We start from the raw sequence: 542449 nt of genomic DNA, 5'->3' as shown, positions 1-542449 counted from the left end.
TACATTTAGATACATTGTTGTCATCTAACATTCAAAGTTAATATTTAAATAAACAATTTGATAACGCCTTTAAATATAATCTTTAGCATAAATGAATGTCCATGTTATAACTTTGTTATGCCTAAATTCACTTGCAGCATTTTGTTTTTAGTTTTTAGTGTTCAATTTTTCATTTATTTAGGCAAAATAGCATCAAATATATTGATTATCGACCATAACATGAAATTAATTATCAGTAACAGCTAAAATTGATATCAGTCCTTTTTCTCTTTGTAAAGCATATTGTGCTGAATTTGTTGTATGGAAGTGAAATCCAAATATTGCGTTCCTTTATACATTTTGCAAGTTTCTGGATGCTTTCTAAAATAGTTACTCTAAAAACTTCCAATAAATGTATATTTAGGCAGAAACAAGAAAAATAAGAAGCCCATATGAGCCAATGTGCAATGATTTTTCATGTTCACACAGCAGGTTGAAACATTCGCTCTGGGTTCATAGGGTGCATGTACTGCACATTTACCATCCCTCCAGTCCTTGACTTGACAGTGAATCATGTCATCTGAGCATAAAGCCTCTGTATTTGCATCTTCTGCGGGATGAATATTTCAGACATCTTTCATTGTTAATACATATCATTCCTCTTTTATAGAGGGCAGACAAGAGCTCTGTTTTGAGAGAGTGGGTGAGTGAATAAGCTTCTGCCCTTGAACTGCTACCATATTATCAGGTCCTCGAGGGTGGCCTTCAGTGTTTGCTTGCACTTCATTGATTTAGCAAGAGCGGTCCCACATATCACAGCCTCATCACAAAAGGGGGAGGGGGGGTATCAAGTTAAAAAAATTAATAATAATAATAATTCATTACATTTATATAGCGCTTTTCTCGACACTCAAAGCGCTTTACATAGAAGGGGGGAATCTCCTCAACCACCACCAATGTGCAGCATCCACCTGGATGATGCGACGGCAGCCATATTGCGCCAGAACGCCCACCACACACCAGCTTATTGGTGGAGAGGAGACAGTGATGAAGCCAATCAGTATATGGGGATGGTTAGGAGGCCATGATGGACAGAGGCCAAGGGGCAAATTTGGCCAGGATGCCGGGGTTACACCCCTACTCTTTCGAAAGACATCCTGGGATTTTTAATGACCACAGAGAGTCAGGACCTCGGTTTAACGTCTCATCCGAAGGACGGTGCTCTTTGGCAGTATAGTTTCCCCGTCACTATACTGGGGCATTAGGACCCACACAGACCACAGGGTGAGCACCCCCTGCTGGCCTCACTAACACCTCTTCCAGCAGCAACCTGGTTTTCTCAGGAGGTCTCCCATCCAGGTACTGACCAGGCTCAACCCTGCTTAGCTTCAGTGGGCAACCAGTCTTGGGCTACAGGGTGATATGGCTGCTGGCTGAATTACTGAAAAAATTACTGATTAAAATCCACCCTTTGTTGTTAGTATTACAAACTTTAAATGGGCTACAGGGTGATATGGCTGCTGGCTGAATTACTGAAAAAATTACTGATTAAAATCCACCCTTTGTTGTTAGTATTACAAACTTTAAATGTGAAGGCTAAATATTCACAACTCATTTTACTCACATAATATGAAATATTTCTAAGTGAAATGCAATATTCAGTGAGGAAAAATACAATCATTGCAGTAGTTGTGTCATGCAGTAATGGTAAGTTTGTTTCAACTCTTTGAGTCACCAAAAAGATTGGTTCATAATTATTCACTGATTCGTTGAGTCTGCATGTTAAATCCTTCCCAGCTCATATTGTTTGTTTGCAAACTAGATGTCTCATTCAGATGCCGATACAGTGAAAAGAATGTATTCAGTAAATCCAGCAGCCAGTGAAATTCTATTTACTATTGCTATTGTCAATCTTGAAAGCAGAAGCCAAGCAGAGTCAAGTGATCGAGAATGATTTGTTCACAAACTAATTACTGTTAGTACACTGATAAATCGTGTGCAAGAGGCCCAGCAAGTGTTACACTGTAAAAGAAGAAAACTAATTACAGTAAAAATGTGTTAATTGGTTAACAGTAAGTTACCGTACAATATATGCAATTTTACTGTAAAATACTGTCAAATTTACATTTTTTACCATTAAAGACTAGGAATTACTGTATAATTTACAGTGAAAAACAGTAAAAGGACATCACATATGCTTATTTTATTTAAGTATTTTTGTTTCTTCTTATTTTTGTCATCGGTAATGTACTTAAGGTTGATTTGTGTTATATTGTCTGTAATTTAGTTAATGTTTATTGCGTTATTTAAGTGTCATGTGAGTTGGTGTTATTTTGTATGACCCTATGCGTTGTCTATAGTGTTTGCAGGGTTTTATGGACACTTAAGTTAAGATTAACTCATAAAAAATATTATGGTGGTATCAGTAAAAAAGCTTATTTTTTAAGGTAAAAAAGCAGATTTTGGTGGTTCAAGTCAATTTGACATATTAACATTATTTCACTTAATGAAATATGGTTATAAGCTGTAAAATGTACAGGCACCAATATGCCATTATCATTATATTTTTCATGTTTTTTTCTCCATAAAGTTTAGAGTTTTAAAGTCGCCATGATTATTTATTATAAATGTTTTATCCATGCACATAATTTTTATTTTCATATGCCCTCATAATCTTTAATCAAAATAACTTCCATAATTGCTCTTGCAGCATCTCTGTTTTATGATTTTAAGTTTTAAAGACTTTATAACAAGCACTAAAACAATTTGGTTTCATTTCAAAGCTGGAAAGTCACTTAGATGGTCACTAGACCTGAAATAAAGGTTACATTATCATTGTGGTAAGAAAACACCATGCAGTATGGCTTGCTTTATAATTAAGTATCATTATAAATGTTTGCTACCATCCTTCTCCTTTCTTCATCTTCATAGCTCTTCTGGAGCAGCAGCTGGTTTAGCGTAAACTTCACACATAATTCAGTAGGAGTCTTAGCAGTCTAACTAGGGCGATAACTCACTGGCTGTAGTTAACTTTTAAGGCGTCAGCACCTGACTCAGTTATGGGGTCTGGCATGGGAGATAAACTCTAGAGATCATGAATATGTAAGGTCTCATGTTTTAGAGTCACTCACACAAGGAAGCCATGCTTATAAAAAAGAAATGGGGTCTGAGTGTAAGGCTGAGTCTGTGCTGGAGTGTGATGCTGTGTGTGTTTGGGCAGCATTTTGCCTTTCAGTGTCAGTCGGTGTGTTGCCGTTTGAGTGTAAGTGAATTCATTTTTGATGAGCAGTATCTTGATTTCACTCAGTACACATTAATCTGACTATAAAAATTGAAAGGACTTGTTACACAGCATTTAAATAGGGTGTTAATAATCCATTGCTTACCATTATTTAGGGCACCATTAAATAGGGCACAGTTTGAGGGGACTGCCATTTGTAGTGGTGTCCGAAACCATAGTGGCGTTATCGAGTGCACTCATTCAATCCCACAATGCACCACAATAACGAGTGTACAACAGATGTCAATGGCTAAAGAATACCCATAATGCAGTAAATTCTCGAGTCTCGCCAAAAAAATGGCGCCCTCTGGTGAATCATCCATCCATCCATTTTCCAAACCACTGGTCCAGTGTGGCTAGAGCGTTATATAATACAGGTATAAATTCCTTTCTAATTGATTATTAAATAAAAGGTTTATACATGCTAGTTTCCTTGACATAGTTTAAGATAAATCTTTTCATTACTACTGGAGCTGCTAGTTTGCTAAGTTTGAAATGATTATTAAACAGCAAGCACAAACTATGCAAAAGTGGCAGCCCTTCCGGCGCACTCAGTGTCCGAATTCACTCACTCGTTTTCATTCACTCCTTCAAGTGGACTATATTAGTGGAGTAATGTAGGGAATAATGAATAAGTATATAGTGGGCAATTTTGAACACAGCATTAGTAGCCTAATCCTGAAGATATTGATTAGCTTGTTCAGGTGTTTGATTAGGGTTGGAGCTAAACTCTGCAGGACAGCGGCACTCCAGGACCAACGTTGCCCAACCCCGCAGTAGAGCATTTGTGCAGTCAGGCACTGATGTTGGACAAGAAGGCCTGGCTGGCAATCTTCATTCCAGTTCATCCCAAAAGTTTGAGGTCAGGGCTCTGTGCAGGCCAGTCAAGTTCTTCCACACCAAACTCATCCAACCATGTCTTTATAGATCTTGCTTTGTGCACTGAGGCAAAGTCATGCTGGAATAGAAAAGGGCCTTCCCCAAACTGTTACCACAAAGTTGGAAGCATAGGATTGTCCAAAATGTCTTGGTATGCTGAAGTATTAAGATTTTTCTTAAAGGGATACTTCACCTCTGGAAAGATGAATGTGTATTTAAAATAGGTCATTTATGTAGAAGAATAGTGTTTAATTATCAAAACTTTATTTTCATTTTCGGGCTAAATGAAAATGTCAATTTAGGTTTCAGTAAAAAAAAAAATGTCAGTGCATCCCCACCATCTGATACATCAGTGTATGCTACTGCTGCTACAGTGCATTTTCATAAGGGCTGAGCCTCATGTGAAGTGTGCAGTCCGGGTGAGTGTGTGTTTGAGTTAGTGTAGCGTGGGGTGCAGCGGTGCTGAGTCAGAACGTTCCGGTTAGCTCCTCCGTCCTGAAGAAGCAATCTTGTCCCTAGTCTTCTCTGCTGTGTGCTGTCAGCGGTGCACTACACTAAAGCACAACCTTTCTGGGCATCCTGCTTTGAAGCTGGCAAAGATTACTGTCCGAAATTGCACCGATTACAGTCCTTCTCCCAAATGGATTCTCAGAAACTCCTTCTCAGGAAAGTTTCAGAGAAAATCCTTGAAAGGAAAAACACACAAAATAACAGAAAGATGAGTAAAATGTTAGGGTTGCGTAAGATGCTTCATTGCACAACAGTGGCTTAAAATACTACATATGTAGCTTGAAATACTTCCTGAACAAACCACAGTGGAAGAAGAGGAATAAAATATTTATCAGAGAGAACATGATGCACTTGATGTTTCTTCATTAGTTCACTTCAAGCACAATTAACTGTCATTTGTGCAAGTTATTCTGGGAGAAACTGCAGTCTTCATGTGAAGGAGGAGGTCAACACATTTCTAGCTTATCATGCCAAGCAAAATCAGTCTTTAAATAAAGCTAGCTACGTTTCTGAATACAATATTTGTATCTTTCAAAGGCTTAATTTACACCCAATATCAAAATCAGTTTCTGGTCCGATCACAATCAGCTAGAAGACATGCATTTCTGGTAATAATATGTGCCTCAGATGTGTTTTAAGATGAGGGTCATCATATACTGTATATCGTACATCATGCATACTGTATTTACGCTACTGCATATGGATAAAGAAAATAACAAATGTACTTCATTAATTTGTTATTTGAGGACTTCTATTAACTGGAGTGCTTCACATGATCTCCATATTTTCCAGATCAGATGGTCATTCTACATAGATACAGTCAGTCATGTTATACACTGGGGGCGTGGCTTAGCGTGTGAAAAGAAATACCTGTTACCATAGTTACCGAAGGAGGAAATGTTCGACAATCTATTTTAACGACAGTAAACATGCTGAAAAGCTTTTGGGGAGTTTTTTGCTCTTCAAATAAAGCTAGAAACCCAGAACTGAGTTTTTATCACCTGCCAAACCAGGGGGAGAAAAAAAGCTAAAAGAAAACTGCTGTGACTGAAGTCGGCAAATGGGTTATATGCTGGATGTGTAGTTTAAAGTGGTTGGACAATATCAGACTGGATTCTAGAATGTATTGATCATCACAATTTCACTTTTTCTCTACAGAACTTGTAGTGGCATGTTTTCGGCAAAAATCAAATATGAGGAACAAATGGCTGTGTTCGAATATGTATACTTCCGTACTATATAATAGGTGAAAAACAGTATGTGAAAATGTCAACTTAACAGTATTTAGAGTGAATTCAGGTTGATTGGGATGCTTTTTCCCTTATAAAACAGTAGGCCAAAAGTACATTGAAAACAGCATGAATGATTTCTGAAGGATCATGTGACACTGAAGACTGAAGAAATTATGCTGAAAATATTTATGGCTTTTAAAGGGTTAGTTTACCCAAAAATGAAAATTACTCACCCTCGTGTCGTTCAAACCCGTAAGACTTTCGGTCATCTTCAGAACACAAATTTTTGATGAAATCTGAGAGCTTTCTGTCCCTCCATTGACAGCTATGCAACTACCACTTTCAAGGCCCAGAAAGGTAGTAAAGACATAAAAGTAATCCATGTGAGTACGTGAGTACTTTGTTTTCGCAAAAAAAACCCATAATTTACCACTTTATCTGCAAAATATTCATTTGCAATGCACGTTCACGAGGGCATGTTGTGTTGACACGAGAGTAGACTTTTTGGGTTTGGAACGATATGAGGGTGAGTAATTAATGACAGAATTTTCATTTTTTGGGTGAACTATCCCTTTAAATTTTCACAATTCTTTTTGGCTTTATTTGAAGGTTTTTTTGTTTTGTTTTCCTCACAGGAATAAATGACTAACATAACCTGTCTGTTTAACTGGCAAAGTTCAAAACCCTTGTTTTAGTGCAGTGGTTTATTTATAGGTGAGTAGGTGTGACTTCTGTGTTGTTCATAACTCATAAACTTTAAAGTTTGCCCTGGATAATGTTATCTTTTTACCAGCATCATGCAAAACTCATTTGCATCTGCATCATGTTCGGTATCTCATGTCTGTTCTCACCCAGCTGGCTCTTTGCCATTGTTTTTACAGTCAATTTGAAACAACACACAAGCTGTGCTGTATAGCAATCCTCCAGGTGCATTTAAACACTGCAGTGCATGTAGACGCTGACTGCAGCAGGACGAACCCCTGCAGTGATCCTTCCTCATGCATTCTGTACTTCCCATCCAGGGGAAATTTGTTGGAGGTGACACGCAATTTCCTCTCACTTACGCATCCTCCTGACTGCATTAGTTCGAGCCTGAAACCATTTCATCTTCAGGCAGGACACGGTAAAATCACAATTCCCTTTGATAGGGTGGTTAGTCAATGGCTGAAAAGCTTTCTAGAGGAGAACGAGAGGAGATGACGACTTTGGACGCTGTGTGAGTGAAGTCGCACCCATGAGGTTACCGTATTGGTGTCATCTGACCTTTGTGTCAATATTGCGGAAGCAGCATTTTTTCACTGAGCTGATATATGTCAGTTCTGTCTGTGTTTGTTGGGAGAAATGGGACTCTAATTCACTTATGTAGAGAAAAGACTACTGTTGCTTCAGTCCACACTGAAAAAAAATAAGAAGAAATAGTAAGTAACATTGAATTTAAATGTGAAATTATGAAGTAAAAAAGACTGAAATGGTATTTTCTTGTAAAACATACTCCAATAGTCTTTGTTTTTTATTTTTTTACTTTTTACATTTAAGCTTGCCTTTTTTCTAATGTAAGTCCATTTGTCTTTTTTGGTTTTATACTCAATTTTACAGAAATTGTCCAACATATGATTAAATATAACTGCCAGTTGACTTTTAGAAATATTTAAGTTCATATTGCGTATAACATCAGTAAGAGCGATTACATTTACTGTTAAGTGGTAAATTAATGCTTACTTGGCTACAACTTAGCATAATTTTATTTATTTTGATTGTATTTTATTGATTCTTGTAAGAAGCATTTGCTTTGATTCAGATTTACAGCCTCTGTATTTTTGTGTAGTTTTGCTTAATTTAACTAGTGGTTTAAAGAAAAATGCGGAATTTTCAGCATCATTACCCCAGTCGTCACATGATTCTTCAGAAATCATTCTGATATGATGATTTTCTGCTCAAGAAACATTTCTTATTATAATCAATGTTGAAAACAGTTGGCATAAGACCATTATGTTGTACAGTCTGAATAACATTGCTTGTACGCCAATTTTATATTTATTATTAAATATGACAAGCAACGATCATAAAGCCCATAGTATATCTCGGCCGTCCACGTTCAGAGGTGGGCCGCATGCTCGCCGGATACTATAGCAGATGAAAGAGGGAAATATGGTCCAATGTCGTAACTGTGATGTACTAACACATAGTGGAGTGTTGGAGGCGTCACATATGGGCATGCACACGCTGATGAGATGACAGCAGGAGCTGCCAAATGACTCGTAGGCAGTTGGCACACGCTGACCCCCTGCCTCTCAATGAAGCAGTCTGAATAGAGCCTGATTTGAATTTCAGATTCCCTCATCTAGAGATGTTACGTAACATCACTTATAGGTGCGCGGCGAGTCAGAAATACTGCACTGTCAGGGAAAGTCAACTCCGAAAGGTTATTTACTGAACACTGTGTACTCTAGCAGTACGCTTACGTTTGAAAGGTGCTGGTTTCCTGAACTTAATTCAATGAACAATTATGATCTGTTTAATGTACTTATCTCTTGTGGTTCAATTAAAAACCAGGTGTTTAATGCGTCTAGTGTACTGCATGTGTGTGGGCATAAACGAGGTTATTATTAAATGTTTAAAATTGTTTTGTGAATTAAATTCACCTCAAGAGCTTTGCATACTAATATGTATGTAAAACAATCCATGCCGGTGCAAATTGCTTTTGTGAATTTCAGCGAACCCCTGTGGCCTCTGCACTCGGGAAAGTGTGCGTCTTCGAATATGAGTCAGTGGTCAAACTCATTTAAGATATTTCCCCTCAGAATAATTGTTCGCTATTTTCCCATTGCTTCCCCCGACCTGCCTTTCCTGACTGCCTTTGAGTATTACGCAACAGTCTGCCTCCAACTTTCCGCCCTCCTGTGAATAATATGAATATATTACCGATTCTTCAGGATCTATGCTGGATTGTGTCTGCCTCCTCTTGCTTTTGAAAGCATTTCTGCTTTTTGACCCGTGTCTTGGCTCTTTCATCTCACCCGTGTTCATTTTAGTTTCAAAAGCGCAAACTGACAAGCGCTGTCTTGGGTTTTCTTTTTTCTCATCTGACACACCCAATAGATTTGTGCGCTCCCTCGGGTAGATGTGAGTCAACCTTTCTCGCCCACCTCATCGACGGAGCGGGATCTCAAGTTTTTGCTCTATTCACATCTAATTCCCCGCAACAACTGCCAGAACTCTGAAGCTAATGGATCTCGCTGTGAGACGGTGTATGTATTAGGTTTCATGACAAAAGTTATAAAAGCTTTCAAATTTTCCTGATCCAAGAATGATTTACAGAGTAATAAAACTATTAGCTGCTTCCACTAGTTGGCCGATTAGCTTAGCAAACAGAAGAAGGCCTAATGAAAGCAAGCAAACAACGAAGTCAAGATGTAAGCAAGCGCTACTCTGTTTATGTTTGGTTTTTAATGATGAATGCAGATCGACTGTCACCTGCTGGTATAGACAGTTATTTCCTCTCATGGAGGTGCTGACTTCATGTGTTACTGTAGTTGGCCGTTGGCTGTAGTCTTTGCAATGTGTTCAAGTGTTTTATCACCACTAGTTCTTTGATGTCGGTTTGAAGTGTCCACTAGCCTGTAGCACCAGTCATGACTATATTTTTGTCAGCATTTAAGGCCCCAATATACTCACAGCAATGTTCTTTTTTGTTTTTCGCTTAGGGGTAAAAAAGTTTGAATTGCGTGAGTAGCAGTATACTATTTCCCTTTACTAGCATATAGGCCTAATTTTGTATCTCAATAAGTTGCTAGAACTTTAAGTATGCCGTTTCTTGTGCAGAAGTGGAATTTCATCACATCTGCCTCTTATATGACCATTGATTGCCGTTTTTGTTGTGTCAGTTTGAGGGAAAGGACCACAAAAGTCTTCCAGCTGTTGACCTCTGCTTTGGTCTTAATGAGTTAAGATCTCATTCATTTGTATTAATTTGTGTCCTCGCTCAAAATCTTAACAACTCCTTTGTTGTAGTTGCCATGGTAACAGTCATGTGCAGTGCTGTAATTGGAGGAGATGATGCGCATACTGAAATGCTGTGATGGACAGATGATCCAAGGACATGATTCCTTTGCTTACACACACACACACACACACACAGACACACTTTCTCTCTTGTATTTGGTTCAATCAAGAGGATATTTTTGTAGCAAGACTAAGAGAGAAGTGAGATTTGTACTAACAATGAAGACTTTTAAAGAGATAGTCCATCCAAAAATGTATTCTGTGTCATCATTTACTCACCCTCATGTCGATCCAAACCTGTTTGACTTACTTTCTTCTGTGGAACACAAAATATTTCGAAGAATGCTGCTAACCAAACCGTTTTGGTATTGACTTCCAATGTATGGAAAAAATATATAAAATTATTTATATTTCTTAAATTATCTTCTATGTCCCACAGAGGAAAGAAAGTTACAAAAGTTTGGAATGACATGAGAGTGAGTTTAATGATGAATTTTAATTTGTAGCTGAAATATCCCTTAAAAGGGATTTTCAGCAATTATATGTTTAAAGACAGTTATGAAATGCATTAAACTGTAATGCAATACAGTCATGAAATTTTGCATTTCATATCATGTAATTCATTCAGTCAACGGAATTTGTCAGGTTACACTTTGTGCCCCATATTAGAGTTTGTCTTCTAAACAGAGTGAACTGCTTATTTAAAACTAACTTTAAGAAAGGTTGTTGTACTTTTTGAGAGAAACTATTTTATATGGACAAACAATATGCACTCTTCAAGAGATAGTGCTAGGTTAAATCTTTGCCATAATTTAGTGCTAGATGATGCTTTAAATCATATATTAAAAACAATCTATGTTAAAAACAATTGCTGATACAAATTATGCAATAACTATACAGTAAAATCAACAAAATAGTAGCGGATCTACAGATTAATCTTTACTAATGAGATGTTTTCTTTTGATTTCTATATAGATATGCTTTTTTGGCACGTTTCAAAAATAACTGGTAACCACAGGACTTTATCACTTCAGTTTCATCTCCTGTCAGCACCGGTGGTCACACAACTGAGAAGTCTCCATCAGGGACGTTTTAAATACCTCTTCTGGGTCTACAGAGCTTCTCTCTTGTCTTGTCTCTGTGCTGTCAATGTGAGAGGGACTCTTGAGACCGAAACAGATAGGGATTGGTACCGTATGTCTCACTGTTTCATTCCCAGAGGACAGTGGCAGTAGACAGTAGAGTTCTGATGTGTGAGATCCAATGGCAACCACAGATAAAAGTTACTTCACATCAAACTGCATTAGCCTGTCATAGAGAGTTAGGCCTACTTTCTGCTGTGTCTGTTTGTTGGTTGAAAGCATTTTCTCTCCATTTCCATTTTCCTCTGCCTTCCTTTTAGATGCAACCAAAAGAGAAGCAAATGATTGTTGGCAGTCCAACATGGTCAATTAAAATCATACTACTTTCACAGAACAAGTACATTGTTAAAACAGAAATGTACCTGGCTAACCAGAGTTTATATCCACTGTCCTTGTTTATTAGCTTCCTGGACAGAACTTTCCCATCTGTATTGGATTCACACTAAACAACATAACACACCTGCATTCATTCAAATCCCATTTCAAGCCCACTAAACAACATAACACACCGGCATTCATTCAAATCCCATCTCAAGCATGGCGGATGTCATTAAAAATTGTGTGTTTTAGGATTGCCGAAGTTAACGTTTACTAATTAAGTAAAAAAAAAATATTTTTGAAAGAAGCTTTTATTCAGCAAAGACACATTAAATTGATCAGGTTTGACAGTAACAATATTTTGAACTTTCTATTAATCAAAGAAATGTTTCCACAAAATATATTAAAGTCCGTGTGAACCGGAAGTTGCAAACGACTTTTCTCCAGTGTTGTGACGTATTTCCCAGTGAAAAGGAATATTGAACAGAGGGCAGGGTTTTACTCTAGCGCTCCTCCTCTCCGTCTCTCACTCATAGCAGACTAACGGTTTGAGGGGAGTGGTTAAGCGTTTCCCAACCCAAGCCGTCAAACCTACATCATCAGAGAAGGAACGCCATTCCAGACCAGAAGTAACTTTTCAGACTTTGATTAAAGATTACGACGGCAAACAATTTTTTTCTGTGCATTAACTTGCACGGATTCATTTTTCACCACAAGACTAGTAATATGCGCTAACAAAGTAAATAGGGTCAATTTTGATTTCAGTTGGACTTTAAACTGTTTTCAACATTGATATTAAAATAATTTTTTATGAGCAAATCATCATATTAGAATGATTTCTGTAGGATAAAATGACACTGAAGACTGGAGTAATGATGCTGAAAATTCAGTGTTGCATCACATGAATACATACACAGTGCAAGCGCACTTAGGGTGCATCTGAATCCACTTTTGCTAGTTTAATGACGGGAAAAATGGCGCATGGTCTAAAAGGACTGTCCCTATTCTCTTAATGAGTAATGGTGTGTTTTGGGCGTAACGTGCAATAAACCAATCAGAGTGTCATCTCCCATTCCCTTTAAAAGCCAGTTGCGCTCACGGCATGGCGGATTCACTATTTACACGGCAGAATTTGCAAGCGGAAAGACTGAACGCTTCTCTAGCGAGGAAACGGATCTGCTCGTGCGCGAGGTTAAAGTGCGTGAGCAGACCATATATGGGACAAAGTGTACGCGCGTCGCGCGTTGTGGACCAACCGCCTATAGGCACACATTACTAACAAGGTCTTTAAATAACAAAAAAAATCTTCGCAGTCTATTTCAGTTGCCTCAAAATAGCAACACGCCAACAATGCGTCAGAACACACTTCATTTTCAGCCCAGCAGCCCATGGGTGCACAAATGGGCGCAAATGCATTTGCTATTTAAACAACATGGCGCAGGACGTGAAAATGATAACTGCGTCGGGCTGAAAAACTAGCAAAAATCACTTGCGTCGCGCATGGAGCTGCGCATGGGTGTATGATAGGGCCCATGGTCATTAAAAACCATGTTTCTGTCAGGATCACTATCGTCAAATATGATTGGCAGTTGCATACAGTTAGGATTGGCGGTATGGTTCTCTTCTGGGCAAGAACTCCCTGCGCAATAGCTGCTGATAACACTTATATATGAATACAGTGATAGGCGTCATATTTCTATAGGTAGACGTGAGTGTCAGCTGATGCGAGCTTGACTAACGTGACCTGCCAGAACTAATTTATTTTAATTTTAATGTAGTCTGGGTATCTGCAAGGGTCAAATGAGCTTGTACCAAAATATTATAGATTTTGTTTGAATGCCAACAATCTGTGAACAACGTATGATATAGAAACAATTTTTCTCCTTCCTTCCACATTCTGATAAGCCAATTTATTTAGCTAACCTTAATTTACACCACCGTTTAAAATGTAATCAGTAATATTTTATGCATTTTAAGCACCTTTAAAATAAATGTAGAGACATTTTTTAAAGTGTAAATAGTGTGAATGTGGCCCAGTAGGTTCTGAAATAAATGCTTTTATTGGACTCGATAGAGAAGGGGGGCAAATGACTTTGTGCGCTGTCATGCAGAAACGTGGTTCATAGCACAGAGGGCTTGTGGTCCATCACTTGGAATGGATTTACTTTTACTCTGCCATGGCCTTTTCAAACTTCACTTGATTCAGTGAGTTGACAGAATACTGATCACTGCGCTTTGGAACAACATACATGTTTGGATGTGAATGAGAACAGAGACTTAGGAGCTGTTTGCACAACATTGTTTTCAACTAAAAATGTAAAACTTTTTATGCGTACCCTAAGAGTCCATGAAGATCAAACTAAACAGAGCGTAACTGTGCCAGCAACTAATTTGCCAAAATGTAAAAAGTTACGAATTGCTATTGTGTGTGTTGTCTAATCTGGTTTTATTGATACTTCCCATGTAAGGCGTAAGTAATTTGGGCTCTTCTGTAAGTTCTACTTCCTGTTTGATTAAAATTTTGTTGTGGTCCAGCTCATGACACACAAAAAAACAGCTTTTTCTGTTGCAGTCTCACCTCTCTCTTTTTGTGAAATAACTCACTATCCGATCTCACAGTTATGGAACTATCAAGCTATTACTTTTGCACTTTCCTCAATTTGGGTGGGAGAACTGTATTTATTCAACCATAACAAAGTAGCAACGTGAAAACTGTGCGGTCCTCTGCATTCGCTGTCTCTGATGTTTTCTGATGTGTGTGGTGTACATTCCAGAGAAGCTTCATGTCATAGTCTCATTATAGTCACTCCAGTTCTGCAGTACCGTTTGAACACTAACTTTTGAAAATGTAATATGCTTGGGCTAAAATTTAAGAACATATTGTCTATAAAATGTTATAGCAGGCTTTCAAAAATATGTTCTAGTCAAACGGTCAAACTCATGCACTTAAACTATAGCTTGATTATTTACAAAATGGCTGACATGATGGAAAATAAAGAACTAAAGTTAACAATTGCTCTTCAAGGAATTGACAGTTAACTTGTATGAAGAGACATCATCTTGAATAAAATTTTGCTATATTTTAATCCATCATTCAAAATTTGGATATCATAATATCTGTATAGGATGGATGGACTGCCTCTTGTTTTTGTGCGTGTTTTGCACATAAACAGATGTGCAACCCACTGCTTTGTCACATGACATTCAAACTTGAAATGACTTGAAAACATGATCTGTGAGGTTTTTTTAGTGAGCAATCAGGTGAAAATAAAGATAAATCGCTGTCTGTGTGACCACTGTTTGCAAAGCTTTGATGACTTATGTGCCAAAAAAAGCAATGATTATGCAAATTAGTCCCCGTCTCCCCTCTATCACGCTCGGACTACCTGATCCAATCGCTCAACTGTAGTAAACGCTGCACAATGGCAAGAGGAAATACTGGATTAAGTCAGCCATATATGATTGAACCAGAAACTGATTCAGAAAAAGAGGAATAGCGAATGATACAGGCTCGTCGATAGTCGATATATCAGAATGGTAATATGTCTTTCTCTACAATGTCGGACACAAGAATAATTTGGTATGATTAGCCTTTGGCTTGACTACGTTATCAAACAGATACTAATGTGTTGCTAATGTTACACAAACCAAGAAACACTTTGAACATCATAGAGTCAGTGGAGAAAGTCATATAGTTCATCATAACATTCATAAAACATCATATACATAAAATTCACCTGTTACATTGCTATATGTACTAGATTTTTGTGTTCTTGTGCTCACTGTGGAAAAGCCCGCCCCGCACATTGACGTGATTGTGACGTCAGAAACACCAGCGATTTTAAAGGGATAGTTCGGCCAAAAATGATATTAAACCCATGATTTACTCAACCTCAAGCCGTTCGAGATGCATATGTCAATCATTTTTCAGACGAACACATTTTCAGTTATTTTAGAAAATGTCTTAGATCTTTCAGTGGTTATAATGTGAAGTTATGGGGTCCACTCCTTCAAGTCCCAAAAATGTGCATGCATCCTTCACAAAAGTAATCCATCCGGCTCCAGGGGGATAAATGAGGGCCTTCTGAGGGTAATCCGTGCGGTTTTGTCGTAAAAATATACATATTTAAAACTTTATACGGTAAATGAAAATAACTGGCTTCCGGTAGCGGTCGACGCGCGTTCACGGAGATGGATGCTGGCGTATGACATAGGACGTAGCGTAGGAAGCGTTGTGACGTAGAACGAACGTAGAGTTTTGTTTTGCTCTGCTCTCTGGCTGCGCTGTCACGTTCGTTCTACGTCACGTACGAACTTGAGGGTGAGTAAATCATGGGTTAAATATCATTTTTGGCCGAACTATCCCTTTAAACCAAGTTTTTGAGACTGTCTCTGGTTCTCTGCAGTTTTAAGGAGAAATACTCCAGCAATGGTGTTGACTGATGAATTTGACTGAAACAATTTTGCTTCTTAATTTCAGAACGTCACTGTGACAGAACACTAACATGATTTTACAAATTGAGAATGTAATATTTTTTTGCAATATTTTATGACATATTTAACGGGGACATTAAAATTCACTTATTCCCTATATCATTTTACTGTTCAAGGTTATGACTTATAAACCGGAATAAAAAATCTGGGTGGTTTTATCTTTTGTTAAATTCAGTCTATACTCAAGAGTCTGCAGTGATATGGGAAGAAATAAAGGGTGTGTGTCTGTGCTAAAGCAGTCAATGACCTACTTTAGAACATGCTGCTTTTTAAACATTAATCGTTTCTAACAAACACCATCCTATTATGTTGGAGAGCTCTACTACATACTCCCCCCCCCCCCCCCCATTTCTTTCTGCTGGGCCAAATCACAATAGTAGGCCTATTTCTACTCATGAAATTGAATGTGTGTGAATATTTATTAGTTTCCTGCTGAAATGACCAGCTGCATGTTTTGTGTTTTGGATCCTGTCTCTAGCATTGACTGTTGGCGTGCTTGTGTGTTCACCAGGATGTTTAACTAGCTTAACCAACATGAGTAAACTTGATTAGGAGGTTGACCACCTTCACCTTTTTGCTGTTGAGCAATAGTTTATGACTGCCATGGTTTTTATTCCTTGAAGTTGGAATGTTTTTGTGTTTGTTTACTCCCTGGTAGAAAATATATTGTATCTAAATGGGACCTTCCAAATTAAATAAAGAGTAATATTAATTTTCAGCAGGGTTATTATTATTTTGTATTAATAAGTCGAGTGAACATTTAGACGTCATTAATTGTGGTATTTTCAGTGCTAATTGTTACTTTCAGAGCCACAGCACAAGTGTCTCTTTTGGCACAATATGTGATAGTATTTACATTTTTATAAATAATTACTGTGCCATATGTATCAAACCCACATGGGACGTTTAACAAAAGTCATTTGCAGCTGAAAATTAATCATCATTGAAGCATAAATGTAATTGGTTTAAATCTATAGTATATAGAGGTATAGTATTAGAAGCTTGTACATAGACCTCAACACTCAAGAATGGTGACAATCAACAAATGTAAAAAGATGAGCTCTTAAAGGGATAGTTACCCCAAAAATGAAAATGTTGTCATTATTTACTCACCCTCAAGTTGTTCCAAACCTCTATGAATTTCTTTATTCTGTTAAACACAAAAGAAGATTTGAAGAATGCTTGTAACCAGACAGTTGACGGTAGCCATTGACTTCCATTGTAGGAAAATAATATGGAAGTCAATGGGGTCCATCAACTGTCTGGTTACAAGCATTCTTTAAAATATCTTCTTTTGTGTTCACCAGAACAAAGAAACTCATACTCAACAACTTGAGAATAAGTAAATGATGACAGACTTTACATTTTTGGGTGAACTATCCCTTTAACATCACAACAAAGGAATAATGACAAAGCAACTCCAAAAGTTTGAAAAATATCAACAAACAGCCAAACAATAGTTATTTATTCAAGCTATACTGCATGCGGTGAACTCACAAAACCTTACCATTTCATCAGTATTGTTCAATTTGAAATTCTTTGTTCAGACTATAGTTGGGACAACATTTGGGGAATTCTCTAACATGGGGGTTTTAGTAGTTTCAAGTAATTCACATTTCGAATTTTTTTTAATGAAATGTTGCTGTGAACTGGAATTATGTAGTTTAGCCAAAATCAGCCAATAATCAAAATGGTTACCAATATAATATCCATAATTCCACCATAAGTATCATCAACACTAACTGCAGAACCTAATAACTGTACTCATATTTACTCAACTGTTTAGTTTTCTATCTTTTAAAAGGAAGTGAAAATGTCCTTAATTATGAAAAAAAGTGAGATTAATCATGATTAAAATCTGACAACCATTCAATTAATATTATAATTTAGTCTAAGTAGAAGGGAGTTAATTATTTATCATCTTGCCATTGATTGTTTGGAGGCGTTAGTGTGAATGGGAGGAGAATAGAGTGAATCTGTTAATGCAGCTAATCGCTTCTCTCTAAATGAGTGCAGACAGTGTGAGGGATCTTTATGGGCCACATTTATGACTCCATTAATGAACATGATGTAGTAACTCTCTTGTAATTGTGCAAAATGCTGATTTTTTGTGTGTTTTGTTCTCAGCACTGAAACAGGAATTAAAATGGAGAGCATTTCCAACTGTGTCAACTAAGAGATGGCAGTCTAACTCATGGCTTGATTCGATTTTTTCCATTTTTTCCATTTCACTTCTCCGAATGTTTTCTCATGAGGAGACAACAAAAGTAATAACCATAGTACCTCAGATGCTCAGTGATATGGCACTCCAATGCCCTTCTGTTTATTGCTTTTCCCCACTCAGGGACAGATTAAACCCGATGTTCTTCGACAAAACGCTTGCCTATGTCGAGCCTAAAGGTATGTTTTGTTGAAACTAATCTTTAGAGGTTAACGCTAAAAGCAAGTTCTTTCCAGATTTGATGCGAGCGAGTTTTCGCAGTCATTTCCATAAAAACACAACTCACTGCATTTCAGTCTTTTACGAGTTCAGCATCACAGTTTGAGATTGTGTAGAGCCAGCACACCTCCACAACTCTAATCAAAAATTCTTTTTGATATTTCCTTCTCACATCTGCTGTGACCGGCTCTGTTTTCTCAGTCAAAATGCATCAGCGTCTGTTTTAGATTGCAGTTTAAAAAGCTATTAGAGGACAATGTCAGTGTTTCAAAACACAATGGTGTGTGTTAATGAATGTGTGAATGAAAATTAATGGTTGGGGTTTGGATCTGTAACTATTTGAACCAATGCAGGGAAGTAATGGCACTTATATTGTGCTGTAAAAGTTTTTAAATTTGACTTGGAAAGCACTCAAACTCCTCAAAACCCCTCAGGTTTCTGTTCAACAAAAACTTTACCTAATATCAGGTTGGATCCGGTGCTTCTCAAGCTGAATCTCAATGAAGCATGTTATTTTTTCCTGTTCTTTTGTAAGCAGAACAGCATCTACTTCATTATACAAAGCCGAACCGATCACTTTGAGGAATATGTATTTGCCTGTGTGGCCAGATTGTTGGTTGTCTATGAGTTTTCTGTCCAATCAGTCAGTTTATTCATGAGTCACGTACGTTTCTCTTCAAATATTCATGGTTATTCTTTGGCAGAGTTCTCAGAACATAAGGCACTGCTTAAATAACATCAAACTCCACCTTCTAGAGGCCGCAGGCGCATTGTCCGAGATGTGATGGTTCACTGGTTCTAACTGCACCTCCACACACAGAAGAATAAAATCTGACCAGAGATGATAGTTCTACTACATGCTCGATTCAAGCTCCCTCACATTTAAATCAGGATTGCACACTCTGCCGCTCTGAAATGTATTAGTTTGCTTTCTGAGCCGAAAAATAGAGAATCATACAAACAGAAAGATAAAAATTGAGTTTGAAGGCTGTGAGGGATGAGGCGTGTGGGCATGTGATTCTGGGGGTGTTTCTCCACTGTTATATAAGAGCTCATCGCTTTAATGTGCCATTCAGGAAGCAACTTCATGATGATGATGGTAGTGATAGGCACGTAATAAATTTCCTCCGTTTTCAGAAGAGGAAAACTGTAAGTCTTTTTGCTGCAGGGCTCACTGCGTGAAGAGTTACGCTTCATTGAGAGGCCGTAGATTAGACTGAGACACAAAAGGAGGTGACGACGTTTTGCTCTTGGAAGGAAGTGCCTGATACGTTACATGAAGTGGCTCAAGTTTAATAAGGAACAAAGCTTTAATCTTACTCTAAAGGCGTCTTTACACCAGAATTGAACTTAGAATGCATTTAAAATCCAATTTAATGCCTGGATTTGAGTAGCAAAGAGGATATATGTGTGTATCCTAAACTATCACTATCCCAAAATGCTCTAATTAACTCCAAGGCTTAATTAAAAATTTAGGTTTAGTTAGAGTTAATTAATTAGTTAATTGTGTTATTGTGAATTTAAGTTGTAATTCTATAATTTTCTCTTCTTGTTAAGAGTCCAATTCAACATCTGTCGCATCAACAGATGTCATGACAGAGTATGTGTTTCATGTATTAAAATAGTTTTTATTTACAATTTCATATTTTCATGTTTCTATATTCAAAATAAAATTTTACAACATATTTTTGCTTGCATAATTTCTCTGTAACTGTATTTAAGCCAGCTCTGTGCAGTAAATGCATATTTTTTGGTGGTATATATACATATTTCAGATGCTACTTTTGTAATATAAGATGGGATATGGGAAAGAATTATAGAAATGCTAAAGAAGAAAAGCAAGTTGTCACGAGTGCAACAGGATGTGTCAGTCCCTGAGAGGGAGGAAGAGAGTTATAGCCTACAGTAGGCTATATATTTCATTGTGATCTGTAAAATGTCTTTTGACTCATAGGAAATGCAGCATAAATGGCTTTTTAGCTGCATGCTCAAAATTTGCGTGTGAAACAGGATCCTTTTGTGAACCTTTTTCACTTGGTTTAAATGCCACATCTGTGAAAACAGCCACTAATGATAGATGCTCTGTGGTAATGTGCTCTTTTTATTTTGTTCTTGTATTTGATCATTTAGATTTCAAAGCTCATGTTATTTATGTGAAAAAATAACGTTCTGCCTCATTCATTCCACAAATTTTATATTTTAAGATTATGGATTTGTAGAGGTTTTGTCATCTGGTGCCAGTTGCATATGGAGCGTTCAAGTACTACTGGGAAGTTCGTATTTACGAGTTGAAAAGTTTTGTTGAAATGTATATATTACTAAATACACATAAATATTGCAGTATTCCGCTATGTTTCTCACTGATATGCCAACTGGTAAAGATCAAGGCTTAAAGAAAATCCTGAACTTCCCACTCGTATTTACAACTTTGTGGTGGCATTCATGTGCATTCAACTCTAAATACGATATTTTTGGCATGACTTGAACGCACCAAAAATGGCCCTGTTCCAAATGGCACGTTTCATATACACTTACGGTCTTGTGGACTTGCAATGGCGTTGCATGCACGTGTTATTGTAAAGTCCACGAGACCCTAGCCTAGGGTGTCTCATTTGTCATGTTAAGTTTCAGAAGGGTGCTCGCTAGCTTTCCCTTTGCAGTCGATATGCACCCTAAATCTTTCACTTTCCCAAGCCCACACTTGTGCATGCTCCGCAGTAGACATCTACTCGACAGTCAAACCGCCGTTACGTCACAAAGGTGTGGACTTGTAGGAAGACCTTAAGTGTTTAGCCATTTGGGAAAGGACCTATGTTAAGACTGTACTATATAGTAGGTGGAAAACAGTAGGGACGCATTAATGTACGGGCTTCTATTTTTTAAATAATTATTTATTTTATATATATATGGGAGTTTGCAGCAATGGCAACAGCATTCTATAACCAAACTTACACCCTTAAATTTTCAGAACTAACGCATTTTCGGGGAAGGCCTGCTGTGCGAACGGAACCGAACTGGACATCTAGTTTTCTGTAATATCTTACAATCCGAGAGAGCAACTTTTTGCTGAATGCTGGTTCCATAACTTAAATAGGCATGGATTTAATCTGCGTGTCATTTGAAGGTTTTAGATTCAGTCACTTTCCTGTCAGTTTTGTGTTATGCGCGACTCAAATGCTCCGCTCTCACTCAGGTATTAAAGCCTTGACTTTTGTCGTTTTTAATGTGAAAAGAATTTACAGTTTTTTTATATTGCCATATCTGATATTACTTTAGACATTGCCAATGTGGTTACAGTTGCTAGATCCCGTTGCACATTCATAGACCTTATTCACAGCAGCGCTATCTTTGATTTTTAACAGGAATGAAAGCAAGGCTGCGAGTGATAAACACAACCTATCTCTTCAGTGGGTTTAACTGTTATTTAATGGATTGTTCTGCTGACAAAACACTGCAAAAAGTGATCTTGGAGCTTTATACAGCTTTTTACAGCGGATGCCATGGAAAACACGATAAGTCTATCCCTCACAGCCTCGCTTTAATACCTGTCATGGCTCTGCCCTGAATAAGGAATAAAGGCCTATACAAACAGTACAGTATATGAGATGCTATTGTAAGTTGCTGTGTGAACAGGATATATAGACACTCAAATTCTAAAAATCATTCTCAGAACTAACCTTGGTAAAATAATAATATTAATAATAAAACTATCTTTATAGAGTGACATTCTACAAAAAGTTGGATTTTACTGATGTTATCAAGGACTTTTCAGCTAGAAAAACAAGGAAAAACGTTTCTAGTTGTTTGAATTTAATCATACATGAGCACAAATTGAAAGATCTATGTATTGACTAATGGACTAGTGACATTTTTATTCGGGGTATGGGGGGTCTACTGTAAAGCCGTAGCCCAGGGGCCTCTGGTAATCTAAAGCACCCCTGGAGCCAAGTATCTTGTCCGAATTCATAGTATTCATAAAACAGTAGGTGAAAAGTACTTAAATGATCTACAACACTTGACAAGATTCTGTTGTGCGAATTCACTGGACACTTTACTATCCCATGAGACCAATGAATGGAAGTGAAGTGATGCAACTGACGCCGTAGGTCACACGTGGCGAATGTAATGCGTACGAATACGCACATTCATACTATATTGACCATTTTTTTAACAGTCGCAAAGCAAGTTTCAAACTAAATGTAGTACTTACCCGGATGCAGTGTGTGTCGTATAAGAAATAGTCTGACAAACCAGCAGTTAGCTATAAGGGCTAATCAATCTTACTTTTCGGATACAAATTAGATGTATCTATCTGACAAAAATTACGACCAACGAAAAAAATTAAATGACTAACTAGTAAGACTAGTCTAAACAGTTTATGCAATCAGCCACTGAACATCACTGGAAGACAATGCTATGGTTTTATATGCAGAAGCTGGTACAAGACATTATTAGGGCTTTCCATTTAATGTTAATTTAGTGCAATTAATAATTAATAATAATAATAGCATTTTATATTCTAAATGTATTTATTTTATATTAATTTTATATAAATTATTTATTAAAAATGTATATAGATGGCATGTTATTTTTTTATATATATTATTGTTTTGGTGAAATGCATGGATCACATTCTCAGGTGTTTGAATGAGCCTATGAGGTATATCTACTTCTCCAGTGTAACGGGGAGGCTGTAGATATAATTTGATATGACTTTGAGTTACGGCTTTGGGATTTACTTTCATTGTTGCCAGATTTCTCATTCATTAGCGAACAGGATCATCTGTCAGTCCAGCTGCTCGGGTACCTGACTAGCACTTCTCTTGCTGACCACCGTTATCCTCTGATCTGACCAATCAGAGTTTTAATCCTGTCTGAGGGAGGCCGCATGCATGTGGAGCTGCGCTCTGGACCAGAGAGCTCAATCCGGATCAGGCAAAGCTCCAACTAACCCCCGACTCCACGGGTCTGACCCAGGACGTCTGGATGTGAATTCTGTCACCCAGTGGGAGTTGTTGCATCACGCAGATCTGAGATCAGTTTTGTGAATAGTAAAGATGATTTTAAGAATTTGGAAAGGGTTAGCTGGTCCCAGCCCACTATCTTTACTGCCTTCTCCTATCATGTACCTGCCAAGCTGAACAGCCACTCACTCGGCTGCAACGCCATTCATGCACACTGGAGCTGTGTTATATGTAACTGTTTCTGACAAGCTATGATAATGGTAATATATGTTGTGCTGCAGGGCATACAGTTTAAGAAGCTTGTCTAATGGGTTCGTTTCTTATAAATTCCTGAAATTTAAGGAGAATCTTTGGGAAGACCCTATGTTAGATCTGTACGATTAATCGGTAAAAGATCGCAATCTCGATTTAAACACTCACACGATCTTTTTCCTAAATGACAACGATTTGCCTGTGTGTATTAAGCCTTTGACAAGTGCGATCACAGCGATTCAAATTTGCATTGGCGCTGCCACTGAGCCATTGTTGAGAAAGAGCAGTTGTTATGTATAGGCTAGGTATGATACAGCTTCACAAACAGTCTTTCAGGGCTGCCAAGCCTTATGCACGAAGCACAAATTCTGTCAATTTTACTTCAAAATTCAAACAAGAAATGCAGTTTTGGTGCTCTAACGTGTCGTGACAGAACGCTGTAGTGCACTGAACCGATCATCTTAACTACTAGTTACAGCACCAAATAAACATGAATGAACATCAGAAGGTATATTGAAAGAGACAGTACAACTTTCTGAAATGAATCCTGTCTCATGTAATCGCTCAATCAGTGTTACAACCGCGGAAAGACGTCAATAAAACATCACATTTACCTTTTTCTCTTTCTTTCTTTATTTTATAAGGACAACACACATTAATCAACATTTCTGTAAATGTGCCAGTGTTAGCCAGCTGGATCATTTTCAACTGCAGTCCTTTGGCAAGATGTTTTTGAAACCTTCAAAATAATAAAGGAAAGCCATTAAATCACTTGATAGTTTGCTAGAAAAATAACTCTAGTGAGGAGCATTTTTTTACTGCTTTTTTTACTCTTATATTATAAAATGTTATTATTATTGTTATAATGCTATTATAATAAAAAAAACAGCTTCGTATGCAAACTGCTTTTACAATCAAAATCAGTTAAATCACCTTTTGAAAGTAAATTATATCAATTACATTGTTGCGACAAGTGACTATTAAAAACATATTTGTCATTGAATCATTCATTCAAGAGATTTGTTCAAAAACACTGATTTATCCAGTAATGAAACAAGTGGTCTGAGTGACTCAATGACGATTTTATTTGAATTGATTTATTCTAATTAATTAAATATTTTTTTAAATAGACTGCAGCAATTAACATTTTGTCAGAACCTCTAGAAAATTGCATGTTATTTTGGCTAGTCGTCTGTTCAGAATCGTGGCAGACCGACTTAGAATATAAAAAATAAAAAAAACACTTTCAGAAATAATGAAAACCCAGCACAGGCACAGCTCTTTTATATTAATGAGGAGGCTCATTCATTTTTAATTTTTTAAAGAATAGTTGACCCCAAAAACCTGTTATCATTTACTCACCCTCTTCCAGAATATCCAACTTACTTTCTACTGTGGAATACAAAATAAGATATTAAGCAAAAAGTATGTGCTGCTCTCTTTTTCATACAATGAGGGAGGATGGGGACCAGAACAAAAAAGTACCAAAAGAGCATCATAAAACTAGTCCATACTTGTGATATATTCCAAGTCTTATGAAGACAAACAAATAAATTTAAATTATTTACCGTACTAAACATTTAACCTGATAGCTGTGGTCACCTGTCACTTTCATTGTATGTAAAGAGCAGCTTGAACATGCTATGAAATTATCCTGTTTTGATCCTCAGATGAAAAAAAAAAAAAAACATGTTTATAAATAGTACGGGAAGCCAGTTTCTGCCTCAGAGTATGAGATCAAGTTTGTAAAATTGTGATAAAAAGAGAAATAAAGTTACAGTAAAAACAGTAATTACAGTAAAAAGTCATATTGTGAAACATAAAGTCACAATTAAAAGAAATAAAGTAACAATTATAAAATATAAATTCACAATTACATTCAAAAATTTGGGTTTAGTATGATTCATTTATTCATTTATTTATTTATTAAAGAAGAATTTTGAGTTCCTCAAAGAACATTTCAGTGAACAGTTCTTAAAAAAGAAAAAAAGTTTTAATGTGAAGAATACTTAAAAATCGAAAGAGTCTTTTTTCCACTAGAAGTTCCAGTATTTTTAAGAGTCGAGGCTGTATTTATTTTTTTCTATCTTCTATGCATCCGAGTCAGTAAATGGTAACAGAATTAAAACCTTTCTGTGATTTATCCCTGTAATAACTGCCACCCAGTGATCCCAATTTAAACCTCAATTCCTTTGGTATTAAAGCTGAGGTAAATATCAACTGTCTAACTTCATCTAAATTGTTGCAGATCCGTGCAGTGGCACACATTAAGCTAATGTAATTAAGCCTCCCGGATGAATTAAACGACTGTTTCCATGGAGCCGCCGAGCAGTGTTAAGATACAGAGAAGGACATCCATCAGTTACACTGTCTCCTTATGCAAATGCTCATATAATTCTTGTGTCTAATGTTTTGCACACAACGATTCCTACAACCTATTTGATAGCAAGATTTTTTTTTACTTCAAGAATTGTTTTTGTTTCTCACTTAGCTGTTCTATTGAGTTGGCTGTGATCATTTTGGGTTTCCTTTTCTAAATGGCCCCTGTGGCTTCCTTCAGTGCTACATCAGACCTAGAGTTCTGGTGAGCATATCAATATCCAGGCCAGAGTTTCACCTGTAGAGGACATCAGTCGAGCACACCTGTACAACAGACGTAAACTCTGTCCGCCTTCAGGGTTTTCCCTCTAGGTTGCTGTGGGATTGGGATGAGCCTGTCCACAGTAATCAATCCTGTCTCTGAGCACGTATCCAAGGTACACAGAGACACTGGGTCTGTTTAACAGGATAAGAGGAAGTGGGGGATGGAGGGGTGTAGTGTTTACAAATCTCACCCTGAATCCTTCATATCCCTTGCAAATGAGGACAGTCTTTCTTACTTGCTTCCTTTTGTGTATGGAGCTTTTTTTTTTTGCATCTTTTTGGGCCTTTGACATTGTCATGTCTTATTGACAGCAATTCATTTTTTAAAACAAATACAAATCTCAGAAAAAAGATCCGCACACAAAAATTGGCCAAAAAGCTCATAAGATTTTATTGTCCAGAGGCCACAAATAAAGTGCAAAGTGCGCAAAACGTTTTCGGGTTCAACCCTAACCAGCGTCATGTGTTTCCAAGCATACACCTGCGGTAATGTCCGGAATCTGACTATATCCCATAGAAAATGGGTGTATGCTTGAAAACACGTGGCACTGGTGAAGGGTTGAACCCGAAAACGTTTTGCGCACTTTGCACTTTTTTGCACTTTTACAATTTATTTGTAGCCTCTGGACAATAAAATCAAATGGGCTTTTTGGCCAATTTTCCTGTGCGGATCTTTTTTCAGATTTTTTCATTCATCTGTTTGGGACTAGTGTTTGACGCTACGCATTTCCATCCACCTTAAAACACACACACACACACACACACACACACACACACACACACACACACACACACACACACACACTGGAAAAACATTTGTATGATGACACAAAAAAGTATCACTGATTCTTTTTTTGCATTCTGATTCATTGAATATGCTGCAAAAGACGTTAGTGAAACGGTTAAAGATGTCCATCTATAGTGCGTTTACATAGAATAATAATTGAAAAGCTGTGCAATATGTTCTTTAGCAAATCTCAAAATGAATATCATTTTTTCATACTGTGACTTATAATGTTATGAAGCCTGAATTGTAGCATTAAAAATAATTGGATTTTAGTTTTTAGTGTTTTATTTTTAATCTATTTTAGTCTTATACATAGAAATCTTAATATTTGCCAGTTATCTTTTTTTTTAAACATAATTATCAGTTTTTTGGTCAATTTGAACATGCATACTTCATGATAACACCAATGTTACCATGACTTGGAGTTACTCATTTCTAAAATGTTTTGTCTGTGGTCATACTTGGATGAAAATGAATGAGCAGGTCACTGGAGATATGCATTCATTTTAATCTTCCTTGGTGATTTTCTATAGATTTTTCAGCCATTAGCTTCATTCACAGGCACAGCCGCAGATAACAAACCAGAAGACAAAGTTTGCCTGGTTAACATAAGCCCCAGCTCAGGTTTTTGTCTCAAAACAACCTGAGAGCAGAACTGAGCACCCATGAGATGGCAAAACTGAAATTGCCTACTTCCAGAGGCAACAGCTGAAGCATTGAGATAACTAATGGATGGCTTTCTCCAGGTGTTATAGACCTCCTTAGGCTAGACTCTGCAACCGCACTGTCAATGTGAATGGTCCTTAAGGAGGAGTTGAGCAGTGATGATAGGTAGTTATGGTGAGAACAGCTCTGTGCTAATGAACAGAAACAGAGAAACAGCCTGATATACTTCCAACAACACATGTGCGACAGGAGCACTGTATGTATCTTTCCCAATACGGCCATTATATGAATTTATTTACTTTGAGAAATAAAACATGATCTTCAAAAGTTGTCCACCTCACCAGAGATGCATCAACCCTACTGTAGAGACACCATAGTGAAGCTTGTTCTAAGAATAAAGATGTTATGAGTGCTTGTCATTTGCAGTGCCGACAGTAATGAGTAGCTCTCGTTCTCGGAGCGCCTACGGAAGGCCCACTCCACCAAATAGAGAGATAAAAGAACCCATCCATGCACCTCTGAAGCCCCGCTAAACTCAGGATTTCCTGGGTTTTCATTAATGTTCTGGCTCTGTGCCAAATCCACTGAATGTTTACCACAGTAGAGCGAGCCTGATGTATTTTGAGCCATGCTAAGAAGTAGCCTACTCTTAAAAAACTACAGGCAGACGTTGTTTTACTTCAAGAGACTCATAGAGCTCCCACAGCTACAGATCAACTTAAAACAACTGAGTTTCCTAATGTCTTCTCGGCCTGCTATAACTCTAGGCAAAGGGGAGTAGCAATTTTAATACATAAAAATGTTAATTTCACAGTACTCAATACAGTTATTGATCCAGAAGGTAGATTTTTCATCATTAAATTATCTATATTTGACAAAAAGTTATGTATTGTTAGTATATATGGTCCAAATGTTGACGACCCCTCTTTTTTTCATGGTTTTTTTACCGCACTCTCTGAACACCTAGATTGTGCACTTGTTCTTGGGGGAGACCTCAACTTTGGACTAAATAAAGAAATGGACAGGCTGAGTACAGCTGGAACTCAGCGCAATTGGGAATCCGTAAATATAGTTAAACAGTACATGAGCGACTATGGACTTTGCGATGCATGGCGTTCTTTTCACCCTAACAGTAGGGAATATACTTTCTTCTCACATGTCCATCATTCATACTCTCGTCTGGATTATTTCTTAGTCAGCAGCTCGCTGCTGAGTGACATTTCAGACACAGAGATAAACCCTATAGCTGTCAGTGATCATGCTGCTGTTTCTATAATTCTAGTAAATAAGAAGGCCACCCCACCAAGCAATAACTGGAGATTTAATACATCATTGCTTAAAGACGACGATTTTATTAAATATTTTAAAGAAGAGTGGGCTTTATATTTAGACTATAATGACCTGCCTGGAACATCAGCATCTGTTCTCTGGGAAGCAGGCAAAGCCGTGATGAGAGGTAGAATAATCTCATTCTCATCGCATAAAAAGAAAAGAGAAAATAAACGTATTAAGGAATTAGAAGAAACCATAAAAACTTTAGAAGAAGCCTACGTATCCTCCCAGGAACAAGAAATGCTGAAAAAAATATATAAAACAAAACTAGAATTAAATGAAATTATTAATAAAAAAACTAAATTCTTAGCACAAAGACTTCGCTGGCAAGAATTTGAATATGGTAACAAATCAGGTCAATTCCTAGCGAACCAGTTAAAAATAAATAAAGAAAAAACAACTATATGTGCTGTTAAAGATTTAACTGGGGATATAGTATACGACCCTGAAAGAATAAACAACACTTTCAGGGACTTTTACAAATCTTTATATTCTCCACAGATAAACCCATCTAAAGACGAAATTGACCAATTTCTTGACAATATAACTCTTCCGAAATTATCAGACAATCAAGCGATGGCATTGGATTCTCCACTGACATTAGATGAACTTCAAGAAGCCTTGAATAGTATGCCCAATAAAAAGGCTCCAGGTCCAGATGGCTTTCCAGCAGAATTCTATAAAGAATTCTGGGCAATTCTGGCACCAACATTCTACAGAATGTTGCAGGAAACGAAAGAAAATAGCAGACTTCCACCAAATATGAATTCTGCCAACATTAGTCTCTTGCTAAAACCAGGCAAAGACCCGGTATTGCCTACCAGCTATCGGCCAATATCCCTTATTAATGTGGACACTAAAATAATCTGCAAAGCTATCTCAAAAAGAATAGAGAAGATAACCCCTTTCATAATTCATTCCGACCAAACTGGTTTTATAAAGGGGAGGCACTCTTCAACAAACACACGTAGGTTACTTAACCTGATAGACTATTCATGCAATAGAAACCTTCAAATTACAATATTGTCTTTAGATGCAGAAAAAGCATTTGATAGGGTTAACTGGAATTTTCTATTTGCAACTTTACATAAATTTGGTTTCGGAAACTCTCTCATAAACTGGTTAAAAATATTATATAACTCTCCAACAGCATGTGTCAGGACTAATGCCCAAACATCCTCTAGGTTCTATCTTAAAAGGGGCACCAGGCAGGGATGCCCCCTCTCCCCCTCACTGTTCGCAGTTTTTATTGAACCACTAGCAGCAGTAATTAGACAAGCTACAGTGATTAAAGGCATTAAATGCAAGAATGTAGAACATAGAGTTAGTCTTTACGCAGATGATGTGTTACTTTTTCTCCAGCATTCACAAACCACTTTCTCTGAGGTAATTGCATTAATAAACTCTTTCTCAAGAGTCTCAGATTATTCAATAAACTGGTTAAAATCAACAGCTCTTCCGATTAATTGCTCCTTCCAGAATTCTTCCACTCTACTGCAATCTGGAAATATAAAATATTTAGGTATTAATGTTTCTCCTAGGCTGGCAGATTTGATTAAGTTAAACCACATCCCACTTTTAAAGAAGGTAGAAGATGATCTAACCAGATGGAAGTCTCTACCCATATCACTCATGGGAAGAGTCGCCTCAATAAAAATGATGGTTTTGCCAAGAATTAATTACTTATTTGCAATGATCCCGAGCAAACCATCACCTGACTGGTTTAGATCTCTGGACTCCTCCATCTCTAAATTCCTTTGGAAAGGTAAACCTCCGCGTATTAGCTTAAAAACACTGCAAAAGACCAAGGATAAAGGAGGACTAGATCTACCTAACTTTCACCACTATTTTTTAGCCAACAGGCTTCAACATATTTCAGGATGGTTAAGACAGTCCCTCTTAGATGAGCCTTGGCTAGATGTAGAACAGGCATTATGCAATAATATAGAGATTTCGGATTTGCCATTCATTAGTTCGATCAGCAAACGACACGTATGCTTCAAAAGCATCAGTATCAGCTCTTCCCTGACAGCATGGTGGGAGTTTCTAAAAATGAATGAGTCTTCACTGATCCCATGCAAACGCACCCCCATCTGGAACAATCCTGACATATTGCTAAATAACAATATGATGAACTTCACAGATTGGAGGTGTAAAGGTATTAAATACCTGGAACATATATTCGAAGGGACAGACTTTATTCCCTTTGACAAATTAGTTAAACATTATGGGATTAATAAACACAGATTTTTAGAATATCAACAAATTAAATCTATAGTTAAAAAGAAATTTAAGACTAATCATATCAAATTACAAATACCACCAAGTGTGGAAGATTTTCTTAATCTCAAAACCCCCAAATTAATGTCTAAAATATACAGGACACTTTCCAAAATAGATGAATCAGTATCACTTCCTACTGCAAAATGGGAGGCAGATCTATCAATAAGCTGGGACCATAATTTCTGGTCTCTGATATGTTTAAGAACCTTTGAACTGATTAGAAATCCTGGTTTACAATTAATACAGTACAAAATCCTGCATAGAGTGTACTACACAGGTCATCGGATGTTCAGGATGGGTTTTACAGCTTTTAACAACTGCTCACACTGTAAAGATAATACACCTGACAATTATATCCACGCTTTATGGTTCTGTCCACCTGTTCAGAGGTACTGGTACAGGATTTGTGAGGATCTATCAAAGTGTCTTAAATGTTCTATTCCAGCCTCTCCTTCAATCTGCTTGTTGGGCGACTTAGATGGTGTCACTACAGAAGGCAACACAATCCACATGGCTTTCACTGCCCTATGCATTGCTAAGAAGACTGTCCTCATGAACTGGAAAAATAAAAATAATCTTAATATCAACCAATATAGAGATAATTTGTGGGATTATATTAGTCTTGACACAGCTTCCGCTGCCACATTAGATCAATCTCTCTGGGCTCCTTTGATCAGCTCCATCACCTAGTATGAGTGGGGGTCCCGATTCTGTCCGGCTGTGTTTTTTTTTTTTTTTTTTTTTTTTTTTTTTGGCATGGGGTGGCCATATGGGCTTGGGGCATCTGGGGGTTCCCTGGGGGTGGGTTTCTGGGGGGGTTCGGCACTGGGGCTGCGGCCTTGGCCTGGATGGGGTGTTGGTGACTTTTGGGTCCTGTTTTTCTGGTGGCTGCATGCAGCGCTGCTAGGGATGCCTGTGCCGGCGGACGTAGGTTCCCAGCCTGGCGGCCGTACTGTTCCAGGGTTGGTCCGGGGGTGGCTTGGGGGTCTGGGGGCGCTCTGCCTCCGGGTTGGGGTTACGGCTGGGCCAGGGGGGCTTGGGTCCTGATTGGGGTGTCGCTGGGAGCGTGGGTTGGTGCATGCGCTTGGGCCCGGCCCTGGTGTGGGGGTCTTCGGGGCATCGGTGCCTCCACAGGAGGGGGGGGGGGGGTCCAATAGAGGTGAGGAAACAGGCTTTACCTGGGTGTCTTATTGTCTTATGTAGTCTGGGAGCTGACTGAATGATGGGGTAGGGTAGTTTCTCCTCTGCTGTGGGGTCTGTTAGGCCGCCCCGGGCTGCCATGGACCCTGGTCTGGATGGGCCTGGGCCCCTCGCCCTGGGCAGATTTGGGGTAGCGGGGGTGCCTGTGGGGGTCAGTGGGGGAACTGGCTCCAAGCGGGTGGTGGGCATTTTGCCCCTTCTGATGCTTTCCTCCCCATTCCTAAGGCTTCACTTCTCCCGCTCCAATACACCAACACATAGATAGAGTTTTGAGGTGCGGGTGTGTCGCTGGGATGCGGGGGAGGTGGTACTCCTCTGTCTCCTCGTGGCCACCTGCATCTCAATTACACATTACAGCTTAGACACTCTCTTTACTTACTGTCACATGACACGTACATATAGGGCCTTGGGGGTTGGGCACACTGAATGACATCTGGAGGGCGGTCTGTTCATTCAGCCTTCCCTCTGGTGCCAGTGCCCAATTCTCAATTTTAAGTTGCACATAGACACTGAGGGCTCTAGGGAGGGGACGAGCTGACACAAGTTTGTGGAGGGTGCCCCTCCCCTGTTTTAAACCACCCCTGTTTTAAAGCACCGTAGAACAACACACACCAACACTACATTTGAGCGGGTGGGGTGAAGCATGTTTTTTTTTTTTTTTTTTTTTTCACACCCCTGCTCTCTGTGTTCTCTGTCCAGAGCTGGGGGCTGTGAGGATGAGCTGGCCACCTGGTCAGGGCTGGTGGTCTTCTCTACTGCTGCGGGGACCGGGGTGGTCTTCCTGTTCCCGCGCCAGAGTGAAGGGGGTTCAGCTCCGGGATCGGGCACTGATTACCCCCTTGGGGGTGGGGGTGCCTGGATCTAGGAGTATAGAGTGTATATGGGGGGTGCGAGTGTGGGTAGCGTGTCCATTTTTGTGTGTCTACATGTGGAGCGAGGGTGTGAATATTCGTTTGCGTGCATGAGGGTGGGAATGTATGCTTGTGTATACATGTGCTTGTTCGTCTACGTCTAGGTGTCAGGTGGGGCCTTAGACTCCACCTCACTCATCATCTCAGTTGACCCCCACCCCACCACCATGCCCTGCCGGTGGAGGATGCCGCCGGTGCGTTGGTGGTTTCTTGCGCCGGGGCAGGATGCTCGGGCGAGCGCTGGCACGCTCGCGGCGGTCGCCTGGCGGGGCCTGGCCGCTGGCTTTGCTGGGCTGGGGGGGGGCCCTTGAATCTCCGGACCCAGAGGCCGGTCTGCCCTTGTGTGGTCGGCTGCCGGCGGAGCCTGCGGGCTTGCCGTCACGGCACCCTGGGGCGTCTATACTGTGGCTGTCAGGGGTCCCACCTTCGGGTTCTCCTCTGCACTTTTCTGGGGGGGGGCCGCGGTTGTCCCTGCGATTGACCCCCTGGGGGTCCCGTGTCCTGGGGGGCCAAGCACGCTCACACATACAGGTGGACACTCAAGCATTCACATTGGTGTAAAAACAGGTGCTCACAGACACACATTGTCTTGATTTGCTGTTGCTTCAAAACTTATTTTGTAATATTAGTTATGTGTGCTGCTCAATAACATTTAACTATTAGAATGTATTGTGATTCATACAGATGTTGGTTGTTGCTACAGTTTCTCTGATGTTGTGTCTTCTGTTGTTTTCTCTTTTTGTCAGCAGGTATCGAAGCAAATTGTCTGTTTTTTTTTGTTTTTTTTTCTTGTCTTTTTCCTCGCTTTTCCCCCATTTTCCTTCTTTCTCTCTCTCTTTCCCCCCTCTCTGTTGATTTTTTCCACAACCTTTTTTTTTTATTCTTTATTTTTATCATTTATTATTTTTATTATCATTTTTTTTTATTATTATTATTATTTTATTTTTTTTGTCTTTCCTCTCTCTCTTCTTTCTCTCTCTTGTTTTCTCTGTCCTCTGGCCTTGTCTGTCATAGTATGATTAAATAAAAGGGTATATAAAAACTACATTAAATTAATTAATTAAAGAAGGAAAAAAAATAATAATATATATAATAATATAAAAATAATAATATATATATAAATAAAAAAAAATAATAAATATTAGAGAATCAAAAAAAAAGAAGAAGAAAAAAAAAAGAAAAAAAAAAAAACAGGCAGTGAATGATGATAGCATAGCTACACATACGTAATGTCATGTGTTATCTGTGTTACTGACAGGCCAGAGAAAAAAAAAAAAAAAAAAAAAGAAGTAGCCTACTCTTAAGATGAGAAAGAATGGGCAAAAGTCACGTAAGAGGAGGAGGCAATGTCTTCATCAAGATACACTCTCAGAAAAAAAGGTACAAAAGCTGTCACTGTGGCGGTACCTTTTCAATCTGGAATTGCATATTAGTCCCTCAAAGGTACATATTGGTACCAAAAGTGTACATATTAGTACCTAAATGGTACATATTAGAACCCTTTTGAAGGGTACTGTCCCATTGACAGCTTTTGTACCTTTTTTTCTGAGAGTGTAGGACTGGCTGTTCACGCGATAAATTCCGCCTCTTGTTGTTTTCATGCACATTCCGTATTTGAGAATTGGTCCGAATGAATAAAGAGTGTTAGTTAATGGGAAGACTAGTTAAGAAGTAAAAAAAAAAATGAAAAAAAAAACTCACTTAGATATCACTGCTGTATGTCAAGTCAAACTTGAAATTACTTAAGATCTGTGAAGGTTTTTGTTACTTCATTGGTTTTAATAAATAGAACATTAATCACATTGTTAGTGTTACAATATAGAATTATGTATGGGTGTTTTGATAGTTTGATTTAAAAAAAAGTTAAAATTAAATGTAACTGGAATATGCATTTACACTGGATTAAAAAAGTAATTCTCAGCATCATTACTCCAGTCTTCAGTGCCACATGATCCTTCAGAAATCACTCTAATATGATGATTTGTCTTGAAGGGGTCATATAATGGTACATGCACTTTTACAAGTTGATTGTACTGAAATGTGTGTTGGCAATGCCTGTACACAACAAAAATCCATCCAGTGTTTTTTTTTAAATCTTCTTATGTTTCCCCCTCTCCTGAATCAAGCTGTTAGATTTTGTGACGTCACAAAATCGACGCCCCTCCCACAATGGTTGATTGACAGCAGCGTTTCAACACAGACCCGCCCTCGTGCCCTCGTGTGCGAGCTGTCAATCATAGCCCGCGCCAACCGGCGCGTTCATTGCTAATAGCTGGAGCACTGAGTAGAATGGCGTCTAAGCAATTGTGGTGTTCTTGGGTGTAATAACGAACACAGCAGTCATTTTGATGTTCCTAAATCCGAACCGCTGAAGACGCAGTGGCTGTGTTTGTTTTCGAAGGGAATTCCCCACGATCAACGTCCATGCTTTCATGTTTGCGCGAATCATTTCACCAGACTGCTGTCACGATACACACACTGGGGAAGACAGATCCAATTGCAGTTATTTATTAGGTTAATCCGTACTCACAACAGTCCAGGCAAAGGTCAAAAATCCAACAAGGCAATCCGAGGTACAAGACACAAACAAGAACTGGGTCAACACAGACATCAAGTGTGGTGACATATAACAAGGACTCCGTGACAGACACTAAACAGGCAGGGTATTTAAACACAGAAACTAACGATCATGATGGGGAACAACTGGGTGCAATGAACAGTGATGAGAGCAGACAAGGATTGTGGGGAATGCAGTTCCTAATGTGACAGACACCGTGGGGGAAGGAGGACATCTAGTGGTAACCAGGGAACACAAACCAGACACTGTGACATAACCCCCCCTCTACGGAGCGGCTACCAGACGCTCCAAGACGTGACAGAAAACACAAGAGTCCAGGCGGGAGGTGGACTGGTGGAGGATCAGGGGGAGGGATGGGGGGCCAGGTCCATGGAGGGAAACGGGGACAAGGGGTGACAGATCATCTGGCGACCAGGGCGGAGATGACAGTCCATCTGACGGCCAGGGCGGAGACGATAGTCCATCGGGCGACCAGGGTGAAGCAGATGACCCATCGGGCGGCCAGGGTGGACTAGGACGTGCAAGCGGCCAGGGCTGAAACGACAGTCCATCGGGCGGCCAGGGCGGAGACTCTCCCTCGGGCGACCAGGGCGGAGACTCTCCTTCGGGCGGCCGCGGCAAAGACGACCCCTCGGGCGGCCAGGGCGGAGACGACCCCTCGGGCAGGAACAGACACCGGCTCAGGAACTGGAACAGACACCACCGGCTCGGGAACTGGATAAGACACCACCGGCTCAGGAACAGGAACAGACACCACCGGCTCAGGAACTGGAACAGACACCACCGGCTCAGGAACTGGAACAGACACCACCGGCTCAGGAACTGGAACAGACACCACCGGCTCAGGAACTGGAACAGACACCACCGGCTCAGGAACAGACACCACCGGCTCCGGCTCAGAAACTGGAACAGACACCACCAGCTTAGGAACAGACACCACCGGCTCAGGAACTGGAACAGACACCACCGGCTCAGGAACAGACACCACCGGCTCAGGAAAAGACACCACCGGCTCAGGAACCGGAACAGACACCACCGGCTCAGGAACTGGAACAGACACCACCGGCTCGGGAACTGGAACAGACACCACCGGCTCAGGAACAGACACCACCGGCTCAGGAACAGACACCACCGGCTCCGGCTCAGGAACTGGAACAGACACCACCTGCTCAGGAACAGACACCACCGGCTCAGGAACAGACACCACCGGCTCAGGAACTGAAACAGACACCACTGGCTCAGGAACTGAAACAGACACCACCGGCTCGGCGGCGTCCATCTTGTCTGAAGACACAGGTTCGGCGGCGGTCATCTTCTCCGAAGACACAGGCTCGGCAGACGTGACGTGAACAGGCTCGGCAGGGGCCATCTTGTCCGAAAACACAGGCTCGGCAGACGTGACGTGAACATTTTCGGCGGCGGCCATCTTGTCCGAAGACACAGGCTCGGCAGGCGTGACGTGAACAGGCTCGGCGGCGGCCATCTTGTCGGAAGACACAGGCTCGGCAGACGTGACGTGAACACTCTCGGCGGCGGCCATCTTGTCCGAAGACCCAGGCTCGGCAGGCGTGACGTGAACAGGCTTGGCGGCGGCCATCTTGTCCGAAGACACAGGCTCGGCAGACGTGACGTGAACAATCTCTGTGGCGGCCATCTTGTCTGAAGACACAGGCTCGGCAGACGTGACGTGAACAGGCTCGGCGGTGGCCATCTTGTCCGAAGACACAGACTCGGCAGACGTGACATGAACAGTATAAAGCTGGTTTTGCTAAGAAGCTGCTCCTGAAAAAAGGATCGGTACCAACTATTCGTGTTCCTGCTGCACCTCCAAAAGAAGAAGTGAGTGAGTGTAACGTTTTATTAACCTTTATATTAATCTTTATATTAATCTTTGCAAATCGCTTGCTGCACGCTTCATGATGAATGCGGCTATTTTTACACTCAGGGTACATTACGGCATGTTTTCTATGTATGACGTTCTCAATAGAATTCATAATCCCATGTTTATAATAAACAACGCGTTATGGTTATTGTGTTAAATTGTGTTACAAACGGTGTACGCACAGAGCAGAGGGGTGGGGTGAGCAAAGCTCATTATCATTTAAAGACACATGCACTTAAACAGCGTGCTGAAAACAGAGCTGTTTTTGACCAGGTAAAATGAGTGTTTTCTTACAATACTAATAAGAATTTTTTATTAAAGTATATTACAAACTTTTAATTTAGAGCCTAAAGAATCATATTAGCTTGTACAAAAATGACATTATATGACCCCTTTAACTGTCACTTTTGATAGGCTACATTTAATGTATCCTTGTTTAATAAAAGCGTTAATGTCTTTTAAAAGAAAATCTTTCTGACCCCAAACCTTTAAAGTGTAGTATGTATATACTGTAATATAACGTAGTTATAATGTAAGTGTTGTTGTAATATTTATTTCAGTGGTGCAATTGCATTATATTATCTCGGATTCTTATACCCAACAAAAAGTCTCAATATTTTCATACTGGCTATGTTTGTTTTCGTTTTCACTGTGTTCTGTTACTGTTTTGCCTGCCTGAGTTCCTAGTTAGTTTCCATGGCTGTTAGTTAGTTTCTACACACCTGTTTCTGTTCACCTTGATTACGTTCCCCATGTATTTAAGCCCTGAGTTTCATTCTGTTCCTTCGTGTCATACGGTATCCTCAATGTTAAAGTGGTTAACGTTCTTCTCCTGCGATCACCTGAGTATTCTGTTTTTGGATCTATTAAAGACAGTTTTCGTTTGATTCCTCATCTTCATGCGCTTTACTTCAACCATACGTGACAGAATTCCTCTTGTCAAACAAATGAATTCAATTTCAGTTCATGTTCTACTAGACAACAAAAACATAGCTATTGATAAATTAGCCAGATGGGTTGTGTGATATATGGCGTAGGACTATTTTTGTTTGATTCATTTGTGCATTATTGTCTTTAATATCATTGTGTGGGCATCTATTCCCTTTATTTATTCATTTGCTGTGTTTTGTGCATAACCTCTGCACTAATAAATAAATAAGTCTGATAATTTGCAGTTTAGCCCTGTTCGATAATCATAATGGCTTTAAATACCCATTTTATCCCCAGAAATCTCGGAAATTATTCAGTATTAAAATTGATTTTGACCTTAGTATTGGATCAAAAAGAAAATGTCACACATCTCTGTATTGCTTTGCATTACTGACAGTTAAAGTTGTGTTAGATAGTCACAGTATATGTAGTTCTCTATTAAAAGTGGTTTAATGAGTATTTGCCTCAAGTTTCTTGAGGGTGTGTTAATGTGCACTGCATTGTGTTGTGCATGTTTTCTGTGTTTGATATTGACTTTCTTGTATGTGGCGTGGTCTCTAATGGGCCGTATTGATTGAATACCTCTGAAGGAATGAGTGTGGAGGAAGGTGAATGCACAACAGCTAGCTTTGTTTGTTTTAATCAGTGTGTAGTGCTGAAGGCCCTATGCCAGAGCAGAATTAAATCATAAGCCACATCTCCAGCGACTTTTAACTTTCTTAACTCTAATTACTCTTGAATTGCAGCCCTCCTCCACTCTGAGAGTCGGGTAGTTGAGGGGAATTTATAAGGAGGTGGGCTGCCATCTTTCATTCACAGCTACACTGGATAGCCACTGCAGTTTTTGTTTTGTATTCAAATGTCAGATGGTCATGCTGTGGATAATTGAGGTCCCTGCTCTTGTGGCAGGTCGAAAATAAAAAGTAGATTAAATAAAAGATCCACAGTGTTTACATGTGGTAAAGGTTTGAGATTAGGGTGACCACCCGACCCGATCCATCCCGTTTTGCGTTGTACCGCACAGCATTTTCACCCCTTGTCCCGCACGTCGCATATTGAGAAAATGTCCCGCATTTTCATCAGTCTATCGGTTTTTAATTATCATATTAAGAAAACGTGCATGTGCTCTTTTGCCTTTTTAAGAAATCATTTTATTTATTCTTTTTGCGGCGTAGTTTTTAGCAGCGCTTCGTCAGAAGTACAAATACAACAGCCGTTTCTTAAATCCTATCCAATGGTTGAAAAGAAAGGAGTAAACAACACGGTCACTAGTAGGTTGTGGTTGTGACGGGTGACGGTTCCGTGTGTCCCCTTTCAGAAAACAAATGGATAATTAAAATTTTAATTTAACAGAATTTATCAACTTTTTGCCTGCCTCTGGTTGTTTTTATTCACATCCTTTCTAAAAAATATGAGTTTTTGGTTTAATATATTATTAATATATAAGACTGTCAATGATCTAATTTCATATTGTTTTATATTTTATTTGTTCATTGTTTATTTTGTTGGATTTTAGTTGGACTTTGGTTTCAAAAATAGTTTTCTGCATGATGCCCGCTGCCTTTGGGCTCAGTGATGTTAAATTTAAATGACATGTAAAATAAAGACATGTTATTCTGGAAGGAAGGGACTAAAGAACAAAGAACTTTTATCAGCTGAAACTAAGGCAGAATACAAATGTTTTTATTAAGTTAGACATTATAACAGTTTCAGGTTTTGTTTTAGTGTTGGTAACATGTCCCACATTGTCCCACACAAACTTATAATCGTCCCACATTTGGTTTGTTTGATGGTGGTCATCCTATTTGAGATGCGAATCCAATTAAGATCTATTCAGTTTGAACCTTGCAACATCATGTACATTATCATGCATTTTAAGTGTTTCATCAATCATGTTGTGTTCCCAAGATACAAGATACTCGTAATTTCAAAATATAGTCAAGATTCCCTTTTGACAAATTAGTTATTAAAGCTATTTGAGGTGTGCATTTTAGTTCCACTTCATATATATATATATACTTTAAAATAAGGTTCATTAGTTAACATTAGTTAATGGATACATGAACTAACAATGAGCAATACATTTGTTACTGTATTTGCTCTTCTTTGTTAATGTTATAGTTAATAAAAATACAGCTGTTCATTGTTTGTTCATGTTAGTTCACAGTGGGTTAACTAATGTTAACAAATACAACCTTTGATTTTAATAATGTATTAGTAAATGTTGATATTAATATTAACTAAGATATTATTATTAACAAATGTTAACTAATGAACCTTATTGTAAAGTTGTACCTATATTATATATAATCTCATATATAGTCTCATAATAGACCTTTCACAAGCCATAATGTTTAAGCCATAAATGTTCAAGAATAAAGATAATTATGGGAAGATAATTATTGTGGTAATATTTTGAGTCAAATTTACAAAAATAATATTAATAGTATAAATAGAATTCAGATCCATTTCTTGCAATGACGAAGCTGATGCCTTGGCAACCTATAATCACACATTATTGGAATTTTTAAACATATTTTAACTAAAATATTTATATTTTATTCATGCAATTTCTTTTTTTCTTATAATGTTATGACTTTTTATATCAATATACAGTATTTGTTGATTATTTTACATGTCATTTTTTTATTTGTTATATAAGATAATTATAATACAATACATTTTTGTATTGTATTATAATTTTTGTATAAAATGTACCTTTAATACAAAGAACACTCTAATTTATAGTGAAGTATTGCAAAATTTAACAAAAATAAATCTGCCATAAAATACCATGAAAAGGCCACTTAGTAATTTGAAACTGTTAACATACTAAAACAAATCACTAATTTATATAAAACCATGCCCACAAACCAATTCTCTCTCACACAACTTGAAAGTGTGTGTAATATTTCAAGATGGTATACAAATCAAACTGTGTCCTGAATGGAACGTAATTCTGCCTTACAAATAGGATGATTTTATATTTCATATTGCTATATTAAACGGATCATCACCATGTTATACTGGCCACAGTCCACAGTGATTGCATGTGTCAGAAGCCTCCCTCTGCTCACTGTAGCGTTACAGGTGGCTGATGGGAGAAAAGGGCCATTGTGCAGAGCTGATGGAATGCTCAGTCACACCGCTAAATGTGCCACGGCCATCTCCATCGATTTAGTGTCACTTCTCAGATGACAGACCAATTCAGACAAGGTGTAGAGCATGGCGGTAGTAATATGATTTGGACTGCAGAAAAACAATTCAGGAAATACCAGGAGGGATGTGCAGTTCACATGGTTCTGAGCAATGGAAGATGAAAAGTTGATAGTGATGCCTTAGTGATTCGTTTAGTCTCATGAGATTGGTTTATTGTTGTTGTTATTTTGCCTAAAATGAAATGTACAGCAAACCCAATGATTCATATACAGGACTGTATGTATATTTAATGAAAATTAGCATATTGTTTCCTCAAACAAATTCACAGGAGATCAATTTCAGCCACTCATCTTTCAAAATCAAATGCTGAAGCAGTCACTTTAGCAAAGCATTTTGTAGCCATCGAGAAGTAATCCAAACACAGTGTCTTGCATTGGCAAGAGTTTAAAGATTCCTCACTGACAGACAGTCTGGCAGGTGGAACGGCAGGGGATAAAACTAGAATACATAAGCAAGCTTTAGGATTTCCATCCTGTATCTTCTTTCCTTCTTAAAATATCTGCCATTTTTACTTGAATCTTCCCAGCTGTCAGTCATCAGCTCGTTGACAGCAGCCGTCTTTAACAGTAGCAAGCAAAAGAAGTCACTCTCAATGACAAAGATTGGGAAATCCCAACCATTTTTAATGAGAATGTTTCCACAAACTGTATCCTGTTAGCTCTTTACCCATCTGTAACAGGTTTGATTGTTAAAAATGTATTGATGATATACAGCAGTGATCTCAATATGGGTACCGGAACCACTTTTTGGTTGTGATAAGTAATAAGTGGGATAACACACAGTCAGTCGATCACAAATCAAGCCCCTTTAGGGTGATTCGAGACTCTCTGTACCTCATATTTGTCTATGATTTTCCCTGCTAAACTTCATATCTCTTATATATACCTAATTAACGTTAGATGTTTCCTTTTTATTTCCATAGGTGAACCTCGCAAGTTTGACCCAACATTTAGAGGGCCAGTTTACAACAGGTAAATCAACCTTCATGTCCTTTCATTGTTGCAGATTTACACTTGATTTGAACCACTGATCACAGTCATCATTATTTATGACCGTGTCCTCATCATTCAAAAGCAGTTTTAACTATTCAGAATGTGAAGTGACATCCAAACCATCATGGGGATCGCCTTCTGACCTTTGACCTCTACTCACAAGAGTAATAAATTCAAAACAGCCGATGAATTTTGTGATGCACCAAGTACTTGTGGAGTATTTATTTGCTATTTCTGTTGAGTGGAAAGGAGTGAAATATATATAATATCCCAAATAAATATTGGCAGTGATTCTTTCTGAAGTAAATAGAAACATTACGTTTGTCCTTTGATTTTAATAATAAATGCAACAAAGGGTTAACTGCACTGACATTTCTGTTCACTTTATTACACCGCTTGCAATTCTCTTCTCACAGAAATATTCACTGTTGTCATGGAGATGCTCTTCTTACAGTACATTCATTTTTATTGCATTCATTTGATCCCATATTGCTAAATATTTATTGTAAGAGTGAGTGTATCATGTGGATTATCAACTGAACAAATCCAGTACACCACAGCTATAGAAGCTTTATAGTCTTTTAGCTGGTCTGTAAATCAGTGTGCTTGATAAAATGGTGTCTAGGGCTTAGTTTATTAATATATTAATGTATCTGTGGCTAAAAGCCATAAGCTGTCGGAAAACAGCACGATTCAATGGCATTTACTCAGTAAAGTAAGAGTGAGTGGAATCTGAGGAGCTGTGAAACAATCAAAAGCGGTCAGGCGGGCGGCAAACGGAGGCCCAGTAACCCATATAGAGTGATGATTTATCATTAAATAAAGAATGAGGAGACCGTTCACTTCACTAACTGTTTCTGTCTGAGGAGCGGAAGGCAGCGAGTGTGGCTGAAAGTGTGGCCGAGGGAGAAAGAAACAGTATTACCTCTTTTCATATGGGAAGATCACAGTCAGACCGTGTGTTCAAAGCACAGTGTATTTCAATGTGATATCATTAGTATTCGTCAGGATCCTTGCGTAAAGAGTTGTTCTGATTGTGTACGGTTGGATAGAGAGGAAAAAAATGACAATATCAGCATAATGAAAGTAACTATGATGTAAATGTTATGTAAATTGTGGATTAAATACTATTTTATGTATAAAATAATGTAATTATTAAAATTATATGTATTAATTATTAAGTAATATTATTTTTTATAAAAGTATTTGTATTAAATGTTATGAATATTTATTTATATCTTTTTATGATTTTAGATTTTACTTAAATATTACTTAAAGCTACACTGTGTAGGATTTTCTCCCATCTGCGGTGAAATTTTTTAAGACTACCAACTGAATATTACTTTCTAGCCCCTCCCATTCCGAGGGCGTTTTAACTCCTACGGTGGCCGTATTATTTCAAATCTGCCGGCAGTCGCGAGTAATCTCCCCCTCGCATTCGTCACGGTGCCACTGAGTGTAAAAACGTGAAAGGCGAAGCTTGAATTTCCAGGTATGTCCCTCTTTGGCTAATGTATTTTCATGATGGAGGCGCAAAATGGCTGCCGCCATTCGAGCGACTCGCTCGTATGTATTCTAAATGGCAGATTCTGCGCTTACGTAAGCGAAGTAATTACACATTAATGAGCACATATCATTTTGAAAGAACAAAGTGTTTTTTGCTAAGAATCAACTTAAAAAATTACACAGTGTAGCTTTAATATTTTGTATGTTTATCAAGCCCTGCAAATTCAGGTTTCATTATCCTTGTGGAGATCATGACCAGAGGATTCATACATAGGTCCTGTCTGAATATCCAAACATACAATGAATTTATATGCTCTAGAAAACAGATCACCCTGGTCATTTTGCTGATTCGTGGGCTGATGCTGAGAGGACATTTATCGAGGCATCTTTTGTTAAAGGTTCCTGGCATGATTGGCTTCAATGAGCCCATTAGCACTCTGATGTGAATACTTGGATGAGATGATTACACATTTGATGCAAAGCAATTACACAGAGAGAGAGAGTCAAAGCACAAGGCATTACCCTCTGTCTATTGCTTTTCTGCATTCTGAGTCTTTAAGAGGAGAAATTGGGGATGAATAATTCCCTGGAAGAGGTTTGAATGCTTCAGCCTTTTAAATTCCTCACCATCCCCACTTGGATTCCCTTGAAGTGGGAAGAGGGAGACAGGAGCGATTGGATCTTGATTGCTGGAGATGTAATTATAGATCGCGCTATGTACAGCAAAGCCGCAGTTATTCTGCACTTTCTCTTCATGTATGATGGTTCAATTTGTCTCACCCATTGGCTTCATACTGGAGGAGGTCAGTGAGCTTGGCTAATGGGAAGTAGATGACAGGCATATTAGAAGTTAAGAAGTCAAACTGGCTAAAATAGCCTATGTGCCTTTACTCTCAGAGTTGTATGAAGTCAGCAAATCATATTTGAGCTTTTCTGACCGAGAAAGTGCTTTCCAGTTTTGTGTGGAGTATGCAACAGATGGCCATGTCCTTTTATGCTTGTTAGTTCCTGTTCTCATTATAGCTTGCCAATCATCTTGCTTACCTGTCTTTAATTTCTGTCTTTTGCTGCATTCCAGACATACAGTAGTTGGGAACATCCCAATTGAAATTTTGATGGCGGCGTGACTCAATTTGTGCTTTTCTGTCAATTAGGGCATAAACAAAAGTCATGACACAAAATGCTCACGTTAAAACAGCCGTCGAAAAACAAAAAATAAGAAAATATTAAGGCAAAAAATCAAGAAATAAGGTATCTTATATATTACATTATAAACACTACCTGGTCTCATGTGAAAACAACTGTTTTATGAGGAGGAGATTTCGTATAAATTTGTACGATGTGATTCGTTCTGAAATAATTTCTACGATTTTTATTTTAAAAAAAGAATGAAGTTCTACCCCAAACCCCACCCCTTAAACAAAACCATCAGTTTGAAGTCAGCAGATAATACAAAACATGAATGGGATTGTATGAATTGATACAATTTAGCTACCAATCTGTCAAAATGTTAAATACCGTAAGAGTTGCCAAAAGAGTGTGTTGTGTAAACCTAATTTTCTGGTATACTCGTCAGTCGACATCATCTTTGAAATTGTCAAGTGACGCTTCTCACTGAAGCCTGTGTTGTTAGAGTCAGATGTTTGACTTTGAGTTTATGGGGTTAGAATTGTGGCATTATTCCAAATAAATAGATTAAAATTCACACATAAATAAAATGAGATTTGCAAATAAAAAAATATTTACAAATGTTTTATTATTTTACAAACACAAATTTGCCTGGTATTTATTTGTGAACCGCTTTCTGTGCATTTGTAAATCGCTGCACACATTTGTGAATAGCTTCTTGTGCATTTGTAAATCCCCTCACGCATCTGTGGATTTTGAAACACTTCTAGCGTCGATGTGCAGACAAATCCACAAATAAGTGAACTCCACCCACCGTTTACTCAAGCCAATCAGATAACGGCCACATTGAGCTGGCCAATCGTAGCACGTTCTCGCTACAACCAATCACGTCTGGCTTTACACTCGGGGCGGGAACTACTTGCACCCTTGGAAGGAGCAGTAATAATCTTTGGGCGCTTCGTTCAAATTGAGTCAACTGTTTGTGTGGTTAAAACACTCTGTTTTCAAAAGATTGTTGGAGTTTAAAGCCTCTTTATATTTTTTTATCAGGATAAACTCAGGGAATTATGATCATCACAGATCCCGAGCATCATAATCAGTAACACCCTCTCTACACCGGCAAGAGGCGCGACACAGCGCGTTAAAAAGCAAATAGTGCCCCATAATCTTTTCACTGCTGCCATAGCAGTTTCAAAGAATGTAAAACTAGCATGTTTGAAATGTTAACACATTTTTCCCTATGTGACGTCTGTTTTCTTAGCTGCAGATATGAACTGTCTGCACAATCATACTTATATTGACTAGTGCTAGCTGCTGGCTACTTGAAAATTCATATTTTGTGATACTGTCTACACTGACAGTAAACAGATGCCCGTTCTTCTTCTGAAGTAGCGGCTACTACTACACACAATTACACGAGGACAAATGATTTGCACATTCACTTTGCCCAGTGTAGATAGCCTCACACGGGGTAGACACGATGTAAGAAATTACAGAACATATGATTTTGCCTTTTAAAGCACAATTGCGGTGACAAATAGGACATAAATAAATGTAATGTAGAATACCAAATATGAGCCCAAATGACCACCCGCGTTGTAATGCAACAGTACGGGCCTCAGCATCAGCGTGTACTGGGGTTGGATGCTGCAAATAAAGATCTTGCAATGCTGAAAAATGCTTCTATGCATTTAGCCTACTTTAGATGCTGTAAGTTACTTTTACCATAAAAAACTATTATGTCTGATTCATATGAAATATTATTTGTTTGATCAAGTGTTTTAACTGATCAGTAAATGCATATCGCTTGTCTGCCGGGCATATTTCACTTTTAAATGCATGATATCTCTTGGAATGCAACAACCTGTCGCACGTTTAAAAAGAACCCACCTAACCTATATCTTCTCTACAAATATCTTCTCGACAAACAAAGGCAATCGTAATACAGGTATTTAATATTTAAAATACTAATTATAATGCACTTTAGATTGTTAGATCCACAGAGCTGATCATATGCGACATTAAAACTCCTTGACTGAAGAAGTGGGAAAAGCTGTTGGCTGTTGTGTGACAGTAATTTCACCTATTACACAAACTCATGTATTTATCACGAGGTTAAACCCAGTTATTCATTTGTCAGCTATGCTTTCCTGTTCTATCTTGAATAACGTGACACTTTCGTAACGAGTTGTTCCCTTAACAGAGATGTAAAGCGCTGTTTCTCTGGCTTTTTCCAAGGCTCATAAAAATTGTGGCTTGGCTTGACACACAGTCTAATTCTAACAAAATCCAAATTTGAAACATCTTTTGCTGTTGCAAATTTTATGGGCCTTACGCGTACACTTCCTCTATTTGAGCAAATGCAGATGAATGAGCAACGTTATTTCAGAGCAAGATCGCCCTGAGTGTAAAGCCAGACGTGATTGGTTGTAGCGAGAACGTGCTACGATTGGCCAGCTCAATGTGACCATTATCTGATTGGCTTGAGTAAACGGTGGGTGGAGTCCACTTAATTTGTGGATTTGTCTGCACATCGACGCTAGAAGTGTTTCAAAATCCACAGATGTGTGAGGGGATTTACAAATGCACAAGAAGCTATTCACAAATGTGTGCAGCGATTTACAAATGTACAGAAAGCAGTTCACAAATAAACTCTGCCAGACAGAGTTGTGTTTGTAAAATTTTGTTATTTGCAAATCTCATTTTATTTATTTGTGAATTTTATAAATGTTTGTGAAACTCTTTACATTTATTTGTGGATCTTAATCTATTTATTTGTGAATTTGATCATTTTTTGTGAATCTCTTTACATTTATTTGTGAATATTAATCTATTTATTTGGAATAATGCAACAATTCTAACCCCATATGAGTTCCATTCCAGTCATTATTTTAAGTGAAATGTCCTTGAATTAGAAAGTCTCATTATTTATGTCCTGTGCTACTCCTCTATCTACCTACTCCGACTTCTTAAGCTTTGTCAAGCTAGCCCAGCGATTAGTGACTGTGCAGTAAATCTCCAGACCTTTGAATCCTTTGTGTAACACCACATCATTACATGAGTATAATAGCCCTTGCACATGGGCAGCTGTCTCATTCAGGGAGAAACACATGTACTCGACTGGAGCCAGTCAGAGTACTCTGCTGCCTGTCAGCACAGTCAATCTTCCTTCCCTCAAAGGACTCACACACACACAGCGGTGATATATAGAGCTGCTATTCACAGGTCAGCTTACACACACTTACCAATGGATGTGTCCAAAAGCTGGGAAATCCTGTCTTTGCTGGCAGTATGAGGCAGAAAGACAACAAGGCACATATGAATTTAATGTTTATGTAACATCCTTGTTCAGATTTTGGTTTCAGATTTCTATCTATCTATCTATCTATCTATCTATCTATCTATCTATCTATCTATCTATCTATCTATCTATCTATCTATCTATCTATCTATCTATCTATCTATCTATCTATCTATCTATCTATCTATCTATCTATCTATCTATCTATCTATCTATCTATCTATCTAAGCCTAGCAACTAGCTTAAACATGTCAACAACACCTAGTAACATGCTAGCAATGTACTAAATGCTAGCTTCATTCCATACAAAATATGCAAGCAAAGCCTAACAAAATGTTAAAACAGGTTAGAAATGCGTTAAAACATGCAAGCAACGTTAGTAACTTGCCAAAACATCTTAGCAATGTGCTAAAACATGCCAGCATTTAGAAACATGCTAAGAAAATGTTAAAACATGCTAGAATCATATTAAGCAGCATGCTAGCTATGCCTAACAGAATGATTGGGTATTCTTTGACAGATTGCATGGATTTAAAACCTTCAAACTTAAAGCTTTTAAAACAATTGGCCAGGCTCTCTCAAGCCAATATTAAAGTTTTTTCCTGACAAACTTTTTAATCTTATTTGTATGGCTGCCTGATTGGATAAGCACATTTCATTTAGCCTACACTTGACCACAAAACATGGTGTGTCTATGCAAAACATTGCGTCATGCAATTGTAAATACCCCCAGCAAACTATTCTGATCCCTTGAATACATTTAGCTTTTCAGTTTTAGAGTTTCATCTGATCAGAAAATAAATACGAATCAGTCTGAAAGGTACAGATTGTATCTTTGAATTTTATTTAAAATTTAAAGGCAGCAGTTAGTAAATTCAATTAAGCGAGTTGAATTTGATTTTACGGAGTCTGCGATCTGTTCTCTTGCTGTTCTTGGAAGTACAATCTAATAGAGCGACTGGGGGATATTACTGAACCATCAATCTTTTGATGTGTGAAGTTACTCCTTGTGTCATCATTTTGTGTCAGAAATCTGCAGAAAGCTAAAGTACAGCCTCTGTCAAGAGCAACGGCAGTCATCTAGCATCTAGCCTCTGTTGGCTTCTGATCTGAATTAGTGATCGGTTCTTTTGAGATTTGATGGAAGCTTGAGAAGAGTCTTTTTTTAGGCGTGCACAATATAGCAGATGCTGATACGCAATAATTTGTTTTATGTTATGGTATGTAACTAATATGATGCCCAAAACTGTAAATCTGTACTAAAACAGCTTTCATGCTACAGGGTTTCACATGCTTTAAAGGAATATTCCAGGCTCACTACAAGTTAAGCTAATTTGACAGCATTTGTGGCGTAATGTTTATTACTGCAAAAAGTAATTTTGACTTGTACGGTATGTAGCAAAAATGGAGGTTTCACTTGCAATGAAATTCAATGCCACCAATATTTGGAGGATTTAACAACAGAAATGTGAAGCTTATAATTTTATGAAAAGCATTTGCATTAATTATGTTAAAAGGATGTATTATTTGAGTCGTTTAAATCATTTTTACGGTCATTTTAGGGTTTGTTGTCGGCAATGAAGTTGTAAAATTGGATATAATTGACAAATAAAAAGTTAGCACTTTTTTTTTCCACACTGAAATCAAGCTTTTTGTTTGTATTGTGGCTTTACTGTTGAGTATTTTAATGGTTACGATTAAGTCCCGTTCACTTCTATAGTAAAGCCTTTTTTTAATGTGATCAACATGATGCCACAAGTTCTGTAAATTCTTGCACTTAACATATTGAACCCGGAATATTTCTTTCTAAATCAGGCTTTAAAACGTAATAATGTACAGTAGACAGATAACAGTGTATGTAACTTGGCATTGGGTTTACTGTTCCTTTAATGAATAAAAACTGTACTGTAAACTGTATATCCTGATCCTACACTCCTATTAACCAAACCATTGAAAAGGCAGAAATGGAAACAAAGTGACCGGCAAAATGGTTGATTGGAACAAAACTCTTTTAACATGGAAGATGTATTTACCACTCTTTGCTGTATCACATCATGTCTGGTTTAGACACGGTCTTAGACTATGATTCGTCCTGTGACAGATTTCATTCGACACATTCGGCAACCTATTGCTCAGAATTCAGAGAAAACGAGGTATTAAAATTGATCTCAAGTCGAATCAAAATTGAATCAGAAAAGTTGTAAGCCATTTTTCTCAGTTCCAGTGATGGCGCGTCTGAGGGTGAAATCCACAGGGCATATGAGCTGATGGGCGAACCTCTTTAGAAACGTCTCTGAGAAGAGATGAGACATGAGAGTGTCTTCCGGCAGGACAGCAGGTGAGGTTGTGCTGGAGGAGCATGAGAGCATGAGGATAATCAAGACACTGGCAGCACAGAGATTAAAATACTGCAAATATTTGACAAGAAATGTATTACAATAAAAGTCACTCAATCTGTGTAGGAGAGTTGGGAAAAAAATCTGAAGTTCATAGTCAGTTCAGCTGCTTGTTGTAGTCATTAGAGCTGAGATACTTTCCGAAAAAAGCAGGTGTGAACAGCGAAAAAGGTCAAAAAGGCAAAAAAAAAAAAAAGAAAAACAGGAAGAGACAGAGAAAAAAAACAGTTCAATTATTTAGCGAGAGAGAGATGTGTTTGCAACAGCAGTTCCTCACGCTGGTTCTCAGGCACCTCTGGCCTGCTGATTCAGCTCTCTGCTCTTTCTTTGTTCATCCTTGAGATCTCTAAAGCACATTAGCACTGGCCAATCGATTGATAATTCTGAGATTGAGAAAATCACTGTGAAGTTATCACAAGCCTAACATCAGACGAGACGGGTTGAAAGGCGCTTTTATTTGTTTACCTGGCCAGTTGTCTGTGACTGCCATATCAGTGACTTTCACATGAAAACTGCCTGCGCTTCTGACTTCTTCCAACAACTTTGCCTTTAAAGTATTGCTGGGTACTGATAGCTGGTTCTAGGGTGTTACGGGTGGTTGCTAGCATTGCTATCTGGTTGCTTGGGCATTGCTAATGTAGCTGGATGCTATGGTGTTGTGGGTGGTTGTAGTGCTTCTTGTGATTGGTTAGTGATTTTTTACTAATTGCTTTCATGTGGGTGGTTGGTAGCACATTGCCCAGTAGCACCTCAATGCAGTACAAAAGATCCGGGGGGAGGAGTCAGATCTCATATAAGGGGTGGAGATTGGTAGGTTTAGGGGTGGGTCTAGGGATCAGGGGGTGGAGTTGGGTAGGTTTAGGTATGTAAGGTGGGAGGAGTTGGATCTGGATCCGACTCCTCCCCCCGGATCTTTTGTACTGCATTGAGGACCATCTCACATTGCCAACTGCTTTCTGTGGTGTTGTGAGTGGTTGCTAGCATTGCTAGCTGGTTTGCTAAAGTGTTGTGGGTGGTTGCTAAAGTACTGCTCATTGATACCCCTTTTCCACCAACAAGAACCGGGTGCTGGTTCAGAGCCAGAGCCAGAGCTGGTTCAGAGTTGGTTCGACTGACGAGCTTACTAAGAACCGGTTTGCCTTTCCACCGGCTAGAGAGCCACAACAGAGCCAGATCTTACGTCACTGTATACGTCTCATGTTGCCCAGCAACCGCTAGTGCGGTAGCGCCAAACACAAACACGGCAGGCTTGTTCGAGATGCATCGGCTTCTCGCAGATCGATCGCCGCATGACATCAAAGCACTGCGATAGCGATCTAAAAGCACAAGGAGTCGTATGCTCTCCAAACACTCCCGCAGCTCCGATCGGTCCTTGCCGCTACGATGCATCTCGAACAAGCCATCAACAATAACGGACGTTGCAATACTATGGATGCTCATGGGTTTGCAAAAATACATCGGAATCCAACACGTTCGTGCAGCTCGCCGTAACTTACATAGACGAATATTATAATCGAGCTGCTATTAGCTCGACTAGCTGCTATTTTAAAAATGGCGGTCACAAGTTTCTATTCGTCTTGTTGGTCACGGTAACCCCGCCCCCAGCCCCTGACGCAAGCGGTTCTTTCTTGGCTCCGTTCTAAACCCTGCAATGATTTGGTGCTACTTAAGAACCAGTTTTACTGGTTCGGAGCTGGTGCTTTGGCGGTGGAAAAACAAAGAACCGATTTGAAACTAGGCTCTGGCTCCGAACCAGCACCAGCTCTGCCTTGGTGGAAAAGGGGTATGAGTGTTGTGGGGGGTTGTTAGGGCGATTTATTAGAAAGCATTGCTAGCTGGTTGCTAGGGTGTTACTAGGTGGTTGCTAGAATGTTGTGGGTTGTTTGTAACATTTTTAGGTGGTTGTTAACATTTTTAGCTAATTGCTAAGACATTAATATGTGTTTTTTAGAATATGTGGTTTCTAGCATTGCTAAGTAGTTGCTTGGATTGCTATCTGGTTGTTAAGGTGTTACTAGGTGGCAGCTGCCAGCCTAACAGTCTGATGCCGGAAGTGGGCGGGGTAAAAGCATCTAAGGGGTGGAGATGGGTAGGTTTAGGGGTGGGTTTAGGGGTCAGGGGGTGGAGATGGGTAGGTTTAGGGGTGGGTTTAGGGGTCAGGGGGTGGAGATGGGTAGGTTTAGGTATGGTATATGTAAGGTGGATATGTATGGTATCCACTTCTGGCATCAGACTGTTAGGCTGGCACTGTCATCCTCACACTGCTGTGACGTATGGTTCTGCGGTTCTGCAGTCAGACCTATCTCCAGTGTTTAGTAGAGCACTGACCCACCTGCTGCTATTGATAATGAGCTCTAATCGGCTTATGTGTTTGAAATCTCTCCTGCCCTTCCCTGTCTATTTACAGAGGAGGTGGGCTTAAGGTTTTACGTTTGGAGGGTGGTGAGATTGACCTCAATCAAACCAGGTTTAGTGTAACCTTGGCATGAGAATGTGGGCCTTTATAAATAGTCTCATAAATGTCTGGATCGTGCATCATTCTCAGGTGCAAGTTAAAGGGTAATTGTATCAATAATGGTCATAATACTTCTCTTTGTACCTCTGTAAATCCTTCATTTGAGCCCGTTTGCTAGGCCTCATTTACGGCTAGGTATGTTAAACGCAAGGATTTTTTCTGTGGGCACTGTTATGTACTGCAAACTTATTTGACTAATGTTTGCGTTTAGCTAATATGCAATAGGGTAAAGTATAGAAAATCAGCTGTGAAGAGATCTTATCTGACAGACATGGACATTTCTACTCCTCACTACCCTATTCTAAACTTAAGGCAGGGTCACAGCCTTGACATTTTGTCCGGCTGCCTGTGGTTTCATCATCAATCAGACCGTGATTAGACTAAATCAAGACTTCTATCCAGGCTGAAACGCACTGAAAATACATTTGATTGTATGTGGTGCATTCATTGATTCTCCTAGATCAAACATTGCCAACCACACAAAACCTCTGTGGTTTTTTGTACGGTATGACTATGAATATATGAATTAAAGGAAGATGGGTTAAGATGTCCAGACTTTTAATGTCAATAAATCTAATCTCAGCACATTTATTTAATGGTTCTGCTATTATTAATCTAAACTTTTATACATTTGTGAGATGTATTGCATCTGAAAAAATTCTTTGTTCATTTATTTTATGTTGGATATGAAATATCATAGTTAGTGGTTTAGTATTTCAGATTAGTTACACCTTTTCAAAAAAGAACAAATATATATTAAAAAGACTCGACTTGACATGAAACGAACCAAACAGTGGTACAGGGGACAAGACAAGAGACTGTGGAAACATGAGGTCAATAAATACACAGAGACTAATGACTTGACAAGACACACCTGTGAACACGATTAAACAATGAACCAATGAGAACAACACATTAAACAAGGAACCACATTACATGATCACATGAGGACAAGGGTATCACATGACAAAGGGGAGCACATGGCAGGATAACATAACTGTGAAAACCACAAAAAAAGACATGAAACATGAACATGAAACAAAACCAAAACTAGAAGTGACAATTCCCTAGGATGCATCATCATTCAGAACACGCTAAATTCGCTGATCATGAGGGTGGCATCTTTCTCTATGAAAGGTCATATTGTACTAATTGAAAACTTGATTGTTTTGTGTGTGTTGTAATGAGAGATGTGTCGAGAGCTTGAACTCCAGTTTTTAAAAAGTTCCACCTTTCAACCGCCATGCTCTTATAGTAATTGCCCAGACACAGCTGTCTCCTCCAAAGAATCACTTTCATCAAACCCTTTGAGAGGCAAGCAAAGTAATCTGTTACCAGCGAGTGAGTTAGACATTTATAATTACTTTCTGCTTTCAACAGTGCAATTTTCTTACTGCAAGTCCATATTCAGCTTCAGCATATGACAAGCAAATAATACTTTTATGAGTTCTGAAGAAGATCTTTCAGTGCAATATCCAGACACAACTTGCTTACTAAGAGTATGTTTATGTGTTTGTTCTGCAATACACACAAATGAGGAATAAAATAAGACAAATGAAAGATTAGAAGTTCTGTGTAGAATATTTGAAAGCTGGATAAGTTGTAAATCCAAAATTTCAAGCAGTTAAAGAGCGAGTGGTAAGCATGGTTGATTATGAGCAGAATAATAATACAATTGAGGACCATATATAATCTCTAAATTGTAGTGGTGGTGGTGGTGGGTGGTGGGGGTCACAGTGTGAATGAATGTATTAAAAGAACAAAGCTGTGGAGGTGGTATTATTCACAGGAGAGAAGCAATCAGAGATTATATTGTGCTCTCTGGCTGATACTTTTCTAGTATTTCTAGTATTTATTTGAAAAATTTTGTTAATTTTAATTTTCTGTCTTAAAAAAGAAATTATTTATGCTTGTGTAATGGGGGTGTATTATTTAGAATAATAATAGAAAGATTTTGCTATATTTTGTCATATTGATGGTGGTTTTTTAATTTGTTTTTTTTTTTGCAAATAGTTTTGCCTTAGTCATCATCATTATATAGTCATTGGTGTTTTCTTAGGTGGAAGTCGGACCTTGTTTATTTACATTAACTTAGTCAGTGTAACAGAAAATGTTTCAAATCTCTTAGTCCGATCATAAGTTAACTTTTATTTTGAAATTATAGGACAGAAATAATAAAATATTTTAAAAACTTAGAACCTAGGGTTCTATGTAGAACCCCATTAAACCTTTTTTTTTCTTAGAGTGTATAATCTTGTCAAGGTACAACTCACTGCTCCCACTGTAATTGTAAAAAAAAACTGTAAGCATTAGAAAGAATTTATTGATTTCACACTAAATATTTGTATAGTGCATATTAAAGTACTTTCAAGGCTGGATAATTTCTTTGCTCCGCATCATTTCATCTCAGCTGTAATAAGGCACTTGATGTGATTAACACAGCACATTGTCTCTGTCTTTCTTTCTCTCGCTGTTCTTGTACAGTTGCCCTTCTTCTGTATTGTGCAGGTCACTGTCGACCTTGTCAAAGATTTGCATGTACGACACCATCTCTACAGTATTTGATGTGCAGTAGCAGTACGTGACCTTGCTGTAGGCTACTCAATGTTATCAGCTCACGTTTGAAAGATGTGCCTAAACTCAACATCCTATCGACTGTTTTGGTCAATATTCAGTATGTGGAATTGCATATGTAAGGGATAATGCCCAGTCAGCCAGTCAACGTGTCTTCATCTATTCTTTTTCATCCAGCTCTTTGTCAGTTCCTTGTTGTTCTGAGCAAAAATTCACTGAGTGAAAAAGGGTTAAAATAATGTTAGGTCTTAATCTGAGGAATGTTACTTTTTATATAAAAATGGGGGAAATCTTGTAGTGAAATAAGTTATTAAAGTGCCCCTATTATTCTATTTTAAAGGTTAAAATTTTGTTTACATACGAACAATAACAATGGTATTGGTTTTATTGTATCATTTTAATGCTGCCTTCACGTGCTATGGAAAAGATGATATTTTCCACTTGTGAACTGGTATTTACCAGTGTGTTGTGTTCAAGTGCTTTTGTTGTCGTAATGTAGTACCCGCAAGGTCTGTGTTAGTAGAGTATCTTTTTTATCTTTACAAAAAATAACAAAAAATAACAAAACAAAAAAAAAACGTAAATGTGGTGCTTTCTGATGATTAAAACATAATTAAGAATTAAAAAAAATACATGACATAAGATGATTACATATGAACCAAGGAAATTGCGGCTAAGTTGAAAATTGAGTGTTAACGCATTATATTACAATCGTTAATGACACAACATTGTATAGGCTACAAAAACTATCCGCTAACAGTATTCACGACTCTTGCGTTGCTCTCCGCCATTTTGAAAAGGTCAAAGGTTATCTCATCTCGGCAACTCGTGCATCAAAATATTCTATGAGTTGCCCAGTGGAAAATACCACACGAGGGGGTGTTCATGTGCATTTTCCATGTCGGCTTTTGGTATTTACCATAATTACCATAGCACGTGAAGGCACCATGAGTCCTCATCCTTTTGAAGTGCATGCAAAGTGAAATTGCTTTCGCAGCGCAGAAAACAGCGTCTTCTCGACATGTCAAATACACAAACCAAACTCATCCAGTCTCAGCTACAACTAGTGTTTGAGGGCCGGTCAAAGTAGATGTTGTTTTCTGGCAGCCAATAGGCTGGCATTGTGCAAATTTGTTACAAACCTAGGTAGGTTCTGGTAGGATTGGGCCTAAGACTGGAATTACTGACGACTCGTTTCTGGCGGTTCATAATCTGTTCTTTCTTTGGGAGACAATAACTTTATTTGTCATGCACATCTTTGAAACTTTGCAGACCTTTTACATTCACAGACAGCTATATTACACACTGCAAGAAAGGTAATATGTGAATTTGCTCAATATTCATGTAAAGTGCCTTGTATTGTGCAACAGGCAAAGTTTTTCATTCAGGTTTTCATTAAATTGACTATGTAAGATTAATCTTTGCGATAGCATTTCATTCACAAGTTTATGGGAAATACGACATAAGATCATTTAATGAGATGAGACTGCATTTTATTGTCTTTTCTCTTCCAGAGGCTGCACAGATGTGCTGTGCTGTGTGCTCTTCGTCATTGTCATCCTCGGCTACATTGCACTGGGCACTGTGGGTAAGTGCTGCATCTGCTTTGTAGGAACTTACTGTAATCTTTTATTTTGTGAGATAAACAGAGTATCATAACAGACCCACCATGTAAGCAAATAAATGTTCCATGATAACAGGTGCAATATATAATGATTATTTAAAAAATAGACAATCGATAAAGATTTCTTTTTATGTTGTAAGCTTATTTAGCATCTATGACTGAATGCCAATAAGGGCTTATTTCCTGTGACACAGGTTGAATAATTAATCATTATTGATTGATGGCAGCTGATCTTGTTTTGTTAAAAAAAAAAAAACTGTGCAGTTGTGTTGTAAATGTTAGTTACAAGTTTACGAAGGGCTACATGAATACGTGTTTTTTTTTTCAGATTATGTATGTTTAGGAAGCTACTTTGAAATTGTTGTTGCTCATTATATAAATGACAGTCTAACTACCTTTTTAACTTGTAGTTACAGTAAATGAATAAATAAAGTATAACTGTAAGTATAAAGTATAAAAATAAGTTATAACTGATAAATAAAGTATTAATTGGAAACAGAGCCGTGTTTATTCAGCACAAAAATTTGAATTTTAGATATGTAATAGTTAATACTAAATACAACTAATTAAACTAGTTATAGAAGCAAGTCACTTGATGAACAGTTTTTCTGTTTTGTTCTGTTGTCCTTTTTGACTTCCCAACACTACATTTGAGAGAGCATGATTTGTTATTCCCTCACCTGGCTATAAATATTTCACAATGTGAAATAAATAAAAAAATCACAGTGTGGCATTTCCCATGTAATGGTTGTAAAGGTCATGCCACACCACTTCTTATGGGAAAGAAACTGCTTGTTACTTGAAAAGCTACATTGTTTTGGTCATTTATGTTACTAGTTAGTATCTATCTCCCCAAATCTTAATGAAGGTAGAGCTGCTCTATACAGTCAGTGTGATGGTTTTAATGACTTTCTCTTATCCAGTGATTAAAATACTGATCTGCAGGGCCAGAAACAAACACGAGAACCTTTGATCAGATGAGGCGCCTTCCTCTAATTCTGAACCACTGGTTCTCAAGAGAAAAACAAGCTTTAACAAGAACCCAATAGACTGCAGATGAATCAACATCCAACATATAAGGATGCCAAAGTGGGTGTTCGGTACATAAAAGACTGAAAAAGAGATAGAAAGAGAAGGAGAGAGAGAGAGCGTCTCTCTTACTGAGGAATATTTTTTTGAGAATGAAGAGCAAAGTCTGTGCATTCCTTGTCAGCTCCTCTGATGTAAGATCATACATGAATATTTTATGATGTTCAACTCCACCAGGAGCTCCTCCACAGTTTTCCCTCCACTTCAAAGCGTGGCTAAAGTTAACGCTAATGCTAATACTACTCTATGCTCTTCTTACTGTGGAGAAGCTGATGCAAGAAGAATTGCCACAGGGATGGCTTTGTTCTAGATACTGTTTATTTCAAGGACAAAAATACCTTGGGTCTGAATTCGGAAATGCCAGAATTTCGTCACATCGAATGATTTTGATCTTCATTCACATTAGCACGGTGTGGGATCATCCTTGGAGATTTGCTGATATCAAGCACATTATTGTACTGGACATCCAGGCCTTGGTGCTGATGGCCACGCTGACACACACATGCCCTCACAGCAAATTCTGATCGCGTTTCAGGTGCATAATTGATAAGCGAGGCAGGGGCACGGAGAGCCCTTGTTTGAAAACCCCTCATACATAGATGCCCGCTAGTTTCACAGCGTGATGTTCCCGCTGGAAGAGGAAATGAGTCACTTTGAAGGGTTGCTGTAGATGTAGGGCGCAGCTCCACCAGAGATGAGATAAGTACAGTGGCAAGACTTTTAAATGAGGCCATACTGTTTCTCCAAGCTTTGTTTGACTGTGATACGGCTGACAACGTTTTTTATATTGTATACAATACAACTAGTTGAAACTAGTTTTGTTTTTATGTTTGTTTTTTGAGAGATACATTTTAGGATATGTGTAACGATCACCAGTGAGAGTGCCCGGGATAACCATCAGAGGGCACTCCAACCCGGACAATCACCACACATCCACATACTCCATTCCCCATAATCCTTTGCCCAGAATATCATCCATTATCACATTCACCTGTGTCTCATTATCCTGTTTAGCTCACTGTTAGTCTCTGCAAAGTCTTGTTAGTTGTACGTGTAAAGGCCCTTTCACACCGGATGCGTAACGAAAAAGCGAAACGAAAAAGCGAATAGTTCGTGTGCGAATAGTTCGCATCAAAACCATTCACATCAGCCGCGACGCGAATTTGCGACGTCTGTGACGTTCAGAGAGCTTCAACATTCCAAAACTTTCGCGCGAATCGCGCTGACAGCTGAGAAAACATGGACACATCATCATCATCATCATCATCATCATCCAGTCATAGTCATAGCATCCAGTGAAGACGAGCTTTTCATTTTATTTAAAAGACAGAAAAGAAGGTTTTGGGTGCACCCAATCTTAAAGAACAGAAAGTCTGAAGGGGAGTATGCTTATGTGCAGTTTTTTTTTGCGTCTTCAACAGTGCGTTTTGTAATGTAACTACACATTACATGTAACACACGAAGTAAGTTAAAAATCATTCGACTAGAAATATCACACAAAGAATGTATAGTATAGCCTACTAAAAGCAGCCCTAAATAGTCTCACTGCATTTTGTTACGTGTTCAAGGTAAACACGGTCTCTGTCTCTATCTTTGACGATAATAGTGTTAGCTTTCTATCCCAAATGTAGTTTGGCCTGCTAGCCTACACAGCACAGGACTATCACACAACACACTCACAGTCGTGATAACCGGTTGGTTGGCAATGCTACGCCACACATTGTCTTTCAAATCGTTGTCCTTGTAGTATGTGAATTGGCTGAAGCCTATTCTGTCGCCGCAAAAGTAAAAAAAAAATCGACATCGAAGCGAAAAAAATAAAAGTCGTTTTTTCGCCTCAGCACATTCGCGTTCGGTGTGGAAGCGCTCATTACACAAACAGCTGATCAAAAAATAAACCCATCGCGCGAATTATTCGTGCGTCAAAATCGCGTCCAGTGTGAAAGGGCCTTAACACTGCATTTCTGAGCTTTTCCACTGTTTTCCAAGTTCCTGGTTTTTGACCTCTTACCTGTTTTTGCCTTGTGGATTACCATTTCAATATAACTGCATTTGGATCCTCAACCTTCTTGTCTCGGAGCAGTTTGTGACAATATGAAAAGTTTGAGATCACTAATAAAACTTTATTAAACAAGTCAAAAATCACAAATGGAGCAATGGTCAGGAGTTATTGTTTAGTAGTTTGTTTTGTTCTGTTTTTTTTTGTGTGTTTCTTTTGTTGTTGTTTTTGTTTTGCTTTTGTGTTTCTTTTGTTGATTTTTGTTTTCTTTTGTTTTTGCATTCTGAATTTGGTTTGATTTGTGTTTTTTTGTGTTTCTTTTGTTGTTGTTTTTGTTTTGCTTTTGTGCTTCTTTTGTTGTTGTTTTCTTTTGTTAATTTTTGTTTTCTTTTGTTTTTGTGTTCTGAATTTGGTTTGATTTGTGTTTTTTGTTTCTTTTGTTGTTGTTTTTTTTTGCTTTTGTGTTTCTTTTGTTTTTGTTTTTGTTTTGCTTTTGTGCTTCTTTTGTTGTTGTTTTCTTTTGTTAATTTTTGTTTTCTTTTGTTTTTGTGTTCTGAATTTGGTTTGATTTGTGTTTTTCTGTGTTTTCTTCTGGCTTTGTTTTGTGTTTTTATTTTTTGAGAGATACATTTTAGGCTCCACCAATGGAAGCTTGTTTCCGCCACAGAATAAAACCTTTTAAAAGATAAATGTGACTTTTTATCTCACAATTGCGAGTTTACTTGGCGATAATCAGCAGTTATTGTTTAGTTGTTTGTTTTTTTCTGTTTGTTTTTTTTGTGTTTCTTTTTTTTTTTTTTTTTTTTTGTCTTCTGAATATGTTTTGATTTGTGTGGTTTTTTTCTGTGTGTTTTTTAAAGAGCGATTTTAGGCTCCACCAGATATGAGATAAGTACAGTGGCGTGAGTTTTCACTGTTTCTCCAAACACGGCTATGAACAATGCCACAGTAGACAAGCCAAGCCGCACCTGCATTGAATGTGAATGCCTTACATCCTGACTCACAATCTGCAAAGTTCTCCATCACTCAGATGATCCCTCCATGAACAGCATAGCACAGTGGTTTAGCCTCATTTTGCGGGGTCTGTGCAGACACTAATGGGAAGCAATAATGCTATGACTTCATATTGCCCCTGGCAGAAGAATGATGTCACCCCTATAAGAGCTGCCCTCCCCCTCCCAAAAAAAGACCACTCAAATCTCCCTCTGCTACTGGCAAAAGATGAAATCACCTATGACATCATCCTCTAGACACAGTGTCTCGTGACTGCTATAGTCTATGAGTGCAGAAACCGATGTTGCTCATTGTGGTTACTGCATCTTAATGTATATTGGCGTATAAAGAGCTTCACTTTGAAATATTCATTTTGCGTGACGTATTTTTTGCAAAACTTTGCTGCTCGTATTTTTTGCATGCATGTACTGGCACTTTTTTAAGGTCAAAGTTGTCACAGCAGCTTAATTCTAGCATTAAAGCGAGGCATTGTGGTGTGAATCTCATTTCACAGCTCTGTGAAATACAGCTCTAATAGCCTTTGCTCAGCAGGTTACTTCTCATGGAGCTGTAGCATGCAGAGTTTTTAAGTTGTTTTTCAGTTTCATTCAGAACAATTTTCAGATGACAGAAATCATTTTGCCTTGTGAGCAGAGAAATAGCATCTTTAGTACCTTATATAGCAGCCTGTAGAATGTGGATGGCCATTACTTCAACAGATGTCTCTGAATGAACATTTTATAATAAAAGAAAATGTAAAAAAATTGTGTGTGTGAGTTGATTGTTGAAAAAGTAACTTAGAGAATGACCGCAAGGGCTGAGAGGGGCATTTGAGCTGTTTTGGGGCTTTTATTTCCCTGGTGAAAATTCAATATTTCATTATACTCTATGATCCCTGTAAAGATCATTTGGGATTTTTTTTCCTCTTTAATTAATTCATTTAATTATGTCTCCTCTTTGTTGTAGCATGGATTCATGGGGACCCAAGGAAAGTCATTTACCCAACGGACAGCGCGGGTCAGTTCTGTGGACAGAAGGGCACACCAAATGCGTAAGTGCCAGAAACACCACCAGCCAATCATAAGCTTGGGTGGGAGGGGCCAAAATACACCCCATCCAATTAAAACATGTTTCACCAACCATGTAATTAGAATATTCTGATTATTACACATAACTGTACCTTCCATTTCCATTCATGTATTTATTTATTATGCCCAAAAGCACAACATTAATCCTTAAGCCTTCTAAAATTTACATCACATGCTTTTGTGCCGAATTCCCTTTTGTGATGTTTTGTGTTGATTGGCAGCACATAACCTTGGGGAAAATAAAGAAATGCTCATTAGAGGAGCTGGGACTCGCTGATAAGAGTGTTTGTTATGTACAGCCGTAGTGTGAGAGATGTTTACTCGGCGGTGGATTGGAAGCATTTGGATCTGTGCAGTTCATAATTAGGAGATGTGATGCCCTCAGTGGCTTATGGGATTATGGGTATAGTGGGAATCTGACACAAGCCCTTAATACTTTTCCTTGCCCAGACAAAATGATTGGATACTGAGTTGTTATCTGTATATCAAAAGAATTATCTCAGCATTTCATTTATTCATTAGGCTGGAGGACACTGATTATTTAGTGTTGAATCAGGGTTATATGTTGAGATTTACAAAGCAACACTGAGAGGAGTTTTATTACCGTGTGATAAGCACTGCAACTGAATGTTTGGAGTGGAAAGCTGCTTAAAACATTGATTTCACCCCCATAGACACAGCCGAATAGCTCCACTGACACCTACTGGCAAAATACTGCCATTTTCACACTATAATTCATTTTCCTTCGTAGAAAGAAAGCCATATTATTCTACTTCAACATACTGAAATGTGCCAGTCCTGCTGTCCTGATAAACCTCCAGTGCCCTACTACTCAGGTAATACACTTGTTCATCACTAATACTGTCATTATATTGCTAATTTTGCCCCCGCTGAACTGATTTATTTTGTCTAAATAACCTAAACTGTTTCTAGATGTGTGTTTCCAAGTGCCCAGATCGATTTGCAACGTACACAGATATGCAGCTCCATTATAGATTCAACAAGAGCCACTGGGATTATTATAAACAGTTCTGCAAGCCAGGCTTCAATAACCCCAAAAAGGTAAATCACACGGACATGCTGAAGAGTTGCTATGAACTCAATAAATGCACAATGCTAATTCGATTTAACAAACTGAAAAAGAGCTCAATAAAATTCTGTTGATGTTAACTGTTTAATAGCTATCTATCCCTTCTGTGTGTTTTCAGAAGACGCTGTGACAAATTTAAAAGGCTATAAAACTTTCAAGAAATTTTATAGTGTATCAAATTGAGCTAATAGAGACCTTTGAGAAGAGATCTCCGCTGCAGTACATGTCCCAGACTGTACTTGCATTTGAGAAGAGACCAAAGTCTGCAAAAGTTGGATGTTTTAATTAGGGCTGTCAAAAGATTAATCGCGATTAATCGCATCCAAAATAAAAGTTTGTGTTTAAATAATATATGTGTGTGTACTGTGTATAATTAAATTTGTATATATAAATACACACATGCTTGTATATATTTAAGAAAAATGTGTAATTTATATATAAAAAGATTATATTTATATATAATATAAATTATATATAAATATATACAGGATATGTATGCAAATATTTCTTAAATATATACATGCATGTGTGTGTATTTATATATACAAAATAATTATACAGAGTACACACACATATATTATGTAAACACAAACTTTTATTTTGGATGCGATTAATTGTGATTAATCTTTTGACAGCCCTAGTTTTAATATGAACTTGAAAACTGTTCATCAAATCCCTCCCAAACTGATTTCTCTGATCTATATTATTCATGTTCATTTTATAGCTGTGTGTATTCTGTGTCAAAAGATGTCTTTTTTCATTTCTAGAAGTATCTTAGAAATATTTTCTATTGATGTTTCTATTGTGCTGCTTAATATTTGTATAGAAACTTTTTCAGGATTCTTTGATGAATAGAAGGTAAAAAGAACGGCATTTATTTTAAACCATTGTGACATTATAAAAGTCTTTACTGTTTGGATCAATTTAGTGCATTCTTGCTGAATTAAAGTATGTATTTCTTTAATGTATTACTTAAACTTTTAAACAATAATGTATATATTTCCAGTTATAAAACGGTTAGTTCCAATCCTTGATTCTGATTGGTCAATAGAATCGACGCAATAGACGCGAAGCGGAGCGAACCGTTGGGTGAAGCGGTCACAGCCGTGTTTTATCGTGAATAAAACACGCCTATGACCGCTTCACTCAACGGTTCGCTCCGCTTCGCGTCATGCCTAACAACAGCCTCCTTCAGTCGTGACTTATTCACGATACAGCACAGCCTCTTGTACCTTATTGCTTACATATCCATTATACTTTACAAGTGCAACTTCTGAGCAATAAATGTTCCTCCGGGTGTCTTTATGAATTAATTTAGACTAGGACAACCCTTTGGAAGAGGTTTTATATTTTGAGACCACTGCCTTAGCATCTGTTTAGTTCTGTTTTCCAGAAGGGAGTGAGTTGTTTTCTGACAGGCTCTTTCAGGGCTTTTAAGACATCATTCTCAAGAGCCATTTTGGCTGCTGGAGGATTGTTTTTCTGTATGAGTATGTAGTGAACTTTATCTTAAAGAATGTTATGCTCCAGCTGATGTCAGACGGATGGTTTTGCACTGGTTACTATGTCTTATCTTCTAATGTTCATACCCATAATGGATGTAAATGGGTCCTCGGAATAGCGAGGAGTCATTTATCAAATAACTGACTTGCTAACATTGATAGAGTTGTATGCTGTCATACAGTGGAGTTGTTTAAGGAAAGCTCTTTTTTTATTGCAGTCTGTGACACAAGTGCTGCGAGATGAGGACTGTCCATCAATGATAGTGCCAAGCCGACCATGTAAGCGCTGTTTGTGTGTGTGTGTGTGTGTGTGTGTGTGTGTCCTGGTAAACCCTACGTTATGGGGACAAAATGTCCCCACAAGGATGGCAATATCCAAAATCCTTGTCCTTGTTGTGAAATTTTTTGGTCCCCATGAGGAAATGGGGAAATAGTGTATAAATCACACCAAGTGATGTTTTTTTTTTTTTTGGTAAAAATGCTGAAATTTTTCTGTAATAGGTAGGGTTAGGGGTAGATTTAGGGTTAGGGCATAGAATATACAGTTTGTTCAGTATAAATATCTTTGTCTATGGATCTATGGTATGCCCCCATTTTGATAACAAAGTAAATGGTTGGGTCAAGCTCCCTTTTGAGTGGAACTCAATGCTGTGTAATGGCGTTCACGCTATAGGGGGAATGCTCCCACGTGAGCTGATGTCTGAGGCATGTCTAAATATCTGATTGGCTGAATGTATGGACATCGTGACTTAGCGTAGCGCATCTGAAATGGCAACTTTTTGTAACATGGTGTGGACAACATGAGGTGAACCCAGTTAACTGACTGAGTTAACGGTCCATTGCTGGAGTTCCTTCAAGAACGTATCTACATCCACTGTAAAGGTCTTTGTAGTTTGGTATTTCCGCTAGCCACATGCCTTTGGACCGAGCCTCAGTTGGGAGGCATCCCCTGGTGTCACGATTCTGCTGGTCGCAAGATCCCTCTTGGCAAGATACATAGCATTGGTCCTAGGAACCTTAACGAAAGCCGCTTTTGAGCCCTTGGAGTCGGTCTTCGAGAAAACGCTGACTCAAATGGCTCTGCTATTAGCATTAACATTATTTAAGAGAGTAGGAGACCTAGCATCGTGGGTTGCATTGGATTACAGATGCTTTGACCCTCTCCTATGTGGTATGCAGAATGGCTTCACCATAGGGATCTCGACTCACTCCCCTTGGAGTGTAGTGTCTTCCTAAGCTTTTTTCGAGGGGTGTACCTTTACAGGGTGTTTGTGATGCAGCAGGCTGGTCCTGTTCACACACAATCATCAGGTTCATTAGTTTGGACACAGATTCAACCCAAGGGCCAGCTGGATAAATATAGCCATCATGTTAAGACAATAACTACGTTTACATGTGCACCAATAATGCGATTAATAATCAGAGTAAGATGTTACATGACACGAGCAGAACTCTTCACTCCATTTTACATGCAATTTTTACTATTCTGATTATTTGCTAATAAGTGTGGTAATACCACGCTCAGATAGGCATTTAGCATGTTACCGGACGTTACATTTTTATGGACGTAGGCTACTGAATATTTTTTGGCGCCGTGATACTCGATACACTGCCATCACGTTCTTCGCGCCGTCTGGATGAAGATACAGAGCAGAGACTGTGCAGCGAGTTGTTTTGACAACAAGTTTAGTGATTTGGAGAAGAGAAAACTTCAGAATAATGTCACAGAGTTCATTCATGAAGTTGTGTGAACAACACAGGGCATTCGGTAGAACCCAGCACGTGCACTTTGGTCAGAGCCGTAATAATGAGAGTAAGGTGTTTACATGGCTGTTTATTGTAATTAAAATCAACGTACTCCACATAGTTTAATGTGAATATGGTTACTACGATTAAGAGCTTAATCGCATTAATTTGACAGAAGTATTGCGTTTACGTGAGGTAAAGTTTAATTGCATTATTGCCAAAATGTCATTATAATCGCATGTAAACACACTCAATGTCTAAAGATCTAGTACGACCCAATAGCAGATAGTCAAGGGGCAGTCAGTCTTACTTTTCAGTATCCAATTAGGCCAATTTACATTTTTATGTAACTGACTTAAAAAAAGTTATGAACAGTCTTAAAGAAAATAAAATGATGACTAACTTTTATACAACCGGCCCCAGGATCCTGTATCCTTCAGGGTTGACCCAAGTCCAGTCTGTGCTCAATGAGCATCTGAGCCTATATAAAGCCTTGTGGGTAGGCTCAGTTGCCTTGAGCTTGGTGGCATTGGAATTGATGTTCCCATCGCGTCAACGCCAAACACAGTGTCGAGTTCCACTCAAAAGAGAACGTCTCAGGTTACGTATGTAACCCAGTTCCCTGAGAAGGGAACAAGATGTTGCCAAACCCCGGTTATGCCCGTGTGTCTTCTTCAGACAAATTGAATCTGTCCACATGCAATTCTGGCATCTCTTTATGGACAATATCTACTTCACGACATCCATACATTCAGCCTATCAGACTGGCGCATTTAGCGGAAGCGTTCCCCCCATAGCGTCAACACCATGACGCAGTGTCGATTTCCCCTCTCAGGGAAGCAGGTTACGTACGTAACCTGAGACATTTTGCCTACATTTTTGTAATCATGAGGGGAAAAGGTAAACTGCGTAATAAGCACACATACTCTTGTTTTCATTGCTTTTTTGTCAGTATATTTCAGTACAGTTGTGGTCAGAATTATTGAGACCCCTGGTAAATATGATCAAAGATTGCTGTAAAAAATAAATCTGCATTGTTTATCCTTTTGATCTTTCATAAAAAAAAAAAAAAAAACTCTAACCTTTCATTGAAGTAAAATAATTGAAAGTGAGGGGGAAATCACATTAGGAAATAAATGCTTTTCTCCAAAACATGTTGGCCATAATTATTGGCACCTTTTTATTAAACACTTTTTGCAACCTTCTTTTGCCAAGATAACAGCTCTGAGTTTTCTCCTATAATGCCTGAAGAGTTTGGAGAACACATGACAAGAGATCAGAGACTATTTCTCCATACAGAATCTCTCCAGATCCTTCAGATCCACAAGTTCATGTTGGTGCTTCTCCTCTTCAGTTCACTCCACTCATCAGGTCAGGGGACTGGGACGGTCATGACAGAAGCTTCATTTGTGCTCCCTAACACATTTTTGTGTCGATTTTGATGTTTGTTTTGGATTGTTTGGATCCAACCATGGGCCTTTATAAGATTTCTAGCAAAGGCCGTCAGGGTTTAGTCGTGTCTGACAACTGAATATGCTGGAGTTTGTTTTTGAATGAGCGGATTTTTCTTGAAACCCTCCCAAACAACATGTGGTTATGGGTTTTTTTTTCTTTTTTCGGCTTTCTCCATCTGTGATCCTCAGAGAGTCTTTGGCCACTCAAACTTTCCTGCTCGCCGTGCATTAGGACGATATATACACATGTCCTCTTCCAGGCAGATTTGTAACATCTTTAGTTGACTGGAACTCCTTAATTATTGCCCTGATGGTGGAAATGGGAATTTGCAATGCTTTATCCATTTTCTTACTGCCACTTTCTATTTTGTGAAGCTCAACAATCTTTTGCTGCACATCAGAACTATATTCTTTGGTTTTACTCATTGTGATGGATGATTAATAGAATTTGGCCTTTGTGTTTCCTCATATTTATACTGTGAAACAGGAAGTCATAGCTAGACAATTGCATGTTCCTAGTGTGCTAAAAATCAACATTCGAAATTTTCGAAAATTGCCATTTTTTGAATGAAAGATCAAAAGGATAAACAATGCAGATTTATTTTTACAGCCATCTTTGATCATATTTACCGGGGCTGCCAATAATTCTGACCACAACTGTAAGTGAGTGGCAGGTTATATTTTAGATAATATGGGCTAATTTACATCAGAAATGAGTAGCTGTTTACTTAGGTTGTTTTGATTTTGAGCATCATTATTATTATTCTTATAGCGGTTGATTATTCTTTTTTTCCTCACTTACATGAAAGTTTTACAGCGCTGCTTCCCAGACTTCATCACCAGAAATGGCACCCTAACAGTAGCTAACAAAACCGCTTTCAAAGATGCACTGGACACAGCCAGAAGTGTGACTGAACTTAGAGATGCAGCCAAGTATGTATATAATCTTCTCTATTTAATGAGACAAAATGCTCTAGAAGTAGTTGATTCAGTTTATGTGGTAAAAGCTTCTTTTTGACAAACTCTGAGCCCTTTATTATCTAATGTATTATTTATGACTTGTGCTTATAAATACATATTTTCCCTGCAGTGGTATTACAAGTATCCATGAGGCCAAAGAGGTGGGAATGAAGATTGTGCAGGATTATGCCAGATGTTGGTACTGGATAGTGATGTAAGCAGGCAATCATCTCAGCATCATTTCCATAAATAATGATTTTTTATTTTTGGTTGAACTGTGCCTTTAATGTGGTGCATATAAATTATAATTAAAAACCAATGAATGAGTTATTGTTATTTGTAATTATATTTAAAATGTGTGTATTGCAGTATAGAAATGCTATATCTCTGTGCTCATGAGTTTCTCAATGTGACAGAGGGCTGGTCATAGCGCTGGTCATCAGTCTGATCTTCATCTTGCTGCTGCGATTCACCGCAGGCTTCCTCCTCTGGTTCATCATCATCGCTGTTATCCTGCTCGTGGCCTACGGTCAGTATTTATAGTATATATGTCAAAAAAAAAATTATGATTTTTGAAAGAAATTAATAATTTTATTCATAGGCCTATTATATTATTAAATTTATCACAAGTGACACTCAAGACATTTATAATGTTACAAAAAAATCTATTTCAAATAGCTGCTGTTCTTTTGAACTTTCTATTCATCAAAGAATCAAATAAATATATATAAATATCATGTTTTCCACAAAAATATTAAGCAGAAATTGATTTCAACATTGATAATAATAAGAAATGTTTCTTGAGCACCAAATCAGCGTATTAGAGTGATTTCTGAAGGATCATGTGACACTAAGCACACTAATGAAAGTAATGTCATTGGGGTAAAATGTGTCAACAAACATCCAAAGAAGGAGGCAAAAACAGCCAGCATAACATGGTTTATAGTTTACCAAGACAGGGCTCCAGACTGCAACCTTTTTTCCTGCAAGTGCAAATAAAACTTTGTTAGAGTTTGCACTAGTGAGACCACCACTTTGCCCAACGGCCCCAACCGATAAGAGCTGCCATTTCTGTTGCATATGAGAAACTTAAAACGGTAAACGAAAACAAAAGTGTAATGAAAGTGGGCTACTCATTTAAGCAGAGCAGAACAGTTTTTCAGCTCTGACCAACAATAGACAGCTCAGCGCGAGCTCAGAGACTAACACTTTTATTTAAACTTTTATTTCAAAATAAAAGACATGGAATTACCTCTGTAACCAGTAGATGGCAGCAGAGGAACACTTATTGACTTATCAGCCATTTCCAATCCCACATTTTTTTTCACACCTTTTGCTTTAATTTATATTTAGACGTTATAAAATCACTATATTATATTAATATCAGATCAAGTAAAAAAAAAAAAAATCGTCTCAAGTATGCTCTGAAGTATGAAGTAGGAAAAATAAATCACAAAATCTTATGAAAAACAAAAATTAATTACACAGAAAGCAAGTAAAGAGCGCTCCTTTTATAATCTCTGTAGCTCTCAAATGTTAGTCTAGAGCCCTGCAAGTCATAATGACCACAAATACTGTTTAATGACTTGGCGTATTTAACATCACCATCACTTGTGCCAACTGTGTTAACTCTGGCAGCGTTTCTATTGTGTAACTCAACCGCAGCTCTGAACATAAATTAACATGATTTCTGGATTACTACAGTGAGTATTTTCCTTTATAACAGCAATAAATTATGAAATGGATATCAGATGTTGACTATCAAGAATAATTACAAACAAGGTTGTCAAGAAATCAAATTTGCATGTAATTACATGATTACAGATTTTATCATCTGGATTTACTGAATATCTGTTCTGCGCAATGTGAAACAGGTCATTTCTTGGACTCTTGCTGTGTGAAACACATCCCTCTCTTGTTTGCAGGTATCTGGCACTGTTACTGGGAGTTCACTGTTCTCAGGAAGACCCCCGGAGCGGACGTCACTATCTCTGACATCGGCTTCCAGACTGACCTCCACGTCTACTTACAACTCAGTCAGACATGGCTAGTCTTCAGTAAGAGATTCGGTCTTCAATAACTGACTGCACTTCGGGGCTTTGAATTTCTGGGTTACTCCTTGTTTCATCCGTTCTTCTGTTCCTCTTAGTGGTGACTCTGGGTTTGACTGAATTCTCCATAGTCTTAATACTCATATTCCTGAGAAAGCGGGTTCGCATTGCTATCGCTCTGCTCAGAGAGGGCAGCAGGTGAGTCTCTGTTTGTATCTCTGTCTGACTTCATGCGTGTGCTGAGAGAATAACAGCTGCTCTGATAATCTGTGTGTGTGTGTGTGTGTCTCTGCAGGGCCATCAGTTACATCATGTCCGCTCTGTTCTACCCCATCATCACCTTTGTGCTTCTGGCCGTCTGTATCGCCTACTGGGCCATGACTGCGCTGTATCCTCTTCATTCACTGCTGCACAACACTCAAAACCTTTTAAGGGACAGTTCATTCAAAATGTACTCACCCTTAAGTTGTTCTAAACCTGTATGAATTATTTTCTTCTGCTTAAAAAAGAAGAAGAATATGGGAAACCAAACAGTTGATGGACCCCATTGACTTCCATAGTATGGAGGAAAAAAAATGCTATGGAAGTTAAAGGAGCTGTATGTAAGAAATCTATTTCAATTAATCATAAAATGGCCCTGATGTGTCACTAGACATTAAGAAATCATGTTCATTTCAAATACTTATATCACTGACAACAGTAGTATGGCTAGGATATTGTCATTTAAAAAGTGGACTTGCAGCCCTCAACTGATGTTGATGTTGTCATTTTGTGTTTTGGCCTGAGCGCCTCCCTCCACCTATCGACCAATCACGAAGTCAGTAGTGTTTCAGGATCCGGGTTGCCAGCTTTGCTCTAACCTAACCTACCCTAACTCTAGTCGGATAAAAATGTCTAACGTTACTAAATCAAAAAGACCTCGTTATAATTCAGAAATTCGTTGTGACAAAGTCCGAAATAAAACCAGAATTTGTATAGGAGATGCTTTTGAAAGATGGAGGCGGCTGAAAACGGAGAAGAATTTGAACACAGACGCCAACGTTGCTAATTTTCTCCTAGACAGGTAAGATTCATCTATGCTTGGCTAACTTGTACTGGATGTCAATGGACATTTCATATATTCATGACAGTCGAACAAAGTTTTGCGTGTTCAAGCAACGTAACGTTAGCTCACATGGACGTATGCATTTGCAATGCATTTCTCTGTCATTATGCTGAGACGCTGATGAAAACATTAGCACGACCATTATGGCAATTTGAAACGTAATTGAGACAAGCCTAACTTTACCTCAGAAAAAATTATTCGTCATTCGTTCTTCACGTATATCGTGGACTAAGTTACACATGCTGCAAGTTGACCTGTATGACCATTGCTAATGTAATTTAGTTACTCTAACAATATTTTCTGATGGGACTGAAAACAACCCTGTGATAGCCATTGGTGATATTGAATTTGTCCCGTGTTATAATTTCTGTGGCAAATGTTTATTCTGTTTTTAGCCTATAATATGACAAAAACTTTAGCACTTGTAAATCAAGGTTTTTTTTTTTTCGTATTGAAAAATAAGGAAGTATTATTTTGTTGTTTAAGTCTATATGTTTTTTTGTTTTCTTTTACTATTATCCTTTTTTTTTTCCTCAGATTTTTTTTGAATTGTAATTGTATTTATATGTTCAAAATAAAGAAATCAAATCAAATTAAATATCAAATCAAAAACGCTTATCTCTTCAGCTATTATGGCCCCAGCACCTCAACAATTAGTACATTTTTTAAATAAGTAATTACTCATCAAAATATCTCTCATAAAGCATAAACACAATTAACAGGAAAAAAACTTACTGTGTACGTCTCGTCATCACTTGCCATTGGAAACTCATTGAAGCAGCCTACGTTTCTGCTGAATCCTGCAGCTTATCTGGCAACCTCGAGTCAGGGGGGAGGGGATACACGGCTCTACAGTATTTTTAAAGTGATTGCAGTACCAGTTTTGGCCGCAATCCTACATACGGTACCTTTAATGGGTTCATCAACTGTTTGGTTACGGACATTCTCCAAAATATCTTCTTTTGTGTTCAACAGAAGAAAGAAATTCATTCCGGTTTGGAACAACTTGAGGGTGATTAAATGACAGAATTTTCATTTTTGGGTGAACTATCCCTTTAAGTCAAGCCGGGTATACATGCAATTATAAATACAAAACGAAAATATTGAATATATTAAATTGAAATGGGTGAGTTGGATGTGATATTGAAGAAAAAGCAGCCAACAAGTGTCCAGCATACATTTTCAACCCCTTCAGTAGTGTTTAAAAAAGCATCCCAGAATGCACCTCATAAAGCTGGGAAATATGGGTGGCAAATCTGAGGAAGCTCAATTATAAGATAGTTCATTTAACATTTTTATGTTAATATTTAATTCCCATACTTCTATTTGTGTTGTTTTAGGGGAATTAAAAGAATGATACACACTGTCTAGCTGCACTTGAATGTTTGTTTTTCCTCCAGTTGGTGGCACTATTATAACAGCTATGTGAACTTCAGCATAAAAAAGTGACCACATTGCAACAGACACATTTTCTTTAGACCTTAATTAAACCTGAAGCTTTCTTGCATCTTCTGGTGATGCTGTTTACAAAGTCACATCCGTCCATCCCAACTGCAAGTATGCCAACCGAACCTGCAATCCTGAGGTGAGATCTGTTCTTCACAGCTTCAACACAGTCACGTACTGATACCGAGAGGATAACAACACTTTTACTTGTAAATATTACACACATTAAAAAGTTGTCATTTATTTATTGTTTCCATAATATAGAAATCTGTTTCTAAAGGTGTTATTTATATGACAAATTATTTAATATTTCAGAGAAAAAGTGGTCCATTTGTAATGGAATAAAAACATAGATATTAATGCATAGATATTAACTTCACATGTACATAAAAAAAACAATCATTTCAGAAAATAGCAAGTATTTAGAATTACTGTATTGCAATGTCAGTATTTGTACATTTAAGGATTGTTATAAAATATTTTCCTCACATCTTTGGTGATGATTTAGCATGGCTATGCTTTTTCATTATCAACAGAGCTTCAACAGGACCAACATCACCAAGCAGTGTCCAGGTGTTCAGTGCCTTTTTGCCTTTTACGGGGGTGAGAGCTTGTACCATCGCTACATCTTCATCCTCCAGCTCTGTAATCTGCTGGTCTTCCTCTGGCTGGTTAATTTCACCATTGCTCTGGGACAGTGCACCATCGCCGGGGCGTTCGCCTCGTATTACTGGGCCCGGAGGAAGCCCGCAGACATCCCTCCCTGCCCAGTGTTCTCCTCTTTTTCCAGGGCCATACGGTACAGTTCCAGTGTTTCCTACTGAAATCAAAGCATTGCTCAAAGCATGACCTGGAAGAAGAAACATCGAGCTGTGCTGTGTTTTGCAGGTATCACACAGGCTCTCTTGCTTTTGGCTCTCTCATCTTAGCAGTGGTTCAACTCATCCGAGTCATTCTGGAGTATCTGGACCACAAACTTAAAGGTTGCTTTATGTCCTTATGCCTTTGTACTTTTTGAAGATAGATAGATACAGTGCTATGCGTAAGTTTAGACACCCATGCTAAAGTTGACTAAAAAGAGGAATAAAAAATCATCTTTTGGAAATTGAACTTAATGCCTTAATTAAAAAAATTAGGAAAAATCCAACCTTTAAGGACACCAATTTTCTTTGTGAATGAATAATGTATCGTAAATAAATAAATGTTCTTCCTTAAAATACAGGGTGCATAAGTTTGGACACCCCTGTGTTAAATTCCCATAGAGCCAGGCAGATTTTTATTTTTAAAGGCCAGTTACTTCATGGATCCAGGATACTATACATCCTGATAAAGTTCCCTTGGCCTTTGGGATTAAAATAGCCCCACATCATCACATAGCCTTCACCATACCTAGAGATTGGCATGGAGTACTTTCCATAAGATCATCTCTCAATGCAAATCAAACTAGCTATTAGGCTAACTGAAATAAAACCATGCCAATCTCTAGGTATGGTGAAGGGTGTGTGATGATGTGGGGCTATTTTAATTCCAGAGGCCAAGGGAACTTTATCAGGATGCATAGTATCCTGGATCCATGAAGTAACTGGCCTTTAAAAATAAAAATCTGCCTGCCTCTATGGGAATTTAACATAGGGGTGTCCAAACTTATGCACCCTGTATTTTAAGGAAGAACATTTATTTATTTACGATACATTATTCATTCACAAAGAAAATTGGTGTCCTTAAAGGTTGGATTTTTCCTAATTTTTTTAATTAAGGCATTAAGTTCAATTTCCAAAAGATGATTTTTTATTCCTCTTTTTAGTCAACTTTAGTATGGGTGTCTAAACGTATGCATAGCACTGTAGATAGATAGATAGACAGATAGACAGATGATAGAGAGACAGACAGAGAGAGAGATAAGTAAAGAGACAGACAGACAGACACACACACACACACACACAGACACACGGGAACAGATAAGCCGCTTTCCGACCGGAGGAACCTTTTCACAGTTCCTAGAACTATTGGCTATAGTACCCGGATGTCGGCGTGTTCGCACCGCAGGAACTAGGAACGATTTTAGTTCTAGGAACTCCTTTTGGAGGAACTAATTTGGTAACACTTTAGAATACTGTATCTTACTTACTGCATAACTAATAAGTAATTATTGAAGAACTAATAGGTAATTATTCATTAACTACTTCTTCACTTCTGTTAACTACTAAGGAAGATGTGTTAACTAATCAGTATGTAATATATGTTTTATGATTGTGTTAAGTAACAGTTAGTTAATCAATAAATAATGAATTCTGTCATAACTCTTGAAGAACTACTACTAATTATCTACTAATTAAGGTTCAAGAAAAATAACTAAGAAGTAACTACTAATGAACAGTCATACAAAACTAACCTCAGATTAGTTTTTATATTTTATATACAGGACTGTGTGTGTCTGTTTTCCTCAGCATAGAATGCCATTGAGTAAATTCATGTTTGAGGCAATGACTGAGGGAAACTGAAAATATAGGGCACTTATTTGTAATTCATAAATAATTATCAAATAATTCTGCAGGAATTACTTAGAACCTGGAACAGTATTCTAAAGTGAGAATATAGGGAACTCATTAGTAATTAATAAATAATTATCAAATAATTATCCAGGAATTAGGCTACTTATAACCTGAAACAGTATTCTAAAGTGAACATATAAGGAAATGAATTGGTAATTAACAAATAATTATTAGATAATTCTTCAGGAATTACTTGGAACCTGGAACAGTATTCTAAAGTGAGAATATAGGGAACTCATTAGTAATTAATAAATAATTATCAAATAATTATCCAGGAATTAGGCTACTTATAACCTGAAACAGTATTCTAAAGTGAACATATAAGGAAATGAATTGGTAATTAACAAATAATTATTAGATAATTCTTCAGGAATTACTTGGAACCTGGAACAGTATTCTAAAGTGAGAATATAGGGAACTCATTAGTAATTAATAAATAATTATCAAATAATTATCCAGGAATTAGGCTACTTATAACCTGAAACAGTATTCTAAAGTGAACATATAAGGAAATGAATTGGTAATTAACAAATAATTATTAGATAATTCTTCAGGAATTACTTGGAACTTGGAACAGTATTCTAAAGTGAGAATATAGGGAACTCATTAGTAATTAATACAGAATTACCACATACTTCTGACTCAAATCAAACTTACTGTAAAAAACACATTATTAACGGTATTATCTAAACCTTTGTAAAATAGATAAGTTATCATACATTATGATACATTTTGCTAATTAAATAAAAAGTTTGCTTATTTGCAGATCAATATATAGCCTAGTAAATGTCTGCACTTATCTTTCTTATTAGTGCTGAAGAATGACTAAAACTGGCTAGAAAATAAAATAAAAAAACATTGATCAGTGCTTTTTACTTTTCAAATAATTACCTTTGTACTTTTACTAAGGTAATTTTGAAAATGAATAGGCCAATAGTTTATCATTTTACTGGAGTAATATTTTATTGGGTTATCTGTACTTTTACTCAAGTACTTGATTTGTGTACTTCATCCACCACTCCACTGCTAAAATAAAACGGTTTATTGTAGTAACCACTGTGTATGACTGTTCATTAGTAGTTACTTCTTAGTTATTTTTCTTGCACATTAATTAATAGATAATTAATAATAGTTCTTCAAGAGTTATGACATAATTCATTAGTTATTGATTAACTAACTGAAACTTAACACAATCATACAATTCTATTACATACTAATTAGTTAACACATCTTCCTTAGTAGTTAACAGTAGTGACTTAAGTGTTAATAAATAATTGTCTATTAGTTCCTCAATAATTCCTTATTAGTTATGCAGTAAGTAAGATACAGTATTCTAAAGTGTTACCACTAATTTAGGTCCTACTTCGGAGTAGGGTATAAACCAGCACTATAGGAACTACCCGTGACGTTAGTGTACGCTGATTGGCCGAACGCACACGGAACACCAGCACCCGACATTTTTAAAACAGCTATAATGTAAACACACAGATTATAGCCTATATATTTACTCCAGAAACTAACTATACAAACATGGAAAACAGTGATAGATGGGTCTCTAAACCTTAAATGCTGAAGAGAAAATCCAACGCAACTTTGAGGGGACCAAGCCAACCTTGATTATGTTTATCTACCCAGCTAGCAACACTGGACATCAACCACACGGCGTAGGCTAATAACCTTTTTTTCATATACTGTCTACTTTCTATAACAGTTCTATCTAATAAGATATTAAACAGTACTGTTAGACAGATCACTAACTAATAAACACAGAGAATGTGAGCATAGCACCGTGCTAGCGTCACTCCCTTACCCCTCCTACCAGTTCCTATGGCCACTTGGCCAGTGCGAACGCAAACAGCAAAACCAAGTTTGGGGGAGAGTAGTTCTCAGAACTGTTTAGAAGTGGACAGTTCCTAGAACTAAGTTCCTGTAACTACTTGGTCGGAAAGTGGCTATAGACAGACAGAGAGAGAGAGAGATAAGTAAACAGACAGACAGACAGACAGACAGACAGACAGACAGACAGACAGATAGATAGATAGATAGATAGATAGATAGATAGATAGATAGATAGATAGATAGATAGATAGATAGATAGATAGATAGATAGATAGATAGATAGATAGATAGACAGACAGAATGGTATAGATAGATAGATAGATAGATAGATAGATAGATAGATAGATAGATAGATAGATAGATAGATAGATAGATAGATAGATAGATAGATAGATAGATAGATAGATAGATAGATAGATAGATAGATAGATAGATAGATAGATAGATAGATAGATAGAATGGTATAGATAGATAGATAGATAGATAGATAGATAGATAGATAGATAGATAGATAGATAGATAGATAGATAGATAGATAGATAGATAGATAGATAGATAGATAGATAGATAGATAGATAGATAGATAGATAGATAGATAGATACGGGAACAGATAGACAGATGATAGATAGACACAGAGAGAGAGAGATACAGTAAGTAAAGAGACGGACAGACAGACAGACAGACAGACAGACAGACAGACAGACAGACAGACAGATAGATAGATAGATAGATAGATAGATAGATAGATAGATAGATAGATAGATAGATAGATAGATAGATTGATAGATAGATAGATAGATAGATAGATAGATAGATAGATAGATAGGCAGTTTGTACACTATAAAATAATTGTGTCCATGGAAAGTCCTCATAAAACATGGAAACCAACTGTGTGTGTGTGTGTGTGTGTGTGTGTGTGTGTGTGTGTGTGTGTGTGTGTGTGTGTGTGTGTGTGTGTGTGTGTGTGTGTGTGTGTGTGTAGGAGCTCACAATGTGTTTGCACGGTTCCTGCTCTGCTGTCTGAAGTGCTGCTTCTGGTGTCTGGAGCGATTTATACGCTTTATGAACAGGAATGCTTACATAATGGTAAGAGTCAGCCATACTGCCCAATCACATGCACAATAAACAAACTATATAAAAGTTTTATATGCAAGGATGTAATGTATACGTATGTTTCACACTAGATTGCTATTTATGGAAAGAACTTCTGCACATCAGCGCGAGAGGCGTTCTATTTACTGATGAGGAATGTAGTGAGGTGAGAATATCCTGGTTCTCTATCAGTTAGATCAGAACTGACCGTCCTCTTACTGCAGTTCCTCTTGTCTGCCGCAGGGTGGCAGTGTTGGACAAAGTCACAGACTTCTTGCTCTTCCTGGGGAAACTGTTGATAGCAGGGAGTGTTGGTGAGTGGTTGTAGCTGTCTAATTCATGTAATCAGAACATATTACGCTAAAGTTTTGTGAGGTTTGTTTGTTATATAAGGTTATTTAACATAAGGTTAAAGAGTGAATCAATGTTTACACTTTCTAGGCTACTGCAGTATTTCTTCCATTCCTTTTTTCCATAATTATTAAAAAAATAAAAATGTTCTAAACCATCAGTCAAATGAATTAGCAACACTATTAACTTGGACTTTAAAAAAAAAGTTGATTAAAATCAGAATAAAAGACAAAGATAATCGACTGTGCATCCCATGAAGCATTGCAAATGAGGCCTAATTAAATTATGAACAACAGGACCATGTCAAATTGATTATAAGCATAAAATATTCATATTTTAATTAATATTAAAATATATACAGTACATTAGTCATTGAAAGATCATATGACACTGAAGACTGGAGTAATGATGCTGAAATGATTCAATAAATTACATTTTAAAATATACATTAAGTAGAAAACAGTAATATTTGTTTGAATCATATCACTGTTTATTGTATTTTGGATTAAATAAATGCAGTCTTGGTCAACATAAGAGAACATCTTACTGAACCCAAACTGTAGTTTTCAGTACTGTTTGAGATCAAAGAAATATGTTTTATTTTCATTAGCAATGCTTTATGAAAGTGCTAAGCTTTTATGCTAACATTCCAGTTCCAAGACTACATCTCAACATGTTTAGTGTAATGCTTCACAGGAAAATAAAATCCGGTCTACAGTTACGTAGATTAGAAATGGCTAGGGAATTAATTAGTTGATTTATTTTTGTAGCAAAAACTCATTTAACGTATGCAGGAGTATGCTAGTTAAGCAGCACTGCATGTATGGTCATATTTCCTCTGACCACACGAGGGCGCGAGAGTGTAACAGCGATTGACGGTCCACTGAGGTTTGTGGTTGAGCGCTCCATCAATTATATTATTATATCCTGCAGGTGTTATTGCCTTCCTCCTCTTTACACGCAAGATACCCATCATCCAAGAGGAGGTGCCCGTGTTGAATTACTACTGCGTGCCTCTCTTGGTGAGAACTTCTCTTTGGTATTATTTATTATTTCAAACTGGAACTAGTTTCTGGTTGAGATAGTGTTTTGACTGGCAGCTCTCTCTTTCTTTGACAGACAGTAATACTGGGTTCATACTTAATTGCGCACAGCTTCTTCAGCGTCTATGCAATGTGTGTGGACACTTTGTTCCTTTGTTTCTGTGAGTATTGCTAGCATTATTATATTTTAAATAATAGTCTGTTTTATTTTGAAAAATAAGTAAATACATTGAGTGTCGGCATGGAATAATAGATACTAGCATCTAGCTTGAAATTAATATTTTCCTGTATGTCCCTCTAAAACCTTCTCCCAGCTTGAAACCACTGGCTTTAGACTTTTTCTAAACTGCAGATTTTGACACATTTGACTTCCTGAGGCACTACAACCTCTTTTTCTCTCCGTTTCCTGTGTTATCATACATCACTGCGCGGCGTTCACAGGTGAAGACTTGGAGAGAAATGACGGGACAACGGCCAAGCCTTTCCTCATGTCTCCCGGCCTGAAAAGAATTCTGGGAAGAGCCGAGCTGAGCCCCAAGAAGTCGCGCGGATAAAACCCTCCGAATCTATGAGAATAACTTACATACTTAGCATGCATTAACTTACAGTATAATATAGCTAAAGTGGACTGCGTTTTGTAATGGGAGCTGAGGATTATGGGAAGTGTTGACGTGACCATCCACCTCAAGAAAAGACCAAAGACTCTCTCTGCACTGTAACAGCACCGAACCCAGGACACGGAGCTTTGGCCTTTCCGACACAGACCCTACACTGCATACTAACATGTTTGCCTCTTACTGCTGCCTTATTCTGGGAAAATGATTACTGACATTTAAAAGCTGCCTGAGATTGGACACCTTGAGAAAAGAAGCCCAACTTGAGAGTCGATGTGATTCTTCGAATACAGTTTTCTTCTCTCACGTACGATTAGAGCTGGTTTTACAGCTAAAACGACATTAAAATGGTTTTCACACAATCCCTGCAGGACTTCCCCTTTTAAAAAACAATACACACATTGGTAAACAGCATCCCATTTGACATTTAATCATCCAAATATTTTGTAAATGTACATTTTTTCAGGCTTAATTTAATACAATTTAAACTCAATCCATCGCATTTGTGACATTGTTGATTACAACAAAAAGGATTTCAATTTGTCCCTCGTTTTCTTTTGGAAAAAAAGGCAAAAATCAAAGTAACTGCAATGAAAGTGAATAGGCCCATATTTGTTTTATGTTTTATACAAGCACTTACATTAATTCTTCTGTTGTAACAATTTTTTGTCATTTAAGGGTTTATGGCATTGTATAATTGTATATACACACATTCTGGTATCATGTTAACACACGTCTTGTGGATATCCTATTGAAACGGCAAGTGTTTTAATGTTTGCACACTGTAACCCAGATTTTGGTTTATTTAAAGAAGAGAAGGGACAGGTAGACATTCATTTTTGTTATTATATCAACACTGTCACAAACGCTGTCGATTAACTGAACCTTCAGCATTGCGGTTGTAATGGAGGGCAAAGAGATTTCCTGTATCACAGTCGCTCAACTGCAGATCAGATGGACAAAACACTCGCGTATAAAAACTAGGCCTGCATCTGAAATCGCATACTTCACTACAATATATTAAGCGAAAACAGTTTGTGTTAAAAAAGAAATATGTCCAACTTCACAGTACTCATAAAAGAGTAGCTTCTTCCGGTGAGATTCTGAAGTGTGCATGCGATGGACACTTTACTATCCCATGAATGGCAGTGAAGCGACGCAACTGACGCTGGTTGGTCACATGATAATGACAGCATGGCGAATGTAGTATGTCCTGATTACAGTCATACTATATAGAACATACTTTTTTTAAAATAACTTACAAAACAAGTACGTACTCAAGAGAGTATGCGATTTCGGATGCAGAATCTCTTATGCTGGTTCAGATTACACGATTTTAGCCCGATTTTGGCACGATCCGTTTGACGTACGGGTGTCGTGGGGATTCGCAAACGACAATGGGCGTCGGGAGGCAAGATTCGATCGTTTCATCTCGTATAGTGTGTCAAAGTGGGCGACAACCTACGTCGCGTCTGCGATGCTTCACGACATCACGACAAAAAGACTACTAGCATGTTTAATTTTTTAACGGTCCTCCACGACGACGGCGCGCGAGTGAGTGAGTGAGAGTGTGTGTTCACGAGTGAGTGAGCTAGTGAGTGTGTGTGCGCGAGAGTGAGTGTGTGTGTGTGTGTGTGTGTGTGTGAGTGAGTGCGTGTAGGCTATGAGAGCGTGTGTATGTGCGAGTGAATGAGTGTGTGAGACGGCTCGCGATGACTGGTCGGAAAACAACGTGTAGTCTGACATGTTTCTTGTCCACGACATGACAAGATTTTTAGGAGTCAAAATCGTGTAATCTGACACAGTGACTATCGTAACAAGACAAAAAAAATCGTGTAATCTGAACCAGGCATTAGTTGCATCCGTTATCTTAATTAAGGCAACATTATTTCTTTGAGCTCTAGGTGTTCAGTCTGGTATTCTTTAAAGCCTCATCACTGAATTTAAAGCAAAATGTACAGTAAATAATGTAACAAGTCTACAGTCTTCCAGATCAATATTTTCGGTTCAATGAAACGCTCTTCTGAATATGACGCACAGGCAGAGGAATTCATTAAAATTTAATGGTGATAATTATTGAATGTCTCTTACATTGTCACGTCGAAATGCAAACCGTGGTTTATTTCCGTGTAAATAATGAACACGTCACTACTCGTGTGTGTGCCGTGCCACTGTATTTGGGACTCATGAATGCATGTCAGTTTTCCCCGCTCAAAATACTTCAACAGATGGTTAACGTGAGGTTTGGAAGACTTTAAAAAGCACTCTATATCTGAAATCAGCAAAGGGCTTTCATAGCATTTTCTTTTCTGCGTAGTTGAAGTGATTGGGAGTCATCTGGCTTGCAGAAGGACAGTAGACAAAAGTGCGTTTCTAAATGCTTCCTTCAGGACCGGCGAGTGAGATTGAGAGCAGAATAAGCACTTCTACTCCTGGAACAATTTATTTCCTGAAGAAGATAAAAGAACCAAACCATTGTTGTGTTTTGTTGGTCCCCTTTTAAGGATCTTTTTGAGAATAATTGGAAATATAAAAGAACTGTCCTTCTCAAAGAAGTCATTTAGGTTTATTTGTACTGTGAGATACAAGATTAAAGTGCTATGGTTTTATAATCCTAGATTAAAACACTTTTGTAATGTTGTAGGAGTGGGTATTGTATTTGTACTTTTGTACCACAAAATGGAATTGTGATTTTTTTTTTTTTTATATATACATCTAAATGAATAAAACTATTTAAAGAATACCTTCCCTGAATGACTTCCCTCAGGTCCATTTTGCACATTACAAATATCTCAAAGGCATTTTCTTTCTTTATCCCAAGTTGTCAAACAATACGGCACAGCTGTGATGAATCTCTCACTAATAAACATTATTTCTCAGGATTTAATTCCCTTTATTAAACTGCCATTGAAATGCATTAAAACTTCAACACCGCCAATTTTTCAAAAATGTGTTTTGTGGATCTCTCATCAAAAACCATTAGCAGACTATACGCTTAACCCTAGAGTGATATTTTAACAGTAACATAACACCAGAGTAAACGGAAATCGCTCTGTTTGGGATAAGTTAAACACAAAGACATGCACGGATAAGCATCCTTGTGTCTACTTCCAGCTCTAAGATGACGGATCAGCTGCTCGACCCTTTTACACGACCAGCTCGCTGAGAAAAATCCTCAGAAAACTCGAGGAAGACGGCTAACGGGAAATAAACAGCCGTCGTCCCGCTGCATACGATCATAGCAGTAGCAGCAACAAATTATTCACCGATTTCTTATGTTTAATACGAGGATTGATGGCTTTGCAAACTGCATCTTTAGATCTATACCAAAATTGGTCAATTTTCCAGTGAGCATTAAAGATAGCAGACTAAAATATAAAAATGATTGACATGTGATTGACATGTAAAAGTGCAAGAAAACACTTTGTCAGTCACAAAGAAACCAAAGTTGTAGAGCATTATACGGACCAAGATGTAAAGTAACATTTGTTTGCATTTAATAAGATAAGCCTATATTTAAATGTTTCCTCCCTTCAGTTCATAAGTATCGGTTTAATTCAAGCATTTAATGACTAGTCTACATTGTTGCCCAAGAACAAATGTGAGAAAAGGCAGCATAGAAAGCTTTCTAGCCATACATAATCCCAAAGAAACATCTGATTCAACTCAAAGTTCTTAAGCAGAGACACTAAACAAATAATAATTACACCAACCGCTTGAATTTGATCAATGCTAGAGGCAAATCAGATTTTATTGGCTTTTCTTCACCTTCCCATTTTCTTTAGAACCATCAAACAAAACAACGTGCGTCGACTAAACCAGAAACTAAGAATTCCATGGTAGATTTATTTTAAAACAAAGTGCTCAGTCACATACAAGAAATAAATTAAATGCCATTTATTCCATCACTATATAGATATATTTATATAGAATATATTAAACAAAAACTTCAGGCTCTTTTCACAATTAGAGAGACTTTTCTTTTCGATCATTGCAAGACAGATATCCTTCAGTAAGTGCCCATGAAAGATAAAGTAGCATGGGTCTTGTTCAAGACTCAGTCAATAGAAGAATCGGTATTTCCTCGTGCGGTCTGACCTGACCGTGTGGCGGTGGGGCGTCTCAGGCGTGGCTGATGGGCAGCTGTGTCATCGAGTGGGGCAAGAGAGGCTGCAGCACCAGTGAAGTAGGAGAGTGGACTACAAGGACGGAAAAATTCAATGTTCAGTCTCAAAACCTCAATGAAGAGCTGGTCAGCATATGCACAAAATTAAATCAAGCTAGTTGAGTCAAGATGAACACAGTTAATATTCCACGAGAGGAATGTACCATCCATATAGGAGTGTAGGGCTGTCAGCATAGGGTTGTCCACGGGGGCAAAAGCGGTGTACTGAAGTTCATCTATTAGAGGAGGAGAGAGCTGAGCAGACTGCAGAGATGACACTGGTGCGGCTGAAGAGTGATTCGGGCTGACGTGCTTCTTATGACGAGCTCGACAGTTCTGGAACCAAACCTGAGCGGAAGGCAGAGGAAGCGAAACATGTTTATCGACAGTACAGTGAAAATTCACTGAAGCACACAGAATTACAGCAAACAAAAATAAGCCACTTGCAAATCAAATTAATACTTAACATGCTAAAAGACTGGCACAAAATAAGAAATCAACTTAGTCAACTTGAATCATCATTTTTTTACAGTTTATGACAACATTTGTTTTTACATTGCTTCAACTCAATTTTTATAAGTTGTCCAAGATTCATCCAAGTCAGTTTAATGTAATTTAAGTTGAAATGACTTAAACATCCAAGTTGATTCTATTTTTTTTGCACAAAAAAAAAAAAAAAAAAAAAAAAAAAAAAAAAAGCATTATACCTGAATAACCCTCCGGCTTAGACCAGTCCTTTCTGCCAACTTTTGTAAAGTCTGGGCATCTGGATTGTTGTCCTGAGCAAATTGAGTTTGCATTACCTTGAATAAATAAAACAGATTATTAAAAAAAAAAAGTGCAAAACAGACTAATGTCAAGCAGCCAATTACAAGAACAATAAACCACTCATATATATATATACACACACACGTATATATTTTGGATGTGATTAATCACACACATTATATCATATATCTATATATCTATATCTATATCCCTATATATATATATATATATATATATATATATATATATATATATATATATATATAAAAAATACAGTACACATGTATGCAAACTTTTATTTTGGATGAGATTAATCATTTCACAGCCCCATATTTTATATATATATATATATATATATATAAAAATAAATTTCAGAGAATTGGGAGTATTAACCTGTAGCTGGTCAGCTGTGAAACTTGTGCGTGCCCTCTTGGCTGGTTTAGGCTGATTTACTTCCTGCTCTGAGGGAACAGCTCCCTCCACATTCACTCCTTTTCCTACAGCAAACCACATAAGAAAGAGCGGAAGTAAACTTAAGCTGTGGTTCCATAAGAGCTAAATGAATGGAGATGGAATAAACAGTTTGTTTATTCTGAAAGCTTGAAAATGTCCATTTAGGCTATATAATGTCAAGCGTCTAACCATTCTCCATGGCGCGTTTGAGGTTGTCCAACATGCAGTCGTAGTGCACACGACACAGAACCCGCTCATCCACCAAGGCGAACTCTTCTCCTGTGGACAGCTGTCTTTTGCAAGAGAAGCAAGCAAAACAAGCCAGGTGGTAGGTGTTCCCTTTTGCTCTGCGGACCCAGTCGTTTGAATGGATGTTCCTGCCACAGTGAGCGCAACGGGTTCCATATTTCCTGCCAGAACAAAAAAAAAAAAAAAAAAAAATGTATAAGAACTTCCATTTTTAAAAGGTAAACAAGCTTTTGTGGCACTTCTTTTAGTGAGGCTAACAGCGGTTGTTTGGTGGAGATACGGCACTCCAGGAAAAAACACAGGGATAGAATGAAAACATTGGTTGACTATAGTCCATGTAGATTATAGAATTTATGGAGGGAAACAGTAAGGAAAGCATGCAAGGTTTAGGTACACAAATATAAAGGCCCCAATGTTTTTTTTCCCCGCAATAATGCCATAGAAGAACCTTTTTTTTTTTGTTGTTGTTGTTGTTGTTGTTGTTGTTGTTAGTGTGAAGAATTTTAATATTCCAAAGAACATTTTTTCACAATGAAGAACCTTTGGTGCAGTGGAAGTGTTCTATGAATTTTAAAGGTTCTTCATTGAACCATAGATGCAAATAAAGATTTTTTTAAAGTGCAGAAAACTACAAAATGTTCAGTCACAAAATAAGAATTATGCAAAAGCTTCACCAGTTTGGAAATGCTGGAAACAATTATTTATCTTGTAACTTCAAAACAAAAACGCACACACAGTGCACTGAACAGAAAATATTGTTGGTCGTCCAACGGCCGCCTGACAGCACTTTAAACAATATTTTAAGTAGCCTATTTATTTGTCAAATTAGTAAAACATTTTATTTTTTATTTTATTTTTTACCTGAAGTAGTCCAATTTACAGAATATCTCCTTTTCTTTTATATAGCAGCTAATGTGTCTGCCCAGAGATGTTTGGCACACGCTGCACGACAGGCATCTCACGTGCCAGCACATGTCGTTCACCTGAGGAGGAAAAGCAACAGTTTTCAATTACGCGTCTAATATTTTAGCATGCATGGAGATACGGTTTACGGTCTTGAAATGTTAAACTTGTATTTAAATACTGTGCAAACCCCAGCGTCCCAGAGCTGAACTATTTAGTAAGCCTAATATGTCAAACTAAATTTTTAATGCGTACCTTGAGCAGATATTTGTCGACGATCTCAGTTCCACAGCTGGTACAGACGGCTTTCTCTGTCATGGCATGAGGTGAAGAGCTGGGCGACAAAGAAAGCGACGACGAGCACGACACCTCCTCAAACAGCTCCTGGGGTTTATCCTAAAAATCAAACAAAGATTAGCCCACGCGCATTATGTTTCTTATAAATAGGCTAGGCCTACATGAAGAACACAAACAATTATAATTCTAAAAAGTTGTTTAGGAATGAAAGTTCAGCCTTAGGAAACAGCAGGTTAGTGGCGTTCCTAAATAATATTCTGAAACCTTTGACTAAAACTTTAAAATATATAACAGTAGGCTATCCCCCATCTCCAGAAATGCGTAAAAAGAGTTATGACTGATAGGCTAAATACCGGCGCGTTTGTCAGCGGTGTGTAGAGGACTGAATCTCCGCAGCGCGCGGGCATGACAAGACGAGAGTAGTTCGGATACACACACTGTATCGCGCGCTCGTCCGCGCTGCCGCCTTTTAACCTCCGCGCCGCGGCCGAGCGACCCATTAACGACCACTCGTTTCACTATGACAACCTTCACACGCGAGCGAGGGGCGATGCAGAAACACGGGCGCTGTTTAACGCAAAGCGTCATCCTCTTCATTTCAAGCACTGAAACTCCACAGGTAAAATGAACGATTTTTCCTGTCGTCTTCTGAATACTTCTGGTGCTGTCCAAACTGACTGTATTTTTTTTTTTTCCTTATTTTTTTTTAAACCTAAACTATTTCCAAACTCTCTTAAAACCCGACTTGTCGCCGTGAAAAAGAAGAAAACAAATCCCAATCAGTTAATTTATATTAATTGCGCGCAGGCGTTGCTTGAGGCACAGCTGAGGATGGTACCGTAATTCAGAAGGCAGTTTCAGCTCGCGCTGACAAACAGAAGAGTAAATAATAGTTTATTGCGTGATGCAAAATGAAACACTCAGTCTGCAGCGTTAGTTTTTGAAGTTTAAAATATCGTGATTATTTTTATTATTGAAAATCTTCCACAATTATGTAGCCTAAATATTAGAGAAGGCCACTTCGCTGTCAGGATTTATTAATAGCTAAAATTATAAAGAAATTAAAGTAGAGACAATACACGAAAAGACATTTGAAAATGTATGCTAATTAATGTGTCACTTACAGTGTTCTTGCGTGGACTTTCTTTCGCAGTGGTTTGTTCATTTTTCCAGTACATTGTATCCAGTAGGCTATGTTGTTATCCACTCTTATATGTCCTGTACAGCGAGCATTAATCCACACACGGCTGCTGCAGCTCAATGCACGCCGTGACCATGTTTTAACTCAAACTTTTGTTTTCTCAGTGAGGGTGGAACTTTTGCTCGTGTTCTCACTCCTCTGGCCGCACCTCCCTGTCACATTTACACACGCCTATTATCAGTTGTGTGAAATAAAAAGATCTGTAAACAAACTGCAGGCAGCATAATATTTTGTTGAATCAAGTTTTGGAAATGAGTTTTAAGGCCATACATGCCTATAGGAAAGAGCATAAATAATACAGCTGGTCTCTTTCATCTTTAGATGCCGCAGCAGCATAAACATCAGAATTATGATTTTGCTTCACAGAATATCACAATATCATTACCCTCAGTGATAGCCAACACTGCATGTCAAATTCACTTCGCGTTATTGCAATTCGGAGGTTTGCTAGTGTTATTGCGCGGGTTTGGCATTTTGCCTTAGCAAATACAGGTTGGGAAATATGCATGGGTAAATTCAGCAATTTATGATGATAAAATGAAACATTTCAAGTTTGTAAAATGTTTCAGCTGAAGGATAGTAATTTTAAACATTTAGCAATAGCTCTGAAATTCATTGTCAATATCAATGTCGTTTGTTTATTAGTTTGCTTTTCAAACAAAACTATTAAATAGTCCTATTATTACGGGCTTATTTTTATTATTATGATATTATTGGTTGAATTAGTTGGTTAAGTTTTTTCCTCATGGTTTAGGCTATTTTGTTTTTTAAAATCTCATGTTCATGATTTTAAATCGCTATTCCAAACAATTCACTGCGCAATGTTGCTTTACGCCTACATGCTGTTTAAAAATAGTTTTTACGTCAGGAGCGTAATTGTGATATTCGGATTGTAAAAAAAAAAAAAAATGGTTAATGAAATATCACCCGAAGTCAAACAGTAGGCTATTTATCCGGGTTCCGCTGAACAGTGTTTAGCATAGGCCTATATCGACATATTTGTTTACATGTTGCCTAAATGTTTGTATGTAGCCTATATTTCATTCTTTATATCAATCATGTTGTCGACAACTGAATTTGAATTATAGGCTATTATTTGCAGTTATATCAATTATCTAGCCATACTTTTGGCTTAATTTCAGTCAGCTCACATATATCCGCATTTGAACGGACACTGACGTCTTAATTACAAGAGCAATAATATCAGTTTCCATTGAGATTATTCTTGGCTCTGTGGATTGGTTTGTTTGGCGTGGAGGATGTGAGGCAGTCTGGGATATGTGAGAGGTGTCAGTCAAGTCAAAGCGCGTGACCTTTTTTCTCTGACTTTCTGTTCAGATTTGTAATATACGTTTCCTCTCCGGGGAGACTTTCTCTTTTTTTTTGTGCGTACACACTGTCAAATGAGCAAGCGTCTTTGTGTGGTTTATTTTTGTCAAAAAAAACAAAACAAAAAAAAAACATAAAAACAACAACAAAAAAAAAAACTTACATGCCAGACACATCATATCTGATATACAATGTCAAAAAAAAAAAAATGTGAACGTGTATTACGTCACCGACTGAAACGGTGTAGTTGTCTTTCATCCTCTTTTCAAATGCTTCAGAGTTCATCTGTTGATTTTTCAAAGATATGTTTTGTTATAATATAAAGAAGAAAATCTTAATTTAGAGTGTTACTGTAGGGTTTTGGAATGCTCATCAAATTATAATTTAAACTCAACTCCTGCGATCTTTGTCTCCCTTCTTCTATCTTCTATTTATCTGTTCATGTTATGCCTTCTCGTGGATTTAAAAAAAAAAATTCTCACACACACACATACACATAGGACACACACGCACATCACTCTTAAAAAATAAAGGTTTCAAAAGGTGGTTGTTGTAAAGATGCCATAGAAGAACCATTTTTGGTTCCCCAAAGAACTGTTCAGTGAGCTGAACGATTTGTTTAATATTGTGTACATCATTTTCTCTAAATCTAAAGACACTTTTTCCACTATAACCTTTTGTGTTATGGAGGTTCTATGTTTATTAACAGTTCTTTATGGAACCAGATGCCAATAAAAATAACAAATACCCCTCCCGTTCAAGCAAAATTGTCTTCATCTGGAGTGTGTTTGTCAGGTTTTCATATGTGATCTCCCTCCCATTACTCTATGACTCTGTCTCTGTGTTAAGATGAGTGGAAAGATTGGCGCGCGTGGTTTTAGCAGTGGCCTGCTAACTAACATTGTTCCTGTACTCTTTCCTCTAGAAATCAGATCCACTGGCCCTTTTGACAAAAAAAATATCTAATATATATATATATATCCCAATATTAAACAGAAATTGACATTTATTTCATTTTATTTATTTTTATTTTGCTGTCATCCTGTCCATGTCCATATTTATTTTCCCTTCATAACAGATCTTTCTTATTATTCTAAATCTTTGAACTTTGAGCAGAAATAACAAACGGGGGAGCCTTGTAATCGCCACTGTAACGCAGAGAAACATTTGTCCTCTAAAAGATGTAGATACCCAAGAGAGAGAAAAGCAGCCAGCATCATTACACAACAAGAGAGGCATTGGTTTATTCATTGACTTTCATCCGCGAGGCTGAGATCTGATGCAGTGTGTGTGCTGTAACCTGACACTGAGGGTCTGGGAGGTGAGGGGTCTCAGAGCTCCTTGACTCTGAGTAAATGAGCTCTGACAGGTTGATCAGGGAGCGCTGTGGTCATGTTTCCTGACCAGTTCTGCTGGCATTAAAGCTGGCCAGCGCAGGAAGAGAAACCCCATTTGGCAGATGTGTGACAGCACAGTGAGTCTCCAGACACTGAGGGGAACACAGTCCTCCGCGGAGGCCTGTGCAGAGAACGTTAGCGATAGGGGAAATGCATTGAAGCAACGGTGCATCATGATTTTAGTGTAGTCCAAAAACATTTCAAGGATCATTCATCATGTTTGCTAATTCCAGAATGCCTGACTTAAACCATTTCCTGCAATATGATTTAAATAATTTCTGCTTGGCCTTTGCCCTTTCTGGAAATCATTGATTATAACCACATTTCATTTGTATATCTGTTCTCTATAATGTTACCCTGCAAATAATACTGATGATAGGTCATAAAACTGCACTTTTTTTTTTATCTTTTGTCTTTTCATTGTACGTTATATTATCAGGGAAACAGTTTTGAGTGAAAGGTTGAAATGAAAAATATATCTTATATTTAATATCTTGTGCTTCAGTGGAAGCAAGAACATCTTACCTCCAGTGCAAGCGAGTTCATATAATCAGTGTTGCAGATTTACTTTGATTAGTGACCTAGAAATAGTGCCAAATCTGAATTATTTCGTATTAATTTAATACATTTCCATAGATAAAAATGATTCAAACTCATAAAACATTGAACTTTTTATGAGTTTTGAGCCATAACCAGCTTGTAGGCTATATCTGCAAATGCAGGCATTAAGATTCAAACCCCCCACCATTGTGTCTGATGTCCCGTTCTAGATAATCTCTGCATTGCAGTGTCCATCTGCATCTTTGTGCCGGTTGTGTGTGGATGGAGCGCAGCTCTCGAAGGAAATGGCGCTGATGACAGTTTCTCATGCTAGGGGGCTCTGAGCTTCTGCTATCATGCAGGCCACAGGAAACAGAGATTACAACATGACCACCACAAGGGAAGTTATACCCAAAACACATACACTTAAGTGTCTGTTCTTCGTGTCTCCACTGCAACTTTCGGCTCCAACCGAAAGCTTTGTTTCGTCGCCACAAAGGAGTGTCCCCACTATCAATGGCTCAGTTCCGATACAGAGTGCTGAATGATTCTGTAAATAACGTTAGGATGTTTTTAAAGTCAACATCTTGGGGTTTGTTGTGCTGACGCCTGTTTATAAAGCCCAGCAGTGTTACTATTTGGAGCCGCCTGCGTGATTAATGCCGTGTTAGTTGTGCGGCTAGCTTTGAAAATGATTTTCCTTGCATGCAAAGCCTATCTAGAGAAATTCAAATGTGCTCAAATCCCAGTGGGTTTTGATAGCCATTCCTTGGCCATGCTCCAATGGGGATATCCTGGCAGGAGGATGCCATCTAGATGTTTTAGAAGTTAAGTCATCCTTACCTGTCCCAGGTGAACTCCAAAACCCAGTGCTTGGACATAGCTGCTGTCTCTTGAGACAACCTGCTAGTGAGAAAGGCATGAATGGATGTCGAGACTTAAGGAACATTGGTTTGAAAAATGAATCCAGTGAAACCCCCTCTGGAGATGCAACACTTCTCGGTTACACCTCTGCTTGATCTTGAATTCATTTGAATTGACACGCATTCCTGTATCATCATCATCATCATTAATAATGTAAAGCCATGAAAGGCTATTCAGCCCTCAAGCGCACATCACCATTGACTTCACAGCGATTCTAGCAACCTCTGACGTCTGGGGTTAATAAGTCCCCCCCCCCCTCCCCCCCAAATTACTCCATTACACACCACTCTCTATATTGTTAGCGTTCTAACAGCGTTTGTCAGTGTCAAAATGAATGAGATGGCCAATCAAATCAAAGAAGGCAGGCTTTAATGTTTACAGAAGACAAGCATGAATTCCAGCACAATGTTTTAGTTTTAAAGGCCCACTGAAGTGCCTTGAAACGCGAAACATTATTCAATGTGTTGACGTAATTTCCACTGAAACAGGAAGACAGGGCAGGACATATTGAATAGCGTTTTGTTGATATCACAGCTCTGCCAGAGCCGTTGAGTTCACTAAAGCAGCAGTTTCCTCCTAATCTCTAACCGTTTCTCCTCCATATCGCTTTAGAATATAGCATTATATTCTGTCATTTTAGCCGCAACTTCAGCATCTATTGATAATGTAGGGGGCGGGATGTTTCAGATTCTAGAGAGCATTTGATTGGTCAGAAAATCTGATGAGAAGATGAAGTGCAGAGTGATGCCATCAAAATGATTGATCCATGTTGAAGAAAGTGAGAGACTACGAGTTTTAAATGCTTACAGTATATCTTCTAAATGTGAATGTTGTCATTGTTTTGGAGCACACTAGCTTATAGATAACAGTAAGACTAACATATTCTTACTAAAAGCCAAAAAACTACTTTGATTTCATGGGGACTTTAAGGATGAAAGAGAAATCAATGGCCAACAGTAATATCCAGTGTAAACTACTCAACTTTTCTCTCAAATTTGCAGATTTTAATTAAAAATATGCTATCGTATATGTGATTATTCATGTATATTACTGAATGTGACTAGACAGGAAACATTTTACATTTTCAAAATATAAGGCATACAAAAGGTTTAAAATATTATTTGCAAATAGTTCAAACTGGTTACTTCACAACTAAAATTAGACCTGGAATTTACTTTACAGTTCTTTTTCTTTATACACTATCTATATCTATCTATAAATTGGTCCCTCCCCCCAATGTTCATGGTAATGGCTGTACAAATCCAAGCAGAAAAATACATGATTCTGAATGGGGTGTCTGATTGAAGTGGATGTTTTTACTCATCATAACCGATCAAGATCTCCCCGTTTGGTTGCATCAGTCTCGGTGATATCGGTCGATACAGTCGGCACGCATCGACATACTTTTACTTCGTTCGGTGGGGTTTTTATGGGCACTTAAATCCTGGCAGGGCACTTAGCCTCCCTCTGAGAGAACGAGAAAGGAACTGCACAGTGTAAATGCTCTCATCTGGTAGTGATTTGTCTTTGCCTATGTACCCTTGGCCCTCATTCAGCATGGCGTCTGCCATAGTCAGAGTCAGGGGAGTGCTCTGGTTACTGCCGTGATGAGTGAGGGAGAGAGCCTGGGTCTGTTGGTGGGCAGCTGACCTCAGACCAGTGCTGGACTAATGTGTGCATGTTAAGGACAAGGGATATGATCATTGTAATAATTGTGAAAGCTTTGATCATCTATTTATATTACACCTGCACTAAGAATGAACTAACAGTTTAATTCAGTGGATACTCTGAAAGAATTCGAATTTATATGAAGCGCTTTTGCCTCTCACAGCATATTTTGTTGGTGTTTTTTGGATGCTTCTTGACTAGCCTCACATTTTATGCATTCGGTTTTTATCCAAAGCAACTTCAAGGTATATGAAGTTCAAAAATGTATTAATATTTTTGAAAGAAGTCTCTTAAGCTCAGCAAAGCTGCATTTAATTGATCAAAAATGCCGTAAAAACAGTAATGTTATGAAATATTATTACAATTTAATAAAAAAATTAATATATTTATTCAAAGCTGAATTTTCAGCATCATTACTCAGTCTTCAGTGTCACATGATCCTTCAGAAATTCCAATATGCTAATTTGATGCTCAAGATACATTTCTTATTATTATCAATGTTGAAAACAGTGCATAATATTTTTAAACCATGATACATTATTTTCCAGGATCATTTGATGAATAGAAAGTTCAAAAGAACATCTTTTGTAATGTTAAAAAATGGTTAAGCTGTGACTTTTGATCAATATAATACATCCTTGCTGAATAAAATTATTACTTTTTAAAAAATATATAGGCCTATATATTACAGTTCCTAATCGTTTAACGATATTGTAAATTTGATCAGCTCATGCAATCAAACCTGTGACCTTGCCATTGCTAGTGCCATGCTCTACTGTGTGAGATACAGGAATGCTTTAAGCAATATACTATCCATGATCAATCCGCATCAACAAAAATGGTGCTGGTGAACAGTGTTCAAGCTAGACCAGCATAAACTGGCTTAAACCCAGATTGGACCATCATGGGAATTTATGTTGGTCTGTGCTGGTCTTTTCAACAGGGAACAAGAGACAAAGCAGAAGGGAACAAGTGTTTTGTTTTGTATTATGAACAACCCTGGAGTATTGTATATATAGACCATAATAATAGTAATAATACAAACAAGAATCCCAAACTTCCTTAAATAAACTTATGAAACAGGGCTTCCCTTCATGGCCTGAAAAATTATTTTCCATATTTATAATAATCTGATTGATAAATTTATAAATAAGTTGTGGTCTTACATTTTGAAGAGATTGTTGATTACATTTCTTTGTACAGCATCAAATAACACTGTCAAATAAATTTATTCAAATTAACTGTGAACTGATAATTGATAAACCAAACATCTGTCAGAGAAATACAAAAAACAACTAAGTAAACTGATTGATTGCTTTTGTAAAGTAAACTTAGCATTATTCCTTTTCAAAGCTTTTAATGATTTTTGACATGTCAGTAATCTTGTGTAGTTTCATGAAATTGAGTAAACCAAATATCGTTATTTAAAGCAAATGGCATTTGCTGAGGTGACTTTTTATATATGGAATACAAAAAAAAACATGTAATTCATTATATGAATTACAAATATGTTGAATAAATATAAACCCACATAGTTTTAAATATCTCTGTGTGTCTGAGACTGTCTTTAATAATCGATATGCAAACTCTTCTCAGATTTGTATGTACTCTTGGAGAGATTATATTCCAAACTTTTTATTTTACATTTCTCTCAACCTTTTCCAGAATAATTGGTTACACTTTACTTGATGGTTGAACTATATATTAAGTAACTTTGCAACTACATGTCAACTTATTATATTAACCCGAACCTAACAGTTTACTAATACTCTAATGAGAGTTAGCTGACATAGTTTACAAGTTAATTATAGTTTAGTATAGTATCAAAATAAAGTGTAATAAATTAATTTAATTTAATCAACTAATGAAAACTGAACAAAATTTTTCCCCATGCTGTCACTTTAATGACAAATGTAAACCTGCATAACTATACAGTGCATAACTGAAAAACACCATGTGTGTCCTTTCTGCTAAAGGAAATCAAAACAAACATATGGAAAGTTAAATAAACACAAAAAGCACTTGTCGTGCTTTGCGTAGTTGTGTACAGTTCTTTTGGATGTTATATTCATAATATTTGCACGTAAGTAAGTGCACCCAGACTTTTTTGCATTTCTTGTTCCTTGACATCCCATTGTAAAGAAGGTGCGAAGAAGAAACAAGCGAGTGTGGATGAAAAGGCAGCTTTTGAGTGTAAGGCAGGCGTGAAGCAGGCGAGGTGACGGTAATCTAGCCAATTATTTCAGCTATGACAACAGAGAGGCAGAGGACTGAAGCCCTGCACCTGTCCCAGCAGCCTCCTCACCTCACTGCAGCTGTATGCACACCAAACGCATGACATAACTTTTCCAAGCAAAAGCCTTTTTTACAGTTGCGCACCCCTCACCGCAAGGTGTTGACGTAGATGTTGAATGTTTTCCCATAGCTCTTCACAATGGTGAATAGTTTTTGAACTGTGTATGGACATTGCGTAATTGTTATGATATCACATAGCATTAATGCAATGATACGGCGGAACACAGTTTTAGTGTTTAACCTGCTGTTTCACTTGTAGAAGGAAGCCAACCCTGAAAGCTTTCAAGCATGCATGCGTTTGCATTGTTTATTTATTCCGATGCATTCAAATACATGCAATGTTTGGAAGACAGAGTTAATAGCGGAAAGATTAACTTAATTAACTTACAAACAGCTGCTGGATGAGTTTACTTTTAATAATTTTGTATTTTGCACTGCAATTTCCAAAAAGTGTACGTTAGGTTGTATCAGAATGATCTGTGCCTTCCTCCGCTTCGCGTCGTAGTCTTCATCATCACCCTGTTGGGGGGTTTATTCTGAGATAACAACCGGCTGGATGTAGCCTACATTATCCCGCTTATGACACGGCTACTTGCCACATAAGTAAATAATTAGACATGAAATATTGATCTGAGTTGAAATATTTGATTAGGTCTTTAAAGGCAAAGCTTCCACGGAGAGAGCAGTTGCAGCGCGGCAAGTTCAAACTAGACGGACATTTAAGAGATACGGTTTACAGTCATACCACTTATTACACAGCATTTCACCACATAAATAATTACGGAGATAAGAGATATTGATTTCAGATTAAACTGTTTCAAAATCTTACCTGTTTGTACAGTGTACAAAACAATAGTCACAAAATGGCAGGAGCTGCGTTTGTGTGAAACCGGAGAGAGCGAGTCCACGACACTGGATTGCATATTAAATACCTGTAGTACACAAAATATTGATTTGACTGAGTTTTAATATTTTATTAGCTCACCAAATGCAAAACTTCCAAGAAGAAAAAACGTTCCTAGCAAGCGTATAGCACTGCTGACTTCAGTAACCCGAATGAGCCTGTGTTATCTGTTTTCATAAGATATCGCTTTGATGGCACGATTGACCAATCAGAATCAAGTATTCCACCGAGCCGTGTAATAATTCTGGATAATTTAATATTAAAAACTGCCAAGAAATTCATCCTCCCTCGGGCTAAGTCATAAAGATCAGTGTCTGTTGGGTAGGCCTAGTGAATAAACTTTTTTGGGTGAATGGTTAAAAAAAATAAAGTCACACCAGGAGCCTAAGGTAACATGCATAAATAGGCTCTTGAGATGAGGGAAACCAATTTTTCAGGAATCGAAATGATCCGACTTGGCCTCCCTCTTTCCACGGGCCCTCCTGACTGCAGGCATGGCATTGCCCTCTCACGCTGGGCCTCTAATTATTTCATCATGTAGCAGGATATCCTGCTAGGCCTACATAAACAGCTTGGGGAAGGTGTGTGAGGAGGGGGGGATCCTATTCGGAGCCCTGGTGACATCTGACTTGTGCATGCATCCCACCCCCTCCAAAGACCCAGATCCAGAACAACACTCCGCAGGTCCTGCCTGACCACCAATAAACCTGTGTTGCTCCTATACGGCAGTTGGTTTTTAAGGTGAAGTGGAGCTGCAGAGGTGGTTCTCGAGTGAAAGAAATACTCTTGGCCGGCGCTGAGCATAAATTACATGGTGTTTAAACTCTCGGCAGGAAGCTTTTTACACGCTCAGTGTTTTCCTAACAGAACGGCCACTTTTCAACGCTGACCTGGCCATGAGATTCACATCCAGAAGCGACTGCTGCTCTGATGGCTTGTTGCCTTTGAGAACGGTGGATGAGGACAGATCCAGGTAGTTTAGTCTTGAAGGCATGCTGGGTTGTCATGTTTTTTACTGTGGTTAGGCTAGTCATTTTTTGGAGTTGACGACTGTATTTTACAACAGGCGTGTCACTCGAACTGTCCCGACTGAGCAGTTTACGTAATATTCAAGCTGCTACTGTATGAACAAAAATGTAATGGCTGTGTCCCAAATCGCCCTATATCTTTATATAGTGCAGGGGGACAACCATTAACCATAGAGGACATTATCGAGTGCACTTATTCTATACCACAATGCACCACAATAGCAATACAAACAATGTACACTCAACAGATAGCCACTAGAATACCCACGAATCCTGTGTCTCTCCAGAACATGGCTTCCACAGGACTTCCAGAACACTCAGGCTACAGCCAAAATCGCACATGTCTGAATTCAGAGTTCATAAAACAGTAGGCGAAAAGAACCGCAATGGCCTAACACTGCCGAACCCATCTGATGGACACTTTACTATCCCATGTGGCCAAAGGAGAGGATTTGTGAACGGCAGTGAAGCTACACAAGAAACGCTGTAAGTCCTGATTACATTCATACTACACACATTATTTCTATGTAGAACATACTATTTTAACGTTTGAAAAAAGTAATTAGCGCTCTTTGAGACTAAGTGTATCCTGTTATGGTCACCGTGATTTTGCCAAGTAAGACATGTTCCTGGATCAACATATTTTGTTGATCCTGGAATAACATTCCTGCCCCAAAATTTAGTCCTAACCCTATCCCTACCCCTAAACCTAACCCTACCCAAACTTTTCCCTAAAATCAGAAGGAAATGATAGGTGAATAACACTGATATTGAAGCACCTCACCCTGGTTTTAAGCCTAAACTTGACATAAACTGTAAACTTGTCCCTAAATTCTGATTGGTTGATTGGAAAGTTGTTCCAGGATCAACAAAGATGTTGATCCAGGAACAGGTGGTACTTGGTGAAATCACGTTCACCATCCTGTTATTCATCACGTTCAGGAATTCAGAAAACTTTAAGTTAAATTAATTAGATGTTACATATAATTTTTCTTATAAAACAAAGTGTTGCTCATTTTATTGGTGCACAGACTGCAGTGATTATAAGTATTTTGTAAAACGTTCGAAAATGAAGCACCACAATCACGCAGTGATTAAGTGTGTCCCATTGAGTAAACAAAAATCTTACAACACTTGTGGTCATCACACTCACTTGAGCATTCTTGCCAAACTCCAGAAATACGCCATGTAAGTAGACAAGTGGTCATGTGCGAACAGCGCAAGTGAGGGTATTTGAACCATAGATATCATATAAAGGCTAGATGTCTCGTCCGCGCTGCTGGCCAATGGAGGTCGACGTCCGCACACGGCGGCCATCTTACGACAGGGTGCTCGCTCACTCGTAACATGGTGCATGTACTTGCTCAATTTTCTACCGATTTTCAAACGGTTTGGTTTGTTATAAACGCCAGAGATGTAGCTATGAAACTACATACATATGAATAATTAAACAAATGGACTTCCATATGAAAGAATTATAGCCACGGTAATGACGTTTGTAAGAAACCAAACCGTTTGTAAATCCGTTAAGATTTCACCGAGATAAGAGGATTTGTGTGCGTGCTGCTCACTCACCTTAATTCACAGAGCCCTGTCGTAAGATGGCCGCCGGTGATGCCGGAAGTGACTCCACCTTGAGACATCTAGCCTTTATATGATATCTATGATTTGAACGGCCCGAAGTCATTTTTTTTCTGTTCTTCTGTTCTTCAATTGAATATGTGCATCTCTGCCACCTACTGGACTGGAGTGTGGAGCACGAAGTATGGTCGGATGAGAATAATAGTAATAATAAATTACCATTTTATATGATATAGGCTATTCTTGATTGCTTTGGGCCAACGCCGGACCCAGTATAGAAAACAGCGATGCGCGTAACATCTTGACAGTGGCTTTAAAGTGAGTTTGTAGTTGACCATTTGGACCGCAAAACTGACGAGAGCAGCTGAAGTGGAAGACTATCTAAAACCTTCTGATGACAGACAGTTTTCTCTGAGTTACCGAAACCACACATGAGCCACAAAACCAAGAGATGTGTGTGTGTTGCGCAGAATGACTTTCGCACTGTCTAAACATGTCAGGTAGTTGTCCAGTGAGTATTTTTGCCAAAAAAATACAGTTGTGAGTCCTACTGTACTGTGTGAGCTTGGTTATTTACACACAGCGTGTGAACGTAACCTTATTAAGCACTGAAATACAGGACTGAAAACCGCATTCTGTTGCTGTGTGAACGTGGCCAATGTTTATAAGTGGAGGCAGAGCAAGAAAGATACATTTCTATCAAAAAACGGTTGGGAATGGTGGTCAGGCTTTTTACTAGCTGGTGCATGACCTACACACAGAGACATGAAGTGGCCACACATGTAGTTTCAACAACAATGTGCACAGCAGCAAATAGCCTGACTTAACCTAGTTCCCATGAATGAATGCACAGGGGATATTTATGCCAAAACTGTCTAAAGGCTGTAAGAAATACTCAGCTTGCAACCAAAAAAAGAGACTCGTTTATCATGAACCACCATCTGTCAAAATAGTTTTTGGAGCCCATGGCATGCCTCAGCCTGAATGTGGCAGCAGCTCCTAAAATTGAGTGTTTGCGTGTCGGAAAGTAATCGTTTCTCTCCAGGGTTTTGTCACCTTCAAACTTAGGCAAACCCCCAAAATGGATCCATTTCATTGCAAACATCAGCAAAAAAAAAAAAACTTTGGACGTGACTTAAATGTGAGTGTCGATTTCAACTGAGAATATGAGATTAGTTTTAACTGTTTCCGACAGGTCGAGTTTTGTGATTTGTGTATCATGAATAGCATCAGCTGTCAGAAACGGTTTCTTAGACTTGTATGTGTTCACAACAGTTATATTCAAAAAAATGACATAAATCAAACTAAAGCTCAGTCTAGAGGTTGAACTTCCCCGCTTCAATGCAGCCACAACAATGCAGGCATATTTTATATTACGGGCAGATTTCAGATTACGCAGACACACACACACACACACACACACACACAGACATAGACACAGCCCTTATTTTCCGAACAGGAACAGAATGGCCCGCTGACTCAGGGGATGTCTTGTGTGTGCCTGTATGAAACAGCATCTGTAGCGAGTGCTGACAGATAGGCAGACAGATTTGAGCAGATAACGGCAGATTTCTCCAGCTAGTAACCATTTCTTTTAGACAACGAATCACTGAGGGAGATTACATGGCATTACAAAGGGAATAATGTTATGCTCCATTGGGTTACACAAGGTGAAGCCTGAGGGCTCCTGTCAATAAACACTGCTGCTAATCGTTATTGGAGCTAATTATATGAGCTAATACTGTGACTGTAAATGCATGACAATAAGTGAACCCTCAATGTAAAGGTATAGACCCTGTATTTATTGGTTGAGGATTTAGCAGTGATATTGTTGGAAAGATCTTAAATGAAATGTCACCTTTTATTTAATGATAAACCTATCATAGACAAACCTCTATCAAAAAATTCTGTATGCTGAACATTCTTTTCGCTGCTTTTTTGTATATGTAAATACAATGTAATGTAATGTACAATTACAAAAAATGTCTAGGAGAAACAAATAGAGATCAATTTTAAGACTTGACTTTTCTATGCTGTCAGATTCATAAGCAAATCTGCCCTTGTTTGGCTAAAAAATACATGTAAGATTTAAAATGCAATATCAAAGCATATTTTGGTGATCTGTTTTTGCTGGGCTGTTTTTTTTTTCTTCTTTGCAAAATCCTCCCAAAATTCCCTAAATCACTGCCGTGCAACCTTTAAACTCATAATGTAGTGTGCTGTCACATTTCTCACTTTTGGTGTCAAGGGTAAATAAAGACATGCTGAGGAGGCCTGTCAGAGCAAATGTATTTGTGTGTATTAGTGTACATACATGCTGAAGTTCTTACAGAGGAAATCAAGTGTGCCAGAGAAGACACACTGAAACAAGACAAACACGCAGGTAGACCTTCTCCCCACAGGCACCTACACACTTGTCATTATACTGAACACAGCATAGATCAGCTACACATCCATCACACTCCATCAGTGTTTTCACAGTGACAGTTCAAACTCTATGACACGACTGGGCAGTTTGTTTTGTCTATCTACTGTCTGTCTGTCTGTCTATCTTTGTGTGTCTGTCTGTCTATCTATCTTTGTCTGTCTGTCTGTCTGTCTGTCTGTCTGTCTGTCTGTCTGTCTGTCTGTCTATCTATCTATCTATCTATCTTTGTCTGTCTATCTATCTATCTATCTATCTATCTATCTATCTATCTATCTATCTATCTATCTATCTCTCTATCTTTGCCTGTCTATCTATCTATCTATCTATCTATCTATCTATCTATCTATCTATCTATCTATCTGTCTGTCTGTCTGTCTGTCTGTCTGTCTGTCTGTCTGTCTGTCTGTCTATCTATCTATCTATCTATCTATCTTTGTCTGTCTATCTTTGTCTGTCTGTCTGTCTGTCTGTCTGTCTGTCTGTCTGTCTATCTATCTATCTATCTATCTCTGTCTGTCTGTCTGTCTATCTCTGTCGGTCTGTCTGTCTGTCTGTCTGTCTGTCTGTCTGTCTGTCTGTCTGTCTGTCTGTCTGTCTGTCTATCTTTGTGTGTCTGTCTGTCTATCTATCTTTGTCTGTCTGTCTGTCTGTCTGTCTGTCTGTCTATCTATCTATCTATCTATCTTTGTCTGTCTATCTATCTATCTATCTATCTATCTATCTATCTATCTTTGCCTGTCTATCTATCTATCTATCTATCTATCTATCTATCTATCTATCTATCTATCTATCTATCTATCTATCTATCTGTCTGTCTGTCTGTCTGTCTGTCTGTCTGTCTGTCTATCTATCTATCTATCTATCTATCTATCTTTGTCTGTCTATCTTTGTCTGTCTGTCTGTCTGTCTGTCTGTCTGTCTGTCTGTCTATCTATCTATCTATCTCTGTCTGTCTGTCTATCTCTGTCGGTCTGTCTGTCTGTCTGTCTGTCTGTCTGTCTGTCTATCTTTGTGTGTCTGTCTGTCTATCTATCTTTGTCTGTCTGTCTGTCTGTCTGTCTGTCTGTCTATCTATCTATCTATCTATCTTTGTCTGTCTATCTATCTATCTATCTATCTATCTATCTATCTATCTATCTATCTATCTATCTATCTATCTATCTATCTATCTATCTATCTATCTATCTTTGTCGTCTATCTATCTATCTATCTATCTATCTATCTGTCTGTCTGTCTGTCTGTCTGTCTGTCTGTCTGTCTGTCTGTCTGTCTGTCTGTCTGTCTGTCTATCTATCTATCTATCTATCTTTGTCTGTCTGTCTTTGTCTGTCTGTCTGTCTGTCTGTCTGTCTGTCTGTCTGTCTGTCTGTCTGTCTGTCTGTCTGTCTGTCTATCTATCTATCTATCTATCTCTGTCTGTCTGTCTATCTCTGTCGGTCTGTCTGTCTGTCTGTCTGTCTGTCTGTCTGTCTATCTATCTATCTATCTATCTATCTTTGTCTGTCTGTCTGTCTGTCTGTCTGTCTGTCTGTCTATCTATCTATCTCTGTCTGTCTGTCTATCTCTGTCGGTCTGTCTATCCATCTATGTATCTATCTATCTGTCTGTATTTCTATGTCTATCTGTCTGTCTGTCTGTCTGTCTGTCTATCTATCTATCTATCTATCTATCTATCTATCTCTGTCTGTCTGTCTATCCATCTATGTATCTATCTATCTCTGTCTGTCTGTCTGTCTGTCTGTCTATCTATCTATCTTTGTCTGTCTGTCTGTCTGTCTGTCTGTCTGTCTGTCTGTCTGTCTATCCATCTATGTATCTATCTATATGTCTGTATGTCTGTATGTCTGTCTGTCTGTCTTTGATTCAAGATTCAAGATTCAAGATTCAAATAGCTTTATTGGCATGGTGAAAGAAATCTTTACATTGCCAAAGCATTCATAACACTATACAATAAAAATAAATAAATAATAATAAAAAGAAGATAAAAATTACATGAAATTAAACATAGCAGTAAAAATGTCTAATCTTCTAATAATTATACAGTTGTTAGCTCTGTCCTGCTGGAGGCTCTTTGGTCGTGACAGGACCTCACGTACCGGGCAGCCAGGGCTGAGCTCGCTGGGCTTTCTCCAAGCAGGAGTGGGAGTTTGTCCATATTTGATTTCTGATGGAAGTCTTTCTGGTGGGTTGTGAAAAGGGGATAGAAAGTGTCCCTAATGTTTGTATAATTGGGGCAGGAAGTCAAAAAGTGTAGCTCTGTTTCCACTTGATTCTCTGAGCAGTGAGGGCACAGTCGCTCTTCCCTCGGCAGCCAGCTCCGTCTGTGTCTGCCCGTCTCTATGCTCAGACTGTGGTCACTGAGTCTGTACATGCTCAGGACTTTCCTCAGTTTAGGGTCGCTCACTTTACTCAGGTATCCTGCCAATTCATATCTTCTGTTTAGGGCCAAATAGCATTCCAGTTTACTCTGTTTGTCTGTTGCGTCTGTCCAATGTTTGAGGTATTTTTCTTTTTGTGTTTTAATTATTTGGTTTGGTCTGGCTATGTTTTTATTGTCAGTTTGTGACGTCAGCTCTAAGACCAATCGGCCGAGGGCGTTCCTCTCTGGCTTCAGCTCTTGGTGGGTCAGGGCTTTGTGATGGAGGGTCTGTTCATCGCTATTTTTTAAGTGGGCATGGAATTGAATGGCTCTTTTTTGAATGGTTATCACAAGGGGGTATAATCCTAATTCTGCTCTACAAGCATTATTTGGGGTTTTGCGCTGAACTCGTAGAAAGATTTTGCACAGCTCGGTCTGCAGAGTCTCTATTGGGTGTTTGTCCGTGAACTCTTGGTCTGTGAGTGGACCCCAGACTTCACACCCGTACAGCACGATGGGCTCGATTACTGTTTTGATTATTTTTAGCCAGATTCTGATTGGGATGTCAATGTGGATATTTCTCTTAATAGCGTAAAAAGCTCTCCGTGCCTTGTCTCTCAAGTCCTTAACAGCTTTTTTAAAATTTCCTGTGTTGCTAATATTTATGCCAAGGTACTGTAAGTGTAGTCCTGCGTGTGTTCGAGGAGTATGTTGTCCAATGTAAAACTATGATGTTGGTCTTGGCGGCTGGCTCTTTTTCGGAAAATCATTATTTTTGTCTTTTTGGGGTTAACTGCCAGGGCCCATGACTGACAGAAGCTGTGCAGGATCTCTAGATGCTGCTGTAGACCCTCTCTAGTGGGAGACAGCAGCACCAGATCATCAGCAAACAGAAGGCACTTGACCTCAGTGTCCAGTAGAGTAAGGCCAGGTGCCGCAGACTGACCCAGAGCTCTCGCTAGCTCGTTTATGTAGATATTGAACAGCGTGGGACTTAAGCTGCAGCCCTGTCTCACTCCACGGCTCTGAGGGAGGAATTCTGTGTGTTTGTTACCAATTTTAACTGCAAATTTATTGTTTGTGTACATTGATTTGATGATGTTATATGTTTTTCCTCCGATGCCGCACTGGATTAATTGAAGGAAAAGACCTTCATGCCAAATGGAGTCAAAAGCTTTTTTGAAGTCAACAAAGCATGAGAAAATTTTACTTTTGTTTTTCTTTGTCTGTCTATCTATCTATATGTCTGTCTGTCTATCTATATGTCTGTCTGTCTGTCTGTCTGTCTATCTATCTTTGTCTGTCTGTCTATATATATATATATATATATATATATATATATATATATATATATATATATATATATATATATATATATCTTTGTCTGTCTGTCTGTCTGTCTGTCTGTCTGTCTGTCTTTCCACCTATTTTAATTCAGTCTCAGTCCAGTGTTCCCTCTGAATCACTGTAATGGTTTCTTAAACTCCATGAAACTGCTCAGTGTCTCGCGCCACATGTTGTCTGTTCCTGCGAGGTGCTCCAATCAGAGTGATGCTCCACTCCTCCTGTGGTGTTGGTGCGCGTCAACACCAGCTCAGCCCTGATTGTCCAGGAGCCAAGCATCATATCAGGGGGCCTCATCAAACAAATAATAGCCTTAAATTGACAATCAGAACAAGTGGGGCCTTCCTCCGGTGAGCCTGTGAGCTCTTCCCAGTGATTAGGGAGGAAAAAAGGTCCATAATGCAGCCATTTCCATATTGATCCTTTAATAATCTCTAATTCTCCTCATGCTCTTCTCCAGCTGCAGTCCCATCATGCCACAGGATGAATTTAACTGATAGGATGCAGGATGATACTTTACTATCTTTGTTTATTTTATTTTTTTACTTTGGTGGTAATTGTAGTAAGGCACCTTTTTGAATTCATTTACTGGAGGAAAGCAGAGAACTTTGTAATGATAAATGTTGACCTGTGGTGTCTCACATGAACTGACACATTTTAGTGATACGTAATTATTCTGTTTTCATTGAGATGAAAAAATTATTTCAACCCCATTTACTGTCTTCAAAGATAAATGATGTCAGAGATGTAATCAGTTTCACTGTTGTTGAACTGACTTGAATCATTATTATTCAGATAAGTTAGTCATTGTACGGCTCCGAAAACACAAAAAAACACAAAGACTTCCGAATGGCGTCTCTGTCTCCTTCCCTGCTAACTGACCCTTTTGTTTCTGCATCCATACCTCAGGAGCGATACTTGTGACTAACCCGGACGTTAACCCTATTATTTTGGTTTGTTTAGACCATTTACTGGCCAGAAATAGCTCATCACTTACCACCTGTTATTTACCAATTTCCGCCAATTGCGTGCCTGAAAGCGTGACTGGAGAGCTGCTACGACCAGCCAATGTGAAACAGGATAAAAAATACAAAACATTATTCTGAAGTCGTCCGTCTCAAAAATAACTGGACGTCAAACGATACGTCAAAGGTTAGACCGACATAAACGGGGAGAGAGGGTGCATTGTGCCAAATTATGCCCACATCAAAGGCTTTAAACAGTCCTACTTGATACTGACAGGAAAACAGTTACAGATATGGAACTGCATGATAAACAAATAAGCCTTTCATAAAGGAGATTGCTGAAGATTAAAGTTTGCACAGTGACAAATGTGTTGAAGCACTTTCAGTGGTTTAATGCGTTTTCAGGGTTTTTTTTATTAATTTTCCTCTTAAAGGGGTTTTGTCAAGTGTCCTGAAATAACAAAACATGCTTTGAAATCCTGAACCCATCAACACTCTTCATTTGGAGTGCTTACAAGAATAGAAGCCTTTTTTGAAAGATTAGTGAAAGACTTACGTTAAGATGTTGCCGAGAGCGTTTGAAGGGAGTAAGTGTCTTGATGTGTCGGTTCATTTATAAACTAGAAAGAAACAGATGAGAAATTTCAGTTGTCATTTAAAATTACTTTTCATAAAAGTTCTGTATCCTATGTAAATATTTGGGATATGAATCACATATGCATATCTGATGAATTATTTTACGTAGTATCATTGAGATACTAGTGTTTTATTAATATTTAGGGCCCGAGCACCGATGGTGAGAGGACCCTATTGTTTTTGCTCCGTTTATTATTATTAGGGCCCGAGCACCGATGGTGAGAGGACCCTATTGTTTTTGCTCCGTTTATTAGGGCCCGAGCACCGATGGTGAGAGGACCCTATTGTTTTTGCTCCGTTTATTAGGGCCCGAGCACCGATGGTGAGAGGACCCTATTGTTTTTGCTCCGTTTATTAGGGCCCGAGCACCGATGGTGAGAGGACCCTATTGTTTTTGCTCCGTTTATTATTATTCTTCTTCTCCAAAGTGAATCGCTTTTTAGAGGGCCTAAACATGCTCGAAAACTCATGAAACTTTGCACACGCTTCAGAAGTGGTGAAAATTTACGTGTGATATGGTTTTCAGAATTGGGGGGGGCAAATTCGGTAAATTATTGCCCCCACATTTTGCCCCGGCTCCTGGTTTCACGTACAGGTATGAAATTTGGTACATACATGTAATGACCCAATACCTACAGAAAAGTCTCTTGGAGCATAGCCCTAAACACAACAGGAAGTGAGCTATTTTGAACTTCCTCCTGGATTTTGGGCATTTTTCGTAATTTCCTGATGTTGTACTTTAACGAACTCCTCCTACAGATTTGATCTGATACTCTTCAAATTTGGTGAGTGTAATCTTAAGGCCTTTGTGACGTTAAATTGCGAAGATCTAGAGTTTTCGTCGAAGGGTGTGCCCTCGGCGGCCTGACAAACATCTATCTATAAATTACAGGAACGTCTGTCTGTCTGTCTGTCTGTGTGTGTGTGTGTCTGTTCCTCGCATATCTCTCGAACCGTTAGTCCGATTGATTTCAAACTCGACAGGTGTCTCGCCACGGGCACGAGTAAGTGCAGTCCCAAGTTTGACATTGTTTGGATGAGAAATGCAAAAGATATCGTTAAATATATAATTTTTAGAAGGTTGTGGTTTAAAAATAAACATTCTGACATTAGAGAGTTGTATCGGTCAAAGAAGCCCCAAGAAGGCTGTGGTTTAAAAATAAACATTCTGACATAAACACTCAGTCAGCTACACTGTTTACTTCTGAATATTATAGTTTGGTTCCCGAACGTGATAAATCCATCTATCTATAAATTACAGAAACGTCCGTCTGTCTGTCTGTGTGTTATTCGCATATCTCTCGAATGTGAGATAACCACTAAATGTGTGAAAACCACTATTTTCTGTTTCAAACTTTCACATAGAATCTTTAGGTTATAACAACATTGAAAATCAAAATCTGGATTTGAATTTTTTAAGATTTATTATAAAAACGGATTATTTTTTCCCAAAAATGCAATAAATTCATGACTTTTTTTTTTTTTTTCAAAATGCTATTAATCCATTGAATCAATATAAAGTTATTTTTGATCATATTGCCATCGCAAGAAATATCTCCTGAACTTTTTTGACGGCGATCAGCTCACAAAAACTGATTTTGCACGGGCACTTTGCACTGCTCCCTGAATCGAGGTGCTTATTCATTTGTGGATGTAAACTGAATCTGTATGTCAGCTATGCTGTTAGTGTTTACTTCTGAATATTATATTTCATTCTGGTGCGCTTAACGTTGTCGCTACTGTGTAATAATAGCCTATGCTATTCACCAACTAAACATATCCTATTCAATGCGTTCACAGTCTCTTTCACGGGCATCATTTGTAGTTGCCTATTCACAAACTGTTTGCTCAAGCATAGCGTTTTCTCGGAGTTCACTGTGTGCTTTTTACCATGCACAAATAAAAATGTCACTGAACTTTTGCTGTGTAATTGTAACAATGAGCACACACCAAACCAACAATTACTAAGAACACACACAAAAACTGATTTTGCACGGGCATTTTTTGCACTAGTTCACCCAATTTCGGCCTTTTGGTGATATATGCATGATCAGATAAGTTCAATATTAATGTTGCTTGCAGTTCTGATGTTGCTAGGCAACCACAGACAGCCTGCAGTAACTCAGGCATACAATTTTCAATCTGCCCCAAACTTCACATGTTTGATAAGACTCCTGTCCTGAACACATGCCAATGCTCATTATGATTATAGCAATAGCACCACCTGCTGGTAGCAGGAAGTGTGGCAAATACAAAACGTGCTCGAAAAATCATGAAACTTTGCACACGCTTCAGAAGTGGTGACAATTTACGTGTGATGTGGTTTTAAAAATTGGGTGGGGCAAAATGGCTTACTTATTGCCCCTACATTTTGCCCCGGCTCGACGTTTCACGTACAGGTATGAAATTTGGTACACACATGTAAAGACCCAATACCTACAAAAAAGTCTCTTGGAGCATAGCCCTAAACACAACAGGAAGTCAGTTATTTTGAACTTCCTGTCAGATTTTGGGCAGTTTTTGCCATTTCCTGATGTTGTACTTTAACAAACTCCTCCTACAGTTTTGATCTGATCCTCTTCAAATTTGGTGAGTGTAATCTTAAGGCCTTTCCTAAAGGTGCCGGGTGGCGGTGGCAGGGGTGCGAGGGCCCTTTTCATCGCTGCTTGCAGCTTTAATTATTATTCTTCTTCTTCTCCAAAGTGAATCGCTTTTTAGAGGGCCTAAACACGCTCGAAAACTCATGAAACTTTGCACACGCTTCAGAAGTGGTGAAAATTTACGTGTGATATGGTTTTCAGAATTGGGGGGGGCAAATTCGGTAAATTATTGCCCCCACATTTTGCCCCGGCTCCTGGTTTCACGTACAGGTATGAAATTTGGTACATACATGTAATGACCCAATACCTACAGAAAAGTCTCTTGGAGCATAGCCCTAAACACAACAGGAAGGGAGCTATTTTGAACTTCCTCCTGGATTTTGGGCATTTTTCGTAATTTCCTGATGTTATACTTTAACGAACTCCTCCTACAGATTTGATCTGATCCTCTTCAAATTTGGTGAGTGTAATCTTAAGGCCTTTGTGACGTTAAATTGCGAAGATCTAGAGTTTTCGTCGAAGGGTGTGCCCTCGGCGGCCTGACAAACATCTATCTATAAATTACAGGAACGTCTGTCTGTCTGTCTGTCTGTGTGTGTGTGTGTCTGTTCCTCGCATATCTCTCGAACCGTTAGTCCGATTAATTTCAAACTCGACAGGTGTCTTGCCACGGGCACGAGTAAGTGCAGTGCCAAGTTTGACATTGTTTGGATGAGAAATGCAAAATATATCGTTAAATATATCATTTTTAGAAGGTTGTGGTTTAAAAATAAACATTCTGACATTATAGAGTTGTATCGGTCAAAGAAGCCCCAAGAAGGCTGTGGTTTAAAAATAAACATTCTGACATAAACACTCAGTCAGCTACACTGTTTACTTCTGAATATTATAGTTTGGTTCCCGAACGTGATAAATCCATCTATCTATAAATTACAGAAACGTCCGTCTGTCTGTCTGTGTGTTATTCGCATATCTCTCGAATGTGAGATAACCACTAAATGTGTGAAAACCACTATTTTCTGTTTCAAACTTTCACATAGCATCTTTAGGTTATAACAACATTGAAAATCAAAATCTGGATTTGAATTTTTTTAAGATTTATTATAAAAACGGATTATTTTTTCCCAAAAATGCAATAAATTCATGACTTTTTTTTTTTCAAAATGCTATTAATCCATTGAATCAATATAAAGTTATTTTTGATCATATTGCCATCGCAAGAAATATCTCCTGAACTTTTTTGACGGCGATCAGCTCACAAAAACTGATTTTGCACGGGCACTTTGCACTGCTCCCTGAATCGAGGTGCTTATTCATTTGTGGATGTAAACTGAATCTGTAAGTCAGCTATGCTGTTAGTGTTTACTTCTGAATATTATATTTCATTCTGGTGCGCTTAACGTTGTCGCTACTGTGTAATAGTAGCCTATGCTATTCACCAACTAAACATATCCTATTCAATGCGTTCACAGTCTCTTTCACGGGCATCATTTGTAGTTGCCTATTCACAAACTGTTTGCTCAAGCATAGCGTTTTCTCGGAGTTCACTGTGTGCTTTTTACCATGCACAAATAAAAATGTCACTGAACTTTTGCTGTGTAATTGTAACAATGAGCACACACCAAACCAACAATTACTAAAAACACACACAAAAACTGATTTTGCACGGGCATTTTTTGCACTAGTTCACCCAATTTCGGCCTTTTGGTGATATATGCATGATCAGATAAGTTCAATATTAATGTTGCTTGCAGTTCTGATGTTGCTAGGCAACCATAAAAAATACAATTTTCAATCTGCCCCAAACTTCACATGTTTGATAAGAGTCCTGTCCTGAACACATGCCAATGCTCATTATGATTATAGCAATAGCGCCACCTGCTGGTAGCAGGAAGTGTGGCAAATACAAAACGTGCTCGAAAAATCATGAAACTTTGCACACGCTTCAGAAGTGGTGACAATTTACGTGTGATGTGGTTTTAAAAATTGGGTGGGGCAAAATGGCTTACTTATTGCCCCTACATTTTGCCCCGGCTCGACGTTTCACGTACAGGTATGAAATTTGGTACACACATGTAAAGACCCAATACCTACAAAAAAGTCTCTTGGAGCATAGCCCTAAACACAACAGGAAGTCAGTTATTTTGAACTTCCTGTCAGATTTTGGGCAGTTTTTGCCATTTCCTGATGTTGTACTTTAACAAACTCCTCCTACAGTTTTGATCTGATCCTCTTCAAATTTGGTGAGTGTAATCTTAAGGCCTTTCCTAAAGGTGCCGGGTGGCGGTGGCAGGGGTGCGAGGGCCCTTTTCATCGCTGCTTGCAGCTTTAATTAGGGCCCGAGCACCGATGGTGAGAGGACCCTATTGTTTTTGCTCCGTTTATTAGGGCCCGAGCACCGATGGTGAGAGGACCCTATTGTTTTTGCTCCGTTTATTAGGGCCCGAGCACCGATGGTGAGAGGACCCTATTGTTTTTGCTCCGTTTATTATTATTCTTCTTCTCCAAAGTGAATCGCTTTTTAGAGGGCCTAAACATGCTCGAAAACTCATGAAACTTTGCACACGCTTCAGAAGTGGTGAAAATTTACGTGTGATATGGTTTTCAAAATTGGGGGGGGCAAATTCGGTAAATTATTGCCCCCACATTTTGCCCCGGCTCTACGTTTCACGCACAGGTATGAAATTTGGTACATACATGTAATGACCCAATACCTACAAAAAAGTCTCTTGGAGCATAGCCCTAAACACAACAGGAAGTGAGCTATTTTGAACTTCCTCCTAGATTTTGGGCATTTTTCATAATTTCCTGATGTTGTACTTTAACGAACTCCTCCTACAGATTTGATCTGATACTCTTCAAATTTGGTGAGTGTAATCTGAAGGCCTTTGCGACGTTAAATTGCGAAGATCTTGAGTTTTCGTTGAAGGGTGTGCCCTCGGCGGCCTGACAAACATCTATCTATAAATTACAGGAACGTCTGTCTGTCTGTCTGTCTGTCTGTCTGTCTGTCTGTCTGTGTGTGTGTGTGTGTGTGTGTCTGTTCCTCGCATATCTCTCGAACCGTTAGTCCAATTGATTTCAAACTCGACAGGTGTCTTGCCACGGGCACGAGTAAGTGCAGTGCCAAGTTTGACATTGTTTGGATGAGAAATGCAAAAGATATCGTTAAATATATCATTTTTAGAAGGTTGTGGTTTAAAAATAAACATTCTGACATAAACACTCAGTCAGCTACACTGTTTACTTCTGAATATTATAGTTTGGTTCCCGAACGTGATAAATCCATCTATCTATAAATTACAGAAACGTCCGTCTGTCTGTCTGTGTGTTATTCGCATATCTCTCGAATGTGAGATAACCACTAAATGTGTGAAAACCACTATTTTCTGTTTCAAACTTTCACATAGCATCTTTAGGTTATAACAACATTGAAAATCAAAATCTGGATTTGAATTTTTTAAGATTTATTATAAAAACGGATTATTTTTTCCCAAAAATGCAATAAATTCATGACTTTTTTTTTTTTTTTCAAAATGCTATTAATCCATTGAATAAATATAAAGTTATTTTTGATCATATTGCCATCGCAAGAAATATCTCCTGAACTTTTTTGACAGCAAGGCTCACAAAAACTGATTTTGCACGGGCACTTTGCACTGCTCCCTGAATCGAGGTGCTTATTCATTTGTGGATGTAAACTGAATCTGTAAGTCAGCTATGCTGTTAGTGTTTACTTCTGAATATTATATTTCATTCTGGTGCGCTTAACGTTGTCGCTACTGTGTAATAGTAGCCTATGCTATTCACCAACTAAACATATCCTATTCAATGCGTTCACAGTCTCTTTCACGGGCATCATTTGTAGTTGCCTATTCACAAACTGTTTGCTCAAGCATAGCGTTTTCTCGGAGTTCACTGTGTGCTTTTTACCATGCACAAATAAAAATGTCACTGAACTTTTGCTGTGTAATTGTAACAATGAGCACACACCAAACCAACAATTACTAAAAACACACACAAAAACTGATTTTGCACGGGCATTTTTTGCACTAGTTCACCCAATTTCGGCCTTTTGGTGATATATGCATGATCAGATAAGTTCAATATTAATGTTGCTTGCAGTTCTGATGTTGCTAGGCAACCATAAAAAATACAATTTTCAATCTGCCCCAAACTTCACATGTTTGATAAGAGTCCTGTCCTGAACACATGCCAATGCTCATTATGATTATAGCAATAGCGCCACCTGCTGGTAGCAGGAAGTGTGGCAAATACAAAACGTGCTCGAAAAATCATGAAACTTTGCACACGCTTCAGAAGTGGTGACAATTTACGTGTGATGTGGTTTTAAAAATTGGGTGGGGCAAAATGGCTTACTTATTGCCCCTACATTTTGCCCCGGCTCGACGTTTCACGTACAGGTATGAAATTTGGTACACACATGTAAAGACCCAATACCTACAAAAAAGTCTCTTGGAGCATAGCCCTAAACACAACAGGAAGTCAGTTATTTTGAACTTCCTGTCAGATTTTGGGCAGTTTTTGCCATTTCCTGATGTTGTACTTTAACAAACTCCTCCTACAGTTTTGATCTGATCCTCTTCAAATTTGGTGAGTGTAATCTTAAGGCCTTTCCTAAAGGTGCCGGGTGGCGGTGGCAGGGGTGCGAGGGCCCTTTTCATCGCTGCTTGCAGCTTTAATTATTATTCTTCTTCTCCAAAGTGAATCGCTTTTTAGAGGGCCTAAACATGCTCGAAAACTCATGAAACTTTGCACACGCTTCAGAAGTGGTGAAAATTTACGTGTGATATGGTTTTCAGAATTGGGGGGGGCAAATTCGGTAAATTATTGCCCCCACATTTTGCCCCGGCTCCTGGTTTCACGTACAGGTATGAAATTTGGTACATACATGTAATGACCCAATACCTACAGAAAAGTCTCTTGGAGCATAGCCCTAAACACAACAGGAAGTGAGCTATTTTGAACTTCCTCCTGGATTTTGGGCATTTTTCGTAATTTCCTGATGTTGTACTTTAACGAACTCCTCCTACAGATTTGATCTGATCCTCTTCAAATTTGGTGAGTGTAATCTTAAGGCCTTTGTGACGTTAAATTGCGAAGATCTAGAGTTTTCGTCGAAGGGTGTGCCCTCGGCGGCCTGACAAACATCTATCTATAAATTACAGGAACGTCTGTCTGTCTGTCTGTCTGTGTGTGTGTGTGTCTGTTCCTCGCATATCTCTCGAACCGTTAGTCCGATTAATTTCAAACTCGACAGGTGTCTTGCCACGGGCACGAGTAAGTGCAGTGCCAAGTTTGACATTGTTTGGATGAGAAATGCAAAAGATATCGTTAAATATATCATTTTTAGAAGGTTGTGGTTTAAAAATAAACATTCTGACATTAGAGAGTTGTATCGGTCAAAGAAGCCCCAAGAAGGTTGTGGTTTAAAAATAAACATTCTGACATAAACACTCAGTCAGCTACACTGTTTACTTCTGAATATTATAGTTTGGTTCCCGAACGTGATAAATCCATCTATCTATAAATTACAGAAACGTCCGTCTGTCTGTCTGTGTGTTATTCGCATATCTCTCAAATGTGAGATAACCACTAAATGTGTGAAAACCACTATTTTCTGTTTCAAACTTTCACATAGCATCTTTAGGTTATAACAACATTGAAAATCAAAATCTGGATTTGAATTTTTTTAAGATTTATTATAAAAACGGATTATTTTTTCCCAAAAATGCAATAAATTCATGACTTTTTTTTTTCAAAATGCTATTAATCCATTGAATCAATATAAAGTTATTTTTGATCATATTGCCATCGCAAGAAATATCTCCTGAACTTTTTTGACGGCGATCAGCTCACAAAAACTGATTTTGCACGGGCACTTTGCACTGCTCCCTGAATCGAGGTGCTTATTCATTTGTGGATGTAAACTGAATCTGTAAGTCAGCTATGCTGTTAGTGTTTACTTCTGAATATTATATTTCATTCTGGTGCGCTTAACGTTGTCGCTACTGTGTAATAGTAGCCTATGCTATTCACCAACTAAACATATCCTATTCAATGCGTTCACAGTCTCTTTCACGGGCATCATTTGTAGTTGCCTATTCACAAACTGTTTGCTCAAGCATAGCGTTTTCTCGGAGTTCACTGTGTGCTTTTTACCATGCACAAATAAAAATATCACTGAACTTTTGCTGTGTAATTGTAACAATGAGCACACACCAAACCAACAATTACTAAAAACACACACAAAAACTGATTTTGCACGGGCATTTTTTGCACTAGTTCACCCAATTTCGGCCTTTTGGTGATATATGCATGATCAGATAAGTTCAATATTAATGTTGCTTGCAGTTCTGATGTTGCTAGGCAACCACAGACAGCCTGCAGTAACTCAGGCATACAATTTTCAATCTGCCCCAAACTTCACATGTTTGATAAGAGTATGAAAGCAGCGATGAAAAGGGCCCTCGCACCCCTGCCACCGCCACCCGGCACCTTTAGGAAAGGCCTTAAGATTACACTCACCAAATTTGAAGAGGATCAGATCAAAACTGTAGGAGGAGTTTGTTAAAGTACAACATCAGGAAATGGCAAAAACTGCCCAAAATCTGACAGGAAGTTCAAAATAACTGACTTCCTGTTGTGTTTAGGGCTATGCTCCAAGAGACTTTTTTGTAGGTATTGGGTCCTTACATGTGTGTACCAAATTTCATACCTGTACGTGAAACGTCGAGCCGGGGTAAAATGTAGGGGCAATAAGTAAGCCATTTTGCCCCATCCAATTTTTAAAACCACATCACACGTAAATTGTCACCACTTCTGAAGCGTGTGCAAAGTTTCATGATTTTTCGAGCACGTTTTGTATTTGCCACACTTCCTGCTACCAGCAGGTGGCGCTATTGCTATAATCATAATATCATTTATTTATTAATATTTAGAATTATTTTTGTATGTATGAATGTATGTATATTATTTATATTTTCAGTTTTTTTTTCAGTTGCAATTTTTTTTTAAATAGAGTATGCCTATATGGTTTTTAATCATTTTTATTTCAGTTCTATTTATTTTAGTACATAACATTACATTTTACTTTGGTATTAACAAGCTAAACTAAAATAAGTTTAAGTTGATTTATATATATATATATATATTTTTTTTTTTTATGAAAATCAGTTTTTTATGGTTTTAGTTTTAGTTAACTATAATAACCCTGAATTATTATACCACAAATTACATTTTTACTTCTAACAAGAATATAATTATTCTTGAAGATAAAGGTAGATAATGTTAAATGTTTCACAGGTACTTGCTGCATTGTGCATTTATATTGTTATAAATAAACAGTGCCATAAAGAGAACCGTCATACAGAATTATGGGTTAGGGTCAAAGGTTATCACTTGTGGTGGTTTGCATATAACTTTATATTGTGACTGGCTTTTTGTTGTTGTGAGCACCACCATGACAGAGTTAATGACAAATAAAACACTTGATTTTCACACAGATGCATCAGCATCCACACTTACATTCAAAAACATTGTACAAAGCGTGAGGACATCAACACAGTGCCGCATTAAATGTTAAATGTGCAATAAAGCAATTCAGTCCGGCACGGCACATGCACAACTGACACGCAAGTCGAAAGGAAAGACCGGTGTGGCACACAATCTGAGGGCTGTTTTGAGAAACCTGCACTGACATGAAAGTTTTTCCATATCGTTTAGTCTTGCCCGCCTCCCCACAGATATGAGATATAAAGGGCCTAGCGTGCCTTGATCACTCCAAGGCTTGTTCCAGCCAATGAAGATGAATGGCTGTTATCACAGGCTCCATCTGAAAACATGGCACTCCGCTCTGGCTTCTTTGAAGCAGCTTCCATGTAGGACAACCACTGAAATGTCCAACAACGGGAGCAGTGCCAATCAGATTGGCTTTGGGTGCAGTAACACAGGACTGTAGCAATGTTTTGTAATATCTCATGATGGTGGCGGTCCTGGAGGTGCTTATGGCTCTGGGAGGAAATCTGTGGTATTATTACTACAGCTGTATCAATTCCCCTTCAATTCAAACTTAAAATGGCCTCATTATCACTTCTAAGCACAGTAAATGCTCCTTACAAGAAAAGGATAGTGTTCTAAAGCAGCATAAATTATTTTCATTTTCTCACTCAGAAAGGCCACACGTCTGAGCACTGATGTTAATCTTCTGTGCTGATGATTGACAGCACTGGTACCATCTACAGTGGGGTCTAGATGACTATGAAAATGTTTTTATTTTGCATTTCTCTAATTTATTAGAATCTTGTATTATGAATTATATCAGCATTTTGACTACACAATTTGTCACAATTTGACTAAAAAGTTAAATTAACAAAAACACATACATTTTGAATATTACATTTTTCATACCCTTACACAAAAACCCGCTATAATGTGTAATTTTAAAATATATTTTAATCCCAGAATATGAACGAATCACATTAAATATATATATATAGGCCTATCTATATAACACAAATAAAATCTTACTGACTTCAAACTTTTGAAGTCATATATATAGGCTAATATATATATATATATATATATATATATATATATATATATATATATATATATATATATATATATATATATATATATATATCAAAAGTTTGAAGTCAGTAAGATTTTTTTTGTGTTTTTGAAAGAAGTTTCTTATGCTCACCAAGGCTGCATTTGTTTGATTAAAGGTCCTCTATGTCACTTTTTTGTTTAAAATGAACTAAATTTAAATAATGAATCAATACATCATCAATACTTCTTACCCCGATTCACTATGATAAGTCATAAGTGTTTATATTTTAGACCTGTCGGGATGGTTTTCGCGGGAAATTAAATTGCGTACATATACGTCACTCGCCCGTGCGTGTCTCATATCTGTAAATAGAGAAAAGTTGCTCGGTGTGGAGCTCCTAAATCTCCAACCTCCGGGGAATCACCAGTTAATTATTATTTATTAATTTTTTTAAACGCAGAGAGAGAGAGAGTCTGTTGGCAAGAAGAGAATGTGACAGAGATCGTAATAAAAAGAGAATCAACATTCACTTAGCTTTTAGGAGATAGCGAGATGGATTTAAAATGCTGTAAACGATGGCTTTTTTACGTGAGTATTTTATTGAACAGATCAATTGCCACATGTAACAGAGTTCATTGAAAAGCATTGTCATATTCATGCTCAAGAAACATTCTTATTATCATCAATGTGGAAAACAGCTTAAGCTGCCTAATCAATTTGTGTAAACCATGATCATTTTTTTCAGGATTATTTGATGAATAGAACGTTTAAAAGAACAGTATTTATTTCAAATAGAAATAATTTGTAACATTATAAATGTCTTGACTGTCGCTTTTGATCAATTTAATTACATTGCTGAATAAAAGTGGGCCTATTAATTTCTTTTCTTTTTTTTAAATCTCATTGACCCCCAAACGTTTAACGGTGACGTAGTTTTATTTTAATAAAATTCAGACTTAAGTTTTGCAATGATTTAAATTGTATATATTATTTTGTTTAAAAGACCTCCACTTATCCTTCAATAGAAACCTTTGAGCACTCTTGTTTGTCTGACTGCGAACATACAGAAGTTTGTTGATTCTTGATTTCTTAAAAAGAACAAGGTGGTCAGCTTCAAAGTTGAAATGCATCACACACAAAAAAGCGCAATCTGCATGTTTTAAAATCTCTTGTTTTCCAAGTACGTCCCCAGACTGATCTGACTTCTTTAAGCTGCTAATCATTTTTTATAATGTGAAATGAAATCAAAGTGTGGTTAGACTGCTGATTAAGAATATATTAAGAATGCATTAGCAATTTATGAGGGCTTGATGGCAGAGGTTGTTTGTATGTACAGTACAACCCTCAAGTCAGACTCTCGGCTCAGTTCTCATCTCTCTTGATTAGTTCACAATGAATTCCTTTCTGCCACCTCCATTAAATGTGCATGTTATGAAAGAATAGATTTCAAAATCCCATTGGATGATTGTGTTATTTAGCATATTCACAGTTTAAACAGCTAAGTATGTGTATACATTTCAAGTAAACATCCTAATCTTTCATTTTTTGAGCAAAGACTTGTTCAAACAGATATAGTTTTTACATCTAAATCCTACTTCTCCAGTCGATTTACATTGTGTATGTGTGGGCTTTTATTTTGATATGTCTAAAGATCTTTATAGAAAAAACAACTGGACTTCCTCATTATGATTTCTGGAATGTTTTCTAGAATGCTTCTGGATTGCTTTAGTTAATGCGTTAACTTACAGAGCAATGCATTTGTTACAGTATTTATTAATCTTCAACGTTAGTTAACTGTTATTAACTGTTCATTGTTAGTTCATGTTAGCTCAGGTCCATTAAATAATATTAACAGATACACTTTTTGATTTGAATCATGTATTAGTAAATGTTGAAATTAACATTAAGATTAATAAGTGCTTTAAAAGTATTTTTCATTGTTATTATGTTAACTAATGTAAACAAATTAAACCTTAAAACGTTACCGGATTTTTTTTATTTTCTTATATATGTGTGTGTGTGTGTGTATATATGTACACACTATTATTTGTTTTGGATACATGTACAGTCAGTAATTATTATAAATTGTATTTTCTGCTATATGCGTAGTTTCTAAAACACATTCAACTAATATTAAACGTACAGTATGGCATTTTTCGCCACTAGGGGTCGCTAACCTATTTACAATAACAAAGGCGTAGATTGATGACGCAACATTTGCTAAGAATTATGGATCTAGTCGTCAACGTCAAGCCGACCGATCTAATAATGTTTATGGATAACTGAATACACCGATGTTTTTATCATGACTGTGATATGAAGCAGTTCGGGATTGCTAAGAGACAGCTATCAGCTCCACACGCGACGCGAGTCCCGCGGATATAAAAGGAATACGGACATTACATTCTACCAAACTACACGCAGAATTACTACACAGGTCAGTTTATTAGACAAATTAAACTTGTGAGGTAACGCAATGCTGTTTCACTTGGTCTAGCATTACACTAGCACACTAAACTGCATTTGAATGTGTTTAAATGTATGTGTTAGTCTGTCTGTATGAGACTAGCAGTAAGCTAGATCAACATTAGAATAACATACAGATCATATTCTGACATTTTATCATTGTTGAACTATATAACATTGATTAGTTTTATGTAAATGTGCTCACCTGTTTAATAAAGTACATGTAGGAGCGGTCGAAGTCTCGGACGTGGAGCTCTCGTTTATATACTGTCTATGGGAGCTCTCGGCATCTCGAAAACACAGCGCTGATATTGATTCTCGTTTTAGTTCTCCTTTTTATCCAAAGTCTGCTTGCCATGGTCCATAATGTTTGAACGAAACAACAACAGCGTGCAAATAGACATTGCAAACTACAAAGTTGTCCGCGTCTGTCGCTTTGGTTACTATCAGACGCTCTGGTTCATAGCTTTGGTTGCCATGGCAGCACGAGCGGAAACCAGGGACAACGCGGATATGACGCCATTGGCGGCGAAAAAAAAGAAACGTAAATAAACAAACGGGACGTTTCTCGAATTAAATTACAAATTTCTCCTGGTTTGAAAGGTGTTGGAAACAGTCGGGATAATGTAAGTACACAACTAAAAAATATATATAACATAGATATAGTGATTTTTGCTATTTTTAAAGCAAAAAAAGTTACAAATTGTGCCTTTAAGGTCAGTCCCAGTTTGTTGCCTTGAACTGTATTATGTCTATTGCCTATTTTGGTCAATGTCATAACATGCACTTTGTCTGAATGTTAAAATATACCTTTTAATTCACAACGGATGGCTGTCCTGACCTTTGAACTCTTTAGTGTGCACTTCCTCACAGTGAAAGCGGTCAAGTCAGGAGATGTTTATGGTCCTCTCTGCTCAATTTCTCCCTTTCTTCCTTTCGGTTCTTTCTCTCTACTTCCCGTGTAATTATTTCCTTCAGGGTGATGCGTGAAGTAGCGAGAGGTCAAACAGGGAAGGGTCCTTCAACCTCCTCTGCTGTCTCCGCCCCGCTACCACTCCAGAAAGTAGCAGGAAATTACAGGGGATCACATAAATTACAGCCGGCCCACCAGCGAGTGGCAGGCAGCACGCCACCCATCAGCGGGTCGACCCCCATAAGGCCCGAGGGGGCCTGCAGGTACCACTTGAGTACTGTGAAGCACACAACACAAAGCAGACCCACATATCACATACATCAAGAGGCTAACAGTGCTCATATTCACTTGACAAGGCACAGTGTGTGCTGGAAAAATGCTGATTTTCCATTGTTTTTCAACATGCGTCTTTCGCAGAGTTTCGCACATGACATGACACCATGTAAAAATAAAAATAAAAAGTTCCATTAAGTTAAAAGAAGCTCACTTTTTAAAACGTGTCTCTAGCTCTTTTTTTTATCCCCCTGTCTTTTAAATGCAAACACGCGTTGTGTGTGAATGGCCACTCAGTCTTTCTGAGATTGTTCTGGAGACATTTAAATGGGTCATTTCCTGGTTCATTAAAGAGATGGGCTGTGTCTGAAATCGCTAACACTTTAAAAATATATTTTGTGAATAAAATTAGTACTTGTATAAGAACAAGTACTTCTACTTTGATTCGATGTGTTATTAGCCTTTTTAATTATTTGTGAAATTTACCAGCTTTTTTTTAAGGAAAAATAGTGAGTGAAAAGTGATAAATCCTACACCTCTCTGATTATGCACTTCTTTTGAATTAGTAATTACTTTGCGACTGTTAAAAAAGTATGTTCTATGTAGTGTGAATGTGTGTAGTGTGAATTTGGACGTCCTACACTTGTTATGTTGTCTTTGTCATGTACCAGCATCACTTGTGTTGCTTCACCATTCAAAAATCCTCATGGGATAGTAAAGTTTCCATTGTATTTGCACCTTAAGCCCGGGATGTACATAGCTGTGAAAGCCGACTGTGTTGTTGCCTCTCGTCGGCTGCTATCAGTGAATCAGTGAGTAATCTGCATACTTTTTGCCTACTGCTTTATGAATACTGTGAATTCGGACACATTACTCTTTTCACATACTGTTTTTCGCCTACTATATACAGTAGTGGGGAAGTATGCAATTTTGGATGTAGCCATGTTCTCATGAAATCGCTTTTCTGACATATTTTCTATTGAAACAGAAAGTTTGGCAGGAAGCTTTTTAAAGGCGGCTGATAGGCTGTTGATATGTCACAGTCATGAACAGTGACTTGCTACAGATGGGTCTGGTGTTCCAGTACTAGTGGGAGGGGCACTCTCATTCTAGAGAGCGTCTGATTGGACAAAAATGTGTGTAGTGCAGGATGAGTCATCACTTTTTTGCTCTTTTTTTCTAGGAAGAAAAAACTGCACATAGATGACCTCTAAAACTGCAAACACTAGCGATAGAGGACTTCAAAACACAATTTTGATTGTGGTTTTAATTTAATAGTGTCTGTAAAATACAACGCTGTTTACAATAAGTAATAATTCCACAGGAATTCAAACTGAAACTGTTTGGAAACATTCCATAGGATCATTTACTGATCCTTTACAAAATGGTTTTTATATCCCAAAGTTGTTTAAAACAAGCTGAACGATTCCATGGGAATTAAAACAGGAACCTGTTTCACCACATCAGTGAGCTCAGTGAACATGGCACAAACCTCTAGACATGTGTACTATTATGGCCCACTTTAGTCAGATGATGTCATAATCATGCGTCACAATCGACTAGGAGGCCCGCCTCGTATCTGTCGCCAGGCAGAATAAAACTCATCCGTCATTCACCGGTTGATTAACGCGCTCCAGATGTTTCTATCCTCAGATTTCAGAAGCACCCTCCTCCAGTCTTTGTTGTGATAATGATACAGTACCCTGTGTGCAACTGTTTATATTTCTTTCCGTTGGGGTACAGACTAGTTGCATGCTCAGAAATTTTTGGAGGGAGCCAGGCTCTCGGAACATAATCGAGCGCCTGAGATGAAAGAGAATCAAATTAATCTTCCAAATCTGTGCGTTCTAATTCATCATTCTAGTTCTCACGGGACCCCGCCTGTTTGGCCCTCATCTTTCAGACGTACTTTACCACTGGCAGTTGCGCTGTACGTCGGGAGATGGAAAGGGCCACCATGTCTACGTATGTAATCAATACATGAATGTCACAGCTGTTAAGCCAGAATGAGAGACGTACTTCCTACAGGAAAGTATGGATCAGACTGTACGAGAATGTTTAAAAACTCAAGGATTCTCGGCATCATTTGCTGATGTCATTCATCTCCACAGATCCAAAGAAGTTAAATATCTAATCAAATATGATCCATTGTTGGATTTGTGGCCTATAGTGGTTAACACATTAAGCTATCCCAGCTAACAAATATATTTTCTAAAACATTTTGTTAACGTCCCCATGATGTTATGAAAATGTTTTTTTTTTTTTTTTTTTGGTTATGTGAATGTTAAGGGAACATTCCGTTTGATCATTTTGCAAACATTATTGGAATGTTACTTTTGAGAAAAAAGTTCTCTGAACTTTCTGAAACATTTGGAAAACATGACATGACCAACTAAAACATTTCAGGAAAAATTCATGAACGATGTATAAATAATGTTTTTGTGCTAACATTTATTAAAGACCAGAAAATTATTAACAAACATTTGAACAAACATTCTATTAACTTTACTGGGAAGATGTTTTGCTCATAACTATAGGTGTGTTCGACTTGAAGCGGCGCTGCACGGACCGATCGGTGTACGACATCAGTCATCTGCTCTAATTGCTCTCGCGGCCTTTTGATGTCATACGCTGATCGCTCTGTGCTGTGCCGTGTCAAGTCGAAACACAGAACCTGTGCCAGAATCTCGCCAAAGTTCTGAGAATGTTCCTTGTTAGTTGGGATAGTGCATATAATATGGGAAATGGGAGTTTGAATCTGGCTCTCAGCACTTCCTGATCCTTTTCATCCTCCTTCTCCCCAGAAAATTTGTCTCTGCTTTTCTGTAAAAATGGCACACAAAAAAGGCAAAAGGAAATTTGTTCTGCAGAATGTCATGATCAATTCATCAAGACAAACACATTGGTAATTTCAGTTCTTCTTCTGGGAGTCTGGCCCACACGTCTGCATAATGATAAGGATCAGAGAATAAGGGACGGCAGTTAAGAGCTGATAAAACAAAACATGGAGGCCTTGTCAAATTACCTAAAGATCAGACTACTCTCAACACCGCCTGGCTAAGAAAAATAAGAGATAAGACCAGGAGAATCGGATCTGTATTTTGCTCCTACAAAATAACAGATCCGATCTGCTCAAATAATACCACATGTTTGCACATATGATATAATGATTGCAACTTACTGTATATTTTAATAATATTTTTAAATAAGTATAGAATATATATATATAAATAATGTATGTATATGTATGTGTGTGTGTGTGTGTATTAAACATAATATAATGTAAAACTCGCTTATAGGGGAAAATATGACCAAACACACTAAATGCCAACTCTCTCTTCATTATTGTAGTCAAAATACATGAAATTACAGTTAAGTATTTGATTATTCAGCTGCATTGATCTTTATTGATTCAGGTAAATTTCAGATCATCAGCCAAGCAAATTAAGGGCTGATATACAGAGACATGTAGGTAAACATTTGGATTTGGATTATAGCACAAAGCATTTATATTCAATTTATTTATATTAAATACGTTTAACACAACATCACATTATATAAAATAAAAATTCTGTTAAACATGTATATAAATGTATAATCATTGTATATCTTTTAAATGCTCATTGTCACACTCTCACACCACGTGGACTCTTGTTTTCAATTAGTACCGTTCTTCCTTAGTTAGTTTGTTGTCATGGACACTCATTAGTTTCAGCTGTGCACCTATCAGTCATCTCATTATCCTCTCGCTATTTAAGTTCAGTTCTGTTTGTCTTTGTCTGGTCTCGTCTATTCGTAGTTGTGTTTGGATGTACCTTGTTGGATTTACCTGTTGGAATTAAAGCCTGTTACCTTCATCTTTGTATGTTTAGTCTCTCCCACACAACACGTGACACTCATGTAGTTGGCTAGATTAGAATTTTTACAGAGCTTGATTTGATAATTGAATATTAAAATTATTTGAATTTTGAGTTTTGACTGAATTTCCATTCAGATATTAAAGGTCCCATGGCATGAGGATTTTTAACATTAATATGAGTTCCCCTAGCCTGCCTATTTATGGTCCCCCAGTGGCTAGAAATGGCGACAGGTGTAAACCAAGCCCTAGGTATCCTGCTCCGCCTTTGAGAAAATGAAAGCTCAGATGGGCCAATCTGGAATCTTCCCTATGTCGTCATACGGGGAAAGGTTACCTCCTCTTTCTCTGCTTTGCCCGCCCAGAGAATTTGGTCCGCCCATGAGAAAATGTGCTACGACCGTGCAAGCACGATATTGTTTTTCCTCGAGACATCATGGCTTGCAAACGAGCGAAGCGTGGCAGTTACTCAGTGTTTGGATGTAAAAATGAACACAAAAGTCTTTTTTTAGTTCCTTCATGTAATAATGGCAGAGGTCTGACAAATATAGTGGCACTGGTTAGTGTCTATAGCTGCAACAACGTAGGCTAGCGTTAGCTACAAGATAATAACTGTCACAGCGTACATAAACAAACCAACTAAAGTACCATATCCAGACACAATATTTTAAACTAACCATTCGGAGACATCCTGCTGTAGCCGCTGAGTTGCAACTTCTTCAGGTGCTTCTCCATCCGAGTCAGATTCTGGGTCAAACGCCATTGCGATACATCCAATGTAAACAATAGCGCATGGTACCCAGGGGGCCAATGTTTCATAAAACACTGAAGTCTCCCCGGGCGCCGCCATTGATTAGCAGACCCCCACCTGCTATTAGCATTCCTTTGACTCCCATTCATTTTGGCGTCACTTTGACAGCGAATAACTTTACATCTGAGGCGTTTAAAGACTCCATTTGTCCATTATTTATTTCTAAAGAAACACGAAAATGTATAAAAGGCTCCATTACCTTGTATCTTACGTTATGGCCCCACAGATGCAGTTTTTGTAAAAATAGGCTAACGATTGCGTCATAACCACACGACTCTCTGTCGCACAATAGAGAGATTACCGTATGGACAGGAACAGAAGCTAGCGGGCAATTAGGGGGACGTGGAGGCAAAATGACAAAATAATTAATCAGAATACTTAGCAAAAGTTGCTCCTGCTATAGCTCATGGACACCTCCTACTCACGCTCTCCGTCTCTGCAAGTTTCGGAAGGGAATGAATCAGATTTCTCTTGGCACAGCTACTAGAAGACAGACGGGTTGCTCACGTCACATCTACGTCGTCAAGCTCAGTTTGAGTCTGCGCAGTACGGTCAGCCATCAGGAAGTGAGTGCTTCTAATTGACTTCACTTTTCTCAGTTGAATCCTATGGGGTCGCTGTGTCCATTTCTTTTACTGTCTATGATGGTACCATGGCCGCAAGCTGGTCAAGGCATTTAAAGCTACATACACAGAAATGGCGCGTCCTAAGGAAAGCTCATTGTGGGACTGGCTCGTAGTGGCTGTAATTCTGCACCAAGGCTGAATTTCGGAAAAGAGACTTCAGATACAGTATTAGGGGGCCACTAAGGCCTATATAAAAGCATTCAAAAAGCAGCATGGGACCTTTAAGACTCCTTTAAAATGTAATTTTGCATATCAATTGGATTTGAAGTGATGTTCCTTTGTTGTGAGATAAACAAAAGATGTTTCTTGGTAAACAATGTGATAACTTGTAGAAATGCTTCCAAATCAAAATTAGACTTGATTTGATTTAGATGATTTCTAAGAGTAGTATTTCTATAAGCCTACTTTACTACCGTTAAAGTAATAGTAAAAATAAAAGTAAAAAATAAAAATAGTTCACTTAAAAATGATAATTCGGTCATTTACTCACCCTCAAGTTGTTTCAAACCTGTATGAATTTATTTTTTCTGCTGAACACAAAAGAAGATATTTTGAAGAATGTCGGTAACCAAACAGTTGATGGACCCCATTGACTTCCATAGTAGGAAAAAAAATGCTATGGATGTCAATGGGGCTCATCAACTCTTAGGTTACTGACATTTTTCAAAATATCTTCTGTGTTCAGAGACTAAATGATCATACCAGTGCTGATGCTGCTCTCTCTCCTGTTGCGTGACCCTGTGACCCTTTTCACATTCCCGGGTTTATCAGAAGCTGACGTCATCATAGTTGGGTAAACTTCTATAGCGATGAATGAGAGAATACATTAAATATATATTTTTGTGTTCCAATTGGCTCAAATAGCGAAAGAAAAACTCCACAATAGTGTTTTCACAACTTTCAAAAAGAGGGAAAAAATATAGAGCTAGAAAACGGCAGTCAGAAGAGAGAAAGATGTCAACTTTACCGTCATTCAAGAATTAGAAACACCCTCATAGCAGCGCAATTTGATGCAAAATGTAATATAATACAAAGTATAGTTTTATAAATGTACATACATTTTTTTTAAATGAACAATATAAAAACGTTGCAGGATTTATGATGCTTATGACCGTTAAAACGCGTCATCACAGTCTGTGAAAAGGGTCCATTAGCTGATGATAAATAAAATGCAGCACATATCTTAATTTGCATATAGCGTGGGAACTGAAGATCGGATTTATATTTGTTTTGCGGAGACACATTTATGTGGCCAAGTATAAATGGATTTATAAATTTAATATTCTGTCTAACTGTTAGCTTCATTTAAATACTCATTAAAATAAGTGACCCTTCCTATAGTAAAACTGAGTCAGTGTTTAGTTGTGAAGGACACAGGGGTTGAGTTGGCATGTGTGTCTCTTTTCTTCTTTTCTTTTTTTTTCTCGCTCTCTCTGAGAAATCAGCAGGCCTGGAGTGACAGTAAGAGGCAGTGTGATTGCGCAGGGAGTCCTGAGGACACACAGCCGCCGAATCAGAGAGAGGGTCCTAATCAGAGACAGAAATGGCCCACTTGACAATCACACAGGCACAAAAGCTCCCAATTCTGCTCTGATTGCGGCGGTCCTTGTGCCCTTCCCAGCACTCCCTCTCACTCACTCTAATGCCCCTTCAGCTCAACCTGCCAATCAAGCGCCCCTCCTCCCCCCTCACTCGTAATGTCTAGGAATAATTATGAGAGATTATTAATCATTCCCTAGTCTTTCAGATGGCTAATTGATGTTATTTTAAGATTATCATTAGAAGTCCTTTTGGTTGGTGAAAGGTGCATTTGTGGTTAACCTGGATCTCAGTGTCACTCCTTTTTTTGTTGAGGGAAACAATGGGAGTGTATAACAATGAGTAGACGTGTCTGAAACTGACCACAGGTACACTGGATCCTTAGTGGCTTAAGACTGAAAATCAATGAATATTGTTTCAATTTAGAGACAATTCAATAATTTCATAATGTATGGATCAGCATATTTAAATTAGCGTTCAAAAGTTTGAGGTCAGTAATCTTTTTTTTTTATTCTATTTCATAAACCTCTTATGCTCAACAAAGAAGAAAACAGAAATATTATGAATATAACAATTTATTATAACTGTTTTTTTATTTGAATATATTTTAAAATGTAATTTATTCCTGTGATGCAAAGCTGAATTTTCAGCATCATTACTTCAGTGTCACATGATCCTTCAGAAATCAGTCTAATATGATGATTTGATGATCAAGAAACATTTATCAATGTTGAAAACAGCTGTGCTGCTTAATGTTTGTTGAAAGATTATTTGATGAATAGAAACAGCAAAAAGAACATGCTGCATTTATTTGAACATGTAGCAATGTAAAAGTTTTACTTTTGATCAATTCAGTGCATCCTTGCTGAATAAAAGCAACAACAACAACAAAAAAATCTTTTGAATGGGAGTGTAGGCCTATATATTGTGATCAATCTAATAAATCATCTTTGAGGCACCTATTTGGATGTAATGAAATATGACCTAAATTAAGTAGTATTAATAAACAATTAACAGGAACAAAATATTCATTTAAAATCTGAAACTAATATCTGAACACCAAAAGTTCTTTTAAAGCAAGCCGATTGTTCTCTTCAGGGTCCATAACTGGACCCAGCATTATATTTAGAGGAGATAACTGAACCATGATCCAGCAGCTGATCACTGAAGAACAGCTGTTACTGATGTCTTTAAAAGTGCATTTACCCCATCTACTGGTGTACTGCTATACACAGTCATGCTGATCCCTGTCTGGTCTGACGGCTTTGACCACAGAACCCATTCATTAGTAGTTTCTTCAGAAAAAAACATCTTTTAAAATCTATTTAAACTGACTGACGCATACAGCACTCTCACTGGGCTGTCACTGGGACAGTACCCTTCAAAAAGGTTCTAATATGTACCATTTAGGTACTAATATGTACACGTTTGGTACCAATATGCACCTTTGAGGGGCTTATATGCACTCTTTAGGTACAAAGGTGTACCTTTTGAAAAGGTACCGCCACAGCTTTTGTACCTTTTTTTCTGAGAGTGAGATATGTGTCATGAAATGATGTTTTCACATGTGTAAATGCAGCTAAATAACCTTTATTTGGTCAAATGAGGTATGACAACGTATGAAAAGCAATGTTTTTGATAAAATACTTTTATTAGAGCTAGAAGATGCTTACTGATATAAATACAAGTGAATAATTTCAACATTGTAGTTCCTGTCTTTATTAAAACCATGAAAGCAGAAGCACATGGCGGAGAGCGGACTGTTAATGAGCCAAGTCTCCCAAATGAGGCGTTGCAGAACTAGAACTAGGCCCCGTCAGTGATGCCTTCTAATCCAGAGGAAATGTGCTCCAAACCACACGGCGTTTTCACCACGGCGTCTGACAGATTGCTTGTTGGAAATGAATAACACGCTCGATTTATACATTGCTGTGAGGGACAACATCTTCCTTCTGGACGAGCAAAAGAATTCAGGTTTACGCGCACAAAAGCTTTGAAGTAACGGCATGTTAAACTAAAACAGATTCGCTAAGCTCCTGCAAAATAATGAGGCAAATGTTAATCAGGAAGCAGACGCCCCTTATCAAAAAGGTTCCTAAAGGAAGTGGGAATGAGACCGTTTCATTTATGTTTGCCATTAAAAAAAAAGAACAATTGTTTACGTCTGATGTTCACATAAAACGTTAATGTGAGGTATGTCTAATGAGCTGGTACTTCACACTAAAGGGGTGTTTATTGAATACATGTGCACTGATCAAGATGATGAAAAGAAAGATTTCCTAAGATAAAAACAGTAGATCACAGTTCATTTCCTCTTCACTGTTTTCATTATGTCTGACGCTTTGGCAACAGTCTGTCACAGACTCGTCCTGCGTCCTTTTCCTCCTCCGTCTGTAGATGGGTTTCTTGTCGGCCTCCTCCTTTAAACTACATCTCTGTTCTTGAGGTTGTAGGGCACCTTGTAAGCACTCATAAAATCTATTTAAAATACATATAAATGTAACATTACTATCATCTTAAAATACTTAAAGTGAAAATCAAGCTTTTTTAATGTTGTTTATATGTCTATGTGGTGTTTTTAATATGCTTTAAGACAAGCCATGTGCAAATTCATAAGTCAGCACCATTGCAGAGCATTTGCGGTGAACCAAAGACGTGGTTTGAAATGGTGTTTCTGACGTCACTATCGCTAATTTAAGTAAATGTAACTAATTCAAAATCATAATTAAAGTAGAATTAATAAAAATATAATAGCATCTCAATGATACCAAATTAACACTGGTACAGACCAAGGTGCCCTTTAAGACATTAATTTAATAATTCCTCTATTTAAAACACCTAAATTGCATTAAATAGCATCAATTTAAATAAGAAAACTAGTGTGCAAACACAGAGGGAAACTCTGCTTACTATATACCTCTCTATTCTTTTAAGATTTTCATCCATCTTCTGGTTTGCAACTCCGACGAGGAAATCAAGGTACTGGTCAGTGGTGAGGACGTTCCCCTTGTGGCTGAGAGGAACCTCAAGACAATGTGTGCTGCGTACCGCCTATACAACAAACACATTTTAGTAGTATCTTTAATGCTGAAAAAGCACAAAGCACAGTTTGCATCTTACCATGATGATCTTGCCTTTCTTTCCCACAGTTATACCAGAATTCCTAAGGCCAGAGTTTATTGCAACAGTGTGCTGAGGAAGGAACAAACCATGAAACGCAAGTTATTATTTTGTTCTCCTCTAAACATCTGGGTGTCTCATTCTAATTCAGTGTGACATTCACCAATAGTTGTGCGTCGCCAAGCTCTTTACACTGAACGTGAAGGACAAAAGGCTCAAACTTGAAAGTGGCATCTCCAACAGACTTCTCCAGACCTGTGACCTGTTTCAGAAACACGTGAAGCTTTAACATCGAGGTCATTTATTACTGTACATTTGTCAAATGTCTTTAATGCTGTATTTCTCACCACATCTTCTCTTTGGCACTTCTGATGAGTGACAAATAACCAGGAACAGTTTCGCTTTTGCACATCAGGGCAATCCGACACCTTAGATGAAAGCATCCCGCAAAGTGACCAATACACAATACTAGTTATCATATGACCTTAAAATATTTTGATTTAAATGCTTGAGTTTTGTAGACCTAAATTAATGTAGCCTGCCGTGTTTGTGCTACTTCATAGCCTTGATGACTTTAATTTTACTCTAAACTGTGAAAACTGAGTGTCCAAAACTTTAATCACAGTCTTATAAAAACCATATGGTTGACAAATAATACACCAGACAAATAAGTGTGTTTTTGCTTAAAACTAGAAAAAAAAAAAGATCTGCCGAAAAAGGTAAGACAAATAAAATCGTATTTTCCCTTTAATTAAGTTTTCCTTTGTGTTCAGCAGATAAAAAGAAACTCAGGTTTGGAACAACTTGAGGGTGAGTAAATGATGACAGAATTTTCATTTTTGTGAACTATCCCTTTAAGATATTTAGTTAGAGATCAAATATCTGCCAATAGGTTAAAAAGGTACATATTATTAAGAATATGGGTAACCAAACACTTGTGGGGTACCACTGAAATACTATGGTTGTCAATGGGGTTCATCAACTGTTTGGTTACTCATATTCTTTAGAATATATTATTTTGTGTTTTGCAGAAGAAAGAAATGAATACAGGTTTGGAACAACTTGAGGGTGAGTAAATGGTAACTGAATTTTAAATTTTGGGTGAACTATCCCTTTAAGTCATTGCCTCTCAAGTAAGTAAAACCTTCTTGGTTTAAGAATGTTTGGATATTTGTACTGGAAAGCAAGACAAAAAAGTAAGAAAATCATTGTTTTGCCGTGTAGACAGTCAATAAAGGTTTCCCAGGCTCACCCCGTCAAAAAGGATGATTCTTCCTGAGCAAGAGCTTGTCGTGAAGTACCGATCATGACTGTTAATAAAGGACACGATATGAGAGATGTCCTCATCCACACTGCCCTTCTTACTGAAATCACACTTATTAAGACACTGATTCTTCCATTGCTGAAATGTATCGCCCTCCATGTTTCAAGACTAGTGATGTATACGTTTTATCTTCTGCCGACCTTTAGAATAATATAATTGAGCAATGCCATCAGATTTTAAATGATTAATCTAGTTTGTTATAGATTTTGCTATACCGCATGTGTCGTGTTTGTGTTTTGAGTGCGAGTGCACGGTCGGGTACGGTGGCCGGGATGTGCCCAATTTCATTTCATACGGAAGCCGAGTAAGCTGCATGCTGCAACCTGCGTGGAAGGTAAACAGAGTAATAATGTGTCTTAATTTATGGCGTGCCGTTTTCTTTATTTTCGCGACGCTGTGCAGAGATATGTGTGCTATATGGAATATATGATCATTTCTATTCAGATGTACTAATTCATTGTTTGCTCTTTTTCAACAGTGCAGTATCCAGCCAAAGTTCAATCTGCTTTGCCAATCCGTTTGTTTTGCAGAGGCTACTATGGCCACATGTAAATTAATGAGGGCTATCAGGGTGTCAGAGTTTGGTGCCCCTTCAGTTTTAAAACTCTGCACAGACGTGCCTGTGCCAAGTCCTCGACAGAAACAGGTGGGTCATCTCAAAACAATCTTTACTTTGACTTTTCTCTTATTATAGAATGTTTTGAATTCAGTTCAATTTTCTCCCATGAAAGCTGATGGGAATTATTAATTAACATCTTGACATTATTACTACTACTAAACTCAACGGACAACTTGGTTTGTTTTTTAATGTATTATTCTATTTTATGAATTATTTTTCAAAACACACACCTGGTCTGGCTAAAATCAATACATTATGCTATTTAGAGCTGCAGTCCGTAGCTTTTTTGGGTTAAAAATGATCCAAAATAAATCTTTTAGCAGGTACATAACCAGCCAGTGTTCAAAACTATCTGCTTGCCTTATCTCGATTCAAAACGGTAAGCTTGTTGTAATAATGTTTTTAATTCCAGCGGTACTGGTGGATTTCCATGAGAAATTCAAGCATGTCTTTGCGTCATTACGTCACATCTGGACACATAAAGAAGGTGTCTCCACTGTCTCGGCTTGTTGGCTATATTGCGTGTGAGGATGTTGGAGGTGGAGATTTCATCCGTGCCGTGCCGTGCCGAGGCACAACCCACGTAAAGTTGATAATTCCGCGAATAACTGCAATTGCAGATTTCGATCAGAGATGGCGACAAAGAGGAAAAACTACAGACTGCAGCTTTAATCATTTTTATTTAACTTTTTTCACACAAACAATCATGTATTAGCGATGACGCATGTAAAACAACCACGAGAAAAAAAGTAAATGTAAATTATTAACTGTTTCAGTCAGTGTGATGGGGAGATCAGTTCAGCTTCTTCCTCTGAACCTTGACCTTGAAGGAATTTTCCCACAACATTTTGCATGGTCTAAATACCAGATTTCAATATTGGGAGCACAGATTACATGCCATAATAAATGGACAAACATTATTTTTGAACTGATTTATCTTATAAACTACTTATTTTGCTTCTTGCACACTTTTTAGACCTTGCACTAATGCTTAACCCAGGAACAAATTAAACAACTGTACCATCCAAACCCATTAGACTATGTACACTGGTCAATGTTTATATGTTGTGAATAAAAGCCTAGATTAAATCTGTTCATCAAATTAAGTGATTGTGTGTCTCCAAAAGACTTTGATTAAACTCAAAGTTTCAACTTTAAAAGAGTCAAATCATTTCACATTATGTTAGGCCATTGAATAATGTCTTTTATATGATGTTGCTTGAATATTTGAAGTGTGCTTCATGACTGAAAAGTCAAAGGACATGTTGGTCATCATGTTTAGAGAATGACCTAGAAAACCCAGTTTCACCTTTTTTTCCACAATGAATATTTATACACATTTACTTACTTAATCAGTAGCCATTATTGTTGTCTTTTCCAAAGATCTGTGTAAATGCTTTCTCCAATTGTAGGTTCTGATTCGAGTCCATGCGTGTGGCGTAAACCCAGTGGACACGTACATCCGCTCTGGATCCTATGCTCGGAAACCCAGTTTACCCTATATTCCAGGATCAGATGTCTCTGGTGTGGTGGAAGCTGTCGGGGAGGATGTTCATCTCCTACGGGTCAACTTGTTACCCATCTTGCACACTCACCACATGTTTACTTGTTTGCTTTGCATGGATTGCAATCTTTTCTGTGCCTTTTCACAGGCAGGTGACAGAGTCTTCGCCACAGGAACTGAGACGGGAGGATACGCTGAATATACTGTGGCCTCAGAGGACACTGTTTACAAGCTTCCTGATTCGCTAGACTACAAACAGGGTGCAGCTCTCGGAGTCCCATATTTCACTGCCTACCGCGCGCTAGTTCACAAGTAAGATGTTGTTATCAATGACTGTAAAAGACTGCATTGGGAGTTATGTAAACATAAAAGGCATACAAATGTTCTTTTGCTCTGAACAGGGCTCATGCCAAAGCAGGAGAGACGGTTCTTATCCATGGAGCCAGTGGTGGAGTAAGTTCAAAATTTCCCTTAACATTTCAGAAATGATTTGGATGAATTAGACTTGTAAAGTACAGTATTCTCCTGACGTCTTGAATGAGTTGAGCTTGTATTTGTAGGTTGGCATTGCAGCGTGTCAGATTGCACGAGCGTTTGGCCTTACAGTTCTGGGAACAGCTGGGACATCCGAGGGGATGAAGCTGGTGCTCAGCAATGGAGCTCATCTAGCATTCAACCACCGAGAAAAAGACTACCTGGAGAAAATTAAGGTTTAGTTCTCTCTTATTTAAGTTGTACACAATATATACAGAACACTGTTTGGGGTTGGTAAGGCTTTTTAAATGTTTTTTTTTTTAAAGTCTCTTCTGCTCACCAAGGCTGCATTTGTTTGATCAAGTTGATACAGTAAAAACAGTAATATTGTGAAATATTATTACAATTTAAAATTACTGTTTTCTATTAAAATGCAATTTATTCCTGTGATGCAAAGCTGAATGACTTCTGCCAGTCTTCAGTGTCACATGATCCTTCAGAAATCATTCTGATATGATGATTTGCTGCTCAAGAAACATTTATTATTATTATCAATGTTGAAAACAGTTGTGTTGCTTAAATTGTGGAAACAGTGATACATTTTTTTCAGGATTCTTTGATGAATAGGAAGTTCAAAAGAACGTAATTTATTTGAAATAGAAATCTTTGTTAAAGTTTATAAATGTCTTTACTGTCATTTTTGATACATTTCTTAGTAAATTTATCTAGGTTACACTTTATTTCAATAGTTCACTTTAGACAGTCAACTACATGTCAGCTAACTCTCATTAGAGTATTAGTAAATAATAGAATAAGTTGACATGTAGTTGCAAAGTTACTTATAGTCAGTTGAATGTCTGTTGGGGAGAGTTAGCAGATATTAAGCAGGCAGTCTGCTAAAACTCTATGCGAGTTAGTTGACATGCAGTTGCAAAGTAGAATGTCTAAAGTGAACTATTGAAATATTAATGAAGTCTTAATAAAGTATATATTAAGCATATAAAAAACTTGCAGACTTTATACATTTGAATGGTAGTTTTAAGTCACGTAATGCACAATCTAATCTAACTTTATCATGAATTCTGTCTTCATGTCTGGAATATGCTTTCTATATAATAGCCTTCACAGAATAGAGCATAAAAAAGCTCGTTTTTATAATGGCTGGTCTCCTGTGTTCAGGATGCTACCAATGGACAAGGCGTGAACGTGATCATTGAGATGTTGTCCAACGTCAACCTCAGTAATGATCTTCAGCTGCTTGGCTTTGGTGGCAGAGTTATGGTAAGTACCTTGTGTTTTTGTGCATACTGTCCAATTATGATATTGTTCTTTCTTTTTAGATTGTTGGCTCTAGAGGCCCTATTGAGATCAACCCCAGAGACACCATGATGAAGGAGACCAGCATCATTGGTGTGGCTTTGTACAATGCAACCAAGGTACACTGGGCTTCCTGTGCAGTTTCTTGCTTTCTGGTGTTTGTACTTATTCTGAATTTACTCCTCACCTTTGACAAATCTTTTTCATGGTAAGATCCAGACTGTTGACTTTATCTGTGTTTTTCACAGACGGAAACATCAGAGTGTACTGCAGCTCTTTTTGCAGGAATGGAGGCAGGCTGGTTGAAACCTGTCATTGGTCCACAATACTCACTTGATAAAGTGGCCCAGGCTCACGAAGACATCATCAGCAGTTCTGGAGCCAGCGGAAAGATGATTCTGATCATGTGAAATTAGTCAGGAAGCGGAAATCCTGAACTGTTTTAGAAATGTTCATGTATGAAACAAATTATAGAGACCATCACAAATGAAAACATTAGTTCAGCAAATGTTTTGAACAAATGGATTAAATTAAATTGAACAAATGGATAATAATGAATCATACTATAAAAAACATGAATGGTATATTACACAAATAGACAGTAACAGGCCTAAAATTGTTCACATTACTGATTTTAATCAATGTAAGAAAAAATTATGTGGGCGTTGAAGATCTCAAAAATGAAGTTTATTACAGCAAAGCAGTGGCAAAGTACATGAATCACCTTGGGTTCACCAGCGTCAGAATGAACCCAGAACATCCAAATCTTAAACCTTTTATCCTGTTACAGTTTACCACTCTTAATGTAAATGAAGTTGCTCTTGTTGTAATAGCAGTGTTGTAATATGTTAATGAAGTTGGGACTGGTCTGAGAAGGTCGTCTGTGTCCCACACTCATTCCCGTTCTACAATTGATGACCATTTGCTCAGGATGTGATCCCAAATGGTAAAGAAACAATATAACTTGACTTCCTTCATCTCTATGATAAGCCATTTTGGGGATGAGCTCATTCTAAAATACATTTTGGAGTGGAATCTGGGTCGAGGCAGACTACAATTTCTTACAATGATTAGTAGATGAAAACCAACACAGTAACCATTTGACTGCTGATTGGCTGGAAGTCTGCCTCTGTATATGACAGATGAAACTGTGTAAGGTGAACCTGTGTGTGTTCTTGGCTATCGGGCATCAGTGTTGGACACTGTACCACATTTCTGAGATCAGGTGACACGCTGGTTCAACGCATGCTCCGTTTACACGTATCCATACACAACCACACTGCAGATCTCTGAGACACAGCGTGACTAGGACAGTGGAAACACTGATGAACTATTACTGAAGAGAGGTTTGCAAATGAACTTGTTTGGACTCAGGATATGGATATGAGCGTTTGACATTTTGCCTTCTCAAGTGTGGTAAGCAGAGAGTGTTTGTATACTGAGCATGTAGTCAATTTATCAATAAAAATTCTCAAGAACTTGGCTTGAATGTGCCTGAATGTAATACAGGTTAGTACTTGTGTAGATCTGATAGCAATATTTGTGTACATTTTATGAACATAATACAGTATATGATAATTGGAATTGGTACTGTATATACACTACCTTTTTTAACTTTTGGGGTCAATAAGATGACATTTATAATGTTACAGAAATGTTTATTTTTTTAAAAATGCTGTTTATCCAGCTTTATATTCATCAAAGAATCCTGAAGTGATATGGTTTCCACAAAAAAAAAAATTAAGCAATTCATTTTGAACATTGATGATAGTAAAGAAAATGTTTCTTGAGCATCAAATCATCATATTAGAATGATTTCTGAAGGATCATGTGACACTGAAGTAATGATGCTGAGAATTCAGCTTTGATCAGAGAAACAAATTACATTTTACCATATTAAAATAAAAAACAGTTATTTGAAATTTTAATATTTCAAAATATTAGTTATTCTTGTATTTTTTATCAGATAAATCCAGCCTTGTTGAGCAAAAGAGACTTTTTGAAAAAGAATCTTACCAACTCGATACTTTTTAATGCTTTTTGATGTTATATATGAATTAAAAAAATGTTGTCCTCAATTTTGCCACTGAACACCAGCTCTATAGGGCTGTATTTTGCGAAATATGATGTGAAGCAAGACATTTCCTTGAGGATGAGGAGACATTTTATTGTACAGTTACAAAGAATGTGTGGCAGGTGTTTCTAGTGTTCTCACACACTATATATAGAGCAGAATCACCTGCACAGAAGCAAACCGGGTGAAGATCATGCATGTTTTATAACTACACCTTCCTCATCTGTCCGACTGTCAGCGTCTCCAGGCAACAGAGGTCAGAGGAGCACAGCATCCAAAACACAGGACTAGTAGTTATGACTGACTACTATTACGAGTTGGGAAGGCTGACTGCATGTAGATCTTGACTGATTCTGTTGTGCTTTTGTTGACACGCTATTGCTTTTTGCTTTGTTTTTGAGGATAAACGTTGTGGCCTGAACCAAGCTGATCGAAGGTCATGGACCACATAACCCATTTTGGAAGTCCAATACTGGCTTCAATCTGACTTCAATGGCAAATCATGAGAAGTATGTGCATAGTCTTTCAAGTACGATTCTTCATGTTTTCTCCATTAAAATAAGGTCAGGAAAAATCTGTCAGATTAACATGAGATGAACTCTATGGTTCCTCTCAGGTATCTGCCTTCTACTGATGCTCACAATCACTCGAGTTCAGCTGTCGTCACTCTGCCCCGATTCCTGTTTGGTGTGTACTGAAGATGTCATCATCTGTCATAAACTCTCAAGAATCATTGGTAAGTAAATTATTATGCGGCTGAAGAACTTGAGTACTTAATTTAAAGGGATTCACCCAAAAATGAATATTCTGTCATCATTTACTCTCCCTCGTCATTCCAAACCTGGCTTTCTTTCTTCGGCGTAACATTAAAGAAGGAATGTCCCAAAAGAATGTCCCAGTGTATTTTTGTCCATACAGTGAAAGTCAATGGGGACCAAAAGTGTTTTTGGAGCCCATTGTATGAAATGTTTTGGGTATATAATCCATTTAAGTACACCGAAGGCAGATGGAAATACATTTTTAACCCTAAAGCCTACTGTATCATATTTGATACGCAAAATCCTATGGCCTCTAAACGGTTGTACACAATCTACTATATTTTATAACTATGTAGAAAGTAAATGGCCTTTTAGTATAATTATAAAAACCTTCAGGTCGTAGTCTTTTGGCTGTGAAATCTTTACTGACTTTTATAAAGTATGAAACGTAAGAATACATTTTATATTGTTAGTAATATTTAAGAAATAAACACTAGTAGACTGAAGCAACTTAGGTTTACTTGATTATCCATACATCGTTTTTTAGAAAAACAATCTTAATATGACATATTAATCTGATATATCGAGTGACAATTGATATTTATATGCATTTTAGGCATAGTCCGCTATAAAGATCTAATTGATTTACATTAAGCTTTTAGATTTTCATCATAAATATCAGCAACTGCACTAAATTGCATATTTTTGCTTGGTTTGGGCCTTGATGTTTTATGAGCTTGATCTCCATATTCTCCTATATCATACTATATAAGCCATAAATAAAAGAATGAAGGTCTAAAGGTTCAATAAACTGTTCCATTTGAACAAAATAGACTTTGACTATTTCATATGTCAGGCTCTACAGGTTAGGCTTCGGATGGAGTTTGGATAATATTAATTTTTTAATATAGTTTTGTTTTCTTCATCATGTTCAGATGCACCAGGCTCTACTAAAGCTTTGATGCTCACTGATGGACTCATTGATTCTGTGGACGACATGGTTCTCTCTGATTTATCCAACATGAGTGTTCTGGCACTCAGCAACAATGCCATCTCCAGCATCAAGCAGAATGCGTTTCAGAACCTCACTTTCCTTTCGACACTGTCGCTGGACCACAACCGCATCTCCAGTCAAACCCTGGACGGCTCCACGTTCTCCTGGCTTCGCAGATTGGAGACTCTCCAGCTTGGGAACAACAACCTGAAAGACATTGACGGCTCCTGGTTTCAAAACTCTAGTGCTTTAAAAACTCTTCAGCTAGAGGGGAACCTCTTTACAGTCTTGAACTCCACCAGCTTTGCCCACGCGGACCTGAGGAACCTGGAAACGTTGGACTTGTCCGACAACCTCATCGTGTACATAGGCAGCGAGAGCTTCCGAGGACTGCCTCGTCTCCACAGCCTCGATCTGTCCCGAAATCATCTGCGCACCGCTCCGGATGCCTTCTCACACCTGTCGTGGCTCTCAGTGCTGAACCTCGAGCTGAACCGCTGGAGCTGTACGTGTGAGTTGAGAGAGCTGGCCTCGTTCCTCAACAGCTACATTCAGGCTCCTGGGAAAGTGTTGTACAATGGGCAGAGGATGGTGTGTGTGAACACAGATAACCCAGCTGTGCAGACTGTGCTGGAGCTGACTGACGCCAACTGTGTCTCGCCACGCAGGAATATCACAGTGGAGGTTGTTGTGGCTAAAAGTAATAACACTTCCCAGCAATACATTAGAAATGTTGCTATTGCCATTGTGCTTTCATTTTTCGGTGAGTAGCCTATCTAAAGCTTGATACCGAAACATTTTCATATTTCATTTATTCTGTTAATTTGATTCAGGTCTCTTAATGTACTCAAAATAAAGCAAATAAAGCTAAAACATTTTGGCCATTTATTGCTTCTATAGAAAAAAACAATATTGAGAAACATTACTATTTTTAATGTTTTTGAAAGAAGTCTCTAATGCTCATCAAAGCTGCATACATTTATTTAATAAAAATACAGAAAAAAAATGTAATTTTGTGAAATATTATTCCAATGTTTTTCTATTTTAATATACCTTAAAATATCATTTATTTGATTATTTTCAGCATCATTACTCCAGTCTTCAGAGTCACATGATCCTTCAGAAATCATTCTAATATGATGATTAATTATTAATGTTGGAAACAGGAAATTATATCATAGAGATGACCATTACAGACCCTGACTGTGTGTCATGGTTAATAAGTCTCTTAAATATTTAATCATTTTTATTATCAAAACTTAATGATATTTATGAATGAACAATTTAAGTAACAATTTACAACAAGGTTTAATTGGTTAACGTTAGTGAACTACATACATAAACTAATGAATGAACAATACTTCTACAGCATTTAAATCTCAACATTTACTAATACATTTTTTAAGATCAAAAGTTGTATCAGTTAAAAGTTGTATCTCAGACTTATTCACGTTGTAAGAAATGTGCTTTTTTTACTTATAATAGATTGATACATGGCAATTTATTAATTAAACATAAAAAATATATATAAATTATGAAGTTAACCTGAATAAAAAGAGTACAATAACTTTGTACATGTGTTTAAAACTATAAAATATTTTGCCTTTTATTTATTTCATGGAATCACTTCATCGGCTCTGTTTTGAATTGTAGGAGGTGTTGGGATCACCCTGGGAATGATTGCCATTGCATACCACAAACTCAGTAAGAAATTGAAACTTGCTCAGGAGGAGTGTAGAGCTGAAGAAAGGCACACGTCCAGCCCGGAAACAACCCAGTGGAACTTCTGCGAAGGCAAGGACACTCTATCCATGAGCCATGCGCTCTACAACAGCAACTACAAATCCCATCAGCCCTGCGAGAGAGAAGACTCTCCTTATCTGGGATCAGACGCTCTGGAGAATCATTTCACCTGCCACAAGTGCAGCTCCACAGCCCTTGCCGTAGGAAAGCACAAAAGAGAGATTGTCCTGCATGGAGCCAGTCATGTGGGTGAACAGCTGGCGAATCAACGCCAACATAGAGGGAATGATCAACATTCTGTGTTGCAACAAAGGAGCAAAGGTAAACTGGCAAGCACACCATTTCTTTTGAAATGTTTTTTAATAACCTCTGCCTTAGCAGACACTTTGGAACAGACCCACGAATATAATCAGCTCCTTGCTAATATTTCCTAAAATATAAATGCAGCTATATGTTTTTAAAGACCCACTTACACTGTGAATTGAAAATATTACAAATTTGTGTACAATTTATTAACCAAGTATTACTAAAAAAAACATAAAAGTATGTCAATAGAATAATTATTAATGATTAATCTAATAATTTCCAGTATTTAGCAGTGTTATGTTAGTATTATTTCTATACCATTATACTTCAATTAGTCTTTATTTTTTATTTTAGTTGAATATTTGGTAAAAAAAATTTTTTTTTAAATATTTGTTATAATTTTTTTTGTCACTTTTGTCTTTATTTCAATTATAGTTTATTTTTATATCTTACTTTTATTTCAGTTTTAGTCATTCTAGTCCTTAAACTTCAGCTTTGTTTCAACAATTCTAAGTTTTTTTCATCTAATAATTACATTTTATTTTATGTCAGTTTTATTTTAACTTTGAATTTAGACCGTTGTAAATTACATAAATAATTATAAAATATAAATCCACATAGGTATATAAATCTATACCAAGGCCCGGTTTCACAGACAGGGTTTAGATTAAGCCAGGATTAGGCCTTAGTTTAATTACAGCTTTTGTAAATGTGCCTTAGAAAAAAACCATGATGTACATCTTGAGACAAAACAATGGCACTGATATATTTTAAGATATGTTAGTGCAAGTTGCTTTCAGTTAAAACAGCTCAATAATGCACTTTAGTCTGGGACTAGGTTTGAGCCTTGTTTGTGACACCGGCCAAATATCTTTTGAATCGGGTCATTAAACAACTGCATAGTAACTGCATAGCAACACCTTGGCAACCATTCAGTGGGGGCATCTAGTTTATTTAGTTTTTATATCACTACTCATTCTCAAAATTTTAAAAGTCTTAAAATGTTTCTCTGTTTTATTCACAGACACAAGTGGACGGGCACACAATGAGAGCAGGTCAAGAGTTCCAACTTCTTCCCAACGTCGTGGGGGTTCAAACGACATCTCAGCTGTCAGAATACGCCAGCTGGCCCTCAGTAATCATTTCTCAGCCCTCCAGAGAGGCACATTCAGACCCCCGGACCAAATCCACAATGAAGTAACTCAAGGAAATCACTCACTGTTGAAACACCAGGCCGAGGGCGTTGGCGCTCGGCCGATTTACCAAACCATCAGCTGTCTGCACTGTCACCAGACTTATGAATACAGACAAGCTGGAAGTAACAAACAGAACTATCCATTTACAAATCACTCGCAGAACACTGGAACACAAATGTATGACACTATGCTATACAGAGACATCTTGGGTTATGACAAGTCAACCGCTGAGAGACGTGGTGAGAGTCGAGCTAGTGAGTTGGGGTTTAAGTTAGCTTCTCAACGGAGCGTCACTTTTGATCTAGCTGGGCCCGAGGAACGTGTCCTCCCCACAATGGCTGACAGACACAAAAAAGAGAGTAGGATGAAAAGCTCTAAAACATCTGCACCGAAAATCCCCCGAAAGCTGGGTAGGACTAAGAGCAGCACACGAGGACAATTAAAGACCCAGAAAACCAGAGGACGAGCAAAGAGGACACTGAAAGTTAAATTAAATTTAAACCCCCTTCGAAAAAACAGAGTTCATCCAAAGTCCATTGATGAAGAAAATAATGAAGACAAGATGTCCAAAAAGGCGAAGAAGGAAAAACTGCGAAACAAAAAGGATCTCCAGAGAAAAGACAAAACTAGCAAAAAATCTAAAGATAATGTTAAAGGATCAGGAAATGAGCAAGAGGAAGACAACTCCAAAATGAAACGCGCTAAAAAAGGAAACGAGGATTCAACGTCCATGTCTAAGGATAAAGATGAAGTCACTAAAGAAAGAGGACAAGAGCAACAAAGCTGTATTCCTGTTGAGGGGGAAACTCTGTTAGAGACTGTCCTCGGCGGTAGACCTGAAGCTCAAATGGCATCAACACTCAGTTTAACTCTTCCAGATGAACACAACAGTCTTACGGCTCCATCACACCCTGGCGTTCTGGATGCCGCTGACACTCAGCATCTATCCAGTCCAAACACTGAACTCCCTGTGAGTGAGTCCGCTGCTTCACAGGATGTGGTGAATCAGTCCAATAGTTCAGACCTGATGAGCTCTGCCGCACAAGTCATCCAAGAATATGTGTCTTCAGCCGAAGGCTCACCAAAGAGGAAGTTGAGACTCATTCTACCTGAAAAAACCTCCAACAGGCCACAAACGGCACTAGATAAGAAAATCAGATAGCGTTATTCTTTTCTGATAATGTAGCACAGATAACATGCACTGCTGAGTTCATTGTAGCTATAAATTACTGATAAAAAATGTGTCTTTTATAATGTGCAGTCTTATTTTATTTAAATGATTTATATTGTATTATACTCTAAAAATGTTGTATCCTTGAAAATCCTTGTTGTAGGATTTACTTTTTAACCATTTTCACTCAGAAAATGCTAGTAAATTTCACAAATAATTACAAAAAAATGGCAACACGTTGAATTAATCGTGAAATTATTTTAAATCATTTGTTTTATTTACAACTTGAATTATTATTTTTTCATTATGTATGTGTCATACAATCAAGTATGCCACGAGAGTTAATGATTGCTTCGTTTAACCAAAGAAAAACATTCCACAGTCATTTTCTTGCAAAAAAGATGGCAAGAATACAAAGTGCGCCATTTTATGGTCTGCAGATAAAAGGCAGTTTGGACCTTAGAAAAGAAAACATGACACTCTGGGAGAGTCATTGTGCAGCTTATGCACGTTGAGTGAACATTTAAAGATCTGATTCTGCAAATGATGGACGACAAAGAAGAAAAGGACTGCAACAATGAGGAGGAGGATGAAGAGGGAGAAAGAATTGAACCAAAAAAAATTCTGGGGATCTTTACAAGAGAGCAGTTCATCATGTTATGTATTAGTATCGGTCTGATTGCACTTCTTCTCATCATTATTTTAACTTCAGTATTTGTGATCAGGAGATCAGGTATGAAGCCTCTTCATTGTACATAACATTGAATATTGATTGATGTAGAGTTCAGAATGTGTCCATATGCAACACCATTTATCAGGTACATAATTATGAAACGGTATGAATTTCAGAGTAAATTGAGAGAAAACAATAGTGATTTATCTATGTTGTTCAATTTGTGGATACTGCTTGTGATCTCAGATGCTTCAGTCGACGTGGACATGGAGCCTTTCCCAACTGGTGGAGACATGCTTGACTATCTTCTCCAAACTGGAGAGATTCGGGAGAAAGATGGTCTTTATGCAACATGGTATCACTCAGCCAACAATAAGTCTGAGATGTACAAGGCCTTGAACAGTAAGAGTTATCTGTATACCTTTGTTCAAGGTTGCGCTTCTGTCCATTCAGTTATCATCAGTTACATAATAGTAATAATAATAATGAAACATATTTCTGTAAACTTATATCTATTTACAAAATGGAACATATGACTGCCCAACTATATAAATTAATATATAAATTGAGGGTGAAACTTTTACTTATTCCTTGTTGTATATAATTTCTAGTGTATCTACTGGTTTTTTTATATAATTTTATACATTTGAACAAATTTGAACAACAAACTAAACATTCATTAACAACAACAGTGGCCCAAATAAAACAGGTACAGAAATAGAAAATAAAATACATAATACACTATTATTATGTATTTTATTTTCTATTTCTGTATCTGTTTTATTTGGGCCACTGTTGTTGTTAATGAATGTTTAGTTCGTTGTTCAAATTTGTTCAAATGTATAAAATTATATAAAAAAAAACATTCTGTGAAATGTAGGTGTTAGATATGATATATACACAATCTTTAATTAAGAGCTCTGATAGAGATAACAAACTGGTGACGGTGTAATTTAATACCTTAAAAACTTTGTTTGTACATTACAGGTGATGTATTGATCCTGGAGGCTGATATAAATGTACAAGGTCATAATACAATCAATGAAACCAACATTCCCATCATGGCCCATCCACCGGACATATACAGTGACAACACTCTGGAGGAGTGGCTGGATGCTGTACTCAAATCAAAGAAAGGTGAACAACCTGGAACATTAGCATCTGATTTAATATACAGAAGACATGGTGAGCATTGCTTTGTTGTGTTCATCCTTCATTAGGGATAAAGCTGGATTTTAAGAGCATTAATGCTGTGGAGCCCTCATTGGATCTGCTGAGAGAGAAAAGCCAAATGGGGATCAACCGCCCAGTGTGGATAAATGCAGATATTCTTCCTGGTCCTAATGTTCCTGATTTCTGGCCAGTGGTCAATGCTTCTGAGTAAGAATGTATTAAATATCTAATTTCATTTGTAACACTTGAATGCGGGTCAGTTTACTTTGTGATTTAGGCCAGTGGCTCTCAATTTGTTGGTACAGTAATGATAAAAATGTTTACATTAGGGGTGGAGCCGAACCCGAATACGGTATTCGGAAAGGCACAAATAATGTGTTTTTTACGAATACTTATTTCGAACAAATACTTTTAAAAATATTTGTATTCGGGAACAAGAAAAACTTTATATTAAAAAGCTGCGTTTCCTCATGAGACATGGCGACCGGCGGTGCTGCTGATGTGGTGGCTGAAATATTTTGGATTAGGCTAATGTCACGTTGTCATAAGGGGTAGTTCACATAGCGTGTTTTTTGCGCGTGCAGATTTCAAATGTAGGCGCGCGGCAAGCGCGCTTATATAGAAGCGAGCGGCGCGCTGCATAGCAACGACAGACGCCACAGGAGGGCAAGCGCTTGTGGACAGGAGAAAACGGTGCGAACTGCGCTCTTCATGATGACGAGGAAGTATCAGCAAAGAATTCATTGATTTCTAGCCCTTGCATTAGCTTTAGATATATTTATGGAGATGAGAAATGAAATAAAAAGCCGTCATTATGTCATTATCAGTCCGTCAGAAAAGCAGTTCTAGGCTTATTCTTGGCTGGATAACTCTTAGCAGGTTTAAAAAGCTCTTTTAAAATTAAATATGAATGCAGTTTTGGATTAAATAAAAGTACAGTCAAGTCAAATAAAACATGTTTTATCTCCTGTTTGGTAACACTACAATAAGATACCATTCATTAACGTTACTTAATGCGTTATCTAACATCAACACATTGAGTGAACAATATATTTTTACAACATTAATTAATGTTTGTGAATGTTATTTAATACAAATACTTGATTGGTCATGTTTGTTCACTTCATTCATTGTGCATTAAATAATGTTAACATAAATAATGTTAACTTTTGATTTTAAAAATGTATTTTTAAATTAACCCCAAGGAGAATAATTGCGACAGTATATAGCCTAACTATTGTTTATTGTTAGGTCATTTTATCTAATGTTATCTAACAAATGGAATATTATTGTAAAGTGTTTTTAATACTACAGTTTCCATCTTTGTAACCGTGATATACGCTTTAATATATGTAAATTTAATCTAAATTAAGCTTCGGTACCGAAATTGTTACCGAGAACCGTGGATTTTCACAGGTATTGGTACCAAATACTGAAATTTTGGTACCGTGACAACACTAGTAGCTCTGTTAGCTCGGTAATTTAGACAATAGGCTGTTGACAGAGTAACGTTAACATATGTAATGGCTGTTATGTTATTTTCTTTTCAATGACGTTCCTTGTTACATGTTCATTGCTGGATTTATGGAAAAACATCAACCAATATTGCATATCCATAATTATTATAATGGATATAATTAAAGAATACTTACACTATAACGTAAATTAGAAGTGTAACGCAAAAAAACTGGATTTTTACACCTATTTTGAATTTTACTCGAATACAAATACAAATACAAATACTTTTCCCCTCTCAACAAATACAAATACAGATACAAATACCGGCTGCTTTGCACACCCCTAGTTTACATAAAGCTCTGTAAAACTTGGATTTTTTTCAACACAATGTTGTATGTCCCATCGGCTAATCCGAAATGCACACTTGCGGTCTTCAAGCCCACTTGAACACTTGGGCCAAATACAGGAAATACGTCATGCAAGTAGACAAAGTGTGGGTACTACTGGGACAGGTCCTCTGTAATGGTTATTTATAGGTTTTATTTTTATAACCAAAAAATGACTGTTACCAGAACATTCTGGGGACCAGAAATTGTTTGCTTCGTGTTTTGTTCCTGAATGAAACAATGTGTGTGAATGAGTTTGGATGAGTGAATAATTCAAAAAAAAGCCGTCATTATGTCATTATCAGTCCGTCAGAAAAGCAGTTCTAGGCTTATTCTTGGCTGGATAACTCTTAGCAGGTTTAAAAAGCTCTTTTAAAATTAAATATGAATGCAGTTTTGGATTAAATAAAAGTACAGTCAAGTCAAATAAAACATGTTTTATCTCCTGTTTGGTAACACTACAATAAGATACCATTCATTAACGTTACTTAATGCGTTATCTAACATCAACACATTGAGTGAACAATATATTTTTACAACATTAATTAATGTTTGTGAATGTTATTTAATACAAATACTTGATTGGTCATGTTTGTTCACTTCATTCATTGTGCATTAAATAATGTTAACATAAATAATGTTAACTTTTGATTTTAAAAATGTATTTTTAAATTAACCCCAAGGAGAATAATTGCGACAGTATATAGCCTAACTATTGTTTATTGTTAGGTCATTTTATCTAATGTTATCTAACAAATGGAATATTATTGTAAAGTGTTTTTAATACTACAGTTTCCATCTTTGTAACCGTGATATACGCTTTAATATATGTAAATTTAATCTAAATTAAGCTTCGGTACCGAAATTGTTACCGAGAACCGTGGATTTTCACAGGTATTGGTACCAAATACTGAAATTTTGGTACCGTGACAACACTAGTAGCTCTGTTAGCTCGGTAATTTAGACAATAGGCTGTTGACAGAGTAACGTTAACATATGTAATGGCTGTTATGTTATTTTCTTTTCAATGACGTTCCTTGTTACATGTTCATTGCTGGATTTATGGAAAAACATCAACCAATATTGCATATCCATAATTATTATAATGGATATAATTAAAGAATACTTACACTATAACGTAAATTAGAAGTGTAACGCAAAAAAACTGGATTTTTACACCTATTTTGAATTTTACTCGAATACAAATACAAATACAAATACTTTTCCCCTCTCAACAAATACAAATACAGATACAAATACCGGCTGCTTTGCACACCCCTAGTTTACATAAATCTCTGTAAAACTTGGATTTTTTTCAACACAATGTTGTATGTCCCATCGGCTAATCCGAAATGCACACTTGCGGTCTTCAAGCCCACTTGAACACTTGGGCCAAATACAGGAAATACGTCATGCAAGTAGACAAAGTGTGGGTACTACTGGGACAGGTCCTCTGTAATGGTTATTTATAGGTTTTATTTTTATAACCAAAAAATGACTGTTACCAGAACATTCTGGGGACCAGAAATTGTTTGCTTCGTGTTTTGTTCCTGAATGAAACAATGTGTGTGAATGAGTTTGGATGAGTGAATAATTCAATAACTCACTCATAAAAACAGGCAGCTGTTAACCTGGCAAGCCAGACCTACATCAAGATGATAGGTCTGGCAACTCACCATAGACACGGCTCAATCCGAGGGGCGGGATAAACGGCTGTCTATCAAATTCCCTCTGCACGCAATAGGACAGCGCTTCAACCAACCAGAGGGTTTTACCAACAGCGGAGCTAACGATAGTTGATAGATTCAACTTATGAATCTGGCCGGCAAAACTATGAACACATCTTCCTTTTTAAGAATGACTTAAGTGCCGTTCTTTGCTCTTTTCTCAAAGAAAAACTTAACTCCAAGTCCTCCAGAGTCGCGGCCAAAGCCGATTCGAAAGACTGTTTGCCAGAAGCAGCTCTTCTTTGTTTTCAAGTAGCAGGGAACCGTCACAACTCTGTCCTCATTATGTTAAGCCCGCCCCGCCTACTCTAAACACGATGTGATTGGCCTGACCCAATTTAGGTTTTTACAGCTCAGAAAGTCAACGGAGAGTTGCTAGACTACCCTGGCTGCAAAATAAATTTTGCTGACGCTAGGGTGCGTCTAGATTTCTAGGCTAGGCAGCTGTTTCTTAAAAAAGCTTAATTCACTCATATAGACAGTCACTTATCCCCATCTACTGGCGTGACTACATAACATACAGAAAGAGTCAGTGAAAAATCTCCACTGAGTCTGAAACCTGCAAACACAGGCAAGTGGAGTGATACAAAGAGTGGCAAAACAACTTTGACTATTTGGAATGATATTCTGAACATCATAACTAATTATGTGACCTGTTGATTGCTTCATGTTGTTTTTCAGTTGCTGACCTTTTTTTACTTTTATTACAAGGTTTTTTGAGCTCATTCAGCTGAAATTTCCTGACGTCACCATCTCTCCAGGATGGAAGGTTCTTTATCTTTCCCTCTTCCCCAATGTGACATACACGCGCAGTATGGTGGAGCAGATGTACTCTACTGTAAGACACCTCCCTCAGAAAATCACCTTTCCTGTCCATGCTTTGATGACCAAGAATGGGTGGCCACACCTGAGCTGGCTGCTCAGCCAATCTTCAAGGTAACTCAGTTACTTCAGTCGTTTATACTGTCGTTTATACGTTTATGATGTTTACACTGTGTCTTGATTCTGATACAGGTTTAGTTTAACACTGTGGCAAGGAAAGGAGAACCCCACTGTGAATGATCTTCTCTTCATCAGAGACAACAGCAACCCTCAGCGCATCTATTATGACATCTATGAGCCTGTGCTCTCACAGTTCAAAGAAGCTGCAAGTGAGTGACTTCATGGTTTTGAATATTACACCTTAGATAGTGTATAGCGATGCACAATATATGGTAGCAGATTGGTTATCTGCCGATATTAGAGCTGTTTTACATTAGATTAACTTTGCAGTCATGTAACTCTCTTAAAAATAAAAGTCCTTTATTGGCATCTGTGGTTCCATGAAGAACCGTTAACATCCATGGAATCTTTCAATTATACAGAAAGGTTAATTAATTATATATTGGAAAAATGTTCTTTAGATTATTATAATGTTCTTCACACTAAGAAAAACATGGTTCACTTAAGAACTGATCACTGAATGATTCTTTGAGGAACCCAAAATGGTTCTTCGATGGCATCATTGCGAAAACCCCCTGTTGAAACTATTATTTTTAAAGGGGTCCTATTATACTTTTTCACTTTTCTAACTTTAGTTAGTGTGTATGTTGCTGTTTGAGCATAAAAAGATCTGCAAGGTTACAAAGCTCAAAGTCTACCCCAAAGGGAGATATATTTTACATAATCCACTTTTCAAGAACTACAACGAACAGCACCTTTGGACTACAGCGCGATTTTTCCGGGTTTTATGAAGTCATAATGTTCCTCATTTAAATTATCCCCGCCCACGGAATACGCAGAAAAGCGGATGAGCTGCTGTTATGTCAAAGAGATGCTGGTTTTTCCACAACTAATTTGTTTGACCTTCGTTAGGCTGACGAACTTAGAATGGGTAAATTTATTTTAAATACTGTTCCTGAACATTATAATCCCGTTGTTTATCTGTGCGCACACATTTTAGCAAAAAACAGGTTCCAGAACCACGATGCAGGCTACACAAAAGCTTCTCCGGAAATGGAGCCGTTTCCACTTTGTCGGGACAATCTTTTATTTGTGGATGAAAACTTGTAAGCATGTCTTATTATTTGTAGTTCCATTTTCTAATAACAGTTCTAAGTTTTATGTTGTGCAAGTCAACATTAGAGTTGATGTTGTTCACTGTAGCTTTTGTAAGCTCTCGCTTTTGCAAGGCTGTTCACCGCCCTTTAGGAAAATTAATCATGTTTTTGTGATCGATTACTGTTTGTATAACCATGGTTTTCCTACAAATATCATGATTAAATGGTGGATAACATCATGCCTATAATGTACAAGACAAACCACTCTGAAACGTCCTGTGAAATCCATGCTTGCAAATCCGTTCTAGATGCTCCTCTTGTTTGTTAACATTGTCAGGGTCTGAATCAGGTTTGAAATTGGTGTCATTCTTTACATTTACTCGCGCAGAACTCGCGTTTATGGAGGGGCGGGACATTTCCCGAACACACGCTAAGCGCTGCCAATCACAACACACTGGTCAAGCTAACCAATCACAGCACATTTTGTATTTCTTAAGGACAGGCTTCATCGAAAAACAGGAACTAAACAACGTGTTCAGGACAGACTGGGGATAGAGAGACTGTAATAATGTAAAATATGTGAAAAATCTAGCGTTTTTTTTTTAACAATTAAGTATGAAAGCTTACTCTAGTAGCCTACATCCCAAAAACAAAATCAAGACTTCGTAAAAGGGCATAATAGGACCCCTTTAAAAGTGAAAGGTCACATTTATCATTGGTTACCATTGCTTCAGGTTTTTCATGAAAATTCGTCATGTTGACCAACAGAAAGCTGCTTGGTTTGAAATTGACTTCTGTGTGAGCCGTACACTATCAGTAAATCTTTTTTTTTTTTTTTTTGACAAAAAAGCTGAAATTTCGCAGTTGTGACCATGCCTGAATACTCATATAAAATTAATCTTTAGAAACACTAATCATTTAGCAAATCCCAAAATGCAAATTAATTTTTCATACTGTACATTGTAATGATGGGATGCCAAATTCACTTGGAGTCTACTATTTAAAATTATTGATTTTATTTGTGTTTTATTTTTTAGACAGAATAGTATAGAATTGTATTTATTTATTGGTAATAGCCCATAACATGAAAATAATTGTAACAATATTTATTTTCTTATTATTATTCATATTTTATATATATATTTTTCACTGCTCAATTTTGTCCATAATTTTAATATTGATGCATCCCAAATTGTATATATCAGTAACACAGGCATCTTGATTTCTCAGAGCTGAAAAACAGACCCAGAAGATTCTATCCAGGTGGAAACATAGTTGACTATTTCAGGCCGGTGAATGGTGATGGACTCAACATTCAGTGGGACACAGTGACTGATAAAGATTCTTTACTATCTTTGCTTGAAGGTGTGAATTTAACAACTTTAGATGGATAGATATTGTGGAAATGCATAGATCTTTATAAATTGGTAATGCAAGAATTTTTTTTTTTGCAGATAGCCCTGGAGGAATGCTGGTGATCCCAGTATTATCTAGGGTAGGTCAACCAAACATTCCTGTCGTTCAGGGTTCCCAACCTGAGCTTCCTCTTCAGGACTGTCTGGAGCTGATTCTTGCCTCTAAGAAGCCGTGGGGACTCTACTTAAGGATAAAGTCCCAGAATCATCTGAGCCCCTCGCTGGAGCTCCTTCGTCGGGCCTATGACAGAGACCTGCTGCACCACCCCACCTGGGTTAACATGGACATAGCCCACGGAGCTTTCCATATCCACGGCTATGTGATGGGAAAAGAGTTCTTGAGAACCATTGATCAAATCTTTCCATATGTGACTCTGGCTCCAGGTTGGCCTAAAGAGGTTCTCAATGAAGGCTACACTCCAGAACTGGTGGAGGACATGGTGCAGCTCTTTCAGGGGGCCTGGCAAGATGTTTCACTGCAGCTGCAGGTCGAGGCTCTGGACAGGACTGTGACTGGATATAAGAGCCTTATCCATGCACAATCACGCTTCTCACTGACTCTAGAGCAGCGTGCAGAGGACAGAGGCCTCAATTCTGGGATTGAAAGCTTAATGTCTTTCCGAGCAGTGAACAGACAGCGGAGCTTCTACAATATGTCTAATATATACAGAAAACATGCAGCAAATCTGTCTGTCTGAAAATCAAGATCATATATCTTTGACAAAGACATCGCAAAATCAAAGTCAACCATAATGCTGTTTAGATAGTCCACTGACAAGATAATGTACATAAATGTTCATTGAAAACTTGAGAGATTAATATTTAAAATAAATTGTTTAAATTATTAACACTACTTCTTTGTCATTTTATTTCATATATGATAGAAATAGGACTTTTAACAAATATTTATTTAAACAAAATTGTCAGTAACTAAACTAAATCAGTTAACAGACGCAATTAAATAGTCATTTTATAAACATCACTGCACCAAAAAATATTACTGAAAAAACAAAGCAAATAGAGACTATGATAAAATCATTCTAAAATGATCTTTCTCTTTTTAAAGGGACATAAGTGTTGGATGTACTATGTAAATATTCTGATGGATCCCAGTGTAAGAAATTAGGTTTATTTTTAAAGTTATTTCAGTGTGAACCTGTCACAATGTAACAGAGGTTTTGCAAAATGGTTGTTACTGGACCCGACAAAAAACATTTTTCAATTGTAGAGAGCTTAGTCAATGAAGATAACAACTTGTTTAATTACAAACGTCAGAAAAGGGAGAGAAAATAGTCATGTGATGCATTTATTTTAAAAAATAACCCTTGAGAAAGAATGCCTGAATTTTAGGCTTATCTGTGACTCTAATTTGTTCAGATTAATAATTTGTTCACAAATCAAACTTTCACCCTTAATATTTGTTGTGAGCAACCAGTGAGAAAAATGCATTTTTACTGTATTGTTTGCGCCACAGTCTTTCCCTCTCATCACATTCAATTCAAACTGCAACCTCACAATTCAGCTAAAGCATTGTTTTTCATTCAGTCCTAGTAAAAAAAAAAAAAAATTGGATCAATACTGAATAAGAACCAGTTCTTAATTATGGACTTAAGAATAAAGTGCTGCAAAAGTATTGGATCTGGCCCCTTTAAAAGCATAAACATTTCATGATGAGTTGATCCCAGCAGCAGCAGCAGCAGGTCATAATGTAGAAGAGGTGAATTCAGGTGTGCTGACTATGTTGTCCATCAGATACTGGCTGCATGCACAGAAATTTGAGTAGAAACTGGATGAGAGGCCTGCGATGTCAGTGGAGATGTACGGCATCACTTCTGGACTGGCCTGATTATAGTAGGAAATCTGAGGGCAAAACGAGAAACATGTCACACACTTCAGTGAGGAAGTACATAGTAAGCATCATATGAAGGAGTATTTTTTCTTACCTTTGAGACACTTTTCGACACCTCATAAATGGTGAACCCAGCACAGACCACCTCACCCCTGTTGAACCCCTCTGTGGGTGGATGAGTGGGTAGAGTGACTGATCGTAGGGCAATGACATATGGATCCCTAGAAAACAAATATACATCATATGTATTACACAGATAGTAATTTTGCTGCATTCATGTCATGTAGCGATGTCCTGTAATTACTAGATGACAACCAGTGACGTTCTACTCGGAGCTGTTCACATCCTCGGACGTGGAATTATGTTTTTCTATGGGAACACTATTAATGCCTAAATAAATCTTTGTAGTTTGAGTAATCAATAGACAAAACCACAAGACACCAAGACATCCAATTGCCTTATTAACCCTCATCCTCTCCTCGGATTCTGTAACAAATCCTTCCCTCGTGGGTCAAAATGACCCAAAGCCTTAAAATTATACTAATGTTTTTATATTATTTCATTTTAATAATATTTTTTTAATTTTTAATGCAATTTTTGATTTGATGTACCTTTAAATTACTAGATTTTATCAATAAATAATATAATTTTAGCACATTCCTCAAATTCTTTCAACTTAAATTCAAAATAACTTTCCAAAACATGCATAACCAGCTCAAAATATCTCACATTGGGTCAATTCGGGTGTCTCTGCAGACCTCTTGTGGAAAAAAAATATATAACATGATACCACTAGATGGTCTTATAGCTCAATATGGAGCAAATGAGCTGTTCCTCTGGGTCCTAAAGTCAGTTCTTGAGTTTATCTCTTCAGTATGCATTCAGATACACATGTAGACATAATAAAATCATTTTTGGTAATGTTTTAGCATTTGTAGGTTTAATTTTGAGCATTTTTTTAGGGTTTTATATGTATACTTTAGCATTCCACGCATTCCTAAGGGATGGGAAGGATGTGGTCCTTTTTTATTACAACCACATAAACTCCTCGAATCCAGTAAAAAAAATTGTGTGTATACGTGGTTCAAGTACGACAAAAGTCCTAAGGTCTCAGACCCCTCAGATGAACACTCCTTTTTTTCTTTTTAATTATTTTTTGACCCGAGGGAAAGATAGGTAAACTTAGTTTAGTGGACATAATATGTATTAAACTATGTGATGTTGTTTACAAAGTCATAATTACAAGTTCTACAAAAATGTGAACGCTTTTTACAAGTTGGAATCTCATAATTACGGTACTTCCGACATGCCGTGAACATCTTTAGAGAAGCTCGCTTAAAGGCAACATTAAATCCAAACTGATCTTATGTACTTATTTACATCCAAATGTGTTTGTAATCTTTGTCTTCTTTGTAATCTTGGTTCACTCAGAAATGCCACAGAACTAAAAGGTAGCAAATATTGTATATGTAGACTTTAATACCACATCCTCACCCGCTATCACAAGGCGGTCTTCTAGAGGCCAGTAAAATGAAGTCCTGAACTTTTCCTCCTTCACTGACGGAAGGAGTAACAACTCTATAGATGAAATCATCCTCATTGACCCTAATGAGTGGCTCACACAGACTGCACAATTAAAACAACACACACAAAAAAACATTTAATCATCACTTTAAACTGACATTTGGATTTGCAATTTTAAATCATTAGCTCTACTTCAAAAGTTTCTCATGTTTTTTTACCAAACATTTTCGGAATAAATCGACAAATAGGTATTACATTTATCCGTATTCTTCCCTTTTTCATTTGTAGTAAGTAGCTAATAGTACTGTGGTGTGTAGTGTCTCACGTGTAGTGATCGTCCCATTCCTGTCTGCGGCTGAGATCCGAGAGGAGGGTGAAGACCCTTTGTGCTGGGACATCCATCTCAAACTCCACCCTGAAACACAGACTCTGACTCTCCTCCACTGTATACAGACTCACCTGCTCAGAGTAAGACAATGAGCATCTGATGTTACAGGGGGAACATTATAATGTAAGACTGACGTATGGAGAGTAGCCCTTACATGACCCTTCTTTGAGCTGAGTTCCCAGTTGTTTTTGGCTGCAAGCATTTTCAGGGCTGACACATTATTGTAGCTCAGATACACCTGAAAATCAGAATAATTCAGCTCAAATAAGCCATCAATGCTGTCCAGACAACAGCACTATGTAAATACAGGGGAAAGGAGATACACATTGTGAGTAAATGAAACCTTTGATTAATGTAGTACTAACATGTTTTAGTCAACATACTGTACGTTGGCAAGGTGTAACACAATACCATATATTATTATGAGCAGTAAACAAGTATTTTGGAAAATTGTCAAGTCATATTTACATAATTCTGCAATTCTTGTCCATTTTATTGACTTTATTTGGTATGTCTATCCTGATAAATATATATATATATAAATAACTTTTTTTACTTCTGCCCAATTTGTGCCACAAGTTTGGACCTTTTAATGGTACATATTCATATAATTAGGTATTTTCTGTTGCAGGGAAAGTTACCTGGTTACTAGGGTCCCATGGGACAGACAGTGGCACTTCAGTCTGCTTACATGAGATGATGTACTTCCTGAGGAGAAACAAAACCAGATGAGCTCCAACTCATGAAGAACTGAACAACAGACAATACAGCTAAATGATGCTCCTGAAAAATGTAATATTATTTCATATTATTTCAAGTTTATTTTAATTATTCCATGAAATCATTTGAATAGTTTTTAAATAGATTTGAGACATTTAGATTTAAATGAAAAGAATATTTCTAGCCAAGCCAAAAAAAAATAAAAAATACATTAGAATTGAGCATAGTAAAAAAAAAAAAAAAAATATATATATATATATATATATATATATATATATATATATATATATATATATATATATATATATATACACACTCACCTAAAGGATTATTAGGAACACCTGTTCAATTTCTCATTAATGCAATTATCTAATCAACCAATCACATGGCAGTTGCTTCAATGCATTTAGGGGTGTGGTCCTGGTCAAGACAATCTCCTGAACTCCAAACTGAATGTCAGAATGGGAAAGAAAGGTGATTTAAGCAATTTTGAGCGTGGCATGGTTGTTGGTGCCAGACGGGCCGGTCTGAGTATTTCACAATCTGCTCAGTTACTGGGATTTTCACGCACAACCATTTCTAGGGTTTACAAAGAATGGTGTGAAAAGGGAAAAGCATCCAGTATGCGGCAGTCCTGTGGGCGAAAATGCCTTGTTGATGCTAGAGGTCAGAAGAGAATGGGCCGACTGATTCAAGCTGATAGAAGAGCAACTTTGACTGAAATAACCACTCGTTACAACCGAGGTATGCAGCAAAGCATTTGTGAAGCCACAACATTGGGCATCGTTTAAATGCCACAGCCTACCTGAGCATTGTTTCTGACCATGTCCATCCCTTTATGACCACCATGTACCCATCCTCTGATGGCTACTTCCAGCAGGATAATGCACCATGTCACAAAGCTCGAATCATTTTTTAAAATTGGTTTCTTGAACATGACAATGAGTTCACTGTACTAAAATGGCCCCCACAGTCACCAGATCTCAACCCAATAGAGCATCTTTGGGATGTGGTGGAACGGGAGCTTCGTGCCCTGGATGTGCATCCCACAAATCTCCATCAACTGCAAGATGCTATCCAATCAATATGGGCCAACATTTCTAAAGAATGCTTTCAGCACCTTGTTGAATCAATGCCACGTAGAATTAAGGCAGTTCCGAAGGCGAAAGGGGGTCAAACACAGTTTTAGTATGGTGTTCCTAATAATCCTTTAGGTGAGTGTATATATATATATATATATATATATATATATATATATATATATATATATATATATATATATTTATTATAATATATATATATGTATATATATATATGTATATATATATATATCTGTAATATTTCCAGATTTTCTAGGAACAACAATTCAAATCCTGACCTTAAAGTTTAAGAAAGTAAAGTGTATGTATTATATTTATGGATCTAGTTTTTAGCAGAGATGCACACTGACAGCGCCATCTGTGGGTGAGCTGAGGATGTTGCATTCTAGCCGGCTCTTCTTACATTGTTTTGTGAGATTATAAACTGGAGTTCTTGTTATCAGAATAAAAATAAGCACCAAGTTTGCTACCTATCAAGTCGAATCTTCTTCCTGGCAAGAGCCTCCTGGTATCTCCTCTGTCCCTCCTGTTAAAACATTCAGAATAGCACTCAAAATTCAGATTTGACAATTTCCAATTTACTTAAAGGTGCTGTATGTAGGATCCAGCGGCCTCTAGCGGTGATGTTTCATGTCTCATGTATGTTGTATTTTACCTTGCTATTTCATTACAGTTTACTATTATTTATTTTAGCATATCTGAAAACTTGTAATTTATCAGAAAAAAAGCCAACTCAGGGTCTGTTTTTATAGGCTACCTAAAATAAAGCGGAGGTCTCTCCATAATTCAAACGCTCTGCCAATGTTGATCCGTGTTTTCGTCCTGAGTCGATCCGATTGACGTTTGGCCTGACGAGCTTCAGCAGATAAAAAAAAATTTATCAACATTTTTTTTATGTTTTTTTATATTTTTTTTATTTTTTTGGAGTTTGTGTTGGAGTCTGTGTTGTGCTGGAGGCAGGTCGTTTTTTGGTGTTATCAGACTCCATGTCGTTAGCTGCAGTGCCGTCGCATAGACTGTATATAAAAAGGAGAGAGGCTCGGGAGCGCGCATGCACGTCACATCCGGTGGATTTCGCAGAAAATCCGACCTGGAGACTTCACATAAAAATAGGAATGCTGGCCTTCAGAGGTAATAGCAAAACACGAAAAGTGGATCAGTGTAATGTGTGATTACAACCCCTTCACAGACAGGCAATAAAAAAAGGATTCATTTTATAAAAAAAGTTACATACAGCACCTTTAATCAAATGAGTGTTGTCATGACCGTTCACACTATAAGCACAATGTGGATTCAGATTTCGTCTCCTCACCTGAGGTTCAGGTTTTATGGGAGGCAGTGGGCGTGGCCTTCCTTTCTCATCCAGCACCTCAAACGTCATGAAGGCGCTGTTAATGTGCCTCAGAGGTTCCTCTCTGTGATAGGCTTCTGCACAGACGCCTACCTCCATACTGCAAAACCAGAGACACTGCCAGTCAGCTGACTGACATCATTACAGTGTAGTCATTAGAATCTAAATACAGCTCTTGGATGCCCATTACACAAGCCCACCTGTTCTTGAATGTGTTATTGACAATGGCTTTCAGAACCAAACGATCTCCAACCTGGGACGGGCCTCTGAAGTGAAACATGTCTATGGTCCTCAGAGTAGGATGAGCATTGCATAAACGACTGTTAAAAAATTAGAAAGCCATACAGTATATCTTGAGTTTTTTAATAATTCAAAATAAGACCATCATGAGACAGTTTTCTTTCCTGTGCTGATGTACTTTCTATAGAAACAAGAAGATTTGGTGGGACAGACTTTGCAACATGCTAGTTAGTTTCAGGTGGTATTAGGGGAGGAACACTCTCATTTTAGAGAATTTTGCATATTGTTGTCCTATTGTTAGTTTCATTGCTTTTATTGCTCTCCTCATTTGTAAGTCACTTTGGATAAAAGCGTCTGCTAAATGATTAAATGTAAATGTAGAGAGCAGCTGATTTTCACGTACATCTGTGTAGTGCAGGATGAGTCATAAATATTTTAAGTCAGACAAATAGTTTTTTCATGCACTGGTCTATGTTGACATTTTGGGCTATTTTACTTCCATAACATTTCTTCTTTCAGACTAGCAGGAAGAAAACATCCAAAATGCACATTTAAGTGTTTATTTTTATTTTTATTAAATTATCTCTATTTGTTTTTGGGGGGGGGTTTCACATGCACTGAGCCATAAATCTCCTCTTCGGTTGCACTAACATACACCAAACCTTCCAGTTTTATTCTTATCTATATTCTTAAGGTTTTTACACATGGGTTTGTTTATATATAATAATATTAATACTAAAGGCCAAAAAACTTTCATTTTGATTTCATGGTGACTTTAAACAGGTTTTTGAACCTCGCTTTATCAAATGTTCCGATTTTTGTTCTGGAAATGTATCCAAATTATTTATCATTATTAATTTAATCGTTATCGTTTATTATATATTATATATCATACATATTTAATCAGATAATTCCTCATTTGCTTATATAAACAACATTTCAGAAAACAAAACAATTGTGATTAATCAACTAGGATGGTAAAGTCATATCTGTTTATTTGTTTGTTTGTTTTTAATTGTACCCTTAGTATAAATTATATATCTTCTAAAAGCAAATGACAACTTTTAGGATTAAACTAGCAAACAGATGGCCTCAAATCCAACACACATGAACTAAATGGCACAAATCTTAATTATGATTTCATGGAGTATTTAAATAAGCTGAAGTTCATGCTCTTTGTTTTAATTAAAGCTTCAGTGTACTGTCATTGCAGAAGTCTCTTTTGCGGCACGTTTATGACAACATTACAAACCTTGAACCCTGATCTAGTGCAGGTCGAGGGTTTAAAGCTAAATATTAACTGCTGTATAAAAATGCACTTTACAAGTGTGTGGGCACAAACCTGGCTGCAATAGTAGCGACATTTTCCATCCAGGCCATAATCTGGCCGCCGAATGTGTTGACCTGGTGATTGGCATGAGGAGGAAGAACCAGCTCGACGCTTTCCACTCGTGTCTTTTCTGTCGGCACAGCCTCATCTTCACCACGGTTCTCTGCCTCACAAACAATAAAACACCTCCTTAAGACATTAAACAGATGCTTGGAGGAAACTAAATGATTGTCTAGAATAGATCATGTGCAGGCGCATATAGTTGGCTCTAAAAATGTATATTCTGTCATCATTAACTCACCCTAATTTACTCCAATGGGGATTCTAAATATCTTATTTCATGTTCCACAGAAGAAAGAAAGTCATACACGTTTGGAATGACATGAGGGTGAGAAAATACTATGACATAATATACTTCTTTTTGTATGAACTATGCCTTTAAGGCCATGTAACTCACTCTGTCTGAGATATTTTCACGTGTTCAGTCTGTGACGTGTTTGGGCAGAGACTTGAATGAAAGGGAAGTGTCTCCATGTCTTACAACACTTACCCTCACTGATACTTCTCTGGAAGGTCTTGTTGTTGAGCAAATCCTGCATGGTGTCATGGTGAATGAGTCTCATCCTCCTCCTCTCAGCTGCTAAACTGTGCTCCACCTGCTCTTGGTGTGTGCAGGGCACAACCTGCTTTAGCTGCGCCTGCAATCACAGCCCAGAAACATTTCTTATCTACATATTACCTCATTGTTAATAACTGGTTTAATAAAAATGAGTGAAGAGTAAAGGTGCATTCAAATGCTGCGCTGAATGCAATTGTATCAGCCTAGTTTATTTGCAGCGTGTCCTTACATAAGATAATATTCCACAGCCATAACAAAAAAGTAAGCCTAATCAGTTTATGAAATATGTTTTTCCCCATTAACTGAGATGTTAGTGGGCCTAGCATATTTATAAAGGTTATTAGACACATTATTATTGCAGTGTTTTCTCATACCTTGTTTGCATCTGTGCGTCTGGCGACGAATGTGGCAAATGCCCGACACACTCTCCAATGCCGGCCACTGTACAGGTCCTCACAGATGACTTCTATCCCCACCTCACACACAAACACCAATACATACGGCCATAATTACCACTCTACTTAAACAATATTAATACAACAATATTTAAGAACAATGTGCTAGGGGGGGTTAACAGAAAATTTGAGAGAATTGCTTTTGATCGATTTTTTTTCTTCCAGACTGTAATTTTAAGCCTGTCAAATATGATATATCAACTAAAGGCATTATTTAAATATGCTTAACAAATTATTTTAATACTGAATTTGTCATTACTGTTTAAAACTGGATTAAAATAACCAACAGTTATATTTTTTTAACAATATTTTTTTGATTATTCCATTGACAAGGCAGTTTTTAACAGTAAAGATAGTTTCATATAGTCTTCAAATTGTTTTGTGAAAATATATCTAACTGTATTTCAAAACATATACTTTTAATATTATGTATATTAAGTTTCTCCTCACCACTGTCACTCTTAGCGTTCTTGCTCTATGGCAATATTCTCTCCTAATCTTTGGAAAATATTTACAAATAACTGTTTAAAAATTCTACAAATAAATTTGAATCAAATTCAAAACGGTTCTCTTATCATCTACAGTACACTAATAGAAATACTATAGTAATATAGTAATACTGGGTAGAAAAAAGGTATCTAGTAAACAAAGTAGTGCCGTCAAATCGATTAATCGTGATAAATCGAATCTAAATAAAAGTTTGTGTTTATATAATATATGTGTGTGTGTATATATATATATAATGTATATATATTAAACACACACACATATATATATATAATATATATATATAAATATAATAATGTATATACACACACATATATTAAACACAAACTTTTATATTGAGACAGTATATGTAAATAGCTGTGCCTTTTATAGTTTATGATTATCATACTTAGGGGTGCTTGGCTTGAAAACGTCTAAAGTGTAACACAATAGTAAGAAATTTGTAGGTCTTAGAGTAACTTTTTCTAAAAAACATATACAGTGTGATTTGATTAAAACGTGTTTGTTACCTCCATGCTTGAGTTGAAGGCCCTGTTGACTTTGGCTTTAATGTTGACCACTTGTCCAACACTGAAAAATATTCGTGAGTGATAATGACAGTGTCTCATTAGAGGTTGTTTTCCACTGGGCTTGTATTTCTGAGACTCTCCTCACTAATCAAAGTTTCGTTTGATTGGTGTTGTTTTATTAGCACAGTCTGACAGGCTGGCAGAGTAATTAACAATCTTCTGTCTAATAGCAGTTTAATAGCACAATAAACCAGACAGAACTGCCAGTACTCCCTAAGGCAAATGACATGCTGGTAAGGAAATTTTTCAAAAGACACTGAAATGTGGCTCTAATTATCTCAAACATAAGTGATATTTCTTCTGTACCCGATAGTGTGCTCGAAGTAGATGTCATCAACAGAAGCTGTCACACAGAGGCATCCAGCGTGTCTCTCCGCTGGAATACAAGCAGATCTAAATAAGTCATGTTGACACTAATGAATCTCACTGCATTTTAACAGATTTACCTGTTCGTGACTGACAGGTGAAAAAATGTACCTAATAATTTATCCCATATTGAAAGGTTTCCAGTGATGCAGTCACATGCACATCTAGATTATTTGCTCTAGGTTTGCTTAGTCATTGCAAACAAGTCCTCAGTATTATACTAACACTCATATCCTTATAAAGAGAATTTCTGGAGCCTTTACAATGCAGGTTAAAGGTGCTTCGCATCACTCATTGTGCAAACTCACCAGACAGACACGCTGTGCAGTCCATCCATTTGAGCAGCTGTCCGATGCTCAGTTCTCCGCAGTGGTTGGCATGGCAGGGCAGCACTATCTGGCTCATCTTCACCTCTGAAGGGTTGCGATGCTGCTGCCCTTTATCCTCCAGATGAAGGTCATGCAGATTGTTCTTAAGCTCGGACTCTGAAGCCATGCTGATGAGCTGAAAGCCGGCGTCTGAGAAGAACAATAATAATGTTCAAAGTTAATATTAGAAACTGGAGTTTTGTATAGCAATCCAATCCCATTAAGTATTTGGACACTTAACCAAACCTGCGAAGGTCATTGAATAAGATAACTAGAAAGTGATCAAACAATCTTCATCTTATTTTGATCCCTATATGTATTTTTTATAAAAAATAAAAAGTCTGATATGTGCAGCCTTTTTAAACAATAATAATAAATGTTTGATATTCTATCTAATGCAATGACATTCATTTCAAACATGTTCATGTTAACAAACACTGAGTATTACTGTTAGTTACTTTAGCATAATGCTAATTATTAAAGTCAGACCTAAAAGTAAATTTTACACCCAAAAAAAGTGTAGGCTACTGTATGTATAAAGCTGTATAAAGACATTGGTAGATGTAAACATCTGTTAATGAGAGAAATAAAGGGACAATCACAATTATGAATATAAGACTACTAATATAAACAGTTGTAGGCTATTTTATTTGTACAAACAATATAAGCATAGCTAATAATTGCAACAAAAAGAGAAAAAAAGTGGAGATAAGGTTAGAAAGCATGAAGCTTGCGGTGTCAAAATGCCAGCGCGTTATGGCAACGACGTCTCAGATAGTCTGCGTAAATAAATGCCTTTCGGGTGATTTGTTACAATTACAAAAGTGCACATGATCAAATGTCCACATCAAATGTCCAAATAAAACAAAAAAAAAAACACTGAAGCTCGAACTTGAGTGTGTCACGCGCTAGAACCATAGACTGTAAAAATACCTCATTGGTTCTTGCGCGCCACGCACGCACGCGCATTTGCGCTTCTTATTTTCACACACACTTGAAGCTGCATATACCGCCACCTACTGTACAACACCTGCGTCACAGCTGACGTAATAAAGAATTAAAAAAAAAATGCTTAATCGGCCCCGGGACAGTTATCCTTTTTATTTATTTATTTATTTACTCATTTAATTATTCATTTCAATCTTATTTTCCTTATTTATTTCCTTTTATATTATTTAAAGTCCGCGTGAACCGGAAGTTGCAAACGACTTTTCTCCAGTGTTGTGACGTATTTCCCAGTGAAACGGAATATTGAACAGAGGGCAGGGTTTTACTTTAGCGCTCCTCCTCTCCATCTCTCGCTCATAACAGACTAAAGGCTGATTTATACTTCTGCGTCGGACCTACGCCGGAGCCTCTACGCTGTAGGCAACGTGTTGGTTTTCATATATACTTCTGCGTCGTTGTCCGCGTTCACGCGCGCAGAGGGAGCATGTGAAACCCGAGGGAGCGGTCCTAGCAGACCAATCACAGCGCTTGCGTCCGCGTAGAATTGACGCGTTGTTACATTTTTGGAGAGGTGCACGTCAGGGTACGCCGAAAGGTACGCTCGCTACACACAGCCTACGTCGTAGCTACGGCGTAGGCCTCATTATACTTCTGCGTCAGACCTACGCCAGAGCCTATACGCCGTAGGCAACGTGTTGGTTTTAATTTATACTTCTGTGTCGTTGTCCGCGTTGACGCGCACCTAGGGAGCATGTGAAACCCCAGACCAATCACCGCGCTTGTGTCCGCGTAGAATTGACGCGTTGTTACATTTTTGGAGAGGTGCACGTCAGGGTACGCCGAAAGGTACGCGCGCTACACACAGCCTACGACGTAGCTACGGCGTAGGCCTCATTATACTTCTGCGTCGGACCTACGCCGGAGCCTATACGCCGTAGGCAACGTGTTGGTTTTAATTTATACTTCTGTGTCGTTGTCCGCGTTGACGCGCACCTAGGGAGCATGTGAAACCCCAGACCAATCACCGCGCTTGTGTCCGCGTAGAATTGACGCGTTGTTACATTTTTGGAGAGGTGCACGTCAGGGTACGCCGTAGGGTACGCGCGCTACACACAGCCTACGACGTAGCTACGACGGCAGTTCGACGCAGAAGTATAAAACAGGCTTAACGGTTTGAGGGGAGTGGTTAAGCGTTTCCCAAACCAAGCCGTCAAGTGTGCGTCATCAGGGAAGGTCCTCCAATGCAGAGGGGAGGGGCATTTTCAGATTTTGATTAAAGATTACAAAGCCAAAAAATTTTTTTGTGTGGATTGACTTGCATGGATGAATTGTTCACCACAAAACGATCAATTTAGGCAAACAAAGTAAATATGGTCAATTTTGATTTCATGTGGACTTTAACGCCGTTTTTCTCTAAACTTTTCCATAAGCTCCTTAAAACTCTGCAGCCCCCTGGCCTGGGGTCCATGAACCCCAGTTAATTTTTTTTTTTTTTTTTTTTTTTTACAGACTGGACTGGACCTGCTTAAACTAAACCTTTTTGTTAATTGCATTTGCCAGCATACTAAACATCATGAGTACTTCAGATATAGGCGAACACTAACTGCACGTCACAGTGTTGTACTTCTACTGATAATTGCGCAACCCTAAATAAACCTTTGAAGTGACACTCCTCACATTCACGCCCTTTATTTAATGAGTAAAACTGAGATACATTCCTGTGCCATGCCAATACGATTTGTCAACAATTTCACTTAAACATAAGATTAGATGTTATGTGTGATTGTGTTCCGCGCAGCGCCTTTACAATGGAGCGAATAGACGTGCAGTTGTTGAATGACTATGCAGAACGGCGTCAAAACATGATTTAGCTGAGACGTGGCTTGATGAATAGATATAAAGTATCATTCACGCCCTTACCGCGATTTTCCTTGAGAGTCAGGTTAAATTCAACACAGCAAAATCAACTCCAGTGATTGACAGGCACGGAGTGTTCACGGAAGCGCACGAGTGCTCAGCAAAAACCTCTTCAGTCGCGCGCGTGTAGTGTTCACTAACAAGTAGCCTATTCACTAAGACCCCGCCCCGTGCCTCGTGTTTAGCTACATGTGTTGTGTAAAGTTCACGAAACTCTTAGGATCCTTATTGTATGCTCTCTCTCACATCAAAAACCATAACAAACTTGAAAGAAAACAATCATGTTTGCATTCAGCACGGAATGTGTTGACACCTGCGGTTTATCGCTTATATTGCTGTCCGACAGGTGGCGCAATAAGTCTTTGAAAGCAGAGGATAGCGCTTCAACTAGAGTCAGGAGTCAGCAAAGCTTTGTTAGCATAATTTTTAACATTTACAACAGTACCAAAGCACGTACAGTAGCCTACAGAAATATGTATTTTAATACATTTTAGGTAGGTGAAATTATTTTAAAATCATGCAATGAAATAATTGAGAGAATTCATTTAGGTACTGTAATAAATCACTAATTGGATAAATAAATCACTCACTACTGTAATAAAAATGTGTTTTACATAGATTGCCAAAGCAGCAATGCACACGATAAAACCAAATTACAGAAAAACATGTTATTAATAACAAAATAACCTTCAATATGATTATAATTTAAAAAAGAAATACTCAGAGACAACGCGTGATCAAAGCAATTTGCAATATACTACCCCTTTTTGAAGAAGATGGTTTTATTGTTTTAACTTTTATGCAGATGAGGGGGATCGTGAGGTCATGAGGTCGAATATTTTGATTGGCCTATGAAGCTGTCAATCATGCACCGCGGGTTCCCGCCCACACGCAGTTCATGCTCTGGCTGTGGCAGGGTCGGTTGAAGCGGATGGGGTCAGAGGCGGGCTACACGTTGACAGCTGGAGCATTGAGCATAAGGAAACATCGCAGTCAAGCTGGCAGACGCGTTTATCTTCAGCGCAAGACATGTTCGCGAAAGGTAAAGGGACCGCGGTGCCATCGGACGGGCAAGCTCGGGAAAAGTAAGCGCTGCTCTCTCTCTCTCTGTCTTCTTTACACGCACAGCTGATGTTGTGTTATGTCATTATGTCTTCTAAAACAAATGTCTTGTTCAAGATATTTCAGTGATGTTAGAGTGAAAACTGATTCTGTTTTAATGTCTTTATTTATTTGCTATACATGTAAGTTTTTAATTTTTTTTTAGTTTTATTAGAGTATAATATTTATTTCACAACATGCCAGTTTGCAAACGCCCATGGTGAAATCAATTATTGTTTTGGAAATACAGTATAGCCCATACTAGACTCAAACAGTTGTTGGTGGAAGCAAACTGCAATGATGATTCTCTTGGACAAGAATAAGACTGTGTGTTATTAATATGTAGAAAAAACCCAGACAGTTTAATTAGATGGCATCAGTTTTTATTGAAGCATCTGTTTTACTGTACAGGTTGGCATTATACGTCTATGAATATTTGCTACATGTGGGAGCTCAGAAATCCGCACAGACGTTTTTATCAGAGGTGTGTATGTGCATATTCATATTTACTTCAGTGAATGATCATGTGCATTGACCAATCTTGTTATGCATTCATTGTGTGTGTGTTAAAGTCATCTGCTGTCTGTTTTTATTATGCTTAGATAAGATGGGAGAAGAACATAACCCTTGGAGAACCTCCAGGCTTTCTGCACTCTTGGTGGTGGTGTGTATTAACTCTCTTCAGTTGTTGATCAGTGTTGTGCTGTATATGGAATCTTTACAATATGTTATAAACTTAAGAATAATTGAATTGAATGGATACCAGGCTGTGACATTTAATGATATCTGGCTGCTTGGCTTAGACTTGGTTTGGGGGAATATATTAAAAGAATCTGAAGGGAAATCAATAATTACTTTTGTTATGATTTAGGCTACCTGAAATATTTGAGTTCAATACAACACTAAGCATAAAATAAGTTAATCTCAACAGATAGCCCATAGTCTTAATACTGCGTTATCAATGTTATGATCAGTAAGTATAACCGTTGTGACACTGCAATATCTTCTCATTCCAAACAATGTTGTCATTACGCAGTGTGTTTTGGGACCTGTACTGTGCAGCACCTGAGAGACGGGACACATGTGATCACTCCAGTGAAGCGAAGGCCTTCCATGACTATGTAAGTGATGCGTGTTTAATTCACCCCTCGCTAGCACATCGTAATAGAAGAGATCTGCTGTTTCACAATGAGATAAAACCACTGAAATGTTACTCTGTGGTGTGAAGCAGAATATTGATCGCAAATATGAGATTGCGGCTTATTTATTGTTTTAGTTCCAGGTCAGCTTTGTTTATCCTCATTCCATTAATGTTAAATTGGTATTGAATATCCTTTTTTCAGATTGGCGCGCTTGATTTGAATTTGATTGCACATTTAGTGCATGACTGTGTCCAGTTTGGGTGAGCTTGTGAACAGGAAAGCATTTCCTTCACATTATTCTTGGGAATTAGGGGATCGGTAAACTGTTGAATGAATATGGCTTGAATGTCAGAATATTGATAGCATTAGGTTATGTAACAGTATACATTGAGTGATTGTGTGTACATGCTACCAGTACTCACTGCCCTAGAATGGGAACGTAAAAGGGCTTATGAGGCACATGTAAAATCAGACTTCCACCATGTTGAAACCAGGAATGATGCAGTTAAGTAATGAGTTATAAAATCTCTATCATGTAAATCTTGAGTTATTGCGCTAAATAACCATCCGTGACCCTAACAAAGATGTTTTGTTAATCGCTTGGTTTGTATTTCATTTTATACTTATAAAATGAACATTAAATATGTTCTGATTGTCCTGATGCAGTTTCTCATTCAGACAAATTGCTTGTTGCATCACTCTTGGTTACTGGAAGTGTTATAGGTGAACTAGAGTCCACAAAATGTGTCTACTACACCTGGCCTGAAAAGAAAGCTGGACATTTGCCTCTTCAACTTGTGATGTTTGATGGAATGCTCACAGTTAAATCACCTTATTATAGGGATGGCTCGATACCATAATTTTGGTTTCGGTACGGTACCAGAACCTAATACCTCGGTATCGATACTAAATCGATACCACAGGTGACAAATAACCAGCTTCAAAATTTAAGTGAATTGAAACAATTTTATTAAAAAACACTGCTTGAAACTCTGCAGTGCAAACAAAAAGTATCAAAATGTTAAAATAAATAAAAAACAGTCAGGGAACTTACAGTAGATTAAATTTTGATTTTGAAAAAAAAAGAAAGAAAGAAACCTGAAATGATACAATTAAAATAGGTTAAATAATTGATTAATATAGAATAATAATAGAATAATGAAATGACTAATTTTTTGCTGTCATGCATTAACAGAGAATTATCAACATTTATAGCATTTATTCATCTTGGTTTGATTACTGTTTGGTTTGTGTTTGGGTTCATATTAGTTTAATGCATTGCATATAAAGTAATGTTAACATGCTAAACATGTATTAGTATATTTAAATAATAATTACTGATTGATCGATCTAGATTAATAAATGCTATAATACGGTTAGGTCAGGTTACCTAATGAATGTTGACAAATGTAGCTTAAATGTAAAGTGTTACTCTAACATTCATATTAGTAATATCCATATTACTACTATTACTCTAGATTCCTTAGATTCCTCTAGGGGTCGCACTCGCCACAGCAGCAGTGATATGCCATTCATTTTACTATCACTAATACTAAAATTAATATCACTAATCTCTTTATTCATTCAAATTCAATTAATATATGATTGTTTGAAAGTGCAAAAATTATGAGACCTAAACTTCATTGGTTCTAGCGTGTCATGCAAGCACATTTGAGCTTTCGTGTTTACCGTGTCATATTTAATTGATAAGCTTTTATGTATGTGCGCTATGAATAAAAGTCTAAATTAAAACAGTTGAATGATGGACTCACCTGTCGATCTCTGAACTCTTTGAACAAGTCAGGATGATCAAGTGACAAGTGCTCAACGTTAGCCAAATTTGATGTGTTGCCTCCCGTCGCAAATTTAAAGCAGTGTTTGTAGAGTGGTGCATTGAGGTCTGTTGCTTCACCTTTCTCCTTACTTTTGTAGGCAAAGTAATGCTATATTTCACTCCTACTGCTCTCTTTATTTATTAATTACGGGCGTGTAGAATGAGCTTCATCTGTTTGATCCATCGTGTTCCTCCGTTGTCACCGTTTGCCGGTTGTGCGTGACCCGCGTCAGTTTGGGTAGCGCACTGCCGCCTAGCGGTGAACTGCGAAACAGCAGCGCATTAAATACCGAATTGAGCAAAATTATGATATTGTACCGTTTGAAATATAATATATACCGGTATTTTTGCAGTACCGGTATACCGCGCATCCCTACCTTATTAGAAATGTAATGCTCTTTGTTTAGGTAATTGTCAATATCCTCCGCCATTCAGGGTCTTTTAGAGTACTTTGATATTGACCACAATGGCTTGGGGTTAGTACTGTACGTCATGATTGGAAAAACGTATGTTATTTGAAACAGAGACCAGTCTTACACAAATCTCCCCAAATCCTAGAGTTTTATAATGCTGTAGATGTTCTTAGGCTGGATTAAGTTGAGTAAGCTGTGAGGATTTATTTTGTAGTTGTGGAGCTTTGGTCCCTTCCACAACAGACACTCTAGCAGGTTGCATAACATTAACTCTAGTGCAATGGCAATAGAATTACAATTAAAAATAGAAAACTCTTAAAAATACTACAATCCTTCAGAAGTTTGGTAATGAATTTATTTTGAAAGAAATTAAGGCTTTTATTAAGCAAGGATGCATTAAATTGATCAAAAGAGACAATAAATAGGCCTTTTTTTTATGTTATGAAAGATTTCCATTTCAAATAAATGCTGTTTTCTTTTGAACTTTCTAATCATCAAAGAATCCTGAAAAGATTATCACAGTTTCCACAAAAATATCAAGCAACACAACTGTTTTTCGACTTGGATGATAACAATAAATTAGGGCTGTCAAAAGATTAAAGGCCCGTTCACACCAAGCACGATAACTATAAAGATAACGATAAAGATAACTATATATGCTTCCACACCAACGACCGATAAAGGTCTTTTTATTCTAAGCACGCGCGTGCCCGGATGATCCAGATCCATTTTTAATGCGCGAGACCTTTAAATTAGAATGGATTCTGATTGGCTGTCAGTGTTTTATCGTTCGACAGCTGGAAAACAAAATCGTTCTGAAAGTGATCCCAGCGATATCGTTTCTCATATCTTTATCGTTATAGTTGTGGTGTGAACTCTGTTATTCTTTAATATGGAGAACGATTTTTAGAATTATATCTTTATCGTTATCTTTATAGTTATCGTCCTTGGTGTGAACGGGCCTAAATCGCGATTAATCGCATCCAAAATAAAAGTTTGTGTTTACATAATATATGTGTGTGTACTGTGTATAATTATTTTGTATATATAAATACACACAAATGCATGTATATATTTAAGAAATATTTGCATACATATACTGTATATATTTATATATAATTTATATTATATATAAATATAATTTTTTATATATAAATTACACATTTTTCTTAAATATATACAAGCATGTGTGTGTATTTATATATACAAATTTAATTATACACAGTACACACACATATATTATTTAAACACAAACTTTTATTTTGGATGCGATTAATCGTGATTAATCTTTTGACAGCCCTACAATAAATGTAACATAAATCATGTGACACTACACACTGGAATAATGATGCTAAAATATATTCAAATAGAAAACAGTCATTTTAAATTGTAATAATATTACAGTTTTTACTGTATTTTTGATCAAATACATGCAGCCTTGCTTTGAATAAGAGACTTCTTTCAAAAACATTCAAAAAAATCTTACCAAAATTAGCCTTTTGAACCCCAGCATGTATCTAGCCTAAGTGTTCATGCTAGTTTTACATGGTTGTTGTTTTTTCTTCAAGATATGCAGTATAATGTGGAAGGTCTTCATCCGTCATTGTGCCATTAAAATATGGCAGGCAGTTCTCATGGGATTACCTGGCCCTTTACAACCTGAAATGGTGGTCGATTGTGGTGGGGTGGGGGAGGGGAGCTTACAAGATCTGATAATGGTGAGGTCTCCTCTAGCTTTTTAGCTTTTTAACCCTGACACAGCAGGAAAATGTGTCGCACCCGCCCCACCTCCCTTCAGGGAAAAAAATAAACTAGACTCCGAACACAAACCTCTCTTAGTAGAAGTACATGATTCAGTCATTTGACTTGGATGGCAATTAAATACTGGTATAAGTTTTCCGGTCACAGGAATGTAGCGGACAGTCAAGGGAGGTGCTTTGGTTTGTCACACCTGACAGATTTTTTGAGTGAGCACGCTAAATGTTGGTTTGAGCAACAGCTGAATGCAAAGGAGTTTGTTGGAAATCATTGATTTGACTGTCAAATCTTCTCACTGCTCAATTTTCCTCACACCTTTGAAGGTGGTGTGGCAATCAGCATTCACTAGTTGGCCATTGAAAGTGTGAAGACCCTCCAGTCCCCTGTGTATTCTGTAATGATATTAACATGCAGTGATTGCTTTGATCAATCAGAGGTTGACAGAATCCAATGCAAGGTCACACTTATGATCTCAGTCCTTGTGTCTCCTGAGGCTCTCGTCAGCCGTGTACACAAACACATGATGGGGTCATTCCATTGAATTCTATTGTTTTTACACCGAGCTAATAATGATATTTACTCTAAATCAATACCCTCTCTGTAAATGTAACCCTCACTTGACCTTTTTCTAGGGGTGACTAAATCGGTGACTCTCAATAGTGACCACAAATTAAGAATTAGTTCCTACGACTTAATCATTTGTATTAAAACAAGGAAATTTTTGTCCTTACAAAGATTTATTTGATCATTTGATGTGACAATGTACCTGCTGTTCTGCAGTACTGGTACCACTGATTGCCGTCTGCTTTAAAACGCTCCCGATAGTGTTTGTGTGAATGCTCTGTCAAAGGTTTCTTACAACGTGTTTTTGCAACGTTGAGATTTGTAGCCAATCACAGACATATCTGTTGAGTACGTGAATGCAATGACCAATCAGATGTTTAAGGTAGTTCAACACTGCTCAAAATGGGAGTTTTTGATTAGCGTGAGTTCTGCATGCTCACGATTCCTTTCATTATAACCAACAAAATATAAACACGATGTCAATAAGAGATTCATTGCACAGCATAGACAGCTTCATTGATTATAACAGGAGTTTGTGTATCTGACATTGAGCTGAAGTAATTGACAGCTTCAGTGATTATAATGGCAGCGATCTTTGCTCGCTTTCTGCATGTAGTATATATTTTTCATGCTGCTAACTACACATTGCAAAGTTTCTCGATTGACAACTGTAATTAAATGCACGATTGAATCCGATTGACAGTGATAACCATAGTAATGGACGGAACAAAACAATCTGATACTGTATGTCAAATGATCTGTGCATTAAGTATTGGAGTGTAAATGCAAAATAATAGACCTGCCACTTTTTCTATGTAATGTGTTACTAAGTTGTTCATTTTATTACTAACTTTACAAATCAGTCACCCAATGACTATTTGCATATACATTTACAGATTTTTAAATATAAAATAGTTCTAAGAACTTTTGTCTTATGATCGGTCCTGGCAGTGATTATTTCATGAATGAATACGTTAATATTAAGTTAATATTACAAACTGTTTCTGCATAAAATATTTTGGATTTAATGTCAGTACAGGCACTTTGTACTGTGTGTGGTGGATGACTGTTCATCCGCCACAGCCGAATACCATTTTTGACCCAGGACAAACCCTGATATTAACATATATTTAAACAGAAAATAGTTATTTTACTTTGTAATAAAATTTTACAGTATTACTGTTTTTACTGTATTTTACATGCAGCATTACAGGTTTGTTTCAGAAACATAAAAAAAATCTAACCTGGCCCCAAGCTTTTGGTTTGGTAGTTTAGGCAAAACCTGACCCACACACATATCCTCCCCCTTCTCTCCTTTCTTTGTCTGTTTATTTTTTACTGGCGTCAGGGATGTACAATTGCTGAAAAAAGCCCCCAAAAAACTTTCTTGTCAGCCTGTCAGGACTAGTCTGTCTAGACACACCAAGCGTGGGACACACCAATCTTCAATAACTGTTGTTTTAGGGCTCTATATTAGTTCTTGTATTTCACAATACTTGTTTCTACACCATAAACATCATGAAGGTCTTTGAAACCGTGGACATGTTTGCAAACCCTTTTTTTGTTTATGTACAGTTACTCGTAGGTTTGCACCACTGTCTGCGTTTACAGCCCAGGGAGCAGCAGGGGACTGGAGAATACAGGAAGGAAGTGAATGACAGAGAGAGAGAGAGGGAGTGCAGGCAGGGGAGGGGTGTTGGGTCAGGCCTTGGCTCAATCCTCATCTTTTTTCCTGTGTGCTGCAGATAAACAAAACAAAATGAGGGCCAGGAGAAACTTCAGGGGCCGGCATTTGTGTTCTCATATACGAGGTCGGGGCCCGCAGCACGTATCTCTCTCTTTATGTGTGTGTGTGTTTAAGAGAGAGAGGGTGGGTTAATTAGTTTGCTCACTGATAAGAAAGCCCCTGTTCTTGGCTAGGTTGTGTGGACACGCTACAACAGGAGTGGTTATGAATGTGGCTCTCCACTTCTGAGCTATTCCAGGAATTTCCTTCTTTCTCTCTATCTCTCTCTCTCTTTTTGCCTTACTGTTGTCTTGCTGGCTAGGTGGAGTAGGGGGTATGTCTTTTAGGAGGTCGGAATGTAGTGCTGTGTACTTTAGGCCAGGCTTAAGACCAGCAGTCACTGATCTGCCTGAATTGAATTCCTCATGATATTGTGGAGCTCTGGGTGAAAATGTTTGTGCCTTCGTTCAGCAAGAAAAGACATTCTTGATGTTATTTGGTATAGGCTAGTTTGTTTTCAGAATCTATTTACGCCATGTGCCAGTAGCCCGGCTTGTTGGCAGAGGCTATTTACACTGACTCCGCTCACTGTTGTCTGATTGAGCCAGACAAAATTACAAAAGAAACCCATCAAATAACAATATCAGTGTGGTGTGGAGTGAGGAGAGTAAGGCAGTTGGCGTTAGCTTTTGACGTGACCGACCAGAGTTCGATTCACTCTTTTTACGAACTCATTCTTATCCCTTTTCCTATCGCATATCAGCTCAGAGTGGCGTATATTTTAAATAAAACTGAACAAAATATTCAAAAAGTGGAAATAAAGTGCCTAACAGGTATTTAATAGTGGGAATAAAGTGTTTAAGGGATAGGGTTAGGAGTAATTACGAATTTCAAATAAAGCCTCCCTGTGCTGTGTGTATCGTATCGAAGTTAGAAATTCCAGTATCGTGACAACACTAGTCTGGATAACATTGCCACTATAAACAACATAATTTTTAAAGGCCGCCGGTTAAGTGATTCATCTTCAGAAGATCCTACTCGTAGAGTATGCGATTTTGGATGCAGCCTTTATTTAAGTCATTGAATCATTTACTTACCTATTTGTTGAACAACATTCATTCACTCTGTGTGATGCTCAATCAATGGTTGATTCTACTTTGACTTCATTTGGAACTATTTTCGTTGGTGGCAAAAAACAGACAGACTAACCCACAATATTATTTTTAAAATGCAAGTTATTAAATATTAAAATGTATCTGTTGATTGAACTGTGAAAGCAATACACACTCAACACCTGTGATTACATGCAACCAAATGCTTGCATCTGAATCACATATACAAGATATCTGAAAAACTCATATCAGCCCAACATGAGCTGAAAAAATTAGGGGGGGCGGGGCGGCATATATTTTTGGCAGACGAAAATTTGGTGCACCCGAGAAATCATTCAGTCGCAATAAGCACCGAAAGAGGACTCGTTTCGGTATATGTGTGCACTGTCTAGAAGACTCTTCGTGCGCACATGAAGTCTTGAACTGAGTTGCTTTTGGTGCCTTATTCAGCTTGAATGGTCAAATACACACATGTGTGTGTCAAAATGTCCATCTTTACAAGTATCCTTGTAAACGAATTTGTGAACATTAACAGTTGAGGAAGAAAACGCATGTGAATTAGTAGGCTATATTAAATCAGTGCATCCGGTCTTAGTGACAGCAGCCTAATAAACCTGCTGCTGTCTGTGCCATTTAATTTAATCAGACAATCTCATTGCTCTTGACTGAATCGCTTTTGTAACTTTAATAATAATAAATGTATATTTAATTTACAAAGTGAAGACTATGCAGTGTTTTTGTACATTTGATAGCTTTATACAATTTATGTAGCATTTATATATAGGCCTATCTAATGCTTGAAGTTTTTCAGGAAGGTCTATTTCATTTGTATCTTTGTTCAGTGAGCTTGACAGTTTTTTTGTGATATTGAAATTGGTGATTAGATTTATGAAATTTCAATGGTATCAAAAATGTTGATATCATAAATGTATTTAAAGCAAAAATAACTATATTGTGATATATATTGTTATCGTCAAATAGCATTACTCATATTGTGAGATAAAATTTTGGTCAAATCGCCCATCTCTACACCATGCAACATCGCACACCAACACCATGCAACAGGTGTGTCAGTTTGCCGTTGTAGAGAAGAGTATTGGTGCGTCAGTACTGTGGGAAATGAGTATTAAAATCGTTAACAGTGTTTTGCACTGTTAATTTGCACATATACACTTTTCACATGCTGTTTTTATCTACTATATAGTAGGGACATATGCATATTAACTTGTTTCATTCCTGAATGAATCAGTGTTTTTGAATGAATCGGTTCAGTGAAAGACTCGATGATTCACTCATAAAGAGTCACTCGTCGCCACCTACTGGCGTAAAGATGTAAAATGCAGAAAGAGTCACTGAAAAATCCCCACCACTAAGTGAGTGACAGTCTGTCGGAAACGCACAAACAGTGAAAAGTCTGTTGGACTGTATGTACTCTTGAAATGCTGTTCGTCCAATCAGATTTGAGGACTAGAACTAACTGTTGTATAAATCACTACTTTCAGCAGCCAATAAGAGTGCAGTTCTCTGACACATTCTTTTGTTTAAATTCTACAGATTTACACGCACAATCATTGCAAAGCTTGTGAAAATGTCTGCAGGTTCTGTGTGGACGTCAATATGAGTAACAAAACACAGAACTGAGCACAAGCTCTTAATTAGCATGACATGTAAAGCGTTTCTGCCCATTCACCTCCCTCCATCGTCTCACCTGAATGTGGTTGTTTGGAGAGGATATGGTTGCCATAACAACTGCCCAGGTGGCAGGTGACTTGGGTGGTCTGCCTCGAGTGAACACACTGTGCCTGTGTCTGCCTGCGTCTGACTGCTGACGCTCCCCTCCCCCTACTCTGAACAGGCAGATACCTTTATGAATATAGGGTAAACGTACCTATTAAGCTCACCAAAATCTACATTGAGACATTTTTAGTGCACAAGATATTGGTTTTAGTACAAGAAGTTATTTTAAAATAAAATATTAATCTCTCACACTATAATATTTCATTTTATTTTAAATGACAAAAGTATTTCAATTAAGATGTACATCATTAAATATAAAAAGTCTGGCTGTGCTTAATGGGTACGTTTTGTACCCTTTAAGCACACCCCTGTTCCCAATAAGCTCACAACAAGTTTTATTAAAAATTCTTGTTTATTTTAAACAACCTTTTTAAGGAATAATTGAAAAAAGTTTTATTTGAAGGTACAGAGTCAATCACAAAAAAACAGAACACTAAAATCAAGCAACAAGGCATTCAATTTGATCAGGTAGCCTATCCTATTCATAGTGACGTGTCATTCAAACTCATTGCAACATCTAGACTAGTCCACGTTCAGCTATGTAACCCATATTGAAAAATCAAATAACAAAACAAACCAATGTGCTCCTTAAAGGGATACTCCACTTTTTTTGGAAATAGGCTCATTTTACAACTCCCCCAGAGATAAACAGTTGAGTTTTACCGTTTTCGAATCCTTTCAGCCGATCTCCGGGTCTGGGGTCCCACTTTTAGCATAGCTTAGCATAATGAATTGAACCGGACAAGACCATTAGCATCTCTCTCAAAAAAATGACCAAAGAGTTTCGATATTTTTCCTATTTAAAACTCGACTCTTCTGTAGTTACATTGTGTAATAAGACAGACGGAAAATGTAAAGTTTCAATTTTCTAGGCTGATATGGCTAGGAACTATACTCTCAAAATCGCACCTTTTCATTTTCCGTCGGTCTTAGTACACGATGTAACTACAGAAGAGTCGAGTTTTAAATAGCAAAAATATCGAAACTCTTTGGTCATTTTTTTGAGAGAGATGCTAATGGTCTTGTCCGGTTCAATTCATTATGCTAAGCTATGCTAAAAGTGGTACCGCCAGACCCGGAGATAGGCTGAATGGATTCGAAAACGGTAAAACTCAACTGTTTAACTCTGGGGGAGATTTAAAATGAGCTTATTTCCAAAAAAAGTGGAGTATCCCTTTAACTCTCTGGGTCAGAGCTTTCCTGTCTACTCCAAACTTCTTGGACAGATACGACAGGTTTCTGATGGCTCCTTCTTTGTATGACATGCCTCTTTCATCTTTGGGCATACACTATAGTTTCGTCTAGCTTTTGTCATCTTAAGACTGTGAAAATAAGTTTATTAATCATTTTTTTGAAGATTAACATAGTGACAACCATCAGTTAATATTTAAATTCTGATTATTAAGTATTTACATAGACGTTTAATGTGGGTGAGCTTAAAGGGAGCACACACTGTGCTTAATTGGAGCAAAAACATTTTTTAATTAATAAATATTAAATTAAAATTTAAAGGAAAATATTTAGCTAAATTAATAATCTAGGTAATGTATTAAGTTTATACCAATTTTAATATGAACAACTATTATAGACAATATCTATGAAATTATGCTTTTTCTAATTGATGTCACACTGAAGCTGTGTGATTGTCATAGTAGTGCACCCTTTAAGCTCACCTAACAATAATATGAATTCTTTAAAAATTACAGCAGTTTAAAACCACAGACTATCAATAAAATGTAAAATTATAATATTATGGATTTAAAAGTACAAGCCATTAATTCCTGTGAAGTAATATATTAATGTAGCACACAATCTTATACAGCTAGTAAGCTAGCTATGTTCGTAGCATCTGGGCTATGTTGCTAAAACTATCTTTTAGATCTAACTGTAATTATTTCCCACATCCAGGTTCCAGGTTATAATATGCAAAAGTCTAAACATTAATCTCTTAATTTTGCAATAAGATGATGTACTTCTTCAAAATAAAGGCTTAAACATATAAAAAATGCACATTTGAGGGGCTCCTCTTCTGGTGAAAGTTTTCAGACAGCTTTGAAAATAGCCGCCAGACAGTGTGAACACATGGACACACATATCTCAGTGTGCAATGGTCTGATTGGTTTAAAATTACAGGAGGTATATAGTAACAAACACATCAATTGGTTAATACATCAAATAGGATAATACATTGCTGTTTCTTTTTATAATCTGAGCTCCAAGATGGTAGTGTGCTTAATGGGTACTTGAGCTTAATAGGTACGTTTACCCTAACACTAAAAACTGTTTTTCAGCTCCTGCTGTTTAACTGCTCAAGGCAAAGCCCTAAACTAATCTGGGGTCTTTTACATACTGCTTGTTTGGGGAATCTCCACATAGACATAACTCACCTGTATTGTCAGTTCTCTTTGTTCAGCCTAAGGGAAGGTGCCATATATTACAGAAATGTGACAGTACTGTCAGCGTTTGCTTTATGATTATTAATGAGGCTCTAATCAGGAACAATCAGAACTTATTCTAGCACTTTATGTATATGAAAGCCAAGTTTTACTAGAATGGTATTATTTTTATTATTCAGTGTCTTAATTTCTCTTGTTTTCCAGTGAACACCCCTGAAACATGAAAAATTTGACTGCTAATCAAAATTTAATTTAAATATTTAAATAAGGAGATTTTTGTGAGTGGTGTGTGAAGGGTGGTTTCTACATGGCCTAATGGCGTGTTCACACCAAACGCAAAGTGTATATTCGCATCGCGTTACGCGCTCTAGATTACTCGCGGGATGTTTTTCTTGTTTTTCGCGTCACTCGCGAATAAAAACATCCTGCGAAAAGGAGTGTGTCATCATCATCATCAACAACACAATTTCTTTCTGCCATAATTTTTCCTCATGTCTGAAATAAATGATATTGCTGCTCTGTACTTGTTGTGGAAGTCCCAAATACGGAGGAAAGCCAAACGCCGACGTCTCTGGGTTCACAGCACCATCCAGAGGCGCACTCAACTCGGTGAATTTCACCGTCTTCATGCGAATTTTCCGCTCGAGTTGAAATTTTTCAACTTGCGCGGAAGACGCGATTGAGGCGATTATCGAGCTTTCGCGGCAAACGCGTCACCCAATTCACGTCTATTTGCATCTTTGCATTGAATTTGTATGTAATCTACTCGCGCAAATGATTAAATTCGCGTTTGGTGTGAACACGTCATAAGTCTCTATGATACTGGATATTTAAGGGCCGGTTCACACAGAACGCGTTTTTCCATTCCACTTTTCCATTGTCTTTCTATGTAAACTTGCACTAGATGGATGTGTTTGACTGCTTCGCTCAAGTCTCGCATCTTTTGCAGCATCTTGCGCATGACACGCTGTTCTAAAAACACAGCGTTCAAGTTTAAAAAAATGTAAACGCAAAGCAAAAACGTGTTTTGTGTGAATGGTTCTTTGTGCAGATCATGTCCTCTATTTTTATATTTTGATTGTCTTTGTCTTAATCTAATGCTCACTTAAAGTTAATCTTGGATAATAATTGAATAACGGTAGGCCAAAGGACGTCAAAAGAACTAGCGCTGATGAAAGCCGACCGTGTTGAGAGAACTAGCCGACTGTCAGCTAGCTTGCACGTTCTGCGCCTGTGTGTAAATGAGAAAACTGTCTATTTCTGCAGATATATTAGTCTATATTCGTCGTTCAGAAAGGGAAACCGTCGCTGCAGATACACAAACCGTAAACAAAGCAGCGCGTGCTTACCGTTTTGAATGTCAATCCTGCTGATCACTTTCTTTATTCCACTTTATTCCGCACGTTAATATTAAAATATTCGCCCAAGAACACTCAGGTAAGATGATGTAAAATTAGATCATCCATCTATCTGTGCCGTTTTGACTTATTTGCTGCTGTTTTGCTATTTTTCTCACGCACTCATTCACAAAGCTGAACAGCCAATCAGAGTTCTCTCTCTCACTGACGGCCCGACGCTGATTCAACATGCTGAATCGGCCCAAAAACCCCGATGGCGTATGACTAGAGCCAACGGTGCGGAACACACCAAAAAACTAAGTCGCCCGACACTCAAAAACAGACCGACATTTTTTTTGTCCTCCAGGATAAATTCATGTCCATCCTTATAATGTGTCTTGAATATAAACGCATTGGGTACACCTGCTAAAGCACACCTTTGCATTCATTTTGTGGTTCAGTAAACTGACGGCTGTTTGTTTACATGAATAAAGGCAGTTGATTCGTACACAACAGTTCAGTCGTAGCACTTTCTCTTAGAGCCCCTTGTTTTGCGTCTTGTTGCTTAATTGCCAGTAATGGCACTTTTATCAGGCAGGTCAATTGGACAAGGGCATCAGAGAGCCCATAAACTGCTCTCCCTGGCTAATTACCCCATCCTCTAGAGCTCTTTAGAGTCTCTCTGCCTATCAAACCATTGCTCAAAATAGTCTTTAGGTCAAACATTTGTGCATGAACCACAGAACCCTGTCTCTGAATAATTTATTGGGAAGGGAAAATGTTTACAAGCTTATCAAAGAAAACATTGCAGTGGATGACTTGAGTATGGATTTGACAGAGGACCTGGGTTGAGTTTCCTAAAGACCTCTTAGCTGCTCACAATAATCTTTAGGCCACATTGTTTGTCAGCTACTATTATTGTCAAGTAAGTTGCATCATTTTGGCCGAACTAAACCCATGGGAGTACAGAGGCATCAGTGCAAAGCCCTGGAGTCCAGAGAGCGTGTGTTTGCCACTTATGTCCTGTTACTGCTACTTGCAGATTCCCTTAGGAACGCGGCATGCTTACAGCGGCATCAGAGTCCAGTTAACATTTCGAGTGTGAATCAAATCAACTGTTAAATCAACTTAAATTCTAGGCATCACCACCACATTAATATTATTATTAATATTTTGTGAATAACTTTAAAGATGAAAAGCAAAGGTAAATGAAAATGCAGTGGTACTGATACAACATGCATCTCTATAGCGATATGGAGCTGTAAACTGATTACTTTGCATGTTATAGGATGAAAATGTCATAATTTATTCACTCTCATGTTGTTCTGAACCCATATGACTTGTTGAAGTCAAGAATATCCTTGTTGCCACCCATTTCAATTAAATGAAAATAGTTTTTCATCTACTTCATAGCATCCGACGGTTTGTTGAGACTTTTCCTACTGCAGCGATTAATTAAATTAATCATCTGTCAGGCTGACACCCAAGAGCGAGTAACAATCCTTGAAGAATCAGCAGAAAAATACTGTCCTTTATCTTTCCACTTCTGCATAATAACAGGAACATTGCTCACAGCAGGAGATCTGATGTCCAACAGTGATTGTCTTGAAATGTATTATTGAAGCAGTGTGTTAATGGCTGTAGTGGTGGTACTTTAACTTCTCTGAGAGGGTTTCACTATGCTGACTGTTACCACGTTAAGCACAGCACAATAAAATCCAAATGAAAGGGATCAAGTTCACCCAAAAATGAAAATTCTGTCATTTATTAGTCACTCTCACGTCGTTCCAAACCCGTAAGACTTTCGTTCATCTTCGGAACACAAATGAAGACATTTCTGAAGAAATCTGAGAGCTTTCTGTCCCTCTATTGACCGCTACGCAACTGACACTTTGACGCTTCAAAAAGTTCATAAAGAGATCGTAAAACGAATCCATATATACTGAGCAGTTTAATCCAAAACTTTCTGAAGAGACACGATCGCTTTTCATGATAAACAGATTGAATTTAGGCTTTTATTCACAAATTAACATTCATCAGTTGTGGTACACGAAAGCTCAAGCATGTTTGTTTGACGTGCGAAAACCAATGATGTTCATTCTCGTGTTACGCAGCACGTTTGAGCTTCAGCAAGAACCAATGAGGTTTGTTCTCTCGCGTCAAGCAGGTTCGGTTAAGCTTCTGTTTATGTTCTCTGATCAATGTTATGTTAAATTCAATCTGTTTGTCATTGAAAACGATTGACTCTCTTCAGAAAACTTGAACTAAACCGCACTATTCATATGGATTCGTTTTACGTTCTCTTCATGAACTTTTGAAGCGTTAAAGTTTCGGTTGCATTGCTGTCAATGGAGGAAATTAAATCTCTTAGATTTCATCAAAAAGATCTTCATTTGTGTTCCAAAGATGACCGAAAGGTTTGAAACGACATGAAGGGTGAGTGAGTAATGACAGAATTTTCATTTTTCAACCTTTTAGCTAACATAAACCAGCAAAACTAGTATGAGTAGAATGGTATTTGCTATTCCAATCATAGCCAAGAGGTCACTGAGGAGGTATAGCGTGGTTGAGCAGATGCCCTTCTAACTGAGAGGAGTGTGGGTGGAGAAGAACTGAGAAAGAGAACCTACAGGAGATGGTAGCAGATGGAGAGAGCTTCTTGCCTGAAGTCGACTGCTCCCTGATGCCGTACACCAGCCCTGACTCCCTAAGGAACAGCTGTCAATAGCCATTAAACTGCAAGCCTATCGGCTTTCAGCATTACAGTGGCCTGATGGAGTCGTTCTTGACCGTAATGGTCTTGATGCTCATGGGCAGAAATCACTGATCTATTTGTTGATTCTGTTTGAATGGCTTGAAAATTGCAGAGATGATGCGTTATTAGCAGTTCGGATGCTGTTCTTCAGATCAGAGGCAGAGATCTATACAGCTTACAGTATCATGTATCACAGCTCTATAGATCTGGTCTTTTACGATCCCTTTATGTCCTAAAGTAACCTCCCCCTTTTAGGACTCTTGCATCACAAAAAATCTCAGTGATTGTGTGTCTGGTAATCATTAATGAATCTCCAGGGGAACTGCTAACATCAGACAGGAGGAGTTGCCCCAGGCTGTGGTCAGGACTGACTTTACTTCTTTCATTCTTCTCTCCTTCCCCTCCCCCTGTTATTCATCTAGATCAAACAACAGATCTGTACACCAGTTTTTTTTTGTTTGGGAGATGCCCAACTGGTTCAAATGTCACAATAATTAGCAATTACATAAAATAACATAAAATATGTATATGTATATATATATTCATTTATATTTTTATATTTAATTTATGTTAATAATTTATATTTTTTTGGATTTTAAGATGTATGGTATTATTTATATATTAATATTAAATATATACAATATTTGAATGAAATAAATAAATCAATATATTTTTAATATAAGAATACTGTATTTATAAATTATTAAAAATATATATAATTAATTAATTAATAAATATGCAATGTTACTTTTTTCATTTTATGGTTTTTATTATCATTTTATTATTAATTATAATATATTATTATTATTATTATTATTCATATATAATTAATTCATTGTTATAATTACTTTTAGATATGAAATGGGTTATAGAAATAGATGTATAAAACTTTTTTTTTTACTTGAAATAATTAAATCTTAACTGAAATAAAATATGTTTGTTTAACTAGTTGCTAAGGCTAAATTTCTTATTTTAATTTAGTTTAGCTTGATGTACTAAAATAACTAATATCAGTAAGTAAAAATTAATAAAAAAAAACTGTATAGACCTTAAAAAATATTAAAATAACTAAGAGACACAACAAAATATAAAAATGAAATCTGATTCAAAATATGAATAAAAACTCAGTTATTATCATATTACCTCAGTGATACTAAAATAGCACGTTATAGGAACTTTAAACTGTTCATTTCCAATCAGACCTGACTGAAGATAATGACTTGCTCAGATGGATTCAGTTTATTCAGGAAAGGATTCGTGTGATTTCTTTCCCTCTTCTTTCAGTATTTGATAATCATTCATTTAACCCCTGGGCTCTTGGATCTTATCTGGGTCTTATGAGGTCAGACGTATGGATGGCGTCAGATTAAGGGGCTTTGCTACCAGGCAGATGGCACTCATCTCCTCGCTCTGTGTCTCTTCAGAGCTGGCCAGCACTCCATGTGGAAAGTAAACGTGTGAATAAGCAAACCAGTAACACCTGTCCACCAAGTGACAGACAGTAGGAGCACAATGAGTGTGTTTTGACTGTTAAATGGGCGCTGTGTGATAAGTTGGATGCAAAGTAGCTATCTACTCGATTTCATGCTGTAACTAGAGTGAGATGTAATGGTTCTTTTCATGCGTTTTGTGCAAAACAGTGTATCTTTGTGGCATTACACTCACTGCTTAACAGCATGAATCAGTATCACAGTCCAGTATACTAAAGGTGTTTTTATATAGGAAGTGACCTACTGTATAAACTGGGTTGTTCTTTAAAAAAAACGTGCCATCCAGTATTTAGATTTTTTGTCAACAAATACAGTTTTTTTTCAATCTCTGAATTATTCAGTAATTCTTAAAATTGTTCATTTAACTATTAATCCTGCTTACTGCCTCGCACCTATTTACTTTGTATATACTAATAGTTATTAATCAGTATTTCCCTAATACGAACAACACAGCACTTCATTATTTCTGCCCTGTCACAGTTGGATGTCATATACATATAATTTGAAAAGCTGGCTTGGCAAATTCAAATGTAGTGCACCTGGTAATAAATTACATGCAATTTAACAGAAAAGGTATTAAAAACCAATGACATTTTTCTTGTACCAACCCTGGTGCGCTCAGTAGTTTTAGTGTCAAATGCACAGTTTGTAAGTTTCACACATTATTTAAATAATAATACATTTTCATTATTTTAAAGGAGTTACATCTGTCAAATAATGTGACTAAATAAAGTATCCTGTAATTTTATACTCTATATATGCAGTTTACCAAATAATGAAGTACACATACCCTTGTGTACACAGCATTTTACTGCATCCAGTCATACAAATATTTTCCCAGTTATTAAAATACTTTTATTTTACCTTCAAGAGTAAAAGGATTGCATTTTTTTGGTCAAAATATGCAGGAGCCTCTATTATCAGGCTAATCTAATCATTAGACAGACATATTGTCACCCAAAAATGTGTACTACTACGAATGGTGAAATAAGAGATTGTGAAAGTGGTATTCCTGGTATTGCAACTGGTATGGGCACATTCCATGTTCACTGAACCTTTCCAGGTTTCACATCTTACGTATGCTTCCTGTGTTACACAGCATACAAGTGCTGTATCATTAATCCATAGCTATTCTGTGATATATTTTTCAAGGTCACAGAGTCTTCGGGCTTTACCACTTGAGCTCACTCAACTTCAAATATCCTACGTACGTGCCACCAAGGCGATCGAGTACTTCTCAGCCTGGGATCACATGAATATATTAACTTTCACTATCATCCAGCCAGATGGATCTTCTGTGTACTGAGGTCAGAGCCAGACCAGGATTTTCGTGTAATGATGCTGGCAGAATGTGAAGAGCGGTGTTCCCTGTCTGTGGTGCAGGCCTGCTGTCTCGAGTGCCATTCTAATGTGTGTCTATCACACCCATATCAGACGCCTAGTTAGACAGAACGTTAGAAGGCAATATTATGAGCATCACATCCATGTGAGAATGACTAGAAGCAGGAAAGCGAGGACGCTTGGCAGTTGACTGGTGGTTTAATCTGATGGGTGTTGCCATAGGCGTGTACTGAGATCCCCACTGGGGCTTGTGATGGACTGATAAGTGAGATTGACTCAGGAAGTCAGTTATCTGCCATGGGGAGAACAGTGATCAAGACTTGTGCTGTATATCATTTAGTCAACTTTTAAATATTACATTAGGAACTTTTTTGAAATCCATAATGTCTTCATTTTTAGGCTAAATTTAAATGAATGATCAATTCGAACTGCACAAATCAATAATTTCATTTTTAGTTTTGTTGTTTACTTGGCAGTCAGTGCGAGTTCTTTACTGTCTGTCAGTCTTTTATTTCCATGATCAATGATAATATTGTCAACTCTGTGATAGTCAGTCAGATGATCTGCAAAGTAAGGTCAAGGAATAATTTAACCTAAAAATGCTGCAAGTTCAAACCTGCAAATTTATCCACTTACATCATAATTTTTTTTTTTTTTTGCAATCTTTAATCGCAATAACCCCCTCCCTCTTGCAGTGACTTCTCTGATGATGTTTACTTGTGTGAGGGAGAGACAACCTGTCACTCACATGACATCACAGCAAAAACAAACCACAACCATCCAATCAGTACCCATGGACAAAAAGAAGTCCCGGACACTTATTTTTTCACTTGAATATATGACACAATAGGGGAAACTTATTAAAGCAGCACTAGGTAAGAATTCCGTTTTGGTCAAACAACGACCCCTAGAGTCGCTGTGGACTACTTGTATTTAACGTTACTGTCGTAAATACCACTCACGCAGAGCAGTCTCTTCACTCACGGCCTGATCCCCTCCCCCCTCTATACTGGTCCCTGTTCAGTCGGATGGAAGCTGTAACGAGTGGAAATAAGGTGTGGCCCCTTTAAGAGCTGCGCGCGCCCTGTTGAACTGTCGCAGTCTGTATTGTATGTGCGCCTCGAACACCCCGTAAGCGGGTTGTTTCTGTTTGATGCTCATTCTTGTGTTTGATGCTCATTCGATTGGGGAATAAACACAACGCGTTACAAATCGTCGGACATTGAACAAGCACAGCTAGCCTCCGAAGATGTCTACTAATCCATCAACAAGAACGCCAGGTGCTTTTTAGCTCACACTAACGAGTGAAAGCTTGTCCGAGTGATATACAATATAAGCAATATAACGTTACTTACAAGTCCAACAGCATGTGAGGACGTGTTTAGGGAAGTGAGGTAGCCTATGCCGTAAAGCAGTCGAATAAAATAAAAGTACGATTAAAAACGATACAGACCCCGTCAGGCTATGGCAGACGTGTCATTCAACCTATTATAAGTCGATGTACCATCACAAGAGTCTTGGAAATATATTATGAAGGTTGAAAAGTTACCTAGTGCTGCTTAAAGGTGTGAAAAGGCCTTAACATTTGCCAAAAAAATTTTTTTTTTTTTTTTTTTTTGTTATTAAAAAACAAACAAGGAAGCCCAGCCCCGGTGACAAAAAGTAACACAAAAGTAACATAACTCATTACTTTTCATAAAAATTAAACTGTAAAAAAATTCTAACCCTCCCAAATCAAAAATTTCAAGTGACCGATAACATCTAAATTTTTCAATTGGCCCAAGTGAAATTCTGTAAATTATAAAATTAAATTTACAGATTTTCACTTGGGCCAATTGAAATTTACAGAATTTCACTTGGGCCAATTGAAAAATTTTGATGTTATCGGTCACTTGAAATTTTTAATTTGGGAGGGTTAGAAATTTTTTACAGTGTAACTAAGTAACACAATTAGTTACTTTTTTTGGGAGTAACCCAATTACTTTTAAAAATAACTGATTAAAACTATATCAATAGACATGTGAGACTAATGCTTTAAAGAACACCCTCTCTTTAGAACACAGATTTTATCACTAAACCCATAAGATGCCATTAAATGTCTACAAATATTTTGTAGACACCATAATAACACTGCTGGTAAAGAGAAAACCACATGATGAATCAAAGCAGCTTTTCCACAAGCTGAGGGAAATAATATAGTAATACTAATACTACTAATATATTAGTATAACTATATTAGAAAGTGCATACAGTCTCATGCACACAGATACAAAACACCATCATGGTAACAACATTAAAATAATGCAATAAACAAGCATTTAACAATATAACATGTAACATAAAACCCTAATGTACATAACATCTAAGAAGAAACATAATTGTTTAAATGAAAAAACATCAAATGTGAAGCGTCACACAGTGAAATCTGGGAATGTCAGCAGTTTACTGTTCCTTTTACTTTTTACAGTATTTTACTGTACAATTACACAAACTGTTATATCTATTACAGTTTTTCTCTGTATAGCACCGGAAATCACAAAAAGTTAAAATTCTAATTTCTTGCAGTGTATTCCTTAAACCATTTGTTGGTTTAGCTGGGTTGTTCTGCATAGACATCTCTCTTTCTCTGTCAAAATCCATCGGCAAATGCTTTTCTTTCAGGCAGTTTTCTCCAGAACTTGATTGTGGTTAAAGATTGAATTTTCAGTCTTTTAAGGAATAAATGTACTTCTAAACATCAGACTCTCTGTCTCGTGTTTGTCTGGATTTGGGTATTGATCCACAGATCCTTCACTTGTCCAGCCTGATGCCGTTTTAGGACTCTACTCTTTTGGAGTTTGTTTATCTCGTCGGTTAATCTCTGTTTGTGGTATTTGGTCACAGAGAGGACAACAGTGTTCACAAAGGAGATTAGTTTGGACTGCTGAGGAAAAAGCCCTAAATTCTGTCCCTCTGGCCTGATTCAGGGGTCTGAGAGGATTGCGAAGTGTTGATAAACTGTGACTGCAATCCATGTAAGTGTTTAGAGAGTCCCACGTGAGGATGTGGAGAGATGTCTATCTTTCTGTACTCCCAGAGCTGAGAGGATCTTGATGAGCTGTTTGCATCACAGAAAATGATTGTAATATATGAGGCATCTCAATAAATACAGTTGGTGGCCATTGTAACTGTTAGACTCTCGATAGATGTTGATTTGAAGGCTCGTTGCAGCAGTGTGCTATAAAGATCAGTTTCAGGCAGGAATAATGCAATGTGAGTTTGTTATTTTGAAGCGTTTCGGCATTATCTTCACTGTCCAATCGGAGCAGCTGTATCAAGATGATCTGCTTAGAGGGATTTCTGTGTAAGATGTCGCCTCACCTGTCGTAAGTCTCTTAAGTCCTGACCTTTGTTGTAATCAGCTTTCACCCGCTGACCCAGAGCTGCTATAACTGAACTTGTGAGATTGACCAACTCCGTGAAAGACGGAGAGCGAGTGATGGCCAATGATGCATCTTTCTCAGGGTTAATGCCACATTAATGCAGATCTTGACAGATTCTGCTTTAGTCTCAATCAGTCATTGACATAAAGCCTAGTCCACAAAGAACCGTCTGATTGACTAAAGTGGCCAACCTCAGTTTTACACAACATTTAGGGGCGGCTAACTGTGAAAATCAGATGTACCACATATAATAAAGCAGTAAAGTGGTGGCACTTGTTATCAATGTTGAAAACAGTGGTGCTTAATATTTTCGCAGAAACCGTGAAACATTTTATTTTATTTTATTTTTAGGATTCATTGATGAATAGAAAGTTCAAAAGAACAGCCTATATTTGAAATAGAAATCATTTGTGACCAATTTTGATCAATTTAATTCATCCTCCTTGTTGAATAAAAGTTTTTTTTTTTAAATGACTTTTTAACTGTTTTGAAACTTTTGAATGTTTTTTTTATTTTTTATTGCAAATTAACAAAACAGTAACATATACAAGGTAAGAAATCAGTGACATATAAATACAGAAGAGAGGGAAGAACAAAAACAGAATAACAACAATGAAAGAAAGAGAGAGAGAGAGAGAAAAAAGGAAGCTCAATATCATTGTCGATATTTATAATCAATAATAATATATCAATATTAGTGGTGTTATTATCGATAATAATAATCATGACAATAGTAATAGTGATAGTTTTAGTGATTTATATAAAAAAATATATATTTAAAAAAACAAAACAAAAAAATAGTAATGATAGTATTAGTAACAGTAATAATAATAATTATTTTTTTTTAAACTTTTGAATGTTTAATGTAGTATGCACTACAGGTTTGCTTTGAAAATTATAGCATGACACAATATTTGCCACAGGTGATTTCCAGGGGTGATTATTCCCTAAATATGTGTTTTGTGAAAAACATTACTATGCGTAATTTGGCATTAAAATGCATTCAAAGTGATTCTTCTTCAAATAAATCTGTTTAGGCTGAAGGTCACATTTTTTTAAATACTGTAATTAGATTAAAGGGGAATTCTGAGATCATGCCATGACTCGTTGATATCTGTGCAGCTACGTTTGAATTATGTAATATTCCCCATAAAACCTCAATTAGGAACTAGAAAAACTAAACCTGAACCTCTGATTTTGAAATGTCGGACCTACTAATATATCAGCAAATCTGTATCTGTGATTGTTCAGAATACATTCCAGAATACACGTTTTTAACCTTAAAATGCTGAAGCTGTTGTTTCTCCGGAATTGAATTATACACATTGGTATTCCATTTAAACAGCCGTACAAAAGTTTACTGTATAAACAGTAATATTGTGAGATATTATTACAATTAAACATGACTGTTTTTTATATTTTAATGTTTTAACATGAAATCTATTCCTGTGATCAAAGCTGAATTTTCAGCATCATTACTCCAGTCTTCAGTGTCACATGATCCTTCAGAAATCACTCTCATACGCTGATTTGATGCTCAAGAAACATTTCTTATTAATAAATCAATGTTGAAAAAAGTTGTGCTGCTTAATATTTTTGTGGAAACCTTTTTTCCAGGATTCTTTGAATAGAAAGTTCAAAAGAACAGCATTTATTTGAAATAAAAACATTTTTACTGTCACATTTGATCTATTCAGCATCCTTGCTGAATATAAGTATTTTCTTTAATTAAAAAACGTGACGTGTTTTTTCCCCTGTCATCACAGAGCGCTGCTGCAGCACCGAGTCCAGTCCTAGGCAACATGCCCCCAGGTGACGGGATGCCAGGTGGCCCCATGCCCCCCGGATTCTTTCAGGTGGGTCACTCCTCCTCAGCCCTTCTCCATAAACCATCCGTAACCATCTAACTAGCAGCCCTCAGGTGCACAGACATGTGCCGGCGGTTTACAGAGGAACCATTATGCCACGGTCTCTGGTCATCTGCCAAGCCCAGTGTCTGCAGGGAACCAGTCTGATTGCGACCATTAGCCGCTAATGGCAAGGCAGGGTTATGTTCATTCTCCACTCTGAGAGCAGGCTCGCTGTTGCCCTGCTGAGTAGCCCTGCTAAATGTGTTGCAGCGGAGTTAACGCTTTATCACTCGGGAGTTTTCAGAGAGGGTGACTCGACAAAATATCTTAATGAGTTCTTGGAAAAGATTTATGGATGATATGATGTTTATTATGACCGTATGGAAGGAAGCATTTGGAGAACTCTTTCCCAGACCAGATGGAGTCATGACCCTTCGAGGGCTTTAAGGGAACGGATTCTCAGAGACTGAGAATGCAGAACATAGAACTGGTTTATGCAAGTCTTGAAACATGCATCAGTGGGTATGCAGGAAAACTTGAGAAACAGTTAAGTGCCTTTTGAGGATGTTTTGACTACCCTTAAACCCCATTGCCCTCTAGTGGTGACATTGATGATAATTTTTACACTATAAAACATATTCTTTATCATTATTCTTTTGTTTTTCTGTAAAAAATAAATAAATAGAAATTTACGAAAAAATTGCATAACATATTACGACTTGAATTTTGTCTTCAAGAAAAAAAAACTCAATTGCAAATTGATTTTTAAATTTAAAAACACTTCGAAATATATTCTCTTTATGTAATTTTTATTATAGAAAATCACTATAAGAGTTATAGACAATTAATCAACACGTTGCTATGTCTGTCAACCAATCAGAATCAAGAATGATTTCAACAATGCTGTGGTGTAAGCATATTTATTCAAAAGTTTGGGAATAGTAGGTTTTTTATGTTTAGAAAGAAGGCTGCAAGTAATTTAGTTTAAAAAAGTGTCATTACTCCAGTCTTCAGTGTCACATGATCCTTCAGAAATCAGTCTAATATGCTGATTTCCTGCTCAAGCAACATTTAATATTATTATCAATTTTAAAAACGGCTGTGCTGCTTAATGTTTTTGTGGAAACCGAAATAGATTTTTTTCAATTTCTATTTTTTGATGAACAGAAAATTCAAAAGAGCAGCATTTATTTGTAATAGAAATCAAATAAATCTCAACGTCACTCATTTTGCGAAGTTATAAATGTCTATAGGGAAGTACTTCCCATTCATTGTGTTGTTGATGTCAAAAACTGTGCATCCATTTGTGTCATTTATTAATGGATTAATACCATTACTAATTTTTATAATATTCATCAATTAATAAATATACACTCACCTAAAGGATTATTAGGAACACCTGTTCAATTTCTCATTAATGCAATTATCTAATCAACCAATCACATGGCAGTTGCTTCAATGCATTTAGGGGTGTGGTCCTGGTCAAGACAATCTCCTGAACTCCAAACTGAATGTCAGAATGGGAAAGAAAGGTGATTTAAGCAATTTTGAGCGTGGCATGGTTGTTGGTGCCAGACGGGCCGGTCTGAGTATTTCACAATCTGCTCAGTTACTGGGATTTTCACGCACAACCATTTCTAGGGTTTACAAAGAATGGTGTGAAAAGGGAAAAACATCCAGTATGCGGCAGTCCTGTGGGCGAAAATGCCTTGTTGATGCTAGAGGTCAGAGGAGAATGGGCCGACTGATTCAAGCTGATAGAAGAGCAACTTTGACTGAAATAACCACTCGTTACAACCGAGGTATGCAGCAAAGCATTTGTGGAGCCACAACACGCACAACCTTGAGGCGGATGGGCTACATCTGCAGAAGACCCCACCGGGTACCACTCATCTCCACTACAAATAGGAAAAAGAGGCTACAATTTGCACGAGCTCACCAAAATTGGACAGTTGAAGACTGGAAAAATGTTGCCTGGTCTGATGAGTCTCGAATTTGGCGTAAACTGAATGAGAACATGGATCCATCATGCCTTGTTACCACTGTGCAGGCTGGTGGTGGTGGTGTAATGGTGTGGGGGATGTTTTCTTGGCACACTTTAGGCCCCTTAGTGCCAGTTGGGCATCGTTTAAATGCCACGGCCTACCTGAGCATTGTTTCTGACCATGTCCATCCCTTTATGACCACCATGTACCCATCCTCTGATGGCTACTTCCAGCAGGATAATGCACCATGTCACAAAGCTCGAATCATTTCAAATTGGTTTCTTGAACATGACAATGAGTTCACTGTACTAAAATGGCCCCCACAGTCACCAGATCTCAACCCAATAGAGCATCTTTGGGATGTGGTGGAACGGGAGCTTCGTGCCCTGGATGTGCATCCCACAAATCTCCATCAAATGCAAGATGCTATCCTATCAATATGGGCCAACATTTCTAAAGAATGCTTTCAGCACCTTGTTGAATCAATGCCACGTAGAATTAAGGCAGTTCTGAAGGCGAAAGGGGGTCAAACACAGTATTAGTATGGTGTTCCTAATAATCCTTTAGGTGAGTGTATTTGATTTTTAATCACATTTATGTGCATTAAGCAGTTTGGTGCCACTTGATTATTGTGGGGTCGCCACTTGCTTTCCAGTATAATTGGGTCTTAAAGCAAAACTGATATCAGCTCCACATCAAACTAGTTCTGAGCTTTACCCTCGGCTCTGTTCTCTGGATCTGCTGCACCTGTCGCTTTCACCTGTCCTGTCTTTGACTTTGCTCTGTCTTTCTCTTGGCATTTCGTTGCTGGTACTATGGCAACCTCCACTTGCTCCCCCCACCCGCCCTCTCTGCAGGGACCACCTGGTTCCCAAGCCTCCCCTCACGCTCAGCTACCTCCAAACTCTAACATGATGGGGGCGCACGGACAGGTAACAGCACACACGTTCTCTCTGCTGATATCAGTTAGGCACACGTTTCCCCCCCTTCTCCCTGTCAGCTTTTGTATATGTCACATTGCTAAAACTGTATGTCACTGTTTCTCCAGCCTTTTATGTCTCCTCGCTATGCTGGAGGACCTCGGCCGCCCATCAGAATGGGTAACCCGGTAAGTCGCATTAAAAATGTTTCAAACAACAGAGTTTATTTACTCTGACTTCTTTTAGCACCTGACTGTCTCTGTTTCTTTAGCCTCCCGGTGGGCAGCCTTTGCCTCCAAACATGATGGACCCTACACGACCAACAGGTAAAAGACTAATGAGATCAGTGTTTGTTGATGGGCAACTTCTCTGCAAGTGCAAATTCAGCATTGTCATTTCATCGATTTTTGATTTTGAAGTGCATGTCTGTTAAATTTTTAATTTTTAATGATGTTGTTATTATTTGCTCAGGCCATCCAAACTTGGCAACCATGCAGAGAATGAACGTTCCTCGAGGAATGGGCCCAATGGGACCGGGACTACAGGTCTGGATCTTATGCAGTCATTCACGAAACCTAAATATAGTTGCCCTAGGCCCCGTCAATGAGTTGCTCACCACTAGGACTGGGTGATATAGTTAAAACAACTATATCTCAATATTTTTTACCTCACTATTAAATGTTAAATAATATATATAAAGGAGAAGAAATGAATACTTTTATTCAGTAATGAATAAATTACATTTTATAATATATTCCATTAGATAACATCTCTTTTAAATTGTAATAATATATCACAATATTACGGTTTGTACTGTATTTGATCAAATAAATGCAGCCTAGATGAACATAATAGACTGTACTAATGTTCAAAAGTTAAGGGTCAGTAAGTTTCTTTTAAATGTTTTTGAAAAGTCAAATACAGTAAAAAGTTAGTAAAAATTAATCGAGGCATGATTTCTATTTCCTATGTGTCTGAACGTTTAAATATAGTTATAATATTTTTGAGGAATGATGCAAGTGCATTGTTGAATCAGAGTTTTGAAACGATTCATTGAAATCGACACTTCTACCAACTCTATTAGCATTTTTGTACTTAAATTTAGGTTGCACTTTATTTTACAGTATGTGTACTTGCAGTGTACTTACCTAAGAAAGTACTGATTAATATAAGGCAACAACATGGGTTAAGGTTAGGTTTAGGGTTAGTGCCTAGTTATTACCCTGTTATTGTAATTGCTATAATAAGTACATAGTCTGTACATGGGGAACAGGACTGTAAAATAAAGTGCTACCTAAATTTCAATTCAGAACACAACTAGAATTGGCAGCAAAATCATTTGTGAAAATATTGCCAATATTCGATATATATCACCCAACCCTACTCGTACACCAATTATTTGAATGCATTTCTTGTGTTCTGAACTTGAGTCAGTCCTCATTCAGCGTTTGCACGGCATCCACACGTTCACAGTCTTTACTACAGCTTTAATCTTCTTTCATATCAGCCATAATCCTTGTTATGTTCAGCCTGTTTTCCTCTAAACTAACCGTGTCCTTGTTCTCTCCTCTCTCGTGGTGTCCTCTCGGGTGCTGGGCATCGTAGTCTGATCCTTGGTTATCATTACAGAACTATGGCGGAGGAATGAGGCCTCCAAACTCCATGGGCCCTGGAATGCCAGGCGTGAACATGTAAGGACTTTCCCAGTCTATCGCATTTGTGGGATTTCATGTGTATGTCTCTGTGTCGGACTGGTCAGGATGCTCAAACAAACAGAAAACATTAAAGGAGGATTAACATAAAGATGACTTTTGTTATGTTGTCTCTGCATATTAAACTAGGAATGGAGGAAGTATTTAACCCTGTAAAGCCTGACATGTCTGGGAAATGAAAAAGAATTTAAATGGAACATTTTATTGAACCTTCAGTCAAAATATTTCAAAAAACGAAATCTAAAAAAAAAAGTTTGCATATTAGTTTTTTGTTGAGGATCATATTCGATTCACCATTGCTCATAGAGTATGATTTAGTGAGAATATGGATCTCATATTCAAAGAGGAACAGAAAACACCTACACTTTATCTAGAGGGCCAAACTGAGCAGAAAATGAAATTCTGATAGCTTGTAATGTAAATAACTTACATAAAATACATACAATTATCAGTTGTCACTTTATAGCTCCCAATAATGTCTTAGTAAGATGATATTTAAATGCTTAGTTTTATAATCAAAGCTCTGTATTATTTATTATGGGGGCAAAACATATAATGCAGTGCAATACTGTGATGGTTGAGACATTTTACAAAGAAACATTCTTCAAAAGCCTAGTGTATCATATTTGATACTCACACCACACTCAGTGATTTTTCGAAAAAATGATGTATGGAAAATCATGGAAAACTAAGTTGCTTCAGTTCAGTCCAACTGTGAACTTTAGAGGCAAATCCTTTGATTTTGAAGTGTCATAAATAGCTTTATAGAAAACATGCAAACATGAACTCTAGTGGCACAGAGCTGCAAAGATCATCAATGAAATTATTTTCTGTAGTTATTTCAACTTGTACACCCAGTCTGATACACACCAGAGACTTATTTGATGTTCTGATCACCGTTACAAAATATAAACTGCTGTGTGTCTCTGTACAGGGGAGCAGGAGCAGGCAGACTGTGGCCTAATCCTAATAATGGAAACACGGTGAGATACTTCAGCTCATGTTAGAGAATGAATTAGTGATGATATCTGGCAAACCTGGCTGATAAATAAACTTTTGACTTCACAGATCCCATATTCCTCATCATCCCCAGGAACTTACGTGGTAACTGAGCGTTTCTTTTTCCTTGTTTTATGATATTGTCTGTCATGAAGGCTTCAGTTTCTGCTATCCTGCTTTCACAGGGTCCTCCAGGAGGAGCAGGAGGCGGTGGATGTCCTCCGGGAACACCCATCATGCCAAGTCCAGCAGGTAATGGCTTATCGCATTCACATCTCGGTCTACTGCCAACATCACTGGCCCTTTAAGACCCAAATGGTGCCTGGCCACGTGATGTGAGAACAGTTTCATGATGACTTCCCCCTCTGTGTTGACAGACTCCACTAACTCGGGTGAAAACCTCTACACGTTGATAAACTCAGTCCCACCAGGAGGAAACCGATCTAGTGTGAGTTACTCCACTGCTCCTGATGTTCCCGTGTGCTGCATGGATCGTGTGTTTGATCTCCCTGTAAATGCTCTCTCGTCTGTGTTTGTAGTTTCCTATGGGTCCAGGGTCAGACGGCCCAATGGGAGGACTGGAGCCGCATCACATGAACGGCTCATTAGGTAAAACTCCATTCACCATGGCAACTACATCAATTTTTCAAAACATTGCTTGTTTTTGTTGCCCTCCCAATTAGATCAGTGAACATCGTGTGATCTAAAGATCTGCAAATTATTCATTTTGACTTTTCTCACAGGTTCGGGTGACATAGATGGACTCCCTAAGGTATTATTCAACCTATTATTTAGACCTATTATTTCTGTCGAAATGATCTGGAAACTAGCACAGCATGTCTGTTCGTGTTAGAATATGTCTGAGACTGAATTTCAAAACTTCCAATGCAAGTATTGTATTGTAATGGATTTTTAAACTAAACATGAACATAGTTAAAGTTATTTCAGTTTTAACAAATTGTTTCACTTTAAATAAAAGTGCTTATTAAGTCTTTTAATAGTTAAAAAAAATCAACTGTGTTATTATATATATATATATATATATATATTAATATAATTATTTTATTTTTTTTTATTATGGAAAACGTGGAAATATCAGGTCATTTTAAATGAGTCATTTCTAGCCTTGGAAAAAATCAGGAAATATTATAAAATTTTAAGTCTTGGGAATTTCTATGTAGAATATATTCACTACTGAGTGAGGTTTTCTTTATTTAAAAAATAAATTAATATTTTATTCAGCAAGGATGCATTAAATTGATTAAAAGTGACAGTAAAGACATGATGTTTCCACAAAAATATTAAGCAGCACAACTGTTTTAACATTAATAATAATAAGAAATGTTTCTTGAGCATCAAATCATCATATTAGACTGATTTCTGAAGGATCATGTGACACTGAAGACTGGAGTAATGATGCTGAAAATTCAGCTTTGCCATCACAGGAATAAATTACATTTTAAAATAAAATATTTAAAAATATTTATTTTATTTTTTTTAAATGCAGTGTTGGTGAGAAACATAGACTTTTTTCAAAAACATTTAGAAAATGGAAGTATACATTTTTCTGCTCCTTTCTGAAATATTTTGTCGCAGAAAAAACGCTCTTTGTGAATGCAATCGCAATGATTAAAAAAAAAACTGGACATTCATTAGTCAAAAGGAGTGGAAATCCTGTATAATGGATTTGTGTAAAGTTTATATAAATTACAGGTTGTTTGTGCTATGTAATTGTCAAAAAAAATTATAAACAAAACTCAAGACTCATCATTTAGACCTACTTAATCTCGGTAATGATGGCTTTCAAATATGTCAAATTCCTATAATTACACATTTTATCCTCAGAAATAAATAAAAAAAACACTCCATCTAAGACATACGGCAGAATGGTTGCTAAGCAAAACAAAAGAACAGTTATACTGATGTAATGAGGTCACACGTGTTTGTTTATAGAGTGTTTTACAACAGCTTTGATCATTATGAAGGATCGGAACAATCCGTTTTATAATGGCGGATACCACCGACTGACATCTTGGTGTTTTTTCTTTACAATCTCAGAACTCCCCGAATAACCTGAGTGGCATGAGTAACCCGCCAGGAACGCCACGAGACGACAGTGAACTGGGTGGAAGCTTCCTTCACTCGTTCCAAAATGAAAGCGTGAGCGCCAGCACACACGAACACACGACATGATAACGATGAATTCATGGGCTTCTGTCTAAATCAATGGTTCTATCTCTCTTCAGTACTCGCCGACAATGACAATGAGTGTGTGAAGGACGAGCTTCAGCTCCAAGACGCCACATGTAGGCGTCTCAAAGACCAGGGACCAGAGTGAGTCTAATCTCACACATCTATGAGAACCAAATCCCACCGCAGCTCTGGATGAGGTGCATGCTCCTGATTTCAGCACGGACAGATGAAATCTGCTTCCAGGAAGGACCTGTCTGAGATGGGAGCTCCCTCATTTTAAACCACTTTAATATTTTCGTATCATTTTAACATAGAAGCCAAGACCGAGATAAATTTGCTTCTTTTCGTTAGACGGATGTCAAACCGTCGGGACCGTGACAATATTCACACTGTGGATGTAGTGCAGAATACCATGTGCTTCTTCTACAGCGTCTGTGTAACATTCCATTAGAGTATTTTAGGATCTAGTCTCTGATCTCTTAAAAAGCTTCGCAACAAGTTCATCGCACTGTAATGGCTTTCTTGAAAATGACTTAATCCAGAGGAACGGCTTTGGCTACAGCGGATTTGATGATATGCACCAATGGGAATCGCTGTCCTTCCTTTCGTCGCATACTTGGGAATCCAGTGGATTGTTAGCAAAATTAACATTGTTTTCTTTGGTTTCATGTCTTGTTTTATAACAGTAGATTTTACTGCAGAAGCCTTTTGTAATGAGCCATAAGACTGGCACGACACCTAACATGAGACATTCATGCCATTTTCCACTTTTTAATGGTAACCTCAGATGACGTGAGATTATTTTTGGATGGCAGTTCAGCCAAACGCAACAACACTTTATCATAAAACACTGCATCTTTTCACACTGGCTTAGTTCTCGTTGTCCTTGTGCTGTTATATTGTGTTTCTGACCCATTGCCGTTTGCTTTTAGGCACAGTTGAAGACGTGCGGCAAACAACCAAAGGACAGTTATTTAACTATATATCTTTTAAAGTTTTCTCTAGTCTGTCATGATGCTGTATGGCCACTCGTGACCTGTTACACCATGTTATTTAGCCTTTACGATGTACATTATGTTCTTTGGAAGACGCAGTAAAATGACTTGTGTAATTTTTATGATTAAATTATTTTTCAGTTCATACCACGCTTGTTTCGGTCTCATGTCTTCTGCAAATAAACATACATCAGTATTAGATATGAGACATTCAAAGGAACAGTCATGTTTAGACTTAATTGCCAACATTTTATTCAGAGTTAATTATTTTCCATTTATGGGATTTTAATGAGATATTGAAGTGTGGTGATGATTTTGGCAGAGGTGCTTTGGTCTGTTCAAGCTGCTCCATGTAGGTAGAGCGCCAGGAACTTCTTGAAAGTGTTAGGCTGATATCCTGACAAACCAGCAGGGACCTACAAATGAAGAGCATGACATGTTCAGTCAGCAAACCAACAATAACGGCTGAGGTCACACAAAACAGAAAACTTCACACCACCTTCTTATATTTCACAACTCAATTACTGGAATTCTGATTTGTTGACCACAGCATTCCACGTATTGGTCAGGACTTTCAAAGCAGGTAATGTTTCTTTGTAAACCAAAATAAATGGTGGCTTTCTGCAGTGCACAGCACAACTCGCCGAAGACAGTCAAAACAGATACATAACTCAACGTTTAACCAAAAATAAGAAACTTGGCATTAACTGAAGTTCACATTTTTGATGGAGAGGTTTTGAAACTGTCACAGTTTTTGACAGATGACTTTTCTGCTCACCAAGGCTGCATTTATTTGATCATTTATGTTTTCTATTTGAATATATTTTAAAATATTGAATATATTTTAAAATATTAATATAAAACTTATTCCTGTGATGACAAAGCTGAATTTTCAGCATCATTACTCCAGTCTTCAGTCACATGATCCTTCTGAAATCATTCTAACTTGTTGATTTACAGCTCAAGAAATATTTATTGTTATTACCAATGTTGAAAACAGTTGTGTTGCTGGTTAATATTTTTGAATAAACCATGACATTTTTTTCAGGATTAGTTGATGAATAGAAAGTTCAAAAGAATAGCAGTTATTTGAAATCTTTTGTGACACTGTAAATGTCTTAACTGTCACAATCAGCATCCTTGCTGAATAAAAGTATTTAAGGGCTCATATTTTGCCCATTTAAAGGTTCATAACGTTGCTCAGGGGATCTACTAAAATAACTTTACAGGATTTAAGGTTAAAAAAAAAATTGCAGCACCTGTTTTCACCTTCTGTCTAAATGGTTTTAGTTTCTTTCTTTCACCTTTAGAAAAGCACAGTCTGCTCTGATTAGTCAGTCGGCCCCAGTCTGTTGTGATTGGTCTACCACTTAGAGCATGTGTTGGAAATGTAACATAACTGGCAGGTTCCAGAGGCTTCATGAACACTACTGTAACTTTGGCGGTTTTTCTCTACCGTTGGAAGTCCATATAATGCTATTTTGATGGACAAAGTAAACGTATCTGAAGGAACTCGACTCTTTACCTTGACGACTTTCTTCTTGATAAAAGGCCAGACCTTGGCAAACCCGTAGAGAGGCTGGTCCTCGTCCACCCACACCAGATTCTTCACTCCGCTGTCGGACTGCAGGTCAGTGGTGTTGAGCTGAAACACCACGAACTGGAAGAGACGGCCGTTAGTGGCCACACTCTGCACCACGATGGGCTTCTCCAGAACTCTGGGCTCTTTCTGCAGGAAGACCAGAGGACATCTGTCTGTAAACTTCCTTTTTTGCTTTGTTATTATTGACAAACTCAAGTTATTTCAATTAATGCAAGGAGTAAGTACAGTTAACAATCAAAGAACGTCACTGACATGTTTTTCTCTAAATAAACACAAGGATGGGTGATCTAGAAGTATGTTTATTTATGCACCAATATAACCAAACATTACCAAACGGCACTATTTAGCTACACACATTTTTAACTAATAAAAATGGCATTTTAAGATTTCTGAAAACATATTTTAGTAATGTTGAACTATTTGCTGAACCAGTTTTCAATCAATTCATTGAAACAGTTTGAACTTGCAATTAATATTAAATAATATTATTACACGGCTCTGTGGTATGATTCTGTTTTTTTTGTGTGTGTTTTTTAGGATTCTTTGATGAAAAAGTACAAAAGAACAGCATTTCAACATTTTTTTTTTTGTAACAACTGTAAAAGTCTTGGTAACTTTTGGTCAGCTTAATGCATTCTAGCCGAATAATAGTATTTACTTAATTTATATGTAATTCTAACCAGCCCTAATCAACAGTTCTAATGAATCTTTTAAAGATGTAAGGATCTTACCCCATACAGGGCTTGTGCTCGGGCCAGCGCATTTCCAAAGGCGAACATTACCATCTTAGCACGGAGCTGCTCAGGTAAGAGCTTTGGGGTGTTTCCCATCTCCATCAGGAAGAGAGTGTGGGCATGAGGGTACGGATAGCCCTCTCTGAAACCTGGCGAAAGGAAACAAGCAATGAACCGCCAATACTTCTTATTCCCATGACGTGGACATGATCTCAAACTAGGCATGATTTAAACACAGGAACACTGACTGATTGACAGCTGTAATTAATGAGTTCCAGTTGCTTTGTTTCAGGAACTCGCTGTCAGTGAGCGCGAATGAAGCCGGCGGCTGACCTGTGTCGTTCTTCTCCTGGTAGACGTGTGTGCGCTGCAGGTCGATGGTGGGCGCGATGGGGTAGAAGGTCTCCAGAGCCTGATCAGCAGTGCTCTGGATCTGCTTCTCTCCAGCCAACACAGGTACAGGGGTCATAGAGTTCAACAGCAACCCGTTCTGACCTCTGACCTGGAACACGTCCTCTCCTGGAAACAGATGAGTTTTGCAGAGTAAGTAACAGAAGTGGTAGAACCGGCCTCTTCCCCGGTTTTGATCTACATACAGCGTTTTCAATAAATAAATAAAAAAGCAGGGCTTGACATTAAAGGGTTAGTTCACCCAAAAATGAAAATTCTGTCAGTAATTACTCACCCTCATGTTGTTCCAACCCTATAAGACTTTCGTTCATCTTCGGAACACAAATTAAGATATTTTTGATGAAATCTGAGAGCTGGCTCACTCCTCCACAGGCTTATGGACACTATAACTTGCTGGCCCAGAAAATGTATTAAAGACATTGCTAATATAGTCCAAGTGACTCCAGTGGCTCAATTTTAAGTTTATAAAGCGACGAGAATACTTTTTGTGCGCAAAAACAAACAAAAATAAAGACTTTATTCCACTTTTCATTTCCTTCTCTCTGGGCCTCGAGTTAGTTTACGTAGTGTTTTTGCGTAGCGCGTCTGTGTTGCACGTCACCACGTAGGCTCACTATTGGGCGACTCTGGTCATGTGTGATAAGTGGTGACGTGCAACACAGACGCGCTACGCAAAAACACTACGTGAAAAGACTCGAGGCCCAGAGAGAAGGAAATGAAAAGTGGAATAAAGTCGTTATTTTTGTTTGTTTTTGCACACAAAAAGTATTCTCGTCGCTTGATAAACTTAAGATTGAGCCACTGGAGTCACTTGGACTATATTAACGATGTCTTTAATACATTTTTTGGGCCAGCAAGTTAAGGTGTCCATAAGCTTGTGGAGGAGTGATCCAGCTCTCAGATTTCATCAAAAATATCTTAATTTGTGTTCCGAAGATGAACGAAAGTCTTACGGGGTTGGAACAACATGAGGGTGAGTAATTACTGACAGAATTTTCATTTTTGGGTGAACTAACCCTTTAACACCCGCCAACCCACCAAATGCATAACGCAGTCGCTCCTACTTGCCACTTTGGCAGGTTGAATTTTATATATAATATATTCATTTTTCAATTGTCTTTTGAAAAGGCATCTGAAATAATAAACTAAGTGCAATGTAGTGATATCGTTTTTATATCGATACTGAAAAAAAAAATCTAGAACACTTCCGATACAATTTTTTGGCAGAATAGACACGCGATACCTCTCATGATCTCTCAGACAGCGAGTTAACACACAAACCCGCCTCCGCTCACTCACTCATTTCATTTGCTTCGGATGAACATTGTTTGTGTTACAGGGCTTGGAATTTCGCCGTGGCATAATTTTACTCATTCCCACAGATTTTGTGCTCACACCCAAAATGCACGCACATAAAACCTCCTCTCAGTACTAAATTTAGTTTTTTTCCCCCGCTGCTTATTGCACTTAAACAGTCAAATACACACAAAATGTCAAAATGCGAGTATTCACATAAACACAGGTTATGTTTTAAGTGAATGTAAACAGTTGAGAAAGAAAACACATGTGTAACAGCATAATGGGTCCGTAAGTCAGGTCTTAGTGACAGCAGCCTAATATACATGCTGCCAAATTATGAGATAATATTAAAAAATATCTAAATGGCAGTTTTCCCTATGGTATCAATGTCAAAATTGTGCCCAGTGAAAATGTGAAAAAAAGTGTTTTTCTGTTTTCAAAAAATATTGTAATTTTTATAAACGAGTAAACATTGTGTAAAAATGTGTGCATTAAATTCCCACAATTTGTGTACATCTCATTAGCAATCATTATTTTCTGTATAGTAGGGAGGTTAAGTGACTTTTGACTTCAAGTCATGATGCAAAGGTCCCCTTTGGTATGGAAGTACCTTAGGGCCATAGAAATAAATTTATCCTAAGACACACGTGAGATCACATTTTGTATCTTATATACGCACATTTTTTAAAAATGGCCGCCGACCATACTTGAGAGGCCCATATCTTTGCTTCTGTTATAGCTATAATGACAAATTTGGTATCAACGTGTACATTTTTGGGGTCAAGGAGTCCAATAAAATAGGTTCCAAGACTAAAAAACAATAATGTTGTCCTTACCATGACAATTGGAGGTGAAGTATGCAATTTTTTATTAAAAAACACATGCCAAACACAGTGTTTCGGCGCCAGAGGTTTTTTCCTAAAATGTTCGATTTTGACATCTTAATTTCAAAAGGCTATATCTTAAAAGTGATAAAAGATAGAGACTTTCTGTAAATTAGAGAAATATTAAGGATGACCCAAAGTTTATGTAGGGATTACATTTTCCCATCTAATTTGCATATTATGACGTCATTATGGTGGCGGCCATCTTGGATTATAGAATTTTCATGAAAAGTCACGTTTAAATGATAAAATTATCAAATGCAGCACTTCTTTCCCCCCAAAATGTCCCTCACCTTCTGTATGCTATATTGCACAATACTGAATGCTCAGGTAAATAGTAAGTAGTAAACAAACTGTGTAAATCATTACTAATAAATGGTAGAAACAAACCGAATGCAAGTAGTGGTTGGCCTTTTGCTGTAGAGATACTCTATTTACTACATATAGTAAATCGTCCTCATTGGCCAAGTACTCAAAAGCCGGCATTCCCATCAGCTTGCGATAGACTATGCATATAGCCCCTCTGCCCCGTGTCACACCGTCTCTGGTCCTGCTGGGAGCAGCGCGACCAAATCTGCCTCGCGCGCGCGCCGAATGTGCACAGCTCGGACTACTGTCATTGTCATTGCGACTCCCCACCCTGCCTCCACGTTGCCCCCTAACTGTCCTATGAATACTTCGACCTCGTCTAACATACCCAGTGGCATTAGACAAACAAAGTCTCCACCACAATACTGTCACCGCGATTGTGGAGAGGCACACACGGTACTTTCACTTTCAGAATCAGGCAGATATTCCCCTTCATAATCAGGGTCCACGAATAGAAGACCCAACACTTCATTGCGGGTAAGCTTTATTGATGCCATTAGATATAATAATAATAATAATAATAATAATAATCTAATGCAAATACTCGCTGACGTTGACAATATTGCTCTGATAAAATGGCTCACTCGCACACTAGCTCCGCTTTTGTTCGCACTGATTCAATGCACTCTAGCTCGAAGATTTTGTATAGAAGCATGACGTTTTTTTGAGTCGCGGATGAAGTATGACATGTCTGCCATCGAATGGAGGGTAGGTTGAACGAAATTTGACACCCTATTTGACAAAATCGGCCCTTTTATTAAGTGGACTGCCTGAGGTGGGACCACGACACCAATCTGCTCCTAGTGACTGATCACTGAATTCGCTATATCTATGCTAAATGTTTTCAAGCGGTCATATGACACACATTCCTCTTTTATGCATGGCCTCCACCAGATATCTACTACCACTTTGCTGGTGTAGTTTCATTGCCAGATATAGCGAAGCTGGTGTTTCCCTCTCTCTTATGTGATGAGGAACACTGCCATGTTTCTTGGATCTGCATCTTACAGAGTTGAAAATTATTTGCTGCCCAATGGATGTTGCAGCCTGGAACTTCTCAGGTCCAGGAGGTGGCTGATCAATACCTGATCCATCAAGAAGCATGTGTAAGAACGGTCTCAGCATGGGAGGGATAGAATCAGCTTCACAGGAAGTTGAGAAGGCACCTGTAAAAGCATGCTTCATGGGGAGATACTCTTGCCAAGGATTTTGGCTGCTTTGAAGATGATGGAGACATACCTGCGTGAAGTTGGCCCCCCACCCAACGCAAAACGTCGTCAAACTATGCTCAATCGTTTGTGCTCCGTTTGTGCTGGTTTGTGCTGTAAAAATTTTCGTTTGTGCTGTTTCAGTTTTTTAGATATTAAAAGAATATTTTTAGGTCATTCTGAGGTCACTCAGCCCCCCCACATGTTCCAAATTCACCCAAAATAGTCTCGTTCGTTTGTGCTTCGTTTGTGCTGGTTTGTGCCGGTAAAATTTTCGTTTGTGCTGCTTCGGGTTTTAAAATATCAGAAATTGAATTATAGACGATGACGTCACCAGCCCCCCCACATGCTCCAAATTCACCCAAAATAGACGCAATCGTTTGTGCTCCGTTTGTGCTGGTTTGTGCTGTAAAAAGTTTCGTTTGTGCTGCTTTGGTTTTTTAGATATTAAAATAATATTAGGTGGTCATTCTGAGGTCACTCAGCCCCCCACATGCTCCAAATTCACCCAAAATAGTCTCGTTCGTTTGTGCTTCGTTTGTGCTGGTTTGTGCCGGTAAAATTTTCGTTTGTGCTGCTTCGGGTTTTAAAATATTATACATTCAATTATTTTTGATGACGTCACCAGCCCCCCCACATGCTTCAAATTCACCCAAAATAGTCTCGTTCGTTTGTGCTTCGTTTGTGCTGGTTTGTGCTGTAAAAAGTTTCGTTTGTGCTGCTTCAGTTTTTTAGATATTAAAATGATATTTTTAGGTCGTTCTGAGGTCACTCAGCCCCCCATATGTTCCAAATTCACCCAAACTAGTCTCATTCGTTTGTGCTTCGTTTGTGCTGGTTTGTGTCGGTAAAATTTTCGTTTGTGCTGCTTCGGGTTTTAAAATATCAGAAATTGAATTATAGACGATGACGTCACCAGCCCCCCCACATGCTCCAAATTCACCCAAAATAGTCTCGTTCGTTTGTGCTTCGTTTGTGCTGTTTTGTGCCGGTACAATTTTCGTTTGTGCTGCATCGGCCTTTAAAATATTAGACAGTGAATGAAAGCGAATTATAGACGGTGACTTCACCAGCCCATTAAATGACTTCAACCAGCCTGCTTCTTCATGAACGCACCACAGAGAAATGCACATTTCATACATAAGCAGAGAGCAGTCTGTTTTCTTTCGTTTTGAATTGTTCTGTTTAAAAGTAGACATGTCTGTGATGCAAGTAGGTCTAGGCGCTGAGTTTCGGTTCATTTATGAGACCAACTGCAGTTCAGGCGCCGGCGCCTCTATGTCCTGATTATCTGTTGTCTGATATAGGCCTATTAACATTTTATTTTGCCTATTAAATCCTGGCATTTGGTAGAAGAAACAATGATTAAAATTAAGATAAAATTAATACAAAACGAATTTCACCTTAAAGAAAGGCTTTGTGCTTTCTGTTTGAGGTCTCTGTGAAAGTTTTAAAGCAGTCTTTTAGTGTCGTTTTCAGAGTGGTCAGTCCGTAACGAAGTTCTCCGTCCGTTACATTGTTTTTTCCTCATAAATGCAAACACGAAAAATTTAATAAAATGAATAATTTATGTTCTGCGGAGAGACAACGCTTCTTCATCCGGTGGGTAGGCTAGTATTAGGCTACTTTTGGTTTGCGCAGAATTACTAAAAAAAATGTAACGCACATGCTATTTCCCTCATATTAAATATAAAACGCATGAGTAGACTGATATTTTTTTAATGTCTGGACTCCTTTTTTAAGGGAGAAGCGTATGGATATATAACAGACAGTTTCAATATATTGGTATTAATTTATTCTGATAATTTATACTTCAAGTTTTGACTTGCAAATGTCACGTCCATAACGCTGGAATTGACCAATTTTAAAGAATTTATCCTCAACTGTTTTTGTGGTGTAAGTCTATGTATTTTATAATGTTAACTTCAAATAATAGTTATATGAAGATGTGGTAGCATTGGATCTGGACTCAGGAGTTGGAAGGGGTGTGTCGCGATTCTGCCTTCTCACCGCAACACAGGTCCGTGGATGGAGCGTCGGGATTTTGGTTTCATATTGCATATTGTTACACAGCCCTAGTCGTTTGTTTGAGAAATGTTAAGTTCTACTTCTGTAGTTATTTTGGTGAACGTAACTGGAGTAGCTAATGCATTACAATTCTGAGACGGCCTTTATTGTAAGGTACTCTAAATAATTTCCTTTAAATAAAAGTAACAAAGTAATCTATAATGTATTACAGTTTGGAAGTGCTGCTGATATTGTGAAAAATGATTAGCCTATAAATGAAGAGTTCAGATGCAAAAGCCTCTAAGTGCCATCTGAAATTTTCTTCTAGAATGATCATTTTTATCAAGCTCATATATTTAAGTTCAATAATTTCACTTAAATGGCAATGCAAATTACCTATTAATTGTCATTTAAGTGAAATTACTGAACTTAAATATACAAGCTTTATAATAATTATCATTCTAGAAGAAAATTTCAGATGGCACTTAGAGGCTTTTGCATCTGAACTCTTCAAATAGATTATATATTTTCATATAATTAATATTTTAATGTTAATATAATTCAAATTTAATATAATTCAGTTGTAATTTATTCCTGTAATGTCAAAGCTGAATTTTCTGTATCATTACTCCAGTTTTCAACGTCACATTATTCTTTAGAAATCATAAGATGTTGATGTTGTGCTCAATTATTATTGGTGCTCACTGCTCATTTAAGAAAGGCTCTTATTTTGTATTGTATTTTGTATTATATTTTTTACATATTGCGTATGTTTTTTTTTGTTTGTTTTTGTTTTTAATGTTTAATATTTTTTGTGGAAAATTTAATTTTTGATATTTTTTCCCCTTTTGATTAATTTAATCCGTTTCGGTCTTACCTTGTTACTTCAACTAGCTACTGTAAAAAAAAATATATGTATATTATATTATATTATATTATATTATATTATATTATATTATAGGCTATTATATATATTTTTTAAAGGCCGATGCAGCACAAACGAAAATTGTACCGGCACAAAACAGCACAAACGAAGCACAAACGAACGAGACTATTTTGGGTGAATTTGGAGCATGTGGGGGGGCTGGTGACGTCATCGTCTATAATTCAATTTCTGATATTTTAAAACCCAACGCAGCACAAACGAAAATTTTACCGGCACAAACCAGCACAAACGAAGCACAAACGAATGAGACTAGTTTGGGTGAATTTGGAACATATGGGGGGCTGAGTGACCTCAGAACGACCTAAAAATATCATTTTAATATCTAAAAAACCGAAGCAGCACAAACGAAACTTTTTACAGCACAAACCAGCACAAACGAAGCACAAACGAACGAGACTATTTTGGGTGAATTTGAAGCATGTGGGGGGGCTGGTGACGTCATCAAAAATAATTGAATGTATAATATTTTAAAACCCGAAGCAGCACAAACGAAAATTTTACCGGCACAAACCAGCACAAACGAAGCACAAACGAACGAGACTATTTTGGGTGAATTTGGAGCATGTGGGGGGCTGAGTGACCTCAGAATGACCACCTAATATTATTTTAATATCTAAAAAACCAAAGCAGCACAAACGAAACTTTTTACAGCACAAACCAGCACAAACGGAGCACAAACGATTGCGTCTATTTTGGGTGAATTTGGAGCATGTGGGGGGGCTGGTGACGTCATCGTCTATAATTCAATTTCTGATATTTTAAAACCCGAAGCAGCACAAATGAAAATTTTACCGGCACAAACCAGCACAAACGAAGCACAAACGAACGAGACTATTTTGGGTGAATTTGGAACATGTGGGGGGGCTAAGTGACCTCAGAATGACCTAAAAATATTCTTTTAATATCTAAAAAACCGAAACAGCACAAACGAAAATTTTTACAGCACAAACCAGCACAAACGGAGCACAAACGATTGAGCATAGTTTGACGACGTTTTGCGTTGGGTGGGGGGCCAACTTCACGCAGGTTGGAGACATCGGTAGAAGTGTTGTTTTTCATGTTAGCAACAGCTTTGCTCAAGTCATCATCAAATACAATGGACCAGACACGATTTATTTGTACTGATCTGATGTCAGGAATCAGGCGTTCAATATCCTTCCGAAGGCGTGTGGTGTTGCATTTGATGTTTGGAAATCCAAGATCAGCAATGCGCTTGTCATAGAGGGCTGTCAAGTCAGACATTGCCAGTGATTCCCCTGAGCAACGATAGTCCTCGATGTATTCGAGCAACTCATTGAGGACATGTGCTCTGATGACCTTAGTTGCATTACTTTCAGTTGAGTCACATCCAACAGTTTCTGCTTTTCTATAGAGCCTAGTCAGGCATGCACGATGATAAACAGCATTAATAGCAACCATGTCACCAGCAGCTAGTTCAGCCAATAGATGCCTGTCACCCACCACCTGAGCACATTCTTTCACTTTTCTATCCAAGCCAAGGGTGGCAGCCCTCCTCAGTTCCTTTTTTTTGCCCACTTCACCACAGAAGAGACACAGTTTATCAAATGATTCACATGATGATGTTGAGGGTCTGGGTAAAGCGAGTGTGGTGGACTTGTCACTCGTGCGCCATGTTTTTACTGAACTCACAGACTCTTCATGCTTTTTTCTTTTTCTTGCTCTCTCAACTTTTTGTTTATCAATCGCATTTCTGCAGCTTTTGTGCCACACCATAGGATTTTGAATCATCAGCTGAACTACATCCTGACTACCACCACTCATGTCCACTATAAACTCAGGCAGATCCCCTAATGCCTTCAGCTCCTGGATGTTATCTAAAGCTTCTTTGTAACATGATTGCAATCTTTCAGGATTGTTTCTCAGTTTGAATGATGAAGAGGGATCTATCCATCCATCCATCCATCCATCTTCTTCCGCTTATCCGGGGCCGGGTCGCGGGGGCAGCAGTCTAAGCAGAGATGCCCAGACTTCCCTCTCCCTAGACACTTCCTCCAGCTCTTCCGGGGGGACACCGAGGCGTTCCCAGGCCAGCCGGGAGACATAGTGTCTCCATAGTCTGTCCTAGGTCTTCCCGGGAAGGCGTCCAGGAGGCATCCGGAACAGATGCCCGAGCCACCTCAGCTGACCCCTCTCGATGTGGAGGAGCAGCGGCTCTACTCTGAGCTCCTCCCGAGTGACCGAGCTTCTCACCCTATCTCTAAGGGATCGCCCAGCCACCCTGCGGAGAAAGCTCATTTCGGCCGCCTGTATCTGGGATCTTGTCCTTTCGGTCATGACCCAAAGCTCATGACCATAGGTGAGAATAGGAACGTAGATTGACCGGTAAATCGAGAGCTTCGCCTTGCGGCTCAGCTCTTTCTTCACCATGACAGACCGGTACATTGACCGCATTACTGCAAAAGCTGCACCGATCCGTCTGTCAATCTCCCGTTCCATCCTTCCCTCACTCGTGAACAAAACCCCAAGATACTTAAACTCCTCCACTTGAGGCAGGAACTCTCCACCAACATGAAGTGGGCAAGCCACCCTTTTCTGGCCTCGGATTTGGAGGTGTTGATTCTCATCCCAGCCGCTTCACACTCGGCTGCAAACCGTCCCAGTGCATGCTGAAGGTCCTGGTTTGATGAGGCCAACACGACAACATCATCTGCAAAGAGCAAAGACGAAATCGTGTTGTCACCAAACCTGACGCCCTCCGGCCCCTGGCTGCGCCTAGAAATTCTGTCCATAAAAATTATGAACAGAACCGGCGACAAAGGGCAGCCCTGCCAGAGTCCAACATGCACCGGGAGTCCCGCAAGCCAACCAGGCCCGATAGGACTCCTTCTTCAGCTTGACGGCATCCCTTACTTCCGGTGTCCACCACCGGGTTCGGGGATTGCCGCCTCGACAGGCACCGGAGACCTTACGGCCACAGCTCCGAGCGGCCGCTTCGACAATGGAGGTGGGACTCAATATCTCCAGCCTCCCTCGGGATCCGGTCGAAGCTCCACCGGAGGTGGGAGTTGAAGATCCCTCTGACAGGAGACTCGGTCAAACGTTCCCAGCAGACCCTCACAGTACGCTTGGGTCTGCCGAGTCTGTCCAGCTTCCTCCCCCGCCATCGGATCCAACCCACCACCAGGTGGTGATCAGTTGACAGCTCCACCCCTCTCTTTACCCGAGTGTCCAAGACATACGGCCGCAGGTCAGATGAAACGACCACAGAGTCGATCATCGACCTACGGCCTAGGGTGTCCTGGTGCCACGTGCACTGATGGACACCCTTATGCTTGAACATGGTGTTCGTTATGGACAAACTGTAACTAGCACAGAAGTCCAATAACTGAACACCGCTCGGGTTCAGATCAGGGGGGCCATTCCTCCCAATCACGCCCCTCCAGGTGTCACTGCCACTGCCCACGTGGGCATTGAAGTCCCCCAGTAGAACGACGGAGTCCCCAGTTGGAGCACTTTCCAGCACCCCTCCCAGAGACCCCAAGAAGGCCGGGTACTCTGCACTGCCGTTTGGCCCGTAGGCACACACGACAGTGAAAGACCTATCCCCGACCCGAAGGCGCAGGGAAACGACCCTCTCGTTCACCGGGGTGAACTCCAACACATGGCGGCTGAGCTGGGGGGCTATAAGCAAACCCACACCAGCCCGCCACCTCTCACCATGGGCAACTCCAGAGTGGTGAAGAGTCCATCCTCTCTCGAGGAGTGTGGTTCCAGAGCCCAAGCCGTGCGTAGAGGTGATCCCGACTATCTCTAGTCGGAACCTCTCAACCTCACGCACAATCTCAGGCTCCTTCCCCGCCAGCGAGGTGACGTTCCACGTCCCTAGAGCTAGCTTACGTGTCCAGGGATCGGGTTGTCGAGGCCCCGCCTTCGACTGCCGCCCGATCCTCTCAGCACTGACCCCCTTACGGTCCCTCCTGCAGGTGGTGAGCCCACGGGAAGGCGGCCCCACGTCGCTCCTTCGGGTTGAGCCCGGCCGGACCCCGTGGGGGGAGGCCCGGCCACCAGGCGCTCGCATACGAGCCCCAACCCCGGGCCTGGCTCCAGGGTGGGGCCCCGGCTGCGCCATACCGTGCGACGTCACGGTCCTCGGTTTAAGAGGGATCTAATGTTTTTTCAATCTTTAGGGCGGACTGACATAGGAAGCATAAACTCCAGTCACGGCATTCCATTATGGCTAATCTGAAAAAAGAAATGAAGTTGCTTTAACATCATAAGAGAGATAATATGAGCATTAACAAGCATTCGCAAAAGTAAAAAAATATCAAATAATGAAGCTAACTAACTAGCTAGCAACATGTAGGCTATGTGCTTGCTTCAATAAAAATGACGCTAACTAGTCACTAGCTAGTTATGATGAAGCTAACTAGTTACTAGCGACCTAGTTATAATGAAGCTAACTAGTTACTAGCTAGCTAGTTACTAGTTATCTAACATTAAAAGCATTTTTCTATTTAATGAGGAAGTCATACGAACCTCAAAGTGTTAACCTGTCACCTCTGACCTTCAACAGCTGTCACAGCTCCTGGTGCATATGGGATGTGTTGTTGCAGGAACTGATTTGCTATAGGCTACTCCTGACTGGTCGAAATCTCATGCTACTTAGGACAAATGTAATGTACAGAAGTAGCTGCACTGCTTAAATACAAAATTAAAGTTTTTGAAGGAAAAGATGAGTAAAGTCGCTCTGATGACACAATTTTTATGTGAAATGTGCATATTTACCCCCAATTGTCATGGTATGGGGAATTTTTTTGTTTTTTTCAACTTGAAACCAATTTTATTGGATTCCTTGACCCCAAAAATGTACACTTTGACACCAAATTTGACATTATAGTGATAACAGAAGCAAAGATATGGGCTCTAGAGTATTTTCGGCGCATTGGCGGCCATTTTTGAAAAAACCTGTTTATTTCTGATACAAAGTGTGATCTCACTTGTGTCTTAGGATAAATTTATTTGTATGACCCTAAGGTACTTCCATACCAAAGACGACCTTTGCATCATGACTTGAAGTCAAAGGCCTATTTTTTGGGCTTAACCTCCCTACTAGTATGCCATTTTAAAACCAAATGTTATAGCGTAATTTTTTTGAAGACCTGTTAAAAATCATCAAAAATTACATTAAAGACAATTATCTTAAAATATTTGTATTTCATATAAATGCTGTTTCCATTTCATCAAAGACCCAAACACCCCCCCCCCAAAAAAAATTCTTTGTTTTCACAAAAATATTAATATTTTCATCAATGATAATCAGAAATGTTTCTTGAGCAGCAAATCATCATATTAGAATGATTTCTGAAGGATCATGTGACACTGAAGACTGGAGTAATGATGCTGAAAATTCAGCTTTGATCACATGAATAAATTACATTTTAAAATATATTAAATTAGAAGTTATTTTAAAAAAAAAAAACAATTTACACAATTTTTACTGTATTTTTCATCAAATAAATGCAGCTTTTAACACTTTAAAAAAAACATTTTAAAATCTTATCTTTCCCAAACGTTAGTCTGTGTATACATCCATATTGGCCATTTAAAAAACCAAAACAATATTTGGTGGACTACTAACTACTACAAATAGCAGAAGATGTGCATAAATGCACCTAAATGCAAAAATCTAGACTCAGACTGAAGAGAAGACATATGCGGCCCGATATACACCCACCTCTCCTCCAGGTCGCTGCCAAACTGTATTTGTCAGCAAGAATCCTCTTGGCCAGCTCAGGACGAGTGACCTGCAGGCCGCCACACAGGTGAAGCAGTCTGTGCAAGAGCGAGGGACTATAGAGGAAAATAAAATACTGTTTACCACATAAAACACCCTCTTTTACCCATCTGATGCTTCACTCAGAACAGAACGGGAACATTCCCAATTCACCAAACGTATGTTCCCGAGTGTAATGTCACTTCGTGTCAATGTCAATATGGCCTTTTCATGCTCGTGCTGTGACGGGTTTTTGTGAGAAGGAAAATGTTAAGGGCCAGCAGTAGTTGGGAGATAAAACAGCCACCAAAGGGCAGACTTTAACCGGGGAGATGAGAGATATCAAAGAGGCTGTTATGAATGGCAGACCTCCCAGGAGCAGTATTAATTAATAAAGGCTTTACAGAGCCGCTGCCTGCTGGGAATGCAGACCGGCCCGTGTTTAATGACCGTCATTAAATTCAACACTCCATCAGAGCGCCGCGGACCGGGCCAAATGCCACCTTCCATATTGAAGCTGTTGAGCCAATTATGAAGTGCTGGGTTAGAGGGGCCGGTAGCTGCCGTGTGCGCTTCATTCAGCCGTGGGTCTGTGTATGGTGCAGAGATCAACAGAATGAGCTGCATGTTTATGGTAGCAATGCTTCCAAGGTACATTTGTGATATATGGCTGACTATCTATATAATGCTACTAAACATGCCTATCTTAAACTAGAACAAGAACATTATATTATTCACAGACACTGGAATTGTAGGTTTTTTGCATTTTAATTTAGATAAAATTATATTCATAATAATATATTCACTTACATTATTTTAAATGAAACCCAGCAGGCCCCTATAAAACGAGTGTTTATTCAGTTGCACCATACACTGTTCCATCTGCCTATAACATACCAGATTTACCCTCACCTAAACACCACAAAAAGGACAACTGTGGTTGTTTACGTAGCGAGCTAACGCTAATTTCCGGTCTAACTGAAGTTTTTTTTTGTTTTTTTGTTTTTATTAGACAAAATAAAAATCTAATCTGGGAGGTTACTTCAATTATTATGCTTTTTCTTTTTGTCTCCTTCAATATGTTAACATGCATTCTAGTAAAAAACACACATTTTCTTATTATATACATTGTAGCATCACTACTAAACCCCACTTGTCCGAGAGTCTGCTCTGCTCTGATTGGTCAGATGGCTCAGTCAGTCTGTTGTGATTGGTCTACCACTTACAGCTTGTGATGGAAACCAAGTGCCATTTACAACGTCTGAATTTCAGTTGTGTATCTTACTCAGCGCTTGTATACACAGTGATATGAACATTAACGACGATGTCAGTTTTTCTGTATCAATCCCAGCGCGAATCTCATCCTTTTGAAGTGCATGCAGAAATTAAACAAATTTATTAAAAAAAATTTTTTAAAGTGTCGACAACACAAACCAAACTCTTCCAGTCTCAGCTACATCTACAGCGTTTGAGGGTCAATGTACGCATTGTTAACGGGCAGCCAATGAAGACACAGTATGCAAATGTGTTACAAGCCTAGGTAGGATCATGCTGGAAGACAGACTGGAATTACTGACGACTCGTTTTGGCAGATCAGAATTGGTTTCTTTCTTTAGGGAGACAACAACTTTAGTTATTGTGCACTTTGATCTTTGAAACTTCGCAGCCCTTTTACATTCACAAACAGCGATATTACACATAGCATGAATGGTAATATCTGAAAAAGCATAATAGGGGCACTTTAAATCAGAGCAACCAGACAATCTTAAAATTTTCTGTTTCTACTAGCAATTCTGCAATAATCAATATATTGCTAGACAATCCTATAATGATACATCACAATAGCCGTCTAACTATGAAAACAAAATGTCTGTGAAAAGTGCAGGTTCTTTCTATTTATTAAAGTCCAAACTGTTAGAAAACAGCACAAAAAGTAAATTAAATGTAACATCTTAAGTGAATTACACATTTAATGCTTATACTAAAGCTTAAACTTTTCTTTGTGTGTAAACTGACACATTTACCTGCTTATCAACTTGTTTTATATAAACCTGGTACATTTCAAAATTTACCAACCTCTTTTATTTAAACCTGGGAACATCTCAGTTTTTACCAGCTTTCTTTAAAAAAAAAACAGAATAGTGTTGTCAAATAGCCTAGAAATCTAGACGCACCCTAGCGGCAGCTAAATTTATTTTGCAGCCAGGGTAGTCTAGCAACTAGGGGTGTCCATGGTTAACCGATTATTAACCGCTAAGGGCTTCGGTTAACGGTTAATGAAAAACTTGAAAACGTGCAGCCCTACTAGCAACTCTCCGTTGACTTTTGGAGCTGTAAAAACCTAAATTGGGTCAGTCCAATCAAGTCGTGTATAGAGTAGGCGGGGCGGGCTTAACATAATGACGACAGAGTTGCGACGGTTCCCTGCTACTTGAAAACAAAGAATGGCTGCTGCTGGAGAACAGTCTTTCAAATCGGCTTTGTCAGCGACTCTGGAGGACTTGGAGTTAAGCTTTTCTTTGAGAAAAGTGCAAAGAACGGCACTTAAGTCATTCTTAAAACGTTAGCTCCGCTGTTGGGAAAACGCTCTGGTTGGTTGAAGTGCTGTCCTATTGCGTGCAGAGGGAATTTGAAAGACAGCTGTTTATCCCGCCCCTCGGATTGAGCCGTGTCTATGGTGAGTTGCCAGACCTAACATCTTGATGTAGGTCTGGCTTGCCAGGCTAGTTGTCAAAGGTACCAACTTGGGTATTTAAAATTTTTAATAATGTGACGATACCAGCATTTCTCCCTAGCATTTTGAGCACTGTTGAACGGATTCTTAAACATCTGATTGGCCATTATGTCTGTGATTGGCTACAATGATCAACGCTTCAAAAACATGTTGTAAATAGACATCTTTGACACTCTGAGCGCTTACACAGATACACACGGGAGCGTTTGAAAGCAGGCTTTCCGCTGATAGACGCTTATTTAAAACTGTACCCTGTGTATCTATGTAAGCACTTGGAGAAGAGCGTCAAAGATGTCTATTTACAACATGTTTGTCCCCATAAATGGAATAAAAGCTGAAGTGCGTCCAGACTTTGGACTTAAACGTGGGGGGCATCTATTATTTTAGTCACACTGCTGTCCACCATCCCATTAAAATCCTCTTTATCTCAGGCTAGTTAACTTATGTTCAGGTTTCCTTCATTCATGTGTTGAACGCTACCTTGAGGAGCCATGAAGTCGCAACACTGGAAGCAGGGAAATCTGTTTAGAGAGCCTATAAAATATAGATTTTTGGCGCTAACGTATCGATTCTCGTATCACACGGACAAGGACAACGATATATTATATATGCCCTATCGATATTATGTCCCACCCCTAGTTTCTATCATTTCATTTTTGTTAACAGTAAACAAAAATAACTGTTAGGTTTTTAAGACTTGCTAATTAACATTCTAGCTTGACACATGAGAACAAACCTGATTGGTTCTCACACGCCAAACAAGCATGTTTGAGCTTCCGATTACCATATTGGATGTGCACTGATCAATGTTTATATGTGAACAAATTAAATCTATTCACCATATACAGCAATCATGCCTCTTCAGAAGACTTGGATTAAACTGCTCAAATCATGAGGATTACAATGTCTTAATGAACTTTTTGAAGCTTAAAATGTTGGTTGGACAATAAATGTACAGAAATTAAGATAGAATATTAAAAATATATTATTTTGTGTTTCAACTCACTTTTGTTAGAGTAACTTATTACAATTATGACAATTTTCATTTTTGTGTGAAGCAAGTAAGGGCGGTTTAAATTCTGAAATAATTAGCAGTAAGAAATTATGTAAAATACAAAAAATGTTGTTGGGCTTCTCAGCAATAATACAAGCTCAACAACTCTACAAAAATGTACTGATAAAAAAAGGTCAGTGTTCTGGTTTAATGAAAAAGCTGCTAGTGTCTTGATAGGCTGTCTAGCGATTTTATGATCAATTGCTAATTAAGGACTTGCATTTATGACAAGACCATTGTATTAAAGAAGCCTTGTTTCTAGACACTATAGAAGTGTGATCAGAAATGAGGACAGGGTACCCACCAGAACCTGTCTCTGGGCGGCCGGGGTTCTGTAGTGTCCCACAGCCTGGAGTTTTTAATGGCGTCCTGTACTCTCTCATCTTGATTCTCAATCTGATTGGCTGGATCTTCAGCCAGGGCGAGAATCTGAGCAGGTAAACCTTTAATGATGACTGACTTACTGAGCCAGAGGGCTTGTCGAACACCTACAAACAGATCACAATCATATATTATCCACTGTTACACACATATCAAACCAAATATATATATATATATATATATATATATATATATATATATATATATATATATATATATATATATATATATATATGTGTGTGTGTGTGTGTGTAAGTGTGTGTGTGTGTGTGTGTGTGTGTCTATACACTGTTATCGTGAGAGAAAAAAATGAAATAACTTAAATTTCCCAATTTTCACCCACAACAACGCACAGAAAAACTACCTTCCAGCACATTCGTCCTCTGATTAAACACGTAACAGGGTTTGTCTTTATGCAGAGGCATGTCTTCTAGTTTAGGGGACGTATAGTGACTCGGGTCTTTCCATCCACGGTCCCAGGGAGGAAACCTAGGCTTTGCCAGTCCAGGTACAAAGTGCATCCTGTCAGCATAAGTGATCGGCTCCAGCCCGGCTATTTCGTGGACCACCCGAGGTTTTTTCCTCGGAAGAATCTTCCCATATAAACAAGAGCTGGTGGACAAGAAGCGACGTCCATGAGGAATCATGTAGAGGACACTAGTATCACAGTCTTTTGATTTGCAGTTTTTCGTTATTTTAACTGCCGGTGCCCTTATTCGTTGCACTGTTGCGTTAAACATTTTACCAAAAGTATACAACAGATGTCTAAAATGTATATATTAGCCAAAAAACAACTATACAATGATGCTCGTCGCTATGACATTTTCTCGTTGCACTCAGGAGGCGGCCATGATTGTGTGACGTCACGCGGTGAGCGTCTTCTTCTGGAGTCAGTGAATGTCGTGTTGATTACGCGTCATCACCGCCATCTATTGATCAGTGCAGGTTTTCAGGTCTGAAGCGGCATCGGACTCAAAGCCACCGATCTGTGTTCATAATGTAAATCTATCTAAACCTATTTTCTTGCCATTCCAAAATGACTTGGTGTTGGTGTTGTTTAAATGTAATTTATGTGTAACAAAAATATTTGAAAAATAAAAAGGTTTTGAAAGTCTTCTTGGAAGCTTTTTAAATATAATATAATATAATATAATATAATATAATATAATATAATATAATATAATATAATATAATATAAACCGTAACATTTGTGTGCCATTTGGTGGTTTTTAAATCATATAGGCCAATGCAACAACAAAATATAAAGTATAATATTTTTTAAAGATTCTTTCTTTTATTTGGCTTTTTACTTGTATTTTCATTTGTTCTTGTATCAGCGTATCAACATATTTGTAAAATAAAATGTTTTTGAAAGTCTGCTTCGATTGTTTTAATATAATATAATGTAATGTATTATATTATATAATATAATTTTGTGTGCCATTTGGTGGTTTTTAAATCAATATGTAACATGTAACAGAATATAAAGTATAATATTTTTTAAAGATTCTTTTTTATTATTTGTCTTTATTATTTGTTCCTGTATCACCGTCTTGTTTTAATATAAAAAAGTAAGTCCTGTTTTTGTATTGTTTGAATAATAATACCCAAACCTCCCATTTTAACACCTATAGGCCCTACTTTAAAAAAAAAAAAAAGAATTTTTTATAAAAATAATTCCCATTATTAAAATCCAACCGTCTATTTCATAGCTTTGCCCTGTAGAATTGCATATAATAATAGTGTGTAGACTTTATGTGTCTAAACTTTAAAACATCCGCAGCATTAAGACTGCTTGTAATACATGTGGTCATCTGCGTGTCCCTTCCTCTTATCAACTTTAAATGTGCACAATACACTCATTAACATTTCATGGCTTTCTCTCCGAACAGTGTATCGACAAGCCACCTGCGTGCATTTGATAGTCCTCATTAAAATTTAGTTGGAGCGCCAAAGAGTGGACCCACCTATCCGATTTCCCCAGAATGACAGTAGTCCAAAGAATGAGGAGCTTTAATATTACTCCTGTTCTCTGAACCCTGCAGGATAGTGTGTGCAGAAGAACTTAAATGCTGCAAACTAAAAGAAACAACATGGTTTTAAGGATAAATGTCTTCATTCATGTCTTGTTCATTGCTGGAAAGGTCACCTCCAAGAAAGGTAGGACGGCTTCCAATCACATGGGTGAAAGTGCACGCCTTATGAATGTTGTACCATTGTAAACACCTCAGTTCTTCCTTAAACTTGTAAGGCAGCTTCCTAATTATGTTGCCTGTGCATCTTTGTCTTAAACACAAGTACATTCAATAGTCGTTATTGATTAGGTAATGCATACTGATCAAATGTAAATCTTGAAAGCATTGTAAGTTGCTTTGGTTTTGATTCAACTGTATGTAATATTTGAATAGGTGTTAAATGTGGAGGAATCCTCTCTGCAAGCAGTGGCAATGTGTCAAGTCCTAATTTTCCAGGCCTGTACCCTTATAACACTGAATGCACCTGGTTGATAGTGGTCTCAGAAGGCTCTTCCGTACTGTTAACCTTCCAACACTTCGAGCTGGAATACCATACAGACTGTGCTTACGACTACATCAAGATATACAACGGCATCTCCGAGGATGAGGGCAACCTCCTGGGGAAATTCTGTGGAGATGTGTCTCCACCTCAGTTCAGCTCGTCCTGGAACGTCATGTCCATTATCTTCCATTCAGACCGCCATGTCGCACGCAAGGGTTTCTCGGTGGGCTATAGGAAAGGTGAGGAGTGCAACTGAACATTGCTGTAATATCAGTCAATATGCAGTTCATTACAACAGTCAATAATTATGATTTGTTCCTCGGTTTGTAAAAATATTGTAATCCATTTTGAATGGAAGTCTATGGGACAAGACGTAGGTTAGAATACACATTGTTTTGGAAGTATTGCCACAAAACTTCAACATTATATTTCATAACATACGTCTAGTGTGATGAAATTGCTTGCTAACTTTGTTATATTTTTCAACTCCTGTCATGCTTATAATGCATAAAACCGTCATAAATTCAAGGGTTAGCTCTCCCAAAAACTAAAATTCTGTCATCATTTACTCACTCTCATTCCAAACCTGTAAGACTTTCGTATATGTGAACTTACATGTATATTTTTATGTGAATAAAGGCCTAAATTCAATCTGTTCCTCATATAAAGTGATCAAGTCTCTTCAGAAAATTTGGACTAAACCGCTCAATTCAAATGGATTCGTTTTACGATCTCTTTATGAACTTTTTGAAGCGACAAAGGGGTAGTTGCGGATGGCAATGGTACAGAAATCTCTCAGATTTAATTTAAAATATCTTCATTTGTGTTTCGAAGATGAACAAAGTCTTACGGGTTTGGAACAACATGAGGGTGAGTAATGATATTTTCTTCATTTTTGGGTGAACCCTATAATATTTTCCATCAAAAAACATATTGTATCTGATATCTTCTCATTAATGAGTGAATATGCAAACATTTCAAAGTTTTGCATATTACCATATTATTACCATGATATGACAAACTTGCCGCTTTTTTATTAATTAAAATTGTAAAATGTCATTTAAATGAACTACAGCTAAACCACTGTGATACAAGAAAAATCTATATTTGTATCTTAGTTTTCGAATATTTTTTAATAAAACATTTATAAGAATGTATTCGTCATATAATTACCAGTATTAACTCCATTGAAATCAATGGATTTAATTAAATTCCTTTGAACTTATAACTAATGACTCCTCAAAAACAGTCACAAGTATATAAACAGTCACATAAATATATTAATTTTACATGCATAAACACTTGATAAATTTTTATGATGCAATTGTTCAATCTGGTTCGATGGTCTTTGGTTGCCATTCTAAAAACTATATATATATTTTTTTTTTTTTTCATTTTTTAGATCATTTTTTAAATAGAAATCATTTCTGGGTCACAAATAACCCAAAATGCATCCAGTAAACTCTTTCACTTTCACACACACACTGTGTGTAATTGTAAATGAATTTATACATCAGTTAATTTGTTTCAGATATGTGCGGTGGGGTTTTGACCGGTCTTTCAGGAGTCATCTCAAGCCCAGGTCATCCACAAGACTACAGCAACAATGCCGACTGCTCCTGGACAGTACATGTGTCCAATCAGAGTGTAGTCAGCCTGGTGTTTCTCGACTTTCAGTTGGAAAACAACGAGGGGTGCAACTTTGACTATGTGGCTCTTTTTGACGGCCCCACTGTTAAACACCAGCACCTGGGCAATTACTGCGGTAATGAGAGACCTCCCAACACCGTCACCACATCAAACCAACTGCTGGTGGTCTTCAAATCTGACTTCAACATCGGAGGGAGAGGCTTTAAAGCCTACTACTACTCAGGTGAGACACTTGTTGTCATACAAGATGCATAATCATAATAACATTTCAAGTGTATAATCCTTGATCTTGCTGTTTTTTAAAGGAGAGTGCCAGCAAATACTCAAACATATCAGTGGGAACTTTACTAGCCCTCACTTCCCAAACATCTACCCCAATAACATCAACTGCCACTGGACAATCACTCTAGCGGCCGGATACAGGGTCAAGCTATTTTTTCCCCTTCTGGAGCTTGAGGATCGGAACAGCCTGACCGACATGTGCAACTATGACTCTGTGACTGTGTACGATGGGGACAGCGAGACTGACACTCTGTTGGGCCAGTGGTGTGGTAGTGAACAGCCTCCATCGTTGACCTCTAAGGGAAATAAACTATTGGTTGTTCTCAACACTGACCGTAACAATGCCTTTAAGGGCTTCACAGCCTCCTACATAGGAGGTGAGTGCTCACTTATCACAGTTTGAATTCATCCTTCTAAAAGTAGTTTTGGGAACCAGATGATGTTACGTTACGGTTTATTTAGTGAATCAAAAACATACAGCCCAGTAGAATTCAATACATTCAGTATACAAATAGACGCAAGTATTTTAGTTATAGCCTACTGACTGGTTGTTCATATGACATACGCATATTTTCAGTGGTTCACTCTTGAAAGTAAAGGTTCCAAAAGGGGTTTTTCACAGCGGGAGCATGTCTATGTTCCCACAGCCCTATGTTCCCACAAATGGCCTACCCCGACCCCACCCCTAACCTACCCGTAACTGGGGTTTAGACAAATCATAAAAATAAAATTCTTAGAAATGTGGGAACATAGGGCCGTAGGAACATAGGGCTGACCCCTTCACGACAATGCCATAGTTCCCTTCCAAAGAACCTTTCAGTGTTTAAAAGAACTATTTTTTTCTTATTGTGTAGAACATTTTAAAAATATGAAGAGCTTTTCTCGACTAAAAAAGGACCTTTTGTGGAATGGAAAGATTTTATGGATGTGAAAGGTTCTTCATGGAACCATCAATCAAGAGTGTAGGCTATAAATAATGACTGAGTTACCTCATATTTGTTGTTATTTGAGCTACACTTTGTATTTGGCCCTCAAGTGGTTAAAAATACTGCAAAATAGTTTTAGTTGCGCTTCAGCTCTGCTCCTCCGTGCGGATGATGAATGTCAAGTCAAGTCAAGTCAACTTTATTTATATAGCGCTTTTCACAATACAGATTGTATCAAAGCAGCTTCACAGTATTAAATAAAATAGTACATCAGTGTTTGTTTCTGGTGTAAAACATCCACGTTTGGTAATGCAGATCAATAGCACTGTTGAATCGATTAATCAAATTAAGTATCCCCAACTGAGCAAGCCGAAGGCAACAGTGGCAAGGAACCGAAAAACTCCATCAGGTGACCTAATGGAGAAAAAAAAAAACCTTGGGAGAACCCAGGCTCAGTCGGGGGCCAGTTCTCCTCTGGCGTTTATGAAGTAGAGACCGGATTTAACTGTAAGATTAAAATATTATATGAATGCCTGGCTGAAGAGATGCGTCTTTAATCTAGTTTTAAACTGGGAGAGCGAATCTGAGCAACGAACAGTATCAGGAAGGCTATTCCAGAGTTTTGGTGCTAAATGTGAAAATGCTCTCCCTCCTTTGGTGGATCTGGATATCCTAGGTATGACCAGAAGCCTCGAATTTAGTGATCTTAAAGAGCGCGATGGATTATAGGGCGATAGAAGATCCGTTAAATAAACTGGAGCTAAGCCGTTTAGGGCTTTATAAGTCAGTAGCAATACCTTGTAATTAATACGGACCTTTTTAGGTAACCAATGTAGTGATGATAAAATTGGTGTTATATGGTCAAACTTTCTTGATCTAGTAAGAACTCTAGCGGCGGCATTTTGGACTAACTGTAGCTTGTTTATTGAGGATGCAGGACAACCAGCTAATAAAGCATTACAGTAATCTAGTCTCGAGGTCATGAATGCATGAACTAGCTTTTCTGCATCAGAAACAGATAGCATGTTACGTAATTTAGCAATATTTCTAAGGTGAAAAAATGCTGTTTTTGTAACATATGAAATATGATTTTCAAAAGACAAGTTACAATCTAATATAACACCCAGGTCTTTTACTGTAGAGGATAAAGTAACAGGACACCCTACTATGTTAAAGTTGTATTGTGAGAGGTTTTGTGGGCGGTTTTTTGAACCGATAAGTATTACCTCTGTCTTATCTGGATTTAATAAAAGAAAATTGTGCGTCATCCAATCTTTTATATCTTTAACACACTCTGTCAATTTGGATAATTTAGCGTTTTCATCCGGCCGTGATGAAATATATAGTTGAGTGTCATCAGCATAACAATGGAAACTAATTCCATGTTTCCTTATAATATTTCCAAGTGGCAGCATATATATTGAGAATAATAGAGGGCCTAACACAGATCCTTGCGGCACTCCATAGTTTACTGGAGTTATGATCGATTTTTCTCCGTTTAAATAGACAAAATGGTAGCGGTCAGATAGGTATGATCTGAACCAGCTTAATGCTTGTCCTTGAACACCGGTATAGTTTTGTAGCCGATCTAAGAGTATTGTGTGATCTATAGTATCGAACGCAGCACTAAGATCAAGTAAAACTAGTATTGAGATACAGCCTTGGTCAGAAGCTAAGAGTAAATCATTTGTGATTTTAACGAGCGCAGTTTCAGTGCTATGATGCGGCCTGAACCCAGACTGAAACTTTTCATAGGTGTCATTTTCTTGCAAGAAAGAGCCCAGTTGGGCAGACACAACTTTTTCTAATATTTTGGACATAAAAGGAAGATTTGAAATGGGTCTATAATTTGCTAGGTTATTTGGGTCTAATTGTGGTTTCTTAATGAGTGGTTTTATAACTGCCAATTTAAATGTTCTTGGAACATGACCTAAAGATAAAGACGAGTTAATAATATTGAGGAGAGGCTCTTCCACTATAGGTAACACTTCTTTCAATAGTTTAGTTGGTATGGGATCTAATAAACATGTTGTTGTTTTAGAGGAAATGATAAATTTATTTAACTCTTTTTGTTCTATAGTTGTAAAGCACTGTAATTGTTCTTGCGGGGTGATAATCGAGGCTGAATTATAAGGCGCGATTGAAGATTGAACGTTTACAATTGTGGATCTGATGTTTTCTATTTTCTCAGTGAAAAAATTCATGAAATCATTACTACTAAACTGTAACGGAATATTTTGTTCAGGTGACGCTTGTTTATTTGTTAGTCTAGCCACGGTGTTAAATAAGAACCTAGGATTGTTTTGGTTATTTTCTATTAGTTTGCGGAGATGCTCAGCCCTGGCCGCTTTTAGGGCCTTTTTATAGCGTGACGTACTGTCTTTCCAAGCGATTCTAAAAACCTCTAAATTAGTTTGTTTCCATTTACGCTCTAAATTACGGGTTTCTCTCTTTAGAACACGAGTAGTATTGTTGTACCATGGTGCTTTAATTTTCTCTCTGACCTTTTTTAGTCTCATAGGTGCAACAATATCCCATTTTCCAGAGAGAACGGTGCTCATAGTGCTGGTAAGTTCGTCTAGTTCATCTGTTTGTTTGGGTTCAGGCAGCAGCTGAGACAGATCCGATAAGCAATTTGAAAAATTATCTATGGTGGATGGAAGGATTGTTCTGCCTAATCGATAACGCGGCGCAGCATGATATATTACAGGAGTACGTAATATGCAAGTTACCATGTAATGGTCAGTTACATCATCACTTTGCGGAATGATATCTATATCGGTTGGATCGGTTCCATGTGATATAATTAAATCGAGTGTATGATTAAAACGATGAGTTGGTCCGGTAACGTTTTGCTTAACCCCAAAGGAGTTTAATAAGTCTATAAACGCAGCCCCTAACGTATCATTTTGGTTATCTACGTGTATGTTAAAATCTCCAACAATTAATATTTTATCGACATTGACCAATAGATCTGAGAGAAAATTTGCAAATTCTTTTAGGAAATCAGCGTAAGGCCCTGGTGGTCTATATACGGTAGCCAAGGCTAAAGATAATAGGGATGTTTTTCTATCATCTAAGAGCGTAACATTTAGTACAAGTACTTCAAATGAAATAAACTTATAACCCGTTTTCTGAGTAACATTGAGAATATCTCTAAAGATAATTGCAATACCGCCGCCACGACCAATCAGACGGGGCTCGTGCTTATAGGAGTATCCTGATGGAGTAGACTCATTTAGACCGAAATAATCATTTGGTTTAAGCCAGGTTTCAGTAAGGCAAAGTACATCGAAGCTATTATCTGTGACTATTTCATTTACAATAACTGCCTTAGGTGTGAGTGATCTAATGTTTAAAAGACCTAGCTTTAGAAATTGTTTTTGTTTACTAATAGCAACATTTTCTGTTTTAATAACAATTAGATTTTTCCTAGATCCTGCAGTAGATTTATTATTTGATCGCACTAAACGAGGAATAGACACAGTTTCTATGCAATGTTCTACACTAGTATTTTTATCAGTTAATTTGGTGCAGCAGAGACTATGATGTGGACTTTTGGTTACTAGTCAAAAGGTATTTAACATTTTGGAGATGTTATCTGACAGAAGATCCGATCCGAATCTGCTTGGGTGTAAGCCATCAGCACGGTAAAGCCTAGGACGCTCCCAAAACAGATTCCAATTATTTACAAAGAGCAGTTTCTGCTCATTGCACCATGACGTTAACCATTCATTTAGCGCGAATAATCTACTAAACTTGTCATGTCCTAGACGGTACGTGGGAAGCGGTCCTGACACAATGATCGTTATATCAGGCGATGTGCTGCGTACCGTATCGATCAGATTCCTGAAGTCTTTCTTCAGAACTTCCGTCTGGCGCAGCCTGATGTCGTTCACTCCCGCGTGCAATACCAAAGTTCCGACGCGCTCGTTATCGTTCAGAATCTCGGGAACGCGAGCAGCTATTTCAGAAACACGAGCACCAGGAAAGCAGTGACTGTGCACCTTATTTTTACCTGATGTAGCATGGACGTGCCGAACAATGGAATCACCGATGATCACAGCATCGCGTTCTGTTTCGCGAAGAGCGGAGAAGCGGTTTTGTGTGGATAACTCGAAAACCGGGAGGGTCGGAGAGGGTCTTGGTCTAGACCTGACTCGCGTCTTCCGCTGCGGAAATATCCAGGCTTCGTGGTGGCGTGTTGGAGCCGGAGTGAACGAGACCATGGCTGATCGCGACCTTGGCGCTCGGGACCGATGCCGAGTAACGCACGGAGTAGACGAGGTCGGAGTCAGCCGGTTAGTAACATTAATCTTTGATTTGTGAGCATCAGCGCGTGATGTTTCAAGAGCCAAACGCCGGTCTCTCAGCTCGGCCTGTCTCACTAAAAGGTCGTGGATCTGTTTCTCAACAGCTTCCAGCTCAGACTGTACCGCGTGCAGCTCAAATGTGTCCTCACCTGCACCAAAAGGTAGACTACTTGCATCTGATATATTCGCCATTTTAACAGATGGCAGGGCTCTCAAGTCTCACGCATTGGGCGTGAGACACACGCAATTCAACCAGTTCACACGCTCACACGCCACACCGTGTATTTCTCACGCTGAAAAGGCAATGCCAACCAAGTTTTCCTGCGAGCTTTATAACGTTTTATACGAGGCGCAGGCATACAAAGTGAAGTTTCCTGCCGCCAGCACGTATCTCGGCCAGATTGCGTTCGTTACAAGGCAACACAGATGCGCGAACACACGGAAGTTGACGGAACATTCTCGGCCACCGTACGTTCGTTACTAGGTAACCAACAACATCGCGCGAACACACGTCGTGATAATGGAGAAGGTACGTTGGAAGAAAGCTCGTCTAACATTTTTAGGCTAGAACATTTAATATATAGCCCATCGTTTACATTATTATTGATGCAGTTAAAAACTCTACAACTACTCTGCAACCAGGCCAGAAGCTTTGGCTCAGTCAGAGACAATTTATATAAAGTCCTAAAAGGACTTTGGCTCAGTTTGGCTAGTTTACGTTTTCTTACTGTGCGTTCACACCGCCGCCGACTTGAGCTGCAAAGAAGCTCTGGCCGCCCAGTCAAAGACGCTTGTCAAAAAGTACGGGGAAGCTTGTTGACGCTTTGGCCGCTCTGACGTAGCAGCATTCTGTGTTCGATCATGGAAGAAGAGAAGTGTCACACCATGAAATGTAAACAGAAAAAACAAGCAATGCATTCGGCAATTTAGGATATCGCGCAAGATTTGTCAACACAGAAAACATTTCATCACTGGAGAGTTTTTTTTTTCGACACCATCGTATCAATTGATTTTGAATAATATGCGCGAGGGAGAGAGAGAGAGCAAGAGTCTTGCATTCAAGACAGCGCTCGGGTGAGTAAGCGCGCGCGCGGCCGGGGATCTCTCTCTCTCTGCTCGTTCTTGCTGACAGGACTTTAAAACACATGCAAATGATACACTTTCACTGTATGATGGTTAAACTCTGCAATTAATAATTTTTTCTCGGAACTAATGTTTTGGTAGGAACGAAAGTTTACATCGTATGTTTCTCCGGAATCAGCCAGCGCGAAGGACGTCTATATTCCGATTGGTTGCTGGCGTTTTGCCGCTGCTTGCCGCTGAACCGCGTCATAGCTCATTACCATAAAGTTGAGCTTCTCTCAACTTTCAGATTGACGCTCAAAACGCTCAAAACGCCCAAAACGCGACGCCGAGGAATTTGACGCTCCTTGCAGCTGAGAGAAGCCAGCTTCCATTGAAAATGAATGATTTCCGGTAACTTTGGAAGCTCAAGTCGGCGGCGGTGTGAACGCACAGTTAAACTAAGGGAATGTTAGTGGGTATGGGAAGGAATGAAGATGTATTTCTTCATTTTATTTAAAATACATTTAAATTTGTTTATTTTATTTTATTTTTAATTATTATACTGTATTAATAGTCTTTCTAGTTACATTAAGGCTACATGTATTAAAGCAGAGTGCTCTGGGTAATATTTTATATGGACTGTCAAAACATACATTAATCATTGCCATTGCATTTGTATTTTTCAAACACAAAACACATTTCATAAGCTGGAGTGTGTACTCTTGTGTACACACACACACACACACACACACACACCTTAATAATACTCTAATATGTCATTTGTTCACAATGTCCCATGCACCACACAATAAATAATTATACCATTTTGACTAGACACATTCAAAATGCAAAAAGATTTGTTTTTCCAAACTGTTTGGAGCAATTTGTTATATTTTTGTAATTTTTGTATAACTTATTTGTCATTTTGAAATATAACATTAAAGAGTTTATTTGATGTGATGAATTGCTCTGTCATTTATCAGATTTACCAATTGTTATAATTTCAATTTGGGCTGGTTAATTATGAACAATGGGTAAAATTGGGGGGCGGGGACATATGGGGGCGGGGCTTCATTAGGGCTCCTCCCCTAACCGCATGTGATCTCACTCCAAGCTTTTGGTAAAACTTGAGAGCCCTGAGATGGACAGTAAGTTAGCAACGACACTACCAGTGATGCTATCAATTAATACTAATTTCTGACAAGCGTCTTAGATATAATCCGTCTTTTAAGTGGTACGGGTGTAGAGTAGACGCACGATAGGTGAAAAATGTTTGTAAGTGAGTGTTGAGAAGACGCGTTCAGCCGTGATCCCCGGGAGTAACCTTTAAGAGTATCCAGCGTAGAATCACTAACAGGCTTGAGACACGTCTGCTCAACAGTCCGCGTTGTAACTATGAGGTTTGAGCAGTAGTGCTTCTCAGTGAGGAAAAGTAGAAAATGTTTGTTGTAAGTAAGTTTAAAGAGTAAAATCAAGAATTATAAATCAAATCGATAGAGCTCCAAAGACAACAACGCGTTCAGACGCGACGCATGCGCATTCGACAACCATGAAACGAATGTGGTTCGAGTGTTCATATGACATCTTAAGAAAGCCGGATGGACATACAAGTAGCGTTTTTGTTTGTTTGTTTTTTGCAACCGTTTTAAATTATCCATGGTCCATTTTTCTTAACAAACTTTATCCATCCTCTCCTCCCTTACCTGTAAGAAATCCTTCCGTCGCTGGTCAAAATGACCCGAAGCCCTAAAATTATAAATTTGAATTTTTGATTATACGACGTTAGGCTACGCAGAGAATGTACGCAATTTTCCGCCAAATCCGCCCCGACGGTTATAAAATATTATTATAGGTCCATCAAAAGTGTATTATTTGGGTACATGGTTTGTAAGATGGGGTTAAAAAGGACCATCTCATTAATTATTATTTTTTTTCAAAAAGTTACATAGAGTATGTAGGCTAATAGTTTATGACTCCAAAAAAAGTTGATTAAGAATTGTAAAATGTAGTATTTATTACTGAGATTATCTCATTACTTACTTAGTAACAGAACTGCATTTATCCTCCCAAATATTTATTCCTCAAAACAAGTACTAAAAGAATTGTCAAATTCTTCCAACACAGCATTCCATATCATTCATTGACCTCAAGCTGAATAGTTGATGTTTTGTTGTTGTCTTTGTGTTGCAGTGGTGCCAGTCAATGTAAGCTGCACACGAACTGAGTTTCAGATTCAGGTCTCCAGACAGGCTTTACCTCAGCTGGACCGTGAAAAAATTTACCTGGGGAATCCATCCTGTTCGGCCCAGCTGACAGAAACATCCTACAAAATTCTAGCCCGTTTTGTCAACTGTGGAACTGCTGGACAGGTATATAAGATAAAGAGACAAGTGCAGATTCTTTTTTTGGGATACCACACTTAAAACACCCCTAGTTTCCTACACTTTTCTCAGTGACGGTCCTAGGTCTAATTCAGATGTTGACAAATGTCTGATACAGCATCTCTTATAGCAGCTTTTAAATATGTCTTTGTTCAAATCAACATTAACGATGCCTCATGTCCTCATATCTGATCTTCTGCAGAAACGTCAAAACATCACCATGCTGGTCAACTCTCTTTATATCGACTTCTCTGATGGGCCGCAGCAGAATATTCAGGAATATGAGGTGCAGTGTGACGCCCAGAGGAAGGTGGCCATGGCCAGCATTATCTCAGTTGAGGAACGTATCCGGCTCAATGAACTGGCCCGCCTGGCCCAGGAATCAAACAACAAGAAAGTCGAAGAAGAAAGTGAACCGCATGACACCAGTGACATCATCTTCATCAGTATCTGTGTTCTCGCTGTCATCCTCATGTTAATTGCTATTGTGTGGTTGGTGCTCCTATAGACCTTATGCGCCAGAGAAACAAGCGTGCAGCCATCTTTTGTCTTTGAACTTACTTTTGGAGTAGCTCTGTATATTTCCATGGCATCGCTGTCGAAGAGTAATTAGCTGGTGAAGTGGATTTACTTATTGTAGCATTAACGAAAGTTATCGTGAGCATTGTTATGTTTGAAGCAGATGTCATAACAAATGTCAGTAGAATGGGAAGATTATAAAACGAGCGGTTCATTCATTAATCTGTAAGATCGTTCATTCATGCTGTGGAAATACAAACCGGAAGATTGAACACAACGAGCGGGATACATAAGGTCTATAGGAGCGCCACACAATGAACACATAAGGACTTGATATACCTCTATTTTGATACTTTTTTATGTACACTGGCGGTCCAAAGTTTTTTTGTGTGTTTTTGAAAGAAGTCTCTTATGCTCACTAAGGTTGCTTGTATTTGATCAAAAATATTTTGTATAAATACAATAAAAAATTTGTGAAATATGATTACATTTTAAAAATAAAGTTATATTTTAATGTAATTTATTCCTTTGATGCAAAGCTGAATTTTCAGCATCATTACTCCAGTCTTCAGTGTCACATGATCCTTCAGAAATCATTCTAATATGATGATTTGATGCTTAATTATCACTAGTGCTCAATTATGAATAATGATTTTTATTATTATCAGTGTTGCTGCTTAATATTTTTGTGAAAACTGATCATTTTTTCAGGATTCTTTAATGAATAGAAAGGTAAAAGAACAGCAATTTATTTGAAATAGAAATATTTTTAAATATTATAAATGTCTGTGACTTGAATCAAAAGTACTAATTTCTATTTTTTTTAAATGATCGTACTTACCCCAAACTTTAAAATGGTAGTGTGTCACCTTTACCACAACAATATAAGCAGCAAACATTGATAATAGTAATAATAAATGTTTCTTGAGCAGCAAATCATCATATTAGACTGATTTCTGAATGATCATGTGACACTGAAGACTGGAGTAATGATGCTGAAAATTCAGCTTTGCATCACAGGAATAAATTATATTTTACATTTATTAAAATAGAAAACAGTTATTTAAGTTGTAATATTATTTCACAACATAACTGTTTTTACTGTATCTTTGATCAAATAAACGCAGCATTTGTGAGCATAAGAGACTTCTTTCAAAAACATTTCAACAACTTTTGACCAGCAGTGTAGCTGTGAATGGAAAGAAACATTCTGGCAAATGAGATGTAAAAAAGTCAAATGTTGTATTTACGATTGAAAGTTAAAAATGTTTACAAGTCAATGAGTAAATCATACAGCTGTATGTTAAAAAAAAACATTATAAATATATTTTTAAAAAATGAAATGGGTAAACAATATTTTCTTTAGGTCACAAGTCTGAATTCTTCGATTCTTTACAGTTTCTTTTTGTGATTGCAGACGAATATATTAACTGGTAATTTGCCGTCCTTGACCTGCGCCCTCAACTCAGGCTTATGTTTCAGAGCAAAGACAAGAGCCCTCACAGTCCTTCTGTACGCTCCGCTAACAAGCCGAGAGCTCTGGTGGAAGACCTCCCTCTCAATGTTCTCCACCAGTCCATGCTCCACCTGGACAGGCAGGAAAAGAATCACACAACATGCATGCGAAGTACAACTGTATTAATAATACCATTCCAGAATTTAAATGAAGCAAGAAACAAATGAAAGCATAATAACTGTCCGTGTGGTTAAGAAATTGTAATGGTCATTTAGGATCAGTACCTTCAACGCAATTGCTTCAGAGAGCAGTTTCTTGGCATTGCTCCTTAAAGTTTCTGTCTGTTTGTCACAGCGAACTTCTATGGAAGGTTTATTTGCATGTTCCTCAATAAAGGTCCTCCAGTGTTTATACACCTCCCCCGCGAGGGACTTGATTTCAGGATCTTCTGAGTGTTTGCGAAGGTTGTTAACTGTGTGTCCTGAAGAGATACAAGTGAAAGTGGTAGGGGCTGAAATTAGTATTTTATTTGATGGGATTGATTTGAAAAGACAGGGATGCAACTAGAAAGGAATCAGCAAGTTTTACCAATTTTGGTAGTCTTTAGCACTTCTTTGGAAGGCACTTTCTTGTCCAACTCCTTTAAGGCTGCTATCATGTTCTCTTTAGCTTGGCCAGGCAGTTCAAGGATTGACTTGTACCTTTCAATGTCTTCAATCACGACCACTCTCTGGAACAAATATGTAGACAAACAAATGTAGACATTAATAATATAGCACATCTGGTGAAGAATGACGGGCAGGGTAAAATGAGCAATGACTTACCCGCAAGGACTCTAATGTTGCTTGTTTGTAATTTCTCTCTTGTTTTGGTTCCTGTTTCACCCTGTCTCCTTTTGGTAACCGAACAACAAATTTATCCATGATTAAAACCCTGATATGAACGATTCTAAAGAGTTTATTGACTCCAGCTCTAGCTACACTTATTATTATTTTTAGGTTACTACATTGTAGATCAGTGAACAGAGCAATATGGCAAAAAGCGGTAAACTGAATTTTCTGATTCGCACCGGAAGAGAAAACGCGTCTGCGCGATAAAGGTTTTTCAAAATAAAAGCCTTCTATCTCGTTAAAACGGGCAATATAAAAACACAAAACATCGATTAAATCTTCAATCCACTAATACACAATTTATTTTACAATACAAATGATTAATAGTTGTACATAAGCAAAAAAAAAAAAAAGAAACGTGAGCTGTCTTTCAATATTTTAGTGAATAAAATATTCAATACTAAGTGAAACGCCTTCATTGAATGGTTGAGTTGCCTTAAAATTATGAAATTATGAACTGTATTTCATTTATTTATTTCATTTAACATATTTTTCTTAAAGTTTATGATTCATTAAATTAAATTGTATTTAACATTGCATTCATCATTTGAGATGCTATTTTGTGAATGTAATTTATTAATTGAGCAATTAATGTGTTATTTTAAGTTTGTTTGCGGGGAAACTTCCATTTAAAATGTCAGCCATTACTGAATTAATACTTTTGCTAAAGGGAAGTTATGCGTTAGCTGGGTGGTCACGTGACCTGCGTCTCAGTTTTAGCGCGGAACTTGGAGTTCGTCGGGAAGAAAGAGAAAGACATCTCTCAAACTAGACCTAGTTGTGTGTTTATTAAAACATTTGCGTTTTCTTTTATCTGCGCGATAAACGCGTTTGACACGGCGATGAATTTACTGTTTAATATCAAAATAAGCCCTTAACATAACTTATGAACTTTGTACGGTAGCTGTGTGTTTACGCCAGTGCGTGCAGCTGTTCATCGGATACAGTATAACTTACTGGTAAAGTACAGTATTTCTCATAAACTCGAGCAAAAACAACAGGTAAGGGTTTTTAAATCTATATTTTGACACTATATTATAAATTCCGACGTTAAAATGTGTTTTGGTCTCATTTGGATTCAGTTAAACAAGATTATACCAGTCGAGCTGTTTAGGAGTATTAATAATGTCTAATGCCATCCAACAGTTTTTTCCCACATTATTGGATCTGTTGGTTATTGTGGGATTAAATGGAAGCAGCACCGACTGGGCAGAGAAGCTCTCATCAAAGTGTTGAAAAGGGCAGGAGCAGACACAAAATTCCCAGTGAGTGAGCCTTTTTCACTATGAATGTTAGTGTTTTAAATGTATGTACTCATGACAAACATGTATTACATTTAAATACTTGACATTCAAGTTTCAATAGAAATGACATTAAAGTATATTTTAGTTTAATTGCTTAGTAGTACATTTTTGCAATAGCCTACAATTAACTTTTATGTATAAGACAGTAGAAGTATTTATGAAATTGCATATTAAGATGTACTTAAGTGGGTCAAAAGGGCACTCCTAAGTTCACTTAATTGCATTTAACTTAAATTTAAACTATAATACATTGTCATTTAACATGCAATTAAGTGTATAAAAACATTACATTTAGTTCACACTTAAGTATATTCTTTTACAGTGTATTATTTAAATAATATTTAAAAGTATGTACTTTATTTCACAAGGAAATGTTTGTTTGTCTAGCAAAGTTTTTTTTAGATAATTCTGTTTCAATATGTAATTTTACCTAAATAATTAAACCTATGTGATTCTCTTTTGTTTAGGGGATGTTGAGACGGACATTGCATACCTGTATGAAGTTCTGCCACAGCTGTCTCGAATTTTTCGTATTATAGATAAAATTGGAGAAGGTTTGCCATTACATTTCTTGCTGGTTATACTTAATGATGGAATAGCTTTGAATGCACATAAATCATACTTTTTTTTTTTTTTTCCTGCTGATTGATTAACCTTAGTTTAACCTTTGCATCATGTGATTTCAGGCACTTTCAGCACAGTGTATTTGGCAGAGGCGCAGATGACCGACGGCTCAAGAAGTATGTTTGCATTGAAACACCTCATCCCCACCAGTCATCCTGTGCGAATAGCTGCTGAACTCCAGTGCCTGACTGTTGCTGGGTGAGTAATGAAAATGTGTCATATTTTAACCTATCATCGTTCGTTTTCATGTTTTCTGTGATGCATGCCATGTAAGATATTTTAGAACGCGCAAACTTCGGTTTCAGAGTTACTTTACAGGACTTTTATCTATTTATCTCCCTTTGCAGAGGAACAGAAAATGTGATGGGGGTCACGTACTGCTTCAGAAAAGAGCATCACGTGGTCATTGTCATGCCATACATGGAGCATCAAACATTTGTGGTAAATATCTGTCATGTGTGCTTTTAACCCAAATAATGATACACCATGAATAGGGTTGCATTTACACTGCAAGTCTTAATGCACAGATCCAATCTTTTGACCAGATCCGATTTTTTGGCCCGACTGTTTACACTCAGTTTAGACAGGACTGGTATCCGATATCTGTGTTTACTTTAATGCCCACCAAAAATGATTTTCGGTGATCGTTTTACTATGCACATGGTAGACCCTGGTTTTGAATGGCCGTGCTATTAAAATTATTTATATAATTCATGTCGGGTGGTCATGATTATTTGCCAGCATGGACTAGATTACAGCTGTCATGAATGTTTTGCAGCGCAAAATCTGACGGAACAGAAATATAGTCCGGAAATAATTTTTCGTTTATCTACAGCTCAGATCTAGAATTCTGAAGTGAAATAAAGTAGCCCTGTAATATATATATATATATATATATATATATATATATATATATATATATATATATTAATTATTATTTTATTTTTTTAATGAATTTGAATAAATTAACCAGAGAGAGAAGCGCGCACGAGCGAGCGAGTAACCCAAAACTGAAGCTTGTTGGTTTAATTACAGCAAAGTACAAGATTAAAAAGCCCTCTTTGTGAATAAACGTGTCGTCCTCGTCTTGTGGTTTGGAATTCAAAGCGGAATCGGATATGCGTGTTTAGACGTTGGTCGGATGTCCAGACATCGGATATGTATCTGATTTAAAACCACATTTGGAAGTGGCTCAGATCGGATGCGAAAAAATCGGATCTCATGCGGATTTTTGTGTTCACACATGGGCAACATCTGTGTCAGATGTGAGTAAAAGATCGGATTTGTTGTGCCAGTGTAAACGAAGCCTAGTTTACCCTATACCCAAGATATCACCCAAAAGTCTTCATTCCTTGTAGGATATTGTTGGCTCATTGAGTTTTGAGGATGTGAAGCATTACATCTTCCACCTGCTCAAAGCCTTGAGACACATTCACAAGTTTGGCATCATCCATCGAGACATCAAACCAACCAATTTCCTGTTCAATCAACAAAGGAGAGAGTATGTACCTAATGTTCATGTCTGGTATCTCTGCCTGATACACATGTAATTGCCAGCTTCTTGCTTATTTAAGATAATTGTAACAATTGTAACTGGCTAAATGATTGTTAGATTATAGCTAAGTAATGTACAAAAAAAGGGAAATCAGCTTTAAAATATCTTATAGCCAATTTGGTGCTAATATATTGTGCTTTCCTAATGGATTTTATAGATGTAAAAAAAATTAAATCATGTATTTTTTCTCTCACTGTCATGCCGTTCCAAACCTGTTAGACTTTCGTTCATCTTCGAAACACAAATGAAGATATTTTTTAATGAAACCTGAGATTTTTGTCCCTCCATGGAAAGTCCATTCCACCAAAACTTTGACTTTGACTCAAAGTTTGACACTGATCAAAGAACATACATAGAGCTCATCCACTATGGTAAAAGGCAGCTCAAAAACGCACTTGCTTGACGCACGACAACCAATGAGGTTTGTTCTCACATTTCAAGCAAGTACGGTTGAGCTTCTGTTTATCATATTTTATGAGCTCCATGTATGTGTGTTGATTAATGTTTGTTTGTGAAGAATTTTTTTTTTTTAAATATGTTCATCATCATATAAAGAGATTATTAATTCTCTTAAACAGCTTGTTTCATATGAATTACATTTACTTATATCTTCTTTAGGGCTGTTTTCGACTAAGGATTTTCATAGTCGAATCTGATTCGTTAGATTTTGCCGTAGTCGACTGATAGTCGAACCTTTTTTTCTTTTTCTTTTTTTTTTAGATAGCAGCTAGATTTTTTCCATTTCAAACAAAAGAGCTAAAAAACACATATATATCACACATATATCATAACATTTCATAAACATGAGGAGCAATATGAGAGAGAAATTTGGTGATGGTTGTTTAGGTACATTAAATCACGTAAAGCTTTTTCACGCCCATGAGAACCGCGTGGAGTCAACCCACAGCCGCTCCGCAGCCCTGCTGAAAATGTGAAGCAGAAACGCTTAATATCAGATAACGTCCATAATAATTGGACTCTGGGTTCGATTTTTTTACCATTTTAAGTGGTTATGAGGAGCAACATGAGAGGGGAATTTGGTAATTATTGTTTAGGTACATTAAACCACGTAAAGCTTTTTAACGCACATGAGAACCGTGTGGAGTCAACTCACAGCCGCTCCGCAGCCCTGCTGAAAACGTGAAGCAGGTTTTTGAATACATTTTTATTTATTTACATTAGTAAGCTACAGGACATCGTCTTTCAAAACATGACCTCCGCGAAAGCGAAAAAATAAAATAAAAATGGTACCCAGCCCTTCTGAAAATGCGAATGCGTCTCTGTCCCCAGCACATTTCAAACCAAACTGACGCCCATGTATTCGACTATGAGGTTCATAGTCGAATCAGACCTCTCCGAATCGAATCGTCGAATCCTCGACTATTAGAAGTCAGCCCTAATCTTCTTGAACTTTTTGGGGCCAGCGGCCCCAATACTACAAAAAAATAACTCAATAATAATAAAATGCACAACATTAAACTGATTTGCCTTTATTTTTATTAACACAGATTTACATAATTAGGATAGGAGGACCTGAACATTGTCTAAGACTAAGGGGGCCTTGGAGTCAAAAAGGCTGATAACCACTGGAATAGACCCAAGCTAACTGAAGCATGCCGATTCCCGTCTTTCTCGTTCCTCAGGTACTCTCTTGTGGACTTTGGCCTGGCGCAGGGCACTCCTGATACGCAGATAGAACTTCTGAAGGTGGTGAAAGCAAAAGCTCATAAAGGTGGAGGGTCGTCTAAGATGGTGGAGGAATCACTTGGGAAACAGAAACTAGTGCCTTTACCACCCAACACTAGAAACCCTGCCATCCTGTCTAGCACTAAAGCACCAGCTAAAAGACCCTGCCCACCCTCACGCATTAAACACAGCAAGGTGTCTGCACTTTGTTAAATAGATGAATTCAGTTTTTAATATGATGATGGTTGTGAGTCACATTGGGGGACACTGTACTTCCAGGTTTGCTCTGCCATGTTCATATTGTTTTATTTTAGAAAACGTATTCATGTCAAAAACTTATTTCCTTCCTCTCAAAGGAACTGTTGGGACTTGATAAGGCACCACGGTCTGTATTTGGGGAGAAAAACATAAACGGCACAAACTCTCATAAACCTGGCACTGACAAAGTTGAGGTTAGCGTCTTTTCTCACACTGGTTGCATGTGACACCTGAATAACTATCAGCTCTTTACCTGTCGGATTGTATTTCAGGGATTGCTTCTAAAAACAAAAAGAGAGGAGGTAATTCCACGTAAGATTGTTTCTTCAAAACACCGCTCAGTCCCTGTGAGAACTCCTTTAAATCAGAAACCCAAAGCCCCTGCCGTCAGCCCGATGCTCACCTGCAACTGCTTCATGACCGACCGCGTCTGCAACATCTGCCTGTCCAGGTACACACTCTTAATCAGGTCATATTTATATATAGTATATTTTTTTAGAAAGTAAATGTAAGAATAACTTTAAAATTGTCAGTGATATTTCAAAATGAAGTAATATTTCAAGTTTACTTTCAAGTTTGTCCATCATTCTTTTGGGAAAATCTTGTTAAAATGCATCAAAAACATGATCCATCAGGCTTTTGAGGAACCTTTATTCGTACATCTCTTGTATTGCTCTGCATTACGTGTTTTGTCCACCCACATTACTAAATGCAAACTTTCTTTTTTAGATTAAAAAAAAAGATTTTGTCTGCAGGGGTGTCAAACTCAGTTCCCGGAGGGCCACTGTCCTGCAGAGTTTAGCTTTAACCCTAATAAACGCACCTGATCCTGCTAATCAATTTCTTCAGGCCTATTTAAAACTACAGGTATGGGTGAATTGCAAACAGATTTTCTGTGGGACTGTGGCCCTCTAAGAGCTGAGTTTGATAGCCCTGTTCTAAAGGTTCTAGTGATGGGAAGTTCGGATCATTTTACTGACTCTCTTGTTCGATCTCGTTCATCAAAATGAACAAATCTTTTTTCGAGTCAATTCGTTCATTTTAAGTGGCTTTAAATGTTATACTTTTTACAGCCAAATTCCCCAAAAACATCCACCTACGCAATCTTGATCATATTCTGAATTAAGAAATCATTATAATGCAGTCAAAAAAAATTACTTCCGAGTCTTTCGTTCATTGGTTAGTGAAAAACTTAACTGCTTTGACAGGAAACAGCAGGTGGCTCCGAGGGCCGGGACCCCAGGCTTTAGGGCTCCTGAGGTTCTGACCAAGTGCCCCAACCAGGGAACAGGTAAAGTTACTCATCGACATTAATATTTGTTGCATATTGTTATTTGGAATGTGATTCCGTATTAATGCTCGTTTATATTAAACTTGAAAATTTTTCAATTTCCTACTTGGAAAAGTAAAATAAAATGCCACTTGATGTTACTCCCTTTAAACTGATGATTGTACACCTGCACAACAAACACTGTCATCATGATCACTGAAGTCTGAGTCACCAACAAATGACTCTTGTGTGTTAGCTCTTTTAATGACTCACAAACTCAAGAGTTACTGATTGAATCGGACTGGCTACTGAATCAACATCAAGTCAATATACCCAAATAAATCAGAACCGAATCAAATCAGGAAATCTGTATTTCAAACCCAATGCTAATGTTATCTGAGCATTGGATAACAAAAAGTTTCATGGCCAGAAGACAGAGATATGAAGAGAATGAATATCCCACATCTGACTTGTGAATGGTGTACATTTCACATTTAGTTCAACTGTCTTATGTTTACACAGTGAAACTTTGTCCTTCCATAATGAATTGTGACTAATAAAAGCACACCTCTATGCAGCGATTGACATGTGGTCAGCTGGAGTCATATTGCTGTCCCTTCTGAGCGGGAGATATCCGTTCTTCAAAGCCAGTGACGATCTGATCGCTCTTACTCAGATCATGACCATTCGAGGATCTAGGGAGACGAAGGAGGCTGCTAAGACGTTTGGTATGGGGACTGGGTCTGTGGGTCCTGCTGTATGTTGATTTTCATCGCACCTTCAGCTGACTGAATATTACTTTGTTTCTGAATGCAGGTAAATCTATAGTGTGCAGTCGTGAACTTCCTCGGCTGGACCTGAGGATCCTCTGTGAGACCCTGAGAGGTTTGCGATCATGGGATGACGCCTCACTTCCTGCTGAGTTTCAAGCCTCACGTAACCCAGCAGAAGTCAGACAGGACGCTGGGAGTCCCGCTAAGAAACGCACGAGCTCAGGCTCACTCAGAAGCATTGCAGAGCTGCAGGAGATGGGCTGGGACAAGGCGCCTGATGATGTATACGACCTCCTGGATAAACTGTTAGATTTAAACCCAGCAACGAGGATAACAGCCTCCTTGGCACTGCAGCATCCACTCTTCAAAGATATGACTGACTAATTTTTGAGTATCCTCCTAATTTTGCATTATTCTGTAAAGGGCTACATGAATGCATTTATTTTCTAACTACATGATGTACAGTGATTTATTTATTTGTCTTATTTTTGGGGGGTTTCATAGATTCACTTTTGAGAATAAAAAGTTCAAACCTAATTGTTTAATTTTAAGGGAATGCTCCCTGAATATAAGGTTCTGTCACTCGTAAATATTTTTGCATAAAATAAATGTTAAACTTTTGGAAACCACCAGACTGTTTTTGCTACTTGTTTTTCCAATAGTAATAAAAACAAAAGGTCTCATTGACTAATAATAGCATGGATATTTTTGTTTATATGCACATAAACTCGCAAAAAAGGTCACAATACGGGTGCTTTTATATTTGTAATTTAGATTATTCTAATTGAATTGCTTGCTTGATGTACAACTTATTCAATAAAAGTGTAATCTTACCCAGAAGTGCAGGGTTTCAGTTGCTAAATTTGTACATTTAGAATAAATTTTTAGTACGCAGGTTTTTGGTGAATCATAATTTGTCTGTGAAATTGTGCACGAGCACAGTAATTGAATTGGACTATGAGGAAAATGAAAAATTGCATCTGAAAAACAATAGTATTTATTCAAAGCCTGAGGGATCATTTCATGTAGCAAAATGTAGAGGAGAACATTGCTTAATATTTCCTCCACAGAAAAACTTTCACAGACAAGAAAGATGCAAAAATGCAGGTACAAAAGGTCTAAGAATCTTAATTCGTGCAATTTTTGCATAGTTCAGTGTTTGTTTTAGTGATCGATACACACAAAGCCTGTCAGCAGGTAATAATCCAATAACTTATTATATTGTCATTTACATTTATAAGTGACCTAACAATACTTTTTACATTAGTATCTTGACGTCAAACAAATGTGCACAATCATAGTTCAGAAGCCAAAACAATGAAAATCCATCCTAAAAAGTTGCAAATAACATTTAATGTTTTCTCCCTGACAATAGACTACAATAATATGCTACTAAAGAGTAAAGATTGATTACAACCAGAGTGGACACAGACACAATAAAATACAGCAAAATAAAGTCTCACTTCCGATTAGTTGTCGAATCATTAAAGGAAGCTGGTTCTGGTGCTTTGACTACATTAACCGAAAGAGAAGATGCTAAAAGACTCATACAGGCTCTCACATCATGACAAGGGTCTTTCTTTAACCTGGGTGATCTCCTCGATTCTTGCCAAGACGCTCTCTATCAGGTCAAATGTGAAGAGGGCTGACTGCAGAACCTGCAGAAGCGGCATGCAAACACTGTTAGCTGTGTCCACTGTATTGGAGCACCCATAGACTGGGGCACAAAATAATATACCTGAATCTGCATTTCTGGTGTCATGTTGGGCAGCTTCTCATTGTCCACGGTTAATGTGCAGACTGATGCTTGAGAGTCTGTCGAACGCAACAACAAAGGGTTAGCAGCCTCACTACAGAGATTTCAAGTGACACAAGCTACATTAACAGCATAAATATGTTAAGTTCGGGATTATGAATGAGAGAGTATTGCACCTTTAGAAGTGATCTTATTCGCTTTCATGCTCTTCAGTTCTGCCTCATAATGCGCTTTGGACATGTTCAGACCGGTCCGCATTGGCTTCAGGTAGTTGTCCTCAATCTTATAAAGCTCCGTCCAAATTCCTGTCTAAACAGATAAAAAATAAAAATTATATATATATATATATATATATATATATATATATATATATATATATATATATATATATATATATATATATATATTATATATATATAATTATGTGGGAGTTTGTTATGGATGTAGAGCAGTGGCCCCCCATTGACAAAGACCATAAAGACAAAAGCTACTTGTTTTTAAACTTTTGTAAAGAAACTAGTAGTGGCAATATATTAAAATAATAATAACAATAATAAATTATTATTGTTGATGTTAGAAATAAAGTAATTACATTTTCTTATCATATTTCTACTTATTAATTACTATTTTATTATTACCAATTAATTTAAATTACTTATATCTTTTGTTATTGCGTTTTTATATACTAACAAATAGCAATTTATCAGCAACAGGGTTATTGCAGTTAAGTAAAACCATTTAAAAAAATCATTACTTTAACAAACTTTAACTGAAATAAAATAAAATATATAAAAAAAACCATCATTTCAGCTAGTTGCCAACGTTTCTCATTTTCATTTAACTTGATTTACTAAAACAACAAACTAAAACTATATTTTAACTATATAGACATAATAAACATCTAATTTAATTAAAAAAACAAAATTCCTAAAACGCTATTATTTATATATTATTTATCCTAAAACGTATATAGAATAAATAAATAATAAAAATTAAAAAAATATATATAATTAATAAAAACTAAAATCTCAGTGATACAAAAATAACAATGCTCAGCAATTTCAACCCAATAAAATATTTTAGAGAGCGTCCAGTAACTTGCATCAATTAATAATTTAAAATAATAATAATAATAATAATAATAATAATAATAATAATAATAATATATTAAATATTTTTTTTAGAAATAAAATATGTGTGAGTGCCCATACGTGGATGCATGCTCTCATTTTCGCGAGGAAATATCCACTAATATATTTTTGTATCTTGTACCCTTTCCGGAGCACCCATAGTTTTTTTTTTTTTTTGAGTGCCAAATGAACTCTTAGATAATATTTTTTTCTTCAAAATATTTTAGAGCTTGATATAACTAGAAAAATTATATTCAAAATACAACAACAAAAAAAAATCCAATACTTTTAAAAAATGTATTAATTTCCACTACTTTTCCAGCTCTACAAATCACACTTTTAAAATTCCCTCATATATCCAGGTTTTCCAAGACCGTGTGAAACAAAAAACTAATTACAGTTGTCGAGGGAACGAATAAACTGAGAAATACAATGTCAGTGTTTGGTTGTTTTAGCTTATTTTAAGGCTTGTTTTATCTTTTTACCTCATTTTAAGCGAAGATGGTTCACCCTTACCTCATTCTCCCATTCTTTATCTCGGATGAGCATGTATCTCAGGAGGTTCAGTGATTCCATGATCCTGTATGATATGAACAGCAGTTTGGTCAAGTCAAACGACTGCGACTGAAGCAAGCGCTGTGGCAGTAAGGCCGAGCTCTCACCTGTCTAAGTTCTGCAGAAGGTCTGTTTCCGGTCCGTGCGGAAGACACAGCACTAGCCGTAGCAGAGGCAGCAGATGTTTACCCAGGAACCACTCATTACCATTACATGGCTAAAAAAAAGAAAATGGAGGTGCAATAAAAAATAAATGGCACCAAATGACATGATATCATGACTTATCTTACCTTGAGGGAAAAGTCAATCTGATTCTTGATATTCTTGATAATGTATCCCTCCACCCCCGCGTGTTGACTTGTTTTCAACATGCCTCTAAAATGGAGGAACGCCATAAATGAAAGTGTCTAATAACACTAATATCACTACATCTTTTGTTGTTTCAATGGAAACCCGTTTCCACCTCAGATATCTCAGTGTATGCCAGATAAAGACTAAAATAGGAAAATGTATTACTAGCATTTCTCGTGTTTATAGCCTCTTTAAGAGGAATCACTTGTTGTGTTCATCATTTGTAAGTCACTTTGGATAAAAGCATCTGCTGAATGAATTACAATTAAGCACATTGTGACATTTAACGTGGAATTGTGAGATATAAACTTAATATAAAGTTGCTATTAGGGCGGCAACTGCTGATGATTTTGAGAATTGATTAATCTGTGAATTATTTATCAATTTCACATACTATTGTGTAGTGATTTCAGATGTTTATGTCTAATATCATGCTATAGTTAACCAGCAAACTCGAGGAAAAATATTTTTTACCTGAAGAACTTGTATTTGGCCTCTGTGCTGAATTTGTCAATACTCAGCTGAAACACTTTAAGGCCTTTAGTTCTCTGTGGTGAACACAAATCAAAATGAACAATGATAACACATATTATACAACACAAACATATAAACAACAGATCATCTCACTTACCAAAGTCTGGTCTGGACACAACGTCATAACTTTAACCAAATTCTAGACAGAAAACAAAAAGCCTTAGAACAAAACCTCACCTAAATCACACGCAAAACTATTGTTACAGCATAATTAGTTGTAATATTTGTACCTGTGGAACACTGAAAAATGTCTTCAGGTCCAAAATATCTACTGGCAGACTGTTATCTTCAATTCTGACAAGACTTTTTTCATACAGTTCCTATGATGAAAGAATTAAAGGAATATTAAAACAGGTGGTAACACTTCATCTTAAAGTGTCCTTGTCACATGTACTTACCAGGGTTCATACAGATACTGTAAAATGTAATTCCAGGACTTTCAAGAACTTTTCAAGCACTACTTTTTTGGTTTACAAGGACTACAATAGAGATCTTCTAAACAGTATAAAATAAACTAAGAAAACAAAATGGTACAATTCAAGTGCAGCGCATGACTGTGGAAACTTTAACCTCTGAAAGGATACTATGACAAAGATATCCTTTATTCAAACTGATTTTTTCCTCATGAATATATGATCGACCTGAAGAATGAAAGCTGTATCATATACTTGGATATTTATATGAGCAATATCATGCTCATAGCCATGCGAAATGGCTCTGTATCTATATCAGACGGGCTGCAGTGTTCATTTTGAGTGAAAAGATTGTTTTATCAATAAAATTAAACACTAATTTCACATACTCAAGTACTTTTCAAGTACCTTTTCATGAATATGGCTGTTTTCAAGGGATTTCCAGGACTTCAATTTCAAAAAGTCAAATTCAAATCATATTCCTAACCCAATAGTAAGTACATGTTGTTAAATAATATTAATACAATGTGGTCTGGTTTAATGTTGTGATGAACACTCTTACCAATCCTTTCTGCAGACGGGATCCTTCAGTTCTATAAATGAAGATCAAAACAGTAGAGTGAAATCCTGTGTGTCAGAAGACTCTTATACAAACATTCAGATTCAAAGTCATAACTTCATAAGTACCTGCTTAACAGAAGCTCGATATATTCCATGTTGCACTGAAGAACAAAAACCGAACTGAAAAAAACATGCAAAGAAATGTCAGCACAAATTGACATGAGGGTTTATCTGTGGGTAAATCAGCTTCTGTCTTCACCTGAGAACCGCTGGAAAGATGTCCACAGCTATATGATTCACAAAGAGCAGGTGGCACATGCAGGCCAGCGACTCCTTCGGGTATCTCACCTCCTCTTCCAGAAAGCCTGGGACCTCCCTTCTCTTCAGCACATTACGACTCAACAAATCAGGGAGTGACTCCCCAATATTTGACAAAATCACCTGTAAACATGGAACACAATGCAATGAAAAGGTATATCAAGGCAGTGGTTTGAAATACATTAGCAGATGCCACTAGATTTAATATTATGCTATTTGATGCAATTTTAGTCGACTTTCATTCAAAAGATTGATTTCAGTAAGAATTTATTATTATTTATTTGATTAAAAATACAGTAAAAGCAGTAATATTGTGAAATATTATTACAATTTAAAATAACTGTTTTCTATTTGAATATATGTTCAAATGAAATTAACTCCTGTGATGTAAAGCTGAATTTTCAGCATCAGGCTTCAGTGTCACATGATCTTTCAGAAATCATTCTAATATGCAGATTTGATGCTCAAGAAACATTTCTTATTATAATCAAATGATGAAAACTGCTTGATATTTTTGTGGGAACCGTGATACTTTTTTTTGTAACATTATAAATGTCTTTACTGTTACTTTTAATTAAAAAAATAATACATTTCTTACTGACCCCAAACGTTTGAATGACAGTGGAAGTTTCAAAACACTTCATGCAATAAAGGAATGCCATAGTTAAGAAAGTTCATGCAATATTATACCAGTATCTCAGTAGCAAAGTCTCTCAGAGGGGATTTCTGGAGTGTGTCTGGATCTTTCAACTGCACCTCCAGCAGAGGCTCACTTAAACTCTTCATACAGCTGAAGAAAAAAATATAATACATAAATTGGCCATATTAATACACTTTCTTATATTGTCTAATAAGATTTGAACTAAACCCCTAAAAAAAAAATCAATTGTTTTAAATAAATCTGAGTATCACACTATTATAACTCTAACGTTGAGATTTTGCTAAAGATTTCATTTATTTAACAGTTATATTACATTATTAGTGTTTTTAAGGATTAACTAATCAAGTGTTAAGAGTCCAGAAAGCAGCAAAGGTAATCTAAATGTAAAAATCGATAAAATATCCAATGCTGACCAGTACCGATAACTGAAATCATGTCGATGTATCCTTAATTTGGGGTAAAAATGATAAGGTACACTAATAAAACCTACAACTTGAGCAGTTCCACTCTGAGCTCGTTGTCCTTGGATATTCTGTTGTTGTCCTTGATGATCTCCTTGATCTCTTCGACAAAGGGCTTCACAAACTGCAGAAGAGCAGTGCAGCAGCAGCACAAGCCGAAAACATCATCCTCCTCCTGCTCTTTGGTGACGGGCACCGGCAGTCTGGCCACCTGGCCGAGCAGCGTGGAGAGAGCCATGCCCACAGACGAGGCCTTCTTCATGCCCAGCCTCAGCAGCACTGACGGGTTCAGGACATATCAGGGGCAAAAAGAGGATCTGGTTCATTTAGGATCCATTCAGAACCATCAGAGTCACATGGAAGAGTCTTATGAGTACATCAGAAAACAGTGTGCATGAGTCAGGTTGGTCAGAAAACAACTTAGTATTAATATTTCACAATATTACTGTTTTTCCTGTATTCTTTTACTGTATTGTTCAAATAAATACAGCCTTGATGAGCATAAGAGACTTCTTTCAAAACATTTAAAAATGCACTAACCCCATATTTTGAACAGTAGTGTAGATTAAAAACCTAAAATCTGAAACTTGTCAGAGCTGGTTTTCGTGGCTGAAACATTTAGGCTGTCAGCAGTTCACTGATGTCAACAATACATCAACATTTCAGCTCTTATGATTCAGTGACTAAGAGAAGAGGAACCTGTTTGTAAAGGCTTGAGGAGAAGAGTAAGCGTCTCAGCAATGGAGGCAGAATCAGCCTCCTCCACCTGCTCCAACAAACCCACTAGCAGCTCTTTAGGACTGCACACCTGTTTCACAAAACAACACTATGAATGAACAATTGAACGCAGCATGGAAACTCATAGCTGGTCATGGTTTAAGAGCAAGACATTAACAACCTCCAGCAGATGCGACAGGATGGCATGGCAGTGGGGAAGGTTTTCGTCCTCCTTCTTCAGGAGCATCTGTACCAGAGGTCCCAGCAGATTCCAGCCCATGCATCTCACTATGCTCTTGAGTAAAACAAGGAAAAACATTCCTGAATTTGTCCTTCTCCATAGATGGATCACAAAGTGCACTAGATGCTGTCCAACTCACCTTGTTCTTCTCATCGACTAGGATGCTGAGAACTTGAGCACTGTCGCCTTGTTCTATACAGTTTCTTCCAGCGGTGAGGAATAAATCATAGTCCTGCGATGAGTAGCTTTCATCCTTGATTGCTTGCTAAAGAAAAGTGAATATACACGTGATTGATGGTAAGTGACACATCGTCAACGTACAGTAGCACATATCTAGACACTTACACATCTCTGGACTACATCACTGAGCTGTTCTAGAGCCATCTTGATGGCCTGAAACGTCTTCTGTCATCAAAGATTTCTGTATAGAAAAAACAAATTATGATATTAATATTACGCACGATAACAATGATGAGGTGAAAAGACAATAGAGCATTGACGTAGTCATCAATCATGACGGCTTTATAAAGAGCAGCTGGTGGTCACACACAGCTCTAATTATTATCATTAGCAAACAAAGCAGAAATATTCATAAATAGACGCCACTCTTCGTCTGAGAGTCTGTATGGATATAAAACGGTTGTTGTAGTCATTAGCAAGATAGCTAAAATCTCGACTGGCGTTCACTAAATAAGCTCTGTAATCAGATTATGCGTTCGCGTAGCTTTGTACAGGTACGGCTGCTGCTTTAATTTGCTTATAAGATACACATCTACAAAAAAAAAGATACAAACTGAAAATGCGCGCTCACTTACAGCTATACTTTCAATAAGCAGCGCCGCATGTTTGGAAACTGGAAAGCGGAATAAAGCGTGTCACTTGCGGCTTGCCGTAGTGCTGTGACGTAGGCGGAAAAAGTTTTGTTTTGGGAAAGCAAGCATGGAAGCCGGTGAAGTGACAGGAAAGATTAGCTCCTCAAAATCCAAAAAGAAAGGTTAGTGGATATATGGAGCTACATGGGATTTGCCCTCAAAGTTTTTATTTTGAAACCTTAATTTGTCCGCTTCATTTGAATTTCAGGTGGAAAGGGAGCCGAAGCGATTTCAGCAGCGCGTGAGGCGAGAAGGTGCTTTTGTGTTTGTTTACTTTAGTTGAACTATGTTTTTGACTAGGAGTGTCGTGTCACAATATATCGCAATACAAAAATCCAACAATATCGTGGACTGTGACTATTTGTTTTGTGTACTAATTTGTTTTGTGTATTAAGTTAATTAACGTTACTGTGTGAGACCAAATTCACAGTTCACAGAGTTTTAGTGCCAGTACTATATTAAACTACAATATATAATGTATAATAATGCAATGGGGTATATTTGTGGGTCCTGATAATGCCAAATGTCTTATATTACCAGTAAAGTGTCCTACATTATTTTAAATAAATCTAATCAGTGACAGAGTCCAAGCACATTCGTAAAAAAATTCTGTATTTTCAGCTTCAGAATAATTCTGGTGTCACTTTTGTCCTGTGTATTGGGTTACCAGCACCAAGTCCAAGCCTATTCATTTACACCCCCAATGTAATACCAAATTCAGCATTTTAATCAACAGTATATTTTTTGTAAACCTTTTACCATATGTCTTGGAGTATCGCAATGACATCATATAGTGAGTTCAGTATCGTGATATGTTTTGAATCTTGACCCCTATTTTTGAATACCAATATTTTTGTAACTATTACTATACTAAGTAACTATTAAAATGATGTGAGTTATATAAAGCGTGTTGTTTGCAGGAGGGAAGCCATTAGAGATGCGCTCAGACAGAAGCTGGAGTTGGAGCGCAGAGCCCTGCATGTGGTCGAGCGCTTGGTGGAAGAGGACAGCGTGACAGAGCGGTTCCTCATCGACTGTGTAACTTACATGTTTAGCCTCTTTATACAGTTTGGCTGGAGATTTAAATAGTTGTGAGTTGCTGTGCTCCAAAAAGAATGTCCTGTCATCTTCTGCTTCAGGCATGGTACATCACTTCTACCAATTACAAAGACACGGTGGAAGAGCGGTCCATTGCCAAACTGTGTGGATACCCTGTGTGTCCAAATAAACTAACCAATGTAAGAACCCTTCTTGGAATTACACAAGTTATTTTTTATTTGACAAATTTAGTTGTTTCTTTCTGTCTAATAAGAGTTTATTAATTTCAGGTGCCCGCTCAACAGTTTAAAATATCCACCAAAACGAATAGAGTCTATGATATTACAGAGCGCAAGGTATGATTTATTTCCATCGCTCTCCTGAAATGTATTTAGAGATTAAACAGACCAGTTCTTCATAATGTTCTGTTATCTGTTCTTTATTTTTCAGTGCTTTTGTTGTAATTTCTGCTACAAAGCCTCTAAATGTTTCGAGTGCCAGATATCAACAACTCCACTTTGGCTCAGAAAGGATGAGAGGTAGTGTATCTGTCAATCCAGTTCATTATAATTAAGTAAATATTTAATTTATTATTAAAATCAAAATTTTAATCACATAATTCAAATATTTTAATCATAAAACTGAATTCTTTATCATACAGTTATAAAAAAGGATATCTTTTATTTTATATGAAATATTACATTTTTAACTTATTATGGCGATTCAAAAGTTTGGGGTCTGAAAGAATTTAAGTTTTTAAAAGAAGTCTCTTATGCTCGTCAAGGCTGCATTTGTTTGATTAAAAATACAGGGAAAATAGAAGTATTGTGAAAGATTATTATGATTTTAAATAACTGTTTTCTAATTGAATATATTTTAAAATGTAATTTATTCCTGTGATGGTAAAGCTGTAATTTCAGCATCATTACTCCAGTCTTCAGTGTCACATGATCCTTCAGAAATCATTCTAATATGCTGATTTAATGCACAAGAAACATTTGATTATCAATTGTACTGTATAATAATTTGCTGAAAACTGCTAATTTTTTTCAGCATTCTTTGATGAATAGAAAGTTCAAAAGAACAGCATTTATTTGACATTTAAATATGAAAAACTTCTGTTCAATTTGATATGTCCTTGCTGAATAAATGAATTTCTCTCTTCTAATTTAAAAAGTCATACCCAAACTTTTGAACGGTAGTTTATTTAACAATAATAATTTTAATTAAACTGTATTTTTAATAATGTTTTTTAAATAAAATAACAATGTTCCTTTCTTTTCCATTAAAGGCCTCCTGAGGTTAAGCTGATGAAAGAAGGAGACGGGTATGCGCATGCTGTTTGTCTTAGAGAAATGCCATTGTTTAGTAGATGTTTTGCAGTGGAATAACCTTCTGAATGAGTAGTTTATAGTTGTATAAAATGACTGGAAGTTTATTCTCACCTGTGCACAGAGGCAGCTCAGGACAGGAGATAAAGTTGGTTGACAAGCCTTTAAAAAGAGCCGACATTGAGAATCCCGTCACAGACATTCCTGAGTCTTACAAAGACTCTCCTCCCTTCAGCCAGAGTGACAACAGCGACATTGAGCAAGATTTTGTCTCCAGTGTGGTGTCCAGACAGAGTAAACAAGCACGGGTTCACTGGGGAAAGCTGCCAAAGAGGGATGGAGCGAGTGAGGATGAGTCCACTGCTGAAATTAAGCAATATGCTCATCCTGAACCTTCACAAAGAGAAAATAATGATGAAAGTGGATCTTCACAAACTCCTCAACCACAGAAAGACCCAACCGACTGTCTACCTAAACTGGATAAAACCACATCTGCAGAATCTGATATTAAAGGCACTCTGGAGCTTTTGAATCAGTGTAGTCTGAAGGACGCTGCAACCCAGGAGGAAACTAACATCCCTTCACAGCCTGAGATTGTAAACTCCCTCGCTGCCGCTGGTGCTCTGAACATCACTCAGGTGGGCATGAGTAAGAGAGGAGCTGCAGGCCTCAAAGGATTGTTGAAGGATCATAACAGAGCTAAAACAACCCCTACAGCCGTCAATCTGTGCCTTCTAGAGCGCCTACGACAAACCTTTACGGAGTGGAGAACTGAGGACACAATGAAGTTTCTTTATGGGCCTGAATATGTTTCAGGAACAGAGTCTAAAGCACAAGAGGTGGAGGAACTGGATGAGGATGACCTGGATGAGGCTGAGGTGGAGGTGGGCTTGAGACAGGACAGTGGAAGTTCTTTCACACCCAGAGCTCCTGCTCCTGATATTGAGACACTGTGGAAAGAGACTGCGTCGCTGGAGCTGAGAGTGAGGGAGTTTTATGAAGGAGTGTGCGTTCTGCCTGAAGAGCTTAAGACGGATGCAGTCAGAGAGGCTGAAGATGCACAGGTGAGAACGGAATGATTTGCCTTTCAAATTTTCACTTTTAAGCTTCCCTTCTAGACTCATACTTGCACAGACAATATAATGGCTAAGTTTTAATTTGAGTAGTTTATGTGCTTTTGTAATTTTTATTAGTTTTTGTTTAAAAAAAAAAGGTTTAATTCAGTTAGTACATTTCGTACTTCAACTTAAACATATTCAGCTAGTTCCCACATATCTAATTTTAGTTTTTCACTTAATACTTCTATTTTTAATTTATTTCAGCTTTATTTCAATTAGCCGTTAGTTTATTCCTCAAGTACACACGTGTAGTTCACATTAACTATGAACATGATCCACCTACTTATGTTTGACAACCACAAATACAGAATATCGGTTGTTTTATTTCATGACCTGACAAAGGTGTAATGATTTTTTTATTAATGTGTTCTTTTAAAATGCCACTTGATTTCATATTTTATATCTAAAGCAATGGCATTAATACTTTTGTCATACTTAAAGGGTTAGTTCACCCAAAAATGAAAATTCTGTCAGTAATTACTCACCCTCATGTTGTTCCAACCATGTAAGTCTTTCGTTCATCTTCGGAACACAAATTAAGATATTTTTGATGAAATCTGACAGAATTTTGACTCCTCCATAGGCTTCCAGTGTGACCGAAACTCACCGGCCCAGAATAGTTATTAAAACATCGTTAAAATAGTCCAAGTAACTACAGTGGCACTACATTAAGTTTATCATGCGACGAGAATACTTTTTGTGCGCAAAAACAAACAAAAATAATGACTTTATTCCACTTTTCATTTCCTTCTCTCTGGGCCTCGTAGTGTTTTTGCGCTGCGCGTCTGTGTTGCACGTCATCACGCAACACACACATGACCGGCGTCGGCCAATAGTGAGCCTACGTGGTGACGTGTAACACAGACGCGCTACGCATTGTGCGCAAAAAGACTACGCGAACCAACTAGAGGCCCAGAGAGAAGGAAATGAAAAGTGGAATAGTCGTTATTTTTATTTGTTTTTGCGCACAGAAAGTATTCTCGTCGCTTGATATACTTAAGATTGAGCCACTGGAGTCACTTGGACTATATTAACGATCTCTTTAATAACTTTTCTGGGCCAGCAAGTTTCGGTCACATAGAAGCCTATGGAGGAGTGAAACATGGCTCAGATTTCATCAAAAATATCTTAATTTGTGTTCCGAAGATGAACGAAAGTCTTACGCGGTTGGAACAACATGAGGGTGAGTAATTACTGACAGAATTTTCATTTTTGGGTGAACTAACCCTTTAAAGCATCCATGAATGGCCTCTTGTTCTGAGCTCTGAACCTGCATTTACTCTGACTGTCCTGTTGTGGGTGCTTAATTCTAGCATAATCTTCCTGACACCTGGCAGCATCTCTCATTCATTTCTGCATGTTGCATTCTTGATTGACATGCAATCCTTTTCTTATGGGCCTCCAGGACAGTGGAAAGGACAAGGACCCTCCTCTGCCTTTGGTTGATTCTCATGCACAGCACCTGATACAGAAACGCATTGTTGTGGAGAAACTCAGCCGGAGGTCAGTGTTCAGCATTCCAGTTGCTTTAGACACAACTGTACATTGATTTTGGTCACCCTAATACTGTATTTGACCTGCTTGAAATCGGTATAAATGGTGACCTGCATTTCTGTCAAACACGCCTTGTCTTCTTGCATTTTGTTAACATAACCTTCTTGTGTCTTCCCAAAGCTTGAGAGATGTTGTGGGACCCCTGTGTCTAACAATAAGTGATGTCATCAATAACATAAATAATCTGGTCAGGACATTCAGGTAAGTCGCATCGCACACTAGATGAAGAGTGAAGACTTTGTATGTGTTTTCAAACAAGCTGATAGACTGTCTGTTTGAATACTGTTCAAAATTAAGATTTTTCTATTCATGAAGGATGCATTAATACGGAAGCCCTGAACCGGATGTTGAAAAAACATAAAAATAGAAAACTTATCTCGTTATTTCGAGATATTAAGTCGTTATTTTGACACAAGTCGTCATTTCGACATAATATCTCGTTATTTCGACATAATAAGGGGACATTCTCTAATATGCATTAAGCCACATTTAGCGTTCCTCTAATGGTTTTCTATGGGAGGAAAATGTTTAATGTGAAATTGTACATATTCTGGACTCATCTGATTTTTTTGTATTCTACTTTATTATGATTTTAGTGTCATAATGATTAATAAATGCACGCACAATTATCCGTGAACTTGATAAATGTTGCAGATATGCTTTACTATCCACAAACAAATTGCTTTCAACTTATGTGTGCAAAATTCAACGAATGTGCAGCAAAAGCATTTTTGTGAATAAAATGTTTTATTTTGTATTAGTGATCATAATCTGCGCATGCAACAAAGATGATGTACAGGTGAAACGTGTGCATTTATTGACGTCTTTTCTGAGTCAGTCTCATTTGAGTGTATTCGGCAATGCTTAACGTGCAATTAAACGCGTTGAGTTTATATTCTGGGCTCATCAGATTTTTTCTGGGCTCATTTCATTTTGTTTGTGGATAGTAAAACATATCTGCAACATTTATCAAGTTCACGGATAATTGTGCATGCATTAATTAATCATTATGATAAAAATCATAATAAAGCATACTACAAAAAATCAGATGAGCCCAGAATATGAACACAACGCGTTTAATTTCACATTAAGCATTTTCCTCCCTCAGAAAACCAATATAAGAACGCAAAATGTGGCTTAATGCATATTAGAATGTCCCCTTATGGCGAAATAATGAGAATGTTGAAATAACAATATATTATGTCAAAATATCAGCAAAATGTTGCAAAATATTTCTAATAACTCTTTTATTGTCAAAATGATTTATTGAGCATCAAATCAGATCATATTAGAATGATTTCTGAAGGATCATGTGACACTGAAGACTGGAGTAATGATGCTGAAAATTCAGCTTTGCATCAGGAATAAATTACATTTTAAAATATTTTAAAATAGAATATGATTTTAAATTGCAACAATATTTCACAATATTACGCTTTTTGCTGTATTTTTGTTCAAATAAATGGAGCATAAGAGACTAATTGCGTACAACAGGGTCAAATCAGTGTTTATGTCTGTCTATTAGACACTCGGTAGACCTTTTTGACCTGAGTCATGACATTTTGAGTTTCACGGCCCATAAATTGTGATTGGCCAGAGGTGTTGTCAACAGGAAGTAGTGTGTCACACTATGAAGATGATTTAGCATGCCTCTGAAGGGTCACTTGACCCTTGGATTGAACCTGCTTCCAGGAATTATGTCTCTCCTGTTGAGGGCCACTAAATCTGAGCAGCTTCAAAACCATGACACCCATTAAAGCAGTTTGACTTTAATATTGCACTTATTCCCCTTTATTTTGCAAGTCGTTATGACTGACATCGACGCGCATTCAAAATTGGATGGGATTTAAGTGCACTTTTCCTAACGTTGTCCTTTTTGTTCCAGGTTTACAAACACAAATATCATTCACAAAAGCCCAGAATGGACTTTAATCGCCGTGGTTCTTCTGTCAGTGTAAGTATCAAGTAAACATTCAATACATTAAAACTAAGATTTGAATATTTTCTGAGGTTGCTGGGTGGTTTCTGGCTCATCATACCATCGTCCAGATTGCGTCCAACCAGAGTCGGGTCTTTACATATTTGGTATCTTTCAGATGTCAAACAGATTTTTAGATTGCTTAAGCTAATTATCTACTAACGCTTGGCTTTGCTCATGCATGGGAAAGTGCCACATGTGTTGGTATTTGCCATGAGAGTCCAGCACGACCGCGCTCAGATTATTGCAACTGCAGATAATGCCGTGGGTTTATCTGATGATGGCTGTTGATTGGGGCTTTATGGCTTCTCGCTGGCCTGCTGTGCTCTGACAGTGAAAGTATGTGGTAGACGGATCAACAGCTGGAGGGCCTGGCTTTAACAAGAGCGGACGGGAACAGGACTGAGGAAATCAGGGAGCATTGTTTTCTCTTCAGGAACACACTATGTAAAGTCATAAGACGCAAGTGATTTATGTCCGTGCGAGTGCGTGTATGATTTGTGTGCATTTGTTTTTGCTCCAAGTTAATATTTGTCTACTTGATAAAGATTTGTTCTTCTATTGAGGATTGATTCTGGAGTTTCTAATGTGAGAGATCTTTTCCAAAGTCACAAAAAAAAAAAAATACATATATATATATATATATATAAGGGAAGTACATTCAGTGATTACTGGTCTTGAAGGGATATATATATATATAATATATTATTTTACATAGTCTAAGACTTTACAATAAGTTTACATCGGTCACACTTTATATTAGGTGTATTTAACTACTTGTATTAAAAAAGAATGCTGCATTGCAGAACACTTTTGCTGCTATTGAGGTGAATACGGGTACGGTTAGGGACAGGATTGGGGCTATGGGTAGGTTTAAGCTGTAATTGCATACAGGTATTTTTAAATATGTAAGTAAAATGTAAAAACATGCATGAGCACACGTAGGAACATTACATGTGTTAACATTAGTTAACTATATTGGTTAACAAGTCATTGTCATATGATGTGACTAAAATGCAGACAGAAAAATAAAACTCAGTGGAAATCAAAATATCATAGAGAGGATCCCTGCAGACACTCATGACTGTATCAAGGTCAAAAAGTCTCAAAATATCAGGGCCCGTATTTTTAAAGTTTCTAAGAATCCTCTCAGAAAACTCCTAATTTAGCTTAAAAACTTCCAGGTAGGAGTCTTAGCTTAAGAGCGATTCGGGACCGATCTGAGAGCAACTCTGAGCAAGGAAAAGACAAAAACTTTAATCTTAGGAGGCGGGGCTGACCTCGTTGCTACGTTTGACACAATCTTTTGAAGACTGTGATTGGTTGTTGTCCAAGAATGAAAAAAAAAAACCGATTTTAAGTATAGGGTCTACTCACACACATTATATATACACACTCACCTAAAGGATTATTAGGAACACCATACTAATACTGTGTTTGACCCCCTTTCGCTTTTAGAACTGCCTTAATTCTACGTGGCATTGATTCAACAAGGTGCTGAAAGCATTCTTTAGAAATGTTGGCCCATATTGATAGGATAGCATCTTGCAGTTGATGGAGATTTGTGGGATGCACATCCAGGGCACGAAGCTCCCGTTCCACCACATCCCAAAGATGCTCTATTGGGTTGAGATCTGGTGACTGTGGGGGCCATTTTAGTACAGTGAACTCATTGTCATGTTCAAGAAACCAATTTGAAATGATTTGAGCTTTGTGACATGGTGCATTATCCTGCTGGAAGTAGCCATCAGAGGATGGGTACATGGTGGTCATAAAGGGATGGACATGGTCAGAAACAATGCTCAGGTAGGCCGTGGCATTTAAACGATGCCCAATTGGCACTAAGGGGCCTAAAGTGTGCCAAGAAAACATCCCCCACACCATTACACCACCCCCACCAGCCTGCACAGTGGTAACAAGGCATGATGGATCCATGTTCTCATTCTGTTTACGCCAAATTCTGACTCTACCATCTGAATGTCTCAACAGAAATCGAGACTCATCAGACCAGGCAACATTTTTCCAGTCTTCAACTGTCCAATTTTGGTGAGCTCGTGCAAATTGTAGCCTCTTTTTCCTATTTGTAGTGGAGATGAGTGGTACCCGCTGGGGTCTTCTGCTGTTGTAGCCCATCCGCCTCAAGGTTGTGCGTGTTGTGGCTTCACAAATGCTTTGCTGCATACCTCTGTTGTAACGAGTGGTTATTTCAGTCAAAGTTGCTCTTCTATCAGCTTGAATCAGTCGGCCCATTCTACTCCATATATATAATATGGTTTTAATGTAACAAGCATGGAATCAGAAACAAGAAGGACGAGAAAGTCCGACTGGACAGAGGAACAGTGTTTACTGTTAGCCCAGTTAGTGGATGAACAAGGCTATCCTCAAAGGAAAATTTGGGCCGGGTGTCACAGCACGGGGCAAGAAGCAGACGTGGGAGCTTATAGCGGTTACCAGTTAATAATAAATTATTAACGGTTCATTCCCCCTGTTTGTGCGCACCAGGAAAGCCTGCTATATTCATAAATGCAGTTTTTTGAGCCTGCAAGGTGGGAATGCCCAGTGGAAACGAAATGAACTGCGACACAATAAGAGTTTCTGAAAGTGCTGTAATTGTTTGTGTGATCAATCTGCTTACAGAAGGTTGTGACACACCCAAATCATCACTTCTGCATTGTTGCATTTTCCCAGTTGCCAAATATCTTAATGTAGTGATTACTTTAATTTCTGGCGCTATGGCATTTCTGCGCTGTCGGAGATGTTAGCGTGTCTCTAATAAGATCTGTCACAAACATGATCCCAGCACAATCTAATCTATAACATCTTATTAACTCAGTCTTCCATTGTCTGCAACACATTTGTTCTCCTTCTTTGTCTTTCTGCCGTTTTCTCCTTTCCTAAAGAAACTCTTAAGCCTCTTAAAAGTCCTCGTCCGTACTCCTATCAAGACCTCTTTTAAGGGTTAAGATGCTTTCTAAATTACTTTTAAGAGTAAACGCCCACATTTCTAAGAATTTTCTTAGAATTTTGTCACTAGGAGCTACTCTTTGCATTAAGATTTTTTTATGAATAAGGGCCCAGTTTTTGGTGTCTGTGTGTGTGTGTGTGTGATGTTTATACAGTAGCAGGTGGTGTGTATGGCTTTCCTCAGAGCCACTAACTCTGAGGAGAGTTCCGTGCTGCTCCCTGTCTGTGTCAACACAAGCCCGTCTCTTATCACGGCCTGATTGCCGTGGATCCGTGATGCTGCGGGAACAGCATGGGAAACATTCCACCTGAAGAGCCACTTAAACCACTCCCCATTTAAAGATCTGTCCTAAAGACACTGCTCAGATTTATTATTGACTGCCTGGAGGATTTCTTAACCCAATATTAATACATTTTGGCCTATATGTTTTATAATAACTTCAGTTTGGTGTAGAAACAATTTTCACTCTGAAATTGCTAGTTAATTTCACAATTAATTACACAGAAATGACAAGTAACTGAATTAAACCAAAGTCCTGCAAGTCATTTCCCTCGGCGGCCATCTTTCAAATGCATCTCGGACCGCTATTTCAATCATGCAAGTACAGGATTAAATTGATCAATGATTAACAATTAATTAGACTAAATTAGATTAAATTATCCACTGATAATGCAACAAATAAATATTTAGATTTTGCCCAGAGAAGTTGCGAAAAATATGGTAATCTTTAGCACACAAACGGTTTCTTTATCGATGGGAAAGCTTTTTTTAAAAAAAAACATGTTGCACGTTTTATAACTTTATATTCACTAATCAGTGTGTTTCAGACTGTGTTTTTTGACTGCTCATCTTCATTACGTTCAGAACCCATTTAAGGCTTTTAATCTGTTTATCAGCAGAGGGCGTGTTATTTTCCCTTCATGAATAATTTGGAAGCCTCTTCCAAATTACTCTGTGCCTTATGTCAGGTGTGCCGCCGGCCTGTGGGCTTTTGTTCAGAGCAGTTCAATAATAGATAAAGCTCCAGAAACTGTAGAACAGGTTGAATCCGAGCTGTTGCAATAACCCTTTTCCTCTTCGAGAGAGAGCTAGGGATGGATGACTCCATGAAAGTGGCATAAATGCAGTGTTAAAGTACTCTAGAGAGATAATCTTTTATTCTCACTAACTTCAGTTTGATTCTGTTTACATGCCAATGGTGCTAAACGCTGTTTGTTTGCTCAGGTTAACCGAAGTGTCACCATTGCTGAGAGAGTCGCTGGCAAGTCCGTCTTCGTTGGAGTACATCTCCTCTCTCATGAGCGAGCTGAAACTGGAGGACAAAGATCTACACAACCTCGTGCTGCTCTTCAAACCCTGTGTTGCTCCAGTAACATAATGTACAGCACACACATGTAGAATTTATAATAAAAGCCTACCTAATACAAAGATTGTACGCATCCTTTTATTTTCATTAGTCAGTATTATATTAATGTAGTTAATATCTTATTTACTTGCTCAAAATTGACTGACGATGAATCAAATTCAGATTGTGTTGTGCGTCACAGAACGTGAACGTTTAAAAAAAACCTGCTTCATTCTTAAAGAGTTTCTGAAGGATTGTTCTGTCTGAAGGATTGTATAATACAAGTGTAAGGAATGCTCTGATTTTGGGCCATGTGATGGGCCTAATATAGCTTGATGAATGCATGCAGCTTGTGTATGACTAAAATAACATCTTTTCTAAACAAAATCTTTTTAACCTTAAAATGCAGTAGCTACAATATAGCCTACAGTGCAAACAAATATCTATTTTTAGATTAAAAATACGTGGTTGGTTAATTTGTTCTTATGTTTTCTTCATAAATGACCTCAAATGTGAATTTGAAGCCGATATGTTGTTTGACAGGTGCGTTGCTAACAATTGCTATATCTGCAACTATCACACTTTCACAAGAATATGAATTTAACATTGACGAAATTCGCATTAGCCTATTGACATGTACTTAACATTTTTATCCTAAACCTTTAAAAGGCCTATGTATTTCGAAGTAAAAAAAATATTTGAGAACTAGCATTTTGTTTGTCCATTTATTAAATATTTTGCAGGAACATATCACAGCTTGTTATAAAATAGTCTACTTGGAATTGTGTAGGAAATCTCTCTGACATCAGCAAATTAATCTTAATCCATAAAACCACAACATTAGCCTACCTTCTAATTCTACATAGTGTCACATGCATGTGCAAACAAACAGATGTAAGGGGAAAAAAACAAATACAAAATTGTTTGTGCATTATTTTAGTCCATGCTGCGTTTCTTTGTGTCTCCTCAGATCTACTTTGCGCTGAAATCCTTTGCCACACAGATCGCATCCGAAAGGCTTGAATCCTGTGTGTTTTCTGCTGTGTGTGATGAGGTTTGAACTCTGACTGAAGGCTTTGCCACACACCTGACACTTGTGAGGCTTTTCACCTGGAAAATATATGAAGGGGTTTTAAGTAACAAACTTTGACTGACGGATAAATCGTATAGTTAGGCTATTCCATTACACAATATTTATGCAAACGCATGCGCAATGTAGCCTAATTTAAGCGGTTCGGCTGTAATTATCCCTAGGCTATATAAAATATTGTTTTGTTTTTATCAAAATATAAATCACCTGTATGAATGAACGTGTGTTTCTTCATATCTGATTTCTGGTGGAATCGTTTGCCGCAGTACTGACAGGGATATGGTCTGGTGTCCGAGTGGATGAGGAGGTGCGTGGACAGCGTGGACGACCTCTTGAAACTTTTGTCGCAGATTTTGCAGCTGAAGACCCTTTCCTGTAGGTAAAGAATGTGATTAGTAAGATTTCCCTGGCGTATAATTCTGTAATAATTAATAAATGCTGTGGGAATGCAAGCATACTTGTGAATGGACAGCTTTATGTTGCTCCAGGCTGACCGCGTGGCCGAAGGTTTTCCCGCAGATATCGCACGCGAAGGGCCTCGTGCCAGTGTGAGACCGCCGCACGTGAACTTCCAACCCATGAGGGGTAGAAAACACCTGTTAAAAACAAAAGCATAACCGTTTAGAAGAAGTAAGTTTAAACAGTCGTGATTTAGTTCTTAAAAAGTATTTTGGTCTAAAGACGAAAGGCTGGAGTTTTCTAAACAAAAGCAAATTCTGCATAACCTTATGGGTTCTGTCAGGGGTTCCACAATCATCATTTTATTGATTTAGTTTTAGTTAATTGTTAATTTAATTTTAATTGCAATATGCCTACAGTTTTATGAATTAAACGGCTCGTAAACATTAGGGGGGAATTAAATACGTAAAAGTAATATGCAATAATTTAAGAAATTTCTCCTCATAGCAGATAGAACCTTTTTTGACATAGAGAGTTCTTTAAAATTGAGTCAAGAACCATATGATTTCATTTATTTCAGTTAGCTATTACAGTATAAAAAATTGTGTAGAAAAAATGTTCACTCAGAAATTGCAAGTAAATTTTACAATTTTACCTGGGTTGTTTCAACCTGTTTGGGTAAAATATGGACAACCCCAACCGTTGGGTTAAACCAATGGTTGGGTTTGTCCATAGCCCTGTTTGACCCAAACGTGGGTTGAAACAACTCAGCATTTTTTAGAGTGCAACAATTTGAATTAAACGTGAAATTTTTAAGTAGAAAAACTAAAAATGTATATTAAAACGTAGGCTTCCAATAATCTTTGTTTTATTTTCAGCTTCGAAAAAAAAAATTTAAGGACAAACAGTTGATATATTTATATAGCTTAATAATAGAAATGTTGATTTAGCCTATTAGAGGCCTACCTTAGTGCATTTTACGCATTTGAACGACCCGCTTAGTTGAAGTCGCGTGGACATAATATCAGACTCCGAATCGATCTCTGCCACTTTAGTTGAAATCTTGAAGTCTGCATAAAAGCCTCTACTATCCAACAGGTTAGTGTTCAGAGAACCATAGTCCTGGTAAAATCGGCGGGATTGTGCTGGATCAATGAGAAGATGGGCACCCGGCCTTCTGTCCATGGCCTCATGTACCCCCATTGATGTCTCTGAATCCGCAGACACACGGTTGCACGATTGAATGAGGTGTCTGAGCTCGGATGTCGAATGGGCCCAAACATACGGACGGAAAGACAAGTCGAAAGGCTGCGAGTCGTCTGGAGAAGACACCGGGCATTTATCCAGATCTAGAGTGAGATATGTTACAAAAGAAAAGCGTAATGAGTATTTTGCATAGACCATATTAAATTAAGAAATAAAGTTGCTGCCTTAAATTTTTAAGTTCAATCAACTTGGATGTTTAAGTCATCTCAACTTAAATTACATTGCTTAACATATTTTGATGAGTTAAAGCAATGTCATTGTCATAACGTATTGATCATATTATGCCAACCTGGAGAGGTTCCGGATGACAGGGGCCTCCAGAAGTCCTCATAGTCGGATGAGCGGTCACACACACTGCCCTCGCAGCTCAGCGCGGACTGTTGAGAGGAGTGATCCGCCGTGCACACCATGCTGGCTTTAGGGGAATGATTACCCACATCCACCGGGCTCTCGGGGATCTGCCCCGTTTGACTCTCTAAAACCAATCAAAATCACAATGCATTATCCGTCGCTGTTTTAATGAACGCTTTTCATTGCTTAATTCATATTGATAAATGTAGGCTACCTGGGCACGTGAGAAGTTTCTCAATCGGGATGCAGTTGTCGTCCAGGTAACGGGGTTGATGATAACTGTGCGCCCGTTTGCTCTTCACCAAAAATGACCTCGGCATGTTTACTCTCCGTTATCAGGTTCAGGGTCACCAATCACTCACGACTCTCCAATCCTGCCTGAAAAGTGGATTTCGGCCGGTGTGAAAAAATGCACCTGATCTTCACAGAACTGCAGCAGCAGCAGGTGTGTGTCAAATCTCTATCCCGCAGCCTTTTGCAATCAAAACCTCCCAAATAAAGCAAAAGCGATTTGAAGTCGAGGCACTGCACTCACTGCACGGCGCACTTTATCATTATAGGCTCCCTCTCGGCAACTTGATCTCAAAGCCTTATTTAGTAAACTGATCCTCTGTCCGCATAATGAGCATCGTGTCACTCACTTCCAAGTAACAGACTGCACATGGGGCCCAGGGTATTATTGCCAATAACTAATAGGTTTTGTTTCGGTCGTTAATAACCTGATGACGAGACTTAAAGAACATCGAATTCCAATAAACAATTAGTTTCAAATAATATATAGCATGACACTGCATATTTATTTCCCTAATAATAAGGAAGAAAAATGAGACAACATAATAGGCTATTCGGTTTAGCCATCTCTGCGTCACGCACAATATTTGCATGCGTATTCGATTATAATAATTCAACAAGAATTTGTTCAACTCGATGCTCTCTGTACATGTACATGTGTCTTCAGCTTGCGCAATTATTTTGGAACACAACGAAAATCGTTATAAAACGTGACAAACAATTGATTAGTGCAAGAGTCCAGCATTCATGAGAAACATTTTCATAATACAGATTTGGTGAGCTACATCCAAAATTAATATTAAATTATATTGTCTGGAAAATAGGCCTATGTTTGCCTACTTTTTGACATTGTATATTTTTCTGTTCGCTTTATGTAGCCTAGGCTATAAACCAATATAACATTTTTTTATTAATTATGAATGTATTCGGATATCAACACTTTTCATACAAATATTCTTCCAATGCAGCTTTATGCCTTAAAGCAATAAGCAAAACAAACGAGACAATACTAATCTTTAAAGCGTGTGAAAAAGAAAAAGAGCGATTAGGCTACTATAATTATTATAAATAAAGAAGAAGTGCATTTTTCACAAAGTAGCTTATAGTTAAAACCAGGGCTTGAATCAATTCAGGTGTTAAATCTCATTATTTCAGAAAGTAGAATGAAACCGTAATATTGTCAAATGTTACCTTTTTACATTTCGTTAAAAAAATTCGTTGAAGTTTCCCCAAGCCCCCCTAACACCCCCTTGCGGGCTCTCTGGCATTAGGAAACGAAATGTTCTGCCAGCAGCTGCAATCAAAAAGTTTGTATGAATCGAGCGGACACTGCTTCATTAAAGCTGAACCATAAGTCCAGCAGTCAGATCAGATGTTGGAGTGAATGTGCATGGGAACAACCGTGGCGCACCGGCTATGACGCGTGAATCTATCGCTTTACTATCTGGACGTTTTCCGTACAGTCTAGAAAAGTACGTGCAGAAGTTAAAAAAAAGTTTCAAGCTTACCTCGGCCAGTGCGTCAAGATAACGTTTACTTTATCCAAAGCGAATAACTGAATAGTTATGATGACACCTGAGTATGACTACGGTGTGTGAGTCAGGACAGGACTCACCTGTTGCGCTGCTGTTCTCCGCTAGAGATGATGTGACCGCTGCGCGCGACCTGCCTGTCTCCAGCTACAGCAGCGCAAACACGCGCCTTAAATACACACGCGAACTTCCTGAACGCGACCGGGTTTGATCATGTCTCACAGTTACTAATATTTCACCCGATTCTCATAAGTGCCTGCAGCTACCTAACCGCGTGCATTTTTATCTCAATTGAAAATATAAACTGCATGATACGATTTAGCCTGCTGGACGCGCAAAGTGATCTAAATCACATTAGGATTTTAGGCTTGCCTGTGTGGGGCGGTTTTATATTTGTCCCAGGTGTGGTTTTCTGCAATTACTCTTCCAGGAATAACATCCCAGCCAACGCGCTGGGTGTCATTGCATATTCAAAAATACATAAAGAATGCAATTCATAGGCTATACAATGACTTAAACATTTAACTTGAAATGAAAATATTTGGTTACACTTTATTTTAAGGTGTCCGTGTTACAGTGCAAGTATACATACCGAGTAATAATAATGAACTACATGTATCTCTATAGGGTTAGGGTTAGGATAATGGTGTGGTTTAGGGTTAGTTGCACGTAACTAAGCACAATTTATAACAATTACTATAGAAACTACAAATAAAGTGTTTCCAACAAATATATATAGCCTATATATATATATATATATATATATATATATATATATATATATATATATATATATATATATATATATATATATATATATATATATATATGCAATATAATTATTTATAATGAATAATAAAATGTATATAAAGTAATATTAATTAAATATAAAATAATATTAAAGAAAATTATTATTTCTCTTAGTATATATATTACTACAGCATTCATCACAGTGTCAAATATGATTTATAATAGTGCATAATGCATTTGTACTAATTCATTTACTTACAGTGACAGTTTTCATAAACCCTATATGTTTGAAACAGAAGAGATGAAACCCAGGGCCTAAACACTCAAATACAGATTCATTTGACTGAAATCACTGTTGTTTAATCAGTATGGTTTTCAGTACCGGTATCCAGTTGTAAGATTTTTATTGCAGTGTAAATGATTAAAAACCTCTTTTACAGTGTCACAGTTACTTGAATGTAAGATCTAAGAAATTTAACAACCTTTTTTTTTTGTAAGACTGCCTAATCTTGTTGTCACTTTTAAGTGTTAATGGCAAAACTGTCACAGTGAGTCTTTGCTCATGACACTTGATGTGTTGCAGCATGATGAACAGCTGGAGCTGTGAAGACTCTCGTAGTGGACACTGCAGCAGTGGGTCGAGCTCTTAATAGAACATCTTCACTGCTTCTGGAGACAGGTTGACGGGACGTTAAGGCTGCTGTCCATTTTTAGGTGTCATTGTGCTCCAGAGAGGCGGATGTGGAAGGCTTCAGCGTGGTTTGGGAAAATGACGTAGTACTCTTGGAGAGGATCTGAATCTGTAAAGAACGATCCCGTATTATACAAAAACATTACACAAAACCTGACAAATAAGGGCTGATGATATTAACCCTTAAGGGATAGTTCACCCAAAAATGAAGTCTGTCATCATTTACTCACCCTCCAAACCTGTATACATTTCTTTCTTCTGCTGAATTAAATAACAATAACAGTTGATGGGCCCCATTGACTTTCATAGTTTAAAAAATAAAATAATACTATGGGCCTGTCAACAGTCTGGTTACTGACATTCTTCAAAATATCTTCTTTTGTGTTCAGCAGAAGAAAGAAACTCATAAAGGTTTGGAACAACATGAGGGTGAGTAAATGAAGGCAGAATTTTCATTTTTGGGTGAACTATCAACACAACACTATAGTTACATAGATATATGCATATGCAGAATTAACCAGAATTGACCACAGTTGCCACTGAAAGTGACAAAGACGTCTCACATATTTAGCCATTTTTTTGTTTCTGTTTCTGTTATCTTACATCTGATAGGCCTATAATTCTTAATATTTTGTTGTAAATCTGTATAGTAATGGATTTAGTGCCTCTCAGATGACCTGTAGAGTCAGATTCTCACTTTTTTTTAGAATGACTAATCATTAATATTTTCATTGCGATATTTTATATGAATATTTTCAAAAAGTCTATAAAGGCAGGAAATTGCTCATAAATGAATTGCAAATATTGATCAGAATAATTCTGGACTGTGGTCTACTAAGAAATGATCTTATGATGAAAGTCCTCTGTCTTCAACCCCTTTAGATTAAAGCTAATGGCGGTATAAAGAGCAAATGTGAAGCAAAGTCAAAGGACAGACACAGTGTAGTTCTCTTCACACAGTGTGTAAACGTGACAAACCTCCTCCTCTTCACATCAAGAACAGGAAACCAAAAGACAGACTTGAACAGACAGTTTGACTGCAGCATAGGTCAAAACTTCAGAGACACTAAGGTCTATATTTCTTTCTCGTCTTTCTTTTAGGGCTGAGCCTTTCTGCGTCTCTTTAGGGAGTACGTGATTGAAATAGCATGAAGTAGCCGTGATAATGGTTTGAGGTTTCTGGGTTCTCAGAGCGTTGTTCACTCTGTCTGATAGTTTTGAGAAGAAAGACTGAGATGTATACAAGCTTTCACGACCACAATGTTATTTCTGAATTTGAGACTACAGCTCAACCAGAGCTCAATCAGAGATGGCACATGGCTTAGCAGCTCTCTTAAAAAGGAGACATTGATTATAGCCACACACATCGCTCAAACCATGCATGTGAGAATTAGACACAAAGGCGTCTTAAACTCAACAGCGTTATATTTCTGCATCGATACGGACTGTCTGATTCAAAATCTTCCACTAACACAAAAAGGTTTTAACTACAAGTTTATGAGCCAAACACTGTGGTATCAGCATAAAACAGATTATGACAAATAAGTATCAATCAAATTTAATCAGACTGGTTCCTCTTACCACCACCAAACCCACAGAAAATCAGTCAGAGAGCAGGAGGTGTTGAGGGGGCGCTCGCACCTACAGGTTATCTGATAGCGGCAGTTTCTCACCAGACCTCAAACTACTGACAATGTTTCTGTTCGCTTCAGATAGGAAAGAGTAGGAAACTTCAGGGCAAATGTATATGCGTCAGAATCAAAACAACTGGAGAGTTCCTCTCTGTAATTTTGTAAAAATCAAACTTCTTCACAGTATTGGAAATGAAAGCCAGCTAGGTATTAAACAAGTTGTTGTTTTTTAACATATATGTAGTGTATATATTATATATATATATATATATATATATATATATATATATATATATATATATATATATATATATATATTATATATATATACACACACCCATAAAGACACACACGCACACTCACACACATAATATATATAGTGTGTGTGAGTGTGTGTGTACATTATACTAGTTATAATTCTTATGTTCATATAAAATTCATATAATTCTATAATATATATATATATATATATATATATATATATATATATATAATATGTGTATATATATATGTATAATATAAAAAATAAAATCTCTCAAAAATATTGATAAAAATATGTTTTTCTTGCATCACACTGGTTTTTCTGTAGATCAAATATTATTTGATATTTAATTTTTTTTTAATAATAATATTTAGTAATAACATGCAAAATTTTCAAATATAAGCTTATGTTCCACCAGGTCAAAACTGACCCTGAATGCGAGAATAGAATAGGCTGCAGCTTTTTATGCATTTACAAACCAGTATAATACTGACAAAAGATAGGCTTTTTTTTTTTTAACTCTGTAGGAAATCACAAACTAAGTTTCCAGAACGGATGATTCATTCATATATACTGACTGCTTGTTTGTCAGATGGCTTTATTCCCTTCTTGTTGCACCATGTGAACAGTAGTTTATCTCACTAGCACCTTTCTTACAATACTTTGTGGCAAGACAATAATGAACCAGGCCGCACGGTTAACCGGTTACAATGGGAGGAGGTCTTCCGTTATCTTTGTAATCAGCTATGCTCATCGTGAACCTGCACGCCAGGGTTTCTGGTTGTAAATCTACTGAACAGTGGGGTGCTACAAATCACATGAAGGCAGACGTGTTGAGAGGTGCTAAGAGTTTCCTGGCCATTGTGTGGCTATTTGAGAAAATGTTCTCTCAATAAGGAGAAGTTTGGCTGCACAGCATGTGTGCATGATCGTGGCTCTGACGGCTTATCGGGACACGTGTATTTGACTAATTTTATTTTAAGTCAGAGGTTTCGTTTTGGTCTCTTTGTGTCTTGTTGTGCTGCAGTAATTAGCGTTAGCATGTCTGTTAGCTTAACCGTGTGGCTTCTGACACACTGACAGCAGAGTATATTTGTAATCTGTGGTTTTATTGGAGGATTCATTCGGAGGACTAATTCTCAGCTAGACGAGATGAGTAAAACGTGGCAAGCAAGTGACAATCAAAATTGAGAAAATCTGATGATTGCAAACGACAGACTATATATATATATATACGTTTTTATTTTTTTTAACTCCTAATGTTTAGTCAAAATGTCATAACTCTGTTTAGGCCCTGTTCATACCAGGAACGATAACTATAAAGATAACTAATGTGATTATCGTTCGAACCAACGTATGATAATGTTCTGTTTATTATATGCACATGCTATTTTTTTTGTCTGCCACATTGCCATAAATGCTCTAGTATTAAAGCATCTTTAAAGCATTGGCTGTCAGTGTTTTTATCATTCATTAGCTGGAAAAAATAGTTCTGCAAGTGAATCCAATGATATTCTTCTTTGTTATTATCGTCATAGCTGTGGTGTGGACTTTTCTATTCTCAGAGAATTGGAAAGATTATTAAAACTTTATAGTTATCCTTATAGTTAACTAGCCTGGAAATCTAGACCTAAATCTAAAACATTAATGGTCTGGCATCGACTAATGAAAATCGCCCAGCTCGAGGGGCGGCACCAAGCATGCATTTGAAAATCTCACTGCGTGCAATTGGATAACACTACAACCAATCACAACATCAGACATCCCAAGTCTCCCGGAAGTTCCGGGAGTCTCCCGCATATTGATAGCGGCTCCCTGATACCCGCAAATGAGTTAAAATCTCCGGAATCTAGAGCGAGCGAGCCAGAGCGCGCGTGCACAGCAGAGAGGGAGAGGGAGCGAGAGACCTTGCGTGTGTGCGTGTGTGCGCACGTAAAATAGAGAGCATCTGATTGGCCTGTTTCGGTAAATCAACCAATCAATTGTCAGTGTGGGCGGGTTTTATCGCTTCTCCCGAACCGAATTAATCAGTTCAGTGTATCTAGAAACAGGAGCGCCATGGCAACGGGAGAGTGCTTCAAAAAAAACATGCAAAAAACGAAAGTATAAGATACATTTTACGGCAGACTACATGGAAGTGTACCCCTGTCTTATAAGAGTAAAACATAATGATAGTCTTGCACGCTGTAAAGTTTGTAACAGTGACTTCAGTATTGCCCATGGCGGGTTAAATGATTGTAAAAGACATGTTGAGGTGAGTTCAACAAGTTTCATTTCATTCATGTGCATATTAGCCTATTCCGACCTGTTTAAAGCTGCAATGGAATATAAATAAAAGCAGTTTACATGAATAGTATAAGCAGCTTATAAATAGTAAAAGTAATCTACAAATTGTAACATTATGAACAATAGGCCTATAGCCTATAGAAATGATGTATTATGCTTTTATATATTTTAGGGACAACAACTGTGTGGTGAATTGTCATATCCTTGTCCTCCTTCCATTTTTTTTTTTGGGGGGGGGGGGGGGTTGGAGGGGGGTACCTCCCTGAAATGAACTTTTGCAGGTTGGGATGTCTGCAACATCGCTTAGCTACCAGCGGAGCTAACTGGTAGATTATACTCTTACCGTATCCTGTCGGCAAAACAGCAAAAACGCCCTTCTTGCAAAGGAACGATTCGAGCGCCGTCTTCTGTTCCTCTTTTTGAGAAAAAGGCAAGTCTAACTCGTTAATTGTAGCGGCCAAAGCCGTTTCAAACAACTGGTGTTCATCCATAGCCATCTTGCAATGTTTACTAATGACTTCGACGTCGCAACGCTGTCGTCATCTCGCCTCTGGCCCGCCTATATCAGATAACCCCAAGTGATTGGTGCAGCTCAGATAGAGGGGCATATTTAATGAGCATCATTACTCGACACCAGAGTAACTCGCTGAGCAAATTCAACTTGTGCTCTCGCGAGAACTCTGGATTACCAGGGTAATAGTTAACATCCTTAGTCTCTACACTCAGATGTGCATCAAGAAAAGATGTGTCGCGACGCTTCCTCAATTTCATTGCGACTTTAAACCTTTAAAGTGATAGTTCACACAAAAATGAAAATTCTGTCATCATTTACTTACCTTCATGTTGTTACAAACCTGTATGAGTTTCTTTCTTTCTGAACATAAAAGAAGATATTTTGAAGAATGCTGGAAACCAGACTGTTGACAATTGACTTCAATAGTATTTTTTTACCCTACTATGGAAGTCAATGGCTACCGTAACCTGTCTGCTTCCCAGCATAATTCAATCATCGTTTGTGTTCAAGAGAGAAAAGAAACTCATACATGTTTGGAACAACTGTGTTGAGGGTGAGTAAATGATGATAACATTTTAATTTTGGGGTGTTTCTATCCCTTTAATTTCACTGAAGCACAGGAAAGGATGCAAACAGGCGGCTACAAAAGCAACAATGTCAGCAGTGAAGTAACATTCAATGCATTGAAATCAGATTTAAGGTAATCTGAATCTTTTCGTCTACCACCATCACGCTAGACTAGACCATCCGGCAGAGAACTCTTTCAGTGCAACATTAATGCAAGCAAGCATTTGTTTCAGATTCCTGTTAAGTGAGATACAGTGTTGGCATTTTCTTGCAAAATCACTTCTGCATAAAAGAGCTGATAGACAAGTGTGATGTTTATGCCTGGTCTGAGTGTGTGAACTACGCAAGCATCTGAAGACTCGGCCAAGAGAGTGAGAGAGATGTTATCGTAGCTTTGCTTCTAGAAAAAGCAGAAGATACCGCTTCCCTCAAGGCCGTTTGGGTGATCAACAGACAGGCCACTCTTGCACGAAGTCATGTGTGATGAATAAATGGAACGGTCGCTGACCTGAGCTTTACGCTGTGTTTTTGTTTGTGGACGGTGATTAGCTTGTAATAGGCTTGTGTGTTGGGAGGTGCTTTCATTTCCTCTACTATTAAGGGTTAATTTTAACACATATCATTTACGTTTAATGGTTTCATGTTTGAAAACATCGAGTATTTTAATGTTTACGATGGGCCCCATTCATGTCCATTGTAAGTGTCTTACTGTTAGCCAGAAAAGTTATTGGAAATCTTTTTTTGTGGTAATCAACGTTATGCCCCACCCCTCAATCCCGTCAACTGAGGTTAACTCGCACTGAACCCAGAATAGTCCTTGAACACAGAGCTGGGATGAGTGAGAGAAGTTTAATGATGCTCGTGGTCCAGGATTAATTTAGCCTGAAGGAAGTCAGCGAGGGTAAATGACACTGTAATTAGACACCTCCAGACTGTCAAATAGCAGATGATGTCAGGTGTGGTGTTACCTTGTATTGAAGAGCTGAAAACTGTTGTCTGCTCTGTTGTAATTGGCTGCTCAGATCTTGGTGCTGTGACGTCAACTCCCGTAGATGATCTCGCTGACTGTTTATATGCGCTTCTGTACGCGTTAGCTGGTCGCTGTGAATTTTGTCCTGTAGTGATATAATAAAACAGATCAAATTAGAGGACTGAATCGAGTCACATTTAATGTGAGGACATATTGATTTGCAGTATTAACAGTGTAAGAGATTTCAGTTGGTCAGAATCTGATTTAGGAGTCATGTCTCATGCTCCCCTAGACATTTCAAAACTGTAATGTTTCCCAATCAGAGATAAGAATAATTTTGACATCTCAGGATGTTTCATCATGACACATAGCAATGACAAATGAAATTCACAAATTGGTAATTGGAAAATATATAGGCCGATACATTTGAATAAAATAAACAAACACACAATTAACATAGGCTAACTAAAAAGTTATAGTTATATATGGGTTATATCTAAAAAGAGGAAAGAGGACAAGTACGAAAATATTCATATGGAATATACTAACCATATTCAGTTTACTGTATTCAAATGCAATTATTATAATAAATGATTATGAGGTAAAGAAATAAAAAGTTTTAGTTTAACTTTATAAAACTAAATAATAACCTTTTGTAATGCAGAGCCATTTTTAATTTTCCTAGTTAGTTAATCACTGGGATTAATTAATTACCCCATCCCCACCACAAAGGCATTTATGCATAATTTAAAAGTTTATAAAAAAAAAAACGAATATTTCATTGACATATTTCACACTTAATGCGGTCCATGTATCCCAAACAGTATAAAATGATCAATCCCAAACTTGATTGTTTTGGTAAGTAGGCCTAACATAATTTTTTTTTTATATAGGCCTATTTTTGATTTCATATTTCTTTGAACTTTTCAAAAACCTAAGCTTTTATCAATTTTCAGGTTTAAATTACCACATTTCCAACGTGACACATTGAACCCTTTTATCAATTTTCAGGTTTAAATTACCACATTTCCAACGTGACACATTGAACCCTCTGACATTTTTGTGGTCCCAATGAGGAAAGCCGCTTAATATATTGTGATGTTTTTGAAAATGTAAAAATACAGAAAGTTTTCTGTGATGGATACCTGTTTATGGGTAGGGTTGGTGATAGAATGTACAGTTTGTACAGTATACAAATTATTATGTCTAATGAAAACATGTTGGTTTTTTTTTGTGTGTGTGTGTGTGTGTGTGTGTGTGTGTGTGTGTGTGTGTGTGTGTGTGTGTGTGTGTGTGTGTGTGTGTGTGTGTGTGTGTGTGTGTGTGTGTGTGTGTGTGTTGCTCGCGATCTTTTCCTCGTTGTTGTAGGCTAGCTCACGAATTTCCGTGATTGTGATATGTTTAGGACCCTGACTGTAGCAAGTCTGAAAATCTCAAAAACTGATAGCGGAAACTTCTTTTTGTTTCTAGATAAAGACAACAAGAACAAACTGTGATCTGTCATCCATTCTATCACGCAGAACGACTGAAGCGAAACGGATTGCGCGATTCACACTGCGCTGTCGCCTTGATCTGCGTCGCTGTCAGCGGCTCGTGATGCGCAGTGCTCGCACGAATGCTTTGTCGAAGCAGCGCGCTTCTTTTGATAAGCACAGTTTAATTTTCACACTTTAATGGCATTTATAGCTCCTGAAGAAGGATTATTTCAAAATGTTGCTCAGTAAATAGGTGAGAGAGACGTCCCAATTCGCGTAGCCTACTTGTGTAGCTTTGTAGTAGCCTAAGCTTGTGTGACGAGTTGACACACATTCTGAATAGAAAAGGTGCACTTTTAAATACCCGGATGATACACTTAACTGAAATAAATATTGCTAAATAAGTATGTTCTATATGAATATATATTAATTTAATTAGGACGTTGCCTACTACATCCACCATTCTGTTATTATCATGTGACCTACCAGTGTCAGTTAGCCTACGTTGCTTAACCGACCGTTAAAAAAGTAGGCTATGTTCAAGGCCTATATAGTAGGCTATGAATGTAATCTGGACATACTACAGGTACTACTGACCTACCAGTGTTACTTCACTGTCATTCACAAATCCTCTCCCGTGGCCTTATGGGATAGTAAAGTGTCCAGCAAATGCACAATTCAGAATCTGGACGGAAGTAGCCTGTCATCCAGATACTTTTTGCCTACTCTTTTATGAGTAACGTTACTGTGAATTCGGACATAGTAGGCCTACTTCTTTAGTCACATAGGCTACTGTTTTTGACAACAGTATGTGTCAAAATAAGTAGCCTGTCTGAATTCACAGTACTCATAAACGAGTAGGCAAAGAGTACCCGGATGACCTGCTGATTGACGGACACTTTACTATCCCATTTGGCCACGGATGAGGATTTGTGAATATCAGTGAAGCAACATAACTGATGCTGGTAGGTCACATGATAATGACATCATGGTGGATGTAGGACGTCCAGATTACATTCGTACAACTCAAATTCATACTATATAGAAGTAATTACTCATTCAAAATAAGTATAAGAGAGTATCCCATTTTGGACGCAGCCAATGAATTCTCGATGGACAAAATCAAGTCCCGTCCTTAATTTCTTTCTTGTTCGAGAAGCCATTTCACTCAAATATACGTCAAAAGAGGGCAGCAAAACACGACTTCTGATTTATGCTGTGTATTGCAGTGTCACATTTGACTTGACACCAGTTCCAGAAGTAAGCGACCTGAACTAAGCTTTGGTCGCTCTATTGTTCCTCATATCGCAGTGCATCAAGCTGTAAACCAGCAGATATGATCAGCTGAGGGTTTTAACCTCTGTCTGCAGCTGCAGCAGTTTGTGGCGGCTCTCTTTAAGCGCGGCCTGGGTGAGCGCTTCCTTCAGTCTTGTGCTCAACAGCTCAACCTGCAGGTCATTCTGTGCACTGCTGACCTTCTGCTGACCTCCACAATGCACCTGCTGCCACCGAGAGAGACACAGTGACATTGTGATGAACCTTACTTATGGTATATTGAACACTGAATATCCTCTTTTTTTCTATCCCCATCTAAAGTTACCTGCCATTTCTTTGCCAGGTGTTTAATGTGCAGTTTCAGCTCTTTGAGCCCTGTAAGTGCCTCTGCTTCCCGCAGTCTACAGCTGATCAGCTCCCTCTGCAGACACATCACACTGTTCTCATCAGGCACAGTGCTGCTGCTGCTCTACAACACACACACACACACACACACACACACACACACACACACACACATTTATGATTACTAAAGCAAACCCACGTCTGTCTAAACATCAGCAAATAGTGATATCTAATATTCTTTAGCTCACTATACATAATAGTGTGCTGCAGGGATGATGCATTTTTGTAGGCCAAAACCCAGAAACAAACATTTTAGCGCTTCTGGTTTAATCGTCCTGAAGTCAGTGAGTTTTTTTAATGTGGTTTTTGGTTAAATGACTGAGATAAAATTTTATTTTGTCCTGAAAAAGTCGGTTTCTAACAAGTGTCTAAATGTGACAGAGCTTGTGTGGGACATTAAACATCATCACGCCGAACAGATTCACTTATAGTCTGCTTTCACAGCCTCATTTGCTCTTGCAAACTATTCTGTTTCACTGTGATAGTTTAGTGTTATAGTGTTAGTTTCACTTACTCAAACTCTCAGGGATATACAGTATATACTGTATATATATATACACACACACACACATATATATATAGGGGTTTATATTTTGCATGAAAGATTTGATTTATGAAAGATATTACTTGATATTGATTTATTTTATATATTGATATATTGATATATTTTGCATGAAAGATTTGACTTGACTTTGACCTCTTCTATCTGCAAGGTGTCCGTCTGCATCTCCTTTAAAGTGTTTTGTGACCTGGCTGCATTTAGCAGAGATTTCTCCAGCTCTTTCTTCATCTGCGACACCAGTTGCTCAGAGCACCTCTGGAAGGGCGGCACGGTAAGAACATGAACATTAGAAAATATGCATTAACATAACTTTAACATAAAGGCACTGCAATAGACTCACCTTCTCCAGAATGTCAAGTCTCTGCTTTAAATGTTCGTTCTCTGAGGAAAGTCCCTTAACAAAAGGCAAGAGAAAAACTGAGCACTTGCAAACAGTGGCTGAAAATGGCGATTAATAACCTAAAGAGAAATACTAGGGTGAATTCAGGGTGATTGGGACACTTTTGCCATTGAGATGACTTGGAGTGTCCCAATTAACCTGAATTCGCCTAAGTGAAGGGAAAGAAACAAGCACTCACATTTAGTTCCTCCTGATCCTCCAGCTCTTTAGCCTTGATAGATGTATACTCTTTTCTCAGTCTAAAATGAGTGAAATACACCAGATAACAGGCTAGAAGAACAAGGAAAATTAGGCAAGAATTGAAGGAAGAGCTTACTGTTTCATTCTGCTGGAATTGTATTTAATTTGATATGCTGCTTCAATCATCCCATCAGGATCTGATTCCCATGATTCTAGATTCTGCAAGCACTGAAAACAACAGAGTTACTCTGAAGACCAAGAAATTCAAAGAGGCAAGATTTGATAGCAGTGTTTCTTTGGAGTGCTCCATTACGTTCATCATTCCCTCTATATCGAGCTTGATGAGTTCTGTCTGCTTCATGTGAAGCACAGCCAAACCAACCCGGAAGACGATCTCCAAACCCTACAGACACATGCGTATATATCGTCACTCATATTGTCCATTTAACTGCATATTTAGATGCTAGTGGCAGTGTTGTTATTGTTAACTAAAATAAAAATCTTTTTAGGTAATTGAAATAGTTCAATTAAAATAAACATTTGATGAAAAAAGGCAATATATACTGATGTAAATAAATAAGTTTAAATTGAAGTACTAAATTCGATTAAACTAAAGATGAAAAAAATCAAGTCAAATAAAACAAATAAAACTAATAAATATGATAAAACCACATAACAAAATGACTAAAACGTAAACTAAAATGAAAATATAAAACAATAAAATGACAAATAAAAGCCAATTCAGAAGATTAACAAATACTTTAAAAGTATATAAATAATAATAAAATACTTATCTAGCTTATCTAAAAATCTTAGCTTATCTATTTCCTATAGATATGAAATATGACATTCAGTTTGAAGGGATGGGTTATGGTGGGATGTTGTGACGTGACTGAATGTACCTCACACATGAAGATATCAAAAGTCCTCATGGCCGCTGTGATAGGCAGAGATGAGAGGAGGATGTTGAGAAACCAGGATGAGGAGAACATGGAGGTGTGAAAACCCTGAGTCTGGAAGTGGGAATGAAGCTCAGGAAGCTGCTCCTATCAGAGAGAGAAAGATATCTTCAGACAACAGATGACCACCAACTGTAGGGGAGAGTGGGGTAAGATGTGTCACACCCTTTTTCTAAAAACAAAAAAATTGTATGCCGTTTTTTTGTCATTTGTCCATGCACTGACAAGCACTTTTATGCTAAAAATCCTGTTATTTCCATTTTGTAAAATCAATTTTTCAATTCAAATGGTTGGGATCAGTGAGTTTTTATTTATTTATACATTTTTTTAAGGAATTTGAATACTTTTATTCAGTTACTAAGAATACATTACATTTATGACATTTATAATGTTACAAAATATTTATATTGCAAAACAATTGTTCTTTTCTGATTTCTATTCATCAAAACATCCTGGGGAAAAAGTATCACGGTTTCCACAAAAATATTAAGCAGCACAACAATTAGAATGATTTCTGAAGGATCATGTGACACTGAAGACTGGAGTAATGATGCTGAAAATTCAGCTTTGCCAACACAGGAATAAATTATATAATAGAACAGTTAAATTGTAATAATATTTCACAATATTGCCGTTTACTGTATTTTTGTATCAAATAAATGCAGCCATGATGAGCATTAGAGACTTCAAAAAATCTTAATAACCCCAAACTTTTAATAGTTAATAAATATTTTGATGAATTACCAATGTATAAAACAATGTAAATTTATTTATTTATGCATTTTATCTTTTTTTCATATTTATTATATTTTATTATATGTAAAATGTCATTTGAAAGCTAAGATTTAACTAATTTCTCATTGCTTAGAGGACAGCATTGGAAAAAACAAAACAAAAAAAAGGTGACACAGCTTACCCCACTATCCCCTTTAACACCAAATCTGGACATCTACGACTCAGAAGTTCTTGTCATGTGCGATTCTCAGAAATCGGAAAGATATTCAGCAGATCATTTGTAACAGGCTTTATGTAGCTTACTCAGCTCATGGTTTTTGGAAGGAACATTTTATAAATATGAATGTGCCTTTAAATAGAGCAGAATTACACTTGTTTACCTGAATCATAGAGTCAAACTGGTAAATGCAGCAGCCAAGCTCAACATTACTGGATCTATAGAGCTCCCTCATTCTGAAGTCCTTCATCAGCCTCACAAAAACACAGAAGGCCTCCTCCTCAGCCATCTGAAAGATCAACAGCTCAATTCATAGACAAGTACTAACTAATTAAATGTAACTATAATTCAAAAATCAATTCATTACCTGTGTGAGCAGCAGGCCTACAATAAACACACTTCCCTGGCAATAGCCAATCTCTCGATCTAAGACTGAGTAAGCCTGTAATAAAAGCCACATTGTGGTATCTATACTCCTCAAATGCAGAAGTATAATCATATTCTCGGTCATCTAACCTTCAGCACGTTAAGCAGTGGCTCCTGGCAGGTGGCGTCCCGGAGCTTCTGAAAGAGCTGGTGTTGTGGGAGGATGCGGGACAGGTCTCTGTGCATCAGCGTCTCAGCGGGACAGGAGCTCTTCAGCAGATCTGAGTAGTGCTGTGAAACGGCCACGTTCTGAGCGTCACACAGCAGCTGCCACACCACGGGCCGCAGGTGAGCCGGGACACCCCTCCTGATCAGCGCCTGAACGGGACACACAAATGAGATACCGCTCACTGATGGTTGTACACCCACATTGAAATCATGACCGATCGAGCGGTCGGTTACCTTGATCTGTCCCACTTTTGTCTTGCTCCAGTCGTCCCATTCTTTAATGACATGACTCCATATGTCATCGTCACAAGAGAGGGTTTTAGGCGAGGTGGGACTCTGCAGGACCCCGCTTACAGAGTAAAGAGACTTACTGTCTGTCTCTAGCAGCCTGTTTAGGAGTGCAGATAAGATGATGTGCATTCGTCAACGTCAAATAGAACTGAGTGATTAATTAGTAGAGACTAATGTAATGACTTAATCCTTTACATAATAAAGCCCTTAATTCTTTTATAATACAAAAGGAGAATTGAAGCTATGTAAAATGATATAAAAAAACTTGTATAGATTATATGTAATAATAGTAATTAAAAAATGAAATAAAAATAAATACATTTGAGATGTATGATAAACCTGAATATATTATGTTCGTACAGTAGTCTATTTAAAATACATCTAATAATGTTTGTTTTATGCTGAATGTAAATAAAACATATTTAAACAAATAGCATACTTTTAATAAGTAATATTTTGAGATGTGTGATAAACATGAATGTATTATATTTAAATACATCTAATAATGTTCGTTTGAAGCCGAATGTAAATAAAAAATAAATTAAACAAACAAATAATACTTTTGGTAATAAGTACAATTTTGAGATGTATAAGCTTGAATATATACATAGCCTTTAAAATACATCTGATAGAAATGTTTTTTTTATGCTGAATGACAATAGAAATTAATATATTTTTGATAAGTGCTGTTTTGAGATGATGACATGAATTTATATATATATATATACACACACACACACACACACAGCTGTTTAAATACATCTAATGTTTGTTTCATGCTGAAAGTCAATAAAATGAATTAAACAAATAAATAAACATAAATATATATATTAAATGTGCATACAGTATTTGTAATACATCTGATGTTAGTTTGATGCTGAATGTCAATAAAAACATATAAATAAATGTACTTATATATACTGTTTTGACATGTATGATGACATTAATATATATTATGTATGATATATACAGTATTTGAAATACATCTAATGCTGAATGTTAACAAAAAATAAATAAAATTTAACAAAAAGATAAAAACAAACAAACAAATAAATAATACCTAAATAAATGATGTTCTTTGAACTTAACCCTATAAAAAGCATAATTTGGTTTCACAGTGTGGAAACAGAGATCTGTCACTAATGTAATGTGTAACTTTTTAGTTTAGGTTGTTGATTCTAGGAAACAGGGCAGGGTGTGAAGAAGTGACCTGTTCTGTTCCTCAAGTTTAGCAAGTAACTTCATCTCATCTGCACTGAGCTGAGGCCCCGCTGAGGGACACAGAGATGCCGCGCTCAAAGAGTCCATCTGTAAACCTCTTGAAACCTAAAAAAAATATTTTCAAATGTCAAAAACAAAAAAAATGCGTGTGTGTTTATGTGTGAAGTTGATAGAATCTAATCATAAGTACATTGCTTTTTTCATACATACTGTAAGTTTCACATCTTGCATATCATATTTTATGGCATTTACTGGCATAGAACTGGGATTTCTTACCAGTGTGTGAGATTCCGGTAATTTGGGGGTGCAAATGTCTCCACAAAATCTTTCCTCTGGTTGCTGTCAAACTTAATCCAGTGACACTGTCCGTCACACCTGTTTCTTCCATACCGCAGAGGGGGAAAAACACACAGCAAACGAATCACATGCTGCTTTATATAGCAGAGTCTCACGGGCTGATCAAAGTTCCTCAAAATAACAGTTCTGCCTGTGACTCAGGAGCTTGTTTTTAAAGTGACCTGACTGAGTGAACAACTTCCTCTTACAGCTTCTCATACTTTTTAACAGGCCCCATAACATTCACCTGTGGGACTTCAACCGGTTAGACTGCCGAGAGAAGCAAATGCATGGTTGATCTTGTCCAGTTCTGTGAAACTTTGACAGATAAGCTTCCTTATGCAGCATAAGCATAAATCATTTACTGAAACAAAAAGGAAGGCCTTTTGGGTCCAGAGGGCTGTGTGTCGACAGACACTAGATGTTGATACACATCTCTGTTTTTAGCCCCACCCTATTTTAAGGAAGTCGATAAAGTGACATTGGTTTGTTTGCAAACCTAAACCTTTTTCACAGCAGAATATGAAATGTGACATTTACTGTGATAATGCTAACAAGCATCAACTAATGCATGTTTTCAAGAGTCATTGTCCATTTGTATAGTCTATATATAGTATCTATTTACTGTCTGTGATATTGTATATTGTCGATTATTGATATTGTTTATAACTCTTGAATACCAAGAATAAGTTGCACCATGATTTCCTGTACATTTTCCTGTCCTACTCAAACTTTTGCATGCTTTTAAAAAGAGTACTTACAGAAATGATATAACTTTAGAAGAATATATTTTAATTGCAATTAAATGAAAATGTATTGTAGTTGGGACTTAAGTACATCTTTCATTTTATAATTGTCTTTGAAATTGAATGTGTACTACTGCAGAATGTACTGACAAGCATTTATGGCAAACTAAAATAATGCAATTTCTATTGAAACTTACACATTTGCAATTCAGTACATTTCAAATATATCAACTTTAAATGTAATATCATATAGCACACTACAGTTAAAATTACAATCAAGTATTTTACATGTGCTTGTTAGTAGCACATCAACTGATTATTAAAACGATATACAATGCACTTTAAAGTAAAACTTTTAATTTGACATTAAAGAGACTTTTGTAATTAAGAAACAGTCATGAAAGTGGATTCCTAGTACACTTAAGGCAGCCTTTTATTTCATTTATATTATGAATTATATTTATATGATTGCAGTACTGTGTTTTACTTTTAAGATTTGAAGTAGGCCTAAGTGCACATTCAACACAATTCTTCAACACTTCTTTTTCACAAGGGAAGTCCCTCTATATCACTTGAGCTCATTCAAATGGGAAATCATTTTTGATTACCCATCAGAACCTGATTCATTTTTAAAATGTATAAGAAACGTATTTGATTCTTAGAGGATTCTCATTTGATCCCGTTAATTTGTTAAAATCGTTGAATCCTACATAGAAATTAATTTAGGATTTTTTTTTTTATCTATAGAAAGTAAAACAAATTGATTGCTTTCCTACCAGCATAGAAGTTTGAGAGCTTCAATCACTATTTTAATATTTTTTATGATTGAAATGTTAAAGTTTCATGCCCGTTCACGCAGAGGACGATAACTATAAAGATATAGATATAGTTCTAAAAATCATTCCCAATATTAAAGAATGACAGAGTTCACACAACAGCTATAACGATAACAACACAGAGAAATGAAATCGTTGAAATCACTTTCAGAAGGATTGTATCCAGCTGATGACAGCCAATCAGAATCCAACTTTCTGCTACGAACTCGAGCATTTAAAGCGGCAGAAAAACACGCGCTTAGAATAAACAGAGCTAATATAGTTATCTTTATAGTAATAATTCTTGGTGTGAACCTCTTTTTTTTTACAGTCTATGGTGTGAACGGGCCTGACTATATATATCCTGCCGTGTTTCCTCCAGGACGCTAGGAGCGCACACACTCCTGCCTGCGCGTGTTTTGTTTATCCGGTCGCAGCGCACCATGAACTTCCTTTTCTCAGTGCAGCGGGAGCAGTATCGGAGTCTGAAGACTTCAGTCTCCCAACCTAAAGGAGAACAAACGATTACAAAATGGTCAGTAAATCACCAAAATACAATGTTCTACTCATTACATTCCCTCACCAGCTATTCCAGCTCGATTTCCATGAAAGATGAACTCATGAAGCGACGGGATGGTATTAGATTCAATCGGTCAGTCCAGTCGCTGCGCGAACGTCAGTGGCACATTTCCCTCGAAACGCTAAAATATTTTTTTTTTCGACACTAAACGCAAAAAATAAGCATTTCTCCCTTTGGTAGTAGTTTTTGTGGGTGTGTGTTTGCCCTGGTTAAAAGTCTGTTATTTTATTCGGTTTTGCGTTGTCATGTTTACTGTCACTTCGCGCACTGCATCTGATCATCATAACCAGAGGCAGCCAACAGTGTCATTAGGATTATTGCTCTTCAAATCTCTACTGTCCTGCTTGTCAACAGTTTAACTTACAAATAAAGCTATCTGTTGCAGGGCTTCGTTAAGGTGGTTAAGAACAAGGCGTATTTCAAGAGATACCAGGTCAAGTTCAGGAGGAGGCGAGGTATGTCAACGTGTTTCCTTACCTTTGGGGAAGAATGTTTCCAGGGGTCACAGTGACCGGGCCTGAATGTGTTCCTTCTGGAAAAAAACATGAAAACAATCTATGCTGGTCTGTCAGCTGGTTTAGATGGTCAACTAGGATATCTCAATTGGCTGAAACTAGTGGTCAACTAATGTCTTGGAGAGCTGAGTGGCCTATATATATATATATATATTACCTACTAAATATAGAGCATTATAGTTTGAAATCATGGACTTTCTGTTTGGCCACTGAAACTCCTCTGAGGGCCGATTCACTTTTCATGTTTTTGCTTTGAAAAAAGTGAGAAGCACGCAGTTAAACTCAAGGTGTCGAGATTTAACTTGAACGCAGTTCAAGTGTGTTTACATAGAAAATCAATGGAAAAGCAGTGAAATAAAAAAAAACATGTTCTGTATGAATGGCCCCTTAAACTAACTTAGGATGATTTTTCAACAGTTGTCTAACACACTTTGGCTTTTCAGAGGGAAAAACTGACTACTTTGCCCGCAAACGCCTTGTCATCCAAGACAAGAACAAGTACAACACACCGAAGTACAGGATGATCGTTCGACTCTCCAACAGGGATATTGTTTGCCAGGTATGAACTACTACCATGCCGTCTTTGCCATAGTTTTTGAAATCTTGCTAATTACCGTTGGGTTACTGAGTGTCTTGTCTTTCTCTCTCTCAGATCGCATATGCCAAAATCGAAGGCGACGCGATCGTCTGCGCTGCTTACTCTCACGAGTTGCCAAAGTATGGCATTACTGTAGGACTGACAAACTACGCTGCCGCCTACTGCACCGGTTTGCTGTGTGCACGCAGGGTAAATGTCCTTAGTCTTCATGAATGTCTAGTATTGTTCAAATCTCATAGTATGGTCTTACTCAGATTTGTTTTCTGCTTACAGCTGCTGAATAAGTTTGGTCTGGATAAGGTCTACGAAGGCCAGGTTGAGGTGACTGGCGATGAGTTTAATGTGGAAAGCATTGATGGCCAGCCAGGGGCGTTTACATGCTACCTGGACGCTGGCCTCGCCAGAACCACCACAGGGAATAAGGTGTTTGGAGCTCTCAAAGGAGCAGTGGATGGAGGACTGTCTATCCCTCACAGGTCAGTGCATGCCGTTTTTATCTTTTTGCAAACTTAGACAATGGACATTGATTCAGCACTTTTGGATGCATGGGTGCTTTCAAAAAGTCTTTATGAAAACATTAAATTTTCTCCATGAAAATAAGCTACTGTCTGTATGGATTGCCTGAAGTCAATAATGAACACTGAGGTTTGGGAGAAAAAAAAATTCCACGTTTTTTCACGGAATCGCAGTGTTCACCAACAGAAAGCTGCGTGGTTTTAAAGGGTTAGTTCACCCAAAAATGAAAATTATGTCATTAATGACTTACCCTCATGTCGTTCTAAGCCCGTAAGACCTCCGTTCATCTTCGGAACACAGTTTAAGATATTTTAGATTTAGTCCGAGAGCTTTCTGTTCCTCCATTGAAAGTCAATGGACGGCATACTGTCCATGTCCAGAAAGGCAATACAGACATCAACAAAGTAGTCCATGTGACATCAGTGGCTCAATCTTAAGTTTATCAAGCGACGAGAATACTTTTTGTGCGCAAAAAACAACAAAAATAACGACTTTATTCCACTTTTCATTTCCTTCTCTCTGGGCCTCGAGTGAGTTCACGTAGTGTTTTTGCGCAGCGCGTCTGTGTTGTATGTCACGCATCACACATGACCAGCGTCGGCCAACAGTGAGCCTGCGTGTGACGTACAACACAGACGCGCTGCGCAAAAACACTACGTGAAATAGCTCGAGGCCCAGAGAGAAGGAAATGAATAGTGGAATAAAGTCGTTATTTTTGTTGTTTTTTGCGCACAAAAAGTATTCTCGTCGCTTGATAAACTTAAGATTGAGCCACTGATGTCACATGGACTACTTTGATGATGTCTTTATTGCCTTTCTGGACATGGACAGTATGCCGTCCATTGACTTTCAATGGAGAAACAGAAAGCTCTCGGACTAAATCTAAAACATCTTAAACTGTGTTCCGAAGATGAACAGAGGTCTTACGGGCTTAGAACGACATGAGGGTGAGTAATTAATGACATCATTTTCATTTTTGGGTGAACTAACCCTTTAATAATGAGAAACACGTAGTTGAAGAAATTTTCGATCACATGACCACTAAACAGTGCTGTGAGATCCAGTGAAAAGTGTTCCAGTTCTGTGCAGAGCCCTCCCATATAAACCACAGATCAACTGAGTTTAAGTGTAAAGCCAGATGAAACAGCTGACATTCTCAACAACACAAAGGAGAAAGTTGTGCAGCAATGATACAGTTAGAAGGCTTTTCAATCCACAAGTCGCCAACATTTGCCTTTATTTATTGTTGTAACACTAACTGAAACCATGGGATTGTGGCAGAAATGTGGGATATTCATATCGAATTTTATATTGTCATACTGGTGTCATGCAGTAGGTGGCGGTATGCACATTCAAGTGGGTTTGCCAACCGCTATTTAAAGGGACAATAAGTAACTTTTTAGGTATTTTATTATCTAAAATCAATATTTTTTTTCATAAATATGTCCTCAATGGTGTCCAAATACCTCTGCCAATGATCTGACTTATCCTCGTAAACGAAGAATTTATTATCTTTATATACATGGGACGGGTAGGTCCACGGAGGCTTCCATGTAGTTCCGCCATCTTGAAAAACTATAATAGCAGAGAGGGACAAAAAGTACTAGGCCAACGCGTTTCCACAACGCGTTTTCGTTCAGAGCCCGCGTCAAGTGACTGAAACCAGCAGAAACGGAGCAGAGCAGTGAGAGGCGCTTTTGTCACTGCCCCGGCAAGTTTAAAAGGCTGCACTGCACGGTTAAGTCAAAGGATAACGAGTCCTCTTAGTCGAAAAACTCCACAATAAGACCGTAAAAGGAAACGTGATCGGAGATTACAAAAACAAGGGTTATTAGCTATAATGTCGGGATAGCTAATGCAGGAGAAAGCTTTCAAAAGAGACGCTGAAGTTGCCTGCTTTCTTCTCGACAGGTAAGTCAATGTTAAGGTCTTAATTACAGGCTTTTTATTTTTTTATTAGCCTATATAGACCAGCGTTTCCCAGCGGGAAACTGTGTAAAAAAAAACAAATCTTTACCATCAATCTCGGATCGTCGGAAGTCTCTAATAACAACAAATAATGCGCACAAATTTATAATACAAATGCAAATCATAAGTTTTTGGCGTTGAATTGCGGAGGTTGCGCTTGCATGTGATTTTATTCCCGTGCCTCATTCCCAGTGCGTCCACATAAAGCTGCCTATTTTTCATTGATGCGCTTACAGTCAAATACACACGAATTGTCACAACGTCCGTCTTGCCGCGTATTCACATCGGTTGTGCTGCTGTCAACGCAACGCGTGCGATTAATATTTTTCAATTTAACACGTTAAAAATATTTAACGCAATTAAAGCAGCATTTTTTTCTGTCATCCTTTGGCTAGCGTTACATTATATAATCACGTTCTTCTTCATGCAAATGCTTCTAACCATGCAAGCGAGAAAATACAAAAGAGAATGCGCTGTCCTGTGATGCTGACACGACGCGCGCCAGACTCGACTTCTCGTTCGAGCTTTCGCTTTGAGTATCCTCATGAGAGCAGTCTTAAATTAGTTAAATAAAGTCTTAAATGAACGTTAAGAGTTGTGAGAAAATGGGACGCTTGTGGGATCCACATGTGACAGTGCAGCAGTGACATCAGAATCAAATAACACTTCATTCATAAAAAGATGCCATTAAACAATTATTTGAAATATACTGTCTTTATGATGTTTCTACATTAATTTGGAGATTTACTGTGAAATTATTAGGCTACATAAAATATAGTAAAAACAAGCTATCTTGTGCAATTATAACAAAATTATATATTATATAAAATTAAAAATGTTTAATTCATTCATTCATTTGTAACATGCATGAACGAAGAAAAAAAAAGGAACAGGAAGAAGAAAATCTTATGGTAGCCTACCTGTCATTTATTTGTGCACATCAAAAAAAAAAAAAAAAAAAAAACAGCACATTTCAAAGTATAGTATCAAAGTAGTATCGTGACAACACTAGTGTAGGGTGCCACACATTTTTTTTAAATTTCAAAGGGTGCCTTGACTGAAAAAAGGTTGGGAAACACTGATATAGACAGTAGAACATAGTTAAAAGTTAAACAGGCTCTTTGATGAATAGCAGCTATTGAGTAAAGTAGAGATGGTCCTATAAACAAGGTTGTAAGTTTTGTTTGTTCAAAACTGTAACATTCGTTTGTTCGTTGTGTCAAGTTGTAGTTTGTTTGAAATAACAAACCAGTTCACCAGAAGGAAAACTCGACGAGGTGCTATTAGAAGACATCCTGTCAAAGCTTTTTGGTACATATCGCTTACCGTAGATGCAACGCGCATTTGAAAACGCGAGGCGCTGGAGAGCAAAATTAGTTTGATTGCAAAATACAAATTCACCACTAGATGGGAGTAATTCTTACTTACTGCCCCTTTAAAGGAAGAAAAATGAGGAATGAGGTCCGTTCTGTCACACGCATGTTCCAGCTTCCGTGTTTAGCATATTTGATGCGCACTTTTGTAATGAATCACTTAAAAGTTATTCTACTTTTTTTTTTTTTTCTTTTTTTTTTTTTCAGCTATTCTGCTTATTGTAAATATAAAATACAAAGTTTATATCAGTAGTCCCATATGTTTGGAATTACTCCATAGTGAAAGATGCACCTTTTTTACATTCGAGTCCCTGAGAAACACACTGCACATTCCTGTATACATTGGATTGATTTGAAAAACTTTAATGTACTTGAAGTGTGCACAAACCACTAGGAAAATTCAAGTATCAGATCTGGACTCGGTATCGGCAGATACTCAATGACCTGGATTGGCGGGACATCCCTAATAATTACAGTATTATGTATTAAGCAATAGCAGTTGCTATGCATTTGTATTACACTAAATAACTTTACGCTCCTGTGTGTATCTGTGCGCTCGGTGAAGAGCGTCAAAGATGTCTATTTACAACATGTTTTTGAAGCGTTGATCATTGTAGCCAATCACAGACATAAATGTTGAGCGCATGAATTAATCCACTTTTGCAGTGTGTCTGGTGACTGTCTTTGCTTTAAGTGATGCCACATATATTGTCAGAAGTTCCAATTTTGTGAAGTATGCTGTGAAGTTGTATGTCCTGTCTTTATTGACGTGTATATTGACATTGTAACTTTTTTTCTCAGCACTAAACGGTTCCCGGGCTACGACACAGAAAGTAAAGAGTTTAATGCGGAGGTTCACAGGAAGCACATCATGGGCCAGAACGTGTCAGAGTACATGAGTTATCTGATGGAGGAGGACGAGGACCTGTACAAGAAGCAGTTCTCCCGCTTCATCAAGAACGGCGTCACACCTGAAATTGTAAGAAAGCACTTTGCTGGGTCACTTTACTGCTAACTTTTGTTTGCCTTTGGATTTGAATGGATCACACAGTTGGAGTCAATACCTTTAAAGGGATAGTTCACCCAAAAATGAAAAATCACCCTGAAGTCATCCTAGGTGTATATGACATTCTTCTTTCAGACAAACACAATCGGAGTTATATTAAAAAATGTCCTGGCTCTTCCAAGCTTTATAATGGGAGTCGATGGGTGTATTTTTTTTAGAAGTCCATCAAAGCGCATCCATCCATGATAAAAGTGCTCGACACGGCTCTGGGGGGGGTTAATAAAGGCCTACTGAAATTAATCGATGCGTTCGTGTAAGAAAAATATCCATATTTAAAACGTTAGCAACTAAAATAACTAGCTTCTGGCAGACGGCCGTACGCAAGTCAACATGTGCCAGAAGAGTAACACTTGACTATGTATGATGTAGGATTAGCATAGGTTTTGATGCCTCTCGCGGTTCAAACAAACTCTTTTGGCGTAAAACGATGTGTAACGGCCATTTTTCATTTTTGGGTGAATTATTTCTTTAAGCATTTTCACAGAACTTAAACATTTTGTTGGTTCAGGTTCACTTGTTGCTTTTCGATGAACTACTATTAAAAGAGTCGGGGCACAGATTGATAAGCTTTTTAAGATTGGATACAGGAAAGTGTCATTATGTGGATCAGATAATGTATCATTGGTAGATGAACACTATTTGTGACATGATGCTGGTGGCTTAATCTCATTCTTTCTTTTCTTGAAGTGTTATTCTTATTTGTTGTGTACAGTTAGTATTTGAAAACTTTTTCAGCATTGTGCTTTACCTTCACCGTCTCATTGTGTTGTTATCCGGTTCCTGCAGGTTCAAGAGATGTACAAAAAGGCTCATGCTTCCATCCGTGACAACCCGGTTCATGAGAACAAGCCCAAGAAAGAGGTCAAGAAGAAGAGGTGTGTTCACATGCTTTATCATTTTTTTTTTCTTAGGGATGCCCTAGGATGAAATTGATTGCCATAAAGTTGGACAGTATTGACATCATTGTTCATTAGTATCTGTATAAATGTTCATTGCAGCTTGACATGTTGCTATAAAAACGAATGTTTGTGCTGTTGATTTAGATAAAGGGTTGAGTTTTTAATCTTGCCATAAGATCTCAAGTGTGATGCAAAAATACTGTAGTTGCTACTTATTATAGTGCTATAATACTTAAAGTTGCATGTCAGATGATTGTATTTCCTGTTATTTTTTGTTACCTACATTATCCTCTTTTCTTTTCTCATCACTGATGGATATTGTGTTGTAGGTGGAACCGTGCCAAGCTCACTCTGGCACAGAGGAAGGATCGCGTGGCCCAGAAAAAGGCCAGTTTCCTTCGGGCTCAGGAGGCTGTTGAAGACGACTGAAGAGAAGAACTGTCAACTGCTCCAAAGAAAGTGTGCACCTTTTCCAAATAAATCATTTGGAAAGAATATTGTGTTTGTGGTCTTTGGTACACTAGAACATGAGATGATGTAGATTGACAATCGGGAGATTATTTGAAACACTTTTAATGTGCAAAGTCATGCAATCAAATCTTATAAAAATCCATTTAACTCTTTATCAGCAGCAGTGTGATTTGTAAATACAGAAAATTGAAGCAGTCTGACAATGTACAGTCTGAAACATCCCACTGAAAAATGGTTGATGAAAAAACAAAGCACTTTTTAGCTTTTCATTCATTAGTACATTAAGAATCATGACTCTGATGATTGACATTTCATACTGTTTTAGATTAAAATCAAATTTTTACCATATCAAGATGATTTTCACTAGACATGCCTTGGGAGTATAAATTGGGAACCCAACAAATTAAAATGATTAGAAATGTAATGATCACTGCTGTGAAATGTCATAGTTGAGAGGCTTCCTTCCTTAAGCATGATTCATGAAACTCCTTGTAAACATTTAGATCGGTAACACTTTACAATAAGATTAAATTCATTTACATCATTTATTAATCTAGGTTAATTTTAAGTTATAAATACTGCTCAATGGTAATTTGTTTGTAATGCATTATTGTTAATTTATACAACTTGAAATGTTAGAAATGTGTTAGTATATTTATAATTTAACATAAACCTAGATTAATAAATGCTTTAGCAATATCTTCATTATTAGTTCATGTTAGCTACTAATGTTATCATAGGGATGTCAATTTTCACAAATTCCCATGATCGATCGTCGTTTAAATTAACGATCAATTAATCGATTAATCGTTAGCCTTAATACTGCGATATGCGTCAACTGCAGTGGCATATGGCCAACAGCATGACAGGGTCTGCAAATGCTAATGTTCCTCACCAAATCGATTAGAATGGTTTTAAATAAAAGGGCTAGTAGGATTGTAAAATGTTTCGATGTGATTGATAATTAAATTAATTATTTAATAATCAAATATAACTACTAATACAACGCGTCACCAGCGCCGCCTCATATGCGCTAGAATGTATGACTGTTGTGGACGCGCTCTTCCTGGAACAACTGCACGCGCTGAATGAATCTGCAACCGTTAAACTGGAGCCCTTTGCTAGCACGTTATTTATCTAAAAGAAACGCATCCTATATGAGATTAATCAGATATATTTAAAATAAACAATATTACAAATTATATCTGCACAAAATGACGCAAATTCATGCACAAGTGAACTTGAACTAAGTTACGTGCCATTCATTCAGAACTACTCCTTTTGTGGACGCGCTCTTCCTGAAGCAACGCGACACGGCAACTAAACCCAAATAATTCACAATTTTTTATTACAATATTGTTCTCTTTATAATGTTATGTAATATTACAGTCCCAATAGTCATTATTAGTCGTGCACTGCCGTTTGAGCTGCGCGCGCTGAAGCTGACGCTTTACTACAGAGTTCTTTACCAAATGCATCCAATATGAGATAAATCAGATATAGATAGGCATACACAAAATAAACAGTATTACAACTTACATTTGAACAAAACAAAAGGCTGCGAATGCACACGCAAACTTACATGATGATGGTGTAAAATGGTCCCAAACATAACTCCGGCGCGCTCGCTTTACATGTTTCGCGGTTGAGCAGCACGCCGCGAACCCGCATGAAGACCTGCTTAATCGATGATCGATAAGTTCTATCGATTAAATGTATTATCGACAATTAATCGATCGTCGATTAATCGTTGACATCCCTATATCAAACTGAACCTTATTGTGAAGTGTTACCTTTTTCACACACAAGCATCGAACTAAAAACAAACGCACACTCACTGGCAACATGCACATCAAGGCATTGGACTATGTCCATTTCAAAATGGCTCTTTTATGACTTTTTGCTGTGCTCATGTGACAAATATTACAATACGAGACACACAACCACAGTCGGTGGGAGTGCATTCCTTAATTTTCTGTTAACATCCAACAATGGATGCAAAGTTAGCGTCATTTGCTCCTTCATAACATCTGAAGGAATTGTAAATTTAACATGATCACTGATCAATCGTGTATGACAAAGCATGACGACATAAACACGAGACAGACGTGAACGTTACTCTGAAGTTGAGCCTGAGCAAAAAGTCCTCACGGATTTAATTCTACCCCCTTCTAAAGAGAACTTTAATACCAAAGCAGCACTGAATATTGCCATCAGCATGTTTTTCCAGCCAGATTCACAATGACCTGAAGTGCTTCAGAAGACATTCAAAAATCTGAACGTAGTCACCAGCGCATCTTCTTTTTCCTTTAGGAGTCATTGGTGTGCGAGATCTGTTTCCACAGCAGGGTCTTGAGGTTGTTGAGAATGAGCGAGTGCTCCATTTCCATCTGCTCGGCTGAACCTTTGAGAGCCGTGCAGGCGTACAGCTGCTTCTCCAGCTCTTCCTGTATATGGTACGGAGCTCCTCGTAGGAGGTAATCCTTCATTGTGCCGCAGGCCCTGGCCAGGTTGGGCTGAGCCACCTCGGCCATGCACCGGTGTTCTGCGCGGTCGCACGAAGTCCTACAGTCCACACCGTACACACAGTCCTCATCGTCCTCGCAGCGCTGAAGGATCATGGCCTGTTTGAAGGCCTCCTCAGCAACTACACGACGCCCGTCCACCAGCCTGAGGTCATGACGATCGTTGTAACCGAAAGTACTGGCTCTCATGTCGCACATTAAGAAGCTCCCAAAGGTACCGTGGAAGATGTCTTCTATAAGTTCCAGCAACCCGATAAAGATTTTGGCCTTGCGGGGCCAAGAAGGCGTGAACCACTGGTCCATGCTTTGCCGCATGCCCGTAGGGATCCATAGTTCCATGGGCCACGGCAGACTGAGGCCGTACAGGGGGGCGTGAGGCACCCGCTCCACCACGTACAGGTCCCCGCAGAAGCCCAATAGTCTAGGTGTGTGCTCTCGGTCTTGGAGCACCACTGCCAGCAGAACCTCATTGAGCTGCAGCAAAGCCCAAACAGACTTGGCCTCGGGGAGAGAGATGAGGCCATCTTTATTGCTGTCCGCCACTGAAAGGATCAGGCCTACCAAACTGGAGAGGTTGGCTTGCTCTCCAACTTTTGCCTGTAGGAACAAAACAAGGAATTGACTGATTTTATGATTTTGTACTCAACTAATTGCAGTGAAAAAAGAAATGGCAAAGTCTATAAGGGTGCTTTAACCCCGTCCATATCAGAGTCCACTTTAAAAAGGTGGTCTGGGGTACAGTTAGAATAAAGTCTACAAATATGAACGCAATAGTACTACTGAATCATTAAGTCCACTTAAACTGCCCCTTTTTATTCAATTTGACTGCAAGCTCGCATTTAGATCTGCTTCCGTCCAGTAAACAGACGATGAATAGAACCAAGTCCTCACCCAACATGTTTTCTTTTTCGATAATCCATTACACTCGGATGTACGTCACAGTATGAAAGAAAATATATGTTGCTACGTTCATTACATTGCGACTTTAAATGAAAGGTGCATTAAGTAACTTCAACCTGATTGTGGCTTTCCTTTAAAGAATTGAGTGCTCCAACAATAGGGGCTTTCGCATCGGAGGAACTATTGACGGAAGTACCTGGATTTTGACATGTTTGCACCGAAAATCAGGGTACTTCCGCCAATAGTTCTAGGAACTATGAAAAGGTAACTCCGATGCGAAAGCCCCATTGTTGGAGCAGGAGTTCAAGGAACTCCTTTTGGAGGAATTAATTCTTCAGAGTAGGGTCTAAACCAGCACTATAGGAACTACAGTGACGTTAGTGAACGCTGATTGGCCAAACGCACGCGAAAGACCAGCACTCGCCATTTTTGAAAAAGCTTTGTCAACACAGATTATAGCACATGTACAGTGGGGAGAACAAGTATTTGATACACTGCAGATTTTGCAGGTTTTCCTACTTACAAAGCATGTAGAGGTCTGTCATGTTTATCATAGGTTCACTTCAACTGTGAGAGACGGAATCTAAAACAAAAATCCAGAAAATCACATTGTATGATTTTTAAATAATTAATTTGCATTTTATTGCATGACTTCAGTATTTGATCACCTACCAACCAGTAAGAATTCCGGCTCTCACAGACCTGTTAGTTTAGTTCTTTAAGAAGCCCTCCTGTTCTCCACTCATTACCTGTATTAACTGCACCTGTTTGAACTCGTTACCTGTATAAAAGACACCTGTCCACACACTCAATCAAACAGACTCCAACCTCTCCACAATGGCCAAGACCAGAGAGCTGTGTAAGGACATCAGGGATAAAATTGTAGACCTGCACAAGGCTGGGATGTGCTACAGGACAATAGGCAAGCAGCTTGGTGAGAAGGCAACAACTGTTGGCTCACTCATTAGAAAATGGAAGAAGTTCAAGATGACGGTCAATCTCCCTCGGTCTGGTAGCCTGGCAAGCCAGACCTACATCAAGATGTTAGGTCTGGCAACTCACCATAGACACGGCTCAATCCGAGGGGCAGGATAAACGGCTGTCTTTCAAATTCCCTCTGCACGCAATAGGACAGCGCTTCAACCAACCAGAGTGTTTTCCCAACAGCGGAGCTTACGTTAGTTGATAGATTCAACTTATGAATCTGGCCTGCAAAACTACGAACACATCTTCCTTTTTTAAGAATGACTTAAGTGCCATTCTTTGCTCTTTTCTCAAAGAAAAACTTAACTCCAAGTCCTCCAGAGTCGCGGCCAAAGCCAATTCGAAAGACGGTTCTCCAGCAGCAGCCATTCTTTGTTTTCAAGTAGCAGGGAACCGTCGCAACTCTGTCGTCATTATGTTAAGCCCGCCCCGCCTACTCTACACACCATGTGATTGGCCTAGCTCAGAATGTCAACGGAGAGTTGCTAGACTACCCTGGCTGCAAAATAAATTTTGCTGCCGCTAGGGTGCGTCTAGATTTCTAGGCTATTGGTCTGGGGCACCATGCAAGATCTCACCTCCTGGGGCATCAATGATCATGAGGAAGGTGAGGGATCAGCTCAGAACTACACGGCAGGACCTGGTCAATGACCTGAAGAGAGCTGGGACCACAGTCTCAAAGAAAACCATTAGTAACACACTACGCCGTCATGGATTAAAATCCTGCAGCGCACGCAAGGTCCCCCTGCTCAAGCCAGCGCATGTCCAGGCCCATCTGAAGTTTGCCCATGACCATCTGGATGATGCAGAGGAGGAATGAGAGAAGGTCATGTGGTCTGATGAGACAAAAATAGAGCTTTTTGGTCTAAACTCCACTCGCCGTGTTTGGAGGAAGAAGAAGGATGAGTACAACTCCAAAAACACCATCCCAACCGTGAAGCATGGAGGTGGAAACATCATTCTTTGGGGATGCTTTTCTGCAAAGGGGACAGGACGACTGCACCGTATTGAGGGGAGGATGGATGGGGCCATGTATCATGAGATCTTGGCCAACAACCTCCTTCCTTCCGTAAGAGTATTGAAGATGGGTCCTGGCTGGGTCTTCCAGCATGACAACGACCTGAAATACACAGCCAGGGCAACTAAGGAGTGGCTCCGTAAGAAGCATCTCAAGGTCCTGGAGTGGCCTAGCCAGTCTCCAGACCTGAACCCAATAGAAAATCTTTGGAGGGAGCTGAAAGTCCGTATTGCCCAGCGACAGCCCCGAAACCTGAAGGATCTGGAGAAGGCCTGTATGGAGGAGTGGGCCAAAATCCCTGCTGCAGTGTGTGCAAACCTGGTCAAGAACTACAGGAAACGTATGATCTCTGTAATTGCAAACAAAGGTTTTTGTACCAAATATTAAGTTCTGCTTTTCTGATGTATCAAATACTTATGTCATGCAATAAAATGCAAATTAATTACTTAAAAATCATACAATGTGATTTTCTGGATTTTTGTTTTAGTTTCGTCACTCACAGTTGAAGAGTACAAATTACAGACTTCTACATGCTTTGTAAGTGGGAAAACCTGCAAAATTGGCAGTGTATCAAATACTTGCTCTCCACACTGTATTTACTCCACAAACTAACTCTAAGAACATGGAAAACAGTGATAGATGGACCTCTTAACCTTTACGCCAAGGAGAACATCCAACGCAACTTTGAAGGGACCAAGCGAAACATGATTATGTATTTCTGCTCAGCTAGCAACACTGGACATCAACCACATGGCAAACGCTAATACCTTCTAATATACTGTCTACTTTCTTTGTATAACAGTATCTAATAATGTATTAGAGACAGGACTGTTAGACAGATCGTAAACTAATGAACACGGAGACTGTGTGAGCACTGTGTGTCAAAATAAAAATAAAGGTCCGCTGCACCGTCAAAATAAAAGTCACAACAAGCGGGGCTTACGTCACTTCAGAGTTCCTACTAGCAGTGTGAACACAAACAGGAAAAAGTTCCTAGGGGAAGATCCGTTCTTGGGGAACCACCCTGGTGGCTAGTTCCTAGAACTAACCAGTGCGAAAGCCCCTAATGCGAAAGCCCCCATTGTTTTAAAAAAAACAAATAAAAAAGTATCCAAACCTTCAAATGACTGGCAACCATCTCTTTGAACTTCTCTACAGAGGTTCCTCGAGTGGGTTTGTCAAAGAGTGCAATCTCTTTCTTTGGCTCCAGTTCCTCTCCCAGCTCATAGTGCAGGACATCACTCAGCTGACACTTAATGATGCCGTCCAGGTCACCCCAGCTGCCTGTATAGACCTAAGAGTAGTGGATGAACACACAATGTCAACATGACAGTACTGAGATGCTATGGTTTAAGGGCAGGGGTGTCCAAACCTGCTCTAGTGATCCTGAAGATTCTGGTGCGTTTAATTATGCTGCCTTCACGTACTATGGGACTTTTCCTGCTTCCCACTTCCGAAGTCGTGTTTACGAGCTCGTAATCGTCGCATTCAATGCTTTATTGTCAGAAAGATCATGAATCATGGAGCACAGCAGGTTTATTCTTGCCTATTTATTGAGAATATCTGATTAAAGCCAAAATGATATTAAGCATACCATTCATTGACAACCATATAAACATTCACCGCACTATATAGAAAGCTTGCTTACGATTCTGGAATTTTGGTCAAACACAGGCTATTTGTTTATTACATTTCTGTAACATTTCTTGTATATTTATTACAGCTCTGCACAGTTTGTATATCTCCCTCATTTAACACACCTGATTCAGATCATCATCTCGTTAGGAAAGAGCTCTGAACTGAACTGGGTGTGTCAGATAAAGGAGACATATAAAATGTGCAGAGTTGTGGGTCCCCAGGATCAGGATTGAGAACCACTGCACTAAAGTATTCATACATGTAAATATACACTACTTTAATGATAAGACATGGCTAATATAAATTAATAATAATTACTTGGTATTAACCAATAAAGTAGCAATCTTTCTGGCCTCCGCCATGTTTAAAGTTTATTGTCTGCCCAACTTGAGAACTCGGGTATCAAAATTATCCCTGAGCTTCCCCGTGGTAAATATGACTTGAGAGGGCATTCATGTCCAATGTTTTAACTAGGAAAGTCGTATTTACAATAATTCGGATAGCATGTGAAGGCAGCATTAGTGCTAGACTCTGCTGGAAGGTGGCCCTCCAGGAGCAGGACCAGACACCCTATTTTAGTGTGGCATCCACATTATTCCAGATAAATTTATTGTTGGAAAATGAATGTTTTGGCCTTTTGTCCACAGAAAATCTATATTTTTAAAGAATCTCTCCAAACTGCATAAATTTAAAACGGCATTTTCACGTTGTAGTGTGGTATTCGGAAATGATGGGATTCGATAATGATGATGCATATTTAGCCATGTGAAGCATATTGTACAGCAGTGATCAGCTGTTCCTCCACCTTGGCAGAGCTTTCAATGTTCATTTCAAACGGAAAGGGTGAAGCTGATTGGTTGGTTCTTGTCACATGACTTGCGGTGTGCTTGACTTGCAGCATTCTGAAAAGTTGAGATTTTTTATCTCGCTGTGGTGTAAACACACCTGGAATAAACAAGCATGTCACAATGCAGCGTATATATAGCGTTGCAATAACGACGCTCTCTATTGTAAGCACACTTGTCACACATCTACTATTAAAATAGCGAACTTGAGTATGCAAAAGTCGCGACATGAACGACCCTTAAACCATATATGGAATGCCGATTGAGTGCAACCTAATAAAGTGATCGTGCCAGAAGAAGAGCATGAGAATATTCAGTGAACTTTTATGATGTTTCACGCATGCACAGCAAAGTGATTTAAGCAATTTTCAGATGTTTCAGTGTGGATGAGAAACTTTTGGAAAATGCTTAAAAACGCTTGTGTTGACAGAGTTTGTTTTTAAATGAAACAAACTTTTTTTTTCATATCCAGATTAATGTGGACGTAGCCTTATTGTGTCATACCTGATTGTTTGGCTTGGTGGAGAGGCACCTTCCAAAGTATAGTGAGCTTTCTTCACACAGGCTGCTACAGGCAGAGCCATCAATAATACCTTTGCTGTATTTGTCACACTGTTGGAAAAGGAAGGTCCATTTCAATGAGCATGTAAAGTGACATTCTGTCGAACAAGTGGAAGCGTTTTCAACATTTTCACTACATCACCAATAGGTGGGGCTGGGGGTTAATTAGTACATGGATGTTTGTTTCTATCTCATTTATGGCTTAAAGGGATAGTTCACCCAAAATTCAAAGTTGCCATAATTTACTCACCCTTATGTTATATCAAACCCATATGACATTCTTTGTTCCATAGAACACAAAAGATGTTTTGCAGAATTTTTAAGCTGCTCTTTTCAATACAGTGGCAGTGGATATTGAGCAGGGGCTGGTAAGCTTAAAAAAGGACATACAAAAGTACCATAAAAGGGGTTCCCATGACTTTTGTACTATATTATAAAAGTCTCATGCCGATATACAATGGCTTTGTGTGTGTCGGATTAAAAAAAATCTTGCCCTTCACTATAGCTCTCAAATCTCATGCACATGCACAAATTCAAATATGATGACCAGTCATGTGACAAGCAATGAACGTCTCTTGATATTTTTTTGATGAAGTGAATATTCATTTTAAGTTTCTGTCCTCACACAAAGCTATTATATGGCTTAATTAGATTCTGCTAAATGTCTTTTTGCTTTCTATTGAAGAAGGGAAAATATGCATTTAGAACAACATGAGGGTGAATTTTCCTTTTAATTTCTCTTTTAAAGTGAACTATTCCCTTTAAATGTCACTGTACTGTTATTAGGGATGCCAATATTAAAATCATTATTATTCTATGTTTTGGCCAATAATCGATAAGAGAAACAAAAATAAATACAAGAAGTGAATTTAGGCATCACATTATTTGCTAAAGATTTGCTAAAGAATACATTTAACAGTGTTAAATTATTAGTGTTTAAGATTAACTTTAAGTGAGCGTCAGATGGCAAAGGTAAACTAAATGTAAAATTAGATCAAGGTGTGCCAAGGTGAATCAGAAATGAATGCAACTGTCAGAGAGGGTCGTACTCACAATGATGCTCTTGCACTCTCGTCCTCTGCACAGCTCAGTGTAAGTAGAGTATTGCACATACACAACCCAACTACCCACAAATACAGCAAGCCATGTGAGAAAGAGATACTTCACTCGAGTGTAGGACAGACGAGCCTAAGGGGAAAGAAGCAGAAAGTAAACAATCCTGGGTCGTGAACTTTAACACAGTCCATGCTAAAAGTAAACTCAAATCCTGACTGAACACGAGAAGTCAAATATTTACTTGTACCTCATGACTCAAGTGAAATTTCAAAAACAAAAAAAGAGGCTGAATACACACATCAATACAGCAAGTATATATACTGTATACAGCAGTATGTCATACTGCAAGCACAAACAGAAAACTTCCTGCTACAACAAGTCCAAAGAAATACACCCCCATCCACAGTCAACCACTTATTTTCTAACTACCAGCCAATGGGTCATGAAATGAGTACAGCCACAATTTGATCATTCTTAACTAAAGCAAGGTCAATATTCATCTGCTACATTAACTCATTTTAATTAAGTCCCTATGACAGACACCCTAGACTAGAGGGTTGGTTCTCTTGCACACAAAGGCTTTGAACTAAAAAAAGATGTGTCATGAAGCTCTTTATGCAGCAGAAATAGTACTGTTATAGTTACTGCATTCACCAAAGCCTTACCATGTCACTTTGGGCATCGAGTTTCACAGCAGTTCAAAGTGAAAGGCATCAGGGGGCGTCACTAAGTAGAGTAGTAGCTTTGTAGCCACTAGAAGTTGTCTTTACTGACTATTTGTGCTTTTTCTTTTTTTGGCCTTTGTGGCTTTACTGAGATAGCACAGAGAACTAGCAGGAAGCAAAGTGGGAGAGAGAGAGAAAGGATCAGAAAAGGTACCTTTTCTCAGTTACTTTTGATCAATTTACTGAGTCCTTGCTGAATAAACATATAAATTACAAATAAATCTTACTGACCCCAAACATCTGAACAGTAGTGTTTACATTATTAGATTACAGTAGAGCCGGATATACAACAATGGCTTAAATCAATCAATTATTAAATTATTGGAAAATGCTGTAAAACATTAGAAATCTTCAGGTCAAGTATGAAGAATAAACACCAACACTAGTTGTTCTTTTATTTGTTCATTAAAACTGTTAGAATACAAACTGCATAATGTGGCTAAGTGTCTGCTTCTTTCACAAGAAATGGCAAATGGCAAGGTACTGGCGTAGCGTAGGTGTTTATAGGCTCTATTTTCATATTTGTGTTAGGTCAGGGACTACATACTAAAGCCGTGTGCTACATATGCAATTTTCATGCCTGTGTATGGGGCGGGCCTGTGTGAAAGTAATTGCTATATCTGTGGGTGACATGCAAACTGTGGGTGTATGTACTTGAGGTCCATATGTAAATAAAGCGGTGCAAAGCTTAATGTGTTCTTTTTGATAGAAATAAGTCATTGTGCTTCAGATGTCTAAGACGTCTATTCTCAGCGTAAAGTTTAAACTCAGCCTTTGCATTTGCTGTTTGGAGATTTTACTAGCAGGTGCTACTGTAGTACAAGTACTTTTTACTTTTTACACCTCTGGCTTTAAGTATGATACTGGGGCATGCCATCTCCAGAAATCTTCAGACGACTCTGTGGTCATGGGATTTTTAAGTGAAGGAAAGGAAGAGGAGTATAGGAGCCTGGGGGAAAGCTTTGTGGACTGGTGCAAGCAGAACAATCTCCAGCTTAACAAACAAAACTAAGGAGATGGTGATTGATTTTAGGAGATCTATACATGCAGTGTCTCCCATCAGAATTAATGGTGAAGAGATTCAGACTGTCACTTCTTATAAATATCTGGGAGTGCACTTGGACAACAAATTGAGCTGGGCCACTAACATTGATTAAAAAAAGGACAGAGTCGTCTCTATTTCTTGAGGAGATTGAGATCTTTTGGAGTTCGGGGAGAAATGCTCCGTTCCTCCGTTCTGTCGGTTGTGGCGACAGTATTTTTCTATGCTGCTGTATGCTGGGGACGTGGAATCAGGATCAGCGATGCAAACAGACTGAATAAACTGATAAAGCCAGCTCTGTGTTGGGGACTACCCTTGACCCGCTGGAGGTGGTGATGGAGAGGAGAATTCTGGCCAAACTCTCTGTCATTTTGTGTGAAACTGCTCAGCCTTTAAATGGTATCGTTGGTGCACAGGAGAGTACATTTAGTAGGAGGTTGATTCCTCCTCGGTGTAAGAAGGAGAGATATTTTAGGTCTTTTATTCCTGCTGTGATTAGGCTGTACAACCACACCCTGATTTGGAGTATGTGCAGAATAGTGAGGGTATATGCATTTATATGGATAGAAGTGTGTATTTGCGTGCATGTATAGGTATACATGTATAATATGGGTATATTTAGGTATGTACGTATGCATAGGGATGTATACGGGTATGTTTGGTTTGCGTATTTGCGTATATGTACTTGCGTAGATGCATGAATGGAAGTTATTTAGTCTATTTACTATTTTAATATTTTAGTCCATATTACCGTAATAACTTGTTTTAAATAATATATTGAATATTTTTGCTTGGACTAGGGGTTGAGTGGCATTGTTTTTGGGTATTGAGTGTGTATGTGGGTAAGGGAATTGGAGGTGTTTTTGAATTTGTTATGTAAAGTAGGTCGTTGTATGGTATTTTGTAATTACTAGATATTCAGATTATTGATTTTTTGTTATGCATGTTGTCTCGATTTCTGTTGCTGCTGAAACACCTTAATTTCCCCTCAGGGATTAATAAAGGAAGTCTAAGTCTAAAGAACATCTGGAATTACAGTGAAATGATTAAAGAAAATTACAGTTAATACCTAGTCATGATCTAAGACATACTGCTATTAAAATAAGACAAATGTGTTTAAAATGTGAGAACCAGCCCAGAGCAGCAACACTGACTCAACCAATGGTGTAACATTGGTGATTACTTTTGCAATTCTGTTTGGTGCTACTAGTGGAAATTATTACACACTTCAGCTTTAAGAATGTGAATCAAAGTAGTAGAAGACCCATTATGTGGGCTTGAGGTGCTGCTTCTGTAATACAACAGCAAGCTCAGATTTTATTTCCTTCCATAACTCAGAAATCCCATTCACTCTTTATAGGAGAAAACTGCAATGAAGCTGGTAGGTATAAATACTGGTTTCCTTCAGACATGATTACAGGTTAGTTTCCCAGAAGGACTCAGTCTTTAAAAAGTCCAAATTAGATTTGTCGGAAATGTTCTCCCTTGTGACTCCCATATCATTCAACCTTTCATAATTACTCTCACATGATTTTTGGAGATCTAGACAATACAGTCCTCGCATCACTTTAAGCTAGGACTTGACTTTTCTTTTCTTTTCTCTTTAAATTGTTGATAGTATTTTGATAGAACAGTTTGAGACAGGAAGCAGAGGACAGAGGGATAGGGATAGGAGATGGGAATCTAGACAGGGAAGTTTGGGAAGATGATTAGCACATGTTGCCCTCCTAAATGCACATTATAAGCGACCTAAACTCAGAGTACATGCTCTGAACCCTATGGCTCTGACAGGACTTGGTATTTCTGATATCTGGGGGGTATTTCAGGTATAGCCTGAAAGTTAATTCCATTTTTGGAAACTGAAAGTTGAGGTTATCCCCATATTTATATGTAAACTTACCTGGGTATGTTGCACAACCTGCTTTCTGGAAAACACCACCACTGTAATACCACACAAAAAAAGTTTTCTGCTTCTGAGGAGAGTCAACAGCAAAAGTCTGTCATCTAATGAAGTTCAGACACTGTAAGCCTCCCTTCCCCCCGTCCTTGTATCAAACAACCAACACTGTACATCACTTTACAAACATCCTGTTCCATGTCTGAAAAGTTTAAGAAGTTGCTACTCAAACCCTATTGAAAAGAAGCAATCATGTTGTCCAGCATATGAACTTGTCTTGAACAAAAGTCCAGGAAAATGTCCAAGAAAAACTTCATCCAGATGTGTGTGTGATCATGAGATGAATGTGAGGCAATAAACTGAGGAAAATGCCAGATTCCCTGTACAAATGTCTCAGTGGAGCTTGTTTCAGACTAAGCTCCTTGCTGCCAAATCACGCTAGTCTGTGTTTTATGGAGCACATTAGGGTGGTGTCCAAGTATAGAGCTGCAAATCAACCACCCCAAACCTTCACACTACTATGTATAACGTTTCCTCTCAACCTTCGCAAGCACTATTCAGTGTAAAAAGGAGTTCAGCAAACTGCTGTCTTGCTGCTGAAATGGCGTAATTAACTGTTTTGGCTAACAAGCAGCTTCAGCCCAGAACAATTATCTAAGGAGAAGCTGTTTCACACATAAATGTAGCCCTGGGTCCATTTTCAGAAATCAATCTGACAACCCTATACAGAGCCAGTCTCCCAGACACAACGCTAAGGAGAACACTTTAAGACAAACCATTCTGTCTTGTCAATTTAAGGCGTTTTCAAAATTGACTTTCTTCATGCTATCTATGCTCACATTTGCTAAACTAAAGGGTCCAACTCTATACTTAGACTATTTAAAATAGTGAGGATAAAGATAATTGCTAGCATTGAAACCCAAGAGTACTTAAGGAATGTCAAAATGGCTGAAAAACTAAATTTGAATTTTAGACCAAAATAAAACTAATTACGTTTATGAATCAATATAATTTTGTAAATTGCACAAACAATTATAGCCTAAACAAAACAGCATCATGTATTTATGCATAGTTTAATACAAAGGGCCAAGGCGCCAATCACACCGAGTACTTTTTGCGTTTAAAACATGCAGTGGAATATAAAAAAATGTATCTATGCTTGTAATTTGTTCATTATTTTCTCTGCAGATGCACTCTTCTACAAAATCACCCTAATCATCTTAGAAATTCTTTACAAATAGAGCTTTACGAGTCATCTGATGAAATTGTTTTCTTATCGCATTATAGGCTATATAGCAGAAAAACTAAATATCACAATGTTTTTTTCCAATATAGTGCAGCCCTAATGCCAATGTAATAAATCACTGAGGTTAAATCTTTCATTGAAATGTAATAACTTGCTCTGAAGCAACTTTCCTTGTCAGATGACAACCTGTTGTCAGATAGTTTTGTCACTATGAAATCAAAATGGACAATTCTTATTTTTTTAATAACAATATCAAGTCCTTTCTTAATTTTTTTTTCTTATTTCAGAAGACGTTTCACTCGGATATACGTCACAACAGGGAAGAAAAAACGATCGCAACATCCATTTCATGCCGACTTTATTCGTGCAATGGCGGCCTGTTTACAACTAGGATGATAACAGCATAGTAGAATGATAGTGTTGGAATCACATTCAGAGCAATTTTTTTCCCAACAATAAACACTGACAGCCAATCAGAATCCATCCGACTTTCAAGAGCTTGAACATTTAACAGTGTACCTCCAGTACACTGGAGGAAACAGTCCTCTATAAGTGACTCCAAACAAGCATTCAGACTTGGTTTCATTCTCTTAAAAAAACACCATCTTATCAATTCACAATGGATAAAAACTGATGCCTGACATTTTATTTTCCACAAATCAGTGGTCCATCACACCATCAACACCAGAAGAATCTGACGCCACATGCTCCCTGTTCCTACGGCCTGCTGCTTTCCAGACTAGAGTCAGCATTCCTGCATGGAAGCACCAGCTCTGGCACTGTCAGCACAGAGCTCAAGTCAATTCATCATGCTGCCGATTCCTTCTGATGTGATTCACTTGACCACACACCTTCAATTCCTTGTTTTTGGTACAGCTGTGAAGTGTCATGAGTTACGAGAAACTCTACTTCCACGCCATTTCACTTCAGTTCATGTGCGATACAACATTCATCACTGCAAGTACTGCCAGAAATAAACTTTTTGTTAAGGATATGACCCCTGGAATTAACTTTCCTTTTGAGGACATTTTTACTAACCAAATAAAAATGGTCTATTTGTCAAATTCTTCAACTTGTTTCAATTTAAAACAAAATCGGCCCTATTTACTTTGTTAGCACACAGTCTTGTGGTGAACAATTTATCTGTGCAAATTAATCCACAAAAAAAAAAAAAATTTCTTTAGTCAGAATCTGAAAATTAAGATGCCCTTAGATTTGTGTTTCAAATTGTTTACAATACTGAAGTAAAGTCAGCTGATGCTTCCAGTTCATGGACTTTAATTGAAATAAATTTACCAATTTCAAATCTACCTCAAATACATATACTGCTCAAGATTTCATTATACAATAAACACTCTGCTAGAATACATTTGAAATAATCCACTTGTTAAATTGTGACTAGGGATGCTAACGATTAATCGGCGATCGATAATTGTCGATAAGAATTTAATCGATAAAATGTATCGATGGTAGATACATTTTAGATTAAGCCAGCACTGTTTCAAATGCACACAGTAAATCAAAACCTGTCAACCTGAGCAATAAAACCAATCGAAGCGCGCTCCACCTGTAAAACGGTGTCTGATTGGTCTCTACCCACTATACAAACCCACCACACTTGAGATCCAGCTTCCATTGGTTGATCTTCCAAATGACGTTGGAAAACCTCATGATCAATGACACAATCGGATCCCTAAAGTTCTATAGCTTTAGCAAAGCAGCATGTCATGTGACTCTGTGATCTACGCATTGTCTTGTTTGGGCTCGTTCGAGACCACATGCTCTAAATAAAGATAACGCGATCTATTATAGTTAACGAATGTTATGTGCAGTTACAAACAAAAAACGTAGTGAAAAGCATACTGTTGGCATGTGCATCGCAGAGATTTTTCATACAAATACTTGGTATAGTTTGGTCTTTAACTGAAACAAATATGCTAGGTGTATTCTGCTAGTTTTGTAAACAACAAACACAAGTGTATCTGTTATGTACGATGATTTTACGGATCACATTTTCATCTAAACAGTTACTTTTTCACACTATGAAAATGGAGCACTTCTAATATGTCAGCAAATTTAAAAGCACTTGTTAAGTGTTGGTCATATTCCTTATGGCTTCTTCAAGCTTCTAAGGTCTAAACAACACCTATTTTGTGTTGGTTAAGCAAGGGGTTGTTGTTAAGTAATGTGAAAACTTAGTAGCTCCCCCGCTTCGGATTCAAGAGATTAAGGTTAATGAATACTCAATTAATTGATTGTTAATTTAAACAATGATTGATTATGGTACTTTATGTAAATTGACATCTCTATTCATGACGCAAGCTTCCAAGCTTCTACTCGGTTCAATTAAGAAAACTATCTCAACAGTCGTTTATTAGCAATATTTATTCATATCACAATACTATAGTATTATTATTAATATACTTTATTATTATTATTATGTCTTTTGTTTGGAGTTATTATTCAGAGCTTTTTTATATCAAAATTCAAGTCATATTAGCTCTGACTGAGAAAGCAAATCTAGGCTATAACTAATATGACTAATAACAACATCACCTTCTAGGCTTAGCATAAAAATATACACACAAAACAACAGTTCATTTCAGCAGATTTGCCCCAATATTTTACATACTTGGGGCATTGTTTCCCCACTTTTGGAGGCATTTCTGCCTTTCATTTCTGAAAAACTTTCTTTTTGCTTAAAAATGTAAATCAAACCTCAAGCCTGTCTGAGTAGAAAAATTTGCTAATTCTGAAATCAGCAGAGGACAGCAATTGAAGAAAACAAACTTATTGGAAGTTGTCACTTGAAATAAACATAATGAGGGATATTATTGTTTTTAGTACAATCTGTACATATCTGTAAGTGTTTTAGGGTTTTATTTTTCATTTAATCCTGAAACGCATGCTTCTGGTGGTCTTTAGTGACCCGGGATGTCATTCACTACCCTCTTCCTCATTCATTTTTTAAAGTTATACATCAACCTTCTTAGTATTAATAAAATTATAAAAGAATGCCTGCTCTCCCATTCATTTTTTTGTAATAAATTTTATAGGTGTGTAACAGTAAGTATCTTTTTTCTGCACAACAATAATTGAATCTTTGATTACTGCTGAATAAGTGCAATTCACCTTTATTCCACAAGGTGTCAATGTCTGATACACAATGCAAGATTAGTACCTTAATATGACAGCTTCGAAGTAATTTTTGTTGGTAAACAAACTTGTAGTAAGGCGAATCATCCCGATAGCAAAGCAGGGGACAAATCTCGCGAGAATCACGACTTGCTTTATGGCACGACGTCACATACATCAACAACATATGAAGCAGCCTCTATGGAAGACACTAGCACGCATTTCAGACGTGAATCATGGCAGAGTCGACGAAGAAAACACGGTCGGAAGAGTCAAGGAAAAGAAAACGAGAAACTGACCGCATGAGGAACCGGCTCTGCGTGAGTGGCATTTACGACAGTAACGTTAAATACAAGTACTCCACAGCGACTCTAGGGGTCGCTGTTTGACAAAAACGGAAACTGCATAGTGTGCCTTTAAGTGATGTTTCACTCACAGCAGGCAGAAAACAAAAGAATAGGAAGTTTCATCAGCAAAACTTGAAATGGCGCAACGATTTACTGCAGAGCAAGTACTGAAAGCAATCAAATATTGTGTCACTGTCAATTGATGGTGGATCTGATAAAAAGCTGTCAGCGATCAAAATATTGATTTTGAAGATGTTGAAAATGATAATTTTGAGAATAAGTTTGAGATGGCGAATATGATGCTGAATGTACTGGGAAGTACATGAGTAGGCTACATTTCCAGTGATGATGGTATTAAACATCTGCTCAAACTGAACCCTTCCAATCTCCAAAAGGTAACAAAATATGCTTTATTTTATTATTTTATATTATCACCACAGGTAGAGATCAATCTGTGTTAGATACTTAATAATGATTGGCGAAACATTCATGCATTTAAGGGTTAAGGACACTTTCATTGGATTAATGTTATACCAAAAACACAAAATCTGCAAAGAACAGATTTAAAATAAGGAAAATATGATACCATACAAAAAAAGGAGTGTACAATGGTTTAAAAAAATCCAGCCTGCTAAACAAACTGGAACCGGATTGACTGCTTTTTCAGAAAAATTCTCACTGAGCTTTTGGAGAATATAAGGTCCTGAGTCTACAAGAACTTATAGTAATTATATATTCTATGTCTATAATAACCTCAAAATATCAAACTTGGTAATATTTTAACTCTAATTGCATAGTGTATTTTTCAAGTAATCTTTTCATCTGTATTTCTACATTTAAAGCCATTGACCAAGTGAACTAATTGCTTTCACATGCTATTTTAAATGAATAAGTTACCTCTAGTTTAAGCTACATATGAACCATAAACAATGATTCACAACCGTTTATTTGCAAATTAAACAAACATTGCTCATGTGTGCTGTAAGCCTGGCTTCTGTTTAAGCTCCTTATAGTCCTGTTGTGGAGTTATACAGGCTGACATGAGACCGTTTAACTTCGTCCAGTGAAGGGGATTAATCTCACAGCAGAGAAGCCCATGGCAACCCAGTCCTCTCAAGGGTAAATGGAGAACTTATTTCCATAAATAATAAGTAAGAATTCCCTAACCATTTGCCTCTGACGTAAAAACATATTCTGAACTGCTGTTCAAAAGCGAGAGTTACGAGAGTTACTGTCACACAACAACGGACGCTGATCAAGAAGAGCTGACAGATTCAAAGCAGATTAGAGCAGCAGCTGCACTCGTTAAAAACAATATAAATTAAATATAAGAAAAAAATCTCTCGGCTTTAAAGGTCATTCACATTGCTCCGTTCATTCTCACCAAGCATTCGCTGAGATAGTAGCATTTCATTTCAGCATAATAATAGGCTACTGTATACATTTTCAAAAGCATTATTACCTGAAAGTGGTAAGTCTTTGACAGACAGGCCCGTGAAAACAGACCCCTCGCCATTGCAGAAATAGATCATCTCAAAGACTGTGAGCTATCTAGAGCAGAGTCTCCATATGCCGAATAAGAAAATGAAATAATGTTCAGCGAACTTCAAGTGATTTGGCTCGCGCGACACATGACGTGTACTGTGCTCACGGCCAGCCGATATCCTTACATATTATTAGACTCCCCGAAGGATACTGTGTAGATTTACGCGTTGTGTTAAGAATTCGTGTTATTCGGTTCGTCAGGGTTGGTATCCAGCGTCTAACACTTTCAAGTACAGCTGTTATAAAGCAGCGAGACAGCAGCATGTCAAGGGCGCAGGCGTACACATTCAATTTCTGCAGCCGACCTAATGTAGGGCTAGTGCTTTTTTTTTCTTGAGCAAATTGTGCGTCATGTTTACTGGCGCCCTCTATTGAACACCATGCACATAATACATTTTTGGTGGTATCATATGCAAATTCAAACACCTAATAGTCATAAATGCTAATATAGTTGCAACTTGCAATACATAAACATGTTTTTGTCACGTCTGTATACAGTATATCATTTGTTGTTATTATGTAGATTAGCATGACCCCGAAAGTTATATTTTTAATTTTAATCTAGATCTGAATTGTATGTATTATTTTAGGAAAGAGTCTTTGGCTTGCTTTAATTTTTGTGGGGATATTTTCGTTAACTATTTCAGTTTTATTTTTGCCCAGTGCTAAAAGTTAGGCTATCTTGAATGTTTTAAACTGAATTGTGTTTTGTTAGGATTCATTCATGCTTGTATATAGGGGTTATTATGATTAGGTGCACCGTAACACTATGGCCCTCTGGCATAAAAAAAATAAAAAAATAAAAAACAGGTGGGGCAAATGGTTTTTGAGGCGGGGGAAATTTTAATAGACTTTTCACTCATTTCTTCCACTTCTGCAGTCATCGTTCTTCTTGCATTCGCTCATTTTCCAGTCATCCTGAATGTTATTGCCAATGCAACAAAAAGTTTTGGGAGAACGTCACATAAGTTGACTTATGTGTATAAATTCATGTTGATTTCCTAAAATTTCTCACTATTATTGTGATTAGTGTTCCCTTTGGTTGGGCACTTGGAACTTACATTATTGTAATTCTCTTCCAATTAGGGTGACCAGATGAGATTGGCTGAAATTCGGGACGGGACGGGACGGGACGGGGGGGGGGGGGGGGGTCGTTGTTTGGGGAGGTTTTGGGGTAGTCCTACTATGATATTAGACTACATAGCCTATAATAAAATGAATTTTCAAACCTGAACCAAACATATTTTTATTCAAAGATCAATAACAGTTTGTCATTAATATTTAGTCTGCCACAAAAAAACAATATTAAAATCATGAACTCAAATGTCATTGTGACCAAAAAAAAAAAAAGACTGTTGTAACAGTGCGTAAATCAGACATTTCAGGCTATAGTAAAGTCTAACGCTAATAAGCCTTATGCCAAAATTATTATTATGACGAAATTGTCGGTCATTAAATAAGAAAACTAAATAATTGTGTAGATGATTTGCTTTGTGTAACCCAACATCAGACATTAGGCCGAAGTTTTTTTTTTTGCACACAGTGCCGCGACCAATCAATCACTCCTTTCCTGCACATTCACTGTCCTCGCGGTTGCGGCAACTCGCGCTCGCTTATCAATGCATTTTAATTCGCGCCTACGGTATCTTTGTTGAACTTCAAAAAAAGAAAAAGAAAAAGATGCTGCAGCCAATAAGCAGCCGGCGGGGGCTGGCTGCAGGACGACTCAACCTCCACGGACAGTTTTTAATGTTTTATCAGACAATAACTACTCAAGAATTTGCTTTAGTATAATTTTCGGGACAATTAGGGCCGGATTCGGGATTCGGGACAACAGCTTAGATTTCGGGACTGTCCCGAATTTTTCGGGACGTCTGGTCACCCTACTTCCAATTGATGCAGTGATGCAACATGAAATCACAATTATTTGATTTCAAGGAAAGTGAAGTATTAAATATTATGTATATTTATACTTAAATTATTTTCATGTTTTGAATGAATGTTAATAATATATAACATAACTATATTTCATGTACAGTGAGGAAAATAAGTATTTGAACACCCTGCTATTTTGCAAGTTCTCCCATTTGGAAATCATGGAGGGGTCTGAAATTGTCATCGTAGGTGCATGTCCACTATAATCTAAAAAAAAAATCCAGAAATCACAATACATGATTTTTTAACTTTTTTTTTGTATGATACAGCTGCAAATAAGTATTTGAACACCTGTCTATCAGCTAGAATTCTGACCCTCAAAGACCTGTTAGTCTGCCTTTAAAATGTCCACCTCCACTCCATTTATTATCCTAAATTAGATGCACCTGTTTGAGGTCGTTAGCTGCATAAAGACACCTGTCCACCCCATACAATCAGTAAGAATCCAACTACTAACATGGCCAAGACCAAAGAGCTGTCCAAAGACACTAGAGACAAAATTGCAAACCTCCACAAGGCTGGAAAGGGCTACGGGGAAATTGCCAAGCAGCTTGGTGAAAAAAGGTCCACTGTCTGGCGTGGCCTAGCCAGTCTCCAGACCTGAACCCAATAGAGAGTCTTTGGAGGGAGCTCAAACTCCGTGTTTCTCAGCGACAACCCAGAAACCCGACTGATCTAGAGAAGATCTGTGTGGCGGAGTGGGCCAAAATCCCTCCTGCAGTGTGTGCAAACCTGGTGAAAAACTACAGGAAACGTTTGACCTCTGTAATTGCAAACAAAGGCTACTGTACCAAATATTAACATTGATTTTCTCAGGTGTTCAAATACTTATTTGCAGCTGTATTATACAAATAAATAGTTAAAAAATCATACATTGTGATTTCTGGATTTTTTTTTTTTAGATTATGTCTCTCACAGTGGACATGCACCTACGGTGACAATTTCAGACCCCTCCATGATTTCTAAGTGGGAGAACTTGCAAAATAGCAGGGTGTTCAAATAGTTATTTTCCTCACTGTATAATAATGATCTTGTAACATTTTATTGCTAACACTATTGGCATATACTTTTAATTGGGTTGATATTATCCCTCTATATTTGTGACAATATCTTGCACTTTGTATTTGGCTTGAGTCACACACAGACTTCAACATTCAGCATGCAAACCACAACAATGGTAACAAGTTTTTTTAAAAATTCATTGAATTAATTAGACCATTACAATTTTATTTGCTGTCTCTTGTCAGTATAACCCCAAGAATTGTGATGGTAAAATAAAGCCAAAAATAGTAAAACAAAGCAATTAATTTATTCATGCCGCAATGCACTCTGTGAGTACACTTCCTCAGGTCACAGATAGAATTAAGTTAACAAAACTTAAATGGATTAAGTAAGAAGAACTTGATGCAATTAAGTTATGCTTAATTAAATTAAGGCAACGAGTTTGCACAATTGATTCTCGTTTTATTACAAGCTTTTTACTCGTGACTCTCTCTTTGACGGCAAACTCTCTGTTCGCTTTTTTCCCCTTCGTTTTCTGTTCGAGATTTATCGTGTTCCTCCATGTCAAACTTTCTCGCTCATTGCAACAACTATGCCACTGCTACACGCATCAAAGTAGCTGACCAACTTTTCTCTATTTTATATGACTAGATGCATGGGTGAATGATGTGCAATTTCCCACGAAACCCATCCCAACAAATCTAAAATATAAATACACAGATTTAGCGAATCAGGGTAATACAAAAACACGATTTAGAGGATAGGATTGATAATGTATTGACTCATTATTAAAGGGTTAGTTCACCCAAAAATTCTCTCAGTAATTACTCACCCTCATGTTGTTCCAACCCCGTAAGACCTTTGTTCATCTTCGGAACACAAATTAAGATATTTTTGATTAAATCTGAGAGCTGGATCACTCCTCCATAGGCTTCTAAGGGACTGAAACTTGCTGGCCCAGAAAATGTATTAAAGACATCGTTAATATAGTCCAAGTGATTCCAGTGGCTCAATTTTAAGTTTATAAAGCGACGAGAATACTTTTTGTGCGCAGCGCAGCGCTTCTGTGTTGTACGTCACACGCATCACACACGTGACCAGCGTCGGCCAATAGTGAGCCTACGTGTAACGTACAACACAGAAGCGCTGCGCAGTTATACTACGTAAAAAAAGACTCGAGGCCCAGAGAGAAGGAAATTAATAGTACGGAATAAAGTCATTATGTTTGTGTTTTTTTGCGCACAAAAAGTATTCTCGGCGCTTTATAAACTTAAGATTGAGCCACTGGAATCACTTGGACTATATTAACGATGTCTTTAATACATTTTCTGGGCCAGCAAGTTATAATGCCTTAGAAGCCTATGGAGGAGTGATCCAGCACTCAGATTTAATCAAAAATATCTTAATTTGTGTTCCGAAGATGAACAAAGGTCTTACGGGGTTGGAACAACAAGAGGGTGAGTAATTACTGACAGAATTTTCATTTTTGGGTGAACTAACCCTTTAAAATTGTGTTAAGTTTTCACAAAAGAAAGTTAATAGGCTATTGTACCTTTAACTAAAACTAAAGCTGTAAAATTTTTTACTTGAAATAAACTGTTTACTGAAATGAAAATAAAATGGAAAAACATTCACTTATTTTATTCCAGCTAGTTATGAAGGCAACATTTCTCATTTTCATTTACTTTAACTTGACATAAAAAACTAAAACAGAAATAAAAAAAAGTTAAAAAAATGACAAAAACACAACAAAATGACTAATAATTTAACTAAAACTAAAAATATAAAAACTAGTTAAAAATATTAATAAAAACTATCCTAGAATCTTAATTATACTGAAATACTGATAAGAGGCTAATTAATGTTTGAAGTAACATACACAATGTGCAGTGCCATTTAGGAATGATCCAGACTTTGACCTTATAGCCAGCCTTGACAAGCTTAAGCCTTGAGAAAGATTTGTTTAGAGACTCTGACCATAGCTGGTTCACGGGAGGACTAGAGGTGACACTTAAATATAAAATAAAGGGATAAATAATTCAAAAATAAATTAATAAATCACTTTTTAAATCACAAAAAAATTGGCTATTTAATTCATGTTTTACAATTAATAATATGACTAAATTAATCATTTTAAATTGAAAAGGCACAATAGAAACAAGCTAATTATTTATCTGCTTTTAAATACTAAACAAAACTTCAAAACTGTCCAACGTAAAGATTATTTTTTATAACTTTCATCAAAAGCATGGTAGCATGCAGCTAGTACAATGCAGCATTTGTATTCCTGGCATGCGAGGTTTGGCCTCACTGGTGAGGCCACGTAGAGGTGCATAAATGTAAGGCACAGCACTTCCGTACAATGATATAGTGCTATATTTAAGTTCATATTAAAAGTTGTTTATGAACTGTCTTTAAAGCTCAGAATATTTTTATATTTATAAAAATCTAATGTGCAAATTCAGTTCAAGCAGCCCCATGCCTCTTTCATTTTCTTTCATCTCTCCAGGCTGTTGATTAATCACAGCCTGCACCCTCCATATTGTAATATCTTTGCAAATAATACATAATTGTCATCTGTTTGCCATGCATGTTTTTCAAGATAGCTGGTGCCATGTGCATTAATATTACATGTTAGCTCGCTGTATAGCCTTTTTTTAGACAGGGTTTTATAACATTCATATTAAATATTGCCTCTTAGCCAATATTAAACAGAAACAAAAACATTGGTAATTCTTACACTAAATAATATTCATATAGCTGCAGTTTTTCATAGAGTTATTAAAAAGGAAGTGTGAAGCTCCTGGACTTTAAGTTCGAAGTTGTTCAATATGAAAGGATCAGTGACATGATATTATTTTTTTGTCTATTTCAACATCTCTTAAGGATTTAAACAATTAATGTTTGGGGAAAAAAATGTGGGCACAAGTAGTTTTAAATTATCTTTTATATTATTAAAGAAATTAGTTTAAAATGCTTTTATGGGAAAACAACCAAACGTCACCCAAATAAAACTTCTAAATATTCATACATTGTAAAAAAAAAAAGAAAAAAAAAAAAAGAAAAGCTGATTAATATGATAAACTTGGATTTGTAAGTCATTTCAATTTTTTTTTTTGATGAGTTAAAGCAATGTAAAAACTTTTGTTGTCATAACTTATTGATCATATCATGTTTTACAGTGTAGCTCAAAATTAATGAAGTTATTGGAAAAAATATGTTTATAAAACCTTTTTTTAAATATAAAATAGACAAAGATTTACTTGCACTGTGTGTGAGCAAATTATTTTTGTGCTTTTTAAGTCATTAAGTCAAAATTTTGGTATTTAAGGTTTTATTTTTAAATGCATGAAACCAACAAAATGGTGGAACATGTGTTTTAAATTATACTTTTATAATATGGCTTTTTATAATCGCGGACTGATTTGTCATTGATCAAAATACACGTTTTGACTGTCTGTCGCTGCAAAGACAAAACAGTGACGCGGAAGTGTAATGGGCAAAGAAGCGCAGAGTTAAGTGACGGTGTGAGTGAGTGAGGTAAACATCCTCCCACTAACGCTTTTTCAAATTTTGTGAGGGAAAGTGAGTCCGTGCGGAGCGCGAGCGCGTCCCACAATGCACTCGCCGCTCAGCGGGAAACAAAAATGGCGAGAGCGAGCGAGCAAAACCAGCCGTTTACCGTAATGTAAAACACTTCATGCGTTTGAATCATCTCGCAAAAGCAGAATCAAAACTATTCAAAGCGGAGCTCCTGCTGCCCGTTTATGGTGTAGTTCTTTGTGTTTGTGCGACATTGTAACCCGGGAAAGTGGCCGAATGAGGTAAGAGAGACCCAGACACCAGTCTGTTGTAATACAACAAGGGGGTGTGCGGGGGGCTTTCATCTCTCACTTTACCAGCAGGTTAAATTACTGGCTTTAAACATGCGTTTTCTGATGCCAGTGAAACAATTTGTTCAGGATTTTGAACGGGTGGCTTTTATTTGTTGGCACATTGTTTTGAATGAGAAATCCTGCTAGCTCTCTCCAGCTATGCTGCTAACAAAAGAGGCTTTTTTGCTTTCACTGTCATTCTGTATGGGCGCTTCACTGACCAGCCAATACAAAGTGCACTCAGTCCCGGAGAAGATCCCACGGCGATTTTTACACGTGAATGCCTCTGAAATGTGCTCGAGGATAGTCTGGTACTACATTTTCAGCCTTAATTGTTTATCTGACCAGGTGCAAACTGCTTTTTGTGTGTGTGTGTGTGTGTGTGTGTGTGTGTGTGTGTGTGTGTGTTAGTGTAGGCAAAAATGTGGTCGAATCATATTTTTCATGAGCTGTTTTTTTTTGCTCATTTGACAGAGACTCCGCAAATGCAGAAAACCTGGCCGCCCATCAAAAGACACCTCCAAATCGCCAACACAAGTCACCGGTGCCCTTGTCACGATTTCCCCTGAAAGATGGGCTGAGCGACACGGCCAGGCTCGCCAACAAGTTTGAAGAAGGGCAGGACGTCCTGGCCCGATGGTCAGATGGCTTGTTTTACCTGGGAACTATCTCCAAGGTGTGTAAGGGATAAAATACATTCAGATAATTCTTTATATCAAAATATATTTAACATAATTAAATGAAAATCAGATACTGACTTGAGTAAATTGTATGAAAAGAAATTGACAGCATAAAGATGTAAGTAATGAAAGTAGCAAAGCTATGCAGGTAATCAGTTGTCCTGGGGCAACGGTTGTTTATACAGGTCAGGACACACACACACACACACACACACACACACACACACACACATATATATATATGTATGTATGTATATATATATATATATATGTATGTATGTATATGTATGTGTATATATGTATATATATATTATGTACAATTTAAATAAAATGTAAGAATAAATGTAAAATATATTTGTATATATTTTATCAACGTCTTAAATTCAGTGTTTCTATTTTTTATTTTTTTATTTGTCATTCACAATGCTTCATGGGATTGTAGTTCTTTCCCTCATTAAAGTCAATAAATACATTTTTTTTGGTACTTTTTTGTTGTTGCCTTAAATCAAAGTTTGTAGTCTTTTTTTTTTTTAATCCTTATAAGAAAAGTGAATGGGAAAAATGCTCCCTGAGCCAAGGCTGCTGAAAAAGTGGGCAGGCGCTGTTTCCCTCAATAATCACAATATAATCACCAAAAATCTTGCTTCTATCTCGAATAATCAGAACTTCTTTTGATTAATGCTTTCCACAGATAGATAAACATAAGCATCGCTGCTTTGTGATTTTTGAAGATCAGTCTAAATCCTGGGTTCTCTGGAAGGACATTCAGACAGGTAAATACAAACTGCTTTACATTCATTGTGTTTGAAGAATACTGATGCCCTGTTACCCATATTTGTGTCTTGATGGCATCTCTGAGGTTGGGCTCAGTGAGAAGATCCACTCACCATCCACTGACTGATTCTAGGCCTAACTTTCATTTCCACATCATATTCCTTCTCTCTTTCTGATCATTTCAATAGAAGAAGAGTCCGTTCTTCTATTATTCTGCTTCTTTCATGCTATCTGACTTTGTGGTTTTGTTGTTTGTTGCCGTTTGGTTTCTCTTCCCCCATCTCTTTCATTCAGCCTGAGTTATCTCTTAATTTGTCCCTGACAGTTGACAGACCTCAGAGTCTCCAGGCTTACACAAACCGTAAGTTCCACATCGAGCCAGGAGGCGAGAATAGGGAAGGTACCTATGGCATCTGACGCTGTATTTCTTGGTAACAATTCAACAAAGGCGTTCATGCATACGCACAAAAGAAACTTACTCATAGTTTTATCTTCAGTTCATATCTGTCTCAAGTGGCAGTTGCAGTGAAGTATTTGTTCACCATCATTGTCAACTATAGCACATCTTTCTTCCTTTTGTGAACTTTAGTGGTTTTCACTTATTCCATTAGAAGTTCAGAAATCTTTTGGAAATCCCCCCCGATAAGACAGTCGTGTATAGCCGCACACTTGTTCAGTTCTTTTTCTTTTTTTTCTTTTAGGGGACAGTGGAGGGGAAATGCTCTGCTCTATTTGTCAGAATGAAAGCTCCGAGCCCCCCAATGAAATAGTCATCTGTGACAAATGTGGACAAGGTAGACTGCCTCTATCCTTCTTGTAAATCGGAGTCACTTCTCTCAACCACATTAGGGATTGAGTTGGAGATTTCACTGCTGAACATCTCTTCCACAGGATACCATCAGCTATGCCACGCTCCCATAATTGACCCCAGTGTCATTGCCTCTGATGACAAATGGCTCTGCAGACAGTGCGTGTTCGCCACAACAACAAAGGTTTGTTGATGCCACATTCAATCCTGTTTTAAGCAATATCTTAACTGAATAATTATTAAAGGTGTCCAGCAGCCTATGACCCTCTTCTCATCATTTGCAGGGTTTTTAATGTGCAGACAGGATGCTGCATTATTTAATCATGTCAAAAACTCCTCTTGACCCATTGTTTTTACATATTAAATGACCTGTAGGAGATCAAGTCTTTAATGCTCTTTCCTGATACTGTCGCAACAGAAGTGCACCGTAACTTTCATTCTTCTATGAGGGTTGTGGATGTGGGAATATATAAATACTTTTCCACACCTGGTGGATGAATCGAGGGGGAAAAAATATGTATGCATATACAGTACCGGTCAAAAGTTTGGAAACATTACTATTTTTTAATGTTTTTGAAAGAAGCTTCTAATGCTCATCAAGCCTGCATTTAATCAGAAATACATAAAAAAAAAAACAGTAATATTGTGAAATAACAGTACAATTTAAAAATAATGGTTTTCTATTTTAAAATAGTTGAAAATATAATTTATTTCTGTGATGCAAAGCTGAATTTTCAGCATTATTACTCCAGTGTAATAGTGTCACATGATCTTTCAGAAATTATTCTGCAAATATGTTGTAAATAAGAGATTTGTGAGAGTCTTGGCACGAGTCCAGAACTCAGTCACTGATAAACTCTCGCCGTTTGATTGAAGCGCTCCAGTGATTGTAAAGTTTCTATATATAATTTAATCACAATTTAAATAACAGATTATTTTGTTATCCTACTAAGAAAAACAATGTGAAGTTGACCGTTTAGCCACTGGTTTGATTTACTGAAACCTTGAACATCTGACAAACATGTGACTGTACATGAATCATAACAAATCAGAAATCACTGGTAACAGATCAGGCATTAGAATTAACATGTCGCATTACTGTCGAGTCCGTATTGGTCCACAAAGGTCTGTTTGCAAAGTCAGCGCCGAAATTGCGACTGATGTACCAAAGAATCCACAGTGAAATGTAAAGAATACAAATATATAATGCTCAACTGAGACATTTACATTGTTGAAAATAATCACATTCCTAGCATTAGGATCCTTTGGAAGATAATTTTTAAAGGTTATTTTTAGTTCAGTGGTCCTGGATCACTCGTCTTTCGAAACGGTCTTTCACCTACCTATAGGCACGTTCCATGACATTCTCTAGGCTTGGTTACAATATAAGCTGTTTTTGAACTAACAAGGAAGTTTTGGGTTCTTTCAAAAGCTGAAGGAAAATTCGTTTTTTCAATTCATGACCCCTTTAATTCGTCCTTGCTGAATAAACATATTCATTTCTTCTTGACCCCAAACATTTGAACGGTAGTATAAAATACAGTCAGCGCCTTAGAAATCCCAGGATACTCTTCATGTTTTTTTCCTGGTATGACTAGAAGGGATATGTAAACCCTGTTTTGAATACATCTCCAGAATTCTGACTCCACCTAAGAATTGAGTGACTCCATATGCAAGCTAGAGGCATGTTTGTCTGACATAAATTGTTGTGGTTATATCTCTGAAATCATAGAGAGGCGGTGCGCTTAAGAAGGGGCCAAATGCTAAAGCCCTACAGGAAATGAAGCAGTCTCTGCCATACGCCCTTGAAGATTTAGTGTGGGACCAGGGCCACAAGACCAACATCCAGCAGTGCTACTGCTACTGTGGAGGTCCTGGCGAGTGAGTGCAGCACACAGGCACCATTACTGAAAAACACATTTGTGTGATATAGTTCTTCTTAAAATAATCCCCATCATAAGTTGCAGAAGATTGTAGATACACAATAACCACTGCAGGAAGTAGAATCGTAATGACTCTTATGTTCTCCCCCCACAGTTGGTATCTGAAGATGTTGCAGTGTAATAAGTGTAAACAGTGGTTTCATGAAGCCTGCATCCAGTGTTTTCAGAAGCCAATGCTCTTTGGAGACAGGTGAAGTACTGCTCTCCAATTATCCGAATAAAGTGAAACCCAATGATTGATGTCTTGTCATGTTTAATAAAACTTCTGTCTTTTTTCTCAGGTTCTATCTATTTATTTGTTCCGTTTGTAATAGTGGACCAGAGTACCTCAAACGCCTGCCTCTGAGATGGTGAGTTTTGGACTGTTTTCACACTTGGTTCAATTGCTGCAGTGTGAAAGTGTATTTTAAACCATGAAGTAGAGATCTTTAATATAGGCCATATCAGCAATCAGCCATAACATAAAAATAATTGACCAAACATTTGTTTTAAATAGTTTCACTGAGGATTTTTGTGTTCCATCATGTGTGTTGTGTTCATTCACAGGGAAGACGTTGCACACCTGAGTCTCTATAACCTGAGTGTAATTCATAAAAAGAAATACTTTGACTCAGAACTCGAACTGATGACTTACATCAATGAAAACTGGGATCGGCTTCAGCTTGGCGAGGTATCAGTCTGTTTTGTGTGTTTTGTAATTGCACTAGTGTTCAACTAGTGTTAATGTCGCTCTATTTCATTTCTGGCTTTGTACCTCCAGCTTGCAGATACCCCAAGAGCAGAACGATATGAATGCATTCTGGAAGCACTTAACAGCAACCTCAACATGTGAGTTTATCTATTTGCCCATCACGGGCATTCTGTCTTGATATAGTAGAGCTTGAATGAATTTATCTGGCCCTTTTAGCTTTAAGACTGTCAGTCCAAATCCAATTTTTGTGCATTTCCGATTGGAATCTGATCATATTTTGCAAGCGTTCTCTGATTTTTACAAATCTGTTTCAAGCTACATATATTATGTGGTTTGAAATCCTATTCAGATCGCATTTCCATAAATCCGTTTAAGCATGACCGCTCTGATCGGATTTCACATAGCTTTTCTGCCTATGTCACTTTCTCACGCCACGTAAACACGTCAGACCTCGTTGCAGAAACAAAGTTGTTTTTTTTCTGTCAATGTGCAGGTCTCGCAGAAAATTATAATATAGTGGAGACATCTCTTTGGTCCGGTGTCTTCAATCATTGCCATGGAAACCAACACAGATATTTTGAAATACGAAAGAGAAATACAAAAATCTTTGAACAGTTGCTATACACAGTGTTGACCGTCAATCATGTAGACCAGATTCCAGATTTTCCAGATTTGTATTGACAGTGTGAACATAGTCTATGACCTGTTGGGTTCTAGGTTCATGTCAGGGAAAGAGATAAAGAAGAAGAAGCACCTGTTTGGATTACGAATTCGCTTCCCACCGGCCCCCCAGAGCTCCGAGCTCCTGTCAGACCGAGAGCCGGAAAAAGCTTCCCATGAGATCAAAATCAAAGGCAGAAAAGCCTCAAAACCCCCTCTTTTATCCAGGTTAGTCATCACTTGTTTCTTCCTTAATATTCTAAGTAAATTTAACATTTTAAATATTTTAAGTAAATTTAATATTTTATATAATTTTAAGTAAACTTAAATTATATTTCATTATTATTTGTATTTATTATGAAAATTAAATATTACATTTAATTTTTTAGCATTGTCACTAATGGAGCAGTGAAGAAAGGAAAGAGGAAGCATCACACACACTCTTTAGAGATGTTGGCGAAATTGAGAAGATCAAGTGAACTATTGGCTCAGGTAAAAAAAAGATTACAGACGTTGCTGGCTTTATTTAATGACTATTCCAAAAAATTTCATGTAGACATAACATTTTGTTTTTAACCTTTTTTCTATGAAGAATAATGGGAAGTTTCCAACTCTAGACAATAACTCAATAGACCTGATGGCCTCAAAAAGGTGAAACAGAGATCAACACAAAATGAATCTTGTAGTTTTTGAAATGAGGCCAAATTACATTTATTAAATTACAAAAATATTTTTCCCTACCTTTTTTTTGTGTCAAAAGTGAAAAATCTTTGCCTTCATCAAGTACCTCAGATGTTGAATCCGTTGGTGCCGCCAGCACAAGTGAAACTACCTCAACCAGCCTCTCAAGGCAGTCCAGGTGATTTCATTTTCATTTTAAGGATTTCATTTTTAAATTTGTGACATTATGTTCGTGACAACGAATATTCTCCCCTCATTACTGTGAATATGTACAAAAAATATATACACTACCAATCAAAAGTTTGCGGTCAGTACAATTGCTTTTTCCCCCCATAAAGTATGCATTAAAATGACAGTGTAAAATATTTATATTCTGAATGAATGCTGTTTTTCTTTTCAACTTTCTATTCATTAAAGAATCCTGGAATAAAAATCTGTTTCGACAAAAATATTAAGTAGCAAAACTTTTTTCAACACTGGTAATAATAGTAAATATAGCTGCAAGCAGCCATTACCGGGGCCAAGCAGAATAAGACGACAAGACATGCCAACATGTCTGAAAGTGTCAGACCAACTGCAACAATGAGCAATTAAAGACATTTAAAGAGGATTTTAGGCAAAATGCCTGAAAAATCATAGAAACAATAATTTTAAATATGATTTAATGGATTATCACTTTCGACCAGTAGATGGCGCTGCGCCGAAACGCCGCATTTAGCCTCAGGTCATGCTTGTGATGGCTACCAAGTTTGGTCTGAATCCGATAAAGCGTTGCGGTGATACAGCCTTACGTCTGTTTTCGCAAGCGCTACGTAAAATTTGTTTGTGGGTTTATCGAAAACTGTTAAGCAAACAATAGAATATCTTAAAATTGAATTATAATATATCATATTACTGACACTGATACTTTATTGTATTTTTGATCAAATAAATGCAGTAATGGTGAGGGTGAGAATTCTTTCAAAATCATTAAAGAAAATTTTACCAACGCCAAACTTTTTAACTCGTGTATATTAAATTATTTAAAAATGTATAAATTATAATTATTTCTGTATAATTATTTGATCGTTATGCTTATTTTAGTTTTTTTGATGGTCTTTATAACAGTAATTTAATTTAGTGTTTTTGTGGGATTGCAATGCATGTAATGTATAATAAAATATTACGTGTGGCTTCTCCCTGACCTCTACCATTGATGATAAACTTCATGCTTAATTGTTCAAAAGCGTGATGCATGTACCCTGTTCATCTCTAGTTTGGGCAGTCCAAGCGGACCACGCACTGGATGCTTATGGCCCACCTTCACACAGCCCCCAATAAAGAGGCGACGGGGACGTCCGCGACGAGCACTGCAGCCCCCAAATCCAGAGATTTCTCCTCCCTGCAACCCAGAGCCGCAACCCGAGCCCAGCCCCCTCCCCTCCTGCCTCTACGGCGGCATGGACATCATGCAGGGCCTGGACCCCGACACCCAGCTCACCCACCTCAAGAGCTCCATCAGCACTTACTTCGGAGCCGCGGGTCGCCTGGCCTGTGGGGAGAAGTACCGTGTACTCGCTCGCCGCGTCACTGACGACGGAAAAGTACAGTACTTGGTGGAATGGGAGGGCGTCACTGCCTCCTGAGCCTCATACGGGTGTATTTCTGGTGGAAGTACGGTCCGCTTTGGCCCTAGTAATGTACTATATTTTGTGACAAGTAAGGAGGGAAGTGAATGTACATGGATGACTGAGGTAATTGAGGGGCCTCAGCACTACCATAGAGATGAAGAGATGGGACTGTGTAGAGTTTTGTGTGTGTGACCTATCTCTGTGGAAATTTAAACGGACTGCCTTCACATGGACTGGATTCACACATTGAAGGTGGCTGTAGTTTCAGGTTAAAGACATAATCAATTCACTACTATGTGAAAATAACCAGAGTCCTCGCTTTTTGTCTCTGATGTGCAGGTGCCTTAAGGGGTTGAGAAACAGATACGATATATGCTGCTGGAGACTGAGGACTTTTTTTCTACTTATTCAGTTAAATATTTTCTCATAGCTCACATTGCCAAGAGGAGAGAGCGCCATTGTCAATAGGGCACTTTTATTTTACATTTCAATTGATTGCACATAAGCTCTCATTCTTTACATCCAGTATTGTCTCGTCTCAGTTTAAACAGCCTAGCTTGTGATTTTCGTTATGAAATGAAATGAGATTATGATGTTAAAAAAAACTATGTAAAATGGTTAATTCTTCTAATGCCACAAAACAAAAATTAAATATATGATTAGCATTAATATTTACATCAGATCTTGGTATTTTCTGGGACGTTCCAAATTCCTAGGTGGCTAATAGAAAGATTTTTGCTTATAATTTGTCTCCTGAGGGTCTCCTTTTTTATCTTTTTTTTTTTTTTTTTTTTTTTTTTTTTAAATATGTATATCTTTAAAGCATATGACAGAGCGCTGTAGCGTTGAGAGGTCTTCGTATATATCCCCCCTTTAAAACAAGAAACTGTTCAGCTGTTGATATCTGCCATGGGAATTTAAGTTCTAAAGTAAGAGGGATTTTTTAGCTTAAGTATCAGTTTAGTTTAATTTCCTCATTTTAAATCCTATGTCTAATTTTCATTTTTGTGGGGCAGGGATAGTTATTTGTACTTTTTGTTATACTATGCAATGAATTAAACAGATCTGTGTATTTTTTTTATATTATATTTTATTTGCAGCTTCAGCTTCTCATTACAATCAGAAATCGGCAGCAATAGTTTTGTTACAATTGACTCAGGCTTTTTGTGGTGCTATTTATTGCTTTCAAACGGTATACACTAACAAATTGTCCATTTGCGAGAGCACTCAGGATACTTTACAGCTTCGCTGTAAGATTTGATAGGACATCCAAATGAGATTTTCAATTCTCAGCTTTGTATTTTCGTACATTTCTAAAATCCTTGAGTTTTTTTAAATTTAGGTGGAAAACTTATTTTTTTTTGGCCTGAGAATGCCCTGTTTTCCATAATATCTTACACTTTGCAGAGGGTGGAAGTAGTGTTGGTATCAGGCAAGCTTTGGACTTAAACATTAATACCTCCTTATTTCGAGAGAACAAATTCCTATGAATATTAAGCTCTTGTTATGTTACGTGTATGAAGCATTATTCAGTTGGTGTACCAGTGTTAGTAAAGCTTGCTTTGTATTTTACTGGCTTTGAGCAGGCTCCTTTAGCCAAAGAATAAAGATCTCAAACCCTATTGGTGACTTTTATTTTTATGTTTTAGACATTTTACACCCAGCAGGGGGGAAATAATCACTATTTTGACACAAATTTATACAGACTTAATTACGGAGCTAATTTATTTTAACATTTATTTACTGTATGCATATTGACACTACCAAGATTTTTTTTTTATTCTAAACATGCAATTAATATCTTATGGCCCAGCTAATTTATTTGCTATAACGGTGAATTGAGATTTGTTTATATTAAAACAACCAGAGATTTTACCTTAAAATCTTTTGACAAACTTTAACCCTAACAAATAAACAGCAAAAACAGCTGTTGTTAACCAACATACAGTCCAATGTAAATAATAACAGTACGAAAACCGAGCAACAGAACAACTTTACCGCTGTAATATTCGCGCTAACATTCGCGGCCATACCACGTGAGCATTACGTCACTACAGTGAAGACGGTTTTTCGTCTCAGCCAATCAACGGACGCGCCTTGTGTTTAGATGTCGCTACAGTGAATGCTAAGCTAAATCTACTGGAAAGTAAGGTGTTTCTTCTGCACAAAACTGCTGTTTTGAAAATGCTGGTAAGCAGTTGTTCACTAGTATAGAAATACTTTGTCAATTAGTCCGCTTAAAAGTAGTGGAGAGCAGAAATGGATAATGGAGTGACCGTCTGCTCCTTGACAACCTGTTGAATAAGTTACATGAAATGAAGTCAAATCATTTGAGTTTAAAGCAACAACAAATGTGCGTGCGCAGCGCTGTTTTCAGTTGAGTCCATTTAAACATGGATAATAACATTCATTTACAGTGTTCTTCATAACAATCACCAATGTTCAAAGACAACAGGGGGTTGGTAGAGGATGTTTTCTCCTTAAGGAATCAGCTGCGATTGACTGAGAAAAACCTACAGTCAGTGGGGGAACAACTGAGGTGAGGCTTTCTTCTCTTGAGAGTTGTTGTTGAAATGAATTGTGCGTTTTGCATGATGATAGATCTTTCAGATATGATTAAAAAGGCATATATGATTCTGAGATTCTCTTTGCCATGTTGCCTGTGTGTTTGTGTGAACAATTTCAATTTACAAACTCAAGTACTGAACAGTAACTTGCATATGAATACATAAACGATATACATATTAAATATATACATGCATACAATTAAATCTCCAGTAATATATATTTCATTTGTGTGCTTTACTCAGACTCATATGCCCCAAGTAGTACGAATTATTAAGAGTATTAAAGAAATAATAGCATAATCATCAAACATTTTTGTACTGTAATACAAAACAAGCTTTTTTTTCTTTTTTTTTTAAAGAGAAATAATAGCATGTATTGTTTCTTAAAAGGAAAGAGACTTAGAGACAAGGATAAGTCATAATCAGTCTCTTAAATTGTTTAAAGTTCATTATATAATTTGTTAAGAGATTGATTATTAATTATCCATAGATACATTTTTTATGGGTGATAAATAATTTGTACATTTATTTTAATTTGCTATGTTGCCTTGGCCCATGCAATTTAAAATGTTGTATGTTTTGATACTTTTTTGTAAATATTTACATATTTTAATATTAATAATGTTTTTGTTACAGCACTACTGCTAAGTATTATTGCACTTGTCGTTGTATTGTTAGCATTTCACTCATTTCAGTCGATCAGGAAATGACACCATTGGTGAGGATAATAACAGGAGTTTCGTGGATGGATTCCCAGGTCGTCTTACATTAGAAGACCTTCAGAAGCCTGATCCAGTATATTTACACCCAGAGCAGAGGGCATGTGCACGTATATCTACCTGTGACTGCAGGGTAAGACACAAGATGCAGCAGATAAATGAAGTATTGTCACCTTTTATATGCTTGTTCTTAAAATAGACCCGAAAATCTACAGATTTCAAAGGTTTTATTCTTATTTGACATGTGTTTTTGTGTTTATCTGTAGTCAGACAGAGAAATGGAGATGGAGACGTCTGTTCTCAGGAGGAAGCTCAACACCATCAGGCAGGAGAACACTTCTCTGGTCATGGAGAACAGGCAGCTCATCGATGACATTGAAGCTGCTCAGCTTGAGTTAGCCAGCTCAAGGTCCAAGGTAATGCTCTTCACATAGCGATTGGTTATTATAGTGTTTGTGGTACTGTGTTGAGTTTAAGTGGCTATATAAGAGGTACAGTACACTACGGTTCAACAGTTTGGGGTCGGTAAGATTTTTTTAAAAATGTTTTTGAAAAGTCTCTTTTGCTTACCAAGGCTGCATTTATTGGATTCAAAATACTGTAAAAACAGTAATATTGTGAAATATTATTGCAATTTCAAATAACTGTTTCCTATTTTAATATATTGTAAAATGTAATTTATTGCGGTGATGGCAGAGCTGAATTTTTAGCGTCGTTACTCAAGTCTTGTAAGTATCTGATTCTTCAGAAATCATTCAAATATGCTGATTTTGTGCTCAGGAAAATACTATGTTTGGAAAATAAATTCTGCGGAGCTCCTAAAGAGACATATACAAAAAATATGAGATGGGAGGAAAAATTTTTCAATGCTTTTGTGTTCTCCTGCAATTATATAGTTGGGTAATTACATTGTATATAATTTGCGGGTGTCAGGGAGCCGCCTATCAATATACGGGGTATTGAAATCGCTTTTGAATGCACGATCATGCGTGCTCTGTGTATAGGGAGCAGTGGCCACACATTTTACAAGATAAGATATTTGTCAATGTTAGGATCTGTTGCACACCAAATCTTCCGACATCGTCCTGTCAGTCATCTCTCCTTACTCTCTTCACATGATAAATGAAATCTGATTTGCTGTAATGTAACCGACTATCGCAGCGAGCCTAACCATGTCCATTTAGGGGCTCCATAGAATGTGTTATTTATTTTTCAGTGCTTTTCCGAATTCAGATTTAGGCTTTGGGCACATCACTAATTAAAAATCTTCTGGATTCTTTGATGAATAGAAAGTTCAAAAGAACAGAATTTCTAATATAAATCTTTTGTGTCCTTGCTGAATAAAAGGATTAATTTCTTACTGATCCCAAATTTTTTACAGTCGACATAATTTATTTACAGTAAATTATAGGTGTTTACTAAATCAAGCTATTACTATTGCTCATACTTGGGTTAAGAGATTTGAACAAACTTTAAGTACAAATGATTGTAGTAATCCATACAATTTGTGTAGTAATCCATACAATTTGTGTAAATACAATTTATTTGTGTAATTTGTGTAAATTGTATAATTTTTTGTTGAAAACTGATCGAAACTTGAAAATCTAGAGCAGGGCTGTCCAAACTCGGTCCTGAAGGGCCACTGTCCTGCTGAGTTTTCCTCAACACACCTTCCTGGGCTGCGTTTCCCAGAAGCATTGTGAGCTAAGTTTATCGTATAAGAACATTGGTGCCAATGGTTCCAATTACCATTGGTAATTGGAAGGTTTGGAGCCAAACTTTGTTTGATTAGGTTTGGAGCCAAACTTTGTTTGATTAGGTTTGGAGCCAAACTTTGTTTGATTAGGTTTGGAGCCAAACTTTGCAGGAAAGTGGACCTCGGGGTCAGGGTCAGGGTCAGAGTTGGCCAGCATGACCTAAGCAGTCCTTGGCATGTGCTTATGAGAAGTAGTGATGTCTGATTCATTAAAGACATTTTTTTTTTTCAATGAACCATTGAACCATTTCACAAAATGGGTCTGAATGGTTTGTTAATGATTCACTGATTCAGTCACAGTGGTTAACCTTAAAGGGATAGTTCACCCAAAAATGAAAATTCTTTCATTAATTACTCACCCTCATGTCGTTCCAAACCCGTAAGACTTTCGTTCATCTTTGGAACACAAATGAAGATGTTTTTGATAGAATCTGAGAGTTTTCTGTCCCTCCATTGTCATTTACGCAACCACTACCACTACACAACTGGTTCCAATGAGAACCAATCAACAAATCTTCTGCAAGAACCAATGAGATTCATTCTCGTGTTACACATCATGTTTGAGCTTCAGCAAGAACCAGTGAGGTTCATTCTCGTGTTACGCAGGTTCGGTTAAGCTTCTGTTTATGTTCACTGATTAATGTTTATATTATTTAGAAAATTTGTTCTAAACTGCTCAGTTTTATGGATTAGTTTTACAATCTCTTTATGAAGTTTTTTTGAAGCGTCAAAGACAAAGTGTCAGTATCGTTTTTTTGAAAATTGAACATTTTTATCCATTGGTGTCATAACTCGATCTTCCGGTGAAACAACTGATCTCTCTCTGGTTTCTCTCTGATCTCTTCAAGTATTGTTCGCAGCTGATGTTTATTTTATTAACTGACGTTTGTTGTATAGATCCGTATGTTGGGATCCACTGTGGGAGCCAGGACCTCCAGTGTATCTTTCATGAAGGAGCAGATTCTGGGTCTAGAAGCAGAACTGGACACCCAAACCAAAGCTTTAGAGTAGGTGCATCTATTCTACCACTTACATCTTCTTAAAAAAATCTGATGCTTTTTCTGTCAGATTTCTGGAGCAGCATATTCTTGTTTCTTCAGGGCTGCCGAGCAGAAATTGGAAGAAAGCGAACAGACAGTGATGCAGAGTAGCAGGCTGGCGGAGAAGCTCAGAGATGAGCTGAGAGTTGTTAAAGCCGAGTTAGCTGAAAGAACGCGTCTGGGGAAACGGTATGAGATTAGTTATGCTAATGAAAACTTCACAGACTAATTCATCTTGGGAGCAGTAATCTCTTTAAGCTGGAATTACTTCACATGTACAAGAAGTCTTTTTGTGATTCTTGAAACACCGCAGCTTAAAATTCTCTGAAAATTCTCTTTTAAAGTGCGGAGCAGCAGAGAAACCAAGCGCTCCGAAATGCAGAGAAGCTCACGGTCACCTTCAAAGAATACAAAGATGATGTTTCTGAAAAACTCAGGACGGTAATCTGACTAAAACTGATTCATATAAATCATTCTGTGTTCAGAGATATCACTTCCTTTTCTTTTCCATGCATGTGACATGCTTGTTCTGCATTGTTGAAGGTGTTGGAGAGTGAGGGCCAGCTGAAGGTCAGTCTGATGGAGTGTGACAGAGAGAGAGAGGAGCTGGAGAGGAAGTGCGCTGAGCTGGAGAGAGAGAAGGAGGGTCTACGTCACAACATCTGGTAAGAGAGGATTTCTTAAACTGATCTGTGTTGTTGTGGACTATGAAGATCATTCATATGATGGTTCATATAATATCAGTATAATACACACTACAGTTGAAAAGTTTGAGATCTGTATGCTCTTTATGCTCACCAAGGATGCATTTATTTGAAATACAGTAAAAACATTAATATTGTGAAATATTACCATTTAAAATAACAGTTTTTTAAAAATGTAAATTTCATTCTGTGATGGCAAAGCTGAATTTTAAGCATCATTACTCCAGTCTTCAGTGTCTCATGATCCTTCTGAAATCATTCTAATATGCTGATTTGAAGAAACATTTCTTATTATTAATGTTGAAAACAGTTGTGCTGCTTAATATTGTGAGATCCATGATACATTTTTTGATGACATAAATTGGAAATCCTTTGTAACATTATAAATGTTTTTGCTGTTACTTTTGATCAATTTAATGAACCCTTGCTGAATAAAAGTATACATTTCTTTTTTTTTTTAAAAAGAAGAAAAAAAAAAACTACTTACTGACCCCAGACTTACAAACAGTAGTGTATATTCTGTTGAGGTAATTGACTACATGGACACATTTTTTTCTTAGATCAATATTTCAGTATTTTAATAAGTAAATCAATATTTAAGGTCAAAATGTATATAGATGTACAAGGGAGAGTGTAAAGAAAATTATAATCATAATAAGTATTTTTGTCTTGTTTTCCAGTATAAATATCTTAACATCCTGAAAACAATTTGCCTGAAAAACAAAGAATATTAAGATTTCATTTTCCCAGAGAACATGTTGAATTTGTTTATTTTTTGTACCCAATTGAATTTTTTTCCACAATTTTGTAGCATAAAACAAAATTCACTCAAAATATTTGAAAACAGAATGTTGTTTTCCCATTAATGTAACAATCAGTGGATTTTGCAATGATACACATATCATCTAATATGCTCATCTGCCAAAAGAGAGTTATCAGCTTCTAGCCTGATTGGAAAAGGTAAATTGCTCATGTTAGTTGTAACTGGTGTTTCTGTTCTCTGATCAGTGAGCTGAAGGAGGTTCATGGCCGCTCTGAGTCTCTCTCCGCTGAGCGTTTACAGCTGCAGTCTCAGGTTCAGCAGTTCTCAGATCAGCTGAAACAGCTGCAGAGGGAGCTGGCTGAGAGGGAGATGCAGCTGCAGGAGGTGGCGGGGCTGAAGAGAGAGAACGAGGACCTGCGGCTCCTCACGGCCTGTCAGGAGCAGAGGGTGGCTCAGGCCCACAGAGAGAGAGAACAGGACAGAGCCGAACTGGCCAGCCTAGAGAACATACTGGACTTATTGCATCTGAGAGAGGTGCTGGAATGCACGCACACACACACACACACACACACACACACACACACACACACACACACACACGTTGTGTTTTCATGTTTTATGGGGACTTTCCATAGACATACTGATTTTTAGACTGTATATTCTATCCACTTACACTAAATCTACCCCTAAACCTCTAACACAACACCGGTTTCAACTAAAAACGGAAGACTTTTTATGTGTTTTGGCTGTTCTTTTACATGACAATGGCATTTTGGTGTCTTGAAAACGCAAACTTTTGGAAACGGGTTTCCAAGTGCAAGTCTTTGAAAACGAAACCCTTATCATCTCCGTGTAAATTACAAAACTGTGAATCTCTGAAAACTGTGACGTCATGCGCATGTGTAGGCTATTACGTGTTTAGTCTATTGGCTTTTTTTCGAATGAAAGGATACAGATATTAACAGTAAGAAATAAGGGGAGGAATACGGACATCAACACATGTGGTTAAATAAGAATAAGAAAGTCAACACAATATAACATTTTGTCATCATGAAAAATTAAAAGTTCCTTACAACAGGCTCAAAGATGATGAATGTTTCTGAATCCTTTGTGTTCAAAGGTTTTGACATTTTCTTAAAGGAGTCATGACCTGTAATTTTCACTTTTCCACGAGAATCAATGTATGTTATGATTGCCTAACGATTATACACTGGCCGGGAAGCTGATATTTAAAAGTGAAGCGTTTGTTTACCCCTGGGTTCGTAAACCAGCCCACGTGCACGTGCACTCAAATACGAGATTTTAATTTCTGCCCCGACTTGACATCAAGATGGGGCAGGATATACCATATATGGACACAGCAGACCTATGCTGCAGGAAGCCCGCCCTGCCCCTCTCCCCCTCATATTCAGTCGCGAAAGAAGCAGAAACGTAGTGCACACTTGAGTTGCTCTGTTGTTGACTGCCAGAATCAACATGTAAATGTGTTTTCTCTCCCAAGAACGGACCAAGCTGTCAGGGACCAGTGGATTAAATTAATTTTTAATGACGCGGTTCCTACAACCCTTCCCACTGGCTTAACGTTAGGTGTCTGTGCTAATCATTTTACGCCGGAATCGTTCACAAATTTGGGGCAATATCAGGCGAAGAATTGTATATTATATAACTATGACAACATATAATTGTATTGATTTTTTTATAGAATAGATAAGGATAGATAAATAAAACAAACAGTCAAGTAATAATAAACATAAAGAAAAAGATCACGTTACATGTCTGTAGAAGAAAAATATTGAATGTCTAAAAAACCACAACGTGAAACAAGGCAAAAACACCACATGATAGCAAACGCTGATCTCAATAACCACTGTAAGTTGATAAAAAAAGTAGACTACATCTCCGTTAATGTAATCTACATTTAATAAAAGGTATAATGTATGTCTCAGTCAAAATGATTGTCTTTACCATTCAGAGACATCTTGATGTAGACGTCCTTCCATCGACTCTACATCTTCCCTTTCCAGCTCAGGTTCAGAGTCTGGCTCATACATATACGGTTGAATTCCGTAGGTCGCGTCCAGGTCGGGTTCATTCACAACTTGCGCCATGATGTCATTTTGGAATGATATGCTGAAGTTACCTGCGGTGTCAACCCCCTCCTTCCTGCCACCAATCAACACGCCCCTCATTTGCATTATTAAAATGACCGTCCACAACAGCCAAAATATCGCATCAGATCTCGCGAGACAATAATGCCTTCAGAAATAAGGGTCAGAGGAGCTCTGTGTTTATTTTTTTTTCCACTTTTCTTTTTTAGAAGGGCCTGAAAGACTATAATAGAGCGTGGGTATCCAAGGTAATACTAGGTTATGACTCCTTTAAAGGAAGTAAAATGGGACTTTATGTCAGAGGTGAACATTCTTAAATTGGGGTTACAGTGAATGTTTCTGGCTTTGTGAAGATGAAATTTACCCAGAAGACAAAGTAATAATAAAGTATTATAAAGATTAACATCCTTAGAATGAAAATTGGACACAAAAATATATAAATTATGTAATTTGTGTCTTTAGGCATGTGCGTTCGGCTCGAGTGCACTGAAGTAAAAGAATGTTTATGTATGCGGGTGCGTAGTCTTTCTTTACAAAGTGACATTGCCAACTACTTGTCTGGCATGCATAATATAGCGTTATTAGTTGTTTTCCTGGATCCATGTAAACTGGGATCATTTTGATAACGTTGTCATCTGTACGAAGAAAAAATGTTTCCGTTTTTAGCACATCGTTGTCGTGTAAACTAGTATAATTTTATAAGCTGTTTTCCTCATAGGGCATTGCCGTCTTTGTGGGGACATTTTGTCCCCATGAGTAGGGTTTACCAAGCCACACACACACAACCACAAAGACCTTCTAAATAAAATTAATTACCTTTACAATTTAATGTCATTGTGCACATTTAAAAGGATAGCTCCCCTAAAAATTTAAATCTTGTCATTTACTCAGTCTTATAATGTTGTTCCAAACCTCTATGACTTTCTGTATTCTTTTGTACACAAAAGAAGATAATGAACAAAAAAATAGTTCATGCATTGAAAGTCATTAGGGTCTAAAACATCATTGGACCCCACTGACTTTAATTTTATGGATAGAAACAGTTAAAACAATTCTTCTAAATATCTTCTTGGCTGTGGAATGACTTGTGTTTCAGAAGCGGGAAGGTGCACTGTGTGTGAACCCTTGTTTGCTGTCTGCACTGTCTTACACAAGCACCACTGAATCTCTCAAACACAAACCTGGTGAGCATCTAACTCAGAACAGGATACTGCTGCCTTCCTGAGACTTATCATTCACTTATCCAAGCTTCTTTTGTACTTTGTAGTATTATCCTGGACAAACTGTTGCTTTAACCTCTCCCCTGTTCATGTAGGTGAGGGCTATCAGAAGCTGTTGGCGGTGCTTCAGACGGTTGAGAGGGAAAAGACCCGGCAGGCCAGTGCTGCTCAGGGGCTACAGGAGAGACTGACTAGAGCCCAGGAGGAGATCTCCTCCCTCCAGACCTCTATCACAGAGAGATCCTCTCACTACCAGCAGCTCCACGATCAGCTTCTGGACAAGGCTACTCAGGCCACCTCCTTAGAGAAAGAGGTATCACATCAGCTGAATTCTGCCGGGTACCATGAAAAACATAATTTTACTGCATTGTCTTTGCTGGCTGCACACATAAAAAAGTAAACTTTTAATATATCACTGAAAAGGGTATCATAAACTCCTGAGTTTGGATGATTTTAATGAGTCATTCGGTCATTCAAAATGCAACTTTTAATGACTTCTGCAGTCTCAAATTTATTCAATCCCTTCATTGCAAGCATCTTTAGTACTTAGTATAACACTCTTTTGTTGTTATTATGACCTGCTGCAAATGAGATGTATGACCAGACACCAGCCTCTGGCAGCGTTTCTGAGGAATCTTAGCCCATTCCTCATGAGCAATGGCCTCCAGTTCAGTAATATTCTTGGGTTTGTGTGCTGCAACCACCTTCTTCAAATCCCACCAGAGATTTTCTATGGGGTACAAGCCAGGTGACTGTGATGCCACCGTAGAATCTTCCAGGACTTCTTCTGAAACCAAGCCTTGGTGGAATTTGAGGTATGCTTGGGATCATTGTCCTGGTTGAAGGTCCAAGCTTCAGCTTCCTCACTGATGGCATGATGTTTTCTCCTAGGATTTCCTGATACTTCAATAAATCCATCATGCCTTCCACACACTGCAGGTTTCCAGTGCTAGATTCAAAACAGCAGCAAAGCATCTCCAAGCACCACCATGCTTAACTGTAGACAGACCAACCTTTTCCTGGCGGTGCGGCTAATTTAGTTTGATACGTGGTCCGATTGACCTGAGAAACGTTTTACGTGTGAATATTTCAGCAGTTATAATGTGTGTACCGTATTTCTGTCGACTGAACAGCGATACCAATCATTCGTGAGTTAATCATTCTTTTGGTTCGATAATTCTTTCTAAACGCGCTTGCATGACTATCTGAAACTATTCGTTCGCACCGCTCTGTCACTGAATCATCTGAAGCGTTTTTTCGGTCAGTACAATAACAACAATTAGCGCTGTTTTCAGTTGTTTCACTAGTTGTTTCAGCACGGCCCAGCACAGAGTTGCTTTTACTCCCGGTCCAGGACACTGTTATTAAATAGCGTTGCAGCAACCAGTGGGAAGCGTTTCAATTCGACAGACACCTCTCTGTTGCAAACAACAAATCACTTGATGATTTGACTTTTATTAAATCGGATGAAACAGCCTCAACATTCCCAACAAGTCTGATGAGGTAAACAGCAGAAACACGGTGTGCCATGAACGAAATTAGAAGACTTTAAATCACCACCCTTACAAACATTTACCATGAATGTACTGTAGTAATTTATCATGGTTTGGGCAGAAATGTGGAATATTTATATTGAATATGTTATTGTCATGTATATTGCATTATATTTATTAGATGGGTAGAGGAATACAGTATATAATGCATTTTTGTTATGAAATTATGTCAGTTTCTTTGTAAAGGTGTGTATAGTTTTAAACCTGTGTTTAGGCATTTTTTATACAGTGGGAGTGAGTAGCCTGTGGTTATCAAGTCTCACTGTCAGAATATTTTCATTTAAGCATGTTACGTCCCCTGAAGTTATTAAGGGGTATAGGGAATAACATTAAGGCCCCGTTTACACGATGGGAAAACGCAGATATTTCCCTGCGTTTTGGCCTGTCATTTACACGAAAACGCCGTTTTTATCCCAGAAAACGATTATTTCTAAAAACTCCGGCCAAAGTGGAGATTTCTGAAAACGCCGGTTATGTGTTGCCATGTCAACTGGGAGAAACGGGGTTTTAGGTTCTCAAACGTCACATTATGCGCCAGAAAATGCTTACGTCATGTGAGCGCCCTATGTTTAGAGTTTGTTTTGCTGTTAAAGTGATACTCATTTTTACTTTTGTGCAAACGCTTTTGGCCTGTTTGCATTTGCTTCGCTGTCTGTCCACACGAACGAACCTCGCGCCATGTCTGTTGTTTTGAAAGGAACAGGAAGTCGCTCATGCTCGCTCGTGGCTTGCATGGCTTTATCCTTCTCCCTACACTGCCGCCCATTGTATTTATGCGGGTTGATGTAAACGACAACTTTTTTTGAAAACGATGTTGTGTGCACGATGTTATTTTTGAAAACGGAGGGGGAGAAATATTCGTTTCTCTAAATACCCGGCTATGTGTAAATGTGGCCTAACTGTCGGAGTTTGACTTTGGACCGATGTCAGTGCATTCTAACTTGCAGTCACACGTGACTCTCAACAAACCTAGCCAGTTCAGATATTTCATGTGTTCTAGCTCAAGCACACCTGATGCAACTAATGAAGCCCTTGATTAGTTGCATCAGGTGGGCTTGAGGCAACACCTGTTTTGCAGATTTGTGCTGTTGTGAGGGATTCTATTCAGGGGGTTGAATAATTTTGAGACTGCAGAAGTCATTAAAAGTTGTTTTTTCAGTTAAATTTGGGGAAACCACTTGAAACATTTGTTGTGTTGAGCTATTTGAATTACTTTTGTTTGATTTGTTCATTGCAAACAGCTGAAAGTCTGTAAATTTTGCAATGAGGGTTGAATAATTTCGATTGCAACTATATATAAATAAAATATAAATAATATTAAAGTATAAAACGGTTTTAAATACAATATTACTGTATTTTCAATCAAATAAGTGCAGCCTTGGTAAGCATAACAAACTTCTTTCAGAAAGGTTGCAGATTGTTTTAAATATGCTAGAAGTATGGTAACTTATTCTAACTGACTGACCAAAAGTTGTGCTTATTAGCTAAAAAAGAAGAGTTCGCGTATAACTGTCCTGGAGAAACAGCTGCAGGAGAAGAGTGCTGCTTATTCACAGACTGTAATGAAGACCGGCCAGCTTGAACAAGACCTTATGGTAACATATACACACATGCAATATCACACATAAAACAAACGGTGATTTTTTTTTTAAGATATAATCTATCCTGTTCTCTGTACCTGTGTTAAATTAGGAAAAGGCCAGCAGTATTCAGCACTACCAGTCAGTCTTGAACAAGAAACAGAGGGAATATCAGCAGACTATAGAGAAAATCAAGAATGCACATTCACACAAATGCAGAGAACTGGAGGATCGAATAGAGGTGGTACGTGTGCAATTCTTGCATTTATTAATTATATTGCACTTCTGCTTGTGTAAATCCTGTGATTGTAATAAGATGTGTGTGTTTTTCAGCTGCAGTTGTCTCTGGCTCAGAAACAGACTGAACTTGAGGAGCTAGAACAAAATTTTCACTCAGAGAAACAGGAGTCACAGCAGAGAGCCAGTCTTCTGCAGACCATTATAGATCAGCTCACTGAGGTCAGAACTCACCCTTCATGCCAACTCATCCCGCTGGTACTGTGGGCTTCAAAAGTCTGAGTCCACATTGAAAATTGAGATTTTTTTTTCTTTTTCATTTACATGGATTATTTTTTCTTTTTCTTTTTTTTTAAAAACAATTTTTACTATTTCTTGGTCAATAATCAGTCATTTGTGATATTGATCATGTGACTGTTTGTATAGAAAGTCAGATGTTTTTGCTCCCAGTTTAGCACAATATGTCCTTTGGCTCATTCTCAGATCATGCTGGAGTACATGATCATCAGGTTTTACACGTTACATTAATTTTTAATGAAAAAAATATATATATTAAAGAGGCCATATGATTCTTTTAAATGATTTTCTTTTCCTTTAATGTATCTGTTTGTGCATGTATGCAATCTACAAAGTTACAAAGCTCATTGTCTCCCACAAATGGAGAACACTGATCCAGACCCGCGCCTCGATCAAACGCCAGATATCACTTCCACAAATGTCTACATCACAATATTAAGTATTAGCATAATGCCTGTCCAAAAGCATATTCAAAGAAAGAAGTGATGGTTCAGTGAATTATAGCGTTGTTGTGATTATGGTAAGGGGGGTTTCATTGATAACACATGCTTGAGGTGTTTAGCCAATCACAACGCACTAGGTCGTCTGGCCAATCAGAGCACTCTGGGCTTTTCGGAAGGAGGGGCTTTGTAGAAACCTAAACTCAATAAGAGCATTTCAAACAGACTGGATATAGAGGTGCTGCAATAATGAACAGTATCCGACATATGTTTTTTTTTTTTTTTTTTTTTCATTAACCTATGTTAACCTATTCTACTACTAGACCCAATAGACAAAATAATGACCTTTTCAAATAGCATCATGTTATATACTATGATTCATATGGCCTTTTTAAATGTAAAAGAGACTAAATATAAGTAATTTTCTTTTCCTCAGACTTTTGGACACATCTGAATCACTTTATCAATGATGCAAGTTTGTGTAAATCTCTTACTGAGTATCTTTCTGTTCCCTGGACAGGATTTTGAAGCAAAATCTAAATGCAGTGAAGAGACACTCAGAAATGTCGAAGAGGAAGCTGCTGACTCTGCTTCAAAAGTGAGACTGACTAACTATTTTTGTGTTTTCTTGTCTGCTCAGCACTGTGATGAACAGAATAGGTAGTTTGTTGTTACATTGCTTTGTCTAAAGCAGGGGTTCTCAAAGTTTTAGACTCAAAGGCCCCCATTGTCCCCCCATAGCATGATATTCAGAGATATTTCCTTTAGTATTTCTATTGTAATTATGACAAAGCTACTTGTTTTCTAAATGTATTAACTGAAGTGTTAAAATATTAAATTAAATGTATTTTATTTATAAAGAAATTCATACACCACGATGACAAATTTCAGTAATACTTTACAATAAGGTTCCATTAGTTAACATTAGTTTACAACATTAGTTGACATTACAATGGAAAATACTTCTAAAGCATTTATTAACCTTAATATTAATATCAACGTTTACTAATAATTAAAATTAAAAATTGGATCTGTTAATACTATTTAATGGACCTGAGTAAACAATTAAACTAACAATGAACAGTAATATTTGTATTAACCAATGTTAAAACAGATTAACAAGATTAATAAATACTGTAACAAATATATTGCTCATTGTTAGTTAATAACTAACTAATGGGACTTATAATAATATAATAATTTGTTACATTTATATAGCACTTTTCTGAGTACTCAAAGCACTTTACATAGAACGGGGAAATCTCCTCAACCACCACCAATGTGCAGCAGCACCTGGATGATGCGACGGCAGCCATAGTGTGCCAGAGCGCCCACCACACACCAGCTTATTGGTGGAGAGGAGACCGAGATGAAGCCAATCAGTGTATGGGGATGATTAGGAGGCCATGATGGATAGAGGCCAATGGGCAAATTTGGCCTGGACATGCTGGGGTTAAACCCCTACTCTTTCAAAAGACATCCTGGGATTTTTAATGACCACAGAGATTCAGGACCTCGGTTTAGCATCTCATCTGAAGGACGGTGCTCTTTTGACAGTATAGTTTCCCCGTCACTACACTGTGGCGTTAGGACCCACACAGACCACAGGGTGAGCGCCCCCTGCTGACCTCACTAACACCTCTTCCAACAGCAACCTAGTTTTCCCAGGAGGTTTCCCATCCAGGTACTAACCAGGCTCAGCCCTGCTTAGCTTCAGTGGGCAACCAGTCTTGGGCTACAGGGTGATATGGCTGCTGGCTGTGACTTAATGACCTTATTGTAAAGTGTTACTCAAGTTTCTTGTGTGAAGTAATCATTCTGTCTTCAATGAAAGCAAAATGCTGCCACTATGTGGCAGCCGACAAGCACATACTTAATGTTTAACATGCAGATGTTAAGGAGGATTTTATAGAACAAAAACTAATTAAAATGAGATTGCTGCTTTATTGCGTCAGACTTGTTAGGACACTGGTCATTTCTGTCTTGATCTTTCCAGGTGAGGAGCCTGCAGACAGAACTGTCCTCCTGTAAAGAGGTGCTGAGTCATTACCTCCAGCAGATGGAGGAGGTGAAGAAACATCAGGAGAAACAGCTGGAGCTGAAGAACAGTGAGGTCAGTCCTTGGAGCTGGACACTTCCTCTTCCTGTCCTCCTGGGGATCCTTATTTGAATGACATTAAGTGACACTTGTTAGTTAATGTATGACTTAATGATGTATGTTTATCAGCTGTCACAGCTGCAGGAAGAGCTGAGGAGGAAATGTGTGGCTTATCAGAGCTCCAGTGAGGAGAATCTGCAGCTGCAGCACTCCATGCAGAACCAGCACACCATGCTGCAGGAGAGCACGTCACGCATCGCACAGCTGGAGGAGAGCCAGAGTCAGCTGCAGAGCCAGGTACACACACCAGGGTTCCCATGGCCGTGGAAAACCCGGAAATATCTTGGAATTTTTGATGTGGTTTTGCCATAGAATTCAATTGCTTTCCAATGTAGCTGTTTACTTAGAACTGACTAACCGTAATGCATCACATATCAGGCTTTGGTCCAGTTTAGATACATTTTTTTTCTTTTGAATTAGGCTTTTTGTAAAATTTGGGTAGTAAGTAATACATTTTAGCATTAATTATAAATTTATTGTTATTAAATGTTTTATGTTTTAATTTTGTAACAGTACGTGTGACTGTCCATACGTCTGGGTTTGCATTTTGCATAGGAAATAAATAGAGAGTGAGCTATTTGATATTACACACAACAACCCTTCAGATTTAGGTCACATTGATAGGCTTCACATTTAGGTCAGACATCGCATATAGCCTGACTAGCAGACACTGTTTACTGTGAGAAACATGAAACTATACCATCACTTCTGATTGGAGTAACTGATCACACACCACATCAAACATAATATTCACTTCTGTCTGATCATTTTTGCATATTTAATATTCATTGTCCTGATCGGTGTGATTGTTAAATGTTGTCCTTATTAATGTCTGATCAATGAATAATGGAGTCATTCATGTGTGTGAAGATATATGTAGCTGTGCCTCAGGGTTGTTCTTCTCCAGCACAAAGCAAGCTTCTTTTCCATTAGAAAACTCTTTGTACTGAACCTTCAAACGAGTAATTGAACTTTAAAGTCAAAGTTGACTCATTTTTTAAAACACGTTTTTGGTCTCATAAACTATTCATTGAACATTTTATAATCACGTCAAATGTAAAAATAAAAATATAGCTCAAAATGTAATAACTTTTTCTCATTCACAGACCATAGGTCTAATTTAGCAAACTGTCATTTGCTATGGCTTCTTTCTGGTATTTAGATATTAGATAAGATATGGAAAATGTTTTTTGGTACCTTTTATAATGTTTCTTCTAAAAGTTTAAAATCACTTTAAGGTCTCAACTTTAAATTAAAAGATTAAATGGCTCTGAAAGAAAGACATTTCAGATGCATTTTGACCACAGACATAATATAACACCATATACTTACAATAAGGTCCAGAACTCTATGTTGTCTATAAAGGAATGTCCTTAAGAACATTCTATGATGTTTTTTTTTTTTATATATATATATATATATATAAAATGGAACATTTCTGGTTGTATATTGTCTGTGGAGTTGTGGTGTTGCTATCTAGAATCTTTTCTAAAATGGAGGCTGTCATCATGATGTTTTCAATGTCTGGGGACATTTTAGAAATATTAATTAGACAATTTCTTTTTTATTTTTATTTTTTTAAATCTGTTAGTTAGTAGAGTTACACCACAGACACATGAAACTCTCAGCAAATTGTATGAAAATTAATAAGAGAGAATCAACTGACCATGCACCCCTTTGAACAACGACCACCACCACATGCAATGACCTTTACGCACAGGATAGTCCAAATACAGTTCCCTCTTTTCTTAAATGGACAGTAACACCACAGACATGAAGTTGGGGGACACAACTTTGTCTTAAAATATAGCAAAATGTTTATTTTTAGACAATTTAATTAAATTGTTCTTGTTTAAGTCTAAATCACAATATAACTATTTCATTTGTTTTAAAAATTACATATACATCTAATTCTTTGAGGTATGGCGGGAACATCCGGATTTAAAAAATATATATAACATTTCCACAGAATACAAATATTCAAACTTTTTATAATTTATTGGTTTTTAAAGTTTATTTGCCACAGCAATTGAAGAATTGCCCTATTATGATACACTTCCCCACTATAAACGCTGTTCTATCTGTGCAAACCCAGGACTGTTACCCAGGTACAGGCCATAGCTTGGTTAACTAGAATTCAGCTAGAGTTAGAAAAAGCAAAAACATTTTAGACAATAATCTCATGACCTTACTGCCTGAAAGACTCATCTGTGCAGATAGCGGGATAACATCTACTGATCGTCCACAGGTGTCCCAGCTGGAACAAGATTTGGAGAAAGAGCGCACTGCCTTGTCTCAGGCTCTGAGGAGAAGGGAGAGAGAAGTAGAGGAGGTCACCCAGGAGGTGCAGAAGAAGGACAGGCAGGCTGCCGAGCTTTCCGGCTCCATAACGTGAGACCACCTGCCAATTCACTTCCTTCATTTACCTGATTTAGGCCTGTCATGGGCAGCTGACTCCCGAAGATTGTCATATTCTTTAAATTTTCTGTCTGCTGGTTTGTTCACAGCAGTCCTGATGGTTTTCCAGTGGTATTTTTACCTTTTCTACATGCAGTTCTTTTCGATGCTTGCATTAACCTTTGTCAAATTCTTAAATGTATTCAAGAAATTTTGTTAGAATAATGAGACACTATAGGCTGTTAATACAATCAGCATCAACACAATCCATTTTTGCACTGCAGAATTGGCACATAAGCTTCATCTAGATATAGATATATTTACACAGACTGTTTAATACTCAGAGGTGGCATGAATGCATTTACACTGCAATTACAATGGCATAAATAATGCTATGAGGTTAAAAAATAATATTGAAAAATTAAAATAAAAAATGAAATGATATAGATATATTTCTCAAGTGTAGTGAAATGCTAATAGGTGGTGCAAATCACTGTTTTAATGAATGAGGCAATGAATCATTTCAGTCACAAAACATCACTGTGTGTTTTAACAGAGACGCACAATGGTTCTACTTTGGCTTTGTTTGGAACTGTTTTTGGTGAAATAGAGCAAAAACAGACAAAATTGTGTCAAAAAGGTCTGTGATTTTGATAGTTGGACAGCTAAATAAAGTAGGCAGCCAAAGAAGTAGGCTGATGGGTAATGGGTGCAGATGCGAGATACATTAATATTTCTTAAATAATCAGCTAAAATATTTCTGGCAGGTAGGCTGTCAAATCCATGCCAACAAAGATGAAAACGCTTTCTAGGCCCTGCCCAGTGCGATTTGCGTTAAAGCATTCCTTAATCCAGTTGTTTGATGAGAGAGAGATTATTTTTAATAAACACTTTAAGAATCCATCCAGGATTACTTTTGTTCTGTTGCACGGAACTGTGGAAGAACTGAAAGTGGCACGGGTTGATCTTTGATTGACCAATCAGCGGAAATGGGCGTTTAATGCCCGCCCACATGTGGAAATCAAATATTTAAGCCGTTTATCATTTTCTACCCCATAACCTAAAAACATAAAATCAATCCGTTTTTTTGTTGTTGTTTTTTTTACTAATAAATGCACAGTATTCACATTTTTCTACTTTCAATATTAAATAAAACAAAATTAATGAACAGACCCAAAAATGTAAGTCACTTAATATTCATTTGTTGCTTTTCCACAGCTGAACAAACAAGATCACATTGGTAAGCATGCTGATATTAGGGACAAAAAGCACTATATCGTATAAAAGACACTCTCATACAAAGGCATGTTTTGGTCTCAACATCTTGAATTTTGGTGACATTTAAACTGTGTTCTAATAGGCTACCTCAAGCAGTGATGGAGTGTGACATAGCATATGTCAGCTGCTCACATCGATTAAATAATTACAATATAACTATTTATTGATTAATTGTTCAGCTCTATGTTTATGTCCAGTAAAAATTGAGGATGCAACAATAATATCCTGATGTGCAACAGTTGAATCTCATTCAAATGGTAAAACAGAAGTCTTCTAGTAGACAGAGTGATGAAATCCTGTCAGGAATGTCATCTGAGAATACATCCAGAGACATTCTGATTAAGATATTGCTTTTTCTAGGCACCACAAAAGTAGGTCATGTGTCTTGTCCCGAGGGTGTCCTTTGAGATGATCTTATGACTGCTTTATGGCTTCAGAGCCTTTGTGTCTTAGACACTCCTGCTGCACTCCTCCTGTATATATACTGCTAACCGTGAACTGTCTTCACTGAGGAAGAACGCCCTTTCGATAACATAAGACCACTAAACTAGACCACTAGGATTTGTATTGCTTGATTTTCTGTCCTTTCTAAGGCCAGTTTTGTCCTGACAGCATTTGGACAATGGTAAAAGCACTGAGGAAAAGATAGTAATGTTAATCTGTGTTTGTTTTTCAGGCAGCTGAGTTCAGAGATGAGCAAGTGTCGAGTGGAGCTGTCAGACATGGAGCTGGAGCTGTTGCGTCTGAGGAGAGACAGCGACACCAAAGCGTCTCAGCTCAATCAGATGGAGGAGACACTCAAGGAGACCAGAGGCTTGCTGGATAAGAAGAGCGAAATGGGTATGCAGCTCCAGTGACCAACAACAAATAACAGGCATAAACTTTTATGCTTGAGTTTATCTGCGTCTTTGGAAAAGTGATTGGTCTCTTTTGTACGGTCCACATGTCAACAGACCCTTTACGGACACCTGGGGTTTTGCAGACCTCACTTTGAGAAATGCTCACCCAAAGTTTGCTGTTTGAACCCCACAAAGGGGCATCCATAATTCTATTGTATTGTATTCTGTTCTGTTTTATTCTATTCTATACGACTCTGAGGAAGATGACTAATGAGGAATAATAGTTGAATAATAGTCTTATGTTTCCTTGCCTATGTGTCCCAGTTATGGACCTTGAAGAGAAGCTCCACCGCAGTGAGACGGACAGGAGGAACTCGCTGCAGCGGGCGCAGTTGATGGAAGGACAGTTGCAGGAGGTGCGTGGAGAGCTGACCGACACCCTGGACCACCTGCAGGAGCTGAGAGACGTGCTACAGCGGACACAGCTGACGTCAGACCAGCGGCAAGCAGCCATTGATAAACTGGCTGCTGAGCTCAGGTGAGCTGCTCCACCTCTTCGCTCTGACTGCTGGGAAATCACAGCAGTCTGTCCATCACTGGATACTGAGCACCTCTGAGGTTTCTTACACCCTTACTCATGTTTGGCTGAGGACAACCTGAATTGAGCACTTTCTGATGTTGCTCGAATGCCTCTGAAATAGATTATTATGGATCTCTAAAGGCCTCAAAACACAAGTTTTATAATCACCTTCATACCATTTTGTGCACATATTGGATGCACAAAAGGACAAATATGTCCTTGTAAATACCTGCTGGTTACATCCGGTATTTCCTAAACCCAATTTCCATCACTTCATAAATGTTTATATGTATAAATCTAGTACATGCACTTTGAATGCCAAAATACAAACCACATTATGGTGCTCTAATATATTAATTGTCTAATTCTATTATTTTAATTGTAAATATGAGCATTGTTATAATTTACATTTCATTGTTTTTGTTTTTACTAATCAGTGTTATTTATGTATTATAATGTGATAAACATCATTTATTGGTTTAGAATTAACTAAGTTCTCTAGTTTTTCTTTAATCTTTGTAAAAAGTGTTGTAAATGTGAATCTTTGTAAAATGATATTTTATATACTACCATTCAAAAGTTTGGTTTTCAAAACGATTTTTTTTTTTTTTTTTTTGAGAATCCTGAAAAACATTTATCACTTTCCACAAAAATATTAAGCAGCTCAACTGTTTTGAACATTGATAATAATCAGAAATGTTTTTTTTGAGCAGCAAATCAGCATGTTAGAATGATTTCTGAAGGATCATGTGATGCTGAAGACTGGAGTAATGATGCTGAAAATACAGCTTTGTCATTACAGGATTAAATTATATTTTAAAATATATTGAAATGGAGAAGATATAGAAAAATATTTTACAATATTTCTGTTTTTACTGTATTTTGATCAAATAAATGCAGCCTTGGTGAGCAGAAGAGACTTCGTACTGACCCCATACTTTTGAACGGTAGTGTACGTGACATGTAACACATTTTTGTTCTTGTTTTTTTTTCTTGGTTTTTTTTTTTTTGCTCATGACTGCACATCTCTGTAATAACCAGAGGAAGAAAACTCAAACATTTGTTCCGTTATTCAGAATGACACTGGTTTTAGAATGATCACTGATAAGGTTTTCATCAAATCATGATCATAACAAACACACACATTCACAACTCGACCCCACCCCCAACATTTTCAGTCAAGCCATAGAAGGAAAAACAGTTGTGACTGTGAATTTGTCATCATGAATATTAATGTTGTTGCCACACACCTCATCTGCTTAGACAAAATCTACAAAAATCAAGTGGCTTCTTTATTAATATAAAACTTTACATATAACAAGCACAGGACATATCCCTGCCACTCGCACCATATATGATTATGTACGATCATGTTTTTTTTTTTTTTTTTTTTTGTCATACCTTTATGAACTGTATTGTCCAGTGTTCCCCATGTTACATATTGGACTGAAAACAGAACTAAATGTGTACTCAGTCACGTCGTAAACTCTGTTTACATAGACCTTATTCACAGCAGCGCCATCTTTGATTTTTAACAGGAATGAAAGCGATAGACATGCATCTCTTCAATGCGTTGTACTGCTATTAAATGTGTTTGTGGATTGTTCTGCTGACGAAACAATGCAAAAATATGTTTCTAAGAAATTACAGTAGACCAAACAACCCAGACAATATGATCTGTGTAAAATTATAATTGATCTAGGAGCTTTATACAGCTTTTTACAGCAGATCCCATTGAAAACACAGTAAGTCTATCCCTCACAGCTTCACTTTCATACCTGTCATGGCGCTGGTCTGAATAAGGTCTATTAGCAGTGGTTTCCGGTGTCTGTGACTGTTGGTTTGTTAACAGGGTTGCAAAATACATTTTATTATTATTATTTTGTACCTCATAGAACAAATTCAAATCCTCATTAACATGTTGCACATCTATACTTTTAGCAATGTGACATAAGTGGCCACAAGTGAAGAGTGTTTTCTACACCAAAAGCAACTGATAAAATTACCGTTTACATGCAGATTCGTCAAACAATCTCCCCATCAGCGAATAGGCAAATAAACAGTGAGTCCTGTCTGGCCAGACATGATGCTCAAACAGATACTTGCATATTTATAGTTATAGCTATAGTCTTTGCATAATGGATAGGAAAAAGTATTTTAACCTAAAAAAAAAGAATTCTAATCATAATGCAAAAAAATAAATGAAAAAATAATAATAATTTTCTCCATCATTGGATGTGTTTCCAGAGAGAGTCAGAGGGAGCTGGAGGAGAGGAACAATGAGGTGCTGGATCTGGACACTGCTCTGAAAGAGAGACAGGGGGAACTACAGCAGAGAGCGCAGCTGGTACCACACACAAACATGAGCAAAATATCCCTTACAGCCACGTCTCCACTCTACTAAAGCACTGTGTTCTCTCTTGAGTTGGGACAGCTGGATGTGGCCATTAAAGAGCACAAGCTGGAGATGGAGAAGAAGGTGGAGTATTTACAGGAAGCTCTGGAGAAGAGCCAGAACGAGTTAAGGGAGAAAGACCAGCAGGTGAGTCATTGAGAGTGACCGTTGAAAGGTTTATTAATGGACAAAAAATGAACTGATGAGGTCCCGCTGCTCTCTGGACAGATGCAGTTCCTGACGGAGAGGATGGAGATGCTGAAGTCACAGCTGCAGGTTAAGGAGGACATTGAGAGGGTACGGCACGGCACATGCTTAAATTATTTTAGGGAAAGTGTTAATCTCACAAATCCTGTCTGGGTCTTTTTTTTTTTTTTTTTTTACCCCAAAATCAATATCTGAACATTTCATTTTTGCTTAATCTTAGAAACAATGAGGTTTATTTTAGGATGATTAAGGCATTGAATTTGATTTTCATGACAAATAAGCACCTCCATCCCCAATTTTCATTACTGTAATGCAAAAATCATGATAAAATAATCATATTTAAATTTAAAATGTAAATTATATAATACGTAGTGTGCCTCCATTCATTTATGCTTATTTAAAATACATTCTTTCTGCTACAAATAGTAAAACAAATACTATTACAGAATGACAATGACAATATGAGATTACCAAAAAATGTCCAGATGCATTATTTTGATGATAATAATTCTGGGGGCTTAATTGTCTATAAATTTGTTACCATGCAAACAATCTAAAATAAGCATTGTTTCCTTTATGCGAGATTTTTTTTCTTATTTTATAAAATGTTTTATTTTGTATGTTTTTGGTTTTTATTGTAGCTTGAAATGTTTTTGTTCAGCCATTTTATTTTTTCATTTTGTTTATTCTATCTTGAATGAAAGTGAAAGGAAGGATATAGTAGTATTTCCCAAAGGCAGAGCAGCAATTGTCCAATTAATGTTTTTAACCATATTATATTGAAAAAATATGAAAAATTACAGGAAAATTTCCAAAGAACACAATTTACACATATTTGAACTGCCTTCCCATCCTCCACACTGCCCCCTTTCTCAGCATCCAAAATTAAACTACAAGAGCCTAGAAGTAGTTATACAATGGCTAGGACATACATATTTTCAAAGATAAAAGCCAGGACTCTGGAAACTTTAACTGGTTAATAATGTTATTTTATCGTTCTGTTTAATATTTTAATTTGGCAATCAACCAATCATGAGTTCAGAGTACGGCCTACGCAAATGTGACGCCAACGGCCACATCTGAGGCAGTAATAAGTGCATTGCATTACGTTTTCATCATCTTACAGGCTGCAAAGTTTTTTGTAGCAATGTGAGTGCTCAGTTTTTCCTGTCGCTGACAGCCAATCAGAATCCATCTTCCTATAACAAAGGCGCTTAGAATAAACAGAACGATATCGTCCGCTGGTGTGGAAGCTAATATGGTTATCTTTACAGTTATCGTTCTTGGTGTGAACGGCCCTTAAGACTCTCTTTGCTCCTCAAATACATAAAACATTAGCCTTTACAGGAGTAAAGAAAACACAGTTCTTATTCAAACAACCAGTTCTTTATTTACTCAGACAAGTAGAGAAAGTTTCCAAAATGTGTGCAGGACTTCATTCACGATTGAGGCGTGTGGAGCTACTGTATGAGGTTTGCAGACAGTTTGAGGATACACTGGAGTTACGAGTTCTCAAATCGAACAATACTAACTTGGTTGTTTATTGAAGTTCTTGCATAAAGTAATCAAACCGTTTTCGAAATATTAATGATTACAGAGGGAATGTTAACAGAAACGTTAAAATACTGATTCTGCTTAGAGTGAACCGTTTGATTAAACCCTGATATAAGCATAAATAATGAATACTGTCCTGCCCTTAATAGTTATTCTCTCCAGTTGTGCAATTTTAAGACCATTTGACCTTTGGTATCACAATATTAAGTTTCCTAAGGGAAATTCAACCCTCTGAATAACCAGTATCATGGTGTGCAGCCCATCTGAGCCACACAAGTCTGTGGGGGGAAAATGTGAATAAGGAAATGTTAAATAAACAGAAGTAACAAAGTTACAACATTACATTAAACTCTTGCTATACAGAAATTAAACAATACTTAGTTGTGTAACACTAACAATGTTAAACAACTCTAACAAGATCAGTTATTTCATCTTATTTTATCATGGGTGCAATGTCATTTTGATAAACAATAATTTGATCAATCCTAGAACTGGTACTTTTTTTCTGAAAGTAATCTAATATATGAAAAGCCTGTTTACACTATATGATCTAAAGAGCACTGAAAGGTTAAAGAGTAAGACTTACAAGTCTCATTTTTATTGTGTGTGTATCAGGGTGCACTGGAGCATGGCCAGCAGCTGCGTGTGTATCGTGAGCAGCTCCAGAAGACAGTGCAGGAGTTACAGGGGGCACAGACACGCTGTGACTCTCTGAGCAGACAGATAGATCAAATCACCCAGCAAGCACGTCAGAAGGTGAAACATCTGCAACTTTAAACTCATTTCAAGTTCATTTCCTTTCAGATGTGACCATTAGGGTTTTCCAAGCGAGTGGAACAATTTCAGTACAATGTATAAACTGGTTGTGAGCATTGCATTGATGAAATGACGGCGCGATCAGCCAATTGCATCGACGAGGAGGCACTTCCTGATCTAATGTGCTTTTTCACCTTTCACCGTTTATTTTGTCATTAGTTTTCATGCAAATTCTTAATTTGACTATGCTTAATAAGCCAACAATGCTTGTTGTCATGTAGATCTGTAAAACCATTTCCTTTTTGTAGTCGGCTTTTTAGAATAAACCGATCCACGGCCAGATTTTTGCCCATTACCTCAATTTCGCTCTGCATGTAAACACCTTTACCTATATTCTATCATCTTTTTGAGGTGTGCATGTGTAATATGTTACTGGAAAACATCCTTACTGCAGAAAAAAGTGCATTGTTTAGATGAGCAGATAAACTCAAAGTTCCCTTTTCATGACACATCTCTCAGATTCTTGAGTTCTCTCAGAGAACTGTTTTTTTAAAACAACGGCTTGTTGTTTATTGCAGGAGAGTGAAGTTCATCAACTGCGAGATGAGATGTCTGCGATGGAGAAGCGCTCTACACAGGCTGAGGTCAGACTCCAGGCCACCATTACTGCCCTGCAGCAGGAGCTTGAACAGCAGAGAGAAGAGCATCACAAAGAGGTTCGGAGAAACTGAAAGTTTGTCTTCATTCTCATAGGACGGTTGAGCTGGTTTGCTGGACCTGACCCCTCTCTCTTTGCCTCCCAGCTTTCAGATGTGCAGCAGACGCGTGGGCAGCTGCTGAAGGTGTCGGATCAGATCTCCAGCAGCTTGAGAAACTCTCAGGAGCAGCTGAGCCAGTGGCTGCAACAGGCCCGGGACCAGCTGGAGGAGGCCAGATCTGCCTCTGCTCGCCTACACGCCGAGCTTCACAGCAAAGAACAGCTCCTGCAGAGTGCTAATGAGAACCTGCTTATCAAGGTACATGACTCAATGTGTGGTGTTTACAAAACCTCCACAGACTACATTTTCATATTACATCCATATAACACATCCATCCATTCTCCAAACCGTTTGTCCAATGTCGGGTCTATCCCAGCATCACAGGCCGATGGCAGGGAAACAAACTGGATCGATAGCCAGTCTCAAATCAAACATTTTACCTGTAAAAACAATTCATATCAATAGTTACAGTGTGAGGAAAGTATATGTACAAGCAGCACTAGGGCGTCACGATTTGGAATTGCAGTTTTTAGGGATGCACCGAAATTAAATTCTAGGCCGAAACCAAAAATGCAGGATGCACTTGGCCGAAAACCGAAGCCTTAAAGGGGTGGTTGATTATGATTTCACTTTTCTAACTGTAGTTAGTGTGTAATGTTGCTGTTTGAGCATAAACAGCATCTGAAAAGTTACAACGCTCAAAATTCAAAGCAAAGGAAGATATTTGCTTTTAAAGAAATAGTTTTTTTAAGGACTTCAACAAACAGCTGGTTGGGACTACACAACATTCCTCCAGGGTTAGTGACATCACTAACCCTAGAATTTACATAAACCCCGCCCCCGGAACACGATTTATAGACTATCAAGACAGAATATGCTAATCAATGACTAGAAGATAACTACACATAAGCTACATAAATTCATCAACTAACCATAAAGAAATGTCCTGTTGCCTCTACATGTTGCCACTTCTTCTTGAGTCTCTCCATCATTGTCTGACTCCGGTTTGAACATAAAAAGCTAAACGGTTTTGAAATTTTCAGTGCATGTCTGTGTGAGGTAAAAGGACAGGAGCTCTTGAAGCTCCGCCTTCTGTGCCGGGAGCAGCAGCTCATTTGCATTTAAAGGGACAGACACAAAACGGTGCGATTTTGCTCACTCTCAAAAAGTTACAATTTTAACATGCTATATAAAAATATCTGTGGGGTATTTTGCGCTAAAACTTCACATAAACACTCTGGGGACATCAAACATCTTGTGAAAAGGGCATTATACCACCCCTTAAACCTATTTAATAATCAACACTCAAATAGCTAAAACTGAGTTTTACAAAACATTTTAATTACACATAAGGTAGTTTTTAACAAGTCAACTTTTAAATAATAGTACTGTTCGTTGGTGAAATATAAACATTCAAACGACAATAAACTGTAATAGAACAAAGGCTATAAAACAGAATGTATATCTACTATGAATTTCAGTAACTCTTCTTGTCCTTTCTCTGTTTTTTTTAGGAGTCTGAGATCACGCGTCTTCATGCCAAGCTCTCCAGCTTGGAAAGGGCCTCAGAACTACACAATATCACACTTCGTCACAAACCCAGCACTCCTCCCCCCCTCTCTCCTCCTCTCAAAGACTCGATTCTTCACTGCTCCCCGTCCCCCTCCCACAAAATCTCTTCAGCACGTTCCAGCCTCTCCTCCTGGCACAACACCTTCTCTGATGCCTCTCTGGAGCTTTCGGACAGTTTGAAAGCCAGTGTGCAGGCTGCACTGCACCCGCCCCCCTCCCCAGACCAGGCCTGGCAGGGTCTAAGCACCCATGAGGCCACCTCCACTACAGACATGTCCTTTAATCCACTCACGTACATGCTGGACCCAGAGGAACCAGACCTAGAGTCTCTGTCAGGTATGCTGAGGTTTGTGAACCAGACTCTGGCCCTTCAAGAGCAACAATCCCTCTGTGACACCAGCATCCACGATACAGGCAAGTAACATAACTGCAGATAAGCATGTGGGTTTTTTACATTTACGATTTGTATAGTTCACCCAAAAATGAAAGTTCTGTCAAAATGTCTTTATTTTGCGGAACAGAAAAGTGTATAATGTTGTTTTGGACCCCATTGATTCTCATTATATGCATTAACGTTACAGTTCACATTCGCAGTGACAATTAATTTTTTTCATGACAATCTTCTTTTTTTCCTACAGGAACGTAACGAGGGGGCCGCTATACTGCATCTGTCCTTACAGGAGAACAGACCAACAATTCATTGTCCTGAAGTCTTTACAGAATAACTACATAAACATCCAAAACATGCGGATTCATTCATTTTGCCCTGACCTACTAGATTATTATTATTTTTGTATGAAGCTTTAATGTTGCATTAACCTCAGTTCAGATGTGGATGAGTTTTGTTCGGCTAGAGTTTCTCCTGTATCATGATCACGCCTGTCCCAACTCTGTACTTGAAATGATCTTTCTGCTGTGTTTTTGTATGTAGCTATGTATTTTTTAGTTACAAAGGTTTCGATTTTATAATCCTAATTTATAATATTACTAATGTGAATGGTTGATTTCTAATAAATTTTTAGATATTCTGAAAGTCTTCACTGTCATGCTTAAACACCCAATCTTTTTTTTTAATCATCTTGTTTCAGTCTTACACCACTATAGTGTGTCAACAGGAAGTGAGGTAGTTTTTAAATGAGCTCAGCTGTATAACAACACGCAGCCCTTTAATAATACATTTGTGTGTATATTTACATATGTGTGCACTCATGCACGTATTTACACAGGCCCATTGTTTAACGACACAATAACCAGTAAAGTGTGTAAATGTCGGCAATGCTGGAGGTGATGTATTTGTTGCTCAGAGAAGGTCTGACAGGTATTTTGTGTCTGTTCTGTTAACTTTAGAAAGAAGTCAAGAACTAGATGAACAATAATGCTTGCAAATAAAATGGAACTTACAAAACTAAAACCAGATATCCCCAGCAGATATTGCAAATAGTAAATATGCAAATGCATGGTAAAAAAAAGCAACTAAGAGAACGCTAGCAATGCATTGCTGCTTCTGTTTTCTCTCATTTTGCTGGAGAAGGCAACATTTGCATACATTCAAGAGACTTTGGTTAACTTTGAAGAGGATGTGGTCAAAGACTGGTGATTTATAGCAGTCCGCTCACGCCATTCTCTCTCATCAGTAAACCCCTCATACTTAAGTTCATTTCTTTGACATCATATTTAGTAATCTTATCTATAAAGAATGTTATGCCAATGTTTAAATGGTACGAGGTGTATCTTAAAGACAGACAGGATGGAGTTGATTCCTCTGTCTGCATAAAACTTTGATCTTGCTGCATGTAGCTTTCTGTGGTGTTTAGAGCAGAAACCACACACACTTTCAGTTCTTTCAAAACGGGGCATCTGGTTTTTGGCACGCGACAGGTTTGACAGTCTTAACAACATGTGCTTGCTGTGAAGTTAGGATTCGGAATAGGTTCGTTGCTTGTAATTATGCACAATTTACTGTTATCACAGTAAGTACATGTAACCAGGACACTAAAATAAAGTGTTACCAAACTTTTACTTGAAATTTAAAATCCTATTTTATTAAACTTTTATCATGTACATTTAAATAAATACACTCAGTTTGTTTTACAAAAACAAGCAAGCAAGCCCAGGTGAGAAAAAGTAACCTAACATACTTTCTATGAAAAAAACTCGTAAGTAACGTAATTAGTTACTTTTTCATTTAATGTCTATTATTTCCATAACTAGTACTCTCTTTAAAAGCATGCTAACTTCTTCATAAAAGTGTGTTTGAGGATATGAGTCATAATTGAATTTGACATGTCTACTGTATCAGAAACAGGATGTAGAAAAGTTTACTTTCCAAACAAAGCTGTCCTCTACATGCTTTATCATCATGAACACTTCCTCCTAACTTTTCTTTTTTCTTGTTCTTTTTTTTAAAACAACCCTTACATTTATGTATAACAATTACGGACTCAAACACGCATCTCCCATGTGAGCATGGACTGTTCTTTCCGGAGACTTTGCAATAACCACTAGGCCACAGTCTGACGGGTGTCCAGTTAGGGCAGCCAATGCCATTGTTCCAGTTACAATAACGGACCCATCATTACTGTCTTTGTCTTTGAAACCTCTTCTCTGCAGCCTTTTGCTCTTGTTAACGTGACCATCACAATCGAGAGGTCCCCAATGGGAGTCATGGCAACAGTTTCCATGAGACACTAACACTTTCTGGTGATTCCCTCTCTTTGTTTGACTATTGACATTACCACATACTTGTCTCCCACAATTTCGTCCAAATGTCCACCGCATTTATTTTCATAGGCTGAGGAGTTACTGTCATTCCAGCGTGGTTTAATCACACTGTGCTACGGGTTAATCCCGGAAATCCATTGCTGTTCGGAGAGCTCTTTGGATCCCCATCAGTCTGTTGATTATTTAACTTGACAGTTCGGCTTTAACATAAGCTCTCCTTCAGCTCTGCTTGCACCACATTATAAAGCTTTTTAGAAAAGACCACTCATAAGATGTAGTATGATACTGTGAAGATCTTAATGTCAAGATATGGGGTATATAATCCATTACAATTTAAGTGGATAAAATTGTTCATTATGTGTTATAAATCATCTATTAATAGTTAAATAGGTAAGTATTATGATTATTCATGAGATGTTACAGCACATTATAAGGCATTATGCATGCTAAATAATACATTTAGAAAACCCTTATGATGCATTATAAATGCAGGCTTCATCTGGTGTTATAATGCATTGTACTCTTAGAAGTTATAACCACAAATATGTAAGTGTTATAATGTATTGTAACTGTTGTTTTGATTATTTATCAGATGGTACAACTCATTATAAGGTTGTTTGTAATGTATTAGAATATAGGCTACTTAAAATATTATAAATACAGGCTTCATAGAACGTGTTACCAAATAAAGTTGGCATTTTGTGTGGTTATTAGGTTAACAGTGAAACTTCCACACTATGTCTCAACACCAAATAGTAATTTTGCTGGCTGTCATTGTTTTGTTTGCAAAAATAGAAATTTGTGTTCAAGTACCAGTGTTATGGATGCATGCTTTACCTCAGAAAGTTAGAAATATGAGCCTGTAAATCAGATTTCTTTGAGTTGAAATCAATGAAATGTCTTTAGAATGTATAAAATACAATTACATCCCTCTGTAATGTAATTTTCAGCTCTTCTCTCACTCAAGTTTATATGTAATACCCGATGCCATTTTAAATGGCCTCTCCTGTCTCGGGGTTAATTGCAAGCACATGTTTGTGGGGGAGTTTTAAGTTTCAAGACTCCACCATTTCAGTGATGGGCAACCCACAAAAGCAGTATCTGATTCTTATTTCACATTATATGATTGTAGTCTGCCAATTGCAAGGACCTTGTCTAAGAGACATTTTCTGGAGTCCTGCAGCACAACCTGTATCAGAAGCTGTAAATGTGTTTGAGTTTGCTAATAGTGTTTGAGTAAGCTGTGTTTGTTCTTGCATTTGTTCTTTTATTGTGTGGTCATTGCTTTCCTGTTTGTGTGGTCAATGTTTCCTGCATTAGGCAAACATATAGCCTACTTGTGACACCCACATTCTGTTTGTGCTGGGCTTGAGTTTGATGAAATGATGATCAGTGAAAGCCTGAGGGAGGTGAATGCTATTATCTGTAGCATGCAGGGGAAATAATATAGGCCTACCTGACCTAAAACGGTACAATTTGTGGCAAATGGGGGGGAAAGCACTGACAGTTGGTTTAGTAAATGGCAGTGTTGAAAAATACTATGACTACAGTTACACTTTTTGTCAGTAAATCTCCACAAAACAAACGTTTTTAGAATCACATGTTGAAAGACGCAAAATGAGCTTGTAGGCTTTGTCAAAACCTAGCGCGCTTGTTACCTTGTAGACGCATTATTCTTTTAACCTGCTCATTCACGAGAGCCTAATGCCTAAACATGCTGTCTAGCGAGTCACCTAACATCAGGTTTGAAGACACTGTTCGTGTAGGCTATTCAAACACGCCCCTGTTACACACAGACACTCCCTCTAGTTAAATCGCGGATTCGGAAAAAGAAATTCTACACTTTGTCTACCAACACATCGCCTTTTCTCGAGCACTGACAGCTTTCTGCGACTGCCACAAATCTCGTAAGTTGTTTTCATTATTCTGTTTTTACGTCATATCTCTCTTTCTGCATAATAAAGACAACGAATGAGTGATTTCCTCTCCCTCAAGCAATGCAGCTGATTATAAATATAAATGTTACTCAGTGCATATTCACTTAGTAACTCGGAGTTTGAGAAATATGTTATCCAGATGTGAACGCGGTATATAATGCACGTCACGATTCCTTTATGAGACAAAGTCCAGTTTTCTGTAGTTGCTTGTTAAAGTGCACAGTGATTCTTGTCTGTGAATTTGTTTGAATACAGTAAAGTACAGCAGAGTTGCAGGATTTGAAGTCATGACATGTCTACATGATATTGCATTGTAATATCTAAAATGCATGTTCTGCTACACTTCAGTAAATGCATTTATAATGTTACAAAATAATAATATAAACATAAAAGTGCATAAATAATATACATCATTTTTTTCTATTAATCAAAGAATCCAGAAAAAAAATATCACAGTTTCCACAACATTGATTATAATCAGAAATATTTCTTGTGCATCAAATCATCATATTTGAGTGATTTCTGAATGATCATGTGACACTGAAGAATGGTGTAATGATGCTGTAAAATTCAGCTTTGTCATCACATGAATAAATTACATTTTAAAACTGTTATTTTAAATTGTAATGATATTTCCCAATATTAATGTTTTTCTGTATTTTTGATCAAATGTGCAGTCTTGGTGAGAATAAGAAAAAAAAATGTTGATTTGATCATTAATACAGGTCAAACTAATAATGAAAGGAGAAGGTCTATAAAAGTTACTGAGAGAACCATTTACATCAGCCGCAGGGATTGGGAATATGTAAAAGCATACATTTGCATGTATTGTGCTTCAACATCATGTCCTAAATGTGTACTTTTTCAAATGGAGACAAAAGAAAACCCATTAGCGGTAGCTGTAAATGAGCTGCATTAGCATAGAGGGTTTTATTTCATAGCCTACTAGCATGAAAACTACATGCAATCAATCTGACTGAAGAATTCAGAATGTATCATTTACTGAATACACCATTATACAAAACGCCTTGTTAAATGTTTAGATTGGTTTGGCTGAGGGATGTTGACTCCCTCCCTCCTTGGCACCCAAGTCAAGTTTATCACCTTGATCATGTGTTTCTCTTCCTTATCAGCTGTTTGAGGTAGTCAACAACGCAATAACTAAGGTCCTCTTTTCAAAGGTCTTATCTAAACCCTGTCACACAGACACAGAGCTGTGATGTATGGTTTATTGCATTTGAATTTTTGCATGTTAGTAAATTGTGCAGGCAGACAAAGTCGCCATGCTTTGCCAGATTGCATGCTTAATGGGAGGTGATTCCAGAATCAGAGATGTTAGAGGATTCAGACCTCACATAGTTCTCAGGTACTAACCAGGGCTTTCTAATGGGAACAGATATTTCTTATTTCTCTAAAGTCTACTTCTCCTCTCCGTTGTGAAACTAGATGTTTCTCATTTTCCCAGTATGATGTAAAGCTCTGAAAATAGACCCAAACCTTTTATTTTTTGCTTCCTGTTTAGTCACTATGGTGTCCCATAAGGAGTTTGAGACTGCAGGAAAGGCTCCTGGTCTGCAGGTTTGGCGCATTGAGAACATGGACCTGAAGCCAGTGCCTAAGAATCTCTATGGCAACTTCTATACGGGTGACGCCTACCTCCTGCTGTACACCACCACCGCCCCCTCCTACTATATACACATGTGGATGGGTAAGTGACACACCTAGCGTTCGAGTTAGAGGTATTATTGGTTCCTGGAACAGGATTTTCTCAGAGCCAAATGTTGCTGATGCATTTTACCAATGGATATACTATATTAAAAATATATGTTCTCACACATGGTGATTTAAATGAGGAAGGATGTGGTTTTTCTGTCATCTTTTTAGTCTCAATTTATTTTTTAAGAGGGTGTTGGTTTGCTTTGTTTAGCTCTTTAGAAATGTATTTTGTGTAACGGGTCTTTCCAAAGAAATGCTGTTTATCATTTCTGTCAGTGACATGCATTTACCATTGCTTGGCAAATTTTTGAAACAATAATCCAGGCATTCCAATAGGAATGAAACAGAGATGCGATTAGGGATTTTTAATGCGATTTCACAGATTTCGCCACGTATTCAAATTGGTCACCTGAATTTGTGGCGTTGACCAACAGAAGGTCGCTTATTTTGAAAAAGACTTCTGTTTAAGCTTCATGCCTTTCTAATTTGACCTTTTTTCCATGCTAATGTGACAGTACATGTACGCCAGATGGCGGTAAGTGAATGTCTTTATTAATAAGTCATTGAATCATTCATTCAGTCGTTTCAACGACACTGATTCATGCAGAAACGAACCAAGTGACTGTCTTTATGAATGAGTCATTGAATCATTCATTCAACCAGTTAACTTAAAAACACTGATTCATTCAGGAATAAAACACTGGGTTTCATTAATAAATAATTGCATGGAATATTTTGTATTTGTACCCACAGGAGAACTTCTCACAAAGAATTTCTGCCTAATTCACAACACGTTCGTACGCACATGAATTTGTTCTTAATCTTATTCTAATGTTAATATATATAATATTAGTATTTTTTACTTTTTATTGTGATAGGATAGTATATAGAGTGGACAGGAAGCAAGGTGGGAGAGAGAAGGGACGGGATCGGTAGCCGTGATTCGAACTCGGGTCGCCTGAAGCGCAACAGCGCTATATGTCGAGAGGCTATCGGTGCCAACGAATTTGGAGTATTCTAAATGAGCGTCTGCGTGAGGTTACTCATTTGCACAAAACATGCTCAAACATCTCCATATAAGGGATTTATACCTTTCGCCCAACCTTTCCTTTACAGCCTTTCATCACACTCTCAAACAAATGCCGCTCTCTTCAGACGCGCTCCTCGAGTAATGCCAAGTGTATCATTCTCAAAACCAGTTCAAACACAATAAACACTTTTATCCCGACCTAGATTACAGACCTCTCATTAGCCAGCTGTACATACACGCAAATCTGCTTTATTCAGAGAAACCTTGCAGCTGAAGCTATAACACAGCTTTTCTTAATGTTACACTGTATACAGTATGATGAAATATATTTAAGATGAAATGTAATTTTATTATTTATTAATAATATAATACAATATAATATAATATCGGTTTAAGCTGAAATATAACTTCTAAAAATGATTATAAGGTCACAGAGCAAGTGCTTTTTGCGTTTATGTGGTTTCATTTTCAATTTTTTTTCGTATAGTACAAAAGTTTTTGGTGAATTGTGATTTGTTTGTGAAAATGTTTGTGTGTATGTATGAGTGAATGAGACCCAATGACTGTCTTCGTGAATGAGTCATTAAATCATTTACTAAAAACACTTTTAGTGGAGCACTAAAACACTCATTTAGGAAGGAGATCCACAATGCTTTGACTCAGTGTTACCATTGAAACGATATACATATAAATACATTTAGACCACTTAACTGAGTGATTGCAATCAGGATGTGAAGAGACTTTCAACCAGCACAACAAAAAATGTTTTTGGAACAAATCACCTACCCTGCCTTTAAGTATAATAAAGCTAATAACTGCTCAGTTTGTTCTTAGAAATGAAAACCCATAGGCAGTATGCTGGCTCATGGGCTTTGCCCATTAGACAATCCCTCCTACCCCTGAGGAGAAATCTGTACAAGTACAAGTACAGATGTCATATCTTAGAAGGGTAGTCACTTTGAGGTTTAGTCTCCTCCACCGATTACAACGCGCCTTCAATTGTTTGTCTGACAGTTTGCGCTCAGCCCACTTAGGTTCATGTGGTACACTGTTCAATTCCAGAGACTGATCAGTGAGGAACTGGTTTTGTCCCACCCAGTGGTTTAAACTCAAAAGAAGTTGTTTGAAAAAGAAGCATGTGCTCGAAGGCATGCTCCAAACCATAGTAGTTCTCAGACATTTGGCTGGATCTAGTGTGAGAAGAAAAGGTTTATTCGAGGACACAGAGTGGAAAAACTCATAATGTGCACCATGTGGCCTCTTTGGGGTTTTCATTTGGTTCTTATTTTAGCAAAAACAGATACATTGCTAGAGCTGCTTGGTAAGTGAGCAGTTATAGTGTTCCTGTAAGTTTTAGAACATTTTTTCACTGACAGAAGCATCCAGTAAGGCCTAGAAACATGTTTTAACTGTCTTTTGCTGCTTTTGGGTCAGAGTTGAATCATAATATTAAAGTTCAGAAGAAATTAAGTTTAAAATAAGTTTAAAACTTATTTTAATGATTTAATGACTCAATAAATGTCAAAAATAATCTATGTATAAATGTCAAAAATTAATAATAATTTTTAAAAATATCATGAATTATTAATTAATAAATGTCATTCATTTTTTGGGAGCTGCACCACATGATAGTTTACAACCTGAACTAACCTTGACTTGTCAAAAAGGTGCCAAATTATTCGATATTTTAAGACTTATTGACACACCAGGGTTAACAGAGTTCTAGTTAATTAAAATAAAGATGAATTCAAATACAATATAAATATGTAATGAAAAACTTAAATGAAAATGAGAAATGTTGCCATGGGAGCTAACTGCAATAAAATAAAATTAAAAAAGTAAATTTAAGTTTACTAAACAAGTTTAAAAATAAAAATAAAACTGAAAAATAAAACCAAATAGAAATTTTAAACTATGAGTGTAAAAAACTGGAAATAAAAAACTAAAACTAACAAAAATGACAAAAAAAAATTACTAAAACTAAAATTAAAAAGAACATAAATGTTTTATGCTTATTTCCTGCACTTGTTTGTTGGTCACACCAAAAGTGTTTTAGATATTAATAAGTGAAGCAGTTTTGTTAAAATATTTTTTTCTGATAAATAATAATCGATTCAAATTAGAATAATATGCTGTATTTTGCAAAACTACTTTATAAGTATTTCTTTTCAAAACTTTCATTCTCTTATTGAGGATTTTCTCTTCATTATGACATCAGAACAGTTGTATCACCCTATAATGTTGCCCCCAAATAATATCAAAATGAATTTCAATACAGAAATTGTATTCACGTCATTGGATGTGTGACTAGCATTTGAATGTATTTTTGATTATATTAATAAGCACCAACAACTCTTCCACTAATTCTCCTGTGATGATTTCCATCTCTTCCAGGGAACGAGTGTTCTCAAGATGAAAGTGGAGCTGCGGCTATCTTTTCCACACAGCTGGATGACTTTCTCGGAGGTGGTCCCGTTCAGTTCCGCGAGGTCCAAAACAACGAGTCGCTCACCTTCCTGGGCTACTTCAAGTCTGGCATCAAGTATAAGGTAAACTCAGCTTTGTATGAATGAAAATGGCCCTTCTCGGAAGCAGAGTTCATCATTAACTTGCAGTGAGAATGCAAAAGTAGACGTCCTGCTGGCTTTGCTTTGTTGAAGCACCAGGGTTGAGTCAATTATGGCTCTAAAACATCCATTACTGTTTAGTCATGCCACATTCTTTCCATTATATTCAGCAATTTGTTGAGCTCAGTAAGTTTGCCTGGCTCTTTGAGAAGCACTCTGCTGAGTGGTTTGCATTTAGTTCTTAGCTTGTGTTTTGGCAATTATCCCAATAGTATGAGTGTATGAGTGAACTGTCTTTCTCGACTCCTCAGCAAGGTGGGGTTGCGTCCGGCTTCCATCACGTGTTGACCAATGATGTGGATGTGAAGCGTCTGCTGCACATCAAGGGCAGGAGGGCCATCAGAGCCACTGAGGTGGAGATGTCCTGGAGCAGCTTCAACAAAGGAGACTGCTTTATTGTAGACCTGGGGAAGGTATGGATATCTGAACCTGACCTGACCACTCATTTTATTTAGATACTTTCCTATCAATAGAAAACATTTGAATGGAATTAATTACATGGCTTGTAATTAATAAAACATAATTGCAATTCACTTCTCAATTTTTGCACAAAAAAAATAAATAAAAAAAATAAGATTAGATAATTATTATTGTGACGGATAAGGAAACTGTTAAATAGATGTGGGTTTAGAAATCAATATATATTTAAAGTGCCCCTGTTTTGCTTTTTTGAATATTATCTTTCATGCTATGTGTAATTTAGCATGTTTGTGAATGTAAAAGGTCTGAAAAGTTTTAAAAATCAAAGTGCACATCAAAAAAAGTTACTCCTAAAAGAAAGAATCGTTTCTGAGGAAGATCCACAGCTAAAATTCAGATATGGTAATAGGCATGTAGTTTCCCATGTGCTGTAAGCGGTCAACCAATCACAACAGACTGAGCCATCTGACCAATCAGAGCAGAGTAGCTAACAGAAAGGATGGGTTTAGAGAGACTAAATCATTGATTGAACCATTTCAGACACTGTTTTTTAAACGTATTGTAGGAGACCTCCAAAACTAAATTAGGAACCTTTAAAATAGTATAATAGGGGTATATTGTATTTTTATTTTCACTATCACTAATTATAACTATTACTATTATTACTGGCTCGCAGTCACTCCATTTTGTTATCAAATTGTGTATTGCTCTGATGGTGAGAAAATATAGAATTTATGTACAGGACAGTCACAGTTATGTTTGGGGGTTGGTACATTTTTTTATGTAAAAAAAAAAAAATAATTCTTATGTTCACCTAGGTGAAATATTTTACAATTGAAAATACCTGTTTACAATTTGGAATTTTTTTAAATGTAATTTTATTCTACACTCCAGTCTTCAGTCTTAAAAATAAAAATCTTACTGCCCCCAAACATTTGAACGGTAGTGTTGATTTGAGTTATTTTTAAGACATTTCTCTCATATTTTGCTAGGATATTTATCAGTGGTGTGGGAGTGACTGCAATCGTTTTGAGCGTCTGAAGGCCTCCCAGTTGGCCATCGATATCCGGGACAATGAGAGGAACGGCAGGGCCAAGCTGGTCATGGTGGAGGACGGGGCTGAACCAGAGGCTCTGACTCAAGTGAGTGAAAGATTTCAACTCAACTTTTCCTGTAACAATTTCCTCACCACCACCATCTGAATTATCCACAGTATGGGTAGAAATCCACTTCAAAATCATTTTCATTTGATTTGTTTGTGTTTGCTGGTTAAGCTCATGCATTGTTACATTTCCATGGATGCTGAATGACCACATATTGTGGTATGGACACCATCAGCCAGGCCTAAAGTGTAAAACTTGGCACTATGGCTTGATTGTTTGTGTTCTGGCTCTGGCTTGTGTATTCTGCTAATGAGAATGCATCCATCGTGTGTTTAATGAAGAAGGAAGAGTTTTGCATGCCAAATATTCAGTCTGCTGTCTGGTCATTCAGCACAGGGTTGAATAGGGTCCGCTTGGCATCAGATAAGTGTTAGAAATAAAGCCCCACTGTGTCCATATGAGCTTTAATCCTGAATTTCCTCCCGCAGGCTCTTGGGCCCAAAACCAGCATCGCCCCTGCAACTCCCGACGACGAGGAAGTGGAAACCTCCAACAAGAAGAAGGGAGCATTGTACATGGTAATAAATGCTGCGTCCAAATTTGCATACTATCCATGCGACTATAGTATTCGAAATTAGAATTAGTGTGTTAACCTGAATTAACCCATTGTGTGTTGGACGAGGATATGATGAGAACTACAAACACAATTAAAAAGTGTTAAAGAAGTGTTGTTGTACCCTACAAGTAGAGTAGAGAAGTTTAGCTAGAGGGGTTTGAGTGATTAATAATCAACATATTTATTCAATGTTATCCACATTATATTTCATCTGGAACAACATTGTGAACTTTTATAAAGATAGGTTTGGTCATTAACTTTTAAAATGCAACGTTATTTTAACACAGACCCACAACAGGCAGATCAACGTGCTACTACATTTCTCTCCAGTACAGTAGCAAATTAAATTAAATGAAACGTGGAATATGATTGACAGGGCATTTTAAACGGTGTCAGGATGCATGTAAATAAGTGCCCAAGCTTGCCTACTCTTCTGCCACACACTTAAAGGAGAACTCCGGTCAATTTTAACATTGAGCTCATTTTTTTGTAAATTTGGAGTGCTGTCAATACAGAGAACAACGACAAAAATCGGTGGATAACACGGTGTGTTATCCTCTTTTTAAAATTTGCACCCTGTTGACTTCAATGGGGCAAGTTTTAAACCAGCTTTTAGCCTCTTAACATCCTTGATGTGTCATTACAAGTGCACAGCTAATGTGAGTGATTCCTTCAGAGTGAACACGGGTGAATCTGACTGCAGTAGATGTGAAAGATATGAATAAAAATGATGTTATTTCAGCCAGCGCACATACCTGTATTTACATCCTGTTTTCGGTCGAAGTCCATAGTAATCGATTGTCGAGTTCACGCGCGTGATCATAGGGAACTAAACCTATGCGTGTGAACTCGACAATCGATTACTATGGACTTCGACCGAAAACAGGATGTAAATACAGGTATGAGTGCTGAGTAAAAGTCACAAAAAGAGTACATACTTTTAGGGTGTAGTATAAGACTATAAGACTCTTATCTGTACTCATATTTTAGCTCATTGGTACGTATTTAGTTCTTAATTATTTATGTGGACCGTTTTACATTCACACGGCTGACAGCTGTAAAGCCTAAAATGCTTCCGACAGCATTCGCACAAGGACAAAACGTTAGCTATGTTTTTTTAATCGCTCAACACCTTTATTTATCTCTTCTCAGTTTGTGTGGTTTGCTATTGTTATTGTAGATCTCAGATGCCTCTGGCTCTATGAAAACATCTGTCGTGGCCCAGAGCAGCCCGTTCAAGCAGGAGATGCTCTCCCCCGAAGAGTGCTACATCCTGGACAACGGAGTTGATAAGAATGTGTTTGTATGGAAAGGTGTGTCTCTCAACTTGAAAATCAACTCGATCCTCTTTTCTTTTCTAATACGCATTCCTAGTCTTATTGTGCATCATTCCTCGGAGCACATTGTTGCAAAGAAAACAAATTCATTCAAATGAAATAACTTGAGCCGCCTCTGAAACAACTTTCCTTTTCATCTGATGTCATCTGACCATGCAGGCTATTAATTAATGTTATCCAACATTATTATAAATGTATGATTGATATGTCACACTGATATGATCTTTGTGTGCTTTCCCCACGCTGGCATGCATTGCTGATCACTAGGGGCCCTTTGTTTACAATGTGCCACGTATTTTTCATAAAGATAACAGAGCTTCATTCAGCGTATGACTCGTTCTTCCTTTTCCCGACAGGACCGAATGCAAACACATCTGAACGCAAAGCGGCCATGAAATCAGCAGAGCAGTTCATCAAAGAGAAGAACTACTCTAATAAAACACAGGTACATACATAATGAGCATTTTAAACAAACACACACACACACACTGGTTACACTTTACTGTAAGGTCTCATTTGTTAACATTAGTTGCATTGACTAACATGAACTAACAATGAGAAATATTTTTTACAGCATTTATTAACTTTTGATAGTCAAACTGTAAAATATATGATCAATAAGTTATTACAACATTCTTTAACTCATCAAAATAAGTTAAGCAATTTTCAGCTTTTTTTATAAGTTATACGAGATTGAACTTATTTTTTAAGTCAGTTGAGTGTAATTTAGGTTGAAATGACTTAAACATCCAAGTTGACTGTACTTTTATATATTCTTTTTAAGTGTTCACGTTCATGTTAGTTCACGGTGCAGTAACTAATGTTAACAGATACGAATTTCGATCATAAAAAATGTATTAGCAAATGTTGAACTTAACATTAACTAACATTTATAAACACTGTACAAGTATCACTCATGTTAACTAATGTTGTTAAAGGGATAGTTCACTTTGAAATTAATTTTTGATATGTTTTAGCTTACCTCAAGGGCATCCAAGATGTAGGTGTCTTTGTTTCCGCAGTAGTTTCAATTTTGATATTTTTAGGTCAAACCGTTCTTGTCTGTCAGTCATATAATGCAGGTCTATGGTCACTGTCTCAAAACACAAGCACAGAGTCCAAATTAAAACAATTCCCCATCGTCCAAATGAAACAATTCCCCATCATAAGTACACATTGATGGCCTAAGACACGAAACGAGCGGTTTGTGTGAGAAAACGAACAGTATTTATATAGTTTTTAGCTCTTGAAAACAGCACACGTCCAAATGGTCTGACGGCGCGGGCGAGTATAGATGTATACATAGAAGTCGCCTTGGCTACGGTTTCGTTCCAATGAACTGCAGTAGCGAAGGCGACATCTAGTGTATACATCTATACCCGCATAGATATATACACTAGATGTCGCTTTGCTACGGTTTCGTTCCAATGAACTGCAGTAGCCAAGGCGACATCTATGTATACATCTATACTCGCCCGCGCCGTCAGACCATTTGGACGTGTGCTGTTTTCAAGAGCTAAAAACTATATAAATACTGTTCGTTTTCTCACACAAACCGCTCGTTTCGTGTCTTAGGCCATCAATGTGTACTTATGATGGGGAATTGTTTCATTTGGACGATGGGGAATTGTTTTAATTTGGACTCTGTGCATGCTCTTTGAGACAGTGACCATAGACCTGCATTATATGAATGACAGACAAGAACGGTTTGACCTAAAAAATATCAAAATTGAAACTACTGCGGAAAAAAAGACACCTACATCTTGGATGCCCTTGAGGTAAGCTAAAACATATCAAAAATGAATTTCAAAGTGAACTATCCCTTTAACTAGTATTAACAAATGAAACCTAATTGGAAAGTGTTACCAACACTTATAATATTAAAATAGAATTTGCATTTCGAAACAATGTATGATTATACAATATTACATGTCTGAATACGCAAAGGTTTATATGTTTGCTGATTTCATATAACATCTTACATAAAATATGATTGAAGATATGTTTACTACATTAGTACTGATACTGTACTTTCAATGCTTGCTGCTGTAGATCCAGGTGCTTCCTGCAGGGGGCGAGACCACCCTGTTCAAGCAGTTCTTCTCTAACTGGAAGGACAAGGACCAAACCACTGGCCCTACCAAGGCCTACACCATTGGCAAAATAGCCCGTGTGGAGCAGATTCCTTTCGATGCCTCCAGCCTCCATAGCAACAAGGCCATGGCGGCCCAGCACAACATGGTCGATGATGGTTCTGGAAAAGTCCAGGTCAGCTTCATTTCGGTCATCAAACTCTCTAACACTGACTTATGTTTAAACGTTTGGGGTCGTTAAGATTAAAAAAAGGAAAAGAAAAATAATTAATAGTTTTATTCAGCAAGGATGCATTACATTGCTAAAAAGTGACAGTAAAATATTATAAAGTTAGAAAAGATCTCCATAAAAAAAAAAAAGTGTATCACAGGTTCCATAGAATTATAAGTATGATCTCTGAAGGATCATATGACACTGAAGATTGAGTAATGATGCTGAAAATTCAGCTTTGATCACATGAAAAAATTACATTACACAGAAAACAGTTCTTTTAAATTGTGTTAATATTTCACAATATTACTGTTTTACAGTGTTTTTGATCAAATGCAAATAAAGTCTTGGTCAGGCATAATAGAAAACATCTAACTGATCCCAATCTTTTGAATGATAGTCTAAATAATGTTGATCAAGGCCTGCTATAATTTTAGATCTATAGGCATACCTTTGAACAAATTCTAGCAAAAAAACAAAACAATTATAATAATAATAAAGTGGCACCCAAAGATCTTTGCAAGCTGTTAATTTGAAATAGTATCAAATTAACTTTTTGGTACACAGGCCAATTACATTTTGTAATAAATTATTAAAACATTTACTAACCATACAAGCCATTATTTGTATTTTCATTTATACAATTTTAAATGCATTTTTTTTCTTATGAGAATAAGATTAAAAAATGAGATTAGACTGGAATTTATTTCCCTTATAATTTTTTGTCTTTTCCACATCACTTACATCAGTGAGGATGTAATCCTTCTTATAATACAATTTAAACCATATTATATATTGAAGTTCCTTGCTAGTCACAAAAAAACAAGTTTTGACAAGTTTCATTTGAGTTTTAATGTTGCTGATTATATGTATAAAGGGGAGATCAAGTTCAAGGCAATGTTCTTTAATCACTCATATTTGTCTGAATCAGATCTGGCGTGTGGAAGGAGGAGACCGTGTCCCGGTGGAACCCTCTACCTACGGTCAGTTCTTTGGAGGAGACTGTTACCTGATCCTCTACAGTTACAAACAGGGAAGCAGAGAGCAGCATATCATCTACACCTGGTCAGTCCATAACATCTTTAAAGTGTTTTGTGTCATAATATCTATATAGTTTGTGACATATGAACAAAGTGTCATCATATTGTGTGTCGTTGTGCTGCAGGCAGGGACTGAAGTGCACTCAGGACGAGCTGGCAGCTTCTGCCTTCCTTACTGTCCAGCTGGACGACTCCATGGGAGGAGCTCCCGTTCAGGTGGGAATAATCCATTCGTGGAAGAGAACAGCATTGTGAAGAGTTCCAATACATTATGCCCTAACAATTCTTATTATCACTGATACAGTAGTGTTTTTGGCTAACATGTTAGATCAGCATAGTCTCCACTGCAGTCCACATAAGAGAGAACCCTACAATCAGATTCATGCAAACTTGAGGATCTACACTCTCGTTTAAAAGGGGTTGGTAAGATGTTTTTGAAGAAAGTCTCTTTTGCTCACAAAGGATTAATTTGAATTTATTTTAAAAATTGTATATTGAAAAATATCATTACAGTTTGAAATAACTGTTTTCTATTTTAATATTTTAAAATGTAATTTATTCCTGTGATGTAAAGCTGAATTCTCAGCATCATTTCTCCAGTCCTCAGTGTCACACGATCCTTCAGAAATCATTCGAATGCTGATTTGATGCTGAAGAAATATTTATTTTTATTATCAATGTTGAAAACAGTTATGTACAATTTGGTTTTATTTTTTGGGATTCTTTGATGAATAGAAAGTTCAAAAGAACATCATTTACCTGTTTATTCGAAATGCCTTTATTGCCACTTTTAATCAATTTAAGGCATCCTTTCTTTTTTTTACTGATCCCAAACTTTAGGACGGTGGTGTATAATGTTACAGAAGCTTTCTTTTTCAGATAAATGAAAATACAAATTCTTTGTATTCATCAAAGAATCCTAAAAAATCCTAAAAAAAATTACAGTACATTACTGTTTTCAACATTGATAATAATAATAGATGTTTCTTGAGCAGCAAATCCTCATATGAGAATGATTTCTGAATGATCATGTGACACTGAAAACCGGAGTAATGATGCTGAAAATTCAGCTTTGAACACAGGAATAAATTACATTTTAAAATATATTCAAATATTGAAAATAGTTCTTTTAAATTGTTTTTGCTATATGTTTTTGTTTTGAATTGTTTTCGGGTCGAATGAATGCAGCCTTGGTGAACAGAAGAGACTTCTTTTAAAAACATTAAAAAAATCATTTGGATCTAAAACGTTTGAATGGTAGTGTATGTCTATCCCTTACAGCCTCGCTTTCATTCCCAATCAAAGATGGCGCTGCTGTGAATAAGGTCTATACTAATCCAACATGGAATTATTTGCTGTATTTTTGATGGTAACCACCAGGGTGCGATCTTGATCAGAAGAGTCATTAAATATAATACTGTTGGAAAGACTAGGTTGTATCTTCAGCAGGATTCTTTATTGAGAACTCGAGCTGTTGGTTGCTGCAGTCATCAAGTCTAACTAAGGCAATGATACATCGTAATTTAAATAGATTTTAGTCGGCAGTGCTTAGAAATGGAGATGAAGCACCTGGGAGACGACCTTAAACGAAGCATGCAAATGAAGTATCCAGGTATAGGAACCCGCCCCAGACTCTAGTGTGTCACCAGTCCTTATCCATTCAGCATAACTATTCAAAGGATGGGACAGGGCCTCCAAGAGCGTTTAAAGACAAAATGTGAGAGTCTGGGTAATCTGACTCATTTGACTTACAATAAAGAGAACAAGAACAAGAGCTTCCTCTTATTTTTTCTTGTGATGTTGTGTAAGGATGTAGGATCAGCAGATCTTAAACAGATTCTCAAATTTGTAATCCCACAATACTCTTGTGTGTCGTGACTGTTATCAGTTGTAGTCTCATGTACCATTATTAAAAAGATGCTAAAATGGTTTTATCCATCTGAATACATTGCTCAGGTGCGAGTGACACAGGGTCAGGAACCCCCTCACCTGATGAGTCTGTTCAAAGGCAAACCTATGATCATTCACAGCGGAGGCACGTCCCGCAAGGACGGCCAGACCAAAGCAGGCACCACACGCCTCTTCCACATCCGACAGAGCTCTTCTAGAGCCACACGCGCCGTAGAGGTCAGTCACAGGCTGGACACTGTCATACATATAGTATGATATACTTCTCATTAACCACTGCATTTATCTTCCATTATAGGTTGAACCATCTGCATCCAAATTAAACACCAATGACGTGTTTGTGCTGAAAACGCCAGACTGTGTGTTTGTGTGGAAAGGAGCAGGTGCCAGCGAGGAAGAAATGGTCGCTGCCAAGTATGTCGTGAGTGTGCTGGAGAAAAAATCCACCGATGTGGCCGAGGGTAAAGAACCAGGTGAGTCCGCCATGTTGATTTCACTTAAAGGGATAGTTCACCCAAAAATGAAAATTTTGTCATCATTTACTCACCCTCATGGTTTTCCGAACCTTTATTTCTTCTGCTGAACAGAAAATATATTTTAAAGAATGTTGGTAACCAAAAAGTTGATTTTTTTTTCCCATACTATGGGAGTCAATGGGGCTTTGGGCCTGTTTGGTTACCCATATTCTTTAAAATATCTTCTACTGTGTTTAACAGAAGAAAGAAACTCATTCAACAACTTGAGGGAGAGTAAATGATGACAGAATTTAAATTTTTAGGTGAATTATCTCTTCAACTCCTTATTTATGTTTCTCTCTCTCCAGCCGGATTCTGGTCGGCTCTGGGTGGGAAGAAGGAATACCAGACATCTCCAACTCTAAGAAACATGGTCAAACCACCACGTCTGTTCGGATGCTCCAATAAGACGGGCCGGCTAGTGGTAAGTGAGAGTCACAGAACCACTCATGCTGGCTGGAGGAAAGCTGCAGTTTGTGAATGTGATGATGATTGTCTTGTGCTTTCTCTCAGGTTGAGGAAGTTCCTGGAGACTTTAATCAGACAGACTTGGCTACCGATGATGTCATGTTGCTTGACACCTGGGATCAGGTGAGTTAACGCATATATAGGGGATTTTGTGGGGTAAATGCCTTTAAGGTGGGATTTTTGTGGGGAAGTGTGATTTCTAGACATGTAAAAGGCATAGAAAATAATAACATCTTAAAAAGTTATGAAATTTCTGTAATATATATATATTTTTTAAGTTATGTCAGCCTCTAAAATATTTTAAGTAGAAATTGCTGAGAAATGACCATAGTTGTGAGTTAAAGTTTTATTTTTATTTTTTAATTAGAATTTGTGTCAGGCTCCTATTTTTAGGTTCAATAATTTCACTTTAATGGCAATGAAAAGGTTATTAGTCAGTTATTGAAATGTCTTATTTTCAAAAATGTCACTGATAAGAGTAAAATAAAAAAATGATAAAATGAAAAATGCTAATTCACAAGAAAAATGTCAAACAGACTTAGAGGTTTTTGCATCTGAAGTCTTAGTATGTAGTTGTACGCCTGTAATGTTAAAGAACTGCTGCTCTTTCTAGATCTTTCTTTGGATTGGCAATGAAGCCAATGAGGTCGAAAAAACCGAGTCACCAAAAATAGGTGAGTGACATGTTTACTAAATCATTTTTCATAAAACATTGAGTTTTTGCTCTTCTGTCTTTGCTAGGGCAGAATCACTCACATTATCCTCCATCATAAACCATATATTTCCGGTCCTGGATGCTGATTGCTCAACACAGAATTCCAGTCATGTTCCACTCATCAGTGTGTTCTGTTAATAGAGTGATGCAGGAATGAGTCCAAAACCCAAAAACAAGTCAGCATGTTTGAACTTGTGGTTCCATTGTCCTGAAGTCAATCAGTTTTTGTTTTTAAATAAGATTTTGGTTAAATATCTGAAATAAGGTCTGTGGTAAACACAAGCTCAACATATTTTCACGTTTTTTTTTCTACTGCATAAAATACAGCTGTAATACCTCACTCATAGGCCTGGTTTCACAGACTTAGATTAAGCCAGGATTAGGCCTTAGTTTAATTAGGACATTTAAGTCTCTTTTATAAACGTGCCTTAGAAAAAACATTACCGATGTGCATCTTGAGACAAAACAATGGCACTGACATATTTTAAGATATGTCAGTGCAAGTTGCTTTCAGTTAAAACAGCTTAAACATGCATTTTAGTCTGGGACTAGTCTTAAGCCTTGTCTGTGAAACCGGGTTATATTTTTTTAAGCTTTTACTTATTGTGAAAATGAAAGTGTTTGTTTGTGAAGATTACCTTAATGAACAAACCTTTTAAGAATGATAATCTTTTGTTGATAACAGAGCTTATTTTCTGCAATAATTTAAAAAGCCAATGGAGGGAACCAGGATGATGCTGACTTCTGTTTCGGCTTAAAAAAAGACATGATTCCTGCAGCACTCCATGTTCTGTTAAACCCGTTTTGAGCCTAAAATTATGTTTTCTGTCTATAGCTAAGGATTATGTGGACACTGATCCTTCTGGACGTCGTGGGCTGCCCATCACAACCATAAAGCAGGGGGCTGAGCCCCCAACCTTCACGGGCTGGTTCCAGGCTTGGGATGCTAAAATGTGGGACACTGACCCTATGGAGAGAATCCGATCTTCCTTTTAAATCCAGAACCGTTCCCTCTTTTTTTTTTATAAAAGCACTTCCTTTTCCTGTGCCATGAATTGCAACTTTTACCATGGTGTACAAAATTTAAAGACCGTGAAAATGCCCATCTCACTTAAAGGTGCACTTGGCAATTTGTTTGGTTTACATTGTGTAAAGGCCCGTTCACACCAAGGACGATAACTATAAAGATAACGATAAAGATATAATTCTAAAAATCGTTCTCCATATTAAAGAATAACAGAGTTCACACCACAACTATAACGATAAAGATATGAGGAACGATATCGTTGGGATCACTTTCAGAACGATTTTTTTCCAGCTGTCGAACGATAAAACACTGACAGCCAATCAGAATCCATTCTAATTTAAAGGTCTCGCGCATTTAAAATGGATCTGGATCATCCAGGCGCACGCGTGCTTAGAATAAAAAGACTGTTATGGGTCGTTGGTGTGGACGCATATATAGTTATTTTTATCGTTATCTTTATAGTTATCGTGCTTGGTGTGAATGGGCCTTTAGCCAGCATAGCAGTGGCCTTGGACTGTAACTAGTTTCTAGTTACAGATGCCATTGTAGAAATGCTCTGATCACAGTCAGCCATAATTCATTTATTCAGTGAGCAAAACAGTCCAGTAATAGGTGAGTTACTGAGATAAAGTGAGTAGTATTTGGCTGGTCATGTGATCTCAACATGTCTGTTCTCATGAGGCAACCCAATCCATGTAAAATTAAAAAGCTTATTTAGTACCACTGATCATTTTAACCATTAACAAAAGTATTGTTAATTTCTTTAAAAAGTTAAAATTACCTAGTGCACCTTTAAGACTGTCAGATTTCAGAGTTACAGATCTAGTTTTATTGAACCTAGTCTAGTAAAATGGTTTTAGTGGATGTTTAGCTATGTTCAACCAGAACCAGCTGCCATAAAAGAAGGAAACCCGCCAAAACAATTAGCACTCATAATAGTGGATTAGAGTTACTCTATTTTACCCTTGTTATTTTTTGTTGAAAGTCTTTAGACATTCCATTATGCCATTATGACCTCCTAACGTGTCAACATGTTATAAAAATGTGTGTCAAAATTCTTTTAATTTTTTTCTCTTTTTACACAAAAGCCATTGATATATTTTCAGCTTGTTCTTTGTTGTTGAGTTCAACTTTAATAAATTGAGTAGATTAATTTGCTATACTGTAGATTTACTGCATATGACATGGACATACAAATTCAACATTTTAATAACCATAATATACATTGATGAGCCAAAACATTATGACCACCTGCCTAAGATGCTCTTGGTCCTCCTTGTGCTGCCGAAACAGTGCCGACCCACAAGGTGTCCTGTGGTATCTGACACCAAGACATTAGCAGCAGATCTTTAAGTCCTGTAGGTTGCGAGGTGGAGCTACCGTGGATCAAACTTGTTGGTCCAGCAAATCCCAGAGATGCTCAATTGGATTGAGATTGAGATTGAGATGCCAGGGCAACACCTTGAATTCTTCATCATGTTCCTCAAACCATTCCTGAACAATGTGTGCATGATCCTGCTGAAAGAGACCACTTCCACCAGGGAACATTGTCATGAAGGGTGTACCTGTTCTGCAACAATGTTTAGGTAAGTGGCTCGTGTCAAATTATGGCCACATGAATGGCCAGATCCAGGGTTTCCCAGCAGAACATTGCCCAGAGCATCACACTCCCTCCACCGGCTTGTCCTCGTCCCACAGTGCATCCTGGTGCCATCACTTCCCCTGGTAAACGGCGCATACATACATGGCTGGCCACGTGATGTAAAAGAAAGAGGGACTCATCGGACCAGCCGACCTTCTTCCACTGCTCCAGTTAGAGAGACTACACAGCCCCATACACAGCAGAGTATGTTGTGACACATTCCTCCCATAACCATCATAAGAATTTTGTGCGACTTGTGTCAAACTAGACCTTCTGTTGGCTCAGACCAGACGGGATAGTCTTCGTTTCCCTCTTGTATCCCGTCTGGTCTGAGCCTGGATGAGCATTGGATGACCTGGATGAGCCTTGGGCGCCCAACACCCTGTCGCTGGTTTGTGGTTTGTCCCTCCTCTGACACTGTTGGTAAATTCGCACCACTCCTGACCGGGAGCAGCACACAAGCCTTGCCATTTCAGACATACTCTGACCCAGTTGCATTGCTATAACAATTTGGGCCTAGTCAAAGGAATTTTTATTCCTGCCCATTTCTCCTGCATCCAACACATTGATAATGAGAACTGATTGTTTGCTTACAATCTAATCTACCCATACCTAGGGCCTAGTTAGGAACAGTTGTTTTCTATTTTAAGAATATTTCACAATAATACTGTTTCCAATGAATTTTCAATCAAATAAATGCAGTCTTGATGAGAATAAGAGGCTTTTTTTCTAAAATATTTAAAAACCTTACCTACCCCAAAAGTTTTAAATAGTAGTGTATGAATAATTGATTTACCACAATATAATTTTATTACAACATTCATTTCAATTTATATCACAATGACAGACTTATGTGTTTATCTGTTATACTCCTCCTCAGTTAGACTTTAAACAGGATCTCTAGCATTAAGTCACATGAGTCATAGGCGTTGGTCTAGTCTAGATCATACTATTCAATGACACTGTTCTCTTTTACCAAGAAGCTGGATAACTAGGCTACCTGTTTTCTCTAGACAACCTATCGTCCCTAAAAAGCCATGTTTGCCATACTTGTCTGAAATCGTCATCATGATGCACATGCAAGTTTTGAACACATTTTTACAGCAGCTGAGTGATGTCCTAAGAATCATAGGATATGGGTATGATGACTGTCCTGAACTGAAGTCATCTTGTGTCATCCTCTTGAGATCTACAGCTCTCTCTGTATCCACGTTTGAAAATGTGTTTCAGAACATTCTCGCTTTCCAGAACATTCTCATTCACAGTTCCATGTTGGTGGAATGCTCTCCCAACCCTCATCCGAAATGCAGAATCCCTGGCAACATTCAAAAGACAACTGAAAACCCTTCCGTGAGCACTTATCCTCATAAAAAAAAAAAAACTTTCCTTTTCCTTTATATCCTACCTTTCCTTTTCCCTTATGTCCTCGCTTATGCTACTCTGAACAATGACTGAACTTCGTATTTTGAGCACTTCTTGCGTTGCTTTTCGCCTCTTCACGATGACTCGCTTAATTTAGTCCTAATTTGTAAGTCGCTTTGGACAAAAGCGTCTGCTAAATGACTAAATGTGTTCATGTAGTGGCTAGGAGAGATAATACACCGCTTAACTCAACATATAGCTGTTGCCCGCTGGCACTGGACAGTGCTAGAAAACAATGCAAGCTTCTTCTTTAGTAATATTGTGGAAATGGTGATCAGTCAACCATCATGTTCAAGACCTGAGAACGTTTTACAGAGGTTGTCATTTGATTTTAAATGTTACCTTTACGTTCTCACAGCTAAGGATTCAGGCTCTATGAAAAACTGAAAGGGCAACACTATTAAAAACGAGTAGTTTGAATTTGAAATGGTTAAATAACACCCATACTCGCTCAGAGTTTAATATTTCCAACCGTAGCATCAACACAAGGCTAAAATGAAGCAGGTCTGTGCTATTGTCAGGTTTTGCATGGCAGCTGGGGAGGCTCTCAGTTGCCTCCAGCACAATCTGAAAAATTCATAGAACAGCATAATTTTAGCCACACAGACTGTCAGTGAATGTGTTTCCTGTATGTGTATAGTGTCATTTTCTGTTTACTGTTTTCAGTTTTCAAATGAGAATGATCTTAATTCCTAATAATAATAATAATAATAATAACAATAATAATACATTATTAATACATTATTATTATTACACTGTAAAAATGATTGTTGGTTTAACTTAAAAAAATAGGCTAAGTAACCTGGTTGCCTTAAAATGTGAGTTAATTGAATTTAAAAATTCGAGTTAAAACAATGAAAGAGATTGGTTTAATCATCAGAAACTCAAAATATTGTGTTATCTGAATCATATAAATGATGTAAGTTGATTTGACAAAAGATTTTTTTTTTTTATATATTTATACTTATAGATACTGAAAATATGTGTTATTTTGTATTATTATTATTATAGCCTAATACTTAAAATATCAGAAATGTAATCTTGGTTTCTAAAGCCAATCAGATATTTTTAAGAATAAAGATTGTTCTAGTAATAATAATACTACAATTTATTATTATTTTTATTATAAACATAATGAAATTATGACAGATGACAATATGACAAATGTTTTGTATTAAAATGATTACGTACTAAAAATGTTGAAAGCATAAAATCAACCACTGCTGTTTTGCACACTGTGGCCAATGAAAAGCTTTGAGTTTTGTGCATCTGGCCAGGAGTCTGGCATATGACGTCACGTGCACTCTGTTCCTGATGCAGGGTGGGTCACGTGGTCATCCCCTTTCCCATACAGTTCCCTATGAAGAGCGCAACACGGGCAGTTCACTGAGGGTTTGAGACACAGCCCGTGTCGCGCACTTAATCTCGGACAGCGCACTGGTCCACCTGGATGCAGTGACTTTCGTTTCTTTGCATTCAATCCTAGCGAAAGAGACACTTTGAAAATGGCTGGAGCAATTATTGAGAATATGAGCACCAAAAAGTTGGTGATTGTGGGAGTAATTCTCCTTTTATTCCAGGCGTTCTCCTTTATGGTCGGAGGATTGATTGGTGAGTGGCTACTTTTACAAATCCGCCTAGATTTTAGTTCTGGCTTTTTGCTGCACAGTGTGTAGTCATTCGTTCTGGTGTGCAACATTCTGTGTTTTTCTAGCAAAAAATAAGTCTTAGTTGCGTAATGGCAAGGAGTGAAAAGTTGCGGAATGGCTTTGTTACAGTAGTGTCAAAGATGGGCGCTTATTTTCACCCGTCGACCGCTGCAGTCTTTGTGCTGCTGCTTCCAGCGTTCCGCCTGGAAGTTTGAGAGCCGATAGACGCGACATTTACTTTTACTCGATACTTCTGCTCCCTGAAGTTTCTTGTTTTTCCCAGGTAGCCTACCTGAAAAGCCTTGAACGAGCCAGAGAAAGACTCTGCTTGTTTAAACCCACTTGAGCTTGAATATTTGACCGTGTAAGAGTGTATTTGTCGGTCAATGTTGTTTAAAAATAGCTTGATAATAATTGAGAGATTTTTGCTATATACCTGCGCGTGGTTTGTGTATCATAAACGCACATTTTATATTTGAAACAACTTTTTAATTGCTGTTCAGTATGTATAACTTAAAGTTAGGGCAGTTAGACTAATACGACTCAGGATAAATCTTAGTACAACGTTTAAGAAACATATTTGCAACAAAACAAAAGCATGATGTTATAGACAGTTTTATGTGTGCAAACAATAGACAAAGCTAGCTAACATTTCCTTTAACAGTGAAGTATATTGTGTTCTGTTTATTTTTGTGAAGTGTAGTGAATTAACTTGTGTTTCTATTCTGCAGTGAAAGGGTTAATAAATAAGGGCCAATAAAGGGTTAAAGAGGTGCATCTCTAGAAGTTTTCTTTGATCCTACATCTGAACAGACAAGCCCTCTGCTCCCACAGGCTCTTCCAGCTCCTGCCTGCATTTCCAATCGACCTCACCAATGTTATTCTACGCCCTTTTTGACTGTACAGCGATCAAATATTCCCCTCTATCTTAAGGATTGAGTATTCTTTTCCATGTAGCTTGTTCTGTTTTGCACCATTGGGGAAACACGGTTCGTCCTCATCCACACTTCCCCTTCGCAGCCTCAGACTTCCTTCTGGTTTTGATAGGAAGGGAATCATTTCTTGGTCTCCTGCAGAATGTGGGATGAATGGTGATAAATTAGCTTGCTTTGGCTATTCTTGCCTGCGATTGATTTAATGAAGCGGGATTCCTTTGTGTTTGTTCGGTGGCTGGTGGCAGACTGGGTAATTGAGTAGAAAGGCGCACTGCTCCCCCTGTTATTGGACATCTTAAACACGGCATGAGGTCACCGGGCCGAAAGGCGACCATTATTTTATGGTGGTATTTTGAAGAGGGTTTGTTCTCAGGATTGTGGGTCAATGAATAATTGAACTGAAAGAGGTTTAGTAAAGCTAATTTAGTTTGCTCAGTATATTTCACAGGAACAGGGTTGTAGCTTGTACCCCTCAAAACAGGAACAGAGCCATTTATAAGCCCACACATTAGCTTTTAAAATATTGTGGACATTTTAATGTTGCTTTGCTTTCACTGTTTGGAATCGAGACTGAACCTGAACAGTGTCCTCAAGCCATAGGCTGGTTCACATTATCTCGCACTTCCCGGTCACTTCAGATGTCCTCAATGACCCAGGAAGGGATCTATTGACTCATACTTAACAAACTACCAGGGCCAGCCTCCTGAATGGTGGAGGAAGCCTGTCCGTACTTTCTCATGCTAATGACTCCCTCTTAGCAAGAGTTTATCAGAGAGTCACTTTACGAGTCTTGAATTCATTGTCTAGGGCCTTTTTTTCATTATACACTACCGTTCAAAATATGGGGATGGTAAGTTTTGGGCTGCGTTTATTTGATCTACAGTAATATTGTGAAATATCATTGCAATTTAAAAGAACTCTTTTCTTTTTGAATATAGCCTATTTTACAATAAAATTTAATTTATTCTAGTCTACATAGTCACATGATCATTCACATATTATTCTAATATGCTGATTTGCTGCTCAAGTAACGTTTTCTTATCCATGTTGAAACCGGTTGTGCTGCTTCATATTTTTGTGGAAGCTGTGATACATTTTTTAAGGGTACTTTGATAGAAAGTTCAAAAGACCAGCATTTATTTGAAATATATTTTTTGTAACAATGTAAATGTCTTTACTGTTACTTTTAATGCATCCTTGCTGGATAAAAGTATTAATTTTCAACTTTTTCAACAAACTTTTCTCTCAGTCTGCATTGTTTTAGCTTGATATGCACTTATGGATTTCTGTATGAATTTAAAATGTATTATTATTTACAAATCATTCACACTAAATCATTGTTTGTTTTTTATATTTAAAAAAAAATGTACTTGGTATTTGATTAAATTTATGAAACTATCAAATTTATAACATTTTATAAAATGTTATATAAATATATATTGCTTTTATTGAAGTGGTCATCTCAGGTCAATCAAATAGCAATAATGAGAAAATGCATAGATAGAATATGAATATGTATAAATGCTCCTTGCAATTCAAAAAGGTTCTTCTATGTAAAATGCAGAAATATTTTGCTTATCTCTTGCTTATGTGCAAAATATGGACACAACATATCTCAAGTTATTATAACTTGTTAGACAGACTGTTCTTAAATTATTCATAAAATGAATAATTGAAATCTTTTTCTGCAGCTCCAAGCCCCACCACCGCCATCCACTACCTTGCCACCAAGTGTGTGGACACCGTGAAGACCCACCATAAGGGCTCCAAATGGTTCATGCCATGGGGCCCCGACCAGTGCAGCAAGATCAGAGACTTTGAGGAAGCCACAGCCAAGAGAATCGAGGCCAATAACATTGTGTTTGCGGTCCACATTCCTCTGCCCAACAGAGAGATGAGTGCCTGGTTCCAGTTCATGTTGGTTATCCTCCAGCTTGACATCGCATTCAAAATGCAAAACCCGATTGGTAAGTGATGAAAATGTGTGATTGTATGTGTTTGAGCAGGTCATATTTTGCTCATCTTCCCTCCAAAAACATGATATCACCATATGGTTTTTAAGCTTATGAGAACATCGCTATTTTGCTGAAAGTGTAGGAGGGCACAAATGAACACCCAGAGGATTTTCCTATTCTATTCACCCAAAAGTAGATTGGATTTCTCACATGCTGTGAGAGGACTAACAATGATGGATGGTCTGTTTTCTCACTGTTGTAGTTGGAGCCTGAGGGACCTCAATAAGGATTTAGTCAGCATGCAGGTAGGGGGGAAATGCTCTAGGCTTTGACACAGACAATTGGAGGATAATAAAAGGAATGTAGTCCTGCCATCTGGTTTCATTGCCATTTCATGAATTAAGATACACCTACAAAATCAACTTTTGAACATTAAGATTTTGTCTACATTAATCCAGAGATGCATATGAAATCAGTGTTTTCGTTTCAAAAGCTCTCCATCCACACTAGCATTTTCCTGAAGTTTTTGGTCCACACTGAAATGTCAGAAAATGTCACCTTACTGTGTATGAATAAAACGTCATAAAAGCTCACAGATAAAAGTTCTCACACTGTTTTTCTGGCACAATCATTTTAGTAGCAAAATATATTCACTCCATCACTGGTGCATTCAGGTCGCCACTCCATTTAAGGAAAATGCTGCTGTTGACCATTGTCAACAATAACTAGCACTTTTTTCTCATATTATTTGCATAAACAAAATGGTCTAATTAAAATTATTTAATTATTGTCTGAGTAGACTATTCAATTTTATTTATCCATGGCACATGCATTTTTATTTTTTATACGTGAAGTCCAATTTAGGCATTGTTTTATTTCATTGTAAGGCAGTAGTTTTTTTTTATTTTTATAGAGAAATTTGGCCATCAGAGTGTAAAATTCATTTTAAAAGTTAAGGAATCTTACACCGGTTCACTATAGGCTACTGTACTGTATATGGTTGAATCATGTTAAGGTGCTTTGGGCATGGCTTTTAATGGTGAGACTTTTGCTTTTGTAATCAGGCTCTTAAAAAATGATAAAAAATTTGGATTTAGATTTATCGGCCAATGTATCGATTATCGGCTTTCAAATATAAAGAGTTATCGGTATTGGCCAACATTTTCATATCGGTGCATCCCTAGTCAACATGTTTTTCCACTGGACAGCAATTGCGAGTATATTTTCTGTCATATTTGCAGGAATGTAATATGAAGAAGGAAACTTTATCTTTAGCAACAATGTGAAAAATGAATAGCACACAGCAGGTACATACCACTATAAAGAGAGATCTATTGGTACAATAATCACATGACTAAACATGCGTCATCATTTTCAAATACCTTCATTTTTTACAGTCCACTCTACAACAGGAAAACGGCTTTTTAATATGTATACACAGTTTTTGCAGCACAAAAAGACGTAGAGAGAAAGATGCTTTTTCAAATGTACCTGGATTAGTGTAGACGAAATAATGTCTGTTAATATCTGAGCTTATTAGATGGTTCCATTCCATCACAATTTCTTCTTTAAATCAGGTTCTTCTTGACAGTTTCTCTTGATTTGTCAAATTACTGTCTTTGTTTGAACCTGACTGGCTCCAGCCGTGAAGACTTGCATAGTACTGTTGCCATTTAAAATCATCTAGTTGTGGGAGGGTGTGGATCTGGAACGGCTCCAAGTCTGCCCTTTCAAAGATGGGATTAAGCGGATAACACTGGCCACTAATGAAGAGCCATTGTTGAGCTAGAGCAGTCTGGGAAAGTGAGCGGAACATCGGCTCCTTCTAGCAGCAGGAGAACCTTTGGCTATTCATGTCTTGAGAAATGTAGGAGGAGTCTTTTTGGTTTCTTAACACGTTAACTGCTAGTGTGGAAGGAAGCCACCATGCTCCTGCTGTTATATACTCCACCCTGAAGCACATGCTTGTGCATAAACCAGCAAAAAAGAAAAATTTACGCTTGTTTGCCACAACGTTTTCACTATAAATGTCTGTCATTGCATTATTCTCTATGCATTTGGCATTTGAAGAAACTATTTTTGTTGTTCAGGGTTTTGTAGCACCATCTGGAACGCGCTCTCTCCTAGAAGATCCTCCTCATCCAGATGTTATGTGTTTACCATGAGTCTTGTGTGATCTTCTGCCAGAGCTGTTTCTCTCTGTGTGTGTCCTGTTCTCTGAGCAAGACCTCACAGACTGTCAACGGTCTCCTCTAATAAGGTCCTAGCAGGGATTCATTTGGCACTCCGCATTCACCCAACACAGGCGTACTGTGCAATGTTTGGAAAGTCAATTCATTCTGAAAAAGTAACATATTGTACAGAGAAAGAAAAAGAGAAAGGCGTGTTACTGCTGCTTCTAAATTACAGATGGCACATGGGTAAAGACACCAATGCAAATCAACTCCTTAAACACATTTTGTGTTACCAAAACCCTGGAGACGAAGTTTGGCTGCACTGCTGCTTCATGACATTCAATCAGTTCAAATAGATTTATACATTGCTTTTATAGCATATCATATTACATATAGTTTCAAAGCAGCTTTACAGAAAAATGCAGTAATCTGTTATCAGAGGTGACTGTGTCAAAGTAATGTCCACAGTTCTAAGATAATACAAATAATACAGTTAGCTAATATCATTTAGGCAGAAACAATCTCATTAAAGCAATTGTTACAGCAATTGTGATTGTAATAATTCGAATGTATAGAAAATGTTGCGGTTAGGGTTAGGTATGTTGATTGAGAGTTGCCGTCATCTGAAGTCCTTGCAGGGGTTGGTGTCATCTCTTCACAGGTCCTCATCAGATTGCAGTTGGTTTGATTTTGTTTGATTTATACCAAAGAATTGTCAGAATCTAGATACGAGGCTAGGAAATCCTCATGCTGGTTAAACAGAAAATGTTAAGCAAACATTTTTTTTAAAGGACAAGTTCGGTATTTTACACTTAAAGCCCTGTTTACAGATCGTTTCTGATGAAATAGAACGGTTAAGATTAAAATTTGGACACATGCTGCTGTCCTGAGAATTTTAGGTTTATTTTGCTTTCCCCAAAACCTCTAGAATGGGTGTATAGGTGCACTGGAACAATCCTTGATAAAACGCATAAAATTTTCGTTTACAAAGACCTGAAACTCACCGAGTGGTCAGGGGTGTTCACTGATATGCTCACACAAAAATCGCTGCAAAAGATGCTTTCCAACAGGTTTTATCGTAGTTTTTGTCCAACTCCATTGACTTGTATTGAATGTGCTGTGTGAGGTAAGGTATTACTCCGCCGCTTCTTCTTCTGCTTCTTCTGTGTATTCAATGAAATGCCAGTGGTTTGCTTGCAATTGGCAAAGGTGCATTATCGCCACCAACTGGGCTGGAGTGTCTATTATTCAAGCTCTCAACGGAAGAATCTACGGGTGTGAGACGTTTGGAGAAATAGATGCACAGTTTTACAACGAATGGTAAAACACCTGTTGGAAAGCAACTTTTGCAGCGATTTTTGTGTGAGCATATCAGTGAACACCCCTGACCACTCGGTGAGTTTCAGGTCTTTGTAAACGAAAGTTTAATGCGTTTTATGAATGATTGTTCCAGTGCACCTATACACCCATTCTAGAGGTTTTGGGGAAAGCAAAATAAACCTAAAATTCTCAGGACAGCAGCATGTGTCCAAATTTTAATCTTAACCGTTCTATTTCATCAGAAACGATCTGTAAACAGGGCTTTAAGTGTAAAATACCGAACTTACCCTTTAAACTATAGTAATGTATATTTATAGAATTTGATTAGTTTAGATATAAATTGGATCACCGGGGGTGTTTCTAGAGTTTGATCATGACTGGAGCACAGGCCAAAATTTTAGGGTGCATAACCCCCCCGCACCCCTCAAGAAACCACACCAAAACATTTAATTCTGGTGACTTTGAGTCGTATTTATTCATTTTCTGTAATCATATTATTTTAAAAAGCTTTCACTGATGATCAAGAAGCAAACAATGCCAAATTAGTAGAGATAAGCAAGCATTTTTTTTTTAGCAGTTAAGAAGCTAACGATAAAATCTGTGCCAAGTAAATTGAATCTGGAAACCCGGATGTCCTCATTCTACTAAATAATACAAATTCAAATAGGGTACTACTCATAACATCAATAAGCATCAGCCTGGTAGTTACCTCTCCTCAACTACAACGTCGTATTATGATCGTCTGACTGGCCGCAAGTCGAGTATTCCACAGGGAAAGTGAAGGAGGAAGAGCACAGCGAGAGGGCGGAGCCGAGGTGTGTGACTAAAGAGGATGCGCAGGATATTTTCGCTTATTGTTACTTCAAGTTTTAAGTAATTCAAATGATCAAATTACTATGCTCAATGAATAGGAAAGCCTATTTTCAGACATATCTACTCATCAGGAAAATTCTACAGGTGCACAGAAAAAACTTTATTCAAAAAGGGTCTAGCAACGCCCCTGTCACCAGCCCCTCTGCTTCATTTTCCATGGAGTGCTATTGGTTCTCGCTTTCTCATCTCTCTGGCCCAAGCAGCCACAGTTTGGCCGGTCTCCAGCAATAACACAGCTGTTGAAATGGCTTGGTCGCCGGGGTGATGCGCGCTGCGCCCGGGCGGAATGTTTGTGCGCGCTAAGCTGACATTCAAAGCTCTTTGGCACAGCCGCTCGTAGGTGGGGGCCACTGCAGACACGCTGGAGGAGAGAGGACCGGGCTAATAATGTCTGCCGCTCTCTGCCTTTCTTTACCTCCTGCCCCTCCCCCCATAAAGCTCAGTCCTCCACGTCCAGGAATTCTCTTTAGTGCTCTCCAGCTTGTTTCATAACACAACAAGGATCTCTTTAGAGAGGTGAAGTGGAACACACAGGGCTGTGCAAAGCGATCTAAACCACGGGCCCCTTTGCCAGCTACCTCCTGCTTTCCCAAAGCTCAGGAGAATCACACCACATGACTCTCTAATACTTTGACAATCCCCAAGTTTTGAACATTTACGAAAATGGCAGTCTGTGAGGTTATGATTGACTTGAATAGGGTCTCCGTAGATTAAATGACTCCCAGGTTACCTTGAGCTACTTTTAGCCACACAACAATGGCAGGGCTTATTCATGAGAATGGTATGAGCTGTCATGAAGCTGTCATTTCACGTGTCTGCATTTGGCCTTGTGTGTAAATGGCCACTGCTGTTCTTCAGTCAGCAGGCACTCATTTCATTTTTTTCAGATGTGAAGGTCTCGAAGAGATAAGAGTTATCTCAAATTAAAATTCTGTCATGTACTCACCCTCATGTTGTTGCATGTCATCATTGACTTTTGTGTTTTTTGGAACACAACGTGAATTTGAGCTATATCCTGACTAATGATGTTAATCTACAATGACCAGAAAAAGCACAGTTAAAATGGTTCAGACGACTCTTGCCCTTTAAGACAATGATTGAGTAAGTGACTAAATTTAACATTCACTAAGAAATATGATAATTTCAATTAATCGATTTGATCTAGTTCACAACATTGGCCTAAATTATTCATTTACAAATCAGAGGCCGGATTCACGGAAATATTCTTAGTAAAGAAGTTAAGAAATGTTTTGTTGAATTTTAAGTTCTTTATAAGAGTGCAATTCTTGAAGTCTAAATATTTAAAAAACTCAGAAGTTTTCAAATATGGCGGTTCTTGCCGAAGACTCGCTGATCAGCTCTTTTTGCACTGCCTTCAGATGACCATATTTGTCATATTAAATGAAAATTGCAATTAGGAAGAATTTTATTCTTAATGTTTTGTGAATCCGGCCCTGATCCAGTTGTAGCGGTTAACGGGGGAAAATTATCAGGCAATAAATAGTTTAGTTTTTTTTTTTTCAATTAGCTGCTATTTTATGTTTTCAGGTAACTTGGTTTAACTTGGAAAACAAGTCATATGGATATCATTTTAGTCATATAAATACTTATATTTAGCGTTTGGAGATTGAGACTCATTTACTTTCATAATTTGAAAAAGAGTGGGCAGGATATTCTTTAAAAAAATCACCTCTGTGTTGCACAGTAGAAAAGAAGTTATATGGGTTAACATTCTTTTATATTAATTGATTACTCTATAATGCAGCCACTGTGACTGGTTAAAGTGCAGAATCGGTCTGATATCTCAAACTGAAGTAAGTGTGTTGGATGTTGGTGTGTAGGTGATGGAGCTTTGATCACCATGGACGTTGGTCTGGCCTACAGAGACAGCACCCTGAGCGAGTGGACTGAGATGGCCCACTCCTTAGAACATCGCAAACTGAGCTGCAATTTCACTGCACCCAAGGTAAACACACTAGTCATTTCTGACCCATACCAGATCCAAACACACCCCTTACTGGAAGTGTTAAGTCCATTCTACAAGCGACAAGGCTGCGGCTTGTCGTTGGCCGATTTTATTCTCAAATTGTCAAAATGAATCTAGCTTGTACATGACTAGTTCCCTTCAGTCTCTGTAAGCACTTTTTTTCTTTCTTCAGACTACTGAGAATGAAGGCCGTTACTATGATTGTGACCTGTTGCCCTTTATGGAGGTTGGCAGCGTGGCCCATAAGTACTATCTCCTCAACATCCGGCTACCTGTCAACGAACGCAAAAAAGTCAACATCGGGATTGGAGAAATCAAAGACATCCGTCTTGTGGTGAGTTTTAATACGGTCATAGATGCATGTTTAAAACTCACTGTTGTGTAGACGGTTTTGTTTGAGCATTGTTTGCATGGGAGGATTTTGGCCCAGTCTCGGCTTGTTATAATTGGCACACACTTCTGGACAGGGCAATGGTTATACAAATGTTAGTGGACTGAAGACATCTGGACTGCATCACCTCTTAATCTTCACTTTTGTTTGCCTTGCTCTTCTTATTTGTCTCTTAGCAAACAACCATGCCCATCAATTAAGTGTCCTTAATGTGTTTCTCATGATGTCACTATGATGTCCCTCTCAATGTAACTTTGCAGGGCATTCATCAAAACGGTGGCTTCACCAAGGTTTGGTTTGCCATGAAGACGTTCCTCACTCCCAGCATCCTCATTATCATGATCTGGTACTGGAAGAGAATCACCCAGATGACCAGGCCACCCGTCCTGCTGGAAAAGTAAAGCTATGTTTCTGTCACTTAAACTTGGCTTCTAGGTCAAATGTTAACATAGGACTAGAATGTTTCTGGTTTTATTAGTTTACTGGTCAATGGAATGAAGGAATATAAGATAACTTAGATCCTCACACTGGTGTGACTATAGGAAACATTTTATTATTAACATTTTCTGGCTGGGGAGGTTGCCAGGGAATTGCTATTCGGTTGAAAGGTGTTACGAGTTGTTTTTACAGTGTTGCTATGTGGTTGCTAGGTGCCTGCTTACTAGCCTGAGTCAAATGAGTCCTCTCAAGTCTCTGTGATATTCAGGTCTCTAAATATGGCTCAGGCCCCTCCTTCAGAGTAGGTTAATTCAGATGAAAATCATAAATCCTAAACATTTTATACATATATATATATATATGCGTATAGTATGCACGCTCTTATTCAAAGCAACTTCCACTGCATTTTTGTTATGCATTTTATCAATTCATGCATTCCCTGACAATTGAATCATGACCTTGGCTCAACTGTTAGAGCTACAGGAATGCATTTAGCATGTAATATCTCAATACAAAATGCATTACTCTGTGAACAGTGTTTGATATGATACTATTTTAGAAATAGTATTTCCTGATGAAATCTTTTTCATAATTTTTACTTCATCTTTCTTCTATACAAACTAAACAACACATGCAATCTATACAATCTATCCATTTCTCCCTCACTCTGGTTTGGCAATGGCTGTCCCAGAAGACCGAAAGCTCTCAAGCAGTCATACTTTGTGTGACTCATAGGCAGGATAATTATTCTTTCATGTTTTAAAAGCTTTGCCGAGCCGACTAGCATACTGTTCCACTTAAGTGTCAAGATGGACTAGAATCCCTTTTTACATCTCAAAGAGAGAAGCCCAAGAATGTGTGACATGAGCTCCCCGCTGATTTTCTTATTATTGGAATGATGCCAGAATGCTGCTTCATGCCAGTGGAGCCGACAGAGGCGCTGCGTGTGTGCGAGTTACACACGTCTCCAGGGAACAGCTTTTTTTAGTTGACGTCATGGATGTGTGCTGTCTTGCATTCTTGCACTTCACAGCTAGCTTTTTTTATGCCCTTGATGTTTAAGAGGAAGCTAAATGCCTAGTTTTTCCCTGTAGTTCTTTTAGTTTTTGAAATCATTCTAATATGCTGATTTGCTGCTCAAGAAACATTTATTATTATTATCATCAATGTTGAAAACAGTTGAGCTCGTTATTATTTTTATGGAAACTCTAAAGCATTTATTCAGGATTCTTTGATGAATGAACAACATTTATTTGTAATAGAAATCTTTTGTAACCGTCTTAAAGTATTATCAATTTAATGCCTTCTTTCTTTAAAAAAGGATTGCTTGTCATTTAATATCAAGTTTTACTTTTCAACATCTGAAAAGCTGCTTTGTTCACATCAGCAGCAAAGCAAATGCACCTTCGTAGTTCGTACCCTCACCAGAGTTGAACTCATGGGAAATTCCCAGCATTCCAACACAATATGGTCTCTTTCTGCCCCGATCGGGCAGCCTGGAATGTGATTCATGTGTTTGAAGTCACACCCCATCTCAGTCTCACCAAATGGTCTTCTAGCTTGTCCTAGCATGCCTGCTTTTGAACACTAGAGAACAAAGAGCAAGATGGAATCAAATTTGTTTGACCTTTCCTTTTTTTTCTTTTTTTCTTTTTTTTTTTTCTTGGTTCTACTCTTTTGATATCTTCTCAGATATTTGTTGGTAATAAAGTGATCTTTGCTAGTATATTGATAATGATCCTATCTCTGTACACTTTGCTCTCTTTCAGGGTTATCTTCGCTCTGGGAATCTCCATGACCTTCATCAATATCCCAGTGGAATGGTTCTCAGTGGGTTTCGACTGGACCTGGATGCTGCTCTTTGGTGACATCCGTCAGGGCATCTTCTACGCCATGCTGCTTTCCTTCTGGATCATCTTCTGTGGAGAACATCTCATGGTTGGAGCCAATTTTTCCTTTTTGGAAGCATTTGAGCTTCTAATTGAGTTACTTGACCTGTTTTCCATATTCAAAACGTATTACTTTAATGCTTTCTTTTGTTGTTTTCTTCTAGGACCAGACTGAGAGAAACCGTTTTTCTGTGTACTGGAAACAGGTTGGACCCATTGTTTTTGGCTCATTCTGCCTCTTCATCTTTGACATGTGTGAGAGGTGAGCCAACGTTGAACTTCCCGCATTCTTTGCATGAAGTAACTCTTTAGTTCCCATCTAATTCGAGTTCTTTACTGCTTAGTGCTGCTGGGTAGGCAATTTTTTTTTCTTTACTTTTTAGAGGAGTACAGCTGAAGAATCCATTCTACAGTATCTGGGCCTCAGATGTTGGGACAGAGCTGGCTGTATCCTTCTGAAAGTGTGGGCTGTCGGTACAGATGTTTCTTAATTGAGAAACTCTTTATGATGGTGGATGATGGTCAAAACCCAGTGGTGTTCAGTTTTGTATTCTGGTCATGCATCTTCTCCTGCCTTGCATACCACATCTGTTCAGGCTTAACATGTAGTAAAGGTATCTAGACTAAACGATGATCCACAGGAAGATGTCTTAACACCATGCATACTACAACACTTTCACAGAAGTACAGAAATCAGCACAATAGTAAAGTTATGACTTTAACTGAGGTTGGTGCAGATGGCCTTCATTATTGTAGCAGGAATCTGTGCATGTCTCTACTTCCTGTTCCTGTGCTTCATGGTGTTCCAAGTGTTCAGAAACGTCAGCGGGAAAAGGTCGTCCTTACCTGCTATGACGAAGGCTCGTCGACTGCACTATGAGGTAATGTGTAACCTCGATAGATAGTGCTAGCTTTTATATGACTAGTGAAGATGTGATCATATTTTGAGAATGACTATGTCCTAAATGTTTGTGCTCACCAAGGCTGCATTTATTTGATCTAAAATACAGTAAAACTAATAAAAACTGTTTTCTGTTCTATATTTTTCACATATTCAGCATCATTACTTCAGTCTTCAGTGTCAGATGATCCTCTAGAAATAATTCTAATATGATGATTTGATTCTCAAGAGAATTTTCTTATGATCAATTATGAAAACAGCTGCTTAAAAACACATTTCAGGCTCCACAAAAATATTAAGCATTCTTTGTTGAAAATTGAAAAGAACAGCATTTATTTGAAATGGAAAACTTTTGTGTCATTATAAATGTCTCTATCACTTTTCATCAGTTTAATGCGTCTATATAATGTAGAATAATTTTTTTTTCAAAAAGAAAAATCTTACTGACCCCCAGTTGAGTAGTTGTAGTAGTAGTAGTAGTAGTAGTATTAATTCAGCTTTAATGTAAATTATGTATAATAGTTTTATGGATTATAAATTTTAGAATAATTTTGTTTTAAAAGTTCCATGTGTTTATTTTACCATTTTGCATTTTTATAGCTTGAGTTTCTTTAATGATGATTTTATTTTATTATCTTAGGGCCTCATCTTCCGCTTCAAATTCCTGATGTTGGTCACGCTGGCATGTGCTGCCATGACTGTAATCTTCTTCATCATAAGCCAGGTATAGATTAGTTATCCACTGAATCTGTTTCTACATGATATTTCATTGTAGATTATAGGTGGATGGATTAATTTAGATGATGGTCATTTCTATGTACGTGTTATATGTTAACAGGTGAATGAGGGTCACTGGCACTGGGGTGGGTACACAGTTCAGGTCAACAGCGCCTTCTTCACTGGGATCTACGGCATGTGGAACCTCTATGTGTTTGCCCTTATGTTCCTCTATGCACCGTCTCACAAACGCTATGGGGACGAGCAGTCAAGCGGTAAGACTCCTGAAGAGGAAAAAAATTTGTATGACACCTGGATTTGCAGAACCTGATTTCACCAAGTGCTACATGTTCCTGGAAAAACATCATCTTTGTTTATTCTGGAACAACATTTCAATCAGATTTGAGCGACAAGTTTACAGTTTATGTCATGTTTGGCTTACAACCAGGTGCTTCTACATCAGTGTTATTCACCTATCATTTCCCTCTGATTTTAGGAATAACTAATGGGTAGAGTTAGATTTAGGGGTAGGGATAGGGTTTGGACAATTTTCAGACTGGAATGTTGTTCCAGGATCAAGGAAAAATACAGGAACGTGTCTTACTCTGCTAAATCAGGACGTGCCCTGTATTCTGACAACTTGAATTCTCAGTGTCTACTTTATATCTCTCATGGCAAAACGTTTATTCAGAAAAGCTGCATATCGACAATAGGTTATTACAAATTACAACTTTTACCAACCACATTCAGAGAGACTCCAGCTACATGTGGACACTTGGACACTTAATCGTTAATTGTAAAGTTTGATCACAATCCTTCGGTTTGCATTGCCAATTTTACTAAAATAACAATTTGGAGAATACAGACATTAATATAGATATAACATCGACACATCTGTGCCCTATATTAAATATTAAAATATATGAATATTTAATAATGAATATTAAAAACCTTACTGTCATCGTGAACCTGGCTCGGTATTAAAAAAAGAAAAAGATAAATCATCCAAATGTTTATCAGGAGAAATTTCTGGATATAAGATGTAGCTTACCATCTCATGTACCATTATACACTGATGGATCCAAGTCAGACAGTCATGTATCTGCTGCAGTAGACAAAACGTTTTTGGCAAGTGTATCCCTGGACAAATGTCAGTTTTCACTTTTCACAGCTGAAGCTTGAGCATTACTTTTAGCTCTAGAACAAATAGAAAATGAACAACAGCGTCATTTTTAAAAATTTGCACAGATTCTAAATCCTGTCTACAAGCACTTTGAGTCTTTGAAAACAACATCCTATATTTATCAGCATAATAGGAAAAGTGGACTCTTTAAAGAAACAAGATTTTAAAATAAGACCAGCAATATATGATTGTCTTATTGAAAGGGGAAGAGAAACCAGTTTGTGATTTTGTGTAAGAATTTCTTGTGTAAAACATATTTTAATAGAATTTTAATAGAATTTTAAAACATGTTTTAAAAATATGTTTAAAAATATATTTTTAAAAAGGTTTCTCCTGGAATCATTTAGAATTGTTATCATATACTAAATTGAAAGATTCTATGTAATTGTTATCATTACTGTTGTTTTTATTGGTATGCATGTTTTTGTATATTAAGACAAAATAAACAATGTATTGAAATGATATTGTAATAATAATTATTGAATAGGTTGAATAGGTCTACTTGCACCCTCAGACAGGAGCGTAGGCGCGCTGAGCGCAGATGGAAGACAGACAAACTTCAGATATCATATTAAATTTTCAGGGATTGGCTTGAACATTAACAGAAAGCTGTTAACGAAGCACAGTTGAAATATATGTCTGATTTAATTGTACAAAATGCACAGAGACTGAAGGTTCTTTTCAGTACAATTAATGCCTTTTTAAATTCTACTCTTAGTGCCCCATTGGAGACCTCCACTGATTGGTGTGAACTTCAAGACATTAAATGCTGGATAGACACATTTTTTTTTACAGTTAAATAGTGATAAAGCTGTAGGGAAAAAAAATTATTTCAGTTCTTATTCTGGCATTGCTAATCAGCTTGGTCCCCTCTCTTCTAATATGTGCTACTGGGTTAAAAACCTTGGTGTTATTTTTGATCCCACGTTGTCGTTTGATAAGCAGATCAGTGCTGTGGTAAAAGGTAGTTTCTTCCAATTAAGATCAATTGCCAGAATCAAGAGGATCCAAGTAGGTCTAAGTAGGACCTTGAAACCGAAATTCATGCTTTTATCAAATCAAAATTAGATTACTGTAATTCACTATCAGATTACTGATTGGCACTAGAAAACCTGCACATATACACACACTCCTGTACTTGCCTCTCTGCACTGGCTACCGGTCAAGTTCCGTGTTGATTTTTAAAATTGTGCTTTTTGTTTTTAAAGGGGTCATCGGATGCCCATTTTCCACAAGTTGGTATGATTCTTTAGGGTGTTCATGTAAAGCTTGTAATATACTTTGGTAAAATTTTCTCAATGGTTGAGTAAAACAACCCCCTTTTTACCAGCTTTTAAACAGCTTTGTTCACAGTGACCTGTTTCGGTGCATGTCTCTTTAAATGATAATGAGCAGCAACTGCTCATCTCACCCCTCTCTTCCATAGGGGGTGTCGAATGGCTGAGGGCAGAAATATGCTAATATGGGACAGTCCGTTAGTGGTTGTGGGTGGAGCATGAGCATTATGACATCATAGTGCTCAGAAAATCCAAACGGCCTGATTATTGAATGTTAAAACTTTTTGAGAATTAAAAAAAAGGAGTGAATGTATTTTTTTTCTTTGTATGGTGGTTGTCCACACACTGCAAAGATACATTTATATGTAAACGCCATATAAAAGTGAATTTTGCATCCGATGACCCCTTAAACTTCTTCATGGATGTGCTCCCCAGTATATTTTTAATATCCTTACTCCACATACTACAACTACTACTACTACTACTACTACTAGATCTCTTTGGTCATCAAATCAATTTCTCTTCAAAGTCCCTCGTTCACATCTTAAAAATAAAGGTGACCACGCATTTTCTGTGGCTACTCCTAGGCTCTGGAATAGTCTTCCCTTTCACATCATGTCGTTTCAAACCCTGAAGACCCTTAGATCAAACTTCATTGGTTCTTGCTGAAGCTCAAATTTGCTGCGTAACACGAGAGAATGAACCTCACAGGATCTTGCTGAAGCTCAAACGTGCCGTGTAACACGAGAGAATGAACCTCATTGGTTCTTGCTGAAGCTCAAACGTGCTGTGTAACACGAGAGAATGAACCTCATTGGTTCTTGCTGAAGCTCAAACTGGCTGCGTAACACGAGAGAATGAACCTCATTGGTTCTTGCGGAAGCTCAAACGTGCTGTGTAACACGAGAGAATGAACCTCATTGGTTCTTGCTGAAGCTCAAACGTGCTGCGTAACACTAGAGAATGAACCTCATTGGTTCTTGCTGAAGCTCAGACGTGCTGTGTAACACGAGAATGAACCTCATTGGTTCTTGCTGAAGCTCAAATTTGCTGCGTAACACGAGAGAATGAACCTCATTGGTTCTTGTGGAAGCTCAAACGTGCTGTTGTCACAACTAATGTGTGAGTTTACCATGATTTGATGTTCCCCATTCTAAAAGATAGAAGATGTACTTGCTTGACTGAAATGGCTGCCAGAGAGGTGTTTCAAAGATGGTCACCGAGTCAAATCACTAGCCTTAAGGGGCTTTGACATGGACCTGTTGCTGACAGTTAAAACTAAATCTTTATTCTATTTCTGGAGATATCAAAGGCTGGTTTCCTTGTGCGAGTAGTGAATCACTTAAGTTATTTGAATGATAGTTGTCTTATCAACAATAACTTATAAATGAATGAAGGCCAGATTTGTGGTTTTGCTCAGAATGTTGCAAAAATGTTACCCATATACAACCCTGAATATGTTAACATTAGAATTATTTGGTTTTCAGACAAACTAAGACTACGCTTTGAGGCACACCCACCCAAAACCACTCAGTTTTGCCCCATGAAGCCTGAGAAAGATGTGTGTCATACTCCCCAAAATGTTTTTTTTTTTTTTTTAATTGTGCTGTATCTAAATGGATGGGTTGTCTAAATCAATTTTAGTATTTAAAAAGATGTCTCTTGATAGTCAGACAGTGCCGTTTCATGTCTGCAGCACGAAGAAATCAGTACCTGCAGTACCGCGAAGGCATTCACTTGGCACCATGTTTTATAGTGCTGGTGTTTGGTTTGTTTTAAGACGAGCTCATCTTGATGCCAGGAAAAGGTGGGGCTTGTGTTTTTTTTCCTTTGGGGAAATGGGCCTCTTTGGCGGCCGTGGGTGTCTCTAATCTAGGCCAGGCTTCCTACTTGAGCTGGTGTAATGAAAACCATCAATATCTTGTTGTCATGCTTGAAACATTCTTCATGTTTTTTTGCTCCCAAAGGGCATATGTTGTTATTAGATTAGTCATTCAGTGTGTTTTTTCAATAATTACTTCAATATTTTGTGTGCCTTTTTTATGGGTAAAAAATAGTTTTAAGGTGCTTGAGCCAGTGGTAAAAAGTGTCATCCTTAGGCTCCAATTTCCTAACATTTTGTTGATGACATGAAGACAAAATGAAATTGTTGTTTGACTTGTCAATGGTTATATCCTTCCTAAATTCTCCTATTATTATAATTTGAGTAAATGTAAGAGCTGAAAATCTGTTCATAATGACTTTACTGATAAGAAAAATGTAAATATTGTTTGATGGATAGAATATGCTGCTGAAAATTGAGCTTTGCCATCACAGGAAGACATTACATTTTAAAATGTACTCAAATGGAAATGTTACTTTAAATTATGACAATCAAATTGCTGTTTTACTGTAGTTTTGATCAAATATATCCAGCTTTGGTGGGCACTGGAGACTTCTTACCAACCTTAAAATGTTTTTTTTTTACCGGTCGTGAGAGTTGAAAGTTCAGCTTTGGATAAAAGCAGTGCTCATCACTATCTATTTTTGCCTAGCCATCCAATCACAGTGTAGGAGGGGCGGGACAAATACCACAACGACCGACTATCACTACAACGATAACAAATGATGACAAGCACATCTCTTCATCCAAAACTAGTGCCAGATCAAGTATGTTACATTGTGTCAACATTTATATTCAGAAACAAACTATTTATGAAATCGGATACTAGTAACAGTTCTGCTGAGCCTCAATTTAAAAAAACACTGAAGCACACTCAAGAGCCCTCAGCGAAGCTTCAGAAGAATGCTGGCTTTTTCAGCTGGTTAAAAATGCTTTGGTGGACACACGGCCTAAGGGAATGGGTTAGAAATGGTGACGAAGTACTTCCTTCCTTTTAAGCATTTACACGACAACGATGTTCTAAAAACTGAAATATTTTTCTTTTGCATTTTCACGACACTATTGTCAAAATGATCCCGTTCACACGGATCCACGAAAACGACTCAAAACGCTGTATTCTGCTGTCAGACCAGTAGATGGCGATGTCACTGTAAAGAAACACTAAGCACCTATAGACTGAATGCGTAATGCGCATGACGTCATCGTTTTTTACAAATGTGCGATTTTTATCGTTTACATGGAGACGATTACAGTATCGTTTGCATTTTCAGGCCTCCAAAACACCATTGTCGTGTAAATGAATGACCGAACACATTAAAAGTTTCGTGTAGTGTAAACGGCCCCTCAGTTTGGACGTCCTAGCTGCTCAAATCGGATTTCACTGTGTTTTGCGTCACTCTTAACGCAACAAACTTCAAAAAGTCAAAACTGGTGATGGAAACACGGCATCCCTCGCTGCACAGCGAAGCCGGCCGTGACTACATCACTGATCATCACAATATACCGGCCTCCTCCATCGCCAAGGTTTTCTTGTGTAACGAAAGAGTTTTGCACCGTGACTCGACAGGCCGCTTATTTGGAGAGCGAGATGATGCTGCTCCATTTTTTTTTTCCTGCGTTCGTTTTGAAATACTCATCACATAAGTGGGGAACGCCTTTGTCCTTACTAAAGCAGCCCATGCGGATTTTATCTGTAATGTTTTCTCTTCTCTTTGTGCTCAACGTTTTGGAGGCATTAGGTCTGTATAGAGTGGTTTTAGGTGGTGTTGTACTCAAGACTGGCCTTTTTTTGAAGGTCTTGTCTTGGTCTCACAGAATTTGTACTCCGTTTTGTCTCGGTCTAAGACTAAGAGGATTTTATTTCAAGAACACAGCTGAGAGGATATCACTAAATTGCCAGTGCGTTGTCTGATTTACTTGTTAACAACTGATTATTGTGATTGGATGTAAAACTTCCTCCTTCAAATGAAATCAATAACATTTCTGTTTTGACTTCTTTTGTTACTGTTGTGAGTCGGGAATTGTCAAATTTCACCAAAATTAATACAATTTCCTAAGATATGATTGCAAAAATGTTCTTGTATAAGATTGTTTTTTACTACAGCAATTTTGAGGTATTTTGTTTATGCTGGATTCTTCACATAGAGAAAATATCATCGCCTTGAAATCTTAAATGTTTCCTGACGTTCCTACCCTGTCGTAATGATCTGTTAGTGTAAGTGTTGATCAGTCTCTGATACATTTTTCCTCTCTTCTCTTCTTCCATATAGCTGATCAAGGTGGAAACAGTGGAGAGGACATTCAGCTGACCACCACCATCACACACGTGGACGGGCCTACAGAGCTCTACAAAATGACCGGGAAAGAAGCTCAAGAGTAGCTGTCACCTTACCCAGTCCAACAAGAGCCAGCAGAGTCTCAAAAGTTCAAACAATACTCTTTTGGGTGTCCTGTGTGGTTTTCCTCATTTCAAATATTAAGCCCCTTTTTCACAGTTTGACTTTCCGTTCCACTTAAGAACTGCTGCTCGTGCCGAGCTGTAGAGACATGGAGTTGCACACCATCTTGTGGTGCTGGGAGAAATGATCACATGTATCTCGCACTGTGGATAGGCAAAGACACTGGTGTTTGCAAGGACCAACTCCTAAAAACCTGGAGGAAAGGGAAACAAGGACATTGTTTCCTTTTGATATATTTTGAGATCATTGTTTTCCCCTTTCATTTTGTGATTACAAAACAAGGAAGAAAAACTGTTAGCATACTGTATAGTTATGTATGTTTTTGTCGGTTGATCCTTCCTCATCTCACTTCCTTAAACACTCCCCACCAAATGAAAACTCACCCATGGAACACATAACCTGAGTAACTGAGTTAAAACCAAGGTCTCAGAACAAGATGTGGATGTCAAGTGACGTATAGATCGGTCCTTATGCTCTGAATGGCAAACACTATGTTCCATGTTACAATGTAGAGATATATTTTTTATAAAGTGCTTATTTTCATCTGTATGAAAGCATTAGTAGCTGTATTGTATCACTGTGTTGTAAAAAAAGAAAAGAAAAAGAGTATCTGAGGGTTTTTTTTCAATTGTATCAAGTGGAAATTTAGGGTTTTGTTTTTTTCATGCTTTTTATGCTAATTTAAATAAAAAAACATTGTAGATTTGTTTGGTTAATGGGACTTGGCTTATTAAATCACTGGTGAACAGGACTGTAGGATGTTTTGCAGTACAAAAATAAATCTCAAAATTATACTTTTACTGACTGGGAGACAAAATACAAATGTATCAATCAAAATACTCACTTAAACTTTGCATCCTGCACCTACATTTTTGTGATGGAGACACAAACATTGAACTCTAAGTCAAAACCATAGGTCAAAATAAGTTTTAATATTCATGGGATTCTATTTCATAAGAAGTCAAGTCAAACTTTATTTTATAGAGCACAATTTTACACATCTGTAGTTAATCCAAAGTGCTTTACAGTGAGAAAGAAGAAAAAAATATATAAAGAACAATAATTGAAATAAAAATCAAGGGGTATATATATATATATATATATATATATATATATATATATATATATATATATATATATATATATATATATATATATATATATATATATATATATATATATATATTATACAACTGTTAGTGAGACAGGATTGAGGTAGGCCAACAAAAACTATTGTTAAAAAAGTTTTCTAATGCACTTTTACAAAAGCTACTTAAATAACCTAATTTAATTTGGCAGCTAACTAAAAATGGTTAGTTACTAAAAGCTAAAAACTAAACTAAAAATAACTAAAAAATACAATTATTTAAAAATATTTTTAAAAATACACTAATAAAAAAAGACAAAAGTTCATAAAATTGTTAAATTCAAATTCATAAAATTAAAAAAATTCATAAAATTATAAAAAATTCAGAGAAAAAGTTGTTTTGGAATTTAGGATTAAATAGCAAACCCTGCCAACACTATTTCATTGCTTAGTATGCTGTGGTCCTCTTCCTGCCGCTCATCTCTGCAACACAGCAGCCTTTCAGTTTATTTCAGCCTCAACAATCTCCTGCTGTGTTCTTTGACCAGGTGCGATCTAGTGCTCCACTGGTGTAATAATAGAGATCTAACATTTATCTAACATACAGAATACACTATAGGGCAAGAGATAGGGTTTTTTTCTGCTTCAGAGGGGGCAAAGCCTATTCATTCTGCAGGAAGATTTGTCATTAATTGATACAAAACGGAAAAAAAAGTTTACATGTTAAGGATTTATTTGTACTGTACCTAATCTGTTCTATGTTATGACAGGAATTCACCTGTTTTAATGTAGCTTCACCTATTTTCTCACTGTCCCACTCAAAGTAAAAACAGTTAGATATAAAATAATGGGTCAAGTATGTAGTATGTAATGCAGTGGCTGTTGCATCTGTATGGTGTTTCTAGCTCATAATGAGACTTAAACTTAAATGTCTTTATTTGTGTAACAGAGTTTTCATAATGGTTGAGACAGAAAATAATATAATTATGGTAAAATGCGGAAAAATTAAGAGTGACTGACAAAATGAAAACCTTACTATATTTAAGCACATTTACAATGTGAGGACAAGTGGTGGGTGATAATGTAGCAATTTTTCACAACTAATAGCAGAAACAGTGCAACACATGGGCTACATCTCATATTTGACTGTCAGTGTCGTAATGTAAAGAGACAACCATCATTACAACGACAAATTCCTGACAGTACCAAAGTGACATGGCCAATGCCACAACATTTCTGTAATGTTGTCAAGGCAAGGATTGATTGTTCCCAGGGTCACAGAAAGAGGGCGCCTGAATTTGGGAGAATCCGGGAGAAAAGAGGCGGAAAACAATCTCTCTCTCCACAGCTCGATGGCTTCGAAAGGTCGACGGTGATGACGTCATGCCGTGCGCCGACTGTGATTGGTCAGCGTAGGTGGAAGTGCTACAAACGGTGTCATTCACAAAGTAACAAGAATACATTTACAATAGTGATAAAGAATGCACTTAACTTTGAATTAGTATTGAGATCTTCCCTGGCAATTTTTTTTTTTTCACACGGACCTTTTGAAGTTTACGTGAAACCTATCCGGGGGTCGTATTTTCCGTTTCTTCACTGATTTATCAGGACTCACGCTTGGGAGATTTTTTTTAAAGGTAAGAGTGAAACTGTCGACGTCGGATGAGTGTGTAACGGATTTAATGTACTTGTGCTTCATATATAACGCGAGATGTGGCAACGCTATTGCTTAGTTTTGTGGCCTAGGTATATTTGTGTGTCGAAAATAGAAAGTTGTCGCCTGGTAATCCTTTAAGTTGGAGTTTATACCAAGTTGTGAAGCAGATAACAAGCACACACGATTCAACAGGTATTAGTCAGTGTGAAATACAGACAGTTAGGCACCTATTTATTTACGGCTTAATAAATCAAACTCATTAACTACAAAGTTAAAGTTGAACGAATGCCTAGTATCCACCCTTTGGTATGCGAGGGAAATTCCTCTATTATATCATTTAGTAGGCCATCATTATTATGGTATGGTTGTTTTAAGATGACAATACACTAACACACACCAGAAATAATTTAAGTCGTTCTCAACTTCTATGAAACTGCCTCAGATAGAATTGTATTTCTTTACAGTCAGAGCAAGGTTTTCATACTTGGGTCCGGGGTCCCTCGGGGGGCCTCAAGAGAGTGCTTGGGGGTCTGTGCAAAAGTATGGATAAAAACAATAGAAACATCAAATATTTTGTGCTTTTTGTTCAAAATGTATTAAATGTGTTGATTTAAATAACTATATATATTTTACACATTTCTAATATATGCATTTTATAAATTGGGTCTTTATACATGAAAATGTATAGCTGTCTTTTAAATTTTGGGATTGGGGACCCTCAAATGAGAATGAGAATATTTTTGGGTCAGTGGCATTTAAAAAAAATTGAAACTCCTGCCATTGTGCTGCTCATTAAATCCAGGCTAAGAAACTTGTTGTCCAGTATGCTTAAACCCCTAGTTTTGTCCCTCTGAAGGGGTATGCATGTATGACTACACTGTTAATGACCCAGAATCCATTTGAGCCCTTCATTTCTCTCTTTCATCAAACACTTATCAAGGACCATCCTACTGAGTCCTTGAGCAATGAAACTGATGTTACCTTGTTACATCCATGTTGTATTCATAGGGAGGAGAGTGCCTTGAATCTAGTCTGATCTCATTTGAAAGCGGACTCATGGCCCGGAGGATGTCACTGAACTCCCATACATACAACTAAATCAGATTCAAGTTTCTGTTTAATAGAATACTTTGCTCAAAAACAGTTTTTTTTTACTCCCCACCATGTTGTTTGTGCCTATCAAAGTCCAAAATGGGCAAAGAGGATAAAAGCAGACCATATGACTCAAGTGCTATATTCCAGTTCTTCTAGAGCCATATGATGTGTTTGCGATGAATTAATATTCCCTGTAGCTTTCCAGTCAGCAACATGTCATTGACGTCCAACTTGAAATCATCAAACGTCGGTGGTTCTCATGTTTCTGGTGACCAAATGTTATTGATGTCAAATGTACATAAAAATATCCTTAGCATTCTTTAATCATGGGTTCTCTCAGGATTTCTCTTTTGGTGATGCCACAAAGAACATTAAAAACTGGTGTTGTAAAACTACTTTTCACTTTACCGAATGAACCTATGGAGAATCAGCCTTCTGGATTTCTAAATTCACGTCCTGATTTGATTTAAGCTTGATAGATGTGGTCACCATGAATGGTTGTTGTATGGAAAAGGCTAAGAGCCGTGTTAATATTCTGTAAAGTCGCGTTGAAACTATAGTAGCGACAGATCTTTTCCTCCATGTTGTGACGTACATCTGAGTGAAACAGACTATTGGAAAATAAAAAATGTTGGCCTAGGCATGGTACTTGGTTTTGTTGATTTGCTGGAGGCAGATCTGAATGCGATCGTGCCATCAAGGAGAAGTCCGACATATATTACCAGAGAGAAGTCTGTCATTTCACCAGAAAGTTAAGTTATGACATTTTGATTACACAATAGAACTAACAAAACAAACGAACAAACTAAAATATTAAACATATGGTTGAATCATTCACAGTAATTCCAATAACATGCATTTAGAAAATAGATCGGGTTAATTTTCTTTTCTTACCGACTTTAATAATGGATCAACACAAGAAGTAAATAATGACAGATTTTAAAATTTTGGGTAAACAATCTCTTGTGAATAAAAAATAGGCACAATCCCTTTACTTCCCTTTGAAATGGTGGTGGCTATTAGCGTTGCAGTGATTAACCACAGTACTGTTTCTGTACGAATCTGTCCTCTATGTTATGTTAGTCAGAGGATGTTACTGGAAACCAAGCTCTGCCAGAACCTCGGCTTCAACTTAAACGTTTTGTGTGACATGTTGTACATTTGGTATCATTAAACATGAATCATCAGTATTGGGTTGATTCTGGCAAGACAATTGCATTGCATGTGCATGACCCAACCAACTCTTCTTTTTTTTTTTTTTAGAAATTCACAACAATCAAGGTTGTACTACTTCCTTAGACTCACCAGTCCTCAAACATTTGGCTGCAATATGGCTTATAAGGCTTTCAAAACCTGCAAACACTGGCGTTTTCCCATTACAAGGAAACGTAAATGCCCTGCTCACTCTGAAAACTGCAGTTTTATCTTAGTTTCTCTTTCTTTTGTTTAGTTTTTGGTTATAATATATTCACTACTGTTTTAGGCTGTAAGATTAATAAAAAAAAAAAAAAAGTTGTCTACAAGGCATTGTAACTTTTATCCAATGTTCGTAATTGTTGCAATAGGCCTAGTCCTTTCTCAATTTGATTGAGAAACTTGAGTGTTGCACCATTCTGGTTTCCCCAGAAGCCACATTGAGATAAGTTGTATTTATCTGTCACCACCACGCTCACATTACAGCTAGATGCCCTGTAGAATGGAACCAGGAAGGATCTGAATATCATGTCCAGATGTCTTTACAAAGATGTTCTTGAACAAGATGTAGACATAAATGGCACGTGGCAGTGTTGTTGTTAACTAAATAATTTTTGTTAATAAAACACAATAAAATATAAATGTTAGGTGAAAAAAGTTTGAAATTATAAAAGTTTCAGTTGAAGTACTAAAATTAGTAAAACTAAGGCTGCAATAAAAATAAATTAAAGCTAAATAGAAATTGAAAAATAAAAACTAATAAAAAATGACAATCACATAGCAAAATTACTACAATTGAGCTGAAAATACTATAATAGTATATAAGTTATACTAAAATTACACTGGCACATGATCTCTATAGACTGGCTATATAATGCGATGATCAGACTATATTATGTTTAATTTGGTGCACTTATAGAATGGGTTCGAGTTGTGTCCTTCCTGGGTGATGTGGGTTTGTCAGCATGTGTCATACCCCGATTTCTCACTCCTGCTATTTCACAGAGAAATGTCTTTGCCAAGATCAGGCTCATGCAGTCACTTTCATCCTCTGATTCCATTAGCAACAAAAGCACATGACTTCAGAACTCTAAATCAAAAGACTTTACTTTGGAAGATTAAAGTTATGCAATAGCATTACAAGATCATGTGTAATTTTAGTCAATAGTTTCCTAGTTCTCATGTCAAATGTGAAAACGTTATTAATTTATTATTATTATTTTTGTGTTATTATTAGGTTAGTAATTTATTATGAACATGCATTTTTTTCCTAAATGGAATATTGGAACATTTAAATCGAAAGGTTTCAGATTATGTGCCTGCTATAACCAAGCTCAAACTCTACATACTAGGATGCCATCTGCTGGTAATGTATATCTGGCAGGGATTTATATATTCAAATTTTGGCCTGTAGCCATTTGTTTTGGCAGCTACAGCCCTATACCATTTGTCTCCAAAAGGTGGCGTTAGCGGATCACACTTGATTCTGCTCTCTTGATTTTGTGGATGAAATCCATTGAGGCCATAGTTTAAAATAAATGCTGCCTTTTGACACAGTTCTCCATTGTAGAGTTTGGTAGGGGTCAGACCCATGGCGAGACATAGCATATAAACACCCATTAACACTGACAGATGGTCAGAAAGATACGTCCCCTTTTAACTTGACCAAGAACAGTTGGTCAAAGTTTACTTTTCCTTGCTGTCTGACACCAACATTAAGAGTGATTAATACATAGTAAATCTGAGGTTTCATATTTGTTCATTAACTACAACTGTTAGAAACTAGTCCAAATTCACCGTAAGCGTTTTTTTCTTCCGTTAATCACAACAGCACAGGATTTTACCATAAATGGAGTTATAACAGATGTGTCAGAGATATCAACACAAGGATCTGTTACTCTATAACCTGATCTTATCCTTTTTGAGGTGCTGCTTTATTTGGTAGTGACAGTTTATCTTTATATAGTGGCATAAAAATGTTGTCACTGCATTTATGACATTTGAGGAATTTAACAGCAACAGTTTTAAATGCATAATAGATTTCCCAATTGTTTGTGGGAGTACTAAAAAGGTGCTAGGCACGTCTTTTCTGGATGGGAGTCATAAAGAACTTAATGATTCTGGTTAAATCCTCTTTAAATGTATGCATTTACCAGATGCTCGTTCTGGGAATCTTGTTTCCTCTTGGAATTAAACCTATTCTTATTTGGGCATCATTTTCACTTCTGCACAGGAATCTGCCAAAATGATCTTCCTGTTGGGAAGGTGGCGAGAGCATTTTTTCCTCCCGAGATTAGAGATGGGCAAGACTCAAGAAAGTGGCTCCCATGAGGCAACTGATGAATGGAAGCCATTGATCCAGCAAGGTGTTTCATGCTGGTGTAAACTGAGAAAGTGGCCATTGCTGTGAGCAGCCTCAGGTGGCTGTGATGAGGAAACAAAGCTCTGTGAGAGTCCAAGGGGAAGTTCACTGTCAGGGGGAACAAAGCGGGGATTATGAGAAGTTTGGGAAGCTTCCTCAAAGACGTGAGGTTGGCCTGTTGGGGGGACTTGTGAAGGGAGTTTTGTGAGAGGTTCTGTGTGGGAGAAGCTCACACTCGGGGTGGCCGTAGGGCCCCAAAGTGTTTTGTCCCACTGTTCTTCTTTGAGGAGAATGGAGTGTGCAGGTGGCATGCAGCTATACAAGTGCCCTCTATGTTCGGAAAACTATCTCACTTACTCTTCCTGCCTTGTGAGCCCCAACTGGACTTGATGTTAGAACTGAAGCTAGTCTTCATTTTAGATTCAAAGGCGTTTGATAACCAGGAACAAGAGTGACAAGGAAAACAAACCCATTATTGACAAGAATGTCTGTTTCTTCCTGAATGCCCTGGGTTCTCATGATTAACAAATATTTCTTAAAATTATCACTTCTAATGGTCTTAAAGTCGTGCCCCCAAATTACTTTGACTAGTCCTTATGATGAATCCTTCTGGACTGAATCCATCAGAGCGATTATTGAATCTGACTGACTTACTGAACTGAATGTTTTTATTTTCAATGTTTATATCAAAATGAAATGAGTTTTGTGCCTGTATCATTACTGACTGAACTTGTTAAAGATACAAATCGACGGATCTTTTTTGTAATAACTGTAGGGAAATCCTGTAGGGAAACACTGGGACGCAGCAAAGACATTTCAGGACTCTCTCTAGCCTAGTGTGAGGGAATCTTTCATATTGTGTGAGTTTTGGGGAACTCCTTTAAACGTTGTAGTTAATGTTTGTCCTCTATCCCTATCAAAACTTTTATTGATAATTTGGCATAACGGATATAAACCAAATTTCTCTGTGGGTTTTCCCAAGAAGTGAAGAGAAGTTTTCTTGTCATGCCGCTTGCTGGAAGTTTTTGGTACTACATTCCACACCATTGAGTTTCACTTTAGAAACACTTTCTTTTTCTCTTCTTTGAAGTCTCTTTCCGTGTGTTTTCTTCTCCCCCAGTCACATGCTCCATGAGCATTTGTCCTTGACTAACTCTGCTTACCTGGAACCAAAGGATGTTTCGGCCACATTCTTTTCCCCTTAATCATATAAGGCATAAAATTATTGTGACCTCTTGAGTCATGCCTGAATCCAGATCAGAAGGTTACATGTGCAAATAATATCGGGGTGAAATTATTTGATAAATTCTAGAGAAACAAGGCCCATATCCCTGACATGACCTTTTTCCAAGTACTCGGTTTTGCCGGTCAGGGCAGGTGCACCTTTGTGTCATCATGTTCTGAGCTTCTGCCAGGTCTAAAATATTTAACCACCACACAATTCTGATTCTGAGAGACATGAGACGCTGTCTTCTGTGCCTCTGGTCTCCTCTTCAGCCAGTCATAAATATCTTGTACAAATTTTGGTTTCGAAAATGTTAAAAATGTTAATGCGAAATAGTAAAAAGTGTGCAATTTTGAAAATGCATTTCCATCAGCCAGCGTGTTCCTTCAGCAAGATCACTTCTTTACTATATAGTGCTATGCTTGTGGTTAATGAGACGAACATCACTATTTTAGTATTGCTCATATTTGGTCTCGTTTATCAGTGGCACGATGCCCAAACCTGACAATCTCCGTAGGCTTTATTCCATTAGTGAAAACCTTTGATGCTGTGAAGCCATGTGAGCAATATACCATATTGGTGTCATCATGTGCTTTTGAGTTCATGGAAATGATCTTTGATCCCATGATGACACATCCATTCATGTGACATGCAGAAACTCTGGAGGCGTTCATATGTGGAATTCTTTCCTTTTTTTGTAAAGGGAGGCTGGTTCGACAGGATTACATTTTAACCTTAGCATGCTTTGTCTATTATCAGAATATTTTTTTCCTTTCTAAGTATTATCACTTTGTTGTACAAAAGTGAATGTTAGTATAGGTTCACGTGCATTTAAAAAAGAATGGTTTATGCAAATATATGCAAAACATACCTTGCACGTCAGACTCTTTTAGTCCCAATTAATTTCTCATTTCAAGTCTTAGTTTGTTTCGTGTGTTCCTAAGCTGCTCTGTCTTGTACACTGCATTGATGTTCCTCTTCATTCCCCATGTTCTCTCTCTGGAAATATTTGACATTTCACACACAACCCTCTCCTGTAAGCTACACCGATCAGACATCTGTAGAGTCACGAGACCACTGTTGTGACTGGGGCGTTACTCATTAATTGTGCTTGATGGGATTGGGACAAACTCTTAACCTCAAGTATTAAATTTTGGCTAGTAACCTGCAAAATATTACTTCAAATTATTACCTTTCTAAGCCATAGTGACTATAAAATGTGCAAAAATCCCATATGCTTATATTGAAGGAGAGACGAGAGAAAAGAGACGTTTTAATCTTCTTTAGTGGAAGTTGAGAATTTTGTGTGCGTTCATTTGCGGTTTATTCCGACATCATCATTTGAGATGGCTTATCTTACATCTTTAGAGTGTGTACCATGTTTTTCCTGATGATCCACTGAAATCCGCACGAGCCGTTGCGAACTAATTACTCTTATGAACCGGTCATTCAAGGTTATTAATTGTGAGGTTTGTATCATAATCGTTCAGTCACCTAATATTAACATCAGAGTTTGTTGTAATAAAAGTGTTTCCATTTAAATATATTTCTCTAAAAATATTATTGTTTATTGTTCAGCATAGTGAAGCCCAATTGTAATATTGAATCGATTGTAAGGGAAACTTGTATGGAGTAAACAGTTACTTTGTAGACCGGTTGGAACCATAATGAACAAAAAGTTTCTCGTTTTTTCAATCTAGCATGAATATTCTTACAAAACAACTGCCCGGCCAAAAAAAAAAAAAAAAAAAAAAAAAAATCACTGTTTGGATTTAAATAGGCAAATGCTTTAGAGCAGGGATGGGCAACTCCGGTCCTGGAGGGCCACTCTCCTGCAGAGTTTAGCTCCAACCCTAATTAAACACACCTGAACAAGGCAATCAACGTTTTCAGGATTACTAGATAGATACAGACAGGTGAGTTTTTATCAGGGCTGAAGCTAAACTCTGCAGGACAGTGGCCCTCCAGGACCGATGTTGCCTATCCCTGCTTTAGAGCCTATATATCATAGGACTGGATCATTATTGCAGTGATTATTATGTTTCTAGCATGCAACATTTATTCTAACCCTAATTGATGGAGTGTGTAGCTTTTCATTTCTTAAACAACCATGTTCCAGGATACCAGTGTCAAGATTCATCAGGCTCAAATTGTGAAAGAATGCTTGGGAGGGAGCATGAAGAATCATTTTCACACATGAATCGACACCTCTGTGTCCAGACCTTAAATTCATTGAAAGTCCTTGCGATGTGCTGGAGTAAACTTTACAGAGTGCACCTCTTGATGGAAATACCATCACAACATGTATTTCCATCAAGTGGTGCTTGCATTTTTTTTTTATGCTGTTGAACAAGCATCTGTAATTTGGCTCCTATATGTTTCATTTTAGGAGCCATTGACTCTACTCATTTTTCTAGTCTGGAGCCCTGGGCTGGAGCCTTATAGGGACCAGAATATCATAAAGACATGGGGGTGAGGCGATCCCCTACTTTTGCTGGAAACACCCTGGAAACCACCCAGAAACACCCTTGCAAATGCATTACAACTAAAAACCACCTTATAAAGCAACTGCAAAGCAACACTCTGAACTACCTAAAATATTAGTCTAGTTGCAACTTATATCAATACATGAATGAATTTTAACCAATTGTCATTTAGATACTTTCTTTACAGGAAATTCTGTCATAATTTGCTTGTCTTCATGTCGTTCCAAACCTGTATTACTTTTATTCTTCTGCTGAACTCAAAAGAAAATATTATAAAGAACATTAGGGTGTAAACAAAATAGCAAAATTGCAACAACAACAACAAAATCTTATTCAAAATACATTTTTTTGTTTTCCACAGAAGAAAGTCACAGGTTTGGAACAATCTAATGGTTAGTAAATAGATTCTTTTGGGGTGAGCGACCCCTTTAAGATTATCTTAAAGATCACTTGTTTTCCATAATCTCACAGCAAGTTTTTCTTTCTCTAGTTCTACATTTCTGCTTGTTTTCTTCTCTCAATTTTCCTATAGTGGAGCCCCTCTGCACAAAGCCTCCCTGTAAAAACCCAAACCAGTCACTGCTGTGTGACATTACAGTGTTTTCCCTGTTATTGAGCCATCCAGCATATTAACTGGGAGGAGCAGAGCGCAGACCTTTGGCCTCGGATAGCGGTATATAATCTGATGTACTCATACACAGTGGAGCTGCCAGTGACCGGGGTTTCATAAAGACTGCTTTGTTTTAGGGCTGTAGTCTAAACGCAGAACTCTGTTGGGGTGAGTTTGTTGTTCGAAGTTGAATAGTTGTGCATTTCTCAGCTGCTGAGATGAATGGGGGCATTTAGAGGGGGGTGGCAGGCAGAGAACACAATGGACGGGAGTTTTATTGCACCTCTGTTGCACCAGCATATCTGGCATCATTCCCATACAATACACGCACAACCTCTTGCTCACAGCTGCATCTCTCTCTCTCTCTGTGTCATGTAATTTCCTCTTAAACCACAAAAAATAACAGAAATATGATTATTTCGCTTTCCAACTGTTCCCTCCCCCAGAATTTTCCTGGTTGCTTGACTTCGGGAACTACCTCTGCACCAGTTCATCCCCTCACGACAAAGCTATTTGTTTTCCAATGGGTGAAACCTTTACACACAGCTCCTGGTTATCAGGCCCACACACATGCTGACGTAGATGAGACATTATCTCCAAGAGCTGCTGTTTGTTTAGGCCCCAGGTGTTGACTGATAATGGCCCATTATGTAGCCCTGGCCCTGTGTTGTTCAGTGTGGATTGGCTCTTTTTTGAGGATTTATTCACATATTCCCATCTGCTGGGAGTCACTGCACACTGGCTATTTTTGACTTAGTCATTAATACTGAATGATGCTTGGGAAAGTGCATGACACCACCTTTGTGCTTTACGCTGCTGGTTGCAAATCAGATTATAGTTGTTAAATACTAAAGCAAACTGGCCACATTGATTGTGCTCTAATGCTTTTAATGGTTTAAGGCTTTTTTTGGTCTATAAATCTCCCAATTAGTTAGCAGTGATCCTTTATTGAATATGATGTTTGTTTTGTTTTTGCATTAAACCAGGAATGCACATGCCAATGCACATTGGGACCATATTGTACATAGGTTGATATTTATTCATTTATTAATATTAATTTATTGGTATCAGTCATTGTAGTTATTTAATTGTTTATGATCATTTTTCTCTATTTTTAGATGATTTTTTTTGGTCATCTAATGCTCACTTAAAGTTAATCTTTAAAAACACTTATTTTTAAAACACTGTTAAATATAATACTTAGCCAATCCTGTTATGAAATGATTAATACTTGTATTTAATAAGGACACATTTGATGAAAAGTGACAGTAAAATAATTTATAATGTTACAAAATATTTCTATTTGAAATTAAGGCTGTTCTTTTGAACTTTATATTCATCAAAGAATGGCCAAAAAGTATCACGATACACACACACACACACTTGATATTTTGATTCAATTTGATATTTTTGATCAAATAAATTCAGCATCAAAAACCTTAAAACGTCTTATCGACCCAATCATTTAAGCAGTAGTGTATTTAGACCAAAACATACAGATTTTTGATAAGCTATTTATCAGTTATTGGCCATAGCATGAAAATAATTGAGCTTATTGTTATTGGTCAGAATTTTACTCAGTATATCCATATCTTAAATAAAATAGGTATAACATCAATGTTTAGGCAAAGTTCTTTCTAACTACACAAAACGGTCTCGTTCTGGACAAATTCTGAATTCTGCTGCACTGAATGTTTATTACACTTTTATTCCTCTGAAGAGTTCTAAGTAATTTCTCTCTGTAGTGTACTTTTGATAAATGTGATTATATGAAAAGTGGTCTAGGCTGATGCGTTCTGTAGAGTAACTGTTTTTGGCTTCTCTTTGTCAGCTGTCGAAACCACTTCACATTTGACTGTGCATGCAGATCTCTGTTTCTATAGAACTGGACCCTGGGGGTTAACAGATCGCTTTCTGTAGAAGGCTCTGCCCTACCTAAGAACATTTCCATGGAGAAAGAGAGATGGTGTAAGATATTTGGCTGGTTATCTTTACATCTCTCAGCCTGTCAATCATTCATCATGAAATGACCATTTCATTGTGTAAAACCCCGATGCAACAGATGTTCTCCAGATGCAGATTTGTTACGTAAACTCGTTATTCTCTCTGCTCAGTGGGTCTTTTTTTTTCTTCAAAGGAAACATAGCATGTTTATTTGGAAATAGTGACAGTTCATATCTTTCGTATTGTGACGTACGTCTGAGAGAAAAGGAATATCGAAAAAAGAAAAAATTAGGTTGGGGACTTTGCATTTGTTGTTGATTGGACGGAGGCAGATCTGAATGCGAGCTTGAAGTCAATTGTAAGAAAGGGCGGGGTTTATGCGTACGAAGTGATTGGAGAAGTCTGGCATATGTCACCAGAGAGAAGTCTGGCATTTCACAAGAAAATCAAAATTATGATTTTTTTTTTTTTTGTGAAAATCTCAATTTTAATTGCATTCCAGCTTTAAGACATCTAAGGGCCTCTTGTTTGAAAAGCCTTAAACATGTGCAAATAATTCAGCCAAAAGCCATTCAAGCTTTGTTTAGTAGATAATTTCAGCCCTGTTTTTTTTCCTCGAAATTTAAAATAAACTTCATTCAATGCATTCAAAGAAATAACTGATATTGATGACGTTGTTGTAATATTCGTATATTAAATTGCAGTTGGACTTTTTTCTTAAATATGTTTGCATACTAAATAATATTTTTGTATTTCATACAAAATATTTTGTATTTATTTTTTTTATTTTTTTTGCATATTGAATTAGCATGTTTAGTGCATAAAACCTGAGCTTACCTACAATAATTTTGCTGCCTTCGGGTGATGCAAGTTTAAATGTGCTGAATAGTCACAATAGTACATGCTGAGTGGGAATGAGTTGCATTTCTACAGTGTGTTGATCGGGGTGTGCTGGTGTCACCGTGAGATCATGTGACTGGAGCAACTGATAACATCTGCTGAATAAACTGTGTAGTGGCAGCTGTTGATGACCTCAGGGCTAATAGGTCACCACTCAGACAGGGAAATGTTTTGTGCTCTCTCCAAAAGTGTACCACCCCATACACGCATCCATATACCCCCCCGTATATGCAGAACATAAAGTCATCAGCACATTTTCTGTGACTCAGACAAAGACACACACACTTATCTGTGCTGCAGATTGTGTATACTTTGTATCTTCAGTTACTATATTTAGCCTAAATGTTCCAGGATTTTATTTAGACACCATAATAAATGATTTCGGAATGTCCCTCTCTGACTTCATGGGTAATATCAATGGGAAATGACCTTGTAGACAATGTCATATAGATGATAATTGGAAAGCTATGATTTTTCATGATAGTTGAATCAGTTTCTTTGGCATAACTTAAGTTGAATAGCTTAACTGGTCAGTTGTGGTGGAGACACGGTCTCCTGCAGTTTGTCTGTCGACCGGGGTCAGTGTATTCTGGAGGAGCATTTGTGATTATGCAAGCTTTCCCGATAGAGAGCACTGTAACACTGTTCCGGTTGTGTAAGTGTGTGACGTCATGCCACTGCCAAACTTCCTCAAGCCAGGGAAAGTAGGACATGTCCCATCTGAAATTAAAAAAAAAGTTTTGTTTTTGTGGACTAGTAACCTAAAACTGCAATATTTCCTCTTCCTTTACCCAGAACCTAAACCTTTTGTGTTTTGTAAGTATAGATGCTGTTGACTACCTCATTGTGCTTCACTCGTGGAAGTATTCCAGGAAACTGGAAACCGAATTTATGTAAGACATTACAGGAACTTTTGAAATATTTATGTAATTATGCTGGTTAAATTCACCTGGCCTGATTACAGATGCATTTCTTTCTTCTTGCATTTAAAAATTGACTGTAAACAGAATGCAGAGATAGCCTATATTTTTTACAAACTGAAATAATCTTAGTGTTAAACATAAGAGGAAATCTCAACTTGCTTTGAATGAAGAAGCTATTCTTTAATTTGATCCTGTTTGTCCTGTTAAAAGATTCTAGTCTTTCAGGTTAGAGTTGTAATGAGAGGCATACAATGTTTTTATAAATGAAAGCAAGGAATGACAGAAATGCATATAATAGAACTGACATTATAATGAATTCAATTGTGGGTGCTATTAGCCTCTAAAAGCTCAGGGAATAATTTGATTTCCACAGTACAAGCACTTGAATACCAGTATTACTTTGCTTCCTGAGAAGGTTTTGACATTTTATTTGTAGAGAATTAAGCGTCAATTGAGTGTCTGTCAGTAGCTATTGCGTATTGAGTTGTGTGGGTGAGGGCAGTGCATGTGCCGAATACAGACTCCAATAGTGAACGTCCCTGTTAACTGATGACACTATTCAGTCAGATGGTTTTATATTAGGAAGACTTTTCGTTTTGCATCCATTTTGTGCCTTTTTATTGTGAAATTGCTCTAGATTTCATTTGTTACTGTATGGGTGTTGATTTGACAAGTTTGGAGGAAGGATTTGTTAATGTGATGTTGTCATGACTTTCTGTTCTCTGACTCTGGCATATAACAACATGTGAGTGTTTTATGACATCTATTCTGTAACTGCATGTTTTGTGTGTTTTGTTACAGTTATATGGTTTCAAAAATGTCCTCTAAAATGGCGGGCTCAAACAACCTGACGCATGCTAGGAGGATGGTCCAGCAACTGAAAGTCGAGGCCAGTATCGAGAGGATAAAGGTATGTTATGTTGTGAATTAACCCTCTTATGCTTGTGTCCATTACTGTGAACAGATCTTTTAAAGCCGTTTTATTTACCAGCATGGATGATCACCTTTGACCCTTTCCCAAGATGAACATCCTCTTTTTTGTGTGATTTGTGCTTTTTTTATTTACAACAAAATAAATACAACATACAACGCCAAATAACTCTAGAATATATTTTATTTCAGGTGATCTGTACATTTTAATAGAATCAAAAATAATGAACATTTTTATTCAGGCATTATTAATTAATTTGTTGGTTTCCCAAAAGAACCTTTCAGTCAAAAGTTCTTAAAATAACCACTTTTTTCTTCATGTAAACTAAAGAATATTTTAATGATTTTTTTAATGATGTTAAGTTCGTCATAGAACCATTAATGAACAATAAATAACCTATATTTTTAAGAGTGTGGTTTACTGTCTAAAACTGCAAATACATACTCTACTCTTTTGAACATCATGCATTTAAAGATATTTTAAATAATATTATGCATTTTGTTTTAAAAAGTTTGCTGCCAAATCGATTAATCATGAATAATCACATCTTACATAAGTTTATTTACATGATATATGTATGTATGTATGTATATATATATATATATATATATATATATATATACAGTATATATATATATATATTATATACAGTATTTCTCTGTGTGTGTGTGTATATATATATATATATATATATATATATATATATATATATATATATATATATATATATATATATACAGTATATGTACATATACACAGATATGCACACACACAGACATATAGGATATGTAAATTTAATTATATATATACACACACACACATATGTAAACAAAGTTTTATGTTAAATGCGATTAATAGCGACTAATCGATTTGGGTAAAATAGTGATGTACAATACAGTAAGGATTTATGTGCATGATTGTGTTGCTGTAATAGAAATAGGAAATCATTTTTGAAAAAGGTCATGGTAATGATACCCTTCAAAAGTTTGGGGTTGGTAAGGTAACATTTTTTATTTTTATTTACTTTTATACACATTAAATATTCCAAAAAAATGTAGGTTCTTTTGAACTTTGTGTTTGTCAGAATAAGAAGAAACTCAAAAATGTATCATGGTTTTCAGCAGGTCAACTATTTTCAACATTGGTAATAGGGATGCACCGATATGAAAATTCTGTCCGATAGCGATAACCATTAATTCTTCATATTTGAAAGCCGATAACCGATATATTGGCAGATTTTTGAGAGCCTTATTACAAAAACAAGTCTCACCATTAAAAGCCATGTCCCAAGCACACAATCATAATGTTCTCATAAAAATGATATGTAGCCTGTATGACAGACTAGTGCTTTGCATGTTGCACTTAAGTGTATTTTCCTTTTTTGAAGTGATTCCAATCATATTTCAAGCAATTCAGAACCATCATGATGAACATGTTTGGATTATTATTTGAAAGAAATAATCCATTATTTATCGGCTTTAATATATCGGCAAAATTTTCTTATCGGGCCGATAATAATGAACATATGTCGGCCAATAACGATATGTTGCTTGAGCAGTAAATCATCATATTAGAATGATTTCTGAAGGATCATGTGACACTGAAGAATGGAGTAATGAAGCTGAAAATTCAGCTTTGAACACAGGAATAAATTACATTACAACAGTTATTTTAAATAGTAATAATATTTCATATTATAACTGTTTTAATTGTATTTTTGATCAAATAAATGCAGCCTGGGTGGACAAATTATTTTTATTAATGGTGAATAAAAAAACCTTTTGAATGGAAGTATAAATTCTTGTTTTGAAGTAAAAATAAACCATAAGATATAGTTTCTTTGTGATTTAATGATTCATGCACTAAATAAATATATATAAAAAAAAAAACATGCAAGAAGATTTTTCACATTCTGACTTGTCTCATCCAGGTATCCAAGGCCTCTGCTGATCTCATGCGTTACTGTGGAGAAAACGCCAAATACGACCCCCTGCTCATGGGCATCCCTGCCTCAGAAAACCCCTTCAAGGACAGAAAGCCCTGCACTATATTGTAGTGTACGCTCGTCTTATTTAATTACTTCTACTCAACTTTGCCTTAGCTCCTTAGTATAACTTTGTGCCATGTCTTAACTATATTTAGCTCTTACAGTATTTATTACTGTAAATAAACTCCAATCAGTACTAATTAGTTGCCATTTTGGTTGCCTGTTTGGTTGTCTGGGCCAAACTGAAGTCATTCCAGGAAATAACACAGGTTTAAAACATCTAAACTGCTTGAATTGTGATTAATTTCCTCTTTCCACTGAATGGTGCCTTTAGTTACACTTTTTAAAGATATCATCGTCACATTATTATATAAAGAGCTTGCAGATTTACACTAACTGATGAAATCCCTCTTAATGTCTAATAAGTTGACGTGGGTTAAATATTCCTCTAGTAGCTTCTATGAATAATGTTATAGCAAAGGGACTGACTGAAATAAGTGGAATTTAAAGATCCATTTTTCGTACTGGATAATGTGTCTGATGTGGCTTCTGCAATCACCAATGGTCAAGTGCATGCTGGGTAAATAAACAATATAGTAACCTTTATCACATCACACAAATACTGATTTGTTCTCAATGAAAGGCAGTACCACTATGTGCAAAGTCATTAGAGCTGATTCCTTTACCCTGCACTTTCAAACATGTGCCTTAGATCTTTCAAAGCAATCCTTACTTATTGATGTATACGACTGAAAAGATGAGACTTTTTATCTGTTGACCCTGAGTAACTTTTCTATTCTGATGTTTCTTTAGATTTAAAGTGCCTTTTCCTTCTGTTTTAAACGTTTCTTTCCTCTGTCAAGACACAATTTTGAAACGAAGACCACTACTGTTTGATCTTGTCTATGAATTTGATGGATTTTTCCAAACAGGATAGCCATGAAACGTTACTTTAACGTTCACGCCTTGAATTGACCGAGCAACCATGTATCGATGTGGCAATGTCTGTATTATTTTAGAGGCATCAGAAGTTATGCAGTATTTGAGATTTGAGACCAAATCCATGTGACCTCAGTATCTCTGTGAAGAAAATAGTTTCTATTTGTTTTGTTTTTCTTTTCTAATTTCTGTATTTTTGCAAGCCTTCATAACATGTGCTATACGTACTGTACCATGAAAGAAAGATTTTATTAAAATTGTGAATTAGTAAAACAAAATGCATCGCATACATGTGTGTTCTTGCAGAGTCTTAATGTTTAAAGTTTTTACTATATTAGTGTAGCATTTGAAAATGTGGTTATTTTTCATAGAATGAGGGGCCGTTTAGACACCGTTTTCAACTAAAACGGAAAAGTTTGTATGCGTTTTGGCTGTTCATACACATTCATTCATTTTAAAGTGCAAGTTTTTGAAAACGATACCGTCTTCGTCGTGAACTACAAAAATGAGAATTTAGGCTTGTTCGACTTGAACCGGCGCTGCACAGACCGATCGGTTTATGACATCAAAGTACCGCGAGAGCAATTCAAAAGCATAAGGAGCCGTCTACTTTCTATTCGCTCTCGCGGTACTTTGATGTCATTCACCGATCGGTCTGTGCAGCGCCGGTTCAAGTCGAACAAGCCTTTTGTGAAAATGGTGACGTCATGTGCATGTTACATGTTCAGGTGCGTAATGTTTCTTTACTAGTGACATCGCCATCTACTGGCCTAGCATGAATAATACAGCGATTTTAATAGTTTTCACAGATCCGTGTGAATGGGGATAGTTTTGTCTTCGTTGTCATCTGTGCACGAAAAACACAAAGGAAGAACTTTTCCGTTTTTAGCACATTGTTGTTGTGTAAACGTACCCTGAAAGTGAATGGTAACTCCAGCCACTTTTAATAGTATGGAAAAGAGCAGCTCGGACTTTCTGCTAAGTATCTGTATTTGTGTTTCATAGAAAGAAAGAAAGTCATATGGGTGAATGATCCCTTTATTGTACACAAAGGAAACAAAACACTACTTTTCCCCCCCAAAGTTGTTGTTTTCCATTTTCATATATTTTAAAATGTAATTTATTCCTGTGATCGCAAACCTGAAATTTCAGCATCATTACTCCAGTTTTCAGTGTCACATGATCCTGATTTGGCGCTAAAAAAAAAATGCTGCTTGATATTTTTTGTGAAAACCTTGATTCATCCCACCCCACCCATTCTATTCTTTGATGAATAGAATGTCAAAAGAACAGCATTTATTTGGGTAAAAAATCTTTTGTAACATTATACATTTCTTTACTTTTAATGCATCTTTGCTGATTGAAAGTATTAAAAAATGTTTTGAACGGCTGTTAAAATAACAAAATATAATTTTTAAAGTGAATACTATATTCTGGATGATGTTTAAAATTCATTTTAGCCATCAAAGATGTGACAGAAATGATTGTTAGTAAAGGATAGTTAATGTGGTATGTGCTGTGTGTTATTCTGAGCTCAAGGAGTGGTGGTGCAGTGATGTAAGTTGTGACAAAACATCTCTCATATCACCTGGTCCTTGTACCTGCGGTCTAAAAATAATCCTTTTAGTGACGTCAAAAAACTGAAACAGCCTAACGCCTAAAGGCGCGTTCATTATTTAAGTTGAGACACTAGCTGACTTTTGACCTGGATTGCTTGGTTCATCTACTATTTGCAGAGACATGTTTAGCATGTAAATTGTCTTTGAGAAATGCTATTTTGTCCTAGAGCAAATCCGTTTTTTCTGATGTCACATGGGGGGTTTACCTGCCTTGCATCGACCTAACATCAGTCAAGCCTTGCTTCATAACCTGTGCGTAGGAAGTGGTGGGTTACACAACTGATTTACTGGTATGTGCTGTCTGGAAACCTGACCCAATATGTGCCAGTCATGTGATCACAACCACACCTTTTGAGGCGCTTCCGTTCTCCAGATGGGCTTGTGTAATGTCTTGCGTACTTGCTACGCACTGACTGACTTTTGCCCTACAGAGTAGTATTAGTTTGTCACGCGTAGCACAATTAAGAGCAAACTGATTTATGACAGCAAGTTTGACCTTGACATGAGCAAGCGATACAGTAAGCTGAACCTGAGCAATTCATTTCAGCTGAAAAAGGATTCTGATGAATAGACGCAGTGGTCACGCAAACTAAAGCAGGACAAAAGAAAGGCTTGGATGGCTTTTGTCGGACTGCAACAGGGAGTCACGAAGGCCACCGAGTCCAGCGTGACCCCGCTGATCCCCACTGGTGTTGTCGGGTCAATTCTGCTAGTCCAGAAACCTCCAACAGAGTAACCCACATGACTACCACGTTGTGTTCAAAAATACTTTTATTACAACACAAAATTCATTTTCACGTTTGAATATAATAGTATAAAAAGTTTTTACATAAATACTTCTTTAAATTAATAGAATAGAAATAATTTAAAGACCACAAAAGAACAATTAACTTATGTACAAAAAACCCACACTGGATACTGTGAATGCATAGTTTTCATCTCAGTGGTTTAGAAGCAAGTTCCTTTTTAAAATGATTTATTTTCAAACATTGATAAACAAGTACTGATGGTATTCTGTTCCAAACCGATGGCAAAGATACAAAAATAGGCCAGCCTCTTTGAAAAATAGTGCTTCATGTGTTGCTCTGAGAAATATTTCATCCTGTATTTAACCGAAGTGCTTTGACACCCCACCAATAAACTATCTCACAAGATACTCGGGTGCTCGCTTCCATTCACAATTAGCTTCATGTGACGTCCTTAAAAAGTCCCAAACACAAAGCCAAAAAAGCGCTGAATCATCTCAGATTGCATAAAGGTGCTCCTCCTCCAGTTTATACTAAAGGTCAGTCCCTTGTTCCGCCGGTCTGGGCAATCAGTCCTTTTTGAGACCATCCTTTTTTATCTTTTATCTTTTTTCCTAGATATTTTTATCCGTGTTTTCCCCTCTTGGTTTTAGCTGTCCTCATCGTTCTGGAAGGTTGATAATGGGCACCCATTGATCCATACAGCGACTCTCTCTGCAGAAGTGGTTCACTTTTCCCAGAGCTGGGTTTTTCCATGTGGATGCATGTGGAACCTGTGAACATCAGAGGAAGAGATGGGATTACAGTCTGTTTGTATCAGCTAGAACATGTCCTGCTGTGTAACTTCTAAGCGTTGTCCTTTCCAGTTCTTCTAACAGACAGCACTGTCTATGGATAGCGCACATTTAATGTAAAATATTTTTTTTGTGGAACATATTTCCACCACAGCCATCCTGCTCTCTGCATTTTAGTATTGGCCATTAATGAGTCTGACCCCTTGACCTCCCAAAACAAATCTCGTGTAGGAGTCAAAGTGAAGTCAAGTTGCAATAGATGACTATTCAAATGACCAGTGATTTTGGGAGTATGCAAATCTTATTGAATGCTTCCTATGACGTCTTTTGAAGCAATATAAGAATGATGAATACCGAGGCAGCTGTTCATTTGATTTCAAAATAAAATTCAAATAGAAACCTGGAACATTAAGTCAATAAACTCCTATTTGCATATGAATGAGTACAGAGCAGGATGTTCAGGTGGATGCAGTGGCAGTTACACCTGGACCTGTCCTGACAAGTAAAAAAAACAAAATCCTAACAAGTTACTAAGAGTGGCTCACGTGCTGTTTACTGGCCTATTGTGGCTTTTGCTTACTATTTAGATTTCTAAGAACATGATTTGTTGACACTTACAGTGACCAGAATGCAGTGCAAATCCATCTGCTCGCTCCCGTGCATGCCCGCGCCCCCGAGGATGTGCGCGAGGCGGCGCGTGTTGTTCACGCGCAGGATGTTGATGTCGTTCTCGCAGCAGAAAGCCTGAATGAGAGTGAAGTGAATCTGAAGCGCCACATCTTTCACATCGTCGTCGTCAGTGGCCAGGATGCACAACACCACGTTATCAGGATCCCTGAGAAGAAGAGTTGAGATTTTAGTTGTTTCGCCTTTGCTAAACTACTGCTCTAGTTGCAATGACTTTGAAAACCAGTAACATTGAACAAGCCTATAAACTTACACATTGAGTGACTTTGCAGCCTCGTACACCCCAACTGTAATAGATCCCTGCGGTAATGCGGAGCGCAGGACCTCCTCTAGAGCTTTAACCACAGAATCCATCCTGAAAAAACAAAATTTGGATAAATTATTAAATAATACGACTTTAGTAAAGTCGAGACGATTGAACATGTGTGCATGGCAACAGCTCGTGCACTGTTTAGACTGCGACGGTTGAAAACTAATAATTCGAGTATATGCTAGTTTGATCGAGTAAGTGAGTAATTTACCGAGAATTTTCATATACAAGCAGATAAAATATGAGCAAAAATAATTTAGCAAAATTTTAAAGATCTACAAAATCCGGCACATCACAAGCGAAAAGTCTCGTGAGACTCGAGTCTCGTGAGCTGGGCTCGTGCCGCTGCTGACTGACAGTTCACCCGGTACATGCGTTTGAGATATATATTTATTTAATATCTTCCAAATCATGTTCATTTCACATATTTTGTTTATTTATAAGTACATTATTCAATTATTGGTAAATTACTATAATAATGTTATATGTCTGAATTGCCAAGTGAATGCATATTGTCAATTTTACCTTTCAATAGAATAATCTCCATTAAATTCCTCAAAAGTCATGTTGCACGTACAATCCAGCACGGACTTGAATAACTTTCCTTTTAAAATCCACACGAGTTCTCGTAGGTCTTCTGTCTCTGGCTGTCACCGGTTAAATCTGACGCTGTGAGCCGTTGCATTCGATTTAATTTCCTTGAGAGCTGTGAGAGCAGTATAATCCTTATTGGACACATGCAAATCAAAGATCAGCAAAATCTATTTTGATTGGCTGTTGCGTCAGTACTAACAAAAGTCGACCACTCTCATTCGTCCGTCTAAGATATCAAGGCGTGGCCAGTCACGTTGGGTGACGTTGTTTTTAACCTTGTTGGAAAGGAAAACTTTGCAGTGACATGTCAGGGCAAAGACAAGCAGGGAGATTACCCAACCGATATCCAACCACAATAAATAATAATGATGTAACATGTCAAATAAATAATGCAATAAATAACACAAGTTTCAAAATAAATAATGCAATTTTACATAAATTCATTAACACTTTCTCTTCTTCATGCATCTTATAAAAAGAGCATTTGAAACAGTTAAAAGTGTTGCACAAGCCTTATAACCTCGCGAGACACTAAAATTATGTTAGTGGATCATCAGTGTGAGCATTTCCGAACTTTTCAGTAGTTATAGTTACAAAAAGTTTTGATAATGATAATGTGAGCCAATGCCGTGCAATCCTTGCTGTTTCTAACCGGTGTGATCTCTAACCCAATAGTGACACCTTGAGGACAAATCAACACATTGCTAAAATTTTTACTCTACTTAAAAAAGTATCAATAGATGAGTTTTAAGGGATACAATTATTGACCACTTACTCTTTAAGACTTAAAGAGTAAGTGGTCAATAATTGTATCCCTTAAAACTCATCTTTGATCACTAAAATTACATGTTTAAAATTAGTATTTTCCTATTAATTTTTTATTTATTCATGCCTTAAATTAGCTTGAATGTAACTTTATACCCTTGCTTCATTTAGTATACGAGGATTCATGAATATGCAAATGAGCCCCGCCTCCACTCACACCAGCTCAGAAATTCACTCGGTCAGCTTAAACTCTCTACAATGGCAAGTGGAAATACTGATTTAAAGGTCTGGTATAATGTTCTTTTCACAAGATGTAAAACAAGTCTCTGATGTCCCCAGAGTGTGTATGTGAAGTTTTAGCTCAAAATACCACACAGATATTTTTATATAGCATGTCAAAGTTGTCACTTTTTGAGGGTGAGCAAAAACGCACCGTTTTTGTCTGTCCCTTTAAATGCAAATGAGCTGCTGCTCCCGGCACAGAGGGCGGAGCTTCAACAGCATGTGTCCTTTTATCTCACACAGACATGCACTGAAAATTGTTCAAACCAGAGTCAGAAAGATGGAGAGACTCCAGAAGAAGTGAAAACATGTAGACAACATTTCTGAATGGTTAGTTGGTGAATTTATGTAACTTTTGTGCAGTTATCTTCTAGTCATTGATTAGCATTGATTCTGTCTTGATAGTCTATAAATCGTGTTCCGGGGGCGGAGTCTATGTAAATTTTAGGGTTGGTGATGTCACTAACCCGGGAGAAATGTTGTGTAGTCCCTACCAGCCGTTTGTTGTATAGTCGATAAAAAGCAATTTCTTTAAAAGAAAATATCTCTCTTTGCTTTGAACTTTGAGCGTCGTAACTTTGCAGATGTTGTTTATGCTCAAACAGCAACATTACACACTAACTAAAGTTAGAAAAGTGAAATCATGGCAAATCATGGCGGCACTGATGGGTCTGAAGACCATTTCTGCGGAGTTAGAGACCACCATGGTGGAGCAGACGGTACTGAAGATCCCCACGGTGGAGCTGAACATTGCCACAGCAGAGTTGACGGGACTGGTGACCACCACGACGGAGCTGGCGTGCCTAAAGAGCAGGAGGAACTGGAACACAGAGCACAGAGAGGTTAGGAATTGACTCAGTTGCCTTACGGGTCTTACGGGTTTGGAACGACATGAGGGTAAGTAATTAATGACAGAATCTTAGACCAATAATAATGTGTTGTATAAATCAAGTTCAGAATATACATACACTCACACACGCAGTCTGGTTCACTATCTTTGTGGGGACTCTCCATAGATTATTAAGTATTTTACTGTTATATGTCAACAAGATTCAACAAGACATTTTCACCTGGCTATACCCAATGATTAGATCTGTTGTGGTATTTATGCAAATTAGCACATACGTAATTAGATTATGCACCGTTTGTCCATGTTAGCAACCAATAAAAAAAAAACTTGTAATACATTTTTTGTTTGTCTTTATGTAAGTAATCAACTCAGTAATTTTCATGGTGATATCTAAAGGTTAAAAATTGTACCCTATTCACGTAAGAAAAAGTATGAATAGGCTATATTTGTGTCTTTTTCGAAACTTTCCCCTAATGGGATTCTTCTGGGCTTTTTTTTCCTTACTCAGGACATATTGAGGATACAAAATCTGTTGAGTTTGCTTCTGTTGCAATTTGTTCAACCTTTTTTCATAAAATGACTGGACTATTTTGACTTAGGCAAAATAAAACTGCTGCGTTATGGTGCGTTCAAGTCATCTCGTATAGATCGTATTTACAAGTTGAACGCACTTGAACGCCACCACAATGTCGTAAATACCAGTGGGGAGCTCGGGATTTTCTCTAAGCTCCGATCTTTACGAGTTGGGGGCGTGTCAGTGATTAACATGGCGGAATACACAATATGTAAGGTATTTAGCTGTGATATTGTCATGCTTTTCCATTAACAGCTCAGTTAGCTATTCGCCAACACAGAATATGATATTATAATATAACAATGCAACATGTAACGATGTGTTGGCAGTGGCTTCATAAATTAATTAAAAACATAAAAATACAAAGTACACCTGTTGTACATTTCTTTGTTCTTCATTTTCTAGAACAAGAGTTTAAGAACCTTACTGTATTTTTGTGTAATTAATTAAGAGAAAGTACTCCGCCATTTTGCTCCGACGAAAGTGACTTGAACGCACATGCCGTTATAAGCACGACTTCCCACCTCGTACGTACGAACTTCCCAGGAGGACTTGAACGCACCATTAGTCACACTCTTGACATAGGCCATTATACTACAGGGGTAGAATTGCATGATCTGTTCAACTGAGGATGTGGGCGATTTTACCAGAGGTGGCCAGCATCATGAGGAGATGACTTGTGCAAAAAAAATATTTTAGGAAGGTGATGAAATGCAAAAGGAGCTTTTCATTTAGCCTTTCTTATGTCTTTAAAGGCTGCATATTTTTAATATCTATTCTTATTGGTCAGTTTAATAATAAGTGGTGCAGGTAGGCCTATTGTTGTCATCATCTTCTATTTATGTTGTCAGTAAATTGTGCTTGGACTACCGGGCATGATAGAGATACTTTTACGTGATATTCATATTCATCAAGTTATGCACATTGGTAGATAAACTGATATAAACAAAACTTAAAGGTGGGGTAAGTCGTTTTTTAAATATCCTGTTCAAGGCCAATGTTGATATTTGAAATCAACCCAAACAATCACACCCCTTCTTCATTTGCTCCGCCTCCAAAACTCACACTCCAATCCTACTACCAGCCCTGCTCTGAGTCGGTCTTGAACCCCGATCCCACTGCATGTGAGTCCAGTGCACTAACAATGACGCTTAACACCGCATTCACTTATTGACGCCAAGGCGACTCTGACTAACGGGCCTCCGATACGCATGCAAACCAAGAGAGGACGTTTCTTTATCATAGTAGAAGCAGAATAATGCTTCACGAAAAATAAAGCGCAGATGATGAACGAATGACAAGGAAGCACAAAAAACTAACATACAGTACACAATAGTAACTACAAACAATTACAAAACAGTTGGTTGTTAGATGCAACAGCACAGCAACTCCAGACAAACAATGACACTCAAACCCAGTGTTACTCACGTGTGGACCTGAATCAAAGTAACATCCGCGTCTGTTTTCAGGCCTTCCCGCTCAGCTCTCTCCTGCGCTGGACAGCGTTTCTAATATTAACACGAGACAGGTCCTAAAGTTCTTGGCCAGACAACCCTTCATTTTCCAGTGATTCCTTCTTGGCATTTCTCTTTTGTATTGTCTCACTCTCATCTCTATTTCTGCAGTCTTTCTTCAGTTCAAATCTCCCTCTTGATCGTTCGTTGGGATCTGAGGATCATGCATATGGGGACCCTACCTCATGGAAGTAGTGGGGAACAGTGGAGGAAGATGACATTTCATGCCCCACATCCCTGGTCTTCAGGGATTCATCTGAGAATGCTCAGTCTCCACACTCTGGCTTCTCAGATGCAATACTGAAGACCACAAAGCAGTGGAGGCAGAAGAAGAGAGCACCTGTGGTTGCTGGGTCTGAGAAAGTTGAGGGGGGAAACCGCACCTCATCTCCAGTCTTCATGGATGCACCTGAGAAGACCCCGCACTCAGGATTCTCAGATGTAACAATAAAGTCCAAGAAGCAGTGGAGGCAGAAGAAGAAGAAGACTCAGGGAGTATCCATGCCTGACGGGTCCACACAAGGAGCACCAGTGCCCAACCATCACGTTCCGACAGGGAGCACCTGTGCCTGTTGGTTCTTCTGAGATGGGGAAACTCACCTCATCCCTGGTCTTCAGGGATGCTTCTGAGAAGGCCACACACTCAGGCTTCCCATGTGCATCATTGAAGACCAGGGAGCAGCGAAGAAAGCAGAAAAAGGCACAGAGCAGCTTTGGCTACCAAGTCCCCACAGGGAGCACCTGTGCCTGCTGGGTCCCAACAAAGAGGAAAACTTAGGATCCCTGGGCATCTGATTAGGCATCTGCTAAAGGCCTTTTTTTTTGCACAGGGAGCACCTATACCTGCTGAGTCCCCACAGGGAGCTGCCATGCTTTCTGTGTCCATGCAAGAAACACCTTTGTCCAAGCCAAGCCACCTATGCTGACCTCAAAGGTGCTTACCCAAATGTAGCACCCATGCCAGACAAGGTTCCAGAAAAAATCTAAAGTTGCCTGAGCCACTGAGGCAGGAGTTACAGCAGCAGAAGCCTCAAGCTGCTTCTTTTCAGGAAGCACCCCTGTCTAACAATATCTCAAAGAGGCAAAAACTAAAGATCCGTGAGCCGCTGAGACAGGAGATGCTGAAGCCCATAGCCTCTTATCTAAAGGGTGCACCTGTCTGTTAGGCAGTGGGTGCTCAGTGTATCCGTGACAAGATCCCAGAAAGGAGAACTCTGAAGATCCCAGAAAGGAGAACTCTGAAGATCCCTAAGCTGCTGAGAAAGGAACTGCTGCAGCAGAAGCCTAAAGCCTTTTCCATACAAGTAGCACCCATGCCTACCAAGTAGAGATGCGCGGTTGGTGGTTACAGCCGCGGACTCCGCTAATAAACCGTGGATCGGGTGGATGACGTGACGAAAAATAATATTTTAATTAAATTCGGGCGGGTGGCGGTTCAAACCAATCAAATGATTGTTAGACCTGCTGGTATAAAATTAATTGCACTGTCTGCCTGAAAAAGACGCGCTCTCTTCCAATGCAATCAAAATTAACGGGAGTCTTCAGAACACATGTCCTTGTCCTTGTCGTCACCCTGACATGAGTTAATTAGCCTATAATGTGAATTACTTGTTATTTTATTCAAGCTTTCTTTTTGCAAAAAAATAAAGTGCCATAGGCATTAATTAGTAGTAGGCTAAATAGCAGCATGTTGAAATTATGTGCCAAATTGCGTTTTTTATTACAATGATAAAATTGTACAGTAGCCTAGTCAGGTAAGGTCAGGTTTGCTGATGTGCGTTTTATTTAGGCTATTTATTTATTTTGGTCCCTGTGCGCCGATCGGAGACAGAGTTCACTGCTGATATTCTGGGGATACAACATAGCCAATAAGCTATACTAGTAGGGACTTTAGCCTTTAAATATCTTTGCTGCATTGGATCAGTATCCTTCTAGAACAGGCAAAAGAGCTTTCTAGCCTCGCGGCTCACGTCAGCAGCGCCTTGCATCGCCTTGCATCGCCCATAGACTTTAAAACAATCATCAGATGGCGGGCAGGTGCGGCTTTGAAAATTGGTCAAAAAACGTTGGTGTGGATGGATTGCAGATGGATGATGAGTTTTGTGAAACGGTTGCGGATGAAATAATAGCCCATCCGCGCATCTCTACTACCAAGTCCCCACTTGATGCACCTTTACCCAACAGTACCCCAAAGGGAGCGCCTGTGCATATCATAACCCCACAAGAAGCAGCAGTGCCTGCCAGGTCTCCACAGGCAGCGGCAGTGCCGGCTGAGTCAGCAGCATTGCCCGCCTGGAAAAAAAACCGGAGGCTTGCTGAGCATCTGAGGGAGATTTTACAAAATGCACCCGTCTCTTTCACCCAGGGAGCGCCTATGCCCTTCAGGATCCCAAAAGGTGTATCTGTGCATTCTGGGACCCTTACAGACAGCACCTGTTCCTCCTGGATATCAACAGAAAGTACTTGTGCCAGTCAGAGCTCAACAAAGTCACCCCTGAGTTTGTCCCCATTACTACAGGAGCCCCCCAGGGAGCAGAAGTGCCCGGCAGGAAATATAAAACATGCGAAACGTCTCTCACTATCTAAAGCATCAGAAGCCCCAGTTGATCCTACACAGTCCTTTTGCACAGTCCCTTCCTGGATCATGCCTTCATTCAGTCCCTTCCCATGCCTATCTCTTCCCTCCAGGGAGCACCCATGCCCAGTCGGAGTAAGAGACTGTGCCCATGGAGCACAGAAGTTCTGTAAGTCTCTTCTATCTCTTGTTTTGAATTATTTTCAGATTTACTCAAAAAATGAAATATTGCCTTCAAATCTGCAACTATGTTTTCTAGGTCCTCTTCCGGAAGTGCTACAGTGTGTTTTCTACGTCAACAGCGTAGGAGACTGACACAGAAGAGAAGAAATTCTTCAATAAAATCGTTATTTTTGTTTGTTTTTTGCGCACAAAAACTATTCTCTTCGCTTCATAGCATTAAGGTTGAACCACTGGAGTCACATCGACTATTTTAAGGATGTCTTTACTACCTTTCTGGGCCTTGAAAGTGATTGTTGCGTTGCTGTCTAGTTAGAAAGCTCAGATTTTTTGGAATGACATGAGGGTGAGTAATTGATAGAATTTTCATTTTGGGGTGAACTAACCCTTTAAATAAGCAAGTCAAGTTTATTTGATATAGTGCATAGAAGACAGTGATGGAGGTAATTAGTTAGTGCAGACAAATTTACACTCACCTAAAGATCATAAAAATTTAAAATGTCACACAGAGTCTCTGAAATCTTGCGGGTGTGTGCATTTTCTGTGATATGGTGTAACTCAGCACAAACCTAGAAAACCACAAACACACAAAAGTAAGTGTATAACCAACAATGAATGTAGAAAAGAGAAAGACGAGTCTATGAACGGGTGTCTGAGGAGACTTCACTTGCTTCTCAGTGTGGAGGCTCACTCTTCAGCAAGCATCCAGTTCAGCCAGCGAGTAAAGAAAGTTTGTAAAGATTTACTACAAGTTTGCAGATTTCATTAGTTAACTTAATATCCAATATCATGTTGACTTCATGTCCGTGTATTAGCCTTAACCTAATCACGGATAAAGCTAGGCCTACTACTAGCCGCTAGTTTATTCACATGAATGCGGGAATAAAATCACAATTACAAAATCAGTGCGCTTAACATAAACAGCAGCAACACAATTACAACTGCATTGACAGAAAAAAATCCATCTAACTTAAACATTATTGCTCTACTTAAACGTTAACAAGTGACACTAAAATAGCATTCAAAATGCGCGCAGAGCACTGGGGAAATGCTTTAAAAACAGTGTGTAAAAACAGCGCATCCAAAGGATGAAACATTTTCTTCGAGATATCCTTACAACATTCAAAAAGCAAATAAAAAACTTTCAGAAATGTTTTGGTTTACTTACTTGTTCCATAAGTTAACTTACAATTTTTTCTAATTTTGAAATACTATCCTGAATTCCTGATATTATTATCTTTTGTACAGGACAATCAAGCAAGCTACTGTGAGGGACAATAACGTGTGAAGTGTGTCGGAAGGGCACGTGACTCCAGAAGCCCGTGCAGACACGAGTGGATTTTCTGAGGTGAGGTACATTTAATTGATGAAAAGTTATATCAATGATGTCTGAAATGTTATAAAGTTAGCACAAGAGTTATAGTAACATATCCGTAAACTATGGCACCTGCTACTTCAGAGGAAAAGAAATGTCAGAGATGGGCAGCAACAGGTTAGTAATATCTTTGGTTGTTCTAGTAGGCTACATAGCCTTTGCTGAGCTGGTAGCTAATGGGCATTAAGTGATATAACTACAATAGAACAGTTAACATTTAGACTCTCTCCTATGTTTACTTCGAAGTGAAAAATCAGTCGTACTGGGTCAAATGTGGTTTTTAGGACAGGCTATAGGCCTATACTTCTTTTTGTTGTCTTCTGTTGTCATGCTTCACAGCAATGCCATTTATTTAGTTAGTTGCTAATTTTACAGAATTGTGTTGTTTGATGTTTTAAATAATCAGTTGCTTATGAATTGATCTGAGATAATTAAAGTAAGCTTGTATCTAGTGGATCAGGTCTGCAATTTTAAAATTCAACATCAGATGGCGCCAAAACCCAACCAAATGAATAGAGAACGATTGCGCTTTGTCAAAAGTGCATGCTAGAAAGAAAAGAACCCATGAACGTCTTTATCATGCACGCATGTCAGACAACCTGAATGAATTTAATTCAGGTTGCCCAACATGATTAATAAACATTTATATGACATCAGACACGACATCCCATTACACCTCAAGACATTTTTGCAGAATACAAGCTACAGTAAATCAAGGGATGTAAAAAGACAAATTCATTTCGCCCTCTTTTGAATTAGGTGTCTAAACATTAAATAAATATCTTAATAATTATTCATTAATAAATAAATAAGCTAGTAATATGAAAAATTAAAGCACTACCAAAAAAATTAAAATAAACAAATATATATAAAACTAATAATACATGTATGCAGTGTCCCATTCATGATTATATCAATATATTCTTTTTCTATTATTTCCCAATAATCTCTAACTCTAAAAAACTTTCTATTTAGATAATAGACCTAATATTTAGATAAGATTCTAGAATAAAATCTAAAGATTATACAGCTATTTAAAGATGATATATAGAAATGCATTATTGTATTTAACTGTTTTTATTTACAATCACATATCAGAAATTAAATTAAATGTATTTGTCGCATTGCTGATGTGATTTGTAATTATTTTACTCCTTCATTCACTGTCACTTAATTATTTACACAATGTAGTTTGCAGGGTGTTGCTCCAGTTTTGACTGGTTATAATTTACATTTTAGTTTCAGTCATTTATGTGTCAAAACACCTTTAGATGCACCAAAATTTGAATCAAAGCATCTTCATTCACAAGAAACTATAAGTTTTATATCAGTCATTTATATTTATCAGAAATGGTGACTACCCCCTTTTCTTTTTTCATTATAGTATTTTTAAACTGAACTTTCATTACTGCTATAACTGCAAATATTAAAATAAATATTTTTTAATTATTGCTACCATTTATTGTATTGCAGAATTTATTTAGAGACTGTTTCTCTTGGGTGTGCAAAGAATATAGTGATCAGCTCAAGTTTAAATGTACTCAGGTGTGCGCAATAATGTGTTTTACAATGTGCTGTCATCATGATAAATAGGAAGGTAGATGGAGCTCGAGTGAAGGTTGCGATGAATCCTTGTCAAATAGACTGAATGTACAGGAGGTGACAGACAATGCTGATACCCCACTGATAGAAACGACACGAACAACTAGCCGACTGCTGAGTATGATGCTGCGTGAGGCTGACAAATGTGGCCACTGAATAATGCCATCTAAGATACAGTGTGTCTTTGTAATAGTCTGATTGCTCAACTAATTCACCAGCTCACCCTGTGCTGCACTCTTTAATGTAGAGACAGTCATATTTCCTCTAAGATTAGTATAGACACAGGCTGACACACTGCTCTGCTCAAGGTATTTGGCCAGCATAATTCATTCATAATGCCACAATGCACCCCATCTATCATTTTATTTCCTTTCCCCTGCCAGTTGTGTCCCTCTCCAATTCACTTCTAGGCTCCTGGCTCTTTATTGAGGGGGGGTGGTGGGCTGGGCCGAAGGTGCACGTGTGTGTGTGTGTGTGTGGGCTTGTTTTGGTAGCATTGGTAGAGTTGTTGGACAAGGTTGGGAGGTCAGCACTGTTTTGCCTGCTGATGTATTAGCTGCATATGCAAGCGATAAATTACCAAGCGAAGGGAGTCAATTATCCATCCCTTGAAGAAACAGGGTCTCGGTGCTCCAGTGGCCTTAGGGCCCTTTTTCCAATTGAGAGGACGATGCCTGGCAGTGTAGAAAAAGGGGAACTCGTGGAGAAGAGGAGGAGCAGGATGAAGATTAAACTGGGAAATGATGTGTGTCATTATCCCCTCTTTGCATTTTTTAAAATGTTCATTTGAAGCAACTCCTGAAAATGGGAGAATCGAGATTGGCACGTGTGAAATCTGCAACACTCACTTGTGAAATGGCATCCGTTCGCCTCTTATCAGGTGTACGGTCTTCTCAAACTGCTTAACACATCAGGAGCTGTCCCCAGTTTGACTACTGCACCTATTAGGTCAATCAGATTCAGTATATCAGAACCGACACACGTGGGCCCAAGTCCCATGCCGCTGCGCTTTGTCATTTTCCACCGCCATTGATTTCTAAGAGCTTTTTTTCCCTTTTCTTTTCCGGAAGAAAAGGGAGGGTGGGGGATGTCCCGTAACAGTATGACACTACTTTGAGCGCCTGCCAGAGCAAGTGGCCCCAGCGCTGACTGACATGGGTGACACTTAGGGAAATGAGGTCATTAGCTGGAATTACAGAGGGTTTTGATAGCTCAGTAATGGGTTTTAATGATAGAATTTAACATACAGCGCCACTAGGGACAGACAGCAAAAACAGGCAGACAGGTCATTTAATAAAGAGAGGGAGAGAGACCTCACTCTGCGGAGCGTGCCTATGAACGGGGATTGTGTGAGTGTGTGTTGAGGTGGGAGTCTAAAAATAAAATATGCTTTTGCACTAAGCTCTGAATCAGAAAACTCTGGGAAACAGGAGTTTCTGAAAAAAGGCAACTGGCCTATTTTATTCATCCATCATCTTCAAAGTTTAAAGACAAATCTCTTAAGAAATCCAAATAGAACAATTTGTAAGTAATTTTCAGTCTTTATGTAGGATCATGTGGGCATGCGTTTTCACCCCATACATATGCTTTTGACTTGTGTAAGTATTGTTAGTATTAGACCAGTGATTAAGTTCTCTTGCTCCTTAAAACAAGTTTTATTTACATAAAAATATACTCTTTTAGTGATACTTGTCACAATGTCACAAAGTGGAGTCATATTTAAATGTGGTATCACAGCCAAACAATAACCATCTGTGAAAAACACAATGTGCCTTTTAAATCTTAACAACTTAACACATCAGAAAAAGGGTGCAGGAATAGGAATACCTTTTTTTTTTGGAAAGAATTAATACTTAGTAGCCTATTTGGCAAGAAAGCATCAAAAGTAACAGAAATTATGATGTTACAAAAACGTCTATTTCAAATAAATGCTGCTCTTTCAAACTTTGAATTTGTTTCCACAAATAAGCAGCACAATCATTTTCAACATAGATAATAATAAGAGAAATATTTCTTGAGCAGCAAATCAGCATATTTGAATGATTTCTAAAGGGTCACTGAAGTAAAGATACTGAAAGTTCAGCTTTTCCAAATTTGCATATTAAAAACCTAAGCATACTGACCACAGACTTCTGAAGAGTAGTGGATATTTATTTTTAATTTAGATAACTGAGGTTGGGGCCAAAAGCGGATTTTGTTTTGCAAAGTTTGTGTCACACTGTGAAAGTTCCGAAGAGTCAGAAAGGTTCCAAATACTAAGAAATTTAATGATAAAATAAACAGCATGTGCAACAGTGTGCTTTAAACACAAACAACAGCTGACAATTAAAGGGATAGTTCACTTTGAAATTAAATTTAGTATGTTTTAGCTTACCTCAAGGGCATCCAAGATGTAGGTGTCTTTTTTTCCGCAGTAGTTTCAATTTTGATATTTTTAGGTCAAACCGTTCTTGTCTGTCAGTCATATAATGCAGGTCTATGGTCACTGTCTCAAAGAGCATGCACAGAGTCCAAATTAAAACAATTCCCCATCGTCCAAATTAAACAATTCCCCATCGTAAGTACACATTGATGGCCTAAGACATGAAACGAGCGGTTTGTGTGAGAAAACGAACAGTATTTATATCGTTTTTACCTCTTATACACAGCCACGTCCAAGTGATCTGAGGGCGCGCGCATCCTGGTGTGTGACGTGTACGCAGACTGGTGCATATATATATACACTAGATGTCGCCTTGTCTACGGCAGTTCATTGGAACGAATGTCTTTAAGGCGACATCTAGTGTATACAAAAACATTAAATATCAGGGATTTTCCAGAATTAAAAATATTTTGGCAGCCGCCAAAATGAATATTTGTAAGGCAAAGATTTATTTGACAATTTAATGTGTACAGTACCGGTACTAGCTGATATTCGGCTGCTTGAAAGCGCTTTAAAACACTGCCGTGAGTGTTTTATTATATTGTTATATTACAATACAACCATATTTTGTGCAGGCTGCTTATTTTATTGTAAATAAAAAAGTCTGACAATGTCACTGCTAAAATACCTATGAGTATAGTAGTACTCCGCCACGTTTCTCACTACACGCCAACTCGTAAAGATCAGGGCTCAAAGAAAATCCCGAGCTTTCCACTGGCATTTACGACTTTGTAGTGGCGTTCATGTAGATTCAAATCGTAAATACAATCTTTCTGACATGACTTGAATGTCTAGACAACTCTTTTGGAAATCACTTGCCCACGTCTTTTTAAACCTTGCCAATTTAAACATGCAAGTGATTTTATATCAGCTATTTGAGATACATTTTTCTTTGCGCTCATACCAACACTGCACACACAAGCCGTGTGTGTAGAGCTCACGCATTCCAAATTGAATTGTTTTTCCTTAAATGGTCAAATACACACAAAATTATGTCAAAATGTCTGTCTTGGTGAGTATTCACATAAACACAGTCGGTTATGTCTTATATTAATGTAAATATTTGAGAAAGAAAAAACGCATGTGTAATTGTATATTGGATCTGTGACAGCAGCCTAAACATGCTGTTGTCTGTCACTAAATAACTTTTGTAACTTTTATTGTAAGGATTTACCTGTTTATTTTATTAACAGTGACGACTATCCAGTGTTATTTTACATACTTTGTTAAATTTCTGTGGTACTTCTGTACCTGACTACTACTGTTAGACCTACCTAACTTAAGTGCAAATATTATGAGATCTAAACATCATTGGTTCCAGCGTGTCAAGCGCATGCTGGAGCTTATGTGTTATTTAAACAATATGATCTTATGTACAATATGTGTCCATTGATCAGTGTTAAAAGAAAATGAATGACTAAATTAGATTGTTTGAATGGTGCACTTACCTGTCGATCTCTTGTCTTGTACAAAACAGGATGGGCAAGTGACAGATGCTTGGCAAGATTTTATGGTTCTTCATCAGTTTATAGACCTTATGTAGCCCCGCCCCTTTTCAGCGCTACGCTTGTTGTCTTTTGACTTCCGGTCTGTATTTTCACAGCAATCTTGCGTATTTATGAATGAACGGCTCGTTTTAAAATCTTCCCGGTCTACTGACATTTGTTTACTTTAACTTTACATTAAGTAAATCCACTTCAAAAGCTAATTACTCCTGGACAGCAATGCCATAGAAATATACAGAGCGACTGCAAAAGCGGAAGTTCAAAGACAATATTTTAAAGATGGCGGTGCCCTCGTTTCTCTGGCGCATATGGTCTATAGGCAAAATAATTCCAAATTTCATGTCTACTGCCCTCTTTATTAATTAGTTTGGGCATGTTGAGTGAGATTCAACTGTTTTATCCAGGTCCCGGTTTCGTGTCAGTTTGGATAGCACACTGCCACTTATCGTTAAACTTCGGAACAGTAGCATATCAAGTACCGAAATGAGCAAAATCATGATATCGTACCGTTTGAAATAAAATACAGTGGGGAGAACAAGTATTTGATACACTGCCGATTTTGCAGGTTTTCCCACTTTCAAAGCATGTAGAAGTCTGTAATTTTTATCATAGGTAATCTTCAACTGTGAGTGACGAATCTAAAACAAAAATCCAGAAAATCACATTGTATGATTTTTAAGAAATTAATTTGCATTTTATTGCATGACATGACATAATTATTTGATACATCAGAAAAGCAGAACTTAATATTTGGTACAGAAACAGCAATTACAGAGATCATACGTTTCCTGTAGCTCTTGACCAGGTTTGCACACACTGCAGCAGGGATTTTGGCCCACTCCTCCATACAGACCTTCTCCAGATCCTTCAGGTTTCGGGGCTGTCGCTGGGCAATACGGACTTTCAGCTTCCTCCAAAGATTTTCTATTGGGTTCAGGTCTGGAGACTGGCTAGGCAACTCCAGGACCTTGAAATGCTTCTTACGGAGCCACTCCTTAGTTGCCCTGGCTGTGTATTTCGTGTCGTTGTCATGCTGGAAGACCCAGCCACGACCCATCTTCAATGCTCTTACTGAGGGAAGGACAGGGCCGGAGTGGGGCCACTTTTCAGCCCGGGAGTTTCAGGCCCAAGACCGGCCCCCTTTTTCCATGGTGGAATTCTAGATTAGCACTTTTTCTAAATTGGTTAAATGAAGCAACAGTTCAGCTCTTACTATTGTGTAGTTTGTATTAATAACAAATAATGTAAAGGTTAAATAATAATTCACTTAGACTTTATAAGCAATTGCGACTTTATTTCACACAATTCGGACTTTATATTTCGCAATTCTGACTTTATAATGCGACTTTATATCACAATTCTGACTCTAAATCTTGCAGTTCTGACTTTATAAGCAACTGCAACTTTATTTTACGCAGTTCTGACTTTATATCTTGCAATTCTGACTTTATAACGCGACTTTATATCACAATTCTGACTCTATATCTTGCAGTTCTGACTTTATAAGCAACTGCAACTTTATTTTACGCAGTTCTGACTTTATATCTTGCAATTCTGACTTTATAAGAAGCAATTGCGACTTTATTTCACACAATTCTGACTTTATATCTCGCAATTCTGACTTTATAACACACAATTGCGACTTTATCACGCAATTCTGACTTTATATCTCTCATTCTGACTTTATAACACGCAATTGCGACTTTATTTCACGCAATTTTGAGTTTATATCTCGCAATTCTGACTTTATTACACACAATTGCGACTTTATATCACGCAATTATGACTTTATATCTCGCAATTCTGACTTTATTCCATGGAGGTATGGAAGCTTTTTTCCGCCACAGAATAAAACATTTTAAAAGATAATTGCGACTTTATTTCACACAATTTTGACTTTATATCTCACAATTCTGAGAAATAAAGTCAGAATTGCGAGATGTAAACTCGCAATTGTGAGATAAAAAGTCACAATTATCTTTTAAAATGTTTTATTCTGTGGCGGAAAAAAGCTTCCATACCTCCTGGCCTCTTCCTCCCATCCATCCTCCCTGACGTGTACCGTTACGGTAGGGCCAGCCCAGCTATCGGTAGGCGCAGGCGGTGCCGCGTAGCCTACCTGAGAAAACGTTTTGGAAAAGACGGACTATGGACCCAACCAACTCTATAGGAGGGGAGGGGAGAACTCCCTCACATGGTACAACCCATGCAGAGGCTGCGCGCTGCGGTGTCAGAATGCGAAACGTGTGTAGCCTATGTAACTAACGTGACATTGAAATGTGAAAAAAAAACATTTCCTCGACCGGCCCAAAAGTGAAGCGGCCCACCGGGAATTCTCCCGATTCTCCCGATTACCCACTCCGGGCCTGGGGAAGGAGGTTGTTGGCCAAGATCTCGCGATACATGGCCCCATCCATCCTCCCCTCAATACGGTGCAGTCGTCCTGTCCCCTTTGCAGAAAAGCATCCCCAAAGAATGATGTTTCCACCTTCATGCTTCACGGTTGGGATGGTGTTCTTGGGGTTGTACTCATCCTTCTTCTTCCTCCAAACACGGCGAGTGGATTTTAGACCAAAAAGCTCTATTTTTGTCTCATCAGACCACATGACCTTCTCCCATTCCTCCTCTGGATCATCCAGATGGTCATTGGCAAACTTCAGACGGGCCTGGACATGCGCTGGCTTGAGCAGGGGGACCTTGCGTGCACTGCAGGATTTTAATCCATGACGGCGTAGTGTGTTACTAATGGTTTTCTTTGAGACTGTGGTCCCAGCTCTCTTCAGGTCATTGACCAGGTCCTGCCGTGTAGTTCTGGGCTGATCCCTCACCTTCATCATGATCATTGATGCCCCACGAGGTGAGATCCTGCATGGTGCCCCAGGCCGAGGGAGATTGACCGTCATCTTGAACTTCTTCCATTTTCTAATGATTGAGCCAACAGTTGTTGCCTTCTCACCAAGCTGCTTGCCTATTGTTCTGTAGCGCATCCCAGCCTTGTGCAGGTCTACAGTTTCATCCCTGATGTCCTTACACAGCTCTCTGGTCTTGGCCATTGTGGAGAGGTTGGAGTCTGTTTGATTGAGTGTGTGGACAGGTGTCTTTTATACAGGTAACGAGTTCAAACAGGTGCAGTTAATACAGGTGATGAGTGGAGAACAGGAGGGCTTCTTAAAGAACTAAACTAACAGGTCTGTGAGAGCCAGAATTCTTACTGGTTAGTAGGTGATCAAATACTTATGTCATGCAATAAAATGCAAATTAATTATTTAAAAATCATACAATGTGATTTTCTGGATTTTTGTTTTAGATTCCATCTCTCACAGTTGAAGTGTACCTATGATAAAAAATACAGACCTCTACATGCTTTGTAAGTAGGAAAACCTGCAAAATCGGCAGTGTATCAAATACTTGTTCTCCCCACTGTATATGTATTTTCTCAGTACTGGTATACCATGCAAACTTAGTGCAGACAAATCCACAAATAAGTGGACTCCACCCACGGTCTACTTAAGCCAATCAGATAACAGCCACGTTGCGCACCAATGAACGCACCAATTGTTTGTGTTTGTGCTCTGTGAAGAGTGCCAAAGGTTTCTTACAATGTGTTTTTGCAGCGTTGAGCTTTGTTGCCAATCACAGACATATCTGTTAAGTGTGTTGAACGCAATGGCTAATCAGATGTTTAAGTTAGTCCGAACTCTGGTGGAGTTTATGTTTAGTGCAAATCTTTTCATTATAACCAACAAAATAAAATGTCAATGAGAAATTCATTACACAGCATAGTCGGCTTTATTGATTAAAACAGAAGTTTGTGTATCTCACATTAAACTGAAGTAATTGACTGCTTCTGTGATTATAATGGCAGCGATCTTTGCTTGCTTTCTGTATATAATAATATAGATTTTTCATGCTGCTAACTACACATTGCAGAGTTTCTGGATTGACAACCGCAATTAAATGCGTGACTAAATCCTATTGACAGTGATAACCATAGTAATGGAAGGTTCGCTTTGTACTTTGTGTGTGTGGATGACCGTGTTCATCCGCCACCACCAAAGATCATTTTTGTCCTATGAAAAAACCCTAAATATATGCATAGTCGTCAATATTTACAGTGTCGACCTTCTTCTTAGCCTCTGTAATTTGCATGCTGGATATTAGCTGATCACAATTTGTGGACCTCTGCTTGTCCACTTGACTTTTGAGGATTGACCATGGGTTCTGAATGGGATTAAGATCCGGGGAGTTGATCTTCGAGCCACTTCATTATCACACGTGCTCTATCATGCTGGAAAATGCATGGATCATCACCAAATTGCTCCTGGGTTGTTGGGAGAAGTTGCTCTTCCAGGATGTTTTGATGTCATTCTTTGTTCATGGCAGTGTTTTTAGGCAGAATTGTGAGAGTGCCACTGCCTTGGATGAAAAGCAACCCCACATATATATGGTCTCAGGATGCTTCACTGTTGGCACGACACAGGACTCAAATGATTGTTTGGGACACAAGTCCCAAACAATCATCTGGCATGCAAGCTTCAGAACCTAAACTACAGAGCATTGATTGAAGGTCAGAATTACATGAGCTCCGGATGGATTGGCCAGATACTGCATACCTTCGCAGATGAGCTCATCACATTAAAAGGTGTCGTGAGGTTTTCACAGGCAGTGAACTCGTACCATAATGTGTCAGTAACAATACAGAGAGAAAACTGCAAAGTTCTCGAAGTAGTGTGTGACTGCATGGCCGGCCGAGGGAAGTGTTGTAGCCATACAGCAGGGCTACTGTACAAAATTAAAGATGAATAGATAAAAATAACATTTCGTACAGCTACATCTGCTACAGCCGCCTACGGGACCAACACTACTTCCTTAGCAGCAAGGCACGCAGTAATGGCGGCGCTGCTTTACTTCCGTGTTTCGCCAGATTTGTGTATATAGAGACCACTGATCAAACTACATAAAGCTATTATCGGTCGATATTGATCGGCACCAAATCAATCGGAGCTCCCTTACCTGACAATCGATTTTCCAGAACAGTCCCAAACAGTCGGAAGGGGTCTTCATCAGAGAAAATAACTTTGCACCAGTCTTCTGCTGCCCAATCCATGTGCTTCCTGCTTAATTTCAGTCTGTCCTTTATGTCTTTCTTGGAGAGAAGTGGCTTCTTTGCTGCCCTTCTTGACACCAGGCCGTTGTCATAAGGTCTTTGCCTCACTGTGCATTCAGATGCACCCGCCTGCTGCAATTTTGAGCAAGCTCTGCACTGTTGGTGACTCGATTCTGTAGACTCCTCAGGAGGAGATGGTAAAGACAAAATACACAAATCAGCAAACTCCACCTTATTTATTATTCAAAAAAAGAATGTTCACAATTGATCTTTGCTTTCAGACACCTGATTGTATGAACTGTCAAAAGGTTGAAGGAAATAGGTAGGATTTTTTTTCTTGAAAACCCCACAATTATAGTTTTATATACACCAGAAAAGGCATAATTTCCCTCTTCCATGGTTTATCTGATTCTCCGAGCGGCAGTAGAAACAGACAGCTGGACTCAGAACAGATCCAGTCACTAAGCTGTGAAGAACAGTGGCTGTAATGGTTTGTTGAGCTGCTGAGGCCTGTAGCAGCCATATTTCAGAGAGTATCGATCAGACTCTGCCTATCGCCCCCAGCCCTCCCTCCCCTCTGTCCTTGATCCTGTAAAGTAATAACTGAACTCGTGTCAGGGAGGTAATTATCATTGATCTGCTGGAAAAGGTGACAAATTTCACTGTCGCAACAGTGCGTGATTCATGCTTGAGTGTTGGACTAACGGTGAGGGTGCCCAGACTAAATAGCCTCCTCAAGCTAATATACGCAGTGTAACCTTTATCTAGCTGAGGAATGAGAGATCTGATCTTTTGACTGGACCCTCAGCTGTAAACAGTTCTTTCTCAAGCTGTCATGTAAGCTCGAGGAACGATTAGCATCAAATCACATTTATGGCTTCTGAGAAACTTTTCTGTCTCCCCGAACATTGATCGACCTGGGTTTTCTGGCTTCTTCAACACAAACTGCAGTAGAGAGCATGTAGATTATTGCAGAATGGCTCAGGCAACAGCTCACAACAGAATAACTTTGTATCATTGACACAACAAAAACAAGAATAATTGGCAGCCTCTCTTCAACAAAGTCTGCTATTGAGTTCTCATCCTACTTAGCTAGCAGTCCCCACTGGCAAGAATGGAGCGGAAAGCAGCCGGCATGTCAGGTCATAACAAATGTGTTGGACAGGGCAAGGGGCTAGAAGATTGCCACATTCATCATGAGACAAATGGATGGCATCAGGGTCTTGTAAGCTTACTGCCAGCACTGAGGGTGGAGAGGCTGGAGAGACAAACTAAGCTTCAGAATTCTTTTAATGTCCTCTTGATTACATGATATACTGGATCGGCTTGTGGTGATGAATGTGATGATTTTCCCAGAATTTAAAAAAAAAATTTTTTTTTTAATTTATAAAATTAATGAGAGGTCTCAATTGGTTTTGTGTCTTCTGCTGCTGTTGAGGATTTGAATATGTCTTAAATGTAAAGTTGGTTAGCGGCAACTCCCTCACAATATATTATACATAATATTTAGAAAAATGCTGGGATCCAAACAGAACAAACACTTGCTGAATTTGGAGCCACTACTTTTACCATATCTTTCTGTACCAGGAACAGCAAGAGTAGTATGCTAGTATGTGATTCCAAATTCAACAACTGAAACTTTTTTTTTAATATCTTTAAAAATAGCTCCACAGAGGGGAAAAAATCATGCAGGTTTGGAACAACATGAGGTTGAGTAACTAAATGATGACAGAACCTCATTATGTTCCCTTTAAGGAACTATTTGTGCCTGATCTGACCCTTACTAAAATACTTTTGTTGGTGTAACCTAATGTAGTCAGTTTGTTTCTGACAGTGTGTACAAGGACATTAACATGGTCCATTATCACAAAATGACTTACTTACTAAGACCTAGAATTAGAAATATTTATTCTTTGTTTTACATCATAACTTTACATTTTGAAATGATGGACAGCCACATCTATTATTCACACATTCTAATGAGCATGTTCAGGTACAGTGGTGATTATTCATAATGATCTGATTCCTAGATTCTTAATACTTTTAAAAACTCTAAATCACAGGAAAAAATATAAAGCGTGTAAATACTGCAAAAAAAGTTCACTGTCAAAGCATCTCTAACAGTTCAATACATTACACACTTAAACTCACACACACACTCACTCACTTTGTGACTTTCCCGTACTTTCTTGTTAACGGACACCCCTCCCCTCTCTGCTTTCCATTCTCTGTCTCTCTCTCTCTTTCTCTCTCTGTCACTAAGTTTTGATAGATGACTGATTGCCGAGCTGTGCAGGAAGATTTATTAGTGTTTATCCAGTGCTCGGTGGTCACCTGCGGCTTAGAGACCTGGGCCCTGTGCACCATGAACAGGGAGGGTGTGTGTGTGTGTGTGTGTGTGTGTGTGTGTGTGTGTGTGTGTCACTGCGCTTATATGTACAAATCTGCAGTACATGATTATATGTGTGTGTGTGTTTGTGCGTGTAAACGTGGCATGTATGAGTAACACAGGTTATATATTTCATTATTCCTAGCTGTTTGGATGTCTCGGCATGCTAAACCCAACACTGGCTAATGGAAAAACAAACTTGTGTAAAACCTAATAGAGGTGACTTGTCATGCTAAGACCTGCTCATACAGCTATCCACAAATCTTACCCATAACCCCCATGACCTGTGATTATGGGTTAAGTGGGGTGAGGTTTGACCGTGTACTCTAATTGTTAGGTTTGATTAGTTTGACACTGTTCTGTACCATTCTGTGGCCTCACATGCACTAGAAGAAGCTAAGGGGGATTTCAAGTCAAGGACAAAGTATTCAATCTTATATACAGTAGATGTTGAAAGTGCTTTCTGTGATCCATGAGTTTGTCTTTCAGTTATGAGTCCATAAGCAGTATAAAAACATGAGTACTTGACCAATCATTAATGTGTGTTCTTGCATTACTGTAGTTGACTTAAGTACTCAAGATGTTGAAAGATTTACCTCTAAATGTCTGTCCCATTAAATAGAGATGGGCATGAGTACTCGGAAGTGACAGGTATGATCGATCATGAAAATGATGATACATTTTTCTTTATTTTCTTTAGGTTGTAATGTAGCACCATTTTGGGTGGTAACATTAGACTTGATTGGTTAGCTTTAGGACAGCATGCTTCCAGACCAGAGAACTAACCCTGCGTCTCAATGTCCATCCATACTATCCATCCTAAACAGTATGTGACATTAAAATAAATGTGCCCCAAAGCATAGTATGTTGAAAAGAGTATGCCAGAAGTCCCCGGAAGGTCTACTATTTCCGGTGAATTTTCGAAGTGTGGATCTGTGCTCACTAATATTGTATATTATGTATATATGTTATATGGTTCAGGATTTACATCCTGTTTTCGGTCGAAGTCCACAGTAATCGATTGTCGAGTTCACGTGCATATAGGTTTATCACGCGCGTGAACTCGACAATCGATTACTGTGGACTTTGACCGAAAACAGGATGTAAATACAGGTATGTGCGCTGGCTGAAATAACATCATTTTTATTAATATCTTTCACATCTACTGCAGTCAGATTCACCCGTGTTCACTCTGAAGGAATCACTCAACATGGCTGTGCACTTGTAATGACACATCAAGGATGTTAAGAGGCTAAAAGCAGGTTTAAAACTTGCCCCATTGAAGTCAACAGGGTGCAAATTTTAAAAAGAGGATAACACGGTGTAGGCAACACCGATTTTTGTCGTTGTTCTCTGTATTGACAGCACTCCAAATTTACAAAAAAATGAGCTCAATGTTAAAATTGACCGGAGTTCTCCTTTAAGAGCCTTCTTCAGGGTATACAACAAACACAATGATGACCATTTTAAAGAAAACATTTCCATACTAAGTTACTCATACAAAAACAACAACAACTGACAAGGTGATCAAGGTTAATGATCAAAATGAAACAATCACCCAATCAGAAAACATCCTCATCAAATTGGCATGTTTTACCCATTTCTACATCATAAAGAATTAAGTCAAACAACAAGGTCATATCTATCCTGTCATATCCTTCCTGGTGGTGGTGGGGAGGATGGAGGTGAATGTTGGCGTCAGCATCTGCGAACTCAGTACCAATCTTTTATACCCGACTGGTTAGATGAGAAGGTAATAAGTGACGTAACAATTGAGTATTCCTATCTATATATATATATATATATTTATATATTTACATTTACATGCATTTGGCAGACGCTTTTATCCAAAGCGACTTACATTGCATTTCAAGGTACACATTTTACATTCTTATCAGTTCTTGCTTTCCCTGAGAATTGAACCCATGACCTTGGCGTTACAAGTGCCAACGCTCTTGTATATAATATATATAGTTTAACTTGGTCAGTACATTTCTCCTCACGCTGTTTGAATGCCATTACGACAGTAGTTTCCCTATCTTTTGTTGTACAATCAATCTGCAATTTAAAAAAATATATATTACAGTAGTTCACCTGAAAGAGTGAAAAAGTATAATCAAAGTTCCTTTCAAGGAAAGTCTGTTCACTCGGCGGCCATATTTGCAACACTTCCGGGCAGCTATTTCAAGCATCCAAAACCAAGTCCTATAAATGGGTGAATCCTGAAATCTCAAAAACTGCTTGCCGAAATCACAATTAAATAACATTTCAAATTAGCAACAAAATCTGACACGACCTGTCCCATTAATGTGGTTATGTTCAGTAGCATTAAAAAAGCGTATTTTTTCAGGCTAGACCAGCATGCGCAGTTCTAAGCGCAAGTCTTGGTTTCAATGGGAGCTGAAGCTTCTAACGACAGCTGCAGTGACACAATTTGCCAGCGTTTTGCTCTTTTTTTACTTAGAATGCGGGACGTATTCCACCATATTGCGCGCTGCAGTTTCTCCTATTCATAACTAAAAGGAGCGAACCTTCTTTCTATAGTCTTTGGTATAATGCAGGGGCAGTTCCAGGATTTGATCCTCAGGGGCCGTAGCTCTCAGAGATAATGTGTTTTTTATAAATTATATAATGATAATGACCAGTCTTTCTGCATACAGTTCAAATCGGTACACTTGTAGGCTACTGTTTGACTTAATCATATTAATATTAACATAACAACTATTACTGTTAACTAAAAAACAAAAACAAAAAATACTCTGGGCTCAACGCTAAGGATTTTTTTAGATAAAATATTTACTTGCCCTGCCAAAACATTCACTGGCCCTGCCAATAATAAATAAATTACTGTTTTATTACTGTTTGTAATAAATTACAGTTACTGTTTTGTCGTTTTTGACCTATATATCAAATATTTAGGTCGTATTTGACCTTATAATACTAATATTTTAGATACCTGTGAAATTTCACAATTCTCGACTCCAATTTACAATCACAGCAAAAACTAATACTAGCCTAACTGATATAAAGTTCAAACATTAAAGACAAGTAAACAAGTCAATAATAAAATAAGAATGAGTTAAAATGACAAGCAATGGCACAAATACAAGAGAACAAAGATACAAGTTAAACAATACTTTACAGAGCTTGTGAAAACTGTATTATGTATGAAGTAAATATACACAGATACCTATGAAAAACTACAGAAGTTATTTAAGAGCAGTGAGTGATTCTCTCTTTCTTTTGTTGTTTGATTATATAAGGGATAGTTCAGCCAAAAATGAAAATTGTCATAATTTACTCAACCTTAAGTTGTGCCAAACCTGTATGAATATCTTTCTTCTGCTGATCACAAAACAGGATATTTTGAAGAATATGGGTAACCAAACAGTGTATAGGCCGCATTGACTTCCATAGTATTTCTTTCCCATACTGATGGTGCCCATTAACTTTTTCAGCTTATTACTCAATTTAATTTTCATAATTTATTCAATTTTCAGTTGATTTTATTTTTATAATCAATATTTTGAACTGGTCACAACCTAAATACTGAGTTAAGATGACAGAACATTTGGCACAGTATGTCAATGACAAGCACAGTATACTCCAGAGCTTCACATACCTATTTAACAAAATAACCTTATTCCTTCCAACATGATTTAACGTCTAGGTGCTTGTAAGAAGTGATCTGATTATGTTGCATTGGTGGTGGTTATACGTGATTCCCATTCCTCTGATTCAGACGAAAACAGGATCGATTTAGAGTGATCCTGACTCATAGATCTTGTCCGGTATGGGTACATCAAACGAGAACAAATGAAGTTGTGGAAGTGTTTAAATCGGATGCGTGTCTCAGACAGAGATATTACCTCTCTGTCATCTGAGATAGCGATATCCATCAGTCATAGTGCATGCGATGTATCTACATGAGTGTGTGCGTGTGCCCCTCTGCACATTCATATTGTAAAACAGCGGCCCAAAGCAGCTACGTACACGGTCCTCCTGTAACCTTTCCGATGTGTTGCGGTTATGCTTGACGAGTGAGTGAGACGGAGAGGAGAAGAGGGAAGGCGAGGGTGAGAAAGACAGGCAATCATTTCTCTCTTTGAGGGCAGTGGAGCGGGGAGGCGTGCAGATGAAACCCCATTTTCCTCTGATTAAGTCCTCTGAAAATATTCCATTTGTCAGTGCCAGCGTCCTGACGGCTGCCCCCCTCACAGTCAGCCGAGTGTGTCTGTTGACTATGTATCGCTGTGATTTACATCGGTCACTGACAACATCATCTACTCACTAATGTCCTCCACTTCTGTTTGCTCCCTTCCTGCCAAACCACCTCTACCCTGTTCCTCTCTCTCTCTCGCTCTCTTTCTTGTCTGAGCACTCAACAGCCTATTTTAGCTTGATCTGCCCTCATTGCAAGGTTGGCTGCTGTGATTTTCTCAAAAAAGAGAAAAGAATAAAGGGCCTGTCTCTGTCATAGTCACTCTCAATGTCATCAATTTCAATTTCCAATCTCCTCTTCTTTTTTTCTCGCTCCCACCTTAGCCAGCCTTTCCTGCCCCTCTTTCTCTCAGGGAATATTTCTCGTTCTGTTTTTTTTCTCCCTCGCTTTCTCTGCCCCACGGCCCTCACCTCCGTTCTCCTCTCTACACCTATTACCCATTACCTAGGCCCGTGCTTTCTTAGGCTTTGCGAAATAGAATGCAATTTCTCCTTGCTCGCCTTGTGATGAGAGCCAAATGAAAGATCATTAATATTTTGTTTAAAAAAAAAACAGAATTGCCTCTTGTATTTGATCGTTGTTGTTTTCCCCCTCCTGCTTTCCTCATCATTACGCTCTCTTACACCTTGTGCATTTGTTTTACACTGTCATCTAATGATCGACCCTGCCTGTGCCCCCTCCCGTACCAAAAGAAACCACAGAAACTCTGCCTGCGCGGACGTGTAAAGGGTTTTAAGATTGAAATGAAGCCAGGAGCGGAGATGGGGCCACAAAACGTAGAGACGAACATTAGCGGCCCCAGAGAAACCGAAATATGTCTCGGGATGTCATTTGTAAGAGGTTGTGACAGGTTGATGAGGTGTGTTTAACTGGCATGTTGTTTCGAGTATGAGATTTCTTCCTTACAATGTCCACTGGACAGTCCTGAATGTGCGTGTGTGAATTTCTTTCCAGTTTCAAGACTCAGAAAGAGTTGAAGAAACAACAATCAGACACCTGAAACTGTAACATAATTAACAAATGTATGTTGGAAAGAGAATGTGAGAGGAAAAAGCAGACGAAGAGAGAGAGAGAGAGAGAGAGAGAGAGAGAACAGTTGTAAAATTTAATTTGGAAATCAATCAGTATTCATTAGCCCACGGGGCATCCATTTACTCCTCCCTCCATCCCACACTTTCTCTCTTTCTCTCTCTCATTCCCTCGCTAACAAAACGTTTCTCAGCATGACACCAGTCGTACTCACTGCTCACCCAGCCATTTCCTGCTTCCTCGCTGCCTCGCTCTCTAACCAAACTTTACCCACCGCCCGCCTCCCCTCAGCCCTCATTAGCATGCCATTAGCATTTCATTTGCATGGCCTTTTTTAGAACTTCCCTCGTCTGCTTTAATTTTTTTTTCTGTTCACATTTGAGGAGAATGTCAAAATGAAAAGTCCTGGGAAGGCCTGTGTAACGGTACCACTGAAGTAAGTCTGTAATGACTGGCGCTGAAAAGAGCCATTTGCAAAACTCTGATCATGAAGGTCTGATGAGAATGAGCAAATCAAACAATTATGCTAACCTAAGAAGTATTTGGTCTCTCAAACTTCAATACACTTTTTTTTAAAGGATTGGGGTCTCTTGTGTTCACTAAGGCTGCATTTTATTTGATCAACAATACAGTAAGAATTGTATTGTAAATTATTATAATTTAAAAGAATTGTTTTCTATTTGAATATACTTTCTAATGCAATTTATTTCTGTGATTATTTCTGACGCCAGGCTTCAGTGTCACACGATCCTTCAGAAATCATGTTGATTTGATGCTCAAGAAACCTTTCTTATTATTATCAATGTTGACACTTGTGCTGTTTAATATTTTTTAAAAACCGTGATACTTTTTTTAAGGATTATTTGATTAATAGAAAGTAACCCCCCCCCAAAAAACACAGCATTTTTAAATAGAAATGTAGAATTGTAGAAACAAACTCACTTTTGATGCATCCTGTCAATTTAATGCATCATTGCCGAATAAAAGTATCAATTTCTTAAAAAAAAAAACTTTTGTTGTTTTTCTATCAATGTCCCATTAAAAAGAAAGATATAAAGTTTTACTTTGTTACTTAAGGAGGTAACTGACTTGATTTCGTCACTTTTAATATTCACTGATTTCTACAGCATTTTCTCTATAAAGCCTTATTTTCTGTGACTAAACTTGCTTATGAGTGATTTTCGTCTCTCATTCTCTCTCTCCCTCGCACACGCTCTCAAAGGGGGTAATTAGCAGGCTGTCAAGAACGGAGGTAGGGTCACACAGGCAATTAAGAGTGTGACAGCTTTGTGGGGCGTGTGGTGCAGTGTAAGGTCTCTGCTGTCAGACTGAGGGCCGATGCGTGAGCAACCACACACACCTCAGTGGAAGGAACATCTCTGATTGATTAAGAATCGCTCTCATTTACAGCCTTCCTTAACAACCACAAAAGCAGCAATGATAAGACCAACAACAAACTCAGAGATTATGTTCATGATTTTATTTTAAATTTGGATTAAATTAAGCATCTGTGGATGATGAACAATAATGTGATGGAATGATGCAGTGAAGGATTCCGTCTCTTTCTCTCGCTGTGTTGTAGGCACGGTTACATGCTGTGCGGTAATGCCATTGTAATTTGCCAGTCATTGGTTGCAGCACTTATTTCAAGCTCACAACACCATCAAAGTCCCAGCAAGGAGCCGATCTTCCACCGAACGTTTCATAACGGTAGAATTACTGCCAATGAATCATCAGAGAATGACGCTTGAAATTTACCAACAATAGAAATAACCTGATGTATAAATAGCAATTAATTCTGCAAGTTGACGCGAAAATTGGATTTTAAGAGATTTTGAGCTGTTTTAATTCTGATACACCCTAAGAACCTCTTTGTCAGATGCAAAGATCCCTATAATCCATCAATAACTCAACTCACTGGAGGGTGGGAGATAAGTTGACATTGACTGCAGATGCAGTTTAAGAGTGTCCCCTAAAACTCCATTAAAAAAGCGATGCTTTAGTAGGTACACATTCGGCATGGTTCAGGGGGGAACGCTTTTTCAATCTCTTCCCTATCATTTTTGAATATCATTAGTCAAAAGCATTCCATTTTCCATGCTTGCCAGCTCAAGCCCCAGAGAGATACGGCAGAGAAAGAGACGGAGCTGGAGAGAAAGAGAAATAGGAAGGGGGAAGCGAGCATGAGCACGAAAGAGAGAGAGAGAAAGATATCCAAAAGTCTGGTGATTTATGGCAGTGTGTCTGAGGGCCGGTTCTGCGGCGACATTAGTAGCTGATGAGAAGAACATGTTGGGGGATATTAGCAGTCAGTTATCATTTCCAATCACACACACAAACACACTCCCCTCAACCTCCAGCGCCCCCATAAGCGTGCGTGACAGGCGGCGAGCCGGCGCTCTCTCTCGATGACTGGACTCGATCACCTGTGACAGTTTTGATTTGATGTCACTCCCCCCCTCCCCACATGCCGTTTGTCTGAGCGGTTAAAAGGTAATTGTGTGACATTAGCATGGAGAGAGGGCTCTCGCTTTGTCTCCGAACGAGGCGCAAGTTGGGACGGGGGGTGTGTGTGCGTATGCGGCAGTTATAAATGGCCTCCATTTCCCAAACCGCTCCGTTCTCCATTGTGGAACGCGTCGCCGCAGGGCAGAAGGGGGTGTGTGGGTAACCGGAGCTGAGAGAAGGGCTCTCTCTCTCTCTCTCTCCCGGGACACGTGGTGACAACACAGGTAGTCTGGTATCAGTCAGAAATATGACCATCTTCTCATCATTATCTGTTGGTATGTGAGTGACTTTATGTCTGCATGCGTGTGCGTGCTGTCTTGTTTTGCCAGAAGTGTGCTATGCATTGCAACATGCTGCACACTTGAGTTTATACTGAAGCCGTAGAGGATTGGTCATTACAAGTGGTGTCAACAACATCATGATAATAATAAATTCACAATAAAAAAACCCAACAACAGTAAATTATTTGTATGTAGCAGATTCAATGTCTCAAGGCTCAATGATCTGGAGCAGGGGTCTTCATTAGGAGGTCAGCGGCATCACTGTAGGCGGACCGCACAATTATTGTTTGATCTTTGAACAACATTTTAAAATGTAAAAGTGCCCAAAAAATGTAATTTTGTCATCAGAAAAAACATGTGTTGTTTTTATTTCTTTCAGACTTTCAGACTTTCTTTCTTTTGAGAAACTCAAACTCATTCCACTTTTCTGGGTGGAAAATGGTGTTTTAAATAATGGTGAATATTTGTTTTTTTTTGTTTGGACATTTTGTCTACCAAGTGAATTATGTATGTAAAATGCACAATTAACATTTACACTACCATTCAGACGTTTGAGGTCGGTATTCTTCTTTTTGTATGAGACACATGTTCTACATGGCTGCATGTATTTGATCAAAAATACAGTAAAAATAGTAATATTGTGAAGCACTTTTGAATTTTCAGCATCATTACTCCAGTCTTCAGTCACATGATCCTTCAGAAATCATTCTAATATGCTGATTTTGATGTTCAAGAAAAAAGTATTATTGTCAATGTTGAAAACAGTTGGAAGAAATATTTTTGAAGAATCTGTGATACATTTTTTATGATCCTTTGATATTTTGTAACATTGTAAATGTCTTTACTGTCACTTTTGATCCATTTATGGCATCCCTGCTGAATAAAATATCAATTCTTTAAAAAGAAAATATGTATTATTAACCCCAAAATATTGAATGGTAGTGTTTGACTGTGTGCGTCAAATAAACCGTTTCAGAAAAAAGCTACAAAAGCTGTCACTGGGGCGGTACCCTTTCAAAAGCTACATCTTTGTACCTAAAGAGTGCATATTAGTACCTCAAAGATACATATTGGTACCAAAAGTGTAGACATTAGTACCTAAAATTGTACATATTAGAACCTTTTGAAAGGGTACCGTCCCTGTGACAGATTTATTTTCTGAGAGTGTACCATTACATTAAAACAACTTGCTATTTTAATTGATGTGCAAAGTAAGCATATTATCAACGTATGTAAATTAAAACAGTGTAATCAGAGGTTAATGTACCACCGTTTTGTATAACATGTACCAGAGGGTCCCTGCTCTGTTTTTCTATCCACCAAGGGGTCCTGAAAAATGTTGAAGACCTATGAGCCTCCACAGGCAAGGAGATGCTAAGATGCCTAACACCATTTGTGCTCATGTTGGAAATCCAGGTTAGGTTCTTCCTCAAGGACACAAGAAAAGAGCCCCACCTGAGATGTGAACCTAAAATGTGAACTCAAAAGTAAGCCTTTCCAGTGTGGAAAGGGCTGTGTGTGGTTTGCACTGGAACCCGCGACAAGACAGGATGTCCTGTCTGCGCTTACATCAACGGGCATCTCTCACAACCCTAAACTTGCAGCGTGCTCGACCAACAAATGATTCTTCTCCAGTGACTCCAGGACACAAGCTTCTTAAATATTGATGAATTCCAATAGGCTCCCATTCCTCAGCTCCAGGCAGATGGGTGATAAACTGTCAGCCATTAAACACACCATGCAGAGTGTGAACAAACATCTCTAATCACAGCCTCTTAAAGACTCTTAATGAGCTGATGTAATTAGCCAGCACAGAGTAAATCTTTTCTGTCCCGATCTGTTTGCCAGGCTAATTTGTCTGGTATAGATTAGTGGATGAGAGGAGAGCTGATGGGGCTGTTTGTGTGTGTGTGTGTGGCCAGTTCACTCTCATTGATCTGTTAGGGATGCAACCGTGATGTGATTCCTGGGTCAGATATCACTCTTATCTCTATCACGGCCTGCACAATACAAGAAACGTCATCGTGTTAGTGTGCAGCAAAGAAAAGAGGCGGCCCCCGGCACTTGCGTACGTTTACAATCCATCCTTTTTAAAAACACCAACCCTCTCACGCAAATCTGATAACAGTAATAGTTCTATTGTGAGGCGATTTCCCGCTCAAGTCCAGCCTTGATCCTGAATATGTCCTCTTCTCCTCCACCGGTGTGGATTGTGGTGGAATAAGCCGCAATCCTCCTTTCTGTTGGAAAAAAGAGAGAGAGAAAGGAAAAATCCAAGAGGATCAAGAGCCGAGAGAGCGGCTGGAGAATCGGATCTGGCGGCGAGGAGAGTTAAGGAGTGGCCTGTCCTATTTCTGACTGCACTCCCTCGTCCGACCACAGAGCCGTGCTAGTCCACTTCAGGCTGCTGGGAACACATTCCTCTACATCACAGGCTCATCCATTTGCTTTTTTTTTCATCTCAATCCTGGATTTAGGGAGATACAAAGCTGATTAAGCAACAAAAGCATATGGGAAGATAAAAGACACTTAGGTAATGGGTTTTGACAGTCTCTTTGGCATGGCAAAAAGGCTCATCCTCTTTTTCTTGCTTTGCTCCAAATATGTTTGTTATTCTGTTTCTTTGCCAACTACTTTTGAGGTGGTTAGGGTGGGGGAAGGGGTAGACGATGGAACTTTGTGGAAACGGCTTAGCAAAGATTCTACAAAGTCAGTACCACTTGTGTAAAATAAAAATAGGAGTGGGAATGATATCATCATCATCAGTAATTCTCTGAATTGACAAAAAGCAGTGAATTATGACCTATATGTGCCATTACAATGCATTTTCACAACATGTATGGGGGTTTGTAACCAATTAAATGTGGTTTTCAACAATAAAAAATTTGAGGTCCAGAGGCAAAAGTAAACAATTAGTATGATCAAACTTGAGTTTGAGCAAAAATAAAGAGCTTATTAAAATGAGACAATAGTTTTTTTTACCCCTTGATGCAATAGATTTAAGATTGATAGTTCTAAGATTTATTTAAGCAATAAGCTATAAAAAGTATAACAGAACATGCTACGCTAAAATAAATAATCTACCATAGAACATATCTTTTTTTCTCATATAAAAATATGAACAATTTAACTTTAATTGCAGTTTAAATATATTTTTATAAATATCTTTTCAAATATCTTTGTTTGAAATCATGGCCATCAATACAAAAAGGCACAATCTATTATGCTTAATTAAATGATCACTTAATTATTAAACTATTAATTAAAATGATTCATTATTATCATACAATAAAATAAATGTATGTAAAAAAATCTCAATCACTACTGAAATATGAAATAAGACATGTTATTTCCGTTCTTTTAAAAGGAGTAAAAGGACATTTCAGTAACCCTATGTCAGCGTAACAGAACAAATTCTATTAATTTACTGGATGCAAAACGTGAAATGTTGACACTAAGACAGGATGGCATTTACACCATCTTGATATTTCAGGCACTCCACCAAATCAGACAAACACCTTCCTAAAGGCCACATGGTCAGTCAAAAGCTTCTTGTCAATACCACTTAATGCTGTAGATTTGTGGCTTTGTGAGAGGGAAAAGAAAAACATATTTATCTTATTTCTCCATACATTGTTGAAAATAATAAGCCCTGGAAGATGCTTACTCACTTAGTCAAGATCGAGAGCAAGATAACAGAATGTGGATTAGAGCGCTGGGGTGATTAGGACTCTTTGTGTCCGTGTTTGTGTGCGAGCGGAGTGGCTGGAAGCTGAGTGGGTGGGTCGCCCGGACTGTAGGAGTGAGGGAGTATTAATCCGCGCTCAGTGGGAGCAGGACCTCAGCAAACAGCTCAAGCAGACAGAGCTTAAGGAAGGCCAAGCCTGAGAGAAAGTCCTAAATCTTCACATTAGCTCCCCGCGTTTCTTCTGCCGAACTCGTAAGCTCTTTTTCTAAAGAGAAGCACAAACAAATCACCCCCCCCCCCTCCTCCGTGGCTTCCAGCTCCAGCCCATGAGAAGGCACACCACCCTAAAGTCGACCCACCGCCAGACAACCCCTTCCACAAGCCCGCTCCTTACTTGCTGAGAGTCATGAAATCAGGGGGATTTGGAACGAGATTGCACTGGGTCTCTAAACCTCCAGAGCAGGAGAAAGCGGGAGGGAGGCGCTTCAGATCTCTAAGAGTCCTCTTCCAAAACGACGGCACTCCTCAAAATCGCATCATGGCTCTCTAAGCCCTGGCCCACTTTACATATTAGGTAAACCCAAGTTCAGGTGATTTTACAGTGAGAGGGCCAGGCCCTCAGTGTTTGAAGAGAAAAAGATTCAGCATGTGACAACAGATCCAAAGTCAAGACTTCCCAGAATATTATCAATATGAAAAGTTCCTGAGTTTTAATCACAAGGCATCATATATTTCAGTATGTTCATCAAGTAGAGGAAATTAGGCTCAGTGGCACAACAAGATGGAATGATCACAATGCCGCTTTGCAGAATCGAAATATAAATTGGATTATGGCTTCGGGTGTCGGGAAGTCATGGCTCATTTGATGCGTTTCTCAACTAACGTTGCTTTTTCCCCTAATGATGAGATGTATTAAGCACAGAGGCATCTCAAGTTTAATTTTTCAGCACCTATTGTCTTGCACCGTTTCGATTTATAACATTTTATGTGCGCCAAAAGCTAATAATTAATAGTGTTCTCATTATAACTTTGACAGACAATCAGCGAAGTAAATGAGACTGATCACATTATAAGATTTGATGATGTCAGAGAAATTAGACTGGTGTTGAGTGGTATTTTTGGTGGTGGTGTTGTGGCAACAGAAATTGCTAGTAAATTTCATGAAATAATTGGGTGACATGTAAAATGTTGAGGCAGAAAGACTCAAATAGTATTCAACTCCTAACATACTCCAAAATAATTTGTAGAGTGAATGAGTGCATCCCAACCCGTTATATCTCACTTGGCGAGACCAAAACATTACTAAGTAATGAGTATCCATTCTGAGGCCATGAGGAGTATTTAAATTCTATCGATAATCTAATCTGCCAAGGTGCGCGTCGACATCGCCGCTCCGATATTGATCACAGAGAGAGGTCAATGGAGGAGGAGGGTTGAAATAAGTTTTCTTTAAGGATGGAAATGACTCCACTCATGAGAGGAGGGGTGGGGGGTGGAGATGGAGAGAGGATGACACTGGAAGAAGGACGAGGACAGCGTCGGGCTGAAATGAGGGGAATCCATAGAGATTGTGCCGTCTATCTGCTTATAGCCCCGGGCGACTGGGGGAGTAAAGTTGCTAATGATCTCATCGACGTCAAATCTCTGCGATGTCAAACGGCAAGGAGGTACATCAGGGAAATGAGACATTGGACACCATATGTCCTGAGGTGTATCAAGGGTCCAAAGTTACTTTACAGCCAGCCAGGCAGCCAGATTAAATAGAGACAGAGCAGATTCTCTCAGGATGCACAGGTCCCTTACACCAGCACTGGCTCGCTGAGCTGATGATAATAACTAATGAACTACATGATAATGACACGGCAGTGTAAGTAAAATGGGGGATGTTTTAAACAGGCCGTAAAAATAGTTTTACCCAAAAAAGAACAGTCACGTTTAACAATCTGAGATTTGTGAAAATGTTTTCCTCCTCAATCCTTTAATAATAATTCATTACAAATGATATAGTCTGCGTTACAATCAGGGCTTGACGTTAACTTTTTTTGCTCACCAGCCACTTTGGATAGTGGTTTTCCAAAGTTACTAGCCTCTCAGCATTTTCACTGGGCAGAATTTTGACATCGATACCATGGGGAAAAACTGCTATATAGATATTTTCAATATTATCTCATAATTTGGCAGCAGGTATATTAGGCTGCGGTCACTTTAAGACCTTTATGAACGGACCCATTGTAGTTACACATGCGTTTTCTTTCTCAACTGTTTACGCTCACTTAAAACATAACTGACTGTGTTTACGTGAATACAAGACCGGCATTTAGACATTATTTATGTGTGTAGTTGACTGTTTAAGCGCTATAAGCAGCGAAAAAGAACTCAATTTAATACTGAGAGGCGGCTTAATGTGACTTTTGGTGTGAACATGAAATCTACTGGAATGAGTAAAATTATGCGCAATATGCGCAATCCCACACCGAAATGCAAGCCCTGTAACACCAACAATGTTCATCCAGAGCAAATGAGGGGAGGCGGGTTTGTGTGTCAACTTGCTGTCTGAGAGATCATGAGAGAGCAAGAAAGCACAGCTGGTATCGTGTGTCTATTCTGCTGAAAATGAGTACTGGAAGCGTTTAGATATTTCAGAATAGATATTTATCATAATTTTTGACAACACTACATTGCACTTAGTTTATTATTTCAGATGCCTTTTTAAAAGACTACACTTTAAGGTTCTGTACACGTAGTAACAGTTCTATTTAGAACTGTATCGTCCTGAAGAACCCTTTATATGTTGAAATGGTTCTTTGTGTTAGAGTTTGGGGTTTGGGAGTTTGGGGTTCTTTTATTCCCGCCTTTTTGTTTTTCAAATCTGTAACTGTCAAAGCCTCCTCATTACTGATTTTCTGGAGCTCAGCTTTACAACTACACAGACTGTCAACATACTCTGAACAGGTAAATGATTCTATGTCTATAAATTGTCTATAAATTATAACTTTGAAAATGGTAACAATCATTTCCTAACAATCATGTCTTTGTCTCTTTTTAGTTTAACAGAACATGTCAGTGTGAGCAGCTCTGTTCAGATAAGGATAACGTTACTCATCTTCTCTTCTCCACAAAGTAAGTAACAGAGATATGGAATTTATGATCCATATTGTTAGATTTTTTTTTAATTATGACTTTATGCCTAAACATACCCAGTCACAAAAAACATTAAAGCTATCCCATGACTTTATATCACTTTTTCCTTTTAACATGCAGACTCATACTGTCCATTTTTGCTAGTTTTGGCCTTCATGAACATAATTGTTTTTACATAATCAAATGGAAGAGACACAATGTGACTCTAAACTCGATTGTGTTCGAGTGTGACATGCTGTCACGTATCATAACCTCATCGTCTGCAGAGAGAATATCTGCCTCTCAGAATGCACACATAATGAAGGACATAAAGACATCATAGAGGATTGTGAAGATATTTCACTGGAACTTGGTCTTCATTACATCTATATCGTGTTCAGTGTCAATTGTTATTTATTAATGTATTCAGCTAACAACTGTTGTTAGATCATTTTTGCTACAACCTGCCATGTCAATACAAAATAATAGTACCTAATTGACACAACATGCTGTTTTTTATGTAAAACCTAAAAAGAGGCAACAAGATATAAGACCAAGTAGATAGAGGACTAAAAAAACAATATTAATAAATAATTTATAAAAAATAATAGTAATATTAATAATATGAAGATACTAATATTATTGAAAATAAATATTATTGAAAAGGTTTTTTATACCACCATTAAGGTCCTATATAGCACTTTCAAAGCGTAGTTCTTTATGGAGCCTTATAAAAAGGGTTCTTTTTAGCACTAAAAAGGGTTCTGCTATTGTTACAAGCCGATGAACCCTAATTTGGTACTGTTTAGAACCATTTTTCTTTAGAGTGTACAATTGAAAAATGTATGTATTATATATAGAATTCAACCCGTCAGAGTGGCTAGTAGGAGTGACAGTGTTACACGCCACCACTGAAATCCACCTGCATTTGGCGAGTGTTAATGTCAAGGCCTGATTACAATATTAGAAAAATTAAAAAACTTATTTGTGTCCCTTTTGCAGTTTTACTAACACCCTTGAGAGTAAAGCATATTGTGCTTCAATGGAAGCAAGAACATCTGATGGTCTGTACAATCCTAAAATGTTCTGTTCTGACACAAACCCCACTGTATATTCATAAAACAGACAAGTAAATATCTCTGTTTATGCAAAACAAATGTGTTTTTCTGGTGAGGATTAGTATGGTACAGTGCTGTCAAATACTAAAACAAGCAAACAGAGATCAATTTCCAACAACATATGTCCAGATGGACATAAGAAAATGAGTTGGTCAGTGGTGGTCAACATCTCACGCCAAAACATGTTTCTCTGAGCCGTGATCACACTAATCTTCTACGTGTTGTGTTTAAAAGGGGGGTTTATAGAGATTACCAGTGAGAGTGAGAAAAATACACTATACACACACAAATGCCCAAGCTGGAGTCATAGTACAGTCTACATCACTACAATTCTGCCATTTTTATAATGCAATTGAAAGGTAAACATTTTAAAATAGACAATATTTTCACGATAGTCCATCAGTCTCTAAAAAAAAACAACAGATGTGAATGCTTAGAGTTATTTGCATCGAAATAATAGCACATCAGAACAATTTGTAGCGGCCAGGTCCTCAAATTCCTAAATCCTTTCCATTAAAACGATATTTATTTATGCACATTCCTATGATGACCATCATTTTTTCCTCTTTGCATCATAAGGAGTTTTTCAGCATAAAGCTCAGTTCTGAAAATATTTTTATGGCCTATATTTATTCACAAAGCAGAAAATTCCACTCTGGGCCTATAAATAAATAAATATAGCAGATGCTCTAAATAAATGGATGCCTTAATAAGGTTAACTATTTTGGCTTTTGAGAGGCTTCTCATATTTTTCCAAGGGCCTGGCCAAATTAATGACAGTAGATCTAATGCCATTGCAGTACTTGGGAGTGTGTCCAATACTTTAAGGCACGCCGTTAATATAGACTTTGAAAGAGATTGATTTGAACATCAAACAGTACCTTATAGGCTGGCCTCTTTCAAGCTGGTGGGGTTTAAAGTTCTGGTGTCAGCACTGGAGCTCAACCTGCTGTGTAGATTAACATAATTATGCTCGGAGGAATTCAGTGGTATAGTAACCATAACGACCCATCCCTGAGTTTAGGATTGGGAAGAGGCCTGACCCTATGGATCAAGGATCAAAAAATTATGATTACCTAATAAATAAAATGCTGTGGAATCAGTTTAGAGCGTGAATTGCTCTTTCTTTTGGGAGCAAACTATTTTCGCGCACTGAAATAGTTATTGCAGCATTCATCATTTTGTTGCTAATTGAATAGGAGTCTGTTCATTTTTTAGATTGATTAAAATATTTCTCAATCTCAAAATTGTTTGCAAATCAGTTTTATCTCAGAAGGAAGTCATGGTTAAACGTGAAAGCCACTAACTGTGGAGACTTTCCTAACTTATGAGATCATCTTATGAAGTGCTACTCAAACTTAACTTTGATTGGGGGTGATGTCAGGACAAAACGTCATCATTATTTCACAAAGAGACAAATACTCTGCTCTACAGGAAAAGGTCAAGCATTGACCGTGAAGGTTGAATCTGTGCCTGAAATGGACTCGTTTCGAGCTTAGAAAAGGGCCCGAATCAGAGTGTATCTCTCCTGTGGTTTGAAGTTTTACGATAAATGCAGGGATGCTACATAAAGACATGAAGATGTCATAAACGGCACAGTGGACTGAATAATGAACATGAGGAGATTCAGTCATTCTTTAGAGGCTCAGCTGATGCATGTAATCAACCATTATTACCCGAACCAATACAAAGTTAATCCTATTGAAAAGATATTAATAATGAGAGAGCTCAAACGGCTACGCATTTAACGTAGCATGGACACACTTGACAAAATCCAGTGTCAGTAGATCAGTGTCTCGTCTCTAAAACCGCGATTCTTCCGCCGGTTCCCCGAAACATTCCCTCCTCCATCCATCGGGCTCGCATGCAGCTGCTCCTCAGCATCCACCCCTCCACCGGCGCTCCGGCCTCAGGCAGTCCCGGCTTGAGCCAGCCCTCCGCGGCTAATCACCCTTTCCCAAGACACTCCTCATCAAGACAGCCTTTACAACAGATCAATCTTCTCCTGACAGTTCATTTAGACTGAATTAATTTGGAATTAGGGGCCATTACTGCAATTGGCAGCCACTGATATTCCCAGGACTCTGTCTGTTATCCTCTCTGTAAGGGAACAGGCCTTTGAATTGACTAGATAAGGTTCTTTTCTCTTTTTTTTTTAAGTGCTGGCTTAGCTGAGCAAAAAATTCGATTGATTAACCGAGTCATCATTGTGCTAAATTGGCTATAGCTATGCTGTTTGTGTAGGTGAGGGATATTATTATTATTATTTTATTACGCTGATGACATTAAAGTAGTGGTCACAGAAAATGTCAATAGAGATGCAACTGTAGTCTGAGATGCCTCAATGTCAGTTTTAAAATAATGTTAATAATACAATAAAATGAGAATATAAATTATTAGATTATTCCACAATAAAATAGAAATAGAGGAGAATATTAAGTTAATTTTTCAGTTTGTTTGTATTATCTAACAGAAAATATGTATTTTATAGTGATCTAAGTACCCTATTTTAGCTAACACTACAATAAATTATTTTATTGTTTTTTTAATAATAATAATATTTTAACAATAGACTAAATTATATTATTATTACTGTAGTGTTAGCTAAAGGGTTTAATTCACATTTAGTTCAGTTATTAATAATTATTATTTTAATACTAATATAATATTAATAATAATAATTTATTATTATTATCTGCATGCTTTTTCCTGTGATTGATAAGATCTCCCATATAACTAACGAAACTAATTTTGTTCAGGTGTAAACTTAAAATTAACCAATTATATATTGGGGGCAATGTTTGTAATATTCTGGTCTCGTCGTGTAGCTTTTAAGAATCCTTCTCATCTGAGGTGTGCAGCTCTGGTTCAGGAACTCAATGTGGGTTTTGCAGTGCATGCTGGGAGTCCATGGGGTTCATGGTCAGTGACCCAGCGTGCTGGAGCCCGAACAGCATGGCGATACCTCTTTAAAGAGCTTAACGCTCAACAGCATCCTTAATCTCTTTTCAGCACTAGCCCAGGGAATCCCTCTCTCCTCAAAAAGGGACAGGGAGGAGTTCAAATCTCAGCCACTGTATTGCATGGCAGGTCTCAGAAAATAAAAAAAGCCATAGTGAGTAAAAGTAATCAGCCCAATTCAGATCAGCGTGTCTTTCTTCCTCCTTAAAGGGATAGTTCACCTAAAAATGAAAATTCTGTCATCATTTACTTACCCTTAAATTGTTCCAAACCTGTATGAATTTCATTCGCCTGCTGAACACAAAAGAAGATATTTTAAAGAATGTCGGTAACCAAACAGTTGATGGGCCCCATTGACTTCCATAGTATTATTATTTATTTTTTTCATACTACGGGAGTCAGTGGGGTCCATCAACTGTTCGGTTACCTATATACTTCAAAATATCTTCTTTTGTGTTCAGCAGAAGAAATTTGTAGAGGTTTGGAACAACTTGATGGTTTTCATTTTTGGGTGAACTATAACTTTAAATGTAATTCCTTTTTGAGGAGCTAAGACACAAGAAGCCATATAGATTTATTTGCTCTGACTGAACATGATTACAACGATAAGTGATCGTGAACAGTTAATTTATGTGATTACTGGACTGTGACTAATTGATTATGGATTCAAGAGTCCGTTAATTATTTGATTACTTCAAATGGTTCCCAGACTGCTATTAAGGGAGACCGGGGCTAGTTGTCACAGTGAAAGGGTGATTCATTATAGGATATAAAGAATAAGGATTTAAAAAAAAAATGTTACCTGTCAAAATATTTTAAAGCTTGGCATAGCTAGAAAAGGGTAGTTTTTGGTGGATTTTATGAAACAATACTGCATATTAAACCTTTTTTGAAGCACAGGCAAATCCCCATGTACCCAATTAAGTTTTCTCAACTTGACTTTGAAATAAAAGTTACATATTTATTTCTAAATTAGCAGTTTTGAGTATAAGTACATTTACTTATACTCTTTGACATAAAATACGATTATTGTAACAAATATTTTCTAATGTCTAAAACCATTCAATTAAATTAATAATTTTTGACTTATTTAAAAATAATTTAGGCTCCAGTGGGCCCTGTCCCTCTGGTTGAGAACTACTGCTATAAAGTACATACAGCTATACTGTTTATTGACAGGTTCCATTGTGACAACTTACCCCACATAGTGTGTCCTCCTATTGAGCCATGTTACAACAAAAGGTCAATATGTACTTAATGAACTGTATCTTTACATATAACATGTAATAAATATACCCTGAGAACAATTCACAGGAGTGCCCCGGGCTTCCATATATAGTTGCTCACATCCTAAAGCTTGTGATTACAACAAACAGTTCATCTGAATGAGGTGAGAAAGGTGTGAGAATGAGAGAGAAGGTGAGAGTCTCTCAGCTCTTCCGAACAGGTAAATATTAACACTGACACAGTCCTGTCATTCCCAGACTGCCTTGCAGGAGAGCTTAACAGGAGAAAACTGAGACGTGCCCCCTATAATTCCACCGGCACCCGATGACAGCTTCCCTCAGCGTGTACTGAAGATCCTGCAAGATAAACATGGTGAGCCTCATGTCTGACACACACAGTGTGCAGACACATGCATCGCACTCATATATAAATTCCTTCAATCTAACACACCGCTGAGCCTGAGAATAACGCAATGGGTGCAAAGACGCCAAGAGACCTCATCTTGACCGCTACAGGTTCACTTCTTGGCTACTGATTAAACATGAAACAATTTTGTGATGAAGGTAGATCAAGGTGAACAGAGCTTAATTTGCTTTGTAAAATTATGTTACCGTATTGAACCAAAGCGTTATTTTGCCCTTTATTTAAACGCTTAGGGCTGCACGATACATCGAAATAAAATCACAATATGGCTTAATGCATCAAATTGCACAGACTGCGAATTAATTAAATATGCGATAAAGTGAAGAGTTTCACACTGAAACCAGCTGTGCATTCGTCCAATTTCCGGCAACCCCGTCAAAATAAAATCTCGATGGTTTAATGTTTGAAAATGAAGAAATGAAGACAAATATTAGTATTGTAATTTTAGATGAACTATAAATAAAATTATTTTCATTAAATACTTGATTCATTTTACAGTACAAGAGTTACAATATTACGATATATTTCTTAATTTGTTTATATATTATTTCATAATCAGAATTGAAAAAAAAAAATTATTGCAAAAAATAAAATAAATCATTCAGGCCTAAAAGGATGGTTTGCACATAAAAAAAAGTATTCAGGAGCATTTCCATAATTTGCTTTCCCCAACAAAAATCACCCCACTTATTTTAGAATGATTATTTCCAAATATAGCTATCCAGTCATCTGCAGAACATTCCTGTGTTTATTCATATAGAATAAGTAGAAAAAGTAAATATTAATCTAGTAGTATGGTAAGGGGCCTTCATTTCAGAAACATGCTTGAAGCGGTTGACCAATCATAACACACTGTTTCAGCCAACCAATCAGAGCACATTGCACTTTTCAGAAGGACAGGCTTCATAGAGACCGGAACTAAACAGAGTGATACTGACAGACTGGATAAGTGGTGCTGCAACAATGTAAAATAAGGTGTTTTTGAACATTCAAGTATGAAAACCTAGACCCTAAAAATAAAATCAAGACTTTTTGAAAGAACATAATATGGCTCTTTAAAGTATTAGTCAAGCATCACCATTTTACATCCATCAAGCTTATATATATATATATATATATATATATATATATATATATATATATATATATATATATATATATATATATATATATATATATATATATATATATATATATATATATATATATATATATATATATATATATATATATATATATAAATAAGTGTATATGGTTACCTGTTATAACTGCAACAATATACAAAACGGATTTTGGTTAAAAAAGTAACTATATACAGGAGTATATGGGTGTGAAGGCCTGTTCACACCAACAACAATTAACTAACGATAACAATTAACTAAACTCACAAAAGAGGGTTTTCGCAGTGATGCCATTGAAGAACCATTTTTTTGTGTTTGCCAAAGAGCCTTTCAAAGAACAGTTAATAAGTAATGCACACATTTCAGATACAAAATAAAGACATACAGTATATATTTATTGAAACAAGGCAAAAGGCTGAACTTTATCTGCACCTCAACCTACACGACTGACCCAGAGTACACAGAGAGCCACTGTACTTATTATTTTCCAGGTACAGGGGAATTTTTCAAGGGGTTGTGAAATTTTATGGACCCTTTAATGTGTGGTGCCTCAGTGTGTGAGATCTTCTGTACTGTACACATTTGTCTGACAGCGCGCAGACAGCGAGGCGTTGCAGTGAAGTTCATTGGAAGTATTTTAAGCGCAAGTGTCACAATTTGACACAGTCTTGATAATAATCGAGTCAACACACACTACATTGGTTTAGAGCTGAGAGGATGTATATGAGGAATCTGCACTGGCGGATTTGAAGAGAGTTACAAAACTGCTTTTACAGCATGATTCCATGATTGACAGATAGTGATGGACCACCGTGAAGTGATTATATTGTCATCAAATAATGAAAGGCTGTGAATTTTCTGATTAGGCTCATCAGATTATATAAATATGATGCTGAGGTATGTTTTTCAGTTTAGTTAACCTGTCCGTGATGTTCTCCTCGATCATTGACTTCAAAGTAATTTGCAGAATGTTGAATTGACTCTTTGAAATTTACTTTTCTCCACAAAGCAGTTTGTGACAAAGTCAAACACATTAAAGGCCTATTCACACCAACAACAATTAACTAACGATAACAATTACTAAACTCCCAAAAGAGGGTTTTCGCAGTGATGCTATAGAAGAACCATGGTTTGTGTTTGCCAAAGAGCCTTTCAAAGAACAGTTCCTATAAAAAAATAAAAAATAAATAAAAAAATCACTATTAAAGAGCATGGGCATTTAAATAAACATTTACCAATTTAAATGTAATAAACATAACAGTGTGTCGGTGTGGATGCTAATATACACTCTTAAGTGTAGGTTCTTTATAGGTATCTGGTTCCATGAAGAATTTCAACATCCATGTAACCTTTCCATTCCACAAAAGGTTAAAGTCTGGTGGATTCTGATCCAGTGGTTATTATCATTTATCAGTTGGATAAGAAAGTGTTCTGAAAGTGATTCCAACAATATCGTTCCTCTGTGTCATTGTTATTATAGTTGTGGTGTGGACTTCCCTTTTCTCTTAGAATTAGAACGACTATTAAAACTTTATTGTTGTTATCATCCTTCGAGAGAACATGCCTTTAGAATTGATGTGACGTGGAATATTAGGATTAGCCAAATCAAAATTGTAATTACTGTATATATGTTGAGTCTCTTCAAAATACTGCCCAATTTTAAGATTTGTCCATGCTGAATCAATAGCAATTAACAGCTCAGATTAAAAACAAACAGCTGTGGAAAAACAGCTTTATCTGGGTTTTTAAAAATAGTCAAATTCAGCACATTTGCAAGAGGCTTTCTCTATTTTGCACATTCCTTCCAAAGCCTCGGAAAGGCTGCCAGATAAACCAGGATTTAAGACTTATTCATCATTAATACCCAAGATTCATGGGAATTTGTTAGGATTATCACAGTTTTGAGTCAGGAAAACACAGTGTTTATCTTGTCTAATGATAAAATCTCCCCAGAGGGAGTAAGTGTGTAACCCAGCTACTCTCAGGATTTAACCCTTTTTCTCCCATTCACAAGAACATGTCAGACTGGGATTTTACTAATCATCTTCATCTTATCTAAGAATCTAATTAAAAGCCTCTCCCCAGAGATAATCAGTTGAGAAGTGACTATCACACTATAATAGTCATCTGACAATTGACAGTAACTTTACAGCTACTTAGCTAGGAGGCATCTACTATGAATTAGCATTACAAATAATTTAAGCTCATCACTCAGTCATTATAGTTTTTAGTTAAGTCTGAAGTTTTGAGTAATGATGGAACCACCACTTTAGGTACAGGGGTTTTTATTTGTCAAAGTTCATGATTCCAATGAAGTTGGGACTAATTTCTACATAAAGATGACTTGAAAAACAATATCCATAGTAGTCAATATACAGTAAAGTGGAATAACTGGTAAAGTGGGCCTCTTATTTAATCTATCATTATATATTTATATACAGTGAGGAAAATAAGTATTTGAACACCCTGCTATTTTGCAAGTTCTCCCACTTAGAAATCATGGAGGGGTCTGAAATTGTCATCGTAGGTGCATGTCCACTGTGAGAGACATAATCTAAAAAAAAAAAATCCAGAAATCACAATGTATGCTTTTTTAACTATTTATTTGCATAATACAGCTGCAAATAAGTATTTGAACACCTGAGAAAATCAATGTTAATATTTGGTACAGTAGCCTTTGTTTGCAATTACAGAGGTCAAACGTTTCCTGTAGTTTTTCACCAGGTTTGCACACACTGCAGGAGGGATTTTGGCCCACTCCTCCACACAGATGGCCCCGGTCATCCTCTCCTTAATACAGTGCAGTCACCCTGTTCCATGTGCAGAAAAACACCCCCAAAGCATGATGCTACCACCCCCATGCTTCACAGTAGGGATGGTGTTCTTGGGATGGTACTCATCATTCTTCTTCCTCCAAACACGTTTAGTGGAATTATGACCAAAAAGTTCTATTTTGGTCTCATCTGACCACATGACTTTCTCCCATGACTCCTCTGGATCATCCAAATGGTCATTGGCAAACTTAAGATGGGCCTTGACATGTGCTGGTTTAAGCAGGGGAACCTTCCGTGCCATGCATGATTTCAAACCATGACGTCTTAGTGTATTACCAACAGTAACCTTGGAAACGGTGGTCCCAGCTCTTTTCAGGTCATTGACCAGCTCCTCCCGTGTAGTTCTGGGCTGATTTCTCACCTTTCTTAGGATCATTGAGACCCCACGAGGTGAGATCTTGCATGGAGCCCCAGTCCGAGGGAGATTGACAGTCATGTTTAGCTTCTTCCATTTTCTAATGATTGCTCCAACAGTGGACCTTTTTTCACCAAGCTGCTTGGCAATTTCCCCGTAGCCCTTTCTAGCCTTGTAAAGGTGTACAATTTTGTCTCTAGTGTCTTTGGACAGCTCTTTGGTCTTGGCCATGTTAGTAGTTGGATTCTTACTGATTGTATGGGGTGGACAGGTGTCTTTATGCAACTAACGACCTCAAACAGGTGCACCTAATTTAGGATAATAAATGGAGTGGAGGTGGACATTTTAAAGGCAGACTAACAGGTCTTTGAGGGTCAGAATTCTAGCTGATAGACAGGTGTTCAAATACTTATTTGCAGCTGTATCATACAAATAAATAGTTCATATATTGTGATTTCTGGATTTTTTTTTTTTTGATTATGTCTCTCACATGCACCTACGATGACAATTTCAGACCCCTCCATGATTTCCAAATGGGAGAACTTGCAAAATAGCAGGGTGTTCAAATACTTATTTTCCTCACTGTGTATATATATATATATATATATATATATATATATATACATACATATACATACATATATATATATATATATATATATACAGTATATATATTCTACCATCAAGTTTATCCTAAACCAGGGGTCCAATCCTGCTCATGGAGAGCCACCTTCAAGCAGAATCTGAAATCGAACACTTCTCCACTATATATTATGTGAAAAACAGTACGACAAAAGAGTAGTTTGTCTGAATACATAGTATTCGAAAAACAGCAGGTCAAAAGTACCTGGATGACCTACTACTTACTCTGAGATTCTGAAGTGCACATTCGCTGGACACTTTACTACTTTACTATGAGGCCACGGGAGAGTGACGTAACTGATGCTGGTAGGTCACATGACAGTAACAACATGGCGGATGTAGTATGTTTAAATTTCATTCATACTACCCATATTCCTACTAAAAGAAGAACGGGTTTTTTATTATTTCATTTGCGAGCTACTTTTTATAAATGAAAGTGTCTGAGAGCTACTCGTGTTATACAATACTGAAATCTCCCGGACCGAATACAATTATAGGACAAATATTTTTGCTCCTGAGACTTCCACAGAAGATTTTTTGTTAAACGTATAATTCCTAGATGTTTTTTTTTTTTTTTATTACTTCTGTTCACTTTAAGGTCCTGCTATAATATTTCAGTTTCAGTACAGTTCATATATGTTATTTTCAAGGTATATACCAATACACATGTTGACATCATGCACTCCAGACAAATTTCTTTTCAAGTAAAATGGGCCATCCCTAACTTATCAAATATTATCCTATTGGTCCAAGTTATGACTGGAAATTTTATCAGGCACATTGTGTAGCTAGGCTATAGTTTGTCTTTAGCTCAAAGTCAAATGGCAATAAATTGAAAGTCAAGTCTTAAATGTTGTATTTGCAGAGTTAAGTCTTAAGTCCTCAAAATTGGAGCTCAGTCGGAGACAAATCCAAGTTACGAGTTCACATTTTTGTCTCCAGCCAAGGGAACAAATGGGGAGTATGCGATTGTCCCAAGCTTGAAAAACGTGGAGAAATTTACACTCACATAAAGGATTATTAGGAACACCTGTTCAATTTCTCTTTAATGCAAATATCTAATCAACCAATCACATGGCAGTTGCTTCAATGCATTTAGGGGTGTGGTCCTGGTCAAGACAATCTCCTGAACTCCAAACTGAATGTCAGGTGCTGGTGGTGGTGGTGTAATGGTGTGGGGGATGTTTTCTTGGCACACTTTAGGCCCCTTAGTGCCAATTGGGCATCGTTTAAATGCCACGGCCTACCTGAGCATTGTTTCTGACCATGTCCATCTCTTTATGACCACCATGTACCCATCCTCTGATGGCTACTTCCAGCAGGATAATGCACTATGTCACAAAGCTCGAATCATTTCAAATTGGTTTCTTGAACATGACAATGAGTTCACTGTACTAAAATGGCCCCCACAGTCACCAGATCTCAACCCAATAGAGCATCTTTGGGATGTGGTGGAACGGGAGCTTCGTGCCCTGGATGTGCATCCCACAAATCTCCATCAACTGCAAGATGCTATCCTATCAATATGGGCCAACATTTCTAAAGAATGCTTTCAGCACCTTGTTGAATCAATGCCACAAAGAATTAAGGCAGTTCTGAAGGCTAAAGGGGGTCAAACACAGTATCAATATGGTGTTCCTAATAATCCTTTAGGTGAGTGTATATGTATAAGTAACTAAATATGACACGTCCACCCCTCAGTCTCAGAGGCCAAAAGCCTATGTCTGCTGGGAGTGAGCTGGAATACATCAGCCATAACCCCCATTAGTTCTCAAAGTTGCCTTTCAGTTCAACACATGCAAACTGTGGGTTTCTGAATTGGGCACAGGGGCTTTTATAATTGCAGCTTTAAAATCTATTTGATTCTCAAGCCATTGGAGACAGAGGGCCACAGAGAACACCCAATTCTCGGTGGGAATCCCAGACCTGACTCAATTACATAAATATCAATTAGAAGGGAACTGGGGGATTGGGCTTGATCTGCCCCTAGAGAGGGTGGCCAAGTGTGGGGAGCAGCAGAGGAGGGGAGAGGGAGGAGACGGCACTTAAAACAATCAGCTGTCATGTTTCATTTGCACACTTTAGTTCACAGTCATGCTGTAAAAATGATAGCAGGCGGAAATACTGTCGCAAACAATGTGAAATTTAATTAACCGGCAGATGTAACTGGACAGAAATACCAAAATCCATGCAGAAATGTTAATTAAAAATCAGTTTATCTAAGGATTTAAGCAGAAGTCCAAATTAATTAATGTCAAATGTCTCTCTGAGGGACTGTGACAATCGTCATAATTCCATGGAAGCCCAAAAATTGGAATAAAAATGTACACTATGGAAAAGATTTACTCCCATTGGTGGGCCCCTCTTTCATGTCTAATGGAACGATTGGTTAATAAGGCTGACAGCTAAGAGGATTACGATCAGTTTTGGGCCGTGCCTGATAGTGCCCTAAGCATACGAGAGAATCCCCCCCGTACTGTCAGGACTCATATACTCAAAACTGATCGACGCTATAGGCTCTTTATCATTCACAGCTTGAGGGATTTCACTCTAATGAAGGCCAATAGGATGAGGGCAATTTTTGATATCCGTATTGAGTGTCAGTGGGGGTTTCTTCTCCAGTGACGCGTCTGTGAGGTGTGAGGAAATCAAGGGCCCATTAATCCACAGCTCTGGGAGGGTGAGATTGCAGAATCCAGTCACAGTCGGGATGAGTGTAGAGGTGTGAGGACTGGCTTATGGAACGAATCATGAGGAAGGGAGGCATGTCTCCATACATAAAACTGCTCTATCAGTTCACGGTCAGGGATTTGGAGATATTAGGGTCTCTGCTAAGCATATGTAGCATGCTTTAGACTGCTCTCTGGGATATTCATGGAGTTCAGATACTACACTTTATTGGATGTCACACATATGCTGTTTGAAAACATTTACTGCATGGTCAGTGCCTCCACATTCCTAATTCTAATTATAAAATCCAAATTTGAAGTCCAAATTTTCTTGGACGATATAAGGTCTGAGGTCAGGTATTCTTAGTGCAAGACAGGGTCATTCAACACTGTTTTTTGTGAATTGGCCATTTGGTCAGTTCAGAAACATGGTCATACATAGTCTTGTATTTCATTGGCTTATGCAAACAACAATAAAGTGTGGATTGGGAAACAACGACTTAATTAAATACAAAGAACTCATAAGAATTTAGTTCCACTATGGAAGGAACTATTACATCAACTTCCCTAAACAGCTGCTTTAATCATTAAGGTAGTTTTCTTCAAGCATTTTGGAGACAAAGTCGCAGTTCTTCTGTATTTAGTTTTTTTTTTTTATGTAATCACAGACAGACTCGATGATGGTGAGATCAGATCTCCGTGTGGATTATACCGGCTGTTGTCAGACTCCTTGTGCATACAAAAATCTCACTAGATTATTACAATTAATGGCAAAAGGGATGTTTGGAAATGTAAACTGATATTTCCTACTGACTTCCTACTGGGGGGTGAAAATACTAACGTGCCTAAGACTTTTGCACAGTACTGTGTGTATATATATATATATAATCAAGGCCCTCATGCTGTTGGCCCTAAAAATCACTAATCAAAAAATCCTTTAAAATGATTATCCATATCTGTGTCACTGCCCAGCACCTTAGATCAGGTGAGAGAAAAGCGAAACAGGCTGCCCACAACCCCGTCACACATAGCAGGAGCATCTCTTCCGTGTGCCGCAGGTCGTCCGGGCACTGTGGCGAGGCGGTAAATATGGGCTCAGAGAAAGTGCGATATGACACTAATCAGCTTGTGCGGTGCATTTCCCCAGCATACGCTTCCAAGTGAGCCCACGCTCTCCCAGGAGCGCCAGTGAACGGGGCCATGACAAACTTTATTTAGCTGAGCAGGTGCCATGACCAATTGAGCCACGTGACTGACGGAGGCGGGCCGTGATTCAACAAGTGCACACTGAGGGAGAGCAATGTGAGATTTGTGCCACCTAAAGCCTCACCTTTCACTAATGAAAAAACATCCTTGGAATTGGGGATCTGTATGGCACCGCTCAACATGTTTATTCACAGGGTTTCGTAGCCGCTTGTGGAAAAGACTGACCTTTTGACCAAACCAAAGACTGACGCTCAGAAAACCAACCCTCTTTTTGGTTTTAGTTGTCCGACGGCTGAAGTCCTGCTCTATTAATGCTTATCTGTCACGCCTCAAGCTTTTTCTACCTGTCTACATTTTTTTCCGCTGCTGTAAGCTCAAAATCACTCAGCATCGATCGCTCCATATCCTCCGAGTCCCTCCTGTCTCACTCACTAATTCTCCCTTTTACCCCTTTCATCCGGATTGAGCACGATGAGGTGGCAAAAAAAAGAAAGAAATCAATAACAGGGCCAAGTGGGAGAGGTCAAAGTTCAACAGGGTTCCTGACGGATGTGTCAGGAAGGCCTGGACTTTGAAACAAGAAGCAGGGGGAGAGGCCGTGGCTTGCGCCCGGCGGCAGGCGAGATGGAGATCAAATTTACAGGCTTCGATCGGACCAGTGTGTTGGTGAAGGGATATTAGAGGAGGGTTTACAGGGTAATCAGATCAGCCCCATTAGAGTACGAGAGGGTCGGCTTTATCTGGCTCAGGGCCAACGTGTGTCAGAGACGGGGCCAGGGCAAATGACAGTGTCGGAAAAAACACCTGACATGCACTGATGACTGACTCGTGCCCTCTGGAGAACCAACATTAGGTAATGACTACAGACGAGGATCCGGTCTGTGATATAGATGTACGGGTCAATAAGGACAGATCCCTCGCCACATCATGAGAGGTGTGATGTGCATGTTTCGCTAAATTCAAAGGCCATCAAGCTTCTCAAATCAAACTAACAGCACTGGTTTATACCAACACTGTACTCTGCTTCGGTCACGTTTCCTGAATTATTCGGTCAAAACACTCATTTACAAGCATATGCACCATGTAATCATAGCTTCTGTTACAGAGGCTTATTATTGTCAGAAGAACAGTAATGTAAATATAATATAATATAAATAATAAGTACACTTATTTAACAAAACATTTTATTATGCATGCAGTAAATTTGATCAAAAGTGACAGTAAAGACATTTATTATCTTACTAAAGATTTCTATTTCAAATAAATGCTGTTTTTCTGAACTTTCTATTTATCAAAGAATATTGAAAAAAATGCATCAGGGTTTCCACAACAATATTAAGCAGCACAACTGCACATCTCAACAATGATAATTATATGAAAAGACTGGAGTAATGGCATGTGAAAATTCAGCATTTCAAATTAAAAAAATGTATAAAAATATTTGTATTATTCATTCATACTAGTTGGTCTGTTTTCTTAAATCACAATATCTATTTAAACAGCATAATTTTACTTTGCCATCTAAAGAATCGCCTGACACAATAGAGCATTTATTGATTTAATTCATCCCACTGGAAAAGAGCACTCAAATATAAAACTGTAATCATTCATTGTAATCTCTGTAGTGCTGTTTAATCACAGGGCTTTTCCATAGAGGAATTAGCACATTTTCCTCTCAAAGCGCTATAGATGACTGAGTGTAAATATGCGTGTGTGAGCGTTTGAGGAGGTTGCCATGAAAAGCAAATTAACTGTCGGTTAAATGACTGACATCTTCATGATACGGGTAATTATCACCACTGATGTTTTCAAATGAGTTGAACAGATCTATTCACTGCCCCTCTTCCTGAGGGATGCTTTGTTAAATGAAGAAAGAGAGATGGTAATACATTATGCCTACACACACACACACACAGACACAATGTCTTTTGAGGTTTGTGAACTAGAATACAGTACCACAATGATCTCGGCATCATGGAGATGCTCTTCATTCATGTTCTTATCAGAAGAAGTGATGGCAAATCGGATAGTCCAATCAATCTAGCCACATTTTGCAAGCTACACTCTTAAAAATAAAAGTTCTTTATTGGCTTCTGTGGTTTCATAAATTCCTTGAACTTCCATGGATCCATCCATGGATGGTGGAAAAAGGTTATTTAGATTATTCAAATGTTCTTCAAACCAAAGGTGCATTCATTTACAGTTTCTCAATAAAATTTCACTGTCGAAATTGAGTCATTTCAATAGGAATGCATGCGATTTTGAGTTTTGCGTGAGGATGAAACATTTCCCCATGGATATTTCGCTCATGTTTAATTTGGTCAATCAAATTCACCATGCTGACCAACAGAAAGCTGCTCGATTTGAAAGCGAGATCTGTGTGAGCTACGCTTTATACATCGCTACAATATTGATGAGTGGCAATGGACTTTTTTGCCCACACATTTTCACTAAATATCGGTATTGTTCTCTTAGAAACAGTTAATCGAAAGTTTTTTTGGGGAACCCAAAATGATTCTTCATTGGCATTGCTGTGAAAACTGCCTTTTTTAAAAGTTTATTTTTAAGTGTAGTCCTCTTCATTTAACAGCAACAGAGGCGGTAACAGGAAAAAAAAAAACTACAGAAGTGTGTATGTGAGTACATAAATAGAGGTGGTGGTCTGGGGAGGTTGGGGAGAAATCCATTTGCAATTTAAATGGAAATTTAATGATCCCACGGAGGCAGTGAATTAGCCTCCTGATCAATTGATCATGTCAAGGACAAATAGGTAAACAAACATGTCCATTAATTCTGGCCCTCCCTCTGTCCTTACGTCTCCTCCCTGCTGGGGAAGAGTGTTGGAGGATTACCAGGGAAAAGAAGCAGGAGGCGAGGGGGAGGTGAAGGAGCTAACAAGGCCCTGACAAGCTCCCAGCAACTGGGGGGGGGGGGGGGGGGACTGTCACTTCATTCCCACCCCACTGGGACGGACCAGCCCACCTCTTTACATGGGCAGTTGGGCCCAGCAAGACTCTGTTCACCATCACGGGGAGGAGAGATAAGAAGCGGGCATGGATGCAGAGAGAGGAGGTTCCTTGACACGGTGATCTCCACCAATCTGGCTCTGGATCAGCGCTGAGTGCATCGGTGTGGACGGGGACGAGGGCACAGTGCCAGTTCCTTGATGACTGATCACCAGCGTTCATTGACTATTGGTTACAGTGACAGTAGCACATGTCACTTCACATCTGTTCCAGAATGAAAGACTGCAAAGAGTCAGTGAAGCTGCAAGAGTTTCTAGATTAAAGAAGAAAAAAAATCTAAGATCAAATGCACCAGTTAAAAAAAAAAAAAAAAAAAAAAAAAAACGCACTCAACTGCTAAATGAAGAAAGGTCAGGGGGTGAAATCAACAATTATTCTTGAAATAAATGCTTTAATTCCCTTATATGAGCATTGATCATTCCTCTTTAGGCCATTTAAACCTTCTTATATGGAGTCTTTCAGCCCAAAATTATCTTTTCCAATCGTCTCTGCTAATTAGCCTAATAAGAAAGAGATGAGGGGTTTCTATAGCATGACTCTCATTGAAAATCTATCAAGACATCTTGATTACCGCTAATAGCTCTGGCCAGAGTCAATGGGTCTAAAAGGAAAATTTGCTCAGTTCTTTCAGGAAAAGAGTAAAAATACAATAATATAAAATAAAAATATTCACTTTCAAATTGGCTAATGATAATGTACGAGATCTCTCACGGTGCTAGATATCAGATACTGTAGAGTTTGCACGGATGACATGCTTGCCAATTCCAATAAGGGGATATTCTTATGCATGCAGATGTGGTTTAAGAATGATAAAAAAGCATGTTTGAAGCTCAATGCATGTTTTTGCACTTTACACAGCTATCAGATGACTCTAAACATGTATTTTTATAATGTGAGACAGTGATTAAAAAAAGTGTCCCCGCTAATGTTAAAATAATTTGTCTTGCAACAAAACAATTCTCCATTGTTTAAGGGATATTTCTTCCAAAGACGATATTTGCAAAAATGTTTGTCCATACCATACAATGAAAGTCAATGAAAGACAACCCCACTCATCGTATGGACAGAAAAGGTTGAAACATTCTTCAAATTGTATTTTGTTCTCCACAAAAGAAGGAAAGTCATACAGGTTTGGAACGACATGAGGGTGAGTAAATACTGACATGCAAATATTTCTACAACACCTCCTAGAACCAAACAAAGATTTAATCATGTAATTATTACACTACCCACCCCCCACCACAAATTTTCACTTCTCAGTGCAATTCAGTAGAATGCAGGAATCCTGTTTTAAAGCAGCAAACATTTATAGTACAAGTCAAATAAAGCTCTGAAGCAAGATGTAAAGGAAATGCAGACCAGGAGCTTTAACAATGCCAAAGGCGGTGGAAAAGCTTTTTAAAAGGGCCATTTGTAAAACAAGGAGTTAAAACCAGATTATGGGTCAACAATAACACAATCCCTTATGCTCATTCCCGTAATACCCACAGAAGAAGAGGATTTATACTTATTGTGGGAGGCTAAGCATCAGGCAGCCATACTGCAAAAAAAAAAAAAAAACATTTTACAGTGGGGCCAGGTAATCCCGTACGGAGGTGGTTCTACTGCGCTTTGGGACTGAATGGAGAAAAGAAAGTATTACTGTTATCAGAGAACTCAAATCTGGGCTTTCCAGGTGCTGCTAATGCTGGAGACACCCTCTCCAGCATTTTCAATAGATTGTGGCGGATTTGCCTAGTTGACTCTCTAATGAGTCAATTGTTCTCTCTGTTTACGCTATTAAAAGAGTATTAGCTCCGTTAAGGTGTGGGTGCCAAAGGGAGACACTGCCATAAGGTCTAAATGGGGACCCCTGTGAAGAGCTCATCAAACAGAACTGCACTGTTGATGCATCAAACAGGTCCAGCAGTTAGCTAGCTATTTTACAGACGGTGACATTTCTGCTCTATGTAATGTAACGCGTTGATGACGCAAACACCTCCTAGTCACTGTCTACTCTCTCGGCCGGAGGCGCATTAAAGCCGGTCGTGTGGACGGCAGTCATCAGCCCCCCAGCCGGCTCGATCGCTTCTCATCATCTACAACAGCAAAAATGCGCTCATGAAACAGGTTATGAGACTATTTCATTTCTTAAAGGATAAGACCGCCAAGCACGGATCCAATGTGGGTGCTTATGACTGAAGTGCCATGGGTTCTTCTCAGGTATCCTCTTAAAGCTACTCATTGAGAGGATGATGAAAACTTCAGTCAGAAGCAGGGAGTCCGCTTATTTCGAATCCTGGGTCATGTTTTAAACCTCTTCGCCAAAGTGCCTCAATACGCATAGAGTGCTGAGAGCCAGATTACTGACTGATAGGACAAAGCCCAGAGCTGATACAGAGGGATTTGCCAAAGTAAAGACAGATGTTGTAGTCGTGCAACGGAGAGCAATCCATACTCAGGGGCAAGGAGTTAATGGGGAAGCGTATTGTTATCAAGGGCAGATTTGCAACTTCTGAACCCATCTTTTTATCTGAAAGAGGACTTTGCTTGTATTAAGAGTGTGCGCCAATCCCTTTTAGCAGCAGGGGCCGATCAACTAATCGTACATATCTGAGGTGATCTGTGAATGCCGCCAAACCCACGGCACAGCTGTCTGCTGCTGAAATATCAGGATGTCAGGTCATCAATATAATCAAACTGACTGGGTGCCTTAAAATGCTCATGCCTCTGCCAATTAGCTTTAACTATTAGGATAGTGCTTTCAGGCAAAAATCTGCTTTCAAAAGCCACTACGTAACAGAAAAGTGTGTCTCCCAGCTCTACAGGTTCTCTACAGCTATATAAATATCCCTGAAGTTGGTAGACATTATAAATGAGTTGTCAATAATTCATGAAGGTTGCTGTTCATTGTGTTTTATTAGAAGCTGCTTCTTTCACTCAATAGTCATCAAAGCACTAAAGAGGAAGAGCAGCCACTTTATTCCCTTAATTACCCAATTATAGCCAACAGCACCCATACTGAGGATAATGACCTCATCTGAGTCCAGTCTATTGAAATAATGAAAGCGCCTTATTAATTATGAAAGGCATTAGCAACACTACGATTACAACAGCAAGGGAAAATATTCATTTTAATCAAATAATAATTTAATAAGAAGAAATTATAATGGGCATAAGACATTTGAACTCAGTGCAGAAGTTTGTAATAAAGACTTTCATTGATTGACTGACTTGGAGCAATAAGATAAGAAAGACATTAAAAAATAAATGAAAAATAATTGTATGCGGTCTCTTTAGATTAAACCAACACTGGCTGTATGTCGGGACTCGGAACTTGCCTTTACCTTTAGTTATTCTTCCGTCTATCTCTCTACTGTGTCCACGGGCTTCATTTTTACTTATGTCAGTAGCAGAAGCTTGTCAGAAGCGGTTAGTTTCTTTAGGAAAATGACTCCTGGTTCTTAACTCACAGTTCAACTCAAGCCTGAGATTTTTTTAGCGCCTCTTGTTTTTTCCTTTTCTTTTTCTTTTTGCAGTGAAGGTGGATTAGGAGAGAGGGGCTTTTGTTTAGATAAAGCGAGGGATTAGGTAGAGATTTGCCCCCATAAAGTTGTGGGCTTGATGGGCCTTTTATCCCTCCATGTCGCTAAAGCTGTGTTGCTTCTGGATTAGGACTATACAATGGGGCCCCTTGTGCTGGGGATCCGGGCCAAAGTGAGCAAGACGGAGAGAGAGAGAGAGAGAGAGATTGAAGAAATACAAGGGGGAAAGAGAGACTGAAGACAGTGGAGAGATGGAGAACGAGAGAGAATAAGAGGGGCACAGCTTCTGACAGAACTGACAGGTCAAAAACTTTTAGCATGGGGATTTGTTAAGAAGATCCTGGGATCTTGTCACGAATGATGCGATTTCCAGAGGTATCAGTGGAGCTGTGTGTAGAAATCAAAATAAATTAAAAAGTAGCACTGCCCCTTTAATACAGGTATCTAATTTAGCAAAAGGAAAAAAACGGGTTTGAGACGAAGGTGCTGCTAATAACGTGTCTAAGAGATGGCTCCTGGCAAATTGCTTTGTTATTCTTGTCAAAAAGGTCTCCTGGAAGCAGTCGATTTTAAACCATACATCAAAATGATTAATTGCTCTGGGAAGAACAGATGCTGAAATACCCTTGGATTGAGCCTGAGAGGCTACAGCTTTGTGGATTGCTAACGTAATGTATTCATGAAGTTGCAGAAACATCATTAGGTCTATTAATTAGCTAATAACAACCACCTCGCGTTTTGACACCAAATGCCTTTATTTCATTCTTTCCTGCTAAAGCTACGGGACAGTGTTAAATTCAGAAGTTTAAATAAAAGCCAGCGATATGATTGACTCGGTTATACGATATCATCCCTCGTTTTGTAAAAAGCAGCCGCGATTCGCCCTAAATACAATTATTTTGAGAGAAATTCTCGTCGGTTTAGTAAATTCAATGTCAGATTCCAAGTATAATCGCGGAGACTTTACATTGCAAATGCTGTTGTTATAAATTGCTATATCCAGCACTGAAATAGAAACGTGATAACATACACACGAGAGGGCAGCAAAATGAAATTGGAGTGCCAAAAAAAGAAAAAGAAAAACACAATTACTTGGAGTAAAACTGGACCGAGGGCTTCTTTTGCAGCTCTAAAGGTGGGTTTCTCTCTGTGGCACTTTAAATGGAAGGCATTTAAAGCCCTCAGATGTGCTGGACAGTAGTCCTCGTTTAAGCAGATTTAAGGAAGAGGCGCTGAGAGGAATTCTTTCTCACTTTAATTGCTTTAGAAACGCTTCTCACAAAGAGACATTGCCCAGATTTACCTCCCGTTAAAGTTCTTATTTCCATCGGTTCACAAGTTAATCCTCTTTCTTTCTCAGACCATAAAAAAACGTGGGGGGAAATGATGGGAAAGGACACAGGTTTGGTTCCAAAAAGGTATATATATATATATATATATATATATATATATATATATATATATATATATATATATATATATATATATATATATATATATATATATATATATATATATATATTAGCTACTGCATGAAGCGTCTTTGATAATGGCAACAAAAATTGGCTTGATTTCTTTTTTGGCTATAGGCTAACCTACTTTTAATGAGCAAATCTCTAAATAAATTTAAATGTGATGATATTCGCTTACAGCCTAAACTTCTTAAAATCGTATCCATCGTATTTGTGTTAATGCGTCGAATAGGCTAATTATTTATATAATTAATTATTGTTAGTTATTTTCGTGTGGTCGTTCTTGCTTGCTTAAATTTTATATATATATATATATATATATATATATATATATATATATATATATATATATATATATATATATATATATATATATATATATATTTGAATAGCTTAGAAAAACTTTTGAAATTTGAAATTCAACATTATTCTACATACTGATCGATTAGATACGAGCAACTCGTGAATGTTATAATACATAGTGATTTGATTTTAGCATCGCTTGATTTCTTGCTGCCTGTAATTAATATTAAATTAAACAGAAACATAATTTAGACTGTAAGTCATGTTTAGCCAGTTCATGATCTGAGCACATCTTGCATTCGACAACACCCATATAACGACAGTAAATGTGTGTGTAAGAGACTCAGTTTCATTCAATTTCCACTCGTTTCAAATTCCTCTAGATGATAACTATGGTCAGAGATAAAATTCAGTTAGGGATTTTCACCCTGGCCCGCTTTTCTGCGAGCATCTTTAACAAATTATGCAAGCTTTACATTAAAAGGCTACTTTGCGCTGCCCTTAATTCCAACCTAAACGGTTTTGCTCCGAGAGAAGAAATCTTTTCTAAAAACCCTTCAAGAAGAGAAGGGCATTATTGTTTTAATCCTCTTACCGGCAGTCATTTCAAGACAGAGGTTTTTTGGAGGCTGAAATAGCGTCTTGTCTCCCCTTATCCTCACCCAAATCCTTCAAGGCCGGGAGAGATTGTGAAGGCAGTAGCCTGGCATCTATTAGAGATCTCTAAAGTCCCTTCAGTCTCTCCTGCAGTGGCATGACAAAGCCGAAAAGCAAACAAAACCAATGCATGAGATATTCGTTTGTCAAAAAAAGGAGAAAAAAAAAAGGCTTGGGACTGTGACCTTTATAGAAATATTCCTATGTTCAAGAAGTAGGCTAAAAGTAGTCAATGCGTGAGAACAATATGAGAAAGTATATCGAAAGTTTGGCAAAACAGAGTTCAATATAGTCAAATTCTAGCGATCTGCAAATTGTTTGTGGTTCTTACATAACTTTAACAAATGATAAATCCTAAAATCAAGAAAACAACATGACTCCATGTAAAAATGGCCAAGTGGAAATGCAATATTTGTTTGCTCCTTTAAAGATCTTCCTAACCTAAAACCCATTAAAATTACTAAACAAAATTCAGGATGAGAACGCGTATATTTAATGCCTTATTTGTCCACATTAAAACTCTTAGCCATCACCGTCCATCTAACTATATACGCGTTTCTCTTTTGTTCCTGCTTTAAAATCCCACCGATGTCAATATTATTCTCACATTATGCTATTATTGTTTATAAGCAAAAGTGCTTGTGAGTGGACATTAGTGCTGTGATTTAAGACTTCTAAGTAAAGGGTCAATTGGCCCGGAGTCCACACACACGCAGCCAGAAAAATACCGTCGAGCTTTGATTGACAGCTTCAAGGACCAGTAGCAAGCCTCGTTGATGTTACGCGGAGCTCTTTAAAATCCCTCCTCAAAGCTCGTGTCAATAGATGGACGCAATGTGCTGAGAAGAGCGCGCAGGGAACGATTTGGAGGCGCTTGATACTTAGCGGATACATTTGAATGGGCTCTTAGACTTTTAGAAACGCGATAAGGACATCTGGGAAATACTCCGAGCTACAAGCAACAGAATATCAAGTGACACTGTGAGACACTGGATAAAGGACAAGACTGGGATAAGGTAAGAGACGAATTGTTTATGCAATTGTTTACATTCTTAAAAATAAAGGTTCTTTATGGCATTGGTGGTTCCATGAAGATCCTTTAACATCAATGAAACCTTTCCATTCCAGAAAAGGATCTTTATGTGTAAACAGTTTCTTTTAGATTATTAAAATGTTCTTCACACTAAGAATTATTATTATTTAATTTTATTTTTAAGAAACGTTCACTGAAATGTTCTTTGGGAAACCAAAAATAGTTCTTCTATGGCATCGCTGCAAAAAAACCCTTTTATGTTTAAGAGTAGGCTATGCTAAACAATTACACCATGAACCAATAAAACAACAGAAATATTAAAATTTGTCAATTCAGTAGGCTGTCTGAAATATAGCTCAAATAAACGCTGGCAGTTCCTCAACTTTTCTTTAGTCTTCAAATAGGCCTATTTTAATTTTAAATATAGGGCCATTACCAATATCCTTATATTGTATTTTTCTGAGATGCATAGATGTAATCCAGAGCAAAATAATAATAACAATTTAAAAGAATCTTAAACGTAGCCTGCGTGTGAACGAGACAAAACATACAAATACAATTTTAAACATGAGCTAAAACAGCTGTCTGACTTTTTTTGTTATTTATTTTTTTAGCTTACTTGATTTCACATAACTTGGATAAAACTATTATTTTTCTTATTTCATAATTATTAAATAGAAATTCTGTTAAAATACATTTCAAGTGGATATAGTTCAAACTTTGAAATGGAGTTTTGGAAAAACCCGGAGGCCTTTGACAGTGAGGGATACAAATATATGAGTGACAATATAAAACCTATGTCATGCGAGACACGATAAATAGTCCCCCCGGGTCAAATGGGGTTTTAACGTTAACATTTTTCCTAATTTAGTCGGATCAAAAAGTTGCACTGTACATGCCAATTTGCATAATGAGGTTTTAATAATCGAAGCATGGAGTGTCACACTGCCCGCAGCAGTAACAGGCGGATGAACAGACTACAATAGCAGCGAGACACGGTATTAAAATAAGCTGCCCTTTGTGCTAAATATCAGCTGGCCTGTGGCGAAATTTGACGTTTAGCAAGTATTCACACGCTTGAACGAATATTTTCGCAAACGTGAACGTTAAATGATATCAGTAAATGGAATCGTAAATATCAGGCCTATCATTATTTGGTCGCACTAAATCACATTGATCGTTTTTGTTAGCCTACTATTTTGAAATGTGTGTAGGCCTATATTCTGTGTATTTATTGATCGTTTACAGTGTTTTTGGTCAAATGTAAGCTATAACATCCATGGAATGACAATGAATGGACTAAACAAAAAGTAAAATACATAAGTTGGTAGGCTATAGGCCTATATAACACATCTCTTTAGACAAATATTGGTTGGAAAGCACTCGCGCGAGCATTTGCTTGAAGCCACACACACACACACACACACACACACACACACACACACACACACACACACACACACACACACACAAGTAAGCTCACTGTACGTCCGTCCGTGTCAGCGGTGATGATAAATGGAGGTCTCCACAGTCGAAACCTATTTGCACTTCCATTAGACGGGGACCCAAATGGGGATCAACATGCATATTTTACCCGCAGAGAAGCCATACATCTCAGCCAAAACGTGGCCCCGGGGCGATGGGATAAGGGGCTGCGAGAGAAGGGAGGGAGAGAAACGGACCCCATTCAATTCAAATACTTGGGGGAGAAAAGTAAATGTTTAGCAAAGCACCTTCTGTGCAAGCGAATTAAACTATTCCCTCTTGCCCTCTGATCACATTCATCAGACGTTGCACTGACTTAATAGTCTGGGAATGGGCAGTCCGGATGTCACAAGCTTCCACGCTGAGGAGGGTACACGCGTTTTGGTGGCCTAAAACGGGTAAAGACAGCACAAGTGCAACTACAAACTTTTAAATAAATCTTCCAGACAAACTTGCTTCCGTAAGTTCTACCTAAATGCACATACGGACAATGGCCTGTTACAGAATAAGAAAAACACAGGCAATATTTTCCAAAGAATAAAAAGCCCTTAGAAAATCTGTGTGTAGCCTAATTTATAGCCTAGACTACTTGAACCAAAAATATGATATAAATGCAGAAATAATAATAATAATAAATAATAATTTAAATAGAAAATTAAATAGGATTAAATTTGATTATTATTATTACTAATAAAATATGGAAATTAATTAGAATTTATCTTATTGAAACGGGACAAAATACATATTTCGTTTCCCTAAGAAAGTCAGCTAAATTTATTGTATCACATAAAACATTTGCAACAAGTTTTCATTTTTTTGCTACATCATTGCTCAATTAAAAGTGTCTAACTTCGAATTTTGTCAGAGATTTTAATGTAATATGATTTAAATAAATTATACTTGTTTTAGACATTTAGTCCCATGAACTTAATGTTGGCTACAATCGAAGTAAATAAGCAATTTAAGTGCTGGTTGGAAATACAATTTCGTTTAAAACTCGAGGCTGTTAGAAGTCCCTGGACACCCGGCATGTGAGGGAGCATATAGGCTACTTTCTCTCTTAATAATTCGCACTGCATTGACCTCGGAGATATTCGTGCCTGTCAAACACCTCTATATACTAATACATATCTAATCGTGTCCTGGAGCCTTTCATTTTATCTGTGAAAAGTTTAAACTGGCTGTGAAAAATTACTGAAAAAACATGGGCACTAAACCTCATGGACATGCTACATTTGGAAATGCAGATCAGTAAAATTTAAATATTGAGATTAAAATATCCCTACACGTTTAGGCTTTGCAATTATTATAAGTAGCACAGGTTAAATTAATTTTCGATTACAAAACTGAATAACATCTTTATCGAAACATTCGTTCACTGCTAAAAGTAGATCTCACTAAAATCAATCAATGATTCATTGACAACTGTTTTTAAAGGATTTGCTACGGTAATTTGCCTCTGAAATTATATATCTAATGTAGTAAGCATAAGTCGGAGCTCATTAGGTAAACAAGTGATAATTGCACCAATTAATTCCTTGTGTATGACTAATGGATTGGACAAAACAATAATTGGATATTAATGAACACAGTTCCGCTCATAAGCGGATTTCCAAAAGCGCTACTTGACACTCTCTCACTATTAAGAATGACAACCATATTGATTGATTATATATAAATATCACAAAAGCAAAATGCTAAATAAAATAGTTGTTTTAATAATTGTAATAGGCATAAATGAATGCAGGGTAATTTAAGGATGTAAATGTAGATGATCATCTCAGTATGCGAATTAATCGCTAAATCTTTTAAGGCATTTTGAGGAAAATACTATTATTAATTTTATAGCCACAATCAGGAAACCAACTGTGACGCAAATCTTGACACGAAACTGCCAATTATGTCAATTGACAAAGTTATTAGTCAATTTATTAAATGGAAGAAAAAAAAAAACACGCTACACGCTAAGGAATTATATCAATGAAATATTTTTATTTATTTATTTAGTCCATGAATGGTACATAGGCTATTGAAAAGGCGCTCAGATAATGTTGCTATGGTGACCACCTCACGCGAAACGTGACTTCTGTTCAAAAGCATTTATTATGATTTCTATTCGAACTCTGATTCTATCTTTTGTGATTCCTAAACCGCTCGAAAACCCCGTTCAAATGTAGTCTACACGCTTGCGTGCAAAAAGAAAACTTACTTTTGAGATCCCCCAACCTTTTATTCTGACTTCCTTTATGTCAGGCCTCAATATGGGAGATTAGACCACCAGAGAATGTAAAAAAAAAAAGAAAAAAAGTGTGTTAACAAATGCGAAAAGAGCTCATTGTTATTATAACATCCTCGCAATTCTGCTCTTTTACAGATATTTTGGAATCATGCAACACTACGGAGTGAACGGATACTCTCTCCACGCCATGAACTCATTGAGCGCCATGTACAACCTGCATCAACAGGCGGCGCAACAAGCGCAGCACGCGCCTGATTACCGGCCGTCCGTTCACGCGCTCACCCTCGCAGAGAGACTGGCTGGTAAGTGCGTTCCCTCTCTCCCTCTCCCATATAACACACACATTTATTGTGATTGTACAATGAATTAAATATGCCGTGTCTTTTCTCTTCCAACGGCTGTACATTTCAAGATATCATACTCGAGGCTCGCTACGGCTCTCAACATCGCAAACAACGCCGCAGTCGCACTGCTTTCACGGCCCAGCAGCTGGAGGCTTTGGAGAAGACGTTTCAGAAAACGCACTATCCAGATGTTGTGATGCGGGAGCGCCTGGCCATGTGCACCAACCTACCTGAGGCACGTGTGCAGGTAAGACATTAATTTCACCTTTAAACTGGTCTTTAAAAGTTTAGAATGTCCACAGATATGTATCCATGAATCAGGAGTCAAATCTAATTGCCTTTTGGTCATCAGGTATGGTTCAAGAACCGCCGTGCAAAGTTTCGTAAGAAGCAGCGAAGCCTCCAAAAAGAGCAACTGCAGAAGCAGAAAGACGTCTCGACAGACGGAGCCCTAGGAACAAGCGATAAGGATGATGCCCCCTCCAACCTAGCTCTTGAGAACCAGCCACCTTCGTCCTCCTCTTCTTCCTCCTCTATGGAAGCAGAGGCAGCTCCCCATGCACTGGCATCAGAACTTAGTGTTGAGCTTAACGTGACATCGGCAGAGCAGTCAGGCAGCGAGTCGGCCACAGAGGACAACGCAACCGACAAGGAGGAGGAGATAAAGCAGCACAGAGAAGATCTGAAGGTTGAGAAAGAACCAACACCTGGAAACCTTTCCCCTCTTTGCAAACGTCTCAGCCCCAAACCAGGTATGTATTTGCTATATATACCATAGCCGTGTAGGCAAGTGCTCCAACATACAGTGCGGATGCATCTCGGGGCGACCCGAGTTTGAGTCCCGACTCAAGGTCCTTTCTTGGTTCAATTCCCCTCTCTCCTCTCCTATAGGATTTCCTGTTTGTCCTCTTACTGTCTTACGTAAATAAAGGCAACCCCACCCCAAATAAAAAGTTTTTTTTTTTTTTTTTACTTAAACAAAAAGGTTGTTTATTGGCATTGAGGTTCCCATGAAGAACCTTTCCATTGCACACTTTATAATGAAAAAAAAAAAGGTTCAGATTATTAAAATGTTCTTTTGCACACTAAGAAAATAATAGTTCTCTTAAGAACTGTTCACTGAAAGATTTTTTTGGGGATCCCAAAATGGTTCTTCTATGGCATCACTGCGAAAACTCTGTTTTGGAACGTTAATTTTTAAGAGTTTGAATTGACACTATGGTTCCAATCTAAATCTCGACAATCCATCTTTGTGTCCTTAGACTCTCCTCTTGGTTCCCCAGCCATCTCATCTTCCTCTAGCGGGGTGACCGGCGGGATCTCTCAGAGTCACTCGTACTCCTCGTCTCCGCTCAGCCTCTTCCGTCTGCAGGAGCAGTTTCGCCAGCACATGGCCGCCACCAACAACCTGGTTCACTATCCGTCTTTCGACATGGCGACCCCGTCGTCTATACCATACCTGGGCATGAACGTCAACATGCCAGCGCCCCTGGGTTCCCTCCCCTGCCAGTCCTACTATCAGTCTCTATCTCACCACGCGCAACAAGTTTGGAACAGCCCCCTGATGCAGACCTCTGGAGGCCTTCCTAACCACAACAGCAAGACCACCAGTATTGAGAACCTACGCTTGCGGGCCAAGCAGCACGCGGCATCACTGGGCCTGGACACGCTGCCCAACTGAACAGGAATCTGAAAACTACCTGAGCAAGGGAACATCTCTCTACCACTACCAACATGCCACCTGGACTTCTCAAGTTAGAGTCAATCTTTGAAGAAAAAAAAAAGAGGGTGTCTTGAGGTTCTCCTGAATACTAAAGTTGCTTTCAGGAGAGGCAAATCAAATCTCTGACTCATTTGCAAATATTAGAGGGCTTGTTATTTTGAGGCAGGCAGTGAAATGATGAAGGATATTCCATTTGTTTTGCTTAAAAAGACAGACAGGCCCTGGATTAGATTTAGTGTTATTTATATGTTTTGGAAGGGCGTAGATGTTTGATATAAGCACTTTTTTGGAGAGGATCTCAGCCGGCTGCATGCACTATATACCAGAATCTGAAAATAACTTTTAATTTAATTTAATTATCGCGGTTCTCAAATTACACATCACACAAATTACCTTGTAAATGTAAATCTTGCACAACTACATAGATTAATTAAATCTAACCTGTTTAATGGTCAGGATTTAACCACGGTAAATTGAGGATGGTTGGGTAATGAGGAAATGATTTCATTGACTACATATGCAAAGCTTTTAATTACATGTAGCCTCGGGCAGAGGAAGAAATGCAATTATAGACCATGCATATCATTGGAGATCACCATATTAACACTCAGAGGGAAAGTACTCTCAAGAAAACTAGTGCTTACATTGCAACAGGAAACAATGCTGAATAGTGGTTGAATGCCAGTCCAGGCATAGACAGTCCAGACAGTCCAGAACAGGAAAAGTTCTCCAGTGGAAAGCAAAGCACTTCCATGTATGGCAGCTTCCCCCCCTCCTCTTCTCTGCTCATTCTTTCCATCTCAGTGCTGAGCTCTCATTGTGTTTGTAAAGTATTTTAATATGTAAAATACAAAGTCTTTATCTATAAATGTTTACTGGTAAGGCAAATGTAAAAGTTCTATGTTTTAGACTGAGAAGATCTTAACCCTGTGATGATTCTGGTAGCTGTCCCTTTGTAAGATTGTACCGGGTGGGCCGCGCTGCCCGTCTGCGTCTCCCCCAGATTATTTAACCTATACAGTCTGGTCGTCTATGTAACTCTTTCATTGTCACTGTGAACATCAATATACAGTCACTCACAACATCACACAAAGTGGTGAATTTGTAGCCTATATTGGTGGAGAGTGTTCCAGAAGTATACACATCTTTCCCTATGTCAATTGTAGATTTAAAAACTTGTAAAATAAAACTTCAACAAAACATTGGTTTGACATCTCTTGTTTATCCTCAAAATACCACATTCAATCTAAATTAGACTGTGAACAAGCTAAACTGAAGGTTAAGACCCCCACCCAACCCCCACCCCCACCTACCTAAAAAAAGCAAGAAAAAAAAAGCTGATTTTAAAAGATAGGACAGCAGAAAACAAGGAAATGAGAGTGAGGAGAGCAAGAAAACAAGGTAATCTTGGGAAATAAAATCGTTGTGGGGACATAAGCCATCCCAGATGAATAAGCAGGCCATTATGCTGAAGAATGACAGCCCGGGGCCGTGATTATGCCGCTATTATATCTTAAACAGTGTGGTTTGTCAAAATGCATAAGCCCTTTGCTCACATAAAGAGGGTCTCCCCCTCTGTGTGTATTTTACCAGAGGCTTGATGCCACCGCCACCATGTTCTCAGTGCCCTTGATGGGGCTGCTAACTGCATTTTAAAGTGCCTTATGCCATATTTAAATACAGCTGATTGTAATGCGTTCTAACATTCAACCTTTTGAGTAGATCAAAACACACATGGGAGGGCGGTATGATTCATTATGAAAAAATGAACACCAACATGCAAACAGCAAATTTAACTTGTCAGTTAAAGGTTCGAGCAAGTCAACAGTGTAAATAAATAGCATCTCTATCATCTAGTTTCTAGAGCAAAAACAAACTGCCTCCAGGGGTTTGACACAGATTATGTGACAACAAGGTCAAGTTCTCTTTACTAACTCCTGTAATGAGACCGGCAAGAGATGCATTTGCTGTTAATCGTGTAGTATGATTAAAGACACAGGCATTAAATTGCTTGCTTGCAAATGAAGCATGTTCTATGCCTGGCAATTTAAATGATTAACTTAAATGTCACAGTACCAAAACAAATAGTTACTACTGCTAAGCTCTGCAGCATCCAAATTCAATTATTAAGCGGTTTCTAAATTCACCTTAGTGTTTAATCAGGTGTCACCGTCAGACAGTCCTTTACAGACACGCACAAGCACAAAATGTACTTCGAGAATGCCTAGCACAAAAATCACAGTGTACCATTCAATCAGAACTTTTTTCCCCTCATGCTCTCCTTTTTGGTTTTAGCTGCATGGAGAATGAAAGCTGCCACCATAAGGAACCCCAGCCCATTGAGGAAGTGACAGGCGCTGCCAGAATATGATCCTAATCCTGTTCCCAGCATTCTTTTAGCCCGCTGGCACTGCAATTTTGCCACATACTCTCCAAGCTGTCAGCTGAGGTAAATCTCTCTAACAGCACATTGTTCAGATACACATCAAAGAACTCCTGGAAACCAGTACGGCTCACTCAGAAATTAGCGGGAAAAACGAAACATGCCAACTGTTATGTTAAACCTAAACTTCAATGAAAGTGTTCTAAAATCTTAAATAAAATATTGTTAACACTTTAGTTTAGGTATGCCCAATTCTCACTATTAACTAGTTGATTAAACTGACTCAAAAAATGAGTTGAACCTTGTATAACTTGTTAAAATGTTAAAACATTGCTTAACGTATATTGATGAGTTAAAGCAATAACACAAATGCTGTCATAACTACTAATAAGCAGCAATTAGGAGTTCATTGAGGCAAAAGTCGTAGTTAATAGAACCAAAGTATTCAAATGATAATGTTAAAGTCAGCATGAAATTGAAGTTGCAATAGCCTTTTCTTCCTTATTGTGACATGTATAGCCTATATCTGAGTGAAATGGCTTCACCAACAAGAAAAAATGTAGGGTGGGACTTGATTTTGTCCACGGGAATTGATTGGATGGTTGTGGTTTACTAGTGCTGTGATGTCATCTGAGTGACAGGTTGTCCCGCCCTCGCGCCAGTAAACACGTCACCAGAAAAGAGAAGATGCGTCACCGCAAAAGGGAGGGGAAGTTATTTTGGTTAAAGATCACGAGGGCACATGAATAGTGATGTCCACGGATAAATCATTTATAATAAATGTTGCATTATTCCATAAAAAAAATAATAATAAAAAAAAGAGATAATTTTGATTTTATGGTTACTTTAGGGAGAGCGAAAAAGTAGCAACTGAGCTGAGAAAGCGCTGATGACAGGACGATGACAACAGGTGTTTGAACTCGCTTTCGAGAGGTCGCCCTCTTTGGTCCCAGCTCTCTTTTCTGATTCAATTCTCCCCTTTTTATCCATCTGTTATCACAACCCCACTTAATCCTCTTAAGGGCAAAGAAAACCCCTCTTTTCTGGGGAGAGCTCACCCAAGCCAACCGCAGCTCTCCAGAGCCTGTCACCAAAGCGCTGTTTCAGTCACACGTAATTACACATCAATGCCACACTACACATACCTTTCAGACGGGGAGAGTGGCATTGTGGGCATGCGGAGGGAAGCTCAGCGCTCTTTGAATGCAGGACACAGTCATATGGATTAAGTCTCCACCGGACACTTGAGAGTTAGGCGAGACACTTCGCTACTGTGCGAGACTTAAGGAAAGCAGACAATCCCATGCAAAAAAAAAAAAAAAAAAATGTATTGAAACGGCCGTTGCCTGCGAGGATTTATTTTCTTAATGGTAGATTAAGCGGGAAGATGTATGGTGTGGTAATTCACGCTAAGCATCATGGGATGGTTCGTGAACGCTGCTTCAGCAGAATGTTTAGCTGTTTTTATCTGAATGCTGCGTCGCATCAGTAATGACGGATCCATCCAGAGACGGACAGTGGACTGGACCACAGCTATAGGAACACTGGCGGAGAAACTACGATTTTGGTTACACTTCATTTTAATGTGTCCATGTTACAGTTTAATTATACATGTACTGAGTAATAGTAATTAACTATCGCTACATGTGCTTACTATAGGGTTAGGGTAGGACTAGTTGTTGTAGGGTTAGTTGCATGTAATTATGCCTAATTTATTATGAATAAATACATAAGCGTTCCATTGATGTATGGTTTGTTAGGATAGGACAATATTTGGCAGAGATACAACTATTTGAAAAAATAATCGAAACATTTAGAAAATCGCCTTTAAAGTTCGTGATTGTGCCACATTCACTCACAAAAATAAATGTTTTATATATTTACGGTAGGAAATTTACAAAATATCTTAATGGAACATGATCTTTACTTAATATCCTTATGATTTTTGGCATAAAAAAAAAAAAAAAGTTAAGTTTGACCCATATTGTTAGCTATTGCCACAAATATAGCTACCCGTGCGACTTGTGACTGGTTTTGTGATCTAGGGTCACATATAGTAAATACCTGTAACGTGTAACAAGGACACATTGAAATAAAGTGTTACCAAGATTTTTATTGTTTTTGAAATAAGTCTCTTAGGTCTCTTAAGTCTCACTAAGGCTGCATTTATTTGATTAAAAACTTTCTATTTAAATATATTTCAAAATGTGTGATGGAAAAGTTGAAGTTTCAGCAGCCATACTCCAGTCTTCAGTGTCACATTTTGAGTTGGTGCTCAAGTAATGTTTTTTACTATAATCAATTGTTTTTACTACTTAATATTTTTGTGGAAACCATGATGAGATACATACATATATACCGTACACACGAATGCAAGTGAACAGCAATGAACAGCATTTATTTGAAATCTTTTGTAACACTATAAATCTTTACTGTCACTTTTGATCAATTTAATGCATCCTTGCTCAAATGTATACATTTCTTTCTCTTTTTTTTTTTGAAGTGTACCACGGTTTTCAGAAAAAAAAAAAAAGAATTAGGCAGTACAACCATTATCAAAAGTGGTCATAAAAACTAAGCTTTGCATCACAGGAATAAATTACATTTTAAAATCTAAAATAGAACACAGTTATTTGAAATTGTAATAATTTTTCCACAATATTACTGTTATTACCTTTTGATCAGATAAATCCAGCCTAATGCAAACTAATGTCTGCTGCATTTTGTAATGAATAGACACTAATTTCACTGGACCTTTATGTGTCTTAAAGGAAATAGTTTTTACACTGATTAAAAAATGTTTTGGTGGTATATTTTAAAATTCTCACTATGAAATCAGACTAGAGTTCAAAGGATTACATTTTAAAATATTAAATATTTGTCATTTAATTGAAAAAATGAAATATTTGTATAATTAAGTCACAAAAATATTTGGCTTCGACATCTGGCCCCTATGGAAACTCCCTGAGGCCAGTCCACCCTTGATCCACAGCCTGAAGAGTGAGTGCTGAGGCCGAGGCCTCATGCTGGGCTCTTAAGATATGCGACTCACACCACAGATATCCGAGCAGTATAGGATACGCCTTAGGCCAGAGCTTCACAACACCTACAACAATCAGATACCTTATCACTGAAGCGCCTACGGTCAGCCGTTACATTTATGTGAATACGGTGTTAACAGCTTGTGGACATTAGAACAAACATGGAGTACAGAGATCTACTGATATACATGACCTCTTACATCAGAAGGTGTGATGAGGACTGGGGCCAGTTGACATTTATAGTCTAATCTTAAAAAAATATAAACATATTATCCGTGAGGTTTAAGGTGACAGAGGTTAAGTTATTGTCATTGGATGAATTTACTGATCCAGAGAGAACGCAGATCATTTTAAGGGTTAGTTCACTGTGTCATCATTTACTCAGTTAAAAACCTGAATGACTTGCTTTCTTCTTTGGAGCACAAAAGATTTTTTGAAGAATGTTTGTGACCAAGTCCAAAAACAACACTGACTTTCATTGTCCAAAATATCTTCAGTGCTCCGCCTAAGAAAGAAGGTTATACTGGACTGACAATGAGGGTGAGTAAATGATGACAGAATTTTCATTTTTGGGTGAACTGTGTGCTTAACTGTTTTGTATCAGTAATTAATCAGTGCACTAATCTCTAAGTCAAAAGGGTGAGCATGAAGCTTCTGAAGGGGCCCTGCGTTTTTGAAGCGAACTTCACAAAAGTTTTGGCAAGAAACTATGTGATTGAATCAGAAGTAGTTTTTTCCCCCCACAAAACACTCGTGTTTGCCTTTTCCATGGGAAGCAGTTATGACTTCCACCCACCTACGGACATCTGAGATTCCGTCATTATAAGGCCTCGGCGTCCGGACGATATTCCCGACATGTTTCTGTCATTACAAAGATCTACACCCGATTTACATCATTGGCAAGGTGCTCGCCAAATGATCAGATGCCAGCATCCTCAGCAGTGTCAAAGTCAATAATGAATAAAACGTATAGATGAAAAGAACTCGTCCCTAATGGTCCCTCTGTCTCCTGAGTGTTAAAAAATGTAAATTTATGTAAAAGCCCATAGGAAACACATATTTACAATACGTTTAGGTAATCACAAGATGCAGGCATGGAGAAATATCCCGGCCGAGAGAGGCAGTCAATGCAAAAATAGTTTTTATGTGTCATTAATTCTCTTTGCATTCCCAAATAACCCTATATTACCGCGGTAATACAGTAATCACTCACAATCGCACAGAAAATTATCTGCACTCATCTGTGGAATAAAAGGCGAAGGGGAAAACGAGGGGAAAGCATCCCATTTTAGTATCCTCTTGCGTCCTTAATGTTCAACGAGAAGCCGGCGAGTAAACGACTGCTCGGCCAATCTCGACTCTGGCACCGATGGAACAGTTTCCGAGCAGCTTAATGATAGCGGGGAGTCGATGGCTCTCGTCAGCCCCTCTTCCTAAAATGCGCACACCTTTTCATGCTACATTGCCCAGAATAGACGCAAGGTTCATGGACAACTGGGGGAAAATTGAACCTTTTATACGCTACCAGAAAACAAAACACTCCTCTGATGCCAAATCTAAACGACACACACTCGGAGCGCTGACATTAGGTGTAGAAGTGCTGCAGACACATCAGTCCATGCAGCATTCATAAGAGCCTCGTCCTTGCCCATGGACAATCTTTATCCCTAAAATCAATGTTACAAACCCTAGTACTGAACACTCAATCAAAACGCCTATTGTTGTCTGTATATAACATTGTTTGTGAACAGCTGATTCTGTAGTGTCCTGATATGTGAAACTATTGTAAAGAAAATAAGGTCACGCTTTAGATTAGGTTCTAATTCTAACTATTATATCCTAGTAATATGCAAGCTAATAAGCAACTAGTGTTACTGAAAATTATTACTACGCATTCAGCGTTTAGGCCTCATATTAATTGAGAGACTACATGAAGATTGAAAGTATTCAAAAATAATGTAAAACCTGAAAGCAATTGTGACTAGATATGTCATCTTAATTACACACTTTCCCCGAAAAAAAACCAAACGTTTAGCTAGGACTTGATGAGCCCGATCTCACGGGAAAACGTACAAATTCTTTGAGGTGGCTTATTCGTACGAATTCATACGACCTGACTCGTACGAATTAGTATGTTTTTTGCAAAATCGTACATATTTTACGAATTGGCCAATTCGTATGAATTCATACGAATGACCTACCCCTGACCCCGCCCCTAAACCTACCTATCACGTGGGTTTAGACAAATTGTACAAATTCGTACGAGTGAGGTCGTACGAATTAGTACGAATTAGCCAACCTTTTATCATTCGTACGAATTCGTACAAATTGGTCATGAGATAGCGTTGTAAAATAAAGAAATACGGAGAAAAAAAAGTTGAGAGAATTCAGAAAATGCAAGTCACACACACACACACAAATAGCCTACAAACACAATTGTTTAGGGATTTTCTCTGAACCCTTTAGGCAACTGAAGTAGTTCATTAACATAAATAAATATATTTAAGATAATTTTAAAATGATGAAGACCAGCATGTTTTGGTAATCTGCATGATAGGAAGAAGACAGTCCTGGTTGTTCTTTGAATCATGCAGAAATGCATACTGTCAGTTCAGTTCTAGAACGGTTCGTCGACGCCCCCTACTGGCCAAACTTGGGAACACGTGAATAACAAATGAACAGGATTCTCAAGTTTTCAAAACCATTGATCTATTCTTGATTTCAGTTATTTGTTTTTAGTCGATTTGTCATTATTGCAGGAACAATGGATTCTGCTTTTCACTGTTCTACTCAACAGGGGATACATATTCAATTATACTCTGGATAGATGCTGTATTGCTATTTATTTGTAAACCTTCATTTGTTTTTGAAATTGACAGGTATTAAACTTCCCCATGAGAAAAGGGAAAAACAAAACTATTATCATCACTATTATCTTCTTTACAACAGTAACATATTCCCAGGTGGGGTTACATTAGTTAGAGCCTTATATTCAGAGAAAGTTCCATGTCTGGTCACTAGGGTGCACTATTGCAGCAATAGTGGTGTGACACTTTCAATTGCGCTAATATCGGAATGTCCGGCTAGTTTATTCGTTGTAATTTACACATATAAATAGGTCCAAAGTTGGCACACAGGTGTGGTAAAACCAGCTCCCCGACACTTAAGTGTGGCGCAAAGTGGAAAGTGTCAGAAAAGCACTGAGCGAACCATCTGAGGTCCTGAACCTGTACTGTGATTCCCAGCTCCTCCTGAGCGAGACTTATGGCCTGTTGCACCACACACTCATTCTGCAGCTGGGACAGGGAACATGTAGAGTACACTATGTGTCCACCTCGGCGAGCGGCCTGGATCCCAGCCCTGGACGGAGAAAGAAATATCCGATTAATTCGAGTTCTCAGTCAGTATTTATGCAACATCCACATATATTACCCTAAAACACATTCAAGAAAATATTTTTTTTAAAGTCAAGGTAGTCAACAATATATATATATATATATATACACAGTCAAAAGTTTGGAAACATTATATTTTTAATGTTTTGAAAGGAGTTTCTTATACTCATCAAGCCTGCATTTATTTGATCAAAATACAGAAAAAACAGTCATATTGTGAAATATTATTACAATTTAAAATAAAGTATTTTTATATACTTTAAAATATAGTTTATTCCTGTGATGGTAAAGCTGAATTTTCAGCATCATTACTCCAGTCTTTAGTGTCACATGATCCTTTAAAATCATTCTAATATGCTGATAATATGCCAATATAAATCTTTACTATCACTTTTTATCAATTTGATACATCCTTGCTGAATAAAAGTATTAATTTCTTTCACAGAAGGAAAAAAATTAGCGACACCAAACTTTTAAACGGTAGTGTATATTGTTAAAAAAAAAAAAATCAATTCTATCCTATTGTTTGCACATTTAGACAAATTACTTACACAAGAAGCTGTGTTTGCAAGAGTGGAAGTTTCTGTCTCTCTTTGGTCCGGGACCTCTTAAATAAATTGTTCTCCTCCACCATTGCAGAGTGTCTGTCTGTGGTGCAGGGAACATCTACAAGCACCTGTGAGAAGATGGAAGATGAATGGACGGTACAATGAAGACACAATGCCCAGACATGCCTGAATACTATTTGTGCTGTTGCCATTTGCTTGGCAGAGATACATACTTTAATCAGAACACCACAGGGTTTAGGAAAAAAGTCTATGCTCACCAAGACTGCATTTATTTGATAAAAAATAAAGTAAAAACATAATATTGTGAAATATTTTTACAATTTATAATAACTGTTTTCTATTTTAACGTCATTTATTACTGTGATGTAAAGCTGAATTCTCAGCATCATTATTCCAGTCTTCAGTGTCACATGATCCTTCAGAAATCAGTCTAATATGCTGATTTGCTGTTCAAGAAACATTTCTGATTATTATTATCAATGCTGAAAACAGTTGTGGTGCTTAATATTTTTGTGAAAACCGGGATACTGTGAATTCTTTTTAAGGATTATTTGACGAACAGAAGTTCAAAAGAACAGAATTTATTTGAAATATTTTAACTTTATAAATGTCATTGTTGATCAATTTAATGCATTCTTGCGGAATAAAAGCATTGCTTTCTTTAAAGCTACACTGTGTAGGATTTTCTCCCATCTGGCAGTGAAATTGTTTATGACTACCAACTGAATATTACTTTCTAGCCCCTCCCATTCTGAGGGCGTTTTAACTCCTACGGTGGCCGTATTATTTCAAATCTGCCGGCAGTCGTGAGTAATCCCCCTCTCGTATTCGTCACAGAGCCACTGAGTGTAAAAACACGAAAGACGAAGCTTGAATTTCCAGGTATGTCCCTCTTTGGCTCATGTATTTTCAAGATGGAGGCTGTCGCCATTCGAGCGACTCGCTCGTATGTATTCTGAATCGCAGATTCTACACTTACGAGAATACTTGATTAGTTGGTAGAAGCAATTACACATTAAGTGTAAATTAAAGTGTTTTTTGCTAAGAATCAACTTAAATTACACAGTGTAGCTTTAAAATAAAAATCGTACTGACCCCAAGTCAGTACAACATGGCATTCTGCTTTAACTTCATAACACAGGTGCCTCTTCTCCAGACATTTTGCCTCATACTAACTCTGTCAAAGCGGTTCTCCTCGGTCAGGCCTAACTGACGACCATCAGTGGATGTGATGTGGATTTTGTTTTCATCCAGTAACTCTTTAGGCACGTAGCTCTGAAGAGTCCTGCGTAATCTTGTTGTGCGGGAAACTGATAAGTCATTAGCCCATAGATAATCTGAAACGGGGGGATAGGTATATTAAATCATATCATATATGAAGACCTACATTTCTTCCATTAGGTAGCTTTGCCGTTATTCATTTTCATACCGACTGAATGTGCCTGTAGGAGAGCAAGGGTCTTCCCTCCAGGAGCTGCACACAGATCCAGCACTGTGTGTCCAGGCTGGACGTCCAGCGCTAGTGCAGGCAGCACCGAAGCAGCATCCAGAAGGTAATATCCCAGTATACCACTGCTGTCAGGTCTAAGTTAATAAGACAGATATATTAAACATAACTTTGGACAAGATAGAATAACTGATTTTTTGTTTGTTTGTTTGTAATTGTACCTTGCGGGCTTAAATCTAGATGTGTCTCCTTGTGGAAAAACAAGACATTTGATATCAAGACTTATATTGTGCTGAAGAGCAGCAGGTTCCAGCTCTGTTGAATCTCTGTGTGAGGTTGTGGAGTCCTCCTGTGAATGTTGATGTACCTCATTACTGGAACAGCCAATACTGATGAAATCTTTACAACCTTGAGCTTCTAAGTCTGTGATTATGTGAGGTTCTGAAGAGAAACTGTTTATCAGTGCTCCATACTTTTGTTCACACAGCATGGCGACTCGAATAGCGGGCCACAGGTCCTTAAACTGCATACTGTACGTTGTGTCAAAGTTGTGCAGAGCAAGTTCAGTAGATGGGAACTTGGGCCTTGTTGCTGCCTAATGGAATATAGAAGACGACGAGAACATCTTAAGATATGAATTTGCCACGTTGTTTTTAATTTGAAAACCACTGCAAACTCATTACTCACCCATTTTGTTTTAACCCGATACCGTCGCTGAATAAATGTAATCGAGTCTTTGAATTTATTTATACAAAATCTCGTGCATACGTGCGCTGCCATGTTTGTGTATCATCAAAAGCGTCCCTCGCTTTTGTCCTCATTGGTTCCTAGCTTGGTTTTGTGATTTTCGCGCATACAAGTGATTACTTGTGATAAGAAATACTTGTGAATATATAAAACAATAGGCATTTTGTTTTTGTTTATTTATTCACCAATATATTACAAAATATATAATGGATAAAGTGCATATAACATTAGAACTTTCCAGAAATTTCTTTCGTGAGCCCATACTATTGCGAAGGCTGAACTCATACGCTTATTATGACGTTATTTGGAACTATCCAATAGCGTTCCTAATTAATATTTATTAGCTAAGCCTTTACCGTAGTAGAATTCGTAAATTGGCATCCCTATGATATCCACACACATACAGCTCAACTTTACGTTTAGCGGTTGACCTTTGTGGCTTCGTTGTGTTTAAGTGTGAATTCAAAGCATACAAGTATGGTTTTTGAAAGGGAAACGATCAAACATGGACAGCCTGACGAGGCGGAGGAGGTACGGCCACTAATTTTAGAGTTTTACTGTAGTTTAAAGAAAGTGCATTTGTGAAGTTATGCAACTGGCACGTCATTGTATAACTACAGGCAAGTTGATTCTTACATGTCAGCTGTCCTGACATAAAGATAAGAAAACAGTTCTGATATTTCAAGCCTGGCCTATAATAACACGTTTAATATAGTGTTATAATGTATTTAATTTATGACGCTTACATTGCAAATACGTTAAAATGACTATAAAGCACAACACAATGATATCACTTAGGACCACAAAATTGTTCATCCCAAAAAAAAAAAAAAAATTGTTATGTAGTGTATTACAATATGTTTGTGGCTCTTGTCCATTTATTTGTAAAGGAACAAACACCAATAGAGGAAGATGCGGGAGAAGATGGTGCTGATGAGGATGAAGAAGAGATGGTGGTATGTTACTACAGTAAATTGAATCCTTATTAAATTCCTCTTCAACTTAAACAGTAAGATATACACACACACACACACACAGCAAATCTGAATAATTGGGAAAAAATGTAAATTTGAGGTTAAGAAATTCTTAAGAAAATTAAGTTTAAGTAAGCAGAACTGTCAGATTTCAATTTTGTACTCATAGGTTTTAATTGCTCCTAGTCCTAACTTTAAAATTGAGCAGGTTAATTCATACATTTAACTTAAAATGATAAAGTTATCTCAATTTAAATATTAGTAGTGAAAATTTAACTACTAGATATAACTAGCTAATTGGTGATGCTTTGAAAACATTAACATAGCAGTTGTTGTAAGAGTAGCCTACAACAATATAGAACATTTTACATACAATAAATGCTCAACCAAATTCATGCTGTAACGTGACAAAACGTAATGTTCATCTTCAACCAAGAACCCCTCAAAAAAAAAAAAAAAACACAGAAACTCTCCTAAATTAGTATAACAAAGCATTAAACACTACTAAATATCTCGCTTAACATTTATCTTGCACAAAAAACATTATGTAACACTTAATTTTAGCATTTACTCGCCCCTTCGAGTGTCAATGCAAAGCATGCTGGGAAATAAAAATCCCAGCCAGTTTTAGGCAAATTTAAGTTTGTCTTTTTAGTTTAGTAAAGTACTTAAAGACTAAACAAATAAAAGCATCATTGCTGAAGGAGAGGTGATTGTCATAGATTAAACCGTGTCTGGCCCCCTGCAGGACCCCCTAGAAACAATAAGACAGAAATGTGAGCAGACAGCACATTGCATGCATGCACAAGAAAGACTAGAAGCTTGTGAAACTCGAGTTGGCTCACGGTCACACACTGAAGAAGACTGCACAGAGGAGCTGTTTGACTTTCTACATGCACGGGACCACTGCGTAAGTCACTCTCAGCCCCTACTAGGGGCTCAAACAGTTCTTAAAAACATTGCTGTAATATTGTAATATTATCATTGTCTTCCAGGTTGCACAAAAGCTCTTCCGTTCGGTTAAATGAAGCCCCTCTGAGACACTGTCCTTTCGTTCCAGTGGAGTATCTCAGCTGTAGATGTGCATTTAAAAAGTACAGAACAAGCATAAACAAATCTCAAAACTTGTATTTGTGTTGTATGTGAATAAATGTGTGTAGACTTCATGTACACCTCTTTGCCTTACATTTACATATTAGTTGGTTCTTTTGTTTACATGTGACCAAAAATGTAACTGTATGTAAATGTATATTCTGCTTTTCAGGAGTCACATCAAAACTATGATCCTATTGCAATTCCACATAGTCCCACATGGTGGCAGTAGACATCGCATTTTTTTTTTTTTTTAAATCTGGTAAACTTAGATTTTTTTGATAAAAGGAGACCATTCTTGTTTGGATTTTGTTGCAGCAGCGTTGCAAGCAAGAACAGCCCATGAAAGTAGGTTTTTCATTTTATCTAGCTTCTGGATTATTATTTGCATATTTTTCCATGTGCTACGTAAAAGCCTCAGGATTTCCACAGGAGAAACATGACTAAGCATCTAACTGAAACTCAATTTCACCTACCTTTATACAGATTTAATGAGATTAAAACTACGAGGGGGAAATATTCATGCTCTTAAGTTTGCTCTCAGGGGCCTATACCATGAAGCCGGTTTAGGTGGCTAGCCAAGTATGTTTCAGATTAGTTTGCGCCAACCCTGAGTTTCAGGCACTATAAAAGTGGTTTGACTTTTAGCAGTGTTCATCGCCATAGTAACTAACTCTCCATGGCTAACCTGTTCCGGCGCAGGTGATGTTCCAGGTAAGAGGTTGCAAACCGAACTTGGACCAATCAGCTGTGAGCAAAGGATAAAGTCACTCCACCTGTTTCTGCTCCAAATTAAAGGTCACTACATAGCAAATTATTTTTAAAGACAAAATTGTCTGGATTTTAGTAATGCTTATTTAGAATACATTTTTTGTATGATTTGTACCCTTAAATCGATCACGCGTATAATTTTAGTTCATCAATTATTATTACGCAGAGTTTAAATAAATAAATAAAAGGTAATATGAATACGCTTTAGAATCAATATATAAAGCTATAAAATGACTACACGTGAGCTTAAATGTTCAATTCTCTCTATACCTTTATCAACTGTATAAACTAACTTCACAACTTTTACTTGCACTGATATACAGTAGCAAGACTTTTTATTAGTTGTCCTCTTTCATAGACAGCTAATTTCTTCTTACTGTGTAAATTTGTTTAAATTCTTAGTGTGAATCACGCTGCTTCTCTCGAGAGAAATGAATCGCAGTTTCACTTTCTCAGCATGTGATTGGCTGTTCGCTAGTGATGTCACACCTAAACTCTGGATCAAAGCCTGAGTTGACAAAGTTGATGATCAGCATCATGGTACAAACAAAGCCTGGTTGGATTGGTTTGGTTTTGTCAACTCGAAACTAATCCTGCAACCCAGAGTTTGTTCAACTACCATCACGGTACAAGCCCCTGGTTTAAGAGGGAAAATGACTGGCGTTTATTAACCGCATTAAGAAATAAGGTTATAAAGGAGCTTAGAAAGGTGAACGATATTTTTTTTTTAATTAAGGCTATCTGTGAAGCTAGAGGAAATACCAAAGAAATATGGCAGAATTTAAAGAAATTAACTGGAAAATGTAATAGATATATAAAAACAATATAATTAAATATAGAAGGGAAATATGCCTAATGATCCATGTAGGGTGTCAGAAACATTTCATAATTATTTTATAGATTCTACAAAATGTTTGATTCAGAATGTTTCTGGTTCAAATGACTAATAAAGATGATTATTTCTTCTCTTTACTGTTCAAGAGCAAAAGATAGATATGAGATAGAGCCAGTATTTTTTTTAAAACCCATAAAGATGCACTTATTCTCATTTTAATATTGTTATTTGGTCTATAAAATGTAGTGTTTCTAAGTGCTTGGAAAACTGCAATAATTACACCACTGTTCAAACCAGGTGATCACATGGCTATAGTTATAGACAATTAGTATCCTACCATCAGGATCTAAATTGCAGAAAAAAATGGATTTCTGAACAGATATCATATGTGACCCTGGATCACAAAACCAGTCTTATGTCGCACGGGTATATTTGTGGCAATAGCCAACAAAACATTGTATGGGTCAAAATTATAGATTTTTCTTTTATGCCAAAAATCATTAGGATATTAAGTAAAGATCATGTTCCATGAAGATATTTTGTACATTTCCCACCTTAAATATAAAACATTTATTTTTGTGAATGGATGCAGCACTATCGCCAATAGAAATGGACAACTTTAAAGGCGATTTTCTCATATATTTCGATTTTTCTGTACCCTCAGATTCCAGATATTCAAATAGCTGTATTTCGGCCAAATATTGTCCTATCCTAACAAACTATACATCAATGGAAATATTATGTATTCAGCTTTCAGATGATGTATAAATCTCAATTTAAAAAAAAAATTACCCAAAAGACTGGTTTTGTGGTCCAGGGTCACATATTTGAGTAGTACTCCAAACTCATTACATCTGATGCAATTTGGGTTTTGAAAATATCATTCCACAGAAAATGGTTTTCCTTTAGAAAATATAAATTGGACAAAGGAGGTGTGGTGGGGTTATTAAGTGATGAAATATATATTTCTCACTAAAAGTACTGATAGAAAACAGTGAGTTCTGGTAGACTAAGACTTCACAAATACTCAATCCTGTTGGCGTACCTCAGGGTTCAACATTAGGTCCTTTGTTATTCAGGTTGTATATCAATGATCTACCAGATGTTTGTCCATCTACTTTTAATTGTCAGATGTATGCTGATGATTTGTTTATATACTTGCATACTAAAAGCAAAAAGCAAGCCGCAGAAGAATTATCAGCTGCAATGGTCTATATCTCTAAGTGGTAAAAAAAAAAAAAAAAAAAAAAAAAAAAAAAAAAAAATCATCTTAAAATGTTAATTAAAACGTATGTATGTTTTTTTTTAAAAGTCTGCAAACAGACATCCAGATCCAGATGTTATAGCAGCAGGAAGGAAGAAGATTATCAGTAGTGCAGGAGTATAAATATTTAAGCAAGCATAATACATTCACAAGTTACATAATTAGGAATAGGATTCAATTTAATCTGGTAAATTGTAGACCCATTAGGAATAATTTAACTTCTGAGGCCTCAGTTATACATGAATGCCATGATCTTCTCACATATGAACGACTGCCTCACCAGCTGGACGCAGCCAGGTGGGACTACATTATAATCTATAGAAAGACTATAGTCTGCAGGCTTTGAACATACTGGATAAGTCAAATGTATATCACTGTAAATTTTTAACTAAATATTTTAAACTGGGGAAATTGATTAAATTTGCAGATATTTTATTTGTGTATAAAATGTGGTATGATATGGCCAAACCTCTGCTTAACGAGTTTATTAGACAATCATAACTCATCTACTAGATGGGATTGTACAATACCACACAAGCACATACCTGGAATTTTATTTATAAAACCAATGATTATTGGATAAAACATGGAGTTATTACTCCTAACACAATTAGGAGTAGCAGCTTGTATCGGTCTCCTTATATTTAAAGTAATTGTGTTTGTGCTAATATGCTCTGGTTATGGCCATGTTTGCTGGAATGCATTTTGAATGATTCTTAATGTTTTATGTACTTATTTACCATCAACCTGCCAGGGATCATGTAAATGTGCTGTTTTAGCCATACAGTTTAAGTGCTCATGTTAATTAATGTGCATTGTCCCTTTTAAAATAAATTCTTATTCTTTCCCCTGTAATGTAAACAGTTACAGGACGTTAGGCCACTAGTGCTAACCTCAATGAGTAAGAATATTCAACTAACATTACCAAATCAAATCATAAATATTAAAACATGATTTTTACAACCACTGCCACAAGCAAAACCCTGCTTAGGCACTGATAACAATTTGCTCTGATGAAAAGCATCTAAACCTGTGACTTGCATAACTCAATTCATATATATAAAACCATAAAATAATTTTATTAAAAGAAAAACATGGTCAAAATAAAGTTTTAGACAGTAATTATAAAAATAAATATTCAACTGAAAAGCAGCATAATTTATCCAATAAGAAAAACACTAACTGAATTAAATGAATTCATGTTCCTGATGCTTCCATGCACACAGTGCATATGAAAACTAGAGCTTCCTGTCACTTCCTCACCAAGGGTAATTCTCCTTATTGCTCTGTCCAACAAAGTCATTCATTGAGGACTGGGGGAAGAAAAAAAAAAAATTAGAATCAGAGCCATATATAAACTTACTAAATCAATGGTAACCTTGTTGAAAATTGAAATTGGGCAATTTGAATTCTGAAATGATTGACAACTAACGTAAAATCATCCAGTAAATTTTAGTTTCCTGGGGGCCTTTTATAAAGACAATCTAAGATCATTTAGATTCAATCTTTTAAATCGCTCCGATCTGGTAGAATACAGAAAAGGGTAATTGTCTGAGGAACAGAGTGATTGTCTAAAGTGGACTGACCTGCATGAGGAGTCTCTCTTTCCTCAGTCTCTTATAGAAGAGCAGCACGTCCTGGTTGGCCTGCACCACTCGAGGATCAAAGTCCATCACACGCAGGCCTTCCAGACTCCGAGCTCGTGACAGAGCAACATAAGCCTGGCCACTCTCAAACACACGCGCCAAAGAGATCTCCACGCAATCCAAAGTCATGCCCTAAACACACCAAACAAATCAAAACACCAGCAATTTACTTCAATCTAGCAATTAAAAAAAGGGGACCCATTTTTGAATATGCTAGAAATACCATGTTTTTGGTATTGCAACAAAGCTTTAGGACATATAACCAAGAAAATAACCAAGACACAAAAGCAAAATTTTGTTTATGTAAAATGTTTCCAATAAAAGACAAAATTATTTAATTTATTTATATATTAAATTATTTTGACAACTAATTTGAAAAAAAAAAAAGTGGTCCTGACTGCTCCAAGATATAAACCATTAATTTACTAACAGCAGAACACAGTTGTGCAGCAGAACATAATACATATAATACGGATAGTTCCCATCCTTGATTCTGATTGGTTGAGCCGTGTTCAAAGCCGTTATAAATGACTTACATTACTACACATACACCTGTGACCTCATTACATCAGTATTATTGCACCACTAAGGCTGTTCAGACTGTCAGTCCAAATCTGATTTTTGTGCATATCCGATTGAAACAAAAAACGTTGCAATTTTTACAAATCCGTTTTGAGCTACAATCATGAGTGGTTTGAAATCCTATTTAAATAGCATTTCTGGAAATCCGTTTCAGACTGCTCAGTATAGGGCTGGTCCGAATACCATTTTTTTTAGCTTCGAAGCTTCGGTAGTAATGAACATCGGATATTCGAATCTTCGGAGAGAGGGGGCTGAACATATTCTTCTCTCTAATAAAGGCAGGAATCTCTGTGTGTGTGTCTGTCTGTCCGTTTGCATTTTGATTATTTCGAGAACCGTTCATCCAATCGACTTCACAAGGGAGTGCAGTGTCGCATTTGGTGCAATAGAGATGGACACGCGAGACGACACATTCAGAATTAATAAACTTTTAGTAAACTACAGAACAGCGCGAGCGGGAAGCGGCGCGCCTCACGCGAGCAGAGAACGCGCGTCCGAGAACGGACACTGCACTAGTGATAAAACGCACACACACAGGTCTGTTAAATTAAGCAATACTTTTAAAGTAGTCTAATATTTTTCTGACTAACAAATTACTGACACAGTAAAGGGTAGATTTAAATAAAGAAATGAAATTTAAATAAAGAAAAACGAAATTAAGCTAAAAGAAAAACGAAATTAATTTAGATTGATAACAGGTAAAAAGGCTAATACATTGTGGAAAATAGAATAATAGAAACAATGTCAAAGCAACGCAGCTTAACCCAAAACACAAGCTCAGGCTTGCACTTCTGTCCATACAAACTCCGCTGTTCTGCGCTCTAGCCCAGAGAACACTCCCGTTTAAAGCTGCGTTCACACTACACGCGACCAAGCGACGCGATACCATTCATTTTCAATGGGGAGCGGGCGACTTCCGGCGACACGCGCGGTCGCAACCGTTGGCGACTGGATGGGGCGTGTCTGGCGACGCGAAAAAGTTGAGAAATGTTTAACTTTATGCAAATGAAGAGCGACTTTCGCGAGCGACAACCAATAGGAGTGAAGTCAGTGGAGCCGTCACTCTTCAGTGCAGCGTCTGACCGAGGCAAGATGAATGAGAAGTTTATTTTAACAGTCAGAAACTGTCCAATAATTTATGATATGTCTCTGTGTACATACAGTAGTACTCGTCTTGCTGACTCCGAGCCCGAATGGTTTCGTGAACTCAGAAAGACCAGCATTTGCACATTTTCTGCAGTTAAATAGCCGCGATAGCACAGGGCACTAACTGTTTCTCATTCATCTTTAATATTATGCATTTTATGTACTGATCCCATTTATATTTAGACTTTTCCTTCCAAAATGTTAGCTTGTAGCGGCAAGAAAACAGATTTGTTGTCTACAACACGTAACATCCGTGAATGTCACTCACAAACATTACCTAGGCAACCAGAAGTGAGAACGCCCACTAACGACCTCATCGCCAGCCACTGGCGACATGCAGCGATAAAGTCGCTTGTAGTGTGAACGGGGCTTTAGGCATCGGTTCTATTTCTAGCATGCACGCGTTTTCCGCGTGGCTCGAGCTGCGCCTGAGACGCGTGTCTCACACAGGCAGTGTGCAAACTCCAACCTGTTAACATGGGACCCAAAATAAAAATGGACACGCCACGCAGCTGAGACGCTCACGCCACGCAGCCAAGTGTGTCGCCGGCCTTATTCAAGCGCGAATGAGAACCGATTCGCGGGGATCCCAGGTATGCAAAAAAAATAAAATAATAATAATAATATTCGAATGTCAAATCGAATACCAACCCACCGAGGTCCGGTCCAGCCCTACTGCTCAGATCGGATTTTACGTGGTTTGTGACTTTCTGACGCCACATAAAACGTAAACGTCAGACGCTGTTATAGGAAGTCTGCTGGAAGTTGCTGCAGAAACAAGGTTGTGTTGCAAACAAAAGAGCGGCATGGACACAAATTGGATCCGAACAGTTGCAATACACAATGTGTAATCAATTCTAGATCAAAATCTAATCGGACACACATAAACGGATTTGGACTGACAGTGTGAACGTTGCCAGAGTCTGTGTGTTGCAACTTGCTTGGCAATTGGACAAAATGGTTTTATGATTTTAAGAAAAGCCAGAAATGTCTCAAATGTATTGTAGCTTCTTACAGAGTTCTTTAAACTCATTTTGAACTAATTACACTGGCGAGATTTAGGCCCACGTTTATAGCGGGGAATTTAATATGCCATTTTTCTCAGTTCCCCCACTGAGCATTGGGATGTGCTACATGCAGCGTTTCTGAAACATTTGCCAGACACCCAATGAGCTTAATTACTGACACTCTTTGCAACATCTTTGACAGTTCATCAGTGCAGAAGGCAAAGAAAAGGTCAGAAATGATGGGTAAACATGGTGACTAGTTAATGAGTCAATACAGAAGCCAGAACCATAGTCCTGAGCATCTGTTCACAGATGCACAGAAACACTGTTCCTGAGCCAAGTCATTTTATTTTAATGGGACATGCAATGACAATGGCATGATCATTTCCTCTAGGACCCAGAACAGTAGGAGATCAACAGCACAATCTTGTAATATTAGATTTCATTCTATGCATTCAGCTGATGCAGGTTTGACTCACTATGCATAATGAGTTTTGATGGGGCTTCATAGTAGAGCTCACCTGACTCTTGTGGATTGAAATGGCCCAGGCCAGTTTGAGTGGCAGCTGCTGTCGGCTCAGGTACAGCCCCCCGGATGCTTTAAAAATCCAACGCTCTCTCTTCATCACCTCAACAGCCCCGCAGAGGAATCGCACCCGAGGGAGACCTGTGGGAGAGGGGTATTGACGAATGATGGGATGTCACAACATCTCACTGCATGCGTTCAAATCTGAAATATGTTGGTGTTCTAGAACCAGCCATGTACAGCAATTAATGAAAGATATTTGGGTAAATCTCAAAGCCAGTTAAGAACATGTCGGAATAAAAATGAACATTTTAAATTTACATCCCCCTAATTTTATTACAGCAATGAGTAATTAAAATATATAAAATCTTATTTTAAAAAGTGTGTAACTTCTGTGGTACTAAACAAAACTGGAAAATAATGAATTATCATCAGTAATAGAATAAGGCAATTATATAGCGCTTTCATATGTACTACTGTACACCCAAATGCTTTTTACAATCATATCAGGGGATCTCTCCTAAACCACCACCAGTGTGGAGCATCCACTTGGATGATGCGACGGCAGCCACAGTACAACGGCGCCAGTGCGCTCACCACACACCAGCTATAGGTGGAGAGAGGAGAGAGAGTGATAGAGCCAATTCAATGTAAGGGTATTATTAGGCATGATTGGTAAGGGCCAATGGGTGGAATGTGGCCAGGACACCGGGGTTACACCCCTACTCTTTACGAGAAATGTCATGGGATTTTTAATGACCACAGAGAGTCAGGACCTCGGTTTTACATCTCATCCGAAGGACGGTGCTCTTTGACAGTATAGTGTCCCCGTCACTATACTGTGGCGTAAGGACCTATCACGCCAGTCTTGGGCTACAGGGTGATATGGCTGCTGGCTGGGACTTAAATGACCTTATTGTAAAGTGCTACTCAAGTTTCTTGTGTGAAGTAATCATTCTGTCTTCAATGAAAGCAAAATGCTGCCACTATGTGGCAGCTGACAAGTACATACTTAATGTTTAACATGCAGATGTTAAGGAGGATTTTATAGAACAAAAACTAATTAAAATGAGATTTAACCTGTAGCCCAAGACTGGTTGCCCACTAAAGCTAAGCAGGGCTGAGCCTGGTCAGTACCTGGATGGGAAACCTCCTGGGAAAACCAGGTTGCTGCTGGAAGAGGTGTTAGTGAGGCCAGCAGGGGGCGCTCACCCTGTGGGTCTATACTAGTTATGTCCCAACAGCATGATGTCACAAAACAATTAATCTTAATGGTCCTAAAAAAAGGCTTTCAATTCCTTCTTACAAAACAGAATAGCTTATTTCTTTTGAAAAACAATAGACATTCTTAGTGAGATTTAACTATTTATTTGCTAATGTTTTTTTATGATGGCATTTTCATAAAAACAACACACAGAGTAAAATACAATGCGTTTTGGAAGTGCCTGCCACTGTGTTGCAGTCAGCCGTACCTTGATTCCCTGGCTGAAAGTCAACCACTACTCCTCTGGCTCCATTCACTAGACCCCTCTGGACATCCAGGTTTTTTGTAAGCATGACCTAAACAAATAAAAAGGTTCATGCAACATTGGACATTTAAAAAAACAAAACAAACCAAGAGCACATGTTAGCCAGAAGGAGATAAAACACCAACCTGAGCGCCCACTTTCAGCTGTAATAGCCGACTCACTGGACTCTGGGCGTCAATGGTCTGAACCAGCATAGGGTCACTATCCACAGCTTCGAATACTCGCACGGCCCCTGCAAGTAAACAAGAGACTTAGAAATGTGTAAAATACCTTATCTCTGGATTTCACTCATCTTACAGTTTGTGTAGAAAAAAAAATAAATAATAACTGCTATACAGCATGTCCTACAAGGTTTCTAGTGCCTTATGTCGCTCATGAACCAGATGGTGGATTTCTAGAAACTATTTCAGTTTTTCAACAGCAGAATTGACAGTGATACCAGAACAGCCACCACCTGATGCGACCAGCAAACCACGTCACATTTCACAAATCCCCACTTTCAAATTAGGTTTCAGTATGACCAACCTGGTAATTGTTTGAGTTTATTCTCATTGGTGAGCTCCACATCATCTTTGTGCGTGCACAGCCTGGTTGCTAGGATACCATCCCTCTCGATGCAGTGATTGGCACTTCTCAACAGCTGTGTGGTAACTTCCTCTGTGACTCTACAGCATGGAGAGCCACTGTTACAATAGCATCAACATGCTGACAAACTCAGTCAATTCACAACTTCACTGATTACAAGATGTAGCGTAAAAGTTCCCCACTACAAGTCGTGTAAATATTTTAAAAATCACACCTACGAGATCCACTTAAGGTCATGGAAATAACTGACCATGAACCTCAGGGATTGCATCCCGAAAACACCCCGAGCCAGTGAGTCACTGCTCTGAACGGTGGCCGTAGTGAGAGCTCAGTACCTGCCCACTCTCACAGCCTGCAGGAGAGAAATGAAGGCCTTGTCTGTTTGTCTGCGCACCTCCATCAGCTCCATGTTCATGTGGATACACTTCCGCCAGCTTCTCGACTACAGGCAAAATAAATTGTGCATCTTATTCTCAGAAACTTGCACAGTGGATATCCAGATGCTAACCCAAAAACAATTATGCCCATAGAAATTAAAACCAACGAATTTCAAGATATTACAATGTACTCTTAAAAGGACAGATCATCCACAAATGAAAATTGTCATGATTTACTCTTTACTTTCATCCATCTTCAAACAGTGGGTCTCATTCACTAATAATTGTGTGGATTTCGTATTTGTACGCACAGGAGAACTTCTCACCAAAAAAAAACAAAACAAACAAAACTCTGCCTAAATCACAACACGTGTACGCACATGAATTTGTTCTTAATCTCGTTGTAATGCTAGTGAATTTGGAGCATTCTAAATGAGCAGCTGCGTGCACAAGGTTACTCATTTGCATAAAACACGCCCAAACATCTCCTTATAAGGACTTTCTGCACAAGCTTTCATCAAACAAATGCCACTTTTCAAATGCGCTCACCAGATCCTCGAACAACCCCAGGTGTCACTCAAAACCAGTTCAAACACTTATCCAGACCAAGATTACAGACCTCTTATAAGCCAGCTGTACATACACATAAATCTGCTCTTTTTTTAGATAAACCTTGCAGCTAAAGCTATAACGCAGCTTCTTACTGTTTCACTGTATATGATGAAATTAAATTGTATTATTTATTAATAATTTATTATAGTCATGTTAAGATGAAATATAACTTAACATAAGGCTGCACAGAGAAAGTGCTTTGTGTACATGTGGTTTCACTTGTTCCTACTTTTTCATAAATATTTAGAATATATTTTAGTACGAAAGTTTTTGGCGAATCATGATTTGCTTGTGAAAACGTTCACACAAAGAGGTCACGCACTAATGTGTGCATACGCTTAGTGAATGAGACTACAAAAAGTTTTTTTATTAAACAAATATGTAAATTCTATTTCTGCCCCTCCACTGAAAATCCATTCCAACAAATAATTTACAAGTTCATAAAGATATTGTAAAAGAAATCTAAGTATGTGTATTAATCAAGGTTTATAGATTAATAAACTGCTCAATTCATATGGATTACCTTTGCAATGTCTTTATGAACTTTTTGAAGCATCAAAGGCAATGGACTTTCTAAGGTTTCATAAAAAAAAAAAAAAAATCATTTGTGTTTGAAGATGAATGACAGTCTTATCAGTTTGAAATGTCATGAAGACGGAGTAAACGATTCCAGAATTTTCATTTTGGGGTGAACAAACCCTTTAAAGCCAAGTCAGATCAAGGCTGAAGTGGAAAAAGCATGAACTATGCCTAAATGAGGGTAGTACCTGGAAACAAAAGTTAGCTTTGTCCTTTCCTTTTGTTACAGGTGGAAGTTGAAGAAAGTCTCCGCACACAATCAGCTGAATCCCTCCAAAAGGCTCAGTTGATCTTCTGATTGACCTAGAAAAATAATATACAGATGACACTTGTCTAATAAGGCAACTCTGACCTAATATTGAAATATTTAGTGTTGTTCCTTTCCTTCAGAACAGATGAGAGTTTTTAAACGTACTAGACTAGGACTGGGAGAATTGATGGTTTGGATTAACTTTGTATTCAATTTCTGATCCAAATCACATTCAAAAATTCATTTGCCATCTGACGTTCATCAGAAGAAAGTCCGTAGTGACAAATTTAGAAGCAACCAATCACATTAAATGAAATTACTAAACCATTAAAAACGACAACAAACAACCCTTATCACCACATGAATTGGTAATGGTAAATTGAATTTTATCCATGTGAAAAATTAAGTGCGCTGAAATAAACCGATATCATTAACGGAGTTATTTTTATTTTTGTCAGAAGTTCCCTCAGTGTTGCTCACCTGGCTATGGCTTCCAGTTTGTCAAAGAACTGGGCCTCCACCATTGAGATCTCATCAATAATGAGGTGTTTGCAGGAAGTCCAGTGCTGCAGAACCCCAGGACGCTGAGCGAGCTCAAGACACTGTTCAAGAGGAGCAGAGCCAGACCCAATACCTGATAACAAGAGAGATGAAAATGACTCGCACACAACAGCACAACTCTGTTTATAGATTTGAGAAATGTGTTGATCATGTGACACTTCAGAAAAGTGACCCTATGCTGTGTACATACTGAAGTAAATTTCCACCTGTGATTGCTGTTTGGTTTGGGGTGAAGGGAAACTGCCATTTCATACAACCTTTGCCATCATTAATTATATATGATTTCCTAACGAATGCATGTAGCATGTTTGCATTCGCTGGCAGTCACTTTTCAGAGACTTGAGTGAAATCATTTGAACTTGAAATTTTCTTACCTGCAAAACTGTGCAGTGTGGTCCCTCCTATGTGACAGGCTGCGACGCCAGTGCTCGCGGTTGCATATGTGCTTTTTGGGGGCAGAGAGCCTACAATCCTTTTGAGCAAGAAGGACTTCCCTGTACCTAAAATAAAGCCATGAACAGTAGTGTTTGAAACGCCATGAAAAAAATACCTCTATAAGAAACTAGATTATATTATATAATAAAATAAAATAAATAAGTGCATAAATAATCGGTGCAGCTCATTACCTGCACTGCCTGTGAAAAACACATTCTTGCCACTCAAGACTGCATTGAGAACTGCAGTTTGTTCTTTGCTTAGCTTTTGTGCCACAGGCAGAACCAAGACAGGCTTCTTATTGGGGTGAAGCGCCTTAACCTAAAAGAGATTAATTATTAAGTCCATAATCCTGCTAAATACATGGTAGTATTGAAAGCAAGCATTGTGCAGTCTTTTTCAGCAAATAGTAGATAAAAGATGCTCAACTTTCCAAAAATGTTGAATCTCAAAAATAAACAATTCACAAAAATAAAAATGTGAGACATGATTGAAATTGTATGAATTGTGGTTACTAAAATAGTTTTTACAACTATAAAATAAATGTATAAAATGTTTAATAAATGAATATCCATTAACTGAATTGGCCAAAATTATTTTAAGAGTTTAATTGTTAAATGCATTGGAATCTTTGAGATGGGAAAGGCCAAAACCCTCCTTTTTCTTTTCAGCTACCCACTTAATTTAGTTAAGTAATGGTGCATGAAAATGAACAAAAAGTAAATAAAAATAGTTGTGCTAATAATTTGTCAAGACAAATGTGCAAAGTATTAAAGGAGTAACGTTATAGGCCTAACACAAAAGGATGAACATACCGGACTAGTGTCACAATCAGGTCTGGGTCTTTTCACTGGTTTCCTTTCACCCAAGACCTTATTGACAGGTCTCTCTGAAGGACCTTTGGGTTGAATTGGGGCGTTCACTTTACTTCTCAGCTCGTTAGCTTTCTGTACATCTTTCAGCTGGAGAGGACTGACGGTCTCAAAGGCTCTAGGAAGGCCGGCTCGTAGTTTAGCCCTACCACTCATAGGCTTGTTGCTTTGGGATGCTTGATGTTTGATGCTGAGCGTCTTGAGGAACACCTTCAAACGATCCGGTGGACAATCAGAGACTAGAACCTGTGTGCTTTCCGGGACGAATTTAACGGTACATTTACCATCCTTTGCAAAGCGCGTAAAGAGCTGGAAATCGCGCAGCATGAAGTTCTGAGGAGCTTTGCCATCGTGCACGCGCAGGACCATCTCCTGAAACTCGTTGCGCCCTAATGTGACGGTGGCTTTGCGCATGAGCTGCCGTTTGATGGCTTGACCTGCAGGATTCAAGCGCTCCACCGCCACGGTGCACTGAAGCTCAGCGGGATCAATGTGTCCCAACATTTTACCTTGAAAGAACATAGAAGAACCGCTTAAAGCATGTGATTGAGTATCTTATATCTTTACTCATTTATTAACACCGATGAGTCTTCAGCGAGTGCTTGGGTTATACATTTCAATTTGAGCATTAAAGAATATACATGCAACAAACATTAATCTCAACTGAAATGGCAAATTTAGCCTAAAATACATGTACGTGTTCATGTCTTGTTATTATTTTACTTAATAGAGAGAGGACCAACTCACCTTTGTTACGAGCTGTTTAAACAGCAAGTACCCACTGCACCACCAGCTGTTCATTTATATGTTGCTGCTCACGCACGATTTTCAAATAGTTCCGCTCTACAAAGATTGGTCGATTGTGACGAACTACTGGCCAATCAAAGCGGAGGCATTTAAACAAATATCCAATCAACGATTGCGCTTCCTAAACGTAAGCAGCGGGTCCGCCTACACAAGCGCTCCACCAATGAAACGGCGTTGGTTTTCATTACGTTTCTTTCTTTTGTGCATTCATCTCATGGCCTGTAGCGTCCAGGCGTCATACATTGCAAATACAAAAACTTAACCACTGCAAATCGGGTGGATTTCATTTATTCAAACGATAATTTCTGAAGTCACAATTTTAGTAAAAGTAGAATGGAAATAAGGACAGAAAATGGTAATTATACATTGATGAAATAACCGTTTTTCATTCAGTTCTCAAAACAAAGGCACATTTCTCAAAACGTTTAACACATTTCACCTAAAATGCCCTCATTTTAAACAGGTTTAACCATGTTGCCATTCATTAAACACAAACACATAACATAGTCTAATTAACTCAAGTGTCACAATGTGAACTCAAATAACACATTTATCCATGAGTCAACATTAAGTAGCCTACCTAATGACACACCAATCAGAATCTAAAGATAATAAACCGGACCATTGTCAGAAGATCAAGGATCTACTGTTATGACATTTGGCTGAAGGTGCAGAGAATGCCGAATTTATTTATTTATCTTTTACTGTACAGTAGCCTAATTGCCTAAAGTTCATATTCAGTTCTTTGGTATTTTAACTTTTTTCTAGTGCTTTTCATCTACTTTAACTACTACTTACAATAGTGGAATGAAAATTAATTTTTCCTAAAGCTTATTGTTGTATTTTACTATAGGCTATCTGCATGCTTTCATGTTGTATACTGTAGGCTACTGTACTAGACACCGATCTGCAAAAGTATTCCTGAATCCCAATAAGAGCTTTTTGTAATAGTGTTCTCAGGCAGATATGTAATCTGTGTTTCATCTGAGGCCAAAGTTTGATTCTGACAAAAGAGAATATGTCTTAGGCCAACATATTTGATTTTGACGTGACAATTTTAGGTGTGTAGCTCTGAGACTGTGTTAGTTGTGAGAAATTTGTGAATTGTTTCATCAATTGTGTGTTAGCAATTGAGAAAATGAACAAATTAAAGATTATATTTAATTATTTTATATTTCTGTATGTCACTCCTTCCTTCCTTGAAACAATATAAATAAAAAGAAAGGTAGTGCATTCTGGCTACCAATATCTATCTATCTCTCTATCTATCACTCACGCCCTAGTTAATCCAGAAACAGCACTTTGCAAGTTCCATATATTGTTATTATTATTCATTAATAAACCAGTGATTTACAATTAGGCTTATATTGCTTAGGTCATTTTCACACAGGCCATGGTTTACTTACTACTGACAGTAAAACAAATGTCTTTTGATTTAGAGGTGGTTAATTACATTTTCCAGGATAAAATATCAGTCATGGGTTGGTTTATTTCCGTAAACAAGACATGTTCTTTTACGTCAGCTGAGAAAGAAATTTCCAGGAATGGGTCACTGTCCCGCATCATTAGGCCCCGTTCAGTACATGCAAGCTTTTCTTTGATTTACATTCATTGGCAAGACGACAGCTGGCTGAGTTATGACACTCGGGAGAGAAGTGGGCAGTACAGAATGCAAGCTAACATAAGGACTGCCTTTAGCCCAACATTGGAGATGTAGTGAGGTAGAAGAACAATAATCTGAAATATAATGAAGGATAATGATCATTTCAACTGCATACATTATTTGTGATATGCAAATAGGTTATGAGTGAAACTTCACAGAGTCTGGATTAATTAGCAATCTCACATTATGAATTCATATCTAATCTAACTTGCCACTCCTTCCAAGCAAACAGACCTGCTTCACTAACCATTCAAATGCAAAGAGATCTTTGCCAAGCACAAATTTCCCATCATAAATGTCTCTTTAAATAAAAGCGGAACTGCCACGATAGGGTACAGTGCCTTCCACTAATGTTGGCACCTTTGGTAAATATAAGCAAAGGCGGCTGTGAAAATAAATCTACAAGGTTTATCCTTTTTATCTTTCATTCAAAAAAATGCACTAAATTCTAACCTTTCATTGAAGTAAAAGAATTGAAAGTGGGGGGTAAATCACATTATCAAAAATAAATGCTTTTCGCCAATGCATGTTGGCCACAATTATTGACACTCCTAGAAATTATTATGAGTAAAATATCTCTGAAGTATATTCCCATTAATATTTACCTTTTTTTTAGCACACCAGGGTGACTTGGAACATAAAATTGTCCAGGTCAAGACTTTTCACATGAGGATAAATATGAGGAAACACAAAGGCCAAATTCTCTTAATCATCCATCACAATGAGTAAAACCAAAAGAATATAGTTCTGATGTGCAGCAAAAGATTGTTGAGCTTCACAAAATAGAAAGTGACAGTAAGAAAATAGCCAAAGCATTGAAAATTCCCATTTCCACCATCAGGGCAATAATTAAGGAGTTCCAATCAACTAAAGATGTTACAAATCTGCCTGGAAGAGGACATGTGTCTGTTGTGTTAATGCACGCTGAGGAGGAGAGTTTGAGTGGCCAAAGACTCTCTGAGGATCACAGATGGAGAATTAGTTGAGAGATTAGTTGAGTCTTGGGGTTAGAAAGCCTAAAAAAATAATCAAACTGAACCTACATCAAAAAAATCCTCCTCGCTCATACAAAAACAAATCCCAGCATATTCAGTCCTCAGACACGACTGGAACTTCAAAAGGGACCTGGTTCTAAGATCAGATGAAAATAAAAAAAGAGCTTTTTGGTAGCAAACACACTACAGTGGTTTGGTGCGAACAGAAAAAGTGCCCCATGCCCACGGTTAAATATTCTGCTGGATCTTTAATGTTGTGGGCCTATTTTTTGCTGGAGGTCCTGGACATCTTGTTCAAATACATGGTATCATGGATTATAGCAAATATACCAACAGATCAAAAATCTGGTCACTGCTAGATATCTTATAATGGGTCGTGGTTGGATCTTCCATCAGGACAATGATTAAAAAAATAATTTTGTGCATTTTTTGAATGAAAGATTAAAAGGATAAACAATGCAGATTTTCACAGCCGCCTTTGCTCATATTTACCAAGGGTGCCCATATTAGTGGAGGGCTCTGTATATATAACAGTGTTATCTGTAGTAGATATACGCAACATCCATAGTGCTACAGAAACACCCTCAATGAGGTGTTGCATTGGACAGAAAATCATTACAATTTTTACATATAATGAGTCTACCATGTCATGAGTTCCCCCTCATGTTTGTACCAGCCAAAAAGCCTCATTACGCTTATTCCAGAATGACTGCTGTTTTTGCGGATTATTTGCTCTCACTGCATGCCATCTCTAATGATACCCTTCCACCACCACACACATCACACGTGTAATGATCACACATAACTGTTTCCAGATGCCCACACCTTGGTCCCCATTAAATTGGGCTTTCATGCTTCATTTCTTAATTAGAAAAGTAAACCGTCTTGTATGCTGTCACAAAACAGCCGTCTTTAGACAGCCACTCAGCATAAAAATATGTTTTTAGAGCTCCAGCGATCATTATTGTTCCTGCCTGGGTGAAATGTAAAGGGTAAGACTTTACCAAGTGTAAAATAAATGAACCAATGACTCATTTCACGTCACACTCTTGATTCACCTCAAATACAATAGAGAATCTCTGAAGAAATGAAGAACAGAGCTCAAATGAACATGTCTCCATTGCAAATTTCGAGTTATGTTAAATTAAATATATTAAATATTAAATTAAATATACCATCTGCATGTTGCAGCAGAAATCGAATCTGATCAGACCAGCCAATGTTTTTCTAATCTTCTATTGTCCAATTTTGGTGAGCCCATGTGAATTCTAGCATCTGCTTCAAGGTTTTGCGGGTTGTGCATTCAGAGATGTTCTGAACGAGTGGTTATTTGAGTTACTGTTGCCTTTCTATCACCTAGAACCAGTCCAGTCACCTCGAACCAGTGCCTCGGCATGGCACAGCGCGGATGAATCCAATGTTTTGAGGAGAATGTGTGGCTGTCAATCACCGCGCTGGTGGTGTGTATACTGTCATTCGCAATCACAGATTCTACTTTTTGGAAGTATGACCAACATAAGAATTTTCACCGGAAAATTTCGTCTGAAAAAGTAGCCTAAGTAACATCCACTTTTGTTATGACCAACTAAGGGGAAAATCTAGCGATCGCTTATATCAAGGCAAACCGTGCAAATTATACTTTGTTCTCAAATTGTTAATGTTAACAACATCAGCATTGTGTGACTACATTTAAAGTCCGCGTGAACCGGAAGTTGCAAACGACTTTTCTCCAGTGTTGTGACGTATTTCCCAGTGAATCGGAATATTGAACAGAGGGCAGGGTTTTACTCTAGCGCTCCTCCTCTCCATCTCTCGCTCATAGCAGACTAACGGTTTGAGGGGAGTGGTTAAGCGTTTCCCAAACCAAGCCGTCAAACCTACGTCATCAGGGAAGGTCCTCCAAAGCAGAGGGGAGGGGCATTTTCAGATTTTGATTAAAGATTACGAAGCCAAAAAAATGTTTTGTGTGGATTGACTTGCATGGATGAATTGTTCACCACAAAACGATCAATTTAGGCAAACAAAGTAAATATGGTCAATTTTGATTTCATGTGGACTTTAATGCCCTTCCGATATTTGTCCTTGTTTTCGCATGGGCCCATTTGCAGTCTCTTTTTTTTTCTCCGAAGTCTTTCGCGTTTTACAACAGGTGAATCTCCAGTTGTCACTGGTGATTGTCGTTTGAACCTTTCTGGATCCGCCATCAAACTGTACATTTAATTATATCAAGTGCTGTGAGAAAAGGCTATAAATCTCCACCTCCAACATCCTCACACGCAATATAGCCTACTAGCCGAGACACCTTCTTTATGTGTACAGATGTGACGTAATGACGCAAAGACATGCTTGAATTTCCCACGGAAATCCACCAGTACCATTGAATTAAAAAGATTATTACAAGCTTACCATTTTGAATCGAGCTACGGCAAGCAGATAGTTTTGAACACTGGCTGGTTATGTACTTGTTCAAAAATTATTTTGGATCATTTTTAACCCAAAAAAGCTACGGACTGCAGCTTTAATTCAAAGCAGGATCTTACTTTTTCTATGGTAGCTATGATCTATTGTACGTATAAGATGTCTATCATTTTTACTTTTCTTGTATCTCCCGAACTATCCTTAATCAGCGTGGAACCACACAGGGTGAAACCCTTTGCTGAGAATATACTATCGGTTATCTTGGCTACTCAAAATATATGTAGAATTTTAAAATGTTAGCATTTGTTGATGCGGCAGGCTGTCTGTTGGCCGCATGAACCGACTTTGGGGAGAGCTGATGATGCTATAGCAGGAAGCATGCCCTTTGACCTCCTCAATTTTGGAGGCTTTTTTTGTCAAAGACCCTACAAGTTAGTCCTTAATTTCAGATGTGCAAATTACAAAACAGCATTTTTCAACCGAGTGAATCTACACATGAGAAGTCTTCAGAAGTCATAACTTCAGGGGTCAATGGGTCTCCTGAGAATATAAAATTTCCCTTAAAAACCAAAGATTAAGCTAAATGACACTAGTTTCCCCCAAAATCAAATACTCTATATGATTTGTATTACATTTTTTCAAAGGATAATCTTGCTTTAAAGTTTGAATACAAATGTAAAAGTATCTCTTCATATTGGCTGTGTTCTGAAACAATGCCATCAATTGGTACTTTTTCTTTTATAAAATGTACTTTTCTTATTTCTACAAAGGTTCAATTTCTATTCATTTCCTAGCAAGTATAAAGTAAAAAATATATGTCTGATACAATGTTTTTGCAAAGAAATAGGTGCTGTAATACTCCAAACCATTCCTCACACAATGACACCATCAAGGATGATCAATGGCTTAGGTCAATTGGTGAAAACACTGCAATGTGTAAGGTAGTTTTCCAAATTACCCCAAAATCAAATACTGTATTACACTTTTCAAAGGATAATCTAGCTTTAAAGTTAGAATAAAAAGTTAAAACCAAACTTATCTTCATACCTGTTGTAACCATAACTGGTTCTCTTTGTTTTATAAATTTACTTATCTTATTTCTACAAATATCAGCCTGATAAATATGGACTTAATACATGATGATGCCACCAAATACGTCTGACACAATGTTTTTAAGAAAAAGCAGTGGTTTAAAATACAACTAAACCATAATAAAAGATGATTTTTTTTTTTTTTTTTTTTTTTTTTTTTTTGATAGACCTACAGAAATGCATGGTGCAACATGCAATGTTCGAGAAAGCTAATATTGGTGTAATCTTTGCGAGGTCTCACCCACAACGCAAAACTTTGTATTGGGTGATCCAGCCATGGCTTTACTAAAAGAAAATATTATGGAAGTCATTTTCAAACTGTAATTATACCATATTTTATTTATTAATATCACAGTTTCATATTGATTTAAAGTTTTTGTTTGTTTGTCATTAACTAATTCCTATATTTTTAAACTAACACTTCAACATCCAGCAAAAAAAATTAAAGAGATGAATGAGCTAAGGATGTTCTCTGACCCCAAATAAACAGATAATGGAATGTTCACAATCTACAATATACAGTTAGATATTCTCCTACTTAGTATGTGTAAATAGATGTGCTTAAATATTTGGGTGTATTTTTATACGCCAACATATTTTGTCCAAAACATCCATGTAAGATTCAAAAGACCAAATCACTAAGAAAAGAGGGTTGAAAAGCACCGTTTATAATAAATACACAAAAGTGTGCAAATTATGGTTTTATTACTCAACCAAAATGCATGGACTGTATGTGTTTTAGATGAAGACTTTTCTTTGAGAGCTGTCAACATTCGGTGTTTATAGGAATAAATGACAATTAGGAATTTAAGTGATTTAAGTGACTTTCTGTTTGAGAATGTTTGACTAAATTGATACTTCGTTTAGTGCAACTTTCCCTCTATCTGTGATGTGGAATCACACAAAGTATTAACATGAAAATTAAGTGCATGCTGTTTCACACTTAAACTATTACAACAGAATCACATCTGACTATTGCTCTGAGAGATGTACATCCATTAAAGCTCCAAGTTCCACACTCCGGTAAAACCTGTGTTAAAATTGCACAAAAGTAAATTTTAGAGGTCAACAATCTAAAAAGTAAATACAGCATGAGCCGTTTCTCTTTGTTTTTGTACAGTTTGCAAAAACTATAGTCTCCAAGCGTGGTCAAACATGTTCATATAGGAATTTATGAAAAATATGAACAAATATAGCAGAAAGAGAATTAAATGACAGTCCTTCTACATGAGAGTGTTTAAGACTAAACAAATCATATTTCTTTTAGAATATCTTTCTGCTATGTCTACGAAACATTGACATGAAAGATGAGTATTGCTGTTTTACTGTTAAAGTTTTTTTCAACAATGTAAATGTCTCAGCAGTGCATTATTTGTTTGTATTCAGTGCATTTCACTGTGGATTATTTGGTAAATTTCGGCGCAGGCTTTGCAAACAATCTTTGACGATATGGATCTACCAGCAACACCACAAACATGTTTATTCTAATGCCTGAACTGTGATCAGTGATTTCTGATGTATAATTATTCAAGTTCAGACAGATTATTTCTCAAAATCGTTCAATGAGTCATTCCATAAAAATGGTACGATTTGGACTTACACATTTTTTTTTTTTTTTTTACCAATGTATTACTTTTCTGAACACCCCACAACATTAATTACATATTTAACTTACAGACATATTTTCCCACCTCAGGCATCAAATTTCTATTATTATTGGTAATTGTTTTAAGATATGGGCACTATTAGTCTTCAACCCTGTTATGGACATTATGGAAGCTCTCTGAATATGATTATAAAATATGTTACCGTTTATCATTATGCATCAGTAAATCAAGCCAGTGACTAAACGATCAACTTCACATTGTTTCTCTTAGGAACAATAATCTTATTTAAACTGTGATTAAATTATATATAGAAAGCGATCAAAGAACACTCCCTTTCCAATCGCCCAAGCTGTCAATCACGAGTTTATCTGGACACTTGCCAAAACTCATTATAAAATCAATGATGCTGTTATATTGCACAAGCTCTTACTGTATTTACATCATGTTTGCATTGTTATTTAGTAAAAGCATTCATGAGAGAAATTGCGTTGCAATGATTAGATCACCGCATTGATTGTGTATCTCCGCTTCATCTATGCAGTGCAGGACCAGCCTCTGCCTTCTTGCTGTTTGTAGAGTAGAAGTCAAATGTTAATTTCATTAGCCTAATTAAAAAATGTATCAGGTTGGATTAGAGAACATTTAATTATGTGAAAAGAGCATTATACAACATGGAAACATTTGTGCCACATTGAAATAGACACTGAATAAAAATTAATTTAACATGTCAAATTTTTGTAAAGTCATGTACCCTACAGCCATGAACCTTTTGTGTTTAAATATTTAAAATACTGAATTATGGTTTTAATATTTATTTTTAGTTGCTGTCAACTTTTTTTTTTTGCCTGTGGGTTACCATGAAAATTAGTATTAGTTCAATAACTTGCCTTCCTGTCAGTTTTCACCCAACAGTGATTGAGAATTATACTTGTTTATTGACTCAGAAGTGTGCTGACGTCTTTTTGTCGGGTGCTGTTGCCATGGTGAATCGTAATTTCGGAGCTCCATTGATTCGTGGCTTTTCATAGTTGTGGTGCACACGCTTAGTCAACCAGAGTAGATTAAACTAACTCAATTCAGATGTTCTGAAAACTCAGAGTTTCCCATCTCAGGGTAAATCAACTCAGAGTTCAAGTTTTAACTCAGAGTTGGCTGAACCTGCTCAAGATTTTCAAGCTAAGAGAAATTATTGACATTGCACTTCATGTATTGCTAGAGTGGCCTACTGATTAGTATTATTTGTGTTTGTGAACAAGTTAGTGTTTTGGACACATCTTTTAAATGATCGGGTCGTTTGTTCACTTCTGTGCATTGGATATTTTTTTTAACTCTGCTTCTTGAAGCATGCATGTGACAAATTTCCTGCCCTCAAAGACGGAAAAAGTATTACATTGTGGTCTGAACTGAAGCACTGAACTAACCAAGGATCTGATGGCAGACAGGAGGAGGGGATCTGTTCATTTGCTTGTGAGTCAATCTTGTTCACAACAAGTAAGGGGACTGAACAATTATATTTGTGTAAAACTGACCATTAAAATGACGTAATGACGACATTGGAAGTCATCATGTATTAGCTTTTGGCTCACTAATAACACACAAATATAACACTTTTTTTCCACCTACTGAATCCAGTAGCTTACAATGATGTATCCAATAGAAGATTACACTGAACTAAGCAACTCTTAACAAATTATTTTTGTGAATGGATTTGAGTCACTGATATGATTTTGCTAAATCAAAACCCCCATTATAGTTGGTATCGAGTGGTGCTTTAGAACCTATAGCTGGGCCATACAATGACGGTCCTGGAAGGCCATGGCCTGCAGAATTTAATTAAAAAATCAATTAAATAGAATCAGCTAATCAAGCAACTTGATGTGCTTGATTAGAACTAAACTTTGCGGGTCATGGCCCTCCAATTAACAGAATTGAATAGCTCTGACCTTTAGTAAAGCTGCAGCGACTGTTTATTCTCTAATTTACCCTATTAAAAACAGAATAATCTGAGACCTGCTGAGCGACAACATTTGAAGGAATCATACATTTTGTGGTTAGAATTCGACCTCCTCAGCCTGTCCAGAAATTCACAAAACAAGAATATTTGTGCATCACAATTCAAGGTCTTTGTATTCCACTGCGGTGAATAAGAGCATTTTTATTCGTATTATGTATGGTATGTACTGTGCACCTTCAGTTAACAAAAACATCAGACTACTTGACGAATAGCCCTTCTTAGCCATATCGTCACTTTCTTCCTCTCTGTACCATATAGTTTTATTAATGTGCTGACCTTTCCCGACATTAGTGGTGCAATTTGTCAGGATGATGTTCATGCAGCAGCAAGATAAAATCATCATTTGCTTAAACTTGCTCTCTTTTCCTGTTTATAAGAGGAAAATCATAAGTATGTCTTATACAATATATAGGCTATGCTACAAGAGAAAGTCCTCAGACTTCAGTCCTCAGTCAGGTTTGCTTTTACTACCAGTTGGTTATTACGTAATGGGCTTTTGAGGGCTTTCCTGTGGTCTGGGAAAGGGCATGAGAGGCTGTAGATCTTCTCACGTCACAGTATTCAAGCTCTAGCCAATTGCTCTAAGCCATTAAATATCACCCATGTTTCGGCTCATCGATCAAGTCCAATAATATAATTTAGACCTTATTGCTTTTGTGCTCTGAGATATAGCTGGCTGACATTTAAAGCACTATTGAGTGAATAGTTGATCTCTGAAGTTGTTGGAATCACCAGAGCAAGTGACTCATATGACGTACTGTATATAAGATTTTCTCTCTGACACACATTCGTGTTCCACAGAGGCACAGATGGAAAAAGTAATACACGTTCGATTTGCCAAGACAAAAAGGTGAAACCTTACATGTTAGGCTATAGGGTGATGTTGGGGAATTAATGTAGTGACTTGCAAAACAAAATTACAGTGAGATATTTTTAATTTTTACATTATACTGTTAAAGGGGTCATGAACTGGACTAGCCTATTTTATTATTTTATAATGTTTCCTGGGGTGCCCTTAAAATGAATAAGTATGCTTTTTACATCAAAAATGGTAAAATTTTCCTAGCCTGATTTTAGCCTCTGATTTAAACGCTCTGTTTTAAGGGGCGTGTCTGTGTGAGACTTCAGTGTAAACGCCCACTGCTGTGATTGGCTGACATGTTTGCATACGAAGTAGCTAGTATTACATGTGGAACTCTCTCTCTCGAAATCTTTTTACTATTACAGCTATCGAGATTAACGAATCGGGAAAAGAATTGATCATTTAGATCTATTCCATCACATGAAAGGTTGCAGTGATGAGCATTGAGCAAATGACAGACACTCTGTTGATCGTGTGATGAAGAATATTAAAATCCAACAGGAAAATAATTACTGTTGCTTTTGTATTTGTAGTCAATACAAATTACCAAATAAATTGTGAATAATTTGTGTATTTAACAGCTATGGTGGTTACGGCATATACCCTTCCATCTGGCATCCTCCCATTCCATACAATAATCTGGTTCATTTTCGAAAGGTGCGATGATATGTGTGTCATTAATGCATCCAACCACACTGAAAATCATAAAGGAAATTCTAATTATTAGGTTACTTTCAGAGGTCACAGCAAGATGTTATCAAGTGAACATCATTTATGAGATTAGCCTCATTTAAACCGTTTCTCCACCACTGACCTGCAATCCTGTGAATCTCCCCATTGATGGATCTCACAGGTTTGTGTCCAGGTAACAACACAAAAACTCTCAGGAAGAGGGTGGCACACTTTCCTTCCCGCTCTGATACAGTGGCCTTACTAATGTGCTCTGCATCTCCGATGTTATATAGAAAAATGTGCAATGAATGAATGTAGCCTACTGCACTGCAAAAAATGCTTTTCTTACTTAGCCTTTTTGCCTTGTTTCCAGTCAAAATATCTAAACATTCTTAAATCAAGATGCATTTATAAGAAAACCTCTGGGTTTATCTAAGAAAACCTGCTCCCGACCAGGTTAGGTTCACAGGGTTGCCATGAAACGGGCTTGACTTACTCTGCTTTCTCGGGTTTGACATACCATTCTAAAACGGAAAACCCAGAGTTTCCCTCATTTCAGGGTTACATACTCACAGTTTTCACTTAATCTCCTTTCTGAAACAGGCCCCAGGCCTATGGCTGTAACGTGTGTTCTGTGTCGTGTTTCCCTGTGACCTATTTTCCCCATTCGGTTTGATTAGTCATTTCTTTCACCTGTGTCCTGTTAATTATCTAATTAAGTTCCTTTGTTTGCTCTGTGTATTTAGACCCTGTGTTCTTCTCCCTCAGTCCTCGTCTGTTCTTTTTTAATGTTTGTGTGGTTTTCTCCTGGTTCCAGAGTGTTGTCATTAAATACCTTTATAATCATTAGGCCTATCCTTCGTGCTGTTTCCACGTTACATAACAGAGGAACGGACCAAACGGTAAACAACGTGGCCTCTGTGGGCAAATGAAGGCTGCTGAAACCGCATACTGAGTAGGAAGGCTACTTGGTTTCAATAAGTAGGCTACTTACTTAATGAGCGCTAAAAGACTTAGGTGCCTGATCTCGTTAAGTATACAATCCGTACGTCATCCGCCACGTTGACGTTATCATGTGACGTACGACGTTATCTCAAGCGCAACAACTTAAAAGACAGGTTTAACTCCTCTATCTGAAAATGTATTGATGAAACTTGCTCATTGTGGTCTTGAAGAAAGAGCTGCCCATTTATTTTGTGATTGAAGTATCAATAATTATGGGTCAATTTAAGTTCTTATATTTTTAACACAGTTTTATTTATTATCTTTTTATTACGAAACCCCCAAATTGTCATCTCATTTTCTTAATTTTATACGCAAAAATATTCACCCGCAAGCAAAAGTTTTCCTCTTGTTGAATTTAACCCTCGTTTTATCCCTCAGGCTTATAGCCAACAAAATGTGTTTTCTTTATGTATTATGATGAATTATTCAAAGATATTTAACCTTTTCAGTGTGCCCCCCCTGTATATAATCTTATGATGTAAACAAACCCACATAATCTTTTTTTTTTTTTTTCATTATGATTGTTCATTGTTGAAAGATACAATCATGGTATCTTTCCCTGACCTTTATGTAGGCTAACGAAGTTCTGCAATAACAAAATAAGAGTGACAGGTGCACTAACATCAGTAACTTGACAGCCCTACCTAGAAGAGTTTTCCTCAGCGTTTGTACAAAGGAGATGGGCAGTTGTGCGAAGATCTCGCCTTTGGAGAAAACTTGATTTTATTCTGGGAAAATTCAAGCATCACTCCTTAAATTAAGATTACCCCAAAATGAATTGCATTCCTAGCCCACCCCAACACTTACGCACAATAATAATGATAAATGCTGACCAATAGCCTACTTTATAAAAAAGTTATACTGAAAATTATATATTTTAGTAAAAGAAGCTAAATGTAATTTGTCTTGTCATATGACATGGCTATGCATGAATACACACTAGATAAATGCAGTGAACACATCTCAATTTTCAGTCAAGCAATGAATGAATTAATGCATTAATTGAATTAATTATATTTTATTTACTGACGTCATGCAACAATAAGCATGAATAAATGAGTAAAACATTGAAAAAAGTAACCATAACAATAAATGTATATACACACAAGTCAACAACACACGAAACAAAACTTTATTCAAACTTGTTCTAACAATCACATATTTACAGGCGGTAAATATGGACCCCTACATCCAACTGCTATCTCAACACAGCGGTTCTCATTCTGCGGCTTTATTCTGATGAATCAGCTGACCACCAAATTCCAATCCCACCTTCACCTGTCTTTGTTGTCCATCATGTCCCTCATTCCTGCAGTCAGACTGGAATTTGATCATGGATGGGAAAGGGACATGGTGGCTATCCTTGTCTGAGTGCGCCGTCTGCCTCATCACCTCATACAGCGAGCCTGAACAGAACCCTGTGAGGCTCGTCTCAACAGCAAATACTCCTGTGAGCGAAGCATAGTAGAGCGAGCCTTTGGCATGCTGAAAACAAACTGGTGCTTTATTTTCTTCACAGCCAGAGGTGAACTGTGCCTTCGTGGCTGAGGTTGTTGCGTCCTGCGCTGTGCTTCACAGTCTGAGGCAATAAGGACAGGTGGAGTGATGGAGGGTCTCATCCATGGCACCATTTCCAGGATTCAGCTCTGGGCTCCTCATCCTCAGTGCATTTTAACAGCACAATGTGATTTGATCTCTGTATTAGAAGTAACAAATTATTTTACTTTTTATTTTTATTTCAACCCCCCCCCCCCCCCCCCTCTACAAATGCCGCTATCATCGAGTCCTGCTCCACCACAAAAGATATGCAGCAAATGCACAGATACCAAGAATCAGAAAAGTGCTGTAATAGCTCTGTTTGAAATTACAATAATTAAAATAAACTACAACTTAAGATTTAAATAGATTTTGTAATTCCTTTCTGTAGTTTACTTGCTCAAAGACTTTGATGGCAGCATTCCTTCATCCACTCTCCACCGGATAAACACTGTCCTTGTGACATCCAGACAAGATTGTTACCTCTGTGATTTTATGTGCTCAATACTACATTTACATGTTGAGGTTGTTGCTGATGTGTTAACTCACTCTTTATCCAACATAAATGTTCCTCAATTTATCAACTGTGTTGACAACAGTGAATTCTATATAATAGCACACATTAATAGGGAACACGTGAAAACCCCCACGTCCCTGATCTCCGCGATGTTCGATTATGACGTGTGGCCTCCTGGGATATTCATCGATGGGTGCTTCAGAATCTGGGCATAAGCAGTAGGTCATCCGGGAACTTCTTGCCTACTCTTAAAGGGTA

At 37.8% G+C, this 542449-nt stretch overlaps 27 protein-coding genes across 48 annotated transcripts; 15 read left to right on the top strand and 12 right to left on the bottom strand.

Moving 5' to 3' along the window:
• Window positions 1-51153: 51153 nt before the first annotated feature.
• Window positions 51154-82334, top strand: slc44a5a (solute carrier family 44 member 5a; the record flags this gene model as incomplete). Its single annotated transcript, XM_081373796.1, has 21 exons — window positions 51154-51188; window positions 57850-57923; window positions 63007-63091; window positions 63880-63964; window positions 64062-64190; window positions 65939-65999; window positions 69730-69853; window positions 70011-70094; window positions 70297-70409; window positions 71806-71937; window positions 72030-72129; window positions 72227-72319; window positions 74534-74621; window positions 75019-75281; window positions 75371-75465; window positions 79857-79960; window positions 80059-80132; window positions 80210-80280; window positions 81251-81339; window positions 81437-81521; window positions 81802-82334. 21 exons carry the CDS (start codon window positions 51154-51156, stop codon window positions 81912-81914), a joined length of 2097 nt encoding a protein of 698 aa, XP_081229922.1. The 3' UTR covers window positions 81915-82334.
• A 3358-nt stretch (window positions 82335-85692) lies between these two features.
• Window positions 85693-90156, bottom strand: lhx8a (LIM homeobox 8a). 2 transcript variants are annotated; one of them, XM_081373677.1, is made up of 8 exons: window positions 89163-89572; window positions 88768-88908; window positions 88471-88592; window positions 87550-87770; window positions 87301-87404; window positions 86847-86942; window positions 86304-86487; window positions 85693-86173 (listed from the first exon to the last, which is right to left on the bottom strand). In XM_081373677.1, the coding sequence occupies exons 1-8, from the start codon at window positions 89307-89309 to the stop codon at window positions 86097-86099; spliced, it is 1092 nt and encodes a 363-aa protein (XP_081229803.1). In that variant the 5' UTR covers window positions 89310-89572; the 3' UTR covers window positions 85693-86096. The 2 variants fall into 2 exon arrangements, with proteins under 2 accessions (XP_081229803.1, XP_081229804.1); XM_081373678.1 differs by lacking the exon at window positions 89163-89572 and adding an exon at window positions 89934-90156 and having other exon boundaries at window positions 85699-86173.
• Window positions 90157-132638: 42482 nt separating this feature from the next.
• Window positions 132639-135831, bottom strand: tyw3 (tRNA-yW synthesizing protein 3 homolog). Its single transcript, XM_081374584.1, has 6 exons — window positions 135440-135831; window positions 134535-134615; window positions 134351-134449; window positions 134188-134259; window positions 133985-134118; window positions 132639-133545 (listed from the first exon to the last, which is right to left on the bottom strand). The coding sequence occupies exons 1-6, from the start codon at window positions 135608-135610 to the stop codon at window positions 133347-133349; spliced, it is 756 nt and encodes a 251-aa protein (XP_081230710.1). The 5' UTR covers window positions 135611-135831; the 3' UTR covers window positions 132639-133346.
• On the top strand, window positions 135728-140909 carry cryz (crystallin, zeta (quinone reductase)). Of its 2 annotated transcripts, XM_081374582.1 has the most exons (9): window positions 135728-135845; window positions 135990-136157; window positions 137543-137695; window positions 137783-137946; window positions 138036-138087; window positions 138195-138344; window positions 139288-139389; window positions 139449-139544; window positions 139674-140908. In XM_081374582.1, exons 1-9 carry the CDS (start codon window positions 135825-135827, stop codon window positions 139833-139835), a joined length of 1068 nt encoding a protein of 355 aa, XP_081230708.1. In that variant the 5' UTR covers window positions 135728-135824; the 3' UTR covers window positions 139836-140908. The 2 variants fall into 2 exon arrangements, with proteins under 2 accessions (XP_081230708.1, XP_081230707.1); XM_081374581.1 differs by having other exon boundaries at window positions 135792-135845; window positions 137543-137946; window positions 139674-140909.
• A 2345-nt stretch (window positions 140910-143254) lies between these two features.
• lrrc53 (leucine rich repeat containing 53) lies at window positions 143255-147747 on the top strand (the record flags this gene model as incomplete). The annotated part of the gene is made up of 3 exons (XM_081373795.1): window positions 143255-143951; window positions 144905-145315; window positions 146325-147747. 3 exons carry the CDS (start codon window positions 143255-143257, stop codon window positions 147656-147658), a joined length of 2442 nt encoding a protein of 813 aa, XP_081229921.1. The 3' UTR covers window positions 147659-147747.
• A 550-nt stretch (window positions 147748-148297) lies between these two features.
• On the top strand, window positions 148298-157236 carry fam151a (family with sequence similarity 151 member A; the record flags this gene model as incomplete). Its single annotated transcript, XM_081373794.1, has 8 exons — window positions 148298-148400; window positions 148587-148742; window positions 149328-149477; window positions 149561-149720; window positions 153796-154020; window positions 154099-154235; window positions 156354-156488; window positions 156578-157236. Exons 1-8 carry the CDS (start codon window positions 148322-148324, stop codon window positions 157234-157236), a joined length of 1701 nt encoding a protein of 566 aa, XP_081229920.1. The 5' UTR covers window positions 148298-148321.
• A 152-nt stretch (window positions 157237-157388) lies between these two features.
• On the bottom strand, window positions 157389-170915 carry acot11a (acyl-CoA thioesterase 11a). 2 transcript variants are annotated; one of them, XM_081375248.1, is made up of 16 exons: window positions 170793-170915; window positions 167865-168074; window positions 167497-167566; window positions 167131-167191; window positions 166034-166135; window positions 165591-165738; window positions 165053-165203; window positions 163671-163790; window positions 163432-163570; window positions 162590-162645; window positions 160941-161007; window positions 160454-160537; window positions 160237-160370; window positions 159882-160013; window positions 158482-158608; window positions 157389-158398 (listed from the first exon to the last, which is right to left on the bottom strand). In XM_081375248.1, the coding sequence occupies exons 2-16, from the start codon at window positions 168049-168051 to the stop codon at window positions 158240-158242; spliced, it is 1737 nt and encodes a 578-aa protein (XP_081231374.1). In that variant the 5' UTR covers window positions 168052-168074; window positions 170793-170915; the 3' UTR covers window positions 157389-158239. The 2 variants fall into 2 exon arrangements, with proteins under 2 accessions (XP_081231374.1, XP_081231375.1); XM_081375249.1 differs by having other exon boundaries at window positions 157831-158398; window positions 159882-159992.
• Window positions 170916-171682: 767 nt separating this feature from the next.
• ssbp3a (single stranded DNA binding protein 3a) lies at window positions 171683-205780 on the top strand. 8 transcript variants are annotated; one of them, XM_081375254.1, is made up of 18 exons: window positions 171683-171874; window positions 172302-172374; window positions 172493-172554; window positions 172927-173011; window positions 196744-196833; window positions 199670-199744; window positions 199861-199920; window positions 200004-200058; window positions 200204-200277; window positions 201362-201423; window positions 202379-202427; window positions 202513-202548; window positions 202629-202695; window positions 202821-202891; window positions 202983-203052; window positions 203187-203215; window positions 204502-204603; window positions 204690-205780. In XM_081375254.1, the coding sequence occupies exons 1-18, from the start codon at window positions 171819-171821 to the stop codon at window positions 204717-204719; spliced, it is 1146 nt and encodes a 381-aa protein (XP_081231380.1). In that variant the 5' UTR covers window positions 171683-171818; the 3' UTR covers window positions 204720-205780. The 8 variants fall into 8 exon arrangements, with proteins under 8 accessions (XP_081231380.1, XP_081231378.1, XP_081231384.1 ...); XM_081375252.1 differs by having other exon boundaries at window positions 201338-201423; XM_081375258.1 differs by lacking the exon at window positions 199670-199744.
• A 75-nt stretch (window positions 205781-205855) lies between these two features.
• On the bottom strand, window positions 205856-226028 carry mrpl37 (mitochondrial ribosomal protein L37). The gene is made up of 7 exons (XM_081375250.1): window positions 225360-226028; window positions 224919-225102; window positions 220788-220903; window positions 208302-208487; window positions 207966-208117; window positions 207157-207360; window positions 205856-206047 (listed from the first exon to the last, which is right to left on the bottom strand). Exons 1-7 carry the CDS (start codon window positions 225733-225735, stop codon window positions 205970-205972), a joined length of 1296 nt encoding a protein of 431 aa, XP_081231376.1. The 5' UTR covers window positions 225736-226028; the 3' UTR covers window positions 205856-205969.
• A 1060-nt stretch (window positions 226029-227088) lies between these two features.
• On the top strand, window positions 227089-238637 carry cdcp2 (CUB domain containing protein 2; the record flags this gene model as incomplete). Its single annotated transcript, XM_081373792.1, has 6 exons — window positions 227089-227155; window positions 227404-227751; window positions 229044-229385; window positions 229468-229821; window positions 237939-238117; window positions 238332-238637. The coding sequence occupies 6 exons, from the start codon at window positions 227089-227091 to the stop codon at window positions 238635-238637; spliced, it is 1596 nt and encodes a 531-aa protein (XP_081229918.1).
• A 1234-nt stretch (window positions 238638-239871) lies between these two features.
• On the bottom strand, window positions 239872-241176 carry tceanc2 (transcription elongation factor A (SII) N-terminal and central domain containing 2). Its single transcript, XM_081375247.1, has 4 exons — window positions 240929-241176; window positions 240693-240834; window positions 240389-240585; window positions 239872-240235 (listed from the first exon to the last, which is right to left on the bottom strand). Exons 1-4 carry the CDS (start codon window positions 241025-241027, stop codon window positions 240041-240043), a joined length of 633 nt encoding a protein of 210 aa, XP_081231373.1. The 5' UTR covers window positions 241028-241176; the 3' UTR covers window positions 239872-240040.
• Window positions 241177-241657: 481 nt separating this feature from the next.
• Window positions 241658-249302, top strand: cdc7 (cell division cycle 7 homolog). 3 transcript variants are annotated; one of them, XM_081375244.1, is made up of 12 exons: window positions 241658-241995; window positions 242141-242259; window positions 242766-242852; window positions 242985-243120; window positions 243270-243363; window positions 244281-244423; window positions 246121-246184; window positions 246520-246615; window positions 246694-246872; window positions 247630-247712; window positions 248270-248419; window positions 248508-249302. In XM_081375244.1, exons 2-12 carry the CDS (start codon window positions 242184-242186, stop codon window positions 248846-248848), a joined length of 1449 nt encoding a protein of 482 aa, XP_081231370.1. In that variant the 5' UTR covers window positions 241658-241995; window positions 242141-242183; the 3' UTR covers window positions 248849-249302. The 3 variants fall into 3 exon arrangements, with proteins under 3 accessions (XP_081231370.1, XP_081231369.1, XP_081231371.1); XM_081375243.1 differs by having other exon boundaries at window positions 246121-246358; XM_081375245.1 differs by lacking the exon at window positions 246520-246615.
• Window positions 249303-249445: 143 nt separating this feature from the next.
• glmna (glomulin, FKBP associated protein a) lies at window positions 249446-259610 on the bottom strand. Of its 2 annotated transcripts, none has more exons than XM_081375241.1 (19): window positions 259518-259610; window positions 256508-256583; window positions 256302-256427; window positions 256103-256216; window positions 255904-256012; window positions 255234-255483; window positions 254773-254872; window positions 254024-254205; window positions 253891-253944; window positions 253766-253796; window positions 253021-253110; window positions 252888-252929; window positions 252731-252804; window positions 252196-252280; window positions 252013-252122; window positions 251867-251930; window positions 250397-250529; window positions 250203-250279; window positions 249446-250122 (listed from the first exon to the last, which is right to left on the bottom strand). In XM_081375241.1, the coding sequence occupies exons 2-19, from the start codon at window positions 256544-256546 to the stop codon at window positions 250027-250029; spliced, it is 1776 nt and encodes a 591-aa protein (XP_081231367.1). In that variant the 5' UTR covers window positions 256547-256583; window positions 259518-259610; the 3' UTR covers window positions 249446-250026. The 2 variants fall into 2 exon arrangements, with proteins under 2 accessions (XP_081231367.1, XP_081231366.1); XM_081375240.1 differs by lacking the exon at window positions 259518-259610 and adding an exon at window positions 256978-257068.
• On the top strand, window positions 256713-269070 carry rpap2 (RNA polymerase II associated protein 2). 6 transcript variants are annotated; one of them, XM_081375235.1, is made up of 14 exons: window positions 256713-256896; window positions 256999-257156; window positions 257243-257288; window positions 257955-258072; window positions 258174-258272; window positions 258363-258428; window positions 258523-258611; window positions 259364-259399; window positions 259528-260467; window positions 261927-262024; window positions 262196-262276; window positions 263961-264029; window positions 266043-266099; window positions 268243-269066. In XM_081375235.1, exons 2-14 carry the CDS (start codon window positions 257102-257104, stop codon window positions 268394-268396), a joined length of 1908 nt encoding a protein of 635 aa, XP_081231361.1. In that variant the 5' UTR covers window positions 256713-256896; window positions 256999-257101; the 3' UTR covers window positions 268397-269066. The 6 variants fall into 6 exon arrangements, with proteins under 6 accessions (XP_081231361.1, XP_081231364.1, XP_081231360.1 ...); XM_081375234.1 differs by having other exon boundaries at window positions 256714-256896; window positions 256980-257156; XM_081375239.1 differs by lacking the exon at window positions 266043-266099 and having other exon boundaries at window positions 256780-256896; window positions 259528-259551; window positions 259639-260467; window positions 268243-268440.
• On the bottom strand, window positions 269071-273654 carry gfi1aa (growth factor independent 1A transcription repressor a). Its single transcript, XM_081375233.1, has 7 exons — window positions 273376-273654; window positions 271684-271847; window positions 271408-271593; window positions 270819-271201; window positions 269912-270049; window positions 269661-269826; window positions 269071-269473 (listed from the first exon to the last, which is right to left on the bottom strand). Exons 2-7 carry the CDS (start codon window positions 271787-271789, stop codon window positions 269295-269297), a joined length of 1158 nt encoding a protein of 385 aa, XP_081231359.1. The 5' UTR covers window positions 271790-271847; window positions 273376-273654; the 3' UTR covers window positions 269071-269294.
• A 586-nt stretch (window positions 273655-274240) lies between these two features.
• On the bottom strand, window positions 274241-289727 carry evi5a (ecotropic viral integration site 5a). The gene is made up of 16 exons (XM_081375232.1): window positions 289554-289727; window positions 289267-289382; window positions 288000-288153; window positions 287688-287915; window positions 287539-287613; window positions 287335-287460; window positions 286163-286306; window positions 285574-285663; window positions 285397-285488; window positions 285259-285319; window positions 285021-285074; window positions 284816-284935; window positions 284039-284182; window positions 283797-283940; window positions 280962-281108; window positions 274241-274842 (listed from the first exon to the last, which is right to left on the bottom strand). The coding sequence occupies exons 2-16, from the start codon at window positions 289362-289364 to the stop codon at window positions 274753-274755; spliced, it is 1767 nt and encodes a 588-aa protein (XP_081231358.1). The 5' UTR covers window positions 289365-289382; window positions 289554-289727; the 3' UTR covers window positions 274241-274752.
• Window positions 289728-291436: 1709 nt separating this feature from the next.
• rpl5a (ribosomal protein L5a) lies at window positions 291437-299184 on the top strand. The gene is made up of 8 exons (XM_081374016.1): window positions 291437-291709; window positions 292140-292209; window positions 292713-292828; window positions 292922-293056; window positions 293141-293343; window positions 297526-297703; window positions 298577-298665; window positions 299019-299184. The coding sequence occupies exons 1-8, from the start codon at window positions 291707-291709 to the stop codon at window positions 299116-299118; spliced, it is 894 nt and encodes a 297-aa protein (XP_081230142.1). The 5' UTR covers window positions 291437-291706; the 3' UTR covers window positions 299119-299184.
• Window positions 299185-299258: 74 nt separating this feature from the next.
• dipk1aa (divergent protein kinase domain 1Aa) lies at window positions 299259-318931 on the bottom strand. Its single transcript, XM_081374015.1, has 5 exons — window positions 318542-318931; window positions 308685-308819; window positions 307575-307682; window positions 305705-305881; window positions 299259-302282 (listed from the first exon to the last, which is right to left on the bottom strand). Exons 1-5 carry the CDS (start codon window positions 318593-318595, stop codon window positions 301470-301472), a joined length of 1287 nt encoding a protein of 428 aa, XP_081230141.1. The 5' UTR covers window positions 318596-318931; the 3' UTR covers window positions 299259-301469.
• Window positions 318932-325161: 6230 nt separating this feature from the next.
• mtf2 (metal response element binding transcription factor 2) lies at window positions 325162-334903 on the top strand. Its single transcript, XM_081373640.1, has 15 exons — window positions 325162-325385; window positions 325911-326112; window positions 326808-326889; window positions 327592-327684; window positions 327782-327882; window positions 329431-329579; window positions 329736-329831; window positions 329923-329991; window positions 330188-330311; window positions 330402-330469; window positions 331050-331220; window positions 331382-331484; window positions 331585-331643; window positions 331753-331851; window positions 332929-334903. The coding sequence occupies exons 1-15, from the start codon at window positions 325381-325383 to the stop codon at window positions 333296-333298; spliced, it is 1791 nt and encodes a 596-aa protein (XP_081229766.1). The 5' UTR covers window positions 325162-325380; the 3' UTR covers window positions 333299-334903.
• Window positions 334904-335338: 435 nt separating this feature from the next.
• Window positions 335339-363791, top strand: ccdc18 (coiled-coil domain containing 18). Of its 2 annotated transcripts, none has more exons than XM_081375539.1 (28): window positions 335339-335473; window positions 335701-335822; window positions 336546-336702; window positions 336836-336985; window positions 339223-339332; window positions 339426-339554; window positions 339710-339806; window positions 339909-340030; window positions 341078-341366; window positions 344037-344124; window positions 344256-344473; window positions 347198-347308; window positions 347406-347537; window positions 347627-347752; window positions 348788-348865; window positions 350264-350380; window positions 350495-350662; window positions 352674-352816; window positions 354777-354940; window positions 355264-355477; window positions 357767-357866; window positions 357945-358061; window positions 358143-358211; window positions 360291-360431; window positions 361010-361147; window positions 361235-361447; window positions 362704-363175; window positions 363400-363791. In XM_081375539.1, the coding sequence occupies exons 2-28, from the start codon at window positions 335722-335724 to the stop codon at window positions 363405-363407; spliced, it is 3972 nt and encodes a 1323-aa protein (XP_081231665.1). In that variant the 5' UTR covers window positions 335339-335473; window positions 335701-335721; the 3' UTR covers window positions 363408-363791. The 2 variants fall into 2 exon arrangements, with proteins under 2 accessions (XP_081231665.1, XP_081231666.1); XM_081375540.1 differs by having other exon boundaries at window positions 335342-335473; window positions 361013-361147; window positions 363400-363789.
• Window positions 363792-367274: 3483 nt separating this feature from the next.
• On the top strand, window positions 367275-384241 carry scinlb (scinderin like b). The gene is made up of 17 exons (XM_081375106.1): window positions 367275-367389; window positions 368942-369127; window positions 372560-372714; window positions 373044-373205; window positions 374205-374354; window positions 374804-374893; window positions 376112-376244; window positions 376625-376713; window positions 378321-378536; window positions 379504-379637; window positions 379738-379828; window positions 381569-381739; window positions 381819-381993; window positions 382344-382459; window positions 382549-382626; window positions 383117-383177; window positions 384054-384241. The coding sequence occupies exons 2-17, from the start codon at window positions 368947-368949 to the stop codon at window positions 384212-384214; spliced, it is 2163 nt and encodes a 720-aa protein (XP_081231232.1). The 5' UTR covers window positions 367275-367389; window positions 368942-368946; the 3' UTR covers window positions 384215-384241.
• A 4436-nt stretch (window positions 384242-388677) lies between these two features.
• wls (Wnt ligand secretion mediator) lies at window positions 388678-410045 on the top strand. Its single transcript, XM_081374938.1, has 12 exons — window positions 388678-388920; window positions 391585-391860; window positions 398057-398181; window positions 398375-398536; window positions 398854-398990; window positions 400801-400969; window positions 401085-401182; window positions 401304-401367; window positions 401658-401801; window positions 402462-402545; window positions 402660-402813; window positions 409151-410045. Exons 1-12 carry the CDS (start codon window positions 388815-388817, stop codon window positions 409258-409260), a joined length of 1629 nt encoding a protein of 542 aa, XP_081231064.1. The 5' UTR covers window positions 388678-388814; the 3' UTR covers window positions 409261-410045.
• A 1817-nt stretch (window positions 410046-411862) lies between these two features.
• gng12a (guanine nucleotide binding protein (G protein), gamma 12a) lies at window positions 411863-427822 on the top strand. Its single transcript, XM_081373642.1, has 3 exons — window positions 411863-412063; window positions 425624-425732; window positions 427684-427822. The coding sequence occupies exons 2-3, from the start codon at window positions 425628-425630 to the stop codon at window positions 427807-427809; spliced, it is 231 nt and encodes a 76-aa protein (XP_081229768.1). The 5' UTR covers window positions 411863-412063; window positions 425624-425627; the 3' UTR covers window positions 427810-427822.
• A 3231-nt stretch (window positions 427823-431053) lies between these two features.
• Window positions 431054-433536, bottom strand: gadd45aa (growth arrest and DNA-damage-inducible, alpha, a). Its single transcript, XM_081373918.1, has 4 exons — window positions 433361-433536; window positions 432779-432880; window positions 432457-432673; window positions 431054-431817 (listed from the first exon to the last, which is right to left on the bottom strand). The coding sequence occupies exons 1-4, from the start codon at window positions 433399-433401 to the stop codon at window positions 431704-431706; spliced, it is 474 nt and encodes a 157-aa protein (XP_081230044.1). The 5' UTR covers window positions 433402-433536; the 3' UTR covers window positions 431054-431703.
• Window positions 433537-497860: 64324 nt separating this feature from the next.
• Window positions 497861-499737, top strand: dmbx1a (diencephalon/mesencephalon homeobox 1a; the record flags this gene model as incomplete). The annotated part of the gene is made up of 4 exons (XM_081373450.1): window positions 497861-498014; window positions 498125-498303; window positions 498409-498808; window positions 499319-499737. The coding sequence occupies 4 exons, from the start codon at window positions 497861-497863 to the stop codon at window positions 499735-499737; spliced, it is 1152 nt and encodes a 383-aa protein (XP_081229576.1).
• Window positions 499738-507899: 8162 nt separating this feature from the next.
• Window positions 507900-511427, bottom strand: nsun4 (NOP2/Sun RNA methyltransferase 4). Its single transcript, XM_081373861.1, has 6 exons — window positions 511302-511427; window positions 510836-511209; window positions 510597-510751; window positions 510344-510504; window positions 509150-509274; window positions 507900-508563 (listed from the first exon to the last, which is right to left on the bottom strand). The coding sequence occupies exons 1-6, from the start codon at window positions 511392-511394 to the stop codon at window positions 508287-508289; spliced, it is 1185 nt and encodes a 394-aa protein (XP_081229987.1). The 5' UTR covers window positions 511395-511427; the 3' UTR covers window positions 507900-508286.
• Window positions 511428-516408: 4981 nt separating this feature from the next.
• On the bottom strand, window positions 516409-539789 carry pif1 (PIF1 5'-to-3' DNA helicase homolog). 3 transcript variants are annotated; one of them, XM_081373351.1, is made up of 14 exons: window positions 539707-539789; window positions 539276-539404; window positions 526948-527513; window positions 526324-526453; window positions 526072-526197; window positions 525617-525770; window positions 525075-525189; window positions 523654-523760; window positions 523259-523398; window positions 522859-522965; window positions 522677-522764; window positions 521200-521345; window positions 517884-518075; window positions 516457-517610 (listed from the first exon to the last, which is right to left on the bottom strand). In XM_081373351.1, exons 3-14 carry the CDS (start codon window positions 527506-527508, stop codon window positions 517557-517559), a joined length of 1920 nt encoding a protein of 639 aa, XP_081229477.1. In that variant the 5' UTR covers window positions 527509-527513; window positions 539276-539404; window positions 539707-539789; the 3' UTR covers window positions 516457-517556. The 3 variants fall into 3 exon arrangements, with proteins under 3 accessions (XP_081229475.1, XP_081229477.1, XP_081229476.1); XM_081373349.1 differs by lacking the exons at window positions 539276-539404; window positions 539707-539789 and adding an exon at window positions 527752-527809 and having other exon boundaries at window positions 516409-517610; XM_081373350.1 differs by lacking the exon at window positions 539276-539404 and having other exon boundaries at window positions 539707-539778.
• Window positions 539790-542449: the final 2660 nt, after the last annotated feature.

The sequence above is a fragment of the Scardinius erythrophthalmus genome (genome assembly GCF_964197995.2).
Source record: "Scardinius erythrophthalmus genome assembly, chromosome: 9".
Lineage (NCBI taxonomy): Eukaryota > Metazoa > Chordata > Actinopteri > Cypriniformes > Leuciscidae > Scardinius > Scardinius erythrophthalmus.
Note: the sequence above shows the minus strand (reverse complement) of the source record. Positions and strands in the feature narration are given on the sequence as shown.

What these genes read in the sequence shown, in the direction of transcription:
- cryz (XM_081374581.1), top strand. Translation starts at nt 135,825, where the DNA reads ATGCTGCAACCTGCGTGGAAG. An exon ending in CAAGTCCTCGACAGAAACAG is followed by an intron (nt 136,158 to 137,542) that starts GTGGGTCATCTC and finishes CTCCAATTGTAG; the next exon opens with GTTCTGATTCGAGTCCATGC. An exon ending in ACTACCTGGAGAAAATTAAG is followed by an intron (nt 138,345 to 139,287) that starts GTTTAGTTCTCT and finishes TCCTGTGTTCAG; the next exon opens with GATGCTACCAATGGACAAGG.
- cdc7 (XM_081375243.1), top strand. Translation starts at nt 242,184, where the DNA reads ATGGAAGCAGCACCGACTGGGCAGAGAAGCTCTCATCAAAGTGTTGAA. An exon ending in GAGCAGACACAAAATTCCCA is followed by an intron (nt 242,260 to 242,765) that starts GTGAGTGAGCCT and finishes TCTTTTGTTTAG; the next exon opens with GGGATGTTGAGACGGACATT. An exon ending in GTGCCCCAACCAGGGAACAG is followed by an intron (nt 247,713 to 248,269) that starts GTAAAGTTACTC and finishes ACCTCTATGCAG; the next exon opens with CGATTGACATGTGGTCAGCT.
- mtf2 (XM_081373640.1), top strand. An exon ending in CTGGAAGGACATTCAGACAG is followed by an intron (nt 326,890 to 327,591) that starts GTAAATACAAAC and finishes TTTTTCTTTTAG; the next exon opens with GGGACAGTGGAGGGGAAATG. An exon ending in TACTGTGGAGGTCCTGGCGA is followed by an intron (nt 329,580 to 329,735) that starts GTGAGTGCAGCA and finishes CTCCCCCCACAG; the next exon opens with TTGGTATCTGAAGATGTTGC.
- gfi1aa (XM_081375233.1), bottom strand. Translation starts at nt 271,789, where the DNA reads ATGCCGAGGTCATTTTTGGTGAAGAGCAAACGGGCGCACAGTTATCAT. An exon ending in GTCATCCGGAACCTCTCCAG is followed by an intron (nt 271,202 to 271,407) that starts GTTGGCATAATA and finishes ATCTCACTCTAG; the next exon opens with ATCTGGATAAATGCCCGGTG. An exon ending in ATAAAGCTGTCCATTCACAA is followed by an intron (nt 269,827 to 269,911) that starts GTATGCTTGCAT and finishes CTTTACCTACAG; the next exon opens with GAAAGGGTCTTCAGCTGCAA.
- pif1 (XM_081373351.1), bottom strand. Translation starts at nt 527,508, where the DNA reads ATGTTGGGACACATTGATCCCGCTGAGCTTCAGTGCACCGTGGCGGTG. An exon ending in CTTTCAGCCAGGGAATCAAG is followed by an intron (nt 521,346 to 522,676) that starts GTACGGCTGACT and finishes CCTCTCCCACAG; the next exon opens with GTCTCCCTCGGGTGCGATTC. An exon ending in AAGAGAGACTCCTCATGCAG is followed by an intron (nt 517,611 to 517,883) that starts GTCAGTCCACTT and finishes TTCTTCCCCCAG; the next exon opens with TCCTCAATGAATGACTTTGT.
- dipk1aa (XM_081374015.1), bottom strand. Translation starts at nt 318,595, where the DNA reads ATGGCGAGGGGTCTGTTTTCACGGGCCTGTCTGTCAAAGACTTACCAC. An exon ending in GAGAGTGCAAGAGCATCATT is followed by an intron (nt 307,683 to 308,684) that starts GTGAGTACGACC and finishes CTTTTCCAACAG; the next exon opens with TGTGACAAATACAGCAAAGG. An exon ending in TGGTTGCCAGTCATTTGAAG is followed by an intron (nt 302,283 to 305,704) that starts GTTTGGATACTT and finishes TTGTTCCTACAG; the next exon opens with GCAAAAGTTGGAGAGCAAGC.
- nsun4 (XM_081373861.1), bottom strand. Translation starts at nt 511,394, where the DNA reads ATGGCAGCGCACGTATGCACGAGATTTTGTATAAATAAATTCAAAGAC. An exon ending in TCTAGATTTAAGCCCGCAAG is followed by an intron (nt 510,752 to 510,835) that starts GTACAATTACAA and finishes TTATTAACTTAG; the next exon opens with ACCTGACAGCAGTGGTATAC. An exon ending in TTGCAAACACAGCTTCTTGT is followed by an intron (nt 508,564 to 509,149) that starts GTAAGTAATTTG and finishes TTCTCCGTCCAG; the next exon opens with GGCTGGGATCCAGGCCGCTC.
- glmna (XM_081375241.1), bottom strand. Translation starts at nt 256,546, where the DNA reads ATGGCTCTAGAACAGCTCAGTGATGTAGTCCAGAGATGT. An exon ending in ATCGAGCTTCTGTTAAGCAG is followed by an intron (nt 253,797 to 253,890) that starts GTACTTATGAAG and finishes CTTCATTTATAG; the next exon opens with AACTGAAGGATCCCGTCTGC. An exon ending in CCCGTCTGCAGAAAGGATTG is followed by an intron (nt 253,111 to 253,765) that starts GTAAGAGTGTTC and finishes CTTTCATCATAG; the next exon opens with GAACTGTATGAAAAAAGTCT.
- tyw3 (XM_081374584.1), bottom strand. Translation starts at nt 135,610, where the DNA reads ATGGAGGGCGATACATTTCAGCAATGGAAGAATCAGTGTCTTAATAAG. An exon ending in GAATCATCCTTTTTGACGGG is followed by an intron (nt 134,616 to 135,439) that starts GTGAGCCTGGGA and finishes CTTTCATCTAAG; the next exon opens with GTGTCGGATTGCCCTGATGT. An exon ending in AGTGCCAAAGAGAAGATGTG is followed by an intron (nt 134,450 to 134,534) that starts GTGAGAAATACA and finishes TTTCTGAAACAG; the next exon opens with GTCACAGGTCTGGAGAAGTC.
- wls (XM_081374938.1), top strand. Translation starts at nt 388,815, where the DNA reads ATGGCTGGAGCAATTATTGAGAATATGAGCACCAAAAAGTTGGTGATT. An exon ending in TATGGTCGGAGGATTGATTG is followed by an intron (nt 388,921 to 391,584) that starts GTGAGTGGCTAC and finishes CTTTTTCTGCAG; the next exon opens with CTCCAAGCCCCACCACCGCC. An exon ending in GCAATTTCACTGCACCCAAG is followed by an intron (nt 398,182 to 398,374) that starts GTAAACACACTA and finishes TTCTTTCTTCAG; the next exon opens with ACTACTGAGAATGAAGGCCG.
- ssbp3a (XM_081375251.1), top strand. Translation starts at nt 171,819, where the DNA reads ATGTTCGCGAAAGGTAAAGGGACCGCGGTGCCATCGGACGGGCAAGCT. An exon ending in CAATGGGACCGGGACTACAG is followed by an intron (nt 200,278 to 201,337) that starts GTCTGGATCTTA and finishes TGGGCATCGTAG; the next exon opens with TCTGATCCTTGGTTATCATT. An exon ending in CATCATGCCAAGTCCAGCAG is followed by an intron (nt 202,696 to 202,820) that starts GTAATGGCTTAT and finishes CTGTGTTGACAG; the next exon opens with ACTCCACTAACTCGGGTGAA.
- ccdc18 (XM_081375539.1), top strand. Translation starts at nt 335,722, where the DNA reads ATGTTCAAAGACAACAGGGGGTTGGTAGAGGATGTTTTCTCCTTAAGG. An exon ending in ACTTATTGCATCTGAGAGAG is followed by an intron (nt 341,367 to 344,036) that starts GTGCTGGAATGC and finishes CTTGTGTTTCAG; the next exon opens with AAGCGGGAAGGTGCACTGTG. An exon ending in GGATAAGAAGAGCGAAATGG is followed by an intron (nt 354,941 to 355,263) that starts GTATGCAGCTCC and finishes TATGTGTCCCAG; the next exon opens with TTATGGACCTTGAAGAGAAG.
- gadd45aa (XM_081373918.1), bottom strand. Translation starts at nt 433,401, where the DNA reads ATGACTTTTGAGGAATTTAATGGAGATTATTCTATTGAAAG. An exon ending in GCTGCAAAGTCACTCAATGT is followed by an intron (nt 432,674 to 432,778) that starts GTAAGTTTATAG and finishes TCTTCTTCTCAG; the next exon opens with GGATCCTGATAACGTGGTGT. An exon ending in TGCACTGCATTCTGGTCACT is followed by an intron (nt 431,818 to 432,456) that starts GTAAGTGTCAAC and finishes TGATGTTCACAG; the next exon opens with GTTCCACATGCATCCACATG.
- acot11a (XM_081375248.1), bottom strand. Translation starts at nt 168,051, where the DNA reads ATGGCTTCAGAGTCCGAGCTTAAGAACAATCTGCATGACCTTCATCTG. An exon ending in CTGCACAGCGTGTCTGTCTG is followed by an intron (nt 167,567 to 167,864) that starts GTGAGTTTGCAC and finishes CTTGTATTCCAG; the next exon opens with CGGAGAGACACGCTGGATGC. An exon ending in GAATGGGACGATCACTACAC is followed by an intron (nt 160,014 to 160,236) that starts GTGAGACACTAC and finishes TTAATTGTGCAG; the next exon opens with TCTGTGTGAGCCACTCATTA.
- rpap2 (XM_081375235.1), top strand. Translation starts at nt 257,102, where the DNA reads ATGGAAGCCGGTGAAGTGACAGGAAAGATTAGCTCCTCAAAATCCAAA. An exon ending in AGCGGTTCCTCATCGACTGT is followed by an intron (nt 258,073 to 258,173) that starts GTAACTTACATG and finishes CTTCTGCTTCAG; the next exon opens with GCATGGTACATCACTTCTAC. An exon ending in TCTTCAACTGTCCAATTTTG is followed by an intron (nt 266,100 to 268,242) that starts GTGAGCTCGTGC and finishes TTGTTTGCTCAG; the next exon opens with GTTAACCGAAGTGTCACCAT.
- scinlb (XM_081375106.1), top strand. Translation starts at nt 368,947, where the DNA reads ATGGTGTCCCATAAGGAGTTTGAGACTGCAGGAAAGGCTCCTGGTCTG. An exon ending in TTATTGTAGACCTGGGGAAG is followed by an intron (nt 373,206 to 374,204) that starts GTATGGATATCT and finishes ATATTTTGCTAG; the next exon opens with GATATTTATCAGTGGTGTGG. An exon ending in AACCAGAGGCTCTGACTCAA is followed by an intron (nt 374,355 to 374,803) that starts GTGAGTGAAAGA and finishes TTCCTCCCGCAG; the next exon opens with GCTCTTGGGCCCAAAACCAG.
- gng12a (XM_081373642.1), top strand. Translation starts at nt 425,628, where the DNA reads ATGGTTTCAAAAATGTCCTCTAAAATGGCGGGCTCAAACAACCTGACG. An exon ending in CCAGTATCGAGAGGATAAAG is followed by an intron (nt 425,733 to 427,683) that starts GTATGTTATGTT and finishes TGTCTCATCCAG; the next exon opens with GTATCCAAGGCCTCTGCTGA.
- evi5a (XM_081375232.1), bottom strand. Translation starts at nt 289,364, where the DNA reads ATGGACTCTTTGAGCGCGGCATCTCTGTGTCCCTCAGCGGGGCCTCAG. An exon ending in ATATAGAGGGAATGATGAAC is followed by an intron (nt 285,489 to 285,573) that starts GTAATGGAGCAC and finishes TGTTGTTTTCAG; the next exon opens with TGCTTGCAGAATCTAGAATC. An exon ending in ACCTGGCAAAGAAATGGCAG is followed by an intron (nt 283,941 to 284,038) that starts GTAACTTTAGAT and finishes TCTCGGTGGCAG; the next exon opens with CAGGTGCATTGTGGAGGTCA.
- rpl5a (XM_081374016.1), top strand. An exon ending in GTTTGCTGTGTGCACGCAGG is followed by an intron (nt 293,057 to 293,140) that starts GTAAATGTCCTT and finishes TTCTGCTTACAG; the next exon opens with CTGCTGAATAAGTTTGGTCT. An exon ending in ACGGCGTCACACCTGAAATT is followed by an intron (nt 297,704 to 298,576) that starts GTAAGAAAGCAC and finishes CGGTTCCTGCAG; the next exon opens with GTTCAAGAGATGTACAAAAA.
- lhx8a (XM_081373677.1), bottom strand. Translation starts at nt 89,309, where the DNA reads ATGGGTCGCTCGGCCGCGGCGCGGAGGTTAAAAGGCGGCAGCGCGGAC. An exon ending in CACCGCTGACAAACGCGCCG is followed by an intron (nt 88,909 to 89,162) that starts GTATTTAGCCTA and finishes TTTGATTTTTAG; the next exon opens with GATAAACCCCAGGAGCTGTT. An exon ending in TGTAAATTGGACTACTTCAG is followed by an intron (nt 87,771 to 88,470) that starts GTAAAAAATAAA and finishes TTGTTCTGGCAG; the next exon opens with GAAATATGGAACCCGTTGCG.
- tceanc2 (XM_081375247.1), bottom strand. Translation starts at nt 241,027, where the DNA reads ATGGATAAATTTGTTGTTCGGTTACCAAAAGGAGACAGGGTGAAACAG. An exon ending in CAACATTAGAGTCCTTGCGG is followed by an intron (nt 240,835 to 240,928) that starts GTAAGTCATTGC and finishes TATTTGTTCCAG; the next exon opens with AGAGTGGTCGTGATTGAAGA. An exon ending in GCTAAAGACTACCAAAATTG is followed by an intron (nt 240,586 to 240,692) that starts GTAAAACTTGCT and finishes GTATCTCTTCAG; the next exon opens with GACACACAGTTAACAACCTT.
- mrpl37 (XM_081375250.1), bottom strand. Translation starts at nt 225,735, where the DNA reads ATGTTTAACGCAACAGTGCAACGAATAAGGGCACCGGCAGTTAAAATA. An exon ending in GAGGACGAATGTGCTGGAAG is followed by an intron (nt 225,103 to 225,359) that starts GTAGTTTTTCTG and finishes ATCTGTTTGTAG; the next exon opens with GTGTTCGACAAGCCCTCTGG. An exon ending in CCAGGAGAAGAACGACACAG is followed by an intron (nt 208,118 to 208,301) that starts GTCAGCCGCCGG and finishes TCCTTTCGCCAG; the next exon opens with GTTTCAGAGAGGGCTATCCG.